This window comes from Tamandua tetradactyla, chromosome 5 (genome assembly GCF_023851605.1).
Source record: "Tamandua tetradactyla isolate mTamTet1 chromosome 5, mTamTet1.pri, whole genome shotgun sequence".
Classification (NCBI taxonomy): domain Eukaryota; kingdom Metazoa; phylum Chordata; class Mammalia; order Pilosa; family Myrmecophagidae; genus Tamandua; species Tamandua tetradactyla.
Window position 1 is genome coordinate 50,216,560 of NC_135331.1, and position 576,716 is coordinate 50,793,275.

The 576,716-nt window shown below is 38.1% G+C and overlaps 3 protein-coding genes, 2 long non-coding RNA genes, 1 other non-coding gene and 1 pseudogene across 20 annotated transcripts in view; 3 read left to right on the forward strand and 4 right to left on the reverse strand.

The window, feature by feature from the left end:
• Positions 1 to 29,122: 29,122 nt before the first annotated feature.
• Positions 29,123 to 34,973, reverse strand: LOC143683095 (tRNA-uridine aminocarboxypropyltransferase 1 pseudogene; annotated as a pseudogene).
• Positions 34,974 to 121,197: 86,224 nt separating this feature from the next.
• LOC143685291 (U6 spliceosomal RNA) lies at positions 121,198 to 121,304 on the forward strand. Its single transcript, XR_013176537.1, has one exon. It is a non-coding gene; the product is annotated as a U6 spliceosomal RNA (small nuclear RNA).
• A 7,343-nt stretch (positions 121,305 to 128,647) lies between these two features.
• PLCH1 (phospholipase C eta 1) lies at positions 128,648 to 406,242 on the reverse strand. The gene is made up of 23 exons (XM_077160837.1): positions 405,994 to 406,242; positions 343,038 to 343,156; positions 230,264 to 230,410; positions 225,503 to 225,746; positions 219,210 to 219,339; positions 215,686 to 215,856; positions 196,903 to 196,996; positions 194,049 to 194,252; positions 185,584 to 185,704; positions 181,974 to 182,145; positions 175,355 to 175,462; positions 162,571 to 162,732; positions 157,974 to 158,045; positions 151,006 to 151,097; positions 147,022 to 147,119; positions 144,129 to 144,308; positions 143,930 to 144,037; positions 142,700 to 142,824; positions 138,481 to 138,565; positions 136,331 to 136,477; positions 135,996 to 136,075; positions 133,693 to 134,047; positions 128,648 to 131,752 (listed from the first exon to the last, which is right to left on the reverse strand). The coding sequence occupies exons 2-23, from the start codon at positions 343,114 to 343,116 to the stop codon at positions 129,663 to 129,665; spliced, it is 5,064 nt and encodes a 1,687-aa protein (XP_077016952.1). The 5' UTR covers positions 343,117 to 343,156; positions 405,994 to 406,242; the 3' UTR covers positions 128,648 to 129,662.
• A 27,703-nt stretch (positions 406,243 to 433,945) lies between these two features.
• On the reverse strand, positions 433,946 to 453,294 carry C5H3orf33 (chromosome 5 C3orf33 homolog). 2 transcript variants are annotated; one of them, XM_077160842.1, is made up of 5 exons: positions 453,130 to 453,294; positions 450,829 to 450,888; positions 447,658 to 447,805; positions 438,268 to 438,428; positions 433,946 to 434,734 (listed from the first exon to the last, which is right to left on the reverse strand). In XM_077160842.1, exons 1-5 carry the CDS (start codon positions 453,241 to 453,243, stop codon positions 434,333 to 434,335), a joined length of 885 nt encoding a protein of 294 aa, XP_077016957.1. In that variant the 5' UTR covers positions 453,244 to 453,294; the 3' UTR covers positions 433,946 to 434,332. The 2 variants fall into 2 exon arrangements, with proteins under 2 accessions (XP_077016957.1, XP_077016958.1); XM_077160843.1 differs by lacking the exon at positions 453,130 to 453,294 and adding an exon at positions 452,291 to 452,489.
• A 37,167-nt stretch (positions 453,295 to 490,461) lies between these two features.
• Positions 490,462 to 517,253, reverse strand: SLC33A1 (solute carrier family 33 member 1). Of its 4 annotated transcripts, XM_077160839.1 has the most exons (7): positions 515,898 to 517,249; positions 502,232 to 502,422; positions 497,895 to 498,079; positions 497,501 to 497,618; positions 493,697 to 493,912; positions 492,813 to 493,008; positions 490,462 to 491,716 (listed from the first exon to the last, which is right to left on the reverse strand). In XM_077160839.1, exons 1-6 carry the CDS (start codon positions 516,670 to 516,672, stop codon positions 492,841 to 492,843), a joined length of 1,653 nt encoding a protein of 550 aa, XP_077016954.1. In that variant the 5' UTR covers positions 516,673 to 517,249; the 3' UTR covers positions 490,462 to 491,716; positions 492,813 to 492,840. The 4 variants fall into 4 exon arrangements, with proteins under 4 accessions (XP_077016954.1, XP_077016953.1, XP_077016956.1 ...); XM_077160838.1 differs by lacking the exon at positions 490,462 to 491,716 and having other exon boundaries at positions 491,978 to 493,008; positions 515,898 to 517,248; XM_077160840.1 differs by lacking the exons at positions 490,462 to 491,716; positions 492,813 to 493,008; positions 493,697 to 493,912 and adding an exon at positions 493,945 to 495,126 and having other exon boundaries at positions 515,898 to 517,252.
• Positions 517,254 to 517,291: 38 nt separating this feature from the next.
• Positions 517,292 to 554,347, forward strand: LOC143684143 (uncharacterized). Of its 11 annotated transcripts, none has more exons than XR_013175862.1 (5): positions 517,292 to 517,510; positions 518,360 to 518,407; positions 551,868 to 551,963; positions 553,274 to 553,310; positions 553,407 to 554,347. It is a non-coding gene; the product is annotated as an uncharacterized LOC143684143 (long non-coding RNA). The 11 variants fall into 11 exon arrangements; XR_013175865.1 differs by lacking the exons at positions 518,360 to 518,407; positions 553,407 to 554,347 and adding exons at positions 519,040 to 519,113; positions 522,101 to 522,238 and having other exon boundaries at positions 553,274 to 553,400; XR_013175870.1 differs by lacking the exons at positions 518,360 to 518,407; positions 553,407 to 554,347 and adding exons at positions 520,492 to 520,563; positions 522,101 to 522,238 and having other exon boundaries at positions 553,274 to 553,400.
• A 14,409-nt stretch (positions 554,348 to 568,756) lies between these two features.
• LOC143684144 (uncharacterized) overlaps positions 568,757 to 576,716 on the forward strand; it is a 31,142-nt gene continuing 23,182 nt past the window's right edge. Inside the window, exon 1 of the long non-coding RNA XR_013175875.1 lies at positions 568,757 to 569,502. This is a non-coding gene — a long non-coding RNA (uncharacterized LOC143684144). The remainder of the gene's footprint in view (positions 569,503 to 576,716) is intronic.

Consider the following 576,716-nt stretch of genomic DNA (forward strand, 5'->3'; position numbering starts at 1 on the left):
GTGCCTGCCCTGATCTTCCATGTCCTCCCCTCCCCCCACGCACCATTCAAGGTGAGCTCACACTGAGCTCCACCCAGGAGCAGCGCTTGCTACCCAGGTTTTGCACAGTTAATGGAACATGATATTCAAGCAAATGCCACAGTAGAGACTTTACTCAACACTGTAATATCTGGAGAAAAAAATAGTGTTCCCACCCTCCCCCCAATTAATTTAAAACAACAGCTCAGAAAGAAAGGTATACCCAGTTTGGACATGTTCTTGGGGAATTGTCCAGTCCACCAAACCACAGAGATTCAAGCAAATATCTGTGCAGTGAAGGGTTAAGCCAGCAAGTCTGGGCTGTCCACACTCTGCTCGTGAAGCCTTCATCCCTTCACCTGCTTTTGGAAGGAGACTTCTAAGCTCTTGGAATATCCTGCCCAATGAGAGTGTCTTTGTTTCCCTAGGGGTCTTGGGCCACACCAGATAGTATGTGCTGACATGTGGTTTATGGTGGGGGACTTGAGTCGCCTTGCATCAGCTTGACTTCTGAAGAGGCTGGAGACTGAACAGTTAACTTCAGTCACGTACGTGGCCAGTTGTACAAGTACCTACATGGCCATTCCCCAGTAAAAACCCCAGACCCAAAGGTTCAGGGTAGTTTCCCAGTTGGCAGTATTTTGTGCCTGTTGCCACATATCCTGTCTGGGAGAAACAAGCCCTGTCTTCAGAACTCCACTTGGGGGAGGACAACTGAAAGCTGGTGCCTGGTCTTATGGCTCTGCTCTATGCATCTTTTGCCTTTGCTGATTTCAGTTTGTATCTTTTTTAGCACAATAAACTGCAACCAAGAATAAAATGGCTTTTTTTTTTTAGTCCTGTGAGTCCTTCTACACATTATTAAACATAAGGATGTTCTTGGGGACCCCTGAACTACAATATCACACGTCAAGTCTCAAATGTGCTAACATGAGTCACAGGATGCCTTATTTTTCCAGCCACTTGACGTTTTCCATACCCATCTCTGTGGTTACAGACTCCCAAAGAAAAGTCTCGCAAACAGGGCCCAAGATAGTGGTGGTCACCTCTCTGTCTTGACACATATGCCTGTGATACTTGAAAAAGGTAGCCCTTCCCCTACAAAATTAAAATATTTCAAGAGATCCAAAACCATGGTCTACCCAAGTCCACTAAGCTACAAACCTGCCTAAGTTACCAGCGTGTTATCTTGGTAAAAGCCAAAAGGAGTTTAAACTCTTTGATCCATAACTCTACTTATGGGATTTAATCTTAGAAATTAAGGTTTATTCATTGCCAGGCCCATGCACCCCCAAAAATTAAGGCTAATCAATTAAGAAAATGATCCAAAAGAAAGAATGGTGTATTACAGGATGTTTATTTCAGCATTGTTTGGGATGGTGCTACAACTATAAAAATAGGAAAATGGTTAAACAAATGATATTTGTACTTTAGTATGTTATAGACTGATTTCTGGAACTATATAAATCAAGTGGAATGGATATTGACTTAGAACAAATCAAAACATAGAAAGATTTGTTAGAATTTCCCATATATATATATAGATATAGATACATATATATATATCTATATCTATATATAGATATATATATATACTAGGAAGAAAAGAGCTTCTAAACGCCACACTACCACCCCTACTCAGAAAACACTTTTTATATGTAAATGCACAGCTTATCAGATAAAAGCAGGGTCTAGAAAAAGCAGGGCAAGAGATAGTAGATCGCCAGGATCCCAAAAGATAAGAAAAGTGGGAACAAATGGCAGCCACAAATATTTTGGCATCTGGTGAAGAATGCTGGAAATAACAGAGCATTCTAAGGAGTTGTGAAGGGACCGGCATGGAGCAAACCAACCAGCTGGGAAGCTGAGGCTGGATTCAACCAGGTGGAAAAGGGCTGGCAAGGAATGGGCAAAATGAAACAATTGGTTTGTTGGTATTATAAGATTGGGGATTTGTTTTTCCCTTTAAATTTTATTTCTTTGTTTATATCGTTGTGCAAGAAATATCTCAAGCTTGAGTGTCAATTGGTGTTTAAACATGGCATGCACTGGCTGACGGGAACACAAAGCATAACGTCTTACACAGCACATAACATTTATGATACAGATCAGAAAGGGACTCACAGCAGCCGTGCCATTCCAAATGTCCGGTGGCCAGGAGGAAGCCTGTTTTCATTTATGAACAGTTACCACATTTCCCTCCTTACGATCCTTTCTGCAGCAGAGTGTCAGGGAAAATGATTCCCCTGCAGACATCTCGTTCTCTTCCACTTTCACCTTCCATCTCCTTTTGCCCACTGACCCCACTGCACCACGAGCTCAGATTTTAATGCCGGACCTTTGTCATATGCAAATAGCTGCTCCCCCAATGCTTAGTAAATTCCTCTTACTAAGTGAAGTTTCTTTGGCAAGATTCAAAGCATACCTAAGAGGGATGAGTGTCAAGTAACAGTTCTTAATAACTAAAATAGCCCCTCGGATTCTTTAAACATGTCTTGACACCGAAATGAAAAGAATATCTCAGTGAAGTTCCTCCTGGGAGTTATGGTGATAGTATGAACTCTGGGAGAAGGGTCACTCTGCCTGGACCATCCTTACCTTAGAGCATTTATTAGTATAAAAATGAATAAAATGCCTGCAAACTTTTCATTCAATGAGTATTCATTGGGATCCACCCTGGGTCCTGGGCAGTGACACAGCTGGGGGTAGAATTTAGGTCTCCTCACTCAGCCATCCCACCCTTTGTCCCTGGCACCCCAGAAGCACTGATACTGGGCAACCAACTATGCTAAGCCTGGAACCATAGCAAAAATTTTGCAATCTGCAAATTTACAGACATTCTAGTGCCTGGAAGTTCCCTGTTATTCTTGAATAAAATCAGCCTCACAACCCTCCCTGGGGTCTGCAGTTCCCAGTACGACCACCCCTCACCCCCATAAACACACTCAGGTCTCTTTATTGGCTTTTTGTTTCCATTTGTTTAGCAACACTGAAAAGCTTCCATTTTGATAGACTGTTTTCAGCAATTGCTTCACCTACTTTGAGCTTGTTTCTTTTAAGCCATCAGCCTGTCTCTCTTCCCCACTGTGAAATTGAACTAAAACCAGCAGGAAGCTGACAGGTTTTTGTATAGGGACCAGCCATGGCATAAAAAATGCCGGGGATGTTTTTTTATTCCTCTTTTAACACATGGCTTCTTTCCGTGAATCTTTTTTTTAAAAAAAGTATTATTATCGATATTCACCAAAAGCTTTTGTTACACAAAAAGATAGTTCAGGACTAGGGACTTGATTTAACCGATTGCTCTCAAGTGCAACGCTCCCGGAGAATGACTTCCACCTTAAAAACAATATTAAAATCCTTTTTGAACAATGGGGTACGCAAAATATGGATTCATCTGATTTCTTTTGCTCATTTTAGTTCACTCAATCCATTGCACATTTTTTGGTAAGATGTGACAGGATATTTATTCTGTTTTGCCCAGAAAGAAAGAAAAATAGAGGAACAGACACAGAGTTTTAAAAATAGGCTCAATGGCATAAGTAGACAATAACTGGGGGAGTTGTGTTTTACTCAGCCTCACAGCCACCAAGCCAAGTACAATGCCAAACACCCAGCAGGTGCTCAATATGTGTTTGCCAAATAAATAGATGAGTGAGAGGAAATCATGCGGCAGCACCAGCTCTTTGCTAGAAGGATGGCCAGGTAAAGGCAGTCAGTCAATAGCCTGGCCAAAGTTCTGGCCTTGGCCTTCTAAAGGTAGCAGAGGGTGTTGCATTAAAAAAAGCACCTCACCAAGCTACCTGTATCCACAGCAGAGTCAACCTCAAAAAGAGCCCTGTTTTATGGGTGGGCCATGGTGGCTCAGCAGGCAAGAATGCTTGTCTGCCATGCCAGGGGACCAGGGTTCGATTCCTGTTGCCTGCCCATGGAAAATTTTAAAAAATAAATAAGAGCCCTGTCTCAACATGAGGATGGTCTAAAAGCTATGTCTAAAGATCCCCAGGGCTTCTCTAGAGTTTTTCAGGTCTGGGATTCCCAGGTTTACCCTTGAGGACTGAGCTGGACTCTCAGAGCACCCTGAGGGTCTTACAGCTGCTCTCAGATGTTGCTGCATAGATACTTGGCAACCTCCTGTCTAACCCTATGCTTTCCTGAAATTCTATCTTTTTTTTTTTTTTTTTTTTTTTTTTTTTTTTTTTAAAGGAAAGACAGAGAGAAGGAAGGAAGGATAGAAGGAAGAAAGGGAAACATTTTTAAACATTTTCTTGTATTTTGTTTTTCCGTTTTTTGTTACATGGGCTGGGGCCGGGAATCGAACCGAGGTCCTCCGGCATAGCAGGCAAGCACTTTGCCCGCTGAGCCACCGCGGCCCGCCCTGAAATTCTATCTTGAGTTAAACCACTTTCCTGGATTTCAGACACAGTTTGCATTATGTCTCGAATGTCACCTGGGCATCTTATAGAAACCCCAAACTCAAGTCATCGACTTTCCCCTGAAACCCACCCTCCCCCCTGTCTACCCCATCACGAGGCTCATTCCCAGGGGCACTCCCATCCTCAGCTGACCCGAACTTTTCACTATTTCCTGATCACACCATGCTTTTGTTAGTGCTGCTTCCTGTGGCTGGAATGCCCTTCCACCAATAACTTGCTTAGAACCTACTCACGTTTCACCTCCCCAGGTAAACTCTCCCAATTCCCCCAGTGTAGGCTTCCAGAGAACTTTGCTCAAGGGTTCGCATAGCACTTGTAATTTATCTATTTCTTTTTTTTTTTTCGCATGGGCAGGCACCGGGAATCGAACCCGGCTCTTTGGCATGGCAGGCGAGAACACTGCCTGTTGAGTCACCGTGGTCCACCCTATCTACTAATTTTTCTGTCACTTCCTGAATTTGATCCCCTCCCTTAAAGCGGTTCCCAACCTCACATGAACATCAGAACCATCTGGAGAAGCTTTTAAAACAGAGATTCCAGACCTTCATATCTGAGGAATCTATTCAGACTGAACAGATCTGAAGTGGGAACAGGAACATGGAATTTCTCAAAGCTCCCTCCAGGCTTTTGTTGGTCAGCCATCCTAGAGAATAGAGACCATGTTTTGTTCAGATTTTTCATGCAGAATGAGAGGTCTGGCATCCAACACAATATAAAAAAAAATCCATCTTCGTCGGGTAGGTGTGTGCTCAAGTAGACAGGCATATATGCTCAGAGGATGCTGAGGGAAAGTAAGACAGTGGGAGAAGCCCAAAAGAGAGCTTCTAAATTTGGTTCAGATCTTCAGGGAAGGTAACCCACTGCCTGCTCCAAAGAGCCTTGGCTAGTCTAAGGAGCAAGCTGTCTCTATTTCTTTTCTAACAGATTCTCTCTTCTCCCTCCTTGTGTCTATTTCCTCCCCAGGTCCCTCTCCCTCCTCACAGGCATTTTTAGGCAAATAGCTTCTCCAGTCCTCCCCAAGCTCCAGATTAGGCATCTCCCAAGCAGCCCCTAGGTGTCCCAAATGATGCAAACCACAGACCCAAATGATGCAGCTGCACACACAGCAGCCTGGTGTGTTGCCCATAAATGGGGGCCCAACTGTCCTAATGAGATCTCTAATTCAACCCCAGGCAGGGAATGTGGCCAAGCACACAGAACAGTTTCAGGAAGGTGAGGAAAACCTTGCATCGGCGATGCAGGTGGCTGGTTTTCTACTGTATTGGAGAAAGAAACAACCCTCTGAGGTGTTATTTTCTGTTGGAGGCAGCCGTGTGCTCCTGGCTCCCCTTCACAGCTCCCCTAAAGCCAGGCAGCAGCTCAACACCCCTCAGGGGCTCTCTTTAAATGCCATTTGAAGCCATAATTCAAACTGAAGAGCATTTTCAATGTAGAAAGGAGTGACGCTTGATTTAATCTTATTCCCTTGGGCTTCACGGTAAGGGGGAGGAGAGGAGAAACTGCACTTCATCCTTACAAGCAGAGGCATCAGCTGCTGGAGGGGAAAATGCCCAAGCCATTGCCTTTCCATGCAATTACACCTGGGCATGAAAATAAAAACAACCTGCTTTTCCTCCCCAAACTGCCAGCCCCTCCGCATCTCTGGAAGCAAGCTCTCTGCAATTGGGCAACTTGACAGGGTATCTTGCTACAAACATCAGCTGTCGTGGCAAGGTGCAATGAGATGGGAAGGCTCTCGGGCCGGCCAGAAATCTTCAGGAGAGCTCAAATGTGACCAACAAAGGGGCCCTCCAGACAAGCATGTGAGGTGGTCAGGGTAAATTAGAGTCCAGTAGATAGCTTTCCAGGGTCTGCCTTTGTTTCAATGTCTGTTTTCACATGGAAAATTCATGGGCAATTTCTACACACAAATCTCACCTCTTTTGAAGAACGATGACCAAAATGAAGCCAAAAATAGATGCATCTATACCGACGTCATCGAGATTCTTTATCAACATAAAGTCATAGAAATCCCAGCACCCTCCTAAGATTCTCAGCTGGCACGTTGCTCCCCCACCCTTCACAGAACCCACCCCACGAAGTTGAGCAGTGAAGAGGATGCTGGTCTCCTTCAGCAGATGGAGAGCTAGTTGGCTTCTCCCATTCCCATGCCAATCTGCCAACCCTAGAAAGGTCTGGCCAAGGCCACAGAATTCCCTGGAACCCTGGTCTGTGATCAACAGTGTCCCCTGGAAAGATTGCTGGTATGAGTCAGTTAAGACTTCACTATGCATAGCACATTTTGAAATAAAAGAATTAATCACGGCATAGCATGAGGCAGTAAGCAAGTCTTTTGGTGGTCTGTATAGATAGCTCTACCACACTGCCATGCAACCCATCTTCAAGGCCCACAGCCCCGCTTGGGGAAGTCTCAGATTCCCAGCCATGCCCTGATGGTCAGCAGTTTGGTACCCTGTAACCCCACAGCCCTGGCTACGGCTGGCTAGGCCGAGCAGGCTTGCCTGATTGCAGAGAGACATGTGGAATGAATGGTCTGACTCAGGGTTTCTGCCAAATAAACATAATTGTGACCTAATTGAGCTGATCTGATCCCAGTGCTCAGACAGGTTCCGAGCCCAAGATTGAAAAAAAATAAAAAATAGCAGTTAGTGGAGGGAACAAAACACTCTGCTTACCAAACTGGCAAAGCTCATGCCTATATCACTAAAGTGCCAAAAAACTTTGGTGGGGGGGGAGCCGGTATGAAATGATGTTTGTTTTATTCTTTAAAAGTGTTAAAGTAATCATCACAGGGAAAGAAGCCACCCAAATTCTTCCAGAATTATTTCTATTTATCGTAAAACTTCATATAGAATTTATTTGAAAATCAAGCTACAGATAGCAATAACTCACATATTTTCTGTTCTGAAGGGTTTGATCTGAACCTGAAAAAACTGCACAGAGAGGAAGCAGTGAGTACAAGCCCTAAAGTAGTAGAGGTAAGGAGTAGGAGAAAAGAATTTAGAGCAGTCAGGGCGAGCCAGAGTGGCTCAGCAGCAGAGTTCTCACCTGCCATGCCAGAGACCCGGGTTCAATTCCCGGTGCCTTCCCATGCAAAAAAAAAAAAGAATGTAGAGCAGTCAGACGGCAGGAGCAGCAGAAGCAAAGTCAGAGACTTGCTGAGCCCCAAGACGTGCAGTCACCAGAGACAGCGACACAGACTCCTACCTGTGAGGTGACTCCTACCCAAGTTCCTGAGGTGTCACAGAGCTGCTGATGTGGACTTGATGTAACCAAAATTCTCTTATTTTCCCATGCAGGTTTACTGAAAATTCCTATCTCCTGAGCTTTTTGGAGGTTGGTTTAGCTTCTCAAAACCTAAAAGAACCTAAGGCATCAATACTAGTAGAGCAGAGAAACATCCCCAGAAATTATTGCCAAAGCCACAGGGAGTGGACAGAATATCATGGCTTGGGTGGGTCTATGAAGAGGGTTAATTCAAGAACTATGAGTTGAAGACAAACTTTGCAGAGCACCATGGATTAAATTTGGAAGAGAAAGGCCAGGATGGTGAGTGCATGTGAAACCACGTCCTAAGAGGACAATAGTCAGGGAACTAGGGAAGTACAGACCAAAGAAGAGAAAACTCAGAGGCTTTGTGATAAGCAATGTCCTGTTTCAGAAGGCCTGTCAAGTTAAAGATGAGATGGAAATTGTTTCCTGTGCCAAAGGGAAGCTCTAAGACCTCAGGGATAGAAGGTTGTAACTCAATATGAGGAAAAGCGTACCCAAAGTCTGATCTTTTATCAGAAGATGGGATGGTCTACTTTGAAAGGTAGTGATTTGTTTGTCATTGAAAGTGTTCAAGGGAGACAGGACAGTGCCTTGGCAGGAATGTCTTAAAAAGGAATATTTAAGGACACTCTCAATACTGTGAAAATTTGGCAGTCAGGCCATGTCAGAAATTCCATCCATGATCTTTCTTACAGTGAGTGCAGGTTGTAGACTTTCACCACCACCACAAGCTTGCATCCTGTGTGACCTTGAGCAAGTTACTTTACCTCTCTGTGCCAATTTCCTAATTTAGAAAATTGAGGAAATAACAGTACTTATAACATAGGGATGTTGTGAAGACTAAACCAAATCGTTCAAATAAACATTTTAAAATAATGTTTGGCACACAAGAATCACTATAGATAGAGATATAAATAGATATATTAGTTGTTGTTGTTAAGGATTTGTTCCACAGGACTTGCTTCAAAGTGACTGTTCTAGTTGGTTAGCTGCCAGAATGCAATATACCAGAAATGGAATGACTTTTAAAAAGGGGAATTTAATAATTTTCTAATTTACCGTTCTAAGGCGGAGAAAATGTCCCAATTAAAACAGGTCTATAGAAATATCCAATCAAAGGCATCCAGGGAAAGATACCTTGGTTCAAGATGGCCAATGAAGTTCAGAGTTTCACTACCAAGTGAGAAGGCACATGGTGAACACAGTCAGGGTTTCTCTCTTGGCTGGAAGGGCACATGGCGAACACGGTCAGGGTTCCTCTCTCATCTGAAAGGGCACATGGTGAACATGGCATCATCTGCTAGCTTTTTCTCCTGGCTTCCTGTGCCATGAAGCTCCCTGGGAGGCATTTTCCTTCTTCATCTCCAAAGGTTACTGGCTGGTGGACTCTGCTTCTCGTGGCTATGTCGTTCTGCTCTGCTCTCTCTGACTCACTCATTCTCCAAAATGTTTCTTCTTTTATAGGACTTCAGAAACTAATCAGGACCCACCCAAATGGGTGGAGACATGTCGTCACCTAATCCAGTTTAATAATCACTCTCGATTACATCACATCTCCAGGGAGATGATCTAGTTACAGTTTCAAACGTACAATGCTGAATAGGGATCAGAAGAAACGGCTGCCTTTGCAAATGGGATTAAGATTAAAACATGGCTTTTCTAGGGGACATACATCCTTTCAAACCAGCATAGTGACCATGATTAAACTAATGCCAAGATGGATAGGACATCTCATCACTGAAGGCCACAAATATTAGCGCTGTTTTGTTTAGGCATCATTAGGTTCATAAATAATTTAACAGCAAAATAAATGACAATAGGTTTTGTGAGTTCATCTATCTTCTCATGCATGGCCTTAAAAAAAAAACAAAAAAAACAGGCCCAAGATCAGTAACTGGATTCCACCATTTGTTCATTCATTCAATAAATATTTACCAGGTGCCAACCATGCACCTAACACTGTACTAGGTGCAGCAAATACAACCAAAGCAATAACTTGCTTTCAAGAAGCTTGTTTCAGTTAGTGAAACTGTGGTAGGGGATGGTTTGTACGTGGCCTGCCACCTTTCCCTGTGACCCACAAATAAACCTTGTTCCCAGGACTAGATACGTGAGCCTCGTTCTTAAAATGGGATGGGAATATGGACTGACTCTCTTCTCAGGAGTGCCTGGAGATGAAACTCATTCTCTAACAGACACCAGCCTCCTGACACATTCCTTCCCCTTTTGCCCTGTGCATATGAAAACATTCCGTGGAGAATACCTGGCTAAGTATCTTATGACACCTGGCTCAAGACACTGCTCTATCTGCTCCAGGTGGTACAGGAGTGGGGTTATTCCATGGTGACACAACCCCAAGAGGGGTGTGCATAGAACATCTCCCTGCATTGGTCACAGAGTAAGACCTGCTGGCCATGAGGGACCCACGCCCACTGGTCAAGCTGATCTTGCTCTGACTCCTCTTGTGAGTAAACATTGTTCCATCCAGGGCTAGTATAAGTCATGCTTTTGCTGGTGACCCCAACACCTGGAAACCATGGATGGCATTGGAACCCAAGGTCTGCTGTTCCTGGTGGCAGGCATTGCTATGCCCTTTGTTATCCTTTGTGCAGTGAGACCCTGCCACCCACCCTACCTCGGAGATAGCTCCAGAGGTAGTAGCAGGTGTCTCTCTTCTGATGGCAGAAATAAATAGTAAAAACACAAGGTAGGCAATTGTAAGCAATGGAGATCATTTGATGCAGGGAATAAACACAGTGGTGTGGTGGATGTTAGGGAGACAAAGTGAATATGGAATGTTTGCATTTGTCCTGAATCCACAGGAAGAGAGAGGGTCTTTATTCCAAGGACAATGGGAGAAGATGCAAACAACTAAAGAAAATTATCGTTACACTAACAGGAGTGGAGTTGATAACAGGTATGAATCTATTTAATGTCTATGATTTTGTTACAGAAAAAAAAATTGGCTATTTTTACAAGTAAAAAAGCTCTACAATGTTTTAGTCATGTAATCTTGATTTAATTATCTATTCCATTTCTTACCACCTGCTCCCAAATACATTTCTCACTTTTCTGATGGTCTCTTACAGGATAATAAACTCACACTGATAACCAAAATCATACAAAACCCAGAAATTTCATTTAAATAAAAAATATACAATTTCCTCAGCAAAACTTTAGTAGCCAGAATATCTTCTGATGGACTGAACTAAAGGAAACCAGAGAATAAAGGAGACATAAAGAGCTCTAAATTATACCACTCATGGATTTTCACCTCCAAATAACAGTCTTCTGATTGAACAGTTTATTACTCAGGTTAAGCTGGAGTCTAACAAATTATTATAACCCCCCAAATCTCAATGGCTAACACAACAGATTTTTTTGCTCATTTGTAGTCCAGTGCAGTAACAAGCAATTCCCTGGGGTAATTTTCCTCCACATGATAACTAAGAGATAGAGGGGAAGAGAGAATGTAGAGAGCTCATGCCTCCTTTTAACTGTATCCATCTGTTCATAATTCATGGGCCAAAACCAGTGATGTGATTTGACCTTCCTGCAAAGAGGCTGGGAGATGCAAGGGAGCACCAAAATTAATCTTAGACTGAGGGCAATAAAAGATGCCTTGAAAATCTAACTTTAGGCAGATACAGATACCCCAACCTCAATATTCTGCAGTTTAAGAATCTCTGGTTGTGTATGTCTAAAATATATATAAGCCTCCCTATAAGAAGAGAGCATCCTGAAACTGAGAATAAAGTGCTAGAGTCAGCAAACAAAGTGCCAGTTTTCGCAGAAGATAGAACTTTAAAGCTGATAACAAAATTCAGTGCTGTTCTTTGTTAGACTTGATCCCAGATTTCGAGAATATCATGCAACATGGATTGGATATTGTGCTGGTTTGAAACTGTTATGCACCCCAGAAAAGCCATGTGCTTCTAATCTCATCTTGTGGGGGCAGGCCTATTGTTCATGAGAACTTTGGCTTTGGTTGCTTCCATGGAGATGTGACCCACCCAGTTGTGGGTGTAACCTTTTGATTAGATGGAGATGTGACCCCCCATTCAAGGTGGATCTTAATTCTTTTACTGGAGCTCTATATGAAGAGAATAAAAGGCAGAAACATAAAGAGAGCTCACAGCCAACACAGAGGACAGAGAGATGAAAACAAGAGACATAGATGTTTAGAGATGCAGAAGAAGGTTTCCTGGGAGACACCAGAAACTGTGAGAGCCATCTGAGACCAGAAGTGGGGAGAAAAGCACAGCAGACATGAGCCATGTGCCTTCCCATGTGACAGAGAAACCCAGGACATGATTGGCCTTTCTTGAGTGAAGGTATCCTCTTGTTGATGCCTTAATTTGGACATTTTTATGGTCTTAGAACTATAAATATGTAACCTAATAAATCCCCTTCTTAAAAGCCAATCCGTTTCTGGTGTATTGCATACCAGCACCATTAGTAAACCAAAACAGACACCACATGCATTATGCCCTTCATTAAGGAAAGGTCGTAGAGTTCACAAACATTTTTTTCCAAAACTATATACACCACAAAACGTGGAGCCTTCTCACTGTACCATGATTTTTTTTCAAACAAGTTGCCTTTTAAAATATTCACTGTCTGTGCAACTGAGACTATCTATTTATCTGTAAGAGGAACTTTTTAAAAATATTGTTATCATTTTCCTATTAAGTGGACAAAACCTCTGAGTAGATCAACCCTCACTATGAAACTGTATTTCTGCCAGATCTACAAGGGAAAGGAACACCATGACCTTTTTTCTAATAGTTTTATGGACTTGGTTGTTCCAGGAGTTACATGTAGGAGAAGGGCACTGAGAAAAGATAATTGAATAATAAGTCTTATTTAGGAAAGATGTAAGACTCAGAAAAGTGAAGGCATCCTAATACCACCTGGAATGGTAACTTTTTTATTTCCCCTTCTTTTTGGTGTGTGTGCATGTATGCAATTTTTGACCTCCAGGTCTCTCTCCAACACTCATTGACTCTTCAGCTTTCTACCCCCAACTCATGTCATCATCCTGGACAATGTGTGTCCACATGGGAAACCTACTCAACATGGAGATACCCAGGTCTGTAATTTTCTAGACTTCGGTTACCTGATTGGGCTCTACTTCACTTCAGTCATCCATACCTGTGAGCCCAAATCCTGAGTATGTCAAGACGAATTCTCTTGTTGAAATTTTAAACTCTGAAGTCCCTGTCCTTAAGCACAATTTCCTATTCTTATAGAACTCACTCCATTAATTCTTATACCCTATTTTCCACATTTCTGAGGCTTCCAGCCCCTTGATGCCTGCCTTGGGGGTTAGGGAACGTCTGGTCTCTGTAGGTGCTGAGAAAAAGGCAGGCTGACCATCTGTCAGGGATATAACACAGGGTTACTCTGCCCTTTTGAGGAATGGTTATTTCGCCCTAGAAAGTGGTAGGATGCAGAATTCAAGGGCAGTATGACAACTGTGACCTAACTGCTTGAATCTAATAGCTGCAGGGATCTGACCTTCCAATAAACTTTCCATGTTTAAAGGATGAAAGTTTTAAATTAGGCATCAAATGGTCACCAAATAATAAAACTAACCAATACGGAGAGAATGTAGCATTAGATTAAGAAATCATGTGCATTAATTTAAGTAAACTAACTCATGTTATAGCCAGTGCCTTGCAAATGCATGTCTTAAAATATCAATCAAGGGCAAAGAGACTAGAATTAATGTAGCACCCTATTTATGGAAGGAAAATCTTCCTGATGTACCACTCAGTAAGTATCTATGATATTTAGGTTGAGACTTATTAAGGCTATATCATCAGCCTTGGATCTAATATGCCAGGGTAAATTGGAACTTGCTTCAGTTTTTTTTTTTTTTTTTTTTTTTCATGGGCAGGCACCGGGAATCAAACCTGGGTCTCCAGAATGACAGGCGAGAACTCTGCCTGCTGAGCCACTGTGGCCAACCATTTATTTATTCATTCATTTATTTATTTATTTGGAACTTCCTTCTGTTTTAGACACTCAATTTAGATCAAATTAAATTAGGAATCTTGTTAGTTGTGGTTAGAAAAGCTAATATAAGATAAACATTCCTAAAGTTGAAAATCAAGTGAAAACAACAAAATATATTGAACAAATTTGTGACCTATCTGAGATCTGTAAATGGTGATCTTCAGACTGCTGGGGTGAAATATTGTTGCCTGGAAATTCTGAATTTATTGGAATTAGGGTTATTGTTTTATTATCTTACATTGTCATCAAGCCAGACAATCTTTAACTATCTACCTTTATTTAATCTTTGCAAATCAGAGGAGGATATCTTATGCATCAAAGAAAGTCTCAGATTTTGGTTACCAATTGATAGAACCAAGGGGTAAAGAGACCCTCAGAAATCCTAGAACAATCTAACAAAACCATGTAATTATTTTTCTCTTCCTCAGGAAACAAAAAGGGGCACATGGAGTATGACCATTTTTGATAGGCAAGTGGCAAAAAGATCTATGGGCCTCTTTTCTGGGAAATAAACACACTGAGGAGGGGGTAAAATATAATGTCTGCTACACATCTTGTTCAAAGCTCTTTGTTAGAAGATTGTGCTGATTTGCTCTCTATAGTTCTAAAGAAGAAAAGTTCGTTGTCCTGAATTAGCTAAGAAAGTTACTTACAGACTTAGACAGAAATTTACAATTTCTGCTCCAGGGGTGATCTGAAAAGGGGTCAGGCACCTCCTCATAACTACTTCTCCCTACAGAAAGCCACTTTATTTCTCCCAAAACATTTGGATGAGAGCTATGAGCAAAACCTTTCTGGTACATCTCATCACCACACAAGCGCTGCCATCTGGGGTGCCAGGACTATATAAAACTTTCTAAAATCCCACTTTTGGCAGAAGGCTGAAAGCAAAGTGAATAATACGAGAATATCTTATATTGTATTTAGTAGGGAAGAAAGGAGTGCCAAAACCTTTTGAGTTATAGCCCTAAAATGTCTGTCTCATTGCAAGGAAAAGAATGTAAACAACTTCTAAGCCTGGTTTCAGAAACAGCCCCTAATTTTGGAAAAGTCCTTTTGAACTTTATTCAGTGGTAGACTGAACTAATAATTGCTATGCTTCCTTGCAATTTCAAAATTCTATCATTCTAGGTATAAAGCATTATTCTCCTACTTATGAGGCTACCTCTACAGAAAGCCACTGAAATAATGTCTCATGCAAATGTTCAAAGGATAGGAAAGGAGACGCAAGGAGAAGAGCTTTAACATTTCCACGAAGAAAGTTGTGTTTATCACTTGATGTGCAATCAATCATTGAACTGATTTTTTTCCACTTAACTCTCCAGCAGGAATTCCAAATTAATATTTAAAGGCTTCCACAGGTTTGTGTGTGTGTGCTTTAATCCTCTTTACAAATACATACAGAACTTTGTTTAGTAATGCAAACCTGAAAACACTTTGGAAATATAATGTTAAGCATGTTTAAAGCTGTTGAAAGGAAGCAAATAGGAAAAAAAAAATGTATCCAGCTCATTAACTTTATCACCTATCACCATTCTGACCAAAAAGTCTTCAGGAAAATAGCACAAGACAAAAAGCAGGTTTGAATCTAACATCAGAGGGGAAAAAATGGTCCTTACCCCTGAATAAGTTGAGCTCTGAAAGGAAAATGATGAAACCTCTAGCTTAAAAGAAGAACAAACTTTAAAAGATAGAAATGCTGTGGGGACTATTTTGTGTTTAAAATGACTAAACTATTTCATTAATGCAAGCCAGGTAGATGTTTATGCAACCCATTAGAAGTTGCCTAGAATATACGAAATTCTGAGAAATCCAATGAAGTCTGTGTGATGAGTCATGCAATACTTCTGAATATAAAACAGCAGAGATAACACAAGTTTGGAATTTTAAAGGAAAGAAAAAAGAGATGACATTTTAGAAGTGCTTTTAATAACGGCACTTGGAAGTTCAAATTTAAAAGGAAGTAAGCAAATCCATGTTAGTATGGAATGCATAAGCCCATCTAAGAACTCCAAGCACAGTGCATGTAAAAATGAGGCACAAATGTTCCCCACACTGGACGGGGGAAGATACCGGTATCTGTGACATCCTGCTTCGCAGACCTGACGAGTTACCTTGGTGACTTTCCCCTCTCCTACTCATCTGCCCTCCAAAAACGCAAGCCAGATGCCTGTGGGTTGGGATGTGCCTAATTGAGCTACACTGAACACCAAATGACCTGGAAATGTTTAATCTTGCTTTTGTCAGAATAAATTACTGGGATGTTCTCAAATCCTCTCAGGGACTAATTTATGACTGGAAACCAAAGCAAGCCCTGTATTGTGCCATGGGCCAAGGCTGATGCCCACTTCACCCCCTGTTTATGAAGTCTCTTGGTAGGTTTCTCTAAAATGAAAAGGAACCAGCCTAAAATGGTGGGCTAATAAGAGGATGGTCAAATAAAAAACTGCAAGAGTCCTAACTAGAGAGAAGCACGCGCTTTGTGATTTCTACATAGCCTCTAATTGACGGCTGCCGCGTCCGCGTTCAAAGCCTGCCATAGTGGAGAGCGGTAACGTCACAGTTTTAAGTCTTGAAAGGAAACAGAGGCTAGTTCTAAACGCTCAGGAACTCTCTCTAGACTACACCTTCTCACGAGGTCTCCTGGGCTCATACTGCACACGCCTCTTTTGTTGTTGTTTTCCTTTTGGACTTGAGATGGAGAGTGTTGAGTATGATATTCTTAAGTTTCAGGGTTCGATATCATCATCAATCCATGTGAAGCATTTCTCTTGTTTTATTTCTGTATTTTTCCCATCATAACCTATCCTCACACTTATTATCCCTTCCCCTGCCCCATAGGCATCAATTTTAACACGTTTAATATACATTCTTGGATCTATTAGTGTTTTGAAATTTGTGATTTTAATTTATATATATAGAATTATGCTGTATGTGCCGTTCAGTTTCCTCCCTTTCTATTAAAAACTAGTATGAACATATATAACTGGTTTTGACTATTGCATAATATTCCATTATTTGAATCTCCATTTATTGCTAAATACAGTCATATTCCTCTTCAGAGATTGCCCATTACATCATCACAAAGAATGCAAGAGAACCTTGTTTGTCCATACTTGATGTAATCCAACTTTCTAGTTTTTGCCAATCTGCAGGTCATTATTGCTTTCATTTGCATTTCTTCCATCACTACTAAAATTTAACATCTCTTTACATATTTGTTACCCTTTTAGATTTCTCTTTCTATGAATTGCCCATTCATTTTTTTTGCCCAAAATGTTATTTTATTTGTAGTTTTACAGAAAAATCATGCATAAATTTCAGAAGTCCCATGTGCCACCCTATTGCATGAATACGCTACAATTCATAAAAGAAAAAATAGTTTTATAATTGTACTATCATCCAGTGTTTATAATAGGGTTCACTGTTTATGTTTTACAGTCCTATGTTGTTTTTTTAATTTTATTCTAGTAACATATATACAATCTAAATTTTTTTCTTTTAACCACATCCAAATATATAATTCAGTGCTATTAATTACATTCACAATGCTGGGCTACCATCACCACCATCCATTATCAGAACTTCCCCATCAATCCAAATAGAAACTCTGTATGATTTAAGCATTAACTTCCCATTTCCAATTTCCACCCTGGCTCTTGGTCACCTATATCCTGGTTGTTTTTACTCTATGAATGAGCTCTTTCTAATTATTTCATATCAGAGAGATCATTTATTTTGACAATTTTCTTTTCTTTCCAGTTTTATTCTAATTGATTTGGTCATCCTATATTTTGGATATTAATCTGTTGTTGGTTTTCTATACAGTGTACATAAACTCAGGTCTATCTCCAATCTCTTAAATTTGACTAAGGTGTTCTATATTAAATAGAAATCCTAAATTTGGCTGTAATTAGATCTAACATTTTTTTCACCTTATTTTTGCACTTCTAGCAACTCGTTTAAGAAAAATCTCCCTTACTCCAATGTCATAAGGACTTTTTGTTAGAACTGTTAAATTTATAGATTAATTTGGGAACAATTTTTATCTTTACAAGATAGCATCATATCATGAATATGTTACAGCTCTCCAATCACTCAGGTCTTATTTCATGTATTTTATAATAGTTCAAATTTTTTCATCGCAACAGTTTTTTGCATGATTTGTAGGTTATTCCTAACTACAATTTTTTATATTCTTGTGAATATGTAGTGTCTATTTTGTCAATAGCATTTTCTTTTAATATATTGCAGAGATAGTTTTGTTCCACATTCATCTTTAACCAACAACCCCCTGAACTTTCTTATTTGAACAAGAGTTTGTTTATTTTGTTGCGTTTTCTATGCAAATGATCATATTACCTGCAAATAATATCAGTTTCTTCTTCCTTCTAGTCCATCTACTCTTCATTTCTATTTCTTAGCTTACCATTAGGCCAAGACCTCCAGTTATATGTAGTATAGGGAGCAGTGCCTTGTTCTGTTCCTCAACTCAAAGAGAATAAATTTAAAGTTTCACCATTAAATATAATGTTTTCTGTAAGGTCTTGGTACATAAAGTTTACCAAGTTAAAGGAGATTCTTTCCTGTCTTAGTTACTGAGAGGTAGTTTTTTTCTATCAATAGATTTTGAAATTTATCAAATTCTTCTTATCTATGAATGTGGTGGACTTCAAAGGTAGATTTTCTGACTTTGTTAGTCTTGTTTCCCAGGATAAACACTACTAGATAATGTTAGGGTTCTATAATGCATGGTTGGCTCTCATTAGTTAATCTTTTACATAGAAATTTTCTACCTGTCATAAATGAGATATAATCAAAGTTATGCTAGCTTCCTAAATGACTAGGATTACTTTTGTCTTTCTACTTTCTGGAACCACCTGCCTAAATAAGAATTATTTGATCATGAAATTTTATTACAATCACCTGGGCCAGGACATTTCTTTGTAAGTAAAGATAATTTCTATTTCATTTCCTTTAACAGCTACTGCTCCATTTGGAATTTATATGATTAAATCTGAAAGTAATGATTGCTTATAATTTTTGTTTAAAAATCTCATTTATTTATAATAATTTCCCATTTTCGTCTAAATTTTATTTTCATTATCCTTGATTCATCTTATCAAAGATATGTCTGATTTTATTATTCAAAAAATATTATCTTAAAATCTTAAATTTTGTCATTCTCTATTTTTGATTGTTCTCTTTTTCATTGTGTGCCTTTTTTTTACTTTTTATTGTGTAACATACGTACAACTCAACATTTCCCCTTTTTAACCCGTTTCAAGTGTTCAATTCAGTGTATTACTTGTATTCACAACACTGTGCTGCCGTCACTGACTTCCAGTACCTCAGCCTTTTCATCACCTCACGCAGAGATTGCAACCTTTAAGCAGTAATTCCTCCATCCCTCCCCACCTTGGCCCCTACTAATCTATGAAATCTGTTTCTTCCAAGTATTTCCTATAAGCGAGATCACACAATTTTTGTCTTTTTATATCGGCCTTATCCCACTCCATGCGCTGTCTTTGAGGTTCATCTGTGTTGTACCGTGTATCAGAACTTCATTCCTTTTTCGTCTGAATTATATCCCACTCCGCGTGTTATCCACTCAACGGCTGAAGGCACTTGGGTTGCTTCCATTTTGGGGCTATTATGAATAACACTGCTAAAAACATTGGTGTACAAATATCTGCTTAAGTCCTCACTTTCAGTTTTTTGGGTATATACCACGAAGTGGTATTATCAGGTCATGTGGAATTCTATGTTCAACTTTCTGAAAAACAGCCATATTGCTTTTCCACAGTGGCTAAACCATTTTTTTATTTTTGCATTTCTAGTGCATCTACAGTGTACTAGAGCTCCGCTTGCTGTGCATCTTTTACAACACTAGTCTCTTCCTGTTGTTTTTTTCTTTTTAATAATTCTGTGGGTGTGAAGGGGTGTCTTGTAATTTTTATTTGTATTTCCCTGATGACAAGATGTCAGACATCCTTTCATGTGCTTTTCAGCATTTGAGCATCTTCTTTGGAGACATATATATTCAAGTCCTTGGTCCATTTTTAATTAGGTTATTATTTTGATATTTAGTTGTAGCATTACTTTATATTTTGAATATTTAACTCTTATTAGATGTATATAGCAATTATTTTCACCCATTTGTGGAGGTAGTGGACATTGATTTCCATCACAGATTGTGCTGGTTTGAAACTATTATGTACCCCAGAAAAGCCATGTCCTTCTAATCCATTCTTGTTGGTACAGATTATTGTAAACAGGACTTTTGATCACGTTGTTTCCATGGAGATGTGATCCACCCAAGTCCAGGTGGGTTTTAAACCTCTTTCCTGGAGTCCTTTGTGAGAGAAGTTAAAAAAAAAAAAAGCTGAAAGTCCAGAGATGTTTAAAGAGTGAAAAGAAAATACCCCTGAGAAGCTAAGAGAGAAAGAAACACCAGAGATGCTTTGGATGCAGCCACTGAAACCAGAACCAGGAGAGAAGAGCCAGGAGATGTCACCATATGCCTTCCCACAGACAAAGGATCCCCAGAGGCCAGCGGCCTTTCCTCAGAGAAGGTATCTTGCTCTTCATGCCTTAATTTGGACACTTTCATGGCCTTAGAACTGTAAATTTGTAACAATAAATCCCCATTGAAAGAGTCAACCCATTTCTGTATATTGCATTCCAGCAGCTTTAACAAACTGAAACACAGATTGACAAATAATTGGATATATATGGAAGGTTATATCCTATTCTGGGTAACAGGAAGTGCCTACAGTGTGTCTGATATAAGGAAGAAGGTTATTCTCACACGGAAGTGCCTAGTCAGAGCAGTCACTGCACAACACAGCTAAGCAATGAATTCCCATATTTTGTTGTTTTTTTTGTTTTGCTTATTGCACCACTGCACAGCCACTAGCAGTATTAACAGAATATGGTGTTTACAATACAAATTAGTCCTTGTATAAATACAATATAAAAAGAGGGTGTCAGAGACTCAGAGAATATTCCCTCTGTGACAGTCGGAATCAGCAGCCTGGTGGACACTTTAGGGCATGTAGAGAAATTCAAATTTCAGATGTATCATTGATATGGAGTGTGTGGAGACATCTGTGAAAAAAAAAGAAAGTCAAGTTAAGCAGTTAGTGTTGATTTTGAGGATGTGTTTGATGAGTAGTGTCAAGAATCAGGAAAATGAGCGGTAAGCTAGTGTCCAAAACATGTCTCTTCATCTGACTTATCTCTCTGTATGGTGGCTGCAAAACCTCAGTAGTGGCTTTTTCACTTCTGTCTCCAAATCTTATGCAACTTAGCATATTGGCAAACTCTAACATGAATCCATAAAGTGATTGAATTCTGAAAAATAGTAGTTCCCAACATTAACTGTTTTTTTAGTTTCCGGACTGCTAAAACAAATACCATACAATGGGTTGCCTTAAACAACAGGAATTTATTGGCTCACAGTTTTGAGGGTAGCAGTAGTCTAAAACCGAGGTGTCCAAAAGATGATGATTTCTCCTTGAAGACTGTGGCATTCTGGGATTGGCTGCCTGCAAACTTTGGTTCATGGCTTTTCTGTCCCATGAAAACTCACATAGTAGCATTTTCTCCTTTCTCGTTGAGATTTCCTTGACTTCAAGCTTCTGACTGCTCCCTGTGACTTCCCTCTCTGTGCCCTTCTCTATAAGGGCTCTGATAATAGGATTAAGGCTCATCCTGGTTCAGTTGGACCACACCTTAACTGAAGTGACCTCATTAAAAGGTCCCAGTTACAATGGGTTCATGCCCACAGGAATGGATTAAGTTTGAAAACATGTTTTTCTGGGGTGCATACTTCCAAGCCACCATACCTCTGTTGACAAATACAATCCAGAATCCAAAATCTCTGTCTCTAGATTTTATTGTAATACAATGGGTCTCACCTAATTTAAACTTTATTGTCTAAAACCCAGGCAGAAGCAAGGACAAAAAAAAGCCAGAGGGCAAAAGATTAAAATAACATTTCACATAATAATATATTCTTTGATAAACTTTGCCCATTTACAAATATATATATACTGAGCAATGGTGGCTCAGTGGCAGAATTCTTACCTTCCATGCTAGAGACCTGGGTTTGATTCCCAGAGCCTGCCCATGCCAAAAATAATAATAATAATAATAATAAAACTCAAATATATGGCAATGATTTATTAACAAGGGAAATGGCATAAGGTTCTTGTGGCACAAATAAACAAGCAAACAAGCAAACAAATAGATAAATAAATAAACAAGATTTTGCTATAAGAAAGAATAGTAGGATATATATAAATGGTAAGTTATATCCATTTCCTGCCACAGTTAGAAGAAAACCAAAATACCGAGTATAATTTTTCATTCCCCCTTATTTACAGAACTTTTTTTTGTTATGATATGAATTTTCTGGAAAATTCTATATGAATTAATTACTTTTTATCGCATTACTTAAGTGAATAGGGTTTTCCTCCAGTGTGAGTTCTCACAGGTTTTCTGTAAGGATGAGGGCCAACTGAAGGTTTTCCACCATTTTTCACACCTGTAGGGATTCTATCTAGTGTTCACCCTCACATGTTTTTGTAAAGATAGGAACCACTTGAGGATTTTCCCACATTGTTGTATTCATAGAGTTTCTTTTTTTAATTAGCAATATTCTTTTTTTTTAGAATATTGTAAAAACTTTCATGTATTTATTTTTAGTTTTGCAAATATTCCTCTTTTCTTCCTTCCTCCATAAACACTTCCTACCCTGGTAACTTCTAATCTACCTTCTATCTCTACAAATTTACTTTTCTTCATAATTTCTCATAAGTGATATTATACAATATGTGTCCCTTTATTTCTTGCCTCTTTCACTGAGCATAATGTTTTCAAAGTTCTTCTATATTGCAGCGTATCTCATAACTTCATTTTTTCTTGTGGTCAAGTAACATTCCATTGCATGGATATGCCACATTTTGTTTATCCATTCATTCTTCAGTGGGTATTTGAGTTGTTTCCACCTACTAGTGATTGTGAATAATACTGCCATATACGTTGGTGTACAAATATCTGTGTGTAACTGTTTTCACTTTCTTTCAGTATAAACCTAGAAGGATTGCCAGATCAAATGGTAATTCCATATTTAGCTTTGAAGAACTACTTTCCACATTGGCTGCACCATTTTACATTCCTAGCAATGCATCAGAGTTACAATATCTCCACATGCTCTCCAACATGTTTTCTTTTCTTTTTCTATCAAGGCCATCCTTGTGTGTGTGGAGTGTTATCTCATTGTAGTTTTAATTTGCATCTCCCTAATGTTTAATGATGTTGAGCATTTTTTCATGTGCTTTTTGACTATTTGTAAATCTTCTTTGGAGAAATATCTAGTCAAGTCCTTTATCCATTTCTTAACTGGGCTGTTTGTCTTTTGGGAGGTAAATTCTAAGAGTTCTTTATATATTCTGAATATTAAACCCTTATCCTATAAATGGTTCAAAACCATTTTCTTCTATTCTGTAAGTTGTCTTTTCACTTTTTCAATAACTTCCTTCATGCACAACAGTGTTTTATTTTGATGAAATAAAATTTATTTATCATTTTAGCTCTTATATTTAGGTCCTTTATCCATTTTGAGTTGTTTTTTATATGGTGGGAGGTAGGGGGTTAACTTCATTTTCTAATGTGGATATCCAGTTTTCCAAACACCATTTGTTGAAGAGAAGGTTCTTTCCCCATTGCATATACTTAGCACCCCTGTAAAAAATCAATTGGCCATAAATGTGTGGGTCTATTTCTGGAATTTCAATTCTTTTTCACTGATACATTCATCTACTTTTGTGCCAGTACAACAGTATTTTAATGACTGTTGGTTTGTAATGCAAATTGAAATTGGGAAGAGTGAGTCCCCCAACCCTGTACTTTTAAATATTGTTTGGGCTATTCAGAGCCCCTTAAAGTTCCATATAAATTTGAGGATTGGTTTTTCTATTTCTATCCAAAAAAATGCTCTTCGAGTCTTTGAATGTGTATATTGCTTTGGGTATTACTGACATACTAACAATGTTAATTCTTCCAATCCATGAACATGGATGTCTTGTTGTTTATTAGGTCTCTTTAATCATAGGTTTTCTCTTCACTGTGCTTCCTCACATGATTTTTTTAATGATGAGGACAACTACAAGCTCCCCCACATCTTTCACATTTATATGATTTCTTATTAGTATGTATTCTAACATATACTTAAGGGATGTGAGCTAATGGAAGACTTTCCCACCATACTTACACTTATAGGGCTTCTCTCCACAATACTTACATTCACAGAGTGAGAATTTTCATGTCTTCGAACTGAACAGGTTCAGATGAGAGAGCTTTGCCATATCGTTTATATTCATAGGGTTTTTCTTCTGCATGCATTTTCACTAGTCCTTGAAAGGATTTATGCCAACTGAAGGCTTTCCCACAATATTTATATTCATAGAGTTTTTCTCCAGTGTGAGTTCTTACATGTCTTCAAAAGGAATAGGGATAACTGAAGTCTTCTCTTCATTGTTGGCATTGATAAGTTTTTCTCCAGTGTGAACCGTTTCATGTCCTCAAAAGGTGGTAGAACTACTGACAGCTTTAGCACATTGCTTAAATTCATAGTATTTCCCTCAATTATGTGTTATCATGTGTCTTCTAAAGGATGCAGGATAGATGGAGTGTCTCCCACATTTCTTACATTTATACGGCTTCTTTTAACTGAGAGTTCTTCATCTCTAGCAAAATTTAAGAACACATCGAAGACTAACTCTTATTGCTAGGTGTTAGGAATTGAATCATGTACCCACAAAAGGCATGTTCAGGGCTCAACCCCTGCTTCTGTGAGACCCATTGTAAGATCTCTTCAAGATGGTGCTTTAGTTAAGGTGTTGCCCAACCGAATGAGTTTGGGCTTTATTCTAGATAACTTTATAAGCAGAGTGAAAGTCAGATAGAGGGAGAAGCCATGGAGAGGAGCCAGCAAGTGGAAGTCAACAGAACCCAGAAGAGATAGAAGAAGAGATCACCATGTGCATTGCCATGTGACAGTAAAGTCTGTGAATCTCAAAGATTGTTGGCCATCCAGAAGTTATTGACCCTGGGAGGAAGCAAGCCTTCTGGTCTCTGAAACTGTGAGCCAATAAAACCTGTTGTTAAACCAATCCATTGTATGGCATTTGTTTTAGCAGCTGGGAAACTAGAACACTAGGATTCACAGGTTTTATTGGATATGTCTATTAAACTGATAGCAATGAGTAAAGATTTTTCCACATAATTTACATATATATATATATCTTTTCACTGGAAAGTTGTCATATACATTCTTAGTTAGAAGACACAACTGCAGGCTTTGCCACATTTCCAGTGTTCATATTGTTTGTGTCCAATGTGAGATATGATGTGCCTCTTAAGGGATGAATTTTCCAGAAGATTTTCCTACACTCTTTGCATTCATATGGATTTACTACCAGAGGAGTTTTCTTGTACAGATTAAGACTTGGAATTTTTCTCCACACTGATTACCTTCATTACTTTCACAGAGTCTCTTTACCATATGATTTCCATGAATCCAGGCTCTTGAAGGTTTCCAGGATCACACCTCTAAAGAGTTTCCTCAAAGAAGAAGGTAACAAAGCACATTTCTCCATGGTGAATCCATAGCCATATTCTCAAAAGTCTTGTGGGGCCATTAAAAAGGCAGGTAAGTCTATTAGTCTGCCAAAGCTGCCAGAATGCGATACACCAGAACTGGAATGGCTTTTATAAAGGGGAATTTAATAAAATTACAAAGTTTGCAGCTCTGAGGAAGTGAAGGTGTCCAAATCATGGCACCAACAAGAGGTTACTTTCACTTAAGAAGGGCCGATTGATCTGGAACACTTCTGTCAGCTGGGAAGTCATGTGGCTTGCATCTACTGGTCCCTTCCTCCTGGGCTCCATTGCTTCCAGTCTCTGACTATGTGGAGGCTCCTCACGTTGCTTCTCCAGGGCTGGATTTCATCTTTTGACTTCCTTTGACTGTCTCCAAGTTCTGGCTTGCTTAACATCTCATGGTGATTTCTGCTGGACTCCAAGCACCTCCAAACATCTATGTCTCTGTTCTCCATGTGTCTGCATCTTTGTCAGCTCTGTTGTGAAGTTTTTGTAAGCTCTGAGGCTTCTGTTGTTTCTCTAGGCTCTGTCATTTCTCCACAATGTTTCTTCTTCCTCTTTTAAAGGATGCTGATTTAATTTTGCCCAATAAACCTTGGCATATACTGTTTTTATCATTTTTTCAGTTTCCTTTCTGAGACTCACTTGGAATGGGTGAAGTCACATCTTCATATAATCAACTGTTAACACCCACAATTGCGCGCGTCACATCTCCATGGATATAATCTAATCAAGTTTCCAATCTACAGTGCTGCATAAGGATTGAAAGAAATGGCTGCTCTCACAAGGTTGGAATCAGAATTAAAACATGGCTTTTCTGGGGTACATAACACTTTCAAACTGGAACAGTAGGCTACTTCATTGTTTTTTAATACTGATTATTTATTTTCTTCATTTTACTTTTTTGCTCTTTTTAATCTACAATACCAGTTTATTTATTTCTTAATATATAGATCAAAGTTATAATTTTTTTCCTCATGCAGATTTAATTTTGCCCAAAAAACCTTGGCATATACTGTTTTTATCATTTTTTCAGTTTCCTTTCTGAGTAGTTTTGTTTTAAATATTTGTCTTGCATAAAATCTATTTCTTCTAATTTGAGAATCTCTCATTTGTATTTGATTAGCCCATTTACATTTATTGTAATTACTACTACATCAGTCTTTATTTTGCAATTTTATTTCAAGTTTTTATGTTACTATATATTGTTTCTTCATTCCCAGCTTTGAATAAAACAATATTGTTTCTGATGACTTAAAAGTAACACATTCTATTTTTAGTTCTCAATTTGTAATGATGTTCTCTTTTCTTTCCCTTTGTATTAGTTATCTATCACCACACCAATACTATGCAATAAACAAATGTAAGTCTCAACAACATACAATGAAAAGAACTTTAACTTTGCTTATAATATTATGAGTTAACGGTGCAGCTCCTCTGACCTGAACTGGGCTTGGTAGGGCTCACTCATGAATTTGAAGTCAGTGAAAATCAGCTAGATGGTTTTGAATATATTGACTGGATGCCCTGATTTGGTTGGGGCTGGAATATATTGACTGGGTCAACTGAGCTGATTCAACTCCACTTGACAAGGTCTATAAACTTCCAGCACACTACCATGAGTTTGTCTACATGCTGGTAGCAGGGTGCCTAGAAAGAAAGAGAGAAAGAGCAGAAGTATACAAGATTTCTTGAAGCTTTGGCTCAGAACTGGCCCTTTTTTGCTGCATTCTATTGACTGAAACAAGTTGCAAGGAAATTTGTGCCACCTCTTGTTTAGAGGAACTATAAAGTCCCATAGCAAAGGGCATTGACACTGAGAAAGATGGAAAAACTATAATTTTTTGTAAATCAATCAACTACTCCACTGGCTTGGTTGTTTATTACTTTGTAACTGAGGACCTCCAAATTTAGTGGCTTACATAACAATTTATTATCTCTTTTGTTTCAATATTGGTTAGGGTTAGATGGGCAGTTCTCACTTGGGATCTCTCATACATTGCCAGTCAAATGCTGGCTGAGCTAGAATCATCCGAAGGCTCAACTGGGCTAGGCATCCAAGATGGTTTCTTTAGTCACATGTCTAATATCTCTGATAAGATAACTGGAATGGCTCAGGACTGGCTTTGCCATCTTGATTTCTCCATGTTGCTAACTTGGATAGCCTCAGCATGGTGGTTTCAGCATATTCAAACTTTTTATATGGCTGCCCATTTTTGCCAGAATAAACATTCCGAGATATGAAAGGAAAAAGCTTCAAGGCTTCTGACGACTTTAGCCTCAAAAGTCACATAATTTCTCTTCTTCACACTCTCAACTTGTAACTAAAGGCCAGTTCAAATTCAATATGGAAGAGGACTGCATGGAGCTGTGAATATTGGGAAGCCTTCGAGCATCCATCTTTGGAGACTAGCTGCCACACCATACATGTGCATGAGTGTGTCTGGGGGAGATAGTGTGCATTATCATCTTTAGCTTTGGTTCTGAATGTGTAGTGAATACTTCTTTTCTTTTCTATGTAAATAAATATATGTGTACATGATGATGCTCTTTTACACAAAAAATTTTACTTATTCACTTTCTATATCTCTTAGAGTATTAGATTTATTCCTTTTCTTGCCAGAGTATACAATTCTTTCAACAATGTTTTCAAAGTAGATATTTTTGAAGCTTTGCATGATCAAAAATATCCTAACTTCATATTCACATTTGATTTTAAGTTCCTTGTTCAATGTTTCGTGTCTGCTATTGGGGTGAACGCTTCTCTAAGGCAATTAGAATGGTTTTCTTTGTCTTAGATTATTTTTTTTTAATTATTCCTCTCTTTGGCAATTTAGAATCAATGGTTACCTCTTCAACCCCCACCCACCCACCCAGCACTCACCATCAGGAAGTGTCTGACAAGAAATCGTCTCAACTCCCGCCTCATGCATTTCTCTTTTCTAGTAATTAGTGAACACCCGGTTCTCGAACAGGGCAGTGGGATATTCAGGGTTAAGCTCCAGGTGGTGCCAGCTTTTATCTAGTCCCATTTACAGCCAGACTACAGTATTTGATGTTATCCTGGAGCTTCCAGCTGAGGACTAGCCCTGCTATTGTCTCTCCCCATGGTGGCTATGGGAAAGGTAGTGTTCTACTTAGGGAAAGGTGGGGCACAAGAACACTTCCCCAGGAGGCATCTGACTTCTGTCCTTGGTTTTCGTTTTTCTTCCATTCCAAGGTGGAATGGAAAAAAGACAGACAGCCCCTCATTATTTCCACCCTGCCTCTCTGACTGCAAAGAGACTCAATCATCTTCAAATTCTTCAGATGACTCTCCCAGCTTTCATCTTTTGAGCTATGGCATTATCCCCCTCAGTTCTATGTCATCCTCAGAGTCGAGATCCTGCTATATTGCCATCTTATCAGGAACAACATACCCCATGCCCAGATCCTTTACTTGGATTTTGTTTTGTTTTTAAATAATACATAATTATGCTAAAATGCAGTACTACAGTTAGAAAATTCCAAGTTTAATATAATCTTTGACAGGAGTTTTCTTAGTCAGCTTTATCTTTTAAAAAAATTCCCTTAAATATTGCACCTTATATAATTAACTTACTAAAATAAAACTGAGATAAAATGAATAGCCAGCATGCATTGCAGATTATTATTTTCTAAGTTTGTTTAATCAATACAAATTTAAAAGAGCAAGTATAATAATATTAATCTTGGTAAAACCAGAGGACACAGGGTCTTGCTTCCTTTGCTCCAGAATATTTGGCATTCATCAACTGGTAAATAAAATAATATAAAAGCAAAGGTTTGTAATATTGTCCTTTGAACTTACAAATTAACAAATCAGAATGATAACCTGCCAGAAAGTAATAAATGGCTTCAATTATAGAAAGGAAAGTGTACGGCTTACTATTTTGATAGGGCCCAAAGTTTTCTTGTTTGTAGCTCAACCTGTACCAATCCTTGAAGTCACTCATTAGTGAACATTTTAATTGTTTTGTTCCAGGTGCTATCTATAAATATAATTATTTTTAAAGTTGACTCTTTTCACTTACTAAATACCTCAGATCATACTTTTCTTGTAATTCAAACTTTTTGCATTTAATACATGACTTTTCAGGGACATCCTTTTTGTCTTTAGTTTTATTTTGAATCTTCTTTGCAGATGAAAATATGTAACTTTTACTGAGACAGGACTGGGACCAGGGAAATTAAGTGCAACATCACGAGTTTTTTTCCCTTTTTAGTCTGAAATATAATAATACATATAAATATCTACATCTTCAGATTCCAAGAGCTTTGGATGTTATAGCAGTACTTTTGCCATATGTTTCATTCGGATGTTTAATGGTGTGAATCCTCAATTAAAATATTGCAATCAATTTGATTAATACATTTCCAATGGAACGTAGCACATATACATGAAGAACATTCTTTAATCACAACTTTGGGACTGCTTTGTCTCCCACATAATTGAAGTTAGAAGAACTTCATAAGCTTAAGTTTTGAAGGGGATCTTCAGAGACAATACAATAGTTAATGACTACTGTATTCCGACAATTTTTTTTTATTATTTTCTTACTCTTTTTGAAAATTATGGGTGGCTCGAGAGACACTTTTCATTCAAATAAATGTATAACACCAAGCTCTAAAACACACCCTCATTGGCATGCTTAGATTTGTATGGGGTTCAGTCAGAGGTGATGCTTAGATGTTGTGACTCTAAGTTAATTAATCATTTCATCAACCAATTGGAATTGGCACTTTTTCTGGGATGGGTCTTCTCTGGGTCTGGAAACAGTTGTAAAAGTTGTTATTGTTTGATTTGTTTTTAGGGAAAAAATGGAAGACTTTTTTTTCCCTAATGGGCCCCAAATGGGTCCAAAACCATTATTCCTCTAGCAGATACAGTCCCATTCAATGCCCCTTCTGGAATGAGGGACTCTACTCCTCATGGTGACACAGCTCCATTCAGCCCCTCTAATTCTAGGAAGGTGGCAGAGACCAGGAGAAAGGAGGAACTTATGAGGGGTAAATGGGCCCAGACCCTTCACCTTGAATCTCTCAGCCCCTTTGATATTTATTACTTTTTACAGAATGTGGGTTTTTTTGGTTCCAGCATCCTATATCACCCTTAGCGCTTAGCTTGGTGACCTCCAGGCATCAGATAAACCTCACTCAAATCCCATACATCATCTTAGTGTTTGGAAAACTGGCCTTGTTCAGTGTTCCATGTCTTTGTCCTGGCCAGGGGGTGAGTTGAGACACCACTTAAAGTCTATAATTGACCAATATGAGGTGTAGTCACCATGCTTTCATGATTTTTTCCTGGTAGCTGAGGATCAAAATGTTATGCCATCCGTGGAAAGCATTGGAAAGAAGCAAATTCATTCTTGCAAAGAATCTATATATATATTCTTGTTATATATATATATAACAAGAAGCTATGGCCATCAAGTTAAATACGTGAGGAGGAACCATCTGTTTACTGTGCAAAGTAAGCAAATGGCAGACACCTGAGGATACAGGTGATGGAGTGGAAGTAGAGTTGAACTGAAATTCAGGAAGACTGTGTGATAGCCTGCTTTGTTAATCATGGCAGCCAAATGACTTTGGAGGAGGTCAATTAACCTCTGAGAACCTCAGTTTCCTCAGCAGCAGACCAAGAGTATGGGGCCAGATGGCATTCAAAGCACTTACAAAGCCAAAAGATTTTTTCTTGACCCCAATCAACCTCTCCTGCTAAGACAGACACACATCAAACACAGCCATTTGCTCATAATAAGGATTCAATATCAGCTAAATTGAATATCCGAGGACAATCTAATTAGGCAGACAGCAGAGCTGGGGCTGTTTCTGATGTGACTCCATTGCCCTTGAAAAAGTGTCCTTTGGTCAGCCTAGCCCTGCCCCTTGCTGTCAATGTAGTGACATCTTTCGCTGACTTACATAGAACAATAGCTAAAAACATGGTAAAATTCTTTGTAACTTTCACAGAATACTGTTCTGAGTAGTTAATACATTTTACTCCATTTTTAGTTTTTAACTGGTTTATTCGTAAGCTAACTGCCATTTTTTCCCATTTTTCTCCCTGTAAATGTTTGTCATGAAACAAGTCAGAGGCAGAGACATAAAGTATGATCATATCTTGAAATTGAATGGTGATAGACACCCCGATCCTCCCCTGAGGTGACACAATCAAAAAGTTCATCTTAATACACCCTCGAGTTCTTTCAGTAGCTTAAGCATTTATACACACAAAAATGCCTTTTTTCCCTCCCAAATAGGAAGGCATTTAAGTGCCATGAATTCATGCATCTTTTTCAAAAACTGTCCACCAAGTATTAACCAACCAAATAAGAAAATTGCTATAAATTTATACGGCAAGAATGAATACTATAGCCTAAGTCATAGGTTCAGAAATTTTCAACACATCACAAAAAAATAAAACACTGAATTGCAATAATAGGCTTGTCTCATTTTTCATTGACCTAAACAGTTGGTGCCATGGAAACATGGAAATAATTTCTATACTATATCAATAATTCAATAGTCTGAATTGTCATTAATAATAAAACTACCCATTTTGTTAATTTGTTTTATTGAAAAATAAAACAAAGCAAAAGGAGAACATCCTATCAGTATTAGTTTGCTGGATTGAAATTATTGTTGATTAATAAAAGTAATTTCCTGTAATAAGTACTTATACAAAATAGTAGCATGCATCTCTTTCTCTTCTTCTTTCTACATTTGACTCTCAAAGTGAAATTTAAGGCTAACTTGATTCTACTTCGTAATGATTTAAATGTTGATACCATTTCTGGTTATAGTATAAAATCTTTCTTCTAGTTATTAATTCAAGGTGAGACTTTTCCATTTGATATATTTTTTAATCTATTGTCTATATTTTAGTGTCTTTTTTTCCCCAAAACTCTTATTAGCAGAAATCTTTCACTTAATCAATAAGTATCTTTTGAAAAATAAATGTGCCAGGATGATTTTATTTTCTCGTTCTGATGAGATTAAACAATGTGCAATTTTATTAAAATAATTCTCCAAGAAATCTCAGCAATGTAGGCATAGAAAACTGGCTTTTGATCATTTTAACCAAAAGTCAAGCTGTTTTTCAGTTTAGTGACTCCATTTTAAAATGGTAAAAACATAAGATATATCAACCTTGCTCTTCTGACACTATTAAAAAATATTTACATATCTGTGACTGCAAAAGAATTTTCTGATCTGTCTAACTACTTGTTTATTTACATGTATAGCTTGGTCTTTGGAGTCAAAGGGACTTGAGTTTAGATCCTGATTCTACCATTTTGAAATGAGAAGCTTTAAGCAAGTTACTTGGCCTTTCTGGGGCTTACTTTCTTCCTCTTTAAAAGCAAGGATGATAACATGTCTATCTTATAGGACTGTTGGAAGTCTAAAAAGTCCCCAAACATGAAAAAGCCTCTCACAACACCGGCCAAAGCATGCATGACTCAATGTTGGTTTCCTTCTTTATTTTTTAATAAGATAAAGTTTTTTTACTCTAAGACCTTATTCACCTGACTACAAAAACTCCTCTATAACTGTGAAAAACTGTGAATCTAGCATGTACTTCATTCCACATGTATTCTTCCATGTAGAATAGCATATGAACTAATATTAATTCTTCAGTGTAGGAAAACTTCAATTGAACTAATATTCAAATAAGAGAGAAGACAGAGAAATAAATTTAAGAAGAAGCGATGCTCCTAATGAAAGTTCCATAGTTGTAGGACACATGGGCCCCACTGAGTTGAAGCCCAACTATGGGACAAGTTTCTTTAAGGAATCTCCAAGTAGTTACAATAGAAATGGCAGCATTCTACAGAATTTTCTGTGCCATCGGTGTTAGGAGAACCTAGGTGACGCTGTGATAACTAACAACCCCACATCCCTGAGGAATAATGCCACATTATTTCTTGCTTACAATACATGAGAAAGGCAGGGACTCTGACTCACATGCTACCTGGGGGCTCAGGCCGACAGAAGCCCCACTATTCCTTGCTGTTCTTTCAGTAGCGTACAGCCTTTTCAGTTACTGAAACAGGAAAAGAGAGTATTGGAGTGTCTTTATCTCTGCAATTAAATGCTTTTCCCAGAAGAAGCTTTCAGTTCACTTCAATTCACAGCCCATGGCTGGAACTAATGGCACAGCCATGCCTAACTGTAATCCTCTTGAGTGACTGGAAGGAGAAAAGAGCAGGGAATGAAGGGAAAGCACCAGGGACTTCTACCACACCACCCCCAGTGGGGGAAACAGCGTGGGTCAGGCTGAATGGGGGCAGAGGCACATGGGCAGGCCAAATGGACACTCCTTACAGGCCCCCACTTGATGTCCAGGTTCTCACCCTTCTGCCCCCCAGACACTTGAGGTGATCCCGAAAAAGGCCAGCCTCAGGAGTCTCACCAGCATTTTAAGGGGCTTCACCACTGGTATTGACTGAAGCCATTTGAAAGACTTGGCCAGCTCAGTACTCACCTGAGGATAGATGCTGATTAGAAACAAATTGGTTTCTATCAACAGTGGACACCAACAAAGGATATACTGCCCCCTATCCACCCAGATGGTGGCACACATAACTCACCCACTAACTACCACCCACAGAATTTATATGAGACTATAGGGAGAAAAGGGGAGATCTTGAATTTACCTAGAAAATCCCCAAGGTGACCAGCCCTGTGTTGTTCAAGATTATGTTTAGCAACAGGTAGAATGAAAGTTCAAGACATATGTTAAGTCATTTGGGGTAAAATTATATCTGCATCCCTGGTTTGCAAGCAGCAGGACTGGTACGCAATGATGAGCTAGCAGAACTAAGGAGCCGTAAAAGTCAACATCTATCACGTCTGGAGCATCCTGGGTGGGGGAAGAAAAAAGTGGGGGTGTCCGTATCAGAGCCTGGACACACAGGCAGAAGGCAGGTGCTCCTGGACAAGCAATAAGAAGGATCTGACCGAGTTGGACATTGTATTTTGTTTCCTCTAATTTTAACTTGGCTTGTATTGTCTGTGCTTCCTTTAATAAGAATGGGGTAGGGGCCCTGAACCAAGTTAGAATTGAGAAGAAATCACCATATGACCAATTAAAACACTGTTTCCACTATTCCCTTGCTGCAAGAATGACCTTTCTAACCCAAACCCTATCTTTCTACACCCTAATAAAGTCTTTGTTAGATCCCTCTATCCCTGCAGAATAAAATACAAAGTACTTCTCCTATCTTCCTCTATAGCCTCATGTTTTCTTGAATTGTGCTCTTTAGCACCAGTTACTAGAACAACCTATTGTTTGTCAACACATAATTTTACTTCATTATTTCCACACGCTCTGATTAAACAGACACCAGTCCCACCAGAAGTACTTGCCTTCACTGGCCCCACCACAGTAAGTGCCACCAATGCCAATAAATCCACCATCACCATTGCTGTCACCATCACCTCCACATTCCCTCCACTGCTGCCACCTCCCGAAGCACTGACCCCACTATCAACATCCCCACAAGCCCAATCACTACCACCATGACCCATTTGGCAGCAACTCTACCATTCTTTTAAGATTTTGCTTGTGTCATCTCTTGCATCTACAACTTCATCTTTTGTGTCACCAGGGAATCCTATTCAGCAGCCTTTTCTAAAGTGTATTTCAGGAAACATTTTCAAGATGTTAGCACATACTCCACACAATTACCTTCTTTATTACTTACTTCTGGATGACTTGAACTTACCCTTCAATATTTTTGGAAAAGGGTGTGTTGAGAGGATATAAATAACAGAGAAAATTCAATTTTCATGCCTTTGATAGAATAATTCTGAACAATTACAATAGATTTATTATCTTTTAAGTATACACTTTGAACTATGTTGTTTTGAAAGTCTTTATATATTAGAATCATTTCTTTTTATTCAAAAATGAGTTTTTCTTCTATTTCATGTGCAAATATTTAGATAGCTTGTTATACCCAGTAGGGAGATATTCTTCCCTCCTCTTTCCTTCCTTAAAACATGGAGTGCTTGTGATAATTCAGCTGGCAGATACGGATTCACAGAATATTCCCCAGATTGCTACCAGGACCAGCTCTAAACCATATTCTCTCCCATCAGTCAACCAAGAAGGATTGAGCAGAGACCTGCTATTCCATCTTAAAGAGATTATTCACCCCTCTGTGTGTGTATAATGAGGACTAAAGTCCATGGGTCACAAGTTCACACAGCCAGTTGAATTGGGCCTTACAAGGACCCAGAGGATTTTCCTTTCAGCTATTGATAAAAATAAAGGTTTCATGGCCAGAGGCCTCCTACACATGAGACAATGGTAAATGTACTGGAACCAATCTCAATCCAAATTATCAAACATTAAACATATGATTAATACTTTAACTTTCTACAATTCAATTTACAAGTCATTTCAGAATCTGAGTCTCCACTGCCATCCCAGGCAGTGGAGACGTTACCTCAGCCCACCTCAGCTTCCCCCAGTGTTGAGGCAGAGAGAGGGGAGAGGAAAGGCCCTATCTTGACCTCAGACATTAGCTGCGATTTTGTCACCTTTTTTGTCCGCGTGGCTCCTTCAGGTTAGGGAACCTCTCTGAGACTTCAAAGGTCCTATACCTCCAGATGCACCATCGCAGTCCTTTTCTGCCGTCACACCACTTCCTTTTGACACTACCAGGAAGCAAAGCTTGGGGAACTTATTGCATATACAAGGTGCAGGAGTTCCTCTCATTATTACAGCAGAAAACTCAGCCTCCCGCCCTACTTTTAGTTAAAATACACTGTTTGTAACCACAAATTTCTTTGGTTGGGGGTGTAGGAGAAGACAGTCCTAGCGTGGCCTGCAGCCTTTCCTTGGGACCCACAAATAATACATCCTGGTGTTTGGGACCAGGTGTGTTGGCCTGGTGAGATAAAACACAATTGCCTGGTAGATAAGGGGACTGCTGGCCCATTCCTTCCCGTATTGTCCTGAGCTACCCAGCTCATATCCTGATATACATCTGTCCCTGGCAGTGAGTCAGTGGGTTTCCTCCACTATTACACACAAATACAAGAGAGGGGAGCTGCACACAATTGTATGGGCCATGGATTGAAACCTGCTGGCTATGAGGAAACAACACCCACTAGTGAAGCTGACCTTGTTCAGTTTCTTCTCTATGTGAGTAAAACATTTTTCCATCAGAGATTCATGAGCTGTGTTTTGGCTGATGACCAAACACTTTATATTTAAGTAGTTGACATCTCTTTAAGTGTCTTTCCTTCTGACCAATAGGGATTAAAGCAAAAAATAGGGTTGATACACTGAGCAATGGGTTTATATCCTTCTGTGCCCTAACTGGAGATAGCCAGAGGGGACCAGCCTTGCTACTTAATATAATGATCACAAACCAGTAGCATTGGCTTCACTGGTGGCTTTTTACAATTGCAGAATCTCAGGTCCTAATATAGAATCAGAAAGTGCATTTTGACCATATCCCCAGTGAATGGTTTTTAATGCACATTAAAATTTGAGCTCTGTCTAAAGCAGAGCTTCAAACTTCATTCTGTATCAGAATCACCTGGAAGGCTCACTAAAGTACAGACGACTGGATCCACCCCTCAGAGTGTCCAGTTCATTTGGTCTGGGCTGGGGCCCAAGTATACACATTTCTAACACTCTTCTAGGTGATGGTGCTGTCGCCAGTATGGGCACCACAATTTCTCCAGACAGAGAAGAGAAGAGAAAAGGGCCAGAAAGAACACTTGAAGAAATAATGGCTAAAAATTTTCCAGCTCTTATGATGATTTATATACCCCAATTCTTCAGGCTTTTACTGTCTTTTAACATCTTCATAAAGTAGTCCAGTGAAGATGACTCCTAGAGATGAGTCCAGCTCTGCCACTACGGAATCAATTCCATCCTGACCAAAAGGGGGAAAAGAAGTGTACGTCACAAAGTTTCAGTGGCAAAGAGTTCAAATAGAGTTGAGAGGCTACTCTGGAGGTCACTTTTATGCAAGTTTCATATAGACATTACTACCTATCATAGCTTGTCAAACCCCAACCAAATCATTCTAGCCAATCCTAAAGAACACCTAGGGCAATATATAAGATTCTACAAAGGTTACAGGATCTTAGAGCAGCTGAAATAAAAACCTGTACCAAATTCTGAAATCTGTTCTACAACTGTTGTGCTGTGCTTTAAACTTTGCTTTTAATACGTGTTACTCTTCACAAAAAGAAAAAAATATTGATTGTGATGATAAAAAAAAATATTTATTCCTTCTAGCCTCCTATATTCTGGAACAGCTAGAAGGAAAAATGTGAGAGGATGGTACGGTAGCCCATGACAAACTCTGGAATCTGTCCTGTAACTACTTGTTGAAGAGTGCTTTGAAAACTACTGTTTTTTTCTTTCTTTGCTTCGTATATATATTATATTATACAATTTTTTAAAAAGTTTGTTTTTTTTTTTAAAAAAAGGGGGGGGACTCCAGTAAAGAATTAAGACCCAACTGGAAAGGATTGGGTCACATCTCAATAGAAGTAGGCTAATCAAAAGGTCCCATCCGCAAAAATAGGGTACATAACAGTTTCAAACCAGCACAACATCCTTGGTTAGGTTTATTCCTAGTTATTTGATTCTTTTAGGTTCTGTTGTAAATGGAGTTTTTCTTCTTGATTATCTCATCGGATCACTCTTTAATAGTTTATAGAAACACTATTGATTTTTCCGTGTTTGACCTTATTTCCTGCCACTTTACTGAATCCACTTATTAGCGCAAATAACTTTGTTGTCACTTTTTCTGGATTTTCTAAATATAGGATCATGTCATCTTCAAATAGCGACAGTTTTACTTTTCCTTTCCCATTTGAATGCCTTTTATTTCATTCAGTTCCCTAATTGCTCTAGCTAGAACTTCTAGTACAATGTTGAATAACAGTGCTTTGTCCCTGATCTTAGGGGAAAGCTTTCAGTCTCTTTCCATTGATTATGATCTAGGCTGTGAGTTTTTCATACAAGTCCTTTATCATGTTGTGGAAGTTACCTTTGATTCTTACCTTTTGAAGTGTTTTTGTCATGAAAGGATGTTGCATTTTGTCAAATGCCTATTCTGCCTCAATTGAGATCATGTTTTTTTCCCTTTTAATTTATTAATGTAGTGTACTATATTAATGGATTTTCTTGTGTTGAATCACCTTTGCATATACGTGGAATAAAGCCCACTCAGTCATGGTGTATAATTCTTTTAATATGCTATTGGATTCTATTTGCAGGTTTTTGTTAAGGATTCTTGCACTTATATTCATTACAGAGATTGAAGTTTTCTTTCCTTATAGTATCCTTATCCAGCTTTGGCATCAGGGTGATGTTGACTTCATAGAATGAGTTAGATAATGTTCCCTCTTTTTCAATTTTTTGGAAGAGTTTGAACAGAATGGTGTTAATTCTTCTTGGAATGCTTGGCAAACCTCACTTTTCTTTGTTGGTAGGTTTTTGATGAGTGATAGAATCTCTTTACTTATGAAAGGTTTCTTGAGGTCTTTCTTCTCCAGTCAGTGTACGTTGTTTACATATTTCTAGGAAATTGTCCATTTCATCTAAGTTGTCTAGTTTGTTGGCATACAGTTGCTCATAGTAACCACTTATGATCTTTTTTATTTCTTCAGGGTCTGTGTTAACGCTGCCCTTCTTGTTTCTGATTTTATTTATTTGCACCTTTTTTCTTTTTGTCTTTGTCAGTTTAGCTAAGGATTGGTCAATTTTATTGATCTTCTCAAAGAACCAACTTTCGGTTTTGTTTTGTTTTTTAAACATAAACTGAATAATTTTATTTATTTTAGTTTTTTGTTTTAAATTTTTTATTATTGCTTTTTTTGTATGCTATATGGTGGGGATCACATTTCATTCTTTTTCCATGTGACTATCCAGTTATTGCAATACCAATTTTTGAATTTTTTTGGGGGGGGAGGGGTGCAGGTAAGTGCATGGGCCAGGGATTGAACCCGGGTCTTCTGCATGGCAGGTGAGAATTCTACCACTGAACTACCATTGCATCCAGAATTTTTTTGTTTTATTGCTTATTTCTACTATCTTTTTATTCTCTATTTCATTAATTTCTGCTCTAGTTTTTGTTCTTTCTTTCCTTCTGCTTGCTTTTCGTAAGTAGTTTGCTGTTCTTTCTCCAGTTCCTCTAGCTGTTTGATTTATTGCTGATTTTAGCTATTTCTTCCTTTTTAATGTAGGCATTTAGGGCTACAAATTTCCCTCTCAGCACTGCCTTCACTGTATGCTGTAAGTTTTGATACGCTGTGTTCTTGTTTTCATTCGTCCTGAGAAATGTACTGATGCCTCCTGTAATGTCTTCTTTGACCCACTGCATGTTTAAAATCATGTTGTTTAACCTCCATGTACTTGTGTATTTCAAGTTCTCTGTCAGATTGATTTTCAGCTCCATTCCATTATGATCAGAGAAAGTTCTGGTATGATTCAATTTTTTTAAATTTACTGACTTGTTTTATACCAGCATGTGGTCTATCCTAGAGAATGTTTCATGAGCACTTAAGAAGAATGCGTATCCTGATGTTTAGGGTACAATGTTCTATGTGTGTCTGTTAGGTATAGTTAATTTGTCATATTATTTAGTTTCTCTGTTCCTTTATTGATCCTCTTTTTAGAAGATGTTCTATCTATTGGAGAGAGCAGTGTGTTGAAGTCTTCAACTATTATGGTAGAGTTGTCTATTACTCCTTTCAATTCTGCCAGTGTTGCCTCATGCATTTTGGGTCACTCCATTAGGAGCACAGATATTTATGATTGTTATTTCTTCTTGGTGAATTGCTCCTTTTATTAAATATACTGTTCTTCTTTATCTGTTATAACAGCTTTGCATTGGAATATCATTGTACATCCTTTCATTTTCAACCCATCTGTATCTTTGGGTCTAAGATAAGTCTCTTGTAAATGGCATGTACAGGGATCGATGTTTTTAAACCATTCTATCAATCTGTGTCTTTTGATTGGGGAATTTAATCCATTAACACCCAAATTTATTACTGTAAGGCAGTTGTTGATTCAACCATTTTATCCCTTTGGTTTTTATTTGTCAGATCTTTTTTCTCTCTTTTTTTATCCTTTAAGATACCCTTACGAATATTTTTCAGTTCTTTACCCAACTCCAGACCTCTCTCTCCTGTCTTCTTTTCAGCCAGCAGGACTCTCTTTAGTAGTTCTTGTACAGTTATTAACAAACTCTCTCAGTTTCTGTTTGCTTGTGAATATTTTAGACTTTCCATCTTTTTTTTAAGAACAGTCTTGCTGGATAGAGAATTTTTGGCTGCCAATTTTTCTTTTAGCATCTTAAATATATCATACCACTTCCTTTTCACCTCCGTGGTGCCTGGTGAGAAATCAGCATGTAGTCTTATTTGACTTCCCTTGCAGGTGGTGAATTACTGTCTCTTGCTGCTTTCAGAATTTTCTCCTTCTCTTTGGCATTTGGCAGTCTGATTACTACAAGTCTTGGAGTGGGTCTATTTAGATCTATTCTGTTTGGATTATGTTGAGCTTCTTGGATTTGCAAATGTATGCCTTTTTAAGGTGTTTTGGTTTTCTAAAGCTGCCAGAATGCAATATATCAGAAATAGGCTGGCTATTTTTGGACTGGCTTTCATAAAGAGGATTTATTAAGTTACAAGTTACAATTCTAAGACTGTGAAAATGTCCAAATTAAGGCACCAACAAGAGGCTGATCGAGTCCAAGGTTTCTCTGTCTCATGGGAAGGCATATGGCAAGGTCTGCTGTTCTTCTTTCTGGGCTTCTGCTTTCAAAAGGCTCTCTCAGCATCTCCAAGTGTCTGTGTCTCCTTTCTTAGCTTCTCTGGGGCAAACTTTGGATTTCATTTCTTAGCTTAGCATCTCCAAACAACTGGTTTCATTTCTCTGCCTCTGTGTTGGCTCTGAGCTCTCTCTATGTTGTCTGCCTTTTTTTCTCTTCATACAAGCACCAGAAAAAGGATTAAGACCCACCTTGAATGGGTTGGGTCACATCTCCATTTAATCAAAAGGTTCTACCCACAATTGAATGGGTCACATCCCCATGGAAACAATATAATCAAAAGGTCCCACCCAAACAACGGGTCCCCCCACAAGATTGGATTAGGATCAAAAGAATATGGCTTTTCTGGGGGTGCATAACAGTTTCAAACCAGTACAAAAAGTTGGGAAATTTTCAGCCATTATTTCTTCAGATATTCTTCCTGCCCCCTTTCCCTTCTCTTCTCTATCTGGGACACCCATGATATGTATATTTTTGCACTTTGTGTTGCCAATCACTTCCCTGAGACCTTTTTCAAATCTTTACTTTTTTTTTCTCCATTTGTTCTTTTGCCCATTCAAATTTGGTTGATCTGCTTTCTAGCTCACTGATCCTTCTGCCTCTTCAATTTTGCTGTTGTGTGTTTCCAGTATGTTTTTAATTTCATCTACAGTGTTTTTTATTTCTATAATGTCTGTCATTTTCTATGCATTCTTTCAAGTCTTCTTTAGGTTCTTCTAGTGTCTTCTTAATAGCCTTTATCTTTTTATATGCATTTTCCTTCATGTCTTTGAATTGATTCAGGAGATTTGTTTGCACATTTTTGATTAGTTGTTGAAGGTTCTGTATCTCCTCTGACTTTTTGACCAGTTCCTTTCAGCCATTTCACTTAAGTTTTGGTGTGCTTTGTAATTTCTTGTTGACATTTGGTCATCTGATTTTCTTAATGAGTCTATTCTATAGCTTTATTTCTCTCTCTCTTGTTTAGGATTTAGCTGTTGCTTTGGTTTGTATTAGGTCACTGCCTTGACAGTTGGGTCGTCTGTATTTCTCAGCTGAAACAGGGCTGGGTATTCATGCATGAGGTATAGACCAGCTCCAATGGGCCTGGGATAGGGTCTGGAGAGGCTCTGAAAAGCACTGTAATTTTCTCTTCACTTTGTGGCCTGCTCAGAAGATGGCACTCTTTAGTGATTTAATCATCCTCAGAAACTGTTTACCTCCTGGAGCCCAGCAGCATCTGGGCAGAGCTGAAACTGCAGGGTTCTTTTGCCCTCACTTCACTGTCCAAAATATGGCTCAGTGTTGGAGGATTTCCTCAACCACCCCAGTCTGCAGCTGTCCCCCAGGTAAGGATTGGGCCTTCTGCAACTGTTTTCCTCAAGGGTGGGTAGGTGCATGAGGGACCACTGTTGGAGTTACAGTCTCTGTCCACATTTTCTCAGACTTTTTGCTCCTCACTTATGTCCTCCCCTGTCCCCTAGGTCCCCAAATTGTCAGTTTGGGCAGTTTCTTCCTGGCTATTTGTTGCTTTTTGGAAAAGATTCTGTCACTTCCTCCCTAATCCTCCATTTTGGAAATTTCTCCTTGTCGTGTGTGCTTAAGCCCTGCCATGGTCCCCGTGGGCTCGGGTCTCTGCGTCTGGATATAGGTGGGGATCTCTATCACTGCTGTGAAAGATCTTATACTCTGTGTCCCAAGTGGGGGGGTGGGAGGGATCCTGACTACTTCCTCTGGGCACTTCCCAAGCTGTGTGGGACTGAGTGAGGGGGAACAGAGATGACCCACCAGTTTGGGATGGACATTTTCCACTTAATATGTTTCTTTGATTCAGCATTTGTGGGATCGTTCTCCAGTCTTTAGCTTCCTCCAAAGTTCTGAACAAGTGAAAATTATCCTTTTTTTTTCTTTCTTGCTGAATCTCTGGAGAGAGGTTTCCAGGAGGTGTCATATATTGCCATGTTGATGATGTCATCCCTCCATTTCCCATCATTTTCATGAATACAAGATGGGATTGCTGATATAATGTGTATTTAATTGTTGTAGCTGGCTAGAAATATTTTTAAAAATCAATCACTATGATCTATCTCGAAGAATTTTCTGATACCTCCTTTTATTTCAAATAAAATGTTTTTTTTTAATTTTCATCTTTTTCAAAATGATAAGGCCTTAGAAAAGGCCTGCAAAAAGCCTATTTTAAAAAGATATACCTTTTTGATTTATCAAATTTATATTCATGTAGACATAAAAATCACAAGGGATGTGACAACCATTTACCTGCTTCAACCTCTACTGAGCTTCTCTGGAGAGTCATATCACCATAGTAATATTTAAATGAGGAGAGGAGAGAGGATTTTATATAAAAGTAATAATTAATACTCGGATTTAGGTAGCCACAGAATGAAAAGTTCACATATGTGTCCATGTTAAGAGCAGAAAAAGAAAGTCATATGTCATGTTTCATGTCTCACATTTCAGTCAGGCATCAAACATTTTTATGAGTAAAATGTAGATTCACACAATCAGTTTATGTAACTTGATGAAGGTAATTTGGCCAGTAAATGGAGGTCTTGGAATTTGAGCCAAAAGTCAAGCTCCAAGGAAAGCCTCTATTTTCCCAGAGCATCACAATGCCCCATCACACTTCTGAAAAGTGAATTAAGTTCTTACAATCTGACCTTTTCCAGAGACAAATTTGCAGTATTGTAGCTACTAAATTCAAGCTCCCATAATTTTTTGCTCTGCTTGCTTATAAGAATCTCTAAAAAATTTTTCTGATCATATTATAGGAACACCTTTTCTCAGAAGTTTCCCTTAACCTTCGCAGTCTGAGTTGTGTGCATTTCTGAAATGTTCCTAATGTGTCCTGTGACTAAATGAGCTATGCTTTCCTGGCACAAGCCTACTATGGCAGAAGTTCCTGTTCCCTTAAAATCTCCTTCCCACATTTCTGGGAGTCCCCATGGGATATCTAACATTTGCTAATGAATGAGTCCCTTTGTCTGCACCAGCTACTGAGCTCTGGCTAGGATACTATTTCAGTTGTCCTTATTGAGCTGTTTTCTCTACCACTATCTCTTACTGCTTCTGATCCTGCTGGCACCCATGTAACTTACCATGCTTTTCTCCAAGTGTGACTGAATTCACACTTTACCAAAGTCAGCCAAATATCTTGTCCCAACCTTCTCACAGATATTTTTGTGTGAAAATGATTGTTTTATTTTGTTTTATACTTCTAGTTTCCACTCTCTGCCAAAACATCAGATGTCCATAGAAACTAGGCCAGAGGATTAATGAAGTATAAGCACTGTGATGGCTAATTTTATATGTCAGTTTGGCTATGTTATGGTGTCCAGTTGTTTGGTCAAACACAGACCTAGATGTTGCCGTAGAGATGTGGGTAGTATCTACAATCAGTTGTCTGTAAGTGAAGGCTACTACCGTCAATAATGTAGGTGGTGAGACAGAGCAGCTTCTTCAATAGATGGTGCTTGGAGAACTGGATATCCATATGCAGAAGAATGAAAGAGGATCCATATCTCACACCCTCTAAAAATTAACTCAAAATGGATCACAGATCTAAACATTAGTGCTAAGACTATAAAACTTTTTTCTTCAAAACTTTTTGAAGAAAATATAGGGAAATATCCTATAATTCTTGTAATAAGAGGTGGTTTCATAGACCTTACAACCAAAATGCGAGCATTGAAAAAAGAATTAGATAAATGGGAACATGTCAAAATTAAACACTTTTATGTATCAAATAACTTTGTCAATAAAGTCAAAAGGCAGCCTATACAATGGGAGAAAATATTTGGAACCACATATCATATAAGGGTTTAGTATCTAGAATATATAAAGAGATTCTTCAACCCAACAACAAAAAGACAAGCCCAATTAAAAAATAGACAAAAGACAAGAACAAACACTTCTCAGAAGAGAAAATACAAATGGCTAAAAGACATATGGAAGCCCTCAACTCACTGGGCTATTAGGGAAATACAAATCAAAACCAGAATGAGGTATCATTTCACACCCACTAAAATGGCTATTATCAAGAAAACAGAAAACGACAAATGCTGGAGAGGATGTGGATAAAGAGGCACACTTATCCACTATTGGTGGGAATGCAAAATGGTACAACCACTCTGGAAGGCAGTTTGGTGGTTCTTCAGAAAGTTAAGTATAGAATTGCCATATGATCCAGCAATCCCATTACTACATATATTTTCAGAGGACCTGATGGCAAGGACACAAGTGGACATTTTCACACCAATGTTTATAGCAGCATTATTTATAATTGCCATGAGATGGAAACAGCCCAAATGTCCATCAACAGATGAGTGGCTAAACAAGCTGTGGTATGTACATACGATGGAATATTATGCAGCTGTAAGGCAGAATAAGTCATGAAGCATGTAACAATGTGGGTGAAGCTTGAGGACATTATGCTGAGTGAAATTAGCTACGAACAAAAGGAACAAATACTGTATGGTCACTAACGTGAACTAACATTAATGAATGAACTTTGAGAGTTGAAGTTAAGAATACTGGTTATCAGAAAAAGAAATAGGGTAGAGATTGGGCAACTGCTGCTGAAGGAATAAAGACTGTGTAACAGTACTGATTATAAAAATTCAGGAATGGATTGCACAATACTACTTGATTGTAGCAGATAATATAAGTACACTAAATGAAGCTGAATGTGAGTATGATTGAGGGAGAAGTGCTGGGGGCACATATGAAACCAGAAGGCAGGATAGAAGATAAAGACAGAGATGGTATAGTTTAGCAATGCCTAGAGACAATGATGGTGATTAAATGTACAAATAAAAACAACATTTTGCATAAGGGAGAACAAATGAATGTCAATATTGCAGGGTGTTGAAAATAGATGGCCTATGGAAAAAGTACAATCAATACAAGTTAGGGTTTATAGTCAACAATAACATTGTAATATGCTTCTGCTGAATAACAAAGGCATTATGCCAAAACTAAATGTCAACAGGCAAGGGGCATGGGGAAAGAGGTATGGATTCTTTGTGGAAGGAAAGGGAATGTCTTCATATAGATTATAGTGGCAAAGGTATGTCTATACAGTTAGGCTGGCTTGTATAATGTGTGAATAAAACTGTTTTAAAATGAACAGAGAGAAAAAAGTCCTAGAGAAAATACAGAGAAAGAGAGGTACCTATTCATTGAAAATAGGGAAACTGAGAAGTGCAACCCCTAGGAGGGCACTGTGGCGGTTCCACAGGGGGCTAGGGGTGGGGTTGCCATATAATCCTGAAACCCATTTGCTCAGTATATACCTGGAGAAACAGAGTGTGGGACCTATTGTAAAGGGTCTTAGATTGCAAGTTCTTACAGCAGTTATGCATATTTAGAAGGTATAACTGTTTATTCTAAATTCTGAGATACTGAGCTGTTTTAATATAACCTGGTCATTCTCAGAAACTTCGGGTATTTATGTGACACCTGAGACTCAGAGTTAGAGCTCTGAAGCTATGAAAGTCAGCAGTACCCTGCACAGGAACTGTTTAAAAAGTTGAAAAGGTGATCAAACTTCAAGTTGAGATATGAATGAAGCTGATCTGGATAGGACTAAGGTATACCAGAATGCAGGGTAAAGGATGATATCGTCCATATTTTAAAACTTCAACATCTATGTGAGACTAACGGGGGAGATGTTTATTTTGTGCAAAATGTTTATTTTGGGTAGTGCATTACCTAATTTAACTTGTATGGTCAGTTTAGTTGAAGACAATAAGTACATGGGATCTTAAATAAGGCATGAGATCTTGTTGGTTTGTCCAGGTTAGTATGGTGGTCCAATATATTCCAGAGTAATTTGTGCAGTGAATATAAAAGTATTTACTAAGTCCCCTTGGGGGACTGGGGAGAAAGGAAGAAATGTTCACCTTCCCCACGTGGAGAATTTCTGATATTCCCACAAGTGGTGGGGACAACCAAATCAATAAATCTTGGGATTCACTGTTGTGAAACTTATTCCTGCAAAGGATAGGCTAAGCCTACTTAAAATTAGGTCTAAGAGTCATCCCCAGAGAACCTCTTTTGTTGCTTAGATATGGCCTCTTTCTCTAAGCCAACTCAGCAGATGAATTCAATGCCCTCCCTCCTATGTGCGACATGACTCCCAGGGATGCAAATCTCCCTGGCAACATGGCAAAAATCCTGGTATGAGCCAGGACCTTGCATCAAGGGATTGAGAAAGGCTTCTTGACCAAAAGGGAGAGAGAAATGAGACAAAATAAAGTTTCAGTGGCTGAGAGATTACAAAGTCAAGAGGTTATTCTGGAGGTTATTCTTATGCATTATAAAGATACCTCCTTTTAGTTTATGGTGTTTTGGAGTGGCTGGAGGCAAGTACTTGAAGCTGTTGAGCTGTGTTCCAGAAGCCTTGATTCTTGAAGATGATTGTTTAAAGATATAATTTTTACAATGTGACTGCACGATTGTGAAAATCTTGTGTCTGATGCTTCTTTTATCCAGGGTATGGAAAGTTGAGTAAAAATATGGATATAAATAAGTAAGTAAATAAATAAATAATAGAGGCAACAAAGGGTAAAATAAATTGGGTACCTGGAAAAACTATTGGTGAATGAGAGGGAGGGATAAGGTGTATGATATGTGAGTTTTGTTTTCTTTTTCATTTCTTTTTCTGGAGTGATGCAAATGTTCTGAAAAATGATTATGACGATGAATACACAACTATGTGATGATATTGTGAGCCATTGATTGTACACCATGTATGGAATGTATGTGCATGAAGCGTTCACAATAAAAATATTTTAAAAATAAATAATGTAGGTGAGCTTTATCCATTAGTTGGTGACCTTAAGAGTATGAACTGAGGGTTCAAAGAAAAAGAGAAGAAATTCTACCATCTACTCCTCTATGAGTTTCCAGCTTGCTTTTCTGGTCCCCTCAGATTTAAGACTCACAATTACATGAGTTGATTCCTTGAGATAAATTCTTTTAAGTTGATGGATGTTAAGCAGATCAAAAGGCAGGTATATAAGTAGATAGGTAGGTAGGTAGGTGGGTAGATATATAGATGGATGGATGGATGGATGGATGGATAGATAGATAGATAGATAGATAGATAGATAGATAGATAGATAGATAGATAGATAGATAGATGTAAAACTTATATTCTATTTGTTGGAGGCTAACAGAGTCACCAGTTGGTCCTCAAAATAATTCTACTTTGATGATTAATGCCATAAATTTAGGACTAGCTTGTCTTGTCTCTTTTTTCCTTATGAAATGATGTTCCTCAGAAGGCATCTCATTTTTACATGCAAAAACCTCTCACAGGGGTGTGGCCAAGATGGCGGTTTAGCAATGCATGCAGTTTAGTTCATCCTCCAGAACAACTGCGAAATAACCAGAAACAGTACAGAACAGCTTCTGAAGCGATGTCAGTGACCAAACACACAGCGTACCCCAGTCTGAACCAGCTGGACTGGCTGTGAGCCTCCCCAGAACCAGGAGTTCCCCGAGTCGTGGTGGCTGGTGTCCCTCCCCCACAGACTGCTTCTCAGTGGGGAAAGGAAAGAGACTTTAACAGCAGCAAGGGCTGTCTCCAACCAAACACCAATTGTGGCATTAACTAACAAATTCTGACTAGTAAAAATAGACCCTCAGCTCAGTTGAACCTGGTCAAAGCAGAGGTCACTTATTGGGCTAACGAAAAAAGAAAAGAAACAGAGGTTTTTGTGGCTGCATTTCTACAAAGGCTTGACTGCCTCTGGATTAAGTGGAAGGACTTCTCAGGCTGCAACTGCCCCAGGCATAGACAGAAACAAGGTCCTTTCAGGGCTTGTCTCAAGCCTGTGCCTTTCCCAGGGGAGGGGTGAAGCTCAACTCAGGTGGAATCCCTCCCTCCAGGAAATCAGACCCCAGGGCTTTGTAATTTGAAACCATTAAAACCAGCCTACAATCTCTCCTCTGTCTCCACCACACCCCTAGCAGGGAGTCTTCCAAAGTTAAAGGTGCCGCATCATCTTACGCTGGTGGGAACCGCAGGCAGACAAGTGCCACATACTGGGTAGGAAAAGAAAAGCAGAGCCCAGAGACTTCACAGGAAAGTCTTTAAAGCTGCTGGGTCTCACCCTCAGGGAAAACTGATGCAGATGACTCCTTCCCTCTGATAGGAGGCCAGTTTAGTCCGGGAAAACCCAGCTGGGGTCTATAATACCTACATAGACCCTCCTAAGTATGGGAGGTAAAAAGCACCATACAAGCAGGGCAAGAAACAAGAAAACAAGAATTGAAAAATTCTCCTATGTTAAACAAAACCTAAGCTAGAGGTTCAGAAAAATCTGAACTGAATGTCAAAGAACAGATAGAAAACAAATTTATCCAGCAAGAAAACCCTAGGTAAGAGAAGTGAAAGCAATCTCCAGAATAAACTAATTAAGGTAATTAAATGTCTAGACGCCAGCAAAAAATAACAAATCACACCAGGAAAATTGAAGCTATGGCCCAGTCAAAGGAACAAATCAACAATTCAAATGAGATACAGGAGCTGAAATAATTAATTCAGAATATACGAACAAACATGGAAAACCTCATCAAAAACCAAATCAATGAATTGAGGGAGGATATGAAGAAGGCAAGGAATGAACAAAAATAAGAAATGGAAAGTCTGAAAAAAATCACAGAACTTATAGGAATGAAAGGCACAGTAGAGGAGATGAAAAAAGCAATGGAAACCTACAATGGTAGATTTCGAGAGGTAGAGGATAGGATTAGTGATCTGGAGGACAGAACATCTGAAATCCAACAAGAAACAGAAACTATAGGGAAAAAAATGGAAAAATATGAGCAGGAACTCAGGGAACTGAATGATAATATGAAGCGCACAAATATATGTGTTGTGGGGTGGGTGTCCCAGGAGGAGAAAAGAAGGGAAAAGGAGGAGAAAAACTAATGGAAGAAATTATCACCAAAAATTTTCCAACTCTTATGAAAGACTTAAAATTACAGATCCAAGAAGTGAAGCATACCCCAAAGAGAATAGATCCAAATAGATGTACTCCAAGACACTTTCTAATCAGAATGTCAGAGGTCAAAGAGAAAGAGAGGATCTTGAAAGCAGCAAGAGAAAAGCAATCCATCACATACAAGGGAAACCCAATAAGACTATGTGCAGATTTCTCAGCAGAAACCATGGAGGTGAGAAGACAGTGGAATGATATATTTAAATTACAAAAAGAGAAAAAATGCCAACCAAGAATTCTATATCCAGCAAAATTGTCCTTCAAAAATGAGGGAGAAATTAAAACATTTTCAGACAAAAAATCACTGAGAGAATTTGTGACCAAGAGACCAGCTCTGCAAGAAATACTAAAGGGAGCACTAGAGACTGATACAAAAACACTAAAGAAAGAGGTGTGGAGAAGAGTGTAGAAAGAAGGAAAATTAGATATGACATATAAAATCCAAAAGGCAAAATGGTACAAGAAAGTACTACCTGTACAGTAATAACACTAAATGTTAATAGATTCAACTCCCCAATCAAAAGACATAGACTGGCAGAATGGATTTAAAAACAGGACCCATCTATACGGTGTCTACAGGAAACACATCTTAGACCCAAAGATAAACATAGGTTGAAAGTGAAAGGTTGGGAAAAGATATTTCATGCAAATAACAACCTGAAAAGAGCAGGAATAGCTATACTAATATCTAACAAATTAGACTTCAAATGTAAAACAGTTAAAAGAGACAAAGAAGGATACTATGCACTAATAAAAGAAACAATTCAACAAGAAGGCATAACAATCATAAATATTTATGCACTGAACTAGAATGCCCCAAAATACATGAGGCAAACACTGCAAATACTGAAAAGGGAAATAGACACATCTACTATAATAGTTGGAGACTTCAATTCCCCACTCTCATCAATGGACAGAACATCTAGACAGAGGATAAGTAAAGAGACAGAGAATTTGAATATTACAATAAATACGCTAGACTTAACAGACATTTATAGGATATTATACCCCACAACAGCAGGATACACCTTTTTCTCAAGTGCTCATGGATCATTCTCAAAATTACACCATATGCTGGGTCACAAAGAAAGTCTCAATAAATTTAAAAAGATTGAATCATACAAAACACTTTCTCAGATCATAAAGGAATGAAGTTGGAAATCAATAATAGGCAGAGTGCCAGAATATTCACAAATATGAGGAGGCTCAATAACACACTCTTATACAACCAGTAGGTCAAGGAAGAAATTACAAGAGAAATCAGTAAATATCTAGAGGCAAATGAAAATGAAAACACAACATATCAAAACTTATGGGACGCAGCAAAGGCAGTGCTAAGAGGGAAATTTATTGTCCTAAATGCCTATATCAAAATAGAAGAAACGACAAAAATTCAGGAATTAACTGTCCACTTGGAAGAACTGGAGAAAGAACAGCAAACTAACCCCAAAGCAAGCAATAAGAAAGAAAGAACAAAGACTAGAGCAGAAATAAATGAAATTGAGAACATGAAAACAATTGAGAAAATCAATAAAACCAGAAGATGGTTCTAGGGAAAGTCAATAAGATTGATGGGCCCTTAGCAAGATTGACAAAAAGAAGAAGAGAGAGGACGCAAATAAATAAGATCAGAAATGGAAGAGGAGACATTACCACTGACCTCACAGAAATAAAGGAGGTAATAACAGGATACTATGAGCAACTTTATGCTAATAAATACAACAATGTACATAAAATGGACAGCTTCCTAGAAAGGCATGAACAACCAACTTTACTCGAGAAGAACTAGATGACCTCAACAAACCAATCACAAGTAAAGAAATTGAATCAGTCATTAAAAAGCTTCCCAAAAAGAAAAGTCCAGGACCAGATGGCTTCACATGTGAATTTTACCAAACATTCCAGAAAGAATTGTACCAATCCTGCTCAAACTCTTCAAAAAATTGAAGAGGAGGGAAAGCTACCTAATTCATTCTATGAAGCCAACATCATCCTTATACCAAACCAGATAAAGATACTACAAAAAAGAAAACTAAAGACCAATCTTTCTAATGAATATAGATGCAAAAATCCTCAACAAAATTCTAGCAAATCAAATCCAGCAACACATTAAAAGAATTATACATCATGACCAAGTAGGATTCATTCCAGGTATGTAAGGATGGTTCAACATAAGAAAATCAATTAATGTAATACACCATATCAACAAATCAAAGCAGAAAAACCACATGATCATCTTGATTGATACAGAAAAGGCATTTGACAAAATTCAACATCCTTTCCTCTGGAAAACACTTCAAAGAATAGGAATAGAAGGGAATTCCCTTAAAATGGTAAAGGGAATATATGAAAAACCCACAGCTAATATCATCCTCAATGGGGAAAAACTGAAAACTTTCCCCCTAAGATCAGGAAGAAGACAAGGATGTCCACTATCACCACTGTTATTCAACATTGTGTTGGAAGTTCTAGACAGAGCAATTAGACAAGAAAAAGAGATACAAGGCATCAAAATTGGAAAGGAAGAAGTAAAACTCTCACTGTTTGCAGATGATATGATACTATATGTCGAAAACCCTGAAAAATCCACAGCAAAACTACTAGAGCTAATAAACAAGTACAGCAAAGTGGCAGGTTACAAGATCAACACTCAAAAATCTGTAGTGTTTACGTACATTAGTAATGAACAATCTGAGGGGGAAATCAAGAAACGAATTCCATTTACAATTGCAACCAAAAGAATAAAATATTTAGGAATAAATTTAACCAAAGAGACAAAAGACCTATAAAAAGAAAACTACAAGAAATTGTTAAAAGAAATTGCAGAAGACCTAAAAGATGGAAGGGCATACTGTGTTCATGGGTTGGAAGACTAACCATAGTTAAGATGTCAATTCTACCTAAATTGATTTACAGATTCAATGCAATACTAATCAAAATCCCAACGATTTACTTTTCAGAAATAGAAAAACCAATAAGCAAATTTATCTGAAAGGGCAGGGTGCCCCGAATTGCTGAAAGTATCCTGAGGGAAAAAAATGAAGCTGGAGGTCTCATGCTGCCTGACTTTAAGGCATATTATGACGCTACAGTGGTCAAAACAGCATGGTACTGGCATAAAGATAGATATATCGACCAATGGAATTGAATAGAGTGCTCAGATATAGACCCTCTCATCTATGGACATTTGATCTTTGATAAGGCAGTCAAGCCAACTCACCTGGGACAGAACAGTCTCTTCAATAAATGGTGCCTAGAGAACTGGATATCCATATGCAAAAGAATGAAAGAGGACCCATATCTCACACCCTATGCAAAAATTAACTCAAAGTGGATCAAAGATCTAAACATTAGGTCTAAGACCATAAAACAGTTAGAGGAAAATGCAGGGAAATATCTTATAAATCTTATGATTGGAGGCAGTTTTATAGACCTTACACCCAAAGCAAGTACACTGAAGAAAGAAAGAAAGAAATGGGAACTCCTCAAAATTAAACACTTTTGCACATCAAAGAACTTCATCAAGAAAGTAAAAACACAGCCTACACAATGGGAGACAATATTTGGAAATGATATATCAGATAAAGGTCTAGTATCCAGAATTTATAAAGAGATTGTTCAACTCAACAACAGAAAGACAGCCAATCCAATTATAAAATAGGAAAAAAGACTTGAACAGACACTTCTCAGAAGAAGAAATACAAATGGTCTAAAGGCACGTGAAGAGATGTTCAACGTCCCTGGCCATTAGAGAAATGCAAATCAAAGCCACAATGAGATATCATCTCCCACCCACCAGAATGGCCATTATCAACAAAACAGAAAATGACAAGTGCTGGAGAGGATGTGGAGAAAGAGGCACACTTATTCACTGTTGGTGGGAATGCCAAATGGTACAATTGCTGTGGAAGGCAGTTTGGTGGTTCCTCAAAAAGCTGAATATAGAATTGCCATATGACCTGGCAATACCATTGCTAGGCATCTACTCAAAAGACATAAAGGCAAAGACACAAACGGACATTTGCACACCAATGTTTATAGCAGCATTATTTACAATTGCAAAGAGATGGAAACAGCCAAAATGTCCATCAACAGACAAGTGGTTAAACAAACTGTGGTATATACATATGATGGAATATTATGCAGCTTTAAGACAGAATAAAGTTATGAAGTATGTAACAACATGGATGGACCTTGAGTATGTTATGCTGAGTGAGACTAGCCAAAAACAAAAGGACAAATACTGTATGGTCTCACTGATATGAACTGACATTAGTGAATAAACTTGGAATATTTCACTGGTAACAGAGACCATCAGGAGATAGAAATAGGGTAAGATAGTGGGTAATTGGAGCTGAAGGGATACAGATTGTGCAACAGGACTGAATACAAAAACTCAGAAATGGAGAACACAATACTCCCTAACTGTAATACAATTATGTTAAAACACTGAATGAAGCTGCATGTGAGAATGATAGAGGGAGGAGGGCTGGGGGCATAAATGAAATCAGAAAGAAAGATAGATGTTAAAGATTGAGATGGTATAATCTAGGAATACCTAGAGTGTATAATAATAGAGATTAAATGCACAAATTTTAAAAATGTTTTTGCATGAGGAAGAACAAAGGAATGTCATTATTGCAGGGTGCTGAAAATAGATGGTAATTAATGTTTTAAAATGTCACCTTATGCATGAGACTAAGCAAAAAAATGTTTATTTGGTACAAAATTTTATATTTTGACTAGTGCATTTCCTAGTATAACTTATGTAGATAGTTTGATTGAACACCATCAGAACTTGGAATCTCAGGTAGGACATGAGATTTTGTTGGTTTGCCCAGAGTGATGCCCCGATGAATCCCAGAGTGATTCGATCAGTGAGTGGAAAAGTATTTGCAAAGCCCCCTTCGGGGAATGGTGAGAGTGGGGAGAAATTCAACTTCCCCAAGTTGAATTCTTGATATTCTCACAAGCAGTGTGGACAACCAAAGCTATAGGCTGAGCCCCCAGTCTTGGGGTTTGTTCATATGAAACTTAACCCCAAAAAAGGATAGGTCAAGTCTACTTAAAATTTAGGCCTAAGAGTCGCCCCCAAGAGAGCCTCTTTTGTTGCTCAGATATGGCCTCTCTCTCCAGCCAACACAACAAGCAATCTCACCAGCCTCCCCCTGTCTACGTGGGACATGTCTCCCAGGGGTGTGGACCTTCCTGGCAATGTGGGACAGAAATCCTAGAATGAGCTGAGACTCAGCATCAAGGGATTGAGAAAAACCCTAGAATGAGCTGATATTCAGCATCAAGGGATTGAGAAAACCTTCTAGACCAAAAGGGGGAAGAGTGAAATGAGACAACATGTCAATGGCTGAGAGATTCCAAACAGAGTCGAGAGCTTATCTTGGAGGTTATTCTTACACATTGAGTAGATATCACCTTGATAGTCAAGATGTAATGGAGAGGCTGGAGGGAACTGCCTGAAAATGTAGAGCTGTGTTCCAGTAGCCATGTTTCTTGAGGATGATTGAATAATGATATCGCTTTCACAATGTGACTGAGTGATTGTGAAAACCTTGTGTCTGATGCTCCTTTTATCTACCTTGTCAACAAATGAGTAGAACATAGGGAATAAAAAAAATAATAGGGAGAACAAATGTTAAAATAAATTTAGTTTGAAATGCTAGTGGTAAATGAAAGAGAGGGGTAAGGGGTATGGTATGTATAATCTTTTTTTTTTTCTGTTTTCATTTTATTTCTTTTTCTATTGTCTTTTTATTTCTTTTTCCGAATGGATCTAAATGTTCTAAGAAATGATGAATATGCAATTAAGTGATGATATTGTGAATTACTGATTATCTATGTTAATAATATTTTATTTTGTTTGTTAAATTTTTTAATTAATAAATAAATTTTTAAAAAACCTCTTGGGGTTCTGTCCCTCCAGTATTCCATACTTGCCTGAAGAGCTCCAAATCCTTGAAACAGGTATCCCCATTACTCGCTCATGCACAATGCTATGCACTGCTATTAACCATGAAACAGGACATGTATGTTATTTCTCTAAATTGAAGAAAATACCTTAGCTGAATCCTTCAGAGAAAAATATATATATACATCTTCTAGTGATCCCCTTTGTGGGAAGAAAACACTTAAAGAACAGTGGTTGTTCCAGTTTCTACAAAGTTGTATCCCTGGCCATGGTATTAGTCACTGTTTTTGATGGCCCAGCCTCTGAAGAAAGGGAAAATAGACAGCGCTGAGGAAACTCAGATGCTGATATAGTGAGACACTATGATTGTCCAAGTCAGCCAGGGGTTAGAATCTTTGTAAAGAAGGTATACATGCCCTGGGTGGTAGTCAAGTATTGTCAAACAATTTTAAAAATCCCTAACCACAAAATTTTACTCAGTGCTTATTTCTTAGCAGAACTTATTTGGTCTTCAAGAAAAGATAGGAGATTGGCCTCTGGCCAGAATGTAATCTGCTTTTTTTCATAGAGGGTGAGGTGCAGATCATCAGATTCTTATCTTTCCCTTCAGAAGTGGCATTTTGCTAGATTCAGGGCATTCCGTCTCATGAGCATCTACCTATGGAATAACCCAAACCAGAAAGTTCTACCCCATAGCCCAAAACCACAGCCAAGTGGAGGTGATCCAGTCTTCTGCTGATACCTAACTAAAAGTGAGGCTAGGGAACTCTAATTCAGCAAAGAGAAAAATTGTTTTCCACAGAATTGGTATGTCAATGCCTAGCTTTTAGAAAAACAAGCACATCTCTGGTACTACGAGAGCAGCCGTTGCCATGGCATCCAGCCAGCCAAAGCTTCAGATGCTGCCGTGGCTGTACAGAGACCAGGTCCTCAGAGCTGACAGCAATAGTAAGATGCACCTGCTAATTATGCTTTAAAGCAACAAGAAACCTCCCTCTAACACGCTGCAGACAATGCCATGTTCTGAGGTAGGCTTTTGGCAAGAGGAGAGTTTCCATTGGGTTAATTCTTTGTTTGCCCTTTACAAATGCACGATGTCGGGTCATGTCTGGGGCACTCAAATCCAATCTATGGACACTGAGAGTGTGTACCTCCTTTGGTTGTCCATGCAGTATATACTGTAATTCTGCTTTTTTTTTTTTTTTACTTTTAGCAAACCAGGGCACTGTTATTTTTTATTTTTTATTTTTGCAATATGGTCTTAGCATCCATTTAGTCCATTTACTTCATTGTACAGAATAGGAAATTTATATCCAAGGGTGGTGAGTAATCTCATCATGGTGAGTAAATGAGAGAGCCAAGATTTTAATCTAAACCAGTGCCTTTCCTCAGTAGTCCATATTTCTTCCCTGGACTTGTGGAGTCTATGTCTTATATAAATTACGAATGATTTTGATTCTAAGTAACAACAGCAGCAACCAAGTTAAAAGTATCATAAATCCTAGAATGATGAAATTTGAATATAGGCAATGCCAAAGCTGGTTCAAAAGCAACAGGGCCAGGACGATTCCATTAATGATCATAGATGGTTATTGCAAAGGCAGACATCAAGTCTGCAGGAGCGCACCCAAAGCCAGGAACAGTGAGAAACCACATAGGAGAAGGAGGAAGGTGAGAAGAAAGTAAAATCTTTCCCAGACTCCCCCTAGTTGATTCTCCCTTCGTCTCAGTGACCAGACCCAGGTTACGTGAACAACACCAAATGCAAAGGTTGGGAAAGGGAGCATTTGGCTTTTGTCAGGTAGTTTAGATTCAAATCTTGGCTCTCTCATTTACTTGCCAGGTGAGCTTGGACAATGTCATATGTGAACTGGCAATGCCCACTGAGTAGCCAAACAAGGAGACATGTCACATGTCCTCACAGCCTCTGGGGAACCATTGCTATATCACAGTTCTTTAGATCAATGCTCATAATCTTTTTCCAGTATTTCTATAAAAGCCTCCTAACTGATTTCCCTGTCCACAAACTATCCTTTTGGTGAAGGATTTCGGCTGAATCCCAAGTCATCCCAGTCAAACCCTAGACCCCTTCCCAACAGAGAACCCAACTAACCATCCATGCATTTAACACATAAGCACTGTGATAATGGTTGCTTAGTTCTAGTCTATGCACAAGTGGAAAATATCCTCACAACAAAAATATAGCAGAAGAGGGTGTGCAAGTGTAGTTCATGGTAGAATTCTCGCCTGCCATGCAGGAGACCTGAGCTCTATTCCCAGCCCATGCACTTCCTAAAAAATAAACAAAAAACAAAAACAAAACAAAAGTTCAACAAACAGTGCTGCAATAATGGGATACTCACGTGGAAAAATAATGAAATGTGACCCTGCCATACAGCATACCAAAAAAAAAAAAAAAAAAACAGCAGAAGAACCCACTGTCTCTCTCTTCTCCACACCCCCTCCCCACCATTCTCACCCTGCTTAACCCAGATTTCCTGAAAGGGTCAGTTTAGGTGCACTCTCCACATGATTTCAACCCCAGCTGAAATGCTGTAACTTGTGTGCAAGAAGAAACACACACACACACACACACACAATCAGATGGTAAAATCAAAAATTAAGACAACATTCTTGACAGACTTACAAATTGATTACATGGAAACTTACTTTTTTTTTCTTTTTAGTATTATCATTTCCGTCTGGTTGCTAATTTTCAGATTTACTGATTTGGCAAATTAAGACTTTCCTATGGGATTTTTTTTATGCTTGTCACTTGGTAAAGACACTGCACATTTCATCTAAAAGATCAGATTCAGACAACTTAATTGTAAAAGCCATGGTTTAACATTTGAATTTATTTTTTATCCATAAACAAGGGCTGGAATGAGTCAACAATAAGAATTCATAATAGCACCCTCCTAGAGTTGCAAACTCCCAGGAGAGCCACTCACATTGCATCTTTGTATATGGAGCCCACTGGAGCTGGTGAAATAGCAGCACGATCCACCCCCTAGGCTGAGAGTTGGCCCCTCATGACCTTGCTCTGCGAGATGAACCTTTTCTGTTTCCAGAGCACATATAAGAAGGTGATGCAAAGTCTCGGTTGCCCTGCTCAGAGTCCAGACTGACTGCAGCCTGATAGGGCAGTTGCCCCTCTGGTCTTTATAAAGTGGTGTGTAGCCCTTGTTTTTAAATGACAAGAGGATAGGAACAAGGGTCTTCAAACTCTCCTCCTACCACGGAGAACACAGGTTGAAGAAAGGAATGACAGGTTTGGCAGGGGACAGAGGCAAATGCCAGAAAGAGAATGAGCACAAATGGAGAACAGAAGTTGTTGGGTGCCCAAGAGAAAGATTTGGGTTTTTTTTCAGGTACAGAACATGCCAATTCAGGGGAGCAAGAGTATAGAATATTGGAACAGAAAAGAGAAAGCCTAATACTTAGATTAGTCCATGGGGAATCAGATTTAGTAGGAAAGTACAGACAGCACATTTTTATTGTGCTTTTCTGTAATTCGACAAAAAGTTAATGTGTATCTATTGTGTCCTGCACTGAACTGGGGCTGGGATTCAACCGTGACGAAGATAAGGTCCGTCTCTGCAGAAAGCTTACAGTCTGGTGGATGAGGCAGACATTAGACAAATAATCACACAAATAGGCACGAAATTTCAAGTGTTATAAGCAGTGCAAAGGAAAAATACAGGACACCAGATGAACCAACACCAAAGGAACCTACTGTCAAAGAAAAAACTGCACCACACAATGTTAAACAGACACGGATGATTTTATTTAGGGCCTTTGATAGCGAGGGAGGGGGGAGAGGAGGACTCAACTCCTTGGAAAGAAAAGACAGCCAGTTTTTAAAGGGCTGAGAGTGGGTTGGAGGAAAAGCTCTGGAAGATAGTAAGGGGGGTTGGTCACTGAGGTGGGTGAGGGATTTACTGAGGTTGCAAATAGGACTAGGACAGTTTTGTTCCACCACAATGGGTAAGAGATTTATTGATGTTGTGGTTAGGACGGCTTGATTAAGAATGTTTTCCTTTATGGAAATTAGGACATGTGCAGTGTGTAAGGACTGGGAGAGAGGAAGATAAGGAACTGCTTAGTTAGAAGCATCTCAGGTATCTGGGCAGCAAAGGGGCTGGGGTAAGAGAAAAAGGAGAGGAGGAAGCCAGGGTGAGATTGATACTTAGAGTAGCTAGGATCTGAAGTGCTCTTTTTTCCTTTCTTTCTCTCTGTAGTCTAAGTTGTTTTTCTCAGCAGTTCCACAGCTGCAAGATTAGCTGTAAGATAGTCAGCACCAGAGATGGAGCAGGTAGGGGTACACAAGGAATAAGGCTGACAGCTTGGAAAAGAAAAGTCTTGGTCAATACCTAGATTGAGGATTCAGGCAGAGTGTACCTGGGGAAGTGATTTTTAAACCCATGAAGGATGAGAGGGCCCGCCAGGTGAAGAGGCAGAGAAATGTTTTAAACAGCATGTTTGGCAGCCTTGAGTACAAAAGGACATGGCACATTTGAGGACAGAAAGAAGGACAGGGTGAGCAAGGAGAATGCACCAAAAACCAGAGACCTCAGAGGCGCCATATTGTGTGCGGAGCTGGAACAGACAAATCTCCCTTTCAGGTCCTGAACTCTAGTTATGCTGCAAAGTATCCTACTGGTCCCAGCTACCATTCAGGATGCTTTGAGGACATGAGGACTCATCACCTTGCTTTGAAGACACTCTGCCTGCTCTGAACTTTTAGCCAATTCAATAATTAGAACTATTAGCAGAGGCAGTGCCAAGTCACAGTAGACTGATGACTATTCAAATGGCTGACCATTTGAGGTGCTATGTCAGGTTAGCGGGGGTCTCCCTTAAATCACACATTGCTGTCAATAGCATGTATAAGCAAAGTGACCCTGAGGCTGGAGATGGAGAATGCGGTAGTTAGATTCAGTTGTCAACTTGGCCAGGTGAAGGCACCTAGTTCTGTTGCAGTGGACATGAGCCAATGGTACGTGAACCTCATCTGTTGCTGATTACATCTGCACAGCTAGGAGGCGTGCCTGCTGCAGTGAATGATGTTTGATTTAATTGTCTGGTGCTCAAATGAGAGAGCACAATGTAGCACAGCCCAAGCAGCTCAGCATACCTCATCTCAGCACTTGCAGCTCAGCCCAAGCCTTTGGAGATGCAGAAAGGAATCACCCCAGGGAAAGTTGTTGGAACCCAGAGGCCTGGAGAGAAGGCCAGCAGAGATCACCCTGTGCCTTCCCACATAAGAAAGAACCTCAGTTGAAAGTTAGCTGCCTTTCCTCTGAAGAACCAACAAAATAAATCCCCTTTAATTGAAAGCCAATCCATCTCTGGTGTGTTGCATTCCGGCAGTTAGTAAACTAGAATAGAGAGGGTAGTTGACATCAGACCAAAGCAGCAGCTCCTTCCCTTTTCCCCCTTCCAGCTCCAGACTGGTAACAGCCCAAGGAAGCATGACTCCTGGCTTTGTGATCTCTTTGGCTTTATTTCCTAGTAATTGGAAAAAGAAACTATTTCCATTTTGTGAGCTTTCAGAAGTCTGTTTATTACCACGTGACTATCCCTGTTACCTGTTGCATGGGCAAGCCTGCCCTAGTTAGCTGGAGAGGAGAGAACAGCTTGTTAAGAGCAGGTAGGCTGCTGTCCAGGGTGCTGCAGCGGGCAGCAAGTCACCCTGCAGAACAGGCGGGCTCCCAGTCCCACACCTGCATTGCAAACGCAGACCCTGGGACATGGGCAGACAAATAGGAAACAAGGTGCCTCACTCCCACCCTAGATGAAGTTGTCATCCCCCACAGCATGCAAAGGGATACAAAGCGTCATTCATTTGCTGTATTCCAAAATCTAGAAACAGCCTTTGCACAGAAGGAGCCCAAAAAGAATTTTCCCATGCTAACTTCAGCTAAAAGCTTATGTGAGGGTGGGCCATGGTAGCTCAGCAGACAGAGTTCTTGCCTGCCATGCCGGAGACCCGGGTTCAATTCCTGGTGCCTGCCCATGCAAAAAAAAAAAGCTAATGTGAAACTAGCAGGAGCTCTTAGGATGTGCGTACCACAGTGAAAAGCTGCTCAAAACCTCCATTACAGTCTTAGGCAAAGTAGCAAAGTGATCCAACTCTGGTCACTTGCTGGGTATCTGATGAATCCCTGATCTTCTCTGTAGCTCAGTTTCCTCCTCTGTAAAATGGGATAATATTGCTTACCCTTGTCTTCTTCATAATATGACGAAATATGTGCTTTACAACCTGAAGAACTGAAGCAATGTAAGTTATTACTTTGGGTGTCAACATGGCCTCTGTCATGAGCCACTGCTCCATTCTTCTCCGTCTCATTCTAAAACCACTTGGCCTTATAGCGCATGGGTGACTCAGCAGTAGACTGTGCACCTGCCATGTGGGAGGCTGGGTTTCGATTCCTGACCTATGCACCCCCCCAAAAAAAGACGTTGCTTAGTCTTAGTTCAGGAGTTTAATTTGAATATATAAAATCTCATAAATATCTAAAAATTAAAATTTTTAGAAATAAATATATGTAGTATTTTTCTCCACCTCAACTCCTGATAGCCCTCTTTTCCCATCCCTACCTATCTCTCTCCTGCCCTCCTTTCTTTTCTCTTAGTTTTTTCTTCCAAAGTTAGGCCTTTTGGACCATAAATCTCTCCCTTCCTCTTTCTCCCTCCTTTCATTCTGTGTTGGTAATAGTTTCTATTCTCTGGTGCTAAATCCAAGGGTTTTCAAAATTATAAAATGCTGCAAATTTTTCCTATTTGAGGACAAGTCAGTCTGATGGGTCTGAGAACATTTTACAAGAAATCCGCTTCATTACTGCTAAGGGTAAAAAGATAACACTAATTAAAAGGGGAATCAGAGTGCCTTGTGCTTCAACAGATCAAATCTGTAATTAGCCTATTGTCTGAATGCAAATTCAACCTCACAAATGATGAAATTTCCCTTGTTTGTGCTCTTAATTTGATTAGAAAATCTTATTCACTTAGGTGCAGAAAATTCCATTACTGAGTAATATTCATGCCAAAAATTAGTCCCAGAGAATCCTATATTCATAAAGATTAATTCCTGGAGCTGGCCAATGTTTTATTGACCTAATCACAACAAATATTCCATACATAACATCTTCCATTAATAGATGCTGTTACTGGCAAAGGCCATGGATTCAATAAGGAATTCCTGAGATACCAGGTTTCAAAGTGAGTCACATAGTAAGAGAGGAGATGGTCTAGAAGCCCAAATTCTGTCTCTACAAACTGCAATCATTCTGATAGTTTTATTAGCAAAAAAAAAAAAAAAAAAAAAATGAGCCAGGTTTAAGATAATGAGCACAGTAGCCCCAAATTAAGCAATTAAAAGTGTTCTAATTATTGAGCATGTGCAATTTGATTCCATGCTTAGTTGCAGAATGTGTGTTCAAAAATGGCAGAAAGAGATATGGTGACTTGCATGTTAAAGTCTAAGTTACTGTGCATATCGGGGTGGGGAGCATTTTGGTTAGGCACAGTTTGGGTTCTCAAGATTGATTTGGAATTGGAGTGGATTAGTTCTGGGCTGACCCAAGACCCTTCATTAATAAATATTAGGGGCTATCTTTAGTGATTACAAGACTCTAAAGTTGAAAAGCTGGATAACTGTACAAATGAAGGGTAGTCACAAGTTTTTTGCGATCGCAGGGGCAGAAGATAAAACTATACAATCATTATCAGAAATCAAATCAGATTTAGAGATTTCAAGTATTTCCCTCTGTCTACTTCAACATACCAGAAAGCAAAAAAAGAATATCTATATAATGATTCAGTAACCAAAATCATTCTTTAAATTCTGATTTCTTGGCTACTAGGCCGCTTTACTTGCATGGAGCTACAGTGGTGATTCCAAGGCAGTGATTTTCAAACTTGAGGGTATATCAGAATTACTTGGAGGTTCTGTTAAAACACAGATTACTAGGTCCCAACCTCAAAATTTCTGAATCAGTACGTCTGACTGTGGCCTCAAAAATTTTCATTTCTATAAACTTACCAGGCAATATTGACACCAATGATTCCGGGACCACACTTTGAGAACCACCACTCTGAGGAACTGGGACAACATTTAGACAAGCCAAACCAACCCTTGTTCACTACCAAGTTTTGAGATTTCTAACTTTAGGATGCCTTTTATCCTTAGAAAACAATAGGTAACCAAGGACTTAAGTTCATGCTAAGATACAAATGACTGATATCAGGTCCTACGTTGAGAGGAGGTTTTGAGTGAGAATTTTGGGGGGAGAAGGAAGAAGCCTGTAGCTGAGAGTCAGCTGAAATAGGAGGGTCAAAGAGACAGAGAGCTGAGGCCACGAGCTCTAAACAGAGTCCACACCTTTTATCTAGCCCCAGTTGTGTCTCTCTAAATGATAGCCTCTCCCTACAAGGTCAATGGATAATGACCAGGAAACTCGGACCCACTACCTGCTTCAATCAGTCCAGAAAGCTGTGGATTCTCTATAGCAAACATCCCCAGAGGTCAAATCACAATGATAACTGACAGCATCCCTAATTTTTGCCCCAACAAACTGGAGAAAGCCAAATGGGCTCCTCTAACCAATTACATAGTGTAACCAAGAATTAATAAATATGATTATAGCTTACTAAACTTTACTTAGATATTTATTAATCTTCTCATATATTTTAGTGTAGCCAAAAAGTAAATACTTATAAATGATAGAACTCACTGAACTATGACCCAAAAGCCTTGATACTTTGCTTTTTAACTGTAACTGAATAGCTTCATAATAAGCTAGTGACCTGTACTTATCTTGTTCTGTAGTTTAAAAGCCTAGTGATTCCATTAACAGTCCTCTTAATGTTTATTAATAAAGAAATCTGAACCAACCCACCCCAATTCCTACCTTATTGTTCTCGATAGGGCCAGTCTTAACCAGAGTTGGCCCACCTGACATATGCATGAGCACAAAACTTTAAGCTACAGTAACCTAAACCTCACTGTAATACTAAAAATGATGCCCATAATCATATTAAGCCATCATTTTGCTTACCCTAACCTTATGACCAAGTATGTAAGTGTTCTGTGCATGCTCCATAATTAGACTATCTGTAACTTCATCATCTATAACCCTTGTACTCATTATCATAAGCCTGCCTTTGCCAAGATGCTATAAACCTCTCAGAAGCTCTCCAGTTTAGAGTTCTGAGTTTCAAAAGCTTCCTGTTCTCCTATCACACTTCGCCATAAAAGCTTTTTCTCTCTTTGAAACTCCAGTATCATAAATTGGCTGTTAAGCGCATCAGGCAGTGAATCCATTTTATTTGGCATCAATAGGATGTCCTGCTTCTACATAGCCCACTTCCTGCTTCCCCATGCCAGCAGCCTCCAATTGGGGCATACCTGAAGTCTTCGCCTTTTTCTCACTATAAAGCTTCCCTCTGCCTGCCTTTGAGACTGCCAAACAAAAATGATAGTGGCTGACTACCTTGCTGTAACAAACGCAGAGCACTAAACAGAGTCCACACCATTGATCTAGTCTCAGATAATTTATTATTTATTTATTTCTGAATAAATAGTCTCTGTTTGTTCTCATTTAGTCGTTCTTCATTTATTTCTGTGCTTAGTCCTTGCTGCCACAACCTGCCACAGTCTCCTACAGTCACCTTCTCGATTGGGGAATTCTTAAGAGTTGTGCCCTACTTCACTCTGAGATATTAGAATTAGAAAAATGGGAATCGTATTTGATAATTAGTATATTTGGTTTAGATGTAAAATGAACTGGATAGATTTTTATTCATTCCCTCGACCTGGAGCGTGTTAGGAAGGATTTCATTCCTAAGGACCACTAAACTAGTGTACAGAGAATGATAAAGCAGATGATCTAGTAATAATTAAGTTCTCAATTATCTGAGCAGGTTTGACGAGTAAGACGATGGAATAAGCCCTTGCTATTGATGTCATAATTTGAGATAGAAGGACCTGTAAAGAGGATGATTCAACAGGCACGGAAAAAAGTGAGAGGAGCACTAAAACAAAAGTGAGTCCAGGCAGGACACCAGCTTATGATGCTGCAAGTCAGATAATGGTTTAGAGCACCCTTGATTTCACTGACTTCTCCAGCAAGAAAACTAAGCAATCTAGTTATGTGGGGCTAAAGATAAGTCTGGCCTCGGAGTACAACTGTAGTAATATGAGGGAGGGGAGAAGAGGTAGCTGTTGGGGCTGCAGGGGAAGAGTTGCTACCTCAGGGCACTTTCTCCAACGTGAAAGCCTATATTGATATGATAGTCACTAAGACAATGATGAAAGAATTTTAAATTGAAAGCAAGACCTTCTATATAGGTTCATTCTACTCCAAGTGTTTCTTTGAATCATTTGTAGGTTGGCTAACAGTGGAATAAGAATAGATGCTATAATCAGCATAGTTTATAGATTAATTTTCTGGGACACCCAAGGTAGTGATAGTAACAGCACAATTTCAAAATCATAATAGTAGGAATATAATTGCCTCTCAGAATAATTTTACTGGAAATGGCAGGCAGGTAAATGCTAGTAGGTCAAATTCATATTGGAATGAACTTTGATTTTCTGTGAATATATTTAACTGTGGTAATCATAGTGTGATAATTTCTAATAAAGAAGTAGTTTATTAACTAGTAGTGACCCAATTAAACACTTTTTGGAATTTGTCTCAAAAGCAGCTGGTATGAAGTCAATTATGCCACTAGTACACAATAAGTAGGATTCTCATCAATAAATTGATACTTAAGAGAACAGTTGTATTATATCTGCAAAGGGTCAGTATCAGGTAGCAGCTTCAAACCCAAAATGCTGACTAAATGTCAAATGAAGTATAAATTAGGAATGTTGTACCAATAAGAATATGTAATCCGTGATATCCTGTTTCTCTAAAGAATGATGAGCCAAAAATGTGGTCAGAAATAGAGAATCTCTTTCATAATATTCTGAAGCCTGTAATAGACCTCTAAAGCAATTATGATAAATAGTGGATGTAATATTTGCTTATGATTTTCTTCTATTAGACAACAGTGGGCCTAAGTGATAAGAATGCAAAAAGCTAAGTGGATGAAGTAGTAAATGATGCCAATACTAATGGATGTACTGTGTAACACTTTCAGGATAGTTCAGACAAATCTTGCAAATAAATGTGCTTCTGACACAATGAAAAGATTGGTCCATATTTTCATGCAATTCATGTGTGATCACCTTGGAAAATACACTCTTGTACAATACTTCATCATTGTTGGCACATTTTAATGTATTGGTTAGTGTGATAGTTAGTGATCAGCCAGGTGATGGTACCCAGTTGTTTAGTGGCTGTGGACTTAAATCATCAGCACATGAATTTCATCTGTGGCTGATTATATCTGCAGTTGGCTAAGGGGAGTGATTTTGCAGTGAGTGATGTTTAATCTAATTAGCTGGAGACTAAGAAGGAGAAGTCAGAAGAGAGAGAATCAGCTCAATACAGCACAGCTCAAAGATCAGAGCCAACACAGACCCAGATGTTTGAAGATGAAAGAGGAAACACCCCTGGGAAAGCCATTTGAAACCAGAAACCAGGAGACAAGGCCAACAGATGCTACCATATGCCTTTCCATGTAATAGAGGAACCCAGATGAAAGCTAACGGCCTTTCCTCTGAAGTATTGTAAAATTTATAACTAAATAAATCCCCCATATAAAAGACAATCCAGGAGGTGCAAGGGTATTTCAGTGATAGAAGTCTCACCGGCCATGTGGGAGACCAGGGTTTGATGCTCAGTCCATGCACTTCCCCCAAAAGCAAACAAAAACCAAACAAACAAACAAACAAACAAAATTCAACAAATGGTGCTGCAATAACGGATACTCACATGGTGAAACAATGAAACATGATCCCACCATAAAGCAAAAAAAAAAAAAAAAAGGCAATCCATTTCTGGTGTATTGCATTCCAGCAGCTTTAGCAAATTTAAACAGTTAGCTATCCTAGTATTAAAAGTGTTGATGTGTTAACAAGAATCACATAATCAATCCTGAGGTTATTAATACTGCAACACTGCCCTGCAAATGGCTTAAGGCCTGGGTTTCCTATGCAATATGTGTGGCTTGAAGGCTTCTTAGGAGCTTCTTAATAAGCTTTAATTAAGGCATTTGCTAATAGTAAAGCTGAAAGAAGTACTAAAATAGTAAGTGTAATTGAAAGTACTGACAGGCTAATTGATAATAGGGCTAATATTCCTCCTTATTAGATGAATTTGTAAGTAGCCAGTTGTAATATTTGGTGTAAGTTGCATGGCTAGGGCTATTGATTGATTACTAATAGGTGAAACAGAGATTACCTTAGGTAGAAATGTATACATGAGATTTTAGTTTTATAGTGAAACTCTATAGTGAACTGTGTAAAGAGAGGTCCAGCCTTTGCCCTTAGCTACTGGGAGAAGCTCTCTAGGGCCATGGCATGTCCTGCCTGATATTAGTATCTCTCTTGGCTTGGGGACTTTGACCACGCAACACAGTCTAACAGTGGGATTTATGATGGGGGCATTGGAATACATCACATCAGTTCTGTTCTCCAGAGAAACTAGAGACTAAGAGACCTTCAAGAGGGACTGAAGAGTAAAGGTCAGCTTTGTAGGCAGTACGTGATCCAGTCTCAATAAAAACTGGATGCCAAAGTCTCAGATAAGATTTCCTAGTTGGCAATACTCTGTGCATATTGTTATACATCTTTCCCAGAAGGAAATAACAGAGCACTTGACTCTATTGGAAAAGGACAAAGAAGCTTGACATATTCGCTCCTTCCAGACCTCCCCCTCTGTGTCTCTTCATTAGGTTGGTTCTGATTTGTACCTTTTTGCTTAATAAAACTGTATTCATAAGTACAGCATTTTCCTTAGTTCTGTGAGTCATTCTAGTGAATCATAAAACCTGAAGGTGACTGTGGAAACCACTGAATTTGTACCCACCTGGTCAGACGTGAGTCCTGAGAACTGAGGACTGGTATCTGAATTAAGGGCCATCTTGTGGAGATCTCTTCCCTCAGACTGTGCAGTTTCTCTAACTCTTTACAGAACCCAATAATAACTATTCCTGCTCATAGTAGGATCGTTATTTGTAGGTTTGTTGAGATTTGAGTGATTGGGGTAAATGTGTAGGATAGCAACCCTAATAGATTTATATTCCAAGAAATAAGTGACATATATTAGAGATCAAGTTTGCCTTAGGTGGCCATGAATTAACTTTAGAAGTTTGTAAATTAATTACACTAATCTCTGCTGAAATATAATTAATTACATCATTGGTAATAAGGTGGTTTGGTGAAAGAAAAAGAATTTTTGGAAATATGATCATTAAAATTATAACAGGTAATCTGAATATTGTGGGGTGACAAAAGAGGCAAATATATTTTCATTTATTTTAATTCTCGATGTGTTGGATGTTTTGGTATTTAACTGTTTCAGATAAGGATATTAGTTTAAAAATGGAATCATTAATTGTTAACTGAAAAATAGGAAATGATGCTACAATTACTGAAAAGACATTAAATGGTTTCTCGTGCTATTTTTAATTGGGGCATATGTAACTAAAGAGCAATTTTTAACTGAAAAGTTTAATGTTAAATGAGCTCCTCAATGAATTTATAGTATTGATGCAGACCAGCTTTTGAAATATTTTATAGGTGCCATTTCAAGTACTATGGTTTGAGCCAAATTTTCAAAGCCCTGTCCTTAAAAAATACCAAGTTAACTTTGCTTAATTTAAAACTCTTTCAGTAGCATATGTTTTTAAATCTAAGCATGGTATCATTCATGAAAACAGCACATTTTCTGATGAGACTAATATCTGGATCAAAAGTTTCTATGGATGGTATCTTTTGAAATCAAATTCCAGGAGATGGAATGTTCCAGGTTTTAAGTTTGTTGTTGGAATTATGTGTGAATTCAAAGTTAAGATTTTTTGTAGTCCTTGTATTCATAGCTTCAACAATATGGATGTCTTATTGCTGTTATGGTTAAGAATAGATTATTAATTTTATCCATTAAGTATAGAATTAAGCAAATAATTTATAAAGATGAAAAAGCAATGAGAATTAAAATAATTTCAGGTACGATAGTTCATACTGTTTCTAGTTCACTGTGTCTTTTGTGCTGATGCGAGATAATTTTGCAGTTAGTATTAGTATAATAATATGTAATACTAAATAGATCATTTGAAATGTAACTGTAAGGGCACAGTCATGGAAAATAGCAATTTTTCTATAATAGGAGAAGTTTCGTTTCAAAGTTGTAGTTGGAATTGGTACACTGTTATGGTACAGGGAATTTTAACCAGTAAATTAACTTTGACAAATTTGTATAATAATTTTTACTAATAATTTGTCTATTAAGAAAGAGTCATAGTGGTTATGAGACTGACTGAAACCAATTTGAGGAGTTTGACTCCCAAGGGTGTTTTGATATTTCAAGTGTTTTGACTATTTTATGTTTTTACATAAGCTAGTTCTTAGTGTTTGATATGGTGGAGAGTATACTTCTTATTTGAGGCAAATACTTCCCTAATTATAAATATTACTATTATTACTGTCCTTAGTGAAATAAATGGCCCATAGATGAGGCAGTGTTTCATGTTCTATAAGCATCTAGAATCTAGATACTATGAGTACTGTCAAAGCATATCAGTGCCGGGAAAGTCATGGACATGCCCAGTGACCATCTCGCAGGCCTCATCTGTACCCCCTCCTTTTCAATTGTGTGTAGATGTATCAGTATGTTTCTATTCCAGTCTTGGAGAGATATTAGGTCTAATAGAACGAGCTAACCATACCTTAACTCCCAAACCAGGAACAAACAATTCCAGCTGCTTATCGTGGTGAAAAACTTCAGTATACTATCCCACACTCAGGCAGAATAGGTGTCTCTCCTCTCGGACATGAAGCAGGGTAGGTGGAGTCACTATTCATTAACCCTACACTGAGTTAGTTGGCCTCCCCAGGGAACCAGCCACGTTGGGATCTCTTCCCCTGATCCTTTGGACCCTTTATGCCGTATAAGTAATAAAGCAGTCATTTGCTGAAAGTTTCTGTTGTTCTGGAGACTGTGTTCCCATGATGCACTGTATAGAAATTTGCTCCACAAATTCTGGTACAGTGAGCAGGGTGCATGGGAAAATATAGAATGGGGTGATTGTTTTTGGCCATCCTTTTCATCACTCTTAAATTCCTTTTTTACTCTTTAATTAATTTGTTTGTTTGTTTGTTTGGTGCATAGACTGGGAATAGAACCCAGGTCTCCCTCAGGGCAGACAAGCATTCTACCACTGAACCACCTGTGCACCCGCTTGCATTCCTTTTGTACAGAACATTTTGGGAACTGCAGGAGTCATGTTCTCTGGGTTAAACTAAAGGGTCATCTCCACCCTACCACCTAGGTAGAAGTACTGCACTCACAGCTGGGGGGCCTATGGTGTGCTATCTCCATTCTTTGGAAGAAGGGCAATGATAAGTGGGGCTTTAGGAATCGCCCCATGAATGCCAGGGAGCTGGTTAGCTGATTCCATGCTTGGATTAATGAGGTTTGGGCTTTCAACACCCAGTGTACACTCTCCTGGCTCATGGCCTCTTATATCTGTTCTCATTGTGAAACCAGGCATACCTGCACTTAGGCCACCCATACTGACCATGAGACTGGTCATTTTTAAGGAGACTATATGAACTGAATATGGGGATCCAGAGGTGAAAACAAAAATATGAGCTTTTATGGAGAATGAGATAGGCATGGACAGAAACCTGGAGAGGCTCTCCTCAGGGCTGTCCTAACTTTATGATGAAAGTACCAGGCTGAACAGAGAAGTCTTGGCTGCATTGTTTCCGGTTCTGTCCTTCAACAAGTTCTTGGTCAGATGACTAAGAAGAAATGGTTGGTGGTGTAGCTGTGGGCACTCCATGAACACAGCCTCTGTTTGATAAGGTCCTTCAGGGAGTCAGACATACATATCCCACCCTGGGTGATCACTACTGAATTCCAACTAAGATTTGGAGTAAAAGAAAGAAGCCATGATCATGCTGCAACAACCCAGTGTTAGCACATGGGTATTCCACTCCCTCCAGACAGAATTAACCCCTCACCAGTTTCCTATTCCATGTCAGGACATCAATGATTTTATTAGGAAAGGGCCTCCTGAATGGGATGGCAGGCTGGTCCTCCTCCCTCCAGGGCTTCCTCTGGGAGATGGGGCTGAGCAGTTTATTGTATCCTTCCTGCTTGGAGAAAACACTCCCGTATTAGGAGAGTGGCCAAAGAGTCAGACCAGTGGGCGGTCACAAGATGAGCAGAAGCCAACCGTCCTCTCAGGATCCCACTCACCCAGCTATGTTCTTGTGCCTACTAGAGCAAGGGGTCCTGAAGAACACCACTCATGGGATCTCCAACAGAGAACTTCAGGAAAAATACAAATTAAAAGGAGGGCCATGGACTCAAACAGGAGTCTTTGAATAGCCTAGGGGTAGGGTCAACTCCAAACACCCCCTGTAACCCCGAGAGCATGCACACTTTGGAAGCAGTGAGCAAACCTTTTTGACAATTTTGAATACAGGCACCCAGATCACCATCATTCCAGGAGATGCAGAGGGAAGAGGATGACAAATAGCTTTGGTAGGGGGATAGGAGTTTACTGCTACCATTTTTTAGTCCCTTTGGATCCTTGGGCACCACTGTGGTCATGCTTTCCACTGGGGAATGCATTATAGGGATTTATAACCAGCACCACTGCACATCCCAGAAAAACTGGCAGGGATATGCTTCCCATCCCAACAAATTCTGGCCATCATGGTTATGGACGGTGCACTCCCAGTGCTCCCCTCTCCTTATCACCTTGTACAACATCAGCAATACCACACCCCTGGTGGGAAGAAGGACATTACTGCGCTCATAAAGAAGATTTTATCTGTGAGGGGCCTCTACTCCAGCATCTCTGCCTCCAATAGCCCAGTGTGGTTGGTTAAAAAAGGTGAGTGAAGCATGGGAGCTGACTATAGACTATCAGCACTATAATGCAGAAGTGTCCCCTTTGGCACCCAGGTTCCAGACATTGTGATTCTCATGAAAGCCATTATGTCCACCACTGACATTCACCCTTAGGTTTAGATCATATTGTGGGCCAGAATGAGGAACAAACTGCCCAGGAATTGCATAGATTGTTAATTGGGCTTTGACACTCTGTCTGGGCCATAAATCCCAGCAAGATACAAGGCCCAGTCCAGCAGGTCACCTTCTAAGGGAAGATGTGGTCTGGAGCCTAGCGTTATACAAGAAAAATTAATGTCCTTAAAGTCACCTACCACCAAGAAAGAGGTCCAGTGGTTGATTGAGTTATTTTCATAATGGCACCAGCATAATCCTCTTCTAGGTATTCTCCTGGTACCCCTAAATCTGTTTCCATTGGGGAACAGACGAGGAGCAGGCCCTGCAAATTTAAAAGTGGTCATTTCAGCTAGGTCCTTGTCCCTAGGACCTTGAGAGACTGGAACTCCATTAGAGTTACAGGTTTTGGACACTTGGACCCGCACTAACTGGTGTCTCTGGCAGAAGAAGGGAGCAACAGGAATCTGCAGATTCATGGTATTGGAACCAAGAAGTCCCTAGTTGCAGGCCAGCTTTATTCCTTTTTCAAAAGCCAACTTCTAGCATGCTATTGGGCTTTAGTGGAAATGGAAAGGATTACTAAGAACTTTCAGATCCTCTTAAGAGCAGAAATTCCCATCATGTCCTGGGTCACTGCCTTATCAGAATACTCACCCAGACAGTGCCCCAAAACAGAATATCAACAAATGGAAGTGGTACATTTAAGTTTGCACTCACCCGGGCTACCAGGAAGTGACACATTCACATGAGTAGGTGGCAGAGGCCCCCTTCAACAATGTTCCAGTTTCAATACCAGATGAGGATCCTACATTTCCTGCATTGGCATCTTGGGGACTCTGATTCAAAGATAATCCACCAGATGCTCAGAACTCATTCACTGATGGATCAGACAAGCTAAAGTCATCTGACATCCATTGGGCAACAGACACTGTTTCCTTTGTCTCAGGTAGACTCTCTACCATCTCTGGCACTTTGAAAAAATGAACCCAATGGGCTTAACCACATGCAGTCTTCTTAGCTCTGGAACATTTAGACCCAAGCACCGCATGTACCTATTTACCCATGAGCTATTGCCAATGGCTTAGCAGTTTAGTCAGGTTCATGGAAGAAATGCAATTGGAGAATCAGAGGTTCTCCAATGTGCAGAAAGGACCTTTGGAAACAATTTGCAGTGTGAAAAGGTATCATTTAGATACCCACATTGATGCATGTGGCAAGGGCTGAATCATGATGAACATTATTGAAATAACTTAACTTATAAGGGATACATCCAGTTGCTTTTCACCCCCAACAAGGTTGGAGACCCTCCTGAGAGAGAGGCAAAGGGTGAGCCCTTCCCAGAGGATGAGGACAATGAAGTTATCCTCAGTGACATCATGAAATTGCCGAATCTCCCATCGCTGCTTCTGCCACTGGGTGGATCCACCACCAAACTGAACATAAAAACTCCAACACCATAAAATAATGGCCTAAGGAACATGTTTCTTAACATCTTCTTGTTAAAAAAGATCCAATCTGCCATCTACCAAAGTTAAAGATATTCACTATAAGCCAGAGCCCCCAAAGAAGGCATTTAGGGGCTATTCCCAGAGCCGCTCATGGCAAGTGGACATATATTGGTCATTTCCCACCATCTCGAGATATCCTTACACATTTGTTGTGGTAGACTCCTATTCAGGCTATGGTCTTGCTTTTCCAGTTCTTTGTGCAGACACAGTACATATGTGAGATACCTTGGAAAAATGATTCTACCACCCCTTGAGGTATTCAAAAGATGTTTCCTCTGACCACAGATTGCATTTTACTGCAACATCTACTCAACAATAGGCCCAGACTCACAGATTTAGAAGGACTTTCCATGCCACCTACTACCCACAGGCAGCTGGCATTATAGGGAATTTGAATGGTTACTCAAAAAAGCAGCTTCAATGTCCACACCCTGACAACTCTCTTACTGGATGGACTGTCCACCTTAATCAGTTTCTCTGAACTCAGTAGTTCCCCACAACAGAACCATGGCCTTATACCACTTACTAGCACAGGGAGGGGACAAGGGTTGGGGAGGATCCCAGACTTCGCTGCTCATCCACACTTAAACCTATCAAGGTGAGGGCTGGTCTCAGAAGAGGGGACCAAAGGCACTCCACTTTGGACTTTCCTCTTCAGATACTGTCAGGGGATCATCTCTCTCTTTTTACCCAATTATACCCTCCATATGATTCCCAGGATGGTAAGACGTTAGGGCCTCCAAGCAGAGGGGTGGAATGATGGAAGCAAGCCTAGAAGTGCTTAAACTCATGAGGTGAATATCCAGAGGGCTGAACCCATGAGGCCTAACACATGTATACTGGCAGTTAGTGGGCAATGCCTACCCCTGGTTGAGCCACCAATCCTCTTGAGAAGGACCATGGGACATCTTTTAGAAGTCCTGAAAATTCCCATCTATGAGGAATTGGTGAATGTGAGCCAGAAGATATGAGTAAGGCACTCAGATGAATGGAAAAGAGGTGAGGTTATAGCTCTAGGCAAGGGGAAGACTTCCTCTGAGGGGAAGGCCTTAGAGGGAAAAGGTATTCCTACAAAAATGCCTGAGAGAAGTGTCATGGGAAGTGATTGTACAACCACCCTGTCAGAACTAATTACTGCTCCCACCTCCTGTTTTCTACAGATTAGGCCCAGCAGTAACAGGGAAGGCAGACAACTTCACCCAATTGACTTAGGCCATCACAGTGGCAGGGAACCTGATTAACTACTGGATCTGCTATCCAGTCCCTCACTTCCTCTCCTCTCTTTGAGAGTCCAGAGTGCCACTCAGGAAGCTGATTTTTCCCTGTCTCACATTTGAACTCTCAGGAAGGCTTTCATTTATGTCCTGTGCTGGTTTGAGGCTCTTGTGTACCCCCCAAAAAACATGTCCTTTTTCTTAAACCAATCTTGTGTTAGTAGGCCCATTGTTTAGGGTGGAATCTTTTAAGTTATTTCTATGGAGATGTGACCCACTTAATTATGGGTGGGAAATTTTGATTAGGTGGTTTCCACAGACATGTGTCTCTGTCCATTCAAGGTGGATCACTTACTAGAGTCCTTTAAAAGGAAGCATTTTTGGAAAGAGCCTCAGAGATGACACATTCAGAGACATATGGAAATGCGAAATGAAAATTCCCCCTGGGAAGCTATCTGAAATGAGAATCCAAGATAGAAAGCTAGCAGACATTGCTATGTGTCTTCCCTGCTGACAGAGAGACCCCAAACATCATCAGCCCTTTCTTGAGTCATGGTATCTGTTCTAGTTTGCTAGCTGCCAGAATGCAACACACCAGAGACAGGCTGGCTTTTAATAAAAGGAGATTTATTTCATTAGTTCCTCAGAGGAAAGACAGCTAACTTTCAACTGAGATTCTTTCTTACATGGGAAGGCACAGGGCAATCTCTGCTGGCCTTCTCTCCAGGCCTCTGGGTCCTAACAACTTTCCCCAGGATAATTTCTTTTTGCATCTTCAAAGGCCTGGGCTGAGCTGCAAGTGCTGAGATGAGGTATGCTGAGCTTCTTGGGCTGTGCTACGTTGAGCTCTCTCATTGAAGCACCAGACAATTAAATCAAACATCGTTCATTGCAGCAGGCATGCCTCCTAGCCGACTGCATATGTAATCAGCAGTAGATGAGGTTAAGACACCATTGGCTCACGTTCACAGCAATAGATCTAGGCACCTTCACCTGGCCAAGTTGACAACTGAATCTAACTACCGCAGTATCTTTCTCTGGATGCCTGTTTGGACATTTTTATGGCCTTAGAACTATGAACTTGTAACTTGATAAATTTCCTTCATAAAAGCCAACCCAGGGCAGGCCACCATAGCTCAGCAGGCAGAGTTCTCACCTACCATGCCAGAGACCTGGGTGTGATTCCTGGTGCCTGCCCATGCAAAAAAAAAAGAAAAGCCAACCCATATCTGGTAACTGCATTTCCAGAAGCATTAAGAAACCAAAACATGCTCTGTGACAAAGATATACCAGCACAGCCATTGACTATGCACTCTTTTTCCTCCACACCCCTATACAATCTGACAATATAGCAACAATTCCCTATATAATAAAACTGGCAAATGACTCCATCAGCTTTCCAATGTAGTATCCCCAGAAAAGTAGGATTTTCCTGAGGGGAGAGGATGGCGATCCATGATTCTGGATTTGCCTCTTTAAGCAGATCATTGTTAAAAATCCAACAGGAAGCTTATTAGCTGCACAGTGTACAAACAGATTATATGTGGGATCTTTTCAGCTGGCTCTCAGGAGGTTGGGGACCATGGGTGCAAACATTACTCCATATAGTTTTGATCATCCTGCCTGGAGATAAAGTATGCATAGGTGAAGCCCTCCTAATGTGCTGCAGCTGCTGGTGTTCCCAAATCTTTACCATCAACATCATTGACAGCCAAGGCCGATACACTCCACCTGTCTGACTTCCTGCTGGAGGTGGTAGAAAACTTGTGAAACCTAATGTGGAGAAGTAGGCTACACTTGGTCAAGAGGCTGAGCATGGGCACACCTAGAAGCTATCTTCCATCCCTCACCTACCCCCACTCCCACTTTTCTATGGTGTCAGATGTTTCAGTGTTTCCATTCTGCAGGCTGAGAGAAGCATTAGGTATAATGGAGTGCCCTAACAATATCTTAAAACCCCAAACCTGGAAAAAGCAGTTCTGGCTGCTTATTAGAGTGGAAATTCTCAGAGGTAGGGTCCCCTACACATGGATAAATATCCACTCTCAGGCAGCATAGACATCTCTCAACTCCAACACAAAACAGAGCATATGAAGCTGCCATATACCAGCTCTGACCTGAGTAGTTGGCTCCCCAAGGGACCAGCCATAATGGGAGCTCTTTCCCTGCTCTTTCGGACACTTCATGTATGTAAATTATAAAGCAGTCATTTCCTGAAAATTTTGGTTGTGTTTGAGCTTGTGTTGTGGTGGTTAGGTTCATGTGTCAATTCGGCCATAGTTCCCAGTTTTCGAGTCAGACAAGCACTGGTCTATCTTTGCTATGGGGACATTTCATGGACTGAAGTAATCAGCACATTGAATCCATTTGTGCTGGTTCCATATTTGGTTAAATCCTCACATGGGGCCTAGTCACTGCAATCTCACATTCTGGAACCCAGAATTTTTCAGATCATCAATTTCTGTTTTCTTTGTACCAAAAAGTTCAGTTATTGGAGTTCTGAAGAGGCCAAATAGAGTAGCTTGAGATTAGCCCTACTCCACAGAAAACATAGAGAAGCGACAGGAGGGCAACTGAGGTAGAGATTTGGGAGTGTGGCTGACCTGGGAGAGTCTTCTGCACCATGTAGGGCAGCCCTGGTTGCAGAGGCCAAGGAACTGGGAAGTAGAGAGCTGGAGACTGGTGTGGAGGCATGTAGCCTGTGGGAGTGCACAGACAGGAGCCAGGGACTAGGAAGTAAGCCAGGCTGTGTTCCTTGGGCGGCTACCCTCACGAGTGCAGCCCTGTGACTGGTGACTCACCCACACCCCATAAACCCAACCCTGTCACCCTCTCCCATTCCCTGCACTCCAGATGTCCCACCCCACCCACCCCCCAGTGCATGTACCTGCTCAACACACCCACCCCAACTGCAGCCCAACCCATCTCTCCTGCACTCCTCCCAAGCACTACCTCCCACCCCCATTCCCTGCAGGTTGTTGCCAGGCACTAACCTCCATACCTAGGCTACACCTGCCCCCCTGACCATATTATTACACAACATCACCCCGCCCCACCCCCACCCCAAGCTCTGTGCATCAGTTTATGGCACTCCTAGACCCACACATGTGCACAGATCCCCAATCACATCATTCAACTCTGGGAACATCAGTTTACAGCAGTCCTAGAACTGCATATGTCCACAGACCTCAGCCATGCTTCCCAGCTCTGAGAAAGTGCTAGCCTGCACAGCCAGGTCACATATACACCCAATCCAGAAAAGCATAATGCCAATCTGCTGCCATAGTTCTACACATACACACAAAGGGCCCCATGCCTTAAACCAGTGCACACCAGAATTGCGCCCCACAGATCAGTGCACCTGCAGAGCTACATCCTCCCTGGCAGCAGGGCACCCAGGTTCACAGGCATCAGTGTAACATCCACAACATGTGCCTATACCTGCCCTGTAACAAATCACCGCACTGAGTGCCCCACCCCGTACCCTGCTCCCTGCTGTACAACCATCCCACAAACACAAGGCCGTTAGACTATTGAAAGCAATCAATTCCCAAGGTAAACCAATCAAGATATTTTCTTGTGATGAAGACAGCAGAAGATCACTAAGCATATCACAATGCAGACAGATATAGCCCTGCCTAATGACCAAATTAAAACACCAGAAGAGACACAGATGTTGGAACAACTAATCAAAGACGTCCATACAACTCTACTTAATAAAATAAGTGGGATAGCAAATGACATAAAGGAGATCAAGAAGATAGTAGAAGAGCATAGAGAGGAATTTGAAATAATAAATAGAAAAATAGTGGATATCACAGAGATTAAAGACTGTGTTGAACTTCCGGAGAAGATGGCGGCTTAGTAAGACGCGCGGGTCTTAGTTCCTCCTCCAGAAAAGCAACTAAAGAAACAGAAACAATACGAAACAGCTCCCGGAGTCACGACAGAGACCAAAAAGACAGCGTACCCCATTCTGGAACAGCTGAACGTGCAGGGAGAATCTGCTGCGGTGAGATACCCGAGGGGCGCGTGTTTTCCCGGCCGGGGCGGCTGGCGACTGGGGTCCCCTCCACACACGTGGCTCCCCGGTCTGACTGGGAACGTTGGATAGCGGGGCCCTCCCGTCACGCTTGGCGTTTCGGGCCAGCTGGGCAATTAGGACCGGCACTCTCCCAAGCCACGGCGGCCAGCAACACCTGCCTCCACGCGCGTTTTCCCGGGCCGACTGCCGTGCAGACAGATGAGCACCACGAGCGCCACCTACTGGGCAGGAAAAGAAAAACAGAGCCCAGAGATTTCACAGAAAAAGCTTTCAACCAGCTGGGTCCCACACCCAGGGAAATCTGATCAAATGCCCAGACACCAGCAGAAAATAATGGATGATGCTCGGAAAATTGAAGATATGGCCCAGTCAAAGGAACAAACCAATAGTTCAAATGAGATACAGGAGCTGAGACAACTAATGCTGAATATACGAACAGAAATGGAAAAACTCTTCAAAAACCAAATCAATAAATTGAGGGAGGACATGAAGAAGACATGGGCTGAACAAAAAGAAGAAATAGAAAATCTGAAAAAACAAATCACAGAACTTATGGGAGTGAAGGACAAAGAAGAAAAAATGGAAAAAACAATGGATACCTACAATGGTAGATCTAAAGAGACAGAAGCTACAATTAGTGAACTGGAGGATGGAACATCTGAATTCCAAGAAGAAACAGAAACTATAGGGAAAAGAATGGAAAAACTTGAGCAGGGGATCAGGGAACTGAATGACAATATGAAGCGCACAAATATACGTGTTGTGGGTGTCCCAGAAGGAGAAGAGAAGGGAAAAGGAGGAGAAAAACTAATGGAAGAAATTATCACTGAAAATTTCCCAACTCTTATGAAAGACCTAAATTTACAGATCCAAGAAGTGCAGCGCACCCCAAAGAGAATAGACCCAAATAGGCGTTCTCCAAGACACTTACTAGTTAGAATGTCAGAGGTCAAAGAGAAAGAGAGGATCTTGAAAGCAGCAAGAGAAAAACAATCTGTCACATACAAGGGAAACCCAATAAGACTATGTGTAGATTTCTCAGCAGAAACCATGGAAGCTAGAAGACAGTGGGATGATATATTTAAATTACTAAAAGAGAAAAACTGCCAACCAAGACTCCTATATCCAGCAAAATTGTCCTTCAAAAATGAAGGAGAAATTAAAACATTTATAGACAAAAAGTCACTGAGAGAATTTGTGACCAAGAGACCAGCTCTGCAAGAAATACTAAAGGGAGCACTAGAGTCAGATACGAAAAGACAGAAGAGAGAGGTATGGACTAAAGTGTAGAAAGAAGGAAAATCAGATATGATATATATAATACAAAAGCCAAAATGGTAGAGGAAAATATTATCCAAACAGTAATAATACTAAAAGTTAATGGACTGAATTTCCCAATCAAAAGACATAGAATGGCAGAATGGATTACGACCCAGCAATACCACTGCTAGGTATCTACTCAAAGGACTTAAGGGCAAAGACACAGATGGACATTTGCACACCAGTGTTTATAGCAGCATTATCTACAATTGCAAAGAGATGGAAACAGCCAAAATGTTCATCAACAGACGAGTGGCTAAACAAACTGTGGCGTACACCTACAATGGAATATTATGCAGCTTTAAGACAGACTAAACTTATGAAGCATGTAATAACATGGATGGACCTAGAGAACATTATGCTGAGTGAATCTAGCCCAAAACTAAGGGACAAATACTGTAAGGTCCCACTGATGTGAACCGACATTCGAGAATCAGCTTGGAATATATCATTGGTAACAGAGACCAGCAGGAGTTAGAAACAGGGTAAGATAATGGGTAATTGGAGCTGAAGGGATACAGACTGTGCAACAGGACTAGATACAAAAACTCAAAAATGGACAGCACAATAATACCTAAGTGTAATGTAACTAGGTTGGAACACTGAATGAAGCTGCACCTGAAATATGGTTTTTTGTTTGTTTGTTTGTGTGTTTGTATCTTTTGTTTTTGTTTTTTTCTTTTTCCTTTATATATATATTATTAGTATTATTATTTTAATTCTCTTCTCTATATTAACATTCTATATCTTTTTCTGCTGTTTTGCTAGTTCTTTTCCTAAATCGATGCAAATGTACTAAGAAATGATGATCATACATCTATGTGATGATACTAAGAATTACTGAGTGCATTTGTAGAATGGAATGATTTCTAAATGTTGTGTTAATTTCTTTTCTTTTTTTTGATTAATAAAAAAAAAATTAAAAAAAAAGACTGTGTTGACCAAATAAAAAACATGCTAGAGGCACATAACACCAGATTTGAAGAGAGAGAAGAAAGAATAAGTGATATAGAGTACAGGATAACTGACTTCAAAGACTCAAAATAGCAAATGGCAAACAAAAAAAAAGATGAAATAATTTGAATTGGATCTCAGGGAAATGATAGACAAAATAAAGTGCACAAATATAAGAATCATTGGATTCCCAGAAGGAGAAAAGAGGAGTAAAGAGCTAGGAATAGTCGTTGAGGATATAATGGGGAAAACCTTTCCAACCCTCATAAAGGACATAAATATATAATTCAAAGAAGCCCAATGAATGCCAAACAGAATAAATTCAAACAGGCCTTCCCCAGGGCACATACTAATCAGTCTGCCAAATGTTGAAGAGAAATAGAAAATCCTGAAAGTGGCAAGAGAAAAACAATCCACTACATACAAGGGAAACCAAATAGGACTGAGTTCAGACAACTCAACTAGCACAGTGGTATGATATATTCAAGATCCTCAAAGAGAAAGACTTCCTGCCAAGAATTCTGTTCCCAGACAAACTGTACTTCAAAACTGAAGGAGAGATTAAAGTTTTCACAGTCAAGGAAATCCTGAAAGAATTTGTCAATAAGAGGCCAGCCCTACAAGGAACACTAAAAGGAGTTCTGCCAGCTGAAAAAAAAAAAAAAAGGAGAGGAGAGGGAAGTCTAGAGGAGGGCACACAATTGAAGAGTACCACTAAGGGTAATTAAAGAATACAAACAGAAAGAAGGAAAAGAACATATAGATCTGACAAATAAAATAAAAAAGATAAGATGGTGGAATCAAGAAACACCTTTTCAGTAATAACTTTGAATGTTAACAGACTAAACTTATCATTTAAAGGATACAGATTGGAAGAATGGATTAAGAAACATAATCCAGCTATATGCTGCTTACAAGAGACTCATCTTAGACACAAGGATACAAACAGATTGAAAGTGAAAGGATAGAAAAAGATTTTCCATGAAAGCCGTAACCAAAAGAAAGTGGGAGTAGCTATACTAATATCGGACAAATGAGCTTTTAAATGTAAAAACATCATAAGAGACAAAGAAGGACGCAATATACTAATTAAAGGGTCAATTCACCAAGAAGATATAACAATCATAAGTGTTTATGATCCCAATCAAGGACCTCCAAAGTGCATGAGACAAACATTGGCAAAACTGAAGGGAGAGATAGATGTATCAACAATAATAGTAGGAAACTTCAATACACACTCTCCTCCATAGATAGAACAACCCAACAGAAGATCAACAAGGAAACAGAGAAGTTAAATAATTTGATAAATTAATTAGACCTAACAGACATATATAGGTCACTGCACCCCAACGTGCAAGGATATACATTCTTCTCTAGTGCTAATGGAACATTCTCCAGGATAGATCATATGCTGGCACACAAAACAGGTCCTTATAAATTTAAAAACATTAAAATTATTCAAAGTACTTCCTCTGATCATAATGGGATGAAGCTGGATCTCAATAACCACCAAAGAATGAAAACATTCACAAATATATGGAGAATAAATAACACACTCTTAAACAACCAGTGGGTCAAAGAAGAAATTGCTAGAGAAATCAGTAGCCACATGAAGATGAATGAAAATGAGAATACAGCTTATCAGAACTTATGAGATGCAGCAAAGGCTGTTCTGAGAGGGAAATTTATTGCCTAAATGCCTATATTTAAAAACAAGGAAGAGCAAAAATCAAGATCTTAACAGCACACCTGGAGGAACTTGAGAAAGAACAGTAAACTAACCCCAAAGCAAACAGAAGAGGAGAAATAACAAAGATTAAAGCAGAGAGAAATGAATGGGAGAACAAAAGAACAATAGAAAGAATCAATAAAACCAAAAGCTGGTTCTTTGAGGAAAATCAATAAAATTGATGGGCCACTAGCAAGACTGACAAAGAAAAAAAGAGAGAGAATGCAAATAAACAAAGTCAGAAATGAGAAGGCATGTGTTACCACAGACCATGAAGAAATACACCAACAAACTAGACAACCTAGATGAAATGGAAAAATTCCTGGAGACACACAAACAAGCTACGTTGATTTAGGAAGAAATAGAAGATCTCAACAAACCAATCACAAGTAAAGAGATTCAATCAGTCATCAAAAATCTTCCTACAAAGAAAAGCCCAGGGTCACATGGCTTCACAGGGGAATTTTATCAAACATTCCAAAAAGAACTAACACCAATCCTGTTCAAACTTTTCTAAAAAATTAAGGAAAAAAGAACTCTACCTAACTCATTTTATGAAGTTAATATCATTTTAATACCAAAACCAGGTAAAGATGCCATAAGAAAGGAAAACTACAGGTCAATCTCCCTAATGAGCATAGATGTAAAAATTATCAATAAAATATTAGCAAATTGAATCCAACAGCACATTAAAAGAATTGCACACCATGACCAAGTAGGGTTATACCAGGAATGCAAGGATGGTTCAACACAATGTGTAATACCACACATTAACAAATCAAAAGGGAAAAATCACATGATCATCTCAATTGATGATGAAAAAGCATTTGACAAAATTCAGCATCATTTTGATGAAAACACTCCAAAAGATAGGAATCAAAAGTAACTACATCAGCATGATAAAGGTATATATGAAAATACAATAGTCAGCATCATACTCAATGGAGAAAGACTGAAAGCTTTTCCCCTAAGATCAGGAACAGAACAAGGATGCCCACTGTCACAACTATTATTCAACATTGTGCTAAAGTTCTAGCTAGAGAAATCAGGCAGGACAAAGAAATAAAATGTATCCAAATTGGAAAGGAAGAAGTAAAACTCTCATTATTTGGAGATGATATGATACTATACTTGGAAGATCCTGAGAAATCAAAAGCAAAGTTGTTTGAGCTAATAAACAAATTCAGCAAGGTGGCAGGATATAAAATTAATGTGCAAAAATCAGTAACATTTCTACACACAAGCAATAACCTAACTGAAGAGTCAGTTAAAGGAAAAATTCCATTCAAAATAGGAACTAAAAGAATCAAGTACTTAGGAATGAAACAATCAGGGATTGTACACAGAAAACTACATATGATTACTAAAAGAAATCAAAGGAGATCTAAATTGGTGGAAAGACATTCCCTGCTCATGGATAGGAAGGCTAAATATAGTTAAGATGTCAATTCTACCCAAATTGATGTACAGATTCAACAGAATACCAATAAAAATTCCAAAAATCTACTCTGAAGACTGGGAAACCTAATTACCAAATTCATCTGGAAGGGAATGAGACTCTGAATAGCTAAAAGCATTCTAAAACAGAAGAACGAAATGGGAGGATAACACTCTATGACTTTAAAACCTAGTATGAAGCCACAATAGTCAAAACAGCATGGCACTGGCACAAAAATAGAAGCATTGACTAATGAAATTGAATCAAGAGTGCAGAAATAGACCACCAAATCTATGGTCAACTGATTTTTGACAAGACCCCCAAATTATCTGAACAGGGACAAAATAGTCTTATCAATAAATGGACATGGAAGAACTGGATATCAATAGCCAGGAGAATGAAAGAGGACCCCTATCTTACACCCAACACAAAAATTAACTCAAAGTGGATCAAACACTTAGACATAAGAACTAGCACTATAAAGCTTCTAGAAGAAAAGGCAGGGAGACATCTTCAAAACCTAGTAATAGGAGGTATCTTCCTAAACTTTACACCCAAAGCACAAGCCAACAAAAGAAAAAATAGATAAATGGGAACTCCTCAAAATCAAATGTTTCTGCACCTCAAAAGACTTTGTCAAAAAGGTTGAGAGGCAGCTAACTCAATGGGAGAAAATATTTGCACATCATATATTGGACAAAGAAATCACACAACTCAACAACAAAAGAACAAACAACCCAGTTATAAAATGTGCTAAAGATATGAATAGGCATTTTTCTGAAGAGCAAATATAGATGGCTCAAGAGCACATGAAGAGATGCTCATTTTCATTGTAAGGGAAATGCAGATCAAGACTAAAATGAGATAATACCTCACACCTATAAAAATGGCTGCTATTAAACAGGAAACAATAAATGTGAGAGAAAATGTGGAGAAACTGGGACATTTATGCACCACTGGTCAGAATGTATAATGGAGCAGCCACTCTGGAAGACTGCTTGGAGGTTCCTTAGGAAACTAAATATAGAGTTGCCTTATGACCCAGCAGTAGCACTACTTGGTATATACCCAGAAGAGCTGAAAGCAATGACACAAACAGACATTTGCACACCAGTGTTCATAGCAGCATTATTCACAATTGCCAAAATATGGAAACAAGCCAAATGCCCATCAACAGTAGAGCATAATCTAACTCAACCTATCTGTATAGCTCATTTGAACAATTGAAACACAGGGAGCCCAAAATAAGAAAGAGGTCCTTTAATTCTGTTTAGGTTACTGTAATGTCTGGATTTATCCTAGAGTATATTAAGCAGATAATCAAAAAGCATTGGCAAAGTCCCCTGAGGGATGGGAGAAAGAATATGGAACTATTAAACCTTACCATCAAGGAATCCCCTGATACTGTATCAAACTTTAGGGACACCCAAATCAGGAAGCCATGCCCTCGATCTTGAGGCTTACTCTTGTGAAGCTTATGTAGGTAACGGAGAAGCTTAGTCTAACTATAGACATGCTTAAGAGTTACTTCTGGAAGACCTCTTTTGTTGTTCATATGTGGCCTCAGTCTCTCTAAGCTCAACTCTGCAAGTGAAATAATTGCCCTCCCCCCTACATGGGACATGATATCCAAGGGTAAAAGTCTCCCTGGCAATGTGGAGATGACTCCTGGGGATGAATCTAGACCTGACACCATGGGATCAACAATTCCGTCCTGACCAATGGGGGGAAAGAAGTGTAACTAATAAAGTGTCAGTGGCAGAGAGACTGCAAATAAAGTCAAAAGGCTACTCTGGAGGTTGCCCTTATGCAAGCTACCTATCATAACGTACCAACCCCCAATCAGGACCATTCCAGCCAATCCTATAAAACACCTAGGGCAATATATAAGATTCCACAGTGGTTCCATGCACTAGAGTAACTTTCCAGAAACCTACAAACCTCCAGATGGGTTCCTGGTCCAGAAAAGTCTTGAAACCTAGCCCATCCTCTCCAGAACATCAGATAGTTCCATCTCCCTACCCTATATTACAACAGACCCTTCCAATAGGAAAAATTGAGAATTTCCATAGCCCAAACACCCCTAAAGAGAGGGATGGAAAGACCAAAGTTGATGGAGGAGTTATCCAGAGAAGGTAGGATTTAACAAATGAATATGAAGGCTGAATCATTAAATTGATATCTCTTTTAGTCTCCAGTATTTTAGAACAGCTAGAAATAAAAACCTAAAATTGTGGAATTGGAACCCATGTCAAACTCTGAAATACGTTCCACAACTAATTATGGTGATGTGCTTTGAAATTTAAAACCTTTTTGTATACATGTTATTTTTCACGCAAAAAAAGTCGATTGTGATGATAAAAAAATATTTAAGCCCTCTAGCCTCCTATATTATAAAGCAGCTAGAAGGAAAAATATGAGAGAATTGTATGGTAGTCCATGACAAACTTTGGGTTCTGTCCGGTAACTACTTGTTGATGAGTGCTTTGAAAACTACTGCTTTTTCATTTCTTTCTTTGTATATATTTTATACTATACCAAAAAAAAGTTCTGTTATCAACTTATTTCTTTCCTGTTGCATTTTACTGTATACTGCAAGGAGAAGCCAGGCTGTATATTCCATATACAGCTTGGTTATCTTTTCAGCTAAGTACCCCAGCTCGACATGTTTAAATCCTGCCTTCCATCCAACATCACTACTCAATTATGCCAAATTCTCTGCCACTTTAAAACAGGGGCCACTTTCCTTCCAGTTTGCAATAACACATGCATTATTTCTGCCTCCGGCCTTATCAGAGGTATATTTAGAGTCCATATTTCTACCAATATTCTCCTCAAAGCATTCTAGGCCTTCTCTATCGCCTTTCTCATGATTCTTCCAAAATTTTACCTTTATCCATTGAAAAAGTCATTCCAACATGTTTGGTATTTGCAAATTGCACCACCCCACTTCTGGCACCAAAATCTGTAATATTTTTTTTAATACTGTTGAAATGCAATATGCTAGAAATGGAATGGCTTTTGAAAAGGGAATGTACTGAATTACAAGTTTACAGTTCTAAGGCCATAAAAATGACCAAACTGGTTGATGCAATGGTGGCTCAGTGGCAGAATTCTCGCCTGCCATGCCAGAGACCCAGGTTCGACTCTCAGTGCCTGCCCATGTGAAAAATAAATAAATAAATAAAAATAAATACCCAAACTAATGCATCCAGAGAAAGAAACCTTGACTCAAGAAAGGCCAATGTCTTTCACATGGGAAGACATACGGTTAGTGTCTGCATCCTCTCATAGCTTCAGGCTTCAAATGACTCTCTAAGTCAAAAGACTTTCTCAGGGCAGACATTACAGATTTATATAGCAAAGACTCAGCAGAATCTAGGGTTTCAATGTCCCCTCTACCATCATTTTCAATGCATATGCCAACATCCCAATTTTTAGGATCCCGTTCCTTTCCAATGAATTACCTCATTTTAACAGCAGACACCCTACAATGTTGAGAATTTAATTTACATTGTAAATGTGCTACTCAAACAACGAGACTCTGTGTCTACTTTTCAGAGATCTCAAATGACTCTCTAAGTCAAATGAGGTCAAATGACTCTTCTAAGCCCCTGTGGATCCTTTTGGCTTCTGGTTTACTTAGCATCCCATGGGAAAGCACATGGCATCATCTGTGTGGGGTCTGAATCTCCAGACATCCATATTTAGGCATCTACTCTCTGTGTCAGGACTCCAAGAATCTCCTTGGGCACTCCAAGCATCTTCAAATGTCTATACCTCCTTGTTTCTGGTTCCAGGCTGGCTCTTGTTGGCTCTCTCAGTTCCTGGCATCTTCTAGCGCATCTATATTTCCTAATGTCTGTGTCTGTATATCTGAAGCCACTGTTCTCCAAGCATCTGAGCTTCCTCCAGTGTCTTCCCTTTAAAAGGACTCCACTAAATTTATCAAAGCCCACCTTAAGTGGGTGGAGTCACATATCCATCTAATCAAAATGCCACACCCAATGGTAACTTCCATTGAAGTAATCTTATCAAAAGTTCACATCCATAACTGAGTGAGTCAAACTCCATGGAAACAATCTAATCACAGGTTTCCAATCTATAATACTGAATCAAAATTAAAGGACATAGCTTTTCTGGGATACACAACACTTTCAAACCAGCATGACATCTTTGGCTAATTACATCTGTAGTCAGCCAAGGGGAGTGTCTTCCGCAATCAGAGAGGTTTTATCTAATTAATTGAACGATTTAAAAGAGAAGTCAGAAGAGAGAATTTCTCTCTCTCCAGTTCAGCCAGCCAGCCCCTCCTAGGGAATTCATCAAAGGCCTCCATCAGAGTTGCCAGCTTGCTCTCTGCCCTATGGAATTTGGACTAGTGCCTTCCCACAGTTATGTGAGACACTGTTATAAAATCTTATTTACAGATATCTTCTGTTGGTTCTACTTCCCTAGAGAACACTGCTTTGCTACTGGAGTGGTTCATGAGAAACAGAATCTTTAAAATGGGTTTTTGCAATTGGTTTTCTACTCTAATTAGGTTCAAAGGCACTTATGACTCTGTTTCCAATAATCAAGATGGCACTGACAGTCTCTGGTATGAGTTGGCAATAGAGATATGCAAAATATCACCATTTGAGTCTGCTATTTGTATGCTTACATGAGGCAAGGTCAGTATTTTTAACTTAACAGCGTTTTGTGGAGTTAAAAGGTATAATGATGTTGGCTGGCTGTTCCTAGATAGGCCAGATACAGTTATAAAAAAGGATGAGATGAAGTGTCCAAATTTGCAGCAGAAGTGCCATATGAAAGATGTAAAACTTTCTATGTATATCCTAAAAGAAAATCTTATTTCCTGTGTCTACAGATTAGAGATCTCTTAAAAGTAGACACAGAGTCTCGTTGTTTGAGTAGCACATTTACAAAGTAAACTAAATTCTCAACATGGTAGGGTGTCTGCTGTTAAAATGAGGCCATTGATTGGAAAGGAACGGGATCCTAAAAGTTGCAATGTTGACATATGCATTGAAAATGATGGTAGAGGGGACATTGAAACCCTAGATTCTGCTGAGTCTTTGCTAGATAAATCTGTAATGTCTGCCCTGAGAAAATAGCTGTCCCACCTCCAACCTGCCCTGAGAAAAGAGCCACCCAATCTTCAGCCTGCCTGAGGAAGTAACTTCCTGACCTTTACTCTTCCCTGAGGAGTCTGTAATCCAATCTCAATTTGAAGAGAATAATCCTTCGGTGCCTTCTAAAACTGTAACCACCTCCTCTGAGGCAATAGCCCTCATTCTTCTTTCTTGAGAGATTAATCCTGTTTCATAAGATGAAACTGCAAGGGAATGTTGTGATGTAATGGGCTTGAAAGACACTTCTAATTCTTTTCATGACACGTCCACTCCAACTGCCACTACCTATCTTTTCTTCCAGGTCTACAACTAGATTAAAACCCCAATAGGCCCCGAAAGGTGAGATACAGAGTGTGATACATGAGGAGGTACACTATACTCTGAAAGAACTGCATGAGTTTTCCAACTTATATAGACAGAAATCAGAGAAATATGTGTGGGGATGGATAGTAAGGGTGTGAGGTAACAGTGGAAGGAATATACAGCTGGATCAGGCTGAATTTATTGATATGGATCCACCAAGCAGAGATTCCGTATTCAATGTTTTGTCTCACAGAGTCAGAAATGGCATTAACAGTTTTCTAGGTGGTTGGCTGAAATATGGATCAAAAGTGGCCTACATTACCTGAGGTTGAAACTGCCCTGGTATAATGTAGATGATGGGATCTAAAGGCTTAGAGAGATTAGAATGTTAGAGCAGATTTATCGTGGAAGACTGCTCAAATACCCCAAAAATGTCCAGAGGGCACACCTATTAGTAGGACTGTGAGAAATCAATTTGTGAGACTAGCTGCATCATCCCTAAAGAGCTCTGTAATCACCCTTCTCTGTAGGTCAGATATTACTGTGGGAACTGCTGTCACTGAGCTAAAATCACAACGGGGATGATCAGGTCATGAGGTGGCAGAAGCCACATGGCAGCACTTAATTGCCAAAGACAAGGTGGGTGTGGCTACTATAATGGACAGCAGACACAAAACAGCAGTCAAAATATTCTAGCTCACAGAGACCCATGGCATTGGCTAGGAAATCATAGGGTAACTAGAAGTAAAATAGATGGGCAGTCTACTAAATTCTCGTTTGAGCTGTATGAGCAGAAGAGTTCGAGGTCAAGTGAACAAAAGTCTAACCTGAATTACAAAAACAGAGAGTCACAGCCCCTTAATCAATTCCCAGACTTTTGAGACAGTTTACAGACCCAGAGCCCCTTGAATGACGGGAAGTCCTGGTCCCCTTGGGGAAGGACTTTCATACACTGCCAAAAATTTGTACTGTTAATCTTCCTCCAAGTCTTCCCCAAGAAGACCAATGATGGACTTTTACCAGGGTAACTGTGCATTGGGGAATAGGAAATGATTTGATATTTTGGGAATTATTAAATACTAACTCTGAAGTGACATTAATTCCAAGAGACCCAAAACATCACTCTGGTCCACCAGTCAGAGTATGGGCTTATAGAGGTCAGGTGATTGAAGGAATTTTAGTTCAGATCCATCTCATAGAGGGTCCACTGTGTCCCCAGACCCATTCTGTATTTGTATCCCCAGTTCCAGAAAGCATAATTGGAATAGACATACTGAGCAACTGAAAGAATCCCCCCATTGGCTCTCTAACTCATGGAGTGAGGGCTATTATTGTAGGAAAGGCCAAGTGGAAGCCACTATAACTGCGACTATCTTTAAAAACAATAAACTAGAAGCAATACCATATTCCTGGAGGGATTGCTGAGATTAGCACCACTCTTAAGGACTTGAAGGATGCAGGGATGGTGTTCTAGTTTGCAAACTGCTGGAATGTGATATACTAGAACTGGAACTGCTTTTACGAAGGGGAATTTAATAAGAACTTTAATAGTTACTGATAAAAATGTCCAAATTAAGGCACCCACAAGAGGTTACCTTCACTCAAGAAAGGCCAATCAATCTGGAACAGCTGTCAGCTGGGAAGCCATGTGGCTGGCATCTGCTGGTCCCTTCCTCCTGGGCTCCATTGCTTCCAGTCTCTGCTCCTGTGGGGTTCTTCACTTTATTGCTCCAAGGCTGGCTTTCATCCCTTGCTTCCCTTGGCTCTCTTCAGGTTCTAGCTTGTTTAACATTTACTGGGCCTCAAGCATCTCCAAACATCCATGTCTCTGTTTTCCACATGTCTGCATCTGTATCAGCTCTACGATGAAGTTTCTTTTGGCTCTGAGGCTTCTGACTCTCTCTGACATATTTCCTCTTTTAAAGGATTCCAGTAAACTATTCCAGGCCACCTGGAATGGGTGGAGTCACATCTCCATCTAAACAGAAGGTCATACCGACAATTGGATGTGCCACATCTCCATGGTGATAATCTAATCAAAAGTTTCCAATTTACAGTGTTGGATTAGGATTAAAAGAAAAGGCTGCCTCCACAAGATTGAATCAGGATTAAACCATGGCTGTTCTGGGGTACATACTACTTTCAAACTGCCACAAGTGGTTATTCCTAGCAAATCCCCATAGAACTCTCCTATTTCACCTGTGCAGAAAACAGATGGGAGCTGGAGGATGACAGTGGGTTATCATATACCTAACCAGGTGGTGATTCCAATCGCAGCTGCTGTTTCAGATGTGGTATCATTGCTTGAGCAAATCAATACATCCCCTGGTATCTTTTACGCAGTTATTGATCTGGCAAATGCTTTTTTCTCAATAGCTGTCAGTAGGACCACCAGAAATAGTTTTCATTCAGCTGGCAAGGCCAGAAGTATACCTTCACTATCCTACCTCAGGGGTATATCAACTCTCCAACCCTATGTCATAATCTTGTCCACTGGGACCTTGATCATTTCTCCCTCCCACAAGACATATTGATGATATCATGCTAATTGGACCTAGTGAGCAAGAAGTAGCAACTACTCTAGACTTATTGTAAAGCCCTTGTGAGTCAAACAAATCTAGCAAAAATATAGGGGCCTTCCACCTCAGTGAAATTTCTAGTTGTCCAGTTGTGCGGGGCATGTCAAGATATCTGTTCTAAAGTGAAGAAGTTGTTGCATCTGGCCTTTTTTACAACCAAAAAAGAGGCACAACACCTAGCTGACCTCTCTGGATTCTGGAGACAACATATTCCTCATTTGGATGTGCTACTCCAGCCCATTTACTGAGTGACAAGAAAACTATTACTTTTGAATGGGGACTGGAACAAGAAGAGGCTTTGCAATAGGTACAGGCTGCTGTATAAGCTGCTCTGCTACTTGGACCATATAATCCAGCAGATACAATGGTGCTGGAAATGTTAGTGGCAAATAGAGATGCTGTCTGGAGCCTTTGGCAGGGCCCTATATGAGAATCACAATGTAGACCCTTAGGATTTTAGAATATGTCCTTGCCATCCTCTGATTATAACTATTCTCCTTTTGAAAAAAAACAGCTTTTGGCCTGCTACTGAACCTTAGTAGAGACGGAATGCTTAACTATGGTCTACCAAGTTACAATGAGACCTGAGTTGCCTATCATGAGCTAGGGGTTGTCTGACCCACTAAGCCATAAAGTTGGGCATGTACAGCAGTACTCCATCATAAAATGTAAATGGTATATATGAGATAGGGCCAGAGCAGGTCCTAAAGGTACAAGTAAGTTACATGAAGAAGTGGCCCAAATGCCCATGGCCCCCACTCCTGCCACATTACCTTCTCTTTTCCAGCCCAGAGCTACAGCTTCTCGGTATTTCCTTACAGTAAGTTGACTGAGAAAGAGAAAACTTGGGCCTAGTTTACAGATGGCTCTGCATGATATGCAGGTACCACCCAAAAGTGGACAGCTGCAACACTGCAGCCCCTTTCTGGAATGACCCTGAAGGACAATGGTGAGAGGAAATCCTCCCAGTAGGTGTAACTTAAAGCACTGCATCTGATTGTTCATTTTTCTTAGAAGGAGAACTGACCAGAGGAGCATTTGTATACTGATGCATGGGCTGTTGCTAATGGTTTGACTGGATGGTCAGGAACTTGGAAGGAGCATGATTGGAAGATTGGTGACAAAGAGGCATGGGAAAGAGGTATGTGGATAGACCTTTCTGAGTGGGTAAAAAACATGAAGATATTTTGTCCCATGTGAATGCTCACCAGAGGGTGACTTTCAGCAGAGGAAGGTTTTAATAATCATGTGGATAAGATGATGCATTCTCTGGATAGTAGTCAGCCTCCTTCCCCAGCTATTCCTGTCATTGCCCAATGTGCTCATGAACAAGGTGGTCATGGTGGTAGGGATGGAGGTTATGCATGGACTCAGCAACATAGGCTTCCACTCACCGAGGCTGACCTGGCTATAGTCACTACTGAGCATCCATCTGCCAGCAGCAAAGACTCACACTCAGCCCCTGATATGACACCATTTCCTGAGGTGATCAGCCTCCTACATGGTGGCAGGTTAATTACAGTGGACCACTTCCATCATGGAAGGGACAGCGATTTGTTCTAACTGGAATAGACACATACTCTGGATATTAGTTTGCCTCCCCTGCCTGCAGAGCTTCTGACAAAACTACCATCTGTGAACTTACAGAATGCCTTATTCACCATCTTGGTATTCCACACACCATTGCTTCTGATCAAGGAACACACTTCACAGCAAATGATGTGCAGGAATGGGTACATGCTCATGGAATTCTCTGGTTTTACTGTGTTCCCATTCATCTTGAAGCAGCTGGTTTAATAGAACAGTGAAACAGCCTTTTGAAGACTCAGTTGTGGTGCTAAATAGGTGACAATACCTTACAGGGCTAGGGCAGTGTTCTTTAGGAAGTTGTATATGCTCTGAATCAGCGTCCACTCTATGGTGTTGTTTTTCCTATAGCAGGATTCACGGGTCCAGGAATCAGGGGGTGGAAATGGGAATGGCTTCACTCATTACTGTCTTTAGTGATCCACTAGGAAAATTTTTGCTTCCTGTCACTGAAACTTTGAACTGTACTGGTCTACAGGTCTTAGTTCCAAAAGAGGAGTGCTTCCACCAAGAGACACAAAAATTATTTCATTGACTGGCCACTTTGGGTTGTTCTTGCCGCTGAATCAACAGGCAAAGAAGAGGATTACTATACTGGCTGGGGTGATTGATTATGACTATTGGGGGAAATAGGACTGCAACTACACAATGTAGGTAAAGAAGAATTTGCCTGAAATACAGGAGATCCCCTAGGGTGTCTTTTAGTACTACCATGTCCTGTGAGTAAAGTCAATGGAAAAGTGCAAATACCCAGTCCAGGCAGGACTATCAATGGCCCAGAAACTTCAAGAATTTGGTCATCCCACCAGGCAAAGAACCATGGCCAGCTGAGTTGCTTGTTGAGGGTATGGAAACATGGATTGGGTAGTAGAAGAAGGTAGTGATAAATATGAACTATAACCATGACTTCAGTTACAGAAATGAGGATTGTAATGGTATGAATATTTCTTTCTTGTTTTATTGTGAGTATATTTGTATTTGCACATAAGGCAAATATCTCGGTTTTCTTCCCTTATATATCCCCCTTATATGGCATAAGTTTTACTGTTCATGTTGTAATATATAAGTCACAGTATATCAAGTTTAAGAGTGAATATTACCCAAGGACTTGCACTCTATTCTGGAGTGATTTAGAGTGTTTCCAGTTGTATGTAGGACAGTTCAGTACTGTTAGGTGAAAAATGTGCCTGTTATTGTTTTTCATTTAGATATCAAGCATGGTTTAAAGTGATGTGTATAGCTGCCAAGTTGACAAGGAGTGAACTGTGATGGTTAGGTACTGTGCCAGCTTGGCCAGGTGATGGTTCTCAGTAGTCTAGTCAAGCAAGAACTGGCCTGTCTATTGTTGTGAAGACATTTCATAGACTAATAATTAGCACAATGATTGCATCTCTAGCTGATTACATCTGCAGTCAACTAAGGGAAGTGTCTTCTGCAATTACAGATGTTTAGTCTAATCAGTTGAGTGCTTTAAAAGAGAAGTCAGAAGAGAGAATCTCTCTCCACATCAGCCAGCCAGCCTCTCCTAGAGAATTCATTAAACATCGCCATTGGAGTTGTCAGCTCACTGCCTGCCCTAAGAAATTTGGACTCATGCATCCCCACAATTGTGTGAGACACTTTCATAAAATCTCATATCTACAGATATCTCTTGTTGGTTCTGTTTCCCTAGGGAACCCTAGCTACTCCAGTTCCCATGACACGCTGTATAGCAAATTGTTCCACAACCAGAAAAACTAAAAAAAAAAAAAAAAAAAAAAAAAATGTTGGGAAGAAAGTTAACACCTGTCAATACCATTGTAAGATTGGTTTTGGTTCATGTAACAAATAGTGTATATCCTGAAAATAATGGGGATCAGTGCACAAAGCCACCTACAGTATTGACTACTGCTCCTATAGACAGAATGTTTTGGAAATGGGTAAGGACTTAATAGTTATCATGTGGAAGAATATCTAATGAGGGGTTACTTAATGCAATTCTTGTTACCCACCAAAAGTAAAAGTAAATAGGAATATAAAGCTTAAGGCTTATGTATTTCTGGAGGTCATTTAATATTTCTTTTGTGTACAGTAGCTAGTCAGTGGAAGAATTTTATTCTTGTTGGAAAAGTAATAATTATTGTAGCATACGTAAAGTATTCTATTGCATCTACATTTGTTCCTATGGTAAATATATGATGTGCTCACACAATGCATTCTAAAAATCCAGTTGATGGGATTGCTCATATTATTTGTCTATTACCAAAAAAAGTTGATATTATTTTTCTAGTAATAGACAAAAAGGTTTTTTGGTTTCTGAATGATATATTATGATAAGTGAAATTATTATGAATTCAGGTTAAATTATAACAAATACTTAAGGATGTTCAAAGAATCATAGTAAATATTTATATACAGTTTGCCCCTCCCCCTCCTTAATCAAAGTAGGTCTGTTCAGTAGTATTGTAGTTCTGAATTTAAATACTGGAAGTATTTACAGTTGTATTAATAATACAACTGCAACAATTAATACAAACAAAAGAAAAAGTGGCGACTTGTTTAGTGTACACCAGGTGGTTTTATATTAATAATTGTAGGAATGAAATTAATTGCATATAAAAATGAGAGGTACCTACCTGGTAGATGAAGGAAGAAGACAGGTGAATATACTGAGGTGTCTGAATGAGTTATATTGTCAACCAATGAGAGTACACTTCCCATCTTGTTCCAGATCTTAAGACCCATTGTGGAGAAAGTCAAAGGATGAAGGTTTACTCCAGTAGCTGAAAAGGCACAAGGCATTTCTGCAATTCTGTCGGCACAGCAAATGCAGAATCATGCCATTGGAATAATCCACTCAGGGTGCTCCACTTCATGGCAGCATTGCCCTGCTCTCTATCGGTCAGTATGGTCTCCACATCCCAGGGACGTCTGCCTCTGTGAGAACTCTGTGTAGGTTCTCATTTTGCTTTCATGATAAAGTGCTTCGATGAACAAAAGTTTTTAATTTTGATGAGGCCCCATTTATCCATTTTTTCTTTTTCTTTTTTTTTTTTGTCTTTGCGTGTAAAGTCTAAGAAACCACTGCCAAACACAAAATCTTGAAGATACTTCTCTTTATTTTCTTCTAGAAGTTTTATAGTGCTGGCTTTTACTTTTAGAACTTTGATGCCTTTTGAGTTAATTTTTGGATATGGTTTTAGATAGGGGTCCCCTTTCATTCCTTCGCATATGAACATCCAGTTTCCCCAGCACCGTTTGTTGAAGAGGCCATTCTTCCCCAATTGAGTGCACTTGGCGCCTTTGTCAAAAATCAGTCGGCCATAAATGTGAGGAATGATCTCTGAACTCTCAATTCAATTCCTTTCGTCTGTATGTCTGTTCTTGTGCCAGTACCATGCTGTCTTGATCACTGTGGCTTTGTAATAAGTTTTAAGATCATGCCGTGTGAGCCCTCCAACTTTTCTTTTTTCAAAATGGCTTTTTGCTATTTGGGGCCTCTTACTCTTCCATATGAATTTGATTATTGGCTTTTTCCATTTCTGCAAAGAAGGCTTTTAGAATTCTGATTGGGATTGTTTTGAATCTGTAAAATGCTTTGGGTCAAAGTGACATCTTAATAATATTTAGTCTTCTGATCCATGAACATGGAGTTTCCTTTCATTTATTTAGATCTTCTTTGATTTGTTTTAGTTTTCTGTGCTCAAGTCCTTTACCTTCCTGTTTAGATTTATTCCTAGACATTAGATTCTTTTAGTTGCTGTTGTAAACAGAATTTTCTCTTGATTTCCTCTTCAGATTGTTCCTTACTATCATATAAAAACACCATTGATTTTTGTATATTGATCTTGTACCCTGCCCCTTGGCTGAATCCATTTATTAGCTCTAGGAGATTTATTGCGGAATTTTCAGATATAGGATCAGGTCATCTGAAAATAGAGAAAGTTTTACTCCTTTCTTTCCAATTTGGGGATGTCTTTTGTTTTTCTTTCAATTGCCTAATTGCTCCAGCTAGAATTGCCAGTATAATGTTGAATAACAGTGGTAACCGTGGGCATCCTTATCCTATTCCTGATATTAGAGAGAAAGCTTTCAGCCTTTCACCATTAAATATGATATTAGCTGTGAGTTTTTTATATGTGTCCTTTATCATGTTGAGGAATTTCCCTTCTATTTCTAGTGTTCTAAGTGTTTTTATCAAGAAGCAGTGCTGAGTTTTGTCAAATACCTTTTCTGCATCATATGAGATGGTAATGTGATCCTTAATCTGGATTACTGGAGGTCCTATAAAGAACCCAGAAGCCACAAAATTCAGAAAGGAGCAGACATTGCTGTGGGATGGGAAACAGAAATATACACCAAAGAACTCCAAATATTGCCAGCAGCTGGTACCAGATGACCCACTTTCAGAAGAGAGCAAGCCTTGCCAATGTCTTGATTTTGGACTTCTTCAGGACCCAAAACCATGAGCCAATGAATTCCCAGTGTTTAAGCCAATCTACTATGTGATATTTGTGATGGCAGCTCTGATAAACTAAAACATTTCTGTTCTGAGATGCTGAAAGGTATCCGATGAGGAGAAAGGATGACTTTTCCCCCAAAAAGGCAGAATAAAGTATTATTTTTCCACAATCTATTTTGCTTCTAATCTCTCTCTCTCCATGAGTATTTCAATTTTAGGTCTTAGAAACAATGTCTCATTCCATTCAAAATGAAATTAAGGAAAACACTTTTAAAGAATACTAATGAATGACAGTATTGTCACAGAAAAATTAAATAATCTAACAGCCCTTTCCTTGCTTTTGGCAAGAATTCATCTTTACTTTGAACAACAACAACAAAAAATAGGTGCTTTGCATAGCTGAAGTGATTCATCTTATTCCTCCAAGGTTAGGAGACCCACACCATCTCATCTTCTCAGACTACAGCTATATGAGGTTGAGAATAAAATGCAATTGTTCAAAGTAAAAGTCAAGCACACAGGTGAAAAGTCATATTATTGAAACTTTCATTTCGTTTTTCATTCTTTACACTCTTCTAGTTTACTTTTTTCTATCTTTCCTGTTTACATCTATTTCCAGCTTCCCAAAATGAGGTATTTTTTTTAAGTATTTAGATGTAGGCTTATGTCTCTCAATTTCACTCTATATGGAAGAAGGGTCAGTGGGAAGAAAATCTCAAATATTTTCTATGTCCCTAACCTCTCCACATCTCAGGACCCTCACCCTGTCCCTCAGATTCCTGAATCATGTTTATTTAGCAACCATAAGCCTAACCTAGGAAAGGAGAATGGCAAATTTGCCCTTTCCAAAATGACGAGGATTTGCCCCAACATTAGCCCTAACTTACTGGATTTTTCCAACTGTCTTGCCTAGGTAGACAATATAGAACATTATATATACCTTTTCATTCCTTCCTTTTTCTTCCTGGTAACTCTTTCAAACTCAGTTTTGATGTCACTTTCTCTAAAGTTCTCTCACTCTCCTAAGATGGGTGCTGCACCTTTGGACAACAAATGGTGTCCATGGTGGCTAAAATATTTGAGGTCCTTGGTTGGAACCCTGGCTATGCATTCATTAGCTTGTAATTTTGAACAAATCACATAACCTCTCTCAGCCTGAGTTTTCTCCTCTGTGAAATATGGTTAATAATAGAGTTATCCCTTCCACATTATGACTTTTCCCATCGCAGTTTCGATATATCATGGGTCAATATAAGAAATTAAATGGGAATTTGGGGGAGTTTTGCAGAAGCCACAGATGACATGCAAAGGCCAGCAAGCTAGAAATGTAGATACAGCTTTTAAAAGTTTGGTAACTCATAAATGCATAAAATGTATGCACTGTTATGTGTAATACTAACTTTACAGTATGTATTTTACTGTTTAATAACAGAAATGAAAAGTGACACATTTTTTTCTCTCATAATTAAATTTGTAAAAAAAGAATTGTGGTTCTATTCAATGGTTTGGGGATGCCGGGTATGTTTATGGCTGTCTCTCATATGACATCTTTTGTGGTCTTGCAGTGATCTTTGCATCTTGAGTTTCTCATATCTTGTGTCACTTAAATACCATAAACTCTATTAAAATCGTGGGTCACAAGCCTAGTGTTCCTAGTGGTTCAGAAAGCTCTCCCAAAAAACACAGGAAAGTGATAAACTTGAAGGAAAAAGTAGCTTGTTAGATATACCTCATTCAGGCAAAATAGCTGCTGTGGTTGGCCACCATCACAGCATTAATGAGTCCACCATAAGGCATGTCAAGAAAAAAGAGAAGGAAATCCATAAAGCTATTGCTGCAGCTACACCAGTAACTTCAAAGCATTTGCATAAACCACAAGATCCACATCTCTCTCTCATAGAAAGTGCAACATTTTGGGGGATATAGGATTGTTAAAAAAAAAGACATACTGGTAGCTTCTGGCATCTTACAAGAGAAGGCTGGATTTTGACACCTTACAAGAGAAGGCTAAGTCCTTATATGATTCCGTAAAGGAAAACAAAGGTGAAGAATCTACCCCTATGGATTTTCAGGCCAGCATAGACTGGTTTGAACATTTTAAAAAAGGTTTAGTCTGTGCAATGTAAAAGTAGAAGAAAGGGATTGAATAAAATATTATAATTCACAAATCTCACTTGTCAAAATATGTGCATATAAATCAAGATTTCTGATGAAGGCCCTCAGACCCTTTTAGATTCCCACTGAATTTACTCAGTGTTCCACATATGAATACATTCAGAAGAATAACACATTTTGAAAATGCTTACTCAAAAAAGATGGCTAAAAAAATCACACAGCAACAAAATCCCAACTTTAAATCTTAGTTGAGTCTTCAAAGTAGAGGTATGTGTTAGTCATAACCTCCGCTTTAGTTTGCCAAATGCTGCCAGAATGCAATGTACCAGAAATGGAATGAATTTTAAAAAGGAAATTTATTAAGTTACAAGTTTACAGTTCTAAGGCCATAAAAATGTCCAAACTAAGGCATTTAGTGAAAGATACTTTACTCAAGAAAGTCCAATGTCTGTCACATGGGAAGGCACGTGGCTGGCATCTGCTGGTCCTTGTTCCCAGTTCTGTTGCTTCCAGCTTCTGACGCCAGTGGTTTCCTTTCCAAGCATCTGTGGGCCTTCACTTAGCTCCCCTGGAACGAAGCTCAGTGTACTGGCTTGCTTAGCATCCCATGGGAAGGCACATGGAAAAGTCTGATGGGCTCTGCATCTCCAAACGTCCATGTCTAGGCATCTGCTCTCTCTTCTGGCACTCCAAACATCTCCAAATGTCTATGTCTCTGTCAGCTCTGAGATCTCTCTAAAATGTTTCCTCTTTTAAAGGACTCTAGTAAACTAATCAAGGCTCACCTTGAATGGGTGGGGTCACGTGTCGATCTAATCAAAAGGTCATACCAACAATCGAATGTGTCACGTCTCTATGGAAATAATCCAGTCAAAGTTTCTACCTCACAATATTGAATCAGGATTAAAAGAAAAATAGCTGCTCCTCACAAGATTGGATCAGGAAAAAGCACCTGGTTTTTCTGGTGTATATAACAGCTTCAAACTGGCACAAACTCTTTATACTAAAACTGCCAAGGGAGAAAAGGAGAAGGGCTAAGGGAGAAAGACATCCAGCCTGTCGCCATGTAAATAGTGCTGTTCTACCCAAAAAAGGATTCTGTACACACATGCCTACACTCACACAATCCTAGAAGATAGGGTGGTAAGATGGACAGAACCTGGGCAGGTCTCTGGAGTAGGGCAGAAGTAAATTTGAATTCAACCTCCTCAACAAGGTCAAAGCATTCTTGACTTTGGTCAAACCATTAACTTTGTTAACTTTCAAGTCCTTCACCGGGAAAATAGAGATGATAATATCTACCTTTTGGTATTTTGTGATCATAAATAAGATATCATGTATGTATTAGTCAGGGTTCTTCAGAGAAACAGTACCTAAAGGCAACATATAAATGTTGAGATTTATTAAAGGAATTGTCTTATGTAACCAGGGATTAGCAAGTCCATATTCCATAGGGCAAGCTCTAAGCTAGAAAATTTGAAAAAGGTGATTCTGAAATCTGGTACCTCTGGATTCTGTTGGGCAGGCTGCAAGTTGGAAACACTGATGAAAGGGATGTTTTTATTCCTAAGGAGAAGCTAACTGGTTGAAGAAAAGGCAGTTCTCTTTTTCACTTCTGAAAGTTTCAGTTCTGGCTTGAAGATCTCCAACTGATTGGATGAGGAGACTCCCCTCATTGAGGAGGGCATGCTCTTTTATTAATAGTAGCTGCAATCAACCATAGATGCAATCTACTGACTATAGATGTTAATATGTCTACTCTTATAATAACAAACAGACTTAGTGCTTGCTTGACCAACTGGACACCAACTGGACACCATAACCTAGACAAGCTGACACATGAAATTAACCATTATACAGTGTCCATGAACCAGGTACATAGTAGGTACACATCCAACAGCAGTCATCCACCTTTCTTCCTCTCCATTCCCCTGCAATAACAGACTTCAAAGGAAAAATAAAATAGCTGTAACTCAAATAATGATTCTTAAAATATTCAGCGTCTTTCAACTTGTGTGCCCTCTGTTCAGGAAAAAAAAATGTACATATGTTCCTCAAATCTTATTATTATTGGCTTCTCATAGAAAGCAGGGGTAGTAAAGTCCATGCACCAAATCATCTTCTCATTAGCCCATCTGACACAGAGAGCATGCAGAAGAATATATAAAACAGTCTTTTTCCTTAGATTTGAACTGTAATAGTTCAGTCTCCATGATAGAGGCCTAGGAGGAGTCAGGCATTAGAGAGATGAGCTTCTCATGCCCTCTCCTTACTCTATTCTTGTTTCTAGGGTGGGACCTTGGTTCTTGATTTTAACTCAATATACCCACATAGCCACCATCTTGGAGACAGCAGAGAAACCTCCTGTTCCTTGGACATCCTGTTCCTTCTTTATTTTCCTTAAGGCTCCTTGGACCGTCAAGAGGCTCTTCTTAATTTTACACCTTTATAATTTTCTCATTTTTGTGTGCAAATAATCGTTCCTTCATTCTGTCAAATACCGTCTAGGTGGTTCTCAGGCAGAGCATTCTGAGAGATGGGGGGTGGGGCGGGTAGAGGGAAAGAGGTCTTTGTAGATGTCTTCACTTAAGCTGAGTAGATGGAATAGCTCCCCAACGGTGAGCACCTTCACACTGCTCTAAAATCTTGTGACCATCTCCAGTATGCTCTTATAAATGTTTCCACCAATTAGTAGAGGGGGAGAAAAAAGGCCCATGCTGCCATGTCCCCCTCCATGGAGAGTTCTGAACCCTCATCAAGGCCAGTATCCCTCCCCCACCCCACTTATGGATGGAAAAGTACTGAGGTGTCTCCACTGATCCTGGGAGACTAGCTACAACAAATCTAGAGGCTGGGTGGTGCTGGCAAAGTATCTGTGGAGACACCTCAGTACCTTTTCAGCCATGTGACAATTGCTCTCTACCACCAGCACGACTCTGTCATTCATGCACAAACCACAGGTCACCCCATTTCCAGGACACCATTTGCATTCCTCATCTAGACACTGCTGCCTCTAGATTAAGATATTTACAAGTCATGCAGTCCTTCCCTGTTTAGGAATAGTAAAAATCCCTCCACACACCTGAGTGGAGAAGTACTGAGCCTCCCTTGCACTCTTACCTGCTCTCTCTCTACCCACAGTCAGGCTACAAGGAGGCTCTTGGTTTTGGAATCCAGCCTATTAACCTCCTAGTGGGAGGTAAAGTTGGCCTTCTCAGAAATAGCAGATCCTCTTCTCACTGGCTTCCAGATGACTAGCAGGGGAGCATTTTGAGCCCTGGCTTGGTTCAACCCTCAAATAAACTTTATAAATTTAAAGGTACCTGAAGCAGTCTTTCATTAGACTGAATTCAGGACTCAAATAAATTTTAGTACATTTCCATTAAATATACTGGATTGTAAGCAGTAAAGGGCTAACTAGTTCTAGAGTTTATAATCCCACACAATTGAAATTTTTTTGTTATAAACAGCTCTCAAATTTCTTACTTGATCAGAAGAATTTTTCTTTCTGAACCTGGGTTGTGTGTGCCTGGAAAAAGTGGGTAAACAGTCTCTTAACACCAATATATTACCAAGGATTCAGATGTCTAGTCCTCAAACAGAATAAGCCAAAGTAAATTAATTCTAGAGTTTGGATGGTTGAATGATCTCAAGATGGCTGACTGGGGAAAACATTTTCTTCTGAATTCAACAGACCCAGGGGTCTCATTTTGTAACCACATTCTTGGCCATCAGAGGCAGGACTGCCCTAAGTACCCCAAGTACGCTTGTCCTAAGTGGCCCAAGTCCTCATGCATCACCCTGGAACCTATGAGGCATCATTTTCCAATTCCTCCAGCACCTCGGTAGACACTCAATGACTTTATATAACACCCCATTTCAAGAGCAGAGCCTTCTTGGTCCTGGAGAAACCATGTCACTTCCCTGCCACAGGGCTCACCTCTCCCCTTCCTCCATTGCCCATGGACACCTCCCATTGAAGGTCACACCCACCGCATCCCACAGGGACAGTGGGGAGGAGTCTTCATTGACAGCTCTCAGCAGCATGAAGGTACCTCTCCAGGGCGAGGCTTTGCTCCCTCCAAGTGGCCTGTCTCTTATCCTCTTCAATCAGGAGTCTTCCAGCAATAGCTACTTCTTCAGTATGAAACTGAAAACACTGACTGACTTCCCAATAGTCTAAGGCATTCAGAATCTGCAGCAAAGTATATTGATATATTTTTGCCTGTTTGTTTAATATTATTATGCTTTCTTGATATTATGCTTAATTAATAGAGAGAATCCATCTCTCTAAATTCTCCTAGCATGTTTATTTCCAATGGCAGTAAGAGGAAGTGGAAAGGAGGACAAACCCTGTCCTTTCCCTCCATAACACACAAAGTGTTCTACACAATTCCAGGACATACACTAACCACCCATTCATAGACTCTGTTCCAGGACTAAAGCATCATTTTACTGTAAGACTATGACTCTAGTGGCAATTAGAGAAGATATCTAATTCTTATTTGGTGCTGAAACAACAGCAAGAACAACAAAAGCCAAAATGTCCTCCCAAATGTACTCACTCCAAACAATCCTACTGACTCATTGATCCCTTCTGTTTTAGTTTACTAAATCTTCCAGAATGTAATACACCAGAAATGGAATGGCATTTTAAAAAAAGAATTTATTAAGTTGCAAGTTTACAGTTCTAAGGCTGTGAAAATGCCCAAACTAAGGCATCCAGGGAAAGATAACTTGATTCAAGAAAAGCTGATGGGTCCAGAACATCTCTGTCAGCTGGGAAGGCACATGGTGACATCTGCTAGCTTCTCTCCTGGCTTATTCAATGGCTTCCCCAGGGGCGTTTTCTTTCATCTCTAAGGGTCTCTGGCTATGTGGACTCTGTTCCAGGACTAAAGCATCATCCTACTGTAAGACTATGACTCTAGTGGCAATTAGAGAAGATATCTAATTCTTATTTGATGCTGAAATAACAGCAAGACTTTTTTTAGTAGAAGGGGAGAAAAAAGGCCCATGCTGCCATGTCCCCCTCCATGGAGAGTTCTGAACCCCACACCTGAAAAGGTGTGGCCCTTCCTGGCAATGTGGGACAGAAATCCTAGAATGAGCTGGGACTCAGCATTAAGGGATAGAGAAAACCTTCTTGACCAAAAGGGAGAAGAGCAAAATGAGACAAAATAAAGTCTTTTGTTCAAAATGGTTCCCTCTTAAAGGGCTCCAGTAAGCAACCCCACCTTGAATGGGTAGAGACATATCTCCATGGAAACCAACCAATCAAAAGTTACCAACCACATACAAAATTTATATTTTGATTAGTACATTTCCAAATATAACTTATGTGGACAGCTTAATTGAACACCAAGGTACGTGGAAACTTGAGTAGGGCATGAGATTTTGTAGGTTTCTCCAGAATGATTCCTTAATAAATCCCATAGTGATTTGAACAGTGAATAAAAAAGTATTTGCAAAGTCCCCTTGGGGGAATGGCAAGAAAGGAGGAAAGCTCACCTTCCCCAAGTGGAGAATTCTTGATATTCTCACAAGCAATGGGGACAACCAAAGCAAGAGGCAGAGCCTTCAATCTGGGGTTTGTTCATATGAAACTTAACCTCACAAAGGATAGGATAAACCTACTTAAAATTAGGCCTAAGAGTCACCCCCAGAGAACCTCTTTTGTTGCTCAGATGTGCCTCTCTCTCTCAGCCAATACAACAAGCAAGCTCACTGCCCTCCCCCTCTCTACATGAGACATGACTCCCAGGGCTGTGGACCTTCCTGGTAATGTGGGACAGAAATCCTAAAATGAGCTGGGACTCAGTATTAAGGATAGAGAAAACCTTCTCGACCAAAAATCGAGAAGAGCAAAATGAGACAAAATAAAGTATCAATGGCTGAGAGATTCCAAATAGAGTCAAGAGGTTATCTTAGAGGTTATTCTTACGCATTTCATAGATATCACCTTTTTAGTTAAGGTATAATGGAGAGGCTAGAGGGAACTGCCTGAAAATGTAGAGCTGTGTTTCAGTAGCCATATTTCTTGAAGATGATTATATAATGATACAGCTTTCACAATGTGACTGTGTGATTGTGAAAACCTTGTATTTGATGCTCTTTTCATCTACCTTATCAACAGATGAGTAAAACATATGGATTAAAAATAAATAAATAATAGGGGGAACAAATGTTAAAATAAATTCAGTAGATTGAAATGTTAGTGATCAATGAAAGGGAGAGGTAAGGGGTATGTCATCTATGAATTTTTTTCTGTTTTCTTTTTATTTCTTTTCTCTGAATTGATACAAATGTCCTAAGAAATGATCATGATGATGAATATACAACTGTGTAATAATATTGTGAGTTAGTGATTATATATCAAGAATGGAATGATTATATGATAAGAATGTTTTTGTTTGTATATAATTATGTTGAATAAAAAAAAAAAGTTACCACCCACAGTTGGGCGGGTCACATCTCCATAGAAACAATCATAAAGATCCCACCCAGCAATATTGAATGAGGATTAAAGGACATAGTTTTTCCTGGGTACATAATAGCTTCAAATTGTAAACTCTTATTTGATGCTGAACCAACAGCAGCAACAACAAAAAACAAAAGTTACTCCAAAATGTATTCCCCCAAACATATCCTACTGATTCAATGATCGCTTCAATTATATATAGTTTTAAACATTTTTTATTCCCAATTTTTATATTTGATACAGACTCTTTCTGGCATCTTAAAACTCAAAGTGCAGGTGGGTGATTTTAAAAATGCTCTTAGTGTTTTTCAATTATTTTGTTCATAATATTGTACATAATTATGGAGATACTTTTTATAATTTATTAACTCTAATGAATTAGCAATATGTGCTACAAGTTGTCAGAGTGAATGAAGTTTCATGAAAAGTAAGTTGTCCACCTGCCAACATCTTTTTGTTTTGCATTTCCTGAGCAGTTACCAACACACCTTTTTTTTTTTTTTTTGCATGGGCAGGCTCTGGGAATTGAACCAGGGTCTCCAGTACAACAGGGAGAATTCTGCCATTAAGCCACTGTTGCCCGCCCACCAACAAGCTTTTGTACTCAAATAAAACCAAGACATTGTCATTCAGATATTTACCCATTCTAGTCCAGGGCTCAGAGAGGGGGCCGCGATAATAATGTTTAAAGAAGTGTGCAGTGAAACTTTAAAATTTAGACCTACAATAGAATTTTTCTCTTCACAAAATAATGCCTCTTCCATTGTCCTTTGAACAAATGGCACCACCTGACAAATTAAGCTAGACAAGCAATAAGACTCTTAGAAGGAATATTGGTTTTATACAGATTTGAAATATTGGACTCACACCTGCTGCTCAGGCCTAGAGTTTATTTCAGAAACTACAACTGCTTTCTGTTTTCGGCTTTCCCGACTTAAAAATAACCCAAGTCCTCTAATTTTTTTTCCAAAAATCCTCTGTCTTAGAAGGATATTATCTTTTCATAAGGTCTAAATACTCTTTTATTTTACCCTTTAAACCCAAAAAGAATTCTGTGCTGGGAGGCAGACATGAGCTTTCCCTCATTGTCCTTTTAATATTTAGGTGAGGACTAAATGCTGAAGCATTTAGATCCCAGAGTTTTACAGGAAAAGAATGGAGTCATCTGAGCCTCCGTTACCTGTATCAGGCCAATGTTACGTGGTCAAACTAGAGAAACAAACAAAACAAAAGGGAATATCCAGAAAACTGTGTCAGATTCAATAACTGAGCCAGCTTGTAAATGTCCAGTATCATTTTGGGGGCATAAATTTTTAGTATCCTTTCATACTAGCTTTATTTAGTGTCTAATAGAAAATAGTTTTCAGAAATGTGTCCTAGGTGCTCTCCCACCCTAATAATTCACTCACAAATACTATGAGTTTGAATACACAAGGGGGTTGAGCTCTGGAACTCACAGCAAATACAGCCATGCAGGACAGCAAAAGGGCCTTACCTGGCATGTCAGGTTCAATTCCGAGAGATTGACAGTCCAGCTCACCTGGTTCCTACAGAGCAATGCCCCATTTCTATCCCTACATCTCTTCTTCTGGGTTCCCTTCCCTACTGGCATCTTCTGTTTTGCCTGGGTTAACTCAATAGACCATAATTGTATCTTCATCGTTTGGAATTGATTCATTTGCATCTCAGTTTCTTCTTCTGGAATGTTGAGGATTTAGCAGTAAAATAAGCAATCTATTCACATAGATTTGTGACTTAGGAGATGGACCCAGTCCAGGAACAGCATTTTGTACCAAATGGCTGACAGTAAGAAGATACTTTTTCTTGGATCCTCGCTCAAATTGTTACATTTCCCAGTTCAGTTTCTGGATTAGGGGAAACGGGTGCTTAAAATCTGATCCCAAAGCATCTCCTAAGTAAGCAGTGCTCTCCGGGGTCTGCCACCAGGTTCTGTCTTAGAGTTTCTCCTCACTCCTGTTATTGGAAATCAAGGCTTATTTCTCATTGGTTCATCTCCCCTGGGCTTACCTCATGAAAACAGAGGACCTTACCTCCCATTTGACTCAATCCCTTCTAAGTCACAGATGCAGGAGTTTATTTCTCATTGACGCACCAGCTTATATATTTCTTAGTTGACCAACAATTACCAACACTGGGCGCCAGTTTGCAGCCTGCAGTTACTTCTCCATAGAGGTTCATTTTGCTGCCTTGACATGTCATGTGTAGCACATAAACTAACTTAATGTTTGCTTTCATTCCCTTATCTCCTAAAGTGAGAATGTGAAGATTCCTGTGTATATTCAGGTTAGCTTGAATTACGTTCCTGATGAAGCATGAAGAAGTGCACCAACCTAAGAGAAATGGAGTGAATCAGACAAAACAAAGTCATATTCTTTCAAGCCACAAAAATGGGATACTTGTTCTCCCACAGTTGTATGAATGTTATCTCACACTATAATGTATATAATGTTGGAGAAATGTTCCAGATAGTTTACCAACCCTTAAGCTAGCTGAACAATACAGTTTATAAAATTTATACTACATACAGTGGAGAATACATTTTTTCCCTCATTCTTTTTTTCTTTTCTTGGTAAAGGCTTAGCAGAATTTGGAGAAAGGGAATTCGTAAGATTGCAGTCACGTCTCACATGAATGGTCTGCAAATAAACGAAATTTAAGCTTAGGGTCTGAATCAATAATGATCCAATGGAATTTTAATTATATTAGAAAATTTTATTAGAAGAAGACAGCATTAAATACAGCAGTTTATAATTACAGAAAGAGCGACTACCTACTAAATTGCTTTCATTTCTCATTAAAGAGCAATTTGTATTAATTATAAAACATTTTGTATTTATGTATCGTTTTCATATAAAATCCATCTACAAAATGGATTTATGATATAAATCAGTTTATAAATGGCTTTTTCTTTACTTAGAAAGTATGGTGAATTGCACATTGTGACTAGTTTCTCTTATCACTGATAACTTTGCACATCTTTTACAAATTGCTCCCAGAAAGGTTAATTTATATACTTACCAGCAATAATTGAAAATATTCTTTCCTCTATAGTGGCTATGGTCTGAAAAATAAACTTTGTTAGCATGATATTTGAAAAAGAGTATTTCATTTTATTTTGAAATTATTTCATTATAAGTTAAGTTGAAAAATATGTTGCCAATTATGACTGTGTTCTTTGTGTGTGTTCTCACTTGGGGTATTCACCTCTTCTCATTGATATGTAAGAACTCTGCATGTATTAATAATCTTAAGACTTTGGCTTTCGTATATATTATTAAAACTTTTTCCCTCGGTTTTTCATTTGTCCTTATATTTTAAAGTATTTTAACGTCCTGAAGAGTTAAATTGTTATGACACGAAATCTTTCCATTTTGACTTACTCTTCTTTGGTTTCTGTCTGAGCAGGGAATTCTCTACCCTCAAATATATAAACATTCACCTAATATTTCTTCTGCATTTTTTGTGGTTTTATCTTTTATATCTTTAATTCATCTGGAATTTATCTAGATTTAGAAGATATGTAGGCAGCTGTGTGCTTCCTTTCAAATAGCTAGTCAGCCAATTAATTCATCAACCATTTATTCAACAATTCATTCTTTCAACATAGATTTGATCCTTTTCATCACTCTCTTTTATTTAAAATTTTTTTCCTCTACACAGATCTTTCCAGATGAACCTTTGGGTCATTTTGCAATTTTTGTTGTTTCTGTTGTTTTTAATCCCATTTTTACATGATTGGGAATACATTATATTTGGATTAATACGATAGTCCCACAAAACTGAGCCTTCCCTTCAACAGCTGTTTCCCTAATCAAGTAATCATCTACGTCCTTCAATAACGGCTTTCTTATATAAGACTGGTTCACTAAACGTTTAATATTTTAGTGGCTACTTTGAATGAAATGCCTTTTTCCATATTATTTCTATTTGTTGTTGCCATGAAGAAGGGCTTTCTGCTTACCTGTTTGTTTTGTTTCATTTTGGTTCTCTGTCTACTACACCCGTGAAAATTCTCAGATTGGGAGAGGAATGGCATGATAAACATCAGAATTCCAAGAACTGCATAGTTATTTCTAGTTACTGCTAGAGTTAGTTGCCTAAAATGATGGAAAGAAATGCTGAATTTTTCATTAGAGGTTAGTGAATACAAAACTGTAACTTATTTTCCACCCAAGATCCCCTCAGGGAATGATGACAGATCAGGAACCAAGTTTTTGTTCCTGATGCTGGGAGATGGGACACTCAGCAGTGGCTATAGCCAGGTTGGCCTTTGTGAGTGGAAGTCCATATTTCTGAGCCCACGCACAACCTCCATCCCTATAGCCATGGCCACTTTGTTCATAAGCCCATTGGACAATGACAGGAGTGGCTGGAGAAGGAGCCAACTGGTATCCACAGAAAAGTCATCTTAACCACTTGATTATTAAAATCTTCCTCTGCTGAAGTCACTCTCTGGTGGGCATTCAAGTGGGACACAAATATTTTCATACTTTTTGCCAGACTTCTTTGCCACCAATTTTCCAATCATGTTCCTTCCAATTCCCTGACCATCCAGCCAAACCATTGCAATAGTCCATAAATCAGTACACAAATGCACCTCCAGCCATTTCTCCTTCCAAGCAAAATGAACAACCTACGGTGCACTGCTTGAAGTTCCACCCACAGGGAGGACTTACCTTCACCACTATCCTTCAGGGTTGTCCCTGAAAGCAGCTGTAGTGCTGCAGCTGTCCATTTTCGAGTTGTACCTGCATATCGTGCAGAACCATCTGGTAAATCAGGCCCAAGTTTTCTCTTCTTCATTCAACTGATTTTAAGACACTTTCCAGGAGGCCATAGCTCTGGGCTGGAAAGACAAAAAAATGCGACAGAAATGGGGCCGTTGGCATCTGGGCCACCTCCTCATGTATCTTGTGCCTTCAGTACCCACTCAAGCCCTATCGCATATATACCACTTCCATTTTACAATGGAGTGTTGCTGTATACACCCAACTTTATGCTTTTTGGGTCAGACAACACTCAGCTCATGATAAGCAACTCTGCTGTTATGGTAACTTGCTGTTATGGCTGCCCATGGTTATGTGTTCAGTCTCTACTGAAGCCCAATAACAGGTTGAAAGTTGTTTCTCAAAAGGAGAGTAGTTATCTGCAGAGAACAATAAGGCTTTGCTCCAAAATCATAAGGGTCTATGTTGTGATTCTCCTATAGGTTGCCTGTCAAAAGCTCCAGACAGCATCTCTATTTGCCACTATCGCTTCCTTTCTAACATCTCCAGCTACAGCATTGAATCCAGAATCTGATTAGTGGGCCATATCAATAAATTCAGCCTGATCCTACTTTATATTCCTTCCACCATTATCCCACACCCTTAATATCCATTTCCACACATATTACTCTGATTTCTATCTATCTAAGTTGGAAAAATCATGTAGTTCTTTTGCAGTATAGTGCATTTTCTCATGGGTCACATTTTGTACCTCACTTTTTGGGGCCTTTTGGTACCTCAGTCTAGTTATAGGTCTGGAAGAAATGAGTGCTGGGAGTGGGAGTAGGTTACAAGAAGAATTAGAAGTGTCTTTCAAGCCAACTACCTCAGGGCATTCCATTGCAGTTTCATCTGGTCAGAGGAGTGACAAAGGAGTACAAGCTATTTCCTCAGGGGAGGTGGTTGTCACGTGCTTATCAGGAGCAGCAGAGATAATTTCTTCAAGTGGAGGTTGGATGACAGATTTCTCAGGGCAGACTATTACAGGTTTATCTGGTGAAGACTCAGCAGGATTTAGGATTTCAGGTTTCAGTGCCCGCATCACCATCATTATCAAGTCATTTGCCCTCATCCCAATTTTGAGGATCCCATTTCTTTCTAATCCATGCCCTCACTTTATCAGCAGACACCCTGCAAGGTTTAGGTTGTAATTCAGTCACCCGTACAATGAGACTCTGGGTCTGGTTTTCAGAAACCTCATGTCAGCAGCTACATGCAATAAGAATTTCTTTCAGGGCACACATAGTAACTTCCACATTCTCCATGTGCACTTAAATTGAGAACGCAAAGCCTTGAGTTTATCCCTTCCTTACAACTGTAACCAGTGTATTTAGGAGCAACCAGTTAACATCATTATACCTTTTAATTCCACAAAACTCTGTTAAGGTGTCAAAAACACTCTCACCCAGAGACTTGCCTCATATAAACAATTGAGTAGCAGCATCCGGTGATGATATTTTGCATATCTCTATTGCCAACTCACTCCATGAACTCTCACTTGGAAATAGAACCATTATTACCTTTGAATCTAAATCAGATTAGGGAACCAATTCCAAAAATTCAGAACCAATTCAGAAAGCTCATCCTTAAGATTCTGTTTCTTGAGAACCACTCCTTGTTCCAAAGCTGTATTTGTTAGGGTTTTCGAGGGAAACAGAACTGACAGGAGATATATGTAAATATTGTGAGATTTTTATAAGAATTGTCTCACACTCCTTTGGGGATGGGCAAGTGCAAATTCCAGCTGCAAGCTGGGAACTGTGATGGAAGTTTTTCAATGAATTCTCCTAGAGAAGCCAACTAGCTGAAATAGAGATGGAAATTCTCTCTTCTGGCTGCTGAAATCATCATTTCTCTCTTTAAAGCCTTCAACTGATTGGATGAGACTTCTCTCATGTTGTAAACAATCTCCTCAGTTGACTGAAGATGCAATCCATGGATGCAGTCGACTTACTGATGATTTAAGCCCACAAAATACTGTCACAATAACAATCAAGCCAATGCTTACTTGAGCAAACAACTGGACACCATCACTTGGCCAACTTGACACGTGATCTTAACCAGCACACCTGCATTCAGCTGCCAGCAGATGAAGAGAGAGGCATGGTCTGGGCCACGATTTATCCTGACCTTTTTTTCATCCCTTTATTTTTCAGTCTTTTATCTAATTTTGTTTCAGATAGCTCAATTAGACTTTTATCCAGTCTGAGAATCACTTGCAATTATTGTAAGCACTGAAATGCTTCCGATATCTCAACAATTGTATTTTTCCTTGTTATCTTTCTTTTCTGTTTTTATTGCATTTGTAATTTGTGGCAGTTTTGCTCCATGTTTCCTTTTGCAAGCTTGTAAGTTTTGTATAATTATAACCGAGAAATTAAGAATTAATGAATTATTATGATTACTGAAGCATTTTATAGATGTTTTTCTTTCTATATTGCAGAATAGGCAGATGTTAATACTTGAGATTACTGGAACTCAACTGGTCTCACCCTTGCTTATACATTCAATTATAATGGTCATTCTAACCTAGTCTCAACCCTGAGACTCAGTAATGGTAGCAGCTCCATCTCTCCTTGTTTGAATGCATAAAAATCCAGAGCTTCTTAGACTCACGGTGACAGATTTTTAGGCCAATAGGCCATCTATTTTCCTGCTTCATTGCATAGTAATAAACTCTTTCTCTTTTTGAAACCCCGGTGTCATACATTGGCTGTTATGCACATTGGGCAGAAAACCCTGCATTTGTTCAATATTGTAACCAATTTCTATCATTCTGGTGCTTTAAAATAAGTATAAGCTTAGGTTTTCTTCCACTGTTCCTTCACAGAAGAGAATAACATGTGCTCCTATTTCCCCTACTACTCTTCTCTCCCACACTGTGTCCTGTGAGCCCTGACCTTTTCCCCCCCGAAATGTCATTCTTTACAATCAATAATTATTTATACTTAATATAAGTTTTACTCTTACTTTTTCACTCATTTTTATCCATGTCTTCTCTTGAACTTATTTTTCATTTTGTTAGAGCATATCTCTGATAATTCTTTCATTAAGAGATTGTAGACAATATAGTTTCTAACTCTTCACAGGTCTTGATTTGCCATGACAATTAAATGATAATTTGACAGATTATAGAATTCTAAATTCAAAGATATTTTCTCTCAGAATTTTGAATATATATTGTTGAACTGTCTTCTTTGCAACAAGTGTTACCCAAGAGAAATCTGATGTTGATCTTTTTTGTACGTTGTTTTTTTTTTACATGGGCTGGCACCGGGAATCGAACCGGGTCCTCGGGCATGGCAGGCAAGCACTCTTACCTGCTGAGCCACCGTGGCGTGGCCCGCCCTATTTTTGTTTTTAAGGTGGAATGAGAATGCTGAAACCAAGGGCTTGACATTCAAAAGTTTTGAGAGGTCAAATCTCTCCACAGTTTGTATTGAGGTATGTATCATCAGTTTGGGTTAATTTTCTAATAAACTAGTCAACATACTTCATTATCACCCTCTTATCTTTGACAAGATTTCACTTTATTTGGTTTTAATTTGCATTTTTTAAAACAAAAATGTGGTTTGACCATTTTTTTCTGTACCTAAAAGCTATTGGCATTTAAAAAAAAGGAAAAAAAAACCTTTTCTTTTGCAATATATGCAAGACATTCTGAAACCCTTACATTCATAAAAGTATCTAGGATGTAGCTAGGTATGACTTCCTTTTCATTCATTTTTGTCTGCAACATGGCATACATGTGACTTTTTCACCCTGCATACAAATATTTTTTCTTCAAAAATTCAATTTTCTCCTAACTACTGCAAATTATCCATGTTTTGAATTTCTGTTGTTTTTTTTCTCTATTTAATTCTCTCTATACACATTGTTTTTCATATTTTTGGCCATTTCCTTTATGTTCAGGAAGAGTTTCTCAAGTTTGTCCCACTTTTTAATCCCATCCTCCTTTTATTTTCATTTTCTCATTTTTGAGTTCAGAAGAAAACAGAAGTTTGCTTTCTTCTCATCGATTTCAGGTCTCATCTCCCAGAGGAGCCAATAATGCCCAGTAGTTCCCTAAACTTCAATCTTTTTTCTGTAGTAATTTTTTTTTAAGAATATGTTCTTCTTCCAAGGATTCATGATGCTATTTTTTTTTTTTACTTTTAATCTGAGGTATTAGTTCTAAAAAGAACAAAATCATTTGGCAAAAATTTGGTAAAATAAACATTAATTTAAATATATAAGGTTGTAGACTTTTAAAATACTGAGCCCAATATCTTTTAATCCTTATCAAACTTTAACTAGTATTAGTTTCATAGGACATGCTGGGGAGTTTTGTTTCCTCTATAATTGTTAAACAAAGTAAAATCAAGATTTTTTTTTTTTTTTGTCTAGGTATAGGAGGGATTTATTATTATTTGAATTTCAAAGTCCATTTGCTATTCCTGATTCTCTCCTCTGGAACTGACAGTTTCCCCTAACTAACCCTTAGTGAGCACACTACATGTATAAATCATAAATGCCTGTCCAAGTAGGTTCTTTTATTTAATAGATGAAAAATGGAGACACAGATGAGTGGAGCAACTTGCCCAACATCTCATGATTAAGTGACTGAGCTGGACAGCAGATGCTGGCATGCTAGCTGCCCAGCCCATTTTCCTACCTGCTCTGCTACCCACGCAATTACTTAAGACCTGAAAACAAACAAAGTTGGGCATATCTAAAAGGATGTTTGCCTCTCTCCCACCCCACATCCCGTTTACCCAAAGAACAGAAAGAACAGGAGAGGGTGGGACAAATCCTGTCACCTATTTTCTGGTTTTTGGCAGGTGTAGAGAGATAGAGAAGCAAGTGTCCCTTTTAGGGTTGATGCAGCAGCCAGAAAGCAGACAGGGGAGATAAAAGGTATCTTTCTACTTTTTTCTTCTCCTTTTTTCTCCCACTGTCTTTGTTTCCTAAGACTTTTTTTTCTCAGCCTAGCTCCACTTGCTTTAGATTTAGTGAAATTTTTCCCACATTATTATAATACTTTTTCACTTTTAGTTTTAGGTGGCAATCCAAGCTTTTGTTTTTCTTTTGTTGTTTTTAAAAGCAATATAATTGAAAGCTGCTAGACAGTTGTCATTTTAAAATAGGAGTCTCTTCTACTGTCTCTTCCATTATTTAAACTGTTATTGAAGTCTCAGATAACTTGTATGATTCTAAAATACACTGTAACCATTTAATACTGTTCATTTATCTGCCAGGATTTCCATAAGTTAATGCTTTGAAAATATGAGCCAAGTTATTATGTCTTTCAAGAGAAAAAGTTTTCACAATGAAGCCCCAGACTCCTACTCATTTGTACTCTACTGTTTTGATGATGAGCCCTGAAACACTCTGCATAATAGAAACAACTTTTTTAAATTGTTCTGAATTATCAAGAAAGAGGCATCATTTCTCATCTGATCAGGCAAACAGATGTGTTACCAGGAGGTTACTTGATATTGGATCTCAGGAAATGCTCAGTTTTCACAGGAATAGGATGTTGTGGTGAATACACTCAGCCATCAGTGGTTATGATTCAGTCCCACACAATGGGAATTGAATGAGTTATGTTTCAAGAGCATGGTGATCTGGGATAAATTTCCTATAATTCTATACGTGGACATTGAGAGTGCAGTTACCGTGTATGACAAATCTTGTTGGCTTTGAACCCAACAGCCACTTTTTTACCTCTTTTTCCAAGCTGGCAGAGCTGTATCCCACGAGTGAGACTAACACTGCCAGGTGCTCACTTCCCATCCTCCCTTGCAGCTAGTGGTAGGCATATGACCCAGTTCTGACTAGTGAGGCATTAATGGAAATTTTGTTGTGAGACTTCTAGGGAAAATTTCCTTCCCTGGTGAAAGAGAGGCCCTATACCACCTGATTAAAAAGAAATAAGGAGCCTCAACTCTCTCTTGCTGATTTTAGAGATTGAGGAGAGAGGATGTGAAGTTTGGAGCTGCTGTAGTCATTTTGTGAAAAAGAAAAGAAGTCCCTGACAAATCAGGGATACCATATTAGAAACATACAAAGCCCCTGAGTCCTTGACACTTGCTGAGCCACCAAAACAATCCTGGGACTACCTAGCTCCAGATTTTCTACTGGAGAAAAATAAACCCTTTGGATAATTACTTTGGTTATTTAGATAACTGTTTGGATAATTATTGCGTTTGGTTGTCAATATCCTGTTTTTCCCTATTTCTGGGGAAAGCAATGCACAGCACTACTCTACTGCCATGCATGGTTCTGTGACTTGTTTTGGCCATTGAAATATGATGAGAAGTGCTGTGTGCCAGGTCCAGGTGGGAGCATTAATTTTCAGTGTTTGACTCTACTACCTCCTCTTCCCCTGCAATGATGATGTAGTTATGGAGATGCCATACAATCGGAACAGCATGGAATGCTGAACCAATCCATTAAAAAACAGCTGCTCTGGAGTGCTTCTTGACCTGCAGCAGACTTTGCAAGAAATAAACATCTACTGTTTTAAAACACTGCTGTGCATTACCATAATATAAGGTAACCTATCATGCCTGCTACAATCTGTATTGTTTCATCTACTCTTAGTTTAATATGCTCTTACTTGTAGCTGAAGGCATACTAATTGATATCTATATGGATGGCAATTTGATGTTCAAACAAATGTTCCTGTAAGATGAAAGGGTTGAATTCATAGCGAAATGGGGATCTACTATTTTTACCGACTCCAGTTTCATTCTTCCGGTCACAAGGTCCCAATTTTGCTTAAGCAAACCCTGTGGCAAACGTGTCCATGCCCCGCTTGCGTCTTGTTGGCACTTGCTTCTACTCACTGAAGGCTGCTTACTGCCAACTCCATGACTCTCTATGCCTGAGAACTTTTTTTCTGGCTTTTTTCTAGCACACTCAGCTCAAGCCCAGGGAAAGTTAGAAATGCCAAAGAGCTAATGTCCCAGGAGCCCTCAACAAATCAGGTAAAGGGATATGGTTGAAAACTATCTAACTTCCTCAAACCCTAAGTTGAGAAAACTGCAGAACGTTCTAGGCTGTCTCCCTGTGAGATTACTTTCCAAATGTCCAGAGTGGAAACTACTTTGATAACATATTGTTTATTGGCTTCTTTCCTTTCCCTGCCTTACTTCCTCACGGCCCCACCCCCGACCCACAACACACACACTGATATTCCCTGGGCTCACATCCCAGATAAGCTGCTTGCTTTCAATCTTTGTCTCAGGGTTTGCTTGGGGGAAACCCAGTCCAAAACACCATCCCTCACAAGTGGACCTGATATTTGTGTGACGATTGATCAAGATGCACTACTTGCTCTGCCTTTGATATTTGAGTCTTGAACACAATTACACAAAGACTGAACTCAGGGAGACAGAAGGTCTTCAAGGGGTCTGCTCATTAGTTCCTTCTTTATGGCTCCTGCAACCCTGCTGATGCCTATCTTTTTTTAAGTCAGATTCCTAGCCCTTCACTCTATTCTGTAGGTTAACCTGTATCTTTCCAACAAATTCATTTCAGGATGAGATAGCTAAAATTGCTTGCTGTGGCTTACAGTAAAAAAAAAAAAAAAAAAAAAAGCCTCTTTCAGCTATAAAGACTTTGTGATAAAAATGAAAGTTATAAAAAGTATAGGAACAAAAATGTTATGTATTTATTATTCATAAAGTCAAATCCATAGAAGTCACTTTAAAATGTCAATGTTTTCAAATTTCTTTGGATTTTACTTGAAATAGCATCTTTGTCTGGTGAGAATGTCTTCATAACATTTCAGTACAATGCTCACTAATAATTATTTGTCTGGAAGAGCAAAATATCATGTTTGCAGTGGGCAGGGTTCTCATTGCTGTTTTCCTCCAGAGTGGCTATTAATTAAAAATTCCTATTAAGTTCAAGTTTTTAAGAGTTAAAACACTCTTAAGAGGTTTCTATGCAAAGAAATCTGCAATGCTATAATCACAGAGAGAGAAACTTCATTTATGTACGCCAATCTTACATACTTGAACATAATTCATAGAGCTAAGTTATGTCAGATGATTTAAAGAGGGGCTCCCAGTACCCACATATGGGACAAGTTGAGAAGCAAAATAAGTAACTCTCGAATCCAATTGCAACCCAGCAAATAAAACACAAATCCTTGCATCCATTATGATATAAATAAGTGAATAAGTAAATAAAGGGAAGAGTAAAATTCCTATTAACAGATGAAGAGTGCTTGCTTCGGCAGCATATATACTAAAATTGGAACGATACAGGGAAGATTAGCATGGCCCCCGCGCAAGGATGACACGCAAATTCGTGAAGCGTTCCATATTTAAAAAAAAAAATAGATGTAGAAAGAATAATGGAAATGTAAAAACACCATTTGGTAACAATTCTTTCAGGCAGGAATCATCTATGGAGCTAAAATTAACAGGTGAAAGTGTGATGAAGAACAGGATATCTATATAGTCTCGCATATCTCCCCACACGATACTTATCAAATACAAAAGGGAAAATAGTAACGTGACGGTGGAGACACTTGGAAATGATCTAAGTAAATATCACTAATAATGAGACGAAATGTCATCGTGTGCCTCCTGAGTTGATGTACCAAGAAAGACATAAGAGAAGTTCCATGGGATTCTTGCAAACAGCACATAACCTGAATTTAATCAAGTTCTAGTGGCAGGCCAAAACTGAGGGGCAGTTTACCAAATAATTGTCCAGGACTTTTCAGATGTGTAAAGGTCATGAAAGACAAAGAATGACTGAAGGACTGTCCCAGATTGGAGAAGACCAAGGAAACATGTCAACTAAATGCAATGTGGGGTGCTGGATTGGAATTCAGTCCAGGAAAAGGGCATTCATGGGACAATTTCTGAAATTTGCCAAAATTTGCCAAAGAATTGTAGATTAATTAATAGTATTGCCTAGTATTCCTGATCATTGTACTCTGGTTATGTAAAATGCTTACATTTGGGAAAGATGCATAAAGGGTAAGCAGGAATTTTTGCACTATTTTCACAATGGTTTTGTCTTGCATTACTTCAAAATGAAAAGTTACAACTTTTTTAAAAGTTCAAAACACATATTTAAAGTAAATTAAACGAACCTGCTCTAAAATAGCAAGTGGAAGTAGGTGGTTCCCTGAGGAAGTAAATGTGGAAAATATGCAGCATATTGATTAGGACCTCTAAAATTTTCCCTGTGTTCAGAGCAAGCTGTGGTCTCACTGTGAAAAACAAAATGGAAATAAGAAACAAGATGTGAAAAAGAAATCACAAGGCAGCATGAAGAAAAATGCAAAATAACCACTTATTCAGTGCATAAATGTCAAAGGAATCCAGAGGAAATGTCTGACTGAAGAAGAGGTTGGAAGTATTAAGAAAGATATACTGGAAACAAGTGAAGGATTTTGATATATATGGGAGATGTTTCCTCTATTAATTCTAATTACAAATATATATCTCTGTAGAGATAAATGAAGATATTCTATTCTTCTAATAAATACGTACTGTCTATACAATACACATAGTAATCTCGTTCTATTCACATAAAAAGGAGTGGATATGGGGAATGGTGCATAAATCCAAAAATTCTGGGGGAGAAAAATGGAATTGTTCCAACAGAGAGAAACAGATCAGCCCAGTGAAAACATACAATAGCTAAATGGAAAGAAGGCTCAACGGTAACATAAGATAATAATAATAATATAGCCATAAAAATTTGGGCATTTACTATATGCCAAGCAAGATTGATTAAGATGTTTCCATGTTAATTCATAAAATCTGCACAATATATGAAGTGGATCTGCAATTATTCCCATTTTACAGATGATGTTAAAATATAAGCAACAAAAATGGTATTTGACTTGAGTCTATATTTCTTATATCTAAATTATGGACAAATGAGTAAAAAAATATGGATAAAAATAAATAATGAGGGGATAATGGGTAAAATAAATTGGGTAGTTGGAAATACTAGTGGTCAATGAGAGGGAGGGGTAAGGGGTATGGGATGTGTGAGATTTTTCTTTTTTCTTTATATTTCTTTTTTCTGGAGTGAGGCGAATGTTCTAAAAATGATCGTGGTGATGAATACACAGCTATGTAATGTTATTGTGAACCATCGATTGTGCACCACGTATGGACTGTGTGTGTGTAAAGATATGTAAATAAAAATATTTTTTAACAAAAATGGTATTTGACTGCAGACGGTCTGTCCCAGAGGTGAAGCTTTTAACCAGAGGACCACACTGCCTCAAGTTGTGAGGAAAGACTTGACGGCACAGAGCAGCTTCCTCTTCTCCTGGGAGATGAAGCTTCTAATCTACAATACCATTGTCGATGTAAATAGAAGCAGAACCATCCTGTCACCAGGGGGTGGGGACTAGGAAGGCAAGGTGAGACTAGGGGAGGGCTAGACATAGAGAAAGCACGGCAAGAAGGAGCAGAGAGTGGGCTGAGGAACCCCTTCCTTCCCCACCACTTTTCCCTCCACCCTCCACCCTCCACCCGCTTCCATCACCAAGGTGCGGTCAGACCCCAGCTGCCCCGGGTGCAAGGGCTCGGAAGCGAATGGAGTAAACTACTCCTGCACACAGATGGTGCCTTGCTTCTGAGAAGGAGTCTCCTGCATGTGGAATGTTTAAAAACTGGTTTCTTTGGTAGAATTTGATTTGTACTGGAGACTTTGGACCCTGTCACAGGCTACCACTTGGCGACAAATTCCCAGCTGGGAAGAGGGTCAACAGAGGACAATGGAAAATGTTCCTCAACATGAGACTAGATTCAGAACATATTCTGACAGTTCATATATACTGTGTTCAGAACATATGGGCGCCAATAGTCAGGACTAACGAAGGATGATTGAACAGGAAGAGTAATACGATGAAAACATTTGAGAAATATTTGTTCTGGGAACTGACTTTGCAGATGCATTTAGATCTGGGTCAACTCAAAAGCCCACAGAATCCGGGCAGGTAACGGATTATAATAGAGCAAAAGACAGAGTTGCCTCTTTTGAAGGGGCTTTGTTCTTTCATTAAAGACCTAGAGTAGTCTTTTACTTCCACAAAGAAATATGCTCTTGCCAATTTTGTTTTATGAATGCACAGTTCTTTCAGACTTTTTGTTTTGTTGGCTTTAATGGAGGGACTTAAGCATAAAAAACTAGTTTTCTCCTACAGGACAGTCAATAACATAAGCAGGCCGGACGATAAATGAGGGCTGCAGAGCCCTAATAACTGGGGTGACCTGAAGGAGTGTGGAGGATGATGAAGAGCTGGAGAGTGCAGAATGTAGGCCAAGTGTTGTCAGGCCTGCCAAGTTTTTTTTTAAAAAAGCCTGAAAATCCAGATTTGTATATGAACTATTTTATACTTTTTTTTGCATGAGCAGGTACCAGGAATTGAACCCCAGTCTCCGGCACGGCAGGCGAGAATCCTGCCTGCTGAGCCACCATGGCCCTTGTGCATGAGCTATTTTAAACTTCCAATATTTCCTTAAAGAATTTTAAACTGTGTGCCTCCTTCTTAAAACCCTTTCATCTTTTGCTCCCATGGTCAGCACTCTGAGCTTCTTCCTTCTTTGCTGGATGCTCTGTATCTCCTTTCCAGGCTCCTCCTCTGTTCCCTTGGCATCCTCTACGTCACCCGACCTCATGGCTTTAAGCCACCTATATGCAAGAGAGTCCCAAACTCCAGGTTCTTATCTTTCATGACTTCTCCAAATGGATACCTGATAGGAATCTCAAATTATCATGGCTAAAATAGAAGTCAGATTTCCTGGACCCATCCATATCTTCTCTCCCCATCACTGGAAATGGAGCAACCATCCACTAAGAGGTGAGAGACAGAAAAGAAGCATTTTGGCACGTATCATGAAATTTCATGTTTCATGGTTTTGCTCATCTCGTTCCCTCTTAAGAGACCCTTTCAATCCTTTCCTTACCTTTTTCACCTAGAAAATTCCTACTTATCCTTCAAGAATCAATTCAGATGTCATCAATTCCAGGCAGCCCTGACTCCAGAATTTGCAGAGTCCAGTGCAAAATGAAAATGTGGGACACCAACTAGTGTTCATATCCCATGGGTCAGCCACCCTGTACGGGGACACACTTAGTGCCTGCAGGTGAGTGTCAGGCTCCTCACCCCACACCTGCCAGACCAGATCAAGGCAAGGATAACTGCTGCCCAGGGGACTTGGAATGAGTGGCTGAAAACCCCTTTGAGGGAGACAGAGATGCAGCAGGGGGCAGGTTGCAAACCCTGGCATGTCTATCATCCCATAGGACTTCAGTTACAAACAAAAATGCAAAGATAAAACTATTAGTTAAGCCAATAAGAAGTGTACTGGTGAGGATGGCACTGACATCTGAGAAACTCTCTGCTGGCCGTTGTCTTCAAGACAGGGTTGACAGGCGGCCATCGCTGTATGGCACTGAGCTTACTAGCATCAGTGGGGATACTGGGAATCCCAAAAGGCAGCAGCCAGCTGGGTGTAATTACCATAAGTGTGGCATGGCCGGAATAGCAATCAAGGTGCCTTGTCCCAAAGTGATCTATTATAATGGCTAATGATGGTTTTCCCAAAGACGACAGAGATAGCCATGGTGGGTGCCAGTGGAATACCATAAACTTAACTGGTGGATATCCCTAATTACAGCTATTGTGCCAGATATGAATTTTACTGGTGCAAATCAACCCAACTTCTGGCATTTAATTTGTGGCTACCTTTTTGCTGAATGCTTTGCTCTCATCAGTAGGAAGGATCAAAGGCACCTCGCTTTTATATTCCCAGGACAGCAGTAAATCTTCAGTCTGGCCATAGAGCTATGTTAATTTTCCTTCTGTCATAATATACTCCATGGGGATCTCCATCATCTTAATATTCTGTAGTGCATCATGCTGGTCTATTTTATTGATGACATTTTGCTACCTGAACCTTAGGAGCCAGAAGATTAAGTAACTTGAATGCCCTAATAAGATGCATATGTATCAGAGGGTAGGTGACAAGTGCCTGATGATTACGAGGTCTGCAATACTAGTGAACGCTTTAGGGGTCCAGTGATCTGGGGCTTGTAATGACATATCTACTAAGTTAAGGCCGGAAATACTGACTATGCTACAACATATAACTGCAACTGGAGCTGCCTGCTGTGAGCTTGGTGTTAATAGGTCCACAAAGTAAAGAGAATGGGTATATAAATTATTGTATGATGAAAATAGTGCATTAGGAAGACTCAAGTTTAAGTCCAGAAGGCACAAAAAATTAAAATTACATGACTTGTTGGTCTCAATCTCCATGTCACCTCTATCTGTTGCACTGGCGCCACTCCCTCAACTCACGCCTGTGGCAGCCTAGGAAAATCCCTTGATGGAAAGGGAAAACTCTTGGCCCAATCCAAACATAGATTAGTGTGAAATGTTGGGTTCTACAGAAACAGGACACTGCCACAATTGTAGCCTCTCCTAGGAGTGGCATAGCATCCTTAGCAAGTAGTGAAAACATCTTATTGTCATTCACTACCTGGAATATAAGAAATGAGATAATTAAAGGAAACATAAAAAGATAAATTCAATCATGACCATGCAGAACTATTTGGAACAAGATCTGATGCCTCTTCATCCCTTCACACATACAATAAACCGAGACATCAGACTTACTGTTTTCTCTCATATTTTCCTTAAGTCCCCTGATTTATCAATTTGTCATTACTAAATCCATATAGGTACCAAGCATTGAGCTAGGAAAAGGGCATATGCAGGAGTCTCTGTCCTCAGAGAGGTCCAAATCTAATGGGGAGGCAGGCATGTGAACAGAGTATTATCATGGAGCATAATCATTGGTTTCACATGGTGCACTGGAGGCCTAAAAAATAGGATATAACCAGGGAAGTGGAGATGATGATCAGAAGTCTCTCTAAGGGACGGGATCCTTCAGGCTGCATCTTACAGAACTCAGTGGACAAAGGAGCAAAGGGCTATCCAAGGCAGAGGAGACCAGGCTTTGGACAGACAAGGGCACCAACTCAAAGAAGACCTTCTCAAGCCAAGTCAAGGAACTCAGTAAGTGATGGGGATCCACTAAAGGGTTTTAAGTGCTAACGGTGGTTTGACCAGATTTATGTTAAGAAGCTTTGCCCCTGTCCTCCGCAGATATTGCCACTGCTGCAGGTGACACACCCAGCCACCCGTGGCTGCTCAGCCATGGAATATTCCAGGCAGCCTCGAAGAAATGAGTTGGACAAAGTAGAGAACTTAAATTCCACAGGGATTGCTCTGGTTTGACTTTGCAGAGACTAGGGGCTTACTGGACTCTCTAGCTATCAAAAAGAAAACAATCAGAAAGCATGTTATTGTCTCACTTGTGATGTCACTTGCTGTTTGATTTCCTGGTAAACAAGTGAGCCCCTGATCTACTCTTTGAACAAGTAAAACCCTGACCAAGAATCTGATCTGAGCTGCACAAGATTACAGTAAACTTTAAGCTTTATGGCTCCTCTTCCTTACCGGGGACTCCCCGAAAGTTAGTGATGAAATTGCTTCTTCTCTTCTTCTTATGTCCCACAGTAGAGGGAGACTGCATGCAGGGGCAGCTGGCCCAGGGGCATCAGGTGGGCAAGTCTCATGGCCCTTGTTTATGTTACTAGGAGATAACTTTGAGACAGAGTTTGCATCCAAACGTAAACTTCAGCATTTTTTTTAAGCATATAGAACCTGTCAAATCATAAAAGGTAACCAAAATACCTCCTTTGCAAATAAATTCCAACAACTTTCACTCTGTTAAGCTCTTCAAAGACAAGTATACAGCACCTTTAAAAAACAATAAGGCCAGGCAGTGCAATGGTGGCTCAGTGGCAGAGTTCTCACCTGCCATGCCGGAAACCTGGGTTCGATTCCCGGTGCCTGCTCATGCCCCCCCAACACCCCCCCCCCCAAAAAAAAACAACCCAAACAACAAGGCCTAACTCCAGAAAGTTCTGCGGATGGAAACGGGCCTCTCATCCTTTCACCATTTCACCCAAGCTGGGGATGGAGGGAACCAGAATCTGGTTTCTTTCTTCCTATGTCTGTCTCCCCTCCCCACTCCACCCCCCACCCCCCGGCCCCATCAGGAAGCTTCAGACAGCCTCATTTGTTAAATGCAGCATCTTGCCTGCCTCCCCCACAACGCCCCTCCCCCACCACCCAGATCACTTGTGACGATTATTTATTTATTTTTATTTTTTGGCATGGGCAGGCTCTGGGAATCAAACCCGGGTCTCTGGCATGGTAGGCTAGAATTCTGCTACTGAGCCACTGTTACCTGCCCATGAGGATTATTTTTAAACTATCAACAGGAAATACAAAGAAACTCATTACGTTTGGTTTCTTTTCAAGTAACCTTAACAATTTTTCTTTAAAACACAATGAAAACACTCAGACCTAAATTGCTGCTTAAAGCTGTCCCCTATGGTAGAACTTCTGTTCTGCTGCAGAGATGAAAGGGAAAATATCTCCAAGTGCTCTGGATCCCTCACTCAACAGTCATCGCAGGAGTTTTCTGTTGTTTTTTGTTTTTATCTTTTGCAGGAATTTCATTTCTAAAAAAAATTCACCAATTGCTTAAAAATTTGTTTTAATTATATTTTCATGAATTCAAGAACATCATTGCATTTAATGTTACAAAAAAGCAGAGGGACATCTGAACATGCAATAAAAAATGGGTTCACAATGAAAATAATGCATGTTGGTACTAAAATATAGCTATTTGACTCCCTGAAGGGAAAAGGTTTCTTCTAATTTCCTGTTCATCACTTGGATTTAATTATGAGAAAATTATTTTTCCATGATAGCCTTGGGGAAGTTTTCAATTTGTGCTACTATTATTGTTAGAGTCCGATGGAAATCTCTCATTCTGGAAAGCCACCATTTGCAGTCTATAATTTAATCAGAAAATTCAAAAGTACAACAAATAGTTTGGCAACTGTGTTCTTGTTACATACAAAGCCATTAGCAAAAATATGTAACAAAATTTGTGTAAAACAAATCATTTTGTCCTTATATACAGAAGCTTACTTTCCTCCTCCTACCTTCATGGTCTACTCTAAAGCAGGAAGGAAGGGGATGGAGCGACTCATCACCCCTTCGAACTCTCTCATCTGGGGTGGGGTGAAGCAATCTCACAAAGTAAGGTAACTATTTTAAACTTCTTTTAACCTAGTTGCAAAAATGCATCTGGCTTCTCAACAAAGAAGGAGAAGCAGAAGAGATGATAATGGCTTTAAAAATAAAGAATCCATCCCTTTCTCCTTTGCAAAGTCTCTTAACTCAACAGAGAGTAAAAATGACTATTTTTGTGACATTGATCTGAGGACATACAGTAAAGAACATCTTAGAGAAACATTCGTACATTATCTACCACTCAAGTTGCTGAGAAGTCTCACGTCTAGGGCATGCACTTATTTCATACTGATACAATTTACAACACCTGGGGAAGGAGAAGGGGAAAGGTCATACATACACAGGAGGTGCCACCAAATCTATGCACAGGTACGTAAGCAGAGGGAACACATGAAGCCAAAGGAAGACTGAGATACGCCTTTAAAAAAGATGTTTAAAAATCATTTCAAAACCAAGGACCATATTTACTGAAAACGCTGACATTCTACGGAACACCTTGTAAACATTGAAAACGCAGCTTTTGAATAATTCACAGTCTCAAAAGAAAGTAGATTTCTGGTTTATCATCGCTGCTTGGCTCAGTCTGCAAAACAGGACCGTCTGAACAAAACTGGTCCACGTAGCTGGGGCGCAGGGCTGTGCATGCCCCCTCGGGGATGCCGCGCCCTTCGAGGCTGCGCCCTTTGGGGTGGCCCAGGAACCCCGCAATGTAGGAGCCTGTGGAGTGCCGGTTCACGGAGGGCAGAGGCGCTGAGGGTTTGTTTCTGAGAACCACCCCTCCCACATTGTTGGGGGCCGTAATTTTTTGCTTGTTGGCTTCCTGCTTTTCCTTGGCGCGGCTGGCGATGTTGCGCACGCGGCTCTGGCTGCGGGATGACAGCTTTCTGACGAGGGCCCTGGGGAGCTGACTGGCGTCTGGCTTTGCGCAGAGCGCCAGGCAGCCGTCTTCCTGGTCAAAGGACACGAGCTTCCTAAGCTGCTGAGTCAGAGCATCTGTAGGCTCCAGTGTTGCGGTCTTTCCTGCCGCCCCCTTCCTGTCTCTCACGCCAGTTGTTACAAAGCTCTTACTGATACATTGGTACTTGCTCTCAAAATTGCAGGCGATGTCCTCCGACGTTAGGTCTCCCAGACTTTTGGATTTGCAAGGGCTGGGCAGTTTCAGAGCAGGCAGAGGAAGATTTGCTGACTGCTTCGGTGCAGGCACATGCATATCTTGAGCGCAGGGCTGCAGGGGTACGCAGGCCAGGTTCATTTTTGCATCTGAATTGGAGAAATGGTTATGCACAAAGTCAGCACCCTGATAGGCTGGATAAGAAAAACTTTGATTTTTGATCTCTTGAATATTGTTGAATATTTCCGGGGCAGAGGGGTGGAGAGTCTCTTTACAGTAGCCGTTTCTCAAACCACTTTGAAAATGTTCCACCACCTTCTGACTGTGTTTCAGTTTTAAAGGAGAAGCAGGATGACCGGTGCCCTCCCGACTATGTTCATGGGATACTGATGAAAGATTTTCTGACTCTCCATCAATTTCCATGAGACTGCTTTCTCCGGAATTTAAACAGAGAGCGGGATCGGCTATTACATCCACCAGTGTCAAATCCGTGGAAGTGGCAGGCCTGCAGTTCTTCAGTATTTCCCAGTGTTTTCCCTTGTTGGGACTTTTTGGTAGCCAGCAATGAGACGTATTAGGGGACCCAGGCAGGTGGCCTTCTATGGCCTCTACCTTGGCCTTACCAGGAAGGTCATCACTTGATTTGGTCTTAGAAATGGGAGTGCAGGTGTTTTCATGAATGGCCGTGTGTGTTGTGTGTTCTGTGGTTTCAGGACTCGAGAATGCAATAGGGTTAGGAGATGAGCACAGGAAGGATGCTTTGGTTTTCCCTTTGGAAAAGTCATGCCTGAAAGGTGTTTTTAGGCCCATGGTGGGCAAGGGAGGGTGGCCTGATGTCATATTGGCAGTATGAAGATGAGAAACAACTGCTAGGGTGGCCTGGTCAGAGGTTGAGTCAATCTGGCCAATCAGTGCTGAGATGGAACTGCCAGGCTCGTTCTCATTTGTTAAAGTGACATTGTCGATCAGATGAGAAATTTTGCTCTCCTGCAGAATCGCAGTGGAATGTAAGTCAGGCATGTCAGGACAGAGCGTGGAAAGGTCTGACAAAGAAAAAGATGTTGTAGCTCTGCCCTTATCTGTGTTGTCTTCAGGGCTCTTCATCTCCAGATTGCTTTGAGAAAGGATGCTCCCTGAGAAGGTGCTTTTTCCTTCCACGAAGGCAGCACCATTCCCGTTTTCCTTGGCTTTCACACTACATGTATCACGTGCCGGTTTAACTATGGAGTCAAGAACCAAACGTTGCCTTGGGGAGAGAGGTTGGTTGGGACAGTGGTTTTCCTGGCAGTCACTGGGAAGGTCTGGTTTGGCTTTCCCACCCTTGGGAGCCGGCACCCCCAGCTGTCCTCCTGTCATTGGCAGGCTGGCAGCAGCCACGGTGGAGTGTCCTTGGCTGACAGCTTTGTGGAGGAGAGCGCTGGAGGAGGAGGATAACTTTTTGTTGACATTTGGAAAATGTTGGTCTTTCACATTTGCCTTCCCTCTTCTGCTGCCATCCTTATCTTCTGCTGAGTAAGACAAACAACACTTTAGGAGACATGTATCACTGTAAGCAGGATCTGTAAACACTCATGTTTGTCTTCAGACAGACAAATGGGGAATGTAAGTCTGTTACACCATGACAGAATATAATTATGGAGAGTGCACAGGTTTGCAACAAAGTGTCTTGATGAGTAAATGGCAAAATATATTAAATATTAATATATTGAAATATATCACTGAATCTTCCCTTTGAATGTCTATTACATCTGCTGGGATGTAATATTCATTGTCAAAAAACATGTCGATGAGTTACCATACTTTTACAGTGAAGATTACCTTAAGTTGTTTCCTATTCAGAATTGTACTACCCAGAAGCATGGCAATAAAAACAGAACAAAACATCTCTGTTAAACTAAGCATCGTGATAGCTATAAAGATACGATAAGCGTTCAAACTTGTAACTTATTTTAGCTGAAAATTATAACGAATATCATTAAAAAAATATTTTGACAAAGATAACCAATTAATTTTTAAACAAAATTAACAGGTCCAATAAATGCATTAACATATAAATATCTATTGACTTAAAGAATTGGTTAGTAATACTATGCCATTGCTAATTTCTAATTTTGTGTGCTTTTTTCTTCTCGTAATATTAAGTAATTATATTGTTTCTATATCTGTTACATAATATATATTGCTCCATATTTACCATAAGTTTAATATATATATATGGTTGATTTATATAACTGGTGTTAAAAGGAGGAAAAGAAGCAGCACCTCATACTGCTGTCTTATTCAGATTAACATCTTAACTGTATTATCAACAGAAATAACCATTACTAGTTTCTACTGAATATAGCTTTATTTTCCTGAAAGACAGGATTTAACATAAACTTGAAGCATATATTTCATCTCTTCTCTGACACTGTTCTCAGCAAAATTTCAAACTTTAAAAATATCATTTTTGCCTTCCAACAAGCCATTCATGAATTGTTTTTTCACCCGACAATAGCTTACAGCAAAAATTGAGATAAGTGAAGTGGCAATTGTGAGAAAATAGAAAACCGAAATTAGATCATCTGATAAATGAAGAATTTGCTAAAGGAAACAGATACCACATTCTATTTGCTTGAGACAATTCTGACCAAAATGAAATAAATTTGTTCCAGAGACATCAAATGGACAGTCTGGGCACTTAAGTTACCTTGAATAGAGAAAGGGTTGGGGGGAGGGTCACCCACCCACACAGGTCAGAAGCTCCCCTTACTACTGTGCAAAGCACTCACCACTTGATCGCATTCTGGATATGAGGTGAGTATTCTTCCCGTAAAGATAGAAAAAGCATCCTTGTGAACTCAGTTTTGGGCAGGGGCCACAGAGATGCCTCCCTCCCTGCAAACATCCTGGATCAAGAGAAATGAGTCCAAAGGACATCATTCCCCGAGTTACTTCTTGAAGAAGCAAAAATTTTCAAGTGAAAAAGGTGGCTTGTCTTTAGCTTCTGGCTTTTCCTCCTTCCCCGTAAGCATTTTCCACCATGGGAATGTGTTATATGGTGGTGAAAGAAATACAACTATACTCAACCTCAGAAAAATCAGTATAATTCTATTAAATCCCAGAAAGATCAATAGGTCTCACCTATTTTGCAGGCTTCCCCTCCCCCTCTGTTCTACCTCCTAGATCAACAGGCTTCCTATCATCACAGCTGCTAGGGCTCCCCTTACCCCTCACAGTCAGTATCAGGTGCCTTTGGGATTTTAAGGCTTTCTGTGACTAAATAACTCTCTACCAACTGCCTCCCAAAATCTGAAACTTCTAATCAACAAGATGATATTTAAAATGATCTGCCTTTCAGTGTGCTTTACTTTGACTACAAAATGTCAGCCACGTCATAATGACAATCAGGAACTGAAATGCAACTTAGAAAAGTTGGGTCTTAGAAAAACTTAGAAAACTTATTTACCCAGCGAGTTTTCTTTTCCTTCTGTGTCTTTGGCTGTCACAGATAGAGGCAGTGTCAGTGCCCCAAGGAGACTTCTGTCAACAGGCATAGAGACGGGCCTCGCCTGCAAACTCCGCGTAGTCCTTCTCAGGATGCCGTCTTGATCTCTTGTGGCTTCGGATACAGAGTCCTTTATCTCTACCATTTCTTGGAAGCCCATTTTGCTCTTTTTCCTGCCTTTGGCGGGAGCACTGGCTGTGCGTCGCAGAATTCTGTCTCCAATGGATCGTTTCCGAACATAGTGGGAATTATTTTCTGAAGACGTGTGTCTGGGATTCTTATTGAATAGTCCCTTCAGCCCTTGGAGCTGTCGGTTCTGAAGACACAAAAGGACCAATCAAAAGTTAAGCGAATGCAGTTGTGTCGACAACTTGCTTTTAAGATGACAGTTCCATGAGAAATGAATACAAAATGAAATTTTGCGGCCATCGAAATATATTCAAACCAAGAAAACAGCAGCTGACAACACGTTTGCACAACGCCATGCATGCCTTGTTAACTTTGTGAGGAAGGCAGCCTTCCATTAGCCCAGTTGAGCTTTCTCAAATTCTGCCTACCCAGACATGACAGGGTGGTAAGCAAAGTGTCCACAGGTAAGAGAATGCTGGACTTTGGCTGCCTTAAAGCAACAGATGCGTGTTTCCAAGTGGCAAGCAGGAAAATGGAGTGATATAAGCAATCATGACGCTATAACCAATTTTTTAATATGCCAGGATGAACAAAACACCGTGCCGAGAAACTACCTTTGTAGCTCCTAGAAAGTGCAATATGGTATAACTGGGGTTGAGTATTAAAGGGCTCCACTGTAAGGAAAAAACAAAAAACACAACAAGACACAATTTGGACTCATTCAAGAAGGCAGCACAGGTCAAAAACAAAAGAAAAAGTAACCAGACTTCTATAAACCTTTCCTGGATTGATGATTTTAGTCTTATGTTCACTCACTGCTCAACTCAACATCACCACTATGGCATGTGCCTCCCAACCCAAGTGTTCCTTGAAAATAATAAATGTAATAAATGGATGTGTTATAAGAGAATAGAGTCCTGTAGGACATTGCCTTTTCCATATTTTAATGTTCTTCTGGTTCAAATTTTCAACACATTCTGAATTTTATCATTTCCCTCAACCACGATAAATGCTAGAGATACTATGTAGTTCCTAGAAATTCAAGAATCATTTACATTTGTGTGAATTTAGGCTGGAGGAAAGCAGCACAAACAGACACCTAGGACTAAACACAGGAAGTGTGATATAAAACATCCCCACTTTTAGAAATTAAGATTCCTTAGCCCCCTCTGCTGACTTATGTGAGGATAAATGTGTATTTCCTAAGTCAGGCTGAATGGGTCCATTCTCTAGCAATTTAGTTAGTAGTAATAATAATATCCTTTTTGAGCACTTACTATGGGCCAAGCAGCTTTCTAATAACATAGAATAAGGTACTATTTTTACCCCATATTTACAGGTGAGGAAATCGAGGCATATATTTGCCTCTGGATTAGAAGCTCCAAGCTATGCCAACTCTCTGGTAAAGAATAGTCACCTTTCCTGGACCTTAGCCAATGCCTTTACAGTCCCTTCAAATCATACCTCGTCCTGAAAATTCACCCTAGTGGCTAAGTCCCCAATTATGTGGCACAACCAGAAGACAGTCTATTGATTTGCAAACTTCAAAAGTGAGTTCTATAATGAAGAGACTCACATCAAGAAAGAACTAGAACACGGTTTTTTATGTCCCTTCCTTTGAAGTCCTACAGGTGGCTTTAAATTCATTCATAATTTTTAGATTCTCAGTCAAAAAACAATGGCACCAAATGAACGCATCCTGCATAGAACTGGCTGGTGCCACAGCCCAATTGGTACAGGTCTTATTCAGCAAACACCTGAGACACTGCATTTCCCACTGCAGTTGACCAGGTCTTCTTAAAGGAGTAAAAGAAAAGTCAATGTTTAACTATATCGTCATTGTTTTAGCTAAACAAAGAACTGCCTGAAAAATAATGGTTTTCTAATCTTGTTAAGCTCACAGTGGGCTTCTACAGGGGAGAGATGAGTGTACACCCCTTCACTGAGAGGAGAGCATGGGCACATCAGGGCCTAAGCCTGGGTATCAGACTGGGCTTGCAGGGCCTCGCTCTAGTTTTCTTTTAAAACTACTTTGTCAAAATGCATGTTCCTTTTATGTAATTAGTCAACAAAGTACCTTTGCTGAGGATCATGTAATTGTGAGACATGGCTTTGAGCCGTGTCATCTTTCTCACCTTTCCATAGATTTCATTGATTGTTATGTGGACAAATATGGATGCTTCTGTTAGTCCTTCTAAATACACATGCCGGTATCCTGATAAAAGAAGAAAAAGTAGTTTCCTTTCAGTTAAATTTGCGTTTGGGTTTTCCATAGATGCAAAAGAATTAAATATCCAACTCTACTATAGTTCTTTGCATTTCATAAAGCATGTTAACACATTGTCATGTAATAATTATTGTGTGTATATCATATATGCCTTATATCATATATGCCACATATACCATATATTGCATCTACCAGAGAAAAAAGGAATGGTGGTATATAGAGAAAACGCCAGACTCCACCTACCAGGCACCAAGCTGCTGAAGGTCACAGTTCTTTGTCCAACAAAGTCTCGTCCAATGGGATCATGATCCCACACAAGGAACCGAACCAAAGCTATTTCCGGCATGTGCACTGTAAATGTCAGAGTTTCTTCCCACACAGGGTTAAAGCCTCAGAGAAACAGAAAAGAACAATCATAAAATCAAAGGGCTTGGCTAAAAACCAGTTGGCAGCAACATCTGCACAGCAGACAGTGAAAATGGTTTGCGATAGTTATTAAACTCGTGAAGAAGACCAAGCCTCTCCAGGATGCCTTACTGAAATAAAGCCTCAAAGTTCACCCCATTGCTAGAAAATAATTGGGAAGTAAATTGTCTGTGAATTATCCCATCAATTTTATTAATCTTGGATGCCAAACAGCAGCGTAGAGAAAGCTCTTTTAGGCAATATTCAGAATGCTTCAGTGAGCTCAGGAATTAGCTATAGTAGTGATCTAAGAATAAGGTTTTAGCAGAAACAAAGAATGCCCCCCACTGGCCCCATCCCATCACCCTTTTCATCCACCAAAGATCCCACTGCTGTAATAATCACCAAAATTAAAATGGTTATTTTATGAGGTGCTTTGCAGGTTTCAGCACTTTTGCACATATCCTATTTAATTCTTATAGCAATACTCTAAGGGTGGCAAGGCAGGGTTTTTCATTTTGTGGGTTTTTTTTTTGGGGGGGGGGGTGTAGATCCTAATTAAGAAAAAAAAATTACTGACTTTCAAAACCACACAATTTTTTACAACTGCACAAGTAACACATGCTCATTGTTTTGTTTAAAGTAGAAAATATAAATATTTATAACCCGTTTTTTAGTTGAGAAAATTCATACTGAGGGAAAATAATGTGCCTCAAGTCACATAGTAGGTGGGACAGAGCCAAATTAGACTGTGTACTATTGATCCCCTGTGGCTTGTCATGAAGCAAGACCTGGCATATTTTTCATAGCTATCGAAAATGAACAGAAAACATATATAATTTGATTCCAATTCTAAAAGGCAAAAATACATTTATTTGGGGTTAAATTCTTCCAGGATAATTATATAATCTGATAAAAATTCAAGTACTCTATAAGTTTCTATTTTTTCCTTCCTAAAAAATGGTAATGTTCCAATAAATGTATACATTCAGGAGATATCAGCCACTTACTCCTATAAAAAGCCTCAAGCTAAAGCAATCATTACAGACTGAAAATCACTGAGACAAACTTGGTGAATAAGAAAAGACTGCCTTTTTGTTGATTTAATGATGACCTCTCAGTTATTTCTGAGACAAAAAAAGAAAAGAAAAGAAAAGAAAAAGAAAAATCTATTGAGCTTTGCAGGGAAAGTGCAATACAGGAAGGTTGCTTTCTTCAAACATGTTATTTCCATAAGTAATAGTTTTGCTCTACCCTTGACCCCCAAATTCCTTTCCTTCAACTAACACTTAGAAAAAGTCCTCTCAAGATCTCTCTGTAGACCCTTAATTTCTTGACATTTTGAGGATTGTAGTTTCAATGTATTTCAGAGTGTTAATGACTAGTTTGTGAAAAACAGATATGCAGTAATGTTTGCCACGGGTGAAACAAACAGATACAATTTTAGAGGATTCCCACAAAAAAGGCACGAGGCTCGGGTAAGGAAGTCTTTCTTTACATTATGGCCAAAATGTGAGAGAAGGCTGATTGCCCAAAACACATACCAATTCAAGAAGTGAACTTGTGAAAGGAGGCCATGCTTGCTTTGGGATTTTATGTGCTCCAGAAGAAATAAGAAATCATCAAGACACTGAGGCTTCATGAACTAGAGTTTGGAGGAAACTTATATCATAAAAAATATATATATATAAATAGAATGGAGGAATTTTCCTGAGTTTTCAAATCAGCCACTTAAAATCGTTCGTTCTTTTCACTAGAAAGTTTTGCTTCAAGAGGAAGTCTTGCGAGCAAAGGTTACAACATCCATCAAAACATACCATGCATCAATCACACATTTGCTTAGTTTTGTAAGTTAAAAAAAGATCTTAACACAAACTCAGATAGCAGTTTATTTGTTTCTCTTCTACACTGACACATTTTTCTTTTTCTGTGCAAACTCTATTTCTGGAGCATATCGTGATTAAAGCAATCACAGATTATCATCTTACCATTGTCATCCACTACACGGGTTTGATCTTTACAACAATCTACTGGCAATCCAATAATTTCAACTTCAACAAAGGGATCAATGATCTATATAAACAAAGAGAAAGTGCGAATGAAGCATTTCTACTTATGTTAATTAACTTGAAAAGATTGGCCAAAATGCACACATTTCAATAGCAACTGATTTTATTATGTAATTAGGAAGAGGAATTGTTCTGCGTGCAGCAGATATGGATATAAAGACATGGGACAGGAATAAAAGAAAAGACATGAATTTTTTGTTTGCCAATATTTACTGATGCTATACAAACTCTATCTAATGTACCAGTAATGTCATTCCTGGTTACTTACCCAACAGAAATGACCGCTTTTGCCTACTCACAAATGTTCAGAGCAGCCCTATTTGTAATAGCCCCAAACCAGGCACAACCTAAATGTCCATAAGATGGATAAATTGTGGAATAGTCATTTACTGGAATATAACACAACAAAGAAAAAAGAACAAATATTTGCACGATCATAATTTTGAGCCAAAGAAGCCAGATTTAAAAGAGTACACATGTAAGGATCTATTTATATAAAGTTTGAGAACATACTAAATCAATCGGTCATGTTAGGGGTCCATATTTAAGGGGGGAGGGAGAAGCATTCACTGGGAGGTGGACAAGGGAATCTTCTGAGGTGCTGGGTATATTCTGTTTTGATCTGGGCAGCATAATAATTCATCTATCTACTTTTGATTTCTGTACTTTAATGTAATTACATTGATTGCACACCATAATGTAAAGTGTTCCTTGATTAAAAAGTAAATTTAATAAAAGAATATTTAATCTTCCCAGCCATCGCCTCTCCTCCAAGAGGAGGGATCCTGCCTTCTTGATCACCTGTAGGCCCTCTTTTGTGTTACAATTTCTGGGCAATGAGAGATGAAGTAAAAACAAACAAGCAAAACAAAACAAAACAAAACATAAACAAAAATATCCCAAATAATCCAAAAAGTGCTGATGCAAGAAAATCTAAAGAGAAGAGAGGTAAGAAGCCTGAAAAAACAGATACATGTTTATGTTTGGGAGTAGGTTTAGGGGACAAAAGCTGGAGAATCAGATGATAGAAGAATCTGTAAAGACCATTAGCTGGACACAAGAATTTTAAACATACTATTGGTTGTTTCCCAAATAAACCAGAATTAGATTTTGCTCATTTTCAATTAATTATTTCATACCAGGATTTTTATCCTCTGAATTGAAACCTGTGGTAAAATTGGACCACTGTCAGTGGCTTGGATTTGAGGGATAAGTTTTGGATAATAATTCTGTTCTTAAGGAATTCAAGAACTTTTTAGGCTTGAAAAGTTACTTCCTATTTCAAAACTCGGCCCCCATGCTGACCTTGGCAAGTGGGTAACTTGTCTGTGTCTCAGTCTGTCTCATCCCAGTGTAATCCAGGTGAGATGGTAGAAGGATGAAACTGGGTAGTGACAGCAAGACTGAGGAAAGAGTGGGGAGGTAGAATGCCCAGGAGGTGGTGATCAATTAGATGTGGGAAGCCAAGAAAAGGGGGAGAATTAAAGATAACAATAGATTTTCAGGTTGGGAGTGAGAAAAATTTTTACGCCCTTTGCGGAGACCTAAACAATGTGAGATTGCAGGGGTAGGGAAATCAAGGGGTCTCTGAACTTGGATGAGGGAAAACCATATTTATTTTTCCCTAACCCCTGACTAATACACACCACAGTAGTATTAATTGTACCTGGGCTTTTATGTCCAGTAGAAATCATAGATGCTTCTATGTAATGTCATGGCTGCTGCAAAGACCTCAATGTATCAATTATACACATTACCACTTCAAAATTATACGTTTTTAGCCCTGCTGCTAGATTCTGCTGTTTAGTGCATTAATAAAGACACACACATATTTAGATGTCACAATTTATCTTTTATGTAAAATGTAAAAAAACATTTTAATAATTGAATTTCAATATGATGGGCTTCTTACGTAACTTTATATACATAATGGATAAAAATTTATTTTAGCCATTTAAAAATGAGATTCTGAGAAAGGGTCACAGGCCTCCAGGGGTCTAAGGCCTCTTCATCAGACATCAAAGGATTCCATGCCTACAAAAAAGTTAGAATATGCCTAATAGAGAGCCTTGGAAGCTATGATAAGTAGCTTGAATCTTATTTTAACTGCTTTGCAGTAAGACAGACATCGTATCAAAGAAAGAAATTATGGGATCTCCCTTATTCATTTAAAAGATTAAATTTAAAAACTAAATATTAATGCCAAAGGTTAAAAGATACCTATACTATGAAGAAAGCCTAGTAGACACTCTCTCATCCAAGTACCATTATCACTCATGGGGCAAACTGATATCTGGTAGCTCCTGGTGTGACGTATTGAGAAAGATGCAATATTGCCCAGTTCGTATTTTTCCTGCCAAAATGTTTATTCTAAGTCTCATAATGAAGAAACAATCAGGTTAATCCAAATTGAAGGATATTCTGGAAAACAACTGGCTTAGATTTTTAAAAAGTCAGTGTCACAGAAAACAAAACAAAATGACTGGAAAACTCTCCTAGATTTTAACTGACCAGAAAGACAACTAAAAACAATGTGTGATCTTTGCTGAGATCCTGAAAGCAAAAAAAAGAAAAAAAGAAAAGAAAAAGGAAGTTATAAGGACAACATTAAGACAATGGGGGAAAATTGAATATACATGTTATGTTGAGTAATGTTATTGTCCTAATGTTCAATTTCAAGAGTAAAGATCATAACAAATATATTATGGTTATACATAATATCTTTGTTCTTAAGAGAGAAATATGTTGTCAACAACTTATACTCAAATGGCTCTGCAAACAAACGAAACAAAACAAAACACACACAAAAATGCATAAACAAGTATACAAACACACACAAGAAAGCAAAGGAAAGTAATAAAGCACATGTAACAAAATATTAAAAATTGGTAAATCTAGGTGATGAGGATAAGGTACTCACTGCACAATTCTTGCAACTTTTCTAAGGTTTAGAATTTTTAAACATGAAAGTTTTAGGGAAAATATACACGATTCTTCTTTTCTACAGTCAAACAGAAAAGAAAAAACGGAGAAAGAATAAGTAAGCATAAACTTTCTGATATTGCCAAAATAACTGTTTTGTGCAGAGAGAAGAACAGAATACAGGGGCAAGAAGAGAGCAGGGAAAGCAGCTAGGACGGCACTGCAGCAGAAATGATGAGAAACGGGCGATGGTGGCTTGTACTAGGCTGGTGGCGACAGTGATGGAAGAAATAATCCCAGAGAAGCTCCTACTCTCTGAGCAGTAAGATACAGTGCCATCAGTTGAACATAAAAAGGAGAGTGAGAAGAAGAAATGTCTGAGGAGAAAGAAGGTTGGAAATAGCCAAAGTGGGGAATTGGATAGAGGGCTGATAGAGAGAGCTGGGATGGCAGGGTAGCCCTATGCGTCAGTGGAGACTTGAGACAAAGAGTTTATGGTGGTACAAAATTGCAGAGTTGTGTAGTTTCCTCCAACAAAAATTCAAGATCCAGAAATGAAGGTTTAACAGGTAGGATGGGTAGAGAGAGCATGAAGTGATGGACTATCCCTGAGAGGAAGGACATGAGTATAGGAGGAGTGGACAGGTAGAGAGAAAACAGGGGTGTTTTAAGAAGGCCAAAACAAGGTGTCGTGGGGGTATCAGATGAGAGCTCTAGAAAGAGAGGAGGCTGTGGTCACACAGAGAGACATTTTAAAATCATGCTGCACTGGTACAGCAGCTGATGAGAAGAATCAGCATGTGGCCAGGGAACAGTGGACTGACATGAAGCAGAGATGAGGGTCCCAAGAGATGAGCAATGTAGATGGGAGGTTACGGCATACTCTGAAGTAATGCTTCTCTTAATAATAATATCGTTCTTTGCATCCCAATTTAACATTGCCAATATCAAGCCTTGAGTTATGAATGGAATTGCACGCCCTCACATCTCTTAACTAGAAGATGCACTCCAGAAGGATTGTGACTGGTTTGCCTATAAGTCAGTTAATATTGAATGTGCTAAGGTCACTGCTCATTTATGAACATTTATCTTAGAGGCTACACACACACACACAACACACACACGCATTAACACAGTGAGAGATCCTTTAAGACATTTCAAATGAAACTTACACACAATAAAATAATCATTATTCACTCAATTATATATGGCTTACCTCGCCTCGGTCCCCAAACATAGAATCTGGAGGTTTGGGGAGTTGCTGTCCACTGATCACTTTCAGGATGAGCTGCTTTTTGGGGTTGGCAGGCAGTGGATCACCAGAGAATGGGTTGAAAGTACCTAAGCCAGATACAGCAGAGGTTAAATCTAAGTGGTAGCATGGAAAGAAAATGCACACGTACACACTAAGCTTGTAAAAGAAATAACACATGCCAAATTGCTGGTATTTCTTAGAGCAGATAAATTATCTCTGGCTTTTGTGTGAAGGAACCGCTAGTTGGCATTTTCATAACAGGCTTTTGTAGTACCCATGCCCGCAAAGCGAAAGTGTCTACAATGCAATGATCAACCGTGGGGTGTGGGATGTGGGCATGTGGGATGAGGAATCTTTTATTTGAAAGCCAGTAGTATAGAGAAGAAAAGGATTATGTCAGATTCAAATAATTTCTAACCTAAACTATCTCAGGTATGGAGTGAATACAACAGAAAGAAAACCTGAAATTAGGTAAATAGCAGAGTAAGAAAATATGCAAAGCATAACACCTAGAAGATACATTTGTCAATACTTTTTTATATGAATTGATATAAATCCAATTTGGAAAATTTAAACATAATTTTAATGACCTGAACCAAAAGAAAGTGTTTATTGATCTAACACTACTTTTGCTTTCTTTTTTGTTAGCACCATTCTATAACTGTACTACACTGACTGAAAATACATGGTAAAATTGTTCCAGGTAGAATTCTAATTTTACCAGCAAGTCTCAGACTCACACTCCTTTTGACAGTCTCTGAAAGACAGGGCTCAGACTTTAGAAAGCAGTCTAATTTATATATAATGCCCCATGCTGGGATACTGATTACAAAGACGACATCCATCACTATCCAGGTTCCTTTTTGGGGGGGGGAGGGGGTGGTGGTGGTGGTACATGGTCCAAGAATCAAACCCAGGTCTCCTGCATGGAAGGCAAGCATTCTACCTCGACTACCTGTACACCCTATCCAAGTCCCTTTTGACATGCAAAACTTCATGAGACAGCATTCTAAACATCATGCCATCCAAATGTTAACTAGTTGTGACAACAGTTCTAAACCACATTCTAATACCTTAATCTATTTTTAACAACAGCAACAAAAACATATTGTGAAACATGGGGTATCACACTTTCCAGAGAACCCCCTTAGGAGAGGGTCACCTCCGCACAGGTGTGAAATCAATGCACACCTTTGCACATCTGCTGAGGTTTGAGGACGTAGCCACAGTTGCCGTTTGTCTTGAATTTTGCTCGATTTAACTGCATCATTCGCCCTTCAGACTGGTAGTTCAGGGCCACTGTACAAGGTGAAAAGTTGAGAGAATTAAGCAAGATCGCAGCATAGAGTCAGAACAGTCAGAGAACTGGTCCCTCCCCAGGCATACACACCTAGCTGGCAGCCTGCATTCCAGTAGGGCAGAGGGTTGAAGTTACTGGAATCAATCCGGTAAGCAGAGGGGTAAATCCTCGTGAGCTGCTTTTGGTTATAAATCATGAACTGCTCTGATTTCTGCTGAACTACCTGATGTGCTCTTGTTTCACTGAATGATAACACATTTCCTGTAGTTCCTGGCAGATTTTAATGAGAAAAAATTAAAAGTGAGAATTCCTGTGAAGAAAATGCATGGACAGGCACCATTCACAAAAGGTCTTATGATGGTGTCACAATATACTAATGGAATAAGGCAGAGCAAAAGCTCTTACTCAACCTTATTCAAAAAGCTCTTGTTCAATCAGGGTGATGGGTAGTTCCTGACTCATAAAATTCCATTCTTGGAATTCTGCCACTTGAAGTTGAATCAGAGAGATGCATCTTGCTTAGGTTCCCACCTATTTCAAGCATCCCACACGTTCATTTCTAACTGACTAGTATGAAAGAGGACAGGTAAGAAAATTATTTTCTAGGTACATGATTCAAACAGAACATCTTTCCCAAAGATAAAGACAACTGTGGATAAAGAAAACTGTCTCTATAACTTATTCTGGATAACAGGAAGGCACTAACTGAGGGCACTCATCTAAAAGGCGTGCACGTGAAGCACACAGTAATGGGTAGCATTTCAAGTCCAACAAAATAAAGGAGAAAGACCATTTATAGAAAAGAAAAATTGAGTTTTAAAGTTAATTTAATAGTCAAAGCCTGTTTGAGGGAAAAGAATAATAGACAAAAAAAGAGCTCCAAATAACATAGTTTAAAGAAATAGTTTCAGAAACAAGAACATCCATTCACCCATTGGAAACAATGGGGAAAAAATGGAGATAAAAGATGGTGACGGAGATTCTAAAATTTCTGCCTGACCATCAGGAGAGGCCAAAGAAAGCTACAAGTTTGGGTTCATAATAGAGTGCACGTTTAATATTCCACCTTTACCTCCCAGTCCCACCTTTTGTCCCCCAATCTCAATGCCCACTGCCATGAACCTCCAATGAACATCTCCACCTCATCTCCACAATGACCACCCGAAAGTCCTCTGGAACTGCTGGGAGAGGCCAGTCTAAATAAAGATGCAAACTTGCCCCAGAGCCTCATTCTTAATCTAAGGTGCACTCCAATAAGCTGAGTGTTTCTGAACTCAAAATAAGAGATGTGATCCATGAACCCCAGAAACTGAGCTTGATTTTGCCTGAATCCTATCTAGACTGAACATGTTCAGTAGCACACACAGTACCCCAGTGCCTTGTTAAACTCAGGGTTGCACACCCTTAGCTGTTAAACACGAGTCAAATGACTGATAATTCAGAGCTGGAACTTGAAGCTGTCACAATTATAAATGGCAGGCAAAGAAACTTGTAGTTCGTCATTTTCTAAATGTCAATGTTTGGCCTGATGATTTATACAGAATAGAATCTTTCCTTAAAAGAAAATTAATATAATTTTATTGACAACTTAATATTTTTATATATCTCAAGCATACTAAAAGTTATTTTATTTGCAGAGTTTGTTGCAGAATACCTTGAACATGATAGAAATATAGAGACTGACAAGTCAAATTCAAATTCACATGGACTGGCACTGTAATCAATACTCTTCTTCTGTCTCTCTACATAAACCTACCATATTATCATAAGATGACTTTGATAATTAGGCACATATCAATTAGTATAAAAGATTCGAGTTGCTTTGCATTCAAATATGCAATCATTCACTATCTCTTGTTCATTTTGTGGTTCAAAAAAAAAAATCAGAGCAGCTGAAGTTCAAAAGCTAAATACTGCTCAATATTATATTCCATTAAGCTAATAGGATTATGGTTCCCCGAAGCATTTATTGGAAATTACATTTCTCTAAAACAAATATACCTTTAACTTCATTAAATCAGCCCCTGAGTTTATTTTTGAGTTGTGGGCAGTTATTACAAGAATGTTTGCCTACTTGCTGACAATCCTACAGTTTTTTATATTCTCCCACAAGAAATGTAACTATTTGAAGATAATTTGAATTACATGCCAAAGAGAAAAGAATCTATGGGTCGATACTTGTGAAGTGGGGGAAAATAGATCTGTTGGAAGAACTCAGAAGGTTTATGAGGACATAAGATTCCCCATAATGTTGCTTTCTCTGCACTAAGACATGTGGAGAAAACTGGAGATTGTGATTTGCATTTTACTGCAAATGAAAGCTAGATTGAAAAACCACATGAGCATAACATATTTCTCTAAGCATTCAATAACTGAATGTAATAGCAATGAGAGGGAAAGAAGAGAAAGGGACAAAGAACAACTAGCAGGAAAGTCAAGGGTAAGAAGAGTTGTAATTACAATTTCTCAGCTCAATTTATGGCAACTAATAGGTGCAAAACAATGAAAGAGTCAATACTACTGACATTTCTGTTCCATTTGCTAAAATGTCAATCTGTTAGATTAAATTATTTCCATCACAGTCAAAATGCCCAATGAGAAAATATAGGGCTTTTACGGTGTTATTTCTTCCAACTAATTTCTTCTTTTTTCTGCTTTCTTATTTCTTCATTCACACCTATAATAGCCACCTGTGACTTAGCCATCAAGCCAAGCCAGGCATGCCTCCACAGGTCAAGAATTGGGGGAAGACACCTCTGCTTTTTAGGAGATTTTCTGGACTTTAGTCAATCAGGCAATCATAGTAATCCATAGGGCCTGCTCTATGAACTAAGCACTGTACCACCTTTGGGTTTCCTGAACTGGATTCCACACAGTTCTAGAAACATGTGGTGAGGGTCTGCTTAGCCAGAGATTAGCTACCAATTGGCAAAGAACAATCAAGAATGGTTCTCTCAAGCAGAAGAAAGCTCTCAGGCCTTACCATCATCCACAATGTCCTGGGCTGCCACGGAGTTTGTGTACACAACCAAATCCGAGAGTTCTCGGCAGAGCTTCATGGTCTTCCTTCGGCGGCCCAACCTGTGAAGGACACACCCTTGACTCCTGGCATTTTAGAGCTGTAAGATGGAAGAGACCTGGGCTTTTGATTACTCTATCTTTCCTATTTATGAGGAAGATTAAGTGATTTGCCCAAGGTCTTAATGGAACCAGGATAAACACCCAAGTGTGACGCCTAGTTCAGCACTCTTTTATCACAACATCCAATTTACATGGCTTATTTACTGCTCTGCCAGTAATCATAGCCTCTTCTTATGTATCTGTGAATTCCACTGCGAAGGGACTTGATTCCTGCTATTAACCAGTGGTGGGTAACACCAGAGTTCACACTTCACTTAAGCAAGAAAGAGAACCTGGGCTAAAAAGGAGGCGTTACATTGAGGGTCATATATCCAAAACGAAACACGCTAAAATTTTCATAGTGACTTTCTTTCAGAAGCGGAGTTACAAGTGATTTTTATTTTCTTCTTATGCTTTTCTATATTCTTCAATTTTCCTAAAACAAACATCTATTTCTTTAATAGGCACTTTTTTTTTCTTCACTATTTTCTAATTCTCTCTCTCCTGAAACCATTTCTAGGATCCTCTCTACAACCTTAAAAATTCTACCACTAACCTTTACCAACAGTATAAGTTCTCCACAGACTATCACATTCTGCTCCTGTATACACTTTTCTCTTCTAAGGAAAAACTCCAATCTTCTCCAAAGAATATATACAAATGGCCAATGAGCACGTGAAAAGATAGCATCATTAGTCATTAGGAAATTTAAATCAAAACCAAAATGAGATACCACTTACACTCACTAGGATGGCTCTAACCAAAAGGCAGATGCCAACAAGTTTTGGACCGCATACATTGCTAGGAGATATGAAATGGTAAGCCACTTTGGAAAAGTTTGGTAGTTTCTCAAAAAGCTAAACCTACAGTGACCATAAGACTCAACAATTCTACTTCTAGGAATGGGTACTAATGCAAAAAAACTAATTTTTTTTTTTGGAAGGTGAGGGATAAAAATATTCTATAGACTACCTATAGGTATGCCTAAGAGTTACTTCTGGAGGACCTCTGTTATTGCTCAGATGTGGCCTCAGTCTCTCTAAGCCCAACTCTGCAAGTGAAATCATCGCTTTCCTCATTACATGGGACATGACATCCAGGGGTGAAAGTCTCCCTGGCAACATGGGAGAGGACTCCCAGGGATGAATCCAGGCCTGGCACGGTGGGATCAACAATTACATCCTGACCAAATGGGGGAAAAGAAGTGCAATTAATACAAGTACCAGTGGCAGAGAGAGTTCAAATAGAGTAGAGAGGCTACTCTGGAGGTTGCTCTTACACAAGCTTCAGTTAGACCCTGCCACCTATCATAACCTCCCAAACCCCAACCAGGACCATTCCAGCCAATCCTAAAGAACTACGGCAATCTGAAAGATTCCACAAGGGTTCCAGGCACTAGAGTAACTTGCCAGAAGCGTATAACCTCCAGATGGGTCCCTGGTCCAGATAAGTCCTGACACCTAGCCCAGCCTCTCCAGAACATTAGATTGTTCCATCTCCCTACCCCATAATAAGACAGACACTTCCAATATCAAAAATTTAGAATTGCCATAGTCCAAACAACCTCAAAGAGAGGTATGGAAAGACCAAAGGTGAAGGTGGAATTATACATAGAAGATAAAGATAGGACTGAACAAATGAATATGAATGCTGAATCATTAAATTGATATCTCTTTTAGTCTCCAGTATTTTAGAGCAGCTAGAAGTGAAAACCTAAAATTGTGAAATTGTAACCCATTAATAGATGTTCTACAACTAATTGTGGTGCTGTGCTTGGAAATTATAGTTTTTTTGTATATATGTTATTGTTCACAAAAAAAAGAAGGAAAAAAAGTCGACTGTGATGATCAAAAAGTATTTAAACTGTCTAGCCTCTTATATTCTGGAGCAGCTGGAAGAAAAAACATGAGAGGATCATATGGCAGCCCATGACAAACTCTGGGATCTATCCTGTAACTACTTTTTGAAGAGTGCTTTGAAAACTATTACCTGCTTATTTCTTTGCCTTGTATATATGTCATACTATACAATAAAAAAAAGTTTAAAAAATATTCAGGAATTAGATACTAGTGATGGTTACAAAACTTTGTAAATATGCTAAACACCACTGAATGTACACTTAAAAATTTAAAAAGAAACAATAACCAAAAAACACCCTTCTAATCCTAGTATATGAGCTAAATTGTCTATCATTTATCTGCAATTTTATTTACTTTTTCTCCTCTGATTTTTAAAAACCCACAGCTAAGTTATAACGATATATATTCCTGGACAATGTACCCCTCCCCCCCAAAAAAAGATATACAGTATTCATTCACTCAATGATTATTTATTGAGCACCTACAGGAGATAAAACGGTGAACAAATCAGACAAAAATCCCTCTGTTCATACCATTTATACTCATTCAAAAAGAACTAAAAACAAAATATCTCAGCAGTTCATATTGTGAATAAAAGAAGCATGAACAAAATCAAATTAAAAAAAAAATTCAATGGAAAGAAAGCATGCATATTCTTCCTTTACCATATAATTAGCAAATTCTTTAGCCATAGGTGAAAATCTGGTTTGATGAAGATGAATGATTATAAATCAATGTGAAGTCATACTTAGAATTATAACTCCAAGATTCTTCATGATATGGAAAAATTCTGCATAAAGTTAGCTCTTTTTCATTCTTATTCTGGAAGAGGATTAGTTTACTGAAATCCCAAAAGGACACCATCAGAGATGCTTAGGGCCAGACAACTTTTAAGGGTAATTCTCTAATTTACCTGAGATAACAAGCAATACGGTTCCATGTGTTACCACTTGCACAGGTTAAGATTATCATGGCTATCTCCAAATACTGTCCCTTCCCTGGTTATGTGTTTCCGAGTTGAGCTTTTTTCAGACTTATCTTTGAGAAAATTCTTCTGGAAGTTGATCCTGTTTCTCCTATATCCTTTACTATAACTTACCCAGAGAATTTTCTATCCCGAAGGGTAGGGACCACACATCTCTGCCCTTGCTAGTTAGTTGCTATTTTCTGTATAGTCATTCTGTTGGAACTCAAATATAAAGTTTAATTTTACACTAAATGTCACCCATTCCCACAGGGCTCCTATGCCTCTAATTTCATCTGATTTCAGTCTTTCGATAAAGGCACAGGTATGTGTATATATATATATTACCATTTCTATATTACCATATCATATAATTTACATACTTCTGCAAGGCTTATTATATAAATAAGCAATCAGAAAAAAAAACTACATCGGCTCATGTGTTACAATTTGGGTTCTGAAAATACGGTCATTTTACTCATCACGACTATTATTGGCAATAATAATTGAAACAGCAACTACTATTTTTGAGCACTTATTTAACTGGGCTAGGCGCCAGTCTAATGAGTTCAATTCGTTTAATCCTTACAATGACCCTAAGAGATAGATCCAAATGAAAAGTCTAAAGTCGGCAAGTGGGGGAACCAGGATTTGAATACAAATCTGACTTCAGATACCTGGCTCCTAATATGTGCTCACTATCTGTCTTCTCCATTAGTCTCCTCAGGAGCCTTCAGTCCTAATTGACATGGTCCTCTCCCTTTTCTCTGAAGACACCTTGTACCCACCACCACTCCTACAGCTTAGCTTTTATTGTGGGCTCACTATGTGCCAGGCACAGTGCTAAAGTTCCCTACTTACATTACCATCTCCCGCCCAGTTATCTCCACATGCCCCCCCTCCCTGCACCCAGCCCTTTACCATGCAGTCTGCTTATCCAGACACTTAAAGCTGAAATAGCACAGCCAGTGGGGATGGAAAGGCTCTAGGAGTCGGGAAAGGAAACATGGAAAACCTTTCTTACCTGTACAGCTGCCCACTCTCCTTGCCAGGATTCTGCTGTATGTCTTCCTCATCATCGGTACTGTAAGATTTAGATCTGGATTTTGTGGCTTTCTGTCGGGGAAAAAAATCACAGTGAATTTAAACTCACCTGATCATGTAAAGAGAAGGGAGTGGCCTTTAAAATACACACACGCAGACAATTTGGAGAAAGAAAAAATGACCAAAAACTGTAGCTGGCTTCATTATGAATAACAAGCATGTTTATGGTCTTAATTACATTTTAAAATTAATGCAGAGCTGAAGGCTACATGTTCAGAAACTGACTCTAGAGCCATATAATTTTGTGGTCTTATAAAGACTTCATTAATCATCAGTTAAGCTAAGAGGGTGGATCAAAGTTGCAATATCTACTTAGATGACTGTAAGCAATGAAATGTTCTATTTCATTATTCACTGTTCCTATTGACTAGGGAATTAAAAAAGGCAAATTTGGCTTAAAAAAACAAGTAGTGATTTCTTTTTAAATGAATAACCTCCATTCCTGCCTTTGTTCACCATGAACTCAATTGACCAGTTAATTTAAAATGCTTCTCTGAGATTTTGACCCATTTTAATTTTGAATAGCAGAATGAAAATTGTTAGCTACAGGGTTCAGGCTGAAAGACTTCAAGATTAAGCTGGTGTCTTCTGGACAGATTTGCTGTTAGACACAAAACTTTTTGGAATCGTGCAGTTTCAACTCCACCGCTTTGAAGGTAGTTCCAAATTTTCGACAACACATATCTCAACAACACAAATGACAGAGAGGTATCCCGGTGGTTGCAGAAAAGCTTGCCACCAAAAAACGGCTCCCATAAACAGAGGTAAGAATTCGTAGACAAAGTTCCTTAAACCCCTAGGGAATGTGGCTTAGGAAGGGAAAGGAACCCCCTCCTCACAATACCATGGACCATGTCACCTCCAAGCTTTCTCGTACTCGACAAATAATAAAACAAGCTACACTATTGGCATAAACACATGCAGATCTCTAGCGCATGGACAGCCAGGTGCCAATTTGATCTGGAACCTAGGTGCTCTTTATGCCTCAAGAATTGGTCTGTGGGCCCTCGCATCTGGTGAGCTCATGTTCCAAATCAGCCTCTCACCAACCTGGTAAGTTAATTAATATCGCTGGTTTCTTATTGTGTCTTTTTAAAATGCAGAACAATAAAGCTATTCAGGGTGTATGGGTGGCTCGGTGGTAGAATGAACCATGCACACCCCCCTCAAAAATAAAAGCTATTTCAAAGAATTACTGTCTGATGATTAAATGAAATGACAAAGAAAATCATTCTGTAAGCTACGTAACGTTAATTTTCAATTTAAAATACTACTAATATTTATTAAAATAATATATAACTGTAATCATACCAAACTTTGAAATCTGGTCTATAACTACTTATTATAATATACTTTGAAATGTATTGCTTTTTTGTATATATGTTATATTTCACAACAAACAAAATGTTCAAAAAATTAATAATATGTAACTAGTTTCATTGACAATTATTCTCATATTAGAGGCATACTAAATTCTAATCCTAAAGGTCATTAGAGTATACCATAAAACATTGGGGATAATTTTAATTTTTGATAATTTTAATTTTAATGGCTAGTTGTAATCAAGAAATGAAATACTCCAACTCCATATATCATCAGTATTTTAAGGTGTTATAATTTAGTCCCTTTGAAGTAAAAATTAAAAATGAATCACCAATCATAGATAATCTTTAGTGAAATTACCATTTTGACACATTTTATATAGTTATACCATTTAATCAATTTTTCATCTTTCCTTTTCCACTTAATGTTTTCCATGTTAAGCTCCTCAGAGCCATCATCTTTTAATAGTTGCATAGTTGTCCATTATGTGAATGGATCATGGTTTACTCAAGCAGTTTTAGGGGTGAACATTTTGGTTGTTTTCAATTTTTTATTGTAATGACTAATTTGTCCAGCCTGTTAATTATCCCAGTGATAGGGCAAGAAGTTCCAGATACCACATATTCCTTCAAGTAGAAGGAATGGCCCTACAGAAATCCTCATGCATAAAGTACAATTCACCATTCAACAGCTGATTTCTTCCGTAACATTTTATTTATATTAAAATATAGTACACATTTTAAAAAGCAGGCCAATTCTAAGTGTACAGCGAGATGAATCTTCACAAAGTGAAAACACTTAATAAGGGAATAAGGATATTATCTGTCCCCCACAGGCCTTCTGATTATCACATTCAGTCATTGCCAACTCGTCCCCAAAGGTAACTACTATCTTGACATTTATCCCCAAAGATTTGTTTTGCTAGTGCTTGAATGTCATATAAATGAAATTATACTCTATGTACTACTCTCTTGGGTCTGGTTGCTTTTTCTCAACATTATGCTTTTAAAGGTCATTATATTATTAAATGTAGTTATAGCTTTCATCATTTTTATTGCTGTGAAATAATCCATTATGTGAGTGTACTGCAAATTTTTTATCCTTTTATTGTTATTGGGTATTTGAACTATTTTCAGTTTAGGGCTAAATTATGTTGCCCTTATTGTTGTTGTTTGTGTCTTTTGATATATACTTAAGAATGGACCGTCTAAATATAGTACATGTTTATGCTCATCCGTAGTAGCTTGCCATGGTTGCACAGATTTACACTCCCACTAGCCATGTATGTAAGTCTCAGCTACTCCACATCCTTCCACCCACTTGGCATTGTCAATCTTTTTATTTCAGCCATTCTGGTACAAATACATGGAATCTCATTGTCATTTAATTTGTACTTCTCAGATGATTAATAAGGGTAAGCACTTTTTCCTTATAGCCACTTGGATATCTTCTTTGGTGAAACACTAGATTTTTGCCCATTTTTTAAAAATTTGGGTTGCCAGACTTCTTTATTGATTTTTAGGACTTTTTTTATATATTCAAGACACAAGTCCTTTATTGGGAATATATGTTACAAAGATTGTTTCTCACTGTACAGCTAGCTTTCTGATACTTTTCATGAATAGAAGTGCGTACTTTTAATAGTTTATCTTTTTTTTTCCATTCTGCTATCCTGTTTGAGAAATTTTCAGTTATCCCAAAGTCATGATGATATTCTCCTATGTCACATTCTAGAAATTCTCCTATGTTACATTTTCTCTTTCATGTTCAGATCTAAAATTCAGCTGTTTGCTGTGACATAAGGGGTGAAGGTTCACTTTTCTCCCCACACATGGATATCTAATTGAAAAGACCGCCATGCTTTTAAACCCACTGATTTGCAATAGTGCTGTAGTGGTAAAGTTATAGATAAGACATGTATATTAATTTAATAATATCTCTAGTATCCATCAGAATGTTCCCTTTTTCATTTCTAATGTGGACAAATTGTGTCTTTTCTATATACTTTTATCAATATTGATAGAGATACTTCCATTTTAAAAGTCTATTCCAAGAAACAATTTTCAGCTTTATTGATTTTTTTACTATGTCTTTTATTTCACTGACCTCTAATTTTTATTATTTACTTTTTTCTCTTTGTTTGGGTCTATTTTGCTTGGTTTAACTTACTAATTTTTGCTAACTTCTTGAGATACTTATATCATTGAGTTTTTAGACTTTATTCTTAAGGTTATATGTTTCTTTCCAAGAAAAGCTTTAGGTTGCATCCCACAATTTTTAATATAATGTATTAAATTATCATTCAACTCAAAATATTTTCTAATTTCCATTGTGAACTCCTCTTTGAGTCATAGATTATTTAGGACTTTGGGGATTTTCCAGTTATCTTTTTATTATTGATTTCTAGCTCAATTGAATAATCAGAAAACAAACTGATATCAAACCCTTAAAATGGCTGAGACTTGCTTTATGACCCAGGATATAGTCACATTTGGTAAATGTTGAGTATGCACTTGAAAAAAATTTGTATTCTACAGCTGTTAAGTACAGGTTCTAATGTATCAATTAGGTCATTTGTTATTCCTATTCAAATCTTCTAAACCAGCACTTTCTAATAGATTCTCCTATGATGAAGGAAATATTCTATATCCATGTTGTCCAATATGATGGCTACTAGTTACATGTGAGTACTGAACAATTGCAATGTGGCTAGTGTGACTGAGGAATTAGACTTTAAACCTATTTAATTTCAATTAATTTAAATATATCTTTAGCCACTTGTTGGTAGCGCCCATATTGGACAGTGCAGTTCTACTGATTTTTGTCAGTTTGTTCTACTGTTTACTGAGGCAGATGAGTTATCATCTCCCACTAGGACAATGGATTTGTTTATATCTCCTTTAGTTCAGACCTATATTATTATTAGGTAAATATAATTTAGAACAGTATTGGCTTCCTGGTAGATTGACCCTTTATCATTATGAAATATCCCTCTTTATTTCCAGTAATACTTGCCTGAAGTCTAATTTGTCTAAAATTAGTGTAGCTACATCAGTTTTTTTTGATGAGAGACTACTTGACATCTTTTCCCCATTCCTTTTTATTTCAACGGTTTCTGTTTCTTGCATTCATAATGTGCCTCTTGTACACTGCATCTAGAATTTGGGTTTTGTTTTCTATCTCAACTGACAATCTTTGTAGAGTTTTTTTCATGTCTTATGTGTTTTTTTTTTATTAGAGTAGCTGTGGGTTTACAGAAAAATCATAAAGAAAATATAGGGCTCCCATATACCATTCTATAACTGACCCCTTGCATTAGTGTGGTACATTTGTTATAATTGACGAAGCACATTTTTATAATTATATGATCAACTATAGTCCATGGTTTACCTCAGGGTTTACTGTTTAGACTATATAGTGCCATGGACTTTCTTTATTTCTTTCTTTTTTTTTTTTACACTTTTATTGAGAAATCTTCACACACATACATTCCATACATGGTCTGCGAACAGTGGCTCATAATATCATCACGTAGTTGTGTATTTATCACCATGATCATTTTTTAGAACATTTGTATCACTCCAGAAACAGAAACAAAGAGAAAAAAGAAAAAACTCATCTATCCCATGCCCGGTACCTCTCCCTTCTCATTGACCACTAGTATTTCAATCTACACAATTTATTTTAACTTTTGGTCCCCTATTATTTATGTACTTTTTATCCATACCCTGGATAAAAGGAGCATGAGACACAAGTTTTTCATAGTTACAACGTCACATTGTAAAAATTGTATCTTTATACAATCGTCTTCAAGAAGCAAGGCCACTGGAACACAGCTCTACAGTTTCAGGTACTTCCCTCCAGCCACTACAATACACCATAAACTAAAATGGGATATCTATATAATCCATAAGAATAACCTCCTGGATAACCTCTTGACTCAATTTTGAAATCTCTCAGCCATTGAAACTTTATTTTGTTTCGTTTCTCTCTTCCCTTTCTTTGGTCAAGAAGGCCCATGGATTTTCTTTTATGTTTATATATGTTTACTTTAGTAACATATATACAACTTAAAACCCCCCCCTTCAACCACATTCAAATACATAATTCAGTGCTATTAATTATGTTGACAATTTAAGCTACCATCACCATCACCAAAACCAATTCATCATCCCCAAATAGAAACTGCACTATTGAAGAATTCAGTCCCTATTCCCTACACCCGTCCCATCCCCACATAATCTACATGTTCGAGATTCTGATGCTATGAGTTTGCTTATTCTTAATTATTTCATATCAGTGAAATCATAAGTATTTGTTCTTTTCTGTTCAGCTTATTTCACTCAACATGGTATTTTTAAAGTCCATCCATGGTCTCATATGTATCAAAATTTCATTCTTTTTATTGCTGAATAATATTCCATTGTAAGGACATACCACATTTTGTATATCCATTCCTCAGCTGATGGATACCTGGACTCCTCTCATCTTTTGGCAACTGTGAGGAATGCCGCCATGAACATTGGTGTGCAACTATAGGTTTGACTCCTTCCTTCAATTTTTTTGGGTATATACCTAGATATGGATTCCTGGGTCATAGGGTAATTCTATACTTAACTTTCTGAGGAATTAGCAAACTGTCTTCCACAGCAGTTGTACCATTTTCCACTCCCATCAATGATGAGTGAGTGTTTCTATTTTTCTACATCCTCTCAACACTTGTGATTTTCAGTTTTTTCAAAAGTGGCCATTCTTGTGGGGATGAAATGGAATCTCATTGCGGTTTTTATTTGCATTTCCCTAATGGCGAATAATGCATTTCTCTCAGCACTTACTAAAGTGAACCCACCTGCCTTCTTGCCTTGATGGTTTCTGATGAAAAATTGATACTCAATCTAACTGGGATTCTCTTGTACATAACTCTTTGCTTTTCTCTTGCAGCTTTCAGGACTTCCTCATTGTCCTTGGCATTGAATAGTGTGGTTACTATATGTCTGGGTATGTTTCTCTTTGGGTTTACTCTATTTGGGATTCATTGGATTTCTTGAACATGTATATTTTTGTCTCTCATAAAATGGGAAATTTTCAGCCACTATTTTTTTTTTTTAACATTTCTTCTACCTCTTTCTCTCTTTCTTCTCCTTCTGGGACTCCCATAATACTTTATTGGTATTCATGATGGTGTCCCACATGTCTTTTAGGTTATTTTTATCTTTTATTATCCTTTTTCCTTTCTGCTCCTCAGCCTGACTCATTTCAATTATCTTATCTTTGAGTTCACTGATTCTTTCTTCCGCCTGAATGAGGACTTACTGCATTAGGGTACAGAGTTTCTGTTTGTATGAAAAAGCTTTGGAAATAGATGGTCTGATAGTAGCACACATTGTAAATGCAATTAATGCCACCAAACGGTACACTTAAAAATGGTTAAAATGGAAAACTGCATGTTATTGTTACCACAATAAAAAATATATAAAATAGAAACACAGGGCTGTGGAAGGTGCAGAGCCCATTAAATTAAAATATTTTTCTAAATTATGCACATTTATCACTCTTAAATCATACCTTATGTTTTCCAAAGTTGGTAATGAGGGATCGTCCATGGGATTTCTTTCCGCTTTCCTTCACATCTGGATTCTGAGTAAACAAAGGCATAATGTGAGCATTCTTCTAAATTACTCTATTTTTTCCTTTGCTCTGGGTGGAATGGCCAGGAGACGTCTTTTCTGTTTGCTCCTATGTAGGAGGCAAACAGGTCCTGTTCATTTCCTATCATCCTGACCCTGCATCAGGAGAGGGGAACGTCGGCATGGAGAGAGGGAACATTGGGCACCAGCCAGAACTAGCAAGCCAACAGCATCCCATGGCTGAGGCCAAGGGCCTCTCGCCGTGTCCAGTAGTGCAGGGCCTCTGGAGTGCCTGTCCCTGCTGGGATCTGTTCTTCTGAATGCCCTGAATGGTAATGCAACATTTTTCGTTAAGGGCAGATTTAATTTTGGGAAATGGCCAAAAGTTCTTTAAGAGCCAATTCTGTGTAATAAAAAATAAAGTGATCACATTGACTGAACATTGCTATTTGGGATTCTAAAACACAATAAATAAGTAAATAATTGTCAGAGCATACCTATAAGGTAATGGAGTGGTTTGTTTCTTTGTTTGAGTAACCCACAGTAAAGCTTATCTGTTAAGAAAATAATATGCTCAGTGGCAAGCACTGGGGTACCGGAAAGACATGTTCCCATTTAGTTGGTGGCTCCTACGCTTTTTCTCGTGTGAATTAACTCCAGGTTGGCGATCTTGGGCCAAATCTCCTTGCTTGAGCCTATGTATTCTTAGGGGACAGAAAGACCACCTCTGGAGAAAGGGTTAAGGCACTAGATCATGTTACAATTGCAATCCCTAAAAATATGCATTAGGTGGTTCATTGCTCAGGACATGACGTGAGGAGAGACCACCAGGCCCCACCTTCCCAGACTTCTAGAGAAGCAGAGAGTAAACAGAGACCACCATGTGCTACATATATTCTCATTTAATATATACAAACATCCCGGGAGATTAGCATGATTAGAATGCCAATTTTACAGATAAGAAAAACAAAAGCATAGTGAAGTTTAGTAATATATGCCCCAGTTACAAAGTTAGTTGACAGTAAAACAGGGATTCTGTCTCAGTCCAAATCTCTCTTGCTCCCTCCTCATCCTCAACTTCTCCAACCTCACACCCCCTCCTTAAAAAAGAGGATAATATATATAAATCTCTTCAACTCTGACCTCTCCCCTCAGCATCAGGCCACATCTTTCACCAAATTCATTGAATTGGGTTAGGCATGGTGCCAGGAACTTAGCACACATACAAGGGCAACAGCCAACAAGAGGGAGGCAGACTCTCCTCACTGGGCTTGCAATCTAATGGTTGAGACAAATACTTATATCCTACCAAAATAAGGACTGAAATGGGGAATGTCCCAGGCACTGTGGGATGGCATGAGAATTCAAGGAGGATTTCCAATGGGAAGTGATGCAAAAGCTGAGGGCTAAAGATGTCTTATTACTAAGGCAAATTAGAGAAAGGAAGTATATTGTGGCCAAGGAAATTGAACATGGAGAGGCCAAGGAATAAGAATGTAGTATTTTCCAGGAAATGAAGTGCATGTGTGTGTGTACTTTTCCACATATGCACTGAATGGATGAATGGCAGCAAAGGGGCCAAATATGAATAAATAGTCATTTGTGCTGTATTTTAGAATTTGAAATTGTATCCTCCAAGCTATGAGGAGCCTCTGAATGATTTAAGGCTGGAGAATTCATGATCAGATGCACATTTCTGAACCATCACTATGGCAGCAGTATATGAATGAGAGGTGGGAGGGAGGCCAGCTGGAAGGCGTAAAAGCCCAGTTAGGATATCTTATGGCTAACCAGGCAGCAGCAGCTGGGATGTAAAAAAAAAAAAAAAAAAAAAGCTGATTTAAGAACTCTTAAGAAGAAAGGCATCTTTCTTGGGTCTACTGTGTTCTTCCAACCTGAAGGATGAGAACTTCACTTGTATCTTACTTCAGGGTTCTCGAGAAAAAGACAAGACAAAGAAAACAATCCTGAACAATGGCAGAAAAGAGGAAGCTGAAGTGACCTGTGCTGAATTTTATACAACACTTGGCATATTCTCAGCTTTGGGTTTAAAGGTACATATGTATCTGACACAGATGTACCTATTGACTGAAGCAAGCCATGTAAAAAAAAAATCTAACATAACTGTTATAAAAACTCAGCATTTTACAGCCCAATTTATTGAAGACCCAGCTGCCTTTACTTTAGGCTAGTCTAATATATTCTTGCAGTAGTGAAGAATTAATAAAAATAAATAAGAAAAGGGGAAGGGATAATTTTTGTTCTACTACATCTCTGAAATGTGATGTCTCTTATCATTTTACCTGATGGGAAAATTATCACTGGGACCTCTTCCTTGAACAGCAAAAGAAAGATGGGCTTATTGCGTTTCTTCTCAAATCTCTAACACCTGCTGTTCCCTTTCTAATCAGAATGATCTATGTTTCCAAAAGCACGAGGGAAAGTGATTGGTCCATATTAGTCAATGCTCACCCTAAGGACAAGAGCAGTAATCACAGTAGATCACAAAAGCGATTTTTACAGGCATTTGCATAGTTTGAAAATAAGTGACTGGAGAAAGAGAAGTCAACTGCTACCTATGGAAATTTTTAAGAAAATTCAAAATTCTGTGCTGAACTGTAGGGCAGTCATGCAGTAATTGATGCTGTGGTGGTTTCTCCAATATTCCATCCTGCCCATCTCACAAGCAGTTTCAGAAGGGCTGGCCCTGGCATCAGCTCCAGGGCAATTTCTCATTGACATGAGCAAGCTAGTAAAATCATACATTCTTGCCCAATTACCATTCCAGGAAGGACACATAACCAAGGCCACAGTGGTTATTTCATGGGTGGGCAAACGACCTAAGTTGTGTGATAAGTATGAACACTGGTTTGTGGGTTGAGGCAAATACACTATCTCACTCTCTATGGACATGAGGACAAGGGAACAAATAGCCCATGAACCTGGTGGCAATCGCCCTGCAACCACCAAGGGAAGGGGAATCAGACTTGAGCTGGCACTAACACTACAGAAGATGAAAAGAATGTGGATCCTTAATGATATCATTGATCCTTTGGATTAAGCCCCACCCTGAAAGGTTATTCTGCAAATGAACTTGCAACTTACCTAGTCCAATGTATTTTCCCATTATTTAAGCCATTTTGAACTGGGTCTTCTATATTGCAAACTAAATAGAGCTAGGGGACAGCCTAGCAGTTGAAAGCCTAACTTCTGTGGAGTACAGAGAGAAACCACCAAGGCTAAGAGGTAACTTAGACCCAAGGGTGATCATCCTCACATGATCTCCCCTCTGCTTTGACAGCCCTGAGCCCTGGACTGCCATTAGCTGAGCCAGTAACTGCAAGGATCTCCTCCAGGAAAAAATAAATGCCCTCAATACCCTACAACATAACATCAATAAACCCAACATTCACACCTTACCCATTGATATTTTCATTAAGAAACACAGTTACAATTTCAGCCAGAGCTGAAACCATTCATTCATTCAACAAACATTTATGAAGGTCCTACTAAGTTCCAGACACTGCACATACCAGAAAGATACGGTGACCAAGATGGACATGGTTCCTGCCCTCATAGAGCATCAAGTCTAGCTGGGAGGACAGAAATTAAACAAATGATCATGTAGATGACAAAAGAGACAACAGAGAAGGCTACCATGGATAATATAAAGAGGATATCTAGCCTAATCCATTGGTCAAGGCAGGACTCATTTAGGACACGACATTGAAGTTGGCATTTAAAGACTAAGCCAGAGTTAGCAAGAGTGGGTATAGGAATGGAGGGCTCCAGGTAAAGGGAAAGGAAAGTGAAGAAATCCATAGCATCTAAAGCACAATTACAGCTGAATGGGAGGTGGTATGACAGGGAAAATGGAGAGATCTGAGGCTGCAGAGATAAGCAAGGGCACAATTATGCAGTTTCTTGAGAGCCTGGTGAAAGAGTTTGGAATTTATCCCAAGTGTGAAGAATTTTAAACAGTAGGATGGCATGATCAAATTTGCATTTTTAAAATATCACACTTTTTTCAGAGTGGAGAGCAGATTGAAGAGAACTCTAGGTAAGAGTTAACATTAGCCTAGATTAGAATATGGATAAGAAGAGCAGTAGAGAGGTGGGAGACATAGTCCAAATGTGTAGTCAGCAGGCGGGTGGAGGCTGCTGGATGTGAAGAGGGGAGGTGATGGGCTGGAGCTTCTCCCCTCACCTGAGTGGGCATTGAGCAGATGAGTCCAGGGTCATGAGCTTTGTCCCAAGGGTCCCTATAAGCAGTGTATGAGTCATGTTGCCCCTTACCCACTTTTAACTACTTCCAAGATCCTTTTTTTCTGCATGGGCAGGCTCTGGGAATTAAGCCCAGGTCTCCGGCACAGTGGGTGATCTCAAACCATTTTGCAAGAGAAATTTCTCAAGAAATTTGAGGATAGAAATGGAAGAATCTGAAGAAGCATTTCACAAATGTCAAATGATTAGAAGCAACACATGGAGAGCTTTCTTTTTCCTGTCAAAGGACAAGTACCATAGGAATTCCATACCTGCTTCAAGTGTACATTTAAGCCTTCATGAGTGGCCTTCAGTAGTGCCCTCACTGTGAAACTGTCAGGATCTTCTTTGTCTCGAATTTGAGATTCTCTTAACAGTGACTCCAGTTTTTTCCTTATGAAAGATTCTACCTGATGCTCAGTGGTTCCGTTATTCTGCAAAATATTAAGCTATGTAAATGATCTCCCCCTAAAAAACAGATTCCATTAGAAAACACCCTTCACTCAAGCCAACATTGCTTCTATAATTTGATTCTCTTTCAATTATATGTAAGGAGTTTAACTCATTGTACCATTTGGTCCCTGCCCCACCCCCCACCCTATAATAATACTTACCATTTACTAAGAACTTACTTTTGACCAGCCATGCTTCATGTAACTGCATGCAACCCTTAAGAATCCTAGAGATGTAGAAACTGAACCTTAGAGAAACTAAGTTGTTCAGTATTACAAAGCCAGCAAGCAACTGAGCCAGGATTCAAACTCAGGGTGCCAAAGCCCTTTTCACGATGCAGTTTTATGCTTTCAACATAGTCTATTATCTCTTTCCCTTGACTTGCCTAAGTTTTCTATACCTAATAGGTACTTATAGAAACAATACGTCCTTTTAAAAGATCCCTGAGGGGAAAGGAATGCTGTAGAAATCATCTCTAGGGTTGAGGATTATTCTGAGATAAAATTTCTTTTCTGTCTCCAACCCACTCTGTAATCAAAGGGTCCTATGTTCAGATGGGTTCACACTCACAGGCCCAGGGGTTGGGACCTGAACATGTCTTTTGTGGGGGGCATGAGTCAATCCCCAATAGGGTCAGACATAGAGAGTAGAGGGTCTCTGGACAGGAAAATGTTCCAAGCAGTATTTTAGAAGAAAAAAAAATTACCCTGGCAGCATGTACTGATGAGGAAGGATGTCTGCAAACGAAAATCCAGTCACACTGCTTCCTACTAAAAGCACCAACCACCTAGGCTAGGGTGGCATGGGAGATTTAACAAAGACAAGAAAGAGTTTGAAGGCATAACTCATTTTGTATATTACAGACACTTACTGAGCTCCTGCTAAGTTCCAGATGAGAAACAATAATAAGGCACAACTCTAATGTCTCAGAAGCATCAGAATCAGGGAGAAGACAGACACATCAGTGGATATTTACACAAATAGGTGGGAGGAGAGTGACAGATGGAAGGAGTGTCATGGGCACACAGAGGAGTACCAAGCTCAGCCTTGGGAACTTGGGAAAGACTTCCAGCAGCATGGGACACCTGAGCCAAGCCTCAAAAGATGAATAAAGGCTGATGGCTGGGCAAAGGACACAGTGACAGCATTCAAACAGGAGCAAAAGCATGGACGAAAGAAAGAATATCAGTAAGAACTATGGACCATATGAACATGGAGAAAAGAGCCACATGGAAAAACAGACAAAGCAACGAAGACTGTATATTGCGTTTAGGGCTCACAAAGTAATATCACATAACAGTTCTTCATTCCCTTGATGGTAAGCAGTAGGGTTAAGCCCAGACTTACTCATAATGACACTGAGGTGAAAAATGCAGCAATTTGTCTGGATGTACGTGCTTAGAAAATGGTTGAATTGGGACTTGAACCTAGGATTTCCAATTCAAAATTCCATGTCTGTCTTAGTCTGCTAAGTTGCCGAAATGCAGTATGTCAGAAAAGAGCTGGCTTTTAACAATGGCAATTTATTAGTTTACAAGCTTACAGTTCTGAAGCCATGAAAATGTCCAAATCAAGACATCATACCTTCTTCCTGAAGTAGGCTGTCAGTAACCGTGGACTCCCGTGTCAGATGGCAAGGCACATAGCTGCATCTGTTGGTCTTTTCCTTCTCTTTGAGGTTTTGTTGTTCCTAGCTTCTGCCTTCAGTGGCTTCCTCTCTGTTTCTGTGACTTCCTCTCTCTATACATCTATGTCTTTCACTCATAAAGGACTCCAGTAAGAGGATTAAGACCCATGCTGAATGAGGTGGGTCACACCTTAAGTTAAGATGCTACTCACCAAAAGATCCTCTTTACAATGGATCCACATCCACAGGAATGGGTTAGCTTTAAGAACATGATTTTCTGAAGTACATAACTGCTTCAAACCAACACACTGTCTCACTCTAAACTGCTGCAGCCATCCTTTTTATGTTGTTATAGAAAAAGATAAATTATGGAGTCAAATCAATCACTGGCAGGCTCATGTTTTAACAATCTATTATTCCTATCATAATACCTGGGAAGTACATCCCCCAAATCCCTCTGTGGACAACAGTTAATATGGTTTCACTTAATGTCAGAGGCAGAGGCAAGAAAATAACTCCAGGTCTCTAAAGCCCAATGCATCAGATCAAGTGGCCCACAGCCTGGCAGGGGTACGTTTGCTGGGAGGACAAAAAGAGAAAGTGTGTAAGAGCACCTAGGGTGCCTGGTGTCACACAGAATACTCTATATAGCATGAGTTTCCTTCCTTGACTCAGGGCCTTACAAAAGGACAGTGACAGTGAGGAGATGAACTATGGCCACAATGCCAAGGCACTTTCACTGTCAACAAAGCAAGGCTAAAAACACAAAGCCAGGGCCAATGGGTGCTGGTGAAATAATGAACACTCAATACAAAGGCTATGATTATTCACTTCACATACTCTAAACACTGGGAGTTTGCTAAAGGAATGGCATTTTGCCTGTTAATCTTTTTCCTCTCTGTGGTCTATAGAGCAAGAAAATGAATAGCCGTGGAGAACAAATAAACGTATGGCTGAGGTTTCATTCATATATTATCATTTACTCCCGGAATCCAATAGTATCATTGAAAGGAAACTGAGCTGGACACTTGACTTCCAGACCTATCAGCCACTGTGCAGCTGCTGCAGGGACCACAGCTGAAAACCATTTGTATCTTAGTGTTTTGCTTCCAAGGCCCAAGGGAGATGGAGGATGCTGTGGCTGGGTGCTGGGCATGGAATGGGAGCAGTCACCTCATCTGGTGGCAGTAGCTTCCATCAGAGGAGCAATCAGGGTTCCCAATTCCCCTTACTGAGAGGAAAATTTGATCTAGGATCCTCTGCATCACAAATAAAGAAACCAAACACGCAAATCAATTCTTATGTTATCTCTAGCATGAAACTAAAGGGTCACTGGAAAAGATGCCCAAAGCCATAACCACCACTCCAGGGTGGGAAGAAGTAGGAAAGGAGAAGGATTGGGTTGGAGAGGTGCTGCTCCTAGGAGTGACCCAATGTTAGTTGTGCAATGGAATCACACGGGAAGCGTTGAAAGTCTCAAAGTTCAGTCCATACCCCAGACCAACTGCACCAGAATCTCTGGGCTAGGTCCCAGGCATTGGAATTTTTTATGGCTCCCTTGTCATTTCAATGAGCAGTCAATGTTGAGAACCTTTGCTATTAAAAAAAAAAACGGAGTATCTGTCTCACTATCCAAAATGTCTTTTTTCCTCTCTCTGGGCTAGAATCTGGAGACAGATAACTAAGCTCTCATCTCCAAATTCTACATTGGCTATTTTAGCTTCCATTTGTGGGTGCCTCATAGCTTTCCAAGCCCACTGTGTGAAGGTCTTGGCTAAAGAAGAGCTGCTTCTCAGCCATGCCTGTCTGTATATTTCCTCCTGCCTTCCCCTGTCTGCTCCTCCAGCTCTCTTAAAGCAGCTCTGTTTCAAGGTCAGCTCAGGACTTACATCAACGATAATTGTGTTGCTGCTGCAACTCCTGCTATGAACATATATTGAGCACAAATCATGCTCCAGGCACTATTCTGAGCTCTTTACAGGGTATGAACTTACTTAGTTCTCTGGATAAACTTCTTCCTTTATTTTTAAAGTTAAATAATGATCTTCTTCCTTGAGTATGCAATGAGTCAACTTTGCAACCACAGTAGGGGGTGTGGATGATCTGTATTTCCAGCTCCAGGAAGCAAACACTTACTCTTATTATAGAGAGCCAACTGATTAATTTGGCTCGCAATAAGAATATGACAGAATTTAGAATCTTTATTCTGTGCATTTGACTCAAGATGCTTCCGAATAGCAGCAGCTCTTTTAACTAAATAGTACAGATCCTCAGGAAGATGAGGAGTGAGACATTTAGACTTCAGAACTCTCAAGATTTTACTGCCTGTAACACAGCATACTTGTGATAATTTTTGTGGGCATCCACTAAGATTGTAGACTTATTCCTTCTCGAGGTCTGATGGAAATTTCAGCCAGGTGAGGACACTGACATCACAGTTCAGAGCCAAATGGGACAGTCCCTTCTCAGGAGTGTGAGCATAAGCTGTGAAGATAACACTCAGGCAAAGAGGAAACCACAATAACCTTTCATTTCTTTTAACTAGAGAAGTTGTCAGGTTACAGAAAAACCATGCATAAAATACAAACTTCTCATATACCACCCTATTATTAACATTTTACATTAATATGGTACCTTTCTCCCATACTAATGGAAGCACATTTTTAAAATAATTGTACTATAAATGGTTTACATTAGAGTTCACTGTGTTCTAAAGTCCTATGTGCTCTTTTCCAAAATTTTTATTCTGGTAATATAGATGCATATCCTAAAATTTCCCTCTTTTAACCACTTTCAAATATGTAATTCAGTGCTGTCAGTTATTTTCACAATGTTGTACTACCATCACCGCCATCTATTGCCAGAACTTTTCAATCAGCCTAAATAGAAAATCAGTGTGATTTAAGCATTAATTCCCCATACTCTACCTCGATCCTGGTCCTGGCAATTTACATTCTAGTTTCTGACACTATGAATTTGCATATTCTACTGATTTCAGTAAGATCACAGTCTTTGCTCTTTTGTGCCTGGCTTATTTCACTCATCACAGTGCTTTCAAGTTTATCTATGTTGTCGCAGGTATCAGAGCTTCATTCCTTATTACGGCTGAATAATAGTCCATTATACCACATTCTGGTTATCCAATCTCTGGTTGATGGACCCTTGGTTTGCTTCTATCTTTTAGCAATTGTGAATAATGCCACTATGAACATTGGTATGCAAACACCTGTTTGACTCTCTGCTTTCAATTCCTTTGGGTATAACCCTAGAAGTAAAATTACTAGGTCATATGGAAATTCTATACTTGAGTTTCAAAGGAATTGCCAAATTGTCTTCCACAGTAGTTACACCATTATACATTCCCACCAACAATGAATGAGTGCTCCTATTTCACTACATCCACCCCAACACAATAGTATTGGCATTTATAAATACCCATAAGATTATCTTTACCGGAGTCTTTATTTCTTTCTTTATGCTGATTCAATCCTGTCTAGTGTCCCTTCCTTTCAGTCTGAAGAACTGCCTTTAGCATGGCTTATAAAGAAGGTCTAGTGGTAATGAACTCCCTCAACCTTTGTTTATCTGGTAAAGTCTTAATGTCCCCCTCACTTTTTAAATAAAGTTTTGACTGATAGAAAATTCTTGGTTGGCAATTGTGTTCTTTCAGCACTTTAAATATTTCATGTCACTACTTTCTTGCCTCCATGTTTTCTGATGACAGTTCAGCACTTGATTTTATTGGGATTTCCTTATACATAACTACTGCTTTTCTCTTGCAACTTTCAGAACTCTCTCCTTGTGTTTGGCATTAGACAATTTGATTACTATATGTCTGGGTGTGGTTCTCTTTGATTTATCCTGTTTGGGATTTGTTGAGATTCTTGAAGGTGCATATTCATGCCTTTCATTAAGTGTGAGAAGTTTTCAGTCATTATTTCTTTGAATATTCCTTCTCCCCTTTTCTCTCTGCTTCCCTCTGAGATTCCCATAATATAAACATTGGCATACTTGATGGTATCCCACAGGTCTTTCATGCTGTTTGCTCTTTTTTTATTCTCTTTTCTTTCTGTTGCTCAGCTTGAATCATTTCAATTGCCTTGTCTCAGAAATCAATGACTCTTCCTTCTGCCACCTCCATTCTGCTGCTGAAACCATCTAGGGAATTTTTCATTTCAGTTACTGAGTTTCTGAAATGTAACTCCTGTATGTTGTTTGTTTCTATTGAAAATCTCAAAGAGATTCCCTAATTGTTCATTCATTGTTTTCCTCATATCCTTTTAGTTCTTTCTTAGTGTTTTCCTTTATCTCCTTGAGCATGAGGATCACCTTTTCAATGTCTTTGTCCTGCAAGTCCAAAGTCTCCTCTTCTTCATTGATGATTTCTGGGTTTCTATCTTGTTCCTTTGGATGGAACACCATTTCCTGTTTTTCTGCATCATAATCTTTTGTGGCATACTATGTATTTTAAACTCTGGGATTTAGTCCCTGAGCTGTCTGTTCCTTAAGTCTGAACTCAGATAGTAATATGACAGCAAGTTTCTTGAATGTCAGGAATAGTCAAACCCAACAAATCAAGACAAAAAGCACCTTTCACAGTCTTTGCAATTTGGTTCTGCTCTAGCTAGTTGTCTTCTTCAGAGCCTAGCCCCCCATCCAGAAGGTCAGCCTGAGACAAAAGCAAAGTACAGGGTGCTCTCTGTCTTTTCTGAGCCTGTGTGGATGTGCTAAGCCTGCTTCTTTTGCTGGGCTTATGCCTGCTAGAGGTATTAGGAACCCCCCATTCACAATTTACAGGAATCCCTGTGAACACCCTCTCTATTCCTTTTGAAAGACACCTCCCCACTGCAAACTGCTCCTCGGTGCTCTCCTGTATGACGTAATGCAGGTAGTGGCCCCAAGCCACTTCAATTTAATTGTTTCTCACAATTCCTGAAGCTTTTTACTCCACGATCTTCCCATAATCCTCTCCTCCATAATAACCTTTTGAGATATTATTATTATTATTATTGGAAATTGAGGATAAAAAAATAAAAGGAGGCACAGAGGGGTCGATGATCTTCCCACGGTCCTACAGATAGTAATTGGCAGAGCCAATTTTGAACTTATAACCTTGGTCAGATCAAAACTGCAGCTGAGCTCCATATCTAAAGGAGGACAAGTGCAAGTAATTTATATTATATAGTATAATAGAGACTAAAGGAACTCCACATGATGTAGGAGATAGGAGCTGGTCTCACAACAAGAAACCAAAAAGTAGAAGCCAAAAGGAGGCAGAGTTATCATTTCAATAGCAAAAATGTAAGCCTAAAGAACAGGAGGCAGAATTGTCATTTCAACGGCAGAGTCTAGCCGATACAATTTACAAATGTCAAGGTCTAGAACTAGTTAATGGCTGACTCCAATTCTTCATTAGCATTAGGGCCTGTGCCCTACAAATTACTTTAAACAAAAGACTGGAAAAAAGGAGTTAACATCTCTTACAATCACAAAGGCACAAGATAAGGGCTTTTACAATCATTTCAGATATCAGGGCAGGTGAATTATAGTTTGGAGAATCCAGGTATTTCCCTCTGTCTACTCAAATATACCAGAAAGCAAAAAAAGAATACCTATATAATGATTCAGCAACCATAATTATCCCTTAAATCCTAACTTCTAGGTTACAATTCCTCCCTCTCATCTGATAATTTTTCTCTCAATCTTGAGGGATAACTGGGCAATGATTCATCTAACTTCTTTATGGCTGAAAGGGGGCATTGCCATTTAGGGACAGAGGGATGAAACTGGTTATTGTTCTCAGAGAGTCTGATATTTCTGGGTTTCAGAGCTTATCTGGCATTGGAACAATCCAAAGGCTTTAAGTCTCTGAAAAATAAATTTAATAAATAAAACTTTCATAGAACTCAGGGTATCCCTTAGGGTTTCCAGGAACGCTGTTGGTTGGGGCTTGCCATATTGTGGCAGTTTATGATATCTAGCTGAAACTTGCATGAGAAACCTCCAGAATGATCACTCAATTCAATCTGAAATCTCTTAGCCACTGAAACTCTATTTTTTTCCCCCTTTTGGCCAAATAATCTTACAGATGGTAAAGAAGTTGGGTGGGGTCCCTTGCATATGAAAGGAAGCAGTACATTAAAAAAAACTGTGTGGAAGGTACAAAGTTTAATACCAACAAGAGACAGGAGTAAGGAGATGATCTACTTGGTGATTGAATCTGCAATATCTTCAACACAAGTTCTGGCTAAGTACTTGGGGTAGAGGGTGTGCTGTCTGTGTGGGGGTGGAGGGTTGCATGGGGGATCTCCGGATTCAGGTAGAAGCAATCACCAAACCACTAGATAAGAAGAGAATACAGAAAGCGAGAAATGAGAAGAAAAAATTATCCCATTTAAAATTGAGCCTTCAACTCAAAATTCTAAAACCTGTAAGGAAAACTAATGCTAAAACAGGGTGCCAATAAAATAAATAAATGGAATTAGAATTCACTCTTTCACTTTAAAATAAGTATGTTCATTAAATCAAACATAGGAAGAAATAACACTATCAAAGAACAAGAAACTAAGAAACAACAATAAGGAGATATATAAGAGCAGCTGTCTATGAAAAACAACCATTTATAAATTTTGTAAATAAAGAGCAGTCTTTGAAAGTAAAAAATAAATAAATAAATAAAATAGGTGAGATAAACTCTAGACCACACACAGAGAATTAATGAATTGAAAAATAATACTTTAAATGGCACCCAGAAATTCCAACATAAATCTAGCAAGACTTCCAAAAAAAAAAAAAAAGGACAGGGGAATGGCATAGAAACAATATCTAAAGAAATAATGGCTGAGAATTTTCCATAATAAAAGAAAATATATGTTCTCTGATAGGAATATATTGAGTGTTGACTAAGAAAAAAATAATCCAACACTTAGTCACTTAATAGTGAAATTGAAAGTCAACAAAGATAGAAAGTAAAGACAGGTTACCAACAAGGAAAGAAAAAATAGTACAGCAGACTTCTCCTCAGTAATACTAAACCCAAAAGACCAGAAATACAGGGGGAAAATATTTACATATGCCTATATATAATAGGTATATTACATTGGATCTTAAACATCCATCACTTAACACTTTGACAGGACATAGAGACAGAATTCATATCAAGAACTAGAAGTAACTGGAATCTTCCAGGTATCTTCATTACCCATCCCTCATCAGCAGTAGGCAACAACAGCCTCAGCATGTGGGCATTGAGACTCTTAGTAGCAATGACCTCACAACTTCATGAGGTAGCTCATCCCTTCTATGACTGCTCATAATTCTTAAACCAACAAGATTCATAATTCTTCTTAAAACAACTCAAAAAATGAATAACAAGAAAGAAAATGAATCTGTAGCTAAGGTAGTGGAAAGGAAGGAAAACCTTAAAAAAGTTTAGTGTGAGAGAGAAAACCTATGAATGTGATTTTAGAATATGAATATGTCAAAAAGTTGTTACATGTTACATTAATAGGGATTTAAAACTCATTGGAAGATTTATGGTTTGCAGGGCAAGCTTTACGTAGGAGGGAGAGATGATGCTTGTGCCTAAGAGGCTGACTGATCACAAATTCAGAGAGAACAAGGAGAAAGATATTGAATAACTCAAAATAAGAGGAAAAGTCAGTGAAATCGAAATGTGAGGATGGAAAACCTACAAGGTACACTGACAATAGAAGTATCTGTAAAGATGAATAATGGTGAGTTGTACTCTCTGACTCAACTCGATTAGATTTTTGTACTGTGTTTGAAAGGAAATTGTGCCCCGGTGTCTTTGAGCTGTACATGTTTGAACACAACTGGTTTTACCTTGTCGCTTATGCATCACAAGCCAGCTCTTCTCTGTGGCTAAAGCCACACAATAATATGAAGCAGACACTTAAGGGATCAGAATAATTCAAAAACAGAAAGCAACTACCCCATATGCAAAAAGCACTCAGTGTGGTTTGAATAGAAATAGAAAGCATAGTGGACTAGCAGGAGTAAGAAGCATGCAGAGTGGGTTTTCCTTCTTGCTCTGCTCTAATGCCAGGTGACACTGGAGAGATGTCACGCATCTTCGCAACTCTGCATTCGCTGGATCCATTACCTGGAAAGTTCTTCCCCGGTTAATCACGTGATTAACTTGCCCTCAGTTCTTTGCTCACATGTTACCTTCACTGTATGGCCTTTCTTTCCTGGTCATCCATTCTAAAACTTTAATACATCCCTCACATGCACACACACACACACACACACACACGCATGCTCACTTCCTACCCTTCTCCCTTGCCATTCTCCCTCCGTAGCACTTATCACTATATATTTTATTTGCCTTATTTATTGTTTATTTTCTCCCTCTCCCATTACTGTGTAAACTCTGGAAGTGAACCTTGTCTGTTTTGTTTATTGATGTATTCCCCTGCACCTACAACAGTGATGAGCTCATAGGAGACGCTCAATAAAAGTTTGCTGAATGTGCAAATGAATTCTGTATAGGCCTCCTACAAGTGAGTGATACAGGGTCTAAGAATGCTATGCTAAAACCTTTATTTATTGCAATAATTCAGGTATGACTTACCATATTCTGTTAACCTAAAACTGAGGTTAAGATCCTCCTCTAAACTAATTATTAGTTCACATTAAACTATACCCTCTTTTGCAGAAATACGATCAGACATTCCGGTACCGAGATTTAAATTTGCCATTCAGACAAGGCATCTGAGCCCTCTGTTGACAACAGGACTATAAATTGATTGATTTACAAGATAACACTTTGGTCTCTGATATGCAATATTGTTTTTTCTCAGAGACCTCAAAAATAAAGAGAGGAATGATATAAAAGATGGAGGAAAAATTCCACTAGAATGTCAGTTTCTTTATGTATTTTCTCTTCCAAAAGTATAACAGAGAACCTGGTAAAACTTTACAATTATGATCCAGTCCCCTTTCACTTAGCTCAAATCAAAGAATCTGATTGAAAGATCATGTCCATCTTTATGGAATCATGTTCTAAACTATCTGCTTATATGATATCAACTAAGAAATCAACTAAAAGACTTTGAAAATGACAGAAACCCAGTATAATATTTCACAGGTGAAGATACTGATTTGTTCCCATAAAGCCATAGCTAACCTTCAAAGAAATCTTATAATTACAGATATTTACCTTAGAAAGTTAATAGGCTCACTGACATTAGAAGAAAAATGATGGTGCTAGATGGATTTAGAAACCAAAACAAATTTGGGTTTTACTCAGAACAATAAATAACAACATTGTAACAGTAGTTAAATTTCCACCACTCATTTTCACTAAATACAGCATTCCCTAAAACTTTAACTTAATCAAGCTTTCTTGTTCCCTGCTTTCAGGTAAATAGACTACTCTGAGGCTGGCAACCAAAAGATTTGGGAAACAAGATGCAATTATAATGAAAATCAGAGAGGAAAACCTGGTTTATAAAATAAAGCTAATTATCCATAATCACAATTAACTGATTACAAGAAATAAATAATTAAGAGAGCAAAAAAAAATTACTTAAAATATTAACTGCATTTTCAGTCACGTAAATCTGGATTAATTTTCTGTCACACCATAAACTTGTTAGTTGGTGGCAATTAATTGAGCTAATATAAAATATTAAAAGGCAAGAGATTAATACAGATGTGGTTTTTTCCTTCTTGTTTTAAGCTGAATCTTTTCCAATTCCCCCCTTGTAAAATACCAATAAAGGCAAGAAAGAAGCCTTTACTAAGACTTCAGCTGTCATTAACTTCCTGCCCCTTTTGAAATTAATGCTACTTCCCTCTGGCATCTGCAGGCAAGACACTGTAGAAAGCATTACCTTGTAGAAAGCAGTCTGTTTTTAAACAATACAATATCGAATTCATGTCAGTGATGTAGATTGGCAGCATTTCTAAAAACTGTCTCTGTTGCTAGACAGCAAAGTAACAGTCCCAGGGTCTAGAGGAATACCTGAAAAGATGCACTTTTCTGTAACAATTCAATTCTAAATCCTACTAAACAAAACAACAACAGCAACACAATCCTAGCATAAGAGCGTGCTACCAGCAGGTTGTCACACGAGTCTGGAATTCACATGAGCTGCAGAAGATGGTGGTGGGCAAGAAGTCCTACTCCTGCTTCAGGGGGTGGGGGGGGAGGGTGGCGTGTCTCTTTAAGCCTCACATTTCCCTCGGTTTAGGTTCTTCCTGGATCACCTTGCTAAATAGAGCTGTTTTGCAAAGGTTGACTCCTTGATCTAGGAAAGGAGGTCTGACACAGCAAGCAGGTAACAATCTACTCTATGCCACTGTACTTAAGGTATTGTAAATAAAGATCTAGCCAAGAATTTTACATCTGGAAGGTGTTCAGAAATCTCCTCTGGTTCAGGGTACATTTTCCTAGGGAGGGGATAGGCATCCTAGAGAAACAGGCCCATGTGCAGTTGGAGTTCTGCCAGCCAACCTTGACAGGCAGCACAGTAGAGGTGCCAGCAGAGGGAGGGGAGGCAGTGCTGCACTCCATGTCTTTCTTCAAAGACCATGATTATTTCCAATTGCAATTTGATTTTTTTTTGCATGGGCAGGCACCGGGAATCGAATCCAGGTTTCCAGCATGGCAGGCAAGAACTCTGCCTGCTGAGCCACCATGGCCCATCCTGCAATTTGATTTTAATCAAGTTGTAATAGGAGGGATTTGTCCATAGAGGTAGGGGTTGGATGGTTTAATTTCTAACATTCATGCTTATTCAAGACACAAGGATCTTTCACGCATTCATTCAACAAATATTTGAATGAATGTGTACCAGCGCGCAGATAATTTTCAATAAATACCCTTTTCACACCACAGTGCCATATTTGCGAGGATTCCAGCACAGCAGCAATCTGAAACCCCATTCTTTCTGCAGTGCTTTGAGGGTAAAAAAATATATACATATATAACCAAGCCTGTAACTTACATAATGGAGCTTAAACTTGCAGTCATCTTCGATTTCATCTGCGCTGTCCTCATCGGAAACATCCCCCTCCTCTGCATCATTCCCCAGGTGATAAGGCAACTTCTTACCCTGAAATGAACATAACACTGAGTATAAAAGATAAAAATAGAAGGGAAAAGAAGGAGAAAAACTAATGGAGGAAATTATCACTGAAAATTCCCCAACTCTTATGAAAGACTTAAAATTACAGATCCAAGAAGTGCAGCATATCCCAAGCAGAATAGATCCAAACAGACATACTCCGAGACACTTACTAATCAGAATATCAGATATCAAAGAGAAAGAGAGAATCTTGAAAGCAACAAGAGAAAAGCAATCCATCACATACAAGGGAAGCCCAAGGAGACTATGCGTAGATTTCTCAGCAGAAACCATGAAGGCGGGAAGACACTGGTAAGATATATGTAAGAGACTAAAAGAGAAAAACTGCCAACCAAGAAGTCTATATCCATCAAAATTGTCCTTCAAAAATGAGGGGGAAATTCAAACATTTTCAGACAAAAAATAACTGAGAGAATTTGAGACCAAGAGACCAGCTCTGCAAGAAATACTAAAGGGAGCACTAGAGACAGATAGGAAAAGACAGGAGAGAGGTGTAGAAAAGATACGAATAAAACATGGTGTCCCTTGGGCAATCATTAATTCAGACTGAGTAGTTTGGCATTTTAATTTGAATTAGGAGATGGGACTTTCAAGAAAAGGCAGTAGTCATGTTACTTCCAATTAAATACAATTAATTAGTGACAGCCCGTCCCCCTGCTTATTCTCCTAAGCAGGTTAAGGGTGCTCCCTGTGCACGTGACCAGTCCTTCCTCTCCCACGCGATGGGAAAGGACTCCTGCTCAGCTGGACACCCCCCTTCACCATTCCCCTCTCACCTCACCCACCAACACACTTTAGAAATCAAGAGCTTTCTGACAATGAGAAAAAAAATTCTTACAGTATAATGTTAAGAAAATCAAGTCATAGAATTATATATGCAATATGATCTCAATTATGAATAAAAACACAGGTAAAAAGTCTGTAAAGAAATATGGTCAATTATTAAGAGTCACTACCTCTGGATAACAGTGGTATGAGTGATAACTATTTTCCCTTTTTCTCTTTTTTTTTTTTTGCCAACTTACAGCGAGAAAAAGTGAAAGTAAATCAAAAGCAGCAGCAGTGGGGTACAGCCCAGGGGAATGACAGGGCCAAGCATCTAGATGAGTGGAGCTTCTCATATGCCAGCAGAAAGGAATCTTACTAGGAAGCTGAATCACTCAAAGTATCTCTTAGAAGGTGGGGTTGATGGCGGAGGATAAGTGCCCAAGGCTATTGAGGTGGACACCCTCTAAAATAGCCCCCATGACCCCCACCTCCTGGTACTCAGGCCCTTCCATAACCTCTCTCCCCTTGAGTTGGGGCTGAGTCCAGTGATTGACTTTTTTTTTTTTTACTATTTTTAAATGTGAAATATAACATATATACAAAAAAAAATACATTTTCAAGTACATTTTAACAAGTAGTTATAGAATACATTTTAAAGTTTGGTATGACTACAGTTCCACGATTCTTCATTTTTAATTCTAGCTGCTCCAAGACACTGGAGACCAAAAGAAATATCAATATAATGATTCAGCAGTCACATTCATTTGTTAAATCCTATCTTCTCTGTTATACTCCTCCCTCTCTCTTTTGTGTGTGTGGGTGTGTGAAAAATAACATATATACAAAAAAGCAATAAATTTCAAAGTACATCACAACAATTAGTTGTAGAGTAGATTTCAGAGTTTGGTATGGGTTACAATTCCACCATTTTAGGTTTTTATTTTTAGGTGCTGTAAGGTACTAGTAGATTAAAAGAAATAATATAATGATTCAGCACTCACGCTTATTTATTAAACCCTACCTTCTCTGTATAACTCCACAATCACCTTTGATCTTTCTCCCACTCTTTAGGGGTATTTGGGTTATGCTCATTCTAACTTTTTCAAGTTGGAAGGGGCTGTCGATAATATTGGATAGGGGGATGGAACTAGTTGAAGTTCTGGAAAGGCTGGGCCTTCTGCATTAAAGAACTTATCTGGTCCAGGGACCCACCTGGAGGTTGTAGGCTTCTAGAAAGTTACCCTAACAAATGAAACCTTTGTAGAATCTTTTAAAATGCTCTAGGTATTCTTTAGTATTGGTAGGAATGGTTTTAACAAAAAGAAAACAGCAAAAGTAATGGGATGTTACTTCTGAGATAAGGTTACAAAAAGGAGCATTTTTCTTGCTTCCTCCCCTCTCCTACACACCTCTCTCCAATCCTCTCTCCTTCCCTCTGATTTTATAAGCTGCCCTATGATGAGGTCAACATCACAAGGAGCTGAGAGAAGCCTCTGGGCAACAGACTGTAAGGGACTGAAACCAGCCATTAACCACTAAAGTGATCTTGGAAGGGATGCTCCCCCAGAGGAGGCCTGAGATACTGCAGCCCTGCCGGACACCCTGAATACAACTTGTTGAGGTCCTGAAGAGAGGACCCAGCTGAGCCACACCCAGATTCCTGACCTACAGAAAGGTGAAATAATAAATGCTTGTTGGTTTAAGCCACTAAATTTGGAGGTGATTTGTTTCACAGCCTTAGATAACTAATCCAACCACTGACCAAAACCATGGTGCAGAACTGACCCACTGAAGACACCATTTCCACCACTGCTAAGTACAGACCGCATGGCTTGCAACTCCATTACCCACATGCTGGACACCAGGTGCTGCTGCAGGAAATGCTGCCCATGGTTGGGCCCTGGAAATAGCTTCTACGTCTGCCACCCATCACTAAGATGGATTCAACTTCATCCCTATTCACCCATTTCTGCTTTAATGTCTGGGGCAGACTCACTTGATGAGTGTCATATGCCCATACCCTACCTAGCTCTCAGGCATGATGCAAAAGCAAATGCTTACATTTTCAGCTCATATAAAAGGACTCTTTAAACATTAGGGATGGAAATTTCCTACACATGGAAGGAGGTTTGGGCTTGGCAGTCAAAAATAATGATAAATTTCTAAGTATATCCCAGATTACTATCCAGACTGATTGCCTCTAAACGTGGGCACCAGTGACTTCTAGAACTCCCTGCTCTCCAAACTGTCGCTGCCCGCCCCCCAACACTCTACTCTGTATCTACCCCTCACCCATTTCCTCCTTCCACAGGACTACCAGTGTGGCCCAGTTTTTAGAGAAATCGCCTTCCTGGTCTTCCAGCATCTTCCCTCATATCCAAAGCTCTTGACCTCACATGCTTAACCCAGTTTCAAAACTATTAAATAAGATACCATAAAAAAAAAAAAACAAAAAAAAACTATGCGTCCGGCATTTTAGGGTTAGGATACTCAAACATTCTCTTTAATCAACAGAGAAGTGTTTATAAGATTAAAAAGGTAGCATCTTATTTGCATTCCTATTTCTACATATTACATTCCTTATTTGTAGGTGCTACCTTCAAAGTGGAAACTACATTTCTTCCTTTCCACAGGAAGAAATGCATACACATGTATATATGAAATTTATTATTCCAAGTAAATACGGCAAAAAACATTTCACTTTCTCCTGTGTATTGTTAATAACAAGCCAGGCAGCTTGGAATTGAGGCACTTATTTCTGTTATTTTTTGTTTTATTGATACAGAAAGCTACTAAAAATGAGTTGATTTTCTTTCTCTTACAGATATTAGTAGAGAAGCTAGGATAATATAGTGGCAATAGAAATCAATTCAGTGGTGACCAGGTGTATTCAGGAACATAGAAATGTTGAGATGTCAACCTTCTTCATTTTTTCACCCACCATCTGTCTGTCACCTTTGCTCCGGGCACAGTGACAGACAGAAGGTAGGCCTGTACCAAGTTCAGTGGGCAGCAGCATGCTTTTTCAACTGTTCAGCAGAAGAGGCTAACAAAATACAAGAAACAACATCACCAAGGAAGGGAAGAAAATTGCCAAATGATATTAAACCAGTTACATAATAAAAAAAAAAAACTATGTATCCGGCCTTTTGGGGTTAGGATACTCAAACATTTTCTTTAGTTGACAGAGAGGTGTTTACAAGATTAAAAAGGCAGCATCTTATTTACATTCCTATCACTCTATATTGTATTATTTGTCTGATGCCACAGGACAGAAAGGAAAGTGTAATCATGATGAGTGGCAGGATGTTGGCACTAGGCTTCATTTTCCCTTCACTTAAGTGTGGTAGAGAGTGAGCGAATAAAAAGAGAGAGCGGCTTTCTCAGAGCATTCACAAGATGCCCTCATTCCAGTCCTTTGAAAATAAACTTAAAGATCCTGCATCGTAAGGGCCATATTTTCTGCCAGCTTTTTCCACATTCCGGCTTCTTGAAATAAACTTTATCCAGGCAGATAGGAAGAAAAGCAACTCTACAGTCCAGCCTTTCCTAATGCTCCCGATCAGTGGTGTTACTCCTAAGCAAGGTTACGGAATAAACTTAGGTAAGATCTCATGACACATGAATTTAACTGTGGTCCAGGGCAGATGTAAAAGAAAAATGGCTCAGGTGCTTTCAAGGCTCCTTTTCAATTCCGCACTACCTCGTGAAGGAGTTACACTCTAGAGTTGGAGTAATCCAACGGTATATGGAAATAGTGCTAGAGACAGGGCCGTGTCTACCTCTCATAAGGGGCTGCTCAGCCCCAGAGGGTGGTGATAATTCTGCGACCCCATCTGGAAGGGTAGGAATCTTGGATAAGAAAGCTAAGGTTTCTTTCAGCAATAAGAGTCCATGAAAAATTACTATTGGTTTTTATTTTTGTTTAAGAGCAACTTTTTGTTTATTTTTCAGGAGATTTATATATATGTAGATGTTGTATATACTTGGTTACATGCTGTTCGTGTGTGTGTGTGTGTTATAGTTATAGTTGTTATAATAAACAATTGGTCAATCTCCAAAGTGATAAGTAACCATTCAAATGCTGCCTTTGGGGTAGTGATCTCACTAATGCTGAAAGAACATGGGAAAATCAGTTCCTTTAGGTATGTGACTCCCTTTTTTGTTTCAAATGGGACATGTTTCTCCATGAGATCCAGGAAATCTCAGATTCTAAAGAAAGTTACCACCAGCAAACGGATCTCAGATGCCCGTGAAGCACGAGCGGCCCACATGCTGCCACCCTTCTCAATGAACACCTCAGGTCTTCTGGATTTGATTCATCTAGGTGCCTATAAGCCGTGGGACAGTCTGGGCCAGATACTCCAAAGTCCAGTTACGAAGAAGGGGATTCAATTAGCTCGTGTCGAATACCTACTCTAAGTTCCATTCTCCAGAAGGGAAGGGTTTTCATCAAATGGACTTAACTCTTTCTTTAGCCTTCTGACTGTAGTCTAATGACTATTTAGTAAACATGGGACATTTACAAGACCATAAGACTCAAATTCAGATTTCCTAACTCAGTAGCCAGTTTTCACCATAAGGGTTTGCTTTTAGTGAGTCTTCAGGCAAACAAACCATATGTTATCTCTTGTACCATTCAGAGCTTCTATTCATCTCTTGTACCATTCAGAGCTTCTATTCAAACCATGTTTACACATACAAATGAGCTGACAACATTTTTTTAATGGGTTCAAAGTCTACAATTCTCATCTAACTGGTAGAAACACAGGTTTTGATCAATATCAAAGATGAATATTTTACATCTTTCCCACTTGTTGACACCCCTTAAAGCATCAGTCAAAGACTTGCTGTGAAATTATACTTTCCAACTCCCACTATGTAATGATTTGGTTTTTGTACACAATGTTCTTAGATAAAATATGACCTGGTTTGAACATTGATGCCTTACTGCTCTTTCTCAGGTGTTCAGTCTTAAAACAATGGAACCATTTCAAAGGCAGTTTTAGTCTAAACATACAAAATTAACTGGAATAAGTATATTCACAGTTGGCGATCTGAAAATCAAAGAACTGTCTTTCTGGCTATTTTTTATATGAATAATATTCATTCCAGGTATTAACTTTTCTCCCCTGAAGATCTGTTTATGAAATGTCATTCTGTCCACCAACTGCTCCTTCACATACACAGCAGTCCTGTGGGGCAGTGTGTCTGATCCCAGGTTCCTGTCTGAAGCGAGCTCTTCTCACATACATAAACAAAGCTGACCAACTGTGAAAACATTTTTTTTTATATATTTATATATATTCAGACAGTTGTTGGACCTTGAACTGGGAGAGAAGAATCTGAAAGAAAACACTTTCAGATATGGACACAAGTAGCCTTTTCCTCCCCTCTACCCCACTGCCTGCCCTGACCCCATCCCCAAAACACACATGCTTTTCCCCAGTTCTACTGCAGACTAAAATCTTAAACATTTGGCTTACAGCACTGATGTTCTCTCTGATTAAAAGCATATCCCATAACACATGGTCAGTCCATAATGACCTCCTGAAGGCACGACTGTAAATAAACTGGAATATACACACACACAGACCTAGACTCCCCTTCCTGTATTGATTCCAATTATTATTCTCCGATAAACCAGTTCTTAATCCCTAAGGGAGGGAAGGCTTAGTTGATATATAATGGCTTTTACTGAGGTAATTACCTTGACTAGGATTTTGCCTTTCAAACTTTGAGGACTTGGAAGCTGTTTGCACTCTCCAGTGTCTACAGAAGACAGGTCCAGCTTGTCTTGGAATATTCCCTTCAGATACTGAGCGATCTTTCTTTGCTGCTGGACACTGCAGTGATTCTCAATGGACAATATAACTGGGAACCTGAGAAAACAGCAATTTATTCCAAAGGCGTCAGGTACAGGCATTTCATAGAAAAATCATTCTGTATCGACCGTGCTCTTGAAGCCCTAGTGGCAGCATCTGTGAGAGTGGCAATGTTTCTAAAATGAGAAAGATCAGAGATGAGATGCATTTAAAAAGAAAATTCCTCTGAGCAAATATATTGTGCAACATGTAGTGGTTTAACAGCATACCAATCCATGTGGGATGATTTATTCTAAAATTTTGTATCAGGATAAAATGATGGGTGTAATACGTATCCTCTAAAAGAAAAAAAAAAGAAAATTTTAAGAGAGATTTTAAAACTAAAGAAAGAAAACTTATATAATTTTTCCTTTATTTATTCAAGCATCAGGAAACATCTAAGGACCACTAAATATTAAATGCTGTTATTTACTCTAAAAAAAAATTACAATCTGCCTCAGCTTGAACATTATTATTGAGGATAAAATAACATGATATAATTTTGTGTTTTATAGCCCTAATGTCAGGCACTTCAAAATTATTTTTATAGAATTATATACTAGTCTTCATTTAAAAAAAAAAAAAAAAACTTCAAGCATTTACTTTATACTACGGTCAAGTTTCTGTACTGAGAATGTGAAATCACAAGTTGGTAGCTAAAGCAGAAAGGGAACAAGATTTATATGACTTTACTCCTTTTCTTTTTTCCTCATAGAAATTATTTCAAATCAGGTTTATTGATTTTTTTCCTCAGCCTTCTATTATGCATCTTCAGAGGTAATAGACAATGTATTTTTTCTAGAGTATACCAGTATTTAATTGCCTAAATATATACATGTGGAGAAAGAATTCTATTTCTAGGCTTTTATGACAAGCAAAATCTCCACAACATGGGCTATCCTCATTATTAGTAAAACTTGATGCCAAAGGTAATACTGGAGATGAATCTTTGTAACTACAATTGGTATGGTTATCTGCCTACAGTCTACCTGCTATTCATGTCCTTTTACAGGTTTTACACTAAAAAGTCAGGAAGTTAGAGAAACGACAACAAAAACTAGCAACCCTCACTTGTCTATGCAATTGCATCAGGGAGTTTTAAAATGAACTTGTAATTTATCACTCAATCAGTTTATTATAAGAGCCTATCAGTGTCTTTACAGTAGACTGCAAAGCAGTGCTCACTGCACATCCTGCTCCCTGGGCACATCTGGCAATATCCAGAGACATTTTTGGTTGTTACAACCAGGAGTCGGGAGGTGGGCGGGGAGTGCTACCGTCATCTAGAGGGTAAACCCCTAAGAAGCTGCTAACTATCCTACAGCACAAGACAGTCCCCTACACAAAGAATCATCTGGCCCCAAATGTCAATAGTTTTAACGTTGATACACCTTGTTGTAATGATACAACTAAAGTTTATGAAAGAAGAGAAGAAGACTGGACTTATAAAATATGCTGAACAAGCTTACTAACTGTTTTAATTTGAAATGCCTTTCTCCGATCCAGATTTTGGGGTAAGTCATGAGATCGTCAGAGGCTCCTACAAGGTACCCAGCTGTAGATCTTCTATTACTCTGTTTCAAAGATTGCAAAATAAAGGCAAGATTATTCATTAACTTGGCTAAGACTTCATTAACTTAGATAGCTTCATTAACTTGGCTAAGACTAGTAGAAAACTGGGTGATGAAAACCCCAAAATTTAGTACTTAGGATTCTTTCATAAACTAAATCATTGTGCTCTTATTAGAACAGCATTTTAATTTTGTGGTTGAAATATGAAAATACCAAATATTAAAACTTTTAAAGGCTATTAACTTCTATAAAATTAATATTATGCCATTATTTTTTTAATTCACTTCTTTTAATTCAAAAATAATTTCTCGAGTGCCTAATATATTGCAGGCACCATGATAGGCAATAAAAAATGAATAAGACGAACAAAACCTAGTCCTACATTATCAGTGAATTTCAATGAGGCTTAAAGACTTATAAAAAGATGAGTAAAATCATACTTGTAAGATGGTGCTTGCTATATGATAGACAGAAATATGCCTGGGGCACAAAGAACAGAGAAAAATAGAATTTAATTAGTAAGTTCGCCAGAGGGATAATGCTTAAGCAGAGTCCTGTAGGATGAACAGGAATTAGGCAGGTAGGATAATGAGGAAGGATTTTCCAAACAGAAAGAGCAGGATATGTGAGGACAGGGAGGTGTGAATGAGCCAGGCTCACTGGGGAAGGCAGGAGATAGTCATTGAAGGCAGAAGCCTGAGTCCACGTGCAGCAATGATGGAACATGACACTAGAAGATTAGAAAGAGGCCAGGCCCTGAAGAGTCATGGAAGACATGCCTGTGTACTACAAGGAGCCTCTGAACGACTTAAATACAAGAATTACAAGAGCATGCTTATATTTTTAGAAAGAAAAATATGGCACCAGTGTAGAGGGTGAACCAAAGAAATGGAGAAATGAAGAGAAGGCCATGGAGTGAAAAGATATTTAGGAAGTAGGACTGATAAGAACTGGATGAATCTAGAATGGCTCCCAATTTCTTGCAGAAGCCACTGGTAAACACTACTGACCGTCACTAAAAGGGAACAGAGCAGGAGGAGGTTTGGCAGAATGAGACGTTGTGTTCACTTTGGTGTGTAAGAACCATGCGTCAGGAGCCTCGTCTTTGGTTCAATGTTGTGTTTCCTACATCTTCAATGGTGTGGCTTAGAGTAGGTGCCATTAAATTACAGTGGAAAGGATAAATGAACGATGGTAGCTGAATTTGATGTACTTGTGAGGTATGAAGATGAATTGTACAGAGAATATTTCTATATAGGCCTGGAGCTTAGGGAAAAGTTGCATACATACAGTTAGACAAATTTCCAAAATAAAGTAACCAAGGGCAACACCTGAGGAAACAATAGGTCTTAAGGGGGTAGGGAAATGGAATAAAAGACCACAGGCCAAATAAGGAGAGTAAGATGCAGTGTCAGCAATGGAGGAGAGAATGTTATGAGGGAAGCCAAGAAAAGCAATTATTGAGGGGAAAACAGTCAACATTATCAAAGGCCAAGGAGAGGTCAAGTAAGGTAAGGATGCCAGACACTTCAGGATATACAGGATATGTAGAAACTTAGATACTATTATTTTGCTCTATTGCAGTGTAATGGCAATCAACTATTATGTGTATAACTGATTCTAGACTTCAAGTCACTCTCTGCAAGTACATTTTCAAGTAGGCAGGGAGCAAGGATAAGAATAAATGGAGCATGAGAAAGTACAAACATGGAACCAATTATTATTTGTTCTTGACATTGTGCTGGGAAGGAAGGAGGGAAATACAGTACCAGTGAGGGAAATGTAGACCCTAAGGAAGAAAACGCGATTCTGCAGCCATGTTACATCGGGCCATGCCCCATCTGCTAGGTACAGAGCTCAGCCCCCAGACGTTGCTGTACTTACTCATTCTTCACGAAGGCATGCTTATTGATGGTCTCCACAACATCTCTGAAGAGAATTTTTGACGTGAGGGTATAACCATGATGTACTACAGGCTCTCCATCAGGGCCATCCCAACAGTCAACTGCCAAAGACAGAACTGCAGGTCAACAACTCAAAGTCTCTGGGGTTTACTAATGTTTCTGGAAATGACACACACATATTTTAGAAATTTATTATTGCAGATTATACCCACTACAATCATGACAAAGATGTCAGGCAGAGAAATGGGTGTTTGGGCATATTTATTAGAGTAAGAGAACCGAATATAAGTAATTTATTTTTGAGTGCTCGTAGTGGACAGGGCTGTCAGATTCACAGGTAGCCTAACGTGTCAAAACCTCTCTTTAAAGTATGGCTGAGTACGTAGTAAAGTTTCTTAGGCTGTTCCTCCAATATCCTTTTCAGGATACTAAGGCCTTTTATTAAGCTGGAGTGACCCTCTCAAATTAATAACAGAGTTTTCCATTCTTGTTCACTTAAATTCATTTTGCTTCTGTTAGATTTATTTCTGCTCTATTAATTCTACAGTAGTCATACAAGGAGGAACCTTGACTTCCCAAGTTCAACTTCTCAGGCCCTGCCAAAATTTATGTGAACCTGCCAAAATTTATGTGAACACAGGCAACTTATTCAATCATTTAAGGCCTAGCTTTCCCCATTCATAAAGGAATAATGATAATAATATATCATCAGCTTGAGTTACGACTAAATGCATATAAAGTTGCTTAGAACAATAACTTCTGTTATTGATACTGTCAGGTATTATCACGCAGGCCAGCAATCTCACTGCTTTCCATCTGGAGGCTAGCCACAAGCTCCTCATGCCCCTCCTTGACTTAGCTTTTGCTTTCTCTTGTTTTACATGTTTCTACCGGACTAATTTCTCAAAACACAGCTGTAACTATATCACTCCTTTGCTCAAAAGTCTACTTGGCGCATAGCACAGAATCTAACACATCGAGGTATTCGGTAAATATAACTTAAATATATTAATAAATATCTTAGTGCAGCTCCTGACTGCTTAACGCAAATGTCCCAGCCTCTTATGTGAGAGACTGGCTAGCCGTTCATTAAGCCTGTTTTCTTACTTGACCGGGGAACACAGCTGGACCACATTTCCCATCCTGCCTTGGAGCATGATGTAGTCAATAAAATGTGGGTGGAAATGATAAGCACCACTTCCAGGTATGGTCTATGAAAACCTGCTTTACACAGACATCCATGGTCTTTGGCTGTGACTTTGGATGTAATATGCCGAAGCCACAAGATGGAAAGAGCCCAGACCCTTAAATCACTGCTTGAAAGGTTCACCCATCAGGAACACCCATTTTGGATTGCACATAAGTAAGAAATAAATTTCAATTATTCTAAGACACAGAGGTTTTGAGGTTTAATTGTGATAGGAACTAATGTTGTCTTAATTAATATGCTAGTTCCTACCTGACAAGACAACCTTATTTTCTCCTACACCCAAACCCACAGTCTTTTTCTTTCAGTTAGGCAAGTTTCCTCACATGCAATCCCACCTCTGGGCCTTGGCAACTTTTATTTATGGTCAAATGAAATGGCCCCTTTCAATTTGCTTATCTAAATCCCTATCAAGGCTAAGTTAGGATCCCTCATAGACCCTAGCTAGCCTGAATGATAGCTCCTTTCATGATGGCAGGGTCATAAACTCAAATACTGACAAGAATCTACCAGTTACCAGAAATGAGTGAAGCAACCCAACAGGTAATGTGATAACCACTTTCACTGCCAACCAGTTGCTGCTAAGTAGGAATGAGGACTCTGGTTGCCAATTATAAGAAAATCCAAAAAAAATTGTGCTTCATTGCTGAGAATTTTTCCAATTTTTATATATTGGCAATGAATCCATTTTTTAAATACCATATGGGCCAAATGTAAACAATTCTGCAGGCTGGATTTGGCTGGCTGATTACCAGTTGAAATCTCTGCCTTTTATTTAGGATGCTGAAGTTCAGGACCACACCTCTTCTGTATTTAGATGGCATTATAATCCCAAATTAGCAGCACAGTAGGTATTCAATGAGTAAATGCTGCTTAGTAGCACATTTCCCACTTGCGTGCTTTGTGTTTCTCCATTTTCCTTCCAAAACTTACAAAAGGTTCACCACAACCACATGATATCTATATTAATAAACTAAAGATTGGCTGTTCAAATATCCCCAGAGGAAAAAAATTAGAAAAGGTAAAAACAGAAAGAGTTAATGCCATAGGAATACTGGAAACAAAGTTTAAAAGTTAAGATGCATTTGAGAAGATCAAATGTTTTGGGACACTATTCTATAGTGTCACACTTTTTTTAAAAAAAAAGACACTATTATATCTGACTTTATTATCGATGTCTACAACAAAAATAGCTCTTAAAACCTTATCAGTCATGCACAGAAGATGCTCTTTTGCAAATATTTATAAGACAAGCTGAACACCCATAGTCCGAGACAGTAGATCTCCCAATCCCTTCTTCCCTGGTCTGCCCGCATTGCTTGTCTTCTAAATGAGAATCACAGCATTCACAGCAACCACTAGGTCCCAACATGTGGCACGCATGGCCATATTCAAACAGGAATAACGCTCCCTGTTGGCAAGCCCCTATCCAATATTCCCTAACCCCCTAATCAATCCTCCCTAACTACAAAATAGCCAAGGCCCGGTGTTTCATCACATCACATATTAGACTTCCCCAAAAGCACTCTGACAAAGAGTTGGTTGATTCTGAAGCCTGAGCAGCTAACATGACAGTTTTTCAGAACAGAACCCAAAGACATTCCCACTGCCAGCACTGCCAGGTTTAAAAGTTGTAAACTGATTATAATAGTGATGTGACATCAGTTCCATAATGAGTGTGAAAATCCCCTGGACAGAACACCCCTATTTATTAGGCAACTCAGGCTGAAAAATCAAGCAAATCAAGGGACATGAAAAAATGTTAACAATTTGATTTACTGACAAACCCATCTTGGCAAAAAGACTTAGTGCTCCCAAGACACCATATATGTCCTGACCGAGTACATTATTGCAGGTGAACTAATGGAGAGAGAAAACACAGCATTATCAAAATAGAAGTCTGAAAGTGGAGATGCTTCAGATCACCACACCATGGAGAGACTGTATGGAGTCCTTGATCTCCATCTCTAATTGCTAAACTTGGCAAAAACTACTTCAGAAAATTACCTGAGGGGCCTGAAATTTTCAATGCATGACCTACTACATTTCACAAATCAGGTTCTTTCAATCTTAGCAGCAACTGTTCAAGACTAAAAGCAACTTCATCTCAACTCATGGCACATAAAGTATCACTAAGTATCCACTGCTGTATTTGTGCCCAAGTTCCAAAATTAACCAAGATCTCCAAGTGATAAGGCTGACAGAAATTGTTAGATGACAAAAGATCATGTCATTAAGTTCTGAATCTTCAGGAACAGTTAAACGGTTAAGGGCTGGGTGTACACACGATAAGGAGTTGCTCTTTTTATAACGAGTCTCCCGCTCTGAGCTGTGCACTTCACGTTCTCTAGTCTTCCTTATATGACTTGACAGACTTGGTGTGATTCCTCTTGGGGCTGGGCATGTCATTCCATCCTTGCTCCTCCAAAAAAGCACACAAATTTCCTAGAGAACAGTGGAGTGGTGGTAGTTAAACCAACTTGGTTCAAGTTCCAGCTTCCAAGCTTCCTAGCCATGAGAACTTGAGCCATTTACCAAACCTTAAGCTGATGTTTCTGAGGCAGATTAGATAGGGAAGGAGGGTGGGGGAAGTGACCCTAAGACCTATTAACAAGAAGTTCCTTTTGGCACATGCATACCTAACCCTTAACCCTCACACACTCACTCAGGTCAATGCCAGAAAAGAACCAAAAACAGTTCAGCTCATCAAACCCTTATTAGCAAAACTAGAAGGGGAAGGGTCCCTCCAAGTCCTTACAACGCAGGAATCCCAACCTCAAAGAGCTTCTCCTTTGGAGAATGCCAGAACTCACCCTCTTCGGGTGTGGACTTTCATTACACATTAAAGTTTTGGGCTGAACACTGACCAGTCCCTTGGATTCTTTGGCTGTGCACACTGACTAGTCCTCAAGCTCTTTCCTGTGGCTAAGTCAAGAGCCTTCATGGTGCCTGCCCTAGGTCAAGGTCTCAACTTCTCCAAGAACTCCCAGGGCACTCCTGCACCCAGCAGAGGACTTCCCAGGGCTCTGGGGCATCCAGCCTAGAACTCCTGCGGTTCTCCAGCATCGGGCTTATTAAACTATTTGGCTGTACCCACTGACTAGTTCTTGGATCCTTTCCCGTGACTCATGACACCAGCCCTTGGTTGAGGTCTCCATTTCTTCAAGAACTTCCAGGGCTGTCCGACCTTATTACCTCTCAAATGGAGATTATCTCATCAGTGTTAAGAATCGTATGAGATAATGACTCTGTCCCACAAAAGGGCTGAAATCATGATAGTTCCCCTTTTCCTTCCCAAATTCAAAGCTCATTCAAAGCCAAAGTGACAATTACAATTTCCAACAGGAAAGAGATCAAGTACAAAGCCGACCAAGGCATCCAGATAAATATTTTCCTTCTCAATAAAAGCCTTCCAGAAATAGTGGCTTACCTTTCAATATCCTCTCATAGATTATTCTACTAGTAACAACTTCAAGCTAAATAATAGGGGAGGAATTTGCTGATACAAGCTGGTGCAGGAAATACTTGGAAGCACATGGTACACTGCATATCCTTTAAAATTACACTGTGCCTGTGCATAATCTCAAACACCAAAGCTGAGACAAGCAACCTTTTAGACATGGAAAATCGAGGAGCTTCTTTCTATTACTCTGGTAACTGGCAGACTAGGAAAAGGTAAAAGAGAAGGCCCACATAATTTCTGTTTCACACAATTTCTAAAAGCTCCCACTTTAAAACTACAAGTCCCTGAGAAACGAAGCCTAAAAATCATCTGTACCTCTTTATAGGTTGCTTTACACCTCCAGACGAAGCTGGGGGTTAGAAGTTTTGATTTAGTTTCAGGAATTGGTCATGGGAACATGATTAGGTTTGGACAGAACACTGATTTTGAACAAGAAAACTAAAATAAGGAAGACTGGTTATCTAAAGGACCTGAAAACAAAAGAAAAGTGCAGAAGACAGAAAAAATAAAATGGTAAAACTGTCTAGAGTTGGTTGTCCCTTTTCGAGTCACTAAAAATTATTTCCCATACTTGGCCTCCAAGAAAATATCACCACTTAAAATGAAAGGCAACCAACAGCATGAAACCAGCACAGCTGGTTGTGCTTGGGGCCTCTCTATGCATGTCAGACATGGAAACCCTGTTGAGTGCTGAGTGAACAAAGGGTTTAATAACTGCTGGGAACAGAATGTCACCTCCAGACCTTTCGCTGCTTTAAAGTTTTTTCTTTATGTTAATATTTTTATAAGCACTTTCATTAATTCACTTGCTTACAGCTACGCAATTGTCAGTCATAATTGTCAGTATGCATTCTCTACATCTACTGCAAAAATATTATCTTAAAACATAAAATTTCCAGAGGCCTAATGTAGCATTTCTAATGACTGTGTTTGCATAGTTTTTATCCCTGTCCATTTTTTAAATATGTTAATTTACTTCTAGAACATTATTGTCCTTTTGTAGTAGAAAGTTCATCAAGACAGATGCTAGCTGATAAAAGGTCCATCCATTTTCTAGTCTTATCTCATCACCCAACTGCTTTAATCATTTTCCTGTGCTACTTCACCACCCTTAGGAGAACCTGTTACCCCACTGCTGACGTCTATGGCATAACCCCCAACAAAGGGCAGTTTCCCTCTGCTACACAGAATCCCCATTCCATCACAAACTCCTTTTATCTTCAGACGCTCTTTTGGAATTCTCCCTCAATGTCCTTATTATGTTTTAAACAACCAGCTTACCTTGAGGACATACTACATTCTCCACCAAATGCTCTCTTGCAAAAACCACAGAAGCAGGAGACATTCCCTAGGCCCTTATTGCTATTTTTAAAAAACCATTCTTCTACACTCATGAAAAAATGCCCCTCTTTTGAAACTCACTTTATTCAACTCTAACTTTCTGGCATCTTCTAAGTCCTTTTCCATAACATACTTTTTGTACTTAAGTATATGGTTTAAAGCTTTTAATCGCCAACCTAACTCCTGCTAGATCCGTTGTGAGTTTAATGTCCATGTGGGCAATCTACTCAATCCCTTAGCTTTGATGTCCTCAATGCCAACAATCCTTTCTTTCACTCTATTTCAATCATGCTCACTATGACACGAACCTGGGTATTGTCATCACCTATAACTATATTCAAAATTCCACCTTATGGTGACAATTTCCTGTTACTGTTTTGAGTGCCTATGATGACAACTTCCTGCATTTTTCTATTTCTTCAAGACCACCAGACTCTTGGTAGGGTGAGGATAGAGACCTAACCATGCAGATTTATATCACTACAGACTGTTCTTAAAATTAGCCAGGCCTGCCCCCACCATCTCAACTTCTTTTCCATTTCCTGACTGCTTTTTCAAGTTTGCTGATCTTCTTAAGCCCCCTAGCCTACCTTCGCATACTTCCCATTCAGATGATGTGTTCTCCTACTTCCCTGAGGAGACTGGGACTCTCAGGAATGAACCTTTCAAAAATCTCTTGTCCCAATTCGCCCCTTTCTCCCTCTTCCAGGTCTCAAAACTGCCACCCATCCTGTGTCATCAAGTGGTTCTTCTCTAGTAACTCCGTCCTCAGGGGTAGAAAAATAGCCAGTCACCAACCTACAGCAGATTAGCTGTCCCCAGCTTTCTGCCAACAAGGCACTGGAAATACACAGCACATGCCATCAACAACCTCCAGCTGTCAAGAACAACCAGGTTGGACATTTAGTCTTTACTTCTGTGTTGCATATGACACTTGTGACCATTCCTTTCTTATACTCTTTCATCCCATAGCTCCTATAGCTCACCTTTTTCTTTGTTCTCTTTTCTCCTCCTACCCTCTAAGTGTTGGATCACTTAAGTTCTCAGTCTTCTGCTCATCCCCACTTATCTCTCTAAGTGATCTTGTATACTCTTGTGACTTTAACTATAGTAGACAAAGCTCAGAACGGTGGAATATTTATCTTGCCTGGACTCCTTCATTGAGAGCAGATACAATTATCCAACTGACTGATAAACATGTTCTCTTAAATGTACAGCATCCCGAACTTGATGCCCAAGTGAACTTTCCAAACTGCAAATCTGAATCTATCACTATAGTTACTAAGCTCTTCACTTGCTCCTTGTGGTGGTTTGTAGTAATGTACCCCCCAAAAATATGTTCTTAAACTTAATCCATTCCTGTGGGTGGGAACCCATTGTAACTAGAACCTTCTGATGAGGTTACTTCAGTGAAGGTGTGATCTAAGTCAGTCAGGATAGGTGTCAGTCCTGTCACTACAGCCCTTTGTAAGCAGAATAAAATTCAAGCAGAGAGAGGGAAAGCCACAGAGGGAGCAGCCAGAAGGTGAAAACCAACAGAAGAGAATGGAGGGGCTGGGAGAGATCCCCATGTGCACTGCTACATGACAGAGAAGCTTACAACCGAGGGTCACCAACAGCCAGCCCCAGAATGCCAGTCTTTGGAAAGAAAGCATCACCTGGATGATGCCTTGATTTCAACTTCTCCAGACTCAAAACTGTGAGCCAATAAATTCCCATTATTTAAGTCAACCCACTGAAAGGGATTTTCTACAGCAATGAAGAAACTGAAACACTCCTCATTATCAAAGACTAAAACTGAAATTCCTTACCATGGCACTCAAAATCCCTATGATTGACCCCAAGCTACCACCCCAGCCTTTCTGGTGATTTCCCAGCACATTTTACCTCCTGCTTTATTCTCCATACAAGGATTTCTATATCTTGTATATGATTTGACTGGTGAAATTTCAGTACTGAACTATGTTCTTTTCATGGCTGCCCTTCCTACTAGACTTTGAACTTGTTGAGGACAGAAACCATGTCTTACTTCTGTCTATGTCCCACTGAGTGGCACTCATGTTAACAAGTGCCTGAATGATACACCACAAAATATACTGTGTGCAGAAGCCAAATAGTCATCCTGAACTATTTTTTGCCATTGTTCAATTAAAAATAGTTCCTAGGAAGACTTTAACTTTCATCACAATCTTGCAGCAACTAAAAGTATCTTTCCAACTGCTAATACACCTCTCTCTCCTTCCTGATTAAACAATAGAGGAGGTGCCAGCGAGGAGTATAAATTAGGAATGACTCAACAAAAAGCAGGAAAATAGTTCTCAATAGCTGTGAATGAAGTTTTTGTGTCTCCTTTATTTATACTAGACTTGACTGACAGATTAAAGGACATGTTCACCGACACACACTGGCACTCAGACAAAGCACACATACATACCTTCCACACAGCGACAGCCCTCCTGCAGCACACGCGCGTACATGTCCACTCTGGACTGAGAGAGGAGCTGGTCCCCAGTCAGGTACGTATTGTGGGAGGAAGCGATGTAGTAGTTGCAGAGGGGCTGGTCCATATCTTGACACACTTCATAGTGCAATGGGTTAAATACGTCACAAGCAGGACTGCGCATGAAGCTTGTGAAGCCTTTGAGAAAACAGAGTGAAGATAGTCAGTACTATCGCTTTCAAAGATATGAGCTTAATTGAATCAAATAGAGACAAAATATGTCAAGTGTGCTTGCAGTGATTCCCCTGTATACTCTAAGACAGCCTTTGCAGGGAAAACTGGGGCATTGAGAAATTTGCTTCAAGACGCACAGAGCGCTAAAGAACTGAACTATTACTTTGGGGAGCCACAGTTTAAACATAGCCTAGAGAAAAATGAACTGACTTTTTAAGAACTTGGATTGGCCAGGGAAGGAGGTACTCAGACACACAGCAAATTCTCATGCAGTAGAGGCAGAACTCAAGCTATGATTTTGCAATGTGACCTCAGAAGTAAATGCCACAGAGTTAAAACCATTTTTATGCTAAGTGATACATTAATCAACAAGTCATCTTATGGATCACCACATAGATTTGAAAAACAGGATTGTCAGTGCCATAGTTGAGGTAGCAGGTCAAAAGTTAGGCATAGCATAAATCCAGGCTGTGATTATTTAACTATGCAATTGGTTTGGGAAGACACTGCTAATGGCCAGCACATTTTGCATAGAAATAGTGCTGAAAGATGATGCAAAGATGTCAATAAGAGGGAGGTATATGGGAGGGGTATGGGATTTTTTTTCCAGAAGAAATGGGAATGTTTTCATATTGACTGTAGTAGTGAATGCATATCTATGTCATTATATCACATAGAGTGCACTGATTGTGCATTTAGGATGGACTGCATGGTGTGTGAATAAAACTGTTAAAAAATAATGACGCAGAAAATTCAGTCTTCCTATCTTTCAAAACATAATGCCTAGGTAAAATGGGGCATGGTACCTAAGCAGAGTGATTATTAGGGTAAGTTGTTTCAAGCCTTTGAGAATCGCGTGTTAAAACTGAATCTATAAACATCCTCTGTGCATAATTTAAGAATCATGCCTAATGCCATGTTTTAAGCCTCCCCCGCCCCAAGGAAAAGATTCATTTCTTAGTACAGAAAAGTATCAAACTCATTTTCTCTTTTCTGGTTGTTTATAAAATGGTTTTGAATGATATGAGATTTTAAATCATTCTTGTTCAACTTAATTACCCTCCAGGCCAGAAAGTAAATACATGCTATCAAAACCTCCTTGACCATTCTGAGAATGGGAGCAAGGGAAGAGTAAGAATCTGACAATTAAAAATGGTAAGATAACAATGGCTTTGGATGCTCTTTGGAACAACTGGGTTCCTCAGTAGTCTTTCATTAAGATTATCTGTTCTATCTGATGACCCCCCGTCTGGGATGGAAATCTGCAGTTTATTTCCCTACATATTTTAAGTATATATAACTTATAAATACATTCAACTATATTCATACCATATTATATTGTATAAGATCCTAGGAGATAGATTTTGAGTATATGACTGTGGGCAAATTAAATTTCTTTGAACTTACAGTTTCCTCAACTACAAAATCAGGTTGTTGTATAAATGAGCTTTCTAGAGCTAACAACCTCTTCAATGACACAAACTAGAAAAGCAAGTCAGCTGTAACAATTTTAGAGAAAAGTTTTTACTTTCAAGTCACTAGTTACACAGGTTATTTATTTTAGTACCAAATTTCCCTTCATGAGATTATCAGCTTGATGCTATTCCCAAAAATCAGCCATTTGAGAAAAGTTGAAATTTATCTTGGCATTAATTGGGGATTGAATCATCTCAGGTCCTAGCCCCAGTCTTGCAGTATGAACCCATTTATAAATAGGACATTTGAAGATGTTATTAGTTAAGGTGTGGACTCATTTGTGAATAGGAAAGATCCTATCTAAGTGAGCCAAGTTGAATCAGGGTGGGCCTTAATCCATATGACTGGCATCTTTATATGCAAAGGAAATTCAAGATGCAGGAGTCAGTAGAAGTGGAGGTCAGCAGAAATCAGGGCAAGAGACACAAGGGGAGCAATCACCATGTAGGGAGGATTGCCAGACACTGTGATTGTGGGAAAAAGCAAGCCCTGACAATACCCTGATACTTGATTTTAAGCCTCCAAAACCGTGAGACAATCAATTTCTGTTGAATAAGCCAATCAGTTTTGTAGTGTTTGTTATAGCAGCCCTAGCAAACTAAGACACCACCCATTCTACATATGACCATCAAACTGACTTGATTGGAGTTAAAATGCTCATCATCTTTACAATAATAGGAGTGGTTTCATTAGAATTATCTGCAATTCTATAGATATTCCCTGATCTCTTTTCCTAAGAAAACTGCTGGAACTTAACGTGGTAGACTGAATTGAGAAATGAGACATTAAGAACACTGGTTATCCATATGGATTAAAAATAAATAAATAATAGGGGGAACAAATGTTGATATAAATTTAGTAGATTGAAATGCTAGTGATCAATGAAAGGGAGGGGTAAGGGGTATGGTATGTATGGACTTTTTTTTGTTTTCTTTTTATTTCTTTTTCTGAATTGATGCAAATGTTCTACGAAATGATCATGATGATCAGTATAAAACCATGTGATGATATTGTGAATTACTGATTATACAAACAGAATGGAATAATCATATGATAAGAATGTTTGTGTTTGTATGTTGGTATGTTCAATAAACACAATAAATTAAAAAAAAAAAGAAAAGAACACTGGTTATCTTACCTTCTATGCCAAGAACATTTTTTGCCTTATTTTCTTCTGAAACTTCAAACTTCCTTATGATGTCAAGACAAAAGTCAGTTGTCACATTATTCATCTAAACAAAACAAAATATTAGTAGAGTACCTGTAATTTTTTTTCTTTTAGGATATATTTTATCTTCTTGTAAAGACAATATGGTATTGCGGAAAGAATCCTGGATCTTGCCACTGAATTCTAGGATTAGCTCCAGCTCTACCTGGCTGTATAACCTCCCCTGGCCTCAGTTTGCTCATGACAATTCCTTACAGCCACTGGATCAGAGATCTGAATTTCTCTTCCTCTGACGAACACATCCAACAGAGTGTCTGTGTAACACATAAAATTGTAAACATTTTTCTGTTTTACATAATAAAACTACAAGGAACATTCCCCTGAAAAGGGGACTTCTGTTTTCAGTTTTGTCGTGAGATATGCATGCCCTTTAAAGACAAATAAGACGGGCCACGGTGACTCAGCAGGTAAGAGTGCTCGCCTGCCATGCCCGAGGACCCGGGTTCGACTCCCAGTGCCTGCCCATGTAAAAAAAAAAAAAAGACAAATAAAACCTACACTAAAAAGACTGTGTTGATTTTAAGCCGCATGTACCCCAGAAAACATCACGTTCTTTTAATCCATTCCTGTGGGGAAAGACCTATTGTGGGCGGAAACTTTTAATTAGGTTATTTCTATTGAAGAGTGCTCCAGAGTGGGTCTTAAACCTCTTACTGGAGTCCTTCACAAGAGGATAAAAGACAAAGAGTAGACACAGAAAAAAGCCCCAGAGAAGCTGAGAGAGGAAGCTTCTGTCAGACGCTGGAAGCAACAAAACATGGAACAGAAGAGAGGGACCAGCAGACATTGCTTAGTGCCTGTGACGGAGGAACTGAGGGTTAATGGTTGCTGTTTTTTAGGAAGTAAGCATCGCCTGTTGATGACTTGATTTGGATGTTTTCATAATCTAAAAACTTTATGCTTGCAATTTAATAAATCCCCATTGTATTTCTGGTATATGCATTTCATCAACTATAGCAAACAAACATAAAGACATAAAATAGCATTGATGAAGCTATTGTGAAGTGGGCACTCTTATTACTGGTGACTGTGAAAGTCGGTTCAACCCTTTGGAAAAGCATTTTTATCACATGCATCAGGAGCCTAGAAAAATCTCATATCCTTTGTCAGAGATTTTCATTCTTGGAAATTTTTTCTAGGATAAAATACTAAGAAAAGAGAAAACTTAGAAATATTTCAAGAGCTTTTTAGAACTTACTTAAATGTCTTTTGATAGAGAAATGACGACGTAAACCGTGCTTCATAGTATTGGAATATTTTGCTACCAATTGTGTTTATTGCGCTACCACATGATACTTCAGTAACCTTTTTTGGAAATGTGACCTAATCTTTCTGTCCCTCAATTTTTTCATTGATAAATGAGAATAACATCTTAGGTTGTTGCTCAGAGGATTATATACTTAATACTGCCTAGAATAGTGTCTGGTAAATAGTAAGCATTCAATAAGTTTTAACTGTTAGTTATTATTTAAAAGTGTGTAATAATGTATGAAAAGTATTTATTATGGAAAAATAGGATATAAAACTATGGTGAAAAAAAAAACCTAAAAACAGTGTATAAGGAAAAATACTGAAAGAAATACACCAAAATGTTAATATAGTTGTCTGTAAATTAAATCTTTTTCTTCTATCTGCTTTTCTGTATTTTCCAGGTTTTCTATAATAAGCACAATTATACAAATTTAAAATACAAACCAAAAAGTCAATCAGCTCCCATCCTTTCCCATTCTCATTTAATTACCCTCCAAATAGCAAAATCCAGCATTTTACACAATTGAATCTTTAGGTCTCACTTGTAAAGTTATAAAAGGGTTTTACAGTATTAATGAAAGTTCAAAATAGGTTAATATTCTTTCTTTTCACAGAAATATTTTAAACCTTCCCATCTTGGGAATCCCTGACATTCTCTCTAGCATTAGGAACTTCAAATTTAATAAGTCAAGCCCTTGATCTTGGGGCCTACCCTTAGGAAACTTATTCCTGCAAAGGAGGAACTAAGCCAATTATAATTATATGTAAGAGTCACCCCAGAAAACCTCTTTTGTTGCTCAGATGAGGCCTCTCTTTCTCAGCAAACTCTGCAAATAAACTCACTACCCTCCCCCTTATGCAGGTTCTGACTCCCAGGGGTGTAAGTCTCCCTGGCAACATGATGGGACATGACTCCCAGAGATGAGCCTGGCCCTGGCAACACGTGACTGAGAATAAACAAAAGGGGAAAAAGAAACAGAACACGATAATGTTTCAATGGCAAAGAGATTTCAAATAGAGTCAAAAGATCATTCTGGAGGTTACTCTCATGCAAGCTTTAGCCAGATATTTCAAACTAGCACAGTATGCCAAGCCCCAACCAACAGTATTCCTGAAAACCCTAGGAAGTGCCCTGGGCTCTGTCTAAGTCTCTATAAAAGTTTTTCTTAGTAAGTTTATTCTCTCAGAAACTTAAAACCACCAGACTAAGACAAGGGCAGATAAGTCATAAAACCCAGAGGTACCAGCTTCTCCAAGAACAACAACTAGTTCATTCCTCTACCCCAAGGTTGTTGGTCAACAACCCTTTCCAGCATAAAGAAGTTAAAATGGCCATTGTCCAGATATCCCTGAAAAGTGAGTAAATGAGAGCAAGAGGTGGTATAACCGAGAAATTAAAATTTAAAAATTGATTATGACTACTGGCTCATTATATAGATATTTCTTTTCAGAGTCTCATGTTTTAGAATAGCTAGAAGGCAATTCTGAAGTTGCTGAACTGTAATCCAATAGCCCTGATCTTTGATACTGTTCATATAACTACACTGCAAAAAAAAAGTCAGCTGCTGTGTTTGTATGAATCTACACCTGGATGATTTTTTTTGTTCCACTGATACATATATACATGTGTGTGTTATATATCTGTCAATACCACACTGTCTTAGTTAACCTACCTCTATTGTAAGTCTTAAAATTAGGAAGATTGTAATGCAATACACAATAAGAGGGAGGCGTAAGGGGTATGGGATGTCTGGGGTTTTTCCTTTTTTCTCTTTTTATTTCTTTTCCTGGAGTAATGCAAAAGTTCTAAAAATGATCATGGTGTTGAATACACAACTAATTGATGAAAATGTGAACTACTGATTGTATACTTTGGATGATTGAATGGTGTGTAGAGATATCTCAGTAAAAATACATTAAAAATATATACATTATTTATTTTCCTTTTTTTCCCTGCTGTTTTAGTTTCCTATTAGACAAAGCTGACAGGTGAAATAGAAACATTTTCTTCCTACTTTAGTCCTATTTCCCATGGAGCGCATGTGAGTTTTGTTTGCTATTGAGTATCTGAGCCAATTGCTGCCTTTCTGAACCATGAAAAGATATTCTGTATACAACATCTTAAACAGTTCTCACAATAGTCTTGAAAGCTATTCTTATCCTGTTTTATAGGTAGGAAAAATCTACTTTAATGGATGTTAAGAAAGGTTAAATATCTCCACCAAATCATAAAACCAGTAAAAAGCAGAACCAAATTGCAAATTTGTAACTCCTGGCTTCAAATCCCATGCTTTTTAATTCACGTTACCTCTATTCTCTGGTACTTTTTCTTATATCTGTTGTAAAAAGTAGCTGCTCACTTTCAAAACTGATTGATTGTTCAGTATATCTTGAACTCCTAAACCTTTTCTTAACTTCTGAAATTTTTGCAACTCTCAAATCAGTTATTACAGCTCAACATCTTTAATTATTCCAGATTAGGCCTTTTTTTTTTTCTTCCTTCTCTTTAATGTCATCCAAGCAGATAAAATACTTTCTGGTCCTCACATTAAAGTTCAATCTAATTCAGATGGTTTGTAGAAAACAGAGTCAAGGATCTATAACATACCTGTACTCTGACACTAATCTTTTATCTCCAAACTTATATAAGTTTAACAGCAAAGTTTTTCCAGTGAGTACAAGGTCAAAACAAGGTCAAATCTTCAAAACAAGATTAGAAGGAGTAAATAATTACATTTATTATGGCTAAGATTCCTAAAACACACCAAATACAATATCAAAATATAATTTGCAAATAATTTTAATATTGCTAATTAATATTTATTTTTCAAAGTATCCTGTACATAGTTAAGCAAGTCAAATAAAACTTAAGATGCTTACAACTAAAAGCAGAAAGCCCCTTTCTATTCCCAGAATCACTTTCTGAAAATAATAATACAAACACTTTGAGATTTCTTTTTGGAGTGGATCTCTATGTGCCTAATTATTATGTTTATCCTCCTATTTTATGTATTAAACACTTTAGACATTATCTACTGACCATTAGGCTAGAAGAAGATTTAGCTCTTTGCAGCCAGCAAAACTAACCTTCCCTCTACCTGTCCCCACATTATATTAGAAATTAGAAATTATATTCTAATTTCTATTAAATAAATATTCCATATTTAAATTATTTTTACTGTGCAAATGCTGAACACTGCTGAGTTTGTTGGATACTGTGACTGTGTTTCCTTTCTTAGAACTTTTCTTCTGATTTCTTAATTGCTGAAATTTATACTCATTTGGTTAAAATTTTGTGAGTTTTTTTCTTTTTTCTTTTGCTTTCATTTGGTTAAATTTTAATGTCCCTAATCACCAGTTCTTCCCAACAATACTAATGGCCTCTCTGTCTTTTTTCCCACAGGATTCAAGGCAGCAGATAATTCATGAATCCTATTTTTCCCCTACATAGACCCTCCTTCATTCTGATTAGTTGGGTTCTAAACAGTTACTCAGCTTTTGTCCTGACTTCATTCTGCCAGTCCCATGGAAGAACACTTAGGAAATGAATTTCTTTTTCTGCTCTTGCATGTGTTTGTGTGTGTATTCTTGTGCGTGTGCTGGTGAGAAATCTGATGGCATCTGATCCTTCCCACAGGGTCTTTTTCTGTTTTTTTGCTCATTAGTTTAGTTTTGTTTATTTTTCTTCTTGTGCAGGCTTTTAGGGTAATGCTTTATCCCTGAAGTTGTGAAATTTCACTACGATTTGCATTGGTCTGAATCTTTTTACATTCTCTATGCTTGGCACTCAGGGTCCTGCTAATTTAGAGATGCCTATCTTTCAGTATTGATAATTTTTTAATATTATGTATTTGATAACCACCTCTCTTCTATTTTTCTTAACTTTTTTTGTAACTCTTATTATTCAGACAGTGGATCTCCTGGATCAATTCACTCCACTGATGTCCTTATCTTTATTTGTGCTTTTGTTGTTTTTTGTATTGTTGTTCTACTTTCTGGGTAATTTTCTCAGCTTTATTTTCTATGCCTTCTATTAAGTATTCTCCTCTGCTGTCATTTAATTTAATTTCCAAGAGCTCTTTTCTTCTCTCTGAATTTTCGTTTCTCATAGAGCCTTGCTCTTGTTTTATGGTTGTAATTTTTCTTATCACTATGTTCAAAATAATGACAATGTTTAACTTTTCCTTCTCCCTGCATTGACTTTATTTCCTCCAAGTTGCTTATTTCTATTCATTTGCCTTGATCTCTGACTTTCGTGTTAGGAAATTTCCTCAAACATGTAGTGAGACTTGGATATTTGTCATATTTAAGATCAATTTACTAATAAGCTGTTTTTGAAGCTCTATTTTCATGGGCAGAGCTTGTTGGCTGATGAGCTTCACTGCAGAATTCTCTGACTGGGCTATTTTATTGGAAGATTTCTGTTATAAATGTCTTTAGGATTTTCTTCCCTTGGGCTGGTAATACTCCCCCAAGGCAAAAATTTCCAGTCTCCTCCCTAGAGAAGATAAACCTAGGAGCTGAGCTTTGGAAGGAGGCTGCTGCTGACAGAGTTCAATGCATAGGTATTCACTTAATTCTCCTATTCATTATCTCTTTCTGTGAAACAAACTACCCCAAAATTTACAGACTTAAAACAGCAACCACTTATTTGATCACAATTCTGTTGGATGGCAGTAGGGCCTGAGGTCCGTCAGACAGCTATTCTGCCGATCTCACTTAAGGTGACTCAGGCAACTTGAGCCGTCTGGTCACTGAGCTGCAGCCACATGGTCCTAGATGGCCTCATCCTGTGTCTATGGTTGGTGCTAGCTTTTGGGTGGGTTTCTTTTTCCATGGAGTCTCCCATTCCCAAATAAACCAAAGAAATAGGCTTCTTCACATGATGGTCTTACATTTCCAAGTGGGTGGGATGGGAATAGAAGCTTCAAGCTTCCCTGAGACCTAGACTCTAAAACTTGTGCATCAATTCTGCCACCTTTTATTAGTCAAAGCATATCACAAGGCCAGCCAAGGTTCAAAGGACAGAAAAATAGACTCTCCTCTTCGCTGGGAGGAGAGGCAAAGTCACATTGCAAAGAGCAGGCAAACGGGTAGGTCAAGTGTTATTGCAGCCATGTTAATAAACCATCTGCCACATGTCTTCAGTACAAGTCCACTCTCAGCTGTGTCTGCTATCCCTCAGTCCAGATCCTTCTGGTCGACCCTCCTCCAACTCTTAGTTTTATGCCCTGTGGAAAAGGGACATTTGTTCTGTTGCATGGGGCAGAGGAGAGGATCTGGAGGTCTAACCACTTCTTAAATAATTAGACTTTCAAGCAATGCTTGTGTTTTCAGCCCTTCCTCCTCTCATACTTTCAGAAGGATCATGTGATTCTAATTCCTGAGATTTTCTGGGGTCCAGCTAAAGAAAAGGAGTTGTTTCAAGGTTTCTTGCTCTGTGGACTTGGGTTTCAGTACACTGGAGTCTCCTTTAGGTTAGACAAGTTTTGAGATTTTGTTGCTCATAATTCCTCTACTATTTTCTCTGTCCGTGTGGTTTTATGCAGGAAAAAAAGCCTGTTTATGGTAGTTTTGTATAATTTCAGAAAAGAGTGGAGAAACATTTCTAAATGGATGTCCATTCAGTTTTCAATTCAAAAGACAACCACCATAACAATTTGCCTCTCCAAAATGGTTACCTCTAACTGAGCCTAAAATTAAACCACAAACTTCACAGCATTTGAATATATGATTATTTCACGGAATATACCCTTTGAGAAATAAATTCAAGACAGCAAAATATTACAGCATATAATTAATCTGAAAAGTTTAGCATCTGCTTTAACTGGAAGTGGTTATTGAAAAAACAAAAAAGGATTTATAATTATTTCTCACAAGAGAAATTAGAGTAGCCATGACCCTCACCAAGCCATTCTGTTTTCATTGACAGGGGAGGTCGCAAATGACATCTGGAATTGCATCAGGAAAATGTTTTAGCAGAAAGCATAAAAAACGCAAAATAGGCAACTTTCTGAACCACTACAGAAGGATAATGTATAGATCTCTGTTTGTTGAAAAACAAAGTTACAATAAGAAAGCAGCCTTCTAACATGGTAACAGAAGAGCTATGGAAATTTGCCTAGAGCTACCCATTCCCATGCATATTTTAGATGAAAGCTGTGCACAGAGAGAAATCTGCTTTGTCTTACCCATGCAGGTAGCCTTTGCTCTTAGTTCAAGCTGGAAGGTTTTTCAAACTATGAGGGTGCTTTAAACCCCTGCCTTCTCTTCTTCCCTGCCCAATCCAATAGAAACAAAACAATGAAAGGAGGGTAGAGCTTTGCTAAACAGGATTGCCAAGGGGGGTGAGGGAATAAAATCAACTTATCACTCCAGAACCATAACTCTGAAAAGGAGTGAGCACAACACTCAGCCCCAGTGCAAAGAAATGGATAAGAACTCTGAAGGAGATAGATGTGGTTGTTTAGCAAACACGGGGGATAGAAATGAAAGAAAAATCCAGAGCAACCCTGGTGCTTTGGAACCAAAGACTAGCAGACAACTACGATCTTTATCCACAGATGTAAGGAAGTAATGAAAGAAAACCCCTGCCAGCTGGCTTCCCACTTCACCTGCTCTTCATCATGAGTATAAAAGACAGTGAGCATTTCCTTCAGGACATCCACCTTTAAGGATGAAAGTCCTAATCAAATAGCAATTGAACCTGTCAAGGAATAAATTTCAATTTTCACAGAGCTTCTTCAGTGAAATAAAACTCTGACCCACCAACTGATATTTGATTTCACTTAATCTTTGACAGTATATGTGGCCAGCAATGATATTTCATTTCACAATCGAGTAGCCTGGAAAGCTGAATACTCTGGTGTTCTGCACCAACCTTACAGGCTCTAAGAAACCCAACACCACCAAACGGATCGTTAAATCTTCTCAGATATGCCCCATCATGAAAATTCAGTTTTAAATCCCACAAAACTCTTGACGAATGACTCTTGCTGCATGTTTAGGTTGTGGCTGATTTGTCCTTATTTTAAAGAATGCTGAGATGCATAACTTTGTAGCTATCTTTTTTTCTGTACCCATTTAATTACTTCCTTAGGATGAATTACTAGAAGTGAAAGTGCTTGGTCAAAGTTTTATAAACTATAAACTTTTCATTAGGCAAAAAGCTGCCCTTTCAAAAGATGGAATCAATATATATATATACATATATATATGTGTGTGTGTATATATATATATTTATTTATTACTGCTTCACCAAAAATTTAAGAAATGAACACCATGTTGGTTGCAGTTCTTTTACGCTTTAGTAATTTGATAGGTGAAAAGTGGTCTCTTGGTTTTGTTTTACATGTTTTAATGACTAATGAAGGGTAAACATTTTTCATAGGTTTATTGCCTTCTTATGAAATTTTTCATGCATTTCAAGGATTTTGCCCATTTTTAATTGGGGTGTTCATCTTGTTTTCTCAATGATTTATGACTGTGTTTTCCATATTAAAGAAACCTACCATATTTCTATTTCATGTGTTATACACATCTTCCTAATTTGTACTGGCTTTAATTTTATGGTGTTTGATATATTTAATCATACACAAATTTCAAGTTTCAGCACATTAATATTTTCCTTTATGGTTTCTGCCTTTTGCTGAATGATAATGTTTTAATGTCTTTAAAAATTTCAGGTCACGCCCATACGTAGCTTCAAGCAAATTTAGAAAAGTAAACTGGATACAGGTAATCATCTGCCGGGGCAGAAATCACAGAACACCGGCCTGTGTCTACCCTAACTAACATTTACCAGCAGAATGTCAACATAACAGAAAGAAGGGAGAAAGCCCCTTAGCAAGTGGCATCCACTATTGCTATTCCAATGGACTGGGCAACTCCACTAGCAGAAAGAATTTGAAGTTAGCTTGTGCTGGTTTGAAATTGTTATGCACCCTAGAAAAGCCATGTTCTTTAATCCTCTTTCAGTGTTCCTGGGTGGGATTCTTTTGATTATTTCCGTGGAAATGTGACCCTCCCCATTTTGGATGGTTTCTTTTGATTAGGTGGTTTCCGTGGAGATATGTCTCCACCCATTCAAGGTGGGGTTGTTTACTAGAGCCCTTTAAGAGGGAACCATTTTAGAAAAAGCTTTAGAGCCCACAGAGCAGAGACCTTTGGAGATGAAGAAGGAAAACACCCCCTGGGAAGCCTCATGAAACAGCAAGCCAGGAGAGGAAGCTAGCAGACGTTTTCAGGTGCCTTTCCAGCTGACAGAGATGTTCTGGACAGAATCAGCTTTTCTTGAGTGAAGGTAACCTCCTGTTGGTGCCTTAATTTGGATTCACGGCCTCAGAGCTGTAAACTTGCAACTTAATAAATTCCCTTTTTAAAAGCTGTTCCGTTACTGGTAAATTATATTTTGGTCACTTTAACCAACTAAAACATAGCTTTAAACATTTTGATTTTAATCCCTCACTCTACTGCACTTCTGACTAGCTCTGTCAAAGAGTTTTCACATTCGTATATACAATTCATCCTCAATTTGACTTTATGAGAAAGGAAAAGCAGATACCCTCTTCCCTCTGTTAGGATCAGAAAACTAAGGCTCAGATACAATAAATTTTGACCTGCCCAAGACTCTCCAGTCTCTACAGTTGCAGTATGTAGAATCCAGGTCTTCTGGCCTCCTGAATCTAATGGTCTTTCCACCTCACTATGAGGTTTTCTTGTAGAGAATGGAGATGTAGGTTATTTTTGTTGTTTTGTATGCTGTATGGCAGGGTCACATTTCATTCTTTTTCCACGTGAGTATTCCTTTATTGCAACACTATTTGTTGAATTTTTTTTTTAATTTTATTTGTTTGGTTTTTTTGTTTGTTTGGGGAGTACATGAGCCAGGAATCGAAGCTGGGTCTCCTGCATGGTAGGTGAGAATTCTACCACTGAGCTACCCTTGCACCCCCTGGAGAAGTAGTTTTAAGAGAATGAAATTGAGATGGCATGCTCTTGGGGAAGCGGGAAGGAGGATAAAGGAGGAGACCTTTCCTTTTACAACCCCATTCCCATTTTTTACCTGTCTTATAGCTAACTTCTTAAATAGAGAATCTCTACCTTTGCTAAATCATCAAACTAATTTAAATAACTGACTCTGGTCAAACATTTTTCTTTGATATCCGACTTAACCCTTAGGAAACTAACAAAAAAAAGTTCACAAAAACTCAACCTGTTACTACTAAAATGCATGTGATTGTAGTAAAAGAGTAAAGTAAAATATTATGTGGGATTGGGAGAGCAGTCAGGGAGAGGAATGAGAATTTAGATAAAAACTCAAGGAGAGGAATCTATTTCTATATAGATTTTTATGCCAAAGTGCATGTGGATGCTTGCTCACTTGCAATCTAATATAGCTCTTTGGAAATGGCCAGCTCTGTGCTATTGAATAAATATTAACATCTATTGAGTAGCTATCTTTTATTGAGCAGCTAATATGTCAGGCAGTGTTCAGGGGTTTTACATTCATATCTCATTTAATCCTTATACTAGTTTGGCAAGAACAATATTACTACTGAAAGCACTTTATATCCCACAAAATCAAGGATGACAGGTTAAATCATGTGTTCAAAGTCACAGAGTAAGCAAGGCTATGCATGCAGGTCTGTTTGACATGCATCGACCAGAATCCAGCAATAAACAAAAATCTGTTATTCAGTCATAAAAAAGAATAAAGTTCTGATACCTATGACAATATGGATGGATCCTGTGGACAGAAATCATTTGAATGAAATGAGCCAGACACAAAAGGACAAATGTTGTATGATCCTGCTGTTATGAAGTAATTAGAACAAGTAAATTTATAGATTCAAACTAGAACGTGGGTTACCAGAGACCAGGGTAGAGGGAGGGAATGGGAAGTTAATGCTGGATACAGTTTCTATTTATGGTGATGGAAAAGCTTTGGTAATGGATGGTAGTGAGGGTAGTATAACATTGTGAAAGTAATTAACAGCACAAAATTATATATTTGAATGTGGTTAAGAGGGGAAATTTTTAGGTTGTATATATGTAAACTAGAATGAAAAGTAAAAAAAAAAGTAAAACTCTAACACACAATGAACCCTAATGTAAACCATGTACCATAGTTAATAATTCAATTATAATTTTTTTATCAATTGTAACAAATGCACCAAACTAATGGAAGGTGTTAATAACAGTGAGACATATGGAGATTCTGTATTTTCTGCATGATTTTTCTGTAAACTACAATTTCTCTAATTAAAAAAAAAAACCACATCAGAGCTAAATGAAATGTTAACCTGCTTATAAAGAGGTTATGCTTGATGAAAAGAATAGGGAAACATGCAATGCATTAAACTCTGGAAATTTTGTTTTGAGAGAGACATCAAGAAAGGCATAAAAACTACTTCCTACTTGGGTACTGTATATTTCAAATAACAGCTAATAGTACTGAGCCAGTGGTTAGGTCTTTAATGGCATTTGAACAGAGTATATATCTCTCCATAGAATTCGTCAGTGGCCATCTGTCTGGCTGTCTCTTCCTCTCTCATGCACACACACTAACACAAGATAAATACAACAGAAAAACAGGACAGATGCATACAGCCAATTTTTTTGTGTTTTAGACACAGACTTCCAAACAAAATACAAGAAACGCATTTGAAAGACAAACACAAGGAAAAATATTCAGCTCTGCCACCCACAGACATTGTAACAGAATATAGGATTTAAGAAATGAGTATGATTACTGATCATTATATCGATATTTTATTTTACTTTCTAGTACATAGAATAGAAAAAAATATCTGAAATTTGTGAACTGTCATCCAGCTGCCTTGGTCTCTGATAACAGTTGTATAGCTATGTAGCCTTTATCTTATGATTGTAAAAACCTTGTGACTGACTCCACTTGTACCCCTTTATCCTGTTTTTCAATTTTAGAGTCTAATTTTAGAGTCTTAGATCACTAAAGTCAGTCCCTAATGTTATCAGCCCAGAGCTAATCCACCCCAACTCCAAAACTATCTTGCTAGATAGAACTATGTAGCCAAAATTGGCCTCTGACATGCGCAGTAGCTTAAACTCTAAGCTACAAATGACCTATCCCTACACTAAGTGGCCTATAGTATTATAAGACCAAAAGTTATACCCATCATCATATTAAGGCCGCCATTTTCTTACATACCGCCTATGACTAATCAGTGCTCAGTAATTTAGATCATTAACCTTGTCATCTCATTATCCTAAACCTGGTCATCTTTTGATACTATAAAACTATCAAAGATACTGCAGTTCAGGGAGAAAGATGTTTAGGCTGATAGGCCATCTGATCTCCTGCTAAGCACTTAGCAATAAACTCCTCATTTTGAAATTCCATTGTCTCAGGTATTGGCCATCTGAGCTTACTGGGCAGAGAGCCCACTTTTTTTGATCGGCATCAGAATATTAATTAAGCCAACTCAAGTTTATCAATCTATACCTACCACATTAGCACCAAAAATGGTTTGCTTAGTGATAATTAACAATTTGCTAATGCTTTCTTAATTTTAAACTGAAACAGTTCTTTTAGATGGTTTATATTTCAAATACGTTTTAAAAGATGTGAAAATATTTTGGAGCTAAGGCTCACTGATAAGTAAATAGTTCAGAGAAAGAAATATATGTATAGAGTTGGGTGTACCTAAACTTCTTACTTTTTCCATTCTTGTTAAAGTAAAAAGTAGCAGAATCTGGTCATTAAATTAACCTACATGTGAAAAAAATTCAAAAACTGTACTTAAATTAAGCTATAAAAAATGCGTAGTCATGTCAATTGCAGCAGATTTTAAATTGTACCACTAATGAATCTACAAATCCTGGCTAGCACAGATTATGAGTGACAAAAAGAGTTTAGGCTGTGGCAAGAAGAACTGATAATTCATAGAATTAATTTAGTTTAAAAAAGTTATTGTTAGTTTAAAAACACTATGAACAGTTTTGTAAAGTTTGTTTAACTTTTTTAAACTAAATTTAAAAAGCTGAATGACAGCAATAAGAAGAAATGAAGTCTTGAAGCATGCAACAACATGGATGAAACTTGAGGACATTATCTTAAGTGAAATCATTGAAACAAAAGGACAAATATTGTATGTTCTCACTGATATGAACTAATTAAATGTCAGCTCATAGGCATAAAATATAGAATATAGGTTACCAGGATATAGTGTGAGGCCAAAGAATGGGGAGCAGTTGCCTAATGTGTGCAGAATGCTTAGCTCAGTGAACTGAAACAGCAGGAAATGTATAGAGGTCACTGCAGCACGTTACTGGGAGCCAGTGCTGAACGGTGTGTGAGTGTGGTGGAAAGGCGAGGTTTAGCGTCATGTACGTCACCAGAAGAAAAGTTGGAGGTTAAAACATGGGAATGTACAACAGTGAATCCTGTGGTGGACGATGTCTATGATTGCACAGTATGATGTACAAATATGAAAAAATATAAAATATGAAACAAATAGGAAATGTTATTTCCTGAATTAGTACAAATGTATGAGACTATCACAAGGAGTTAGTGATAGAGGGATACACTGGGGAAAAAGTACCTATTGCAAACTATGGACTGTAGTTAACAGTAATATTTTAATATTCTTTCATCAACTGTATCAAACGTACTACACCAATTCTATGGGTCAATAATAGGGGGATAAAGGACACAGGAGAATTTTGGTTTTCTTTTTCATTTTTACTTCTTTTCTGGAGTAATGAAAATGTTCAAAAATTGATCATGGTGTTGTATACACAACTATGTGATGATATTGTGACCTCAGTGATTGTATACTTGGGATGTTTGTATGCTATATGAATATTTTTCAATGAAACTGCATTTAAAAATAAACAAAAAAATTTTTTTAAAAAAAGAGCTGAATGACTTTCAAATGGAAAGTCACTTCAGAAACTCTATTTAATTCAAATTAAGACCAAAATAAATGGCATAACTGCATGGTTTACTAATTAATATTTTTGTACCTCACAGAAGTATTTTGGTTTAAAAAAAGGTCCAGAAGAAATAGTACCAGAACAATAGTGAAATTTTATTCTGCCTTAAAAAGGAAAAACTTAGGAAATCTTCAAAAATATGTTATTTCACTTTTTAGCATTATCTTCCATCAGATCACAGACTCTCAAAATTATAAATATCAACATATATTTCTCTTTATCATAAGCTCTCTGAGGGGCAGTTTTGTCCATTCTCAAAAGTAGCATAATGCCTGACACAGAATGTGTTCATACAAGACAATGCATTAATCTGAAATCTTTCTAATCCAAGCATCCATCCATGCTTGAATTTCCTTAATAGCATCTCTAACCCTTGTCAATAACTCCAAGGAGAAAAACTCACAATTGCCAAAGTTGTCCCATCTATTCTTGGTCAGCTATACTTTTTAGGGCTAATAAATATTTATCTCCCTTTAATGTTCAACTATTGACTCCTTGCTCTACTTATTAAAATTCTACAGCAGATGAGCCCCCAATCTTGGAGTTTGTTCATATGAAACTTAACCCCACAAAGGATAGGTCAAGCCTACTTAAAATTAGGCCTAAGAGTCACCCCCCAGGAGAACCTCTTTTGTTGCTCAGATGTGGCCTCTCTCTCTCTTAGCCAACACGACAAGCAAACTCACCAGCCTCCCCCTGTGTATGTGGGACATGACTCCTAGGGATGTGGACCCTCCTGGCAACGTGGGACAGAAATCCTAGAATAAGCTGGGACTCAGCATCAAGGGATTGAGAAAACCTTCTCGACCAAAAGGGGAAGAGCAAAATGAGACAAAATAAAATGTCAATGGCTGAGAGATTCCAAACAGTGTCAAGAGATTATCCTGGAGGTTATTCTTACGCATTTGTCCTAGTTTGCTAGCTGCTGGAATGCAATATACCAGAAACAGAATGGCTTTTAAAAAGGAGAGTCTAATCAGATGCTAATTTACAGTTCCAAGGCCAGAAAAAATGTCCCAATGAAAACAAGTCTATAGAAATGTCCAGTCAAAGGCATCCAGGGAAAGATACCTCGGTTCAAGAAGGCCAATGAAGTTCACGGTTTCTTTCTCAAATGGAAGGGCATATGGCGAACACAGTCAGAGTTTCTCTCTCAGCTGGAAGGGCACATAGCGAACACGGTGTCATCTGCTAACTTTCTCTCCTGGCTTCTGGTTTCATGAAGCTCCCCCGGGAGGCATTTTCCTTCTTCATCTCCAAAGATCACTGGCTCATGGACTCTCTGTTTTGTGGTGCTGCTCTTTCTGAATCTCCCATTCTTCAAAATGTTTCCTCTTTTAAGACCCACCCAAATGGGTGGAGACATGTCACCTAATCCAGTTTAACAACCACTCTTGACTAAATCACATCACCCAGGGAGATGATCTAATTACAGTTTCAAACATACAGTATTGAATAGGGATTATTCTACCTTTATGAAATGGGATTTTGATTAAAACATGGATTTTCTAGGGGGCATATTTCCTTTCAAACCAGCACAGCATTAAATAGATAGCACGTTTTTAGTTAAGGTGTAATGGAGAAGCTGGAGGGAAGTACCTGAAAATGGAGAGCTGTGTTCCATTAGCCATGTTTCCTGGAGAAGATTGTATAATGATATAGCTTTTGCAATGTGACTGTGAGATTATGAAAACCTTGTGTCTGATGCTCCTTTTATCTACCTTATCGACAGATGAGTAAAACATATGGATTAAAAACAAGTAAATAATAGGGGGAACAAATGTTAAAATAAATTTAGTAGATTGAAATTCTAGTGATCAATGAAAGGGAAGGATAAGGGGTATGGTATGTATAAATTTTTTTCTGTTGTCTTTTTATTTCTTTTTCTGAATTGATGCAAATGTTCGAAGAAATGATCATGATGATGAATATGCAACTATGTAATGATATTGTGAATTACTGATTATATATGTAGAAAGGAATGATCTTATGTTAAGAATGTTTGGGTTTGTTGTTATATTTTTTTTAAAAATTAATTTAAAAATTAACATACGTTAGTCATCAGGGAAAGACAAATTAAAATCACACTTTAATATCCTACATATCTATCAGAGCAGCTAAAATAAAAAATAGTGACAAAATCAAATGCCATGGAGTCTGCAGAGAAAACTGGATCACTTTCATATTGCTAGCAACAGTGTGAAAATATAAGAGAGAGAGATAGTCATTCTGCAAATCAGTTGGGCAGTTTTTAATATATATCCCATAAGATCTAGCACTTGCACTTCTGGATTTTTATCCCAGAGTGATTAAATCTCATGTTCAAAAGAGTATAGTACAGTTTGCCAAAGGCAAAAGGGGAGGAGAGGAGGGATGGGGGTGTGCCAGTTTGAAAGGATTATGTGCCCTAGAAAAGCCACACTTTTATCCTGATCCAGCTTGTGGATCTTTTAAACCCTATTTAGTACTGTATGTTAGGAACTTGATTAGAATATCTCCACAGAGATGTGACTCAACTAATTGTGGGTATGAGCTTTTGAATAGAGAGTTGTGACTCCACCCATTCCAAGTGGATCTTGATTAGTCTACTGGAATCCTTTAAAAGAGGAAACATTTTGTAGAGAATCCCTTTTTTAGAATGATGAGATTGCCACAAGAACTATGAGAGCCCACACAGCCAGAGATCTGTGGAGATAAAACGCCCCTGGGGGAGCGTCACGAAACAAGAAACCTGGAGATAAAGCTAGCAGACATCACCATGTTCACCATGTGCCTTTCAAGTTGAGAGAGAAACCGTGAACTTCACTGGTCTTTCTTGACCAAAGGCAACCTCTTGTTGGTGCCTTAATTCGGACATTTTTATAGACTTCCTTTAACTGGGACATTTTCTAGGCTTTAGGACTGTAAACTTGCAAATTAATAAATTCCCCCTATTAAGAGCCAAAAAAAAAAAATTTTACAGCAGTTTATTCTGGTTCACATGAAGTTCTTTCAATAACCAAATCCAAGTTAAATGAAGTGCTCAAACCATGGGTATATAGCTAAGACAACTGAATACAAATCAACACAGAAATGTGTACACAAAGTTCATAGCAGCCTTATTCATGATAGCCAAAATTGGAAATCATAGCAGCCTTATTCATGATAGCCAAAATTGGAAACATCCCAAATGTCCATCACCCAAATGGGTAAAAAAAAAAATGACTAATCCATACAATGGAACATTATTAGGCAATATAAAGGAACGAAGTACTGATACACATACAATATCAATGAAACTGGAAAGCATCACTTAAGCAAAATAAACCAATCAAAATGGCCTTATTATTGCATGATTCTATTTATGTAATATGTCCAGAATAGACAACTCATACAGACAATAAGGAAATTAGTGGTTGCTGGTGGTAAAGGGGAGGAAAGAACGGAGAATGACTGCTAATGAGTAGCAGAGTTTTCTTTGGGATGCTGAAAATATTCTGATATTGAACAGCGGTGATAGTTACCTAAATCCATGAATATATTTTTAAAAACACTGAATTATACACTTGAAAAGGGTGAATTATATGGTATGTAAATACCATAGATTCCTAGTATAGCTGTCATTTTTTAAAAATATGCTCAAGCAGACAATTATTCTTGTGGGCATTGTAGAAAGAATATGCTCTATTGGATTATTGTACCAGATAGTCCAAACATTCAATGATGTTTTATGATTTCAATAAAGATAAATGCCTTTGATTTAAAATGGATAAAGGGACTAAGTAGTTTTTTATATTAAAACTGTGAGTCCATAAATCCACAGAAAATGAAAAGATAAGTAAACCTCATTAACTACAGCAAAACCAAAAGCCTCTCCTCCCCCACCCCCCAAAAAATGTTCTAATATAAAAGGTAAGAAACTTAAGCAAAATTTTCATTCACTACTCAATTTTAGTGAAGAGCAAAAAGAGTTTGAGGTGATATAAAAAAGAACAGGGATGATATGACAAACTCTGTTAACCACAGTTCAGCCTATATAATGTTAAAATTAAAGGTCTTTACATATAGATTAGGGCTTCATTTTGCTAATATGGACTTGATTTACTTAGCTTTCTGATAAATCCAAATGCAATTTCCTATCAGAAGTGTATAGTTGTCAATGACCTATTATACTGCTACCTAAGAATTATACCATAGTTTAGTTAATAAATATCTAGCTATATTGTTTCTGTTTCTAAAATGAAACATATATGTTAACATTCAATACACCTAAGGTAAAAATTATATAAACGACTGTTCAATTTATCATTTCCTCTTACAAACCACTGGGAAAGCATTTCAATGACTCAGGGATAAGATGACTACAGAATAGTGGTATTCACCCTCATGCTAAATTTAAAGTAACTCTACATCCAACCCCAAGAAAAACCCGTGTCTTTCACAAGTACTTCTAAGTAAACATTAAATTCACTACTCTAATGATACCTTTTGCTCCACCTTCAAAAACTGAGCCAGTTCTTCCACGGTGAGATGATCTTTCTTGTCACTGTAACTCAAGAGCAACAAATAAAGGTCCCGTCTTAATGACATCATTTTGTAAAAAACACAGAACTCTTCAAACGTCAAAGTTCCCTGATTCTCATCTGTATCAGCTTCCTGAAAGGGACATAGGAAAAAATAAGGCAGGGTAAGAGTTTGGCATATAAAATTCAGTACTGGAAATTGTATTTGCTATAAAAAGCTAGCGTGCATTTAGCAAAATATGAACACACATCATTTTCAAGAACATATGGAACATCATAAAAAGTTGACTAAATGTTTGGGCACAAAAGAAATTTCAAAAAAATTATTAAGAATCAGCATTACACAATTCACTTTTTGTGAACACAGTAAATTTATAAACCAACATCAACAAAGAAAGCTAAAAAACAAATGTGTGTGCAGGTGTTTATGTATAGTAAAAAACATATTTTGAAATAAGAAATTTTGCCAGACATATAAAACATATAGAAGTGAAAAAATGCACTACATATCAAAATTCATTTTAGGCTAGAGCCGTAAAAGAAATTTATAGCCTAAATAAATTTAACAGACAGTAGGGTAGATTAAAAATAATAAGCTAAGAATTCAACCTAAAAGATTAGAAAAAAATTAAGAGAAAGAAAATAGAAGGAAATAAACAAAAAAGAAAAACAGAAAGTCATGAAATAGAAAACATAAATGTAACATTAAAGGTAAGCAACGAAATTAAATGTTGGTCTTTTGAAGAAACTAATAAAAAGGAGATCTCTGGAAAGACTAATTACGAACAAAAACAAGAAGATATATTTAATGCACAACCTAACTACCAATCTCTTGTCAGGTAATGAACTCAATTTTACCTCCAATCATATTTAATTTTTACCTATAAATAGAGAATCTATCTTGATTCTGTAATAGGAATTCTGCTCTTAACAGTTATCAGAATTATTGGTACCATCTGTTTCTCTCCACAGAAAAGTCTGATCAATTGAAATTGATTTTTATTTGAAATTATTTGTTTCTAACAATTATTGAGTGAGAAAATTTCACCTTGTATCATATTTCTGATTGGTGATTGAACATGTCATAAAACCATAAATTGCCCGGGATAAATAATGAGCAACTAACCCATTCACATAATATTCTTTTCATTCTAAGTGAATATAGGTATAACTGGACAAGAGCTTACAGGGAATGAATGACATTTTGAAATTCGTGGGTTGCTTTTTTTTTTAATTCATGGGTTCTAAGTAACACTCAGCTGTTAATGTCATTTTAAATATAGATTTGAAAGTCAAAGGACTCATAAATGTTTTTTAAAACATCTTGCTAACATTGGATCCACTTATTAGCAAATCTTTTGACTAATATTTGGGTCATACACAGTTGCTATGTGGGGCCAACTGCCCTTGACTTCTGCTAATTTAAAGGTGGGGATAGACTGGGCTATAGAACATTAACATTTTGGGCGTGGAGGCTCTTGGTTGGAGGTGCTTTGCCTCCTAAGGAACTGCATCTAATAGTCACATATCTGCATAAATTTAATTCAAAATATATAATTCTTGATACAGGCATGACGATTTTTCCAGACTTCTTGTAAATGCCTAATCAGCCAGGAATAGTGAACCTCTAGGGTTTAAGCAATAACATGTAAAGACCTCAAAAGAGGCCATCTCTACCTCAAAAATTATTTTAGAAAACATGAGTTGAACCTTGCACTGCAACAAAAAAGTCAAAAAAAAAAAAAAAAAAAAACAAACTCTAGGAAGTCTTTAATGTCTTTCCCAGTCAAGGAAAGGAGAATGTTCTCAAAATGATACTAAGATCCTCAGGCCTATCACACCCACCCAGAACATATACAGAACCCTGCTAGATGCAAGGGCCATGATGGAAACATACTGCATATGGCAGACACAATCATTTTTCCAGTGACTTCTAACTTGATATGTTTTTAATTCTAAGTTTATCAAAGATACTCAGTGTTTCTTAAAATTTGTCGAAAGGATTTAGCTTGAACCCCCCTAAGACGTTTGACATGAGCATTTCTTGGTTTACCCTCTAGAGGACTTGGTACAGCAGAGATAAATAGGTGTTCAAAGGGGAAAAATATAAAACAAAGTAAAAGTAGTTCAGTATCTAATATATGCCCCCAAACTACTATCATTCTTTCTGTAGGCATAGATGGTCACCCTCCTCTTTTAGCTTGGTCTCTCTTATTTAATCAGCAACTACTTCTTCAGTATTGTGGACATCTCCAACGGGAAGGAAAAGATTGGGAGGTGAGGCTCGCTACAGACCAATGTGTAAGGACAGAGGGAATGTTTAGAAAGATGGCGCATCTTTCCATGTAATTTAGAGACTTGCTCTACCTGTGACAACTTATCTCTCTTCACACTCTCTTATTCTATTTCTGGGATCCTATATAACAGAACTTCTTATTTTCTCTTCTTTCCTTTCCCTCATGTTGTCCTTGAGTCTGATGGAACCAAGCTCCCTATAATGCAATCCTCCCACCAAGAACTTCCGAATAACAGGACTACTGTAAGGAGGGCCAGAACCAAGCAAGCCTCCATTTCCCATTCACTGTTACAATTCATACCCCATGATGCTCTACCCTTACCATTCTAAGAACAAGTTCTTAGAAAACAAAAGGAGCAGGAAGCATTAAACATCTTAAAACATCACCCCCATTTTTATTTTTTCCATTTTCAAAATGTCACTCACCTGTCACAGAATAGAAAATCACTGCAAAACATGGTAATGGATGCATACTACTTCTTAATATTAATTAATATAAAATAATATATAATTAATATAAAATAATATTCTCTTAATTATTAAAAACCTAACATTTTCTTTGTCTGGGTTTAAGCTTAACAGGGCTCATTTCTGCACTAAATACCATCCCAGCTGAATGCCACAGAATAATTTGGGACCAGGGATCTCCCTTAATGACTTATGAACCATGAAAGAGCATCTCAGTTAACATAGACAAGCAGTTGAATGAGCTTCTGGAGAGCTCCCTAAATGGCAGGAGTGATACAGCACTTGTAAGTCTCATAGTTCTAAATTTTAATAGCCTCCTCTGAAACAAAACAGAGGGCTCTTGAGAACTCAGACAAGTTCTATTTTTTTTCATGTTATTTAGTCTATTTTGATCCTCGCAACAGCTTTGTAAGGATAACAGATGAAGTAGTAGCATCCTTTCTATGGGTCCTGGCCAAGTTTACTCTACTATTTTAATGCCAAGTAAAGTGCTTATAATTACTCTGAAAACAATAGAAAAAGGCATTTCAGGAAGCAAAATTGTGGAGGCATGTGAAGTCTACAAAGTTTTTTATCTGATGATACAAAATATCTCTCTTTATGAAAGAAAAAGTAAAGAGCAGATTAATATTAATTTCCAACAAAACAAAACAACCTTTTAATGCACTGAAGTACACCAATAGCCTCCAATGTGTATTTTATGTAAGGTTGTGAAGACATACCTGAAACATTTGTCTGACTTTTCTTCGGGGAAGATTGACATTTAGTTTATGCATCAATTGGTGTATTTCCTCAATATTCAATAAGCCATCACCATTCTTATCAGCTTCCTCAAAGGTCTGCTTCACCCACATGCAGAAAGGTCAAGGAAAACATTTGTGCTTTCATTAAAATAAAAGCTGTTCTCTCCTGGAATATTCATCAAGGATATTTTATCAGCAATACCAAAACTTGCATAGAACATCCTCAACTCATAGAACAGGTGACTATGAGTTGTGACTCACAACAATAGTGACTACAAAAGAAACGGAAGAGGGGAACATGTGCAGGCAGTTTCCTCCACGGTGGAATGAGATTCAAACCAGATTATGTTGACAGCCTCTTTAATTCAAAAATTTCAATGTATCTTATCCAAATCAATTATTAAACATATTTCTGCAACCCCCAAGTCCCTACCCCCAAGCCAACCCTATCCCCGGCCACCTCAGAGCAGCTGTTCCTCTCTCTCTTGAAACACTGCCTGGACAGCTCTTTTTCTCCTTGAAATAAAGCTTTGCCTGAATAAAAAAATATAAACATATATATTGCTACAAGAAAAAACATTATCAGTTATAAGGAGAAAACTTACTTTACTGGTTCTAGTTCCACTCTAGCAAGAAGATACTACCTTAATACATGTTTTCATTAGCAAACTTCAGAACTTAAAATATTTTGATGAAACCTTATACATTATCCTTTTTTTAATTTCTCACTTCTTGACCAGTTTTTCTCAGTTAAACTACCATGTTCATAACACAAATCTTGTGTCCTTATTTGTTCTCACATATATAAAGTTGGGATTTTCTTCATTTATGATGCATCTAGATGGCATGTAACAAGAATGGCCCAATATGTAGTTTTCAAGCACTTTCTATTAAAGAATCGCTTTATGATATTATAAGATGTTTCAAACCCCAAACGTACCTTTCCAATTTTAGCCTTATCTTCCCCTCCTATGGCTTTTCATCTTTCAACTTTCTAGCTTCACAATTCTCCAATCTACATGCTCTTCTCAATTCTTTCCTCTCATTCCCATCTCAACATTCAGAAAAGTGTTACCACCGCAAGAGACCATGTATTCAAACCCATCATCATTCAGATGAGGATATGAAGTGAGAAGAGAGGGAGAAATTTTCTAACGTTTAGTAAGAGAGTCAGGTCTCACACTCAGGTCTCTGGCACCTGGCCTAGTACTACTTTTCTTCTGTCCACCAGACCTGCTCTGCCCGGTAGGACTCCTCCTATGACTAGGCTTGATAACTCTTACCTAGAGGTCCAAACTTCTAAGTCATGGGGCCATGGGAAACAATATGAAGTACAAGTCTGAGAATCAAGCAAGAAAAAGGCATAGAACTAAAACCAAGAAATGGGGGAACATCAGAGGAGAGGGTCAATGGACAATATATGCTTATCAAGGTTAACTAATTTCCCAGGGACAAATTGTGATTCAAATGGACTACTGGAGATTATACCTTAGAAGGTAAAAACAACCAGAAAGCTAAAGCCTTATTCCTTCTGAAGTTAAAAAGGGATAATGTGAAAATCACCTTTTTTTCACATTTTGTTCTCTTTTTGACATTTTGAAATAACCAGCCCAGTTCTTTGAAGTTCAATTTTTCCTCACGGAGTTCAGTCAGGACCTCATTACATATGACACCTGTAAGTTAAAGGAAGCCCCAGGTCTAGGGGGAAAATAATCAAAGGATCAAAAGGGAGAAAGGAGTGAGCCAATTACTCTTAGGTAACTGAATCTCATTTTTTTTTTCCATTTTCTGGGCACACAGCACACACTCCATGAGTCTTATTTCTATGGAGACTGCTCTGCACCCCACAAAGTATTTGGCCAGCATTCAAAGAAGTACTGAATGAGCCCATTGACAGCAATATTTTTATCCAAATGCCTTGGATTCCGTAATCCTTGGCAAGCCTGATAAAGGGGCAGGAACAGCCCTGCCCTAAGAACGAGTACATTCAGCAGATACAAACTCTTAAGGATGAGCCTGTGTCTGCAAGGCCTTCCACAGCAACACACAAAATGGCTTTGACAAATGATTTAGGGGAGACTGGGGCAGGTAAGGCAGAAACAGAGATGGAGTCAGACTTGGGAATTATATTCTAGTCCTGAGTCAACTGACCCCGTGACAGTGGGTCACCCACATCACCTCCTGGGACCGCTGTTTCTTCATCTACAACGTCATGGAACACAACTAGATAACCCTGAATTTCCTTCCAACTCAAAAATTCTGTGAAAGGAAAAACTATCCTTTCCCAGTAACAGTACACACAATATAAGATCCAGTTGCAGGTAAAAGGATTCTGATATATTGTAGCTGTTCTTAATAAGTCTGAGTGTCCAGGAAAGCCCTGAATTAATGTTTCATATCTATATACACGGGCTAATTTTAGGAAAATTCATTCTGCAGAGAAAAACTAGAAGATTAAAAACAGAATGAAAAGTAATGGTATTTCTATCTCAATTTCTATCTAGAATTTTTTAAACACTGAGTAGGAGTATACAGTGCAGGGCTGGACAAACTTTTTCTGTAAAGGCCCTGATAGTAAATATTTTAAGTTTTGCAGTTGATTTGATCTCAATTCCAACTATTCAGTTCTGCTCCTGTCATGTAAAAGCATCCCGTAGACAATACGTAAATGAATGAGCATGGTTGCATAGCAATAAAACTTTACTATGGGAACGGAAATTTAAATTTCATATAATTTTCATATGTCACAACATTTTATTCTTCTTTTGATTTTTTTCAGCAGTTTAAAAACATAAAATCCATTCTTGGCTCAAGACCAGTACAAAAAGAGGCAGTGACCTAGAATTCCCCTGTGGGCTGCAGTGTGCCAGGCACCAGATACAGAAGAAAGCTGTAAAACTTTAATCCACATCATACATCAGGAACTGCCCAAAGTCTTATTAGAGATAACGATTTCCTTCATGGGATCAGGAAAACGTGGGGAGAAGGTAGATGAGAATGGTTTCACTAGAAAAAGTGCCAAGGCTCTGGGCCAGGCCATCACCTTTTCATGCATGGTCCCTGAGATTTTGGACTTCATCTGCTACCTTATCTGTAGCAGATAAAGTCCAAAATTTGGCAATAACAACAGCAGCTATTATTTATAAAGTGCTTATTATGTGCCGGACACTGTCCTAAGCACTTTACCTATTATCAACTCATTTGCTCTTCACCCAATTCCTTAGGGTTGGTGCTATTAAAATCAGCATTGCCACGTTACAGATAAAGACTCTGAAGCAAAAGGGTTTAAGTAATTTGCCCAAAGGTGGCAGAATTAGGGCTAGACCCAGACTGCGTAGTCCAGAGACTGAGTACTTAATCACAACACTATATTGCTTCCAGCAGGATACAAGGTTGCATCTGCTCCATGCAACGTTGCCATAACAGCAGAAACAACTCACTCTACACTTTAGACTGGATGGATATTCCCATATGTTCATCTAAGATTCATTATTCTCATTATTCATTCACAGTTGAAATTTTCATTCCTAAGGAAAATCCAATAATAAGGAACATCTCAAATCTGTTCTCCTCAATTAATGTAATTAGAAGCATATCCAATCAAGGATATTAATCTGTTATCATTAAGATATTATCTAAAACCCTGTCAAATTCTGATAAACCTGCATGAGATTGCTTCTCTGACTTCACAACTTTTCCTTTTTTTTTTTTAGATTTTGCTTTCTCTTTACTGCACATTTATTAATTTCCTCTTTCCCTCTTTTTATCTCCTTCACTGACACAAACATCAACTATCTATATTTCTTGTAATACTTCTTCTCTGTGGAATTCTGGAGTACTTGCTTTTCAGATCATATATTTCCAAATATGGAATCCTCAGCTCCCAACCTGGTTAATTCAATTGTGAAAGATTTCTAGTGCCTGTAAACACGTACAAATAAGTCAGGTTCAAAAGAACTATTGACCAATGTGCCCATTTCTCTCACTGGTTCATTTCAAAGGTTAAGAGAGAGAGACTTATGTGGCTAAAGGGTCTCTGGAATACTGTGGATTTGTCCTAGTGAGGACTGCAGCCTCTGGGATGGATTGTCTCTCCCACAGTCATTGCCTTCCTTTCAACCTTTGTAAAAGAACCTTGATTTTATTTAGGTATACAAAACCAAGTGTTTTAATGGAGGTAGGAACTGGAAGTGGGGCTGAATTTTGACAGGCCTTAATACAACTATCCTCAAAAGATGGTTCTGGAAGTTTCTGCAACCATGACATCCTCCCTTTTCCGAGTATATAGCTATGTGAGGTTAGATTTCCTATATATGCTTCAACCAAAACAACACATCTAAACAGACTGAATTCAGAGGCAGATATGAGAATCCAGCTGTGTTCTTTTTAGCCAGACATTAAAGAGACTTGCAGCAAAGTAAAACAATATTGCTCTTCTCACTAAATTATTTTGCTTTGAAAGATTATTATAAAAATATGTTAACATATTATAGAGTTAATTAATTTTAAATGAATTAAATATTTTTTAATTCTCAGATTTAATTTCTCCGATGTCAATATGGATAGAAGTAACCCATGTAAACAACATTCTTTGGAGTCTTCAGGTTTTAGAAGTGCAAAGAGGTCCTGAGATCAAAGTCTAATCAATTAATTTATTTTTCCTGCTGGGGATTAGTATAGGAATGGGCCTGAAATAATAATTATGGCTAGTGATGAGTCTTTTGGAAGATTTCTGAAAAGCTTTTCTTTACTCTTAAAAAACGATTTGTCAGAAGAAATTTTGCTATCTCTGAGCACAGCTGTGTTTAAGCTGCTGCCTGGGCTGGTGCAGCTCTCTTTGACCATAAGGCTGCCAGTGAAGGAACATGCCAAGATGCTGAGAATGGCAGATCTTGGCTCTCTGATGACATCATTGAGCTGCCAAATTAACTGACCTTGGAAGTACCCTATCTCAGATTCCTATCAATGAGCAAATGAATATTCTTTATTGATTGAAGGCACTGTCGGTTCAACTTTCTGCTGCTTGCAACAGAAAGCTTTCTTACTGATTCATTCTTTTTTTTTCCCTTTTGTCAAATGTCAAGAAGCTAGGAACCCAATTCACAGAATAAGGTTTTGAAAGTTAGTGCTAATGTTTGTGTCTTGTTAATTTATGAATCCCACTTGCATTTATCTGCAAGCTGTGAATATTGATGAAAACATTATGGCTCATCAGCTCAGAACTTCACCCTGTCAAGATCTTTCACAGACTGGATATTTTCACTCTGCTCCAATTATAGATAGATCAGCACAAATTTATCACCATTTTTGGGGAAAAAAATTAGTTCACACATTCTAATGAAATCAAGGAAGAAGTTCTACTCCCTAAAATGGACAGAGATACATGCCTTTTAAGGCCATTCAAAATGTGAAGAAGAGGTGGTCAACAAGCTCACACACTCACTCTACAGATAAGGAAACTGAGGCCAGAGAAGCCATGGCATGCACTCAGCTCGACCCCAGCAGAAAATGTGCCTGCAGGCCAAACAGTTTCATCATCTCTCTTGTCAACACTGCAAAGACCACAATGAGGGATTTCTTCAATTATGAGATTCCAGATTCTCCAGCAATTTAAAGAAGGTAAATGTTACTAAGTCACAAAATAACTTTCCCTCAAGTAGGAATCAGTTTAGTGTCCCATCTTTGAGTTAAAAAAAAAAAAAAAAAAAGAGAAAGGGGTGGGCAATGGTGGCTCCGCAGGTAGAGTTTTCGCCTGCCATGCCAGAGACCCAGGTTCAATTCCCAGTGTCTGCCCATGCGCAAAAAAGAGAGAGAGAGAGAGAAAGATAAAGCAGAAAGGCGTTTAATGCCTGGTACATAACTGGAACTCAAAAAATATTTGTTAAACTAAACTGACTTTATAACAAAGTAGGATTTTTTTTTCTAATTCTCTGATGCTTTCCTGGTTATAGCTAATTAATTCTCACACAGTAAGGCAGGCAATAATGTGCACCTGAGGAAACTTTCAGCTGCATCTGAAGATGTCTCAGATTATAAAGTTAAATTCAATCTCCTCAAGAGCAGTATGTGACTGAGTTCCTATAAGCTGAAGTTTCTGTATATTCTGTGTGTGCTCACTTACATGGGATGAGAATGGGGAGAGGAGAGAAGCATGCAAGGAGTAAAGAAGGAGGCAGAGAGAAAAGTGGCTTTCAACGTCAAAATTATGGGGAAAAAATATATAGTCTAATCTCACTTTCACAGAAGAGAGAGAGCACAAAATGAAAGGATATTGGTTATGGCTCCGCTGCCTTTTGGCGAGGGAGTCTTCGTCACTGATGCCGGCCATGAGGTACTTGAGGCCCGTGATCCAGGTGCGGGCCTCCTCGGGGTTGGAGGCGATGAGGTCCAGGGACTCCATGTGGTTGCCATGGTAGATGGTGAAGCAGCAGCTCGGGTCGAAGTTGCCCTCGGCCAGCCTGTGGAACACCTCGGACTGCCGCCCCTCGGTGACTTTGTAGATGGAGTCAATGATTACTGCCAGGGAAGTGAGATACGAGGTCTTAAGGCGGGTGAAGAAACACGGATTAAGAAAAAAGGGATTAAAGTCACTGCTTTAAGCTTAAAGAAGAAGCCTGAACCAAGCCACTGGGCGTGCCTGTGCATCGTGGTTTTAAGCCCACATGTAAACTACAAACCCGCGCCATGGCCGAGTACGAGCCTCCTGCACATTCTGCCTTCCTGAAAGTCCTGACGATGCCCTATAAGCCACTGAGATACAGGGTGTGTTGAAATTTATGACAGAAAGGTAAATGTGCTCATCAGGGCAAGCAGACTGCTAGAGGGGTTGGTTAATGAGTAAGTCAAATTTACAGTTTACATATTTGTGGAGGAGAAGACACAATGACCTAAAGCAGACTTTGGTGTTTCACAATATCTTTTTGGACACGATGACTGCAGAATATTGTCCTATTATAATACACAATATATATGTTATAATAGAAAGATTGATGGGTGCTCTTATTAAAGGGCTGTTTGGCAGGTAAAGGGGACTCAATAAATATTGTTGGAAATAGAAAGGAGTGGAGAGGGATGGAAAGGAGCAGAGAAGGGCAGAAAGGGTTAGAGAGATAAAGAACTTAATAAATTCTTCCAGAGTTTGAAATACATTTATATTGATAATATTACTGGGACTCAATATCACCATTTGTCTCCTGATGGTCTCACATATAATCTCAAGTACTTTTCTAACTATGGATTCTAAAGCTCAACATATATGATAGAAAGCCATATCCATGACATTTCTTAATAGAGAAGGAATATGTCATTAGGCCAGAAAAGCTGTACTTTTCTCAATGAAGGGAAAAATGCAAGGAGAGCTAATTTCAAATCCTGGTTTTGCCTTTATTCACTCTATGGTGTAGACAAGCTACATGATATCTGAGCCTCAGGGCAGAGCCAGGCCAATTGGATTCTCAGTTTCAGCCTGAGGTGGGGACAAAAGAACGAAACAGCAATTAGCAGAAGCAGCTAAAACAGAAACAAGCACAGAGTAGAGACAGACGCATCACACAAACAAAATTATTAGGAAACAGAAACTGCTCTCAGTAGTCACACACTGAGAGAACCATGCTAAGAAGAGGTTGTACTAATAACTAATACCAGTACTATTAATATTAATAGTGGTACTTTGAAAAGTTTCGGAAACATGGCAAGCACTATATAAGTTCTGTGCTCCCAGCTCTTTCAATTCCACAATTCTGAGGCAAGCACTATCATCATGCTAATTTTATCAAGTTGAGGAAACTGAGGCAAGGAGAAATTACATTAACAGCTGAAGGGTATGCCTAGTGAGCAGCAAAACTGGGATTTGAATTTGAGCTATCTTCTAGTCCCATAGGTCAGAACCTCAAACAGTACTATCAGGTAAAAGGCAGGTTCTCTGAAGTAGACTCTGTTCAAAGACCTGGGCAAGTTTTCACCTTCTTTAAGCCTCAATTTCCCCATCTGCAGTGGTAAGAATAACACCATAGAATTGTATCAATCTTATAGGGTAGTTGTCAGAATTTAATGAATTAATCCACACATGTAACCCTAAGTCACTGAGCAGAATGCCACAGTAAATGCCTAATAAAATTTTGCAGATAATTGTCAAAGTGCTCACACACAGAACCCAGCACACAAAATCACTCAGAAACAATAACTATTATTTTCAAACCCCTAAGTAAGCTGAGCTACATGAAAGCCCTCTGATCAAAACCTGAGCTACTCAAATCTTTGGCTGCCCAGGAATAAGCCAGGAGCTTGGGGGGGGTAGGAGGTGAGAGGGGAATGGTGACTAGGGAAAGCAAAAGGCTCCTGTGGGACCAGTGACCTTCTAGTGATATCACCCTCAGAGTAATTACAACCCTTTCCCTGTTCTTTCTCTCACTTTAAAAACAATAGTTTATGCCAAGTAGATTTGGACAAGTTAATTAAAAGCCTTGAGAATATCCCCATTTGACAAATGAGGAGACTGAGGCTCTACAACGTTAAGTGACATGCCTGAGATCACAGAATCAGTGACCCACATGCCCTAATGTCCTACTGGACACATCCACCTCAATGTCCCCATGAGGTCCCTATCGTGAACTCCTCCTCCCTCTGTGTGCTTAGCTGTAGACCTTCTTTCTGGATCTCTCAGTGAGCAGGTGACATCACTGTCCCACCAGACTGTGAGCCCTAGATTCCTTCCTTCCTCCTGCCTACACACCCCCCTGCCCCTCACACAATCTATCATCAAATCTTACAGATTTGACCTGCCAAATACATATCCTCTGTTTTCTGCCACTGCAGGCTTGCCTGAGTTCAAGCAGTCATCAGATTGTTGCTAAAATTTCCCAACTGGGCTCCCTGATTCTGGTCTTGTTCCCCTCCAATCCAGGGGGGGTAGGGGGGAAGAAAAAAAAAGAAAAAGAAACAATAGCCATTATTGTTTATAAATAGTAAATGGGGCATTTATTATTTTCCTCTACCTTTGCAAGACAATAGAGCTTATGAACTGATCAACGGTAAAACTCATTCAGGGCAGACTATAAAACACTAGAGTCTACCCTGGGTTGTTATAACACCCTTGAAATGTGTGCCTCCAAGATCCCAACCCACATGAAGTGATCTTAGAAGCCCACCTTCTGGGTGGGCCACGGTGGCTCAGCAGGCAAGAATGCTTGCCTACCATGCCAGAGGACCCGGGTTTGATTCCCGGCGCCTGCCCACATTAAAAAAAAAAAAAAAAAAAAGAAGCCCACCTTCTCAGTTAAAATGTTGGTGCTCCAATGAATGAAGGAAAATATTTTAACAACGAATATATTTACTGTCAACTACATATGCATAGGGTACAGTGAGGCCTGGGGTAGAAAGGAGGAGGGAGATTTCAAAGAGCTAGTGAATAACTGTAGCTATAAAAGAAATTTGCAGGGAAAAATTGACAGGCAAAACATGTAGTGAAAACCAAGTAGCACAACCACAAGTGACCGGAGGTGTTAGAGAACTGTGAATGGCTGTGCTGTGATGGTGAAGCCAGAGCACAGCTGGGGAGGCAGAGAAGGACAAGAGGAGAGTCATAAAGATACAGAAACATAAGACCCATTCTGTTCACGCTGGATTTGAGAGCTCAAGAGGGAAAATAAGAGGAGACAAAACTGGAAAGGTAGGTAAGAGGCTAGATTAGAGGATAGACAGACCAGAGATTAGCATTATTTAGTTAGAAGAGCATCATTGATGGTTTTGATCACAGAAGCACTGGCAAGGAGTTTTAGGTAACCTACCTAGACCAATTGAAACACTGGCTTTTGTTTTCTTGAACTTGTTCTAAAGCATGAAGCAATAACTTATTGATTATACATATGCCATCTCAGGCTTCCTTCTGCCTTTGTGGCAGAGCCTCAATTTTCTTCTGTTATCAACTCATTCCCCATATGACTCATGGGGAAATGAGTCCATGCCCAGCATAAAGACTAGTTCTGATGTGTCTAAGCCTATTGCCGTGGCCTTATTCCCATTTCTTGCAATTAATTTAAGTCTGGGCATGCAATCCAGTTCTAACCAAGAAGACATGGGCATTCTCCTTTGAAGAAAGGCCTGGAAAGGGGCTCTTCTCTCCTAAAAGAAGAAACAGCAGAAAAAACTGTCTTTTATCCCCCTCACTGTCATGCTGGGTTGTGTGGCCCAGAATAGCTGCAGTCTCGTTGCTAGGGCTTGACTGCACTGACACACAAGGAGGTACAGGGCCAAGAGAAGTGCAGGGAAACAGAACTAGAGCCTCAATGCCCCATGCCCGGGGCCTGACTCTCTCTGAGTTTCTTGTTATGTGAGATAATAAATATATTTATCATACAAGCTTAATTTAGTTGAGGTCTTCTGTTGCTGAAGAGGAGAGCATCTTAATTGAAACACAAAGACAGAAGAAACTAGCCATATGGAGGCTGGTTAGGAGACTTCACAACGTGCCACTGACGAGGTGAAGAGACCCTGTGCTAAGGAGATCGCTGAGAGAATAGGAAGGCAGAGGCATGTGAAAAGAGATGATACAGAAGACTCGACATGGACTTGGTGCGGAATAAAAGGTGTGGGGAGAGTGACGCTTTAGCTAGGAGTCATATAAACAAACCTTAATTTGATATCATTAAAATAATTTCATTAACTCATTAACGCTGTTCCCACTATGGCAATACGTGTTAAAGTCTAGGAGATTTATGATTCCCTGACATTTTATAGGAAAATAAAAGTCCTTATGCTGCAAAACCTCCTATACCAACTAAAAATTATCCCATGTCTCCAATACAGGACAAATATTCACATTTACAACACTCACAGACAAGAATACTTGTAGGGATTTAAATTCTCCCCCAAAAATGCAAAAATTATCATCACTTATCCTGTCTCTACACATCCATTACCAACTCCAAGACGTCCAAAAATATGAAAGTCCACAGATCTGAAGCTTCCACAGCCCTCACCAATATAGTCAGTGTGTTACTCCATCAAGCTAAGCAAGATTTAAAATATCGTTTTACTTTTTGCCTTCTCGCTCTTCCTTGAAGGTCGCCAGCGGAGGCGGGTTCGGTGTTCATCCAGGTAAAAGAGGCGGACAAGCCCTTTGCTCCCGCGCTTCAGTTTGATCATCTGTGTCCCGGACTGCATTACACTCATGCATCTTTCGACTGCAAAAGAGATGAAAACGCGTTCAGCTCTTATACAACGTGCATGCTTAGCAGGGTTCCCGACAGATAAAGCCTCTGATTCACCCCCAAAGACCCCACAGACCAGGAAACAAAGCTGGTAGAAGTATTCTGAAGAGGGAACTGCTAAGGAACTAATTCATCAGGCTTAAGCCAGTAGGAGCCTTATTGACTGAAAGAAATTTCTACTTTCAGGCAGGCAATGCATTATTGCTGAACAGAGCTATCTTTTCTTGTACCTGGCAACATATTGTTTTCTGGGATGACATGATAATTTTATATTTGTATTTATGTTCATAAACCAGGTTCTTAGACATCACAGTTAAATCTTCTGAGTTTTTATACAATTACTTGAATGAACAGCTTATTATCATAAGGCTTTAAAATAAAAACAATAGAAATAAGATTGGCAAAATGTTGACAATTGTTGGCTTTGGAAAATGGCTACATGTGGATTAACATATTTTTATGTATGTATGAAAACAGCTACATAAATATAATTTTTTAAAAGGGGTTCAGAAAAGTTTAAGTTTTCAAAATTGAATATGAACACTTGTTGACAAATGAAACTGCTAACATTTTCAACTAGAGGAATAACTTGTCAATTACATTCAGGTAATACCCAAACGCTTTACTGTACAACTTATAGACATCATTTAAATCCTCTGCTTCAAGATGAACCTTGATGGAAGTGGGCATCTGTGGGGTTTACCCGTTTCTCCTTTTTTTGATCACAGCACCCCGCTTTTCCTTTGGAAATACTCCTCCACTATTTCTTGTGTCCTCGCTGGACAGTCAATCATCCCCGACTGAGGAATGGGCACCTGACATAATCTTAAAGCAAATCTGACTGCTGCCCAAGGAACATGAATCCTGAGCAGAACATGGAATGGAGACAGGTGTGAGCCATGTCAACAGCCAAGATTTAAGAGACATTCCTGGTTGGACACACCAGGATGCCATGGCTAGCACAGTTCTCCTTCTTCCCAAGGCTGACAAATGATTCAGTTCTCCTCCTAATTCTGAGAGTTATGCAATATCCTTCTGAATATTCTCTTTTTCATTCTATTAGGCAGAAACAGCTCTTGTCTTACAAAGATTGCTGACTGAAACATAGATGTCTATACAACCATTAGAACAGCCAAAAACATCTGGCTAAGGTTCTACCTTATCAACTAGGATGCTGTAGGAGAGAAACAACTGATAAAACAAACACAGTAAATAAATGTCAACAACTTTAGACTTCAGTGTCTTCTCTTCAGGAGCAATATGATTTCATCCAAAAGCTTAACATTATATGCTCAGGGCACTTACTAAAAGTAACTTCAACATAACCAACTTTGGCCATCTACTCTAGAAAGAGCCTCCCTTCCCCCAAAGGAATTAGAAAGGAATGAGACAGGATTAAATATAGTTTCAGGGTTTGCAGAAAAGGTGAAGTATAGGTTGCCTTTATCATTTTATCTGACAAATCAAATACCCAAACAAGAAAATATTGCTATGGAATACAAGCACACAAACTTAAAATGTTTACTTTGAAGCAAAGAACAAAACTTGAGATTTGGTTTCATACACGTTAGTAGATCCACCCACCACTTTAAGTGTGGTCCATGAGTTCAACTGGTTTAGGCAGTAAAACCCTCAGATTTGGATTCTCAATACCCATACTAACCATCTCATACTAGTAAAATAGAGGAAGCACAGAAGAAGGAGAGCCAGTGTATCAAGGCAAAACCATCCCTTCCAGAAAAATCTATTACAAGTTCACTGACCACTGACAATGGGCCACATTAATAAACAGATATTTGCAGAGAAACTTTTTATTCCAGGTACAAGGTTAGGTGATGAGGATAAAGCAAAAAACAAACAGACGTTGTCTTTGACCTTAAAGAACTTAAATTTTAAGAGAATAAAACACCTAAAAATATCATTTATTAATGGCAATTTAGGGCTGTGGCTAAGAACCCAAAGTCTGGATTGAGACAACCTGGGGTAGAATCCCAGATTTGATACTTCCAAGCTGCATGTCCTTAGACAAGTTACTTAACTTCTCTGTGCTTCAATTTCCTTTAGCTATGAAATGGATAGCACTTGCCTTTTGAATTGTGAGAACTGAATGAATGAATTCATGTAAAATACTGAAAGCAGTGTCTGGCACATCATAAACACTGTAAATGGGAGGCATCATTATCGTATTTTAATTGACATCTTTTAAAAAATGAATTCCAAGTCAGAAGTAAAGACAGAAATACTATGGGAGGCCATAGAAAAAATTAGGGTACATTAGGCTTGGATGGAGAGAAGAGTAGAAATAAAACAGCATCAATGAGGACATGGGGACAGTAAAGATTGGGGATGCAATCGGAGAACAGGGACCAGATCGACCTCCATCTTTAGAAGGGCGGCTCCAAAGTGAATCGACAAGGCATTGCCAATTGGTAGGTAAGACTAGTCTGTGGAGGGTTGGGAGATGCTGGTATGTTAAGATTTTATTCCATCAGCAATTGGGAATCCACTAGATATTTCTGAGAAAAAGAAGGGCAGACAATTCAGGAAGATGCCTCTTTGGAAAGGGAGATTTGTGTTATTTAGGGTTCTCTAGAGAAGCAGAATCAACAGGAAATATTCGCAAATATAAAATTTATAAAAGTGTCTCACATGACTGCGGGAATGCAGAGTCCAAAATCTGCAGGGCAGGCTGTGAAGCCGATGATTCCAATGGAGGGTCTGGACCAACTCCACAGGAGAGGCTCACCAACCAAAGCAGGAAGAAGAGCCTGTCTCTTCTGAATCCTCCTTAAAAGGCTTCCAGTGATTAGATTAAGCATCACTCATTGCAGAAGACACTCCCCTTGGCTGATTAAGGATGGAATCAGCTGTGGATGTATCCGATGTGATCATGATTTAATTCTATGAAATGTCCTCATAGCAAAAGACAGGCCAGCACTTGCCCAACCAGACATACAGGGACCACCACCTAGCCAAGTTGACACATGAACCTGACCATGACAGAGATGTAAAGTAAATTGCTTAAACCAGAGTAGAAAATTGAATTAACTTATTATCGAAAATCTAATAACAAAGGACTGCCACAATGATCCAGAGTCTTCAAATTTGTTTACACCTCCCTAAGTTACCTTTCCCTTCCACTTTTCCATTACTTTTCCCTGAAATGGAAGTGCTATCATTGTAATATCTCAACATTTTAATGGGAAAAGCTCAGGGAAATAAAAAAGCAATCAGCTATCTGGGCTACCAAATATCACCCACCACTTAGCAAGCATCATCTGGAAAACCCAACATTTTAGAAAGTGGAATCCAACCCACAATGAAGGAGGATGCTTACACAGTATAGTAAATATTCTCTGGCTTCTTATTTATCCCACTGACTCAGCCAGGGTATCTCTTGGCAAAAACTCCAGCATTATTTGTTGCAGTGGACAAGCCTATTCAATTGCAATGTACTTGGTAGAGTTAGGGTCTGAAACAACGGGCTGCTTAAATTTTATGTACTATATGTAGCTTCTTTATGCTTCTTCCATCATAATCATATCCTCAAATCATATTTAAAAGCTAGTGGGCTAGAGCCAAATTGAAAAAATTGAATCCAATGGAGTCCTGAGAGCTATCTAACTTACTTCTCCCTTCCCAAAACCTGATAGCAAACAGCCTGCAGAAGTTGTAATGCTAACCAAGAAAGCACCCTCATTCTTTGTAACTCATTCCAGTGGACAATAATCACCAATTGTTGAAGACAAAATATTCTTCCAATCTCATCTAAATCATTCATATGTCAGCACAAGCTGACTTGTTCATGCTCTGCCTTCAGGAGAGATGGATGACAACACTTACCACCCTCCTTAAAAGTCATTCTCCATCAATGCCAGATTGATAGATTCCATAAAAGAGATTATGAATGACTTTACTGCAGGCAAACAAAGGGAAGAGCTCCAGCAGTTTAGAACTATATAACCTCATTACACACATTTTCAATCCTGGAGATTCTCTGAGGAAAGTGTACAAATCCAGGTTAAAAATTCAGTCAGCTGCCAACAGGCAACAGCCTTAATATTTTTAGAAAATGAGCTTATTAGGATGCAATGCAGCAACAGTGAAGAATATTAAAGGGAAAAGACCCATCAGCCCATGACTAACACACATATTGTTTTTATCTATAGTGCTCAAGATCTCAACAGAAACATACATGTGTTGCACAATCAGAGTATTTAAGCCATTTGGCTCTCTGCTTTTATTCATTGGTATTACAAACTGTTTTCCGTGTTTCTATGTCTCCTTAACAATTATCATTTTAATGGCTGCCTAACAGAATAGCATAAATATTTAAAGAGCAGAACAGATGAATAGGGAGAATATTCCAAACTTTATTACGTAATTAGAGTTTTAAAACTAACATAGCTTCATCTGTAAAATGAAAGGAGCACAACGTCATTCACTTTAGGTGTCTGTGTGACACTTGAGACTTGAGACTCAGAGCTAGAGCTCTGCAGCTATGAAAGTCAGCAGTACCCCATTCAGCACCTGTTTAAAAAGCTGAAAAAGAGATCAGACTTGAATTAGAGATATGAATGAAGGAGATCTGGTTCAGACTAAGGTAAAACAGACTAAAGGGTAAAGGATGATATTGACTATGTTTTAACTTCAACTTCTGTGTGAGACCAAGGGAAGAGATGTTTATCTGGTGCAATATTTATATTTTCTGTAGCACACTATCTAATTTAACTTGTCAATTTATTCAAACACCATAAATACATGGAACCTTGAATAGGGATTGGTTTGTACACGTTAATATGAAGTCAAAATACATCCCAAAGTTTTCTGGGCAGAGAATAGAAAAGTATTTGCAAAGCCCTGTTGGGAGGCTGGGGAAAAAGGTGGAAATATTAAACTTCCCAACCTGGCGAATTCCAGATATTCTTGTAAGCATTGGCGAATACCAATTTAATAGGCCGAGCCCTCGATCTTGGCATCTGCCCTTGTGAACCTTCTATCTGCAGAGGAGAAGCTAAGCCTACTAAGAATGATACCTATTCTAGTTTACAAGCTGCTAGAATGCAATATACATGAAATGGAATGCTTTTTAAAGAGGGAATTTATTAAGTTGCAAGTTTACAGTTCTAAGGCCATGAAATGTCCAAATTAAGGCACCAACAAGAGGTTACCTTCATTCAAGAGAGGCTGACGAAGTTCAGGGTTTCTCTCTCGCAGCTGGGAGGGCACATGGTACTATCTACTAGTTTCTCTCCCAGTCTCTTGTTTCATGAAGCTCCTCCAGGATTGTTTTCCTTCTTCATCACCAAAGGTCTCTGGCTATGTGGGCTCTCATGGCTCTGGTTGCTCTTGTAGCTATAAAGCTTTTTCCAAAATGGTTCTCTCTTAAAGGGTTCCACCTTGAATGGGTGGAGACACATCTCTATGGAAATCATTTAATCAAAAGTTATCACCCACAATTGGGTGGGTCACATCTCCATGGAAACAATAAAAAAGATTCCACCTAGCAATATTGAGTGAGGATTAAAGACATGGCTTTTCTGCAGTACACAACAGATTCAAACTTGCACGATGTCTTAGAATCACCCCCAGAGAACCTCTTTGGTTGCTCATGTGTGACCTCTCTCTCTAAGTCAACTCAGGAGGTGAACTCAGTGCCGTTCCCCCTTTGTGGGACATGACTCCCAGGGGTAAAAATCTCCCTGGCAACATCGGACATGATTCCCAGGCATCATGGAATTGAGAAAGCCTTCTTGACCAAAGGGGTAAGAGGAATTAAATAAAGTTTCAGTGGATGAGAGATTTCAAATATAGTCAAGAGCTCTTTCTGGAGTTTATTCTTATGTATTATATAGATATTCACTTTCATTTTTAAGTGAATTAAAAGAGCTAGAAGGAAATACTCAAAACTGTTGAACTGTATTCCAGCAGCCTTCATTCTTAAAGATGATTGTATAACTACATAGCTTTTATAGTGTGATGGTGTGATTGTGAAAACCTCGCGGCTGACACTTCCTTTATCCAGTGTATGAACAGATGAGTAAAAATTAAGGTAAAAAATAAATAAATAATACAGGGGGATAAAGGGGATAAATGGGATGTTCTGGGTATTCTTTTTCACTTCTATTTTTATTATTATATATATGTTGGAGTAATGAAAATGTACAAAAATATGATGATACCATGAACCACTGATTATACACTTTGGATGATTATATGGTATGTGAATATTTCAACAAAATTACATTAAAAAAACAATGTGACGCAAGATCTTTTAGAATTCAACTCTTTAAATGAATTAAATCAATAGTTTCTGTCACGGTCAGTTTCAAATAAGTAAATTTCCTTATGGCTTATTGGTTTACTTAAAGTTTTCAAAAAGAAAATGCTATTTTAAAAAATACACTTCTAACCTGAAGTAGCACAATAGAAAGTTTTTATTAATGGGAGGAGAGAGTATCTCAACATTTTCACTAAATATATATTACATCTAAGCAGGGTTTAACTTTCTAAGCCAAGTCTGGTCAAAGATAATCACATCCTATTAGAATGTCATACATGCCACCCAATGCTGAGCTTTTCTTATAGTTTTATTGGGATGTAATTTATTTACAATAAACTTTGCTTATTTTAAATGCACAATTCAATAATTTTAATATATTTACAGAGTTGCATAATAATCAAGTTTTAGAATATTTCCTTCAACCAAGAAGAAAACTCATTACCATCTGCAGTCACTCCCCAATCCCACCCAAGATAACCATTAATCCACGTCTGTCTCTATGGATTTGCCTTTTCTAGACATTCCATATAAATCAAATCATATAACATGTGGGCTTCTGTCTGATTTCTTAGCCTAATGTTTTTGAGGTTCCTGATACTGAGATTGTGTCATTTTTTGTTTTGCTTTGTTTTGTTTTTGTCTTTGCTTCCTTCCTCCAAACTCTCTTACGTCACGTTAAACTTCCCATTGGTACTTAGGGTAGAAATGATCCTGAAATAAAAGTCTGGTTGAATAAAAATACATATGTGCATGTAATGAAGTATTATGTAGCTATAGACAGTAATGACAAAGCTTTGCATCAATTGATATGGAATGATTTCCAGGAGATATAATTAAGTGAATAATGTAAAATATAAAGAAGTGTGTGTATATATAGTAAGCTATCTGTTTTATAAGGTGGGGAAATTTTTAAAATAGAGAAATATTTATCATTACAAAAAGATAAAAAAGAAAGATAATTCAGAAAATAATGCAGTTGGTTACCTACAAAGGTAGGAGACAATTGACTGGACCGGAAACCCTTCTCTTAGTACCCTACATATTAAAAAATACAATTAAATCATTAAGAATGGCAAGTGGAAGTGAAGATAAATAGAAACACATTCACATATTTGTAAGTGCATATTGTATGTTTCTGTCTGTATATATGTATATAGCTGCATATATTCCCTAGCTCTGCCCTTTAAAAGGGCCAAGAAGGAAAATCACCCCAGTAGGGATAAAAACTACCTAGTGCTCTTCTTATCCACTCTGTTCCAAAGGTCATCTCGAGACAATTTCTCACATACATCTGTTAAGATCAGATAAGAAATATCATTTGCATTCTTTTGTGAATAAAACTATATTGGAACTGTGATTACCAACTGTGTATCAGCAGGCCAAAAAAGGAGGGGGGCATTCTTTACCAGAGAATCTTTTCAGCAAAGAAGGTACATGAAAAATGTGAATTAATTTCTTGCTGGCTTCCACAAATTAAAGTAAATCTGAGTGAGTGAAAGGGATTAGCTTCTGAAAACAATTTCATTCCTATGTGGGGGGAAAAAAGTCAAATAATGCAAGGAGTGGCCTTTTTTTTCTCTCAAAGGAAGGAGAGAGGGATTTCCCAAAATCATCCATCAGAGGAAAAGTAAAGGGCATATTTGTTTAATTCTCAGCATAAGCCACAACATACCTTGAGACTCCACACTAGCAAGTGCCGAAGAGATCTGTTTGCGGGCATTGTATCTGACTCACGAAGTCTGCCCAAGGGGCCCCAGTGTCTGCCCACAGATGCAGGGGTGAGGAGGGGAACAATTCAGGCTCACTCACTATCTGTGCGGACTCCAGGAGGTCATTAAGTAACTGAATATCCCACTTTCCTCCTAAAAAGGTATTTTCCTCTAAGTTCTGTGACTCTAGAAAACAGCTGATCTAGCTTTCACAAATGTTATTTTATCTTTCAATAGAACCAAGTCCCAGCTCATCAGAATTGGAATAACTTTAAGGGGAAAAAAAAAAAAGATGAACATCTTGATATCTTATTACAGATATAAATTTTTAATGATCTATATAAAATATAATCGCTTTCCACAGGGAATGTCTTCACTTGAAAAGCCATTCCTTTCCAGTAGCTTGGCTTTAAAGTCAAATACTATCAGCCTCTGAATAGATGTATTTACAAACAACCATGGAGAGCTCCACTCTTACTAAGTTATGATTCCTCCCAGAGATGAGAAAATAATGTGAAGTTCATTGATTTTTTTTCCATTGCCTAAATCATTCCTGTGGAGAAGAAATGACTATGTGAAATGCTTTCCAAAACTAATTGGTTAGCACTAACATTTTGGAACTAGTTTTCAACTGTCTCTGCACATATTTGTTAGGATTACAAAGTTGACAAATACAAATGACAGGATTTAGGTCAAAGAAAGGGTGAAAGGAACTAATAAGTACTTTTTTTTTAAATGTCAGAAACTCTTTTCTATTTTCTTAAAGCCTTCCACATAACACTTTATATTTTAATGAGACATACTTTGCATTCAACAAATGTTTCTGGCCCACAATCATTTGCCCTGGGAAACAAATGAAATACTAATAAGAATTCACAGCTATATAGTTTTGTTGCTTTCATTTTAGTGCTATCCTATGAATGAGATTTGAATTACATTTTTTTTAATCTAGATTTATTTCCATCTAATGTGTAAAGCGTTTTCTACTTCAACCTAAGACTACAAACAACAGTGTCACCAGTAGCTTGTTACAAACATTATCAACAAAATATATATAACAACAGGCCATGTTCCACCATTTAATCAGTGATATGACTCTATACTGGATATCTAGGGGCAAAAATCCCAAGTTATAGTAAGTGCTGGCCTTTACTCATAGAGGAAATTGCTATCATACAAGGTTCTTCATGCTCTCCACCCTGGCTGTACATTAAAATCATTTGGGGACCTTCTTAAAAGTGTTGATGACAAAGCCCTAGCATGTATCAATTCAATCAGAATCTCTGGGGTGGGTTGGGTATCTGTTTGATTCTAGTCTGCATCTAGAGTTAAGACCATTGACATATATTCCCTTATTCCTGAGAATATCCCTGTAAAGTAAGCAAAGATAATTAATGACCCCTCATTGCAGAGTGGATAAAATAGACTCAAAGATGTATGTAGATCTGCGTAGGGTTATAAATCTAGTACCTGGCAGAGCCTTGGCTTGAACCCAGGTCCTGTGAATCCCACGGCAGCATTCCCTCCAAAACTACTTGGTGTTTTTCGTTTTTTTGTATGCTGTATGGCGGGGTCACATTTCACTGTTTTTCCATGTGTGTATCCTGTTATTGCAGCACCATTTTTTAAATTTTTGTTTGTTTTTGTTTGTTCGCTAGTTTGTTTTGCTTGTTTGTTTATTTTTGGGGAAGTACATGGACCAGGAATCGAATATAGGTCTCCAGTGTGGGAGGTGAGAATTATACCACTGAATTACACTTGCACCCCCCAGCGCATTTTCTTTTGCTCTTGTTCTAGGTCTGTGCACATTTTTTTCTCCCCATTTAGAATGTACCAATGGCAGTTATGATTATTTTTAATAAATTATAAATATTCTATTGATTACATTAAAAATTAAAGCTTAATAATTGTTCTAGTAACTGGAAGGCCAGTTTCAGTTATTGCTTACTCCTAATCCTCTTGGCCATTTCTTGACTGACACTAACAAGAAGCAATTTGTTCAGCTACATCAATAAAGTTTAAACTTCCCTAAGGCCAATAAAGTATTTTTTCTTAATTCTCTGAAAATTGTCATGTCAGAGCATAAAGGTATTTCATGTAGCACTGGGCATGCTACAAAAAACATGTGCACTATACTACATACTGATTTCAAAGAGCTTACAGAAACTTACTATTGGACTGATCCTTGTAAATGGAAGTGTACATGGCTGTTAGGAGAAGTTGATTAATGCCCCTGAGCAAATCCACTTTTTCCTACAGGAGCCATTGGTCCCAACTCCTGGCTTATCTTCAAATATAGTCTCCTAGATCTAGGAATCTGCATTTAAAAGCTCTCCCAGGTGATTCTAGGACTCATTCAAGTTTGGAAACCACAGCTTCAAGCAGCATTACTGCTCACCTTATCTTACTATGAAGTAATCACTGGGAGCCAATAACAGTCTCCCAATTATACACACTGAATCTCAATTCAGGGGCACTTAAATGAAAGAAGCAGAGGCCTACTGCTCAGTTGCATGTTTGGACATTAGCACAAGGTCATTCCTATACTGATAAAATATGAAATATCCCAGTTAAAGTAAGCATTAAAAGATAGGAAATTCTGATGTGCAATAATTATTATCAATACTTCCCCAAAACCTTTTGTCTCCTTGGGGGCTGCCAAATACCTCACAATTTCAGGTCCGTTCCCCCCCACACTTCTACTTAGCTGCTAAATAGGACAGAAGTGCTTTCTTAGTTTTGAGTCTTAATGACCAATTGGCATTTTATCTAACCTCACCACCATCCCACCCAGCAAGCCACTCTGAACAGCAAGATATTGTGCTATGGGATGTTAGCACAATACCCTACACATACTAAACAAACAACAAATATTTGTTGAGGTTATTCCCTGATTCATTTCTCTAAGTCATTGTGCTACCTACCCTCTGCTATTATTTTAACTGCTTTTTAAAAAGGAACGTCTCTTATGTGTACTGAAAAATTTGGACACACCAGGAATTCCCAGTTCTTACACTAAAACCCCTATTTCCTTTTATTTAAAAAAAAATCAAGAAACCTTAAGGGATGATTTCATCCAAACTCTAGATTCTAATTTAGCATGCCTTTGAGATTTTCCATCCAAGAGAGAAATAACAAAAAATGGAGAAAGAGGCCACATTTTCCCTTAGAAAACAAAGTGCCCCTTTTTCCTGCCCAAAGCCTTTGTTGCTCTCAGGCCAGTGGTTTCTCAGGGGCTGAAGGTTTCAGAGACCTCCCTGCTGTGCCCGAGCTGGCCTGTCTATCTTCTGGCAGCAGGCAATTGCAAATCAAGCTGTATGGCATTTAAAGCAGCCACCATAGTTCTATGGCAGGTATTTTTGTAAAGAAACCATTCATCCTAAGAAATATAAAAATAGCTCTCCATGTGGTAAGAAAAATGCATGGGAAGAATCCCCTCAGGTCCACTTTTCAAAAATCATTTGTCCTGATCCAAACCTCTGTCATAATATCATAAGCTTCCCCTCTTAAAAACATATGAAGTACTACATAAACATCACTGAGTAACTGAGCATTCAGCACATTCTATTTGTGGTGCTTTGATTGGAGCTGCTAGACCAAATCACTGCTCAACAGATCTTAAAATCATTTTTTTTAATAGTAGAAAAATCTAAAAACAGAAAACAAGATGAAAAAAATGAAACATTTAAGCAGAGTCTGCATATATAATCAGAGCAGATGTGCTACAAAGTTTTCCAAATAGTCAGTCCCAGCAAAAAGGCCAGCAATAGAAACAGAACAGGATTTCTTGATGTTCTGGAATTCAGATATCATTACAGACGTACACACACTTAAATATTCGCATACTTCTTGAACAGTAAGGAGCTGACCAACCAGCAGGAATGACGAACAGGGCTTAGAAACATGCAAAGTTGTTGGTGAAATGTTTCAAGCAAAACCTGGGAAGGACAAAAGAATTGACAATGGACAGAAAAAGCATGTCATAGGGGACAAGGGAGTGTTAGGAATGGATCAGAGAGAGTAGCAAATATTGAACACAATGGTGATGAGAAACAGCAACCAGAAACAAAAATGCTGATGGTGAAGGGAGCCTGCCAGAAAGAACCAAAAGATGAGGCAGGCAGGTGCAGGGGAAAAGTGGGAGGTCGGTGGCAAAGACAATGAGAACCTGACTGCCACATAAATAGTTCTTGATATCAGAAATACAGGAAAGACATTGGGAACGTCACTCATACATGACATGGTTAGGTCAATGAAATGCAGGACATATATTCCAGCAACTGTAGTGTATATAACTTTAAATACATAAGCAAAACCTGTCTTAAGTCTGTCTTCCTAGAAGCTATTCCAGAGTAAGTATTCCACATCTCCTCTAACATAGACAAAGGACAGAAGTCACAAAATTTATACTCCCCTAGAAAAACACTAATGGAAAAGGATGATAAATTTAACTACATGCAAATTTATTTAAATCATAAAGAAAATTCAAAACAAGCAGCAGACTAGAAGAAAATATTTGCAAACATCCAAAAGAGATGAAGCGTTAAACATCTATGACTAAAGGGCTCCTGTAAATCAATAAGAAAAGACAACCCAATCAAAAATAGGTGAAAGGATATGAAGAGGCAATTCATGAAGGTGACCAGTAAAAAGATAAAAGAAAATGCTTAACCTTATATTCATGGTTAAAAACTTAAGGTCAGACTGAAATAATATTTTGCCAATAAACAAAAATTTTTATGTTATAAAAAAGAACATTGTGTATTTCATATAGCAACTGTTAAAGAACCTGAAAAGAGAACAGACTTCAATTAGGTATGAATAAAGCTGATCTGGTTAGGACTAAGATAAATCAGATATAGGATAAAGGATTATATTGTCCATATTGTAAACTTCAACTTCACTGTGAGACTAAAGGAAGAGATGTTTATTTTTTTCAAACTTAATTACATGGAACCTAGAATAGGGATGATCTTGTTATTCTGTTCAGGTTACTGTAATACCCTGATACAATCCATCATATTTTGGGCAGAAAATAAAAAAGTGTTTGCAAAATCACTTGAGGGACTGAAGAAAAGATGTGGAACTATTAAACTTCCCCATCTGGGGAACTTCTGATATTCTCTCAAGCATTAGGGAGTCTCAATTTGACCTTGAGGCTTGCCGTTTTGAAACTTATTTTTGTAATGTCTCTTTTGTTACTCATTTGTGGCCTCTCTCTCTAAGCCAAACTCTGCAAATAAACTCACTACCCTCCTACATGGGACAGGACTCCCAGGGGTGTAAGTCTCCCTAGCAACATGGGATATGACTCCCAGGGATGAGCCTGGCCATGGCATCACGCAATTGACAATATCTTTTTGACCAAAAGGGGGAAGAGAAATGAAACAAAATAAAGTTTCAGTGACTAAAAGACTTCAAATAGAGTCGAGTGGTCATTCTGGAGGTTATGCTTATGCAGGCTTCAGCCAGATATTGCAAATTACCACACTATGCCAAGCCCCAACCAACAGTATTCCTGAAAAACCTAATGAATACCCTGGGCTCTATTTAAGACCGTATACAAGTTTTACTTATTAAGTTTACTTTTATAGAAACTTAAGGCCTCCCGATTGAGACTAGGCCAGTTAAGTCCTAAAAGCAAGAGGTACCAGTCTCTCCAAGAACAACAACTAGTTCATTCCTCTACCCAAGAAGGTCAACACCCGTTTCCAGCAGGAAGAAGGTACAATGGTCACTGTCCAGATATCCCTGAAAAGTGAGAGAAAGAGTAAATGAGAGGGAGAAGTTGTAACTGAGAAGTTAGGATTTAACAAATGTTGATGACTGCTGACTCATTATAAGGATATTTATTTTTAGTTTCTAGCATATTAGAAGAGCCAGAAGGAAGTAACTGAATTGTTGAACTGTAATCCCGTAACCTTGATGTTTGATAATGATTGTATGACTAGATAGCTTTCATTTTGTGGTCGTATGATTGTAAAAACCTTGTGACTGGCACCCCTTTTATCCAGTGTATCAGCAGATAAATAATAAAGACATGCATGAAAAACAATAATAGGTTGGGAATATGGGGGGATCCCTATGTAAACTATGGACAATAGCTAATAGCACTACTTTACTAATCTTTCATCAGTTGTAACAAACGTAACTACTATTATAAAAAATAGAATTGGGTGGGCAATGGTGGCTCGGTGGCAGAATTTTTGGCTGCCATGCTGGAGACGTGGGTTCAATTCCAGAAGCCTGTCATGCAAAAACAAAAAAGCTAAAAAAAATAGAATTAACAAAAATTGCTATCATCAATTGTAACAGATTTTCCTCATCAATGCGAGTGTTAGTGGTGGGGAAGTGCATGAGAACCCTTTATTTTATGCGTGATTATTCTAGAAACCCACAACTTCTTTAAAAAAATTTTTAAGTAAAAAATGCCATTGTGGATAGAGGTGGGGGCTGAAAGTAAGAGTGTAAACTGGGTGACAATATTTTAATCAATTTGACAGTATCTATCTAAACTTAAAATGAACATGAATTTTGACCCCATAATCATGACATCAGGAATTTATACTGTAGAGATACAAATATAATAAAGCAAATGTTACATATATGTTTACACACACATGGGGCTGTTCACTGCCACCTTGTTTATAATTATTTTATTTAAAAAACTAGAAATAATCTATATGTCCATGAGACTTGATCAAATAAATTTATGAGTTAAACATAAAATAAAAATTCTTTAAAAAGAATAAAGAATATCACAGACCTAAATTTTCCTAGAAAGGAGAACTGTTCAGGATACATTAAGTGAACAAAAAAGTTACAAAACAATATCCATAGAATGATTCTACTTGAGTTTTTAAATGTATAAATATAAATAGACGCTGTATAGACTTGGAGAATTTCTGGGAATTGTGGAAAAAGAATGATACTTAAAGAGGAACAGGCAAAAACAAATTTAACTTTTTAAAACCTTAAAACCTTCTGTATTGTTAAGGAATTTCCATCTTTGCCATGAACAAATATTATTACTTTGATACATTTTTTTTAAAGTGTATATGGAGGGTGTTAGACTCACTTTAAAAATGCACATACTTTGAAAAAGCTGGAAAAGAAAACACTGCCATTCCTGAGAAAGTTTTCTTTCCTCTGGAAAATATACAATGTAAACCATGGACTATAGTTAGTTGTCAATTATAATATTTTTCTTTCATCAGCTATAACAAATATATATATATGAGTTAAATATATATATTTAACTGCCAACTGCCAAGATGATAAGCAAAATGAAGGCCAAAAGACCTGGATTCAAATCCTGTATTCACTGCTCACTTGCAAGAGTCATCTGGCCCACATATTTAACCTGAGCCAGTTTCCTCACACATTAAAAGAAAAAAAATCATGAGGTAATTTTGCCCAATTCTTGCCACACACAAGGCATTCAACATATACTCCTTCTTTCTTCTTGAATAAGCCGCAGCTTAACGTGTTTGCAGATTCTGAGCCACTGAAAATTCTAAGGCATTACAATAAAACTGTTTCAAAATCATAAAGGAATTTGAGTTTCTATCTCATCCTAAATAATGTGGTCTAAACCTGGGACATTAATTCCAGCCTATCCATAAATGATTCCAGATGTAAATTTCCAGTATCATACTCTGCCTTCAGCTCCAGGCATGTATATAAAACTGTCATGTTATGGCATTGGGATGAGAAATTTAAATATCACAAAATCTGAAGCCTCCTCCTGCCCCATCTCAGTAAATGGCTCCCTTCCCTGAGAGTCTAAGGCAAAAATCATGAAGTTTTGCTTGTTTCCTCTTTCTCTAATCATCTCCATCCATCACAAAGTCTCCACTCTTTGTCTAAAACTCAACTCCAGTCCACCACTTCTCTTCATCAACATGGGGACACCCTAAACCAAATTTCACCATCATCATCCTGCTGGACGCCTGAAAGAGCATTCCAGCCAGCTTCCCTGCTTCCCATCAAATCTTTTCTCTATGTTATTGCCAAAGTAGTATTTTTAAAAGTTCAATTGGAGCTTTCAAAACAATCCAATGGAAACAGAGTTCAGCAGGAGTTAGAAACAGGGTAAGACAATGGGTAATTGAAGCTGAAGGGATACAGACTGTGCAACAGGACTAGATACAAAAACTCAAAAATGGACAGCACAATAATACCTAATTGTAAAGTAATCATGTTAAAACACTGAATGAAGCTGCATCTGAGCTATAGGTTTTTGTTTTGTTTTGTTTTGTTTTGTTTTGATTTTACTATTATTACTTTTATTTTTTTCTCTATATTAACATTCTATATCTTTTTCGGTTATGTTGCTAGTTCTTCTAAACCAATGCAAATGTACTAAGAAATGATGATCATGCATCTATGTGATGATGTTAAGAATTAATGATTGCATGTGTAGAATGGTATGATCTCTAAATGTTGGGTTAATTTCTTTTTTTCCGTTAATTAAAAAAAAAAAAAAAACAGAAGGGATAATTGGAGATGAAGGGATACAGACTGTACAACGGGACTGGATATAAAAACTCAGAAATGGACAGCACAATACTACCCAATTGTAATGCAATTATGTTAAAACACTGAATGAAGCTGCATGTGAGGTATAGGTTTTTTGTTTTTGTTTTTTTTGTTTTTTTTTCTTTCTATTATTGTTTTAATTCTTATTCTGTTGTCTTTTTATTTCTTTTTCTAAATCGATGCAAATGTACTAAGAAATGATGAATATGCAACTATGTGATGTTATTAAGAATTACTGATTGTACATGTAGATTGGAATGATTTCTAATTGTTTTGTTAATTCTTTTTTTAATTAATAAAAATAAAAAATAAAAAAAAATTAGGAAGCAAAAAAAAAAAAAAAAAAAAAACAATCCAATGGGGCAGGCGATGGTGGCACAATGGCAGAGTTCTTGTCTGCCATGTCGGAGACCCGGGTTCGTTTCCCAGTGCCTGCCCAAGCAAAAAGCAACAACAACAACCACACAATCCAATGGCCATCCACAGGAATATCAATAATTCCAAATTCCTTACCCTGGTGTCCATCCTACTTCAACACCCCCATCCCACACACCACCCATTGATTACCAGGCTCCAAGTAGTTACCCAGCACACTTTGCACTAGCTGTTCCTTCTCCCTGGAATGCTGCTGCGAGCAAAAGAAACACCAACTACAAACTGCTTAAACAATAGGAAAATCTTTTTATCCCACATAATAAGTTCTGAAGACAGTAACATGATTAGTTTATTTAGCTGCTCAATAATTCATTAAAAATCCAAGTTCTTTCCATTTTTCTACTCTGCCATCCTAAACTGGTAGGTTGCCAGATGGTTGAAGCAGCTCTAGGCATCATGTCCTCACAGAACTCACAAAGGCAAGAAAAATGAGTATATGTTTCTTTCTTTGTTTTATTAGAGAAGTTGTCGGTTTTTAGAAAAATCATGCAGAAAACACAGAGTTCTATATACTCCTGTTATTAACACTTTGCATGAGTGTGCGATATTTGTTATAGCTGATGAAAGAAAAATATTATAATTGACAACTAACTATAGTCCATGGTTTACATTGTATATTTTCCAGAGGAAAGAAAACTTTCTCAGAAGCACCCCAGCTTCCCTCCCAGCCCCATTAGGCAAAACTGTGTTGCTTATGGCTGCCAAACCAAATCATTTAGCAAGAAGAATAGAATAACCAATCTGAAGAAGACTTACCCCACTATTTGGCAAATGCCCAAACTTCCATTAAATAGGATCAAGGAAGGTTTGTTAGAGAAAAAGGAAGGTATGACATTTTGTTCGTTTGTCTGGTGTTTTTTGTTGTTGTTGTTGTTTGGGTTTTTTGACTGGGTAACAAGATTACTATAATCAATTTAAATTAAGTTGCAATTTGGAGTAATTGAAAAACAGAAACTTCTAGGTACAATTTAATTTTTTCAACTGCAACAAATAGTTCACTTTGGAATCTCAAAGTAGAATCCTAGGGCCCATGCCAGTCTATAAACAGGTTGTTATGGGTTCATAACAAGATAAATACAGAAAGTGAAAGGATTTAGATACCTTTGTGACAAGTTGAAATAATTTTACATCTACTAAATCTAATAATAAAATGTGGAACTTGGTATTTTCATGTCTTAGTTTTTCTTTATTAATTAGTAATTTAGTAATTCATTTTTCAAGTCATTGTTTTTTATCTCCTGGTAATTGATTTTTATTGTATTTTACAAAATTGTGAGTCCATGATGGTCTAACTAAAAACAACAAATCATCTACCAAAGATAGGTTGTGCTGAGAGTGACATAATAAATCTCATCAGCTCCCCTCCCATCCACACCTGATTCAGGCCTAAGACTTTTAGAGCAAAATGCACAGTCTAAACATTTTGCAATACACCTGTAAAAATTGTATTTTAATGAGCCCTAGGACAGAGGTCCAGTACCCCATGGGCTGGTCTGCTCCAAAGGAGGCTGAACCTTAACCTTATCTGGTCCCTGAGCACAATATCAAAATAAAGGCAGTAGAAGGGTGCACAGGTGGTTCAGTGGTAGAATGCTTGCCTTTCATGTGGGAGACCCGAGTCCAATTCCCAGACTATGCACCCAAAATAATAATAATAATAATAAATAAATAAATAAATAGATAGATAGATAAATAAAGGCAGCAGGAAAAAGTTGTCTGTGAATTTGGCCAGGCCAGAACTTATATAAAGACATGTTAAGTCCCTGTCCTAATGCAAGAGGAGAAAAGTCCTCAGGATAAGCAAAAAAAGCAACTTTTCAATGGACTGGATGCAAAGGTCATATTATTTTGACCTTCAAATGGGAAAATGATATCTACATTCAGTACTAATAAGCTCTTCAGCTATGGAAAACCTGCTTTTTAAATTGTCCCACATCTTATCATGTTAATTCTTATGCTTTTCCATACAAAAGGACAGCACAGACCAGAATTTATCCTGAAGATTAGGAGAACACCTTTGGCATAATTAGCACACAGTTTATTCTCATAATCAAAGAAAGAATCTCTCATCTATGCTGGTACTTTTAGTTAGTGGATTTAAAATCACTTTCAAGTGGCCAACTGCAGAGACAACACTCCATATCACAATTCATTCAAATTGTACTCTTGCATAGGATTCTTATGAATTATTAGCATACCATCTTCTTCTGAAAGGCTCCCCTGACATCCCTGGGACCACTAGCCCAGGAATAAAGGAAACAAGGACTCCCAGCTAAGCAAAGAATTCCTACTGCTGGCATTTGTTCACAGGTTACATTTGCTTCTCATTTATTTCATGTTGGTTATCATGGCAGAGCTTCCCAAATGATAACAAAGAAAAAGTATTCAACTTTAAGAAAACAAGTTCCAGGGTGCTCCCTCACTACAGGAGAATGTGGTTTCAACATTTAACAAATAGGTTCACCTACAGGTCTCTCTATGGGGGTTCTCCTACTTTTCATCCACTACCATCCCAAGAAATACTCCAGCAGCGTGCCCCCTTAGACAGGTCCCATTACAGAACTTCATCAATTCAGTACACCTTCAATCAAGCACACATTCCCACCAGTGCCAGTTCCCTCAAAGAGCTCAATTTAGGTCTGGTAGAAGAAAGAGACAAAACTGTGTTTCTTTTAGACTGTGCTGCCTGTACATTAGACATGTAGAATAGGTGACTTTGCCACCAGAACACATCCTTTTTTATCCTAAGCAGCTGTGACTTCATTTTGGAGACAGGATACGATTTTTCTGATTTCTCTCTTTGCGTGTGAATGTTTATTTGTGGAGTCCTGAACCCTAAATTGCCTCCAACTCAGCAAATGATGTGGGCAAGTGGCCACGTTCATAAGCCTTAAAACCTCTGGCTTTATACGAAACCTATCTCTTGTTATTTAATTAATGTCAACCTCATCATGCAACATTGCTGTCAGAAGATTTCTATTTTTCTAGCATAACTATTCTCCTACTCATAATTAGAATGAGTAAAACTTCTGAATAAATCAGAGGCATCTGTACAAACAAATGATAAAAGGGTTTGGTTGTCAGCCACAATATTGGAATGAAAATCTGGAGGAAAAATATTAATGAAAAAGGATTATAGTCCTGGACAGGGAGTAAACACAGCGTAATTGTGTAACATTAGTTTCCCCCTAAAATGGACTAGATTATTAAACAACACATAATTGCATTTCACACATCTCTATATTTTAGCACCTTCAAAAATCTAGATAATGAATAAACAATCGTTAAACAAATAAATGGATGAATCCAGATGATATATCTGGTTGGAAGAGTAAATTCTTGGTTGCATTTAGCTTACCATAAATAGGCCATGCAAATACCAATCACAGACCTTGGCACCAAAGTCTGAAGAAATGAGATTATAGTGATTGAGGGAAAAGCAATGGAAAGTTGAGTATCTAAAAGAGTTTCCTGTGTTTTTATCTGGGGAGCATTCTGAAAACTCCTACCCTGCTTTTACAGGCAATACTACCCTATGGTCATCTCCCAGACACAGGGCGGGTCCCCACGAGCCCAGCTTACTTGAACTATCAGATTCACTCTCCCAGGATCTTGCAGTAGGGCCTGAGAAACTAGACGTCAGCTCTTCTGACCACTTTCAGAAAAGAGATCAAAACTGGCAAGGTGAAGAGTGGCCAAGCATGCCAAAACACAGAAAGACAGTCTGCAGAGAAAGAATGAAGCTGACAACTGGGGAGAGCTATGGAGATGGACAGAGAGGACTGGTAGTTTCGGGTTCCAGGCTCTTGTGAAGTCCTTGAGATGACTAAATATCCAGGATGTCTGAGTAATAAAATTGGGGAGGGAGTAGAAATTAAAACAGGAGAGAGAGAGAATACAATGCCCAAATCTGGGCTCCCTGTGAGGGCTCTGGGAAGCCACGTAAAGGATTTTAAGCAGGAGGGGCAACCGATGGTCATGTATGATCTTTACAACCACCATCCTGGCTGAGAGTGGACAACGGGTCGGACTGGAGCAAGACTGTGAGGAGGCTGTTATAGAAATTAGGAGCTGTTACTAATATGTTAGGCTGCCTACTGTCATTAATTAACAGATGGGGTATTTCTCTTCAAAAGTGCATGTTTTATGCGCTATCTCTAAAAACTACATGAAAAAAATTCATTGTGTCATCCTAGCATCAATGCTTTATTAGATTATTAGTCCAAAACCTCCATGATTGCATAATTAAATCATTAGGGCTACAGATGAAGTCACCAGGAGTTTTCTATTATTTAATGGTACCATATTTCAGAACCACCCAGGGAAAACAGCACTCTTCTGCTCTTTTAATGTGGACTCTAATATTTCTTTCTGAACGCTGCAGATCCTTTCCTAAGCCTCTCAAAGTAAATTTCAACAAATGAATTAATAACGTAACACTCGGTAGCAGATGCTTTTGCTAATTTCACAAAATCTTCCTAAATCCTTTACGATCTGGGGCTCTCAACACTTTCTCTAAATATAACTGAATATTAAGCTAGCTAAGAAGAGGTAAAGCACAAGTTAGGTATCGAATGGGACTGTGACGGCTCTGCAGTAGGAACGAGCTTGGCTTTCCACTGTTGCTCAAACCCTGCAGAGCTGGTGCATCTCCTGGGAAACATTTTTAAAACCGATTTCCAGCAAACCACAAAAACAAACAAACAAAAATCTTTTAAGATCACCGCAGTAGCCCTGACATTTACCTTTTATTTTTTAAAAATTTAAACTCTTGAGAATTCAAATCAGTGGTTTCCTATGACTTGTCTTCACAGATCTTTTCTAGACTGAATGGTTATAAATGTTATGCTGCCTCATTTTTTTTTTTTTTTTTTTTTTTAAAGTAAAGACAGAGAGAAGGAAGGAAGGATAGAAGGAAGGAAGGAAGGAAGAAAGGGAAACATTTTTAAACATTTTCTTGTTTTATTGTATTCTGTTTCTCCGTTTTTGTTACATGGGCTGGGGCCGGGAATCGAACCGAGGTCCTCCGGCATAGCAGGCAAGCACTTTGCCCGCTGAGCCACCGCGGCCCGCCCCTGCCTCATATTTTCACCTCTGTAATAAACCCAAATGGTTCCCTAAACTATGCCTGATCCATTCTATAGTCAAAATATTCGGAGGGGGTTCCTCATTAAAGCTCAAATTTAGGGTACCTGGCTCCTGCCAAGTGCATATTCACAATAAACCCTCAAAACAAATAGCTTTTCCTTTTTTTTTTTTCCAAAAAAATATCTAACAACTTTTCTGGCAAAGCAGTTACTAAACATCAGGCCAGAAATTAATTTTGTTTAGATCAGCCAAAAATCTAAATAAAACCACTCATTCGATGCCCCACCAACTGCTGAAGTGTAGCTTACTAAAAAAAAAAAGAAAAAAAGTTGGTCAAATGCAATTTTTCCCATTTGCAAGAATAGTGAAGGCATAACGACAACAAAAAACAGAATAGCTAAGATTCATCAAGTACTTAATATGTCCTCACAATGCAGTATTCACAGGGCTTGGCCTGCTTTAACTCATTACCCACCCTATGAGGTAGGCACAGTTATTATCTTTATACAGCCGCAGAAGCTACAGAGGCATAAATAAGCTAAACAAACTTCCCCCAGGTCACACAACCACTAAGTGGTAGAATTCTAGCATCCACACTCCGAACAACATCCCAAGGACCAGACGTTACTTTAGGTTTAAAATCACTACATTCTTTTGTAAAAATGAAAGCAGAAGACAAAAATGACTCAGTACAAACTGCAGACTCTTCCCTCCACCATCACCTTCATTGAAAGACACCTAAGGGACTTCTCAAACACTCCTGCATTAGTTTCTCAGGTCTACTGATAATCCATTTTTTTAAAAAAGACAACTGTATAAATAAATGAGATCATCACATTTCCTACACTAAAACGACATTCAATAGAACGGTCCTGGGGGACTCAGCAGTGAAATGCATTTTCCAATTAACGTTCATAGGAACCTGCCTCCACCCACCAAGCCAGGTGGACTGTCAGCATATTCCGGAGGCAGAGCAACAGCACGTCGCAGTGTTCTTGGTGGGACATGGCTTTTTTTTTTTTTTTTTTGGCATGGGCAGACTCCGGATATCGAACCCAGATCTCCAGCACAGCAGGTAGGAATTCTACCACTGAGCCACTGTCACACACCCGGGACATGACTTTTTAGAGAAGCTCCATACCCTTAAGTCCAACACACACATCAGTGACAATTACACAGCAGGCAATCTACCAAAACAACGAAGAAACCAACCAAGTATGATCAACTATTTGGGTTTTCCCTGTTAATATTGTTTGCTACCTGCTCATTTGTCAGTGGTTAATATTCAAATATAGACACCAAAAATTTAAGAAAAATGCGTGAAAATATCCTTCCACTAACTTAGATTTTTCTATATTTTGGGTAGAGTTGAGGGAACCTCCGTTGACCAAATTTTAGTTAAGCATAGTGTCTCTTACAAAATTTTGTTTTATGAGAACAAAGTTCAATAATCGAAACTCTTCATACCCCTTGTGATTAATCTGACAATTTATTCAAAATAACTGTTTTACATACTAACTGTTACAGAATTTTGTCTTCCCTCATCTCTCCTAGACATTCAATTTATGTTTGAGCTTTTTAAATAAGCAGGGAATGAGACCTAAATGGGATCAAACATTTCTTTTCTCTGGTTCAATGAGATAAGGCTTTATGCAAACAAGCAAAAAAGGCCATGATGACTAGCTTGCCTGATTAGAAACACAAAAACAGAATGAGCATGTATTCTCAGTCCAAACTTTTGAACAGCATCAGGCACTTGAAGAGACAGTGGCAGAATACTTAAATAGAAAACTGCTCATAAATGGGGACTTCATCTATAGTTGTTGAATTTCTATGGGCATTTAAGGGACAAAAATTCTCCTGGTAAAATGCTTCTCAAACTTTGGGACTCGAGAAATCATCTCATCCAGGGAAACAGACATTTTGGTTTTACTGTTTTCAATTTCCTTAAAACATAATATAATCACCCCTTTTCAACGCAAAGAAATTAAAATTGCCATTGCCCAGACATTCCTGAAGATTGAGAGAATAATCAAATAAGAGGGAGGAGGTGTAACTGAGACGTTAGGATTTAACAAATGATTATAACTACTAACTCATTATATAGAGATCTCTTTTTAGTTTCTAGAGTATTCGAGCAGCCATAAGGAAAGACCTGAAATTGCTAAACTGTAATCCAGTAGTTTGATCTTTGATAAGGATTATATATTATATATCTTTCATCTTTTGATCATGTGATTCTAAAAACCTGTGACTAATGCTCCCTTTATCCAGTTTATGGTAGATAAGTAATGAAATATAAAGACATGCATGAAAATAGTAATAATAATATAGGTGGGGAATATGGGGAAAAATACTCCTGCATAAACTATGGACAATAGTTAATAGTACTAATTTAATAATCTTTCATCAATTGTAACAAATTTAACTATTGTTAAAATATTAGAATTACAAAACAAAAGTGCTATCATCAATTGTAACCAATTTCCTTACCAATGCAAGGGTTGGTGGTGGGCAGGTATATGGGAATCCTGTACTTTATGCATGATGATTCTGTAAACTCACAACGTCTCTAATAAAAATATTTTTTAAATAATAATAATGTGATGAGAAACTCATATTTGCAGATTCTTTTGTTTGTTATCGATAACGAGTTCAGTTAAGTAATCTGTGGCCAATCTAAGCAAGAAACAAAAGAATACAGAGCTTTTACCTTCATGCATGGCAGACACCGCACTGCTCATTGCCTACCCAATTTCCATTCTGCTCTTCTTCCTTACAAACATATGGCAGCCATGTGCCTGCTTCAAAAACATTTCCAAGTTTCTTTTGCACATTTGGTGATTATGTGATTAAACTCTGGGCAATGTGATATAAGTGTAAGTTCACGAGTGGGTTTCCATGAAAGCTATTTTAAAAGGGGGCTGATGTCCTTGTGGATTTCTGCTATCAGAATGTAGATTTGATGGCTAGAGCTGCAGCAGCCATCTTGCAATCATAAGGAGACCCTGAAATGAAAGCTAGCCCTTTTCCCTTATCCCACATCTTTCTCCCTTAAATTGCACATCAGAGGGCAGGCAATGGTGGCTCAGTGGCAGAGTTCTTGCCTGCGATGCTGGAGACCCGAGTTCAATTCCTGGAGACTGCCCATGACAAAAAAAAAAAAAAAAAAAAAAAAAAATTACACATCAGACAATCACTAAAGTCCTAATAACAGTAAGCAAAAAGAGAAAAGAAACTGGAGACCTGGAGGGCAAACTGCCACACCACTCTTGCAGTGCCTACCTTTTTTACATGTAGGAAAATGAATTCTTTTCTTGCTTAAGTCACTGTTACTCAGATTTTAGGTTATATACAGGTGAACCTAAGACTGAAACAATGCCTGTAGTAGCCAATCTCCAAGACAGCCCTCTGTCCCAGATAGTCAAGACAGCCTTAACTCCTGATACCATGCCCTTATACAGTCTCCTCTTGCATTGAGTCAGGACATCTACGTGACCAAAACAGAATGGCAAAGTGACCATGTGTGACATCCAAGGCTAGGACATAAAGGGCCTTTCAGCTTCCAGCTTGGTTTCTTGGATCAGTCCCCTTGGGGGTTGGCCAACCGCCACCTTATAAGGATACTCAGGCAATGCTGTGGAAGGCTCATGTGAACAATAACTGAGGCCTCCCACCAGCGACAACTTGCAAGTCCTCCCACCCCAAACCTTCAGATGATTGCTGCCCCAAGTAATATCTACCTGCCTACTTGTGAGACACCCCAAACCAGAACTGCCCAGCCAAGCCATCCCTCAATCTCTAACCTACAGAAACTGTGAAAGATATAAGGGGTTATTCGATTTAGGGTAATATGCTATGCAGCAACAGATAATAAAAGACCTTTAAGTCCGTTGGAATTGAATCTTCACAATGCTGGCATCATAATACAAACTCAAGGAAATTCATCTTAAACTGTTGAAAATCATCCCATGAGTTATATTCTGCATTACTATTTCATTGGCCCTGCCAACATAGTGACTGGTAGCATGAAAACAGGGATCATGTCTTTTTTGCTCATCCTTATATTTCGCTGATATACACAACAATAGCTGGCATGGAGGACATGCTCAAGAAGGATTTGTTGAATAATGAGCAAATACATGTATGAAGAATAAAGGAATGACTAGCAGTCAAGTCCTAAGACTGATTTAACTGGGTAATTTTTTGGTTCTTCTCCCTATTGCCAAGATCTGCCTATCTAGCAGCCTGTTGTACACCAAGTTTCTGTCCAGACCCCTTATGAGATGAAGAAATACAGACCAGAAAAGAAAAGGAACTTAAGGTCATATCCTGAATTGGTTTCCGCTGTTAGGTCACATGCCTTTTGTTTTCTATTTCAAAGAGTATTTTACTTCGTTACAGCTGCCGGAATGCAATATACCAGAAGCAGAATGGCTTTTTAAAAAGGGGAATTTAATAAGTTGCAAGTTTACATATCTAAGGCCATAGAAATGTTCAAACTATGGCATCCAGAGAAAGATATCTTAAATTCAAAGAATGGGCCGCTGACCTCTGGGGTTTCTCTCTCAGTTGGGAAGGCACATGGTAACATCTGCCAGCTTTCTCTACCAACTTCTTCAAAGAACTCCCCCGGGGGAGTTTTCCTTCTACATCTCCAAAGGTCACTGGCTATGTAGGCTCTATTGGCTCTGAAGCCTTTTCCAAAATGGTTCTCTCTTAAAAGGCTCCAGTAAGCAATGCCACCTTGAATGGGTGGAGACACATCTCCATGGAAACCGTCTAATCAAAAGTTTACCACTGACAATTGGGTGGATCATATCTCCATGGAAACAATAAAAAAGCTACCACCCAGCAATACTGAATAAGGATTAAAGAACATGGCTTTTCTGGGGTACACAACAGGTTCAAACAACCACAAAGAGAAACCACAATGACTGGTGTGAAAAGCCAATGATATTAACTGACAGGCCAAATCATGGAAGCAGTACCTTGTTACAGAGAAGGGGCTAAATACAAGGCTATAGAAAGATGAAAGGACTTGAAGGCTTGGTTACAAGGTCTGATTTCTCGAAGCCACAGCCCTGATCACTCTCCATCCAGTCTCCTGGGCTCACAACTATTCAATGCCCAAATTGAGAAACACTAGAAGTGAATTTAACGAGTCTAAAAAGCTGATTCCAAAAAGCATACAGTAAAAAGGAAAATTTTAGGAAATTCTGCTAATTCATGTTTGGTTTATATTTCTTTTACATCTCTAGTTACTCTCCCTGGATCAGGGCAGTGAAAATATTCACTTTCTAATATTCCCCTCTTCTGATGATAGGCTCAAACTCCTCTTTTAAAAACCAAATGGAAGCCATTGTGGTGACAGAGACATTTGACCAGTGAAACATGTTTCTGTCCGAATAGAGCTAAGAGAATAAAGGGATTTGACAAGATTCTTTCACTTATTCTTAGTAAGATACAGCTACTTCAAAAGTACATAGGTCCAGCTTCCTCTTTCTCCACCGGCACTCCCGCCGCCATCTAGCCCTCCTCTTCCTCTTTCTCCACCGGCGCGGCCGCTGCCATCTAGCCCTCCTCTTCCCCCTTCTCTGCCGGCGCTCCCGCTGCCATCTAGCCCTCCTCTTCCTCTTTCTCCGCCGGTGGTGCTCCCGCCGCCATCTTGCCCTTCTCTTTCCCCTTCCGCTCCGGCGGCACTCCCGCCGCCATCTTATCCTTCCCTTTCTCCTCCTACTCCAGCGGCTCTCCAACCACCACCGTGTCCTCTTCCACCTTCACCGGTTCCTCCGCCACCCTCCTCGACAGCCTTGCCATCCTCACCTTTCCTCCTCCAGAACAGCTACTAGGGGAGTAGAAACGATACAGAACAGCTCCCGGAGCCACAACAGAGATCAAAAAGACAGCGTACCCCATCCTGGAATGGCTGACTGGCTGGGAGAACCCGCTCCGGTGAGATCGCCGAGGGGCGCGGGCTTCTCCGGGCGGGGCGGCAAGCGGCCGGAGTCCCTCCCCTCCTCCTTCCCGGGCCAGCTGGCAGAATTGGGCAGGCGGTCCCCTCAAGCCGCAGCAGCTGGCGCCCACACCATGCACAGCCCCCCGGACCACCTGAAAGAATTGGATCGGAAATCCCCAGGCCACGGAGAACGGTGACCGGGGGGTCCCTTCCAAACACGTGACTCCCCGGTTCGGCTGGGAACGGTGCACTCTCCCGGGCCGCAGCGGCTGGCGCCCGCCCGCCACACTTGGTGCCCCGGGCCAACTAGGAAATTTGGACGGGCGCTCTCCCGGGCTGCGGCGGCCGGCGACCCTCCCCACGTTCGGACCCCCGGGCCGGCTGGTACTCTTCCAAGCCGCTTCGGCTAGCGAACCTCCCTCAGGGCAACAGTTTTCCAAAGTTAAAGGACCCACATCACCTTTTACTGGTGGGACCCGCAGACAACGTGTGCCACGAGGGCAGGATAAGAAAAACAGAACCCAGAGATTTCACAGAAAAATCTTTCAACCTGTTGGGTCCAACATCCAGGGAAATCTGACTAAATGCCCAGACACCAGCAGAAGATAACGGATCACGCTCAGAAAATTGAAAATATGGCCCAGTCAAAGCAACAAACCAATAGTTCAAATGAGATACAGGAGCTGAGACACCTAATGCTGAATATACGAACAGGAATGGAAAACCTTTTCAAAAACGAAATCGATAAACTGAGGGAGGACATGAAGAAGACATGGGCTGAACAAAAAGAAGAAATAGAAAAACTGAAAAAACAAATCACAGAACTTATGGAAGTGAAGGATAAAGTAGAAAAGATGGAAAAAACAATGGATACCTACAATGATAGATTTAAAGAGACAGAAGATAGAATTAGTGATTTGGAGGATGAAACAGAAACTATCCAGAAAAGAATGGAAAAATTTGAACAGGGTATCAGGGAACTCAAGGACAATATGAACCGCACAAATATACGTGTAGTGGGTGTCCCAGAAGGAGAAGAGAAGGGAAAAGGAGGAGAAAAACTAATGGAAGAAATTATCACTGAAAATTTCACAACTCTTATGTTCTAAAGTTCTTGGATCTAAAATTACAGATCCAAGAAGTGCAACGCACCCCAAAGAGAATAGACCCAAATAGGCGTACTCCAAGACACTTACTAGTTAGAATGTCAGAGGTCAAAGAGAAAGAGAAGATCTTGAAAGCAGCAAGAGAAAAACAATCCATCACATACAAGGGAAACCCAATAAGACTATGTGTAGATTTCTCAGCAGAAACCATGGAAGCTAGAAGACAGTGGGATGATATATTTAAATTACTAAAAGAGAAAAACTGCCAACCAAGAATTCTATATCCAGCAAAATTGTCCTTCAAAAATGAGGGAGAAATTAAAACATTCTCAGACAAAAAGTCACTGAGAGAACTTGTGACCAAGAGACCAGCTCTGCAAGAAATACTAAAGGGAGCACTAGAGTCAGATACAAAAAGACAGAAGAGAGAGGTATGGAGAAGAGTGTAGAAAGAAGGAAAGTCAGATATGATATATATAATACAAAAGGCAAAATGGTAGAGGAAAATATTTTCCAAACAGTAAAAACACTAAATGTTAATGGGCTGAATTCCCCAATCAAAAGGCATAGACTGGCAGAATGGATTAAAAAACAGGATCCTTCCATATGCTGTCTACAGGAAACACATCTTAGACCCAAAGATAAACGTAGGTTGAAAGTGAAAGGTTGGGAAAAGATATTTCATGCAAATAACAACCAGAAAAGAGCAGGAGTGGCTATACTAATATCCAAAAAATTAGACTTCAAATGTAAAACAGTTAAAAGAGACAAAGAAGGGCACTATATACTAATAAAAGGAACAATTAAACAAGAAGACATAACAATCATAAATATTTACGCACCGAACCAGAATGCCCCAAAATAAGTGAGGAATACACTGCAAACACTGAAAAGGGAAATAGACACAAAAACCATAATAGTTGGAGACTTCGATTCCCCACTCTCATCAATGGACAGAACATCTAGACAGAGGATCAATAAAGAAATAGAGAATCTGAATATTACTATAAAGGAGCTAGACTTAACAGACATTTATAGGACATTACATCCCACAACAGCAGGATACACCTTTTTCGCAAGTGCTCATGGATCATTCTCAAAGATAGACCATATGCTGGGTCACAAAGCAAGTCTTAACAAATTTAAAAAGATTGAAATCATACACAACACTTTCTCGGATCATAAAGGAATGAAGTTGGAAATCAATAATAGGCGGAGTGCCAGAAAATTCACAAACACGTGGAGGCTCAACAACACACTCTTAAACAACCTGTGGGTCAAAGAAGAAATTGCAAGAGAAATTAGTAAATACCTCGAGGTGAATGAAAACGAAAACACAACATATCAAAACTTATGGGACGCAGCAAAGACAGTGCTAAGAGGGAAATTTATTGCCCTAAATGCCTATATCAGAAAAGAAGAAAAGGCAAAAAAGCAGGAATTAACTGTCCACTTGGAAGAACTGGAGAAAGAACAGCAAACTAACCCCAAAGCAAGCAAAAGGAAAGAAATAACAAAGATTAGAGAAGAAATAAATGAAATTGAAAACATGAAAACTATAGAGAAAATCAATAAGACCAGAAGTTGGTTCTATGAGAAAATTAATAAGATTGATGGGCCCTTAGCAAGATTGACAAAAAGAAGAAGAGAGAGGATGCAAATAAATAAGATCAGAAATGGAAGAGGAGACATAACTACTGACCTCACAGAAATAAAGGAGGCAATAACAGGATACTATGAACAACTTTACGCTAATAAATACAACAATTGAGATGAAATGGACGGGTTCCTGGAAAGACATGAACAACAAACTTTGACTCAAGAAGACATAGATGACCTCAACAAACCAATCACAAGTAAAGAAATTGAATTAGTCATTCAAAAGCTTCCTAAAAAGAAAAGTCCAGGACCAGACGGCTTCACATGTGAATTCTATCAAACATTCCAGAAAGAATTAGTACCAACTCTCCTCAAACTCTTCAAAAAAATCAAAGTGGAGGGAAAACTATCTAATTCATTCTATGAAGCCAACATCATCCTCATACCAAAACCAGGCAAAGATATTACAAAAAAAGAAAACTACAGACCAATCTCTCTAATGAATACAGATACAAAAATCCTCAATAAAATTCTAGCAAATCGAATCCAACAACACATTAAAAGAATTATACATCATGACCAGTAGGATTCATTCCAGGTATGCAAGGATGGTTCAACATAAGAAAATCAATTAATGTAATACACCACATCAACAAATCAAAGCAGAAAAATCACATGATCATCTCAATTGATGCAGAGAAGGCATTTGACAAGATTCAACATCCTTTACTGTTGAAAACACTTCAAAAGACAGGAATACAAGGGAACTTCCTTAAAATCATAGAGGGAATATATGAAAAACCCACAGCTAATATCATCCTCAATGGGGAAAAATTGAAAACTTTCCCCCTAAGATCAGGAACAAGACAAGGATGTCCACTATCACCACTATTATTCAACATTGTGTTGGAGGTTCTAGCCAGTGCAATTAGACAAGAAAAAGAAATACAAGCCATCAAAATTGGAAAGGAAGAAGTAAAACTATAACTGTTTGCAGACGATATGATACTATATGTCAAAAACCCGGAAAAATCCACAACAAAACTACTAGAGCTAATAAATGAGTACAGCAAAGTAGCAGGCTACAAGATCAACATTCAAAAATCTGTAGCATTTCCATACACTAGTAATGAACAAGCTGAGGGGGAAATCAAGAAACGAATCCCATTTACAATTGCAACTAAAAGAATAAAATACCTAGGAATAAATTTAACTAAAGAGACAAAAAAACTATATAAAGAAAACTACAAAAAACTGTTAAAAGAAATCACAGAAGACCTAAATAGATGGAAGGGCATACCGTGTTCATGGATTGGAAGACTAAATATAGTTAAGATGTCAATCCTACCTAAATTGATTTACAGATTCAATGCAATACCAATCAAAATCCCTACAACTTATTTTTCAGAAATAGAAAAACCAATAAGCAAATTTATCTGGAAGGGCAGGGTGCGCCGAATTGCTAAAAACATCTTGAGGAAAAAAAACGAAGCTGGAGGTCTCGCACTCCCTGACTTTAAGGCATATTATGAAGCCGCAATGGTCAAAACAGCATGGTATTGGCATAAAGATCGATATATCGACCAATGGAATCGAATAGAGTGCTCAGATATAGACCCTCTCATCTACGGACATTTGATCTTTCATAAGGCAGTCAAGCCAACTCACCTGGGACAGAACAGTCTCTTCAATAAATGGTGCCTAGAGAACTGGATATCCATATGCAAAAGAATGAAAGAAGACCCATATCTCACATCCTATACAAAAGTTAACTCAAAATGGATCAAAGATCTAAACATTAGCTCTAAGACCATAAAACAGTTAGAGGAAAATGTTGGGAGATATCTTATGAAACTTACAATTGGAGGCGGTTTCATGGACCTTAAACCTAAAGCAAGAGCACTTAAGAAGGAAATAAATAAATGGGAGCTCCTCAAAATTAAACACTTTTGTGCATCAAATAACTTCATCAAGAAAGTAGAAAGACAGCCTACACAATGGGAGATAATATTTGGAAATGACATATCAGTTAAAGGTCTAGTATCCAGAATTTATAAAGAGATTGCTCAACTCAACAACAAAAAGACAGCCAACCCAATTACAAAATGGGAAAAAGACTTGAACAGACACCTACCAGAAGAGGAAATACAAATGGCCAAAAGGCACATGAAGAGATGCTCAATGTCCCTGGCCATTAGAGAAATGCAAATCAAAACCACAATGAGATATCATCTCACACCCACCAGAATGGCCATTATCAACAAAACAGAAAATGACAAGTGCTGGAGAGGATGCGGGGAAAGAGGCACACTTATCCACTGTTGGTGGGAATGTCAAAGGGTGCAACCACTGTGGAAGGCAGTTTGGCAGTTCCTCAAAAAGCTGAATATAGAATTGCCATACGACCCAGCAATACCATTGCTGGGTACCTACTCAAAGGACTTAAGGGCAAAGACACAAACGGACATTTGCACACCAATGTTTATAGCAGCATTATTTACCATTGCAAAGAGATGGAAACAGCCAAAATATCCATCAACAGAAGAGTGGCTAAACAAACTGTGGTATATACATACGATGGAATATTATGCAGCTTTAAGACAGGATAAACTTATGAAGCATGTAATAACATGGATGGACCTAGAGAACATTATGCTGAGTGAGTCTAGCCAAAAACTAAAGGACAAATACTGTATGGTCCCACTGATGTGAACCGACATTCGAGAATAAACTTGGAATATGTCATGGTAACAGAGTCCAGCAGGAGTTAGAAACAGGTTAAGATAATGGGTAATTGGAGCTGAAGGGATACAGACTGTGCAATAGGACTAGATACAAAAACTCAAAAATGGACAGCACAATAATACCTAATTGTAAAGTAATCATGAACACTGAATGAAGCTGCAACTGAGCTATAGGTTTGTTTTTGTTTTTTTTTTTACTATTATTATTACTTTTATTTTTTTTCTCTATATTAACATTCTATATCTTTTTCTGTTGTGTTGCTAGTTCTTCTGAACCGATGCAAATGTACTAAGAAACGATGATCATGCATCTATGTGATGATGTTAAGAATTGCTGATTGCATATGTAGAATGGTATGATTTCTAATTGTTGGGTTAATTTCTTTTTTTCCGTTAATTAATTAAAAAAAAAAAGTACATAGTTCCAAACTCTAAGGAAAGTGATGAAATAAGATTTTTCATTTACAAACATATCATAATCTTCAAAATTCTTTCTCATACATGACCTCACCTGTTTCCCACAAAAACTCTAAGAGGAATGAGGAGAAATTCATGAAACCTCTTCTATAAAATCTAAAAACCTGTCCAACAGCCACTACGCATCTCAGTCTAGACTTTCCAGTACTGCAAACACTCCAAACTCAGCACGTGCAAAACCAAACAACAGCAGCCCCAGCCGCACACTGCTCTCCCTGGAGGTTTCAGTCTCCCGAACGGATGGTATCAACAACCACCCAGTGGCCAAGCCAGAAACCTGCAAGGCACTATAGTCTCCTCTTTGCTCCTTCATCGGGCACCCTTGGTGATGATCACAGGCTGTCACCTCTCCTTCCTAAACACTCCCCTCTCGATCCTCACTGCTTAGCTTTTCATGCCTCTTCCTCTCCCCTTCTCAGCACTGAAAACAATCGTGACCTTTCTCCCATGCTCAAAATCCTTTAGATTTTTGTTTTATCTTTAAAACACATTGGGGCAGGCCACGGTGGCTCAGCAGGCAGAGTTCTCACCTGCCATGCTGGAGACCAGAGTTCGATTCCCAGTGCCTGCCCATAGGGTGTGGGGGGGGGAACACATTGGAATTGCCCCAACCACTCCATAACAAGAGTCACCAAAATCCTTCAGTAAAATTAGCCTTCTAGGAATAGCTCCCTTTTTATCCTGACACACACATACTCAAAGGACCTAGATAGTAAGAACACTGCAGGTTGGAAAACACCGGCCTAAGGAGAGAACCTAAACTCCTTAGCATGGTCTGCTCCAAGCCCGTTCTGACATGATCCCCTTCTAACTTGTCAGCTTCATTCCCACACGACCACTCTCCCGACCGAGCTCATGCCCTTTATACTCCCATAAGTCTGAAAACGGGAACCCACATAATGCCTCTCACAGGCTTTAACTCAATTTTGTTGGACTGGCTTTTGATAAAAAATGGCTTTACAAGGCAGCAGAGTACAGAGAACATTACAATACATGCCTGTGGTGGTTTTAAAATATATCAGCTAACTCTTTGATACTCTTTTCATCAAGAGATGGAATCCAATTCCCCACCCCTTGAATATGAGATACTCTTAGTGACTTGCATCTGACAATGCATCACCAGAGCAAATGTGACACAGAGCCAAGGGTCATGTGTACAAGCTGTACAAAATGAACCATCACCTTCATTCTTGATTTCCAAATCTCTTCCCAGAGAGCGAAACAATTTTACAAAGATGCTGTATCATGTGGAGACAACCCCACTCGCTTTTCCAATTCTGCAGACTGTGGGTGTAAAAACTTAGCTAACAAAAAATGCATGTATTCTTAACCTGAGAGTCAATAAGAAAAAAGAATGTGCTTTCCCACCAGCATAAAAACAAGCATTTGTGCTCCTAACAATTTAAATAACTCCCTACATACATTTTAACAGTCCCAGGATGAAGACATGTGACTGCTTCATTCAATGATACTTTAATAAGAATATTCTCGGTGACAGCATTATCAAGCCAAGGCATGTTTCTTACACTTCTTTCTCCCAAACTTGCAGAATCTTTTAGATAGGTTAAAGGACACAATTAACAGGAAATCCCATTTTCTTTGCAGATCAACAAAGCAGCGAATTTAGAGAGAGAAAAAAACATGTACATAGAGCTTTGAGGGGTGGGGAGACACAGAGTCCAAAAGCCCCTGGTAAAGCGATGCCCAAATGGAGAAGATTTTAATTGGTGACTAGCAAATACTTAAATCTCACATAAACTCTCACGCTAAAACGTAACAAGAGCAAATGTTTTAATTTTCTTAAAGTTTGAGATAAGAGAAAAAGGATTGTCCAAAGACAGAGAAAATATTATCTCTTTCATTCACTCAATTAGCAGTTTCAAGCATCTATGGACTATCTGATGTACTACATGAGAATTTCTGAGTTAGATTCCTCAATCCTGGGCAATTAATTTGTTTTGCCTTCCCTCTTCCTGCCCCTACTCTATATAGTAGAGGAATTTTACAAAATTTGGGGGAGGGAAAATTCGTGCTTTCCATCTGCCATTTTTATACATAGAGGAATCCATACATGCTTTCAAATTGAAAGCTCAGAAGACATGAAAATTTAACCTTGGGTCAAATGGGAAAGAAGAATAATTTAATCAATGATCTGGTCTTCTCAAAATGCCCCAGCTCTAGGAATAGCAAGACTGCATTCAGAGGGTCATAGATAGGGATGTTAAATTCCTCTCCAATCCCAGGACAATGGCAGTGGACATAGAGATGTCAAGATGTACAGCTTCACCTCTCTCACATGCTTCAAGCCAGGTCAAACACAAAGAAACAAGCAAAAACAGGGACCAGTTATAGCTTCAGTGGGTTTATAAGCTTCTGGTCTTGCAAATTCTACTCAACAAAAAGAGGCTACTCCTTTTGCAATAGCCTCACTCCCCTAATGAAAGTTCAGCTTCCAATGGGAAGAAAGTCCTGGCCACATTTAAATCTCCTAAAGGGCTGCAACTGTTCAGATAGTCACACATTTTGTCTTTTGGCAAATAAATAGTAAGTGCTTACTGTGTATAAGATGTATTTTGGGTGCAAAGAACACAGTCACAGACATGACAGAATGACTGTCCTCATGAAACAGGGGTATCGACATTAAATAACATGTTTGACAATGAAGTATTTCATTACATTTGCATAAATGCTGCAAAAAAAGAGCAGGAAATAAAGAGAAAGCAAGTAAATGGGAGGCTTCTCCCTGGAAGGGGCTTTTAATCTGAGCTCTGAAGTCCACAGCAGGGCAGCAGAAAGAAGGCAGGAAAGGAGTAGCTCACTGCAAGGGATCAGCTGTGCAAGGGTGTTGGGGCACCGCTGCTAGAGTGAAGGTCCAGCCAGGCCATGTGGGATCTCTCAGACCACTCTAAGGATTTGTTTTTCACCCTAAGAGCAAAAGAAATCCACTCAGGGCTTTTCAATGGAGAGGTGGTATGATGAGCTTAGCCACTTCCAGAGATCAGCCTGGCTGCAGCTTGGAGGACAGTCTGGGGAAGACATGCACAGGAACTGAGAGAAGAGTTGGAGAGACCTGGGCACAAACAGCATAACCAGGGCTAAACTGAAATATGTGGACGAATAATTCGGGATCTTCTTCCATGAGTCATCCTTAAATAATTGCTCAAGACTGGTTTATAGATATTTCTAAAACCGCTTGAGGAAAGTGGGGCAAGTCAGCCCTCGGTGGTCACTTGGCCTCTTCTCCAGTGTCCTGTGTTATTCTGCTCAGGCCCACAATGATACCCTGATCAACAAAACAAAGCATGCTACTCACCAGACTTTGCCCCTTGGGAGGAAGCCTGGGAATTGTCTGACAGGCACACACACCTCTCAGGCAGGGCCACCACATCTGGGGTGGCAGCTGTGCACAGCACAAAAAGCACAGTAGACAGCCTACGCTGCAGCTCTCACAGAAGCCCTGCCATTGGAGGGGGTCTTCATGTCCCTAGCCCTGAAGGATTTTTCTTCATCTCATATTTCTGGTCATTTTAGCACCCTCTTCCTATGGGGCACCTGGTCAGCTTCCCAGCTGACTCATCTCTAATCCAGCTCTGACTCCAACCAGGATGACAGCTGTGGGAACAGAGGGCAAGAACAACTCCAAAGCCAAATAAGAAGTAGGATTTATAAGACAGACTTGGAAAGGAAGGGATTCAGGGCACTGAGCGACACGGAAGTGAGGAGATTGCCACACTTTGTAACTCCCGGTGGCCTTTCTCACACAATCCTTGACTAGCCAAAAAAGTCATGAAACTAATAAAAATACGCTCTTCATAGCCCTTTAGAGTTTATACCACTTTACTTTCATTATATCACGTGACCATCATTACAGTCCTGTGAGTAAGAGAAGCCTGATCCTTGTTTCAGAGGTGAAACTTGTCAAAGACCACACAGTCTAAAGCAAAGGAAAACACTCAGCCCAAGAACCTCTGAATCCAAACCTATCCCCTTGCTACTAAGACACATTGCCTGAAAATGATACAAGAAAATAGTAGTGCTGCAAACAGCACCCAATCAGTTCTTGTTATCCTGGAGAGTGCAGGAGAGGAGAGGACCTCTGGCACTGCTATGGCCAGGGGGCTGGAAGCCTCTCAAAGCAAATGCCACTTGGGAGCCTGGAGTTAGCTTTCAGCCACCAAATATTTCTTTTAAACTGCATATGAAAGGGCAAAACACTATGAACAAAGTCAGAAATTAAAAGAAAGTGGGTGAATATATTTGTAACACGTGACAGGTATTGCATTTACCTCAAGTTCAGTAAGCTATTACAATCAATAAGAAAACAAAATGAAAATAGTTACAGAATAGAGATAATACAGAGAAGAGAAAACCACCGATAAACATGAAAAGATGCTCAACAATGCTAGCGATGAAAGAAATGCAGATTAAAACGAGACTCTTCCATTTCTGACTTGCTTTAAAAGATTGAGATCATCCAGTGCTGATTAGAGTGTGAGTTGACAAGCACTCTTCAATACTTTGGAAAATCTGACAAAATTGTTATAAAAAATTGAGTTCCTATTCTTCAAGCCTGCAATTTCAATTCTTGGAATTTACACACTACACAAGGGTATAAAGTCATATGTAAATGAATGTCTGTTATGGCATTATTTGTAAGAGAAAAAAAAACTAGTTTCTCAAATTACAGTACAGCCATGATATTGAAAACAATGTATCTGTTAAAAAGAATGAGGCAGATAAATGTGAAATAACATGAAAGACATATTAAATGAAGAAAATAAACCAAACAGAATGTATAAGATTTATTTTAAAGATAAAGTATGTTTCCATATGCATAGAGTAAAATTATATTACTTTACTCTCACTTTATTTGGCATACACCAAACTGCCACTTACCAACACATCTAAAGAATGGAATAGTTGGTGGAGGAGAAGTATAGTTCAGCAAGAGTATTGTTATATTTATTTTATACACTTTTATATTACTAAACTTTCAAATTATGAGCATACATTAATATTGCAATTTTTTTCAACTAGTAAGAACGTTTTATATGGAGAAAAAAAAAAAAACCTGGAACTTAAGGTGCCTCAGCAGGTAAACTGAAATGTTGGGTAAATGTAAATGTGTCCCATTCTTATTCACTTCACTTCCAGATCCCTTTCTGTTCAAAATGAAGTTAACTACCATAACTTCAGGATCTCTTGTGAAACATTTATATAAGGGATTCAAATTTACCTTTTCTACTTTTATTGAAAGACAGATTAGATGTTCCAATTATTTTTTTTCCAAAGTGCCATTTCTAAATCAGTCCCAGAAATAATAAGTTCATACCGAGGATAAACTCAAAGGAAATCCAAATATCTATTGGCCCCCATTTTTCAAGGCCTGACTTCCCTCCCTCCATGAATCTCTAAAAATATGTAACTTATGCTTTAGAGCCTTTAGACCCATGCAGCTAACCGTGCAGAACAAGCTTATTAATGTGACTTTCTCAGAGAATATAATGATCAGATCACCCTAAATGAGCAGGAGGACAGAGCAAAGTTCAAGTTAGATGTTAGCATTTATTTGACTTTACATGTAACCTTACCTCTCACTTTTCCAAGCAATCCAAGAGAATTTGGGCAGCGGGAAGCTAGCTAACTTGAATCACTCATGCTGCTATTTCCCTCAAACATTAGTAACATCCAGACTACAAAGAGCCACCTTAAACTTCTTAGATCGGATCATTTTAATATCTTCTTAATAATCTACATCTGCACTGCACCATTAATCTAATGCTCCCCAGGAAGCCAACATTACATAGACAGATAGACTAGGATTCTTATCAACCAGAGTTCTCTAGCATCAGTAGGACAAATTCACATTCAGTTGCAACAGGACAGAATTCTCCTCCCAGTTAGCAACGGTAGAGAGTCCTGTTTTGATTTTGTTTGGGATCCTGTTGAACACACATTTTATGGGCTTGCTTTGAACATAGCATTACAGTTTCAAGATCACTTATTGACCAAACATTTAGTACTAGATAATGTCTAGCATTTATAGTATATTTATTATATGCAGGAAGAACTTTAAATGCATCATCTCATTTACTGTTTTCGGATCACTGCAGCCCCTCATTCATAAAAATGAAACACACAAACTCAGCTTATGACACTTGCTACCCCACCTCATTGCAGCTATACATCACCTCCTTTGGCATTCTTCCTTATTCACTGACGATTTCTACACCTAGTGCCACCTCTACTAGCATTCCTCACAACAATGGTTTACAATTGGATGATCCATGCAACTCCTCCCTTCCACTGATCTCATCCCATTTCAATGGTCCCACCACAGACCTAATCATTATCATTAACTGTACAACTCCCAAAATCTCTACTTCAAGTTTTCCACAGGGCTCTTACCTCCTGTTTTTCCCTCCCTTCCTATGGTATCCCCACTAGCTAAAACAATTATTTGACCCCACTGGGAGGTACAAATTACTGGCCTTTTTTATTTCATTTTTTGCTTTTTTAAAAAACGTTTTTTATTGTGAAATATAAGATTTATACAAAAAAGCAATATATTTCAAAGTATATTGTAATGAGGACTTATAAAACGGATTTCACAATTTGGTATGGGTTACAATTCCACAATTTTAGGCTTTTCCTTCTAGCTACTCCAAAACACTGGAGGCTAAATGAAATACCAATGTAATGATTCAGCAGTCATATTCATTTTTGTGTGTGTGACCCACTTGTTTTTTTGGTTTACTTTAATCGTGAAAAATAACATATATATAAAAAAGCAATAAATTTCAAAGCATACTAGAACAACTAGTTATAGAACAGATTTCAGAGTTTGGTATGGGTTACAGTTTCACAATTTTAGGTTTTTCCTTCTAGCTGCTACAAGACACTGGAAACTAAAAGAAATATCATAATGATTCAGCAGTCATACTCATTTGCTAAATCCGTAGCTTTTTTTCCCCCTTTTTTTGTGAAAAATAACATATATACAAAAAAGCCACAAATTATGAAGCACATCACCATAATTAGTTGTAGAACATATTTCAGAGTTCAGCATGGATTACAATTTCACAATTTTAGGTTTTTCTTCTAGCTGCTCTAAAATACTAGAAGAGATATCAATTTAATGATTCAGCATTCATATTCATTTGTTAAATCCTACCTTCTCTGTATAATGCACCATCACCTTTGATCTTTCCATCCCTCTCTTTAGGGGTGTTTGCACTATGGAAATTCTAAATTGTTCACACTGGAAGGGTCTGATTCTAATATGGGGTAAGGAGATGGAACTATCTGATGTTCTGGAGAAGCTGGGCTAGGTTTCAGGACTTATCTGGACCAGGTACCCATCTGAAGGTTGTAGGTGTCAGGAAAGTTACTCTAGTGCATGGAACCCGTGTGGAATCTTTGTCCTAGGTGTTCTTTAGGATTGGCTGGAATGGTCCTGGTTGGGGGATAGCAGGTTATGATAGGTAGCAAGGTCTAACTGAAGATTCCGTAAGAGCAACTGCCAGAGTAGTCTCTCTACTCTCTCTGCCACTGATACTTTATTAATTACACTTCTTTTTCCCCTGTTAGTCAGGATGGAATTTTGATCCCATGGTATCAGGCCTGGATTCACCCCTGGGAATCATCTCCCACATCACCAGGAAGACTTCCAACCCTGGATGTCATGTCCCACATAGGGAAAGCAATGATTTCACATGCAGTGTTGAGCTTAAAGAGACTGAAGCCACATCTGAGCAATAAAAGAGGTCCTCCAACTCTTAGGCATGTCTATAGGTAGTCTAAGGTTCTCCACTACCTACATAAGCTTCACAGGAGTAAACCTCCTGATCGACAGCATGGCCTATTGATTTGGGTGTCCCTAAAGTTTGATACAATATCAGGATATTCCCTGATGGTAGGGTTTAATAGTTCCATATTTTTCTCCCATCCCTGAGGGGACTTTGCCAATACTTTTTGATTATCTGCTTAATACACTCTACAATATATCCAAGCATTTCAATAATCTATACAGGATTAAAGGACCTCTTTCTTATTCTGTGCTCCCTGTGTTTCAATTGTTCAAATGAGCTATACAGACAGGTTGAATTAGATCATGCATTACAGAAAATTTCAGTTCCAGACCAAATAAATCTTTCTTCCATTGGTCTCAAAGAGTATGTATGGTTCTAAAATATAGGCATTGTCCTCCTTCCCCCTATGTTCTGAATTACTTTAGCCCTAACCTGTTTGGCTTCATTCTTATCTCTAAATATCAGCTTATAAATATAAAATAGCTTCTCAAAATCTGGAAATAATAATCACCACTCCAGACTTAATGTGGCTGCTCTAAAAGCTTACAAACTAGGCCCCTAATCTAGGCTCCTGTTTTCTTACAATCATCTTCTAATGGTGACCATACCATTCTTTCATTTTGGGCTTATTTTGTCTCATCAAATGTCCCATATGTTCATTCACATTGTTGCATGCCTCACAACTTTGTTCCTTTTTGCAGCAGCACAACCCTTGTTCATAAGTATTCATTATTGTTTGCCAATCTACTTCTCTGTTCCTGCATCCTTCAGCCACCTGCACTCATCAGGCTTCATGTAGAGGACCAAAAGTCCACAGTTCATCAACATTTTCAATTTTAGAGAATTTCATTGTTCCCAAGAGAAAGAAAACCAATAAACACACCTCACCAAATAGGAAATCTAAACCTCCTCTTAACTCTTGTCCCTCCCCCCATTTTTTACCTCTGCTGTTGCTGTGGTAGTACTGATGGTTTCCTTTTGAACATAGTCATAGCATACAATAGTTTTCACCCTGTACCTTAGACTTAAATACTCCTTATACAAGAATTATATCCTTGAAGTAATTCTTGCAAGAACTAATTCATACTCCTAGTGTTAATCAGTGGGACATGTAGGTCTATACAAACCTTTCAATCTTGTTCATCATCAATATGGTAATATTACTTATAAATCCACTAGAGAGCCACCTTTACTCCTATCTATTCCCTTACATTGAAGTTCAACCTCATTAGCTAACGGTTCAACCATCTCTAGCTTCTATGTATCTCTAAGTCCCCTGTATTCTATATTATAAGCCTCTGATTAAACCTTTATGCTGGTCATAAAAGTGGAATCATACAGTATCTGTCCTTTTGTGTCTGGCTAATTTCACTCAGCATTACGTCCTCAAGCTTCATCCATTTTGTCATGTGCTTTAGGACATCATTTTGTCTTACTGCTGCATAATATTTCATCATATGTACATACCACATTTTGTTGATCCACTCATCTGTTGATGAGCATTTGGTTTGTTTCCACCTTTTGGCCATTATGAATAATGCTGCTATGAACATTATTGTACAAATGTCAGTTGATGTCATTGCATTTAGCTCTTCTGGGTACATAACCAAGGTATTGCTGTGTCATAGGGCAACTCAATATTTAGTTTCCTAAGGAACCAAACAGTTTTCCATAGTGGCTGCACCATTATACATTCCCACCAGCAGTGCATAAGTGTCCCAGTTTCTCTGCATCCTCATCAATATTTATACTTTCCTGTTTGTTTAATAGCAGTCATTCTTATAGGTATGAGGTGATATCTCATTGTAGTCTTGATCTGTATTTCCCTTATAGCCAATGAAAATTAGTATCTCTTCATGTGCTTTTGAGCCATCTGTATTTGCTCTTCAGAAAAATGCCTATTCTTATCTTTAGCCCATTTTATAATTGGGTTGTTCTTTTGTTGTTGAGTTGTATGATTTCTTTGTATATACAGGAAATCAAACCTTTGTCCGATACGTGATTTCCAAATATTTTCTCCCATTCAACTGGCTTCCTCTTCACATTTTTGACAAAATCTTTTGAGGTGTAGAAGCATTTGATTTTGAGGAGTTTCCATTTATCTATTTTTTCTTTCATTGCTTGTGCTTTGGGTGCAAAGTTTAGGAAGCTACCTCCTATTATTAGGTCTTGAAAATATCTCCCTATGTTTTCTTCTAGAAGTTTTATGGTGCTAGTTCTTATATTTAGGTGTTTGATCCAGTTTGAGTTAATTTTTGTGTAGTGTATAAGACAGGGGTCCTCTTTCATTCTTTTGGCTATTGATATCCAGTTCTTCAATTCCCAATTATTGAAAAGGCTACTTTGTCCAAGTTCAGAGGATTTGGGGGCCTTGTCAAAAATCAGTTGAACATAGATTTGGTAGTCTATTTCTGCACTCTTGATTTGATTCTATGGGTCAATGCTTCCATCTTTGTGCCAGTACCATGCTGTTTTGACCACTGTGGCTTTATAACAGGTTTTAAAGTCATGGAGTGTTAATCCTCCTACTTCGTTCTTCTTTTTTAGGATGCTTTTAGCTATTCAGGGTCTCTTTCCCATCCTTGGTAATTAGCTTTTCCAAATCTTCAAAGTAGGTTGTTGGAATTTTTATTGGTACTGTGTTGAATCTGTAGATCAGTTTGGGTAGAACTGACATCTTAACTATATTCAGCCTTCCTATCCGTGAGCAGGGAATGTCTCTCCACATATTTACATCTCCTTTAGTTTCTTTTAGCAATGTTACATAGTTTTCTGTATACAAGTCCTTTACATCCCTAGTTAGGTTCATTCCTAAGACTTGATTCTTTTAGTTGCTATTTTAAATGGAATTTTTTCCTTAACTGACTCCTCAGCTAGCTCATTACTTGTGACTAGAAATGTTACTGATTTTTGTACATTGATTTTATGTCCCACCACTTTGCTGAATTTGTTTATTAGCTCAAATAACTTTGCTGTAGATTTCTCAGGATCTTCCAAATATAGTGTCATATCATATACAAATAATAAGAGTTTTACTTCTTCCTTTCCAACTAGGATGCCTTTTATTTCTTTGTCCTGTCTGACTGCTCTAGGTAGAACTTCTAGCACAGTGCTGAATAGTGGTAACAATGGGCATCCTTGTCTTGTACCTACCTGATCTTAGGGGGAAAGATTTCAGTCTCTCTCCATTGAGTACAATGTTGGCTATCGGTTTTTCATATATTCCCTTTATCATATTGAGGTAGTTACCTTTGATTCCTATCTTTTGGACTATTTTTATCAGAAAAGGATGCTGAATTTTGTCAAATGCTTTTTCAGCATCAATCAAGAAGATCATGTGATTTTTCCCTTTTGATTTGTTAATGTGGTATATACATTAATTGATTTTCTTGTGTTGAACCATCCTTGCATTCCCAGTATAAACCCCACTTGGTCACAGTGTATAATTCTTTTAACGTGTCTTTGGATTCAATTTGTTAATATTTTACTGAGAATTTTTACATCTATGTTCATTAGGGAGACTGGCCTATAGTTTTCCTTTCTTATAACATCTTTACACAGTTTTCATATAAACATACTAGCTTCATAAAATCAGTTAGGTAGTGTTCCTTTTTCCTCAATTTTTTGGAAAATTTGAGCAGGATTAGTGTTAGTTCTTTTGCGTATGTTTAATAAAATTCCAGTGAAGCCATCTGGCCCTGGGCTTTTCTTCTTAGGAAGATTTTTGATGACTGATTGAATCTCTTTACTTGTGATTGGTTTGTTGAGATCTTCTATTTCTTCCTGAGTCACTGTAGCTTGTTTGTATGTCTCCAGGAATTTGTCCATTTCATATAAGTTGTCTAGTTTGTTGGCGTATAGTTGTTTATAGTATCCTCTTACGATTTCTTTTATTTCTTCAGGGTGGTAACACACAACTTCTCATTTCTGATTTTGTTTATTTGCATCCTCTCTCATTTTTTTCTTTGTCAGTCTTGCTAGTGGTCCATCAATTCTATTGATTTTCTCAAAGAACCAACTTTTGGTTTTATTGATTCTTTTTATTGTTCTTCTGTTCTCCTATTCATTTATTTCTGCTTTAATCTTTGCTATTTCTCTTCTACTTGCTTTGGGGTTAGTTTGCTGTTCTTTCTCAAGTTCCTTCAGGTGTGCTGTTAAGTCCTAGATTTTTGCTCTTTCTTGTTTTTTAATATAGGCATTTAGGGCAATAAATTTTCCTCTCAGCACAGCCTTTGCTGCATCTCATAAGTTCTGATAAGTTGTTTCTCATTTTCATTCATCTCCATACAGCTACTGATTTCTCTAGCAATTTCTTCTTTGACCCCCTGGTTGTTTAAGAGTGTGTTATTTAACCTCCATATATTTGTGAATGTTCTCATTCTTTGGTGGTTATTGAGAACCAGCTTCAACCCACTGTGATCAGAGAAAGTGCTTTGAATAATTTCAAATTTGTTTTTTAAATTTATAAAGACTTATTTTGTGCCTCAGCATATGATCTATTTTGGAGAATGTTCCATCAGAACTCAAGAAGAATATATATCCTTGTGCTTTGGAGTGCACTGACCATATATGTCTATTAGGTCTAATTCATTTATCAAGTTATTTAACTTTTCTATTTCCTTGTTGATCTTCTGTCTGGGTATTCTATCTATAGAGGAGAGTGGTATACTGAAGAAGTTTCCTACTAATATTACTGAAGTATCTATTGCTCCCTTCAGTTTTGCTACTATCTGTCTCATATACTTTGGAGCTCCTTGATTGGGAGCATAAACATTTATGATTGTTATACCTTCTTGGTCAGTTGATGCTTTAATTAGTATATAATGTCCTTCTTTGTCTCTTATGATACCTTTACATTTAAAGTTTATTTTGCCTGATATTAATATATCTACTCCTGCTTTCTTTTGGTTACAACTTGAGTGGAAAATTTTTTTCCATCCTTTCACTTTCAATCTAATTTGTATCCTTATATCTAAAATGATTCTCATGTAAGCTGCATATAGCTGGATTATGTTTCTTACTCCATTCTGCCAATCTGTATCTTTTAATTGGTAAATTTAGTCCAGTAACATTCAAAGGTATTACTGAAAAGGAGTTCCTTGATTCCACCATCTTACCTTTTTTATTTTGTTTGTCAGATTTATATATTCTTTTCTCTCTTTCTCTTTGTATTCTGTAAATTACCCTAGTGGTACTCTTTAATTCTGTGCCTTCCTCCAGACCTCCCTCTCTTGTCTTTTTTTTTTTTAATTTTTATTTTTTTTCAGCCAGCAGAACTCCTTCTAGTAGTTCTTGGAGGGCCGGTCTCTTGTTGACAAATTCTTTCAAGACTTCATTGTCTGTGAAATTTGAATCTCTCCCTCAATTTTGAAGGACAATTTGGCTGGGTAGAGAATTCTTGACTTGAAGTCTTTCTCTTTCAGGATCTTGAATATATCATAGCACTGCCTTCTCACCTCCAGGGTGCTAGTTGAGTAGCCTGAACTCAGCCTTATTTGGTTTCCCTTCTATCTAGTAGATTGTTTTTTACTATTTTCAGGACTCTCCGCTTCTCCTCAACACCTGACAGAATGATCAGTATATGCCCTGCTGAAGACCTATTCCATTTGGAGTTCACTGGGCTTCTTCAACCTGCACATTTATGCCCTTTATGAGGGCTGGGAAATTCTCCCCCACCATATTCTCAACTACTCCTCCCAGCCCTCCCTTCCCCTCCCTCCAGGACACCAATGATTCTTATATTTGTATGCTTTGTTTTGTCTATCATTTCCCTGAGATCCAATACAACCCTTTCATCTTTTTTACCATCTGCTGCCTTGAGTCCCCAAAGTCAGCCAGTCTGTTCTCTTTATCACTAATTCTTTCTTCTGTCTCTTCAAATCTGGTGTTGTGTGCCTCTAGCATGTTTTTTATTTGGTCAACTGACTCTTTAATCTCTGTGATCTGCTATTTTTCTATTTATTCTTTCAAATTCCTCTTTATGCTCTTCCACTGTCCTCCTAATACCCCCACCTCATATCATTCGCTATCCCACTTATTTTATTAAGTAGAGCTGTATGAACATCTTTGACCAGCCATTCCAATGTCTGTCTCCTCTGGTGCTTCAATCCAATCACTAGACAGGGCCACACCCACCCACACTGTGACATGCTTAGTGATCTTCTGCTGTCTTCATGGCATGCAAATATCTTGATTGATTTACTCTGGGAGTTGATTTCTTTCAGCAATCTAAGGCCTTGTGCCTGTGGGATGGCTGCACAACAGGAAGCAGGGCACAGGGTGAGGCACTCAGTGTGGTGATTTGTTTCAGGCCAGATATGGGTGCAGACTGGGGAAGTTATGCTGATGCTTGTGAATGTGGGTGCCCAGCAGCCAGGGAGGATGTAGCTGAGCGGGTGTACTGGTCTAGGGGGTATAAACTTGGTGTGCACTGGTCTAAGGCATGGGGTCCTTTGTGTGCATACACAGAACTGTGGCAGCAGGTCAGCATTATACCCTCATGAATTGAAGGCCGATGTGATCCGCCTGCACAGGTCGGCACGTTCTCAGAGCTAGGAAGTGGCCAAGGGCTATGCACATGCTCAGTTCTAGGACTGCTGTAAAGTGCAGTTCCCAGAGCTGAATGACATGATTGGGGGGCCGTGCACATGCATGGGCCTAGGAGTGCCATAAACTGATACGCAGAGCTCAGGGGGGTGGGGTGATGCTGTGTGACACTATGTGCAGAGGGGCAGGGACAGCCTGGGTATGGAGGTTAGTGCCCACAGCCTTTATGTGCCGGGAACAGAGGGGACAGCAGTACTCAGGAGGGGTGCAGGAGATGTGGACTGGGCTCCACTTGGGGTGGGGGTGTGGGGCAGGTACATGCACTGGGGGCCAGTGGGGTGGGGGCACCTGGAATGCGGGTAATGGGAGCAGGCTACGGGGCTCAAGCAACCAAGGGTGAGTCACTGGTCATGGGGCTGCGTCAGCCGGGCAGTGTGTCCAAGGAACGTGGTTTAGCTCACTTCCTGGTCCCTGGCCCCCATCGATGCACCCCACAGGCTCCACAACTCTGTGCCAGCCTCCAGCCCTCTGCCTCCGCAACCAGGGCTGCCCCATGTGGTGCAGAAGGCTCTCCCAGGCCAGCTGCACTCCCAAATCACCACCCCAGTCACCCTTTTGTCCACCCCCCAACCCCTCCATGGAGCAGGACCAATCCCGAGCCATTCTACCTGGCCATCCTCCTGGAAGTATCTTTTTTATTTTTTAACTATCCATATCCCTTCCACATGCTACCTTTACTCAGCTTTGGTTCCTTAGCCTTACATATACATTGATCAGCCTTACATATACATTGATCAGCCTTACATATACATTCAGTTCCTTCACTCTGCTGCCTCTCCCCTGGTTAGTTCCCAGTCTCCACCTCTCGGTGCCTGCACTCAGTTGGCTACAACAAAACACAACAAAAAGATCATTTTACATTTCTGCCCTCACTCTCTAAATGGCCTCTCATTTCTCTTTTCAGTTCATTTCATCACACTTCAAAATGGCATTTTGCAATTTTTCTTTCTGCAAATCACCAATACCGCTTCAAACTCTCAGCTGGTAACTTTGCATCTAATTTTACCAATAGGAGAAATCAGTAGAGAACTTCCTTATTCCACCTACCACCTTTATCTTTACTATCCATAAACTCTTCTTCCTCTTTCCTGCATCAATAATTGCTTTCTCTGTATTAGATCATTCATGAGAGTGTTCAAATATTCTATAGAAAGTCCCTTTAAAAATTTTACCCCTTGAATCTATATCATTCTCTAAAGACTGAGCTATCTCTTTGGTATCTTTAGAGAAAAGTTCCTTAAAGCCAGTTGTCTTTCTCTATTTCTTTCCCTCCTGCTCTATCTTTAATCCATTTCAATCAGGTTTTCATCCTCACCTCTCCACTGAAGCCATGTTGAATGAGCATATCCATGACCTCCGTGTTGCCAAATCCAGTGGCCACCTCTAAGTGTTCATTCTACTCAACTCTGTAGTCGTTTCTGACAAAGCTGATCACATTCTTCTCCTTGATACACTTTCTTCCCACAGCTCCTAGGACCCCATACTATCTGCTGTTTTTCATATCATATTCCCCAGTCCTCCTCAGTTTCTTTTGCTGGATGATCCATCTTTCCATGAACTCTAAATCTGGAGAACCCCAGAACTCAGTCTGTGACCTTCTATCACTCAGTCCTTAGAGGTATCAGTGAGTACCATGATTTTTAATACCATTTATATGCTAAGAGCACCAAAATATATATCTATAAGCTATGACCTCTCTCCTGAGGCCCAGAATCAAATATTCAAACTGCTTATCAACATCTCCATGTTTAACGGATATCTCAATCTTAACATGTACAAAGAAGAACCCTTGGTCACATAAACTATCCTCCCCCCACAAAAAATCTGTTCTTCTCTCAGTCCTCCCCATCTCAGAAAATGGCATTACCATTACCTCATCTGGTAATGCCAGACAGTCAGGATGGCTGTCTTTCATACCCCACCATCCAAGATTTCAGGAAGTCCCATCAAGTTGACCCTCAAAACATAGTCTAAATCTGACCATTCTCATAACTTTCCCAGTTACCCCTCCAGGCCTTGCCACAATCATCCAATGCAATAGCATCATAACTGGTCTCCCTGACTTCTCTCAACTCACAGTAAGTCCATCCTCCATGGTTCAGTCTAAGAGACTCTTTAAAGAAGACCTGGTCACTTCCCCACATAAAATCCTCCAGTAGCTTTCCATAACCCTTGGGGAAAAACAAAGTAAACCCTGTAGTCTGACCCCTGCATTCTTCTCTACTCCCCTTCTACCATTCCTTCTGTCACTGACTTTAGCTGCCCTGACCTCCTTGCTATTCCTTAAATATACCAGTCTTGGTCCTGCCACAGGGGCTTTGCACTTGCTGTTTCCTCTGCCTGAAACACTCTTCCTTAAGAGGTGTTATGGCTCACGCTCTCATTTTATTCATGCTAGTACTCAGAAATCACCTTTATAAAGGTCTTCTTGGATCCTTTTATCTAAAACATTCCCATTTGTTCACTATTTCTCTCCTCCACTTGTTCATTTTATTGTATCAATCTTGTACTTTCAGAATTCTGACAAATAATAACAGCTACCTGAATATGAATCTGTCTACATATATACCAAAGGAAAGCAAATAAAACCACTCATAACTCACACCAAAAGTGAAATCAGAGAATACTACAAATTTGAGTTTACAGGTAAGTCATAAACAACATAAACCAGAATAGCCAGGCCCAAAGTCGGACATTAATTGCATGGATAAGAGAAAGGGGTAGTGAGGACTCGAGGTGGTAGAAAACAGATAAAGATTTCTAAAGAAAGCATCTCACCCAAAAAGCTAATAAACCAAAGAAAGCAGAAAGGAAACAAAGGGGAAAAATTAAAAGTGCAAAATTACTAAATAAATTTTTAAATGCAGACTTTTTAGGGAAAAACCAATAAAGGGGTAAAAAGAGAGAGAGAGAAAGTGAAAATAATCAAAACAAGAAATTGCAAAGGGGAAAGAACCACTGACACAGAAGAAATATTGAAAATACCAAAAATAAATAAATAATAGGGGGAATAAGGGTAAAATAAATTGGGTAGATTGAAAAACTAGCAGTCAATGAGAAGGAGGGGTAATGGGTATTAGAAATACAACATTTTTCTTTTTATTTCTCTTTCTGGAGTGATGTAAATGTTCTAAAAAATATCATGGTGATTAATACACAAGTATGTGATGATATTATAAGCCACTGATTGTACACCATGTATGGACTGTATGTGTGTTAAGATTCTCAATAAAAATGTTAATAAATAAATAATAAAATAAAATACCAAAAGACAATTATATACAACTCTAAGGAAAAAAAGGGAAACCTAGGTAAAAGAAATTATCTCCTTTAAAAATAAATTTTTCCCAATAGAGAAGTTAAGCTTAAACAGGTCAATTTTCATAGAAGAAACAGAAAAATTGTGCCCCCAAAATAAAAACTATTCCCACAAAGGAGCACCAGGCCCTTGTGGTTTTATGGAAGAAATTTTACCAAATTGTCAAAGAATAGCTCATCCAAACACTGCATAAAGTGTTTCAGTGAAGAGAAGAAAGAAATATAAATTGCCATCTTCTTTCTATGAAGCAGATATAAATAATATTGATACCTAGACTTGACTTAATAAAAAATAACTACAGATAAAAGCTCAGTTATAAATCTTGAGGCAAGAAATCATATATAAAAATCTGATAGCTCATTAAAAAATACTATGACACTAACAGGTGGGATTTTTCCACAAATGTAAGAATGAGTCATTATCAGGCAATTCATTAACATAACTCACCACTGTAAGAAATCTAAGGAGAAAATGAGTATGATCATCTCTGAGATACTAAAAAGGCCTTCATGGCCTTCAACAGAATTCAAAATAATCCTTACTTTTAAAAAAAAACTCAATAAAATAGAAATTAATGGACATTTCCTTGTTTGTATATGTATGTCTCAGCCCCAAAGCATACTTCTTACTTAATGGAGAAACATTAGAGGCATTCTACTAAGGTCAAGAAGGAGGTAAGAATGCCTACTATGTCTATCTAACATTGCATTGGAAGAGGCATAATTCAGTATAACTTCCTATAAGAAAAGACAAAGGCATGAAAACTGGAAAGGAAATAAAATTATGTCTATTTATAGATCATACAATACCATACCTGTAAAACCCAAGGTAAACAAAAATTAAAACTAGAATAAATAATAAAAGAATTCAGGAAGGAAGAAATTTATAAAGTTAAGGTATAAAAATAGTCTTCAAATAATCATACAACAACTAGTTAGCACGGGAGAGAAAATACACGAATAAAATAAAAACTTCCAGGCCAAGATGGCAGCTTAACAATGTGCGCGTTTTAGTTCGTCCTCCAGAACGACTACTAAATAACCAGAAACAGTACAGAACAGCTCCTGGGGCCATGTCAGTGACCAGACACACAGCGCACCCCAGTCTGGACCAGTAGGACTGGCTGTGAGCCCCCCCAGAACCATGAGTTCCCAAAGCCATGGCGACCGGCGCCACTCCCCCACAGGCTGCTTCCCAGAGGGGAAAGGAAAGAGACTTTAACAGCAGCAAGGGCTGAGCCCAATCAAATGCCAATTGTGGAATTAATTAACAAATTCTGACTACTAAAAATAGGCCCCCAGCTCAGGTGAACCTGGTCAAAGCAGAGGTCACTCATTTTTTGCCTCGGTGCCAAGGGGGCAGGGCTGACAGAAAAAGAAAAAAATAATAAAGGAAACAGAGGTTTTTGTGGCTGTGTTTCTACAAAGTCTTGACTGCCTTTGGATACAGCAGCAGGGCTTCTCAGGCTGCAACGGCCCAGGCATAGGCAGAAACAAGCTTGTTTGAGTGTTTGTCTGGAGCCTGTGCCTTCCCCAAGGGAGGGGTAAAGCCCAATTCAGGTGGAATCCCTCTCTCAAGGAATTCAGACACCAGGGCTTGATAATTTGAAGCCATTAAAACCAGCCTACAACCTCTCCTCTGTCTCCACCATGCCCCCAGCAGGGAGAGTCAGCCAAAGTTTAAAGGTACCACATCATCTTATGCTGGTGGGGCCTGCAGGCAGACAAGCACCACATACTGGGCAGAATAGGAAAACACAGAGTCCAGAGACATCACAGAAAAGTCTTTCAACCTGCTGGGTCTCACCCTCAGGGAAAACTGATGCAGGTGACTCTTTCCTCCTGACAGGAGGCGAGTTTGGTCTGGGAAAATCCAGCTGGGTCTATAAAACCTAAGTAAACCCTCCTACGGGTGGGGAGGTGGGGAAGGCACCATACAAGCAGGGCAAGAAACAAGAAAACAAGAACTGAAAAATTCTCCTCTGTTAAACAAAACCTAAGCTAGAGGTCCAGAAAAAGCTGAACTGAATGTCAAAGAACAGACACACAACAAATTCATCCAGCAAGAAAACCCTAGGTAAAAGAAGTGAAAGCAATCTCCAGAATAAACAAATTAAGGTAATTAAAAAGACACCAGCAAAAAATAACAAGTCACACTAGGAAAATTGAAGATATGGCCCAGTCAAAGGAACAAACCAACAATTCAAATGAGATACAGGAGCTGAAACAATTAATTCAGAATATACGAACAGACATGGAAAACCTCATCAAAAACCAAATCAACGAATTGAGGGATGATATAAAGAAGGCAAGGAATGAACAAAAAGAAGAAATGGAAAGTCTGAAAAAACAAATCACAGAACTTTTGGGAATGAAAGGCATGGTACAAGAGACGAAAAAACAATGGAAACCTACAATGGCAGATTTCAAGAGGCAGAACATAGCATTAGTGAACTGGAGGATGGAACATCTGAAATCCAACAAGAAAAAGAAAATATAGGGGAAAAAATGGAAAAATATGAGCAGGGACTCAGGGATCCGAATGACAATATGAAGAGCACAAATACACGTGTTGTGGGTGTCCCAGAAGGAGAAGAGAAGGGAAAAGGAGGAGAAAAACTAATGGAGGAAATTATCATTGAAAATTTCCCAACTCTTATAAAGACTTAAAATTACAAATCCAAGAAGTGCAGCATACCCCAAAGAGAACAGATCCAAATAGACGTACTCCAAGACACTTACTAATCAGAATGTCAGAGGTCAAAGAGAAAGAGAGAATCTTGAAAGCAGCAAGAGAAAAGCAATCCATTACATACAAGGGAAGTCCAATAAGACTATGCGTAGATTTCTCAGCAGAAACCATGGAGACGAGAAGACAGTGGGATGATATATTTAAATTATTAAAAGAGAAAAACTGCCAACCAAGAATTCTATATCCAGCAAAATTGACCTTCAAAAATGAGGGAGAAATTAAAACATTTTCAGACAAAACATCATGGAGAGAATTTGTGACCAAGAGACCAGCTCTGCAAGAAATACTACCTAACTGTAATACAATTATGTTAAACCACTGAATGAAGCTGCATGTGAGAATGATAGAGGGAGGAGGAGGGCTGGGGACATAAATGAAATCACAAAGAAAGATAGACGATAAAGATCGAGATGGTATAATCTAGGAATGTCTAGAGTATATAATGATAGTGACTAAATGTACAAATTTTTAAAATGTTTTTGCATGAGGAAGAACAAAGGAATGTCATTACTGTGGGGTCCTGAAAATAGATAGTAATTAATATTTTAAAATTTCAACTTATGTGTGAGACTAAAGCAAAAAATATTTATTTGGTACAAAATTTATATTTTGACTAGTGCATCTCCTAATATAACTTATGTAGATAGTTGGTCGAACAACATAAGTACATGGAACCTTGGGTAGGGCATGAGATTTTGTTGGTTTGTCCAGAGTGATGCCCCGATGAATCCCAGAGTGATTTGATCAGGAAGTGGAAAAGTATTTGCAAAGTTCCCTTTGGGTAAAGGTGAGAACCAGGGAAAATTCAACCTCCCCAAGTTGAATTCTTGATATTCACACAAGCAGTGTGGACAACCAAAGCTATAGGCTGAGCCCACAGTCTTGGGGGTTGTTCATATGAAACTTAACCCCAAAAAGAATAGGTCAAGCCTACTTAAAATTAGGCCTAATAGTCACCCCCAAGAGAACCTCTTTTGTTGCTGAGATGTGGCCTCTCTCTCCAGCCAACAGAACAAGGAAACTCACCACCCTCCCCCGTCTATGTGGGACATAACTTCTAGGGGTGTGGACCTTCCTGGCAACATGGGACAGAAATCCTAGAATGAGCTGAGACTCAACATCAAGGGGTTGAGAAAACCTTCTGGACCAAAAGGGGGAAGAGTGAAATGAGACAAAGTGTCAATGGCTGAGAGATTCCAAACAAAGTCGAGAGGTTATCCTGCAGGTTATTCTTACGCATTAAGTAGATATCTCCTTGTTATCCAAGATGTAATGGAGAGGCTGGAGGGAACTGCCTGAAAATGTAGAGCTGTGTCCCAGTAGCCATGTTTCTTGATGATGATTGTATAATGATATATAGCTGTCACAATGTGACTGTGTGATTGTGAAAACCTTGTGTCTGATGCTCCTTTTATCTACTTTGTCAACAGACATATAGAACATATGGAATAAAAATAAATAATAGGGGGAACAAATGCTAAAATAAATTTAGTTTGAAATGCTAGTGATCAATGAAAGGGAGGGGTAAGGGGTATGGTATATATAAAAAATTCTTTTTTCTGTTGTCTTTTTATTTTTTTCTGAATTGATACAAATGTTCTAAGAAATGATTATGATGATGAATATGCAACTATGTGATGATATTGTGAATTACTGATTATATATGTAGAACAGAATGAGCATATGTTAAGAATGTTTGTGTTTCTTTCTTGTAATTTTTTTTTAATTAATGAAAAAAAGTTCAGCTTCAAAAAAAAAGAACAAATATAAAAGTCTTTAGAAAACATTTCTGGAGCTAGACAAATTGACTCTTAAATTCAACAAAACATAAACATGCAAGAACAGTTTAGAAAACAGACTTCCACTTCTGACCAAGATAGTGTAACTTACTTGTTTTAGTTTCCTAGGCTACTTAAAGAAGATACCATGAATTGGGTCAGTTTAAACAATGGGAATTTATTTGCTTATGATTTTTAGGCCAAGAAAATGTACAACTTAACTGATCATCAAGGCATGCTTTCTTCCCAAAGATCAACTATTGGCAATCCTTGGTTCATTTGTCACATTCAAGGCACATGGCAGTGTCTGTTGATCTCCTCCTTCTCTTCCAGATTTCATTGTTTGCAGATTCTTGTTTCCTTGGCTTTCCAGCAAGTCTGAATTCAATCTGTTTATAAAGGACTCCAATAATTGGATTAAGAACCATGCTGATAGAGGTGGGTCACACTTGAACTGAAGTAGCCTTATGAAAAAGTCCTACTTACAAAGGGTTTACACTCAAAGGAATGAATTAGATTTAAGAATATGTTTTGCTGGGGTACATGGAGCTTCCAACCACCACACCACCTGAAACAACCCAAAAACTAGACCAAATATGTGGAACAACAGTTCTCAAGATTTTGGATATTAAGCAGTGAAAAACAATGATCCCTGAGAGATGGGAACAGAATGAAGTAAGCCTTGGACCACAGCTTATTGCCTGGAAAGTGTTTCCAGACTGCAGCACAGACAAGCAGTACCCAGACAGAGAGCCTGATGGTCTCTCTGAGTTAAGAAGACAATGCTGGGTGGGATTCCAGGGAGGCCAAGGCAATTAGAGTTCATACAACAGGTTACTGAAGAAAAAGAGAACGTCCTGGAAAGAGAGTGCTAGAGATTTGCAGAGGGTCTTCCTCAGTCTTCAGCTAAGTATGATAACCACATACTGCAAGAAAACCACCCAGCTATACAGAAAAGAACCACAAAAAAGATTGGTGGAAACAATACTCTGAGCTCACATAGGATTGAAAATAGCCCATGCTTCTACCAGTTAGAGTGGAAAACTTCGTAATTTATGGAAAATCGGGTAGAGTACTTTTAGGAATGGCATTCAATCAACCTTTTTAAAGCAATTTTTGCAATAAAGGAGACAGTAGTGCATTGTGGTTTAAGAAGTCAAGATACAGAAAATGTAGGGCCAAACTCTAGCACTACCTAACTGGGTATATGGCCTTAGGCAAGTCACTTAACCTCTTTTTCAGTCTGCTCCTAGGTTAAATGGTTACAACCATATCTACCACATGATTGTGACGATGAAATGAGACTGTAGGCAAAGTACTTGTTTTCATTATCTAATGCGGTGTTACAAACAACCTCAAAACTTAATAGCTTAAAAAAACAATTTGATAAACAATCATAATTCTCGATTCGACTGGGCAGCTCTTTGGTTGCCCTCACCAAAGGCCACTTTGTGGCTAGGGATGTTGGAAATCCTAGAACATCACTTTCACCATATCTCATTAGCCAAAGCAAGTGACCAGGGAAGTGTAGGTTCAAGGGAGAGGCTACTGATGCTAGCTTCTGATGAAAGTAGGTAGGGGAGAAATTGTTGGCCTCTTTGGAGACTACCTACCACAGTACTCAATAAAGGACTAGCTGCAATCCTATTTGTGGAATTTTATTTTTACATTAAATCAAATATTAATGAAAATCTGGCAAGATACCATGATAATGCAGAAGGGAGTAAAAGCCCTGGTATCTGAACTGCAGTTCAGTTCAGAGGTAAACTTTAGAATGGTGAAATAATTTGAAAAGCAGAACTATTATTCAAGGTTAACGACTAAATACTGGAGTATAGATTAACATCCTGTTTATGATCATCAACCATTTTTCTAAGACTAAATGAATGATTTAAATTCATTTAAATAATTAAATGAAATGAGGATTCAGAGAAGTCAAAGAAATAATATTCTCAAACTTAGGACTGAGCTGACAAATTGGAGCATCAACTCTAGTTTACAGCCTCAAGCAATTCAGACTTGGTTAACAGAAAGTTACTAAATATAAATTTAAAAACAGATCCACAACAGATTTGCCTTCATTAACATAACTGGATATTTCTTTGACAACACAGAAGATACTTGAGGATGATACAGAACTTCAGATTCACTCGTAAACACACACAAAACACTTTGTGCTCTCCAAACACTTTGCTTATACCTCTCTGGCAACATTTCCTTTCATTCTTACCAGTTGTTTACACCTCTCTGTTTCTCCCAGGAAACTTTGCAAAAAATATGACTTCCTCAGTTTTCATTCCTGAAAAACCAAGTGCTTGTACTTTATTGACATGAATTGTGTAAAAGGATAGAGGGATTGAGGGAGAAGGTTTTACTTTACTCATATGAATATTCTAGTTAATACAGAATGTTAATTATTACAACATGCTATAATCCTGTTTACCTTTATGATATTTTATTTCCAAAGTGGTTACTGAATTATAAAATCCAAAACTTATTTTGAGAAAAAGCTAAGATATTCCCTAACAATTCCATCATTTAGTTTTTAAAATTTATCTGTAAAGTTAAATTTTAGTATTCATTTAGTAAAGAACATTCTTTTAAAATATAAGATTTGCTTTTAAAGTTTATTTCTATTGTTAATCTCTATCCTTGATGTAAATACTTCTGCCTGTTTTGACACAGTGGTAGAATAATCCACCTAGAAGTATGCCTTTCTTATTTGGAAAGAAGTAGCCACATATTAATTGCACACTTTCCCTGGCTGCCTGCCAAAAAACAATCACAATTAAATATTGCAGCTTCTCCTTCAGAAGTAATTAAGAAGTTAATCTTACTTAGAAAATCTAATTACCCAGCAGACCATAGAACCAACTTATCCACTCAACATGAGTCAAAACTCAAGTCAGAGAAGTAATACCACATTCCCAAAGACAAAACCAAAACTGCCTCCCTAGCTTCCCCAGCTATGACATCACATCATATGTGTAAAGTCCCTCATGATCAATCAGTCACTGGAAACCAAGCCTTCGCAGCATATGGAAAGTATCAAGAAGCAATAAGTTGAAGACCTTGAAGGATATTGGGCACAGTTCAGTTAAATTCCTAGTTCAACAGGATAAGGGATGATATCTCACTAACCAAGGAACTTCCAGAGCTCAAAACTTCAGAATACCCCTCGACTACTCTGTCCACATGACATATTCATTCATTCCTAACTTTCAACATGTCCTTTTCAAAAAAGATCTTCTACTTCATTCCCACTGATATATCAAATGCCAACTATGTATGTATTTCTCTTAATTTGGAAAGCATGTCTATCTTGACTCATGACAACATCTGTGAATGGGGGAACCAAAGGTCTTCTAGAATGGGTGGGCCTTTTGAGAAGGCATCAATATCTGGATTTAAATGGGTTACCCAGTCTTTGCGGCAGTCATCAGGGCCTAACAAGTTGAAGACGAGTGAAAGTCTTTTCTCCTAATACTGCTGACCTGTAGCCACATGAGCACACTGTCTTTGGGGGAAATGTATTCTTTTCAGAAGTCTACGGACACTTTCACCGACCTACACTCTCGTCAAGCTGGCTCCCAGAGCATATTCTGAAATTCTTGAGAATGCTGCAGAAACTAAAGACATCTGAAATTGAGACTGCAACAGCAGACCAATGCCATGGCTATTTCAGCCAGCCACTGTAGATTTTACACAATGAGGACTTTTCAATAGTTAATAGCCCTTGGAAACCAGCTGTGTGCTCAGCACTATACTAGAGTGTGTGGGGACTTACAAAAGAAGGAGGCACTGAGGAACATATTCTCCTCTCTAATACTGGAAGTGATCTAATACAGCAGCATCTGAACTTGAGCTAAATTGTTTCACTACTGCAGTAGTAGAGGTGGGGGTGAGTCCTAAAATCATCCTTCTACCCAAACCAGTCTCTTGTGTTTTGCCTCATCTTTTGTGCATTTGGATCTTACAATATTAAAAGAAAATCAACATGCATCCTTTTAAAAAAAAAAATCCCTCGTTGGAAAAGAAATCGACAATTTTCCTTTTCCTATGTATGTTCAGATGAGTGGCTCCCCTAGAGTGACTTCACAGGTAATTGAATTTCATATGAAATTTACCGAATAACAAAGGTCTGATGGGCTCTACAGAATATTCCATACAGCCCAAATCCCTACCTGCCTGACAAAGGCCTTCAAACATAATGCCCTTTGAAGAACTGGCATACTGAAAAATAGGGGAGTAGTATTCCATGCCAAATCCCTCAGTATTGTCCATGGGGCAGGGCAGGGGGCCCCTTCAAATATTATATTAGAGGCAAACAAATTTTTCATCAACAATGGTATACTTCACACAGAATAATCCCCTTGCTTTTTTCGTTTTTTTTTTCCCCACCAGGTGCATGGTCTGGGAATCGAACCCAGGTCTCTCACATGGAAGGCGAGCACTCTGTCACCAAACCACCCATGTACCCAATTCCCTTGCTCTTTAAATGAATAAATACTGGGCTCGGGTCAGAAAGAGAGTAACTGAACAAAGCCTTGAGTATAATTAGCCAGGCCACTGGTCTTTCCACAAGGCCAGGAAGCAACCCCAATTAGGGTTATCAGACATATTTTGATTATTCCACCTAAGAAGACTTAACTAAACCTAAGAGGGAGCCTCAAAGACTATTGCTTGTTTATCAAAGTCCTTGCATCTCAGATCCTGCAATTAGGTTCTCATTTCTATTATCCGTTCTATACCTGAACCCCTTATTTGCTTTACCAAAGCCTGGGTAACTTTCCATCCCACTCATTAAAAGAACAAACTTTTGGGCAGGCCACAGTGGCTCAGCAGGCAAGAATGCTTGCCTGCCATGCCAGAGGACCCGGGTTCGATTCCCGGTGCCTGCCCATGTAAAATAAATAAATAAATAAAAATAAAAGAACAAACTTTAAAGAAGAAACTTCTAGGGAGAAAAAAATAATAAAACACAAAATACCTGTACCAGTTGTAAAATAAATTCACCTCCAGACCCCTGACTAATCTATCCAGCAGGATATCTCCCTTGTTTCTCTATCATACTTTGTATCTATTTCCCATCTCATTCAAAATAAAAATTATTATAAGACTTATGGTAACCTACAAAGGTGCACACAACATTTCCAGGGAAAATAAATATGGTCTGGGTTATAGCCTGCTCTCTAGTCCTTTTGGTAATTTCCATAAGCAAGTCAGGGCCACGTGGGGAATTTACCATCTTCCCCAAAGTTAAGGACCTGATCTCAACAAGCAGGTACCTCCTACATCTTCTAGGGTTTGACTCAACCAGAGATAGTGTATAAAGCCAATGTTTCATAGACCTTTAATGGTCTCTGATAACACTGAAGAAACACCGAGTCCCGAATCAGCAGAATCTGTAAGGAAAACCCAACAAGGGACCCAAATTGGGTGCGGTCATCCTTTGTATCCTGGCTGGAACCCCTTCACAGAGCATGGTTCCATGAAAGTCTATGAAGGCACTGCCTGGGCATGTTTGTGATGAGGACATTCTCTAGAATTAGAGGGCTACTGCCACAATCTAAAACCAATGGATATGTTTTTTCTATCATAAATCTGAGACTAGCAAAGTAAGAGGCCAAAGAGAGCAGAGAATGCATTGCAACCAAATGCCTCAGGCCCAAAGGAAACTGAATTGTTCATATATCTTTACTTTCTATGTTTATATATGCCTCTCTCCCTCTTTTCTTTTTTTTTCTTTTGTAATAATTAAAGGAAGTATTAAATCTTTGGTTCCAACATTGCAAAATTCCCATTGTTTAAATCATAAACAAGTATTGAGCTAACCAATTTCAGATAGCAAAATTGTTGTAAATTCTAAGAACGTTGGATAGAATGAGACAGTCCCTGTTCTGCAAATTTTTTTTTAGGAGTAACGCACTCTGGCATTTTCAATGGCTAAATTCAAGGAAGGCTTTCAGAGTAAGTGCCTACCTGTTTTTTCCGCATCCTTTTAAAAAACTACCGGCTCCAAACAAAAAGACAAGAGAGAAAGCTACAAAACTGTATGTACCTAAACTCCAAAATGTTCCCCTTTTGCAACCTTTGGCCTAATCAATGTAGACAAGTGCCTTTGGTTAGATATGGGTAACAAGGAATGTGCATTAAGAAGTAAATCCTGACCCAATTCTACCATTAACTAAACCTTTCTCTCTCTTTTTTTCTCTTTCCTCTCTGCTATTCTCTCTCTTTCCATAAGCCAGCAAAAAGTATTAAATCCTGATTATTTCAGAATTGAACAGACTACTGCTCCAGATTTTAATATCAAGAGAAATATAATCTCCCAGCAAAATCCTCTTTATCCCTCAAAGGTATCTTTCATATCTTCCATAACTAAACTGTGTATGCCTCAACCATGGCTTATCTCAGCATCTCTGGCACTCAGTACAACGTAACAGCTACTAGGCAATCAATGTTAGCTCAGCAAACTTCCCCCTCATCACCTAGCTTAATATCCCTATATGCTGACTCTCAGGTGTAAACCTCCCTGGCAACATGGGACAGAAATCCTAGAATGAGCTGGGACTCAGCATCAAGGGATTGAGAAAGCCTTTTCGACCAAAAGGGGGAAGAGAGAAATTAGACAAAATAAAGTGTCAGTGGTCGGGAGATTTCAAACAGAGTCAACAGGTTATCCTGGAGTTTATTCTAACGCATTATTTATTCTAACGCATTATATAGATAACCCCTTTTTAGTTTAAGGGGCATTAGAGAGGCTAGGGGGAAGTGCCTGAAATTGTAGAGCTGTGTTCCAGTAGCCATGTTTCTTTAAGATGAATGTTTAATGATATAGCTTTCACAATGTGACTGTGTGATTGTGAAAACCTTGTGTCTGGTGCTCCTTTTATTTACGGTATGGAGAGATGAGTAAAAAAATATGGATTAAGGGCAGGCCACGATAGGTCAGTAGCAGAGTTCTCGCCTGCCATGCCGGAGACCCAGATTCGATTCCCGGTGCCTGCCTGTGCAAAATTTTTTTAAAAATTAAAAATTTGGATTAAAAATACATAAATAATAGAGGGAACAAATGTTAAAATATATTGAGTAGATTGAAATACTAGTGATCAATGAAAGGGAATGGTAAGGTGTATAGAAAAAAAATATGGGGAACAAAAGGCTAAAATGTATTGGGTAGATGGAAATACTAGTGGTCAATGAGAGGGAGGGGTAAGGGGTATGGTATGTATGAGTTTTTTTCTTTTTTCTTTTTATTTCTTTCTCTGGAGTGATGCAAATGTTCTAAGAAACGATCATGGTGATGAATATATAACTATGTGATGATACCGTGAGCCACTGATTGTATACCAAGTATGGAACGTTCATATGCTAAGAATTTTTGTGTTTGTATGTTGTTTTGCTTTGTTAATAAAACAAATTCCTATATGTTAAATTCTTAATTTATACTGATTGGCTAACATTAACTCTTAATTTGCCGATCATTAGAGGAAAAGAGTTACTATCAAGCTTGCATCACTACTGTTTAGGCTATAACATCTTCAAAATAGCAAAACTCACCCTAAATAACAAGCAGAAGCAGCCACTAAATAGAGTGTGCACTTGTAATATCGAGGCATTACTCAGCCAACTGTCTTTAATTCTGCCTTATATTTCCTGTTTTCTATTTTATTTACTAATTAATATTAATGGGTCGGCTAGTTACTGTTTGCCAACCATCATGAGTTGAATAGTGAGGCAGGAAAAACAGTCCTATGATTAATTACAATGATAAAAGAGGGCATTTGCTTATATTCAGAAAAGAACTTGGCAAAGGCAGCACAGCAGAGGGGGTTCAGCTGGGCCTGAATTCAGAGAGCCTGATGAACTTGGCTATTTGACTATTCAGAATGCGAAGGAACCTGCAAAATTGAAGTGCTTGATGACAATGCTCATCTATCCTAAGAGAGAGGCATCTATCCTATTAAAATTGTCTTCCAACTGCATAATTCCTGAGCTACTGGGCTCTAAAAAGAGATTTCAGCTCCTAGTAAACATTTCCTGAGCATCTGCTATATCCCAGACGTTGTACTAAGTACCAAATGAAAAAGACCCCAGACATTCCATCTAAAGGTTGGCAAACGTCTTCTATAAAGGACCAGATAGTAAGCATTTTAGGCTTTGCAGGCCATCCAGTCTCTGTGACAATCACTCAACTCTGCCAAGTAATGCAAAAGCAGCCTTAGAGATAATATGTAAACCACTGAATATGACTGAGTTCCTATAAAGCTTTATGTACAAAACAGGCAGGTGGTGAATTTGGACCACAGGCAGTAGTTTGCCAATTCCTGGTCTAGCTGATGAGTCACGTTCAGTTTTAAAAAATTGCAAGGGGCGGGCCACGGTGGCTCAGCAGGCAAGGATGCTTGCCTGCCATGCCAGAGGACCTGGGTTCAATTCCCGGTGCCTGCGCATGTAAAAAAAAAAAAAAAAAAATTGCAAGACAATGAATATGTGTCAATGAAAAAGTCTTGCCCCCATTATTTGTATAACATTTCAGAGTTTATGAAGCCAGTTCATGTACATAGATTTGAAATTTAATTTTCATACCAACCCTTTAAAACAGGTAGACCTTATTATCCTCATTTTATAAGTGAGAAAATCGAGGCTCAAATAATTTAAGGAATTGCCCTTAAGTCATCACACAGCTAAAGATGAAAGTAGGGTTTGAACTTCTGCCTACTAGGCAGAGATTTCCTCTTCCTCCTGTGCACACAACCAGACTATATTTCTGAGGCTCCTTTGCAGGTAGGTGGCAATATGATTGAGTTCTGGTCTGTGGAATTTGGGTCTTGCCCATTAAAACTTCCTCACAAATATCCCTCTTGTATGAGCCTCTACTCACTTTTCCCCTTCCAGGAGTTACCCCTGGGTAACCTTGGGGGTCACAGGTTGAAGACAGCAAAGCAACAAGATGAAAGGAGCCTGGGCACCTGAATTACCTCTTGGAAAGGAGCCACCCAACCAGGAACACCTACATTGGACTGTGAAGGCAGCAAGAAACATATATTAAGTCACTGAACTATAGGGCATTATCTGTTACAGCAGCTGGCATCAACCTAATACAGCCTAGATTCAGGTTCAATATTGTTTGCATTCAACTACAGCAGACGTGAAGGATGAGTTTACCAGGCAGATGAGGTAGAAGAGATCACATTTCAGATAAGGGAAAAAGCAAGGGGTGCCTTTAAGAATAAACAAATTCTCTAAATAGTTTTGGAGTAAAGTAGCAGGGCAATGGAAGGAGAGGCAGCAAAAACAAGCAAGGGGAGAAAAAAACATGTGTGCAACACTAAGGAAAAAGAACATGGAGGGAAGAAGAAACAGAATTAGACCTGGCATTTGCATCTCCAACATAAGAAAGAAGATGCTAAAGGCAAAGAGCTACCTACCTTCCAGCGTTTCAGGACAACACCAGCCTAATGAGAACAGAGCTGTGAACCAGCAAAAGACTGTTCTTTACATATTCTGATTTTTAAATCAATTGATTTTTTATAATTATTAAGGTAATGCATGCTGATTAAAAAATCTATAAAGTAGTATGAAGAAGAAAATAAATCACTCAAAGATAGTCAGCATTAACAAAGATAAACTTCTGAGTTTATTTTACTTTTCTTTTATGGACACACATTTAGGCACTGATTTTTCCTTAAGAAATATGGAAATATAATATTTTCCCTTGAATATATAATTATGATATGAAAATATGGGCATCTCCTCATGTCAATTAATATAGAGTGTTCATACCATTGTTAGCAGCTGCCTTGCCCCAGAGTACAGATGTGTCATATGTTTTTAAAGTCAATCATCTACTGGTAGATATTTAGGATATTCCAGTCTTCATGCTATTACAAAAATGATACTGCAATAAACATTCGTATACATATATCGTTGTGCAAATGTGCAAGTATTTTTATAGGACTAATTTCTGTATGTTTATTTCTGAGCCAAAGGGTTTATCTATCCTCAAACCATCCTCCAGAAAGATGAAACAGCTCAGAGTCCCACTAGCAGTTGTATAAAAATTCCCATTTTCCCCACACTAATTTTGCTGACACTGTGATTTGTCTTTTTTTTTTTTTAATCTTTGCCATTCTGGTAAGGCAAAAATAAATAATCTGTGTTTCATTTTAATTTTTGAAAAATATAGTAAAGTATTTTAGTCCTCTTCCTTGTATATGTTTTATATACCCTCTCTGTTTGGTCTGTGAATAATCCTAAATGGGTAAAATTTAGAAACTATCTCAGCAAGTTTACAGGAATTAAATTTATACAAGTGGAGTAAATGACCAGTAGCAGAAAAGCTTTTGGACTGGAAAGACGTAGCACGATTAAAGTCTGTACAAATGATCAGATATTAATTCTCCTGAAGGGGTGCTTAATATTGTGGGTGAGCTTATTTACCAGAATTAAGCACATGATCTGTTTCTGTATTTATGTACTCAATAAGTTATTGTGCAAATTGAAATCAGTTTAGAATTTGTTTCAACATTGCTCCTTTGTTTGTTTCATCTTTATTATATGCTTGCCTTAGTTTTGGTTTTATCGGTAGCTAGGTAGAAGCACAAGGAAGCTTAGAGGAAAAATACAAGAAAAAACTGATATAGGTTGTCAGACCTGAGAGAAAGCAAGTAAGGGATGGGACATAGGCGAAGTATGTGGAAAGCAAGCACCTGCCCTAGCATTCCCAGGGGAAGTGTGCAATAGTCACTGAAGGCCCCTGTACGAAGCACTGGGCAAGGCTTTGTTACATGCATCATCTCATTATATCCTCACAGCCTTCAAAATCCACAGATTCATATTTTTTAAATAAGAAAAATGAGTGGCAGAAATACTGACCTAGGTGATTAGCTAAAAAACTAAGCTGCTATTAGAATTTCTGTTTGACTTTTATTTTTTATTCCAAATTCCATATTCTCCTTCACTGTATCAAAACACTGGGAAAATCCTGTGTTTGAACTTGGAGCCCTCTCCCTACTACCAATTTCCCTCTTTTCTCTTTGGGGGCTACAGAGAAACAAAGAAATGATAAAGCAAAGAAAAAGAAAAAAAAAAGTTGCATATGCGGACAGGGGAAGGTCCTGGCAACATGTATAAAAGAATAAGAAAATAAGTTATTTATTGAGTAAATGAGAAATTAAGTTGAAGAAGGGTATGTAAATGAAAACTGTGTAGAAAAAAATGTTGAGAATAAATTGAAGCAGGAAAAAGAAGTAGTACAATAACACAATGGGGAGAAACACATATTAATCAAATGAAGAAATAAAAACTTGGGAAAAGGTCAGTACAAGGTAGAAACCATAGAATTATAAAAGTGGATGGCCCACCAGAAACCTACAATCTCCAGATGGTTCTCTGGACAGACAAGTCTTGAAACCTTGAGGGCCCAGCCTCTCCAGAACATCAGCTAGTTCCATCTCCCTATCCCATATTATTGAAAGCCCCTCCAACATTAAGAAGTTAGAATGGGTATAGCCCAAATACCCCTAAAAAGTGGGATAGAAAGATCAAAGGTGATGATGGAATTATACAGAGAAGGTAGGGTTTAACAAACAAGTATCTTTCGCCTCCAGTATCTTAGAGCAGTTAGAAATAAAAACCAAAATTTGTGGAAGTGTAACTCATACCAAACTCTGAAATCTGTTCTACAACTAATCGTTGCTGTGCTGTGCCTTGAAATTTATTGCTTTACATATATGTGATATTTGTCACAAGAAAAAAAAAAGTGGATGGCCCAACTGAAAAAAACAATATGTCCCTTAATCTTCATCCATTCCTGAAGGGACACATTTTCTACTTTGTGAGTATTTCTTAGTATATGGCAATTTTCCCACCATCCTTTTTAAATAAGGTGGCCAAAACTGTGCATGCTCTTTAAATAAGGGTTCTACCACCCAAATAAATACAAACAGAGCGTCTGCCAGGAACTGCTAACACTATTTTTACTGACAGTGGACCACTTTAGAGCTTTCACCATAGCTGCGGTCTATTGCTCTCCATGATCCCCAGGGCTTCTTTCAGTCCTACCAGAATCTGTGTTGCTTTCTTTTTGATGTTAATGACACTTCTCTGAGCTTAGAATAATAAACTCTGGAAGCATTTTAGAGAGAGATCCTCTAGCCCAACACAAAGGGCAGACAACTGGCTCCAAGGTTTACAGGTAGTTCGTGGCAGAGTGCTTATGCCTTGCATGTAAGATTTTATAAACAAAATATATCCTAAATTCTAGTTCTATGAAAAATAAATGAGAAGACCAAGGAAGGGAAGTCTAAGAATGAAAAGAAAGACTGTGGACAAAAGATCTCAACAAACTGAAGAGTTTAAATACCCACAGCAGGAAAATAAGAACCGAGAACTTAAGGAGAAGAATGGAATGGCTTTCTTTTATTCATTTCATTCTTCCTTTGTCCCTTTGTGTACCTCTTGCTTTCATTCACTACATCTTCAGAAAAAAAAAAATGGCATAAATTTGAGATAGAAAAAAAGTAGGTAAATAGTGAAATAACAGGAAATGAAATTCAGAATGTCTATAAGGCATGAAAAAATAGAAAAAGGACTGATGCAGCAAACTCTTTTAAATAAGATGAGAATTTGGTGGTAAATTAAAAACTTGAGACAGGATTCCTCTCTTCCCATCACCAACAAAATTTTTATGTTCTTATTTACTTATGCTCCACATGCCCGTCTTCTCTTATTTTCCTAGTTGATTTTTTGGGGCTTTTCTATTTTCACACCATCTGACAAACTGAAAAATTAAAGTAAATAAAAAGAGCACATAAAAGATAGAATAAGGAAGGTAAAAAGTAACTGAAGTCACATTAAAACTTCAAAATCAGGACAGGTGCTTATTGTATGAGAGGCACTTAGGAAGTATGCCCAGCTGAGGTCCTATCTCATGTTCAGACTGGGATTCAATGAGAAATATACGAGGTTGGGGGTATGGAATGGCTCACACAATTCATCTTTTTCATTCTCTCCATTATTGAACACCTAAAAATTTAATTGCGTTATGGGGCCTGCACTAATGAAGTGACTCCCCTCTATATATGAGTGTGCACATGATAAACACACACATCCGGGAAGAGTACAAATCCACATGCCAAACTATCAACCCTGGCTATATTTAAGGAATAGGTAAGCAAGGAGAAATTTCATTTATTACCTAATATAAATCGACATTCCTTGAGGTTTTTTGCTGCTGCTGTTGTTGTTTTTGCCGTCAGGTGTAACTTTGGACGTTCAAAATAAAATGAAGAATAAAGGAAAGCACAAATGATGGTGGCTGAACTTAGACATGAGGAAAACTAGGCAGAGAAATTATACATCCTTCTTTTCTCTTCTGATTTTGGATTTACATTTTCTACAATGCCTCAGAGTCCTGCTTGTATAGTCTCTGAAGTTTTATCGTTTCACCTCCCCCTGATAAAACAGACAATATTGACACAGCTTAAAGAAAAGCAAGAAGCAACAGTTCCCCAGATTAGAAGGAAACCTGTTATACACGCCTGCAACCATGACTTATTAAAGTGATCAATAGAAGCAATCATTCACCTTTCTTCAAAGAGACAGCTGAAGTAACTCTAGCTCACTCATGGTAGCTTCTGTTTTGTTGATAAGTAATTAGACACAGTAATAGATCATTTGCCAAAACCTCAATAACTACGGTTCATGGCCTTGATATGCCTGAACCAATTTCTCAGAGATAGCAAGACCCTTTACCTTTGGCTGTCCAAGCCATTCTTCACAGCACTTATAGACTATTTTTACTAAAATACCACTTTTATATCACCCATCTTCCCCAAAAACCTATGAAACTCACCCTGTTAATTAGGTCAAGCCCACGCTCTTCAGTTGGTTATTGAAAGCCTCCATGATCTGATCCCATCCTAACCATTTTCACACCTCATTGCTTCCCCTATAGCAAACCCTTTGTAACCCACCACTGTTTTCCATTCTGTTTCCCACTCAGGAAGTACTCGTTTGCAGCTCGATTTACTCCCGGGAATGCCAAACCAAACCAACATGTCAGCTAGAAAAAGGCGGTAGAAAGGGAGAATAATTAAGCTGAGACGTCTTTATGGAGATAGACAATCTTTTACAGAGGAAGCAATCAACTTCTTCTTTCCTGTATATCTCACCACTTCCAACAAAGTAGCAATGTCACAGGAGAGGGAACATGACTGCAAATCCAGGCTCCAAACTTAGCCAGGAGGATTCAATGTCAGCTGTACCAATTACAGCATGACCCAGGACAAGTTGTTTTTCTCCCTAAGCCTTAGATTTCTCATTTCTAAACTGGAGATAACATTATGCCTAGCTCACAGTGTGACGATGAAGATTATTAGCTGTCAAAATTGATATTAGGGCCTCAATTTTCTTCTAATGCCTTTGATTTCATCACTTCATACAGAAATCTACAGAATCTGTCTTTTTTTTTTTTTAGATACCATCTTCTGAAGCAATCACCTTAGTTAAAACTGACTTTGGAGACTACTTTGTCCTTATAAGCATTTACATAGCCACAATAATATAAATGTATAACTTGTTCTTGATATTAAACTTTTAAAATCAATCTATGACCAAAACATGGATGGTGTAATTAAGGGTACAGAAAAAGAACGGAAAAATTATATGTGAGTAAAGTTAGGAAGGATAAGAGAAAGAAAGGATCAGTAAAAGGAGTACTATGGTCACCAGATAAAGTATTTTTAGTTGACAAAACAAGAAATAAGAACAAGAATAAAAGCGTAAATGGATTGATAAAGCTACAAAAGCAGGCTATATAGTAACCAAGGGGATGGTATAAGTGAGCTAATGCCTCATCTACCATCAATAAAATCAACAGATAATATCTAAAATAAAAAAAAATCAGTAAGTACTAGTATAAGTACGTTATTTAGAGATCTGAAAATAACACTAAAACCACTAAAAAAAAAAGGACAAAAGTGGAAAGAATAGAGAAAAAAAGTAGAAAGGGCTAAAAGTCTATTTAGGGAATGATCATATGTTAAGAATGTTTGTGTTTCTTTCTTGCCGTATTTTTTTTAATCTAAAAATTGATTTAAAATTTTTTTTTAAAGTCTATTTAGAAAAGGGTAGAGAAAGCTAAGAGAGAGAACCATTGCTGTACTTTACTAGTTCTTCTGTACTTCTATGCTTAAAACATTCAAATTTTTTAGAATTAAGAAATGCAACTGAAAAAATCTATTAGCAGTATCAAATAAAAGCATGAGAAATGTGGGCAATTTACATGGAGAAAACTAAGTCTTTACTGACACAGGAGAAGGATGTATGAGAATAAATAAAAATATGGGCCTCCTTAAAGGGAGGCCCCAATGTCTTAAAGTTAGCAGTTCTCCTCAATTAATCTATACATGCAATGCAATCCCAATAAAAAACCCCAAATGGAGTACTTTCGAACTTGACAACTGGATGGTTTGAAGTAGTATGTATTCCAGAAAAGTATGTTCTAAAGTTAATCCATCCTGTGGGTGTGGACACACTGTAAATAGGATCTTCTGGTGAACAGGCTCTTAAATTGTGACCCACCTCATTCCTGGTGGGTCTTAATCCACTTATCGGAGTCATTTATAAGAGAATGAAATTCAGACAAAGAGAGAAAAAGCTATGGAAGCAAGAAGCTGAAAAGCAATAAAATCCAGGGAAGAAGGGAGAGTACAGCAAGTGCTGCCATATCTACACCTCGCCACATGAAAGAAGTCCAGGACCTCTGACAGCCAGTCTTTAGGAAGAAGGCAACATCTTGATGATGTTTTGATTTGAATAATTTCATGGCCTCAGAACTGTAAACTTGTAAGCTAATAAATTCCCATTACTAAAAGCCAACCCATTTTATGATATCTGCCTTTGATAACCTATCAAACTAAGACAACTATATTCTAAAATTCATCTGGAATAGAAAATACATGAAAAGAGCCCCAGATTTTTCAACAGGAACAATAAGGGAGAACTTGCCCTAATAGATAGTTCAGAAATAGACTAATAGGTCCATGGGACAGAATAAAGTACTCAGCATTATGGGTATCATCTTCTTCATTAAACCAGGAAATGGCCATATTCAGCAAAGCTAAATATCAAGAAATGGCCACTGATGTTTCTACCCTAATATTTGAACTTATTATGCAAACAGCGTGACCTCATTCAAACCAGAGTCCTGCAACCCCAGAAAGGTTCTCTGTCCTTCTTGGGGAAATCATTTTTTGTTCTTTACAACAGATGAACAGGGGTACTCATAATTCAGCACAATTCTGCCTAATGGATAAGAGATCACAAATTCAATAAAAACAGAAAAGTTAAATTTCTTATTTGACAATTATGTGCTGTAGCTCATTTATCCCAATTACAAAGCAGTGAGTAGATTACAGCATATGCAGAAGAAGAAATAACACTAATTCTAGGGCAGATTTGATCAGAGGCAAAGGACACTGATGAATACTTAAGGCCCACTATTTTCTTAAGAAAGATCATCTAACCCAAGAAACTTAAATTGAGAACACTTGTGATGGTTCTAACTGTATGGCCCCCAGAAAAGTATGTTCTTAAAGTTAATCCATTCCCGTGGGTGTAACCTATTATAAGTAGGGCCCTGTGATTAGGTTACTTCAGTTAAGGCATGGCCCAAGATAGGTCTTAATCTTTTTGGTGGAGTCCTTTAAAAGGGGGAGGTGGGGAAGCTATGGAAGCAGGAAGCTGGAAGAATGAAACCTGAAGAAGTGCGGAACCAGCGGACACCGCCATCTGCCTTGCCATGTGGCAGAGGAGCCCAGGATTGCTGGCAGTCGGTCTTCAAGAAGAAGGTATCATCTTGATGATGCCTAGATTTGTACATTTTCGGGCCTCAGAACTGTAAACAGTAAACTAAACTGATACATTCCCATCATTAAAAATCAGCCCATTTTTGGTATATTTACCCATTTCTGGTAAATTGTTTTTGATAACCTAGCAAGCTAGAATACCATTCTATTCTCATGTAGTTAATGCAATAGGCTTGGTCTCCTGGGTTCCAGCCTCACCCCTCCTATTGCTATAAACTATTGTCATAGAGGTCTTCCTAAAATTCGAATCTGAGTAATCACTCCCCATCTTAAAACTTTCTGCTACTTTTCATTTTTACTGCTGCTGTTGTTTGTTTTCCCTTAATGTCCGTTTCCCTTAGCCTGAATTATAGTCTTTATTATAACACCTGGCCCTTACCTACTTCATCTTCAATTCCTTGCTTATCCACCTAGTAAAATCCTTTTTGTCCTTCAAGATTTCACTCAAATGGAATCTCAAACAGAGATTTCACTTCTAGAAATCATTCACTGACTTCTCTACACCCAAGGTACCAATGGAACCCTCCTCTATTAGAGTGCTTATGGAACCATAATTATAGTAACCTAAGCACATCTGCCCACTAGACCATGAGTTACCAGAAGAAAGGTTATCACTTTTATTTATCTTCATATCTCCAATCACCTTGTATATAGAGTAGCACTTAATACATCTTTATTGATTGTACAAATTATTAGCAGTTAAGGATTCCATTAGTACCTCTCAACTCTGCCCTACCTAAAAATGGCCTTGTACAAAAAAGTCAAATGACATGTACATGAGAGAAATCACAGGTGTTAAAATGTGTAGCATCCCTTAAAAACAAAAATCTGCGTGACTGAAAAGAACCAGCATAGCCATCATGACCTGGGAACTGAAGAGCTAGATTCTGTCTACAGATCTGCGCTATGTCTTTGGAAATTTATATAACCTCTCCCATAGCTATGATTTTTCTCCTCATACGAGAAATGAGATTGCTATGGTTTCTTCCTGCCCTAGATATCTAGTACTCACTCTTATACCGGCTCTTACAGATATCTTTTGCAAGGCATCCACACACAGCATGCACACTGCCAGCATGTAGGTCATACCAAGCCCAAGGGAAAATGAGTAGCACATTGTACCAAGGTTCTAGGTCAAAGAGCTTTTTATTTTCACCCCAGAACAAATGCAATTCATTTTTTCAAATTAAAGTAGATGAAATATGTACTATCCTTATTTCTGTGAGCATACGTCATACATTTCTGTGGTCTTTTTCCATTTTCTAAATGCCCTCTGAGATGCTATAAGTTTTATAAGGTAAGCAAGGAAATAGTATTATTTGAGGTTCAAAGACATAACATGATGATAAAAAGCATTTGCCTTACATGCCTTAAGTCTGCTACAACTTCTGTTTTTATGTTGCAGTTCAAATTCCTTTTTCCTCATGGTTTGTTTTAAGCAGAGATGCCTTCTAACTTGGAGATTTAGGGTATTATAATATACTATGAGACAACTAATAATAATAATATTAAGAAGAAGGAGGATAAGGAAGAAGAAGAATTATTTCCTAAGTATATATGTGAATACAAAATTTAAGAGTAAACATGAGGTGTATACTTAATTTACACAGTTTTAAGACTAAGGATATATCATCAAAATCCAGGTTTCTTCTCTTTAGTTTTCCTGACTCTGAATTAACATTTCTCAATTTTATATTCCAGTCAATGGAAACCACTTCCACTAACATCACTATTTAATATGCAACTGAGATTTCATAAGAATTCAGAATCTATTAATTTTATGCACTCTGAAATACAGCTGATTTATATAATATAAAATGTTCCTGTTAAAATTGGTCTGGAATTAAGAAAGATTTCCTTAAAAACAGTCTTGTTAGCAACTGAGATTTTAGCACCAAAATACATAGCCAGCAAAGGAAATTTTTCATTCAGCAAAATAATCAATAGAAATCTACTAGATAAAATATGAAATAGATGCTCAATAAAAAAATCTTCAGTAAGACCATCTGTCTGTGAGGACATCTACCTTAAAACAACACACCTCATATTTGTCAACTTTAAATGCTTATATGATGACTAAAAGAATTCATTCAAATTTCCAGTGTTTAAAAATTAAAGCTTTATTTAAAAAATCTACTTTATGTGACAAAATGACAGAGGTCATTCTGATCATTACTTCCAGGAGAGGCAAAGCAAGACAAGCCTGATGGTACACCATGCAATTCAATTTACTCCTACATTTGGCATACAAAAGAGTTTCCAAATATATTAAAAGGCAAAACTCTAAATGGAAAATTCTCTGACCATCAGCATATCAAAGAAACCAAATACCACCCTATTTCTGCATAAAAAGCTTCTTCCAAGGTTTAGCAAACTCAGTTTACTCAGGAAATTTCAACCATGGTATAATTTGTATTTCAAATAGAAAGCCAGTGTCAATGCTGGTACCATGAAATAGCACGCTGAAGTGAATGCCACAAACTACCAACAATCACTGAGCATCGATGTAGTAAAGTTACATTTGAGTCAATGAACATGAATAATCTGAAATGACAGACAAATTCCAGTTGAAAGACAACTTTAGAAGGCATTTCTTGGCATGTCATTGATTCTTTTCTGACCAGACAGCAACATTTCTTATCATTCAAGAACAATCCCCATAAATTTTAAATTTCTCTTTTCCTAACTCATACTTCAAAATATTCCTCTTATACCACCAGAGCTGACAAACAGGTTCTATGAACCAGATGCATGGATTCTGCCTCCATTTTATCAATGCTGAATAGTTATGCCAGTTCATTTTATAAAGCTAAATTGTTCTCACTATCCATGACTATCTCTAATTGATATGAATTGGGAATCATTCAGTCGAGATTACTGTAGAAAGTAAAATATAGCTTTATTCATCATCATTCAAACTAAGACTTGAGAATGTTTAAATTTAAATCCACTGCTTATAAGTGTCAAGACAAATGGAATTTTTAAAGCCAGTCTGAATTCCTGACTTGTAACCTAAGAAGAGAAATGATTTTGCCACTGACTCTGTTATAATGATGTACTTCCAATTTCTCAGCACGCAAATTCTACCATTGTAAAAGTATACATTTGCAAGAAAACACACTTTAGCCAGATCAAAAACACTTTATTACATTTGCATCTCATATCGAAATATAGTATCTCAAGAATGTTACTAAGAGTTCAAATAAATCTTTAACTTAATACAAAATAAAATAAGAAACTGTATACCATCTTTTTCTAGGACTATGACACTTACCTTAAAATTAGTAGTATGACTCTTACCTTTTTCTGGACTTAAGTTTTTATACACTTCAAGGTCTGCCATTAAATTTAATATTGTTACACATTATTAGCAAGAGCAGTAAAATTTCTCTCTAAAGGCAAAGCCTTTTTCTGATACACATCTCCAAAATGGGAAAGAAAAAAAAATCCTTAGCAGCCCCCAAAACTTGACTCATGCAGCCCTTTACAGCATGTGGAGATCTTCACAGTTCAGGCTGTACAGTGCAGAGAAAATAGATCCATGAGATATGATTGTAGAACTTTGTCCCAAAGTGAAAAAAAAGGCACAGCCAGATAAGCACACTGTAAGCATCTGCTCCAGCCTGCCTCTATTGTGGAAATGCAGGCGCTGTGGCTACTTTGGGTATGAGCCGTGCATGCTTAGCGCAGCGCTTAGAGCCCTCAAGGCATTGTGCATATTTAATGTCTGCGAAGTGGAGGTCTTTAACCATCAAAGAAACCACCCTCACCTACGGAGGTTCTTGAGAAAAACTGATTACCATGGGAGTGACGCAGGCTGAATGCAGAAAATGAACATGCACACACAGAGAGACGCACAGAGGCACACACAGACACACACACTCTCTTGGATGCAAACATCATTCCATCTCAGGCAAAACCAACCCATTAAGAAATGAGCTATGTGTGATCCTCCCTCATCAGACTACTTCTCTGTCTGCCGGTGAGGTGGTTTTAAGTGCGTGTTTACTGGAGGTGTGGATGCTTTTCCGTGATTTTTGTCCTTACTCCACACACAAACATACCAATGATCACAGAAAAGACTGGGATGTTTCCAACTTAGAATAAATGAGGTTTCCATTTTAAAACACTTAGGCAGTGAGGACCACATGTTTGGTCAAAAATCACATACCCGTGGGGAAGGGAAGTGGCATGAATGAGTCTGAAGCAGCCTGTTTTCAGTGAAAGAACCAGCACATTATTATAAAACAATCTTCCTGAAAGTATTTGTTGGCATTATTTGCATGGTTCACCAGCTTCTTCACAGAGGGAGAGAAGGAGAGGAAGGTAGGTGTTTCACAAGGCAGGTAGATATTTACTGCAGTCCTACCTTTAAGAGTTCTAACAAGGGTTCTCCATCCTCAGGATTAACTCCCTTTCTTCCAGAATTCTCTTTATGTATGATCAACCCTATTGCCATTTTCTTCTCATCAGCTTCAGTTGACTTCCACCCACCTGTGGCCCCTGAGACTCCCAGCATCTCCTGTTCTGAGCATGCAGTGACAGCATCTCTGGCCCATTCCTACCAGGGCCAGGCAGCAAAGATTGCTAATGTGGAATTTACCAGGAGAAGAAGACTCCTTGTGGGGTAAAAAGGAAGATAAACAATTTATCCCTCACTGTTCCTTCTTTGGGTTGGCATCACAAGTTTAGGGTGGGGTGATCTTTGGAAGAAAAAGGAAGGGGACGTTTTCTATGCCATCCCCAGGAGCACCTTGGTCTCTATTTGTTTTCTGGATTGAGCAGGAGGTCAACCCAAATGTGGCACTCTACCCCAATTGTCATTCAGCAACTTTTCAATTTGCAAACCCCACTACTTACTCTTAAATAGCCCTGTACCATCAAAGGTTTGTGTAAGCACACATAATTAGAAGCACAAATTAGAATATCCTTCTTGCACGAATGAAACTGACATACATGTACACACAACTACACAAAATAGCAGTTAAGAGTTTAGGAGCCCATTTGCCTATGTGCAAATCCTGGTTCTGTCACCAACTACCTGTGTGACCTTGGGCAAGTTGCTTAAACTCTGTTCCTTAGTTTCCTAATTTGTACAATGTGCATAATAATAACAATTCCTATTTCCAAGTATTATTGTGAGAAGTAATGTAGTACAGTGCTTAGAATCACAATTATCTTTTCATAGTTTCATTATTATTAATACTATTATTATTAGTCTTGAAATTCTATCACCTCCTGTTAATAATTCAAAACCTTAATACTCCCAGATGAACTTAGAAAAAAATAGGTAATGGTCTTTCCACAACATGAAACTGGTGCCAAATAATAGATTCTTATTTCTTTTGGCTTCCCAGACCAAGGCTGCCCAAAAAGCAAAGGGAATAATTGGGCTGACCTCCCACTCAATCCAGAAAAGAAACAAAGACCTAGGTGCTCCTGGGGATGACACAGAAAACCTCCCCTTCCTTTTTCTTCCAAAGATCACCCCACCCCATACTTGTGATGCCAACCCAAAGAAGGAATGGTGGGGAACAAACTGTTTATCTTCCTGTTTACCCCACAAGGAGTCTTCTCCTCCTGGTAGATCCCACATCGTCCTGGCTCTCTTGCCCCTGAAGCTTCTCAGGCTCCCTTCTGAAAAGGCTGGTGTGTGGACCAGATGTGGGGCCCAACACACAGTGCCTCAGGTTTATCCTGAATAGCTCTGCAATACCGCTGAGAGCTCAGCCACTCACGCAGGCTGAGCACTGAGTAGCCTCACAGGCCAGATGGGAGTGATTTTGAAAAGCAGGCCTGCGCTGCTAAAGAACACCTAGGGCAATATGTAAGATTCTACAAAGTTTCCATGCACTAGGGTAACTTTCCAGAAACCTACAATATCCAGCAGGGTCCCTGGACCAGATAAAAATCCTGAAACCTAGAGGGCCCAGCCTCTCCAGAACATCAGCTAGTTTCATCTTCCTACCCCATATTATAGACAGCCCTTCCAACATGAAAAAGTTAGAATGGGCATAGCCCAAATAACCCCTGAATGGTGGGATAAAAAGATCAAAGGTGATGGTGGAGTTATACAGAAAAGGTAGGGTTTAACAAATGAATATGAATGCTGAATCATTAAACTGATACCTCTTTTAGTCTCCAGTATCTTAGAGCAACTAGAAGTAAAAACCTAAAACTGTGGAATAGTAACCCATGCCAAACTCTGAAATTTGTTCTATAACTAATTGTTGTGCAGTGTTTTGAAATTTATTGTTTTGTAATTTTGTTACTTTTCACACAAAAAGAAAAAAATGGATTGTGATGATAAAAAATATATATATATATTTATTGCTTCTAGCTGCTCCAGAACATTGGAGGCTAGAAAAATCTGAGATGATGGTTTGATAGCCCATGACAAACTCTGGGATCTGTCCTGTAACTACTATTTGAAGAGTGCTTTGAAAACTACTCCTTTTTTCTTTCTTTGCTTAGTAGTTATACTGTATATATTTTAAAAAGTAAAAAAAAAAAAAATCTTTTTTTTTTACTTTTACTTACCAAGAAGCACTCCTAGAACTTTTGAGAGCCTAGAAATATCTACTCCTTATTAAAAATTCAGTTCTTCATCAGTGGCAAATAAGCCTCTTTGCAGCCTACTCTAAGGAATCATAAAACTTAAATACCTATCTTAAGGTCAGCAGTGGTATCTGATGAATAACCAACAATCTCCCCTAATTACTTCTTTGTATTCTCTCAGTGAATAATGTTATGTATAATGTCAAGACCAGGCCAAGAGGCTTTGGAAAAGAAATTCTCTGATAAGTCACCTCAAAACCATGCAGTTTTAAAAACTTTAAACTCTTACCTGGAACCCTCATTTGAAAAGGCTGGACTTTTTCCAGATTAGTTTCTAGCACAGTACTTGGCACAGAGTAGGTGCCTTATAAGCCCTCATTAGTTTTCTCCACTTTTTAATCTTTAGACCTAATACGGAACATCTTTTATTAACCAGGTGAAATATCTTTGGGTTCAGGTTCTAAATTTACAACAAGGGAAAGACTTTAGATGCCAGATGACAGCATCTACTTCATCTTTCACACCTGAGTTTTACTTCATATTTCTTAAAGAAACAATGTAGTAGGTAAAAGCATTGGCTGTGAAGCTGGATGCAGCAGTTTAAGTCCCAGTTCTTCCCTTTACTCAGTGCATATGTTTGGGCAAATTATGAGTTGGATTGTAAGATAAAACACAAGACACATGGTTAAATTTGAATTTCAGATAAGCAATAAAGACTTATTTAGTAGAAGTATGTTCCATGCAATGTTCGCATGTAAGATTCCTGTATTTTTATTTACTAAATTGGGAACTTCTGTAAGCCTATATATCCTTATCTTGGGATAGCACTACTCACTTGATAGGGTATTTCAGAAGCGTAAATGAGCTAGTATAGGCCAAGTTCCTGGACAAAATAAATACCCAATAAATGGATTAAGTGATTATGCACTGGTTTCATCCAACTTCATTTAACCAAGCTTCATACTAAACAGGTTTGACGCTACATTCTGCCCACACCTCAACCTCCGCAGCCACATAACTGAACTGAGACTAACTGCAAGCAAAAGTGTGGCTTTTCTGCACCTAAGATTCCCAAATCCAATGAGAAAACCTAATGTCACAAATATAGTAGGCATGTCACCTCAAAGGCGATTATAAAAGCTGCCATTTACCAAACAACACAATTAGTACCCAAATTTTAAAAATAAGGAAATGGGACTTCAGGTTGGACGGGATGTGCAAGATCATACAGCTCTAGTAGAACCTAGGCCAACTCCACAGTCTTGGCCCTTCCCATGTTCTCTCTGCTTCAAGTTATGGAAGCTAGAGGCAAGATCTTAGGCCTAACAATCTGAGTTCCTCATGTGTTCCCACTTTGAGAATACTCACATGCAAAGCCAGAAGCTGTTTGTGTCTCTGGCATGGAAACAAAGAGATGCTTTATAAGAAAAATAATCTGCAACCCCACAACCCCAAATTACGCATTCAACTTTTAGAGCATGTTTATGGTCTTCCTCATAAGATGCAAAGTAGTATGAAAGCAAGTGCAGGGTAGCACCAGGCAGAGCTTCATCGGTGGAAGGGTACAGAGGTTGGGCTCAGCCCTATTCTTCATGAAGCCCTGTCCTAAGGTCCTTTGTTCAAGTTACCTAGGTAACTTGGTAGAGGTTGGATTTTACAGCAGATTTAATACACTGCTGATAAACTGTAAATTGTAGAGCAAAATTTTAACAAACAGTGGAAAGTCATCAGTCAAGATTCATAAAATGCAGCAAGATTCATAAAAATGGTTACACTTATTGGAGTCAATAATCATCGCTGCTAGAGAGGTTTCACAAAGAAATAAGGAGACATAAAAATCTTCTCACAAGGATGTTTCCTTAGAATTAGTTATAATAATGAATAACTACCAACAATATCTATCAACAAGTGAATGAAAAATGAAGCAAATATTCATCCTTTGGAATAACATGTAGCATTTAGAATGTTTTTAAGACATTAAAATTACATGGAGACTGTTTTATATGTGAAGTGAAAAAGGAGGCTACAACCTAAATATGCAGTATGACTCAATTATATAAAATACAGGTACATGAATATGTAGAATAGCGATTAGAGAATACATGAAAAGATCGACAATGGTAATTGTTTCAGTTTGCTAAAGCTACCAGAATGCAATATACCAGAAATGGACTGACTTTTACAAAGAGCATTAATTAATTAATTTATTTATTTATTTATTTATACAAGTTTACAGTTCTAAAGCCATAAAAATGTCCAAATAAAAGCATCAACAAGAGGATACCTTCACTCAAGAAAGGCCAATCATATCTGGGAAGGCACATGGCTGGCATCTCCTGGTCCTTTGGTCCTGGGTTGCAGGATTCCAGTGGCTTTCTATGTTGGCTCTCCAAGCATCTCCAAATGTCTCTGTCTAGGTATCTGCTCTCTGTATGGGCTCTTAGCTCTCCTTCTCTCCATAAAAGGACTCCAGTAAACTAATTAAGATATACCCTGAATGAGTGGAGTCAAATATTCATCTTATCAAAAAGCCCTATCCACAGTTGGGTGGGTCGCATCTCCATGGAAACAATGTAATCAAAAGGCCCCCACAGATTGGATAAGGATTAAGAGAACATTGCTTCAGTGGTCAAAACAGCATGGTACTGGCAAAAGATAGAAATATTGGCCAATGGAATCAAATTGAGAGTGAGGAGACAGACCACAAAATCTATTACCAAGTGATGAAGGCTCCAAATCCACTGAACTGGAACAGAATAGTACTTTCAATAAACGGGCCTGGGAGAACTGGATATCAATAGCCAAAAGAATAAAAGAGGATCCTTACCTTACACGCTATACAAAAACTATCTCAAAATGGATCACAGACCTAACCATAAGAGCCAACTGCATAAAACTACTAGAAGAAAATATAGGGAGAAACATCTTCAAGACATAGTAATAGGAGGTAGTTTCTTGAACTCTATACCCAAAGCACAAGCAACAAAAGAAAAAAACAGATAAATGGGAACCCCTCTAAATCAAATGTTTCTGTGTCTCAAAGGACTTTGTCAAAAAGTGAAGAGGCAGCCACTCAATGGGAGAAAATAATTGGAAACCTCATATTGGATAAAGATTTGATGTCCTGTATACATAAAGAAATCATACAACTCGACAACAAAAGAACAAATAACCCAATTATAAAACAGGCTAAAGATATGAATAGATATTTTTCCAAAGAGTAAATACAGATGGCTCAAAAGCACATGAAGCAATGCTCATCCTCATTAGCTATAAGGGAAATGCAAATCAAGACTACAATGAGATACCACCTCACACCTATAAGAGTCACGGCTATTAAACAAAAGAGAAACTATAAATGTCAGAGAGGATGTAGAAAACAAGAATATTTATGTGCTGCTGGTGAGAGGTGTGTATTGGTATAGACACTGTGGAAGACAGTTTGGTGGTTCCTTAGGAAACTAAATATCAAGTTGCCCTACAACCTGGCAATACCACTACCCAGATAAACCCAGAAGAGCTGAAAGCAGTGACACGAACAGACATTTGCACGCTGATGTTCACGGTGGCATTATTCACATTTGCCAAAAGATCGAAGCAATCCAAATGCCCATCAACAGACGAGTGGATAAATAAAATGAGGTATATACATACTATGGACTATTATGCAGCAGTAAGATGAAATGAGGTCCCGAAGCCCATGACAACGTGGAGGAACCTTGAGGACATACATAATGCTTAGTGAAAGGATAAATACTGTATGATTTTGCTATTATGACCCCAATAAAGGTAAACTCAGAGGTTTAAAATGTAGAATATAGGGGACCTACAGAGAGACACAGAAGCTAGAGATGGGTAAACAGTTAAATGTTAAATGGGCTAAACTTAAATGTAAGGGAATGGATAGTGGGTTTATAAGTAATATTATCATATAGAAGGTGAACACAATTAAAGGGAATTGTATAGAGCCTTGTATTCTACCAATTATCATTACAAATATAAGTAAGTTCTTGAATGAACTACTTCAAAGGTATGAATCTTGTAAAAAGAGTCAATAATAGAGGGGTATGAGAGAAAACTACTATCGCATGCTATGGCCTATACATAACAGGAAAACATAAACAGCATCTCAGCAATACCAGGGGTATGTAATTGGGGGAAGGGACAACAGTTTAGGGGAGATGTGGATTCTTTTTTTGGTGCGGGTGTGTTTATCTGTTATTTTTCTCTTGGGAGCAAAGAAAATTGTCTAAAATTGAGAATGTTGATGATTGTACAACTAAGTGAGGATAAAGTGAGACATGAATTAGTTTACTTTGGACATCATCCATGATGCCCAATGGATGGAGGTAGCTGAAGGATACATTTATTGAGAAGCAGAAAGGCAAACAGTGGTGTATACACATGATGGAATATTATGTGGCTTCAGAAAGGAATGAAGTCGTGAGGCATACAATGAGGGGAATGAACCTTGGGGACATAGGTGATGCAAAATAAGCCAGAAACAAAAGATCAAATATTGTATGGTCTCTTTTAGAAAATATTTATAAGAAAACTGGGGCCTAGATTATAAACTCTTATAGCAGTCACATTTAGTCCCAAGCTGTAATTGTTATTTCTAGATTTTGAGATGCTGTGCTATGTATGTACAACCTGGTACCTCCCTGGAACCTTGGGTACCTGTGTGACACTTAAGACTCAGAGTTGGAGTTCTGCAGCTCTGAAAGTCAGCGTTGCTATATGCAACAACTGTTAAAGAAATCAAAAAAGACATCAGTCTTCTATATGAGACAAGAACGAAGCTTGATCTGGTCAGGGCTAAGGTAAATCAGAATATAGGGTTAAAGGATGATACCGTCTGTATTTTAGAACTTCACCTACTGTATGAGGCCAAAGGAAGAGAGGTTTATTTTGTCCAAAACCTAAATTTTCTGTAGCACATAATCTAACTTAAATTGTTCAAATAGCTCATTTAAACAACCCAAACACATGGAGCCCAGAATGGGAATGAGGGCTTATAATTCTGCATAGCTTAATGTAATACCTGAATATATCCCAGAGTATGTTGGGCAAATAATTAAAAAGTGCTGGCAAAGTCCCTTGAGGGACGGAAGACAAAATATGGAACTATTAAACTTCCCCAGGGGGGAAATCCCTAATACTATGTCAAACATTAGGGACTCCCAAGCCAAGCCCTCTATCTTGAGGCTTGCTCTGACGAAGCTTATTTCTGTAGCACAGAAGCTAAGCCTACCTAAAGTTATAACTAACAATCACTTCCAGAAAGCCTCTTTTATTGCTCAGATGTGGCTTCACTCTCTCTAAGCCCAACTCTGCAGGGAAAATCATTACCCTCTCCTGTACATGGGAGATGACATTCAGTGGTAAAAGTCTCCCCGGCAACATGGGCCATGACTCCCAGGAATGAGCCATAGAATCGACAAGGCCTTTCTGACCAAAAGGGGGAAAAGAAATGTAACTAAATAAGGAAGCAGTGGCTAAGAGGGTAAAAATAGAGTGGGGAGGCTATTCTGTAGGCTACTCTTATGCAAGCTTCAGCTAGACATTGCGAATTGCCACAGTCTGCCAATTAACACCATTCCTGCTAACCCTAAACAAAACCTAGGACTCTATTTGAGCTTCTACAAAAGTGTCACACGCTAACATTACTTTCCAGAAACCTACAACCTCTAGATGAGTTCCTAGGCCAGATAAATCCTGAAACCCAGAGGAGCCAGCCTCTTCAAGAATATTAACTAGCCCTATCCCCATCCCACATTTTGACAGCCCTTTGCAACATGAAAAAGTTAGAATGGCCATAGCCCAAATACCCTAAAGATTGAGAGAAAGATCAAAGGAGAAGGTGGAGTTATAACAGAGAAGGTAGGGTTTAAAAAATGAGTATGACTGCTGAATCATTGTATTGATATTTCTTTTAGTCTCCAGTGTCTTAAAACTGCTACAAGGAAAAACCTGAAATTATGGAACTGTAACCCACACCAAACTCTGAAATATGTTCTATAACTACTTGTTACAATATACTTTGAAATTTATTGCTTTTTTGTATACATTATATTGCACAATAAAAAATGTTTTTAAAAAAAGGTGCTGCAAAATGCTCATGGGAGCTGCATTAGTAGTAGTCTTGTAAAACACATAGCTCTTCCTTTTCCTCATGACTACTCCTGTCCTTTGATTGATTAGTGAAGCTTAATACTAAATTAAATCTCTGATTCATGTGATTTGGATTTTTACAATCTGACTGTTCATATTATCAAGAGGCCCATGGAACCGATGAAGCAATGAAACACTGGGCAGTAGAATAGAGCAGTTGAAGCTTTGGGGGAAATGTCTGAGAAAGAATAATCAGATTATATGAAATAAAAATAAGTAGTGTCATAGAGCCAAGTTTAAAAGAGATTTCTTGGGGGTGCAAGGGTAGTTCAGTGGTAGAATACTCACCTGCCATGCAGGAGACCCGGGTTCAATTCCCGGCCCACACACTTCCCAAAAAACAAACAAACAAAAATTCAACAAATAATGCTTCAGTTACAGGAGACTCACATGAGAAAAGAATGAAATGTGACCTTGCCATACAGCATACAAAGAAAAGTTTCCTTTCTTCTTTTTTTTGCATGGGCAGGCACCGGGAAACAAACTGGGTGGGTCTCCAGCATGGCAGGCAAGAAGTTTGACTGCTGAGCCACCGTGGCCTGCCCACTTCTTTTTTCTAAATATAGTATTTTTGGAGTAGTTTGGGGTTTACAGAAAATTTTCAAAGATAATACAGAGGATTTCTATATACTCCTTATCCAGTTTCAGTTTCCCATAATATTATTTTGTCTAACAGTATGGCTGTGTCAAACAAAAAAATTGACATTACTATGAACAACAACAACAACAACAAAAAGAACATGGCTTTTCTGGAGTATATAACACTCTTAACAAGCACAGTTATTTCTAGGTGTTTTTACTTTCTTCTCTGTATTTTATTTTATTTTTTTAGAACAAGCACTTATTTCTTTCACACTCAGAAAAAATAACATTCTTTTGAAAAGTATAGCCAGTTTAGTAACATTCAACTAGGGAAAAAAAGATTATCCCTTCCCAGTGGTCTACTGCAATAGAGAATTTCCTTTGAAGATTGCCAACATTTGGTTCAGACACTGTTCATAGCATTGCACATCCCTTATTTAATCCTTACAATGCTTCTCTAAATGAATTAGGTGTGATCACTTTCTCCACTTTAAGATGTAGAAAATAAGTCACGGAGAGGTTAAATAACTTCCCTGAGGTGGCACAGCAAGTAAATGATAGAGGTAGGCTTTAAATCTCCCCAGTCTAGCTCTAGAGTCAGTGCTCTTCATCAAAGAAGGCAGTAATAGAGACCTTGGGCATGCCACTTACATCCTTTAATCTCTATTTTATCAACAAAAAGTCTCATTGAATAATAGAGCTACTAGAGCTTAATTCCTTTTAGGAAATTTCACCATGCACTCACCTACACATTACTCCAAATCCCTTGATGTGTCATACAGCAAAATCACCAAGGGAGCTATGTAAACACATGCAACCCAAAAAGAATCCTCCACATATGTACAAACTCAAAGAGCTCCTAGTAGGAAAAATTCCCAAGTGGAAACTCCAAAAGGAGGTGCTTCCAAGATGAGCAATCACATTTACTTCTGCAAAACAGATGGTATTGTCTTGCCTGAGTTCCCAGGCCCAGCTCCAAGCTGCTCCAAGTCATTCTGGAGACGTTGTGCAGCCCACCATTCACTCATCACAATCCTCTGGCCACTCAGAGCCATTTGTACTTAACAAAAGGTACTGAGCAATATCTGGGTCTGAGGCAGAAGGCAGGACCATACTAACCTTAGCCTTTGCAAATCACAAAGACATAGAAGTAGCTAATTGGAGGATTTTAGACAGACTCCTCCAAGTGTCTACTAATAATCCATGGGATAGCACTAGATATCTGAACCTGGTTTTTATTTACAATGGACTCAACTACAGGTAATGAATGACTCACTAGATTAAAGCCACAGCCATTACAAATCGGAGTTAAATGGGTTGAAGAGAGTAAGGATCATATATCAATTTAAACAAGCCTATTCATCACTCATGCATTTAAGAGAATGGCTATTACATGAAGCTCAGAACTCTCTGTGAGGACCACTCTAGAAAACTGACAGCTTTTCCTTAAACCCAGAGAAATAAAAGGAACTGCTACTGTGAGTCTCCCTTCAAAGTAGAAGTTAAGATCCTCCACAGAGGCATACGCACTGTATCTAAATGCTTGATACAGCAAGAATTATAATCCCACCCCATCTGTGCATTGCTTTATATACTACCCCATACAAAAGCCTTTCAAGAACATGTACTTCAAATGTACCCGACAACTATATGAAGTAGGCAGAAGCACCATTCTTATCCTGGTTTCACAAATGAAGAAGATGATTCTCAGCAACTCTCCATGACTTGCCCAAGATCAAAACACTAGTAAGAGGGGGGGAAAAGAGCCTGAAACCAAGCTTTCTGACCCATAGGACTCTTTTCCTCATGCAGTGCAAACATGCTTAACATAATGCTGGCAAAATTTAATCTGTAGACAACAGAACTTCAGAGTGTAACCAAAATCTTAAATTGTAAACCCAACAAAAATTTCAGCCAAGAACAGAGGAAGATATGTAAAGGCACAGAAGTCCATCTAATGCCTACTAAACAAATGCTGGAAATGACTGAAATGAGGATTTTATTTAGACAGCAAGCTTACCGTGGCTGTTTATTCATCACTGGAGAGATATATTCTAATGGCACAGAACTTGTCATATTGATTGCACATATTTAACAAATAAATCAGTTTGGACTTTCCCTATGCAAAAAAGCTGACACAGCATCAAAATACATTACAAGAAAGTGAAAAGATAGTCAACAGAATGGGAGAAAATATTTGGAATGCAGAATATATAAAGAACTCCTGCAACTCAATAACAAAAAGATAAACAACCCTATTTAAATATGGGCAAAGGACTTGAGACATTTCTCCAAAGAAGATACACAAATGGCCAATAAATACATGAAAAGATGCTCAATATCATTAGCCATTAGGGAAAAGCAATTCAAAATCACAATGAGATACCAATATATACCCACTAGAATAGCTATTATTTAAAATTTTTCAAAAAAAGAAAAGAAGTGGTTGATAAGGATGCAAAGAAATAAGAACTTTAGTACATTGTTGGTGTGAATGTAAAATGGAGTAGCCATTGTGGAAAACAGTTTGGGAGGTCCTCAAAACATTCAACATAGGATTAGCATATGACCTGGCAATCCCACTTTTAGGTATATACCCAAAAGAATTGAAAGCAGGGAGTCAATCAGGCATTTGTACACCAATGTTCACAGCCGCATCACTCTCAATTGCCAAAAGATGGAAGAACCCAAGTGCCTATCAATGGATGAACAGATAAACAAAATATGGCATACACATACAATAAAATATTATTTAGCTGCAAAAAGGAATGCAGTTCTGATGGATGCTACAACATAGATGAACCTTGAAGACACCATATTGAGTGAAGTCAGACGGGATATATATTGTATGATTCCACTTATATGAAACAGACTATGCAAATTCTTAGAGACAGAAAGTAAGCTACAGGTTACCAGGGTAAAAGAATGGGGAGTCAATGCATAATGGATATTGGGTTTATGGTTTGGGTGATGGGAAAGTTCTGGTAATGGATGGTGGTGAAAGTAACACAATATTGTAAATGTGATGAATCCCACTGAATTATATGCTTGGGAATGGATGAGATGAGCAAGTTCATGTTTCTACAATTTAAAAAAAGAGAGACACTAAAGAGATGAGAATGACTAAATGCAATACATGATCTTGGCTTGGATCTAATAATGGAGAAGAAAATGTCAAAAAGGACATTATTGGGGCATATGAAAAGATGGGAATTAGATTGTAAGCTTTATATCAATGTTAAACTTCCTGAGCTTGATAACTATATTTGTGGTAGTTACATAAGTGAAAATCTTTGTTCTTAAGAGAAGTACATGGACCTATTACGTGTTCAAGGAACATGATGTAAACTACCTACTCTCAGAGGTTTAGAAAGTAGACAGGCAACTAAATAGACAAAGAGAGATGGATAGATAAGTAGAATGATAGGGCAAATGTGGCAAAACATTAAAAGTTGGTGGATCTGGGTATCTGTGTTAGAGTTCTCTGCATGAGTTTTATATTATTTTTGCAACTATTCTACAAGTTTGAAATGATTTCAAATTAAAAAGCTAATAAAAATCCTGATGCATTAATGGACATTAATTGTTCCATATTTTCAAGCATCTGAGTCGCTAAGCAAAGAGTATTATCCATATTTAACTTTGCTATTTATGTTCCTCAGGACAGAAACGAGCCACCCTTTAGCCTGACTGCCTTTTTGAAATGATGCCTCCTCGATGACTGATCTCCCCCATAATATTCTTGGCTTTAAAATAAAATTTGGGGCAGGCCATGATGGCTTAGTGGCAGAGTTCTCACCTGCCATGCCAGAGACCCAGGTTCGTTTCCTGGTACCTGCCCGTGCAAAAAATAAACAAATAAAATAAAATAAAACTTTCATTATGTGCTCAAAGACTTGACTGTTAATGTCACGTCACTTTAAATCTTATATGTTAGCATAAAAATTTGCAGGCGCATGCCTGTCAGTTTGATGAAGATGTCAATATAATTTGAAATAAAATCGTTGGTAGGCTTGGAGCTTGATCTCAACTTAAGTTATCCACAAAAACAGCCAAGACCTCTCTGGTAAGATTTTACTCAGGAGGCCCTGTGGGAAACCCAGGCGTTTGCAGCCAGTAAAGCATGTGAATTGCCTTTAATAGAGACACAAAAAAATGTGAAAATTCAATTGGCAATTGGGTTTCACAAACTCCTATCCAGATATAAATAAAGGTACCCGGACTTAATAAATCAGCATCAACTCTTCAGATATCTGCTGTCAGTTCTGCTTAGCGTTAATTATAACATTAACAGAGGGGAATTAACCAGAGACAGGTAGGCACATGGGAATCTCTAATGGCTGCTGACAGTGACATATATTAAAACAAATATCTGCCGCGAGGACTGACACTTTAATTAAACTCTCAAAACTTAAGTGATCACGCTAGTCAAGCTCCCCCATAGCACTCAGGTTTCATCTGTGTCTTTGAACAGAGCAGCCTGTTCACCTCTCCCTTGGGAGGAGGTGCAGGAAAGTTAGAACATGAAAGTCCAGAGTAACCCCAAGTGCTTGTCCTCTCCAGCACTCCAGCTAAAGGGGGGCTGTTACTTATACAGTAACGATGCTGGCACATATTTGATATTTCAATAGAGGACATGCCTCACTCTGACTTCTCTGAGTCTAATAAAAGGAAAATAACATTATTTGTCCTGGCATGGCTTTGTTTAACAGTTGGTCTAACAGGGATTATATGTGGATTTATATGGGGGACACAGGTGCTCATCATAATGAAAACACCCTTATCTGATAATATTGAACCCCAGGGCATGCCATATACAGTCTGGTCCCATGAGAAGTGCAAACATGAAGTTAACCATAAAGAGGGAGGAGGATGGGGCAAGGAAGGACAAAGTGGGAAATCCTAGATTCAACACTTCCCCTCACCCTTAACAAAGTGCTTCTAGGTACAGAGGGAGTTCAGTGCAACTCAGACCTCCTGGCTCGCAAGTCAATAGCCATAAAATCTCAAGCCAAAGAGACTGCAGCAACATCTCTGGAAAGTCTCTCACAGGCCAGCCAAAGCCAAAGTCTGGCTAAGGAGGGGCTAAGGGCTAGGTTTCTTCAGAACAGTGAGGGGCCACGGCAGACTTCAGGGCTGCTTGTCTCTGCACAGCTAACCAGTCTCTCCTGAGAGCAGAGGGCAGGTCTTCCAGAGAGACAGAAGTCTATGAAGGCTAGGAAGGCAGATGCACTTCTCAGAAAATTTCATCCTTTGAAATATAATGTCTGGGGAGGACATTTTTAATACCATGACCTTAAACAACCTAGACAGAAGGACATAACCCCTCCTAGAAGAGAACCAAGGAAGGAGAGTCTATCAACTCCTCTGGTAACAATTTCCAATATTTCACAGCTTGCAGCACTATCACAACAGTCTAAATTCTTCACCTAAATGACTCGACTGAAATGAAAAATTGACTCCTTTGTCTCTTCCTTGATGAAATAGAGAGTGGCTGTTCTCCACAACTTTAGTAGTGTATTTTTACACATACTAGTACTTTTCCAATGTTTCTCTTCCTCACGTCATCTCTTTAGCCTTCCTCCTCACCTTAATTTATTAATTTTTTCTTCTGCGTCAAATATATAACAAACACAGAGAAGGAGAGCAGGGAGCTCCTTGAGAGGAAGATCAATGAACACCTTGTGCACTGATTTACTCCCCAGAGCCTAGAAGGGATTGAGGGTAGTGGGGACCCAGAAGGTCTGAGAACAGGGAGACCCACCCAAACTCAGGTTCCAAAGAGTTCTGCAATTCCCAGGAAGACACTGGGAATAAAGCAGGACATACTCTGCAAAGGATTATGGAGGGACTCCAAAAACTGGAAACATGAAGAGAATCAGTTAACTGGAAAGACTGCAAGTAGGCTTTTCTCTATGAATCAGGGAGAAGGTTAAAATGGAAACTACTCATGGGATGGAAATTTTCATCTTATTAAAGATTCTCAAATGGCTTCTAATTGACACTTTAACCGAGGAGGATAAGATAAGGGAGAGAGAGCCTACGGTGCCAACAAAAAGTAACAGTTCCTTGGCCGGAAAAAAAGGAAAGATAGATCAATTCTAAGTAGAAAAATACACATACTAGGGGGCTCTTCATCACCCAGCCACTACCCATATTTCCAGCCTCATCTTCCATCATGCCCCTTTTCCGCTAGTGCCAGCCATATGGGCCTTCCGTCTGTTCCTTGAATTCACCAAATTAATTCCCACCTCAGGGCCTTTGCACTTCCAGCTCCTGCTGCCAGAAGACTGAACACAGACCTAGCATGACTCATTCCTTCCCATATTTACATGTCATCTCCTCAGAGAGGCCTTTCCAGATCACTCAGCTGACATAGCACCCCTCCTCACCTCCTCCCTCAGGAGGGGATCTCTATCCCCTGCTCTGCCTTATTTTGTCCTCAGACCAGGATCTTCCTATTTATTGCCTCTCTCTTCTTGAGAGCAAGGGCCAGCTGCATCCCATTCATCCCTGTATCCCCAACTTAGAGAACTTCTTGTTATATTGCAGGCACTCGGTAAATATTTTGCAGATGAATAAATGAAATAGTATGAAAAAAAATAATGGGGGAGTTGCAGCAGGGAGACATGAAGTAGGTGGTGGTGATATGACAGCCTTTGGATACAGAATCAAAATGATCTGAATTCAAAACTTGGTTTCATGAGGTAGCTCAGCAACCTGAGCCAAGTACTTTAAATTCCACAGTTTTCTCATCTATAAAAGGACCTACAATGACAGATGCAAATTTCTAACTCAACACATAAGTGCTCTTAGCAGGACTTACTACATAATCTGCAGGGACCGGTGCAAAATGAAAATATGGGGCTCTTTGCTCAAAAATGAATAATTTAAAGATGACAACAGCAAAGTATTAAGCCTAGCAGAGGGCCCTTCTAAGCACGGGGCCCTATATGACTGCACAGGTTACAGGTGCAGAAAGCTGATCTTACCCCTGTGAAGTTGGTAGAACTTATGAAGCCCTAATATTTTCTCCATATGCATTATTTTCCTTCTCCCAGGTCTGTTTCCCTGTAGATATCAGTTGAAAAAAATTTTTTTTTCTGTAAGTAAATATCTTTAAAAAAAAAAAAGAAAAAGCTTTATAATGTTAAATTTACATTAGTTGATAACTGTCCTGTGGTTATATAACAGGATGTCCCTATTCTTAGGAAATATACTCTAAGGGATTAGGGGTAAAGGGTGATGAGGTATGCTACTTATCCTTAAACAATTCAGAAAAAAATGATCTCGTGTGCGTGTGTGTGTGTGTGTGTGCGTGTGTGTGTGTGAAAAGAGTGTGCGAGGACACAGTGATAGAGCAAATGGATAAATTTAACAATAAGTAAATCCTGGGTAAAGGGCATATGGGGGTTATTGGTTCTATTCTTATTCTTGCAACTTTTCTGTAAGGATGAAATAATTTCCAAAGAAAAAGTTAAACTAAAGCAAAAGTTCCTTGTGAGCTTAGGAGGAGGAAAAAGAAAAGAAGGTACGGCAAAGACAAGCAAGATTATAGTCTGGTTTCATAGCTGGGGGTCATTTCTAGTTTGTGAACTGCTAAATCTCCACCAGAGAACCTTAGTCAATAAATATTTAAGGTGAGAAGGAGAAAGGAGAGCAGCATCCTTTGTTCTAGTTAGCCGGGGAATGAGAGCCCTAGGCAGGGACCATGCTAAAGCCTGGAAATTAGCAAGCTGCCTTTCTGTTTGGAAGGAGACCAAGGAATTCTGTGAAGTCATGAACATGGGCAGACGATATAGCACGGACCAGACACTGTGCTCACACACTGCCCAGGGACTCGGGAGACCTCCGTTCTCACACTTAAAATAAGGCAGCCTTAGACCTACACATCAGCCTTGGCAGGGCTAAGGGGCTTCACAGATAAAAGGCGAGAGGTTACTAATTCATTCACCCAGTTCTTACTGGGCACCTCTCACATGCCAGGCCCTAAAGTCATGTTCCTTGGTCTTTAGTGCTTTCTTTCTAGAAGGAATCACAGACACCGGCTGCATCAAATAATTTCCTGAGGTCCCTGAGATCCTTCCCAAACTTAAAGTTTCTATACAAAATCTCTGAGAATTTTTTTTACTACAAAAATAATCATTACTACAGTATAACTACTCTCCAAATAAAGTACTCTTACCAAACACTCTTAAAAGTGAAAGTGAATTTGAAATGCCCTATGATTCTTAACTTAAAAATCAGTACACTAAGGGCAGTGAAATGCATGAGACGTGACATAATCAAGCCTTCTGCTAATAATCAAATTGATTATAGTTGTCAAAATTCTCGTTCCTTGACAATTTATACAAATAGCAAGAATTTTAAAACTCTAACAAAGCTCTAAAACCAGAAAAGACATTATGAAAGACAGAAGTACTTTTTAAAGCAATAACTTTATCAATGAGAAATAACTTTCAAGTGCAGATTAATGATTAATATTAAAATTAATACTTCAAAGGTATTTGAATTCTCTGCTTCATTAGTCCTCCTCATTCACAGTCCATGAGCACAAAAATGATAACAAAAGCTAATTTTGTGAAAGACCCTGGGGAGAAGAAAAAGACTTGCCTCTTCATGAATACTAGAGATGATAAAATAAGAAACCAATAACATTTATCACTTTATATAAATTCATCTAATTTAGAAATAATTTATGCAGAACTTGTTACCTAGCAAAGGAAAAGTTTTAGATTACTAATATCAGAAACATAGTACTTGCAGTTGCCAGATATAAAACTTCTGCACTGATTTATATTATTTAGGAGAAATGATAAAAGACAAGGGATCAAAAATGCAATTAAAGTTAAAAATCAGAGACATATGAGAATATTATTTCCCAGATGGGTTCTAAGGAGCTCAAATTGGAAATATTCATCTATAAAGGATGATCTCAAACACAGGCTACAAATTGAAATATTAACTAATTATTTGTTCTTGAAAAACAACTACCCTCCTACACTGATTTGCACAATTCACAAAGATCTAAACATTATATCATTTTCTGATAACTTTAAAGACTTAATTTCCACAATTGAATGGCCATTCACATGTGACTTACAGACCAGCAGCTTTCAAACCTATAACCCTAGAAATGAAAAATGTCACAAATGTCCTTTGTATTCACGGAGTCAACACTCTACCAGATAGTAAATTACTAGATAGTTAAGTCATTACTGGATTTAAATGCTACATGATTATATTAGTCTATTTGTAAAGTTCAGCACCTGGCTCCCCAAAGAGAGAGTACATAATCATTTATTAGCTATAAAGTCAGTTGGATGCCACCAGGAAGGGAAATTCTGGTTTCACAGAGCCCTGTGCCCTCTGCAATGGGGAAGCCAGGGCCTATGCCCAGAACTCTCAGTCCTACAGCAGCTCTGCAACAAATACTCACATATTCACCTGTCCAACACATGGCTGCTTTGAAATGTTTTCATATAAAAGTCACTTTATAACATAATATAATGGTGCTATAAAGATTTTACTATCTCGAATAATCAGAAGATTCTGAGGTTTACAAGATTTTTTCCATAAAAAATCCATTTAGCATTTCGAAACACAGCTGAGAATAGAAAGGTCAGCAGAGATGGAATGGCAGCAATGCTGCACCAAAAATTAAAAGCCTGGCCTTCAAAATTAACCCTGCCACTACTGGATTGATACACACCAGTTTCTTACCTTCTCGTCTATAAAAGAAGAATGTTTTTGATGATAATGTTCAAAAAGAGGAAGGAGTCATAGATTACACTGAAATATGATGAAAGCTAAGAACTTTGTGGTTGGGGAGATGCACCAATATATATGTATATGCATACAGCATTTAGCATAATGTTTTTAGGAATACCACAAATGTCCTGAAGCCCAGCTACAAGTTCTCTTCAGAATCACTCAAGCAGATGGTGTTTTAGTTTTTTAGGCTGCTCAAAGCAAATACTATGAAATGGGTAGGGTTTAAACCATGGGAATTTATTTGCTCAGGGTTTTAAGGCCAAGAAAATGTCCAAATCAAGGCAGTATCATGGCAATGCTTTCTTTCCAAAGACTGGCTGCAGGCCATCTTTGGCTCCTCTGCCACATGGCAAGGCACATGGTATCTGCGGGTCTCTCCTTTCTTTTCCAGGTTTCTTAATTTAAGCTTCTTGCTGCTGTAATTTCTCTTCCTGTCTCATCTTTTCTCTAATTTTTGCATGCCATGTATAATTGCTGCCCAGAATATGCTTATGGCCTTACCTATCCCTTCCTGTTTTAGACACAGGAGGTTCAGTTTTTTGAACCCATCTTACAAAGAAAATTACTTGGGTATTCACAGTCCTTGTGTCTTCTATTTGCAAATCTGGGCATTGGGATACTGTTTGGGTCTTTGTTATTAGCTATATCCCTCACATGCAAGTTTCAGACCTCCCAATCCTTCATTTGGTGGGAAGCAGTTCTTTATCCCCTACCTCCACTCTCCACTCACCTGTTCCTTGGAGATAGAGACTAATCCCTCCCTCACAAAGCTCTACACTAGATCCAGTGGGTCTCTCAAGAGCGGTACTGCTCCAACTTTAACGTGCTCCCAAATCACCTAGGGATGTTGTTAAAATGAAGATTTCAGTAGGTCCCAAGTGGGACTGAGAGCTCGCATTTCTAACAAGCCCCCCACAGGATGCTCTAAACCATTCCAGTAGATGCCTCTCAGCCCCCAGCCCCAGTCTCACAGGATTCCTACCCTGCCACAAGGGCAACTCAACATGGTGCCTCTGTCAGTGGTCTAGCAGCTTCCACAGCATCTAGAAACTCTTTCACAACCATTTTACAACCACTGTTCAAACCCACCCCCTCGGGTGCATTAAGGGAAACACATTTATGCTATAAGAGTGGAAAACCCCTAGATTTTTAGTGTCAGACAAATCTGCATTTAAACACCATAATCTATATGATTTGTGGCAAATTGTTTACCCCTCTGAGTTTTATTTGTAAAACAGGCTTACTAAGAGACATAAAAAGGATTATGCTAGTAAAGCAACCATCACTCCCAGTTCCGATGACAACTTTGTTTCAGCACAACACTATTTCCTAATGGTGCACCAAGAATAATTGTATATAGAGTTCACCAATTCTTCCCAACAAGATCTGAACTTAAATGTATTAATATCAGCCCCAAATTCTTCTATATCCCCCACAAGATTTCATACTCAAAAAAAGGACTTATCATGCAAAACAGGAGTGATCTGAGAAGTCATGACTTCTCCATCCCAACTTTAAGGCTTTTGGTTGTAGTGATGGAGGTGGACCAGATATCTACAGGGCTGACAAAATGTTGCCTTCCACAATAAGGTATGTATAATCCTCTAAGTCACTGGATACTCTTTTCTTCAAGATACAGAAACAAACAATTCTAATAATACTCAACGTTACATCTGATGTACTCCAAAGGATGGCACTGTTTTCCCAATTCCTGCATTTTGTATTTATTTCTGTCCCAATTCTTTAAATTATCCTGCTGTGAACTATGTAGTGCTCACTACTGATTAATCCAAACAAAGCACTATTAATAGGTTCTTTATGTTTAGCATAAAACAAATCACATTTTAAGGACCTTAAGAAAACAAGATCATTAAAAGGAATATGAAACATATATATTAGGAAAGAGAAAAATAATCATATAAAGGTGAGTGTATCATTTATCCCTACCCTTCTGCAAATAGTCATTTTAAAAATCAAGATTTTCAGCTAGAGGATAAAATAAGGGGCTGGATCACAGAGTGGAGGATGATGACTGTGATTGATAGTAAAAATATAAAAATGTTCTTTCATAAACCAGAACAAATGTATGTCACTATAATAAAGAGTTAATAATAGAATGGTGTATGAGGAGAAATGCACCTACTGCAAACTATGGATTATAGTTAGTTAACAGTAATATTTTAACATTCTTTCATCAATAGTAACAAATATACTGGACCAGTGTTAAAGGTCAGTAATAGAGGGGCATACAGGATATGTTGGTGTTTTTGTTTTTTCTGTCTACTTGTTTTGAGTAATAAAAATTTTCTAAAATTGTAATGATGAAGGCACAACTATGTAATGATATTGTGAACCACTGATTGTACACCTGGATGAATTGTATGGTATGTGAATATATCTCAATAAAACCACTTCAAAAAAATCAGGATTTTCATAAATCATCCAGACTAATGAATAATTACATTACTGTATTAAATCAGAAAATTAATGCCTGCTTTATTTTACTGATCAGAGCAAAACTACAGTCAATCAACAACTTTAATCTAGTAATTCTCATTCCTCCCAGTGCATCAGGATCTCCTGGATAAACGTGTGTGTACGCACATATGCATGTATTTGTGTATATGTATATTTGTGTGTATGTATACATACACAGCATGAACGAATGAATGAATGAATGAGTGCATGAATGAATGGAAACACCTGAGTCCCACACATCAGAGACAATCTTTGGACCAGGGTAGAGCACAACCATCAGTAGTGTTTAAAAGCCCCCCAGCAGATCCTAATGAGTAACCAGAGTTGAGAATCATTGCTTAGCCGCCAGTTTTTAAAGTGCAGACTTAAAACAGCACCCACATACTGGAAGTATCGATTGTATTTTTCCTGTTTCTTTATTCTTTTCTGTACTTCCCAATTTCTCTATGGTGAGCAGATATTGGTACCATCAGAAAAAATAAAAAGAATTAAAAAAAAAAAAAAAAAAGAACAGCATCTACAAAATCCCAAACATAGATGACTCTTCTACATTTCCTCCTTCCTGCATATTCAGGGACATGATCTGTATCCACGTCCTTCTTGTTGATTGGAGCCCCCTCCCCACCCTTCAGTGTAAAATGGGTTGTCATCACAGAAAAAAAAATCATTACCAAATTCATGGGCTCTACGGTTCTGTTAAGAGATTATGTATTTGCTACCTTAAGTCTAGGATTTTCAACCCATCAGAATCAAATTGGTTGCCCATTAGAACCACCTGGGGAATTCTAAAAATCCCTCCATGTTCTGGCCACAGCCCAGACAAATTAAACCAGAATCTCCAGACTGGGACCCAGGCGTCAGGAGTTTTTAATACCCCCAGGCGATTCCAATGGGTAGCCAAGGCTGGGAACAACGTGCTTAAATGGTTAATGAATAACAAGTCACCACATCTGACAATGATAAGCTCCTGCTTAGCTTAAGAAGAGAAGATCATGAAATTCTGACATGGGTGCAATTTCAAAGAATGGTTATTTATGGATTTTCATTGATGTTCAATTTCAGGTTGGTAAGCAGTGAAAACAGGATACTCAATAATAAACGTGTTCACTCTTCTTTCTTTTAATTGGGGATAAATCAGAACCTCTCCATTTACATAAGAGAAATTCTGAGAACAGTCATATGGCAGTCAGAAGAGGTTAAAATGTACAAAACAAAATTCGACACAATTTTTTTTCAGCAATTATACATTTATCCTAGCTCAGTAGGTGTTTATTTCTCAGAATGACTTTGCTACCTATAAATCAGAATTGTGCTCTCATATTGCTTGAGAGTCAGAGATGAAAGGCTCAAATGCTGACCATTTTTCTTGTTTGTAAAGATGAAATAAAAGTGTATCTTCTTAACTTGTTAAAGAAGCCCTGTGATGTTTGATTATTCTCTTCACGTACCCCAGCCTCCTCCTCCTCTCTCACTGAGAAAACTAGTGCGTTTGTTTTGGTGAAAGTCTATTCTAGGCTCTCTGGGGTAAGAATTACTCCACAGACAGCACTCACTTCTGTGACTGGAAATTTTCAGACACAAGCAGCAGAGAATTTTAATAGTATGCAAAACACTGCCATGAAACAGGTTTTATTAATAGTGTCAATTTAAAAGAGCTAGACCTTCATTTTCTGAGTTGTATAAAGTAAACACATATAACCAACATGGCAAATCTGGAAAGTATGATTAAATGAATTCAGTAAGTCTAAGAAATTCTTTCCAAAACACAAGTCTGTCCCTGTCCAGTATTAGTGGTATTATTCATTATTACAAATATTTGTAATAATATTTTCTCAAGCACACTTGGATTCTCAGCAGAAGCAGCCTTCTTTCCCTTCTCAATCTCAGGAAGGAACTAGATATGGATATTCTTTTCTTTTCCAAAACAAAAGCCTGGGTAAAGAGGAGAGTCTACAGGCAGAGGTGACACATTCTACAACACAAAGATTAAAAGCTGACCTCAACAAGTGAAAAAAAAATGAAACAGTAAGTGGTTATTTCCCCTATAAATTCACTTGAGGATATTTTATTGAGCACCTACTTCATGCAGGCTATTATATGTGCCATTGGGTGGGCAATGGTGGCTCAGTGGCAGAGTTCTCGCCTACAATGCCAGAGCCCCGAGTTCAATTCCTGGATCCTGTCCATATCAAAAAATTGTAAAAAAAAATAAGTCAGAAGAGTTATGAACCAGCAATTAAACTAATCATCACACAATTATTTGTTTCATTACAATAATGATAAACTAATGTCGTGAGGTGGCAATGCAGGATGACAGGAGAACATAAAGCAAGGAGGTCAAATAGGTTTCTCTGAGAAGAGGACCTTTACTTTGTCTCAGTGATGAGTTGAAAGTTGACTAATGAAGAAGGGCTGAGCTTTGGTGGCAAGGAATACACGCATGAACTTGCTCAGTATTCAGGAAGAATAAAAGAAGACCAGTGTGGTAAAGGCACAAAGGGCAAACAGATGAGTAAAATAGGGCTGGCAAGACAGGTAGGTAGGGAGGTTAAGGAGGAATTTCTGCTCCCAACATATTGAGTCTGAGGACCTGGAAGGCATCAGTGGAGCCAACACACAGAGAGACAGGCATCTGGGTTTGGAGCACAGAGGAAGAGGGGTCTAAGTTAAGGTCATTTCTTGAGATTGGAGGCCATGGGAGTGGATGACACCACCTGGTCCTAGATAGACATTAGGCTGTAAATTAAAAATCTGAGTAATCCATTGAAATCAACAGTTTGCACTTGTACTAACTCCAAACATAGTTGCTAAAAGGAATGAGCCCAAAGAAAAGACACAGCATATCACAAGTCCCATCTATTGGGATGACTTTTTCTTTGCATGGTATGAAGGGACAGACTGCAGGTTTTAGTCTTTGTTTTGTCAGGTGAGAGTTAGGAGGTTTTTGTGATTGCAAATGCAATCACTCATAACAATTACTGTGGTCTAAGAAAACAATCTGGATCTTTGTATAACTAAATTAAATAATTATGCTACCCTAGAAGAATACTGAATCTACTTGTACAAAGCTATTTCACCCTCCCGTCAATCTCAGTGCATATATTAAGCATAAGTAGGAAAAGACAATTGGGAAAATGAGAGTAGAGGAAAATTAATTATAATTATGGAAATGCAGCTTAAAGAACAAAGGCTTAAATTCGTAACACAGGTCTAAGGGGAAATAATTCTCATAAGTAACCACTTAAAACATAAGAAGTCTGCAAATCAGAGGGGAAAGTTGAGTGTTTATTAGGCACATTATTTCTTCTTTCTAATTTAGTAATTAGAGAGTTGATATTCCCTAGCATAAAGGGATAAAATAATCAAGAGCCATTCTGCTTAGATGGTCCTAATGGCTACAGGTTTAAAAGAAAGATTTTAGAGCCTAACAGGTAAGGCTAGCCAAGGCTCTCACTTAAGAGCAGTAGGCTTGGGGGTGCAAGGGTAGTTCAGTGGTAGAATTCTCACCGGCCATGCGGGAGGCCTGGGTTCAATTCCCGGCCCATGCATTTCTCATAAAAACAAAAATAAATAAACAAAAACAAACAAATTCAACAAATGGTCCTACAATAATGGAATATTTACATGGAAAAAGAATGAAATGTGACCCCGGCTATACAAAAAAAAAAAAAAAAAAAGAGCAATAGGCTTGTTTCAAATATCCAGTGAAGCTAAAGCTTCCAAGAATAAACACTACTATTTCTCACCCATCTAGGCTTCCCACATACCCAGATCTTTAGTGTGCCATTTTGCTAGGCATACTACATGGACCTTTTCATCCTCCATCTTAACAGAATGTGAACAATCTCAATATAGAAAGCATGACAGAAAAATCACAGAAGGTTCAGCTATCCAGCAAAATTCCCCCACCCAATCGAATTAGATCCCCCAGGGGGAAAAGAGGCCTGAGACATCTCAACATAAATTTTTATAAATCCAAATCATTGCTTGGTTCTGATAATCCAGCTACACAAGGTTGTAAGAAGCAAGCACGATAAGGAACATCAGCATCTTTGGGGAAATTAAAGCACCCTAATCTAAAATGTTAACGGATGAGGACCAGCCTGCGGTGATTCTAGAGAAGTCCAGTGAGAACTGTTGTGGGGAGGGAAGTAGGATTCCACCATTCAAAATCACAGTACTTGAGCCCATATTCTGTGCACAGGTTAGGTCTCCAGGGGATCAGAGAGGGCAGCAGAGATTTTTACTAGGAGGCGTGAAATTGGAGGAAACACCCCTTTCCTCAGAGACGAACAAGGGAAAAAAGCTACAAAAGAATGACTCTGTGATTTCTTAAGGTAGGAGGCTTGAGGGAGTAGCCCTGGCAGCAGTGTGAGGTGAGCTGAGGTCAGCAGGTCCGGAAGAAGCAGGCAACTTCAAACTCTCTCTCTTCCTCCACAGCCCTCAGCAGTCTTCATAGCTCCATGTAAAGCAACATGGCGACCAGAAAAGGGCCAAAGAGTTATCCAGGTGCCCTCAGAGGTAAAGGAAGCCACATCCCAGAAGGAATAGGGAACAGAGCATGGAGAGTCATTTCTAAACAGTCCTTGGTGACAGAGGGGAATTAGGAAAACTATCTGTAACAGAAGGGACCAGAGAATTCTGAGGGAATTTTGATCATCTTAAAATAAATAACATACAAACAGTGCCCAGGCATGGGTAGAAGACTTTTGCTCCCCCACCTCTCTTCTTTATAAGAAAATCTGAGAAGTGAGACCTTGAATTTCTTTTCAAGGGAAAGAAACCAGATGAAACCCCATCCTCAACCCCAACAGCCGGGCCAGGCCTGTGCTGGGTGTAAAGTAGGAAATAGGATTTAAATGAATTTGAAATTAAAGTTTTAAATTGGATTGAACCCTCAATAACCAAAAGTAAAGTAATGAGAGTAAAAGAATATGCCTAGGATGTCACAATGGGACAAAGTACTTTTTAAAGTGTTGACTGGAGAAAAATAACTTTTTTTTTTCTGGTGTATGCCACAGTGCATTGAGAATGTCCAAACCAATAACAAATGGAATGCCCACATGGAGGAAGGAAAAAAAAAGAGAAGAACTTTAAATTTTGAAAAATAAATATAAATAGCATTTCACTGAAGCTTTCATTGAGAATTTTGCATGTCTCCAAGAAGTCAAGAAAGAATGCATGTTCCCAATAGATTATAAAACAAGCATGTTTTATACCAGCTCACATTTAAGGTTATTTCCATAGTGTTCTAAAGTATATCTCATATCTAGCTTTATAAGTCCAAAGATAAATTTCAGGGCTGATTCAATGGCTCTGATTTGCCTCAGACAAGGGAAGAAGAAAATAGCATAAATTACTTTGGTCAGTTAATTCACAGCAAATTCCCCAATTACTCCTATTTTAAAGTGGGGCAAGAGAATGGGTGAAAAAAATTAGATACCATATATCTTATAAGGGTTTATTATCCAAACATATAAAGAAATTCCACAACTCAACAACAAAAACAAACACCATTTAAAAATGGGCAAAAGAGGCAGGCCATGGTGGCTCAGCAGGCAGAGTTCTTGCCTGCCACGCTGGAGACCCAGGTTCAATTCCTGGTGCCTGCCCAAGCAAAAAAAAAAATAGGCAAAAGACTTGATAGACATTTCTCCAAAGAAGATATACAAATGGTCAATAAGCACATGAAAAGATGCTCAAATATCATTAGCCATCAGAGAAATGAAAAAACCAAAACCACAATGAGTATCACTTCATACCCAGTAGAATAATGACTATTAAAAAATGGAAAATAAGAAGTGCTGGAGAGAAAAAATAAATAAATAAATAAATAAATAAAAGAAGTGTTGGAGAGGATTCAGAGAAATAAGGACATTCATTCATTGTTACTGGGCATGTAAAATGGTACAGCCACTGTGGAAGATAGCTTGGCATTATCTCAAAAATCAAAGTATAGAATTACCATATGACCTGGCAGTCCCTCTACTAGGTACATACCCAGAAGAATCGAAAACAGGACAAATATTTGCATGCTGATGTTCACAGAGACATTATTTACTATTGCCAAAAGATGGAAGCAACTCACATCCATCAATAGATGAATAAACAAAATGTTATACACACACACACACACACACACACACAAACATACATACAATGGGATATTTTTCAGCCATAAAAAGAAAGGAGTTTTGATTCATGCAGCAACATGGATGAGCCTTGAAGACATCATGTTGAGTGAATAAGTCAGACACAAAGAGACAAATATCATGATCTCACTGATATGAAATATGTATACTATGCAAATCATGAAATAAGGAACTGGGATACAGGATACCAGGGGCTGGGGTGGGGGTGGTTTCTGTTGCAGTGACGGAAAGATTTTGGTAATGGATGGTGGTTATGGTAGTAAGTACATTATTGTGAATGCAATTAACACCACTGAATTATATATTTAAAAGCAATTAAAATGAGAAATTTTAGATAGTTTAAGTGTCAGCAGGATAAAAATTTTAAAAGACACAGAACTGTTTAAGAAATTGAAAAATATCAATTAGAAGCCGATCAGATCAGGACTAAGGTAAATCAGAATATAGGGATAAGGAGGACATTGTCTGTATTTTAGAACTTCACCTACTCTTTAAGAGAAAAGGAAGAGAGGTTTATTGTGGCCAAAACCTAAATTGTCTGTAGCACATAATCTCACTCAACCTGTCTGGATAGATTATTTAAACAACCCAAATACATGGAGCCCAGAATGGGAATGAGGGCTTGTAAATCTGTATAGCTTAATATAATGCCTGGGTACATCCCAGAGTATGTTGAGCAATAATTAAAAAGTATTGGTGGGCAGGCCATGGTGGCTCAGCAGGCAGACTTCTTGCCTGCCATGCCAGAGACCGGGTTCATTTCCCGGTGCCTGCCCATGTGAAAAAAAAAAAAAAAGATTGGCAAAGTCTCTTGAGGGATGGGTGAAAAAAATATATGGAATTATTAAACTTTCCCACCTGGGAAACCCCTGCGACTACCTCTACATTAGTGACTCCCAGGTACATAGGTCAAGCCCCTGATCTTGAGGCTTGCTATTGTGAAGCTTATGTATGTAGCAGTGAAATTAAGCCTACCTATGGTTGTGCCTAACAGATACTTCCAGTGGACCTCTTTTGTTGCTCTCTCTAAGCCCAACTCTGCAAGTAAAATCACTATACCCTCCCCACCCCCAGGGAGGACAAGACAAACTGGGATGAAGGTCTCCCTGTCAACGCGGGATATGACTCCCAGGGATGAGCCTGACAGGCACCAATCGATCAACAATGCCTTCCTGACCAAAACGGGGAAAAAATTGTAACAAACAAGGCTACTCTGGAGGCTGTTCTTATGCAAGCTTCAGCTAGATATTGCTATTTATCATGGTTTGCCAAACCCCAAACAAAACCATTCCTGCCAACCCTAAAGAATACCTAGGGCTCTTCTGAAATTCTCCAAAGGTTCCATGCACTATTATTACTTTCTGAAGCCTACAACTTCCAGATGGGCTTCTAGGCTAGATAAGCCCTGAAACCCAGAGGGGCCAGCCTCTCCAGTATCTTGGAGTAGCTAGATGGAAAAAGCTAAAATTGTGGAACTGTAACCCTTACCAAACTCTGAAATCTGTTCTATAACTAATTATTGAGGTATACTTTGAAATTTATTGCTTTTTTTGTATATATGTTATTTTTCACAATAAAAATAAAATAAAATAGTTTTTTAAAAAGATCATTTGCTCCATATCCCAGCATTTCGCAGTTATCAAAACTTACTCTCATTGGGAAAAACTCACCCAAAGCAACCCACGAGAAGGCAGCTTCTGCAAGGTGTCCTTTGCCTAAGACTTCACTGCCTTTGGTATGTTTCCATGATGTACCTAAACCCAGCCTGAAAGGACATCTGCTCTCAATGCTTTCTGTCTTGGTGGCCAAGGCTGTGGGAAGAGAGCCTTGGGGTATGGTAAAGAGGGATCAGTTCTATTATAATATATAAAGTTTAAATGACTCAAGGGCATTTTCTCCCTTAAGATAAATCTTTTTTTCCCTTCCTCCCAACTTGTCTTTGGCATTTTCTCCACGTAGTGTTCCTCTCCAAGAATTTAAAGATAATACTTTTGATCTTAATGATGTTCACAAAATCTTAACTATCGCTGCACTAAAAGGGAGTCTATGTGCACTGGTATCTTCTGGATATAGAGGGCAACATTTATAAAGTTACTGGCTGGAATAGCCAGGCTTTGTCTGACTCAGTAAAGACATGACACTCTAATATGAAGCCTAGTAATGCTCCCAAACCCTTAAAACAGGCAGTCTGCCAATCATAGCAAATTGACCTATATTAATTGGAACCCTAACTCACTTCTGCAAAATTTAGAAGAGTTCCAAAGAGGGACCTCATCCCTCTCCATTGGAATTTGTTGGGGTTCCTTCCCACATCCTGGACTGCAGGACACTTACATTCATCGTACTCCCATCCTGATATTTGACCACACAGAGGCCTCAACATTGCTGCCAGAAGGGAACTTTGGAATGTGGCATAGCCTTCCTTTTAGAGATGTGTGACGGTTAGGTTCTGGTGTCTACTTGGCCAAGTAATGATGCCCAGTTGTCTGGTCAGGCAAGCACTGGCCTGACCATTGCTGTAAGGATATTTTGTGGCTGGCTGATAATCCAGAAGGCTGGTGTATTAAATCATCAGTCAGTTGATTGCATATGTGCTTGATTACATAAGCGATCAACTAAGACATGTCTCCCACAATGAAATAATCCAATCAGTTGAAGGCTTTTAAGGAAGAAGAGAGATTCTTTCACACCTTCTTCAGCCAGTGAGCCTCTCCTGTAGAGTTCATCCAGACTCTTTATCGGAGTCGCCAACTTTACACTCTGCCCTGTGGACTTTGGACTCTTCCATTCCCACAGTTGTGTGAAACACCTTTATAAGTCTCATATGTACAGATCTCTGCTGTTGGTTCTGTTTCTCCAGAGAACTCTACCTAACACATGATGGAAGACTGAAGGTCACAGAGGTGACACAAGGCTACAAAATTAGTGGTAAAATTGGGATCAGAATGACAGTCTCCCAGTCCCATTCTTGCTTAATATCCACTACAAAATAGTAGTCTAAGTCTTTACCTTCATGCCACTGCTTAAACTTCTAGCCAGGAAGGGGGAGGCTGGATAAAAAAGTAATTTGTTGAATTAATTAATTAATCAACTAAATCAATTAACTAAACTAATCAGTTTCAGTAGAAGATAGTTGTGAGTCCAAGTAAAAGTGCATATAAGATACTTTTTGAAAAGGCATGCTGTATATTTAATATAAGAACTATTCTTAATTTTACCTCTAGATAGTAAAAGATACCCATTAATCAATTCTCAACCTACCTAGTCCAGATTTGTGATGGTCATTCAGAAACACCCAGATAGCAATATGATAGGAACAGCAATAAATTCAATACAATAAATTGGGATGATACCATAATAACATACAGGAAAGCAATTAATATTTTCCCAATATCACAATTGCATCTAGCAATACTTGAAAGCAAAAATTAAATCACCTCTGAGACAGTTTGAAATGATTTATGCACCCTAGAAAAGCCATGTTTTAATCCTAATCCCATTTTGTAAAGGCAGCCATTTCTTCTAATTCCTATTCAGTATTGTATGCTTGAAACTGTAACTAGGTCATCTCCCTGGAGATGTGACTCAATCAAGAGTGGTTGTTAAACTGGATTAGGTGGAGACGTGTCTCCACCCATTCGGGTGGGTCTTGATTAGTTTACTAGAATTTTATAAAAGAGGAAACATTTTGAAGAATGAGAAAGCTAAACGACAACATAGCCACGAGAAGCAGAGTCCACCAGCCAGTGACCTTTGGAAATGAAGAAGGAAAATGCCTCCTGGAGAGTTTCATGAAACAGGAAGCCAGGACAGAAAGTAACAAATGATGCCATGTTTGCCATGTGCCCTTCCAGCTGAGAGAGAAACATTGACTGTGTTTGCCATGTGCCTTTCCACTTAAGAGGGAGACCCTGAACTTCATCTGCCTTCTTGAATCAAGGTATCTTTCCCTGGATGCCTTAGATTGGACATTTCTATAGACTTGTTTTAATTGGGATATTTCCATGGCCTAAAAACTGTTAACTTGCAACTTATTAAACTCCCCTTTTTAAAAGCTGTTCTGTTTCTGGTATATTGCATTCTCGCAGCTAGCAAACTGGAACAACCTTCAAGTATATTCTAATAAGGAACTCAAACATTTGGAAAAACTTATATGCAGAAAAAAATGTACATATTAATTGCAAATACAGTGGCTATTGCCTTGAGGATCAAGACTATGTCCCAAGTCAGAAAAATAAATATTTGCAATTCATCACAGTTCACTCTGAACCTGGCTCTCATCCGGAGTTAGCCCCTCTCTGATCCTGAAGAAACCAAAGACAGACTTCTTAGTCTCTGTGCTTAAATCCAAGAATGAGAAAAAATAATTATTTTCAAATTAATACATGAAAGTATAAGCCATTAAGGCAAAGTTCACACTGCACAAGACATTCTTGCCTAAATTTATTCTCTATTGCAAACAAATAAGGAAAATAAAAGCCAATTAGGGAAAACTTCACCCATTGGCTTCTCTAGCAGATGCACAATCCCTTTATATTCAATAAGTTCCCTAAAAATTCGGACAAAAGACAGAGATGTGGGAAAGAACAGAAACTACCTACAAAAAACTATTTTGCATAATGCCCTAATATGATTCCTCTAGTGACAGAAAGTACAACAGCTCATTTCTGTTGTCAGCACATACCATTTCCTAACTTTTCCAGCTATTCTTTTTCTACTTCAGAATAGTTGTGAAGATCAAATAATAGATAAAAGACTGGAAAGAAACATTTAAAAATATTTATGAACTAGTGAAAAAGTATACAAATTTTACAATTTTATTTCTATTTTTACTTTTATTGACCATGTTCAGTAGTCCCCACTTTACTATAGCCCTTTTCTCCTGGGAACACTTTGTAAATCTTAAAAGAGACTCTGGTTACCATAATGTGCATACACAAATAAGTTCATTATTTCACAGGTGAAATAGTTTTTTTCTGCCTATAATCAAAGATTTATTTCTTGTTGTTTTGGTTAATTTGGTAAGAAAATTTATCGACATAGACAAGCAGACACTAAGCTGGAAAGGAAAAAGCTTCTGAATGCTCACCCCATGCTCCAAAAGCCCATTCAAAAGAAATCTGCTATTTCTGACTCACCACAACCCAACCCCTCTCTCCTCTGTTCTGAAATCCTCGACAAAGATATTCCCACAAGAACTCCCTTGACTTTATACCAAGACATCTTTCAACTCTCCCTTAAGTTAAACAAACTCCTATTTAAGAAATTATTTTTATACAGGTGTAAAGGAAAAAGCAGAGCAAAAGGAATCCTTCTCTCCTGAATTACAGCATATTTTTATACACAGAAAACCAAAATGATACTTTATGCTATGAGAATTACTTAAAGCTATTACTTTATTATAAATAAGTAGAGTCATAATTCTAATTATCCTCAGTCTTGGGAGGATTTACTATCTCCAAATCCTTTCAAAAAAGTATTTCCTAAATGCAAAAAAAAAAAAAAAAAAAGTAGCCAATTCATATTTTAAGTATCATACTGCCCCCTTGTGTATCATATGTTTAATGAATGAAAAGGTAATCCACAAAATACAGTGTAATTCTCAGAAATACTTCAATGGAATCTCAGAAATTAGAACTAGAAAGAACCTGAAAAATCATAGGCTCATTTCACAGAGGAGAGAACTGAGATCCTGAAGGGGTATGTATTTGTTTAAGATCACACACTGCTAGTTAATAACAGCTAATGCTGTTGAATAGAACCTGAACCTTTCAGAGTGCTCATTTTTCTGTTAAAATGGAGACAGCAGCCAGGAAGAAAAGCAAATGTGGGGTTGGAGTCAGGCAGATCAAGGTTTGAATGTCAACTCACCACTTCAAAACTTTCCCAGGCCTCAGCTCCCCCATCCATAAAATGGGATAAATACTAACTACATTGCAAAGATGTTGAAAGAATTCAATATGACAACATTCATTACTCCCTTAGCATAAGCATCCACAGTACAGTTATATACTAATTGGTAATATAACTACAAAATATAGGGAAACACTTCTGAATTATTATAGCCTTTGAGATCTCTGGAGAAAGACATTCACCTGTAAAATGAAGTCAGCCTCTACCTAGAAGGTCCTAAAATAAGATGATATAACAAATGTGAAAGAACACTGCAAGCTCAAAAATGCTTTAATTAAGTATGTAAAGTTAAGTTTGTTACCTTAAAGTTAATTAAAACAGTAACAAATATTAATCCTGTCACTCAATTGGGGGGAAAAAAACAAATTTTAGAAGTTGAAGACAAGGGGAAGAGAAATGAAACAATAAAGTGTCAATGGCTGAGAGATTTCAAATAGAATCCAGAGGTCATTCTGGAGGTTATTCCTATGCATCACATAGATATCTCTTTTCAGTAGGACAGTAGGCAGAGGAAATATCTGAAACTGGTGAACTATAATCCAATAGCCTTGATACTTAAAGATGATTGAATAACTTTAGAGCTTTTAGGATATGACTGTGTAATTGTAAAAACCTTGTGACTGACACTTCCTTTATCCAGTATAGGGATAGATGAGTAAGAAGAAAAAAAAAAAAAAAAAACATAGATAAATAAAAGGGGGAAGAGGGAGTATGGGACGTTTTGGTGTTCTTTTTCACTTTTATTTTTACCCTTATTCTTTTTTTTGAGTAATGAAAATGTTCAAAAATCAATTGTGATGACAAATGCACACCTATTTGATGATACCATGAACCACTGATTGTACAGTTTGAATGATTATATGGTATGTGAATATATAGCTCATAAAACTGCATTTAAAATAAAAAGCTGAAGACAGCTTAGATTACAGGATTCTGTTAAACAGTACTCCACTCGCCTTGAAATCTCTCTTTTTCCTCCACAATTCCACAGCTTTCTGGTCGAGATTACTCCTAATATTCTGGCAACACATAGGTCTTTGGCTCTTAACTAAATTTCACTCAAGGGTATTCTGATGGTGGGATTGACAGAGCTTATCCCTGACTGTGTAGCACAAACAAACAGACGTCAGAGGGTAAAGGCGATTTGTCTTAGTTTGCCATGAAAATGACTTATATTGATTACACTCTTATTTTACAGCTGCAGTAATCCACCCTGATGGTGATGGCTGAGTGCTGTGAACTGCTCTGTTCTGTTTTTGCATATGGTTTGCTATACAGAAAAGTCTTAAAGCCCTAAAGGACAGAAATAAAACCAAGTTGCCTTCTTTTCTTTTTTTTTTTTAACTCTTTTTTTTTTTTTTTTTTTTTTTTTAATTACATGGGCAGGCACCGGGAATCAAACCCTGGTCTCCGGCATGGCAGGCGAGAACTCTTCCACTGAGCCATCGTGGCCTGCCCAAGTTGCCTTATTTTCAATAAGTGTCTAAAACAAGTGACCAAAAGCATTCCCTAATATCTGGATGCAAAATGTGCATACCATGCTGGTAATAATCACTGACCAGTGATCCACAAATATTAACTGAACACTTAATATGGATTTAGTCTCCCTTAAAATTACAAGCATCATAAAGAGCTCGTACTGGGGTTGACAGTAAAGTAGGAGAAAAGCATTGACATAACCTGATCTGTAAGGTAGAAAGTGATGATACCACTGTGCTGTTGAGAAAAGGTGCCTGGCTTACCACTGCGGCGAATGAGTCCAGTCGGGCCTCTCAGGTAATTATCCATAAACAAGTTAACTCAGGCCCTTGGTTCAATCCAACAGGTTATACCATATTTATATCTAGATCAAAGATCCAAATACATAAGAACCGTAGACAGCTCACCATGAAACACACTGTTGTCCACCAGAAAATGCCTGCGGTACTGCACACAGCTCCTTCTCTCCAAGTTCCAGTAACTCATTGTTAGGAGATTTCTGGCACAGCATCAAAACCAAATTGCCCTGTCAAGTGAAACAGAATAAGACACAAATGAAGAAAGCGGCCACAACACGCTCACATGGGTAGCATAATGCCTTTAGTTACACAGCATTGCACAGTAACACACATAGCACAGAACTTCTCTGCACACAGAGCAGGGATCCCCCAGATCCTAGAAACCCCCCACAAGTTTTCTCAGAGGGTACAATGTGATTTACCATAAGAAAACAGTAACTTTCCCAAACAGTACCTTTTAGGGCTCAAAGTTACTGCTGCATACAGGGGAAATAAATCTACCATCATGGACTAAGTCTCAGGACTGCTTTCTGTGCCTCCAGGCCACACCCATATTCAGCAAGGACCCAAACCAGCCAATGCTGGTAACTTTTCAGGAAGTGTCAGCTGCAGAAGGGGAGGTAACTAAGAGAAGGAAAGTTATTCCAGGTTCCTGAATCTTATGCCAGTGTCACTCAGATGAGCTGGATGATCAATTCACAGAAATGTTAGAAATTATGACAATGATGATGTGGCCATGAAAAAGCCAAATAATACAGTAACAAAATGTGTCTCCCTCTTTCTGACTTAACACAGGTGACCAATTTAAGACCAGGAGGACCTAGATCTCCTCAGGCTGAACTTACTGATGCAGCCCTCAAACCGGGTTAACAAGAAGCATTAACTGCTTCCCCATAAGGGTTGCCCCTTCACACACAGAGAGAAACATAATGCTAACTGGAGCAAGAACTTAAAGAGCAGAGATCCGAGCTGATGAATTGAACTCCTCTGAAAGCTGATGTGCATAACCCTGAACAAGGCCCCCTTTGTTCACAGTTTTGGCTAAAGCAATTTTTCAGAATTCCAAGCTCTTTTCTGTCCACAGGATAAAGTTAGGCACAACCAAGCAAGTCCGGTATAAAGTAAAACCCACAGGTGGGAAACAACTTGTCACCTGCCCTATTAAAGCAATCTAGAGTTTTGTCAAAATACTCCAGGATGAAATCAGCCACTTGGTGAAAATACAAATGTTCATGAGTAGAGCTTTGATCTATTCATTAATAGAACCACAATTGGTGACAACTCCTAAAATGGAACCACAATTGGTGACAACTCCTAAAATGGAACCACAATTGGTGACAACTCCTAAAATGGAACCACAATTGGTGACAACTCCTAAAGCTTTAGGTAGAGCTTATCCTTATCTCCTTAACGCTCATCCTTAACCTTCTCCACTACGGAGCTTTCCTGTTTTCCACCCATCCTACCCTCTCTTGGTCCCAAGTCCATACTTTCCCCTTCTTCTGGCCACATCCCCATCTGCTTCTCCCTACTTCCTAAGATTGGTGGTAAGTCCCCCAAGATAAAATACCAACTGTAAAATATGATAAGAAACAGTTGATTGTGGAGCCATCCCATCCTGTGTCCCTCCCTACTCAACACTGCATACTGCAAAGACCTCTTCAATAAAAAGGCATTTTTTATTATATAGATAATATGACCGTATATGCTCATTGAAAACAAATAATATTGAAATTCATCAAATAACAAAAAGAATGTCCCCTTGTCCGTCATTTCATGCCCCTCTTCTCAAATAACTACTTTTATTTGGTATGTTATCACTTCAGTTTAGGCATTTGCACATATATACATGCATATAATCATGAAGACTTCTACAATTTTTTTTTGAGGGGGGGGCATGGTCCAGGAATTGAATCCGGATCTCCTGCATGGAAAGCGGGCATTCTACCACAGAACCACCCATGCACCCCAACTTTAATACTCTTTTTCAAGCATTGGAAGTCAGCAATATTAGTAGTCGTTTTGGGTGAAAGGAGAGATAATTTTAGGGAGATTATGTGATTCGCCCATGCTGCTAGGATAAAGTAGCAATGGAACTTGAAATTGCATCTTCTACTCTAAAATGAGGGTTCTGTCCGTGACAGGCCAAAGGAACTAGGTGGTATGGTCGTTTAGAAATATGTTTTGCAAATTCTTGGATAGTCCTCCCTTCAAAAGGTGGAATCTAATTCATCACTCCTTGAAAATACGCTGGCCCATCTGCATTTCTGACTCACGGAAACAGTGAAAGATAATAAATAATCATGGTTGTTTTAAGGTACTCAAGATTTGAGATAACTTAGTACACAGCAATAGATAATGAATACAGGTAACATCCTCAGATACCTCCAGTCAGGGTTGGGACCTTACATCCTTTGAGGATAGAAACACAAACCCACAGAAATGTATATAACATCGAGGTACTCAGATTAACATTAGAAGCCCAGGTTTTCCAGCTTCCAGATCTGTTGTCTCTGACTGTAATCACTTCCCTTTTCTTTAAGACCTGGGTGAAATGCCCCTACCTTCATGAAATTCTCCCAGAAATCTAATCTTCCAATTTACCTAAACTTCCCTCATGCACTGTACTCCTATAATCCTGTCTACCAATTACTGAGCACCTACTGTGTAGCAGGAACTGTAATGTTTTGCATCAGTGGGTCTCAACCTTAGCTGCACATTAGAATCACCAGGGAAGCTTAAAAATCTCCTCGTCCAGGCAGTAGCCTAGACCGATTACACAGGAGTCTCTGGGCATGGGACTCGGGCTCTCCTGGTGATTTTCAAAGCTCCTCAAGTAGTTCCAAAGTGCAGCCTAAGTTGAGGACCACCGCTCTATGCACATGAGCTCTCCTCCTTCAAGAAACCATTTAAACAGTCAACCATTTAAACTCTCTGTGCAGTTAAATGATTGAGCCAGGGCACAAAGGTATGTGACAGAACTCTACAGCCTCCACTGTGCTGCTTCCTAATTTTGGATCTTCGCTTGCATGTCTCACCTCCCTCAGCAATCTAATTTGCAACTCAAGGGTAGAAGCAGGCTGTAAGCTGCCTGTGAGTGCCAGTCCCAGGCCTTGCACACACTGCAGGCCCTCAGTAAATATCAGTGATGTCTTCATCCTAAGCCCCATTTCCTGTATCCCTGTTACTTAGGGCTAAAGGAAGGAGGAGCTCAATCTGGCATCCAGAACCAGAGCAAATGATTTCAAAATTTAAAGATAATGGAGATGGGTAATGGAATTAGTTGGACTGGGGAAGGAAAAGAGAGAACTGTGAACTAAACCACAATCAGGTTTAATCAGATTTAGATGAGCCAAGGGCTTAGGGCTCACTAAGAGGAAGCAATAAGCTTTTTTTTTTCTTTTCCTTTCTAATTTTAGGACAGCATTTATACATAGTCATTATTACATTGTTCTTCCATTTTATTACAGATTCCTTTTAAAAATCATTTTAATGGTTATATAATGACTCACATGAATTTAGCATTGCTGACACCTTTTTTTTATTTTTTAAATGCAATTTCATTGAGATATATTCACACACCAAATAATCCATCCAAAACATATAATCAGTGGTTCACGGTATTATCATATAGTTGTGCATTCATCACCACCACAAACAATATTAAAGCATTTGCATTACTCCAAGAGAAAAAAATGAAAATAAAAAAGAACACCAAATATCCCATACCCCTTATTATTCCCCCAATCATTTACTTATTTTTTGTCTTTATTTTCTTACTCTTCTGCTCATACACTGGATAAAGGGAGTGTCAGTTACAAGGTTTCATAATCACATAATCATACGATAAAAGCTATGTAGTTATACAATCATCATCAAGAATCCTGTCTACTGGATCACATTTCCACAATATCAGGTATTTCCTTCTAGCTTTTCTAGCACACTAGAAACTAAAAAGGAATATCTATATAATGCATAAGAATAACCTCCATAATGATCTCTCAAATCTATCTGAAATCTCTCAGCCACTGAAACTTTCTCTTGTTTCATTTCTTTTCCCCCTTTTGGTATAAGAAATCATTCACAATTACACAATGCCAGGGCCAGTCTCCACCCTGGGAGTCCTATCCCACATTACCAGGGAGATTTACACTCCTGGGAGTCATGTCCCACATAGAGGGGGAGAGTAGTTAATTTATGGGGAGAGTAGTTAATTTATTTGCAGAATTGCCTGAGAGAGAGAGGCCACACCTGAGCTACAAAAGAGATTCCCTGGAAGTGAGTCTTAGGCTTAATTATAAGGAGACTTAGCTTCTCCTTTGCATGAATAAGTTTCATAAGGGTAGGCCCCAAGATCAAGGGCTTAACTTATTTAATTGGGAGTCCCTAAATCTTGTAAGAATATCAAGAATTCCTGAGATGGGGAAGTTTATTCCCACGTTTTTCCCCAGTCCTCAAGGGGACTTTGCAAATACTTTTTATTGTTCTTCCCAAAATACTCTGGGATGTATCAGAGTATTACATTAACCTGTACAGAATAACAAGATCTCATTCCCTATTCTAAGTTCCATATAATTATGTTGTTTAAATAAACTGACCACACAAATTAAATTAGTTGATAAATAAATAGACTATCAATTTATTTCTTCCAAATACCTTTGCAATGGTAACCATAGTAAATAAATCATTATTAAAATATAAAAAGCCTTGAGGTAGGAACAATTGGATAAGATATAATTACCAAAATACAGTAAGTAAAAGAAGATATCCTTGAGGTCTGTCTCGAGGACTTCCTGGAAGATGGCGGCTTAGTAAGACGCGCGGATCTTAGTTTCTTCTCCAGGGCAGCTACTAGGGGACTAGAAATGATACAGAAAGCGCCCAAAGCCACAACAGAGATAAAAAAGACAGCGTACCCCATCCTGGAACGGCTGGCTGGCTGAGAGAAGCAGCTCGGGTGAGATCGCCGAGGCGCGCGGGCCTCACCAGGCAGGGCGGGAAGCGGCCGGAGTTACTCCCTTCCCCCTTCCCGGGCCGGTTGGGAGAATTGGAGAGGCGGACCCCTGAAACCAAGGCGGCTGGCGCCCACACCACGCGCAGCCCCCCGGACCAACTGAGAGAATTGGATCGGAAATCCCCAGGCCGTGGAGAACGGTGACGGGTGGGGGAGGCCCCTTCCAAACCCGTGACTCCCGGGGAACGTGCACTATCCCGGGCGGGCCGCTGCCGCTGGCGCCCTCCCGCCACGCTTGTCGCCCAGGGCCGACTAGGAAATTCGGACGGGCTCTTTCCCGGGCTGCGGCGACCAGTAACCCTACCTGCGTTCGGACCGTGGGCCGGCTCAAGCCGCTTCAGCTAGCGAACCCCCCGGACGGCGAGAGTTTTCCAAAGTTTAAGGTCCCACAGCACCTTTTACTGGTGGGACCCGCAGACAAACGTGTGCCACGAGCGCCACCTACTGGGCAGGATAAGAAAAACAGAACCCAGAGATCTCACAGGAAAATCTTCCAAACTTTTGGATCCAATACCCAGGGAAATCTGTCTAAATGCGCAGACGCCAACAGAAGATAACGGATCACGCTCAAATAATTGAAAATATGGCCCAGTCAAAGGAACAAACCAATAGTTCAAATGAGATACAGGAGCTGAGAAAACTAATGCTAAATATACGAACAGAAATGGAAAACCTCTTCAAAAACGAAATCGATAAATTGAGGGAGGACATGAAGAAGACATGGGCTGAACATAAAGAAGAAATAGAAAAACTGAAAAAACAAATCACAGAACTTATGGAAGTGAAGGACAAAGTAGAAAAGATAGAAAAAACAATGGATACCTACAATGATAGATTCAAAGAGACAGAAGATAGAATTAGTGATTTGGAGGATGGAACATCTGAATTCCAAAAACAAACAGAAACTATCAGGAAAAGAATGGAAAAATTTGAACAGGGTATCAGGGAACTCAAGGACAATATGAACCGCACAAATATACGTGTTGTGGGTGTCCCAGAAGGAGAAGAGAAGGGAAAAGGAGGAGAAAAACTAATGGAAGAAATTTTCACTGAAAATTTCCCAACTCTTATGAAAGACCTAAAATTACAGATCCAAGAAGTGCAGCGTACCCCAAAGAGATTAGACCCAAATAGGCGTTCTCCAAGACACTTACTAGTTAGAATGTCAGAGGTCAAAGAGAAAGAGAGGATCTTGAAAGCAGCAAGAGAAAAACAATCCATCACGTACAAGGGAAACCCAATAAGACTATGTGTAGATTTCTCAGCAGAAACCATGGAGGCTAGAAGACAGTGGGATGATATATTTAAATTACTAAAAGAGAAAAACTGTCAACCAAGACTCCTATATCCAGCAAAATTGTCCTTCAAAAATGAGGGAGAAATTAAAACATTCTCAGACAAAAAGTCACTGAGAGAATTTGTGACCAAGAGACCAGCTCTGCAAGAAATACTAAAGGGAGCACTAGAGTCAGAACCAAAAAGACAGAAGAGAGAGGTATGGAGAAGAGTGTAGAAAGAAGGAAAGTCAGATATGATATATATAATACAAAAGGCAAAATGGCAGAGGAAAATATTATCCAAACAGTAATAACACTAAATGTTAATGGACTGAATTCCCCAATCAAAAGACATAGATTGGCAGAATGGATTAAAAAACAGGATCCTTCTATATGCTGTCTACAGGAAACACATCTTAGACCCAAAGATAAACGTAGGTTGAAAGTGAAAGGTTGGGAAAAGATATTTCATGCAAATAACAACCAGAAAATAGCAGGAGTGGCTATACTAATATCCAACAAGTTAGACTTCAAATGTAAAACAGTTAAAAGAGACAAAGAAGGACACTATCTACTAATAACAGGAACAATTAAACAAGAAGACATAACAATCATAAATATTTATGCACCGAACCAGAATGTCCCAAAATACGTGAGGAATACACTGCAAACACTGAAAAGGGAAATAGACACAAATACCATAATAGTTGGAGACTTCAATTCCCCACTCTCATCAATGGACAGAACATCTAGACAGAGGATCAATAAAGAAATAGAGAATATGAATATTACTATAAAGGAGCTAGACTTAACAGACATTTATAGGACATTACATCCCACAACAGCAGGATACACCTTTTTCTCAAGTGCTCATGGATCATTCTCAAAGATAGACCATATGCTGGGTCACAAAGCAAGTCTTAACAAATTTAAAAAGATTGAAATCATACACAACACTTTCTCGGATCATAAAGGAATGAAGTTGGAAATCAATAATAGGCGGAATGCCAGAAAATTCACAAATACCTGGAGGCTCAACAACACACTCTTAAACAACGAGTGGGTCAAAGAAGAAATTGCAAGAGAAATTAGTAAATACCTCGAGGCAAATGAAAATGAAAACACGACATATCAAAACTTATGGGATGCAGCAAAGGCAGTGCTAAGAGGGAAATTTATTGCCCTAAATGCCTATATCAGAAACGAAGAAAAGGCAAAAATGCAGGAATTAACTGTTCAATTGGAAGAACTGGAGAAAGAACAGCAAACTAATCCCAAAGCAAGTAAAAGGAAAGAAATAACAAAGATCAGAGCAGAAATAAATGAAATTGAAAACATGAAAACGGTAGAGAAAATCAATAAGACCAGAAGTTGGTTCTATGAGAAAATCAATAAGATTGATGGGCCCCTATCAGGATTGACAAAAAGAAGACGAGAGAGGATGCAAATAAATAAGATCAGAAATGGAAGAGGAGACATAACTACTGACCTCACAGAAATAAAGGAGGTAATAACAGGATACTATGAACAACTTTATGCTAATAAATACAACAATTTAGATGAAATGGACGGGTTCCTGGAAAGACATGAACAACCAACTTTGACTCAAGAAGACATAGATGACCTCAACAAACCAATCACAAGTAAAGAAATTGAATTAGTCATTCAAAAGCTTCCTAAAAGGAAAAGTCCAGGACCAGATGGCTTCACATGTGAATTCTACCAAACGTTCCAGAAAGAATTAGTACCAATTCTCCTCAAACTCTTCAAAAAAATCGAAGTGGAGGGAAAACTGCCTAATTCATTCTATGAAGCCAACATCACCCTCATACCAAAACCAGGCAAAGATATTACAAAAAAAGAAAACTACAGACCAATCTCTCTAATGAATACAGATGCAAAAATCCTCAATAAAATTCTAGCAAATCGTATCCAACAACACATTAAGAGAATTATACATCATGACCAAGTAGGATTCATCCCAGGTATGCAAGGATGGTTCAACATAAGAAAATCAATTAATGTAATACACCACATCAACAAATCAAAGCAGAAAAATCACATGATCATCTCAATTGATGCAGAGAAGGCATTCGACAAGATTCAGCATCCTTTCCTGTTGAAAACACTTCAAAAGATAGGAATACAAGGGAACTTCCTTAAAATGATAGAGGGAATATATGAAAAACCCACAGCTAATATCATCCTCAATGGGGAAAAATTGAAAACTTTCCCCCTAAGATCAGGAACAAGACAAGGATGTCCACTATCACCACTATTATTCAACATTGTGTTGGAGGTTCTAGCCAGAGCAATTAGACAAGAAAAAGAAATACAAGGCATCAAAATAGGAAAGGAAGAAGTAAAACTATCACTGTTTGCAGACGATATGATACTATACGTCGAAAACCCGGAAAAATCCACAACAAAACTACTAGAGCTAATAAATGAGTACAGCAAAGTAGCAGGTTACAAGATCAACATTCAAAAATCTGTAGCATTTCTATACACTAGTAATGAACAAGCTGAGGGGGAAATCAAGAAACGAATCCCATTTACAATTGCAACTAAAAGAATAAAATACCTAGGAATAAATTTAACTAAAGAGACAAAAAACCTATATAAAGAAAACTACAAAAAACTGCTAAAAGAAATCACAGAAGACCTAAATAGATGGAAGGGCATACCGTGTTCATGGATTGGAAGACTAAATATAGTTAAGATGTCAATCCTACCTAAATTGATTTACAGATTCAATGCAATGCCAATCAAAATCCAAACAACTTATTTTTCAGAAATAGAAAAACCAATAAGCAAATTTATCTGGAAGGGCAGGGTGCCCCGAATTGCTAAAAACATCTTGAGGAAAAAAAACGAAGCTGGAGGTCTCGCGCTGCCTGACTTTAAGGCATATTATGAAGCCACAGTGGTCAAAACAGCATGGTATTGGCATAAAGATAGATATATCGACCAATGGAATCGAATAGAGTGTTCAGATATAGACCCTCTCATCTATGGACATTTGATCTTTGATAAGGCAGTCAAGCCAACTCACCTGGGACAGAGCAGTCTCTTCAATAAATGGTGCCTAGAGAACTGGATATCCATATGCAAAAGAATGAAAGAAGACCCATCTCTCACACCCTATACAAAAATTAACTCAAAATGGATCAAAGATCTAAACATTAGGTCTAAGACCATAAAACAGTTAGAGGAAAATGTTGGGAGATATCTTATGGATCTTACAACTGGAGGCGGTTTTATGGACCTTAAACCTAAAGCAAGAGCACTGAAGAAGGAAATAAATAAATGGGAACTCCTCAAAATTAAACACTTTTGCGCATCAAAGAACTTCATCAAGAAAGTAGAAAGACAGCCTTCACAATGGGAATCAATATTTGGAAACGACATATCAGATAAAGGTCTAGTATCCAGAATTTATAAAGAGATTGTTCATCTCAACAACAAAAAGACAGCCAACCCAATTACAAAATGGGAAAAAGACTTGAACAGACACCTCTCAGAAGAGGAAATACGGATGGCCAAGAGGCACATGAAGAGATGCTCAATGTCCCTGGCCATTAGAGAAATGCAAATCAAAACCACAATGAGATATCATCTCACACCCACCAGAATGGCCATTATCAACAAAACAGAAAATGACAAGTGCTGGAGAGGATGCGGAGAAAGAGGCACACTTATCCACTGTTGGTGGGAATGTCAAAGGGTGCAACCACTGTGGAAGGCAGTTTGGCGGTTCCTCAAAAAGCTGAATATAGAATTGCCATACGACCCAGCAATACCATTGCTAGGTATCTACTCAAAGGACTTAAGGGCAAAGACACAAACGGACATTTGCACACCAATGTTTATAGCAGCATTATTTACAATTGCAAAGAGATGGAAACAGCCAAAATCTCCATCAACAGAAGAGTGGCTAAACAAACTGTGGTATATACATACGATGGAATATTATGCAGCTTTAAGACAAGATAAACTTATGAACCATGTAATAACATGGATGGACCTAGAGAATATTATGCTGAGTGAATCCAGCCAAAAACTAAAGGACAAATACTGTATGGTCCCACTGATGTGAACGGACATTCGAGAATAAACTTGAAATATGTCATTGGTAACAGAGTTCAGCAGGAGTTAGAAACAGGGTAAGACAATGGGTAATTGAAGCTGAAGGGATACAGACTGTGCAACAGGACTAGATACAAAAACTCAAAAATGGACAGCACAATAATACCTAATTGTAAAGTAATCATGTTAAAACACTGAATGAAGCTGCATCTGAGCTATAGGTTTTTGTTTTGTACTGTTTTGATTTTACTATTATTACTTTTATTTTTTTCTCTATATTAACATTCTATATCTTTTTCGGTTATGTTGCTAGTTCTTCTAAACCACTGCAAATGTACTAAGAAATGATGATCATGCATCTATGTGATGATGTTAAGAATTAATGATTGCACGTGTAGAATGGTATGATCTCTAAATGTTGGGTTAATTTCTTTTTTTCCATTAATTAAAAAAAAAAAAAAAGAGAAGGGATAATTGGAGCTGAAGGGATACAGACTGTACAACGGGACTGGAATAAAAACTCAGAAATGGACAGCACAATACTACCCAATTGTAATGCAATTATGTTAAAACACTGAATGAAGCTGCATGTGAGGTATAGGTTTTTTGTTTTTGTTTTTTTTGTTTTTTTTTCTTTCTATTATTGTTTTAATTCTTATTCTGTTGTCTTTTTATTTCTTTTTCTAAATCGATGCAAATGTACTAAGAAATGATGAATATGCAACTATGTGATGTTATTAAGAATTACTGATTGTACATGTAGATTGGAATGATTTCTAATTGTTTTGTTAATTCTTTTTTTAATTAATAAAAAAAAGAGTAAAAAAAAAAAACACTGAATGAAGCTGCATCTGAGCAATAGGGTTTTTTTTTTTTACTATTATTATTACTTTTATTTCTTTTCTCTATATTAACATTTTATATCTTTTTCTGTTGTGTTGCTAGTTCCTCTAAACTGATGCAAATGTACTAAGAAACGATGATCATGCATCTATGTGATGATGTTAAGAAATACTGAGTGCATATGTAGAATGGTATGATTTCTAAATGTTGTGTTAATTTCTTTTGTTTTCTTTCCATTAATAAAAAAATAATAAATAAATAAAACTAAAAAAAAAATGTTTTTGCATGAGGAAGAACAAAGGAATGTCAATACTGCAGGGTGATGAAAATAGATGGTAATTAATATTTTAAAATTTTAACTTATATGTGAGACTAAAGCAAAAAATGTTTATTTGGCACAAAATTTACATTTTGACTAGTGCAGTTCCTAATATAACTTATGTGGACAGCTTAATTAAACACCATAAGTACATGGAATCTTGAGTAGGGCATAAGATTTTGTAGGTTTGTTTAGAGTGATGTCCCAATAAGTCCCAGAAGGATTTGAATAGTGAGTAAAAAAAGTATTTGCAAAGTCCCCTTAGGGGGATGGTGAGAAAGGGGGAAAATTCAACTTCCCCAGTGGAGAATTCTTGATATTCTCACAAGCAGTGGGGACAACCAAAGCAATAGGCTGAGCCCCCAATCTTGTTCATATGAAACTTAACACCACAAAGGAGAGGTCAAGCCTACTTAAAATTAGGCCTAAGAGTCACCCCCAAGAGAACCTCTTTTGCTGCTCAGATGTGGCCTCTCTCTCCAGCCAACACAACAAGCAAACTTACCGCCCTTCCAGTCTATGTGAGACATGACTCCCAGGGGTGTGGACCTTCCTGCCAACAGGGGACAGAAATCCTAGAATGAGCTGTGACTCAGCATCAAGGGATTGAGAAAACCTTCTTGACCAAAAAGGGGAAGAGTGAAATGAGACAAAATAAAGTGTCAATGGCTGAGAGATTCCAGAATCGTGAGGTTATCCTGGCGGTTATTCTTACGCATTAAATAGATATCACCTTGTTAGTCCGGATCTAATGGAGAAACTGGAGGGAACTCCCTAAAAATGTAGAGCTGTGTTCAGTAGCCATGTTTCTTGAAGATGATTGTATAATGATATAGCTTTCACAATATGACTGTGTGATTGTGAAAACCTTGTGTCTGATGCTCCTTTTGTCTACCTTATCAACAGACAAGTAAAACACATGGAATAAAAATAAATAATAGGGGGAACAAATGTTAAAATAAATTTAGTAGATTGAAATGCTAGCAATCAATGAAAGGGATGGGTAAGGAGCATGGTATGTATGAATTTTTTTTCCGTTATCTTTTTATTTCTTTTTCTGAATTGACGCAAATGTTCTAAGAAATGATCATGATGATGAATATGCAACTATGTGATGATATTGTGAATTACTGATTATATATGTAAAACTGAATGATCATATGTTAAGAATGTTTGTGTCTGTTTGTTGTTATATTTTAAAAAAATAATTTAAAAAATGTGAATAACTCATAATAGTAAAAAACTGCCCAAACTTTAATCAAAAAAAAAAAAAAAATTTGGTAGATTGAAATGCTGGGATCAATGAAAGGGAGGGGTAAGGGGTATTGTATATATGAATTTCTTTTCTGTTTTCTTTTTATTTCTGTTTCTGAATTGATACAAATGTTCGAAGAAATGATCATGATGATGAATTTAAAACTATGTGATGAAAAAAAGAATGCTCATATTGTATGTTGATTGGTTTTATTAATAAAAATTTAAAAAAATAAAAAGAATCAAGGAGTGCTTCAAGTCAACAAGAACTTTAGCTTCTGAACACATGGTCAAAAATCCATCTTTTGTCATGGCTTTGAACAAAATTCTGACTCCATTGGTATCACATCCCAGGAATACCTTCTTATTGGCAGTATCCAGTAAAATAAAAGCAAACACTTCAGCCAACATACAGATGGTTTGTGCAATTCCTCCTTTGTTGTAAAGACGAAGCGTCACTTCATCATCTACTTTGGTATTCAAATTCAAAATGTCATTGCATCTCCTTGTGGTTGCAGATTTCACCACTGTAAAAAAGTCAAAAATAAGGATATTTCTTCAGTCGACTTGGCTGCATTCCAAACGGCTGGTCAACTACTGCCAACCAGTGAAATCCAAAGCAGCAGTTGGTATATTCACTGACATTCTCAAAATGAAATGCATCTGGACCCTTGAGTGCATCCTGGCACTCAGGCACTGACCAGAGAGGCAATCATTGCTGCCAAAGAGGGCCCAAAGGTCACACAATGGTGGAGTGGTGCTACCAGCTTTCTGGGCACAAATGGGCCAGGCTGGTGAGGTTACCAACTAAGGGGCCAAAATGTGATTTTCAAAAGAAATGGTAATCAACTCTATTCAGGAAAAATAGACTCTGTGGCAGCAAAAATAAATAAAAAGAGGCCATGTAAGCATATGGAGGGAATTCAAGCATCAGATGGATTTAAATGCCTCTAAGTTCATTTTATAAGTGTTTAGTTACTTTTAGAATCATTCCACATCTTTTTGGTTTTTGTTTTATTTTGTTTTGTTTTGTGCCATTTTTATCTGTAGGTACATGGCCAACATTGCAGTGTTAAACTACAGGACAGTCAGAACTATTCTGAATAATAGTAGTTCAACAAAAAAAAGAAAATGTTAGAAATCCAAGGACCAGTGGGCCACCCACCATGGTGGCCACCCACTTGGAACTCCAAGGTCTCCTTGAGAAACACAGCATGGAAACCACAACATGAGATGATCTTGAGCTTCCTTCCAGCCCCAGATGTGCCCCTCCTGAACCAGGACGAGAAAGCACTACAACTCTTATAATTGTCAGAGTTGAATCTTACATTGTATCTCTCTGGTATTTTCTTATCACCAAGGTGCATGGTAGTTTTCAATTCATTATAACAGAAGCATATAAATGTTTTTTTCACCATTTTTCCTCTATACATCTATAATCTGCATTGTTCTTTCCAATGACTGCTTAAGATTCCACTGAATCTGTCATATTTAATCTCCAATCCATTTAAGAGTTCCTCTTGGGGTTATTTTATTTGTACTTTTGCTTTGTGACAACTGACACTTTTGATCTCTCCTTCTAGAGTGTGACATGGTATTCTAATGGGTAAGCAAACACTTTAGCTTCAATATCTCTATTATATTCTGCATACGGGTTTGGCACACAGTAACCTTAAATATTATTTGAATGAATGAAAAAAAAAGAAATCCAAGGACCACACTCTTAAAAAGAAAAACAGGAAACATTTTTAATATTAATCATTTAAAACTCTACAAAGAGGGTGGGCCAGAGTGTGGCTCAGCAGGCAGAGTTCTCGCCTGCCATGCCAGAGACCCGGGTTCGATTCCCAGTGTCTGCCCATGCAAAAAAAAAAGTCTACAAAGAAAAAATCTTCACAACATACCCACTTAATTTAACTAAAGCTTCTAAGAAAAAGCATCATAGCAAAACACATGTGGTGAGCATTTGCTGATTTTGCTGCCCAGCATCCATTCACTCTATCTCTGGAAACCTTGATTTTCTTCTGGAAAACTCTTTCTACTTTCCATCACTGAGGTTTGTGCAGCATCATCTCCATCCTCTAATTCAGACCAGGGAAATTAGAGAATTGCATATTCTAGGCCATAGTAGAGGGAGATGAAGATGACCCATTTCACACCAATTATTTGGGGTATATACCTAGGGTCATATGGTAATTTTATTTTTAACTTTTTGAAGAACCACCAAACTGTTTTCCACAGTGGATGCACCATTTTTCATTCTTACCAACAATGTACAAGGACCTCAGTTTCTCTGCATGTTCATCATCACTTGTTTTTTTGTTTTGTTTTGTTTTTCAACAATAGCCATCCTAATGGATGTGAAGTAGTATTTTGTGATTTTGACCTGCATTTCCCTAATGACTAATGATGTTGAGTATCTTTTCTTTACATGTGCTTATTGACCATATGTATATCTTCTTTGGAGAAATGTTTCTTCAAATCCTTTGCCCATTTTTTAATTGGGTTTGTCCTTTTGTTGTTAAGTTATAAGTGCTCTTTAAATATTCTGTATATTAAGCCCTTATCAGATATATGGTTTCCAAATATTTTTTGTCTTTTCACTTTCTTGATAATGTCCTTTGATACATACAAGGTTTTAATTTTTATGAAATCCATTCACGTATTTTACACTTTGTTGCTCATGCTTTCAGTGTCACATCTAAGATACCACTGCCAAATCCAAGGTCATGAAAATTTTCCTTTATGATTTCTTCTCAGAGTTTTATGGTTTTAGTTCTTTTACTTAGGTCCTTGACCCACTTTGAGTTAAATTTGTACACTGCGAAGGTATGGGTTCATCTTCATGTTTTTGCATGTAGACAGCCAGTTTTCAGAACTATTTGTTGAAGAGACTATTTTTTCCATATTTAATGTACTTGGCACTCTACCGATAACCAATTGACCATAAATATGTAAGTTTATTTCTGGACTCTGAATTCTATTCCATTGGTCTATATGTCTCTAACTTTTACCACACTGTTTTGATTATTATAGTTTTATGATAAGTTTTGAAATTGGGAAGTGTGAAACTTCCAACTTTGTTTTTCTTTTTCAAGATCATTTTGGTTATTGGGGTCCACCTGCAATTCCATATGAATTTGAGAGTTAGTTTTTCTATTTCTGTAAAAAAATACTGCTGGAGTTTTGGTAGGGATTACATTAAATATGTAAATTGCTTTGGGTAGCACTGATATCTCAACAATAATAAGTCTTCCAATTCATGAACACAGAAGGCCTTGCAATTTATTTACATCTTCTTTAATTTCTTTCCACAGTGCTTTATATTTTCAGTGTACAGGTCCTTCAACTCCTACATAATTTAAATTTAAATTTATTTTTAATTTATTCTTAGACTTTTTAAAATTTTAAACGCTATTGCAAATGGAATTTTTTTATCTCATTTTTGGAATATTCATCTCTGGTGTATAAAAACACCAACCAATTTTTGCATGTTAATCTGATACCTTGCAACTTTGGTGAATTCCTTTATTGCCTCAATAGTTTTCTAGTGGAGTCTTTGTGATTTTCTACATAAATGATCATGTCATTCACAAATAGAGGCAGTTTTACTTTAAAATGGGTTTTGTGAAATATTACAAATCTATTCAAGCTACTAGAGTGGCTTAATCAAAGACAAGCTATTCAAGTTCAGGTAAGGAATTCAGAGTTCTAATACTGCGGTAAAGGAAAAAGGAAAATATTTAAAGAGAACTTTAGTGGGGAGTGAGGGAGTGAGGTATTTAAAAGAGTAGAGAGATTTGTTTGCTATACCCTAACCATCGTTCCATCTTTCTCTCTACTGTAATCATAATCGCTATGACCCACTCTTCTCTGGCACCCCTCGAATAAAAATCAACACTCCCACTTCCATTCCTTTACATTCTTCCTTATTTGTATATCATTTAGTGACTACACAATACTTTCATTTACATCTTTTTTTAAAAAATGACTTCACAATAGTCCTGTGAGTCATGCATCATGGGACATCAGTTCAAAGGTTTAATAAGAAACAATAGGTTTCAAACCTATATCTTCAAACTCCAAAGCCACCATTCCCAGTCCAGGGCTATACTCCATATTCAACACTGCTTCTTTCCTGACACTCTGCTTCCCTGTGGAAAGATCCTAGAGTTGTTTTACTCAAGGTGATGGATGAGACTCTAATTTTTCCCACCTTTACCACCTAACCTAACTGAACTATGGCCCAATGGAGGTGATGACTAAATGAAAGGGAAATTATTAAAAAAACACACACCTAGTCCCTCTATCCTGGAACCTTTGGAATATATGGATTGGCTGTGGGAGGATTAAAACAGCATGTTGGTCCTTTGAGGATCGGATGGTGAGAGGCTTCTTTACAATGAAATTTGTGTGAGCCACTTGGATCAAGTTCAGAAACCTAAAGCCAAGTTTCAAGCCAGACATCATCATGAAAACTGTTTGAGGGGCTTATATGTTTTCAGAATTGCTAACAATAGGGAAGAAACTATAGCCATAAGTTAAAATATAATCAATAAGCTCTCCCTGTTGTTGGAAAAGAAAATGCTAGAAAGCATAACAGGGCAATGGATAAAACCCTAACTGGAAGTCCAGAAACTGGTACTGCTTCTAATTAATGCTGCATCTGAGGTAAATCTCTTCACTTCCCTGTGCCTTAGCTCCCTCATCTATTTCACAAAACAAAAACAGATAGATGGCCTCATCAACAGACGAGTAGAACATACGGAATAAAAATAAATAATAGGGGGAACAAATATTAAAATAAATTTAGACTGAGATGCTAGTGATCAATGAAAGTGAGGGGTATGGGGCATGGTATGTATGAATTTTTTTCTGTTTTCTTTTTATTTCTCTTTCTGAATAGATTCAAATGTTCCAAGAAATGATCATGATGATGAATATACAACTATGTGATGATATTGTGAATTATTGATTATATATGTTGAATGGAATGATCAAAAGTTAAGAATGCTTGCGTTTGGTGTTTTTTGGTATTTTAAAAAATAATAATAATACAGGGTGATCCCTAAAATCGTGAAGTAAAAAACACAAGAGTATCCTAAGTTCCCTTGCATGTGTATGTGTGTGAATGCTTTTAGGGTATTATGTGTATAATAAAACTGTTTGTTAAGAAAAGAAAAAAAAACATGTAGATGTGCCCTCTTTCTCTAGGCCAACTCGGCAAGTAAACTCACTGCCCTCCCTCCTATGTGGAACATGACTGCCAAGAGTGTAAATCTCCCTGCCAATGTGGGACATGACTCCCAGGGATGAGCTTGGCCATGGCATCATAGGACTGAGAAAGACTTCTTGACCAAAACAGGGAAGAAAAATGAAACAAAATAAAGTTTCACTGGATGAGCGATTTCAAACAGAGTCAAAAGGCCAATCTGGAGGTTATTCTTATGCATTATATAGACATCTCTATTTAGTTTTTAGTGAATTAGAATAGCTAGAAAGAAATATCTGAAACTGTTGAACTGTATTCCAGTAGCCTTGATTCTTGGTGATGACTGTATAACTAGACAGCTTTTACATAATCATGCGAATGGGAAAACGCTGTGACTGATATTCCCTTCATCCAGTGCATGAGCAGAAGAGTAAGAAATCAAAGACAAAAGATAAATAAAATAATGGGGGGGGGGGGTAAGAGTTACGGGATGTTTTGGGTGTTCTTTTTTATTTTTACTTATTTATTTGGAGTAATGAAAGTGTTCAAAAATTGATTGTGGTAAATGAAATCAGAAAGAAAGATAGACAATAAAAACTGAGATGGTATAATCTAGGAATGCCTAGAGTATATAATGATAGTGACTAAATGTACAAATTTAAAAAATGTTTTTGCATGAGGAAGAACAAAGGAATGTCATTACTTCAGGGTGCTGAAAATAGATGGTAATATTTTAAATTTTTAACTTATGTGTAAGACTAAAGCAAAAAATGTTCATTTGGTACAAAATTTATACTTTGACTAGTGCATTTCCTAATATAACTTATGTAAAGAGCTTAATTGAACACCATAAGTACATGGAACTTGAGTAGGGCATGAGATTTTGTTGGTTTGTCCAGAGTGATGCCCCAATAAATCCCAGAGTGATTTGAACAGTGAATAAAACAGTATTTGCAAAGTCTGTTTGCAAATGGTGAGAAAGGGGGAAAATTCAACTTCCCCAAGTTGAATTCTTGATATTCTCACAAGCAGTGCAGACAACCAAAGCAATAGGCTGAGCCCCCAATTTGTTCATATGAAACTTAACCCCACAAAAGGTAGGTTGAACCTACTTAAAATTAGGCCTAAGAGTCACCCCCAAGAGAACCTCTTTTGTTGCTCAGATGTGGCCTCTCTCTCTCTCCAGCCAACACAACAAGCAAACTCACTGCCCACCCCCAGCCCCGTCTACATGGGACATGACTCCCAGGGGTGTGGAACTCCCTGGCAACGTGGGATAGAAATCCTAGAATGAGCTGAGACTCAGCATCAAGGGATTGAGAAAACCTTCTCAACTAAAAAGGGGGAAGAGTGAAATGTGACAAAATAAAGTGTCAATGGCTAAGAGATTCCAAACAGAGTCAAGAGGTTATCCTGGAGGTTACTCCTACGCATTAAATAGATATCACTTTGTCAGTCAAGATGTTATGGAGAGGCTGGAGGGAACTGCCTGAAAATGTAGAGCTGTGTTCCTGTGGCCATGTTTCTTGAAGACGATTATATAATGATAAAGCTTTCACAATGTGACTGTGTGATTGTGAAAACTTTGTGTCTGATGCTCCTTTTATCTACCTTATCAACAGATGAGTAAAACATATGGAATAAAAATAAATAATAGAAGGAACAAATGTTAAAATAAATTTAGATTGAAATGCTAGTGATCAATGAAAGGGAGGGGTAAGGGGTATGGTATGTATGAATTTTTTTCTCTTGTCTTTGTATTTCTTTTTCTGAATTGATGCAAATGTTCTAAGAAATGATCATGATGATGAATATACAATTATATGATATTGTGAATTACTGATTATATATGTAGAACGGAATGATCAAAAGTTAAGAATGTTTGCATTTCTTTTTTTTAATTAAAAAATTAATTTAAAAATTGTGGCGATGAATGTATAACTATATAATATTGTGAGTCACTGACTGTATACTTTGGATGCTTATATGGTATGTGAATATATCTCAATAAAATTGCATTTAAAAAGGGAAAGTGGGGGCTAATGAGGGCCTTTCCAACTTTAGTATTCCATGTTTCATGAATAAGGATTATGGGCAGCTCTTCCCTAATATCCTAATCCATCCACTTTTAATTATAAATTAATATAACTCTGAGAAACCACAATTAACTCCCAAGCATCAGTTATACAGAACATAATATATAACAATTAGTGCTAATTTTCTTCTTTTTAAGCCTTGCTGAGAGGTTGTTAAAGGATACCCATCATCAGTTGACTCTCTTAGTAATATTTATAAAACAGGATATTTAGAAATAGGAAGGCATAGGAAAAGAGGTTCCAAAATTATGTCCCACAACTCATAGCCTTTGACACAAACCTCATTTGAGCATTTCTGCGCTCAGTTATCCCCAAAGCTTGAGAATTCAAACAAAAGCCAATTAAAAGGTAAAATTTCAAAGAAAGTTGCTCCTCTCATTTTCCTACTAATTTTAAGACAAATTAAGAGAATTATACCCAGAAGGGATGGGATGGGAGGGGCCAGAGCTCCTCTTCCCCTGTCCCAAGCCTGGACTAGCAGCTTCCAATGCAGTTCACAGCCTGGGTCAACCAAAGCCCTCCCCATCCCCACTGCAAACCTGGTTCTCCACTCCCTGCAGGTCACCAAACACCACCAAACTGGTAGTTAAAAGCTTCTGCAGACAGCCTAATTCTGTAGCCTAGCCCCCTCTCGGCTATGAGCACAAAGGGGAAAAAAAGGTTACCTTGTTCTCTTTTTAAGGCTCACAGGAGACACCATTAGACCCCAAGTTCTTGGTATGTTTTTCTTTTCTTTAAAGCAGTCGTGAGCTGAAAATGCTCTGAGTTATTGAGCAAAGAGATACAATCCACTTTGCAAAGACAGGTGGACACTGTATTTGAAAAGGCCAGAATAAAATATACAACATGTATCAAAGCTTGAAAGAGTCCATATCTTTTGGCCCAATAATTCCTCTTCTGGAAATACAGCAAAAAGAAGTAATTAGAGCAGAAGACCAAAAGTTATGCACAAAGATGTTCGCCGCAGCCTTATTTATGACACAGAAAAATCGGAACTCTAAATGCCCAATTATCTGGGTAATATTGACTATCGTGTATATATTAACAATTGTGTTTGCAAAGAATTCATAAATGAGCATGCAAAAATGCTTATGATATAATTCTAGATGAAAAAATTGGAATATTATATCAACTACAAAAAAATATATTGCATAGAATAATGAAAGCACACCAAAAAAGTAAGAGTGTGTACCTTTGGTAGGTGAGACAGTGGATAGTTTTTCTAACCTATATTTTCCCTGCGTTGTCTAATAATGTACATGTATTACTTTTATAATTAAAAAGTTTAAATTATTAAATAAGCATAGGCTACTATACATAACTTTCAGAGACCATCAAAATGTGAACCAAATGAGTTTAAGTCCTCTTTATCTCAGTTTCTTCATAAAGTAGAAATAAAAATGGCATTTACCCCATAAGATAGTAGTGAGAATTAAACGAGCTAATCCATGTTAAGCATGTTGACTAGTTCTGGCACACAATAACTGCTATAGAGTGCTATTCCATTAGTATTACTAGTACTAGTACTATTATTGTCAGTATTACTATTACCCTTGCTACTTTGGTGTGCTCCATGAAATCTGCATTGCTTGACTGGGGAGTAGGCCGTCACCTCCCTTCGATGACCTACAGGTAGAGACCCTACAGCTGCTTTCGGGAGTGGAAGAACCAAGCTGGACCACCCCAGGAAGGGGAATGGATGAAGCCCCTAAGGTGGTAAAGCCCTCGTCACCTCAGAGCTGATTTGGGCAGCTGGCCCTGGTGTTGAGGAGTAGAGGGGGCCTCACTTCCAGCCATAGTGAAATCCTCATGGAGATGTCATCAAGCTCTTGGCTGGCACATATTCAGTATTCTCCTTCCACTCTCCCAGGTGCAGTTATTGGCCTAGCTATGATGGTTTTTGCTCAGTCAGTGAATCTTAACTGAGCATCTATTCCGCTCCATGCCCTGAAGTTAGAATGGTGAGCAAAACAAAAATCATAAGCTCTTTCACTACTTCTTTGTGAATTCCAAAACTAGCAGTGTCTCAAAGAGAAGCTCACAGTGAGTTGATTGGGTGAAAGCTGCAGGAGAAATTGAGTTCATCACCAAAATACACTTACTCACTTTGCTTATAGGGAGAGCTGTCAAAATGAGCTATACCTCAATGGCAGCCAGGCATCTGGACAAATGTGTCTACTTTTCTCCTCCTCCATGCCATCGGCCCAAGCCATTACTACCTCTCACGTGGACGATGAAAAATTCTCACGGAAGCCAGCCTGCCCACCCCACAGTCCCAATCTATTCTCCAGATGGCAGTCATGGTTCTTCTCAAAACACACATTTGTGCAAGGCATCGCCAATGACCCCTCTTAGCATGAAACCCTTTAGGAGTTCTAGTTACCCTAAGAATAAAGATAAAACTCTTTAATAAGGTCTACAAATCCTGAAAAGTCCGAGTTCTTTCATTCTGCGCAGCCCCATTTCATATCACCCTGCCCCTCACTGATCTGCTCCAGGCTCATCTTTTAGTCCCTCTCTTAGCAAAGCTCCCTTCTGCCTCCAGGTCTTTGCATTTACAGTTCCTTCCCTTTTATATAATTCCACATTGTAGCACAAATCACTTTCATAATTTATTTTAAACAATAAAGCGAAATGAGCAGCTCTAACCCTAGTATATTGGTTCACAGATTTTACATACTTTTCCTCCATTCACAGCATTTGAAACTGCCAAATCAGATTGGTTAATTCTATTTAAAAAAAAAAAAACTTTCTTGAATTGTGAAATATATCACACAAACAGAAAAATAAAATACATATGTCCAACTTGAAGAAAAATACTAAAATGAACACCTGTATACCCACCAGCTGCGTCACAAAAGAGAAGACTACCTGAATCTTAGAAATCCCCTGTGTATGCCACTTATCTCATCTCTTTCTCCCACGTTGACTTCTGTGTTTACCATTCCTTAGCTTTTCTTTCTAGTTTTACTACCTAGGTATGTAGTTCTGAAAAATATGCTATTCAGTTTTGCATGTTTGTTAAAACTGTATAAACGTAATCATTGTTTGAATTCCTCAGTGACTTCCTCTCTTGCTCAATATCATTTTAAAGGATGTGTAATATTTCATTGAATGAAATTGTCAAATTTAGATATTCACTAATGTTGCTTGTCATTTATGCTGTTTCTAGATTTTTACTATTATAAGCAACACTATAATGAACATTACTGTCTATGTCTTATTGTGCACATGTCTAAGAATCTTCTGCTGATAAACTTAGGAGTGGAATTGCTTGACTTATAAGATATGTGATTATTCGAATTTACAGGTAACAGTTTCCAAAATGTTAATTCCAATGAACAATCCCACAAGCAATGAATGAGAGTTCCTTTTGCTTCATATCAAATTTCCTTTCACATGAAATACATGTTCAAATCTTGCCCACTCTTGGGGAGGAGGATTGTTTATCTTTTCTTAGTGATTTGTAGGAATTCTTTATATATTTTGGATACTAATTTTTTGTTTTGTTTCAAATAACTTTCCCCACTTGTTGACTAATCTAATCATTCTTTCCAGTGTCTCTTGGTGAAGTGAAATTTTTAATTTGAATGTCAAGTAACTTACCAATCTTTTCTGGTACAGTACATTTTGCGTCTTATTTAATAAATTCTTCCCAATTCTGGAGTTATAATGATTTTCTTCTATATTGACTTTCAAGCTTTTTAGTTTTGCCTCTCTTATTTTTTTAATCATCTAAAACTTATATTTTATATGGGCTTGAGATTGGAATCTAATGTCATTTTTTTCCCCTTGTGGATAACCTAATATCACATCATTCACTGAAAAGTCTTTTCTTTCCTAATTTGCAATACTATCTGCTATTAATCATTGTGATGGTTAGGTTTTGGGGTCAACTTGGCCAGGTGATAATGTCCAGTTGTCTGGTCAGGCAAGCACCGGCCTGGCCATTGCTACAAGGATACTTCATGGCTGGCTGATAAACTGGAAGGTTGGTGTATGAAATCATCAGTTAGTTGATTTCAGCTGTGGCTGATTACATCTGTGATCAACTAAGACATGTCTTCCACAAATGAGATAATTCAATCAGTTGGATTCTCTCTTTAAGGAAGAGGAGAGAATTTTCACTTCTTTCTTCAGCCCATGAGCCTTTTCTGTGGAATTCATCAAGACCCTTCATTGGAGCCACCAGCTTCACAGCCTACCCTGTGGATTTTGGACTCTTCCATTCCCATGGTTGCATGAGACACCTTTATACATCTCATATTTACAGATCTCTCTGGTTGGTTCTGTTTCTCTAGAGAATCCCAATACGATCATATACATCTATATGACTGTCTATATATATATATGTACACACACATATACACACACAAACATTCATCTGATATTTGTTGTGCACTCTCTAACCTCTTCTATTTGTAATCTCTGTACCAACTCCACACTGTCTTAACTAATATAGCTTAATGTACATCTGGATATCTGTAGGGAAACTTTTCCACATTAATATATGCCTTGATAAAACCATTTGTACCTGGACTTGACTTTATGGAGAAATAGTTGATGACTGATTTATTTTCTTTAAAAGTTATAGGATTATTCAGATTTTCTATTTTTTTCTAAATCAGTTTTGATAAATTATATTTGTCTAGGAATATATTAATTTCATCTAAGTTTTCAAATATTTTAGCATAAAGTTGTTTATAATAATATTTATATCTTTTTTAATGTCTGCAATATCAGCTTTTTCATTCATAATATTATTTGTGCCTCTTCCTTCTTTTCTTAAATCAGTCTCATCAGGTGTTTGCCAATTTTTTAGTTTTTACAATGAACACAATTTTGTCGTTATTGATTTTTCTCTGGTGAATAAAAGAATTATTACTTTTATTTTCTTCCATCTATTTTCATTGAGTCTATTTTGTCTTTTTTTGTAACTTTCTTATTTCAACTTTTAATTAATTTTCAGGCTTTCTTCTTTTCTAGTATAATCATTAAAGGCCATACATGCTTTAGCTGACTCTTCCCCTTCAAGTTTTGACACACAGTCATTTTGTTATCATTTAATTAAAATATTTTCTCATTTCCACTTCAATTTCTTCTGTGAACCAAGGGTTATTTTGAAGCATATTTCTATATTTTTTCCTAGTTACAGTTTTGCTACCAATTTTTAGGTTAACTGCATTGTGATCACAGGTCTAGTCTGTGTAATACCCATTCTCTGATAATTGTTGAAACTTGCTTTATGACATAGTTTGAGGCCATCTTTTATAAGTGCTCTATATATGCTTGTAAAGAATATGAGCTCTGTGTTTTGGGGATGCAGTGTTCTTTAAATGTCCATCAGTTCATACTGATTAACTGCATTGCTAAAATCTTAAATATCATAACTAATTATTTCCCATTATATCAAGTATTGAAGAAGTATGTTAAAGTGTCCCTGAAGGAGTGACATTATCAACATGGTGACAAGACATCCCTGGAGAAGTCTCCCTTCAGAAACAACTTTTTGAAAAGGACAAATCCCACCTCCTTGTAACTCCGGAGTACAACAGAAAGGGAAGAAGGACTCCATAAATGCTAAAACAAAATAAAAGGAAAAAAAAAAAAAACACCAAAACCAAGTAAGGAGGAATGTAAACATCCCTTGAAAAAGCCTCCCCAGAGACTTAGCAAATAAAAGAACAAATTACATTTGCTTTGAACTCTAGAGGACAATAGAGACTGCAGAACTCTAGAAATGCTGACTCCAAGAAAAGGAAAAATCTCAGGTAGGAGATCAAGCCAGACCACCGGTCAGTTCCTGCCCCCTCATCAGTCCCATGCAGCTCAGGAGCCATGAACAGGTAGCACAGCCCCAGGTCCCTCTCATCATACACAGAGATATAGACTGAATCACAGCAGTAAGTTAGAAACCCACACATATCCAGGCACAGGGACCTAAGCCACAGAGACCCAGGGCAGAACACAGAACACAAGCCAGTGAGGAATGAGGCATTCAAAAGGCCTTGGTGTGTGTGTGGGGGGGGGGGGGTGGTATAATAAAAAAGGGAGAGACTTTCACAGATTGGCTGGTAAAGAACTTTTGTGACCAGCCCAGTTTTACTCGGGTAGACCACCTAAAGGCAAAATGGGCTTTTTGAAGTGACCCACCTTTTTGGATTGACACTATCTGGCTCCCCGGGGCAGGACAACCTAATGGGGAAGAAGCCAGGGGCAAGAAAAATCTCGGCGGGCCGCGGTGGCTCAGCGGGCAAGAGTGCTTGCCTGCCGTGCCGGAGGACCCCGGTTCGATTCCCGGCCCCAGCCCATGTAAAAAACAAACAAACAAACAAAATATAATAAAAAACAAGAAAATGTTTAAAAATGTTTCCCTTTCTTCCTCCCTTCCTTCCTTCCATCCTTCCTTCCTTCTCTGTCTTTCCTTCCCTTCCTCCCTCTCTCTTTAAAAAAAAAAAAAAAAAAAAAGAAAGAAAGAAAAATCTCACAGAATAAAAAATATATTTTAAAAAAGGGGGGGGGGGTGTGGGTCAGGGGACTATTAAACTGAAGTGCCTTAAGATACAACAGGACCCAGTACAGAAAAGTGTAAGGAAAATGGGGCACTGAGTGAGGGAGAGAATTTAAACAAATCCCAGTAGCTGGAGGAATAATTCCACACAGTAACAAAAAGAATAGACCAAGATTCCCAGAGATAAGCCAACTCTACAAATAAACTCACTACCCTTCCCCAAACGTGGGACATGACTTTCAGGGATGTAAGTCTCCCTGACAACACAGCACATGACTACCAGGGATGAGCCTGACCCTGGCCTCGTGGGATCGATCAAAAGGGGGAAAAGAAATGGAACAAAATAAAGTTTCAGTAGCTAAGAGATTTTAAATTGAGTTCATTCTGGAGGTTATTATTATGCAAGCTTTAACCAGGTACTGCTAACTACCACAGTATGCCAAGTCCCAACCAACAGTATCCCTGAAAACCCTACAGAGTGCCCTGGGCTCTATCAGTCTCTATAAAAGTTTTTCTTCGTAGGTTTATTTTTACAGAATCTTAAGGTCTCCAGACTGATCCTAGGCCGGGTAAGCCCTAAAACCCAGATATACTAGTCTGTCCAAGAACGTTAACCAGTTTCATTCCTCCACCCGATAAGAGCAACACCCTTTTCCAGCATGAAGGGGTTAAAATGGTCGTTGTCCAGATATCCCTGAAGACTGAGAGATCAAATGAGAAGGAGGATGTGTAACTGAGAAATGAGGATTTTTACATACGACTGACTACTGACTGATTACACAGATGTTTCTTTTTAGTGCCTAGTATTGTTGAGTAGGCAGAAAGAAATGCCTGGAGTTGTTGAACTGTAATCCAGTAGCTCTGATCTTTGATAATGAGTATATAACCACATTGAAAAAAAAATAAGCCAATTGCCAGTTTTTATATGGACTTACTTCTGGATGTTTTGTTCTGTTCCACTGATATGTATGTATCTGACAATCCTACACTGCCTTAGTTAACCTACTTCTATTGCAAGTCTTAAAATTGGGTAGACTGCAATATTAGTGGTCAATAAAAGAGGGGGAAGAGGTATGGTATGTCTGGAGTTTTCTTTTATCTTTTTATTTCTTTTTTCTGGAGTAATGCAAAGTGTTCTAAAAATGATCATGATGATGAATGCACAACAATGTGATGATACTGTGAAGCACTGTTTGTATACTTTGGATGGATTGCATGGTATGTAAATATACCCTAATAAAATTACATTTAAATAAATAAATTTAACTTTAGCATACCTAAAAAAAAAAAAATTGGAGCTTTTTCACTGTCATGATACCTCAGCATTTTGGATCCTACTGTTAGGTCCCCCTCAGTAACTATCCCTGACACCTGCTTATACAAGATAAACACTTCTCTTCACATTCCTCCCACCTCCAAGAAAGTCAAATACAAATCCCCAATCCCCATTCTTGTTTGACCAGTCACTACAGCTCCACCCACATAACATTATAAAGACAGTTCCCAAGTCTTCTCTAACCTCTACTACCCACCACCTTGTTTGAGTCTATGCTCCTAATGTATTTCGCAGTGACTCAGTGAGATGTGGCACACATCTTTATTCTATGACCTACGAGTTCTAGTAAGCTTTTCTTTCATACAAAAAAAAAAAAAAAAAACAGAGTCCCAGAGAAGGAATAGGGAAAAAGGAAACTCTCTCCAGGAGATGAAACAATTGTACAAGTAGTGCAATCTTAAAAATTGCACCAGATATCCAGGGTAAGTATCAGATGAAAAAGAGCTGAGGAAATCTGAACAGTTAAATACAGGCTATTCTAAAAGTCTAGCATAAGTTGGACCAAGCATCAAAAGAAGAGCCTTAACACAAAACTGATCAACAATAAAGCTCTAAACAAGAAGGTAAAATGGACCTTCAATGTTAACCCATTGAAAGAATCAGATGGCTTGATATCAGAAAAAAAAAAATCACAAACGATACTAAGAAACAGGAAGATAGAGCCCAGACAAGGGAACAAATTAAAACTTCAGAAGGGACTCAGAAGTTGGAACAACTGATCAGAGAGGTTCAAACAAATCTCCTAAATCAATTCAAGAAGATGGAAAAAAAGTGCATAGAGAGACAAAGGATATTAAGAAGACACTGGGTAGACCATTTCAGCCAATCCTAAAGAACACCTAGGGCAATAATATTTCACAAGGGTTCCATGCACTAAAGTAACTTTCCAGAAACCTACAACCTCCAGATAGGTCTCTGGTCCAGATAAGTCCTGAAACCTCTCCAGAACATCAGATAGTTCATCTCCTTATCCCATATTAATGACAGACACTTCCAATATCAAAAATTTAGAATTGCCATAGGCCAAACAAACCCAATGCAACGTATGGAGAGATCAAAGATAATGGTGGAATTATACATAGAAGACAGGACTTAACAAATAAACATGAATGTTGAATCATTAAACTGATATCTCTTTTAGTCTCCAGCATTTTAGAGCAGCTAGAAGTAAAAAACCTAAAATCATGAAATTGTAACCCATATCAAAATCTGAAATATGTTCTACAACTAATTGTGGCGCTGTGCACTGAAATTTATAGCTTTTTTTGATTATATGTTATTGTTCACAAAAAAAGAAGGAAAAAAGTCAATTGTGATGATAAAAAAGTATTTAAGCCCTCTAGCTTCCTATATTCTGGAGCAGCTAGAAAGAAAAATACGAGAGGATCATATGGTAGCCCATGACAAACTCTGGGATCTATCCTATAACCACTTTTTGAAGAGTGCTTTGAAAACTATTGCTTTTTATTTCTTTGCTTTGATATATGTTATACCATATAATAAAAAAAGTTTAAAAAACTACACTAAAGGCATATAATAACGGATTTGAACACACAGAAGAATCAGTGAGCTAGAATACAGGACAATCAAAATCATACAATTAGAAGAACAAATACAGAAAAGGCAATAGAAAAAACTGAACAGTGTCTCAGGGACATAAATGACAGCACAAAGCACATAACAAAACACATTGAAGGTGTCCCAGAAGGAGAAGGGAAGAGAAAGGGGACAGAAAGAATATTTGAGAAAATAATAACTGAACATGTCCCAACTCTTAAGACATGAATATACTGGTCCAAGAAGCACAACATACTCCAGACAGAATAAACCCTAGTAGAGCTACACTGAGACACATATTACCAGAATGTCAATTGCCAAAATAAGAGAAAATTCTGAAATCAGCAAGAGAAAAGCAACTGATCACATCCAAAGGACCCACCATAAGATGAAATGCAAATTTCTCATCAGAAATGATGGAGGAAAAAAGTCAGTGGTATGATATTTTTAAGGCAGTGAACGAGAAAAACTGTCAGGCAAAAATTCTTTATGTGGCAAAACTGTCTTTCAAAAATGAGGAAGAGCTCTGTGTGGGACATGACTCCCAGGGGTGTGGACCTTCCTGGCAACGTGGGACAGAGATCTTGGAATGAGCGGAGACTCAGCATCAAGGGATTGAGAAAAACCCTAGAATGAGCTGAGGCTTAGCATCAAGGGATTGAGAAAATCTTGTCCACCAAAAGGGGGAAGAGGGAAATGAGACAAAGTGTCAATGGCTGAGAGATTCTAAACAGAGTCGAGAGGTTATCCTGGAGGTTATTCTTATGCATCAAGTAGACATCATCTTGTTTTCAAGATGTAATGGAGAGGCTGGAGGGAACAGCCTGAAAATGTAGAGCTGTGTTCCAGTAGCCATGTTTCTTGATGATAATTGTATAATGATATAGCTTCCACGATGTCACTGTGTGATTGTGAAAACCTTGAGTCTGATGCTCCTTTTATCTACCTTGTCAACAGATGAGAGGAACATATGGAATAAAAATAAATAATAGGGGGAACAAATGTTAAAATAAATTTAGTTTGAAATGCTAGCGATTCATGAAAGGGAGGGGTAAGGGGTATGGTATGTAAAATTTTTTTTTTCTGTTTTAGTTTTATTTTTCTGTTGTCTTTTTATGTCTTTTTCTGAATTGATGCAAATGTGTGGTAAATGATCATGATGATGAATATGCAACTATGTGATGATATTGTGAATTGCTGAGTGTATGTGTTGGGAATGTTTGTGCTTCTTGTAATTTTTTTAATTAATAAAATATTTTTTTAAAAAAGATGCAAAAAAAAAAATGAGGGATAGTTTAAAGTATTCATAAATAGAAACTAAGAGAGTTCATTAACAAGAGGCCTACCCTATAAGAGTAACTAAAGGAGGTTCTGCAGGTTGTAAAGAAAAGAAAAGAGAGTGGCTTGGAATAGTATAAAGAAAAGAAGGTAATCAATAAGGCTAACTAAAGGGTAAATGGAAAGCCCAAAATTGTACTGTATCCTCAATATACAACTCTACTTTTTTTTTCACATATGAATCAGAATACAATTAAACAAAAAAGGCTTATTTCCTGATAATGGGTATGTAAAATATAAAGTGGTATAGTGGAACACACACAACATAAAGAGGGGGATATGGGAAGGATATGGGAGCAGAGACTGTGTATGTTATTGAAGCTAAATTGGTATCTTTTCAAATTGGTAGATTATAGATACAGATTGTATAATATAAATCCCAGAGTAACCACAAAGAAAATAAGTAAAATATATAGAGAAAGAGAAATGAGAAAGAGATCAGTAGGATACATCACAAAAGATCATTTATACAGAAAAGAAGATTGCAATAAAAAAAGATATGGCATATAAAAACAAAAGACAAAACGGCTAAAGTAAATACTGCCTTTACAGTAATAACACTGAATGCTAATGGTCCCAGTCGAAAGACCCAGGCTGGCAGACTGAATAAAAAAGCATGATCCAACTACATGTTGTTTACAAGAGACTCACCTTAGACACAAAGACACAAACAGGGTGAACATAAAAGGATGGAAAAAGATAATCCATGAAAATAGTAACCAAAAGAGAGCTGGGAAGCTATACTAATATTAGACAAAAAAGGTCACAAGCTGCTATAACAAAGAAGGACATGATATATTAAGAAAGGGGCAAGCCACCATGAAGAAATAACAATCATAAATATTTATTCACCTAACCATGGTGTCCCAAAATACACAAAGCAAACAAGCAAAACTGAGAGAATAGATATCTTTATAATAACAGTTGGAAAATCCAATACACTGCTCTCATCAACAGATACAATATCTAGATAGAAGATCAATAGGGAAAGAGAGAACTTGAATAATCTGATAAATGAACTAAACCTAACAGAAATATACAGAACATTGCACTGCAAAACAGCAAAATACACATTCTTCCCAAGTACACATGCACCATTCTCCAGGATAGACCACATATTGGGTCACAAAACAAGTCTTGACAAACTTGGAAAGGCAGAAATCATACAAAGCATCTTCTCTGTTCATAATGGAATGAAGGTGGAAATCAGCAGTGGTTAAAGAACTGGAAAATAAATGAATATATGGAAGTTAAATAACACTCTCTTAAACAATCAGTAGGTCAAAGAAGAAATCACAAGGGAACTCAGTAAATGTCTTGAGACAAATGAAAACAAGAACAAAACATATTAAAATTTATGGGAGGCAGAGCTGAGAGGAATTTATAATCCTAAACACCTACATTTAAAAAAGAAGAAGAAAAGCTAAAATCAAAGACCAAATTGCACACCTGGAGGAACTAGGAAAAAAATAAAACAGTAAATCAACCCCAAAGTAAGCAGAAGGAAAGAAAAAAAAAAAAGATTAGAGCAGGAATAAATGAAATCAAGAATAACCAACAGTAGAAAGAATTAGCAAAACTCCATTGACTCTTTGAAAAGATCAGTAAAATTGACAAGCCTTTAGCTGGACTGGCAAAGCAAAAATGAGAAGATGCAAATAAATAAGATAATAAAATCAGAAATGAGAGAAGGGACATTACTACTGATACCATAAAAATGATCATAAGAGGATACTATGAATAACTGTATACCAACAAATCAGATAACCTAGATGAAATGGACAAATTCCTAGAAACACATGAACAACCACCCTGACTCCAAAAGAAATAGAAGACCTCAACAGGCCAATTAAAAATCAGTCATCAAAACCTCCCAACAAAGAAAAGCTCAGGACTAGATGGCTCCAGATGAAGACAAGCATTCCAAAATTTAATATAAATTTGCTCAAACTCTTCCAAAATATTGTAGAGAAAATATCTACCTAACTCATTTTATGGAGCCAAGATTACCCAAATATCAAAGCCAGATAAAGATACCAGAAGAAAAGAAAATCACAGACCAATTCCTTTCATAGATGCAAAAATCCTCAACAAAATACGGCGAGTCAAATCTAACAGCACATTAAAAGAATTACATACCATGATAAATTGTGTTTTATCCCAAGTATGCAAGAGTGGTTCAATACAAGAAAATTAGTTAATGTAATACATCACATTAACAAATTGAAGGGAAAGAAACACAATCATCTGGATTGACACTGAAAAAGAATATCCAGCGTTCTTTGTTTGATAAAAACACCTTGAAAGATAGGAATAAAAGGAAACTTCCTCAACATGATAAATGGCACAAACGAAAAACCAACAGCTAACATCATACCCAATGGTGAAAGACTGAAAGTTTTCCCTCTAAACTAGAAACAAGACAAGGATGGCCATAGTCACCATCGTTACTCAACAATGTGCTAGAAGTTCTAGCTAGAGGAATTAGGCAAGAAAATGAAATAAAAGACACCCAAATTTGAAAGTAAGAAGGGAAACTTTCACTATTTGCAGATGATAATGATCCTATACCTACAAAATCCCAAAAAATCCATAATAACGCTACTAAGGCTAATAAATGATTTCAGCAAAGTGGCAGGATACAAGATTAACAAAAAAATATATATCAATACTGCTTCTATACACCAGTAATGAACAATACAAAGAGAAGATTAAGAAAAAAATCCATTTACAATAGCAACTAAAAGAATAAAATATCTAAGAATAAATTTAACATAGGACCTAAAGGACTTGTACATGGAAAACTGCAAAGCTTTGCTGAAAGAAATGAAGACGATTTAAATAAATGAAAGGACATTTCATACTCATGGGTTAGTAAACTAAATATCATTAAGATATTGATTCAATCCAAAATGACTTTCAAATTCAATACAATCCCAACCAAAATTACAACAGCAAACTTTGTAAAAATGGAAAATCTAATCATCAAATCTATTTAGAAGAGTAAGGGCACCCAAATAGCAAAAACATCTTGAAAAAGAAGATAAAGTTGGGGGACTCACACTTCCTGACCTTAGAATTTATTACAAAGCTACAGTGGTCAAAACAGCATGATAATGGCACAAGGTTAGATATAGAGATAGACCAGTGGAATCAAATTGAGAGTTCAGAAATATACCCTCATTATCTATGGCCAAATGATTTTTGACAAGGCTGCCAGGTCCACTCAATTGGGAAAGGACAGTCTTTTCAACAAATGGTGCTGGGAAAACTGGATATCTATATGCAAAAAATGAAGGAGGACCCCTAGTTACAAAAATTAACTTAAACTGGATCTAAGACCTAGAGGGCCCAGCCTCTCCAGAACATCAGATAGTTCCATCTTCCTACCCCTTATCAGTGACAGACCCTTCCAACATGAAAAAGTTAGAATGGCCATAGCCCAAATACCCCTAAAAATAGGGACAGAAAGATCAAAAGTGATGGTGGAGTTATACAGAGAAGATAGGATTTAATAAATGAATATGAATGCTAAATCATTAAATTGATATCTCTTTTAGTCTCCAGTATCTTATAGCAGATAGAAATAAAAACCTAAAATTGTGGAATTGTAACCCAAGTCAAACTCTGAAATATATTCTACAACTAATTGTGATGCTGTGCTTTGAAATGTATTGCTTTTTTGTATATGTGATATTTTTCACAAGAAAGAAAGAAAAAAATTGATTATGGTGATCAAAAAAAATGTTTATACCTTCTAGCCTCCCATATTCTGGAGCAGCTAGAAGGAAAATCTGAGTGGATCATATGGGAGCCCATGACAAACTCTGGGATCTGTCCTGTAACTACTCATTGAAGAGTGCTTTGAAAACTATTGCTTTTTTATTTCTTTGTTTTGTATATATGTTGTACTATACAATAAAAAGTTAAAAACAAATAAATAAATAAAATCTATATTTCTTTTAATCTCCAGCATCTTACAGTAGCTAGAAGTAAAAACCTAAAATTGTGGAATTGTAACCATTACCAAGCTCTGAAATCTGTTCTACAACTGATTGTTGTGCTGTGCTTTGAAATGTATTGCTTTTTTGTATATATTGTTATCTTTCACAAAAAAGAAAAAAAAAGTCAATTGTGATGATAAAAAAAATATTTATTCCTTCTAGTCTTGTATATTCTGGAGTAGCTGGAAGGAAAAATCCGAGATGATGGGTAGCCCACAACAAACTCTGGAATCTGTCTTATAACTACTTGTTTAAGAGTGCTTTGAAAACTACTGCTCTTTTCTTTCTTTCGTATATACGTTATATTATACAATAAAAAAAAGGTAAAAAAAAAATGGATCTAAGACCTAAATATAAGAGCTAGGAGATGAAAAGAAATACATTATAATGATTCAGCAATCATACTCATTTGTTAAACCCTACCTTCTCTGCATAACTCCACCATCATCTTTGATTTTTCTCCCACTCTTTATTGACATTGTTTTTCAAAGACTTTTTTAATGGGTACAGAATCCTAAACTGAGAATTAATTTTTCCCAGTGAAAGATATTCTACCACCCTCTGACTTCTGTTGTTGCACTGTGAGGCTAAATTTGTCATGTCTTGGGAGACAAGCTGCCTCTTCTTCCTGACCTTGCTTAAGATCTCTTTATCATCTGTTTTCCACCACTTAATGTTATTTTGTCTGCATGCAGTCTGCTTTTTTTTTTTTATACTGCTTAAGATTCACATGGCTTCATAAATATGTGGAGCTATGTCTTTCATCAGCCCTTGAAAATCTCCAGTCATTATCTTTTTAAGTGTTGCCTCTGCCCCCACTTTTTCTCTTTCTTTTCCTTCTGAAAGTGTAATTAGACTTCCATTGAATCTTAATTCTCTGTCTTCCACATTGATTGACCTCTGTTTGAGTTTTTTGTTTTGTCTCTATAGGCAGCCTTCTGAAAACTCCCTTCAGATGTACCATTCTGTTGACTAATTCCCTCATCAATGTGGAGTAACCTTTTGTTAAACTCATTCATTAAATTCACTGTTATTATTTTCAATTGTTATATTTTTATTTTTACAAATTCTGTTTGGTTCTTTTTCCGACCAGCTTGGTTAGTATGTATAATTCGTTATCCTCAGCTCACATTTTCAATCTTGTGTTTACTTTAGGTTTTTGTTTTTTAACTCTGAGACACTCATTTTTCTCATAATTCTAACTGTGGGAATCTTCTTAAATCCGAGATTAAAAACAGGTTCCTCCAAAAGAGGAGAAAAATGGGCTTTTGCTCAGTACCAGAGATACTGTTAACTTTGAACCAAATTTTCACCTTGAGATATTTCCAGATGCACAGCTATACTATTGCTGGTTTAGGATCACAAATTCTTAGAAGCAGATAATCAGGGGTCAATACGAAGGTTTTTGTCAGGTGACTTTTCTTGCAGTCTTCTGGAGTTGGAAAGAAAGCAAATTTTTATTTATTTTTCTTTTTATTTTAATTTACTCTTATATTGAGAAGGAAGCTTTTGAAGTCCCTGCCTTAAAACTTAAAGATGACTTCTTAGATATCTCGCCTTGTCTCTTGCCTTCTGTGCCCTGAAGGCTATTAAAACCAAAGTTCAAGTTAACCTGGTTTGGCAAGTGCCCTCAAGGAAGAGCCAGGTTCAGTGTTCAGTTGGCCCCTTTCACTTAGCTTTTGGTCAGAGTATTCATTACTTTCTTACTGGTTCATTGCATTTAAGAAAATGATCTTTCTATTTTATCTAGCATTTTAAAGTTGTTTTCAGTGGGAGTGTTCAACTATATAGGTGGCAACAGAACTCAACTCTGGGAATTCACATTTACAGCCATGGAGCAATGCAGTTTGAAAGCCAGATCAGGACCTGACCTAGCCCCAAGGTTTATTAGCTCAGTGCCTGCCACTTTGTAATAACTACTGGTATTTTTTAGGATCTCTCATGTGACAGTTATCATGCTAAGTATTTTACAAGTGTTATTTTATGTAATCCTTATAATGATCTTAAGGACCAGGTACAATTATCCCCATTTTATAGATAAACCGAAGCACAGAGAGGTTAAGTAATTACCCAAGGTCCCACAGCTATCAAGTGACAGAACTGGATTTGAACTAAAAAAAACCTTGACTCTGCTTTCCAAAGATTGTACTCTTAAGATCTATGGAATTTCATCTCCAAATAAATAATGTATATAAGAGAGGGAGAGAGAAAAAAAAATTGAGAGGAAGCTTCTAGGTATGGCAGTTAGTAGTGGATTCCAGACTTCTCAATTTATAGTTCTTTCCACCTTCCTATGCACCCCTCCATATCAGATTTGACATATTTCCCACATTTATTTATATACTCTTCATTTTAAAAGTGGGCACACCAAACGGGTTGGAAATTAAGATTACATTAAAAAGACAACTGAAAGGCTGGTCATCTGGTAATTTGGTTTCAATTCTCAGTGGTTGCCAATTTTAAAATCTAACCCCATATTAACTAACATTTGAGTACATCTGAAAAAAAATTATTTTCCTGATGACCCTCAAGCAGCTGTTTTTTTGTTTTTTTAACAATTCTATTTGTATCAACATAGGCAATGTCTCACATCCAAAAAATCTTTGATTCATACTAATTGTCACTAAATCCAATGATTTCCAAACTTTTTTAAACATTAGAAATGGATGCCAGAGCTACCCTGCCTCCAATTCCTTCCTACATAAAAAGAACTCCAAAATTCTGGCCCAGAAGGGGCATCCCCCAATTTTCCCCAATTCATCTTAACATCTCCTGTGTCCACTGCCCCCCACCCCACACACACCTCCACACGTTAGAGAAGGAAACTTGCCACCGGGAATGCAGGAATGGTTGAGCTGCTGTCTTTGCCTGCTTTCCCTAGGCACTCCACCCTGCCCTAAGGAATGCAGCTCCAACACACCTGCCATGTTCTGGGAAATTAAACCTCCATCCAAATGTTTTCTCTCTTCCTTTCCAACTACAAACCGGGATAACTAGAATAAGCACCATCCCTTTCTTGTGGCTAAAAGCAGGAGTGTTCAGGAGCTTTTATGTTACCAGAGACTAAAAATTGTTCCCAATCAATGAATGAATCTAATAACCTGCCAATATGCTCTGGCCCCACTACAGGCACTGAGAAGAGGCAGAGATGCTTAAACATAATCCCAGATAGGAAGAGGCAACACTGTAGATGGGAAAACAGGGCACAGAAACAAACAAAAAAAGATTTATATAAAACACAGTAAAGGGCAAAATATATGGCAGATGGCAATTGAAGCATATCATAAGCAATAAGAAAAGCGTTCTAGAGGGTGGGAGGTTAGAGCCAAATCTCCAAGGATCAGTAGATTTAAAACAGGGGAGGAAGAGAAAGAAGGGCTAGGTATGGCATTTGATAGGAAGGAACTGCAGGTGCTTGAAAAACTGCTCTCAGTTATCAAGGGAAAACAATCACAGAGGTAAGTATGAGTATGGTATTAAAATACAACGTGATATAAAAAAGACCACATAAGGATATTGGCAAAAATAACATTTTACCAAGAATGTCTAACCTACCATTCAGAATATAAGTTCTGAGATAGACGTCTCTTTAGAAGGATAATAGTGACTATAACAATAATTTTGTAAAGATTTTAGTCTAAAATAATAGCGGCAAAACTAAGAATTAAAGTTAAGTTTCTCTCTAAAGCCAGCATAGATGTTGTTAAACCTCTAACAAGTCAAACAAGTTTCTGCTATATGCAGATATAAGGATATCACACATTAGAAGAAAATGTAAAAGGTCCTCAAAGCAATAGTTAGAAAGGGAGAAGTCATATTAAACCTGATTTTGTCATAAGAATTTTCAAGTTCAAACGGGCATCAAAAAAATCCTGTCAAATATTTTAAATTAAGGAGACTCAATGTTCTGAATACTTAATTCTTAAAAGGCGCTGGAAAAAGTAGGAAGCTAGTAGAGTGGTCCAAGTTAAATACATCCACTACACTTAACATAAATGATTCTCTTCAAACTTGAAAATTCTTTATTATTTTTAAGTCTAATAAGCAACCTGTTTCAAGTTCCTATGTGGAGAATTATGCCATAGAAAACATTAATGAGACAAAATTAATGGGAAATAAGATTAAACAGTATAACAAGTTCCTCAAATTAAATTTATAATGTGGATTTTGGTGTTTTTCTTAAACCAGTACCAAAAAGAAAGATTAAATTTGAAGATGCAACAACTGACTCCTGGTTATTTGTCACCGGCTTACAGGTTTTCTCTAGTATGAAATTTCCTTCCTTAGCTTCTTCTTCTTGCATACTAGTATTTTCACTCTAAAATCAGGGGAATTGGGGTGGGAACATAATATTCTAATAGGCTGAGTCCTGGCTTACTGCCACCCTCAGAGTCCTTCATGAATCCATGAGGATCTCATCTCCATTCAAGGATCAGCAGGAATCTCCTGATTGTCCCAGCAGAGGCAGCCTTGGAGCCCACAGAAGTCTCACTGCCCAACATTTCATCTCCAGTAATCCTTAGCACTAGGAGACTGGGATGCTATGTAGCCATGACAAGGGACAATAAGAATTTTGAGTTAGCTTCTATTCCATGGACAGGGGAAGAACCAAATAGTTCTACAGTCAAGCCTCGACTGACACCATCCTACCAGGACGGGAGATGCTTTTAATTACCAATGATATTAACTCCCCCAAACTGGAGGAAATAATTGAAAAGTTGAGATTTGGAAGGAAAATGCAAATGGCAACTGAACAGGCAGTGTTTAAGAAAACTTAGTTTGCTAACCCTGTTCCTATACCAGGTGGTGGCCAAAAAAGAAAAAGAAAAATGTAATTTGCTGCCTCCTCAAACTTGAGCTTTAATCTATACTGGAAAGATTTAATCTATACACCTCCGTCTCTGAGCCTCTGCCCCAAATGGAAGTTTGTAAAGTTACCTATAAGTGAATAAGAAAACACTATGTCAACTAGCTATTGAGATTGGCAAAAATCAAAAAGTTTGATCACACCCGGTGTTGGTGAGCCATGGGGAAATCATCACTGTAGTAACTCATTTCTGTAGGAGTAAAAAGTATACAAACCTCATTTAGGCCAATTGGACAATATTTATCAAAATTACAAATGTACATATTTTCATTCATAAATCCCATCTCAAAAACATATCCTATAGCTATAGTTGGACATGTACAAAATGATACCGATACATGGCGTTATTTTACCATACCACTGTTTTCAAAAGATCATAAAAAATCTGCCCATTAATAGACATCTGCTTAAATTATAGTACAACTATATTGTGCTGGTTTGAAAGGAAGTGTGCCTCCTAGAAAAGCCATGTTTTTTTCAAAATCTCATTTCATAAAAGTAGAGTAGTCCCTCTTCAATACTGTATGTTTGAAACTGTAAACAGATCATTTCCCTGGAGATGTGATTTAATCAAGAGTGGTTGTTAAACTGGATTAGGTGACGACATGTCTCCACCCATTTGTGTGGGTCTTGATTGGTTTATTGGAGTCCTATAAAAGAGGAAACATTTTGGAGAATGGGAGATTCAGAGAGAGCAGAGAATGCTGCAGCACCACGAAGCAGAGAGTCCACCAGCCAGAGACCTTTGGAGATGAAGAAGGAGAACGCCTCCTGGAAAGCTTCATGAAACAGGAAGCCAGGAGAGAAAACTAGCTGATGATACTGCGTCCGCCATGTGCCCTTCCAGCTGAGAGAGAAGCCCTGACTGTGTTCACCATGTGCTTTCTCACTTGAGAGAGAAACCCTGAACTTCAGCGGCCTTCTTGAACCAAGATATCTTTCCCTGGATGGATGCCTTAGATTGGACATTTCTATAGACTTGTTTAATTGGGACATTTTCTTGGCCTTAGAACTGTAAACTAGCAACTTATTAAATTCCTCTTTTAAAAAGTCATTCCGTTTCTGGTATATTGCATTCCGGCAGCTAGCAAACTAGAACACATATGTAGAGAGAAAAATGTACAGCCATTAAGAAAATAAAAGACTAAGGAAGCTCTATTTTCTGATATGGAATGATTATCAAAATATGTTATAAGAAAAAGCAAAATGAAGACTTGTGATTAAAGTGGTACTATTTGACTTTTAAGACATAAAAAACCATATATATGTGTTTCCTTATTTATATACAAACTGTCTTTGAAAAAGCACAAGAAGATAATGCTATTGTTGATCTCTGACAAAAAGAATGATGACTAAGGAACAGAGATAAAAAAGAAAATTTTCACTAAATGCCCTTTTTGTTTTTTAAATTTTGTATGACCTAGTCAATAATTCTTGTCTGAAGGATAAAGAGTAATATTGTGGGGGTGGTGGGAGGGTGGAGGTGGCTTTTGGGAGCTCTGTACTCTCTGCATGATTTGTCTATAAATCTATAGTTGCGCTGATAAAAAAATAAATTTAAACAATCCAAGGGGAAATAAATGTTAATGTATGTAGTGTGTCAATCTAAACATTTTATTCAAAAAGCTCTTTAATTTTATTAAACCTCTGCCTCATTTCAGTTAAAGCAAACTGTCTTTTTTATGTTAAAAAAAAAGCCTTTTTAAATAAAATATTTTTTAAAAATCAACATAACAATAACAGGAATTCTATGAAGAAAATAGATGTTTTTAATTTACTTCACCAAATTTGAGAAGACAAATTTTCAAGAAAGTGCTAAAACTGGTCCTGATCTGAGTTTTTGCTTTCAACTGAAACTTAGATACTAAATAATTGATTTCACATTTCTCTCTTAGGACAAATGAAAACTAAATTGGTACCCAGTTGGTGTTCACGCTCTTCCAAGACTGTATTTTAATTATTTACCCAATAAATAGCAAAATATTTCCAACACACAACCTATATAAAGCAAAAAAAGCTGTGGCTCAGAACAAACTATTCGTATACAAGTGCTTTTTTCTTTCTTTTTCCAATGAGAAGATTCCTCTGGCATTCACATTCAGACACTGCCCAGAGAAATAAAGGAATAATCGCACTGCAATGGTTTCTCTATAAGAAAAAAAGAAAGAAACTTTGCTAGCCTTAGCTCCATAAGCACACTGCCAGTATAACGTAGGTGTAGTCACATGAGGCTGCTTCATGTTGAAGCACTAGTTACAGTGGCAGCCAAAAGCCTATGCTTTGTGAGAGAGAATGTGAAAAATTACAAGATCTTCATTGGTTCTGTTATCAAAATCCAGAAGAGCTTTAAAAAAAATACCGTATTTCCCACTTCTAGGTATGTACCCAAAAGAATTGAAATCAGGGACTCACACTCATGCTTTTACACTAATGTTCATAGCAACATTATTCACAATTGACAAAAGGTGAAAGCAACCCACCATCAATAGATGAATGGATAAGTAAAATGGGATGTGGTTCACCTACGGCAAATATAAGATTCCACAAGGGCTCCATACACTAGTGTAACTTCCAGAAACCTACAACCTCCAGATGGGTCCCTGGTCCAGATAAGTCCTGAAACCTAGAGGGCCCAGCCTCTCCACAACATCAAGATAGTTCCATCTCTCCATCCCATATCAGTGACAGACCCTTCAAACATGAAAAAGTTAGAATGGCCATAGCCCAAACACCCATAAAGAAAGGGATAGAAAGATCAAAGGTGATGGTGGAGTTATATAGAGAAGATAGGGTTTAACAAATGAATATGATTGCTGAATCATTAAACTGATACATCTTTTAGTCTCCCAGTATCTTATAGCAGCTAGAAGTAAGCACCTAAAATTGTGGAATTCTAACCCACACCAAATTCTGAAATATGTTGTACAACTAATTGTGGTGCTTTGCTTTAAAATTAATTGCTTTTTTGTATATGTGATATTTTTCACAAAAAAGAAAGTCGATCGTGGTGATAAAAAATATTTAAGCTTTCTAGCCTCCTATATTCTGGAGCAGTATAAGGAAAAATGTGAGAGGATCGTATTGTAGCCCACGACAAACTCTGGGATCTGTTCTGTAACTACTTGTTGAAGAGTGCTTTGAAAACTATTGCTTTTTTATTTCTTTGCTTTGTATATATGTTATACTACACAATACAAAAAATTTAATGGAATGCCGTTTAGCTATGAAAAGGAATGAAGTTGTGATATGATATGTATGGATGGAGGCACGTTCAGCAAAATAAACAGACACAGATGGTCAATACTGCATGATTTTACTTATATGAAATAACTAGGATATGAGAATTGATGGAGACAGAAAGTAGATTACAGGTAACCAGGGATGGGCTCTAGAGGGATGTTTGGTATAGGGAGCTAATGCGTAATGCGTGGTGCTGACATGTGGGCCGGTTGTCAAGTTTTGGTAATGGATGATGGTGATTGTAGCACAACATTGTGAAACTAATGCCACTTAATTGTATGCCTGAATGTGGTTAAATGGGAAATTTTATGTTGTGTATATATGTTCTAGTTTGCAAGCTGCCAGAATGCAATATGCCAGAAACAAAACAGCTTTTAAAAGGGGGAATTTATTAACTTGCAATTTTATGGTTCTAAGGCCGTGAAATATGTCCAATTTAAAGCAAGCCTATAAGAATGTCCAATCAAGGCATCTAGGGAAAGACACCTTGGTTCAAGAAGGCTGATGACATTCAAGGTTTCTCTCTCATCTGCAAAGGCATATGCTGAGATCTGCTAGCTTCCTCTTCAACAGCTTTCCTGGGGCTCTGTCCATTCTGTTGGCTCTGTTGGCTCTGAAGTTTTTTCCAAAATGGTTCCCTCTTAAAAGGCTCCAGTAAGCCCTCCCCCTCTCTACATGGGACATGACTTCCAGGGGTGTGGACCTTCCTGGCAACATGGGACAGAAATCCTAGAATGAGCTGGGACTCAGCACCAAGGGATTGAGAAAACCTTCTTGACCAAAAGGGGGAAGAGAGAAATAAGACAAAATAAAGTGTCAATGGCTGAGAGATTCCAAACAGAGTTGAGAGTTTATCCAGGAGGTTATTCTTAGCCATTACAGATATCACCTGTTTAGTTAAGTTTCTGGAGGGAACTGCCTGAAAATGTAGAGCTGTGTTCCAGTAACCATGTTGCCTGAAGATGATTGTATAAGGATATAGCTTTCGCAATGTGACTGCGTGATTGTGAAAACCCTGTGTCTGATGCTCCTTTTATCTACCTTACAGACAGACGAGTAAAACATACAGAATAAAAATAAATAATAGGTTCCGAAGATCTGGTGGGCAAGACGGTCGGGAGGCGGCGGTGGTGGCGGGGCGGCAGCGTAGCTGCCATTCTGGTCTCTCCTGTGGACTCTGTCATGGCTCTAAAAAGGGACTCTCTCCAAAATGTCTTCTCTTTTAAAGGATTCCAGTCAAAGCTCCCTGTAATCAAAAGTTGATACAGGGTTTTCCGGAGAAGATGGCGGCTTAGTAAGACGCACGGGTCTTAGTTCCTCCTCCAGAACAGCTACTAAAGAAATAGAAATGGTACAGAACAGCTCCCGGAGCCACAACACAGACCAAAAAGACAGTGCACCCCATTCTGGAACAACTGAACCGGCAAGGAGAATCCGCAGCACTGAGATCACCGAGGGGCACGCGCTTCCCCGGGCCGGGACGGCTGGCGGCCGGAGTCACTCCCTCCCTCCTTCCCGGGCCGGCTGGGAGAATTGGACAGGCGGTCTCTTCAAGCTGCGGCGGGTGGCACTCCCCCACGCGCGGCCCCCCGGACCGGCTGGGAGAATTGGATCGGAGGTCCCCCAAGCCGCGGAGACCGGCGACCGGGGTCCCTTCCACACACGTGGCTTCCCGGTCCGGCTGGGAACGTTGGATAGGCACTCCCCAAAGCCGTGGCGGCCGGGGCCCCCCCACCACACTTGGCGTCCCGGGCGGGCTGGGAGATTTGGACCGGCACTCACCCAAGCCGCGGAGGCCGGCGACCCTCCCCACGCGTGGATTCCCGGGCCGGCTAGGAGATTTGGATCGGCACTCCTCCAAGCCGCGGCGGCCGGCGGCCCCCCCCCACGCATGGATTCCCGGGCCAGCTGGGAGACCCGGATCGGCACTCCCCCAAGCCGCTTCGGCTGGCAACACTCCCCCACAGCGAGAGTTTTCCAAAGTTAAAGGACGCACAGCATCTGTTACTGTGGGACCCGCAGACAGATGAGCGCCACGAGCGCCACCTACTGGGCAGGATAAGAAAAACAGAGCCCAGAGATTTCACAGAAAAATCTTTCAACCTGCTGGGTCCCACACCCAGGGAAATCTGATTAAATGCCCAGACGCCAGCAGAAAATAACGGATCACACTCGGAAAATTGAAGATATGGCCCAGTCAAAGGAACAAACCAATAGTTCAAATGAGATACAGGAGCTGAAACAACTAATGCTGAATATACGAACAGAAATGAAAAACCTCTTCAAAAACCAAATCAATAAATTGAGGAAGGACAGGAAGAAGACATGGGCTGAACAAAAAGAAGAAATAGAAAATGTGAAAAAACAAATCACAGAACTTATGGAAGTGAAGGACAAAGTAGAAAAGATGGAAAAAACAATGGATACCTACAATGATAGATTTAAAGAGACAGAAGCTAGAATTAGTGATTTGGAGGATGGAACATCTGAATTCCAAAAAGAAACAGAAACTATCCAGAAAAGAATGGAAAAATTTGAGCAGAGGATCAGGGAACTCAAGGACAATGTGAACCACACAAATATACGTGTTGTGGGTGTCCCAGAAGGAGAAGAGAAGGGAAAAGGAGGAGAAAAACTAATGGAAGAAATTATCACTGAAAATTTCCCAACTCTTATGAAAGACCTAAAATTACAGATCCAAGACGTGCAGCGCACCCCAAAAAGAATAGACCCAAATAGGTGTTCTCCAAGACACTTACTAGTTAGAATGTCAGAGGTCAAAAAGAAAGAGAGGATCTTGAAAGCAGCAAGAGAAAAACAATCCATCACATACAAGGGAAACCCAATAAGACTATGTGTAGATTTCTCAGCAGAAACCATGGAAGCTAGAAGACAGTGGAATGATATATTTAAATTACTAAAAGAGAAAAACTGCCAACCAAGACTTCTATATCCAGCAAAATTGTCCTTCAAAAATGAGGGAGAAATTAAAACATTCTCAGACAAAAAGTCACTGAGAGAATTTGTGACCAAAAGACCAGCTCTGCAAGAAATACTAAAGGGAGCACTAGAGTCAGATACAAAAGGACAGAAGAGAGAGGTATGGAGAAGAGTGCAGAAAGAAGGAAAATCAGATATGATATATATAATACAAAAGGCAAAATGGTAGAGGAAAATATTATCCAAACAGTAATAACACTAAATGTTAATGGACTGAATTCCCCAATCAAAAGACATAGACTGGCAGAATGGATTAAAAAACAGGATCCTTCTATATGCTGTCTACAGGAAACACATCTTAGACCCAAAGATAAACGTAGGTTGAAAGTGAAAGGTTGGGAAAAGATATTTCATGCAAATAACAACCAGAAAAGAGCAGGAGTAGCTATACTAATATCCAACAAATTAGACTTCAAATGTAAAATAGTTAAAAGAGACAAAGAAGGACATTATCTACTAATAAAAGGAACAATTAAACAAGAAGACATAATAATCATAAAGATTTACACACCGAACCAGAATGCCCCAAAATACGTGAGGAATACACTGCAAACACTGAAAAGAGAAATAGACACATATACCATAATAGTTGGAGACTTCAATTCTCCACTCTCATCAATGGACAGAACATCTAGACAGAGGATCAATAAAGAAATAGAGAATCTGAATATTACTATAAATGAGCTAGACTTAACAGACATTTATAGGACATTACATCCCACAACAGCAGGATACACCTTTTTCTCAAGAGCTCATGGATCATTCTCAAAGATAGACCATATGCTGGGTCACAAAGCAAGTCTTAACAAATTTAAAAAGATTGAAATCATACACAACACTTTCTCAGATCATAAAGGAATGAAGTTGGAAATCAATAATAGGCGGAGTGCCAGAAAATGCACAAATACGTGGAGGCTCAACAACACACTCTTAAACAACGAGTGGGTCAAGGAAGAAATTGCAAGAGAAATTAGTAAATATCTCGAGGCGAATAAAAACGAAAACACAACATATCAAAACCTATGGGACGCAGCAAAGGCAGTGCTAAGAGGGAAATTTATTGCCCTAAATGCCTATATCAGAAAAGAAGAAAAGGCAAAAATTCAGGAATTAACTGTCCACTTGGAAGAACTGGAGAAAGAACAGCAAACTAATCCCAAAGCAAGCAAAAGGAAAGAAATAACAAAGATTAGAGCAGAAATAAATGAAATTGAAAACATGAAAACAATAGAGAAAATCAATAAGACCAGAAGTTGGTTCTATGAGAAAATCAATAAGATTGATGGGCCCTTAGCAAGACTGACAAAAAGAAGAGAGAGGATCAAATAAATAAGATCAGAAATGGAAGAGGAGACATAACCACTGACCTCACAGAAATAAAGGAGGTAATAACAGGATACTATGAACAACTTTACGCTAATAAATACAACAATTTAGATGAAATGGACGGGTTCCTGGAAAGGCATGAACAACCAACTTTGACTCAAGAAGAAATAGATGACCTCAACAAACCAATCACAAGTAAAGAAATTGAATCAGTCATTCAAAAGCTTCTGAAAAAGAAAAGTCCAGGACCAGACGGCTTCACATCTGAATTCTACCAAACATTCCAGAAAGAATTAGTACCAACTCTCCTCAAACTCTTCAAAAAAATTGAAGTGGATGTAAAGCTACCAAATTCATTCTATGAAGCCAACATCATCCTCATACCAAAACCAGGCAAAGATATTACAAAAAAAGAAAACTACAGACCAATCTCTCTAATGAATATAGATGCAAAAATCCTCAATAAAATTCTAGCAAATCGAATGCAACAACACATTAAAAGAATTTACATCATGACCAAGTAGGATTCATCCCAGGTATGCAAGGATGGTTCAACATAAGAAAATCAATTAATGTAATACACCATATCAACAAATCAAAGCAGAAAAATCACATGATCATCTCAATTGATGCAGAGAAGGCATTTGACAAGATTCAACATCCTTTCTTGTTGAAAACACTCAAAAGATAGGAATACAAGGGAACTTCCTTAAAATCATAGAGGGAATATATGAAAAACCCACAGCTAATATCATCCTCAATGGGGAAAATTGAAAACTTTCCCCCTAAGATCAGGAACAAGACAAGGATGTCCATTATCAGCACTATTATTCAACATCATGTTGGAGGTTCTAGCCAGAGCAATTAGACAAGAAAAAGAAATACAAGGCATCAAAATTGGAAAGGAAGAAGTAAAACTATCACTGTTTGCAGACGATATGATACTATACGTCGAAAACCCAGAAAAATCCACAACAAAACTACTAGAGCTAATAAATGAGTACAGCAAAGTAGCAGGTTACACAATCAACATTCAAAAATCTGTAGCATTTCTATACACGAGCAATGAACAAGCTGAGGGGGAAATCAAGAAACGAATTCCATTTACAATTGCAACTAAAAGAATAAAATACCTAGGAATAAATTTAACTAAAGAGAAGACAAAAAACCTATACAAAGAAAACTACAAAGAACTGTTAAAAGAAATCACAGAAGACCTAAATAGATGGAAGGGCATACCGTGTTCATGGATTGGAAGACTAAATATAGTTAAGATGTCAATCCTACCTAAATTGATTTACAGATTCAATGCAATACCAATCAAAATCCCTACAACTTATTTTTCAGAAATAGAAAAACCAATAAGCAAATTTATCTGGAAGGGCAGGGTGCCCCGAATTGCTAAAAGTATCTTGAGGAAAAAAAACGAAGCTGGAGGTCTCACGCTGCCGGACTTTAAAGCATATTATGAAGCCACAGTGGTCAAAACAGCATGGTATTGGCATAAAGATAGATATATCGACCAATGGAATCAAATAGAGTGCTCAGATATAGACCCTCTCATCTATGGACATTTGATCTTTCATAAGGCAGTCAAGCCAACTCACCTGGGACAGAACAGTCTCTTCAATAAATGGTGCCTAGAGAACTGGATATCCATATGCAAAAGAATGAAAGAGGACCCGTATCTCACACCCTATACAAAAGTTAACTCAAAATGGATCAAAGATCTAAACATTAGCTCTAAGACCATAAAACAGTTAGAGGAAAATGTTGGGAGATATCTTATGAAACTTACAATTGGAGGTGGTTTTATGGACCTTAAACCTAAAGCAAGAGCACTGAAGAAAGAAATAAATAAATGGGAGCTCCTCAAAATTAAACACTTTTGTGCATCAAAGAACTTCATCAAGAAAGTAGAAAGACAGCCTACACAATGGGAGACAATATTTGGAAATGATGTATCAGATAAAGGTCTAGTATCCAGAATTTATAAAGAGATTGTTCAACTCAACAACAAAAAGACAGCCAATCCAATTACAAAATGGGAAAAAGACTTGAACAGACACCTCTCAGAAGAGGAAATACAAATGGCCAAAAGGCACATGAAGAGATGCTCAATGTCCCTGGCCATTAGAGAAATGCAAATCAAAACCACAATGAGATATCATCTCACACCCACCAGAATGGCCATTATCAACAAAACAGAAAATGACAAGTGCTGGAGAGGATGCGGAGAAAGCACACTTATCCACTGTTGGTGGGAATGTTAAATGGTGCAACCACTGTGGAAGGCAGTTTGGCGGTTCCTCAAAAAACTGAATATAGAATTACCATATGGCCCAGCAATACCATTGCTAGGTATCTACTCAAAGGACTTAAGGGCAAAGACACAAACGGACATTTGCACACCAATGTTTATAGCAGCATTATTTACAATTGCAAAGAGATGGAAACAGCCAAAATGTCCATCAACAGACGAATGGCTAAACAAACTGTGGTATATACATACGATGGAATATTATGCAGCTTTAAGACAGAATAAACTTATGAAGCATGTAATAACATGGATGGACCTAGAGAACATTATGCTGAGTGAGTCTAGCTAAAAACTAAAGGACAAATACTGTATGGTCCCACTGATGTGAACCTACATTCGAGAATAAATTTGGAATATGTCATTGGTAACAGAGACCAGCAGGAGTTAGAAACAGGGTAAGATATTGGGTAATTGGAGCTGAAGGGATACAGACTGTGCAACAGGACTAGATACAAAAACTCAAAAATGGACAGCACAATAATACCTAATTGTAATGTAATTATGTTAAAACACTGAATGAAGCTGCATCTGAGCAATAGTTTTTGTTTGTTTGTTTGTTTGTTTGTGTTTTTTGTTTTATTTTTCCTTTTTTCATATTTTTTTAATTTTTATTATTATTATTATTTTTATTTTTTTCTCTATATTAACGTTCTATATCTTTTTCTGTTGTTTTGCTAGTTCTTTTCCTAAATCGATGCAAATGTACTAAGAAATGATGATCATACATCTATGTGATGATATTAAGAATTACTGATTGCATATGTAGAATGGAATGATTTCTAAATGTTGTGTTAATTTCTTTTTTTTTAATTAATAAAAAAAAGCCTAAAAATAAAAATAAAATTAAATAAATAAATAAATAATAGGGGGAACAAATGTTAAAATAAATTTAGTAGATTGAAATGCTTGGGATCAATGAAAGGGAGGGGTAAGGGGTATGGTATGAATGAATTTTTTTCTGTTTTCTTTTTCTTTCTTTTTCTGAATTGATGCAAATGTTCTAAGAAATGATCATGATGATGAATATACAACCATGTGATGATATTGTGAATCACTGATTATGTATGTAGAACGGAATGGTCATATGTCAAGAATGTTTGTGTTTGCTTCTTGTATTTTTTAAAAATTAAAAAGCTCCAGTAAGTAACCTCACCTTGAATGAGTGGAGACACATCTCCATGGAAACCATCTAATCAAAAGTTACCATCCACAATTGGGTGGGTCACATCTCCATGGAAATAATCAAAAAGGTCCCACCCCGCAATACTGAATGAGGATTAAAGTACATGGCTTTTCTGGGGTACATCATAGCTTCAAACCAGCACATATGTTATGTGTTATAATATGTTATATTTTATGTTACCATAACAATTTTTATAAAGAACACTATTTTTACTTCCAGGAAGATGGCATGTAGGGTGGGCTGACTTCACTAGGTGAAACAACAAAAACAGTGTTAAAATAAATAAATAAGTGGGACATCAGTCGAAGTGGAAAGACTGGGACAGAGAAAGAGGGTGAGTGTCCTCAACCATGAGTCCACTGGGGGCGGGCAACACACGGTGGGGGGCAGGGTTCCCAAAGAAGTGGCATGCTCCTGCGCACTGGACAGCTGGCTTGGGAAGCCTCCCCTTGTAGCCCCATGGCTGGGAGTTTCCATGAGGAGCCCAAAGTGTGGTGGATTTGCGTCCCCTGTACGTGGGGACCATTAGGTTGGTGCACAGTACCTGCTCCCAACTCCTGAGGTTCTCTGTGAGCACCTGGTTTGGCAGAGATTGGGAGTACCCTTCAGGGAGGAGAAGGGATGTGGAGTGAGCTGACCTGATGGATGACCGGCAAGGGAGGATCACAGGTCCGATCCCACTCTTCTTTACCCCCAGAGGCTTGAGGATCTCAGGCATGCACAGATGGAGAGGCTGGGCCAAGGGGGTGTGTGTGGTGCAAGGACCAGGAATCATACCCCGGTCTCCACATGACAGATGGGTGTTCTGCCATTGAACCACCTATGCAACCTTTCTGCTTAAGTTTTTAGCTGACCCTCAAGTTTTTTCTATTTTTTTTTTTTGGGGGGGGCACATGAGCTAGGAGTTGAACCCAGGTCTCCCTCAGGACAGATGGGCATTCTGCCACTGAACTACCCATGAATCCTTCCTGACAATCTTTTAGTAGACCCCCCAAGTAGAACTGCATCACCTGCATAAGATCCCTACATGGCAGGGATTTACTGGCAAACCAAGTGCAAAAGGGGACATTCAACACAAACTCAAGCAAATCAAAATTTCAGACAAGCGATGGAAACCAACTCATACATCAACCTTATTAAGATAACCAAATATGTGGGGCACACCAGAAAATCACAAAACGTGATGATCCAGGTAGAAATGGCCCAGCTAAATGACTAAATCAAAACTCAGGAGAGTTCCACACAAAACATGGAACAATTATTCAAGAATATTTATAAAGAAATAAAGAATATCAAGAGGAATACTAGAAGAGAACATAAAGTAGACCAAATTAAAAATATACTAGACACAAACAACAGCAGATTTGAAGAAGCAGAAGAATAACTGAACCAGAAGATAGTACAATTAAACTTGAGCAAAAGTTTAATAAATAGCAAGATGGAAAAAATGGACCTGGATCCAGGGAAAAGATGGACTACAAAAGGCACACAAATAGAAGAATCAATGGTGTTCCAGAAAGAGAAGAGAAGAGCAAAGGGGTTGTAAGGTTAGTTGATGAGTTAATAGAAGAAAACTTCCCAACTTCTATAAAAGACAAAATATGCAAATCAAACAGGCCCAACAAACCCCAAATAAAATAAAATAAAACAGACTTGCTCCAAGACACCATATCAGTCAGAATGGCAAATGTTGAAGAGAAGCAGAAAATCCTGAAAGTTGCACAAGAAATGTGATCTACTACATATAAGGAAAATCACATAAGACTGAGTTTGATTTACTCAACAGGTACCATAAGAAGGCAGATACATTTAAGATTCTGAATGAGAAAGGTTTTCAGCCAAGAATTCTTTATCCAGCCATGTTGTCCTTTAAGGTTGAGGGAGAGATTAAAATCTTCAAAGACAAACAAAGATTAAGAGAACTAATCAACAAGAGACCTGCCCAACAAGAAATACTAAAGCAAGTTCTATCCATTGAAAAAAAAGAACAATGACAGGAGAGGGAGGTCTGGAGGCATTCAAATAATTGAAAAATACCAGTAAGAGTACTTCAAAGCATAAAAAGAGAGAGGGGGAAAAGAACATATAGATCTGACAAATAAAATCTAAAGGATAAGATGGTAGATTCAAAAACTGCTTTTACAGCAATAACTTTGAACATTAGTAGACTAGACTCACCAATTAACAGATACAGGCTGGCAGAATATATTTTAAAATATGAATCATCCATATGCTGCTTACAAAAGACGTATTTTAGATGCAAAGATGCAAACAGATTGAAAGTGAAAGGATGGAAAAAGATGGCCTATGCAAGTCGTAACCAAAAGAAAGCAGGAATGAAACTAGGTCTCAGAGTCACTCCCAAGAGAACCTGTTTTGTTGCTCAGATGTGGCCTTTCTCTCTCAGTCAACACGACAAGCCAAACTCACTGACCTCCCCCTCTCTACGTGGGACATGACTACCAGGGGTATGGACCTTCCTGGCAATGTGGGACAGAAATCCTAGAATGAGGTTGGGACTCAGCACCAAGGGATTGAGAAAATCTTCTTGACCAAAAGGGGGAAGAGAGAAATGAGACAAGAAAAAGTATCAATGGCTGCAAAATTCCAAACAGAGTCAAGAGGTTTTCCTGGAGGTTATTCCTACGCATTAAATAGATATCACCTTTTTAGTTAAGGTATATTGGAGAGGCTACAGGGAAGTGCCTGAAAATGTAGAGCTGAGAGTGATTTGAACAGTGAGTAAAAAAAGTATTTGCAAAGTCCCCTTGGGTGAATGGTGAGAAAGGGGGAAAATTCAACTTCCCCAAGTGGAGAATTCATGATATTCTCACAAGTAGTGGGGACAACTAAAGCAATAGGCTCAGTCCCCAGTCTTGGGGTTTGTTCATATGAAACTTATCTCCACAAAGGATAGGTCAAGTCTGCTTAAAATTAGGCCTAAGAGTCACTCCCAAGAGAACCTCTTTTGCTGCTCAGATGTGGACTCTCTCTCCAGCCAACACAACAAGCAAACTCACTGCCCTCCCCCTCTCTACATGGACGTGACTCCCAGGAGTGTGAACCTTCCTGGCAATGTGGGACACAAATCCTAGAATGAGCTGGGACTCAGCATCAGGGGATTGAGAAAGCCTTCTTGACCAAAAGGGGGAACAGCTAAATGAGACAAAATGAAGTGTCAATGGCTGCGAAATTCCAAACAGAGTCAAGAGGTTATCCTGGAGGTTATTCTTATGCATTAAATAGAAATCACCTTGTTAGTCAAGATGTAGTGGAGAGGCTGGAGGGAACTGCCTGAAAATGTAGAGCTGTGTCCCAGTAGCCATGTTTCTTGAAGATGATTGTATAAGGATATAGCTTTCACAACGTGACTATGATTGTGAAAACCTTGTGTCTGATGCTCCTTTTATCTACCTTATGGACAGACGAGTAAAACACACAGCATAAAAATAAATAATAGGGGAACAAATGTTAAAATAAATTTAGTAGATTGAAATGCTAATGATCAATGAAAGGGAGGGGTAAGAGGTATGGCATGCATGAATTTTTTTCTGTTGTCTTTTTACTTCTTTTTCTGAATTGATGCAAATGTTCTAAGAAATGATCATGATGATGAATATACAACTATATGATAAAAAGAATGTTCATATTGTATGTTGATTGGTTTTATTAATAAAAGTTTTTAAATTTTTAAATACATAAATAACGGGGGAACAAATGTTAAAATAAAGTTATTAGATTGAAAAAAAATATGGACTAAAAACAATGTACACGAGGCCTGAGTTGTATTACTTTGGGTAACTCAGACAAAACAAATGGGGAAAAATGTTTTCTTCAATGTAACTGACATGGAGAAATTTGTTGCCAACAAAAAAAAAAGTATATATTTTTTATCATCCAAAAATAAATAAATAAAAATAAAATATCAATGGCTGAGAGATTTCAAACAGAGTTGAGAGGTTATTCTTACACATTATATAGATATCACCTTGTTAGTTAAGGCATATTGGAGAGGCTGGAGGGAAGTGCCTGAAAATGTAGAGCTGTGTTCCAGTAGCCATGTTCCTTGAAGATGATTGGATAATGATATAGCTTTCACAGTGTGACTGTGTGATTGTGAAAATCTTGTGTATGATTTTCCTTTTATCTATGGCATGGACAGATGAGTAAAACATATGGATTAAAAATAAATAAATAATGGGGAAAACAAATGTTAAAATAAATTTAGTAGATTGAAAAATAAATAAATATAATATATATACAAAAGGACAATAAATTTCAAAGCATATTTTAACAAGTAGTTATAGAACAGATTTCAGAGTTTGGTATGGGTTACAGTTTCACAATTTAGGTTTTCCTTCTAGCTACTCCAAGACGCTGGAGACTAAAAGAAATGTCAGTATAATAATTCAGCAGTCATACTCATTTGTTAAATCATATCTTCTTCGTTATAATTCCTCCTTCTCCTTTGACCTTTTTTCCAATATTTAGAGTTATTTGGGCTATGCTCACCCTAAACTTTTCATGTTGGAAAGGGGCGTTAATACTATGGGATAGGGGGATGGAACTAGTTGATGTTCTTAGAAAGGCTGACTACTCTGGATTTCAGGGCTTATGTGGCCTGAGAAGGAAATTTATTGCTCTAAATGCCTATATTAAAAAAAGAAAAATGAGCAAAAATTGAGGACTTAGTTGTTCATCTGGAGAATTTAGAGAAAGAACAGCAAACTAATCCCAGAACAAAGAGAAATAACAAAGATTGAAGCAGAAATAAATGTATTGGAAAACAAAAAAACAATAGAAAGAATTAACAAAGCCAAATTGAGAAAATCAATAAAATTGATGGACCCCTAGCTAGGCTAACAAAGAAAAAAAAAGAGGGCATGCAAATTAAAAAATCAGAAATGAGAAAGGTGCATTACCACAGACTTTGAAGAAATAAAAGAAATCATATGAGAATACTATGAACAACTATATGCCAATAAACGAGACACCTAGACGAGACCTAGAAACACACAAACTACCTATACTGACTCAGGAAGAAATAAAAGATCTCAACAAACCAACTACAAGAAAAGAGATTCAGTCATCAAGAATCTTCCTACATGGAATGATTTCTAAATGTTGTGTTAGTTAATTTTTTTTTAATTAATAAAAAAAAAAAAGAATCTTCCTACAAACAAAAGCCCAGGACCAGATGGCTTCACAGGAGAATTTTATCAAATATTCCAAAAAAAAAAACTAACACCAATCCTGTTCAAACTCTTCCAAAAAACTGAGGAAAAAGGAACACAACATGACTCATTTTTTGAAGCTAACATCACTCTCATACCAAAACTGGATAAAGGAGCTACAAGAAAGGAAATCTACAGACCAATCTCCCTAATGAACACAGATACAAAAATTTTCAACAAAATACTAGCAAATCAAAGCCAAGGGCACATTAAAAGAATCATGCATCACAATCAAGTGGAGGTTATACCAAGAATGCAAGAACGATCCAAAAGAAGAAAATCAATTAACGTAATGCAACACATTAACAAACTGAAAGGGAAAAATCATGTGATCATATCAACTGATGATGAAAAAGCACTTGACAAAGTTCAGCATCCTTTTCTGATAAAAACATTTCGAAAGGTAAGAATCAAAGAAAACTTCCTCAATATCATAAAGGCTATGTACGAAAAACCATGGCCAGAATCATACTTAACGGTGAGATATTGAAAGTTTTCCCTCTGGGAACAAGAAAAGGAAGCCCACTGCCACCACTATTACTCAACATTGCACTAGAAGTCCTAGCTGGTGCAATTAGACAGGAAAAAGAAATTAAAGGTACCCAAATAGGAACGAAAGAAGTAAAACTTTGATTTTTTTGCAGGTGACATGATCCTATACTTGGAAATCCCTGAAAAATCTATGACAAAGTTACCTGAGCTAATAAGCAAATTCAGCAAAGTAGCTGAAGATTCATGTACAAATAGAATAAACTTTTCAAAAATTACTAAATGTGAACTTTGGTGAGACTTAAGATAGTAAGAAAGAGAACTGTTCTTCCATTCCTTAAAATTGCTTCTCACTTTCCTCTTTCTAACAATTAGAAAATAGGAGGCAATTACTTATTTATTCCTTTACTTTTGGAACCCAAGTTTTCTTTTTTAAAAAACGAACTTTAATTTTATTTATTAAGATAAAGGGTTCAAGCTTCAAAAGGCACAAAAGAGTATACAGTGAATAGACTTCTGGCCTCTTTTCCCCAGCAACCAACATTAGTTTCTTGTATATGCTTCCAGAGATATTCTATATGTATACAACCAAAAATATTTTTTTCAACTCTCCCTCTTTTTTTTAATATGCAAATGGTTTCATGGGATGCAGTCCTTAAATTGAAATGAAAAAACAAATGATCTTTGCAGAATCTTAACCTCTTGTACGAACACATTACAATTTTCTATAAGGAAATCTCTTTTTAAAAAAATAAATCCTTTTCAATACCTCCCATATCACTCAAAGTTAATAAAGAGTTGTTTGGCAAAAAGAAGTAGGAGGTTTAAGAGAACTAAATTGCATAAGATTACACAGCAAATCAACTCACTTAACTTCTGGTCCAGGGTACTGATCCCTGAGAAAACTACAAAGGTCTCCAAAGTCCCCACCAGAGGTAGTTTTGTTTAGGTTCCATTAGCAGTCCAGGGAGACAGTTCTGAGGTCCTAGGTAACTTTAATTGGAGAAGGAGGGAGGGAAGAGGGAAGAGGGAAGAGGGAGCCTCAATTCAGATGTTCTTGTTGACTAGCAACAAGGAAATGAAGGCAGATGAAAGCAAAACCATAAGTGCCTTCGATCAGTTAATCAGTAACTCACAAATGCTAGCTCTAAACTAGAACTTTCTGCCTTCCTGCGGCAATTGACCAGGTAACTTATGGGAACCTAAGTGCCAATACAGGTTCCTAAGTCCCTCGCTAAATTTGGATGAAGCAGCCAGAGAACAGACACTGTGCAGGATAAGCCACAGAAACAACTGAAGAGAGAAACCTAGAGAGCCTTCCAGCCTCCTGTGTCTGAAGCCCAGGCTGAATTATAAGACAAACTCAGAGTCCTAGAGAAGAAAGAAGGCTAAGAGAGAGGTGCGCTGTTAAGGTGCAGTAGGTTATTAAAACACGAGACCAAGTAACTCACAGGTTCCAGTCAAAACTCGGCCAATTAGTTGTGTGAGCACTGCCATGCCATATCACCTCCTGACCCTCCGTTTCTTCATGGGTAAGCCAGCTCAAAAATACCAAAAATCGGAAACCATCTTAGGATGGTCTAATTTTAATTTCACAGCACTACAGCAGGAATGTCAAACTCCAAAGCAGGAGTGCCAAAACTCCAGCTTCCAACATAACTTTAGACATTTTCAGCAACGGTTCACAGTGATTCTAATTCCCAAATAGAAAACATTACAGGAAAGCACATCTGGTCCATTCCAACAGTAAATCTCTCAATACTCTTTCAATCAAAATAAGTGGGCAAAATTTATATAAGATAAAACTAATATCTAAGTCTTGGGATGCCAGAAAACACACATTAAAATCATGAGGGATCCTCCTAGACCCACCGCAATTTGACCACAAGCCAGAAGTGATAAATGGGTCACTTTGATGTGGAAAAGCCACTGCAAAACAGAACCTAAACACCACTCACTTCTAAACAAATAGCCAACACAGTTTACAAACAAAGACTTGAATGTTTTTCTGGAACCAGACATCCATTTATAACCTCCTGAACTCCCAACTGGGAACAAAACATGCCCACTCACCAAAAAGGTGATCAGAGACTCTTTAAGGTGTCTGCACTTTTCATGAAATGGTGAGCCGGAAACTAAAACAACTCTCTATTTTTCACAAATTTAGTTTCATTTTCCTGAGTGCAACTTGATGCAACAGAAAGACCTTGGAGACAGACAGACCTGAGTTCAAATTTCAACTCTGTTCCATAGTGACTTAGATTTGAGCAAGAAAGGAAATTCTCTGAGCCTCATCAGTAGCATGGGATAATAAACCTATGTCTCAAGATTGTTGTGAATTTTAAAGAGACGACATATAGTAATGTGAACGCCAGTTCACTCGGTAGAGTATATTAACGTTCATTTCCTCCTTTTCTTCCAGAACACCTTAAGATATTTACTACTGGACAACAACCAGGAAAAACTGCTCCCCCTTGTATTAAATCCTAATCACGCCAAAATTCCTCAAAAATACTAAACACTAAACTAAATATACTAAACACTAAACAAAAATACTAAACACTAACTACAAAGGGCTCCTTTGCATATGCAAATGCCCGCCATATATGTTGTCACGATATACACACATGCTTACAACAAAACATATAGCTAGAAGGTGCCTGCTGTCAGTCCACCAAACAATAGTAGGTTAAATCATATGCAACTGCTGATATTTAACCATTTTTGACCTAGAAATAGAACAATTTTGTATGGTTGCAAATTATAGGTCTGGAGCAGGAACTTTCTACCTGTCCATCCTCCCCAGATTATCTGGAGGCAGCATGACAGTTAGAAATCAGGAGCTCTGCATTCTCATTCCATTTCTGCCATTTAATAGCTATGGGACTTTAAGAAAATCATTTAGCAATCTTGTTCCTGGCTTCCTTGTTTATATAATAAATATGGTATTATTCTGTCCTTTTCCGCCCTATCATTTTATGGTCTCAATAAGGCACAGGCATTTAATTTAGAATCCAAATCGCAAAGCTGAGGAGAACGTTTTAACTTCGCTATAAAAGTTCTCTTGGTTGTCCCTTCTGTATCTGCACTGCCTTCTTCCACTTTGAAGCTCAGAAGAGAGAGACCTTGATGATAATAACACAAAGCTGTGTAAACTTCTTCACCAGCCTCTTAAAACGCAATTCTGATTTGGCACACTCTACCACAGCAATACTGGATTTCTACTTAAACAAAAATGGTCACGGGTGTCAAAGAGATGTGACTGAGTGTCCACTGAGCTGTGTCTAAATGATTTTCCTTGTGACCAAAGCCAGCCTGGAATAAGCCCCTACTCGTCAGAAGATAAAACCTGCTTCCCAGGCTGAAGAGGCATTGTTCAAAGTAATGAGTTCTGCACCACTTGGTCCACAGTTCACAGCTGAGTCTGATTTTTCTAGACAAAGAGCAATACCAAATGGGGGGGGGGTGCCCTTTACTAAGTTTCTCTGAGCTTATAATTCCTGTTAGATTCATGAGGTGGTGAAGGAAAGGAAGGACCTTTTCTGTATCCTTCTGTGTCCCAGAAATATTTGTCAACTTTGGTCAATATTATGCCAGAGGTGTATTATGGTTGTAATGGATTTCAATAAACTCTAAACTCACTATAAATGCCTGGAAATTATTTCCTCCACCCAGATCAAAGGTAAAAATGTTTAAAGACCCTATTGTACTCTCTGTATTCTTTCATCATAATTTTGCATCCCATTTTTTGCTCCGGGAAATAATAGTCGTGATCCTTCAAGCACTATTCTTAGAAGGGAGCTGCAGGAGATTCATTATGTCATGAAACATGGAGCCAGAACAAAGGGCTACTGACTCACTCACCTTATCTTCATCTAAGAATTACAGAGTTTCTATGTGCTTCCAAACTCAGTGTCGCATTTGCCAAGACTGCAAAGTTTTGGGGCAGGTGCCTTTATTACAAAAATGTAAGTAAAGGGGTGCACACAATACTTCTTACCTTATATATAAATTTCTCATACCTAAATTGCTCAGACAATATTCACTTTCTTTTTTTAATCAAAATTAAAAGATTGGTTTCTGAATCTAGAAGCTCAGCACCAAATTAAGAGTTCTCCTTTAAAGTACCAATGGTTGCAGCTTTAGCTTGAAAACCTGAAATAGCATTAGAATTATTTCAGAATTCACTACTACTCCATTGAGGACAGGAATCTAGACGTTTATATCTTCTCCTGTATATAATCAGGTTCTCAGCAAAATATTTGTCCACTAAATGAATAAATTAAGTAGGAGACATTTTATAGATTTTTCAAGGTGCATTATGCTATGCCGCTCTAAGACAAAACAACTTCACATTCTACTTTTAGAATTCTATCCCTATAAATATCTAGAAGATTCTTTTTAAAAAAATAAATTTGATTGATGTTGATAACGTGGGAAAAGGCCTCAAACATAAGCAATGACTTTAACAGCTTTTATTATGAATCCTGTGCAGCTATAAATCTCTGCTCTGCCCATCAACCCTCCCTCCCTTTGTCTCATTCCCACTGCCTCTCCCCAGTCTTCCCCCAAGCATTCTCAATCTCATTATCCCATGATCTGCTAAAACTGCAGTTTATCTCCTGGAACCTGCAGAAACACATGTCACTGAGAATTAGGGAAATAGAGCCAGTTGCAAACGACCAAAGAGGGTCACAAAGTATCTGAACCTAAAAATTAAGAGAGTAGTTTTTTTTTTTTTAATTATGGAAAAAAGAAATAACGTCTGAGCTAGGTAGCTCAATGTAGGAGACTGGAGAGAGAACTTTAGCACCTTTGTTAATCATTTGAAAAGTAATATTATGATGTTGATTTCGTTTGCTGAGAGTGGAAGGAAATTGTCTTAAGACTTCTAAAACACTTGCAATTCTTGAAAGCAAAAAATTTTAAAAATAGGACACAGCACGACATATCCATATATTACTTCATCCAAGGTATTTTACGCCACACTTTATTCCAAGAAGGAACTAATAGCAGTTGCATTCATTTTAGCCAATGTTTATTTAATTAAAAACTAGGTATCAATCATTCTGCCAATTATTGATGCAGTCTAAGAAAAATGAGCACCAAGAAGCTACAGTCCCTTTGACACACCCTTAAGAAGTGTACCCTTGGCAAATGCTAGCCTGTGTGTAAACAAACAGGATTTAAAAGGGGGAAGGGGCTGTCAAAAGCGATTATTTTAAGAAAATGAAAATGAGTCTCAACAAAAGGCTTAAGAAAACTGGCTGGTTTGTGTTAAGACTTCTTGAAACGTTCCCGGCTGAAGATTAATCCCAGAAGTGACTAAAACGCAGGGGCAAATGGAAAAACAATCACATCTTCTGGGAAAGCCTTTGTTTCTTTTAATTGAGATTTTACTCTAGGCCACCCTGGTCCGTTTTGGAGCGCATCTAGTCGCCATAAACCGGCCATAAAGGAGGCCACAGGTGCTGCCGGATTGTGCACGCCCCGCCCTCCACCTGGGGGAAAGGAAGCTCAGGGCTTTCCTCTAACGGTCTAGAGCAATCACCTGATTGAATTTTTTTAAAAAACACTTCTGACCAGGAAGTAAACGTTTTCTTTTTCTCCACTTTTTGAGATAGAAGGAGAGGTAGGAAGAATCTCAGTTACTGCTCCAATAAGCAATTTCTCACCATTTTCTTCCCTCTATGATCAAAATGGTAAACGCTGGGGGCAAAAAAAAACACAAAAAAGTTTTTTTCTTTTCCAATTTAGAACACACGGCTTTAAAGCTGAACTTCTAACGTCAAAATGAGTTCAAAGATTGATTCTAATTTACAAATAACAAACAGAAAGTCCTGGAAAGGAGAACGGACGCCGTAAGACCTCAGGGCGTCCCGGACCCCCGACGCCGTAGCCATGGGAACCCCCGCGCAGGCGCACAACTCGCCGCCGTGGGCCCGGGCTTCCTTCCACCGCCGCGCTGCTTGGGTGCCCCTCGTTTATCCCAGGAAAATGCAATGGAGTAAATCCTCCTCTCACTGAGCACAACCAGTCATCTCCGATAGGGTCTTGAGAGGGGTCAACCAAAAAGAAAACCGTGAGACTCACCACAAGTAACGGGCACCGCGCTCCGGGTTCTGGGAAACGCGAACCTGTCCGGCTGCAAGGGGCGGGCGGTCAGAGAAGGGTCCCGGGACCCCGCGTAGAGACGAAGCATCCTGCAGGGACGTTTTCTTTGCCCGCCAAGGGATGACCTCCCCACCCACCCACCATACCAAGAGACCCAAGAATTCATTTCTGACATGGACACACACGCCCAAAAGTACCTATGGTCCAGTTCCATGCACGGGGGACTGGGGGAACCCCCCTCCCTCCACACCCCAACACTCACAGTGTTCTCAACAGAGCATGTCCCGGTCCCGACCGCCGAAAGAGAAACTCGAGCCACCTGCTCACTTGCCTTACCTGGTCACCAGGTGTACCGGCGGTCTTTTTCCTGCCAACCCCCTTTCCTTCGCGTCCTCCTTCCCTCCCAACCCCCACGCCTACTCCCACCCCCAAAGAACTGACCTCCTCAGGTTTGAATGTTCGGCAGATGAAGGACTCGCGAAGTCCTTGGCACAGGAGTAGTCTCCAAAGTGCTGGGGTGATGAGTTATTGGGTCCCGTGACCCCTAACTCTAAACCACCTTTCGAGGCGCAGGGAAGCACCCCCCAGAAGGGTGCTTGTCCCCACCGGCCAGTAGCAAGCCCGAGACTGGCAGCGAAGAGTGGGGCGCCGCCCGCCACAACCTGCTTTCTCATTCAAATCTCACTCTCACACTGGAGCCCCCTCCCTCCCAGCGCCGCTGCTCCTGGGGAAATCAGGAACTGGAGCTGGGCAGAGTGGACTGGAGCGCCCGCCGCCTCCACGCCCCGGCGGGAGGGGTGGGAGGACCTGGGACCAGTCCTGGACCTCTTGGCCTGCGCCGCTCTCAGTGGGGCGTCTCGGCAGGGAATAGCCAGGACCACTAAGAATGAAGTCTTTTATTTTTCCCTCGCAAGTTTCAGAAGGTCCCAAAGCCAGTGTCACCCTCCACCCTTGATACTCAGTTTGGGACCGTGGTCCCGAGAACCTCATTGGTGAATGACAAAGGAGTTGGGCGAACCAAGTTGGAGGTGAAGGGCGCAGGAAATGGGAACTGCGTGCAACTTAAGCCAACGTACAAAGTGTCAAACTACATAGAAAAGAAAATTCCGAACCGCCCCACTTTATCTTCTCTTCCCGTTTTTTGACTATTTTAAGAAAAGAAATTATCTAATATCAATACTTTTCAAGAAGCTGTGCTTTGAGGAAAACGTCCCTAAGAGTAAGGAAGAAGGGTGTAAATCGTCTGATTTTATTTCTCTCGCAGTCTTTTTCCAAATGCTGCTTTCAAGCATGAACAAGGCAGTTATTCAATCAGATTGGTTTAGTGGCTGGAGGATTCGAACAGCCAACCTGCAATGCGCCGTGGCAGAGGAAAGCCTGCCTACGGACGCTCCAAGGCGGATGAAATAATGGAATCTGAGCGCAGAGAAATGCCTGGCCAGCCCGAGGCGGATGCGGGAATGCTAACAACGCCTGGGTAAAACAGCCGCTTGTAATCCCGGCTGCGGTATTCCAGGATTTGCATTTACCAGCCTTCATTCAACCTGCCCTATTGTTAGTTCAAAGCCGGGCTGGGAAGGCTTCCGAGACGCCGGTCCTCACACACCTTCAGTTTAAAATTTTCCTCCAACAGAAGGAACCAGAAAAGCTGGCAGCATGGGGTTGGCAGGGGATTTTTTTTCTAGGCTTAGTGACAACAGAAACCAAAGTCATTTTCTTTTTCCTGCGTGGATTTGCTTAAGAAGTTACAAATAAGCGCCTGTTTCTTGGAAAGCGGAGCCTGGCTGCGCGTCTGCTTTGACAGTCAGTGTGGGGGCTGGTAGCACCGTGACCTCTCAGCGCGAGATCTAGGGTTTCACCTTTTCATCCCACTTAGCCGATACCATAGAAACAACCCATTTGTATTATTCAATTCAGCAGAGGCAATTACAATGTCACAGCAAAGCACCATGGGCAAGGAGAAACTTTATCCTGAAAGCAATCCTGGACTGTCAGGAAAAAAAAGAAGAAAAAAAAAAACCCCACCAGAATACACACTTAAGTTTCTTCCTTCCAGGATACTAGGAGGAAATCAGTCTGAGAAAAAATATATAATTGCTTTGGCACAGTTTAAAGAAACCTCCCCAAATTTTCTTTCTTTACATGCCCACACACGGATTCCTAATTTATAAGAAATTAAGCAGATAACCCTTCTGCCCCCAAACTTATTTTTTGCTTTGTAGACATGTGCTTTGGGGAGATTTGTTTTGTTGGTTATCTACATGATGAATAGTAAGGCCAAAATATATAATATATATATATATGTTTATATATATATACACTAAGATAACCCCTCACTCAACCACAGTGTTATCTGTGCACTACCTTGTATGTTTCTCTTTCTCGTATCTGGAAAAAACACAGATGCACAAGTTGAAATAAGCTCAGACACAAAGTTCATAACAAGAGCACTTGTTTGCTAGGCCTTCTGTATTTTGATTGTTGTGATCTGTTTCCATAATTTTGTGAACTTTAAAATTTTTAATTATTCAATATTTAGAGCAAAACTTCTAAAAACTCCATCTCCAGACTCTCTCCCCCTCCCCCACCCCTGAGAGGTAACTATTCTGAAGTTGGCATGTTCTTAAATGTTTAGAATATATAGGATATATCATCTTTTAATGTAGCTCTTTTTCCTCCAAGTCTTTTTTTTTTTTTAACCCCATTATTTAGGAAAAAATCACTGATGAACATTGCTACTTTTGGGAAGAAAGGCAGAATTTTTCTTCCCTGCTTGTGACAATCAGAGGGAATAATAACAAAGGGATTAAGACAGTGGGTAGTAAACAGCCTCTCTGGGTTACACAAACTCTTCCTTGGTTACTGAAGAGTCAATAGAGCACCAAAATGAATAATACTCCTTCCACTGGTTAGAAAACTAGAGAAAATAGAATCTAGGGTAACACTTCTTTGGGCAGATAACATCCTGTAATAAAATGGTATCCTCTCTGGCTGAAGTCTTAGTCACATTAGCAATAATTTTTTAGGAAGGATTCACCACTTTTCCAGCAGAGAGACCTCCACCTCTACAGTGAGTTATCGAAAGCTCTTTACAGCGGCCCTTTGACTTAACCCCTTCCCAGCAGTAAAGGGGCTGTGAAAGCATCCATTTTTCTTAAATGCCATTGACTGGTGAAAGACATCCTTCCCAACCCCCACTCTCCTCCTTTCCTGAGGGATGACTCCCATTAATTATACTGGCACATCACTGCCTGGCCTCCCTCCTAAATAGCTGCCAGATTTCTACATATCACCTCTGCCTTGATACAGGATGTGTGCTGACATCAGGATCACAGAAAATTCTGTAAGAGGTCCTGATACATGGTAAGATGATTGATGTGCCTTGCGGTAGGCCCGCTGTGCTGTGTATTGTAGGGGGTTTCTCTGGAAACAGCATTAGGAATCTGTGTGTTAGAAGTGGATTTTTTGAACAGTACAAAAAAATGGTGCCTCCGGTTGCAAAAATAGCCATATTTCAAGATGCTCAGGTTTATTCCCCAAGTGGAGAATTCTTGATTGTCTCACAAGCAGCGGGGACAACCAAAGCAATAGGCTGAGCCCCCAGTCTTGGGGTTTGTTCATATGAAACTTAACCCCACAAAGGAGAGGTCAAGCCTACTTAAAATTAGGCCTAAGAGTCACCCCCAAGAGAACCTCTTCTGTTGCTCACATGTGGCCTCTCTCTGTAGCCAACACAACAAGCAAACTCACCACCCTCCCCATGTGTACGTGGGACATGACTCCCAGGGGTGTGGACCTTCCTGGCAATGTGGGACAGAAATCCTAGAATGAGCCGGAACTCAGCATTAAGGGATTGAGAAAACCTTCTCAACTAAAAGGGGAAAGAGAGAAATGAGACAAAATAAAGTGTCAGTGGCTGAGAGATTCCAAACAGAGTCAAGAGATTATCCTGGAGGTTATTCTTACACATTAAATAGATATCACCTTGTTAGTCAAATGTAATGGAGAGGGCAAGCCACAGTGGCTCAGCAGGCAGAGTTCTTGCCTGCCATGCTGGAAGCCCGGTTCAATTCTCGGTGCCTGCCCATGTAAAAAAAAAAAAAAAAAAGATGTAACGGAGAAGCTAGAGGGAACTGCCTGAAAATGTAGAGCTGTGTTCCAGTAGCCATGTTTCTTGAAGATGATTGTATAATGATATAGCTTTTGCAGTGTGATTGTGAAAACCTTGTGTCTGATGTTCCTTTTATCTACCTTATCAACAGATGAGTAAAACGTATGTATTAAAAATAAATAAATAAGAGGGGGAACAAATGTTAGAGTAAATTTAGTTTGAAATGCTAGTGATCAATGAAAGGGAGGGGTAAGGGATATAGTATGTATAATTTTTTTTGTTTTCATTTTATTTCTTTTTCTATTGTCTTTCATTTCTTTTTCTGAATTGATGCCAATGTTCTAAGAAATGATCATGATGATGAATATGCAATTATGTGATGATATTGTGAATTACTGATTATATATATGGAATGGAATGATTATATATTAAGAATGTTTGTGTTAAAAAAAAGATTCTTGTGAGGATTAAATGTGCTATTACCTACAAAGTTTTTGCATAGAGTCTGGCATATACTGAATCTCAATAAATAGTAGTTACTGCCATAAATAAAATTAAAAAATAAAATAAAATAAATTTAGTAGATTGAAATGCTAGTGATCAATGAAAGGGAGGGGTAAGGGGTATGGTATGTGTGAATTTTTTTCTGTTATCTTTTTATTTCTTTTTCTGAATTAATGCAAATTTCTAAGAAATGATCATGATGAATATGCAACTATGTGATGATCTTGTGAATTACTGATTATATATGTAGAACGGAATGATTGTATGTTAAGAATGTTTGTGTTTGTTCTTATGTATTTTTGAAAATGTAAAAAAAAGATGCTCCGGTTTAGCCATCAATATCTCTAAGTTATATGCATGAAGGAAGCATGTAAAGGAGATGAATAATATCCTTATTTTAATCAATGCAGCAGGAAGTCAAAGAAGAGAATCATGATCAAATATCATATCAGTGAGAAGTCATCTCTCCTTCAACATGTATCTCTTGAAGACTTTCCATATACCAGGCACTGCCCTAGACAGAAATCTTAGCTGGAATATAGGTAGCACTGCTGAAGTAAAGAACACCGTCCTATCCATATGGCCCTACTCTCTGTTTCGGTGGAAACAGTTTCAGAGAGAGTAACCAAGCCCTAGTCCACTAGCTTGAGGGAAAAAGCCAATGTGTTGACTCCCTACCTTAAGATGAGACAAAGAGCAGGGCTTCAGGAATGACTGGATCCAGCAACTCTGAAAGTCACCGTTCCTTTCTCTCTCTGCTTTTCTTGGTGTTCTGATCTCATCCTCTCCTTTTACTTATGAGCTTCCCCTATAGGCTGATGGGGCTAGAGAAAGCATGACCATGGACAGCTCTGGGCCTCAATCTCAGCTTCCAGTCCCAAGGGAAAGCTGGGCCTTCTTGCTTTCAATCTGTAGATAAGATTGTAGGATTCGAATTGACCTCTCTCAGGCCTGTGGTCAACAACGAGTAATGTGTAACTACACCCTAATCATACAGTCACCCCTATGGCCAGGGAGTTGGGATACTGTGAGCAGTGGCCCCCACCAGAACTCCTTGCAATAGGATTTCTTCCCCATAGGAAAGGGGTGACTCTTACTAAATAAAAGTGGGAAGAGATTCTGGCAGACAAAGGAACAAGAGTCCCTACAGTGCCTCCCCCCCCAAATCTGCCACCAAAGAAAGACATAAATACCCTTGTACAAATCATGTTTATAACAGATAAAAATGAAGTCAGAAGAGAAGTTTCCTGAGTTTATCAAGAAGGTCAGGGGTGGGGGACCAAGTAGAAGTGCCCCCAACTTCTCCCTCCCTAACTGGAGAGTACTGTGCCCCATAGGTGACCAACTGTCATGCTGAGTTGGAGATAGGGAGAAAGGAACATGAGCAGGATAGCTGATCTCTGAAAGAAGTGTTTTGTTTTTGTTTTGTATTGTTCACTTTTTATCATGAACAGTTTCATATTTACGTAAAAGTAGAATAGTATAATAAAACCCTAAGTCACCCAGTTTTGACAATTCATATTTTTTTCAATTTTTTGTCTACCCAGAATGGTATGAAGGTTCTCCTAAAGTACTTCAATCCATAAATTAACACACTTTTGCAATATTGTGATCTTGGTTAATGAAAGAAATGCTTGCCTCCAAAAGAACTAAAGTAAATGAGACCAATGCACGCAAAGCCTATAGCAAAATCCCTGGCTCAAAATGGCTCTCAAAAATGTCAATTGTTTTTATTATTATTGGCAACCTATGTAAAGCTTTTAAATGTCGACCGCACTTATACACTAAAATTTATTTGGTGTACAGAGGAAAAGAACTTGTTTACTAAACTCCAACTGTTAGCAACAGATGACAACAGCTTTTCTTTTTTTCTTTTTTTTTTTTTTTTGCATGGGCAGGCACCAGGAAAGGAACCCGGGTCTCAGGCATGGCAGGTGAGAACTCTGCCACTGCGCCACCACTGCCCACCCAGATTACAACATTTTTAAATGGGCTATCCATATTTTTTCTATAGCAAATCCTTTATATTTGATTCCCATTTTAAATGCAGATGACAAAAAGAATTACAAGCATATGCATTTTCACCTTACAAATAAGGAGAAAATATAAGTTAAATAATTTTTCAAGTTTAGGAATAAGTATAGATTAGATATCAGAATTCTAAATTCTAGGATCCCTCCTCTTAATATCTCAGCAAAACACTTCCTCCTATAAATGCTGGATCAAGGTAAGATTGCAGAGTTGTGCCTCCCAAGATTAACTTTGTCAATTCAGTTAAGACTTTTCTTATACCCCCATTACATTTCCCAAGACATCTGCAGCTATGGTATTTCCTGTATAAAGTGAATACTCCTTTTTTTTGTTGTTTTTAATTTTTTTAAATTGTGAAATATATATTCTAAAAATCAATAAATCCAGGGCAGGCCACAGTGGCTCAGCAGGCAGAGTTCTCACCTGCCATGCTGGAGACTGGGGTTAGATTCCCGGTGCCTGCCCAAGCAGGGAAAAAAAAAATCAATAAATTCAAAGTACATTATAACGAGTAGTCATAGAACAAATTTCAGAGTTTTGTATGGGTTCCGCAATTTTAGGTTTTTCCTTCTAGCTGCTCCAAGACACTGGGGACCAACAGAAACATCAATATAATGATTCGGCAGTCATACTCATTTGTTAAATCCTATCTTTAGAGTGAATGTTTTTAAAAAGGTAGAAAGTATGCCAATAAAACTTTTCACATTTTCTGGTTTTCTCCAACTTGTTTCATTGTTTTTCAACTGGGGGTTGGAAACAATAGTGTCAGAGAAGGACAGAGCCCATTTTCTTCCCTCCTAAGAACTTCACAACTCAGGCTGTGAGTTTTGTTTCCAGAAAGACCTCCCACAGTGGACTTTCTGCAACTTTCAGAATGATCAGAGCCTGCCCACTTTGGACGGGCATTTAATTGAAATACTTTCTTCAGCCTGGAAATCATATTGAAACTTCAAGACTACACATTTCTATTGTGGAATAGACTCTGGTCCCCTCCAATACCATCACTAAAAATTCCTGCCGATTCCCGGAGCCTGCCCACGCCAAAAAAAAAAAAAAATTCCTGCAAAATATCCACAACATAATTATAAGATAAATTTATTTTCATAATATATCCAATTATGGAAAAGTCATCTAATAAAGCACTATTCTTACAGAGACTGAGCAAATGTTTAGGGAAACTTGAGCAAACTGTGTTGTGGAGACAAAATGAAGAAACTGTTAAGATACTAAGAATGCAAATTCTAAAGCTTTACAAGGTGAGGGAGGAAAAGGACAATTTACACCACAAGGAAAATCCTCCTATCCCCTTATTTTTTGAAATTCTAATGGTGTGAACATTCAATTTCTAACACCCGTTGTTGTGTTTTCTTTTTTTAGCCAGAACACAGACTTTAATTAGGTTTTTCCATGCATAGTAATAGGAAGAACTGCATTTTAAAAATCAAATGTTAATTTTGTTTCATTTATTTACATCTTAAACTAAATATGTATTTAGGAGGCTTGATTTGTCCAAATATCATTTTAAAAGTTAACGAGTTTAAAAACTGTTCTTTCAGGTCATTTAAGGGGACCCAATCTTCACGTATAGGTATGGGATTACAGGATATATGGGAGGAAATGGCTGGACATTAGGCTGGAAAAATAGGTTCGGCCCAAAATGAGAAAGTAATACTTTCATGAGCCAATTTGTTTATTTTTTCTTTAACAAATATTTATAGACGTCTCAATATGAGCAAGAAACTGAGTTAGATGTTGTGGAGAGCATTAAACATGATCCAAAATTTAATAAGCTATGGTTTGGGTTATGAGACTCACTACACAATGATCAAAACAGAGAAGGTAGGTAAATAAGTTATTAAGATGGAGTGTGACAAGTGCATGTGTTGTGGAAAAAACAAAAGGGGCGCAAATTACTCAATTTCTCTGGTAGTTACACAGAAAGTACTCTAGAAGTTGTGTCTTGATATCCAAACAAAGCAAAAATCAGAAGTCGTGATCCCAGTAACTCAATTTTTAAAAAATATTTTTATTGCAAAATCTTCACACACATACAGTCCATCGTGTAATACAATCAATAGTCACAATATCATCACATAGTTGTGTATTCATCACCATGATCCTTTTTAAAGCATTTGCATCATTGAGAAAAATAAAAAGAAAAGACTCATACATCCTATACCCCTTACATTTCCCTCTCATTGACCACTAGAATTTCCCTCTACTCAATTTATTTTACCCCTTACCTCCCTATTACTTATTTATTCTTCTTTATCCATATTTTTTTACTCATCTTTCCATACCCTGGATAAAAGAAGCATCAGACACAAAGTTTTCACAATCACACAGTTACATTGTAAAAGCTATATAGTTATACAATCGTCTTAAGAATCAAGGCTCCCCCCTACACAGGACATGACTCCCAGGGGTGTAAATCTCCCTGAAAACATGAAACAAAAATCCCAGGATGAGTGAGGACCCCGCATCAAGGGATTGAGAAAATCTTCTTGACCATAAGGGGAAAAAGAGAAATGATAAAAAATAAAGTGTCAGAGAGATTCCAAACAGAGTTGAGAGGTTATCCTGGAGGTTGTTCTTATGCATTATATAGGCATTCCTTTTTAGTTTATGGAGTATTAGAGTGGCTACTGAAACACAGCTCTACAGTTTCAGGTATTTCCCTTTAGCCACTCCAATAAACCATAAACTAAAAAGCGATATCTAAATGATGCATGAGAATAACCTCCCGGATAACCTATGGACTCTGTTTGAAATCTCTCAGCCATTGAAACTTCACTTTGTTTCATTTCTTTTCCCCCTTTTGGTCAAGAAGCCTTTCTCAATCCCATGGTGCCAGGTCCCAGCTCAACCTGAGTCATGTCCCACGTAGGGGGAAGGGCAGCGAGTTTACCTGCCAAGTTGGCTTAGAGAGAGGCCACATCTAAGCTTCAAAAGAGGTTCTCTGGGGGTATGCTGGTTTGGATCTGCTGTGTACCCCAGAAAAGCCAAGTTCTTTAATCTGCATTCAGTATTGCTGAGTGGGATTTTCTTTTATTGTTACCATGGAGATTTTTGACCCACCCAATTTTGGGTGGTAACTTTTGATTGGATGGGTTCCATGGAGATGCGTCTCCACTTATTGAAGGTGGGGTTGCTTACTGGAGTCCTTTAAGAGGAACCACTTTGGAAAAGCTTTAGAGCCAACAGAACCCACAGAGCCAGATACCTTTGGAGATGCATAAAAAAAATGCCCCTGGGGAAGCCATTGAAGAAGCCTGGAAAGAAATCTAGCAGATGCCTGCGCCATGGGCCTTTCCAGCTGAAAGACAGCCAAGGTATCTATGACGGTTTGAAAGTATTATGTACCCTAGAAAAGCCACATTTTAATCCTGATCCATCTTGTGGAGGCAACCATTTCTTTTAGTCCCTATTCAGTAGGTTGAAATTTTGATTATATTATCTCCATGAAGATGTGACACACCCAATTGTGCATATTAACCTTTGATTAGAGGCAGATGTGGCTCCACCCATTCTAGGAGGGTCTTGATTCATTTACTGGGATCCTTTAAGAAAGAACCATTTTTAGAAAAAGCTACAGAGCCCTCGCAGCCAGAGATCTTTGGAGATGAAGAAGGAAAACATTCCCAGGGGAGCTTCATGAAACAAGAAGCCTGCAGAGAAAGCTAGCAGACGTCACCATTTTCGCCCTGCGCCTTTCCAGTTGAGAGAGAAACCTTGAATGTCATCAGCCTTCTTGAATGAAGGTATCTTTCCCTGGATGCCTTAGTTGGATGTTTTTATAGACTTGCCTTAATTTGGACATTTTCACAGCCTTGGAATTATAAACTTGCAATTTAATAAATTACCCTTTTAAAAAGCCATTCCATTTCTGCTATATTGCATTCTGGCAGCTTTTCCAAATTAAAATAGGGGTGAGTCTTAGGTGTAATTATGAGTAGGCTTAGATTCTCCTTTGCAGGAATAAGTTTCATAGGGGCAAACCCCAAGATTGAAGGTTCATCCTTTTGAATTGGTTGTCTCCACTGCTTACGAGAATATCAGGAATTCCCCAGATGGGGAAGTTGAATATTTCCTACTTTCTCCCCAACCCCCCAAGGGGACTTTGCAAATACTTTTTTATTCTCTGCTCAAATTATTCTGGGAATAGCGTGGCATCACACTAACCTGTACAAACCAACAGGATCTCCCACCCTATTCATGATTCCATGTAATTATGGTGTCCAAATAAATTGATCATACAAGTTAAATTAGATAATGCGCCACCCAAAATATAAATTCTGCACCAAATAAGCAGCCCTTCCTTTGATTTCACACAGAAGCTGAAGTTTTAAAATATGGACCATATCATCCTTTACCCCATTTCTGTCTGAATTACTTGTTGTCATTGTCCTCACTTTATTTATAAGAACCTATTCGTCCAGGCTTCTTCACAGGAATGCATTAGAAAATGGGATCTTCTATGTAGTAACTCACAGACTCTTTTGACAGTAAGCCATAAAAAACTTGCATTCCAAGTCAATACACATTTCATATATAACTTTAAAAATTAACAGAACAATACAATGTGCAATGCACTTTCATTTATTTCATTCTCTTCTATTTCTTTTTTTGAATGCTGATGGCCATTAAATTGATTTCACATCTCAATAATAAGTCATAGGGCGGGCCGCGGTGGCTCAGCGGGCAAGAGTGCTTGCCTGCTATGCCGGAGGACCCCGGTTCGATTCCCGGCCCCAGCCCATGTAAGAAACAAACAAACAAACAAAATATAATAAAACAAGAAAATGTTTAAAAGATGTTTCCCTTTCTTCCTCCCTTCCTTCCTTCCATCCTTCCTTCCTTCTCTCTGTCTTTCCTTCCCTTCCTCCCTCTCTCTAAAAAAAAAAAAAAAAAAAAATAATAATAATAATAATAATAATAAGTCATAGCTGAAATTTGAAAAACACTGATCCCATGTGTCCTTTAAAAATGAAGAGAAGCAATGTACATACATCCCACTCAGTATATAGGCAGATTCCAAAGCAGTAACAGAGCTTAGCAGGATTTAAGATTGGAATGAACTAGCTACCGTGGACTGTACTTACACATTACTTGGGGACCAAGACCATGATGGAGGCCTTTGCTGAAGGCTACAGGAATATGTAGTGCCTGTTGATAAGAAACTCTTCATTGTATTTCCAGATTTAAGGAGTTTGAATAATCAGATATCTGGTTGGGTGATGGAGGTGGGAGGTGAGTAGGGAGCCTGTGATTGCTCAGCCCTATGGGTATCCCAAGAAACTCAGCCCACATCCATAGAAAACGGCTTCAAAAGATGTCTAGTCCTCACAGGGTGGGTCCTCCCAGTACCTGTTTTAGGAGGCTTTGGAGGATAAAGGCAACCTTCCCAGAGTTCAGAACTGAAGCACCAGACTGGATGATAAAGAAACTGCCATACTGCCAGGACGGGCAGTCATCATCACGTGTCTGTCAGAACAAGACACATCGTATGCACTAGTAACATCCTCTTTTCCTCCACATTATGTATCGGGTGCACGACCATTGGCCTTAGGCTTCCAGATCATGGAGAAGCTCCTTTGGATTCGATAACCCAGAGGCCAGAACTAGGGAACGGACTTTTTAGAACTTTAGTGACTAATCCCACCCACTTACTTCCCACTTACATGAACCTCACCTTCTTTTCTGTCTTGAACCCTAGAATGATAAGTATCTCCATCCAGTTTCACTTCATCATAGTTTGTAAAACTTCAAAATGTCTAGCAATTTAATGTCATCTTCCCTATTTTTCATCGTTGATACCATCTTTTTCTATTTAGTATTTCACTGTTAGTAGGAGAGATAGGAATTAAACAAATGAGCCTAAATGGCCATTTTGAAATAGAATAATTAATTCATTTTTAAAGCTCTTTACTATTTTATTTTATTTTATTTTTTTTTTTTTTTTGGCCAGGGGTGATGTGTGGTAGGGGTAGGGTGCAGAAGCAGGAAATTGAACCCGGTCTCCTACTTGGCAGGTGAGTATTCTACCACTGAACCTCCCATGCACCCCTATTCTGCTTTTAAATTTGTTCTTAACCATTTTAATTTTTAATCTTGGATTTTTAAATTTTCTTTACTCTTTTCATAAATTTGCATTACTTTCTCCCCATGATTTGTCTCCACTGAAATAGCTGCCTTAGTAGTAGCATTAGAGAAGCTCCAAACCACAAGGAGGAGCTTGGAAACCATCTTCTCCCCAGCTATCCCAGCAGCAAGAGCTGCTCCTCTAGTTTACCTGCCATTCCCCCCTACCTACCCCCACCACTTTTTCCCCAGAAAACGTAACTTTATTTTTCCAAGAGCAGTTTCTATCACAAGCCCATATTTGGTCAAGTAGTGAAAACAATTCCTTTCATGGAAGCCCCCCATCCCTTCCCTAGGGTTGCATTTCAATTTGGTGTTCAAATGCTGAGGCATTGGGGTGAGGTGGGCCCCTGGTGTGGGGAGCCTTTATCCATCCTGGCATTCACTAAATGTCTGTGTCCCTGTGTGTGGTCTTCCAGATCTCTGCAAGCAGGGCACATCTTCCCCATCCCAGTGCTCCATGGGGTCCATTTCACTCAGCTCATGTCATGCCTCCCTCAGGTGTCCTGGCTCTTTAGAGCTGTTATCACAACCCGCTGGGGCTCAGGAAACCTCTGGAGGCTGCCTGCAGCCCATCAACCTGCATACACCCTGAGGTCTTTCTGCTTTGCTTGGCTCTCCCCAGGAAAGAGGGCATAGGTCTCCTCAGCTCCAGGATTCCCCCAAACCTATCCAGGGTTTTTGTCATTTCCTCCACCGTGGGCCAGGCCTAGGGAAGGAAATGAATTCAGGGCCCCTGTTTTCAGGGATCCAATCATCAAATGATCCAAACATCCCTTTAAATGTTGGCTAAGTAATAATGATTCTGTGGGTGCCTTGAACTTCTGAAATGCTGCTGTTTCTTGGTCTCTTGAAACATTTCATCCTTTATGAAAAAGCTACTGTCTAAAACAAGGGTGCCTAGCATATACACCCACTGGATTTGGGACAGACTATGCTAACAATATGCCCCTTGACAGCAGATGAAGTTATGTTACCCCAAGTAGGGCCCTAGATGATGTTGGAAGAATTCAGAAGAGGATAAACCTTTTGGTACAGAATTATCTGCCTATCTCAGATGCAGTCAGTTCCCTGAAAACAGGCTTTTGCAAGCGTACCAGGCTGATGTGAGTTGCTGATTGGGATTGTTTCCAGACTCAGGAAGTGTTCTAGTTTACTAGCTGCTGGAATGTGATATACCAGAAATGAAATGGCTTTTTAAAAGGGGGATTTAATAAGTTGCAAGTTTATAGTTCTAAGGCCATGAAAATGTCCCAGTTAAAGCAAGTCTATAATAATGTCGATATTAAGGCACCAACAAGAGTTTACCTTCACTCAAGAATGGCCGATGCAATTCCGGGTTTCCCTCTCAACTGCAAAGGCATATGGCAAAACAAACATGGCGATGTTTGCTGGCTTTCTCTCCAGGCTTCTTGTTTCATGAAGCTCCCCTGGGAGTGTTTTCCTTCTTCATCTCCAAAGGTCTCTGGCTGCATGGGCTCTCTTGGCTCTCAGGACTCTCAAGGTTTTTCCAAAATGCTTCCTCTTTTAAAAGATACCAGTAAACTAATCAAGATCCTGGAATGGATAGAGTCACGTTTCCCTCTAGTCAAAGGTTAATACCCACAATTGGGTGAGTCACATCTCCGTAGAGATAATATAATCAAGTTTCCAACCTACACTTCTGAATAGGGATTAAAAGAAATGGCTGCCTCCATAAAATGGGACCAGGATTAAAACATGGCTTTTCTAGGGCACATAAACCTTTCAAACCAGCTCAGGAAGTTACCAGATAGAGCAGGAATAACAACAGATAACTATTTGGATCCATGCCTCTAATTTTCCCTAAACCCAATTTTTTTTTAAAAACGTTTTTTAATTGTGAAAAATAGCATACATACAAAAAAGCAATAAATTTCCAAGTACATTTTAACAAGTAGCTATACAAAACATTTTGAAGTTTGGTAAAGATTATAGTTTCACGATTTTTCATTTTTTTCTTCCAGGTGCTCCAAGACACTGGAGATCAAAAGAAATATCAATATATTGATTCAGCAGTCATATTCATTTGCTAAATCCTATCTTCTCTATTATACTCTTCCTTTTCTTTTTTTCCCCTTTTTTGTGAGAAATAACATATATACAAAAAAGCTGTAAATTTCAAAGTACACTGCTAACATTAGTTGTAGAATAGATTTCAGAGTTTGGTATGGGTTACAACTCCACAATTTTAGGTTTTTATTTCTAGCTGCTCTGAGGTACTGGAGACTAAAAGAAATATCAAGATGTTGATTCAGCGCTCATACTCACCTAAACTCAATTTTTAAAAGATGGCATTTCCAGTAGTAGATTTCTTGGGAAAAAGTCATGGGAAAGATCAAACTGGTTTGGTCAAGTTTTATAAGCAAGAGATATAAGGGGAGAAGTAGGAGTAAGAAGTAGGAAAGTTACAATTTGTGAAGCAGGAATCATCCTTTTCCTTCTCCCCTTCAAATGGGGGAGAAGGAAGATTTGACGTTAGCACGTCCCTACTCTTTCTACAAGACTGAGGGTGCCATCGTCCTGTCTTCGTCAAGTTGGAAACTAGTGATTGTCTCTTTTCTGAAATTTACTAAGCTACTGAACCTGCCCAGCAATTCATCTTCCTGGGGCAAGAAGAACAGAACAGCAATGATTGAAAAAAAAAAGTGAAGTAAGAGACAAGTGCCTGGAGGGATAGTCCACAGACCAAAAGTCCAGAAGAGAATGTCCCATTCTAAGAGTGAAGAGATTTTCTAAAATCTCCCTAGCAAACTTCTCATCAGGTCTCATTGATCAGAATTGTGGCCATGCCTATACCAAAACCATTCACCGGCAAGGGGAATGGAATCATTGTGACTGGCTAGGACTAATCAAGATTCATTCCTGGGGCTCTTCCTTCCCTATAGTACCTAAATGCCTGACATTGAGCAAAGTTGGGGTTACATTATAAAGCCAGAAGAAAGAAGTAGGAAAAAGCTGTTGGGTAGTCAACCAACTGAGTCTTCCAAAAGTCATGCTTAACAGAGGTCAGGAAATAGTTATTAATCTTAAATGTTGTTATTCCTGGATTTTGAGAGGCTGTTTTATATGTGTATAACCTGGTATTTAGAGATAAGAATGAAGACGATCAGGTTGGAATTAAGGTAAATGAGAACACAGGAAAAGGAAGACGTTGTCTGTATTTTAGAACATCATCTCCTCTTTGAGACCAAATGAAGAAAGGTTTATTTTGTCCAGAACCTAAACTTTCTATAGCACATAATCTAACTCAACCTATCTGGATAGATCATTTAAATAATCCAAACACAGGAAAACCAGAATAAGAATGAGGGCCTTTAATCTTGTATAGTTTAATGTAATGCCTGGATAAATCCCAGAGTATATTAAGCAGATAATTAAAAAGTATTAACAAAGTCCCTTGAGGGATGGGAGGAAAAATATGAAACTATTAAACTTTACCACCAGGGAAACCCCTTATACTGTGTTAAACATTAGGGACACCCAAATCAATAGGCTAAGCTCTTCATCTTGAGGTTTGCTCTTGTGAAGCTTATGTATTTAGCGGAGATGACTAAATCTGGTGGCCTGGGAGATGACTCCCAGGGATGCACCTGGCCCTAGCACTGTGGGAGCAGCAATGCCATCCTGACCAAAGGGGGAAAAGAAGTGTAACAAATAGGGTATCAACGGCTGAGAGAGTTCAAATAGAGTGGAGAGGTCACTCTTACTCAAGCTTCAGTTAGACATTGTTTGTAAAACTTCAACCAAAACCATTCCTGCCAATCCTAAAGAAAACCCAGGGTTATATAAGATTCTACAAAGGTTCCATGCACTGAGGTAACTTTCCAGAAACTTACAACCTCCAGATGGGTCCCTAGACCAGATAAGTCCTGAAATGCAGAAGGGCCAGCCTCTCCAGAACATCAGCTAGCTCCATCCCCCTATCCCAGATTATTGGCAGCTCCTTCTAACATGAAAAAGTTAGAATGGGCATAGCCCATATACTCCTAAAGAGTGGGAGAAAGATCAAAGGTGATGGTGGAGTTATACAAAGAAGGTAGGGTTTAATAAATGAGTATGAGTGCTGAGTCAATATATTGATATTTCTTTTAGCCTCCAGTATCTTAGAGCAGGTAGAAGTAAAAACTTAAAATTGTGGTATTATAACCTATACCAAACTCTGAAATCTATTCTATAACTAATTACTGAGATGTGCTTTGATATGTATTGCTTTTTTGTATATATGTTATTTTTCACAAAAAAGAAAAAATAGTTGATTGTGATGATAAATGAAAGTTATATGATAATATTGTGAACCATTGTACACTTTGGATGATTACATGGTATGTGACTATATAATATACATCAATAAAAATAAATAAATAAAACATTAAAAAAGTCTTAAATGACCATTAGTGTCAATAATACATTCTTTCCTTAATATGTTCTTACTTGTATTGAAGGAAGTGCAGTCTAATTCAGGATATGGAGATAATACAGGAGAGTTTCAGTTTAAAATATACCCATTATAGATAAAATGAAAAAAATGGCTGTGAGAGAAGAAATCAATAAGTTAAAACCTAAATACAGTATAATGTGCTAAATCTGAGCAAGGGTTATAGCTAAAAATCTTCAGAAATGAATGAAGAACATCAGAAATGTTAACTATCTGGGTAAATAGTAAAGATTATGTTTTTTGTTAAGTTCTTTAGAACATATAGAGTTGTTTAAAACAAAAATTATAACCTGAATGGTGTTTGTATGTGTATCGATGGAATACATAGAGCAACTGTAATAAAAGTCAGCAGGAAGGGAAGAACTATACGGTTGCAAAGTTTCTAGATATTATGTGAAATAGACTCTACAACTCTGCAGAAAAGCGCTAACATAGCAGGCCTTAGAAAAGCCTGCTTGCAGGCAGGCCACGGTGGCTCAAAAGGTAGAGTTCTCGCCTGCCATGCTGGCGACCTGGGTTCGTTTCCCAGTGCCTGCCCATGCGCAAAAAAAAAAAAAAAAAAAAAAAAAAATGCCTGCTTGCTAGTTTGGCCCTTAGATGATGTTTGGAAGCCTGGATTTCAGGAGTGTTCTCCCCACTGTGTTGAGACTGTTTGTGCAAACAACGTAGTTCATGAACACCTGCTTTCCTTCTGGGAGTCTAGAGGTGTGATATAGAACAGGCAGAGGGTGTTTATGTGATCAGCTTCCAATAAAAATCTTCAGTGCTAAGTTTCTGGGCAGGAACAGCACACATACACAGATCAAGCATTTTGGTGCTGGGGAAAGATGTATTGTGTGTGACCCCTTGTGGGAAGGAGAGATGCCTGCACATGGATTTCTCCAGACTCCACATCCGTCTTTTTCTCTTATGATCTGGCTATGTATCATCACTATGTTACTATAATAAACTTTAGCTGTGAATGCAACTATATGCTGCCTTCCATGTGTTTTTCTAGCAAATCTCCAAAGGTGGAAGTGTTCTGTAGACCCCTGAAACAAACTCTATCACATACTCACAGTATTTCCAAGAGCAACCCCTAAAAATTAATATGGAGAGGTAAGTTAAAAACCAATAAAGAAATTAAAGTTAAATACTCAAAAAATACTCAAATAACCCCCCCAAAAAGGCAGGAAAAGGAACAAGGAACAAGGAACAAACAGAAACAAATAGTAAAATATTAGATCAAAATTCAACCATGTCAAGGGGTGCACGGGTAGTTCAGTGGTGGACTACTTGTCTGCCATGGGAGACCTGGGTTTGGTTCCTGTCCCATACACCGCTCCGCCCACAAAAAAATCAGCCATATCAATAATTACACTAAATAGGAACGGCCTAAACCAAAGATGCCAGTAGAAATTTCTGGGATAATGGAAATGTTCTATATTTAAGATGTCCAATATAGTAGTCAATAACCACATTAGGCTACTGAGCACTGCTAGTGAAGTACAGAAACTGATTTTTAAATTGTATTTTGTTTTAATTAACTTAAATTAAAATAGCCATATGAGTTTTGTTGAATAGAGCATATTGGAGAGGGCAACTAAAATAGTTCAATTACAAGGCAAAGTATGTTAGAATGGGTAAAAAAAAAAAGCATGACAATTATGTTTGCCTATAAGAGACATTGTTTTGAAATACACTCATAAACTGAAAATAAATGATGCAAGAGCCTATACTATGCAAACAGTAAGCGTACAAAGGCTGAAGTAGCTATATGATAATATAGACTTCAAGAAAGAGAATATGGCCAGAGATAACGAGGGACATTTCATAACGATAGCAGGAACAATTCATCAGGAAAATATGACTGAACTAGGATTAAAACATGGCTTTTCTAGGGTACATACATCCTTTCAAACCAGCACACAGTCCAGGAGAGGCTGACCAAAGGGGAAGAGAGGGCCGAGATGGCCATATGCGGGGCAGACATGTGTGCTGGTTTGAAACTGCTGTGTGCCCCAGAAAAGCCATGTTCTTTTAATCCTAAATCCAATCTTGTGGGAGCAGCCATGTTCTTTTAATCCTGATCCAATATTGTAGGGTATGACCTCTTGTTTCCTTAAAGATGTGGAACATCCAACTGTGGGTATAACCTTTTGCTTAGATGGAGATGTGACCACACCCTTTCAAGGTGGGTCTTAGTTTCCTGGAATCCTTTAATGGGGGAAACATTTTGAAGAGAACTGATACATTCACAGATGTTTGAAGATTGAGACAGAAAAAGCCTGGGTACTAAGCAACGACTCACAGAAATAGCCAAAACCTGAAAAGAAGAAATCTCTGGCTCCAGGAAATGCTAAGCTAAGAGATGAGATCTGGAGTTTTGCTTCAAAGCAGCTAAGTGAGGGCTCACAGATGCTCACAGATTAGAATCAGAAGCTGGAAGCAATGGAGCTGGGAACAAGGACCAGCAGAAACCAGACACATGCCTTCCCATGTGACAGACATTGGCCTTTCTTTAGAATCAAGGTATCTTTTTCTGGATGACTTAGTTTGGACATTTTGAAGGGCTTAGAACTGTAAACTTGTAACTTAATAAAGCCCCTTTATAAAAGCTGATCCCTTGTAGTATAATGCATTCTGGCAGCTTTAGCAAACTAAAATAAAAGGGAAAGTGCACTCTGGCAAAATGCCTTTCACCCTAGCTTCTAATAGCTATTCAATTAGAGTTGCATCTTGTGCTGGTTTGAAAGGATGTATGCACCCTAGAAAAGCCATTTTTAATCCTAATCCCATTTTGTAAAGGCAGCTGTTTCTTATGTGATTTACTCAAGAGTGGTTCTTAAACTGGATTAGATGGAGTCCCATTTGGGTGGGACTTGATTTACTGGAGTCCTATAAAAGAGGAAATATTTTGGAGAATGAGAGATTCAGAGACAGCAGAGGAGAACGACATAGCCACAAGAAGCAGAGTCCACCAGCCAGCGACCTTTGGAGATGAGGAAGGAAAATGCCCCCTGGGGAGCTTCACGAAACAGGAAGCCAGGAGAAGAAGCTAGCAGATGGTGACCTGTTCGCCATGTGCCCTTCCAGATGAGAGAGAGACCCTGACCATGTTCACCATGTGCCTTTCTAGATGAGAGAGAAACTCTGAGCTTCATTGGCCTTTTTGAATCAAGTTATCTTTCCCTGGATGCCTTAGATTGGAGACTTCTATAGACTTGCTTTAATTGGGACATCTTCTCGGCCTTAGAATTGTAAACTAGCAACTTATGAAATTCCCCTTTTCAAAGCTATTCCATTTCTGGTATATTGCATTCTGGCAGCTAGCAAACTAGAACACATCTCCTGCATGAGGTCCCGGCCTTGGTTTGGCAGGGAATTACTGACAAACCAAGTACAAAAGGAGACCTTCAGCGCAAAGCTAAGCAACTTCAAAACCTTAGATAAGCAAGGGAAATTAATTGTCAAAATAATCTTACCAAGACAGTCAAATGCTGAGAAACCAAGAAAATCACTAAGCTTCTGAAGATGCAAGAAAATATGACCAAGCCAAATGACCAAATTAAAACACCAGAGGAGACACAAAATTTGGAACAACTGATCAAAGATGTTCATATAAATCTCCTAAATAACTTCTATGGGTTGGCTAAAGACATAAAGGATATAAAGAAGACACCAGAAGAGCATAAAGAAGAATTTGAAAAAAATATACGAAAGTAGCAGATTTTATGGAAATGAAAGATATGTAGGTCAAATGAAAAATACATTAGATGTAGAACTGTAACCCACACCAAACTTTAAAATCTGTTCTATAACTACATGTAAAATATACTTGGAATTGTATTGCTTTTTTGTATATATGTTATATTTCACAATAAAAAAGCATTAAAAAATAAAACATATACCATAAAATACATATATATTTACATATGTATTAGAGACACACAACAGCATATTTGAAGATGCAGAAGAAAGAATAAGTGAACTAGAGGATAGGGCAACTGAATTTGAATGCATTAAAGAACAAATGGTGAAAAAGATGGAAAAATTTGAATTGCACCTCAAGGAAATGATGGACAAAACAAAGTACACAAACATAAGAATCACTGGTGTACCAGAAGGAGAATAGAATAATAAAGGGATGGGAAGATTATTTGAGGAGATAATTGGGGTGGGGGGAGAATGCAAATCAAAGAAGCCCAATGAACTCCAAATAGAATAAATCCAAATAGACCCACTGTAAGACACATACTAATCAGACTTCCAAATGCTGAAGAGATGCAGAAACTCCTGAAAGCAGTGAGAGAAAAGCAATTCACCACATACAAGGGAAGCCACATAAGACTAAGTTCAGACTATTCAATGGGCACCATGGAGGCAAGAAAGCAGTGACATGACATTTAAATTTCTGAAAGAAAAAAAGTTGCCAGCCAAGATTTCTTTATCCAGCAAAGTTATCCTTCAAAAGTGAGGGAGAGATTAAAATTTTCACAGACAAACAAATGCTGAATTTGTTAACAAGGTACCTGCCCTACGTGTGGACCTTCCTGGCAACATGGGACAGAAATCCTAGAATGAGCTGGGACTCAGCATCAAGGGATTGAGAAGACCTTCTTGACCAGAAAAGGGAAGAGCAAATGAGACAAAATTAAGTATCGATGGCTGAGAGATTTCGAACAGAGTTGAGAGGTTATCCTGGAGGTTATTCTTACGCATTATATAGATATCACCTTTTTAGTTAAGGCATAATAAAGAGGCTGGAGGGAACTGCCTAAAATGTAGAGCTGTGTTCCAGTAGCCATGTTTCTTGAAGATGATTGTAAAATGATACAGTTTTCACAGTGTGATTGTGTGATTGTGAAAACCTTGTGTCTGATGCTCCTTTCATCTACCTTATTGACAGAGGAGTAAAACATATGGATTAAAAATAAATAAATAACGGAGGAACAAATGTTAAAATAAATTTAGTAGATTGAAATGCTAGTAATCAATGAAAGGGAGGGGTATTTTATTTCTTTTTCTGATTGAAATGATCGTGATGATGAACACACAACTATGTGATGATATTGTGAGTTATTGATTATATATCAAGAATGGAATGATCATATGGTAAGAATGTTTGTGTTTGTATATTGTTATGTTGAATAAAAAAACTGGATAAGACATAAACAAGTAATAGGGGGAACAAAGGTTCAAATAAATTGAATAAAAAAATTTTAAAAAGAAAAAGAAAAACAAATTGAGTAGATTGAAATACTAGTGGTCAATAAGAAGAATGGGTAAGGGGTATGGTATGTAGGGTTTTTTTCTTTTTTATTTCTTTTGCTGGAGAGACGCAAATGTTAAAAAAATGATCATGGTGATGAATACACAACTATGTGATGATATAGTGAGTCATTGATTATACACCAGGTTTTTATGTTAAAAATGTTTGTATGTTTGCTTAAGATTTATAATAAAAATATATATTAAAAAAAAAGCTACCTGTCCTACAAGAAATACTAAAAGGAGTTCTGTCAGCTGAAGAAAAGAGAGAGAGGAGGGGACAGAATTGAAGAGTATTAGCAAAGGTAACTTAAAGAATAAAAAGAGAGAGAGGGAAAAAATAATAGATCTGACAAATAAAAAGCAAAGGATAAGATGGTAGATTCAAGAACTGCTTTTACAGTAATAACTTGGAACATTAATGAGCTAAACTCCCCAATTAAAAAATATTTATTGGCAGAATGGATTTAAAAATATGATCCATCTTTTACAAGAGACTCATCTTAGACCCAAGGATACAAATAAACTGAAAATGAAAGACGGAAAAAGATATTCCATGCAAACTGTATCCAAAAGAGAGCAGGTATTATACTAATATCAGACAAAATAGACTTAAAATGCGAAGATGTCAGAAAAGACAGGGAGGACACTACATGTTAATAAAAGGAACAATTCACCAAGAAGAAACAACAATCATAAATGTTTATGCACCCAACCAAAGAGCTCCAAAGTACATGAGGCAAACATTGTCAAAACTGAAGGAAACAGTAGATGTTTCAACAATAATAGCTGGATACTTCAATATACCACTCTCCTCTATGGATAAAATAACCAGACAAGGACCAATAAGAAAATAGAGAACCTAAACAATGTAGTAAATAGGTTAGACCTAACAGACATATATAGTTACACTCCAGAACACTGGATGTACATTCTTCTCTATTGCTCATGGAACATCCTCCAGGATAGGTCATATGCTGGGGCACGAAGCAGGTCTTAGCAAATTAAAAAACACTGAAATTATTCAAAGCATTTTCTCTGATCACAATGGAATGAAGCTGGACATCAATAACCACCAAAGAACCAGAACTTTCACAAATATATGGAGGCTAAATAACATACTCTTAAATAATCAGTGGGTCAAAGAAGAAATTGCTGGAGAAATCAGCAAATATCTAGAGACAAATGAAAAGGAAAATGCAGCATATCAAAACTTATGAGATGCAGCAAAAGCAGTGCTGAGAGAAAACTTTATTGCCTGAAATGCCTATATTAAAAAAGAAGAGCAAAAATTGAGGTCTTAACTACTCATCTGGAGGAACTAAAGGAAGAACAACAAACTAACTCCAAAGCAAATAGAAGAGAAATAATGAAGATTAAAGAAGAAATAAGTGAATTGGAGAATAAAATGCAATAGAATAATAAAACCAAAAGTTTTTTTTTTTTTTTTTGAGAAAATCAGTAAAATCGATGCACCCTTAGCTAGGCTGGCAAAGAAAAAAGAGTGAAGATTCAAATAAATAAAATGAGAAATGAGAGTAGGTCATTACCACAGATCCTGAAGAAATACAAAAAATCATAAGAGGATACTATGAACAACTGTACACCAACAAACTAGACAAATTGGATAAAATTTCCTAAAAACACACAAACATCCTATATTTGACTCAAGAAAAAATAGAAGACCTTAGCAAACCAATCACAACTAAAGAAATTCAATCAGTCATCAAACACCTTCCCACATTTGTTCACATGAAACTTAACCCCACAAAGGATAGGTCAACTCTACTTAAAATTAGGCCTAAGAGTCACCCCCAAGAGAACCTCTATTGTTGCTCAGATGTGGCCTCTGTCTTCAGCCAATACAACAAGCAAACTCACCACTCTCCCCCTGTCTACATGGGACACGACTCCCAGGGGTTTGGACCTTCCTGGCAACGTGGGACAGAAATCCTAGAATGAGCTAAAACTCAGCATCAAGGGATTGAGAAAACCTTCTGGACCAAAAGGGGGAAGAGTGAAATGAGACAAAATAAAGTGTCAATGGCTGAGAGATGCCAAACAGAGTCGAGAGGTTATCCTGGAGGTTATTCTTAGGCATTAAATAGTTATCACATTGTTAGTCAAGATGTAACAGAGAGGCTGGAGGGAACTGCCTGAAAATGTAGAGCTGTGCTCCAGTAGCCATGTTTCTTGATGATGATTGAATGATGATATAGCTCTCACAATGTGACTGTGTGATTGTGAAAACCTTGTGTCTGATGCTCCTTTTATCTACCTTGTCAACAGATGAGTAGAACATATCGAATAAAAATAAATAATAGGGGGAACAAATATTAATATAAATTCAGTTTGAAATGCTCGTGATCAATGAAAGGGAGGGGTAAGGGGTATGGTATATAAATTTTGTTTTCTTTTTCTGTTTTTGTTTTACTTTTCTGTTGTCTTTATATTTCTTTTTCTGAATTGATGCAAATGTTCTAAGAAATGATCATGATGATGAATATGCAATTATGTGATGATATTGTGAATTACTGATTATATATGTAGAAATGGAATGAGCATATATTAAGGATGTTCGCGTTCCTTTCTTGTAATTTCTTTTTAATTAATAAAAATTATAAAAAACAAAAAACCTTCCCACAAAGAAAAGCCCAGGGCCAGATGGCTTCACAGAGGAATTTCATCAAACATTCCAAAAACAACTAACATCATTCCTGCTCAAACTCTTCCCCAAAGAATGAGGAAAAAAGGATCACTACATAACTCATTTAATGAAGCTAACATCTCTCTAATACCAAAACTGGATAAAGGTGCTACAAGAAAAAAAAAAATATATATATATATATATACACACACACAACATGATCAAGGGTTTTTTTTTCCAGGCATGTAAGGGTGATTCAACACACAAAAAAATCAATTAATGTAAAACAGCACATTAACAAATTGAAAGAGAAAAATCACCTGATCCTCTCAACTGACAACTGGCGCTGAAAAAGCAGTCAACAAAATTCAGCATCTTTTCCAGTAAAAATACTTCAAAAGGTAGGAATAGAAGGAAAGTTCCTCAATATGATGAAGGGCATATATAAAAAAACCTACAGCCAGCATCATACCCAATGGTGAGAGACTGAAAGCCTTCCCCCTAAGATCAGAAAAGAGACAAGGTTGCCCACTATCACCACTATTACTCAACATTGTTCTAGAAGTTCTAGCTAGAGCAATTAGGCAAGAAAAAGAAATAAAAGGCATCTAAATCAGAGAGGAAGTAGTAAAACTTTCATTATTTGCAGATGACATGATACTAAATTTGGAAAATCCTGAGAAATATACAACAAAACTACTTGAACTAATAAATTCATTTCTTGGTAAACACAACTTACCAAAATTAACATAAGAAGAAACAGAAACTCTGAATGACCCTGTAGCTATAAAACTGAATTCGTCATGAAAAAACCTTACGAAAAATGTCCAGGTGAAAGGTATTTTCGATCAAGAAAGAAATAGCATCAATTTTACCTATCCTTTTTCAGAAATAAAGGATTGCTCACTGCCCAACTTCTTTTGAGGCTAGCATAACCTTCACACTAAAACCTAAGACTTTGTTTTAAGAGGAAAATTACAGATCAGTATTTCTCATGGATATAGATACAAAAATCCTCAACAAAATACTAGCAAATCAAATTTATTAATACAAAAAAGGATAATACATCCTGACTGTGTTAGTTTGCTAATGCTGCCAGAGTGCAATATATCAGAAGTGAAACAGCTTTTGAAAAGGGAATTTAATAAGGTGCAAGTTTATAGTTTTAAGGCCAGGACAACGTCCAAATTAAGGCACCAAAAGGTTACCTTCACTCGGGCTTATGCTGTCAGACCACCTCTATCAGCTGGGATGGCACATGGCTAGTGTCTGCTGGGGTCTTTGGCTTCTGGACCCTCTGTTAACTGGGAAGGCACATGGTGATGTCTGCTCGTTTTCTCCCTTGGATTCTCACTTCATAAGACCTCCCCAGGGTCGTTTTCCTTCTGCATTTCCAAAGTTCTCTGGCTGTGTGGGCTCTATCAGTTCTGAAGCAACTGTTCTCCAAGCTTCTACATCAGCTCTGTTGTTTCTGTCACTTTTGAGTTTTATACCAAATGTTTCCTCTTTTAAAGGATTCCAGTAAACTAACCAAGACCCACCTTGACTGGGTGGGGTCACATCTCCACCTAATCAAAGGGTCACACCCACATTGGGCACCCTACATCTCTGTGGAAATAATCTAATCAAAACTTTCCACCCTATAATACTGAATCAGGATTAAAAGAAATGGCTGCCCCCACAAAATTGGATCAGGATTAAAACATGAATTTTCTAGGATACATAGTAGCTTCAAATCAGCACACTGACCAAGTGAGATTCATACTAGCAATACAAAGTTGGTTTAACATTAAAAAAATAATGTAATTCATTATATTAACAAAAAAATGGAAAAAAACCAAATGATCATTTCAAGAGGGGTGGAAAAAGCATTTGACAAAACATCATTCATGATTGAGAGGAAAAAAAATACAGCAATCCAGGAATAAAAGGAATCTTCCTTACACCCTGATAAAGGACATCTCCATAGTTAACATTATATACTTAACGGTGAAATATTGAACACTTTTCCTTTAATATCAGGGATCATTCAAGGATAAGCACTTTCATACCCCTCAATTCTACAACGGACTAGAGGACCTAGCCATTGCAATAAAGTAAGGGGGGAAAAAAGGCATAAATATTGGAAAAGAAGTAAAACTGTCCCTATTTGCTGATAATAGGTTTACACAAAATATCCCAGGGATTCTCCAAAACAACTAATAGAATAAGTGAATTTAATCAGGTAAATGTAGCAAATCAATTGCATTCTTATATGCTAGAAGTAAACAATTGGAAAAATGAAAGTGATACCATAAAACAGCAGGGTTCTCTGCCTGATGCACTTAATGGCCAATCTATGACACCCTGGTTTCAAAACAAATGAGTTTATTGCTAAGTGTGAAGCAAGAAATCAGATGGCCTAGAGGCCTAAATATCTGTTTCCCCAAGTCTAAGGAGTTTAGTTTTTTTATGGGTTCAAACAAGGGAAGGTAGAGTGGTTACCAAACTTACCATAACAACTATAAGCAAGGTCTGGGGCTAGGCTAGAATAACTAACATGGTAGTGAGTATAAACAAGCCTGAGGTTAAGCTAGAATAACCATCATAACAGTTAAGTATATACAGGTGAGACTGATTCAGAGTTTTATTAATTTCAAGTTTTAACTGTTGGTTATTTAAAATATATTAGGAGGGAAAAAAATGTATAATGATTCAGTAATCATAATCATTTGTTAATTCTTAACTCTCAGTTACAAGGGTATAATCAGAATATTCATTCATTCATTCATTCTTCAAAAAAATTGTTCAAGGCATATTTATATGAAAAGCAAAATGTAAGAAATGAACTGTTTCCCACAAACCCAAAGATCCCTACAACATTTCAGATACCTTATCTTTAAGAAAAATAAACTATAATTTAAAGCTATATTATTTTATAAATTTTTAATAAAATTCATAATTTTATTTATAATTTTTCTTCCATAGAGAAAAATAATTTTTCTTCCATAGAGAAAAATTATATAACCATTTATATAAGTAAACCAAGAATGATGTCAGTTTGAGATTTAAGAGAAGTCAGCAATTTCATACTACACAAACATTCCAGTTTCTCTGCTTTCTTTCGTTCTTTCCTCACTTGCCCCCTGCCAACAACAGGTAAAAATTAGCCATTCTTCATTATTAAGAATGGTCTAAGTGCCCTTCTTTTACAGAATTGTATCAAATTCACAAGCAGGTAAGCAGCAATTGAGAGAACATTTAGCCTCAGACATGAAGTATAAAGAGTTTTTTATTATAAAAAATCAAAAGTTGATATAACTGAGAAAAAAGTTCTCCTTAAACAGTAACATGGCTGTCCCAAATAACTAAAATAACAATAATGACCAATAGTTACACTCTGTTCAAATATCAGAAGTACATAAAGTCCTTCAACTTGGTAAGTTTTATTTCATTTTTCCTAAAAGCATAGAAAATTTACATTATGTTTAAATTAATGCTTATGTTACATTTATAATAATTACCTTTTAAATATTTAAATATTGTTAGAATACAACTTTGATCATCTGAGGAATTTTCCATTCTGGCTCAATGAAAAATATCCATATATTTAAATACTTGATTCTTTCCAGAATAGGTCACTGCTAGTATTCAGAACATTTTACCCTTTTCTGCGAAAGTGTATGCGACTCTTAAGTTCTCTGAACTTTAGTATTAAGGAGTAGTTATTCATTTTGTCTTTCCATGTTTTGAAAGTCCTTCTAAATTTGTCATAATAACCTTCTTTATTCAAGTGGAAATCTGATTCAGTTTTTATTAAATAACTGTCTTTCTTCAATATTTCTTTCCAGGCACCTTTGAACTTCTGCAAATAACTTTTCTTTTCAGATTCTTCCTTCCATATTCCTTCTCCTTTTCTTAGGGCTGTTAATTCAGCTCTGAGTAAGTTTCTGTGAATTGTCCAGTAGATTTCAGGATCATAATTCAGCCCTTTAACAAGAACAGTTTTGCCAAGGCCTCTTCTCAAAATTTCTTCATTCAGATTCACATTAAAAATTTTACCCTTTAATAAAAAAAGTAACACAAACCAATTATTTAAGAAAACTGTTAGTATTCCTATAACAACATCATGTCTACCTTAAAAATCAGTCATTTGGCAACGTTAATTCTCCAAAGAAAAGTAAAAAAAATTAAAGCAAAAGCGTCCCAAAGAGCTTAAAATAAGTACCCTCCCTTAGGGAGGAGGGATTAAAGGCTTTTAGGAGATGACATATGAGTCTTGAAGTGCATGATAACCAAGCAAAGAAGTGGAAGAAGGACTTTCTGAACCAGAAAAAGCAGAGTGAATTGGGAGAACTGAAACTAGTGTGTGTCTGTCTGGGAGAGTGGGGTGGGAGGAAGAGGATGAGGTTGGAGAGGTTTTCAAAGCCAGGGTCTCACATGCCACCACAAAAGCTTTATATCTTATCCTGAAGAGAATGGAAAGCCAAAAATTTTATTACTAGCAAGAACTCTTGCTCAAAATCAATTGAATCTTTCAAAACAAAAATTCTTTACAGGCTCACTGGTCTCCCAACCCAAAGAAGCAGAGGCAACGAAGGATAAAACGGGTTTTTTTGATTATCGGTTGTTGTTTGGAAGGGGGCAGGCAGGGGGAATGCCAAACAAGGTAGGCACAATGACAAGAGGTCACAGTCAGAGACAGAAACTAAAAAGCAGGCAAATGCAAAATGAACTGTTAAATTAAGTTCAGAATTCCAGTGTTTAGAAGAGCACTGGTATGCAGCCGCATTTTAAAAAGACTTCTTCCAAAACAACATAAAAAATAGTACCTCACTACCTAAAGAAATCAGATATGTGGGATTTTTTTCACTAATTTACAATATAAAAGAGATTCTGTTGGGCAGGCCAAGGTGGCTCAGCAGGCAGAGTTCTTGCCTGCCATGCCGGAGACCTGGGTTCGATTCCTGATGCCTGCCCATGCAAAAAGAGATTCTGTTTAGTAATTTCTATAGTCCTTTTGGTATCTTAATTCAACAAGATTAAGTTTAGTAAAGTATTAAAAATTTAATAGCTTCATCAGATAAGAAATTCAGCTATATTTTAAAATAGTAAAATGTCCAAATTTAACCAGGAAATATTTTCTAAGATCATATAAAGAAAAACAGTAACTAACTTTTGTTCCTTTAAATGTACTAATTTTTGGTACATGATGATGTACCATGCAGTTTAAAGTGTTTATTATATTTCCCTCAACCTTTAAATTTTATGAACTCATTTCCTTGAAACAAAATTAGAAAAATTTAAATTCAACTTCACAATTAATGAAATTCAATAGGAAAAATAAATGACAGTAATATACATTTGGCTTAATTTTGTTACCTTTTAAGAAGGTAAAGATACGTTACCCAACAAAGGTAGTGGATTCTTTGCCTGATGCGCTCAAATAACCAATTCCTGAAACACTGGGGTTTCAAAGACAGAAAGAGTTTATTGCTAGGCACTAAGCAGGAGATCAGATGGCCTATCAGCCCAAAAATCTGTCTCCCTGAACTGTACCAATTCTCATGGTTTTATAGTAACATAGATGGGCAGGTTTTAGGATAAGGAGCACAAGTGGTTCCAATGATTCAATTAGAGGTGATCTAATTATTGAGCATGAGCAGATTGATTACATGCTTAGTCACAGAAGATGTCATTAGTCATTTCTAATGTCTAAGTCATTAGAAAATGGCAGCCTTAATATGATAATGGCCTTGATCTTTAGCATTATAATGAGGTTTGGTCACTTGTAAGTTAAAATCTAAGCTACTACACGTTAGGTGGGCCCATTTGGGTTAGATCCAGTTTTGGTTATCAAGGTAACTTTGGAATTGGGGTGGGTTAGTTCTGGGCTGACCCAAGGCCCTTCATTAATAAATACTAGGGGTTGTCTTAAGTGATTACAAGACTCTAAAGCTGAAAAACTAGATAACTTGGTACAAATGAATATTTAGTCACAAGGTTTTTACAATCACCAGGGCAGAAGATAAAGGCTATATAATCATTATCAGAGGTCGAGGCAGCTGGATTACAATTTAGAGATTTCAGGTATTTCCCTGTCTACTCCAATATACCAGAAAGCAAAAAAGGAATATCTATATAATGATTTAAGAATTAAAATCATCCTTTAAATTCTGATTTCTTGGTTACCAGGCCTGCCAAACTTTGCATGGGGCTAGAGTGGTGATTCCAAGGCAGTGATTCTCAAACTTGAGGGTATATCAGAATTATCTGGAAGTTTTGTTAAAACACAGATTACTAGGTCCCAACCTCAGAATTTCTGAATCAGTAGGTCTGACTGTGGTCTCAAAAATTTTCATTTCTATAAACTTACCAGGCAATACTGATGCTGCTGTTCCAGAGCCCACACTTTGAGAACTACCATTCTGGGGAATTGGGACAACTTTAAGCCCAGCCAAACCAACCCTTATTCACCACCAAGTTTTGAGATTTCTAACTTAAGGATGCCTTTCATCCTTAGGAAACAAAAGGTAACCAAAGATTTAAGTTCATGCTAAAATACAAATGACTGACATCAGCTCCTAACAGGTCCTACCTTGACAGGAGGTTTTAGGTGAGAGTTTTAGGGGAGGAAGAAGAAGCCTGTAGCTGAGAGTCAACAGAAATGGGAGGGTCAAAGAGACAGAGAGCTAAGGCCAAGAGCACTAAACAGAGTCCACACCTTTTATCTAACTGCAGTTGGTTCTCTCTAATCATTATCAGAGGTCAAGGCAGTTGGATTACAATTCAGAGGTTTCAGGTATTTCCTTCTGTCTACTCTAATGTATAAGAAAAAAGAATAGCTATATAATCATTCAGCAATCATAATCATCCCTTAATTCCTAACTTCTCATTAACAGATATATAAGTCTGTGCTCAGGAGCCAAGAAACGTTGGGCTCCAATACTTTCCCACTTGATTATCCTGGCCAAGGCACTTACCTTCCCTAAGATCTGTACCTCAGGGTGGGAACAGAAGCAGTTACCTTATAGGGTTATTTTGAGGATAAATTAAATAATACATGCACAGTACTTAGCTCAGTATCTTGCACATGGAAAACATTTCAAAATATTATCTTCATCATTATACTCTTGTTATTATTGGTAATTATACTCCTCAACACAAAAGAGAAGGAATTTCTTTTAAGGCCTTTAGGATGGTTTATATAGCTGCATTATTAACTCACTTTTAAATGTAAAGTCGTTTGATTAGTCAGTTTTAGATAATTCATATTCTGAAAGAATATGATCTGGACTTGCAAAAATTAATGGATTTTATTAGGCTTTCTACTAACAATCCAAAAAGCTTTTAAGAATTGAAATGGTTATGATATTTGATTCTAATAACTTTACTATGAGGGTTGTTTTCCTTCAGATTATTTTTGCTTTATAATAAAGGAATTTAAAAACAAGAAAAAAGTGCTCTTAACCCTATCATAATAATATTTCAATCATTTTCTTTTCCATATTCCTTTTTCAGTAGTCACATGGATGACAAGTTTAATTATAAACAATAAGAATAAAATGTTGCTAGTTATTTTCTCACACTACTTACTTTATTCACTAAAAGGTAGCAAAAAAGCGCTGATTTCTCCTTTCCAAGAAGTTGGAACCACAGTAGTTGGGAAGGTTTTAATTCATTTTGTAACCACACTTTCCCAGTTTCAGTGAGTTCTACTCCAGCCAACTTAACCAGCAAAACACCACGTGGCTCATCTAAACAAGTCAGGTAGAAAAGAGCCTAGCTTTAATAGCATGTTGCAAAAGCAAATTCCAAAGTTGTCTGGCCCAAAATAAAAACTGAATATAATAAATTTATTTGGAAATACTCAGATTCTTTACATGTAAGGTCCATTTCTATATTCAAGTTTTCTCTTAACACAATACCAGTATTGAACAGAGTAAAATTTCAAAAGCCCATTTCAATAAGCTATAGAACAGGATGTGAGATTCAACCATTTAACTTAAAAAAAAATCCAGATTTATTTCAGTGCATATAGACACATAAAGCTATAGATTGGTAGTTTTGTAAAATGGCTCTTCTTACTAACAGAGCTGTATAAACTGCTTTTTTTCACTTAACTTATTGAGGATAAATTGACAACTCAATAAACATTATCAATGTTATTTTTTTTACTACTTTTTTATACGTTTTCTGAAACGAATCTCTAAACAGAATTTTGTCCATTTACATTCAAGTAATATAGTAGTAAGGAGGTCTCAAGCCCTCAATAAAATTTTAATCAATTTAATAATAGGACCTTAGTTTAGAAAAAAGTTTATCATGTTCCAAAATAGGATAGTAATGAGTGACAAAAAATCTTAATGTCTTTTTTAAAAGAAATTACAGATTTAACATATACCGAGCTCTTATAAAATAGTTAAAATATAAAGTTAAGTTCACTTAGTGTCTAGGAAAAAAATCATAATGGAGTCCAAGGAGACATCCCAGAACTCTGCAATATTACTTGATAATAGAAAAACATTTTCTTTAGGATATGGGCTTCTCAAAACCTATCCAAGAGTTTCAATCAGAAAAGTACTACAAGGCGATTCTCATGGTGATTTCAGCTACATGGCACAGAAACCCTAAGCTACAGTGAATACTTGTACAAGTGTAAGTAGGATGATTATACCTTAAGTATAAACTTTGTGATATCATAAATATACAAATCAGATTAGGGTAGAATATATACTAAAGAGTTGATGAATTCAAATTATTAGTAAATACTGACTAAAGGGAAAGCTAAAGATTTTGTGATAATATTGTGAGCTGGTGATTGTATGCTTTGGATGGTTTATATGCTGTTTAAATATAGCTCAATAAAACTGCATTAAAAAAAAGATTATGAGGTCTGTCTCCAATTCTTTAGTGTTTCCATCAACACCAACCAGCTCTCTTCCAATAAAATATCTCATGTCTTTGGGATCTAAATCTAATTCAACAACATCAACCTAAAATGTAATGTCCTAGATGAGTAAAAATAAAAGAAAAAATAAATAAATAATAGGGGGCAATAAGGGGTAGACTGAAATACTAGTGGTCAATGAGAGGGAGGGGTAAGGGGTATGGGATATAGTTTTTATTTCTTTTTCTGGAGTGATGTAAATGTTCTAAAAATGATCATAGCAATGAATACACAACTATGTGATGACATTGTGAGCAACTAATTGTAAACTGTGGATATACTGTGTCTGTGTAAAGATTCTGAATTAAAAATATTTTTTTAAATGTTAATATCCTCCCAGGGATGTGGACTTTCCTGGAATGTGGGACAGAAATCCTAGAATGAGCTGGGACTCAGCACCAAGGGATTGAGAAAACCTTCTCGACCAAAACGAGGAAGAGCAAAATGAGATAAAATAAAGTGTCAATGGCTGAGAGATTCCAAACAGAGTGGAGAGGTTATCCTGGAGGTTATTCTTATGCAATATAATGGTATAATGGAGAGGCTGGAGGGAACTGCCTGAAAAAGTAGAGCTGTGTTCCAGTAGCCATGTTTCTTGAAGATGATTGTAAATGACATAGCTTTTGCAATGTGACTGTGTGATTATGAAAATGCTGTGTCTGATGCTCCTTTCATCTACCTTATCGACACACAAGCATATGGATTAAAAATAAATAAATAATAGGGGGAACAAATGTTAAAATAAATTTAGTAGATTGAAATGCTAGAGATCAATGAAAAGGAGGGGTAAGAGGTATGGTATGTCTGAATTCTTTTCTGTTCTCCTTTTATTTCTTTTTTCTGAATGGATGCAAACGTTCTAGGAATGATCATGATGATGAATATACAACTATGTGATGATATTGTGAGTTACTGATTATATATCATGAATGGAATGATCATAAGATAAGAACGTTTGTATGTTATGTGAATGAATAAAAATAAATACATAAAAAAGAAAAAAAACCATATGTAGAATTGAAATTTTAAAAAAAAAAGTTAATATCCTAATTCTTCCAGTTGACAAAAGCTTATTGGGTTCCTTTAAAGTTAGAAAATTTCCCCTTTTGAGGATTTAGAATATGATGTAGTCAATAAAAGTTTAACAGTAAATCTCCTAAAAACGAACAAATGTGAGTTAAACCCATAATATATTTTCTCCAAAATATTAGAGTTTATTTGAAAAAATAAATGTTAGTTTTAAAAGTTTGTGATTTTAAACGTATTTGCAAAGTCCCCTTTGGGGAATGGTGAGAACGGGGAAAAATACAACTTCCCCAGGTTGAATTCTTGATATTCTCTCAAGCAGTGTGGACAACCATGCTATAGGCTGAGCCCCCAGTCTTGGGGTTTGTTCATATGAAACTTAACCCCACAAAGGATAGGTCAAGCCTGCTTAAAATTAGGCCTAAGAGTCACGCCCAAGAGAGCCTCTTTCCTTGCTCAGATGTGGCCTTTCTCTCCAGCCAATACAACAAGCAAACTCACCACCCTCCCCCTATCTATGTGGGACATGACTCCCAGGGGTGCAGACCTCCCTGGCAACGTGGGACAAAGATCATATAGTGAGCTGAGACTCAGCATCAAGGGATTGAGAAAAACCCCAGAATGAACTGAGACTCAGCATCAACAAATTGAGAAAACCTTCTCAACCAAAAGGGGAAAGAGTGAAATGAGACAAAGTATCAATGGCTGAGAGACTCCAAACAGAGTCGAGAGGTTATCCTGGAGGTTATTCTTACACATTAAGTAGATATCACCTTGTTATTCAAGATGTAATAGAGAGGCTGGAGAGAACTGCCTGAAAATGTAGAGCTGTGTTCCAGTAGCCATGTTTCTTGATGATGATTGAATGATGATATAGCTCTCACAATGTGACTGTGTGATTGTGAAAACCTTGTGTCTGATGCTCCTTTCATCTACTTTGTCAACAGATGAGTAGAACTTATGGAATAAAAATAAATAATAGAGGGAAAAATGTTAAAATAAATTTAGTTTGAAATGCTCATGATCAATGAAAGGGAGGGGTAAGGGGTATGGTATGTATAATTTTTTTTTCTGTTTTCATTTTATTTCTTTTTCTGAATAGATGCAAATGTTCCAAGAAATGATTATGATGATGGATATGCAACTATGTGATGATATTGTGAATTACTGATTATATATGTAGAATGGAATGATCAAAATAGGAATGTTTGCATTTTCTTTTTTTTTTTGGTATTTAAAAAATTAAAATAAAAAGAGTTTTAAAAAAGTTTGTGATTTTAATTATTTTTTGAGAGAGAAAAAGGGAGGCTTAGTGAGGTGTGAGATTTAGTTTGTCCTCCAGAGGCAGCTATAAATAGCTAGGAACAGTCCAGAACAACTGCTGGGGCCACATCAACGACCAGACACACAGCGTATCCCAGTCTGGACTGGCTGGACCAGCTGCAGGCCCACCCAGAACCGTGAGTTCCCCAAACCATGGCAGCCAGCGTCCCTCCCCCTCAGGCTGCTTACCAGAGGGTAAAAGGAAAAAGACTTACCAGCAGCAGGGGCTGAGCTCAACCAAGCTCCAATTATGGAATTAATTCACAAATTCTGATTACTAAAAATAGGCCCCCTGCTCTGAACCTTCAGGAAAAACCAAGGTTGCTGGTTTCTGCCCCGGCATTAGACAGGGCAGGGCTGATGGAAAAAGAAAAAAAAGAAACAGAGGTTTTTTGGATCGGATAGCACAAAATACTTGAAAGGGTCTGGGCCCTGAAGGAAAGGAGGGGGCACACAGGACCTGAAGGTACACAAAGCAACATACCAACTTAAGCTCTTCATTGGCAAACCCGAGGAACAGGGCTCCTACTCTGAAAAGGAATTTTCTCTTTCTTTTTTGTGGCTGTGTTTCCACGGCTTCACTACTCTTTGGTTACAGCTGCAAGGGTTCTCAGGCTCCAACTGCCCCAGGCATAGGCAGAACTAAGCTTGTTTGAGAGTTCTTCTGGAGCCTGTCTTCCCCAGGAGAGGGGTAGGGCCCAGGTCAGGTGGATTCCCTCCCTCAAGAACTTCAGACACCAGGGTCTGGGAAAGTGAAGCAATTAAAGCCGGCCTAAAACCCCTCCTCTCTCTCACCATGACCCCAGCAAGGAGAGTCTGCTGAAGTTAAAGGTACCATATCACCTTATGCTGGTGGGACCCACAGGCAGAAAAATGCCACATACTGGGCAGGATAGGAAAAATGCAGAGTCCAGAGGCTTCACAGGAAAGCTGTTCAATCTACTGGGTCTCACCCTCAGGGAAAACTGATGCAGGTGACTCCTTCCTCCTGAAAGGAGGCCAGTTTGGTTTGGGAAAATCTGGCTGGGGTCTATAATACGTATAGACCCTCCTAAGAACAGAAAAAAATGGCACCATATAGGCAGGGCAAGGAACAAGAAAACAAGAACTGAAAAATTTTGATCTGTTAAAGAAAACCTAAGCTAGAGGTCCAGAATAAGCTGAACTGAATGTCAAAGAACAGATAGACAAAAAAGTCATCCAGCAAGAAAATCCTAGGTAAAAAAAGTGAAAACAATCTCCAGAATAAACTAATTAAGGTAATTAAATGCCTAGATGCCAGCAAAAAAAATAACGAATCACACTAGGAAAATTGAAGATATGGCCCAGTCAAAGGAACAAATCTACAATTCAAATGAGATACAGGAGTTGAAACAATTAATTCAGAATGTTTGAATAGACATGGAAAACCTCATCAGAAATCAAATCAGTGAACTGAGGGAGGATATAAAGGAGACAAGGAATGAACAAAAAGAAGAAACCAAAAGTCTGAAAAAACAAATCACAGAACTTATGGGAATGAAAGGCACAGTAGAAGAGATGAAAAAAACAATAGAAACCTACACTGTCATATTTCAAGAGGCAGAAGATAGGATTAGTGAACTGGAGAGCAGAATATTTGAAATTCGACAACTAAAAGAAAATATAGGGAAAAGAATGGAAAAATATGAGCAGAGACTCAGGGAACTTAATGACAACATGAAGCACATGAAAATACATGTTGTGGGTGTTCCAGAAGGAGAACAGAACGGAAAAGGAGGAGAAAAACTAATGGAGGAAATTATCACTGAAAATTTCCCAACTCTTATAAAAGACTTATAATTACAGATCCAAGAAGTGTAGTGTACCCCAAACAGAATAGATCCAAACAGACATACTCCAAGACACTAATCAGAACATCAGATGTCAAAGAGAAAGAGAGAATCTTGAAAGCAGCTAGAGAAAAGCAATATATCACATATGAGGGAAGCCCAATAAGACTATGCATAGATTTCTCAGAAGAAACCATGGAGGTGAGAAGACAGTGGGATGGCATATTTAAATTACTAAAAGAGAAAAACTGCCAAGAATTCTATATCCAGCAAAACTGTCCTTCAAAAATGAGGGAGAAATTAAAACATTTTCAGACAAACAATCACTGAGAGAATTTGTGACCAAGAGATGGGTTCTGCAAGAAATACTAAAGGGAGACTAGAGATAGATAGGAAAAGACAGGAGAGAGAGGTGTGGTGAAGAGTATAGAAATGAAGACTATCAGTAAAGGTAAAAAGAAGAAAAATTAGATATGACATAGAAAATCCAAAAGGCAAAATGGGAGAAGAACATACTGCCCTTACAGTTATAACACTAAATGTTAATGGACTAAACTCCTCAATCAAAATACACAGACTGGCAGAATGGATTAAAAAATGGGACCCATCTAAATATTGTCTACAGGAAATGCATCTTAGACCAAGGATAAACATAGGTTGAAAGTGAAAGGTTGGGAAAAGATACTTCATGCAAACAATAATTCGAAAAGAGCAGGAGTAGCTATACTAATATCCAACAAATTATACTTCAAGTGTAAAACAGTTAAAAATGCAAAGGACACTATGTATTAATAAAAGGAACAATTCAACAAGAAGACATAACAATCATAAATATTTATGCATTGAGCCAGAATGCTGCAAAATACATGAGGCAAACAATGAAAAGAGAAACAGACACATCTACCATAATAATTGGAGACTTCCAAGTTTTACTAGATGGGATGACCCAGATGATGCTGGAAGGGGGCAGCAACATGGGCTCAAGTAGAGAAGCCAAAGGGCACTCTGTGAAAAAAAGTAGGACTTAGGTTTTGTAGAAGCAACAGAGAATTAGTGAGGAGGAGCATGTTAAGTACGGGAAAGATCATGGGCACCTGGGAAAAACTGTAGACATGAGATGAATACTAAAGCAAACTACAAATGAGGAGTTCATTATAGTTGTGGCTTATGTGACAGACAGGATACTTTGTGACGATTTCAGGGTGTTTAGAAAATTAGGGCATGAAAGAAAAGCATCTGCACTGTACCCTAGATTTATATAATATTTTAAGTGGATTCATGGTAATGGACAAATAAATGAAACAGGAGTATCACACTGATATCATCTACACATATGTCAAAACATTTTTTGTACTACTAAGTATATGAGATGCTTTGGATAATTTCCCCACTAGATTGCAAGTTTTGTGACTAACATCAGCTCATTTCTATTTTGTTTGCTACTGTATATTTGTATACATAGCAGGCAATCAGTAAATCTCTGTTGAATAAATGAAGTGTTCTAAAAGTTTCACTTCATGAAATTGTTGAGCTACCTGTATGCGTATGTATGTGTACCTCCTAGTTTATATACACCAAAAATAAAATCATGGGAGGGAGAGGTGTCAGAGACTAGAAAATGAGAAAGGAGTCTTGGAAATTTTCTAATGCTCATGTTTAATGTTTGCAGAAACCATAGCCCAGAAATGGAAACTGAACACATCTCTCCACTCCAATACATGTTCTGCAATGCCACAAAGAATTTACTCTGTTGTTGCATCATCTGAAGCAAACCTTTATGCCTAGAATGGCCTCAATATTTAGGGCCTGAGTCTTAGCTCTCCTCACCACTAAGATAAAAAGCCATTTCTATTTTATACATAGGTAGTAAAAATAGTGAAAGGAACACAAAGGATTTTCAATAAATAGCTATTTAAAACTGAAGATGATGATCTAGAATTATATTACATCATTCAAAATGGTGCTTTGGTAGCAACCTACTAGTTCTATAACCATTTTACAGTAAACAGGTTTCACTTATGTATATACAAAATTATCTCTTTCTTGTGAATAATTTATATTAATCACATATAAAGTTATTAACATCATCACTAAATTTGTGGTGGTGAATATCTGATGGGAAGTATAAAACATATGTCCATCTGTGTCTTTAACCCTTGTATCTATGTGAAGTTTTGGAGGTGGCAGAAAACCTACTCTCTAGCTTTGATTTAACCAATTATTGCCTAGGTTGTCTTATATATGGCATTTAACCTCTATAAAAAATACTAAAATAAGAGGGAAAAGTAAGCTGGGGATTAATGCTTTCCAAGGTTGCTTTCAGTCCAAGATTCTGATTCTATGTACTAGTGTGTCATGATAAACACATTATTATTGGATATGAAACATCATTATTAACATGCTATATGCCGATTACAGCGCCTTGGCATTGCGTGACTCCAGGAGACAGATTCCTATTGACTATCACCCCTAGAGTTGTACAATGCACAGCCTGTACTGTGTGCTATCGGTAGTGACCTTGCTGTCTAAACTGTAACAAGTCGTTACTCTTTCACATAGATAGCAGAGATTTAAACTGTTAAAATTGAGAAATTAAGGACTTGTGAAGCATAAACCCTATTAGAGATGAAGTAGCCAATAAATAAACATCCTTGGTAATTTTCCTTTAGGAAACAATACTCTTTCAAATTAATTCAGTTCTATTTGGTTTGCTAAAAGAATCAATCATGCTGAGCATGTTTGGGGGGAAAAATCTTATTTCTTTATAGTTAGAGTGATATTCATTTATTTAGAGGTTAAAAAAAAACCTCTTTCTTCATAAAAGTAACACAAGATCTTTAACAGGTAATACTTGGCTAACAGGTATTTTCCTAGGGACTATGAATACCAAGATAAATAGGAAAGGGTCCCTGCCTACCAAGAGCTCAGTTTGGTGGAGGATATAAATATAAAATACATAATTACAGGAAAAGGTGAATAAAGACTGTAATAGAATTGGGTATATTTCTATGGGAGCATAGTAAAGAAAGGCTAATTCTGCTAGGGAGTTAGAGAAAGCTTCAAAGGAAAGCTGACATTTAAGCTGGATCTTAAAGAATCAATAGGAAGGAGTTCAACCTTCCATTCCCTGAGGCCGAGGGAATGCAGGTCAGCAGCAAGAAAGTTTGAGCGACAGGAATCTCTGTTGCAGGGAGAACTGGGACTTGTGCAGAAAGATCTGATCTCTGCCAACCTCTCCCACCTGATTTGAAGCCTTTCACTGCTTCCTTCAGGTGACAAGTCACAGAGCCTTATATGGCCTCTCAAAAGAGCCAAGTTTACTTTCACCATGCTCTTCCTAGTTGGCTCCCTCTCATTCCCTCTCATTCTCCGATTAACTAGCAATGCCTCAATGAGGCCTTCTCTGACAAATCTATATGCAGTAGGTTACCCTTCCCATATCCTTCAATAATTCCCTATCCTACCATTCTGTTCTTTTTCTTCACAGCTCTTAGGACAAGCTCTCATTTGTTTGTGGTCTACCTTCCACCTGGACTGTAAGCTCCAAGGGGTAGAGAGGTCTTATTTGTTTCACTCAGCATTGCACAGCTAGTTTAGAGTCTAGAACATAATAGGTGTTCACTATTTGTGGAATGACTAATTGAATGCCTGAAAGAAAAATTGGATAATTGATTAAAAACAAAAAAGGAGGAAGGAAGAAAAGAAACCTTGAGCCAAATTAAATAGATCTTTGTATGTAAGACTAAGAGTTTGGACTTTGTCTCAAACATAATAAAAAGTCAGGAATTAAAATGACATTTCCCCCTATCTTATTAATAACAACTGGTAAAAGAACACTACAATAGTTAAGTGTTATTATTTTTGCACCTTACTTACTTCTCCAGGAAGATATAATAGGTAATGTAATAGGAACATGTTCAATTTCTAAGCCATCCTCGGTTATTCGGTGTAATCGTCCACGCAGCTTAACATTTCTTTTTATAAATTCTACTGGAATACCTGAAGAATTTGTGAATTTTGATGTCTGTTGATTTATAAGGAGAAAATAAAATCTTTTATTATGATTTTCATTTAAAATTAAAAACTTTTAAATCAAATCATCAAAACATTTAACAAGAATTCATCATCATTAAAACTTTTAAATTTGGTCCAGAACTTTATATTATTACTTTAATATAATTTAATCAAAAGTTTTTATATGAACATAATTTAAAAACCATTATTCACCATTTTACTATTTTAAACTACAATATACAGAACATTAAGCAGATTCCTACTTTCTACAAGCTTACATCCTCAAAATATGGCACAATTCATCAAAACGCAGTGAGTATTTGTGCCTGCCATCACAAATATCTGGTTCAACATACACTATCCTATAGTATATCTGTATAAGCTACTCATGCAGGTGTTACTGGGAAAACCTAAACAAAGCTGAATCAAATTAAGTTAGAATCCTAAATTAACAAGACTTTTCTTGTTTTTTATCTTGGAATAAATGGAAAATTGTCAAGGACAGGGTAGAAGGAAGGCCAATATGAGGAATTTATTTAAATACCTACCGCCTAGATGATGTCCTTGAATTACTCAACATTTGGTGTCTATGTCTTCCACATTAACTATAGGAACAAGCTTCATTTGTAAGCATGGCTAGGTAAAAACCTCACATAACACAAAAGGATAAATTAATACCTAACTTCCTATGACAGTAAAGTTGAACCGAACATTTAAAAAAAACCTTCCATGCAAGAAAATGTTATAATAGGCAATGTCCCACATAAGACGTGGAATATTCTATGGGATAAATGACTTGGATTTTCTAACAAAGCAATGGCTTGGGAAAAAAAACAGACAACTCTTATAGGATAAATAAGAATTAAGAAATACACCAAACGAATACAATATATGGGCCACTTGAATGCTGCTTTGAACTGAACAATTATGAAAAAGTCACCACTGACACAATCAAGGAAATCTGAATATAGACTGGGTATAAGATGGTACTAGGGATTGCTGTTAATTTTGTTAGGTGTGATAATGTTACAGGACAGACTGGCATTATGAGCCTCTTGATATAGTATAATAGGAAGTACAGACCACCACCTCCTTGTCAAATGTTCATGCTGATTATCATGAGGAAAGAGACATATCCAGATTGTAGGAACTTCAACAAAACAATTGGCTTGGACTCTCCAAAAGTGTCACGAGAGACAATTTTTTTTTTCAATGAGGATAATATTCTAGATAAAGGAAACTAAAGAGACACGACAACTTAACACAATACATGAATTCACATGAGTCAACTGGCAAATTTGTTTACGACACACAGTCAGATGGCTTCCGATATGGCTTCGTGATACCATTAAGGCAGCACTTATGAATCAATCAATGTCAGTGGGAGGGAGCACTCTAGGAAGAAGCCATGAGGCTCTGTCCTGGATCCTCTCCAATTTAATAAGCTCACCAAGGACTTAAATGATGTCATAAAGATCAAACATCAGGATGGCCTGATTCTGGGAAGGAAATGAACTTTGAAGTCAGAGTTAGTATTTAAAAAGATCCTGACAATTAGAATGAGAGACTAAAATGTAAAAGTCTGTCCCTGTATACCACTCCCCAACCACTGCAGGAAAAAAAAAATAAATAAATAATGGGAAAGAATAAATTAATACTAGCATTTATAAAAAAAGATTTAGAGGTTTTAGTTGCTGTGATCCAAAAATAAGTGAAACTGTGGCAAGGCTGTGAAAACAAGGAAGTATAAACCCCTTAAGTCCCCCAAATTCAACCCAAGGCAACAGCCACACTGTTGCAAACTGTTAATAATAGGAAAAAACTGTGTGTGTGCACGTTGGAGGTGGAGGAAGATAAATGGGAACACTGTACTTTCTGCATGATTTTTCTGTAAACCAACAACTTTTCTAATTGAAAAACAAAAAAGAGTTCAAGGATCATCATATGACCAAACAATTCCACTCCTAACTAAATACCCAAAAGAAGTGAAAGCAAGGACTCAGACACCAGTGCACTGATGTTCATAACAGTATTATTCACAATAGCCAAAACAAACGACCCGAGTGTCCAGTAACATGAGTGGACAAACACCATAGGTAGTATACACATATAATATAACACTATTCAGCTATAAAAAGGAATGAAGTTCTGATACATGGATAACCCTTGAAGACATTATGCTAAGTGAAATAAGCCATATACAAAAGGATAAATATCATATGATTCCAGCTATAAAAAATATCTAGAATAAGCAAAGTCATAAAGACAAGCAAGTAGATTAGAGGTTACCAGGGACTAGGGGGTGGGGGAGGAGAATGGGTAAGTTATTGTGAATGATAATGTAGACAATAAATGTAGGAAATACATATACATAGACACAATAAATCCTGCCAGTATTCCATGACATTGAAATTTCATTCAATGGCAAGAAGTGGTTATATAAAAACTACTTTTAAATATTGAGCTATCAAATGGATGTCTTTGTTCATTATTAAAACATTGCTGAAAGAGCATAAAAATATGCTAACTGAAAGCATAAAGTATTCAGTGCTAAGGGAGATAATTCAGTTGTAATTTAGTTCTAAAACCACCACAGAAAAAACTTTTGAGATATTCTGCAAACTCCGATATGCAAATTGAGTGTTTATAACATTCTAGCAAGCCAAATCCTTTTCAGATTCCTTTTTACACACAAATAAAAGTGATTATGGAGGACAGGCAATGGTGGTGCAGTGGCAGAGTTCTTGCCTGCCATGCCAGAGACCTGGGTTCATTTCCCGGTGCCTGTCCATGGAAAAAAAAAAGAAAAAGTGATTATGGAATTATGGGGTATGCAATTATATCTTCCATAAAATCCTGTAGATGTACCACTTTTAAACTAGGATCTTAAAATTAATTGTGCATTGTTCTACAAGACTATTTAAAACTTACAAAAGGAATAATGAAATGATACACTGCCTGAGATAAAAACTGAAGTAGGAATTAATTAATTGTCCATTGCTTGTCCTAATACCATTTCATTTTTTAACTTACCAGTCGAACACTTCTTAGAAGTAACGTTATTCCAACTATGGCCAGTCCAGTGCTGATGTTCTATGGAAAGATATTTAATGATTAATTCTCACTAATTATTTTTCACAACAGTGGAAGTACTAATTAGACGGGGAAAAAAAAAAGATCGTCTTCTTTCCTCCTGTACAAAAACATAGATTCTTCAAATAAGAGGTCCTACCTCTTCCAAAAAACTTTTTCTTACATCCACCTGTTAATCTTCTCCACTTTTAACTTTTACAACACTCCCAGTCTGTTCCAAATCCAGCATGCACAGTAATTAGATACATATGTAACAATGCATTGTTCTCTATTGATTGTATTATGTTAACCATGTGTTCCTTGAGTGCAATACTTTAACCATGAGTTCCCTCTTCTGCAATGCCTATACTAACTCAAAAAAACCCTGAGTGCACGGTCGGAACTTGAATTATTTGGCAGAAAACCTCACCACGAAAATCTTAAAAATAGCACTTAGGAAAGATATGTGAGCAAATGGTTTGGAAAAATTTAGTGATGTTTTTAAAGCGCTTCATTTAAACTGAAATAGACATAAAAGGAGTTTAATTTTAAAATAAGAATCCTGCAACTCCCTCAAAAAGAGTAACAATCTTTCTTTCCTTCAATAAACACAAGTAGGTATATAAGAAGCGAAGTTGAAAATATACACAAAGGTACATTCTTTGGGTTCTGTGGTTGGATTATTTGGACCAATATATCTGTGTGCTAATTTAAACAGTTTCCTCCAGCATTCCTTCAGAGGTCATTTTTAAATTTGAAATAACCCATGCATTCATTCCTGCAGAACTAGAAGAAACAAGACCTTGTCAATTAACACACATAAGTCTACCATCCACCAATAATACAAATATTTGTCTAGCACTTACTAAGTGGCAGGTACTGTTTTAAGAGCTAAGGCTAAGATGAGGAATGCAGCCTTACATGGCCTGGCCCTTGTGCTGCTTGGCTAGGCAGCACGTGCAAAGTTCATCCCATTCAACTTCTCCGCAGAATTTAACCAAGTTAATCACTCCTTCCTTCTCAAAACTGTCCCTTCTGTTAAAATAAATTGAGTAGATTGAAATACTAGTGGTCATTGAGAGGGAGGGGTAAGGAGTATGGCATGTATGAGTTTTTTCTTTATTTCTTTTGCTGGAGAGATGTAAATGTTCAAAAAAATGACCATAGATGAATACACAACTATGTGCTGATATTGTGAGCCACTGATAGTAAGCGTGTCAAGAATGTCTGCACATTAAGAATGTCTGCATATTTGTTTGTTGTTTATAATAAAAATAAATAAACAGCAAAAAAAACAGTCCCGTCATATGGCTTCTAGGACACCGACTTTACTGATTTTCCTCCTCCCTCACTGTTTGCTCCTTCCTAGCCTTTTCTGACTTCTCCTTCTTCGGGCTCCCATATTTTAAATGTTACCGAGTACCTCGGGTCTTAGTTCTAGGCCTTTTTTCCGTAGCTTTTCTCTCTTACTCCAAAATGTCATCCAAATCCACGGCTTGAAATACTTCAGGCTTATGCCATTCACTCTCAGTCACACGTCCAACTCTGACCTCCCTTCACCACAGTCCCCCATATCAGCCGCGTGGACCAACGTCTATAATGCTGTTTAGTTCGGTGAGCATCTTCAAGTTCACATATTTGGGTTTAGAAATGTAACAAGCATCTTCAAGTTCACAGATGTAAAAGGTTCTCTAGATTTGCCCTAATTACTTACCCCAACTCGTTCTCCCTTTCAGCAGCTATCACCGCCATCCACCCGGGAGAACCCCTTGATTCCTCTCTTTGTCTCGCACCCCACACCCAATCCTTCCACTCCGGGGGGTCCTAGCATCACCCTCTCCGTCCTGCTCAACTGAGAGCCGCCTACTTCCTCCCTACAGCTCTGGGACGTCAAGTCTTGTAACCATTCAGCAGCCAGAATGATCTTTTAAAACATAATCAGACGTTTCTTTCCTGCTCAAACTCCCAGTGCTTCTCACCTCACTCAAACAAAACCCTCAAAACCTCTCTCCCAAGGCCTACAGGCCCTTACTCGGTCTTGACTGCCGGGCCCTCCCCCCCTCTAAAACTGCGCGGCGTCTGCTGTCTGCGGAGTCCCCACACGCCGGCACAGTCCTTGCAGGGGCTGGGCCCACGCGACCCCGCCACGCCGCCCTCCCCGGCCTCAGGATCTCAACGGCGCGGCCGCCCGCGGCCTCCCTGGAACTAAACTCCCTCAGGCCCTGCCCCCCACAACCTGCCCGGACTGTGGGACTGCGGTACCCGGACGAGGCGCAGGTGGTCGTCTGCCCACTGCGAGATCCGCGCCACCACATTGGGCGCCCCTTGGTCCCGGTCGGGTGACGGCGGGGAAGGCGCCACCGGCCGCCCCGCCATGTTCCGGGCCTCCGGTGAGGCCCTGCCGCGCTTCTCGCGTTGCAGAGGGCGCCGCGGTCCTCCGACAGCAGGGGGCGCCGCGGTCCTCCCCGCGGCAGGGGGCGACGCGCGCAGACGGGCGGCGGGGTTCCCTCCCTCGCAACCTCCGGGGAACTTTACGAAAAGCTGTTAGCTCCTATCCTCAACTGCGGGTGATCCTCACAGCCCCAGCCGTCAGAGATCTTAAAACTGACACCTCAGCGTTTATGCCGGGTTTTCCCTGATCTCTGTGGAGCAGGGATGGGACTAAAGGATTAGCGGTCCCCACTTGTGGAGTGATTGTGACTTCAGGTAACCCAGCCGCAGATTGGTTTCCCCACGTGCCACTCAAGAAAGGAAATTAAAATACTTGATTCCTTCTGATTGCTCCCAAATATAACAATATACAGATTCCTAGTTGTCGCTGTAAACCAATATGGAACGCTCTAAATCTTTCAACTGTTAATTGATTAAATGTAGGGAGCAGTTATATTCAAGACATCAAGATTTAATATATTTTGAAATAAAGTGTAGAACAGTGCATATCATATGGGTTACACGTATGTAAAAACAAATTGTGTGTGTCCCATGAAAGGCTATGCAAGAAATCTTTAACAGTGATTGTCCATAAGGAAACTGACAGGAGGTAGGAAAGGGAGGGAAGCTTCACTGCCTTCCAGCTCTGTTTTGCAATGATGGAAATGTCCTGTATTTGTACTATCCAATACAGTAGCCAATAGCCACACCTATCATACTCTTGAAATGTGTCTAGTGTAATGAAGAACTGATATTTTAATTTATTAATTTTATTTAATGTGGCTAATGGCTAACATATTAGATAGGGCAAGAATAATTTTGGTATTTTTTTTTTTTACCTTATGCATACATCACCTTTAAAAGTCAAAACAGAATATGTTGTGTTCCTAACAACTACCTTCATGGAATGTATTGTCTTAGTATTGTAATCAATGGAAAGCAAATGACAATAGCTAACACTTTGGTCAGGCTTACTATGTAACAGGCACTGTAGTAAGTGTTCTTCATATCTTAACTCCCTTGATCCTCACAGCAACCTTATGGGGTATATGCTATTATTAATACCAACTTTAAAGAGAAAAGTATGCACTGAGTGATTAAACAACATAGCCAAGATCATCTGCTCAAGAAGTGGTAAACCTGATGTTGTGCTTGGATTCAGCTCAGCTGGTTGGCTCAGGCTGTGTGCTTAACCACAACACTGCCTCCCATAAATATAATCAACTAAATCTTAAAAGTTCCTATAAATTTCCAGCAAGAATGGAATGCAAATGATATTGGGGAAAATCCAACTAAAAAGATATACCATAACTAAAATCTTTAATCAATATTGAAAATAAAAGTCCTGTATGTTAATAGTTTTGAATAACTTTAATTAATAACTGGAAATAAGGTTTCTCCATGGGCAGTCATTTGCCCAATTCTGCTCCTTTTGCTCTTCTAATGCCCTGTATCTCTAACCTCCCTTCTGCTCCCACTGTCACTGTCCTAGTTGAAGTCAGCTCAATCCATTTACCCTACTTTCCAACCCAAAGAGGTGATATCCTATTGGGTGTTCTCTAAATCCTCCAGATTTCTCAAAGTGTCCTACCTAATAATATTTATAAAATATTTCATTTTCCCTCTAACCTTGATGTGAGAAGTGTCATGCCTACCCCAGGATTTCTGAAGATTAATCTGGGATTTAACATTTCCTGAGTTGGCTCCACAAAATAACCCTGCTCCTTTTTGCTGATAACCTCTAGGAACACACTGGATATGCAGCTTTTGTGACCTAAGCAGAGGGGTATGGAGGAAAAGCCACATTCACTGCCCTGTCTCTTAATTTTCCACAGTATCATGAACATAAAGGCTGTACCTATAATATACTCTTATTTGAAGTTTGGTATTAAACAGGTGGAACTGCCACTAAAAAAATCAACTGGATGTTAAATACGAATGTTCCCAGAGATCAAAGAAATAGAAGAAAAAAGTTGAATCTTTAATGGGTACCCCACAGTCTAGCCTTGATTACCAGTTTCGGAGCCAACCATTCTATTCTTCTTATACACTTATGTAACTCAGGATCAGAAGGTGAGATCATCTTGCTCCCCAAATCATTATGCCCCTCTCACCCTCTTCAGGACTGTCAGGGTGATCAGAGCTGTCATCTTTTGCGCCAGTGGTCCCCCTTTTCATTGACGACTTTAGCATCTGGCTTCAAGTCTTTCTCTTCATTTCAACCCTTGTCATTATTCTGGTCTCTTAGTTGCTTGACTTTCTCATGTCCATTGACCTTTTCCTTCAACCCACTTCAGCCATCTACTCCCATGGTCACACCTTGGGTCTTGTTTTCACCAGAAATTACCATGTTCACAATCACAGGCCCCAAACCCCATTCTTCCACCACAACCCTCTGTTCTGGTGCATTTGTGAAAATATCCCCCATAGCAATAATTCCTTGAGTTTATTAAGATGGCCAATACACTGAACCCCCATATTCTATTCATCAGACCACATCTAGTCTTCAGTTCCCATCTTATCTAGCTTAGACTCCATATTTATCATTATACTCACTCCCTGAAAATACATTGAACTTCCTTGCTGCTCTTCCTCCTTTGTACTTGCCTGGCAAAGTACATCAACTTTGGATGACACCCAGCCTCCACCAAACAGCTAAGAGAGTGTAGAAAACGAACAATTCAAACACACTGGCATCACTATACATTCTTCAATTTTATCTGAAATGCAACTTCCATGCTGTCTGGCAGAAAATTTTTCTCTCTCTTTCCTCAGTAACTACATCAGCTTTTCTCCCTCCTTCCCCTAATCTTCTTACTTTCAGCTGATAACCTTCTCTCATGCTTAACTGAGAAAACAAATTATCAGATAGGTATTTCCTGATCACCAAATCCTCCGATATACAAGTATCTCTACTTTCCTGTTACTAACAAAGTATCCACCCCCAATTTAATGATAGTTTCGCATGTGTTTTGGGGTCCAAGGTTCTTATCTTCTTAAACATGGGCCTCCTTCAGTTCTCCTCTTTCTCTTCAGCATGATCTCTTCAGAGGGAGGGAAGAAGGGAGGTTCTTTCAAGGGATTGGCTCACAAGATTGTGGGGGGTTGACAAGTTCAAAATTTTAGGGCAGGCTGGCAGACTGGAAACTCAAGGAGTAGTTGAAGCAGAATTTTTTATCCTCTGGGAAACCTCAGTTTTTGCTTTTAAGTATCTTCAATTGACTAGATGAGGCCCACCCACATTACCTAGGATAATCTCCTTTAGTTAAAGTCAGCTTATTATAGATGTTATCCACATCTAAAAAGTACCTTCATAGCAACAACTAGATTAGTGTTTAATTAAATAACTGGGTACTATAGGCTAGCCAAGTTAGTTTTAGACATATAAAACTAACCATTAGGATCAGCATTCAAACATGCTCTAATAATTCCATACATTTAAAAACAAAAACTTTCTTCACTCTACAAGTCTCTCTCAGCTACGATATTTCTCTTTTCCCCTTTTTAACTAAACTTCTTGAAAGTGAGTTTTATCAGGTTTTTAGTCACACTTAGAATCTTTAATATGTCTAGAATTTATTTTTGTATATAATATCTAGTTTTGTTTTTTTCTATATGGAATAGCAAATTACCCTAAATAATTTTTGACTAATCCATCCTATCTACATTTTCCTGCAAATCCACCTCTGTCATACATCAAGTACCCATAAATTATAGACCATGGATCTATTATGGGAGGTATGTTTCCTTGTAATATTTGTCTATTCTGTGCCAGTTTCATATTATGAAGGCTTTCTAAAGCCTTCAAAAAGTCTAATAGAGCAAGTTTCCTGTCTACCTCACCCTTCTTCTTCTTATTTAAAAAACTGTTTAATAACAGTTATCCTGTTTAGTCTATTTGTCCACAAATTGGTCAACCTATACTCTTTTTATTATTATAGTTATATATGTCTTAATTTTTATTGGGGCAAGTTTCTCCCTCCTATTCTTCAAATTTGCCTCAAAAATTCATCCAGGCCATGGTATAATCTAGGAATGCCTAGAATGTATCATAATAGTGAAATGTACAATGTACAAATTTTAAAAATGTTTTTGATGAGGAAGAACAAAGGAATGTCATTTCTGCAGGGTGCTGAAAACAGATGGTAATTAATATTTTAAAATGTCACCTTATGTGTGAGACTAAAGCAAAAAATGTTTATTTGTTACAAAATTTATATTTTGACTAGAGCATTTCCTAATATAACTTATGTAGATAGTTTGATTGAACGTCATAAGTACTTGGAATCTCAGGTAGGACATGAGATTTTGTTGGTTTGTCCAGAGTGATGCCCCGATGAATCCCAGAGTGATTTGATCAGTGAGTGGAAAAGTATTTGCAAGCCCCCTTTGGGGAATGGTGAGAGTGGGGAGAAATTCAATTTCCCCAAGTCGAATTCTTGATATTCTCACAAACAGTGTGGACAACCAAAGCTATAGGCTGAGCCCCCAGTCTTGGGATTTATTCATATGAAACTTAACCCCACAAAGGATAGGTCAAGTCTACTTAAAATTTAGGCCTAAGAGTCACCCACAAGAGAGCCTCTTTTGTTTCTCAGATGTGGCCTCTCTCTCCAGCCAACACAACAAGCAGTCTCACCACCCTCCCCCTGTCTGCGTGGGACATGACTCCCAGGGGTGTGGACCTTCCTGGCAATGTGGGACAAAGATCCTGGAATGAGCTGAGACTCAGCATCAAGGGACTGAGAAAAACCCTAGAATGAGCTGAGAATTAACATCAAGGGATTGAGAGAACCTTCTCAACCAAAGGGGGAAGAGTGAAATGAGACAGTATCAATGGCTGAGAGATTCCAAACAGAGTGGAGAGGTTATCCTGGAGGTTATTCTTACGTATTTAAGTAGATATCACCTTGTTGTTCAAGATGTAGTGGAGAGGCTGGAGGGAAGTGCCTGAAAATGTAGCGCTGTGTTCCAGTAGCCATGTTTCTTGATGATGATTGAACAATGATACAGCTGTCACAATGTGACTGTGTGATTGTGAAAACCTTGTGTCTGATGCTCCTTTTATCTACTATATCAACAGAAGAGTAGAACATATGGAATAAAAATAAATAATAGGGGGAACAAATGTTAAAATAAATTTAGTTTTAAATGCTAGTGGTAAATGAAACCGAGGGGTAAGGGGTATGGTATGCATAATTTTTTTTCTCTGTTATCATTTTATTTCTTTTTCTGTTGTCTTTTTCTTTCTTTTTCTAAATTGATGCAAATGTTCTAAGAAATAATGAATATGCATATGTGATATATTAAAAATTACTGATTGTATAAGTAGACTGGAATGATATCTTAATGTTTTATTTATTGTTATATTTTTTTAATTAATTAAAAAAAAATTTATCCAGGCCAATGTTTTTCTGTTCTTACTACTATGCTGAAATGCTGCCAGAACTGCCACAATGGCCTTCATGTAGCCAAATCAAACTGATGTTTTTCTGTCATTATTTGACTTCTCAACTACTAATCATTCATTCCTTCTTGAAACACTTAAGTTCCATACCACCGGGTCCTTCTAATTTTCTCCCACCTCTCTGAACAGTCTTTTGCAAACTCTTCTGCTTCTTCTTAACCTGAAATGTTGACCTTTCATAGAACTGACTACTAGGCCTTTTCTTTCTACCCTTTTCTTCTGGAGACACCTTAATCATTCTCCTGCTCTTAAGTACCAATTGTTATGCTGATAATTCCTTATATCTCTAGAACAGACTTCTCCTCTAAGTGCCAGATTTCTATACCCAACTACTAAAAGGACATTTTTATTTCAATCTTTCACAAGCATCTCAAGCTAATCTATCTAGACTTGAACTCTCAATTTACCACTTCCAGGCAGTTTACTTTCAATCTACCACACTGTGTAAATGTTATCTTGATGTATACCCAGTTGGTTAAATCAGAAACATGGTAGTGCATCTTTTTCCTCCCTACAACACACCCCCACCACTTGAATCCATATCAGCAAGTCCTATCATTTCTATGTCTAAAGCACACTTCAAAGCTATGAATTTACCCTATCTTCATTCATCACTACTCAAGCTCTTGTTGAAGTCGTTTCATTTTTTTCACTCGTTTCCCTCAAATGCCATTGCCATATTAGAGCCAGAATGATTCTTAAAAATATAGATAGGTTACTCTCATGCTTCATATAAATATACACACACATATATTTTTACAGCAGTTGTAGGTTTACAGAAAAATCATGCATAGAGTCCCCTATCACATGCAATTTTCCCTATAATTAACATTTTGCATGTATAGTACATTTGTTACAATTGATGAACCATATTATTTTAATTATATTAACTGAAATTCATCATTTAAATTAGGGTTTACTCACTATGTTGTGTAATTCTTTGGGTTTTTATTTAAAAAGTATTGTGTTAATATATATATAACAAAAAATTTCCCACTTTAACCACTTTCAAGTACACAATTCAGTGGTGTTAATTACATTTACAATGTTGTGCTACCATCAACACGAACCATTACCAAACTTTTCTATCATCCCAAACAGAAACTCTGTATCAATTAAGCATTAATTCCTCATTCCCCACCCCCACCCCTGGTAACCTAGAATTTAATTTCTGTTTCTATGAATGTGCATATTCTAATTATTTCTGTGAGTGAGATCATACAATATTTATCCTTTTGTGTCTGATTTATTTCACATCAACATGATGTCTTCAAGATTCATCCATGCCATAGCATGTATCAGAACTTCATTACTTTTCATGGCTGAATATTTCATTGTGCGTGTACCACATTTTGCTTATCCATTCATCCGTTGGTGGACATTTGGGTTACTTTCATCTTTTACCTGTTACAAATAATGCTGTTGTTACCATTGATGTGCAAACATCTGCTCAAGAACTTTCTTTCAATTCTTTGGAGTATATAGAAGGAGGACTGCGACGTTATATGATAATTCTATGCTTGACTCTGAGAAACTACGATCTAATTTCAAAATTTATTATATACATAAAGTAACTAATACTGCCTGGTACTGACGTAGGGATAGACTCATAGATCAGTGGAACGGAGAAGATAATTCAGAAATTAAGAGCCACAAAAATATGCCCACCTGATTTTTAACAAAGGTGCAAAGCAATTCCATGGAAAAGATATAGTCTTTTCAATAATATGGTTCTGGAGCAATCAGACATCTATAGACCAATACACCACCACCACAACAAAACCCTCAAACTAAACTTGCCTTATGCAAAACTCAAAATGGATCATGGACTTAAATGTAAAACGTAAAACTATATAGGGCTAGACAAAGACTTTTAGATTTGACATCGCAAACACAATCCATAAAAGGAAAAATTGATAAGTTAAGACTTCATCAAAATTTCAAAGCTTAGCTATGTGAAAATTTCATCAAAATTTCAAAGCTTAACCCTGTTAAGAGGATAAAAAGGAAAGTTACAGACTGGGAGAAAATATTGCAGATCATATATTTAACAAAGGACTAATACCCAGAATATATAGACACAATATTTAAAATCAAAACAATCCAATTAAAATACAGGCAAAAGATATGAACAGACATTTCACTGAGGAGGATTTATAAAAGCAAATAAGCACATGGAAAGATCATTAACCAATAGGGAAAATCAAATTATAACCACAATGCAATATCAGTACAGACCTATCAGAATGGCTAAAATGAAAGGCAGCAATAAACCAAATGCTACCAAATGTTGCAAGGATACTGGATCACTCATAAATTGCTGGTGGGAATGTAAAATGGTAAAGCTATCCTGGGCATGAGTATGTAGTTTCCTATAAAACTAAACATACACTACCATATGACCCAGCAATTAAATTCCTGGGCATTATTCCAGAGAAATGAAACCCAAACACCTGTATTTATAATAGCCATAACCACCCAGATGTCCTTCATCTGGTTAATGGTTAAACAAACTGTGGTACATCCATACCATAGGATAACACTAAGCAACAAAAAGGAACAACTAGCGATATACACAATAACCTGATGACTCTCCAGAGATAAAGCAGGCTAATGATAAAAGTGAATCCCAAGAGGTTATACATTGTATGAGTCCATTCATATAACATTCTTTTTTTAATCCCTTTAACATATTTATTCCAGTATAATAGATTATGAAGGGGAATTCTATACATATAGACAACATATAAATACAATTTTCTAGAAACCCCACAAAGTTAAACCAACTACAAGTTTCTCAAAATATCACTATTCTCAATAATATTAGTATTAGGATATTTTTCCTAGAATAAACTCTAAAATTTCCATCTTGATTTCACTAAAATTTTTCACTAACAACAGAAAAAAGTTATTTGGGGGCCTTGACATGAAATAAAAAACTTAATTTCTTAAGTCCTTTTTCCATTGAAACTAAAATTTTTCTCAATCACTCTGAACCACTGACAGGTATACACATCACACTTTTCTGATCACTTTAGAACTTTCAGAAGTTTAAAACATACGGAATAATATCAGGTTTTGTCTGCATTCCATATAAGTCTACTCAGCATTTCATTTTTCCTCCCATGAATTATAAATTGTTTAGAAGTTAAACCAGTTATTTTGAAAGTCATTTGGAAGCATTTATATATTTGGCATTTGAAAGATAGTCCTCATGTCACATGAATTTATTATATCAGTTCACTCAGCTTAGAAATTTCTATGACCTATTCTACGACCTTTACTAGTTTTCAAAGTGCTACAATCACCTAGAATGCTGACCGGCACTTACATGAACGGACAAATGAATGCCCACAAAAAAAAATCTTTGAACACAATTAACTATTTCAATGATGTATTCCAGTTTTATACATTTGAAGGTAGTTTGAGTAACCATTAAAGCTCCAGTTCAACCATTTATAGGGTTAACAATGCAAATAGGTATCTTCTACAAAGGGATACATTCTCATATGTCACAAGTTATTTTATTTGATGGCTGGCAATTAGAATTCTAAGACTCATCCAGATTTACAAAACATCAAAATGTGAAAAATCTTAAACTTTAGAACTGATTAAATTTTAGTGATTTTACAGCTATACAATCCAAGAGTAAGGAAAGGAATAAGTTACTTTCAAAAAGTTGATTGTAAAGGCATCAAACTAAGAACCAATAGCCTAAGCACTAACACTGCACAAAAGAATATTAATTATATGACAGGTGTACTTCACCAAATCTTCCATTTTGTATTGGGTCTAAGTTCAGGAAAAACTGCAGTGGTATTTAATCTTGACTGCTTATTAGAATGACCTGAAAAACTTTAAATGCTGGACCCCCTCTTTTGAGTAAGAGAATCAGAATATCTGGGATTGATCCTGGATATATATTTTTAATGCCCTCCCCCACCCCCAACCATGCCCCAGGTGATTTTTAAAGCACAGCAAAACTTTGGAATCAGCACAGCACTACCTAATGCTGCTACCATTATCCAACACAAGTATTATAGTCTTTTTTTTAATTAGCCAACAGTTATGTTACTATTATAGCAGTATAAATATCATTTATGAATAAATCTTTATCTTTCCTTGCTACAGACACTGGCAGGGATGTGGTCTTACCAATACAACTGGACTACTGCCTTAGCATGCGTGTGGGTGTTGTTCCTAGATCTACCCCTTCATGACCCTATCCTAGTTACTTCCACCAGCAGGGTGCCCACAAAACTCTGGTGTTGGATTAGATATCTAGGATCTTTTCTGACACTATAACTTTATAACAAGAATGTTTAACAAATAGAAAACCCCCAAATTAATCCATCTCAGTTCCAATATTTCTGATCGCTGAAAACAGCCAGAGGAACTGTGCTAAATTCTATAAAGAAATTTCCTCATTCAAAGGCACTGTGAATATAGCACAGGATGCTGATGAAATGGCCCATTTTCCAGGATTGATGACATTACATCAACATATATTCAAGGAGAAATGCACTTGGTTTGATGACTATTCATAACTAAATTATCAAATTGAAAACTTAAGCTGTGTGGTCCTTGACAAGTTATTTGCCCAGTCTGTGCCTTTGTTTCCTCTATTGCAAAATGGACATGATAATAGTACCTACTTTCATAGGCAAATTAGATAATGCATTTAAAACATTTTTAGCACAATGCTTTAAAATTTTTTTCAAAATATTTTTTTTCTTGCACTTTAAAATATAAAGACAAATCTATTAATTGGGAAAATGAAAGGAATTCAAAGTCAGTTATTTTATTTCTATCATCCAGTAAAGGTAGGATTGCCTAGGAAAGACCAACTTATTTCTGGAAATAAAAGCTTCACATTTGTTCTTTCAATATGTAACATTCTTGAAATGACAAACTACAAACTGGAGAATAGATTAATGGCTACCAGGGTCTAAATAGGGGATGGGAAGGGAGGGCACACCTCACCCTGAAGATCCTTATGGTGATGGAAATGTTCTGTATCTTGATTGTATAAGTGCCAATATCCTGGCTGTGACATTGTGTTACGGTTTTGCAAGATGTTAGCCTGGGAAAAATGGATAAAGGGTACATTGGATCTCTCCATATTATACTTTTATAACTGCATGTGAATCTAAATTCTCTCAAAATAAAATGTTTAATTAAAAAATAAAAGATGCTATGGCAGAGGTCGCTATTATATCCCCATTCAAATCACCATTAAGGCCTTTGCCTAAAACAGAAGGAGAGAATCAACTATTGCAAACAATGCTGTAGCCCAAATAGTAGCTGTTATGTACAGAAAGTAATATCTTTCCCAGAACTGATCACCTCAGTCCTGGTACATGGTTTGCAGCTATCAATTTGGTGAATGCATTCTTTTCAATCCCAAGGAGTAAAGCAATAAAAAGCTGTTCACATTTATAAAGGAAAGGTTAGCAGTAAACATTCATCAGGGACACTGCTGCCCAAAAGTAAGTAGAATCTAGAATTCTTGATAGAAAAAGGATGGAATCATAACTTGTCCCTGAAACCCTCCTATTTTCTTTCTCTCTTAGAAACTGTGCTTACCTTCTCCCAGTAAAGATGTGAACTTAAGAAGGGCACAAGTAGCTCTAAGCAGAATGACTGGACTGAAGCAAATGCTGTCTGTCCCATCCATATCCCTCTGGCCTTGCAATGTGCTCCAGCTGAATCCAAATGCCATTATTTACACATTTTTGCCTCATGAATCCCTCCATCATAAATGTGAAAAACAGTGCAGTCTGCATGTTTGACTGGCCAGATGCGCCAAGTAAATAACACTTTCTGAAAGTAGCCCACAATCACTGATATTACAAAGTTGGAATTGGATGAAATAATTCTAAGGTGTGTAGTTTGCACCATTTTCCAGTGGAATTAAAATCCAGCAGTATACTGTGGCAACTGACTTAGTAGCATACCCTCTATTGGCTTCTTCCTCTGCAAGTGTTCCTTGCATATCTTTGTCTCATGGTCTACTTCTGGAAGTACCAAACTCAGAGAACACTTAAAAAAAGTCATTGTCAGAAGATACTAGTGAACTATTTAAAAATTTGAAATAAGACTAGTATTCATTCTGCCTTTTCTATTGCAAAGCAACCAAATGGAAGATGGAATACCTCTCTTCATGAAAGTATTTGAAAATGATCATGGTGATGAATACACACAACTATGTGATGATACTGTGAACCATTAATTGTAACCATGTCAAGAATGTCTGTATATCAAGAATGTTTATATGTTTGTTTGTTGTTTACAATAAAAATATTTTAAAAGAAAGTACTTGAGTTAATAAAGAAATGACAATTAGAATATCACTATTTTATAAACCCTCAAAAACTCTTGAATCTAGGTATTAAGCATCAGCAGCTGCTGAAGTAACAAAACGAGAGATAGACATTGAATATCTCCTGATGTAAGAACACATCACCACATAAAAAAATCAGACTTGATTAAGTCTCCAGATCAGTGCTATTCAAAGTGTGAATCATAGGCCAGCAACATCCATATCCTTTGGAAGCTTGTTAGAAATCCAAGATTTGAGTGGGCCATGGTGGCTCAGCAAGCAGAGTTCTCAGCTGCCATGCTGGAGACCCGGGTTCAATTCCCAGTGCCTGCATATACAAAAAAAAGAAATGCAAGTTCTTAGGCACCCCCCCCCCCCATAGCTACTACATCAGATTCTTTGGGGGGGTGAGACCCAGAAATCTGTGTTTCAAAAAGCTCTGTCAGTGATGAAACACTAATATCTAAATAGTAATGTTATGTATCTGATAATAATTCTAAGAAAATATAGAAAACAGAGGAATACATAAAACACACTATTGTGATACATTCAGCAAAAACCTGATTTTTCTTTAGTAAATAAACTGCAGGAAAAAAGATAAAATGGGAGTAACTATAGATTGAAGATTAATCTATACATATACATTAACACAACATACGGCCTTTATGTGGATCATGATTCAAATAAAGTGTAACAAATATGCATAAATTATGAGGAAACATCAAACACACCCAAATTGGGAGAAATTCTTCAAGTGTCAAGAGTGTCAAATATAAAGAATGACTAGGAAATGAAGGTGGCTAAAACAAAAATATTAAAACTAAATCTGTAATCATGATGATGAATATGCAACTATGTGATGATATTGTGAATTACTGATTATATATGTAGAACGGAATGATCATATGTTAAGAATGTTTTTGTTCATTTGTTGTTAAATTTTTTTAATTAATAAATAAATTAATTAAAAAAACCTAAATCTGTAATTTATAATCCTGGATTGGATTCCATACTCAGCAAAGATATTATTGGGTCCATCATAAAAATATGTGTGGGGTGTGCAAATACATAATATTATATCAATATGGATTTCCTAAATTTGATGGTTATACTGTGGTTATGCAGGAAAGTGTTCTTAGGAAATACACCTAAGTATTAAGGAATAATTAGGGATAAAAGGGGTCTCATGTGGATAGAGGACAGATCTAGATAGGTAAGATACAGAGAATGAGAGAATATATAGTATATGTGTTAGTTTGAAGTTGTATGTATCTCAGAAAAGGTCATGTTCTTTTAATCTACTCCTATGGATATAGACTATTGTAGGTGGGAACTTTTGATTTGGTTCTTTCAGTTGAGAAGTACCACAAGGTGGGTCTTAATCCTCATAATGGAGTCCTTTATAAGAGGATAAAACCCAGACAGACGCCAAAAGATGAAATTCAGGAGAAAGGCCCCAGAGAAGTTTAGACAAAGACCACAGGCAGAGAAACCAGAAGCTGAATGAAACTCAGGAGAGAAGGACCAGCAGATTTTGCCATGTGCCATGCTATCTGATAGAGGAACTCAAGTTTGCTGATGACCAGTATTTTCAAAGCCTTAGAACTGTAATTTGTAAGCTAATAAATTCCCATTGTTAAAAGCCAGTCCATTTCTGGTATATTGCATTTTATCAGCCTTAGCAAACCAGAGTAAAATAATAAAAATTAAGAAATCTTTTTGGTTACATGTGATCTTTGTACTATTTTCGTTGCTTTTCTATGAATTTCAAAGTATTTTTAATGTAAAATAAAATACAGGAGGAGAAGCAGTTGGAGATATAGTTGACACCTGGGCAATGGGTTCATTATATTATCCTATTTACTACTGTATGTTAAAAATCTTCCATAATAAAATATTTAAAATTAGTTTTCAAAACCTCTTTTGTCTTAGAGGTCAATTCAAATCTATAATAATATTGAGAACAGTGGTTTTATTACTGATATGAATGGGACTGGTATACTAGACTATTTTGTGAAGTTTCTTTTTGTTCTCTAAAAATGTGTGATAATATGTGTGTGTGTGCGCCTGCATGGAAACTTGATTGTGTTTTGAAGGGCATCAAATACAAAGAATGCCTGGGGAACTGTTTCAGATTGAAATAATTATTAATCTACATCCTAACCTGTTTTCTTGAGTGAAAATGGACAGCAAAACAAATAGTTCTTGAGAGGCTGGAGAGGCTGGCGGGAACTGACTGAAAACTTAGAGCTGTGTTCCAGTAGCCATGTTTCTTGAAGATGATTGTATAACGATATAGCTTTCACAATGTGACTGTGTGATTGTGAAAACATTGTGTCTGATGCTCCTTTTTATCTACCTTATCGACAGATGAGTAAAAGATATAGATTAAAAATAGATAAATAATGGGTGGAACAAATGTTAAAATAAATTTAGTAAATTGAAATGCTAGTGATCAATGAAAGGGAGGGGTAAGGGGTATGGTATGTATGAATTTTTCTGTTGTCTTTTCATTTCTTTTTCTGAGTTGATGCAAATGTTCTAAGAAATGATCATGATGATAACTATGCAACTAGATGATGATGATGTGAATTACTGATTATACATGTAGAATGGAATGATCATATGTTAAGAATGTTTGCTATATTTTTTAAAAAATTAAAAATAAAATTTGAAAAAAAAACCCCAAATAGTCCTTCAGGAATTAGAAATAACATTGTTATACTCTTGGGAGTGAATATCTCATCTTGTCTTGCCACTATAGAAATGATATCTGCTGCTCTCAAAACTCTTACTCCCATATCCTGTGGCCTATCTACAGGGTCAAAACAACCCTGGATAAATCCCTCCAATATGCCCCAAACTTCCTCTTGAGATTCCAAGAATTGCTGTGAAAGTAAAAAATTTAGGCTGACTGGTCCCACCCCAAGATTATACTATCCAAACTTCTAAACTTAGCTTTTAGTTGATTTAGTTAGTCATTTCCAATTGATTCTTTTCTACCTATCCCTACCCCAAGTATTTTGTCTCTCCTATCAAATCTTTCACCCCTTTTTAAAATTGTGTTAACCTATATACAACATATCTCATTTTAACCACTTTCAAGTATTCAATTCAGTGGCATTTATTACTTTCACAATGTTGTGCTATCATTACCACTGTCTATTATCAAAACTTTTCTATCACCCCAAATAGAAACTCTGTACTAATTAACCATCGACTCCCTATTCCCTAGCTCTATCCTAGCCCCTAGAGCCCTGTAATGTAGTTTATGACTCAATGAATTTGCATATTCTAATTCTTACTAGTGAGGTCACATATTTTGTTCTTCTGCATCTGGCTTATTTCACTCACCATGATGTCTTCAAGGTTCATCAATGTTGTACCTTGTATCTGAACTTCACTACTTTTTATGGCCAAATAATATTCCACTGTATGTTTACACCACATTTTATCCTTTTATCTGTTGATGGACACTTGTGTTACTTCAATCTTTTAGCAATTGTGAATAATGCTGTTGTGAACATAGGGGTTCAAATGTCTGTTCAAGAACCTACTTTCAATTCTTTTGGTATATATGTAGAAGTGGAATTGCCAGTGCATTAGTCAGGGTTCTCCAGAGAAACATAACAAACAGGAGATATCTGTAAATATGAGATTTACAAAAGTGTTTCATGCACTTGGGGATGTAAGAGTCAAAAATCTGTAAGGCAGGCCACCAGATGACAGCTCCAATGAAGGTCCTCAATGAAGTTCACAGGAGAGGCTGGCTGGCTGAAGTAGAAAAGAGATTCCCTCTTCTGACTTCCTCTTAAAGACCTTTGGGTGATTAGATTAAGCAACTAGCTGATGGCACATGTAAGCAGCTGTGGATGCAGTCAAAGTGCTCATGATTTAAGTCCTCACAGCAACAGATAGGCTAGTGCTTGCCTGACCAGACAACTGGGCACCATCACCTGGCCAAGGAGATACATAATCTAACCATTACAGTCTACCCCTTGTCAACTTGGCAGCTATACACATCACCTTAAACCATACTTAATCTTTAAATAGAAAGCAATAACAGACACATTTTTTTCCTACCTAACAATACTCAATTGTCCTAATCCAACTGGAAATGCATAAGTATCTCCAGAATAGGGTGCAAGTCCTTGGGTAATATTCACTCTTAAACTTGATATTCTATAAAATTAAATACTATAACATGAACAATACAACTTATGTCATATGATAAAGGGGATAAAATAGAGAGGAAAACAAAGATATTTCCTTTATGTACAAATACACAGATACTCATTGCAAAGCAAGAAAGAAATATTCATACCATTACAGCCCTTGTTTCTGTAACTGATCACGTGGTTGTAGTTCATATTTATCACTACCTTCTTTCATTACTCATTCCATGTTCCCTTTACCCTCAACAAGCACCTCAGCTGGCCATGGTTCTTTGCATGGTGGGGTGATACAATCCTTCATTCCTGAAGTTTCTGAGCCATTAGTAGTCCTGCCTGGTTGGGTTGTTACAGTTTTCTGTTGACTTTAATCACAGGGCATGGTAGTAATAAGAGATGCCCTAGGGAAGCTCCTGTATTCCAAGAAAACTCTTCCTTACCTCATTGTGTAGTTGCAGTCCTATTTCCCCTTGATAGTCAGGATCAATCACTCCAGACGAGTTCAGTAATTCTCTTCCTTGCCTGTTGATTCAGTGGCATCAGAAGCCCAAAGTGGCCAGGTGGCAGTCTTAACTTCCAGTTCAATGGTATCAATGTTGTGTCTTCTGGTAGGAGCACTACACCCTTTAGAACTAAGACCTGTAGACTAGCAGAGCTTAAGGTTTCAGGGATAGAAAGCAAAACTGTTTCTAATGGATCACTAGGGATGATAGTGAGTAGTGCCCATTTCCACCCTTTGATTCCTGGACCTGTGAATGCTGGTTATTGGAGAAACAGCACCACACAGCGGATGCTGATTCAGAGCATACATGGCCTCCTGGAAAATACTGTCCCAACCCTGTGAGGTACTGCACCTAGTTGGTGATGTAATTGGGTCTTCAAAAAGCCATCCCACCATTCTATGTAATATGTACATCCAGCTGGCTCTGGATGATGTGGAACATGGTAAGACCAGAAAATTCCATGAGCATGTGTTCACTCCTGCATTTCATCAGCTAAGAAGTGGGTTCCTTGATCAGAAGCAGTGCTGTGTGGAATACCATGATGGTGGGTAAGGCATTCTATAAGTCCACAGACATTGTGGGCAGGGAAGGCAAACCCATATCCAGATTATATATCTATTCCAGTTAGAACAAATTGCTGCCCCTTCCATGATGGAAGTGGTGTAATGTAATCAACCTGTCATCTGGTAGCAAGCTGATCGCCTCAGGGAATGATTCCATATTGGGGACTGATGGTAGGTCTCTGCTGCTAGTAGATTGGGCATTTAGCAGTTGGCTGTAGCCAGGTCAGCCTTGGCCAGTAGAAGTCTATGTTGCTGAGCCGAGGCAAAACCTTTATCCCTACCACCATGCCCACTTTGTTCATGAGCCCACTGGGCAATGGCAGGAGTGGCTGAGGAAAGAGGATGACTTGTATCCACAGAATGGGTCATCTTATCCAGTTGATTATTAAAATCTTCCTCTGCTGAAGTTACCCTCTCATGAGCCTTCACATGGGACACAAATATCTTCATTTTTTTTGCCCACTCAGAAAGGTCTATCCACATACCTCTTCCCCATAGGCCTTGGAAAGGGTGGGACTGCTACTTTCTAAAACCCCAAGGATAAATGACTGTGACTTTGAGATTGAACGGAGTTTTCCCTGCAGGTTTTCAGAACTGTTTGGGTCCTCTGACCCCTGTGTTCCTTCCATTTTCTCCCTGTGGAAATGGAAGTATGTATCCTACAACCGGCCCTCCTTTGCATATTGGCAACAGATAAATTGTTCTAAGTTTTACAGGTCCAAAACCAGAGAATTTTGCCTTAGGACAGACCATGTCTTATGCTGACTTTGATGAGATTTGTACCACTTCTGAATTTGTACTATATTTATATCGTTACTGAAATGGTTTAAGTTGTGTGATATTGTGATGGTATGAATGTATTTTGCATTTGGAAAGAGTATGTCTTTTAGGGATCCAGAGGGTGAAATGTGCTGGTTAAAAACTGTCGTGTACCTCAAAAAAGCCATGTTCTTTAATCTTTGTTCAATATCTTTGGGTATCTTTTTTATTGTTTCCATGAAGATGTGTCTGCACCCATTCAAGGTGGGGTTGCTTACTGGAACACTTTAAGAGGTAACCATTTTGGTTCCAACAGAGCTCACACAGCCAGAGACCTCTGGAGATATACAGAAGGAAATCACTCCCAAGGAAGCCTTAGGAAACGAGAAGAGAAAGCTAGAAGATGTCGCCATGTGCCTCCCTGTTCTAGTATGCAGTATGCAATATACCAGAAATGGAACAGCTTTTTTAAAAGGGGGATTTATTAACTCGGAAGTTTACATGTTCTAAAGCCAAGAAAATGTCCAAATTAAAGCAAGTTTATAGAAATGTCCAATCTAAGGCATCCAGGGAAAAGATACCTTGGTTCAAGAAGGCCAATGACATTCATGGTTTCTCTCTCAACTGGAAAGGCATGTGGTGAACATGGCGACACCTGCTAGCTTTCTCTCCTGGGAAGCTCTCCCAGGGGCCTTCTTCTTCTTCATCTCCAAAGCCTCTGGCTGCGTGGGCTCTGTGGTTTTTGTGGCTTGAAAAAAGGACTCTCTCCCAAATGTTTCCTCTTTTAAAGGATTCCAGTAAACTAAACAAGACCCACCTGGAATGGGTGGAGTCACAGCTCCGTGGAAGCCATCTAATTAAAAGTTACCACCCACAATTGGGTGAGTCACATATCCATGAGAACAATCATAAAAGCTGCCAGCCAGCAATACTGAATGAGGATTAAAGGATATAGCATTTCTGGGGGTTCACAACAGACTCAAACTGGCACACTTCCCAGCTGACAGAGGTGTTCTTGAATCAGCCTTTCTTGAATCAAGGTATCTTTCCTTAAATGCCTTAGTTTGGACATTTTTCACTACCTTAAAACTGTAAACATACACTTTAATAAATTCCATTTTAAAAAACTATTCCAGGAGAGCACCAAGATGGCGGCATAGTGGACAGCTACTAACTAGCCAGGAACAGTACAGAACAACTGCTGGGGCCACATCAGTAACCGCACACACAGCGTACCCCAGTCTGGACCAGCTGGACTGGCTGCAAGCACCCCTAAAACCGTGGCAGTTGGCACCCCTCCCCCACAGGCTGCTTCCCAGAGGGGAAAGGAAAGGGACTTTATCAGCAGCACGGGCTGAGCACAACAAAACTCCAATTGCGGAATTAATTCACAAATTCTGGCTACTAAAAATAGGCCCCAAGCTCAGTTGAACCTGGTCAAAGCAGAGGCTGCTGATTTTTGCCCTGGTGCCCAGGGGGCAGGGCTGACAGAAAAAGAAAAAAGAAAAAAAAGAAACAGATTTTTTTTTGATCAGATAGCATATAATACTTGAAAAGGTCTGGGCCCTGAAGGAAAGGAGGGGGCACATCGGATCTGAAGGTACACAAAGCAACATACCAACTTATGCTCTTGATTGGCAAACCTGAGGAACAGGGCCCAGCTCTGAGAAGGATTTTTCTTTCTTTCTTTTTTTTGTGGCCATGTTTCTACAAGGACTTGACTGCCTTTGGATACAGCAGCAGAGCTTCTCAGGCTGCAACTGCTCTAGGGATAGGCAGAAACAAGCTTGTTTCAGTGTTTGTCTGGAGCTTGTGCCTTCCCCAGGAGAGAGGTAAGACCCAGCTCAGGTGGATTCCCTCCCTCAAGGAATTCAGACCCCAGGGTTTGGAAATTTGAAGTGATTAAAGCCAGCCTACAACCTTTCACTGCCTCCACCATGACCCCAGCAGGGAGTTTCTGACAAAGTTAAAGATATCGCATCACTGCAGGCAGAAAAGCACCACATACTGGGCAGGATAGGAAAAACACGGAGTCCAGAGACTTCACAGGAAAGTCTTTCAATCTGCTGGGTCTCACCCATGGGGAAAATTGATGCAGGTGACTCTTTCCTCCTGATGGGAGGCTAGTTTGGTCTGAGAAAATTTGGCTGGGGTCTATAATACCTAAGTAGACCCTACTCCCTACTAAGGGGGGCGGGGGAAGGCACCATACAGGCAGGGAAGAAACAAGAAAACAAGAACTGAAAAATTCTGCCCTGTTAAACAAAACCTAAGCTGGAGGTCCAGAATAAGCTGAACTGAATGTCAAAGAACAGATAGACAACAAAGTCATCCAGCAAGAAAATCCTAGGTAAAAGAAGTGAAAATCTCCAGAATAAACTAATTAAGGTAATTAAATGCCTAGAGGCCAGCAAAAAATAACGAATCACACTAGGAAAACTGAAGATATGGCCCAGTCAAAGGAACAAACCAACAATTCAAATGAGACACAGAGTTGAAACAATTAATGCAGAATGTTTGAATAGACATGGAAAACTCATCAAAAATCAAAACAATGAATTGAGGGAGGATATAAAGAAGGCAAGGAATGAACAAAAATAAGAAATCAAAAGTCTGAAAAAACAAATCACAGAACTTATGGGAATGAAAGGCACAGTAGAAGAGATGAAAAAAAAATGGAAATCTACAATGTCAGATTTCAAGAGGCAGAAGATAGGATTAGTGAACTGCAGGATGGAACATCTCAAATCCGACAACTAAAAGAAAATATAGGGAAAAGAATGGAAAAATATGAGCAGAGACTCAGGGAACTGAATGACAACATGAAGTGCATGAATATACGTGTTGTGGGTGTCCCAGAAGGAGAGAGAACAGAAAAGGAGAAGAAAAACTAATGGATGAAATTATCACTGAAAATTTCCCAACTTTTATGAAAGACTTAAAATTACAGATCCAAGAAATGCAGCATACCCCAAATAGAATAGATCCAAACAGATGTACTCCAAGACACTTACTAATCAGAATGTCAGACGTCAAAGAGAAAGAGAGAATCTTGAAAGCAGCAAAAGAAAAGCAACCCATCACATACAAGGGAAGCCCAATAAGATTGTGCATAGATTTCCCAGCAGAAACCATGGAGGCGAGAAGACAATGGGATGACATATTTAAATTACTAAAAGAGGAAAACTGCCAACCAAGAATTCTATATCCAGCAAAATTGTTCTTCAAAACTGAGGGAGAAATTAAAACATTTTCAGAAAAAAAAATCACTGAGAGAATTTGTGACCAAGAGACTGGCTCTGCAAGAAATACTAAAGGGAGCACTAGAGACAGATAAGAAAAAACAGGAGCGAGAGGTGTGGTGAAGAGTGTAGAAATGAAGACTATCAGTAAAGGTAAAAAGAAAAATTAGATATGACATATAAAATCCAAAAGGCAAAATGGTAAAAGTAAGTACTGCCCTTACAGTAATAACACTAAATGTTAATGGACTAAACTCCTCAATCAAAAGACAGAGACTGGCAGAATGGATTAAAAAACAGGACCCATCTATATGCTGTCTACAGGAAATGCATCCTAGACCCAAGGATAAACATAGGTTGAAAGTGAAAGGTTGGGAAAAGATACTTCATACAAACAACAATCAGAAAACAGCAGGAATAGCTATACTAATATCCAACAAATTAGACTTCAAATGTAAAACAGTTAAAAAACCAAAGGACACTATGCATTAATAAAAGGAACAATTCAACAAGAAGACATAACAATCATACGTATTTATGCACCAAGCCAGAATGCTCCAAAACACATGAGACAAGCCTTGAAAACACTGAAAAGAGAAATAGACACATCTACCATAATAGTTGGAGACTTAAATTCACCACTCTCATCAATGGACAGAACATCTAGATAAAAGATCAATAAAGAAACAGAAAATTTGAATAATACAATAAATGAGCCACACTTAACAGACTTTATAGAACATTACACCCCACCACAGCAGGATACACCTTTTTCTCAAGTGCTCATGGATCATTCTCAAGGACAGACCATATGCTGGGTCACAAAGTAAGTCTCAATAAATTTTAAAAGATTAAAATCATACAAAAACACTTTCTCAGATCATAAAGGAATAAAGTTGGAAATCAATAATAGGTAGAGTGCCAGAAAATTCACAAATACAGCAATAAATTTCCCTCTTAGTACTGCCTTTGCTGCACCCCATAAATTTTGATATGCTGTTTTCATTTGCCTCGAGATATTTACTGATTTCTCTTGTAATTTCTTCCTTGACCCATTGATTGTTTAAGAGTGTGTTGTTGTGCTGCCTATATAAAAAAAGAAGTGCAAAAATCAAGGAATTAACTGTCTACTTGGAAGAACTAGAGAAAGAACAACAAACTAACCCCAAAGCAAGCAAAAGAAAAGAAATAATGAAGATTAGAGCAGAAATAAATGAAATTGAAAACAATTGAGAAAATCAACAAAACCAGGAGTTGGTTCTAAGAGAAAATCAGTAAGATTGAGGGATCCTTAGCAAGGTTGACAAAAAGAAGAGGGAGGATGCAAAAAACCATTCCATTTCTGGTATATTGCATTCTGGTAGCTTAACAAACTAAAACATCTAGATCATATGGTAATTCTATACTTAACTTTCTGAGGAACCTCCATACTGTCCTCATCAATGGCTGCACCATTTTACATTCCTACCAGCAATATATGAGGGTTCCTATTTCTCCAAATGCTTGTCAACGCGTGTTGTTTTTATTGTTTTAATAAGAGTATTTCTTGTGAGTGTGAAGTAGCATTTCATCCTAGTTTTGATTTGCATTTCCTTAATGGCTAATGGTGTTGAGCATCATTTCATGCACTTACTGGCCATTTAGGTATCTTCCTGGCTTCAAATCCTTCACCCAGTTTTTAAATTGGGTTGTCTTTTCTTGTTGCCTGTGGTTTTTTATATATTGTGGCTATTAAACCCTCTTCAGATACATGGTGCACTGGGTTTGAAAGGATCATGTACCCTGGAAAAGCCGTGTTTTAATCCTGATCCAATCTTGTAAGAGCAACTGCTTCTTTTAATCCCTATTCAGCACTGCAGGTTGGAAACTTGATTAGATTTTCTCCTTGGAGATGTAATTCACCCAACTGTGGGTATTAATTAAAGGGAGATGTGACTCCATCCATTTTAGGTGGGTTTTGATTAGTTTACTGGAATCCTTTAAAAGAAGCATTTTAGAGAAAGCTTCAGAATGATGAAACCCAGCAGATTCATCAGAACCACAGAGCCCATTCAGCCAGAGACCTTTGGAGATAAAGAAATACATCCCCAGGGGAGCCTCATGAAACAAGGAGCCTGGAGAGAGTTGCCATGTTTGCCATGTGCCTTTTCAGTTAAGAAAAACCCTGAATCTCATCAGCCTTTGAGTGAAGGTAACCTCTTGTTGGTGCCTTAGTTTGGACATTTTTATAAACTTGCTTTAATTTGGACATTTCCATGGCCTTTGAACTGCAAACTAGCAACTTATTAAATTCTCCTTTTAAAAAGCTGTTCCATTCTGGTATATTACATTCTGGCAACTAGCAAACTGGAACACATGGTTTCTAAATATTTTCTCCCATTCTGTAGGTTTTCTTCTGCTTTCTTGACAATATTCTTTGATGCAAAGTTTTTAATTTTGATGACTTTGCACCCCTGTCAAACATCAATTGGCCATTAAGTGAGGGTTTATTTCTTAACTCTCAATTCTGTTCTACTGGACTATGTATCTGTCCTTGTGCCACACTGTTCCTCCACTTTTTTATCCTACTTTTTATTTTCTTATATCAAACATACCTTACAAAATTTCATTTCAATTTCTCTTCCCTCCCCACAAACAGATTTCCAAATCATCTCTCAAATTCTCCTTTACAGGGTCACAAGATGATGAAATGTCTCTTTGACTAATACTGTTACCCCTTTAAAATGATCTTATTTTTAAAAGGTCACTATTAGAAGGAAAATTATTTCAAGTACAGGACATGGCATGAGCCAAGGGACATAAATAGGAAACTGGAATATTGGGACAAGAGTGAATAGATTAAACTATTCAATGTGGAATTGCTTTGGGAATTAGAAGAGATTGTGGTAAGTTGAAGCTGTATGTACTCTAGAAAATATCATGTTCTTAAAACTAATCCATTCCTGTAATAGGTGTAAACCTATTATAGGTGGGACCTTTTGATTAGGCTATTTCAGTTGAGGTATGCTCCATGTGGCTCTTAATCCTTATAGGGAATCCTTTGTGAGAGAGGAAATTCATAGAAGTTGAGACATAAAAGCCAGAGAAACTGAGAGAGAACAGGGCACAGAAACTGAAAAGGAAAGCCACAGAGAAGCCAGAAACTGAAAGCAACGAAACCTAAAAGGAAAAGTCAGCATGTGCCTTGCCATGTAACAGAGGGATTGCTATATTGCTTACTGACGGCTTGATCTGTACATTTTCACGGTCTTAGAACTATAAACTTAATAAATCCCTATTGTAAAATCCAACCCATTTTTGGTATATTGCATTTTGGCAACTTTAGCAAACCAAAACAAGTGGTGCAAAAGACTGAGGGTAGAATAACACTAGGCTGGGGGCAGGTATATGGGTCAGGTGAATTGGTTTTGAGAGTACAACATTAGTAGTTTAGAGTGTGGACTCTGGAGCCAGATTACCTCACTTGGAATCTGACTTTGCTACTTACTAGCATTTTGACTGTGGACAAATCACTTACCTTCTCCATGCTTCTATTTGTTCTTGCATAAAATGAGAATTACAATCATATCTATCTTTTAAGACTATGGATCCTCTTTCCTGATTAGAAGAGCCCTATCATAAGTACAGTGAGGAACACAGATATGCTTGACAAATTGACAGTAAGGAAGGCTATTGCGCAATTCTAGATTGAGAGCAATCAGCATATCAAATAAAAATACTTTGATATTCACCATGAGGAATATGAATTATGTAACAAAATACAAACTCTTGGGGTACAAGGGTAGTTTGGTAGAATTCTTGCCTGTCATGAAGGAGATACCTGAGTTCAATTCTTGGTCTACGTACTTCTCAAAAAACAAACAAAGATTCAACAAATGGTGCTGCAATAACAGGATACTCACATGGAAAAATAATGAAATGTGACCCCGCCATATAGCATACCAGAAAAAAAAAATACCAACTCTTAACTTTTCTTCTTTTTTTTAACAGGAATGGAAGAGAACAAAGAATGTATGATTTAACTTTTCACAGTAATAAATGTTAATTTTTTAAAGGACACTTCTATTCAGTTTTCTCCAGAATTTTGCCCTACAAATTGCCCACTTTCTCTTTTGCATTCATACTTGCTTCATTTCCTCTGGCTCACTCACTGAATCCAGCAGAACATTCAAGTCTCAATTCTTCAGGAAAAAAAAAGTCCATATTCATACTCATACTACCATCTTCTAATTAAAACTGTCTTCCCTTTCAAAACTACTCCTTCATCCAAGTTTCCCACAATCACCTATACTAAAAAGCACATGCCCTTGCTTCCCTAGCTGTCCTTGAAATTTGACCTTCACAGTTTCTCCAGAATCCATTTCCTCTCTTGTATTTCAGATGCTATTATTCTAGTTTAGACCCTATCTACTACCAAGGCTTTCTATCATCTCTCCTTCTCCAATTTCACTTTATTAAAAAATTAGCAGTGGGAAAGGTAATCATTAAATAATTAATGCTTGTAATCTGTAAAACCTTAGCTTTCACACACTGATTATATGCAGATTATGATAAGTAGAAACGAGTCCATTTCTCAGCGTAGGCAGTACATAATCAACAATAAAAATAATTTAAGTTAGGACTAGAAAAAACCTAGGAATTAAAAAACAAAAAAATCCTTTACCTTTTGTCCGAAGTTATTAAACTAAAAAACAAACAAAAACATCTTCACAACAGTATAAAAGTGTGATTTTGAATGGTTTTACTATTTGGTCTTAATTGTTTATTAAAACCCAGTTATTTCACTCTGCTTTTGTAACAAATTTTCCTTTTTACAGGTTTACAGGTCTAAACCTTCCTTATCTCTTTTGTTTTTTTTTCCCACTCCTTTTTTTTTTATTAATTAAAAAAAATTAACAAAACAATTAGAAATCATTCCAATCTACATGTACAATCAGTAATTCTTAATAACATCACATAGTTGCATATTCATCATTTCTTAGTACATTGCATCGATTTAGAAAAAGAAATAAAAAGACAACAGAATAAGAATTAAAACAATAATAGAAAGAAAAAAAAACAAAAAAAAACAAAAACAAAAAACCTATACCTCACATGCAGCTTCATTCAGTGTTTTAACATAATTGCATTACAATTGGGTAGTATTGTGCTGTCCATTTCTGAGTTTTTATATCCAGTCCTATTGTACAGTCTGTATCCCTTCATCTCCAATTATCCCTTCTCTCTTTTTTTTTTTTTTTAATTAACGGAAAAAAAGAAATTAACCCAACATTTACAGATCATACCATTCTACATATGCAATCATTAATTCTTAACATCATCACATAGATGCATGATCATCATTTCTTAGTACATTTGCATTGGTTTAGAAGAACTAGCAACATAACCGAAAAAGATATACAATGTTAATATAGAGAGAAAAATAAAAGTAATAATAGTAAAATCAAAACAAAACAAAACAAAACAAAACAAAAACCTATAGCTCAGATGCAGCTTCATTCAGTGTTTTAACATGATTACTTTACAATTAGGTATTATTGTGCTGTCCATTTTTGAGTTTTTGTATCTAGTCCTGTTGCACAGTCTGTATCCCTTCAGCTTCAATTACCCATTGTCTTACCCTGTTTCTAACTCCTGCTGAACTCTGTTACCAATGACATATTTCAAGTTTATTCTCGAATGTCCGTTCACATCAGTGGGACCATACAGTATTTGTCCTTTAGTTTTTGGCTGGATTCACTCAGCATAATATTCTCTAGGTCCATCCATGTTATTACATGGTTCATAAGTTTATCTTGTCTTAAAGCTGCATAATATTCCATCGTATGTATATACCACAGTTTGTTTAGCCACTCTTCTGTTGATGGAGATTTTGGCTGTTTCCATCTCTTTGCAATTGTAAATAATGCTGCTATAAACATTGGTGTGCAAATGTCCGTTTGTGTCTTTGCCCTTAAGTCCTTTGAGTAGATACCTAGCAATGGTATTGCTGGGTCGTATGGCAATTCTATATTCAGCTTTTTGAGGAACCGCCAAACTGCCTTCCACAGTGGTTGCACCCTTTGACATTCCCACCAACAGTGGATAAGTGTGCCTCTTTCTCCGCATCCTCTCCAGCACTTGTCATTTTCTGTTTTGTTGATAATGGCCATTCTGGTGGGTGTGAGATGATATCTCATTGTGGTTTTGATTTGCATTTCTCTAATGGCCAGGGACATTGAGCATCTCTTCATGTGCCTCTTGGCCATCCGTATTTCCTCTTCTGAGAGGTGTCTGTTCAAGTCTTTTTCCCATTTTGTAATTGGGTTGGCTGTCTTTTTGTTGTTGAGATGAACAATCTCTTTATAAATTCTGGATACTAGACCTTTATCTGATACATCATTTCCAAATATTGTCTCCCATTGTGAAGGCTGTCTTTCCACTTTCTTGATGAAGTTCTTTGATGCACAAAAGTGTTTAATTTTGAGGAGTTCCCATTTATTTATTTCCTTCTTCAGTGCTCTTGCTTTAGGTTTAAGGTCCATAAAACCGCCTCCAGTTGTAAGATCCATAAGATATCTCCCAACATTTTCCTCTAACTGTTTTATGGTCTTAGACCTAATGTTTAGATCTTTGATCCATTTTGAGTTAACTTTTGTATAGGGTGTGAGAGATGGGTCTTCTTTCATTCTTTTGCATATGGATATCCAGTTCTCTAGGCACCATTTATTGAAGAGACTGCTCTGTCCCAGGTGAGTTGGCTTGACTGCCTTATCAAAGATCAAATATCCATAGAGGAGAGGGTCTATATCTGAGCACTCTATTCGATTCCATTGGTCGATATATCTATCTTTATGCCAATACCATGCTGTTTTGACCACTGTGGCTTCATAATATGCCTTAAAGTCAGGCAGCGCGAGACCTCCAGCTTCGTTTTTTTTCCTCAAGATGTTTTTAGCAATTCGGGGCACCCTGCCCTTCCAGATAAATTTGCTTATTGGTTTTTCTATTTCTGAAAAATAAGTTGTTGGGATTTTGATTGGTATTGCATTGAATCTGTAAATCAATTTAGGTAGGATTGACATCTTAACTATATTTAGTCTTCCAATCCATGAACACGGTATGCCCTTCCATCTATTTAGGTCTTCTGTGATTTCTTTTAGCAGTTTTTTGTAGTTTTCTTTATATAGGTTTTTTGTCTCTTTAGTTAAATTTATTCCTAGGTATTTTATTCTTTTAGTTGCAATTGTAAATGGGATTCGTTTCTTGATTTCCCCCTCAGCTTGTTCATTACTAGTGTATAGAAATGCTACAGATTTTTGAATGTTGATCTTGTAACCTGCTACTTTGCTGTACTCATTTATTAGCTCTAGTAGATTTGTTGTGGATTTTTCCGGGTTTTCGACGTATAGTATCATATCGTCTGCAAACAGTGATAGTTTTACTTCTTCCTTTCCAATTTTGATGCCTTGTATTTCTTTTTCTTGTCTAACTGCTCTGGCTAGAACCTCCAACACAATGTTGAATAATAGTGGTGATAGTGGACATCCTTGTCTTGTTCCTGATCTTAGGGGGAAAGTTTTCAATTTTTCCCCATTGAGGATGATATTAGCTGTGGGTTTTTCATATATTCCCTCTATCATTTTAAGGAAGTTCCCTTGTATTCCTATCTTTTGAAGTGTTTTCAACAGGAAAGGATGTTGAATCTTGTCGAATGCCTTCTCTGCATCAATTGAGATGATCATGTGATTTTTCTGCTTTGATTTGTTGATATGGTGTATTACATTAATTGATTTTCTTATGTTGAACCATCCTTGCATACCTGGGATGAATCCTACTTGGTCATGATGTATAATTCTTTTAATGTGCTGTTCGATACGATTTGCTAGAATTTTATTGAGGATTTTTGCATCTGTATTCATTAGAGAGATTGGTCTGTAGTTTTCTTTTTTTGTAATATCTTTGCCTGGTTTTGGTATGAGGGTGATGTTGGCTTCATAGAATGAATTAGGTAGTTTTCCCTCCACTTCGATTTTTTTGAAGAGTTTGAAGAGAATTGGTACTAATTCTTTCTGGAACGTTTGGTAGAATTCACATGTGAAGCCATCTGGTCCTGGACTTTTCTTTTTAGGAAGCTTTTGAATGACTAATTCAATTTCTTTACTTGTGATTGGTTTGTTGAGGTCATCTATGTCTTCTTGAGTCAAAGTTGGTTGTTCATGTCTTTCCAGGAACCCGTCCATTTCCTCTAAATTGTTGTATTTATTAGCGTAAAGTTGTTCATAGTATCCTGTTATTACCTCCTTTATTTCTGTGAGGTCAGTAGTTATGTCTCCTCTTCCATTTCTGATCTTATTTATTTGCATCCTCTCTCTTCTTCTTTTTGTCAATCTTGATAGGGGCCCATCAATCTTATTGATTTTCTCATAGAACCAACTTCTGGTCTTATTGATTTTCTCTACTGTTTTCATATTTTCAATTTCATTTATTTCTGCTCTGATCTTTGTTATTTCTTTCCTTTTGCTTGCTTTGGGATTAGTTTGCTGTTCTTTCTCCAGTTCTTCCAAGTGAACAGTTAATTCCTGCATTTTTGCCTTTTCTTCTTTTCTGATATAGGCATTTAGGGCAATAAATTTCCCTCTTAGCACTGCCTTTGCTGCATCCCATAAGTTTTGATATGTTGTGTTTTCATTTTCATTTGCCTCGAGGTATTTACTAATTTCTCTTGCAATTTCTTCTTTGACCCACTCGTTGTTTAAGAGTGTGTTGTTGAGCCTCCAGGTATTTGTGAATTTTCTGGCATTCTGCCTATTATTGATTTCCAACTTCATTCCTTTATGATCCGAGAAAGTGTTGTGTATGATTTCAATCTTTTTAAATTTGTTAAGACTTGCTTTGTGACCCAGCATATGGTCTATCTTTGAGAATGATCCATGAGCACTTGAGAAAAAGGTGTATCCTGCTGTTGTGGGATGTAATGTCCTATAAATGTCTGTTAAGTCTAGCTCATTTATAGTAATATTCAGATTCTCTATTTCTTTATTGATCCTCTGTCTAGATGTTCTGTCCATTGATGAGAGTGGGGAATTGAAGTCTCCAACTATTATGGTATTTGTGTCTATTTCCCTTTTCAGTGTTTGCAGTGTATTCCTCACGTATTTTGGGGCATTCTGGTTCGGTGCATAAATATTTATGATTGTTATGTCTTCTTGTTTAATTGTTCCTTTTATTAGTATATAGTGTCCTTCTTTGTCTCTTTTAACTGTTTTACATTTGAAGTCTAACTTGTTGGATATTAGTATAGCCACTCCTGCTATTTTCTGGTTGTTATTTGCATGAAATATCTTTTCCCAACCTTTCACTTTCAACCTATGTTTATCTTTGGGTCTAAGATGTGTTTCCTGTAGACAGCATATAGAAGAATCCTGTTTTTTAATCCATTCTGCCAGTCTATGTCTTTTGATTGGGGAACTCAGTCCATTAACATTTAGAGTTATTACTGTTTGGATAATATTTTCCTCTACCATTTTGCCTTTTGTATTATATATATCATATCTGACTTTCCTTCTTTCTACACTCTTCTCCATGTCTCTCTCTTCTGTCTTTTCGGTTCTGACTCTAGTGCTCCCTTTAGTATTTCTTGCAGAGCTGGTCTCTTGGTCACAAATTCTCTCAGTGACTTTTTGTCTGAGAATGTTTTAATTTCTCCCTCATTTTTGAAGGACAATTTTGCTGGATATAGGAGTCTTGGTTGGCAGTTTTTCTCTTTTATTAATTTAAATATATCATCCCACTGTCTTCTAGCCTCCATGGTTTCTGCTGAGAAATCTACACATAGTCTTATTGGGTTTCCCTTGTATGTGATGGATTGTTTTTCTCTTGCTGCTTTCAAGATCCTCTCTTTCTCTTTGACCTCTGACATTCTAACTAGTAAGTGTCTTGGAGAACGCCTATTTGGGTCTAATCTCTTTGGGGTGCGCTGCACTTCTTGGATCTGTAATTTTAGGTCTTTCATAAGAGTTGGGAAATTTTCAGTGAAAATTTCTTCCATTAGTTTTTCTCCTCCTTTTCCCTTCTCTTCTCCTTTTGGGACCCCACAACACGTATATTTGTGCGGTTCATATTGTCCTTGAGTTCCCTGATACCCTGTTCAAATTTTTCCATTCTTTTCCCGATAGTTTCTGTTTGTTTTTGGAATTCAGATGTTCCATCCTCCAAATCACTAATTCTATCTTCTGTCTCTTTGAATCTATCATTGTAGGTATCCATTGTTTTTTCTATCTTTTCTACTTTGTCCTTCACTTCCATAAGTTCTGTGATTTGGTTTTTCAGTTTTTCTATTTCTTCTTTATGTTCAGCCCATGTCTTCTTCATGTCCTCCCTCAATTTATCGATTTCGTTTTTGAAGAGGTTTTCCATTTCTGTTCGTATATTTAGCATTAGTTGTCTCAGCTCCTGTATCTCATTTGAACTATTGGTTTGTTCCTTTGACTGGGCCATATTTTCAATTATTTGAGCGTGATCCGTTATCTTCTGTTGGCGTCTGCGCATTTAGACAGATTTCCCTGGGTACTGGATCCAAAAGTTTGGAAGATTTTTCTGTGAAATCTCTGGGTTCTGTTTTTCTTATCCTGCCCAGTAGGTGGCGCTCGTGGCACACGTTTGTCTGCGGGTCCCACCAGTAAAAGGTGCTGTGGGACCTTAAACTTTGGAAAACTCTCGCCGTCCTGGGGGTTCGCTAGCCGAAGCGGCTTGAGCCGGCCCGGGGTCCGAACACAGGGAGGGTTGCTGGTCGCCGCAGCCAGGGAAAGAGCCCGTCCGAATTTCCTAGTCGGCCCTGGGCAACAAGCGTGGTGGGAGGGCGCCAGCGGCAGCGGCCCGCCTGAGAGAGTGCACGTTCCCCGGGAGTCACGGGTTTGGAAGGGGCCTCCCCCACCCGTCACCGTTCTCCGCGGCCTGGGGGTTTCCGATCCAATTCTCTCAGTTGGTCCGGGGGCTGCGCGTGGTGTGGGCGCCAGCCGCCTTTGTTTCAGGGGACCGCCTCTCCAATTCTCCCAGCCGGCCCGGGAAGGGGGAAGGGAGTAACTCCGGCCGCTTGCCACCCCGCCCGGTAAGGCCCGCGCGCCTCGGCGATCTCACCCGAGCTGCTTCTCTCAGCCAGCCAGCCGTTCCAGGATGGGGTACGCTGTCTTTTTTATCTCTGTTGTGGCTTTGGGCGCTTTCTGTATCGTTTCTACTCCCCTAGTAGGTGTCCTGGAGAAGAAACTAAGATCCGCGCGTCTTACTAAGCCGCCATCTTCCAGGAAGTCCTTCCTTATCTCTTATAGCTCACTACTGAAATGTCAGATTTACAGTATTCTCTATCCACAGAAGTGGAATACATTATCATCATCACTTTAAATTAAATGAGTTGCCCCTGCCTAGGGGAGAAAGTAAAAACAAAGACATTTAATCACTTTGGATAGAACTCTTAGTTCTACAACCCAGCTTTTCAATATCCTATGCCTCCAACCATGGCATAACAAACAAACACAGGTAAAACGAATTAAAGGGAATACAATTTCAATAAATACAAGATAAAATATACTGTTAAATTTTAGAATCTATATTTATTCATATTGTCCTAAAAGTACACGCAAAGTTTTTGGAGCAGAGACAAATTTGATGATTACTTGTAATAGACTTAATGGTTCCCCATATTCCAATTCTCTACCCCCAGGGTGATCAATAACAGCCAAATCAGATAACAACCTACAAATACTGAGGTTGGTACCACACGTGCATATCTTAGTTTGGCAGGGTTGCTATAACAAATACCACAGACTAGTTTCTTAAACAGAAATTTATTTCCTCAGTTTTGGAGGCTAGAAGCCCAAAATCAAGTTGTTGGCAGGAACACGCTTTCGCTGAACTCTGCAGCATTCTGGTGGTGGCTTGCCAGCATAATTCAATCTCTACTTGCGTCACATGGATAGCTGTCTCCTACTCCTTTGCCCAAATTTCCTCTGCTTATAAAGACTATAGTCATCTTATTAAGGCCTGCACAATTCAGGGTGGCCTCATCTTAATACGATCTTCCAAGGTCTTATTTACAAATGGGTTCCATTCCACAGGACAGGGGGTTGACTTGAACATGTCTTTGTGGGGAAATATGATTCAATCCCTAACAGTGATGGACTCCAAAATATTAATCTGGGTGCTATACAAAACACTATACAGCTGCTGTCCTCCCCTCCAAAGAGAGGACAGGAATCTTATCTCCTTAATGTAAACAAATTCTCCAGGGGAAGGATCTTCTGTTCTTTCCCTTTGAGATATAAATATTTGTCTCTAGGGGGAAAGATAAGACTTCCATATCTCCACATTTACAATTGAGAGATGTCTCCAAGGTCCCAAGTGTCACTTCCCTCTCCCCTGAAATGCACATGTGGGAGAAATAAATATCTCTGGATTGGTTTCTTACTATCTATTCTACCACAATTTATTATTTCCCAAGGCTTCTCTTTCAGCACAGGTTCCAAGTTTCATTAAAATTTTCTCAGAAAGCCCTAACCATGTAGAAACATAGAATATTTTCTCTACAGTTACATGCTGGACTTAGAAATTCTCTATAATTCCAAACTGCCCATGAATCATCTTCTATTAAAGGGAAATGTCATGCCCAGGTTATTAATAGAAGATACAATCCATAATTGAGGCTGGCTTCATAAAACAAAGAGAAAAAAAAGTTTGGTAGTAAGTGTAGATCATCTGAAATTACTACATTTTGTTTTAATTATATACTGCCAATCTACTACAATTTTAACACAAATAATTTGAAGGTAAATTTGGCTACTGCTTAATAAAAATGAAAACAAGAATATTTCATCAATGCTTTATTTTTTGAGATCGGCTGTATAACAATCATTGAGCATTTAAATTATTCTTTATATAAAAAGCTAGAGGATTTATTTTAAATATACTCTAAAAACTTAAATATTGCATAAATATCAAGGTTTAAAGCCTATCTTTTAATACATGAACTACATATAACCAAACATTTTGCATACACTTAAAACATTAAAATCCTGTTAAATTATAGGGGCTAATGCTAGATCTTCCAAAGATAACAACAGAAATGATTTCATGCTATACATTTTTAATTCAAAAATGTTGATGGGTATAATGATTTCATAACTATCTCAACAATAAACACTGAGTATTTTTTTCAATTTCACACTAATCTTGCAAAGAATATCTAAGGACAACAACACATACAGACTTACTGATATAACTTGATAGCAGCAATAAACAAATTTATCAAGTATGCCAAATTCACTTTTCAATTTTGTCCCAACTTTACACTTGCTTAATTTTATATAGTCATATGAAAAAAATTTTACTTTCATAAATATGACAGGAAAACTATTTTTTCCAATATTAAATGCCATTACAATGCAAGTAAGAATAGTCTTTAATATTTATATTAACACTAATTAATTGGAATTGCAACTAAATTTTAGACTTATTATAAACTCTTAAGATTCTCTAAGAATTATATCAAGAATGTGTTCATTTCAGTTGTGTTAATCATTATTCTTAACACAAAATTGTTACTGAAAAGTTAATTATCTATGTTGATGATAAAAAACAAAAACGCAGCAACCTTCTAAGTGCTTCAAGAATTCAAATGAATTACGCAATTAAATACTGCTGATATTTCAATATGATTGATTTAAGTATATACTTGGTCAAATATTTTTTAAAAAGAAAGTGTAATTAATCATAGAACGTTCTTTCTGCTATATGAAACTATTTTCCCCTACAAATATCCATCCTTCTCACCCCACCACCGAAAAAAAAAAAAACCTCTGTCATGGTTAGGGACAGGTGTCAACTTGGCCAAGTTGTGGTACCTGTTTATCTGATTGGGCAAGCGCTGGCCTGTCTGTTGCAATGAGGACATTTCATAGGATTAGGTCATGATCACATCAGCTACATCCACAGCTGATTCCTTTTGTAATAAGCCAAAGGGGAGTGTCTTCTGCAATTAGTGATGCTAAATCTAACCATGGGAAGCCTTTTAAGGAGGACTCAGAGGAGACAGGTTCCATTCCTGCTTTGGCTGGTGAGCCTCTCCTGTGGAGTTCATCCAGGCCATCCATCGGAGTCATCGGCTTCACAGCCTGCCCTGTGGATTTTGGACTCTGCGTTCCTATGGTCACGTGAGACACTTTTATAAATTTTATATTTGCAAGTGTTCCCTGTTGATTCTGTTTCTCTAGAGAACCCTAACTAATACAACCTCCTTAAAAGTAATCTTTATAATCCAGTAATCAAACAGAAGTTTCTGTTCCTTTAAGGGACAGAGCATGATTAAATACTAAGTCCTGATGTGAGACCTGTCTCTACCAAAACAGAATTAGGAAGGAAAAGTAGCTCTCCTTGCCCATTTTACCTTACTTGGAGTAATCTGAAGACCTGAGTAGCAGTTTTGACAAACAGGAAACAGAAAAGCTCTCTGTCCAAAACCAAATAGTGATTATATTAAAAACGTGGCACTGCCAAATCAGGCTGATAGAAGCTGAAGTAGAAAAGAATAGGATTTTAAAGAAGTATTTCAAATCTTCTAAGAAAAAACAAAATAATTATACCTTACTATCTTCTAAAGATATTGCTGAAAAAAAAAAAGCCTTAGCAATTACAATGTACTATATTGCCTTTCCGTGTGTAACTGAAATGGTTTTTATTAAATACATCTTTAATATTTTTTAAAGTTTATTTTCTTTTGCTAATACTAAGGTAAAATATATTTTAGAAACCTGCAAAGAACATTTCCAAAAAGATGGTTCTTTTTTAGGAGGACAGGGTCAATGAATATAGCTTTACTCATTCTTTCAAGTACTTGGAAAAATATGGTCTCAAAAAAAAAAATACAAAAAAGAAATCTGGTCATCTCTTGAATTAAATAATGATCACAACTGCTTAATACAAAACAGAACATACATTCTTAAGTTTCTATTAGCAAGGCAAAATAAAACTTAAAAAGTTATAGGAAAAAAGAACTTAAATGCCTAGGGCTGCACAACACAAATATGAAACTTATTGTAAACATGAATGTTATGTATGTTACTAAAATAAACAACAGCAGAAAATTCCATAGGACTGTACAACACGATGAATCCTGGAGTAAACCACAGACTACAGTTAACGGTCCAATTATAAAAATGTTCTTTCATGGATTCTAACAAAAGTACCACATACTCGCCTTCCAGGCAGGAGACCTGGGTTTGATTCCTGGACCAATCACCCCCCAAAAAACAGCACACAAAAGTACCACACAGGGTAGGCCATGGTGGCTCAGCAAGCAGAGTTCTTGCCTGCCTAGCCAGAGACCTGGGTTTATTTCCTGGTACCTGCCCATTAAAAAGAAAAAACAAAGTACCACACAATGCAAGGTGTTAATAATAGGTTGTTATATGGGAACTCTATATTTTATAAATGATTTTTCTATAAACTTACAACTTCTCTAATTAAAAAAACAAAAAATGATTAAGATATGTCTTATCAAAAAATGGAAGCTAAAAAAATGTTTAAATTAATTAAAAAAAAAAAAAGCAGAAGGCCCTTTATCCAATAAACCTGTAAATAAAAGTTGAGGTGGGAAACAGCTTGGGAGAATAACTCCTTTAGTTGTTCTCCCCATTCCTTCTCTTGAAAAAAAAAAAAAAAGGAAGCTAAGATTCAAAGAGGTACTCTCATGTTGTATAAAATTATATAAACTTTAGGATGTCTAATTTAGTCCCTCTTCTATAAATCTTTTATTCGCTCTAATCTCTGAGGTTCACATTCAGCACTACAAATATAGAGATTTTCCAGTTTTCGGGACAGATTTTTCTTTTAATATTGTTTTCAGGATGCTTTAAACAATTTCAAACTATTATTTCAACTCTATGTATATGATTTACAGTATAGTCCACAGTCAGTCAGACCACAGTTCTCACTGTTTTGGATCACAATATACTGAAGTAAACAAAAGCTCTCTCTGGAGGAAAGAAAAAGTAAATATCCAAAGTTTTATAATTAATTCAGGGGCTTCAGGGCCCCACTGACATATGTTTGGAATAAAAACTTTTACAATAAAAGGATGAAATCCAATAACAGACTATAGGTTTAGATTTCATGTAACAAAATCTTTTTTATTATTTTAAAAATTCTAAAGAAAAAAATTCTAGAGAAATCTATTTGAGATATTGAACAACTTTTTAATTACTGATCAGGCAAAATTAAAATATTTACAAAGGAGGGAGTTTTTTTTTTTTTAGTCTTTAGTTAACTTATAAGTACCTTTCAAACACAGATGTATACATGTTGCATCCAACGTGTATTTGGAGATAGTGACATAAAGAGGTAAATATTCATATCCAAAATTAACTGCAGGAGTTATTTTCTACACTTGAGGGCAGAGTTTAATTTATCAGGATTAATCAATAAAGAAAAACACATAACAAAATATGGTATGTCCTAGTACTATTGATTTACAATGAACAGATTCTCAGCTGCATATAGATAATTTTTAAGATGCCATAAGTGACTGTGATCAACATGACAGCTATATAAAGATATTAATTAAAAAGTCATTTTGGCAGGCATTACAAGCATGTACCCAAATAACTACAATTAAAATAATTATTTGCTTATTTCTAAAAGAAATGTAATTAATGGCTTTCACCTTATGGCCAAAGACTTGAATGTTTTAAAATTTCAGGTCATTAAAGATTTTAATAGACAACATTTAACATTTAAACATGAATAATTTGCAATTATATGACTGGGAAGAAATAAAATATAATTATGGCATTATGAGATTCCTAAATCAAAAGTTAAAAATTAAAATAAATTTCAAATGTAAGAGTTAGGTGTTTGTTTTTTCTTTATTCAAAGTAAACATTTTGATTATAATACAAAATAATGAATAACCCATACGACAACAGAGTGCAGTCTATGGTCTAGTGTGGCCTAGTTGCCTTTAGGATGAACATTTTTCCAAGTGATTCTTCAGGATCTGACCTTGACACCCAACCACACAGCTCTCTAATGGAAATGCATGAGTTTTAGAGGCCACCGCCCTATCTTTCTTCAGATGCTGAGTGGTGTTTTCTCCCACCCATTTTATTCTTCATTATGTATTAAAAAAACCCACTCTAAAATGCAACCCAAAATCAGGAGTTAATATATATTTTCTCACCAAGGTAAAGTCAGTAAGATTCATAATCTCTTCTTTTCTAAATTTTTGAAGAATTTATATAGTCTCTAAAAAATCAGAGTAACAAACAACAAAAAGGATGTAAAGTACCTTATCACTGAGTATATGCTATATTGGAAATGTGAAGCCCTCAAAAGCTTAATTTTCCTGGGATAGCAATTTTCCACCTGAAATTAAAGTTTACAAACAGGAGGTTGCATTTTAATAAGTGGAAATACAGTACCTGATTTGGCATAAAGTGATTGTGAGATCTTTTCTCACCAGTAAAGTGCTTAGTTAAGAAACATTCTTCCACTATGTATGTAATTTGCAAAGGCACAAAATCTTTTTAAAACACATATATTTTTAAAATTGTAGTATTACTCAGTTAAATTTTACCATAGGAAAGATTTACTGTTTTTTTTCTTCTGGTAATAAAAAAAAAACTATTTGAAGTATAACATTTAATTTTTATTTTCAAAACTTTGCCACGAACATACATACAACACTAAAAGTGATCCCCTCACTGTCTGTGTGCCACTGAAGCACTTGTGACAAAAAACATACCAAATAAGCTTTAGGGAAATAGTTAACAAGGTATCAAAGTATCTTCCCTATAGTTGGGAATAGAGGGTTGAGAATCAAATTAAAAATCATAGGTTTCATTTTATAAAAAATAGTTTGAATAATCTTCATATAAATCTTTAATGCTTACAAAAGCAGGAAATACATTTAAAATAGTCTTTTTAACACAGATTCATTCCTTACAATGTAGTTATGGTAAGGAAAATGACAACTAAAATGGCATTTCAATAGTCTACATTCTTATCTCAGCAAATTCTACATAAAATTTTCCCACTTTGCAATCCAAAATGAGATTTTGACTGTCACAAGGTCAGAATAGTTACAGTTAGTACCTGAATATCAAGTTTTGCTCCATTTAATATAGTCTACCAAAAATTAAATACAGCTCAATGATATATACTGATAACAATACTTGACTGTATGGTTACTACTTCCAATGACTATTGCTTTGGTCAGTAAATTAAAGAGATGTAAATCAAATAACAAGCCCAGAAAAGTTGTTTTAGAACGAATTTCCTGACCTTAAGTAAACTTTAAATTCATCAACAAGGCAAGGAAAGATGTGACCAAATTATATATAGAGAGGTCTCTATTTTTCAATCATTTGGCATCTTCATATTAATAATCTCCTTGTTTAAAAAAATTTTTATACTCCTATGCACCGATTATCACAGCTCTCTCAAACTAAACTACAGTTACCTTTCTAGAACGTCCAGTAGTATATGCATTAATTGCTCCTTTTGCACTTCCATGAAGATGGTCCTTCATCCTGTAACTTTTTAAATTTTGGACCAAGAAAGAACCACCAACCAAATCCAATAACAACACAAATAATGGACTCCACATAATAACCATCCAGTGCTGTAACACATGAGCCACCGAGTTTTTTGCAAAGCTGTAACAATGAAATTATAATAAATAATTTACAATTTCAAAATGGAAGCATTCAGCAACTAAGAAATTTCTACTTGTAATTTCAGAAATTAATCAAACTATATTTTTGTTAGAACATTTCAAAGTATAAAATAGAATACTTTCACTTCAAATGGCAAAACATGGTAATATATCCTAGCGTCTCTAATGTTATTAATGGGATTAAAAATAATTTTCAGCTCTCAATATTCATTTTGAAGATACAGCTTTTCACATTTAAAAATGTGAAAGAATTTCCAAGGAAACTACTCCTGAAGTGGATTACTGTTACTTTGAAATAATTTAACAGCAAAGCACCCATTATTCCATTTAGTCACAATTGTTTTATGGGTAACCAATAGAATTTCCCCTTTTCTATCATATTAAAAGCTACCTATTAATCATGCATTTATTCAGTAGGGCAGTGATTCTCAAAGTGGGAGAGACTGTCCCATCCCCTTACTGAGAAGTACCTTCAAGTATATATCATTACTGATGTGAATGTGTCATAACCCTCAGTTATGCTGAGAAAGAAGGAAAAAAGAGATTTCTACACTAGAAACTATAGCCAGATATGATTAAATATATATAAAATCCTGTAAGAAGAAAAAAATGAGGAAATTAATATTTTAATATTAGTTTAATGTTATCCAAAACTAAAATATATTTACCTCAACAGCATCAGGTGTTCGACAATTCTGGTTTGATGCTCCTACACACTCTTTCACTGTGAGGGGATCCACCAGCCAAAGTGCTACTGTAGAAGGCCAGTTTCCTCCCAGATTAGACACGGTATTTAACAGAGTCATATATGTTCCTCCAATAAGAGGATCACTGACCTTTGCATTGAAAGCCATTATAGAAACATACATGCTATACAATGTAACCTACAAAAAACATATAAAAATATCTTTAGTATGATTAGACTTATTTTTTCTCCAATGCTAAGGTCTAAACTAAGAACAGTGATATCAGAAACCTGAAAATTAATTTTCAGGATTCTTACTGAACTCAGTTCAACATTTACTGAGCACCTAACTAAGGCCAGGCTTTAAGACAGATCATGGCGATACAAAAATGAATACAACATAGTCCGTAGGTGGGTGCCCTTGAAAAATTTATTCACGGGTGGAAAAATAGGGAACAAACAATTATGATGAAATACAGTAAGTATTGTAAACAGAGGTACACAGATCGCGTTGCTAGGCATAAATAAAATGAGAGATTAATTTTGCCAGAAGTAGTGAGGGAAGGCTCAATAGAGAAAGTAACAGATGAAGCAGTGCTGACGGATGCATGTAGCAACAGGTAAAACCCCATATTTGCACTATACCTAAATATGTTATATATTTGCATTTTATAGGTGTATATTTCTATCTATATTATATCTTTAAGCACCAAAATATTTAAAGGAATATGGATATATTTACATACATACTTTTTTCCTCTACATATACAGACAAATAAAAAAAAAAATTTCAAAATTTATGTGCTGGGGTTGCAAGGTGCCCGTGATGAACACAAGATGGTGATGGCAACGACCATAGCTCTGCTGCACAATATTCCATCATATATGTACATTGTGGTTCATCCTTCAGTTTCTCAGTCAATGTGCCCTTCAGCCACCTCCATCCATTGAGTGTCATAAATAATGTTGCCATAAACATTAGCATGCAAATGTCTATAAGAGTCCCTGCTTTCAGTTCTTCCAAGTATATACCTACTAACAGGATTGCCTAATTATATGCTGACCCTATGCCAAGCCTCCTATATATCTGCTATGCAAGTAGTGAGGCATGCAGCAAGATAAATGAACCTTAAGGACATTAGGTTGAGCAAAATAAGCAGAAAGAAAAGGACAAATATAAGTATGGTCTCTTTTAGAAAATACAAGAAAATTGAGGTTTAGACCGTAAGCTTGTACAGCAGTCACATTTATTTCTGAGCTTTAAGTCTTATTTCTAAATTCTGAGATGTGTTTTATGTGTGTAACCTGGTATTTCCCTGGAACTCTGGGTACCTGTGTGACACCTAAGACTCAGAATTGGCGTTCTGCAGCTCTCAAAGTCAGCATTGCTCCATACAGCAACTGTGAAAGAAGCTGAAAAAGAGATCAGACTTCAATTTGAGATAAGAACGAAGCTGATTTGGTTGGGTCTAAGGAAATCAGAATATAGGGTAAAGGATTATATTGCCTGTATTTTAGAACTTCACCTACTATATGGGACCAAAGACAGAGATGTTTATTTTGCCCAAAACTTAAAATTTTCTGTAGCACACTGTCTAATATAATCTATTTGGCCAGTTCATTTAAACAACCTAAATTCATGGAGCTTAGAATTGGGAATAAGAACTTGTAATTCTTCACAGCTTAATGTAATACCCTGATATATTCCAGAGTATGTTGGACAGATAATTAAAAAGTATTGGCAAGCATGTTTCTTGAAGATGACTGTATAATGATATAGCTTTCGCAATGTGACTGTGTGATTGTGAAAATCTTGTGTCTGATGCTCCTTTTATCTACCTTATGGAAGATGAGTAAAACATATGGATTAAAAATAAATAAATAATAGGGTGGAAAAAAGTATTGGCAGGGTCCCTTAAGGAATTGGAAAAAATATATAGTATTACTAAACTTCCCTATTGGGAAAAACCTGATACTCTCTTTAACATTAGGGATTCCCAAGTTAATAGGCCAAGCCCTTGATCTTGAGGCCTGCTCTTATGAAACTTACTTCTATAATGGAAAGGCTAAGCCTATCTATAATTATGTCTAAGAGTCACTTTCAGAGAACCTCTTTTGTTGCTCAGACGTGGCCTCTCTCTCTCTCTCTCTCTCTCTAAGCCCAACTCTGCAAGGAAAATCATTTCCCTACCTCCTACATGGGACATGATGTTCAGGGGTAAAAGTCTCTCTGGCAATGTGAGACATGACTTCCAGGGATAAGCCTGGCTCTAGTATCATGGAATAGACAATGACCACCTAACCAAAAGGAAGAAAAGAAATGCGAGAAAATAAGGTATCAGTGGCTAAGAGATCTCAAATACAATTGAGATGCTATTCTGAAGGTTACTCTTATGCAAGCTTCAGCTAGACATTGCTAATTGCCATGGAATTGCATTAGAATTTGGAATGAGAACTTGTAATTCTGTATACCAAGCCCCCAATCAATAATATTCCTGACAACCCTAAAGAATACCCAGAGCTCTACCCAAGGCTTTATAAAAGTTTTACTTACAAAGTTTATTTTTCAGAAACTTAAAACTTCCAGATTGTTCCAATGCCAGATAAGTCCTGAAACCTACAGGCAACGGTCTCTCGAAGAACATCAACTAGTTGCATCCCACTAGCCAATAAGGACAATACCTCTTTTCAACATGAAGACATTAAAAGAGTCACTGCCCAAAATACCCAAAAGATTGGGAGAGGCATCAAATGAGAGGGAGAAGTTGTAACAAAGAAGATAGAATTTAACAAATAATTGTGACTACTGAATCACTATATTGGTATTCTTGTTAGTCTCTGGTGTATTAGAACAGCTAGAAGGAAAAACCTGAAATTGTGGAATTATAACCCATAGCATACTTTGAAATTTGTTCTATAACTACCTGTTAAACAGTACTTTGAAATTTATCACTTTTATACATATATATTTCACAGTAAACAAAAAAAAATGTATGTGACAAACAAGGAAGGCAAAATGTGCTTAAAAGGCAAGAATTAACTTTCATTTAAGAACAGGGAACAAACCATTATTTCCAAAATCAATTTTCTTTTGAATACAATGCCATGGAGTATTCACAGAGAAAGGTGTTCCAAGGTCAAAAAAGACTGAGATATTCTACACCAAATTAACAGTTAAATCCTAAAAGTTACTACTGGACCTCTCCCATTTACATAATCATTTGTTCCCCAACAAAATTCCACTCTGCAAAAGCAGCCTCGATGAGGCTACAGCAAAGTAGAGATCATTTCTTTAAGGGGTAACAAACCTATTTTAAAAAGTAAAAGCAGCTTGACACATAGTTTACAAAATTATGAAAGAATAAGACATAACTTTTAATAGAGAATTTAAGCCAGAAAACTGGGACCTCTATCCCAGTAGCTATCATTAGTTTTCAATACTTTCAGTAAGAAAAAATGCTGGAAACTGAAGATAGAATGAACCCAAACCTAAGGATAGGCTAATGGATACTTAGGGTAGAATTAGTTGGCTTTGGACACAATTGTGAAATTTAACAATCACCTTGTTGAATCAAAAAAAAAAGAATGAATGAATAATGAATACTCCCCATGAACAGAACTTACTAAATCAAAAGGAATGAGGTTTAAGTTCACCTCAAATAATTTCCTCAGTGTCAGATTCATGCTTAAATTTTAAAATTTATTATCATTATTTCAACGCAACTGCAGAAAAGTGTCTATTTTACACAGAAAAGTTTACTTCCTGAGAAAATCATAGCAAACTTACCTGATGTAAAGCATAACTCAGCAGCACTACAATATAGTAATACATAGGGAATCCTCCTTCATGTTCAACTTTAGGAGTCCACCAAACCAGTAGGGCATATTCTAATCCAAGCAATAATCTATAGGAGAAAAAATTTTGAGCTGACCTTCATTTTAGGTTAAAAAACAAAAAAAAACAAAATATCAAAATCCATGTGCCTACTATATGAGAGAAAGAAGCTTGTATCTAAAATCCGTTGGAAGGTTAAAAGGAAATAAAAGTGTATTTAAATGATATGGAAGGATGCACTTCAAGACTTTTTCCATATATATTCACACTGAGATATTAGTAAAACTGATCAGTTTTTCTCATTTAATTGTTTTTTAGATTTAGTAATGTTTTATTTTGTTTTTACCTGTAGGGCATAGCTTTGTAAAATATGTTTAGGGGCTGGGGACCTGCAGTGTATTTGCTGATAACCAGAGGCAGAATTATCTGCAAAGGAACCATTGGAACTGCCAATAAGGCTAAATGTTCTTTGGGTACTCCCTCTTCTATCAATTTCAGTCCTGTTACTGCATCTGCTGCTGAAAAACCAATCTGTAATATACAAACAAAAACAAAAAAAATTAATTTGTGACATAACAAATACTTTCTTCCAACCATACATGGATTAAATTCTTTAAGACCTCAATTTTATTACTGACATGCCAGTTATTAGATCTGGTTCAAAAATCAAGCTACAGGAGGAACATTTTGCTCTATGGTCTACTAACAATATTTCGTGAAACTAACTAAAAATCCTGCACTCTTTGGGACTGTAGATGGCTTTAATTACTACTAAATTTCCACTTCACAAAAGCACAGTCTCTTATCATAAACAGTGCCCAAACCCAAATGTACAGATTTGTATGTTCTAAGTTGAAAAACCTTCAACTGAGCCCAAATAAATTTGGTTAAGCTGAGGTGTCACTGCCATACATACATGTTTTTGATGATTCCTCACTGACCAAAATAAAATTTCCAAAAGTCATCTAAAGTTTCAAAATGAAATGTGTGATGCTGGATTGGATTCTGGACCAGAATAAATAAAGTTATAAAGGCTACTGCTGGGACAACTGGTGAAATTATGACATGGAATATGATTAGAGTATTGCCATCAATTTTAAATTTCCTGATTTTTATGATTGTGTTGTAGTTTGTATCAGGAAATCCTTGATCTTAGAAAATATATACTTATTTATGGATAAAAGGGCATCACAAATTGCTCTTAAATATTTCAGAAAAATATGTTATAGAAAGCAAATCTACAATAAAGAAAGTGGACGAAATCTTAACAACTAGAGAATCCTGATAAAGGATATATAAGAGTACTCTCTCTATTATTATTATAGGTTTTAATTAAGAGAAAAACTATACCACATAATTTTTTTAAGAAATGATAAATATTATCAACTTTGATTTCTCAGAATGGGACTAAAAAGCAAATTTTTCCACAAAATAATTAAAGGTCAAAGATATTTCAGTTAAGTCCAGCAAAAAGTTTCACTTATATTTCACTCATTCACTTTGTAAAAATTATTTATACAACATTTACACTGTCTTTAAAGTGAAATAGATATTTATAATACATCTAATTAAAATCACACCCAGAACATATAAAAAACTAAAATTTAACAAATTTAATGAGAAAGATAACTCTAGATATCCAAATAATAATGTGTGTGTTTCAAGGATGGGAAACAGCAAAAGCTCTTATACTGTTAAAGGTAGAACAAACTGTTACAATGACTTTGGGAAACTGCTTAGCAGCATATTCTAAAGTTAAACATATGTATTTTCCTATGACCCAGCAATGCCACTTCATCAAAAATGTGCAACTGTGTTCACCACAAGTAATTCACAAGAATGTTCTCAGAAACATTATTAATACTTGCCCCAAACTAAAAATAACCTAAACATCCCTTGGTAGAATAAACGATGACATATTCATACAAGGGAGCGATGAGAATGACTAAATATTGCTATAAACAACAATATGGACAAATTGCACAGGCATAATGTTGAGCAAAAGAACACAAAAGCCAGACCCAAGGATACACTTCTGTGAAGTTCAAAACCAGGGAAAACTAGTCTATGTGTTAAAAGTTAGGAGAGACGTAACTTCATGGAAGATTTACTTGCAAAGGGGATTTACTGCTGGGGAGAGTATAAGTTAGTTAAACTTCACGAAAAGCAATTTGGCACTCATATTCACTGACTTCCCAACTGTCTATTTAAGAACCTATTGGATGGGGACAACTAAATCAATAGGCCAAGCCCTCAATCTTGGGGTTTGTTTATATGAAACTTATCCCTACAAAGGATAGGCTAAGCCTACTTAAAATCAGGCCTAAGAGTCACCCCCAGAGAACCTCTTTTGTTGCTCAGATGTGGTCTCTATCTCTCTCAGTCAACACAGCAAGCAAACTCACAGCCCTCCCCCTCTGTACGTGGGACATGACTCCCAGGGGTGTAAACCTCCCTGGCAATGTGGGAAAGAAATCCTAGAATGAGCTGGAACTCAGCATCAAGGGATTGAAAAAACCTTCTTGAGTGTATGGGGGAAGAGAGAAATGAGACAAAATAAAGTGTCAGTGGCTGAGAGATTTCAAACAGAATTGAGAGGTTATCCTTGAGGTTATTCTTATGCATTTTGATAGATATCCCTTTTTAGTCTAGGGTGTAGTTAGAGAGGCTAGAGGGAAGTGCCTGAAACTGTAGAGCTGTGTTCCAGTAGTCATGTTTCTTGAAGATGACTGTATAATGATATAGCTTTCGCAATGTGACTGTGTGATTGTGAAAACCTTGTGTCTGATGCTCCTTTTATCTACAGTATGGACAGATGAATAAAACATATGGATTAAAAATAAATAAATCATAGGGGAAACAAATGTTAAAATAAATTTAGTAGATTGAAATGCTAGTGATCAATGAAAGGGAGGGGTGAGGGGTATATGTATGAATTTTTTTCTGTTTTCTTTTTATTTCTTTTTCTGAATTGATGCAAATGTTCTAAGAAATGACTATGATGATGAATATACAACTATGTGATGAAAGAAAAAATACATGTGCATTGTCAGCCAAAGTAGCCTTTCAATAAATCTCAAGTTCAAATTAAAAACAAAAAAGATGAGTAAAATATATGGATTAAAAACAAACAAATAATGGAGTGAACAAATGTTAAAAAAAATAGATACATGGGGAAAAATGTATCTATTGCAAACTATGGACTATGGTTAACTAATATTTTAATATTCTTTCATTAACAGTTAACACATGTACCACATCAATACTATGGGTCAATGGTGGGGGGGAGGATAAGGGGTAGAGGAGGATTTGGGTTTCATATTTTATTTTTATTTCCTTTCTGGAGTAATAAAAATGTTCCAAAACTGATCATGGGGTGTATGCACAACTACGTGATGATACTGTGAGCCAATGATTGTATACTTCAGATGGTTTGTATGGTATATGAGTGTGTCTCAATAAAACTGTATTAAAAAAAAAGAATCTATCAGAAGGGCATAGTCAGAACATCAAAGAAAGACAGGTGCAAATATGTCCACTGGTACATTTTTACAATTAAAAACCATATGCAAATTAAAAATAGAAAAATATTTGAGTATATTAAGGCAAATTTACAAACTATGACTGTTATAAAGCAAATAAAAAGAATGCTTTCAAATATTATTTAATGATATAGGAATATGCTTGGAATAATAAGGCAAAACAAGATACAAATTTATATACAATATGACTCAATTCCAGTTTTAAACTACACACACACAAGCATGCACATACATTTATGTACATACATACATACATACATGGAGTAAAAAAGAGAGCTGGAAGGAAATATATGACAAATGTTAACAATGGTTATCTAAGTGATAACTGGATAATATTTTTATCAGCATTCTTGAACAGTATTTTCTAAGGTTTTCTCCCCTATCATTAGACAGAAGGAAAAACTATTTAAAATTAAAACAACAAGGCTATAATTTTTCTTCCGGGGTTGTCAGAAGAGAGTTGTAAAGTATTTATATAGATAAGTTTAAATATATATAACTTGAAAATCCTATAACTGACTCTAGATTTTAGGAATTATTAATTCCAACAATAGAAAGAGCTTACTATAAAAAATAAACTTACCTTCCTTTTAGTATGTCTCAAAAATGTTTTAGAACTATAAAATTAGGACATCTTAATATAGAAAACCAGAAGGATAATATAAAATTACCAGAAATCACCATTTACTTTATGATATAACTGCTCTCCAGCATTTAAAAAATAATTCGGTGGATTTTAGAATACAACACTAATGTTCACATACTTCCATGTCTTTGTAAATCATACTCTAGGTAAATAATTTTACTATTTCTGACATTAAATGCATATTCATTGAATAGCACAGAGTTGTTATTTTTCCAAGGAATTAATTTAGAGTATTAATATTACTACATAAAAAAATCTCATTTATTAGAAGTATTTCATATTGACATTTTTTTCAAGGTCCCAAGACACTTAACTTACTTTGAAATTATATTTGATATATCACATCTTTAAAAACATTAGACAGAAAGTATTGTTTCTTCATTGTTAAATTGCAACGGTAGGGGAAAGGGACTTGTGATACAAAAAGGCAATGAAAGTATTTTGTAACATTGGTAATTAATAGAATGGTAAATTACAAATCTATAAATCTCTTACCTTCGCAGTTAGAATCAAAAGACAAAATGTCAGAACTGCTGGCATTCTTATAATTGCAAAAAGCAGCTTATAAGTATCTGCGATCCCTTGCGTTTCTTCTTTTACTAGTGATACTTCTTTGTTCTCTTTTTTCAGAAGGGCAACTAAAGTTGTCGTTATTAAAAATACCGTTCCCCAAAATAAAAGGAAGTCTGAAATGAAGAATGTTTTAAATCTATAATTAACTTTTCTTTCATTTTTTAAAAGATTCTATTCTAGTAACATATGTAAAACCTAAAATTTTCCCCTTTTAAACCACATTCAATGATATAATTCAGTGCTTTTAAATACCTTCACAATGTTAGGAATCCACATCATTTCATCACTTTTCACTGAATTTATAGCAAAAATATGTATGTATGTATGTATACAAACATACACACAGATACACCCATATCATGCACCATTCTGGGATTAATGTTAAAGCAATTTAATGAGTGAGTACCGAAAACTGACTGCAGCCAGCAGGCATTGTGGTAGGCTCTGGGGAACCAGAGATAAAGGCAAGGAGCTTGTTAATGGCAATGCAGACAGAAACTTCTGTAGATTCTTCCCTGCAGTGTGATACAGGTTATACCAAACAAAGGGCTTTGGGGAGCACAGAGGAGGTAAGAAGAAACTCTCCTAGAAGGGTATAGAGAAAAGGGGGAGCATGTTGGTCATGAAAATATGTAATTCAGCATTTTTTAACTTAATTTATATTTCATTGTTTATGGCATATAATTAACTTTTGAAATGGCATATTTTCATTGATAGTAAATAACTCTGTATATTAACTTTTACTCAACCAAAATCTGCTAAAAAAAAAAAGTCAACATTAGATGCCTGTCATGTTCAAGGTACATACATCAGGAACACAGAATGAACAACATGCAGTTCTGACTCTGAAAAACAAAGATACTTTAAAGAGACCCAAAATAGGCAGTGATTATTAAGAAAAAAAAAAAGGATCATAAACATTTAGTGTACAACTGGGTTGAATGAAACAAAAGTTAATTGTATCATTTTATTCTAGGAAAGTGCTAGGGTAGGGAGATGATTTTCATATTCCATAAATTCCATGAGTCATAATTCTTAAGTACCTAGCCATTTTGGTTCTTTATTAGATTTTGACAACTTAAAAACATGATCATTTACATCAGATTCTCCCACTTTTATTTTGAAACTTTCTAATGTTTCAATCTAAAAGTTACAGAAATTATAAAACCTTTTTTTCGATACTGTGATACAGAAGCAATTTCCTCATACTTCTAGGTACAGAATGGGAACACGTAAAGAATACTGTTTGGATTGTTTAAATGAGAGAGAGCTGGGCCGTCAGCCATTACCCTGAACAAAGGAAGTGACTGAATAATGATCTGTAAGATTCTGCTTAACAGCAAAAAAATAGCAGGCATTATTTATTGAGTACATACCATGTGCTATAAATGTGCAAAACATTTTTCATATATCATCACCTTTATTACAACAACCAAATATACTAGGTTATTATTAACCCCAATTTACAGACAAAGAAACTGAGAATTAGAGGTAACGCTGCCTGAAGTTACATTTTATAAGGATGTAAAATAAGAGAACTTGGTTAGAAAATCCCAAAGATACTAGCTTTTACAATTCTAGAATTATTCTCGGCTTTATGTGTATATTTTTAAATTTTATTGCTCATGTAGCCCAGCTAAGTTTTCATGGGGCCTACTCATCTCTTTTCTAAACCAATTAGCACATTCTCCAGTCAGAGTTTTTCCTTTGGATTCAGTCTTGCTCTGCTACTGTGCTAGCTGAAGGTAATCACTACAGATTGAATTGCATTTATGTTGGAGACACATAGCTTTATGTGTTTACAGCAATTTCACCTTACCATTTACATGCTCCTTTTGTTATCGCATTTGATTCTCATAACAATCATGTGAAATAGGCAAAGAAAACTTGATTAATGTAAAGGGATGAGGAATAGAAGCTCAAAATACTTATATCTTCACCAAAGGTCAAATTATTAAGAGGCTGGGACAGAATGAGAACCTAAACAATCTGAATTTGAGTCGCATACTTTTTTCACATTGGCTACACCAACATTTAAAAAAACCCAACATACATGCAAAACCTAATGTTGAAATAAGAATCTATTAGAATTGGTATAGTTATTTGGTACCTGTTTAGAATTTTCTCTTTGAAATATGCAAACTAAAGAAGTCATAACACATTAAACATATACGGAAAACTATATTCTGGGATGAATCCTTTTCTCCACTATGGAAATTTTATAATTAATTTAAGTAACTGTGCCAGTTTGAAAGGATATATGTACCCTAGAAAAACCATGTTTTAATCCTAAACCCATTTTGTGAAGGCAGCCATTTTTTCTAATCCCTATTCAGTATTGTATGTTGCAAACTTTAATTAGATATCTCCACGGAGATGTGACTCACTCAAGAGTTGGTGTTAGACTAGATTGGGTAGAGATGTGTCTCCACCTATTCCAGGTAGGTTTTGATCACTTTACTGGAATCTTATAAGAGAGGAAACATTCTGAAAAAAGTGAGAGATTTGGAGAGAACAGAGAAGGACGACAGAACACCACAGAACCACAAAGCAGAGTCTACCAGCCAGTGACCTTTGGAGATGAAGAAGAAAAACGCCTCCTGGGGAGATGGAGCAGAAGCTAGCAGATGACACCATGTTCACATGTGCTCTTCCAGCCAAGAGAGAAACCCTGACCGTGTTTGCCATGTCCCCTTCCAGATGACAGAGAAACTTTGAACTTCACTGGCCACCTTGAATCAAGGCATCTTTCCCTGGATGCCTAGATTGGACATTTCTATAGACTTAATTTAATTGGGACAGTTCCACAGCCTAAAAACTCTTAACTTACAACTTACTAAATTCCCCTTTTTAAAAGCCGTTTCATTTCTGGCATATTGCATTCTGGCAGCTAGCAAACTAGAACAATAACAAAGGAAAAACATGAAACATTCTTAAATGCAAAGGTATACATTTAGAAATGCAGTAATATATAAAAGTCATATGATTAAACCTTATCAAAATAACATCATAACATCATTATATATATGTCTAATTTATGTTACTACAATACTTTGGAAGGTTTAAAAGGCATAATTAATGATTTAAGACATTCATATAAGTGAGGCTAATTAACAATTATTTTTCAATTCTTAATTTATTTGTGAAATACAACAAATGACTTTTTAGAGAATTTAATCTATAATATTCTTTTCCTTGCTAAAGTTTTTGGTCATCATTTAGTTTAAATCAGCTAAGAATTTCTGAGGAAAAAAAACAGTATTACTTTCACTGTCACTTCGCAGTCACCAGGAGTTTCAATTAATGGTCACTATAGAAATATGCCCATGAAATTAAAATCTTTCAGTTACATACTATTTAATAAATCAATTTCTCTAAAAAAAATTCAGTTTGCTTAGTATGCTCTCCCAACTAAAGTGAACACATTTTTCACTTAGAATTTAAATTCCTACCAATACCAAGCGAAAGAATGAGAATAAGTTAAACAGGTTTCAGCATGGTTTTAATTACTGTTGCAGTTAAGATTATTTCTAACTTCTTCATACTATGAAGATAAAATAAAGTACACATGAAAGACAAAAGTAGTGGCAATGGGTCATTCACAGAGCTAGGGTTTTCCATAGCTGACATGAACGGGAGAATGAAAGCCAATAGCTTAGGAAGAAAAGTCTTACCCGGGACCAGAAAATACATTTAAAAGTTTTATAAAGCCAATTACCATGAAAAATACTGACCACTAGACTCCTGGTTATAGGTTATTAACATTGATTTGATGCTAGGGAACATCCATAGTCCACCATAAAGCCACATTATCAAAATTTATATATTTCATTATTAACATTTGGCTATTTTATTTATGTGTTTTATCTGCAAAAGCATTATGATATCTAAATGGATGATCAAGATCTCAAAGCTGACATTCAAGTTTCATAAACATTACCTATTTCTTTTTTTTTAATTTTTATTAATAAAACCAATCAACATACAATATGAACATTCTTTTTTTATCACAGTTGCATATTCATCATGATCATTTCTTAGAACATTTGCATCAATTCAGAAAAGAAATAAAAAGAAAACAGAAAAAAAATTCATGCTTACCATACCCCTTACCCCTCCCTTTCATTGATCACTAGCATTTCAATCTACTAAATTTACTTTAACATTTGTTCCCCCATTATTTATTTATTTTTAATCCATATGTAAACACGATTTTTTTGAGCCAAAATCTAAAAGACTAAATATTCTGAAGTGGCTACCTGATCTTGTCTAGAACTCCCATTAATGAAAAAATCAAGAGTATGTAACAATTTGCCAGTAACCCAAGAAGGTTGAGACCAGGACACAACATAGGATATCTCCTAAATCTCAAAATCACTTTCCAAGACAGGCATCACAAGCCAGAAAGTGCCAAAGGTGGAATTCAAACTCAACTCTCAGTCTAAAGCAAGGATGTTTCCCGTTACATTACCCAGATGCTTATTTATTACACCTACAGCAAGAAGTAGGCTCCCCTATCAACCAGAAACCCCCAAGAAAAAAAGTGCATATCTTAGCTACATTTAGGAGGTCCGGAACATAGGTACCAGACCATACTTAAACTGGCTACCTAGACCCACCCTCCCCATCTTTCCATGTGGTATGCCAAGGAAGGGTGTGTATACCCATACAATAAATGAATACGATATGACTTCTTAAAGAGTTAATATTACTCAATAATTTGTAGAAGACATTTACTTAGCCCAGTGCACAAGACAGGGCCTAAAAGGCCAGTAGATTCAGTGCTCCCATTGTATGCTAACTCTGGGTGCTTATATCAATGAATGGATGGACCTGAATTATTCTTTTAATTTTTTTAATATGTCTAGCCGGGTACAAAATTCATTTTAATTAAATCTACATGATACATCTCCACTCTGATGCTATGACAGGAGGTTTCTTCATTCAATTTTTATAAATCTATACCCTGACATCCCCTACGTCACCTTTTATAAGCTAAATTCATATTTTATGAAATAGATGACAAAGAATATTCTAAACTCTCACATGAAGATGCAGGGTACAAGCCACTAGTTCCATTTCAGCAACTTCAACCTCTTCATATAGCATTATTGTAATCATTTCAATATTTTATTACAATTCATATTATGCTATAAAATTTAGCAAACTACACAACTAGCAGGATGACTAAAATGAACAACAGTGATAACACCAAATAATGGCAAGAATGCAGAGAAACTGCATATAAATGATACAGCTACTCTGGAAAACAGTTTGGCAGGTTTTTTTTTTTATATGCTATATGGCAGGGGTCATATTTCATTCTTTTTCCATGTGAGTATCCCATTATTGCAGCACTATTTGTTGAATTTTTGCTTGTTTGGTTGTGGGTATTTGTTCACTTGCTTGTTTCTTTTGGGTAAGTGCACCAGACAGGAATTCTATCACTGAACGAACTTTGCATCCCTAGCAGTTCTTTTTAAAACTAAAAATGGTCATACCACACTACTCAACAATTGTACCATTGGGCATTTATCCCAGATAAAAGAAGACTTATTTTCACACAAGAACCTGTATATGAATATTTGTGACAGCTTTCTTTAAAATAAGCCACAAATTGGAATGTATTCAATAGCTAAAAACTGAAAACTACTCAAATATCCATCAAAGAGTGAACAGCTAAATAAACTGGCACATTCAACAAATGCTGTACAGTTAACCTATATAGCAATGAAAACAACAAACTTGAAGAACCCAAAGGACTTCAAGGAAATTATGCTGAGTGAAAAAAACTAATCTCAAAAGGATACATACTACATGATTCCATTTATGTAACATTTGTGAAATAATATAATAATAGAGATGGAGAGCAGATAACTGGTTGCCAAGAGTTAGGGAAAGAGAAGAGGGGATGGGTGCTGGTATAAAAAAATGTGGGGGTGATACAACAATTGAGTATCTTAATAGTGGTGGTGGTTACGCAAGACTACACATTATACAACTACACAGAACTACAAACACACACACAGGCAAATAAGTGCATGTCTGGTGAAATCTGAATAAGCTCTATGGATCATACCAATGTTAATTTTTTGGTTTTGAAATTGTGGTATACTTATGTAACATGTTAACAACTGAGGGTGCAAGGGACTTAACCTGTAGATTTCTTTGCAACATTCTGTGAATCATTATTTCAAAATAAAAAAACTAAAAAAAGTAATGGGAATTTTAAAAAATAAAAAAGTGCTAGGAATAAAAAATGTGGGCCTCAAATATAAGTCAATCAAAAAAGAACAAAATATTTAGGAACTTATTTTGAAGTTTTTCTTGACCACTGAACTTCGGTGAGAGGGAACAGTGTGTTCAATTGTGAAGGGAAAGAATGAAATTAAAGAACATATATAAAATGCAAGTTTTAATCATAATTGTGTTTAAAAGAACAGGTAAAATGAGGGATTTCATATTCTTCATTTTTAATTCTCTAACTCTATTCTGCTTTCTCAAATTAAATGATAGTTTTCAGTAACACTATAAAAGAAAAGCAGGAGATTGCTTGTAATTTGTGGGCCTCTATGATTCTCTCATTAATAGATTTACATACTAAAGGTTAATTCAATTGGCCTCTCAATAAAGCTTTGCAAAATGAGAAGATTCAGAGTATGAAATAAGCCAAATAAAATCAAATAATTTTTGACATCTTCAGTATACTTTCTAAATTAATTTTTCCACACAAAAACACTTCCATAGTTCTTTTTCAGGCAAAGAAAGCACACAGTACCATCTGCTTTGTTTTTAAAATGAAAGAAAAAAAAAGGCTTTAAGAGCTTCCTTCTAAGGTGTGGGTGTCGGTTCTTATTATTTAATTCCCCCTGTACCTAATAGTCTCAGTATTCTTCCACTTAACTCTCACTTTACTACGAGGGACCCAACATTTTAAAATAAATTCAGATTTGCTCCAATTGCCTGATTCGATACATAAGACTCATGAGATTTAAGAACTTCGTTCATTCAAGGCAAAAAGGGAAGCTAAACTCAGGGATTTTATATCATATCCTTTGTATATTTGACCAGAGGTTAGCTTTTAAGGTAATGGGTTAGGTTTTGTTTTTAAGTTTTTATAAATTTTACTTTTTAAACTGCTATACAATAAAAGTGTATTTTTTTTTTGGTATATGGTTCTAAAAATTTATCATTGATTTTTTTTTCCTTTTTTTGTGAATACATATATACAAAAAAGCAATAAATTTCAAAGCACATTGTATCAATTAGTTGTAGAACAGATTTCAGAGTGTGACATGGGTTACAATTCTGCAATTTTAGGTTTTTACTTCTAGCTGCTCCAAGATACTGGAGACTAAAAGAAATATCAATATGATGATTCCGCAACCAGACTCATTTGTTAAACACTATTTTCTCTGTATAACTCCACCATCACCTTTGATCTTTCTCCCACTCTTTAGGGGTATTTGGGCTATGCCCATTCTAACTGTTTCATGTTGGAAGGGGCTGTCAATAACATGAGATAGGTGGAACTAATCAATATCTATCCATTTAAAATAGGTAGATTTTCATATCACCACCACTTAAACCAGGACACCAAACAGTTCTATCATCCCCACAAACAACTTTGTGCTGTCCATTTATAGTCACCCTCTCTCCACCCTTGTAACTACTGATATCCTTTCCATTCCTAACTTTTGCCTTTTTGTGAATAAAAGGTAAAATTTTAAGGTAGATATGGGTCCTATTAAAAATGTATTATAGACACAACCAAATCAATAGGCCACCCTCGCTCTTGGGGTTTGCTTATATGAAACTTATCCCTGCAAAGGATAGGCTAACCCTACTTAAAATTAGGCCTAAAAGTCACCCCAGAGAACCTCTTTTGTTGCTCAGATGTGGCCTCTGTCTCTCTAAGCTGACACAGCAAGTGAACTTACTGTCCTCCCCCACTAAGTGGGACATGACTCCCAGGATGCAAATCTACCTGGCAACACTGGACAGAAATCCCAGGATGATGCAAGAATCCAGCTTCAAGGATTGTGAAAACCTTCTTGAGCAAAAGGGGGAAGACAGAAATGTGACAAAATAAAGTTCAGTGGCTGAGAGATTTCAAAGAGTCAAGAGGTTATCCTGGAGGTCATTCTTACGTATTATACAGATATCCCCTTTTTAGTAATGGTGCATTGGATTGATTAGAGGGAAGTATCTGAAACCGTAGAGCAGTGTTCCAGCAGTCTTGTTTCTTGAAGATGATTGTATAATGATATAGCTTTTACAATGTGACTGTGTGATTGTGAAAACTTTGTGTCTGATGTTCCTCCTTTTATCTAGGATATGGACAGATGAGTTAAAAACATGGTTAAGAAATAAAGAATAGGGATAACAAAGGTTGAAATAAACTGAGTAGATTAAAATACTAGTGGTCAATGAGAGGGAGTGGTAAGGGGTATGGCATGTATGAGTTTTTTCTTTTTTCTTTCTTTTACCGGAGAGATACAAATGTTCAAAAAAATGATCATGGTATTGAATACACAACTATGTAATGATATTGTGAGCCACTGATTGTAACCATGTCAAGAATGTTTGTATGTAAGTTTACTGTTTACAATAAAAATATTTTTAAAATATGGATAAAAATAAACAAATAATAGGTGAACAAAGGTTAAAATAAACTGAGTAGATTGAAATACTAGTGGTCAACGATAGAGAGGGGTAAGGGGTATGGTATGTATGAGTTTTTTGTTTTGTTTTGATGGAATGATGCAAATGTTCAAAAAAATGGTTAATGAATATACAACTATATGATGATATTGTGCACAATAATTGTATACCATGCATGGAATGTTTGTATATTAATACAAATATTAAAATCAGAAAGAAAAAAAAAGAACATGTTAAAGTCTATGAAAGAAAAACTGGTCTATCTAGAAACGGGTTATTTAGTACTGCCCAAATTCTGAAAACCATTTCTAGCTATGCAAAATATGTTGAGGATTGCTTCTAAAAGCAAGAGAAAGAAATCTGTATTGCTGAAAGTCCTGCTCTCTTCATAGTTCAAAGCATAAACATCTTATAGATATTGTTTTTGCAGTGATCACAAATTTCATTAACTTCATATTTATAGCATCAGTTTTTTTTTTCCAAGCAACATTTCCTTTTTCCTATCTCCACATAAACTGATTTATAAACTATTATCTCTAGCACTCTTCTCTAGCATCAGGCTATCATGTACCCCTCCCTGGTCCCCAAACATCCTGCTCCCTATCCTGTTTCTTCTCATTGTTGTTACCACTGCTTCTAGAGGGCAAGTATTCAATTACAGGCTGGATCTAGCCCAAAGAGAAATTTCATATGGACTGCCCATATTCTAAAAATTAGGAAATAAACAGAAAAAATTTCTAACTTCTCTTCACTACTCATAAGATATAGAAATCCTGGAATCCTACTATCACATGGTAACAATTTACTAGCGTTCCAGGTCCCCATCTTTAGATAGGCATGGATTTCTCAGGTCATCCTTGTCCCTCCAATTATTCAATCTTGCAGGAACCTACATGATGATTCATTCATATTACCTATCCACCTTCTTTACCATAAACTATAAATTCCTCGGGAACAGAACAGGTATTCTGTTGTTCTATAACAACTAGCACAGGGCTAATGCCATACAGGCACTCAATGCTAAGTAAATGAATGACATGAGTCACTAAAAACAAAAAAAAAAAACACAAAAAACCTTTAGTCTATCACTTCTTCTGGGCCTCAGGCATCCAGTAGTGAGCTGTGTTTCTTAGACATAAGCAATCAGAGGGCTCCTTTCACCTTGTAGAAAAGCCCATTAAGCACATATTACGTTTAGGTCCCAAGAGTTCCCCTGAGGTTTTTCTAAGTTTCCAATCCACTGCAGTAAAAACACCAATTAAGGAGTCAGGAAACCAAGCTGCAAGTATATATCTAACTAGCCACTTGATCTTAGTTTCCAAATCTATAAGAAATAGAAATATATGTCAGAAATCGAAATAAAGTCATAAATCCTTATTTTCTAATCTGTGTTCTTCTGGGTTATTCTCATCATTTCTTGCAGAGTAAAAGACTTTCTTTGCTATTAAAAATCTTTAAAAAACAAATGCGGTAAGGAGGAAAATAAGCTTACTTCTGAGTTCTGATCCCTGAAGGTACCAAAAAGTCAATTTCAGTATAATTATATTTTCATTTCTTAGGGATTCTATTCCTATCCTATCCTTCCTGTTCTAAATTTAATTAGATTATCGCTTTCTAGATAACAAAATCTGTTCTTTTTATTATAGCTCATTTTCATTTGCCTATAAAACTCAAAACAAAGTGTTAATCACGGAACATACTTTAGAATTTTTAAAGTAACTTTGCCTCCTTTTAATATTCTTATTTTCCAAACATCTGCCCCACTGTTTGGCTCTTCTTTTTATTAGGTAAGGAACTGTATTTCCTTCAGATGATTCTCTCTCTGCTCTGTACATTTCTCAAAAAAACCAGTTTTTTTTCTTATACTATAAATAAGTCACAGAAAATACAAGGCTATAAATACATGTGCAATCATAAAAAATAAAATGGGAATGTAGGAACTCTTTATCACTAGCATTTCAAACTAAATTTATTTTAACATTTGTTCCCCCTATTATTTATTTTTATTCCATATGTTCTACTCATCTGTTGATATGGTAGATAAAAGGAGCATCAGACACAAGGTTTTCACAATCACAGAGCCACATTGTGAAAGCGATATCATTATGCAATCATCATCAAGAAAAATGGCTACTGGAACACAGCTCTACATTTTCAGGCAGTTCCCTCCAGCCTCTCCACTACATCTTGAACAACAAGGTGATATCTACTTAATGCGTAAGAATAACCTCCAGGATAACCTCTCAACTCTGTTTGGAATCTCTCCACCATTGACACTTAGTCTCATTTCACTCTTCCCCCTTTTGGTCGAGAAGGTTCTCTCAATTCCTTGATGTTAATTCTCAGCTCATTCTAGGGTTTTTCTCAATCCCTTGGAAGCTGAGTCTCAGCTCCTTCCAGGATCTCTGTCCCACGTTGCCAGGAAGGTCCACACCCCTGGGAGTCATGTCCCACGCAGAGAGGGGGAGGGTGGTGAGATTGTTGTGTTGGCTGGAGAGAGAGGCCACATCTGAGAAACAAAAGAGGCTCTCTTGTGGGTGACTCTTAGGCCTAAATTTTAAGTAGACTTGTCCTATCCTTTGTGGGGTTAAGTTTCATATGAACAAACCCCAAGACTGGGGGCTCAGCCTATAGCTTTGGTTGTCCACCCTGCTTGTGAGAGCATCAAGAATTCAACTTGGGGAAGTTGAATTTCTCCCCGTTCTCTCCATTCCCCGAAAGGAGCTTTGCAAATACGTTTCCACTCACTGACTGAATCACTCTGGGATTCAACCTGGCATCACTCTGGACAAACCAACAAAATTTCATGTCCTACCTGAGATTCCAAGTACTTATGTCATTCAATCAAACTATCTACAGAAGTTATATTAGGAAATGCACTAGTCAAAATATAAATTTTTGTACCAAATAAACATTTTTTGCTTTAGTCTCATATATAAGGTGACATTTTAAAATATTAATTACCATCTATTTTCAGCACCCTGCAATAATGGCATTCCTTTGTTCTTCCTCATGCCAAAACATTTTTAAAATTTGTATGGAAATGTGGGAACTCTTAACTTACTAAAATTTTGAACCAAAAATGGCAGTCTACCACCGATATAAAAAGTTAAATTTAATAGTAAGCTATTTTTACAATCTTCTGGAAAACAAAGTTCAAATTCCACAGAACAGCTATTCAAAGTAACAAATCAGTCTAAGTAAAACTCTAGTGTCACACTTTTGATCCTCCTATTCAGAGATAGTTGTAGCTCAATAAAGTATTGAAAGTATTGTAATAGCTCCTAAAAGCATAATGATATTCTCTAGAATAATGTTTTATCAATCACTGTTATATTATACTTATGAAAAAGCTCAATTTGGGTAGTTAGTAATTTAGTTTCCAGTTTCTCTACTGAGGTTTTCCTATATTAGTCAGTATATCATCTCATTAGTCCTCCTTGGTGCTATGACAGCTCCAGTTTACAAAAGACAAAACCAACACGTAAAAAGCAACAAAGTATCAACAGGATGCATTCAGAAAGTATTTACAGGCAGAATTATCCATAGAGCAGTATTGGGACCCCAGAACTTTCAGAGATAAATCAGTCTAGGTGCCAAGCAATAGAGCTCAACCATTCTTTGGCCTCAAACAAACTAAGAAATAGTATAATTATCATTGCATTCAGGAACAGTGGCTCATTAGCAGTTTGAGAAGGAGGGTGCAGGAGTATGTGGATGAATGAGATTCCTGGAGACAGGTAGTACAGTTGTGAATTCCTACCCCAATCCAGAAATACAATCTTTAAATTTCCTTCACAGATTTATCCCTGACATTTGCTTTGTTGGGAGTCCCCAAGCTAGTGCTGGGAAGCTAAGAGAAGTTTAGCTCTGTTTAAATTTCAACACAGAACCACCCAAACTCATCAGTACTTAGATAACTAAGAGTTCTATTACCGATGTTTGGTCATTTTACTTCTGTTTCCTAGAAAAGTTGGAAGGGAAAAAAGCCCTCAGAACACCTTAAGGGGCATATGCTTTACCCAGGCAGAGAAAAGGGGAAATTTTGTAGAATTGATATTCAATTCCTTACTGATTAAACTTCAAATTCCTTCTCATGGGAATGAAAGAAAATCTTACTAATCTGGTTACAAACTTTCAGCAGTTTCCCAAGCTGAGTCCTCACAATCACTATACCAGGCACTATGAACACCGTAGGCACTGTCAGGTACCTTCCATACTTTCCTGCCTCAGTGCATTTTCACCTCATGTCCTGCATTCTCGAATGCCATTTCTCCACCTCAAAGAATCTTATTATTCAAGAGCAAGGTCAAACGTTATCTGTAATAGGATGGCTAACTCCCACAATTACTGACTGTTCATTTCCCTGGTTCATTGTGGGCAAGACTCGGCCTTATTCACAGGAGGCTCCTAGAACGCTGCCATTTAAGCTGACTCAAGGACTGAATGAATCGAACCTGTTCCATTCACCAGAAGGTGAGATGAGGACTCGGTATGAGCACAAGGGTAGAAATGGACAAGAAAGAATGAACTATGATCCAAATGAAAGACAAACCCTAGGCTGAGTTCTGCATTAAAACTAGCATTTGTGTATCAGGTAAGGATCCTTGGACTCAAGAGTTCTGTTTTCTATTACACAACAATGCTATCTGATGGTTGCCTCTCTCTATTCACGGCGGGTATCAATCACTGCGGGAATAAATTATTGCTTCTATGTAATCATTCCGGCTTTAATAATACTTAAAACCTTACAAATGCCCTCTTAAGTGGAAAAGGACACCTACCTCGGGTCTCTTCCCATAATATGATTTACAGAAAATTGAATAATGAGCTTCCTTTCAACAACACACACACACTGTCAGAAAATTTCAGAAAACGTAAAATAAACCTAAGAGCATAAATATTTGACCGGATAATACATTACCTGAAAGAGTAACGATTCCCCTGGGCTGAGGCTGAAATCGCAAATATTTGTTACAAAAGTCGGCAGATTCAAGGGCCAAAAACAAAACATTCCCCAAAAAGTAGCCCGCTGTTTGGCCCACCGAATTGCAAGTAGATGCATAACCCACGTTCTCCCGAGATAACATAGTTAGCGCCCAGCCATCCACGGCTATGTCCTGGGTGGCAGCCAGGAATTCAAACAAGAAGAAGGTCACAGTGAGAGCAATCACATCTGGGGTTGTGCCGTCGGTATTCCCGAGCAAACGGTCCACCTGAGTGGATAAATATATCATGAAGAGTCCCAATATGTACTGTGTGGGGACAAGCCAAGATTTTCGACGCCCGAAGTTCCTGAAGTAGACGGCATCAACCAACGGGGCCCAGAGCAATTTGAGACTGAAGGGCCAAAAAACAAAACTGAAGAAAGCTTGGTCCGTATAGCTAACATTTTTGCTCTGCAAAATGAGCGGGATGCTCCCGGCCAGGCCCAGTGGAATGCCTTGTAGCACATAAAGAAAAAACAGCAGCAAAATGCTGCTTAGTTCGGCCCGGCAGCTTCGTGGGGCTTTTGAGGCGCCTGCAATGGCAGAATCCAACAGAAGAGCTTCTCTGTCCCCTTCCCCGCCCACAGAGTCCGGATGACTGTCATCCCAGCCATCTGGGGGCAGAGAACCGCTCTTCATTTCCACAGAGTGACTGAAAGTCCCTGGCCGCCGTTGCCGGCTGTTGTCCTTGTGGGAGATGGTGGGTGACATTTCAGAGACAATGAAGAGCCCCGTCTGGGGAGGGCCAAGGCTGAGCGTTTTGGATCCGTCTAGTCCCAGGTCCAAGGCTGTCGCTCTGGACCAGGACCTCGGTGTTTCAGGGAGGAGGGCTGGGCGCCGGGCGGTGGGGGGAACTTCTTATTGCGACCCGGAGTGCGGAAGCGGGGAGCTAGTTCCCAGGCTGGAGGCCGAGACGAAGCCCAGGTAGGTGCCCCGTGAAGTAACGTCAGGGTGCCTGAAGGGGCCCCCCACGCGGCCACGCCGCGCTCGTGTGCGGAGGAGGGGGCCGTGGTGCCGCTGGGGAAACGGACCCCTAACTGCGGCACGACCGAGCGGCCCGTCTCTCGACCCACCTGCAGCTGTCGCCGCCACCACTAAGGCAGTGAGCACTTTCTCCAAAGGACTCTCCAGCGGTACCAAATAACTTCCTGCCTTGCGCTTCAGGAAGTGGTACGATGCTCAAATATGTCCCTTCTCCGCCTCCAGAGAAGCCAATCAGTACCCACTCCCGTGGTAGAGTTTGGACAAAACGCTTGGTAGGAACGAGCAAACTCGGCGGCCGGGATTCTCCTGGGAGGACTAACGCTGGCGCACCTAGGGCGGGGCGGGGCGCCCGGCGGCTATAGCTTTCGGGGAGCGCGAGCGGTTTCTGGGAAGCGTGGGTGTCCGTCATTGGGCGCGCGGGGCCACGGGACTGCGGTTTGACCGAGGCCTGCGCCGGCGTCGCCGTAGTCGTGCGTGGCGTCCGAAGCCGAAGTAGCCATGCTGGGGCTTGCTTTTGTGTTTGCGAGGAGTGATGCCGCTGCCCGGTAGGCCCGGCGCAAAGGAGGTGGGGCAGGATTGAAATTTTAAGAAGCTTCTGTATCAGGAGGCAGAGAGGCACTTTGTGCCCCAAAAGAGCGGGGAGGAGGGGGAGGGAGGGCGACATCTGGCCAAATCGAGAAGCTGGTGCTTTGCAGTCGCTACGTATTATGGAAGGAACAACACTGTTCAAAAGTGGAAAATTAGTCCATTTTTCCAATGTGATAGAAGTTTAGGGAAACTGGGGGTTGTGTATCTAATTTTACTTTGGGTGGATCAGATGAATTTTAAGACCCGTTACATCTGTTTTTGTCTGCTACCCATCAAAGGATTCTCTGCTTAATGGCGTAACAGCCGGTCTCTGACACCAGGGTTTCAAAGGGAGAAAGAGTTTATTGCAACTTGAAACAAGGAGATCAGATATGGTCTATGGGTTTAAAATCTGTCTCCCCTAGTCTAAGTTAGAGTGTTTATGGATTCAAACAAGGAGAGACAGAGTTGTTGCCAGTAAAATTAATAGAAGTGGCAAATGTAAAGAAGAGCTAGGTTAAAACTATGCTAGAATAACCGTTGTAATGTAGTCAGTGGTTAGTTCTGGGCTAGCTCAAGTTGCTTCATTAAAGTTAGGAGGTTATCGTTCTGATTAAAAGATCCTAACATTGTAAAACAGGGTATAAGAGGGTACAAGCAGAGCCAATCACAGGTTTTTACAGTTTGAGTTTCAGTAATTTCAGGTATTTTCGTTTGGATTTTCTACAACATACTAGAAAGAAAAAAGACAGCTATATAATGATTTAATAATCACAATTATTTGTTAAAGCTTAATTTCTCGGTTACAAGTTCCCTGTTTTGTTTTTGTTTGTTCCTCAATCTTCAGGCATATCTGGACAAGGACTGCTATGACTTGGGAAGACAACTTTATGGGGTAGAGTAATGAAACTGGTTGTTACTGGAGAGAGGGCTTAATTGGCATAGGAACAATCCTGAGGCTTGAAGTCTCTGAAAAATAAAATTAAATAAATTTAAAATTATAGGTTTAAATCAAGGGAATAGAAGGATTATGATTAGGTGATTTATTCTAGATTTTTAGATCGAGCTCGGGGTGTTCCTTAGGGTTTTCAGAAACGGTGTTGGCAGGTATCTGGCTAAGGCCTCCATAACTGTAACGTCCAGAGTGACCTCCCAACTTCTTGAACTCTCTTAACCATTGAAACTATATTTTATTTCTGTTCTCCTTTTGTTCGTGAAAGCATTGCTAATCTCATGGTTCCAGGGAAGTTACCCTTGGAAGTCATATCCATCCTAACTAGGGGAGAAGGTAGTGAGTTTATTTGCAGTTTGGCTTGGGTGTGGGATGGGGAATTTGATGCAACAAGGAAATTTTCAGGGGGTAACTCTTAGGCATTACATCTTTACAAAAATGTTTTGTGAGTGCAAACCTTGAGGTCAAGGATGTGGCTTCTTACAAGGAGGTTTATTTAGTTTTGTGCTTCCTAGTCCTCAAGAGGCTTCGTAAGTTTTTTTTTTTTTTTTTTGTCTCTTTTCTTTGCCGGGGAGGCACTGGGAATTGAACCTGGGTCTCCAGCATGGCATGCAAGAACTCTGCCTGCTGAGCCACAGTGGACCACCCTGTAAGTATTTTTAATTTTATCTATTAAACTCCCTGAAATGTATCAGGGTATTACATTAACTGTACAGAAAGATCTTATTTGCTGTTGTAGGTTCTGTGTTAAAATAAAGCTGAGGGCAGACCACAGTGGCTCAGCAGGCAGAGTTCTCACCTGCCATGCCAGAGACCTGGGTTCGATTTCTGGTGCCTGCACATGCAAAAAAAAAACAAAAAAAGGTTATCTTAAATAAAGCTGAATTACGTAGTTTAAATAAACTGACTAGACAGATTAAATTAGACAGTGTGCTATAGAAAATTTAAATTTGGGATAAAAATTTTTCTTTTTTTGGTCTTTCACAGGAATTAAAATGTTAAAGAACAGAAAATATTACTTTATACATTGTATTCTGATTCATTTTAGTCTTTAATTAGATTAGTCCCTTGCTAGTCAGGGTTCTCTAAAGAAACAGAACAAAAAGGAAAGATCTTTAAATATGAGATTAATGAAGGTGTTTCATGCAACTGTGGGAATAGAAGAGTCCAAAATCCAGACTATGAAGCTGGAGGCTCTGATCAAAGGTTTGGATGAACTCCACAGGAAGAATTCACTGGTCAAAGAAGCAGGGAAAGTCTCTCATCTTCCTTAAAAGCCTGTAACTGATTGGATTATCTCACTGTGGGAGACATGCCTTAGTTAATTGCAGATGTAATTAGCCACAGATGCAAACAACTGACTGGTGATTTAATACACCAGCCTTCCAGTTTATCAACCAACCACAAAATATCCTTGAAATAATAGGCCAGTGCTTGCCTGACCAGACAACTGGGCATAATCATTTGGCCAAGTTAGCATCAGAACCTAACCATCACAGCCCCCGATCACCTCTTCAACTGAAATTTTGTTTCCTTTTTTTTTTTTTTTAACTTTTTTAATAGTTGTTATATGGAGTAATTTTTTTTAGAATTAATGCTGCTTTTTTAGCACTTTTAGAATTGGAAAACTTCAACTGACTTTCAGGTGTCATACAGACACTCAGAATTCCAAGGAGCCATTAGGTTACACACACAGGGCAAAGCACCCCAGAAGTTAGAAATAATGATGAAAACTTAGGAACAAACAAATATTATAAACTGTTACAAGAGCGTATAATCTAGGTCCTATAATTATTTCTAGGAATAAAAAAAAGACATCTTATTTTGAGATCATTAATTACAGACTACAGCTGAAGTTTTGTTCTGTTTTATCCTCACATTTTTGCTTGAGATATTTATTTATTTATTTATTTATTTATTTATTTTTTGGGAGAGAATTGCATTTATTAATTAGCCTGTATTTCACAACTGGAAAGTTTCACTATTGAAATAAAGGAAAATTTCCCCTTGTTTTTTGCTCCCATCAGATAAGGAAGAAAAGAAACTGCTCATCGAGGCTGCAAGGGAAATGGAGGGGATTTGCTAGAGATATTTAACGGGTAGAATATAATTTATATATTTTTTCCTGGTTCTCTTTTAAAGTCCCTTTTTGTTGAAAGTGAAGTGCTGACCACATGCAATTTCAGAAAAATATCATTGTGAAACAATGTAACTGGTTGTTTCTGTGGTACAACTTTTTTTTTTTTTAAATAACTAAAATGATGACTAACACTAAACTGTTCTCTAATATGTAGATCAGTCATTGTCAGGACATAACATGGACAGTGAAAATGTTGTCAAATCTCTAGTAATTTTATACAGTTCCTAGATATTTATATGAATAACATTTCACCCTTATAAATTCAATGAACAGAAGGTTATAAAAACCCTTTTAATTTTTATAATACTTCCCATGGAATCACAGAATATTAAATGAACTATTTCTAGCACTTTGCTTTTTTTTTTTTATGAGGTTAAAGAACAAACCCTTCGCAACTATTTGAAATAAAAAGATATCTTTTAGGGTTTGATTTTGGGAAGGCAAAATGTAAGCCAATAAAGGATAAGGTCAATGTAAACATTGAGGGTTTTATTTTGATATAACGTAGAATCTTTGTCTTGCAGGCAAAATACTCAGTTATGCAAAGGTTTTAAAACCTCCTTTTAAGAGCAAACTAAATCTGAGAAATTTTCGTATTTAACAGAGTCAAATCCCAGTTTTGTATGGCTCTTCACTTTGATACAAAACTCTTAAAAAATATTGTGAACAGGCCTGTCAAATTTTGGTCAACAAACAAAATTTACTTGTGTATTCATCAGGCTTTGTCCTACAATTCTTGAGGATAAAACTATACCCCTTACCTTAAGAAAGCACATCTGTGTACTTTACATACCCACATATTTTAAGTTACCGAAGTATTTTTGATACTGTCTTCAAACATTCTGCAAAATATAATTATTATTAAAGTTTGTCAAAATAATTTTGTTAACCACAAACGTAACCTTTTTTTATCATCTTAAAGATCTAGTAGATATATTAGCTTATTTTATCAGTAGACATGTAAAAATTTAGGGAAAGCATACCCAAGTATTTGCTTCAAAAGTCACCACAGAAAAAGAAATGGGACTAGACTTTGTCACTGTTCTTTTGTGGGGGGGGGGCACCTATGCGCAGGCCAGAAATTGAACCTGAGTCTCCTGCATGGCAGGTGAGCATTCTACCATTGAACCACCTATCACTGCATTTTTTGCACCTGTATTTATTTTTCTTTTTCCCAATGGAGGTAAAAAATTTCTTTGTTTTCATGATATCCTAAAATTATGTACAACTGCAAAAGGATACTATCAAATTCCAGAAAATATACTGCAGTCATTTAATTTGTCATAAGCATAAATCCAGGAAGTTTTCAATAGCTCTCAAGGATATTTTCCTTTACCTACATAAATTTGGCAATTAGATTTTATTCAGTTACCCCCATTCCAAGGCCATTTATGTTATAAAAATTATTTGCTTACTGTAGTTACTGTTGCAAACATATTATTGGGAAAAAAATTTTATTGAGAATTCTCTCAGAACAAATATTGTCTGTTTTGCAGCATTTCCCATGCCTGCCATTCCTGATCTCCAGACCCAGTAGAAAGAATTATAAACCAAACCCACTGTTCCTCCATAGCTATCTTAACTGATTCATACATATTCGGTCAAGTTTCAAGAGGCTCTGAGAGCAGAGAAAGGTGAGACAGAAAGAATGAGGCTTGGTGTGTTGAATTTTTTAAACTTTTTTTTTAAATTGTGAAATACAGCATATACCAAAAAACAATAAATTTCCATGTACATTTAAAAAAGTTGTTATACAAAAGATTTTACAGTTTGATATGGGTTATAGTTCCATGATTTTTCATTTTTTCTTCTAGCTACTCTTAAGACACTGGAGACCCAAAGAAATATCACTATATCGATTCAGCAGTCATACTCATTTGTTAAATCTTATCTACTCTGTTTTACTCTTCTCTTTTTTTAATTTTTGTCTTGTTTGTGAAAAATAACTATACAAAAGTACAATAAATTTCAAAGTACTTTCCAACAATTAGTTGTAGAACAGACTTCAGAGTTTGGTATGGGTTGCAATTCTATGATTTTAGGTTTTTATTTCTAGCTACTCTAAAGTATTGGAGACTAAAATATCAGTATACTGATTCAGCACTCATACTCATTTATTAAACCCTACCTTCTCTGTATAACTCCACCATTACCTTTGATCTTTTCTCACTCTTTACAGGTATTTGGGCTATGGCCATTCTAACTTTTTCATGTTAGAAGGTGCTGTCAATAATATGGGATAGGGAATTGGAACTAGTTGATATTCTGGAGAGGCTGGCCCCTCTGTGTTTCAGGGCTTACCTGGTTCAGGGACCCATCTGGAGGTTGTAGGTTTCTAGAAAATTACTCTAGTCCATGGAACCTTTGTAGAATCTTATGCCCTAGGTATTCTTTAGGATTGGCAAGAATGATTTTGGTTGGGGTTTGGCAAGTTATGATAGTAGCAGTGTCTAACTGAAGCTTGCATAAAAGTGACCATCAGAGTAGTCTCTCAACTCTATTTGAACTTTCTCAGCCACTGATACCTTATCTGTTACACTTCTTTTCCCCGTTTTGGTCAGGATGGCATTGTTGATCCCACAGTGCCAGGGACATACTTATCCCTGGGGGTAATGTAATTTTATTGAGATATATTCACACACCATAGAATCCATCCAAAATATACAATCAGTGGTTCACACTATCATCATATAATTGTTCATTCACCACAATCGATTTTAGAACAGTTTTATTACTCAAAAAATAAAAAGAAAAAAGAAAACCCAAAACATCCCATACCTCTTATCCCCCCATTATTATTATTGTCTTTGTCTTTATTTTATTACTCATCTACCTGTACGCTGGATAAAGGGAATGACAGAAAGTTTTTACAGTCACAGGACACATGATAGCTTATATAGTTTCATAATCATTATCAAAGTTCAAGACTATGGGATTACAGTTCAGCAATTTCAGGTATATCTTTTTAGCCATTTGAATACACTAGAAACTAAAGAGAACTATCTATAGTATAGTATATATAGTATGTGTATGTATATATCTATATATAATGAGTCAGTAGTCATAATCATTTGTAAAATCCTAATTTCTCAGGTCTACCTCATCCTCTTCCTCATTTGATGATTTGCTCAATCTTTAGGGATATCTGAACAATGACCATTATAACTTCTTCGTGCTGGAAAGGGTTATTGACCTTATGGTGTAGAGGGATGAAGCTGATGTTCTTGGAGACTTGTCCCTCTGGGTTTTATATGCCTTCTTTTTTTAAATTTTTTTTTCAAACTTTTTAAAATTGTAAAATACAACATATACCAAGCAAAGAAAAAAAAAGAGCAATAATTTTCAAAGCACACTTCAATAAGAACAGAACAGATCCCAGAGTTTGTCATGGACTACCATTCCACCATCTCAGATTTTTCCTTCTAGCTGCTCTGAAACACTGGAGGCTAGAAGGAATGTTACTATAGTGATTCAGCAGCCATACTCGTTTGCTAAATCTCGTTTTCCTTGTACCTCCTCCTCTAAATCTCCTAATCTATAGAATCTTTGGGCAATACCCATTCCGACTTTTTCATGTTGAGAATGGGTGACCACACTAACAAATAGGGGGATGAAATTAATTGATAATATTGGAAAGGCTGGTCCCTCTGACTTGCAGGATTTATCTGACCTAGAAAATATGTTCAAGGAAGGCAATTCTAGCACATGAAACCTTTATAGAGTCTCAGTTCAGGCCCAAGTGTTCTTAAGAGTTAACAAGAGTACTGTTTGATTAGGGTTTTAGCAAACCATGGCTCAGAGAGAGGCCACATTTGAACAACAAAAGATGTGTCCTGGAAGCAACTCTTAGGCCTCTTACTGGTAGTCTTAGCTTTTCCACTACAAAAATGAGTTTCATAAGGGCAAGGCTCAAAATCCAGAGCTTGGCCTAATTTCTTGGGAGTTCCTGATAATTAAGAGAACACCCAGGGTTTCCCAAATGGGAAAGTTTAATAGTTTCATGCATATTTTATTTTCTGTTTGGACCCTCAAGGGATTCTACCAATACTTTTAAATTATCAGTTTACTAGAGTCTGGGATATAGTCAGGTATTACCTTAAGCTGTACGGAATTACAAGGCCTCATTCCCATTCTGGGACTCCAGGAGTTTGGGTTGTTTAAATGAACTATCCAGACCAGTTGGTTTAGATTGTGTGTTACAGAGGATTTAGGTTCTAGACAAAATAAACCTCTCTGCCTTTGGTCTTACACAGTAGGTGAAGCTCTGCAGTACATACATTGTCATCTTTTACCCTGCATTCTAATTTACATTAGACCCAGTCAGATTGGCTTTGTTTTAAACTTTGAGGCCTGATCTATTTTTCAGTTACTTCAACTGTTATTCTATATAATTATGCTAGCTTTCAGAGCTGCAGCACTCCATTGCTGAGTTTAAGATGTCACAGAGCTACTCAGAGTTCCAGGGAAATACCAGCTTATACGTGTAGCTCAATGTCTCAGAATCTAGAAATACGTTTACAACTTCAGGCTGAATGCTATAAGGACTTACAATCTAGGCTCAAGTATTTTCTGAGAGAGACCATAGCATATTTCTTCTTTTGTCCCAAAGGTTTATTCGGTTCATCGTGTGCTGCTCAGCGTCCTTCCTTTTTGTAGCCACACCATGTTCCATCATACAAATTAATTGCATTTGCTGTGGTGCTTCTTACTCATTGTATCCTTCAGCTACCTCTGTCTTTTGGGCATCATGGATAATGTCCAAAACAGACCATGTCTTAATGGTATCCTCACTTGGTTGTAGAGTCAGCAACACTCTCAATTTTAGACAGTTTTCAAGGTCCATAATGACAGCCAAAAAAACACATTATTAACTATCAAATCAAAACTATCCCTCTTCCCTTATAACCCCCCCCCCCCGATTAGTTGCCCTTGGTAGCGCTGTGTACTATTGATGTCTTCCTGTTAACTATTAGCAGTAGCATGCATTTTTAGTTTTTCCTCTATATCCCTCTATTAAACTCTTTGTCCACTATTAAACCATTGAAATAGTTAATGTGAGAACTTATTTATAATTATAGATATAATCGGTGAGATACATGGCACTATACCTACCCTTTCAATCATATTCACCTACAATATGGTGATATTACTTTTAAGCCTATTCTAGTTTGCTAGCTGCCAGAATGCAATATCCCAGAAATAGAATGGCTTCTTAAAAAGGGAAGTTTAATAAGTTGCTAGTTTACAGTTCTAAGGCCATGAAAATGTCCAATTAATACAAGTCTATAAAATTTTCCAAATTAAGGCAACAACAAGAGGTTATCTTCACTCAAGAATGGCTGATGAAGTTCAGGATTTCTCTCTCAACTGGAAAAGTACTTGGTGAATATGGTGAAGTCATCTTGCTTTCTCTCTAGGCTTCTTGTTTGATGAAGATCCCCTGGGGAGATCTTCCTTCTTCATCTCCAAAGGTCTCTGGCTTCATGGGCTCTGTGATTTTCATGTCTCTCTGGTCATTCTGAAGCTTTCTCCAAAATGCTTCCTCATTTAAAGGATTCCAGTAAACTAATCAAGACCCACCTGGAATGGGTGGCATCACATCTCCCTCTAATCCAAGGTTAATACCCACAATTGGGTGAGCCACTTATCCGTGGAGATGATTTAGTCAAGTTTCCAGCCTACAGTGTTGAATGGGATTAAAAGAAAGGCTGCCTCCACAAAATGGGATTAGGATTAAAGCATGGCTTTTCTAGGGTACATAAATCCTTTCAAACCAGTGCATTCCACCCTCTGGACTCTAAAAAAAGATATTTTTCCCATATACAAAATTTATTAATTCCATCACAATATTAGAAAACCTTAAAGCATTTCAGTAACAATAAAAATGCAATACAAGTGAGAAACAGTCCAGAACCTCAGTATTTGTTACAGGCATGGGCTGTTCTAAGGCAAAATTATCCTCTGGCTCTGGATCTGTAAAACTTAGAACAAGATTTTTGCTGCCAAGATGCAAAGGAAGAACAGTCATAGAATACAAATTCCCATTTCCATAGGGAGGAATTGGAACACAAGGGTCACCGGCCCAAGCAGTTTCAAAAACCTGCAGCGCAAACTCCATTATATTTCAAAGTCTAAGAGTCATTTATCGTAGAGGCTTTAGAAAGCAGCAGTTCTACCCTTTCCAAGGGTCTATGCAGTGGTCTGCCTCTCTCCGAATGCAACCTTGGGGGGCATTAGGGAGACCATCTTTTTCTCTGTTCCACCCTCTCCAAGCACATGTATTTGGGCAGCTGCAAAATACAGAGACCTCTGCAACAATTACTTGTTTTTTTCTTGGAGTGAAAGAATGGGTGGGGTCCAAGGAATCAAAGCAGTAGATGGGCAAATCAGGAGCATCTTCAAGCTATTTTCTGGAACTAGAGCAACAAAATGTAAAGCTAAAATTCCAATTAGAGAATTCTCTTTGCCATCTCCGCAGCATGTGCTCAAACCCGCCATGTGATGGCAGCCAGGCTCTCTCCATTCCTTTTGGCAACTGAATAGTGCTGCTGTGAACATCGATGTGCAAACATCTGTTCGTGTCACTGCTGTTAGCTCTTCTGGGTATATACCAAATATACCCTCCTTTTAATTGTTTCCAATGATCAGATCTATTCTGTATTGACTGGTTCTTTCGTATAAAATACAAATAACCATTTTAATAACAAGTAACGTCACAGTAATCAATGGTTAGTTTGGGGATCAATCAAATTCATTAACATAGGGGTTGTCTTTGTGATTATAAGACTCTAAAGTTATAAAACAGGATAAGCATACATCAACCCTCCATCCCCCAACTTTACATAGTTCTTGTCATGAATTACATATTTATACATTATGAATCCCAAACCATTGTTTTGTCATTTGCCTTTTAGATCCTGTAGGAAATGAAAAGTGGAGTCACAAATTAAGAATAAAATATACTTGAATTTGTATTTACCCATTACATTATCTTTCCAGAGATCTTATATATCTTCAAGCGCCTTCAGTCAATTGTCTAGTGTTCTTTCCTTTCAACCTACAGAACTCCTTTTAGCATTTCTTGTACGGTTGTTCTAGTGGCAATGAGGTCCCTCAGCTTTTATTTATCTGGAAATGCCTTAATCTGTCCCTTTTTTTTTTATTTTTAATTTTTTTATTAATTTTTAATTAAAAAAATATGACAAGAAAGAAACACAAACATTCTTAACATATGATCATTCCGTTCTACATATATAATCAGTAATTCACAATATCATCACATAGTTCCATATTCATCATCATGATGATTTCTTAGAACATTTGCATCAATTCAAAGAAAGAACTAAAAAGACAACAGAAAAAAAATCCATACATAGCATACTCCTTACTCCTCCCTTTCATTGATCACTAGCATTTCAAACTAAATTTATTTTAACATTTGTTCCCCCTATTTATTTTTATTCCATATGTTTTACTTGTCTGTTAATAAGGTAGATAAAAGAAGCATCAGACACAAGGTTTTCACAATCACACAGTCACATTGTGAAAGCTATATCATTATACAATCATCTTCAAGAAACATACCTACTGGAACACAGCTCCACATTTACAGGCAGTTCCCTCCAGCCTCTCCATTATGTCTTGACTAACAAGGTGATATCTATTTAATGCTTAAGAGTAACCTCCAGTATAACCTCTCGATTCTGTTTGGAATCTCTGAGCCATTGACACTTTATTTTGTCTCATTTCACTCTTCCCCCTTTTGGTAGAGAAGGTTTTCTCAATTCCTTGATGCTGAGTCTCAGCTCATTCTAGGGGTTTTCTCAATCCCTTGATGCTGAGTCGCAGCTCATTGTAGGATTTCTGTCCCACATTGCCAGGAAGGTCCACACCCCTGGGAGTCATGTCCCAGGTAGACAAGGAGAGATTTGTCCCTCATTTTTGAAAGACTATTTTATTTTTAATTTGTGACTCCACTTTTTTACTTCCTGCAGGATCTAAAAGGCAAATGATAAAACAATGGTTTGGGACTCATAATGTATAAATATGTCATTTGTAACAAGAACTATATAAAGTTGGGGGGATGGCAATGTTTTGCTTTCAGACTTTAAATGTCTTCCTGCTATCTTCTTGACTCCATGGTTTCTAAGGAGAAATCAGCACTGAATTATTAAGGCTCCCTTGTATGTGACTTGTTGCTTCTCTCTTGCAGCTTTCAGAGTTTCTTTACTTTTCTTTTTTTTTTTTTTGTCATTCAACTGTTTGATATAATAAGCTACAGTGAGAGTCTATTTGGGTTTTTTTTTTTAATTGTATTATGTAGGAAAGGTGCTTACAAAAAGGCAGCTGCAAAATGCACAGACCTCTGCAACAATTACTTTTTTTTTATTAGAGTAATAGAATGGGTGGAATCCAAGCAATCAAAGCAATGGATGGACAAATCAGGAGCATCTCCAAGCTATTTTCAGGAAGTAGAGCAATAAAATATAGAGGTAAACTTTCCAATTAAAGAATTCTTTTAAAGCCTTAACTTCAGCTTGTCTTGTGGATTACTGCTCCCTCCCCCTTTAGTGGGAAAGTGTGACTGATTACTGCAAACCAATGACTCCACTACAATAAACAGTTTAGAAACATAGTTTTGAATCACATCTGTCTACCTGAAAAGCTCAGGGTTGTAAAGAGGAAAATACCCACAAAAACAAACACAAAAACCTGACAAAACTACTCATATGAGGACAAATATTTTTCAAAAAGTGCCTAGACTGGAAAGGCTAGGAGATTAGAAAACATTAAATATAACTGTGTGTCCAAGATTCAATTTGTGTCAATATATGGGATAACCAGGAAGTTTTAACCCTTATGGCTAGCCCCATTTCTATATTTATATAAACAAAATGAGCAAGCACTGCTGTATAAACAACTACCAATATCAGTATGCTGTTTTGTCCTTTAAACTCTATCTTTCATACTATGCTGAAATTACTAAACCAAGTTTCCACTAAGGCTACGAATATGACATCTATGCAAGGATGAAAAGCCTATCACACACTCATGCTCACAAATGCCAAGTCTGCCAGCCCTTGGAAGCTAACTTTCAACTTTGCATTTATTTTATGCCACTGTATCTTTTAATCTGTTCTTTCACAATTTTCCTATCATACTAAACACGATAAAAAGATCAACACATTCACACCTAGTTCTGGTTACTCAGTAGTATTACACACGTGCAATTAAGCAAGAGACCAAAACCACAGAAAAAGTGCCTGTGTCGGGGATTATACTGTACAGATGTAAAAGCACAGATGTGCAGATTTCACCAAAACCTTAAGTATCCAGCTCTGAAGTCTGTAGCCAAAGTCTTCTTGCCAGTTCAGATCCCTTCACTCATCGCCCTTATTGTCAGAGCCCAAAGCATGAGCAATGTTTTTTTTTGAACCTGGGATTCTCAAAATGAGTGTGAAAAGTCCATTAATACTACCCTAGAACTGTGTTGTATTAGTTAGGGTTCTCTAGAGAAACAGAATCAACAGGGAACACTTGCAAATATAAAATTTATGAAAGTGTCTCACGTGACCGTAGGAATGCAGAGTCCAAAATCCACAGGGCAGGCTGCGAAGCTGATGACTCCAATGGATGGCCTGGATGAACTCCATAGGAGAGGCTCACCAGCCAAAGCAGGAATGGAACCTGTCTCCTCTGAGTCCTCCTTAAAAGGCTTCCCATGATTGGATTTAACATCACTAATTGCAGAAGACACTCCCCTTTGGCTGATTACAAATGGAATCAGCTGTGGATGTAGCTGAGGTGATCATGACCTAATCCTATGAAATGTCCTCATTGCAACAGACAGGCCAGCGCTTGCCCAATCAAATGAACAGGTACCACAACTTGGCCAAGTTGACACCTGTCCCTAACCATGACAGTCCACCCCTTGTCAACTTGGCACATATATATATATATATATGTATATATATATATATATATATATATATATATATATATATATATATCACCTTAGACCATACTTAATTTCCAAATGAAAACAAATAAGCACACATTTTTTCTTTTACCTGACAATACTCAACTGTCCTGCATATAACTGGAAATACATTAAATCTCTCCAGAATAGCGTGCAAATCCTTGCGCAACATTCATTCTTAAACTTGATATCTTACAACTTAAATAGTATAACACAAACAAAACAGCATTACAGTCCTCGTTTCTGTAACTGATCACGTGGTCGAAGTTCATATTTATCACTACCTTCTTCCACTACCCATTCCATGTTCCCTTTCCCCTCAGCAAGCACTTGAGCTGGCCGTGGTTCTTTGCCTGGTGGGGTGACCCAAACCTTCATTCCTGAAGTCTCAGAGCCATTAGTGGTCCTGCCTGGATTGTGTTGTTGCAGTTTTCCATTGATTTCAATCACAGGGCATGGTAGTACTAATAGACGCCCCAGGGGATCTCCTATATTCCAAGAAAACTCTTCTTTACCTCCATCATGTAGTTGCAGTCTTACTTCCTTCTGATAGTCAGGGTCAGTTACCCCAGACAATAATGTAATCCCCTTCTTGGTGTGTTGATCCAGAGGCATAAGTAGCCCAAAGTGGCCAGGTGGCAATCTTAACTTCCAGTTCAGTGGTATCACTGTTGTTTCTCCTGGAGAAAGCACACCCCGTTTTGGAACTAAAACCTGTAGACCAGCAGAACTCAGGGTAGCAGGGACAGGAAGCAAAAATTTTCCTAGTGGATCACTAGGAGTAATAGTGAGTGGCACCACACCCATTTCCACCCCTTGGTTCCTGGACCCATGGATCCTGGCTATGGGAGAAACAGCACCATACAGCGGACGCTGATTCAGAGGATACACAGCTTCCTGGAGAACATTACCCCAGCCTTTCAAATTTTTGCCACCTAGTTGGCACCATAATTGAGTTTTCAATAGGCCATTCCACCGTTCTATCAATCCAGCTGCTCCTGGATGATGGGGAACATGGTAAGACCAGAGAATTCCATGAGTATGTGCCCATTCCCGCACTTCATTTGCTGTGAAGTGTGTTCCTTGATCCGAAGCAATGCTATGTGGAATACTATGACGATGGATAAGGCATTCTGTAAGCCCACGGATAGTAGTTTTGGCAGAAACATTGCGTGCAGGGAAAGCAAACCCATATCCAGAGTATGTGTCTATTCCAATTAGAACAAATCGTTGCCCCTTCCATGAAGGGAGTGGTCCAATGTAATCAACCTGCCACCATGTAGCTGGCTGGTCACCTCGGGGAATGGTGCCATATCGGGGGCTGAGTGTGGGTCTCTGCTGCTGGCAGACTGGGCACTCAGCAGTGGCTGTAGCCAGGTCAGCCTTGGTGAGTGGAAGTCCATGTTGCTGAGCCCATGCATAACCTCCATCCCTACCACCATGACCACTTTGTTCATGAGCCCATTGGGCAATAACAGGAGTTGCTGGGGAAAGAGGCTGACTGGTATCCATAGAACGGGTCATCTTATCCACTTGATTATTAAAATCTTCCTCTGCTGAAGTCACCCTCTGGTGTGCATTCACATGGGACACAAATATCTTCATGTTTTTAGCCCACTCAGAAAGGTCTATCCACATACTTCTTCCCCAGACCTCTTTGTCACCAATTTTCCAATTATGGTCTTTCCAAGTCCCTGACCATCCAGCCAAACCATTAGCAACAGCCCATGAGTCAGTATACAAACGCACCTCTGGCCAGTTTTCCTTCCAAGCAAAATGAACAACCAGGCGCACTGCTCGAAGTTCTGCCCACTGGGAGGATTTCCCCTCACCACTGTCCCCCCAGAAAGGGGTTGTAATGCTGCAGCTGTCCACTTTCGGGTGGTACCTGCATATCGTGCTGAACCATCTGTAAACCAGGCCCAAGTTTTCTCTTCCTCAGTCAATTCACTGTAAGGAACACCCCAAGAGGCCATAGCTCTGGTCTGGGAAAGAGAAGGTAATGTGGCAGCAGGAGTGGAAACCATGGGCATTTGTGCCACTTCTTCATGTAACTTACTTGTGCCTTCAGGACCTGCTCTGGCTCTATCTCGTATATACCATTTCCACTTTACAATAGAGTGCTGCTGTGCACGCCCAACTTTATGGCTTGGTGGGTTAGACAACACCCAACTCATGATAGGCAACTCAGGTCTCATGGTAACTTGGTGGCCCATGGTTAAGCGTTCAGTCTCTACTAAGGCCCAGTAGCAGGCCAAAAGCTGTTTCTCAAAAGGAGAGTAGTTATCTGCAGCAGATGGTGAGGCTTTGCTCCAAAATCCTAAGGGTCTGCATTGTGATTCTCCTATAGGGGCCTGCCAAAGGCTCCAGACAGCATCTCTATTTGCCACTGACACTTCCAGCACCATTGGATCTGCTGGATCATATGGCCCAAGTGGCAGAGCAGCTTGCACAGCAGCCTGGACCTGTCGCAGAGTCTCCTCTTGTTCAGGTCCCCACTCAAAATTAGCAGCTTTTCTGGTCACTCGATAAATGGGCCGGAGTAGCACACCCAAATGAGGAATATGTTGTCGCCAAAATCCAAAAAGACCAACTAGGCGTTGTGCCTCTTTTTTGGATGTGGGAGGGGCCAGATGCAGCAATTTATCCTTCACCTTAGAAGGGATATCTCGACATGCCCCACACCACTGGACACCTAGAAATTTTACTGAGGTGGAAGGCCCCTGTATTTTTGTTGGATTTATCTCCCATCCTCTGACACGCAAATGCCTTACCAGTAAATCTAGAGTAGTTGCTACTTCTTGCTCACTAGGTCCAATCAACATGATATCATCAATATAATGGACCAGTGTGATGTCTTGTGGGAGGGAGAAACGATCAAGGTCTCTGCGAACAAGATTATGACATAGGGCTGGAGAGTTGATATACCCCTGAGGTAGGACAGTGAAAGTATATTGCTGACCTTGCCAGCTGGAAGCAAACTGTTTTTGGTGGTCCTTACTAATAGCTATTGAGAAAAAAGCATTTGCCAGATCAATAGCTGCATACCAGGTACCAGGGGATGTATTGATTTTCTCAAGCAATGATGCTACACCTGGAACAGCAGCTGCAATTGGAGTTACCACCTGGTTGAGTTTACGATAATCCACTGTCATTCTCCAAGACCCATCTGTTTTCTGCACAGGCCAAATAGGAGAGTTGAACGGGGATGTGGTGGGAATCACCACCCCTGCATCTTTCAAGTCCTTAAGAGTGGCAGTAATCTCTGCAATCCCTCCAGGAATACGGTATTGCTTTTGATGTACTATTCTGCTTGGTAGGGGCAGTTCTAGTGGCTTCCACTTGGCCTTTCCCACCATAATAGCCCTCACTGCATGAGTTAGAGAACCAACGTGGGGATTCTGCCAGTTGCTCAGTATGTCTATGCCAATTATACATTCCGGAACTGGGGAAATAACTAGAGGATGGGTCCGGGGGCCCACTGGACCCACTCTGAGACGGACCTGAGCTAAAATTCCATTGATCACCTGGCCTCCATAAGCCCCCACTCTGACTGGTGGTCCAGAGTGACGTTTTGGGTCCCCTGGAATTAATGTCACTTCTGAACCAGTATCTAATAATCCCCAAAATATCTGATCATTTCCTTTTCCCCAATGCACAGTTACCCTGGTAAAAGGCTGTCGGTCTCCTTGGGGAAGACTTAGAGGAAGGTTAACAGTATAAGTTTGTGGCAGTGTAACAGGTTTCTCCCCCATAGGGACCTGGCCTCCCCTTCATTCAAGGGGCTCAGGGTCTGTAAACTGTTTCAAGTCTGGAAATTGGTTAAGGGGCCGTGACTCTGTGTTTTTGTAATTCAGGTTAGACTTCTGTTCCCTTGACCTAGAACTCTTGTTTATACAGCTCCAACAAGAATTTAGTAGACTGCCCTTCTATTGTATTTCTAGGCACCCCATGATTTACTAGCCAATGCCATAAATCTCTGCATGTCATATAATTTTGATGCCTCCTTTGAGTTTGTTGTCTATTATAATACCCACGTCTACCCTGTCTTTGTTGATTAAGTACTGCCACCTGGCTTCTGCCAACTCAGGATCCTGTCATCCCCATTGTGTTTAAGGATTCCAGCTCAGTGACAGCAGTTCCTACAGTAATATCTGACCTACAGAGAAGTGCAACCACAGAGCTCTTGAGGGATGATGGTGCTAGTCTCACAAATTTATTTCTCACTGTTCTGGTAAAAGGTGCATCCTCTGGACATTCCTGGGGTGTAAGAGCAGGCTTTGCATGATAAATCCACTCTAACATCCCAATCTCTCTAAGCCTCTGGATCCCCTCATCTACATTATACCAGGGCAGTTCTGGCATTTCAACCTCAGGTAATGTTGGCCACCTTTTGATCCATGTTTCAACCAACCACCCAAACAAGCTGTTAACACCTTTTCTAACTGCTCTAGCTATAACATTGAATGCAGAATCTCTGCTTAGTGGGCCCATATCAATAAATTCAGCCTGATCCAGCCTTATATTCCTCCCACCATTATCCCACACTATTAAAATCCATTGCCACACATATTCCCCTGATTTCTGTCTACATAAATTGGAAAACTCACACAGTTCTTTTGGAGTATAATGTACCTCCTCATGTGTGATGCTTTGTACCTCACCTTTAGGGGCCTGTTGGGACTTTAGTCTAGTTATAGGTCTAGAAGAAATGAGGGGTGGTGGGGGTGGGTCATGAAAATAATTAGAAATATCTTCCAAGCCATTTGCTTCAGGGCTTTCATTTGCAGTTTCATCTGGTGAAACAGGATTAATAACTCTAGGGCTAATCCCTTCAGGAGGAGGTTGGGTGGCCAATTCCTCAAGGCAGGCTGGAGGTGGGGCGGCTATGTCCTCAGGGCAGACTATTACAGGGTTATCTAAAGAAGGCTCAGCATGGTCTAGGGTTTCAACCTCACCCCCAACATCATTATCAATCCATATGTCACCATCCCATTTTTCAGGGTCCCACTCCTTTCCAATCAATGCCCTCACTTTAACGGCAGACACCATGCAAGACTGAGATTTCAGTTTACGTTGTAAAGTTGCTACTCTAACAATAAGATTCTGAGTCTGATTTTCAGAGATCTCAAGTCTACGGCTACAGGAAGTAAAATTTTCCTTCAGGATACTCATAGAAACCTCTACATCTTTCAGACGGCAGTTAAGCTTCTTGTTTGAAGCCTTAAGCCCATCCCTTTCACCCTTTAATGTAGACAGTTTATCTAACAACAACCAACCAACATCTCTATAACTCTTATTTCTACAAAACTCTGTAAAGGTGTCAAAAACATTATCCCCCAGAGTCTGGCTTCGTACAAGCGAAGCATTAGGAGAATCGAATGATGATATTTTGACTATCTCCTTTGCCAACTCAGTCCATGGATTGGGAGTGTCATTCTGATTACGGGAATCAGAGTCCTTAGTGTCTCTGAGCCCAGTCAGAGTAGAAAACCATTCATAAAACCCCATTTTTAAGATTCTGTTCCTTAAGAACCACTCCTGGTACCAAGATGTATTAGTTAGGGTTCTCTAGAGAAACAGAATCAACAGGGAACACTTGCAAATATAAAATTTATGAAAGTGTCTCATGTGACCGTAGGAATGCAGAGTCCAAAATCCACAGGGCAGGCTGCGAAGTTGATGACTCCAATGGATGGCCTGGATGAACTCCACAGGAGAGGCTCACCAGCCAAAGCAGGAATGCAACCTGTCTCCTCTGAGTCCTCCTTAAAAGGCTTCCCATGATTGGATTTAGCATCACTAATTGCAGAAGACACTCCCCTTTGGCTGATTACAAATGGAATCAGCTGTGGATGTAGCTGACATGATCATGACCTAATCCTATGAAATGTCCTCATTGCAACAGACAGGCCAGCGCTTGCCCAATCAGATGAACAGGTACCACAACTTGGCCAAGTTGACACCTGTCCCTAACCATGACATGTGTGAATCCAGTTGAAAACAGTTGGCACAGCAAACCTATACTAACCCTCTGACAATTTTAAATTCATATTACACACACAAAAAAAACCTAAGATTTATTTTCCACAACTTTTAATCAGAGAAAACAGCACACTCCTCAGGGAAAGGTGAGGGATTGAGAAGATATACCCTGGATAAAAATTATTACAACAGCACCTGGAATTGATAGGCCTGCTTAGAAGAGTATGGTTGCAGTTGGAGAGAATTCCAAAGTGGTGCTTGTTGGGATTGGCTTTTGGAGTTGGCTTTCTCATAGACAACCTCCATGCAGATCCTGCAGACCGTGTCCTTACCACACTGGACAGCACCATGTCCTTCTCGTGGGCCTAAAAAAACCACAAGATTTTATATGTTGTGATATCTGGGCAGCATCCACTGGATGTAGGACCTGCAGCCTAGACATATCACGTGAATCTCCATGGGAACAGTTCTCCCATACCGGCACTCTCTCACTGCAGCATAGGGGTAAAGCTGCTTCTTTGTTTCCACAGCAGTTTGCTCTTTCTCTGATTCTTCCTTGGTCACTGAGCCCTGCAGGGCTGCTTCAGTGCAGGAAGGGGCAGTATGGCCACAGTAGAGTTGCCCAGGAACAAATTCAATGGCATTCACCCAGTCTTCTGTTCCTGCTCATATGGTTGCAAAATTTGAATTTCTTGACACAGCTTCACCCCCAGTCATTTCAACAAGCAGTCCAACTGCTGATGAGAGACTTAAGGAGGCAGCAAGGGATGATTTTGCACTTAAATCTGTAGCATTTGCTTCTTTCTGTTTCAGTGGCTTGTTATGTTCGTATCTGCAGTGGTCTCTGTGAATATAGTATCCTTACTGAAAATCATTGCACACTACACCACATGGACTGTCAGAGAGGTCATATGAGTAGTGACAGTTATCTCCTTTACAAACCCCATGCATAAATTACTTGCAGGTGACCTGTTTTGTCCAGCTGCTCCTACTGCTGTTGCTGCTGCCTCCCCCTCCTCCCAGCCCCAGGGACAGGAAGGTAACTGTGGGGATAGGGATGGGGGAGGCTGCTGCCACTGCCACCACTTCCATTTCTGTTCCTGATGTTGTGGCTGTTGTTCCAGGAGATGCAGCCTCCACCATTACTGTTTATCCCACACAGCAATGGCATTGAAACTTCTGCGATCACACAGTTCTGGCCCAGCTTCAGGTAGAGGACAGCCAGGAGAGGGGGAGTAGACTGAGGCATCTGCTTGCTCCCCATCCTGCTGTGCCTCTATTTGGTTTTATCATGTTTGGAGTTCATTGAGCATCTTGAATGTGCATGTTTATGTCTTTCATTACTTCCTCATTCTTCATTCTTTCCTCTTTCTTTTCCTCAGACTAGGTAATTTCAATTATCTTATCTTCAAGTTCACTGATTCTTTCTTCTGCCAGCTTCAGTCTACTTTTTTCTTTATTTTTTATTTTTTATTTTTTTATTAACGGAAAGAAAGAAAAAAGAAAAAATAAATAAAAATTAAAAAAAAAATTAACACAACATTTAGAAATCATACCGTTCTACATGTGCACTCAGTAATTCTTAACATCATCACATAGATGCATGATCATCGTTTCTTAGTACATTTGCGTCGGTTTAGGGGAACTAGCAATGTATGGTCCCGCTGATGTGAACGGACATTCGAGAATAAACTTGAAATATGTCATTGGTAACAGAGTCCAGCAGGAGTTAGAAACAGGGTAAGATAATGGGTAATTGGAGCGGAAGGGATACAGACTGTGCAACAGGACTAGATACAAAAACTCAAAAATGGACAGCACAATAATACCTAATTGTAAAATAATCATGTTAAAACACTGAATGAAGCTGCATCTGAGCTATAGGGTTTTTTTTGTTGTTGTTGTTTTTTACTATCATTACTACTTTTATTTCTTTTCTCTATATTAACATTTTCAGTCTACTTTTGAACCCCTCTAGGAAATTTCTGTTACTGTGCTGTTCAGCTCTGTTTGATTCCTTTTCATAATTTCCATCCTCTTGATATTCTGTTTGTGTTCATCTCTCTTTATTACTTCAATTCTTTGTCCATATTTTCCTTTAGTGCCTTGACCATAATTTAGGATTTTTTTTTTGTTCTTCTAGTACTGTGTATTGGAAACACTTTCATTTACCTATCAGATTGCATTGGCACTTTGTCAAAAATTAAATGACCCTATACATGCATTTCTGAATTCCCTATTCTGTTACATTTCTTTTTGTTAATCCTTATGATAGTATCACACTGTCTTAATTCTGTAGCTTTACAACATGTAAAATATTTTTACTGACAAATAAAATATTTAAAAAATATTTAAATATTTTAAATATTTAAAAAAATATTTTTACTGACAAATCTTCACACACATACAGTCCATACCTGGTATATCATCAATGGCTCACAATATCCTCACATAGTTGTGTATTCATCCCCATGATCATTTTTAGAACATTTGCATAACTCCAGAAAGAGAAATAAAAAGAAAAAAGTCATATATCCCATACCTCTTACCCCTCCCTCTCACTGACCACTAGTATTGCAATCTACCCAATTTATTTTGCTCTGTATCCCCCCTATTATTTATTTACTTTTATCTATATATTTTTACTCATAAGTCCATACTCTGGATAAAACAAGCATCAAATACAAGATTTTCACAACCACACAGTCACATTGTAAAAGCTGATAATAATCCTAAATTATGGTCAAGGCACTAAAGGAAAACATGGACAAAGAATTCATCTTAAACAGCCAAGGCTACTGGAACACAGTTCAACAGTTTCAGGTACTTCCCTCCAGCCACTCCAATACACCATAAAATTGAAAGGGATATCTATGTAATGCACAAGAATAACCTCCAAGTTAACCTCTTAACTCTCTTTGAAATCTCTCAGCCACTGATACTTTATTTTGTCTCATTTCTCTCTTCCCCTTTTGGTCGAGAAAGGTTTCTCAATGATGTCAGAGGACCATTTTTTAAAGTTTTTGTTTGGAATGTCCCAGTCTGATCTTCCTCACTGATGATTTCTGATGCTTTAGCCTTTTTTGCCTAGGCCATGATTTTCTGTTTCTTTGTATGCTTTGTAATTGTTTGTTGAAATCTGAGCATTTTGCTATTTTAATGTGTTATTGTTGAAATTTATACACAGAGGCATCTGTTTCTTCTTAAGATTGTATCTAGCAAATGTTATGAAGAGCTTTCCTTGAATATCAGGAGCTAATGAATAAAAAAGAAGGAAGAAAAAAAAAGACCTTTCCCAGTCATTGAAGACTGATCTGTGTGAGTGCTTTCTTTCAGGGTCTATCCATACAATGTGTTTGGAGAATTGCTCCAGGGCAACTACAGGGACCTTCCTGTTCCTTTCTGCATATTCCTTTTGTCTTGAGCATGTACAAGTGGACTAGGATTTCTTCTATTTATGTAGCAGGTGTCACCTCTTCCTAAGAAACAGTTTCTTCATGGTCCTGGGCACTGCTCTGTTTTTCTTGCCAGCAATCCTTTGTTCCAGGTAGCACTACTTGACTGCTCTTCCAAAGCATTCTGTAGGAGAGCTCTGTGAGACGACTTCTACATGCAGGGCAGATTCTAGGACAGCAAGTCCCCCAGGCCTCCACAAGACAGATTGGGCCAGACAAACATGACTATATGTTGCTAGACAAAGGTCATGGATTCTTTTGCTTGACGTACTCAATAACGAATCCCCGAGACATTGGGGTTTCAAAGAGAGAGTTTATTACTGGGCACATAGTAGGAGAGCAGATAGCCTGGCGGCCCAAAATCTGTCTCCTGGAGTTTAGGGGGTTCAAGGGTTTTTAAGGATTTTAACAAGGGAAGATGAGGTCATTTTGAATAACAAGTTCAAAGCAGAAAAAGAGACAGTGTTATCACTACCATTCCAATAGAAGAACATAAATTGCAAGAAGGGGAGGCAGGCTATCACTTCAGTACTAAAGGTGTAAGCCAAAAGGAAGGTAGATAAGTTATCTTTCAGTAGCAGAGTCTAACAGATATGATTTTAAAATGTCCAGGCCTGAAACTAGTTAGTGGCTGACTTCAAATTCTTCTTTAGTATTAAGCCTTTGCTCTACAAGAAAATGACCAGATAAGGATATAACGGGTCTTATAGTAACAAAGGCACAAATAAGGGCTTTTACAATTATTTCAGATATTAGGACACCTGAATTATAGTTTACGGATTTCAATTATTCCCCTCTGTGTACTCCAATATCCCAGAAAGCAAAAAGAAATATAATTCAGTAATCAAAGCATCCTTAAATCCTGTTTTCTCAGTTACAATTCCTCCCTCTCATTTGATAACTATCTCTCAATCTTGAGGGATCTCGGGGTGACAACTCTATAACTGCCTCAAAGCTGAAAAAGGGTGTTGTCGTTAAGGGGAAGAAGAACGAAACAAAGAAACCAGTTGTTGTTTTGGAGAGTCCAGTATTTCTGGGTTTTAGAACTCTGCATTAGAACAATCTGGAAGTTTTAAGTCTCTGAAAAGCAAATTTTATAAAATTTTAAAATTTTATAAAACCCAGGATATCTTTCATGGTTTCCATTAATACTGTTGGTTGGGGTTTGCCATATGTGGCAGGTTGCTATATCTGGCTGAAACTTGCATAAGAGTAGCCTCCAGAATAACCTCTTGACTCAATTTGAAATCTCTTAGCCATTGAAACTCTATTTCTTTTCCCCCCTTTTGGCCAACCAATTCATGCTGCCAGGACCAGGCTCATCTTTGGGACTTATGTCTAATGATGCAGGGCCAATAATGTCCTGTGATGCCAGGGGCCAGGCTTAATGCTCCTGGAAATTATGTCCCATGTTGGGTGGAAGCAGAGAGGTTGGCTTAAAGAGAGACCACATTTGAGCAACAGCAGAGCTTTTCTGGAGATGACTCTTAGGCACTGATCCTAAGTAGGTTCGGTTTGCTATTACAGAAATAAGTTTCATAAAGGCGAGCCTCAAAATTGAGGCCTTGGCTTATTAAATTGGGAGCTCCTCTTGCTTAGGAAAATGTCAGAAATTCCCCAGGTGGGGAAGTTTAATAGTTCCATTTTTCCCAGTCTCTCAAGAGACTTTGCAAATACTTTTTCATTTTCTGCCAAAATACTTTGAAATGCATCATGGCATAGCATTAACTTGTATGGAATATTAAGATTTTATTCCTTATCCCAGGCTAAATCAAATAAAACTGAATTATGTTGCTTAAATTAACTGACTAGACAAATTAAATTAGATAGTGTGCCACAGAAAACTTCAATTTTGGAAGAAAATAAACATTTTTATTTTTGTCTCACACAAAAGTTAAAGCTTTAAAATACAGACTTTTTTTTAACCTTTGTATTGATTTACCTTAGTTTTAACGAGATAAGTTTCATCACATCTTTAATTGGAGTTTGATCTTTTTTTCAGTTTTTTTTTTTACAGTTGCTGTATGGACCCAGGCTGACTTTCAGAGCTAGAGATCCAAATCTGAGTTTTGGGTGTCACACAGACACTTAAAATTCCGGGGAACTACTAGATTATGTAAAGAGCAAAGTATTTCAGAATTTAAAGATAACAATTAATGCTTAAAATCTAAGCGTTAATTTTTTGTGTGTGAAGAATGAAATAAACAATTTTATTAGACAAACTCATTTATTTGATACATGAAATTAGGTTAAGAAAAATATATGCAATGACATAAAAAAGAATCATGTTCACCTACTACTTGAACATGCTTACTGGTCAAAAATAATAATTGTGGAATGGATGCCAGAACTTAATGTCAAAAACACCCTGTGTGGATAACTTCCAGTCTTCTAACTTTACTGAATCCAGTACTGAACGTGCTTCTTTATATGCCTCAGCTTTTTCCAAGTCTTTTTCACTTTCTAATAATTATAGAAGATCAGTGTATGAAGCTTCCTACCTATGCTGGCAATCTGGGGTAAACATCCAGGATTCTTCTAGGATTTCTGCCTGCTTTTTTTTTTTAAATAAACTTTTTTATTGTATAGTACAACATATGTACAAAGCAAAGTTATAAAAAAGCAATAGTTTTCAAAGCACTCTTCCAAAAGTGGTTACAGGATAGATCACAGAGTTTGTCATGGGCTACCATACAATCCTCTCATATTTTTTCTTCTAGCTACTCCAGAATATAGGAGGCTAGAAGGCTTAAATATTTTCTATCATCACAATGGACTTTTTTTTCCTTCTTTTTTTTTGTGAACAGTAACGTATATACAAAAAAGCTATAAATTTCCAAGCACAGCACCACAATTAGTTGCAGAACATATTTCAGACTTGGACATGGGTTACAATTACACAATTTTAGGTTTGTACTTCTAGCTGCTCTAAAATACTGGAAATTAAAAGATACATCAATTGAATGATTCATCATTCATATTCATTTCTTAAATCCTATCTTCTATGTATAATTCCACCATCACCTTTGACCTTTCCATAATTCTCATTGGGGTTGTTTGAGCTATGGCAATTCTAAATTTTTAATATTGGAACGGTCTGTAACTGATATAGGTTAGGGAGATGAAACCATCTGATGTTTTGGGGAGGCTGGGCTAGGTGTCAGGATTTATCTGGAACATGAACCCCTCTGGAGGTTGTAGGTTTCTGGCAAGTTACTCTGGTGCCTGGAACCCTTGTGGAATCTTTTTTTCTTAATTATTTTATTTTCTTTTTCTAAATCCCAAAAAAACAAATGCAGACATTCCTATTTTGATCATTCTGTTCTACATATGTAATCAGTAATTCACAATATTATCACATAGTTGCATATTCATCATCATGATAATTTCTTGAAACATTTGCATCTATTCAGAAAAAGAAATAAAATGAAAACAGAAAAAAAATTTATACATACCATACCCCTTACCCTTCCCTTTCATTGATCAATAGCATTTCAAACTAAATTTATTTTAACATTTGTTCTCCCTATTATTTATTTTTATCCCATATGTTCTACTCATCTGTTGACAAGGTATATAAAAGGAGCATCAGGCACAAGGTTTTCACAATCATACCCTTGTGGAATCTTATAAATTGCCCTAGTCATTCTTTAGGATTGGCTGAAGTGGTCCTGATTGAGGGTTGGCAGGTTATGATAGGTAGCAAGGTCTACCTGAAACTTGTGTAAGAGCAACCTCCAGAGTAGCCTCCCAACTCTATTTGAACTCTCTCTGCCACTGATACTTTATTAATTACACTTCTTTTCCCCTGTTTGGTCAGGATGTAATAGTTGATCCCATGATGCCAGATCTGGATTCATCCCTGAGAGTCCTCCCCACATTGCCATGGAGACTTTCACCCCTGAGTGTCACATCCCATGTGGGGAGGAAGGCAATGATTCCACTTGCAGAGTTGGGCTTAGAGAGACTGAGGCCACATCTGAGCAACAGCAGATGTCCTCCAAAAGTAACTCTTAGGCATGCCTATAAGTAGTCTAAGCTTCTATGCTACCTACATGAGCTTCACAAGAGTAAGCCTCATGATGACCTATTGATTTGGGTGCCCCTAAAGTATGACACAGTATCAGGGGATTCCCTGATGGTAAGGTTTAATAGTTCCATATTCTTTCTCCCATTCCTCAGGGGACTTTGCCAATGCTTTTTGATTATCTGGTTAATATACTCTAGGGTGTTTCCAGGCATTACAATAATCTATACAAGATTAAAGGACCTCTTTCTGATTCAATGCTCTCTGTGTTTCAGTTGTTCAATTGAGCTGTACAGATAGGTTGAATTGGATTATGCACTTGAGAAAGTCTCAGTTCCAGATCAAATAAACCTTTCTTCCATTGGTCTCAAAGAGTATGTGTAGTTCTAGAATATAGACACTGTCTTCCTTACCCTTATGTTCTGAATTACTTTAACCCCAATCTGTTTGGCTTCATTCTTATCTCTAAATATCAGGTTATATATAAACATCAGCCTCTCAGAATCTAGAAATAATAATCACCACTCCAGACTTAATGTGTTTGCCCTAGGCCCCTGGTTTCTTATAAGGATTTTCTAAAGGTGACCATACCATTGTTGTTTTTTTGTTTCTGGTTTATTTCATCTCACCAAATGTCCCACATGTTCATTCACATTATTGAATGCCACACAACATTGTTCCTTTTTGTAGCTGCACAGCCTTCATTCATAAGTATATACCACCATTCACCATTCTACTTCTCTTTCAGTGCATTCTTTAACTACCTGCATTCATTGGGCATCATGTAGAGGGCACAAAGTCCACAGTCCATCAACATTCTCAATTTTAGATAATTTCATTGTTCCCAAGAGACAGAAAACCAATAAACACGCCCTCACCAAATTGAAAATCTAAACCTCCTCTTATCTCTTGTCCTTCACCCCACCTCATTATTTACCTCTGCTGTTGCTGTGGTAGTGCTGATGGTTGCCTTTTGAACATAGCTCATAGCATGCAATAGCAGTTTTCCCCCTGTAGCCTGGACTTAAACCTCTTTATACAAGAATCGTATCTTTGAAGTAATTCTTACAAGAACTTGTGCATAATTCTAGTGAGATTCAGGGGGACATGTAGGTTTATACAACCCCTTTCAATCTTGTTCATCTTCAATACAGTAATATTACTTCTAGAACCACTAGAGAATCACCTTCGCTCCTATATATTCCCTTACATTGCAGTTCAACTTCATTAGTTATTGGTTCACCCATCTCTAGCTTCTATGCATTTCTAAGTCCCCTGTATAAGTCTCTGATTATACCTTTATGCTGGTCATAAAAGTGGAATCATATTGTATTAGCTGTATGTATGTATTAGCTGTATGTATGTAATACTGTATTAGTATTTTCATACTGAAATTATCCTTTTGTATCTGGCTAATTTCACTCAGCATTATGTCCTCAAGTTTCATCCATCTTGTCATGTGCTTCAGGATGTCATTTTGTCTTACAGCTACATAATATTCCATCATATGTATATACCACATTTTGTTGATCTACTTATCTGTTGATGAGCATTTAGTTTGTTGCCATCTTTTGGTGATTGTGAATAATGCTGCTTTGAACATCAGCATACAAATATCTGTTTGTGTCGTTGCTTTCAACTTTTCTGGGTATATAACAAGTAATGCTATTGCTGGGTCATAGGGCAACTCAACATTTAGTTTCCTAAGGAACCACCAAGCAGTCTTCCATAGTGGCTGCACCATTGTACATTCCCACCAGCAGTGCATAAGTGTCTCAGTTTCTCCACATCCTTTCCAACATTTATAGTTTCCTGTTCATTTAATAGCAACCATTGTTATAGGTGTGAGGTGGTATCTCATTGTAGTCTTGATCTGCATTTCCCTTATAGCCAGTGAAAATGAGCATCTCTTCATGTGCTTTTGAGCCATCTGTATTTGCCCTTCAGAAAAATGCCTATTCATATCTTTAGCCCATTTTATAATTGGATTGTTTGTTCTTTTTTGTTGAGTTGTGTGATTTCTTTTGTATGAATGTGATTTCCAAATAGTTTCTCCCACTGAGTTGGCTGCCTCTTAACCTTTTTGTCAAAATCTTTTGAGGTGCAGAAGCATTTGATTTTGAGGAGTTCCCATTTATCTATTTTTTCTTTCATTGCTTGTGCTTTGGGTGTAAAGTTTAGGAAGCTACCTCCTATTACTAAGTCTTGAAGATGTTTCCCTACATTTTCTTCTAGAAGCTTTATGGTGCTAGTTCTTATATTTAGGTGTTTGATCCACTTTGAGTTAATTTTTGCATAGTAGTAAGGTAGGAGTCCTCTTTCATTCTCTTGGCTGTTGATATCCAGTTCTTTCATGCCCAATTATTGAAAAGGCCATTTTGTCCCAGTTCAGAAGATTTGGGGGCCTTGTCAAAGATCAGTTGACCATAGATTTGGGGATCTATTTCTGCACTCTCTGTTTGATTCCATTTGTTAATACTTCTGTCTTTGTGCCAATACCATGCTGTTTTGACCACTGTGATTTATAATAGGTTTTAAAGTCAGGGAGTGTTAATCCTCCTACTTTGTTCTTCTGTCTTAGAATGCTTTTAGCTATTCGGGTTCTCTATCCCTTCCAGATGAGTTTAGTAGTTAGCTTTTCCAAATCTTCAAAGTTGGTTGTTGGAATTTTGATTGGTACTGTATTGAATCTGTAGATTTATTGGGAGATAATTGACATTTTAACTATATTTAGCCTTCCTATCCATGAGCAGGGAATGTCTTTCCACCTATTTATATCTTCTTTGATTTCTTTTAGCAATGTTATGTAGTTTTCTGTTTTAAGTTGCTATTTTGAGTAGAACTTTTTGATTAACTGACTCCTCAGCTAGCTCATTGCTTGTGTATAGAAGTGTTACTGATTTTTGCACATTAATTTTATATCCCACCACCTTGCTGAATTTGTTTATTATCTCAAGTAACTTTACTGTAGATTTCTCAGGATCATATCATCTGCAAGTAATAATTTTACTTCTGCTTTTCCAATTTGGATGTCTTTTATTTCTTTGTCCTGCCTGATTGCTCTAGCTAGAACCTCTAGCACAATATTGAATAATAGTGGTGACAGTGGACATCCTTGTCTTGTACCTGATCTTAGGGGGAAGGCTTTCAGTCTCTCTCCATTGAGTATGATGCTGGTTATTGGTTTTTCATATATTCTGTTTATCATATCGAGGTAGTTACCTTTGATTCCTATCTTTTAGAGTGTTTTTATCAGAAAAGGATGCTGAATTTTGTTGAATGCTTTTTCTCTACCTGCTTTTTAATGGCATAATTTTCACCATTTTCAGCTCTCATTTTTGCAACCCTTTCTTCTTGTTGTTTAGCTTCTTTTTCATACATCTCTTTTTCCTTGACTGATCTCTACCATGCTGGTTTCATGTTGATCTGCCTGATGAGAGGATCCATCTTAGTTTCTTGGGTGCTGCAGGAAGGAGCCTGAGCTTTTATTTTTATAACCATTTTTAAATGAAACTGTTTCCGGAAATAAAAACATTAAACAGTTATTTTATATTAAGAAACCACAGCAGAGGTTTTGTTCTGTTTCATTTTTACACATTTACTGGAGTTATGTTATTTAACAGATAAAATGTAATATATGTATTTGTCCTGCCTTCTATTAAAATTTTTCATTTTAATAGATGGAGCTCTGACCTATAACTGACTACATATAGTTTTAAAGAAGTATTAGAGTAAATCAGTGCAACTGACAGTGTAGCTGTTTCTATGATCTATAACTTTTTTCAGCTTTTAAAATTGTGTGATATAACATATATACAAAGCAAAGAAAGAAAAAAGCAATAATTTTCAGAACACTCTTCAACAAGTAGTTACAGGACAGGTTCCAAAGTTTGTCATGGGCAACCGTACCATCATCTCAGATTTTTCCTTATAGCTGCTCCAGAACATAGGCTAGAAGAAATAAATTTTTTTTATCATCATAATGGACTTTTTTGTGAAAAATAGCATATATTAAAAAAAGCAACAAATTTCAAAGCACAGCACAACAATTAGTTGGAGAACAGATTTCAGAGTTTGGTATGGTTTACGGTTCCACAATTTTAAGTTTTTACTTCTAGCTGCTCTAAGATACTGGAGACTAAAAGAAATATCAATTTAATTATTCAGTAATTGTCATGGTGAGGTTCATGTGTCAACTTGGTGGTACCTGTTTGTCTCATTGGGCAAGTTCTGGCCTGTCTGTTGCAATGAGGACATTTCATAGAATTAGATCATGATCACATCAGCTGTATCCACAGCTAATTCCATTTCTAATCAGCCAAGAGGAGTGTCTTCTGCCATGAGTGATGCTTAATCTAATCACTGGAAGCCTTTTAAGGAAGATTCAAAAGAGACAGGCTCTCTTCCTGCTTCAGCTGGCCAGCCTCTCCTGTGGAGTTCGTCCAGACCCTCCTTCAGAATCGTCAGCTTCACAGCCTGCCCTGCAGAGTTTGGACTCTGTGTTCCCACGGTCATGTGAGACACTTTTATAAATTTTGTATTTGTGAGTGTTCCCTGTTGATTCTGTTTCTCTAGAGAACCCTAACTAATACAGTAATCATATTCATTTGTTAAACCCTACCTTCTCTTTATAACTCCACTATCACCTTTGATCTATGATCTATAGCTTTTTTCTTTTTTCTTGCATGGGCAGGCACCAGGAATGGAACTCAGGTCTTTAGCATGGCAGTTGGGAACTCTGCCTGCTGAGCCACCATGGCCCACCTATCTTTAACTTTTTAAGAATACTAAAAACTATGATTGACACATAATACCATTGTTCAACATAGTATAGATTTGTATCAGGATATAGCATGGATAGTGAGGACATTGTCAGGTTTTTAAGAATGCACACAATCTAGTATTATTTTACCTCTACAAATTTAACCAGTAATAGAACAGTAAAACTCTTTTAACAGCTGTAATACTTCCTAAACATCCCCTATGTAATAGGTTAAATTATTTCAGCACTTTACTTACACAAGGTGAAAGAACAAATTATTTGTAATAGTTTTTCCCTTAACAGTGAGAAGACTTGTCTTCGGAAATAAAGAAGGAGAAGCCCAAGGATATTAATAAGAATATTATTCTGATGTGAGATCTTTGTTTTGTAGACAGAGTACTAGGATGATTAAAAAAACTTTTTTAAAACTTTGCATTAAGAGCAGACTAATAGTCCATGTTCTTTTAACAGAGAGAAACTGAACTTTAGTTTTATATGAATACCCAGCTTAACATAAAAATTTTCTTTTTTTGAAATCTATGATGAAGAAGAGAGAGAGATACTACAAAATAGTGGAAGAAGGAAGAAATTTATGCTTGGATTTGGAACACAGCCAAGTATTTCTATACTTTATATTCAGAACACACGAATAATTACAATATGCCTAAAATATCACAGTCCAATTCAGCACTACATTCAAAGGTCAGAAAAGCCCCAAGTTTGAAATATAATCAGCTTTTTTATATTCAAGGGTTGGTATTAGCTAGGGTTCTCTAGAGATACAGAATCAGCAGGAGATATGTATAAATATAAAATTTATAAATGTGTCTCATGCAACTGTGCGGATGTAAGAGTCCAAGATCTGTAGGGCAGGCCACAAGCTGGCAGCTCCAATGAAGGCAGCTCAGTGAACATTCAGGAGAGGTGGCTGGCTGAAGCAGGAAGAGTGATTGTCTTTTCTGAATCCTTCTTAAAAGCCTTCCAGTGATGAGATTAAGCATCACTCATTGCAGAAGACACTCCCTTTTGCTGATTACAAATAGAATCAGCTGTGGATGCAGCCAACATGGTCATGATTTAAGTCCATGAAATGTCTTCACAGCAACAGACAGGCCAGTGCTTGCCTATCCAGACAACTGGGCACTACCACCTGGCCAAGTTGATATATGAACCTGATCATCACAGTCCAACCCCCTGTCAACTTGGCAGCTATCCACATCACCTTCATCCATACTTAATCTCTAAATAGAAAACAATAACAGACACATTTTTTTTTCTCACCTAATAGTAGTCAGCTGTCCTGAGTCCAACTGGAAATGCATAAATCTCTCCAGAATAAGGTGCAAGTCCTTGGGTAATATCCACTTTAAAACTTGATATCTTACAACTTAAATACTATAACATGAACAAAACAGCTTATATCATATGATAAAGGGGATAAAATAAAGAGGAAAACAAAGATATTTGATTTATGTATAAATACATAGATACTAATTACAAAGCAGGGAAGAAATATTCATACCATCACAATCCTCATTTCCCTAACTGAAATGATCATAGTTCATATTTATCCCTGCCTTCTTCCACTACCCATTCCATATCTCCTTTACCCTCAGCAAGCACCTCAGCTGGCTTTGCTCTTTGCCAGGTGGGGTGCCCTATACCTTCATTCCTGAAGTTTCAGAGCCATTGCTATTCCTGCCTGGATTATGTTGTTGCAGTTTTCCATTGATTTTAATCACAGGGCATGGTAGTACTAAAAGACACCCTAGGGGATCTCTTATATTCTAGGAACAGTCTTTTTTTAGCCCTGTTGTAAATAGGAAATAGTTGCAGTCCTGTTTGCCCCTGATATGCAGGGTCAATTATCCCAGTCAGTAAAGTAATTCCCTTCTTGGCTTGTTGATCCAGGGGCATGAGTAACCCAAAGTGACCAGGTAATAGTCACAGATTCCAGTTCAATGGAATAATTGTTGTTTCTCCTGGTGGAAGCACTCCCCCTTCTGGAACTAAAGCCTGTAGACCAGCAGAGCTCAAGGTAGCAGAAACAGGAAGCAAAAATATTCCTAGTGGATAACACTAGGGGTAATAGTGAGTGGTACCACTCCCATTTCTACCCTTTGATTCCTGGACCCATGGATCCTGGTAGACAAGTTTTTAAAAGAATAGCATGAACTGTTTGTCAATTTGAGGACAAGGCAGATCAGAGTGGAAGAAATAGGTGGCACTGAATTTAAGCAGACAGACTTAAATATTCCATAAATACTTTTTAACTTATTTGCTTTGCTTAAGGCTTGGATGCATATGAAAGTGAGAGTAAATCACAAAGAACTTGCTGGAAGGTAAAAAATGTGACAGTGAAGGTATAATTTGGGGGAAAAAGAGCAGCAAATAGAAAAAAATGATTGTTTTTTTAAGTGAAAGAAATACAATCCTCCTAAATGTAAAAGAGTTTGTTTCTCTAAAGAGGAAAGCAACATAAGGACAAATTACTACTTTGGTGGAGAAACTCAGTGTTTACAGAGAAACCTGATTAATTTAAGAAATGAAGCTTTTGCCTTATTGACAAACTGGATTGACAACTGAACTAAAAGCTGAGAAGACAGAGCAGTGGTCTATAGAGTAGTGTGGGCAACGGGAAGTCCACATGATTGGGTAAAAAAAAACAAGTTCAATAAATGAATGAAGGAATAACTCCATTATGCATGTTCTCTCTAAACTACATAAACCCACAGATTTTTATTAACAAGGATTTAAGCACTGCGTTAATCTCAGTTAATCCCTAGGGTTTAAGAGAACTATAGGACAAGTGCCCTTGGGAAGTCCTGGGGCAAAGCCAAGGCTTTCAGTGGAGTGGCAAGTTGATGGGGACCTGGTTTCGAACTCTAAAAAGTTTATAATCTCAGAATCTAAATCCTGGGTAAGTAGTTAGAAATGGATAATTAATTAGATATATTCTAGAGCAAAAAAGATTATTTTAGTTAGTTTCCATTGAAAAATAAAATCAAATAATTATCATAAGACATTATTTTGACTTCATTTTATCAAATTTCAGATTTGTACCCTGGCTGAGCCATACTGGATATGGACTGAAAAAACAGATTTTTTGAGAGAGAAACAGGAAGCCATATTTTCTTTTCCAAATACCACGGTAATGCTTCATTTTACTATTTAGTTCAGATGTGTCTGAAAGCATACTTTAATTAAAAATTAAAGTATACTGAAAATGCCTAGCACTATTACAAGAATATTTTAATTTTTCATTTGGATCCCAAATTGCCATCATGCCCATCTCCTCTTCAAAAAGATCTGGTTTTATTAGTGCCAAACATAAAGACATTGCATAATCTGCCTAATGAAAAAGCTGGAAACCTCCAGATTTTCTAATTTCTTCTAAATGTGATTATAAATTTGAGTTATAAGCTCACTGGAATGCAAGAAATATTATTCAGCAGGCCATATAGCCCAAAATCATGGATTCACATATCACCAATATTTAGCTTAATGTTTTTAAACTCCAATTCAAGTAAGCTTAAAATGTTATTTAAAGCCATATTTTCCAAAAACTTATGTTGGCTCTACAATCATAGGTAACAGTCAAGGTTATTTAGCCATCTCCCTTCCCCTAGACTAGACCAGATATTTAATCATCTGACAAGAGGAGAAGCAATCCAAACAGTAGCCTTCTTTTAATGGAGAAATTCAAGCTTATGTATATAAGTTTGGTTTTTTTTTGGCATGAGCAAGCGCCAGAAATCGAACCCGGGTCTCCGGCATGGCAGGTGAGAACTCTGCCACTGCACCACCGTCACACCCGTGATACTTTCTTTTATTGTACCACATATGATTGGAAAATTATCTTCATGGCTTTTAGGCTATTAACTAAAGCAGCTACTAGAGTTTTGGGCAACCTACATGTACCATACATATCTTTTGCTTTTTCTATTTTCTCTCCTAACATTAACCTAATATACTCCTTATACAATAGTTACGTAAAAACAGAAGTTCACTTCACTTTGGTACTTGCTTTTCTCTTCATGAAGCGACTGGGATAGAGCAGGTTCCATTTCCCTTTGGCTGGCAGTGGGCTCTTCTGAGAGGGAAAATGAATTTCTTGCTTCTTTAACCCATAATCTACCAGGTTTCTTGTTATACGCTTGGCCGAAGAAGGTGGTAAGCAGCTTTGTTATTCTGGGTCCCATGGTGCTCCATAGACACTGTCACAGGTGGGATTTATGCCAGTTGCTGGCAGCATGGCCCCCACGGGTATGGGAGGAGACATGTTCCCAACACTATCAGTCCCCTCAGTGAGGCCATAGAACATGCAACCAAGTGGTTGTAGCTTTTTTACAGTTGCAGTTAGATGTTGTGGGAACTAGAATGGGAGCTGGCATGAAAAGGAGACTTCATTTCATTTCTCAGGTGTTTGGTGAGAGCCTTTCTTTTTTTAAACATGGGCAGGCACTGGGAATCGAACCCGGGACCTCTGGCATGGCAGGTAAGAACTCTGCCTGCTGAGCTACTGTGGCCTGCTTGGTGAGAGCCTTCTTTATGCATGAGACTGTGTCTGCCATTCTTTATAATCAAATTCCAGGCAAAGCGTCCTTGCCTGCTGAGCCACCGTGGCCCGCCCGAGACAGGAGCTCTTGAAGGTGGTTTTAGCTAAGGTGCAACCCGCATGGACGAGGTCCGCATTTAACCCGGCCCACTGAAATCCTTCAGAAGCAGAGGACTTCCAGGCCTGGTGGGAGGAACCCAGAGAGGAAGGAGAGGGAGCCACGGTGGGACAACCGGGAGCCCCAGGACTGCCCACCTGGGGAGCCAGCCCAGCCTCTGCAGCCACTGACCGGCCAGTTACTGGGCAGGCCCAGACTATGTTGGGGTGCTTGTGACCGCAGCCCAGCAAACGAAGCCGTGCCCTTTCTCAATTCCATTTCCTTTTCTCCCTTCTCGGAGAATCTTGGATCCTGTGATTGTCATTTCTATGAAGGTCTTTGTGAAAATACTGTACAATTTACACATAATAAATACTATTGTTTTGAATATATTCAAATTACATTATCAATAATATATCTGTCTGCATTTGCTTATTTCCTCATTATGATATTATATATATATGCATATAAAATTCATTTTAATGACCATGATGTATTTCATTATATGATTATACTTGAAATTTTGGTCTATTTTTACTGAAGAGAATTTGAATGGTTTCCAGTTTTCCCTATTATGATTTACACCACATGGCCATTCTTGTAGCCATTTTCTTTTCCTTAAATTCTTAAGTTTCTTTATAGTATATAGGAGAAAAATTTGGAATTATAGGTTCGAAAGAATGCAAACCTCCAACTTTACCAGATGCTCCAAACTGTTCTCCAAATGTTTGTAGTCATTCTCTTCTTCTACCCAGCTATGGGATTTTCCATTTATTTACCTTTTTGCCAATACTTCATATTCTCAGACTTTTGTTTGCAACCTGATACACATAAAAACGACATGAAAATTTCTCTCTCTGTTTCTCTCTGTTTTTCCCTCATTATTGTTGAGATTGGCTATCTACTTATGTGTTTTCATCACTTGGATTTTGACTTATAATTATGATTGCCAGTTTACAGTATTGACCACTTTCTAATGGGTTGTCTTTTTAATTTATATATAGGCATTCATATAAATTATAAATTATCCATACTACTTTTGTCAGTTTCATGATTTGAAAATATCATCTTTCATCTGTCAGTGGTTTGTCTTTCCACTTAGTTCTAGTAACTTTTTTTTTTTACAAGAAAACATTTATTAAAGAAGGATGATTGATGTTGGAAATGTTTAAAAAAAGCAACAGCAGGCATGCATATAAAACAAAGCCAAGTGCAGGCCATGCTAGAGGCTCACCATAGAAATCTGCTCAGGGTGCAAGGCTGCTCACCAATTTGGCCAGTAGTTTTATTTATTTTTTCTCTTTTTAATTAAAAATGATTTTATTAGAGAAGTTGTGCTTTACAGAACAATCATGCATAAAATACAGGATTCCCATTCACCTCCCACCACCAACACCTGAACTGGTGATGAAAATTTAATTGATTATAGCACTTTTTTGGTAATTCTACTATCTTGTTTTAATAATAGTTCCATTTGTTACAAGTGATGAAAGATTATTCAAGTAGTACTATCAACAATGCCCATGGTTTGTGTAGGAGTATTTTCCCCATATTCCCAACCTATTATTATTTTTCTCATGCATGTCTTTATTACTCCATCTACCCATACACTGGATAAAGAGCGTGTCAGTTAAAGGTTTTTACAACCACAAAGTCACAAGATGAAACTATATAGCTACACTATCATTATCAAGGATCAAGGCTACGGGATTGCAATTCAACAATTTCAAGTATTTCCTTCTAGCCATTCTAATACACTAGAAACTTAGAAGAAATGTCTGTACATGTCTGTGTATGAGTTGGTAGCAATAATCCTTTGTTAAATCCTAAAACCTCAGTTGCCTCCCCCCCCCATCATTTGATCGTTCTCTCAGTCTTCAGGGATATCTGGGCAATGGCCATTCTAACTTCTTCGTGCTGACCGGTGGTGTTGACCTTACGGGGTGGAAGAGTGAAGCTGGTCAGTGTTCTTGGAGAGACGGGCACCTCTGGAATCAGGGCTCATCTGACCTAGGAGTTGCCTGGAGGATCTAAATTTCTGAAAAAATAAACTTAATAGGTAAAACTTTTATCAGGCCCTAGATAGAGTCCAGGGTATTCTTTAGGGTTACATGAATACTGCTGGTTGGAGCTTGGCATACTGTGGCAATTTGCAATATCTGCCTGAAGCGAGCGTTAGAGTAGCCTCCAGAAGGCCCTCTCGACTCTATTTGGAATTGCTTAGCCACTGACACTTAATTTCGTTTCATTTCTCTGTGGGACCTATCCCTGTCATCATGTCTCATGTAGGGAGCACAGCGAGTCTATTTGCAGAATTTTACTTAGCGAAGGCCAGTGATGTTCAGGGTTTCTCTCACAACTGAAAAGTTACATGGTAAACATGGTGACATCTGCTAGCTTCCTCTCCTGGCTTCTTGTTTCATGAAGCTCCCCAGGGGCATTTCCTTCTTCATATCTAAGTCTCTGGCTGTATGGGCTCTAAAACTTGCTTCAAAATGGTCCCCACTTGAAAGGCTCCAGTAAGGAACCCCACCTTGAGTTGGTGGGTCACATCTCCATAGAAACAATAAAAAGGAGTCCACCCAGCAGCACTGAATGAGGATGAGAGGACATGGCTTTTCTGGGGTCCACAAGGTTCAAACCGGCACAACAGGCAATCCACCTCTCTCCCTTAGAAACATTTCAGCTCTAACCAGGTTTTAATGGTTTTTATCAAACTAAGTGTTGTAGTTTCTAGCTGTCAGGACAAACGCCATGCAATGGGGTGGCTTAAACAATGGGAATTTGTTGGCTCCTGGTTTTGGGGTTGGGAGAATCAACGCATCTGCGAGACAATGATAAGACCGGCACTCTGCTGAAGGCTGGTCCTTGGCTGTCCTGTCACCTGGGTGGCAAGCAGCAGCTGCCCAGCTTCTCCCTTCTCTCGCATTCCTGTCGCTCAGTGTGTCTGCTCCTCCAGCCCTCCCACATGACCTGCCCCATAAGGCCCAGCCCGATTTGGCAGTGCCACACCAAACTGATGTAACCTCATCACAGGCCCCACACAAGCAGCACCCACAGGGATGGGCTCCGTTTAGGAAGAAGCTTTCCCCGGCTTTGTAGTTACAAACCACCTGCTAAGGAGAACACAACACCTAACCATAAATTAGTCCAGGAAACAGGAAGGAGGGAGATAGTAATGACTTGTTTCATGAAGACTATAATAATTTTATATAGAAAAACAAACAATGCATGTAACAGATGCAAAACACCTTAAATTAAAAAAAAAAAAAAGAAAGAAGAAACTAGCACATCAAATCCATAGTGCATAAAACAAAATGCAACATGGCTAAAAAGCAAGTCACAAATATCCCAATAAGATATCTTATCAATATAAGACACCATGGGGACAGACTAAAGGTGACAGATATATGGACATGAAAATAGATTCAAGAAAATCAGTTATTACAAAATAGATTGTTTGCTAAGCAAACTTCCTTAACTTGATAAGTCAGTAACAGACATCATTTTAACAGGGGAACTTGAGATACATGTCTTTCAAAGGATATAACCAGGTAATGTTTCTCCTTCATCCATGTTCACAAACTCCATACTGACTATCATAGCTAAGGCAGTGTGACAAAAATATGAAGAGAGAAAGATAAGTGATAAGCATCATAAGGAAGATGATGAAAAATGTCTCTTTTGTAAAACAATAAGATTGTCTGCAAAAATTCAAACATTTACATAAATTTATAGAAGTAATTAGGGATTTCAGCAAAAATTTTGATTAGAGTATCAACATTTAAAACTTGACATAATTTTTATATATGAGTGATAAACAACAAAAAATTAAAGCAAACTTCTAACATATACAGAGAAACAAAATAAAAAGAAAAACTGAATGCACTCAAGTTTTACAGAACTGGTTTTTGGGAAATTTTCAAAGTAGGACAAAAATCAGATATGAATAAATGGAGTGATATATGATATTAGTCAATCAGAAAACTTAACTTGGCAAAAAGGCCATTTTGCCTCAAATTATTTCATAAATTCAAATAAATTTCATGAAAATTTCAAATGGGTTATTAATGGAACTTGTTGAGCTGATTTTATAATTCACAAAAAGGGCAAAAGTCCAAAAATGGCCAAAAAACTTGAAGAAGAGCAAATGTAAGAATTGACTTGATAGATAATTAACTTTTAGAATAAAATTTTAAAAAAATATTGAAGTCAGAATGGGAAGGGTTTCTTAATCATGACATATAAGGTAAACTTCTTTTTATTAAAAATCACTACAACACTCGCTAAGTGAAACTCTGCAAATAGACTCACTGTGCTCCCTACATGAGACATGATGACAGGGATAGGTCCCACAGAGAAATGAAATGAAATGAAGTGTCAGTGGCTAAGCAATTCCAAATAGAGTCGAGAGGGCCTTCTGGAGGCTACTCTAACGCGCGCTTCCGGCAGATATTGCAAATTGCCACAGTATGCCAAGCTCCAACCAGCAGTATTCATGTAACCCTAAAGAATACCCTGGACTCTATCTAGGGCCTGATAAAAGTTTTACCTATTAAGTTTATTTTTTCAGAAATTTAGATCCTCCAGGCAACTCCTAGGTCAGATGAGCCCTGATTCCAGAGGTCCCCGTCTCTCCAAGAACACTGACCAGCTTCACTCTTCCACCCCGTAAGGTCAACACCACCGGTCAGCACGAAGAAGTTAGAATGGCCATAGCCCAGGTATCCCTGAAGACTGAGAGAACGATCAAATGATGGGGGGGGTATCTTTCCCTGGATGCCTCAGATTGGACATTTCTACAGCCTTGCTTTAATTTCAACATTTTCACAGCCTTAGAACTGTGGGCTTGCAACTTAATATGTTCCCTTTTTAAAATGCCATTCCAGTTCTGGTATATCACATTCCAGCAGCTTGCAAACTAGAACACCTATTTATATATATATATATATATATATATACAGTTTATATGTATATATATAAGATGCTTATTTTATTTGCACTTAAATATCTTTTTAAGCCAATATGATCATTTATATTTTCTAAAAAATTATCCAAATTCATCTAGCTTTAAAAAAAAAGGCACAAAATTATTTATAGCATAATTGGTAGAGGTTTGTCTGTTTCAATAGCTTTTCCCAAAGCAAACTGAATTGTATCAATCTTCTCAATTCCATCTTTGTTTTTCATTTCAATACGTTGTACACTTAATTCTTTTCTCCTCACTCCCTTCTTCTTTTTCCCACTCTTATTTTTCTAGCTTCTTTATATTTATTTTCAGTATTTATTTTTAAAAAATTCACTCAAGGCTAACAATTTACCTGTAGGTATAGTTTTAACTGATTCTATAAATTTTGATATGTTATACTCAATTGATGTTTATTATGTAATTTCTCTAGTGTGTTCTTTAATGCCTAAATCACTCAAGAATGCATACTGAAACTTCTACACATACAGATCTCATGGTATGTTTGTGTGTGGACAGTATCTTTTAGCTACAGTTTCATTATTAATATCTTTTTCAATTTTATATTGATCAGAACTGTGTTGTTGGTGAATGAGTAATTCTTTGAAATTTGATGAGGATTTTTTTCCGTATGTAGGTTTTTTTTTTTTTTGGTAAATGTAACATATGTACTTAAACGTTTCTTTATTCTTACTAATTTTTTTTTGGTCTGCTTGATTTAGCATTGTATGTTATATGAAAATTTTTCACTAAGTTCAAAGATTTGCTGATTTCTTTTTGTGATTTTCAGCAATTTTTTACTTTATTTTAGTGATTTACATGTTCATTCTTGCTATACATTATATATTATATATTATAAAGTATTTTGGTGGATTATTCTTTATATTATATCATATCCTGTATTAACCTTTATTTCTTTTTTCCCTTAATTATGGTTTGTTTAATAGTATTATTATCATGCCTTCATGCAATGTCTGTTTTTACAACCTTATTTTTCACTTTAATTTATGATTTAGATTAAGATGTTTATCTTTTAAGCAGTATATGGCTGAATTTTCTTTAAAAGCACAATGTAAATACTTGCCTATTTTGATAGGGTAGTTCAATACATCTGCACTGCTGATCTATTTGGGTTTAGTTATAGTATGGTATTTTTTGTTTGTTTACTGGGTATCATCATTTTTTTCTCTTTTAGCCTCCTTTTATTATTTCTAATAGACTGATCAGATTTTCTGTTAATTTTCTCTTTATTTCTGAAAGGTTTTAAGATATGAGGTATTTGAAAGAAAGGAAAGTAGACAAAAATGATTTTAAGTGAGTATGCTTTATTGGCTGCACTCCTGGGCAGAGCTCATGGAGACCAAGAGGCAGTGAGGTGAGTCTGCGCACGGGCTTTGGCGAGTGCAGTTTTTAAGGGCAGGGGTTAGGTGATGATATGAAAGGGGCAGCACATTAAACAAAGGATTATTATGCTAGTGGGTTGAGCAGTGGTTGGTTAGATGTCCGTGAATAGATGTTTGCTGCGCAAAGACCTTGATTGTAACGGTTCACCTCCTGTTCTGGAGTGACTTCATGATTCCAGCCATAAGCCCTCCCTTATTCCCCCGACTTAACATTCCAGCCTTTTTGTGACAGAAGGGCATCGAGATCCTTTTAGTTGTTTCCTGCTATAGTAGGAATGCATGGGGCTATGGGCTGAAATTGTTAGGGTCAGGAGAGAGGAGAGGCTAGCTGCAGGAGTTTGGTGAGGTTGGCAGGTGGTGATGTTGATGCAGAAGCATTTGGTTGACCGCTACTTGGGATAGTTTTTTATATGACCCTGGAGGAAGTTAAGGAGGCAAGGAGCTAGGAGAAAAAAGAGATAAATTAAGATAACTGGACCTAGCAGTGGGAGAAGCTATGCTGCTAGTGGGGAGGAGAACCAGTTTAGGGCAGAGGAGGTTCCTGTTTCCTGTGATAGATGTTTTCCTTTAGCTTGTTTAGGGTTTGAAGGTTTTGCTCTACCAGACCTGTTCATTGATGTAATAGTAATATTCTTCTTGGAGGATTATACATGTCCCTCCTTTTTCGGCTGTCAGCAGGTCTAAGGCCCATCGATTTTGAAGAGTTACCTGAGCTAGTGAAGTGAGTTGGCATTGTAGAGATGAGAGAGATTCAGCTGTTGATTCTAGAGCTACCTGTAGTGGAGTTTCAAAGTTTTGAGAGGTTAGAATACTGTGTCCTAGTGCCCCTCCCGCTGTGGCTGAGGCTGCGACCAAGATGGTTAGGCTGATGCCTGCTAGGATAGGAAGAAAGGCAGCCCTTTTTGAGCATGAGGGGGGTGATAACCAAGCTAGCTTAGATTCCCCACAGAGGGTTAGTTGAGGAACAATAGTTACCAGCAAGCATGGTCCTGGGGTAGTGGGGTTAAGGCACTTGATAAGAGTTTCATTACACCACAAATATTGCCCTTTGGGGGCATGGGTGGTGTTGTGGGTCGTGACATTGGTTTGGCATCAGTTTTGAAGTTTGGCTTGTTTTATGGTTATGTGTGTGAGGTAGCAGGTTTTTAGGAGATAGGGAAGGTTTTCAGACTCAAGTTCCCACGGGGGATACTTTTTAAAGTGGTGTGGCAGGACTTACGGCTATGTTGGTGTATTTGGGTGAAGTTTATAGGGACGGCTGCTAAGAGTGGCCTCAAGTATTTCAGAGGGAGTGAGTATAGCATATGAAGCTCTGCGCCTCCCCTGCTGGTCTATAATTGAATTGCCATCTAGAAAAAGGGTAAGATCTGCCTCTGGCAGTGGTGTGTCTGAAAGATCATGGCATGGGGAGGCAAGCTCTTTCATGATTTTGGTGCAAAGGTGTGTGGGTTGGGGGAAGGGGTTTGACAAGGGCTCTTGAGGGAGAAGAGTGGCAGGGTTGAGACTAGGTGAGGTAGAGAGAGCAATGTCTGGGTTTTCCAGGAATAGTAAATGAAATTCTTGGACACGAGAAGGAGTGAGCAGAGACAGAGACTTATGGGATAAGAGATTTTGCAGATGGTGGGAGGACAGAACTTGGAGAAGTTTACCCAGGCTGAGTTTCAGAGCTTCGTAGGTTAGGGTGGCCACTGCAGCTAATGCCCAGAGACAGGGAAGCCAGCCGTGGGCAGTAGGGTCCATCTGTTTGGAGAGGTAAGCTATTGGAGTATAAGTTGGTCCCAGAGGTTGGGTTAGAAACCCCACCACCATTCCCTGCTTTTTATTAGTAAATAGAATACATGGTTTGTTAGGATTTGGGAGGGCAAGAGGAGGTGACTGAAGTGAGGCACTGCGGAGGACCGAGAAGGCTTTGAATATGGCAGAGGCATCATCTAGCGGACCTGCAGGTGTTGCTGTGACTACATTGTAGAGGGGCTTTGCTAGAACGGAAAAATTAGGGAACCAGTGCTGGAAAAGTTCCACGAAACCTAGAAAGGATAAAATTTGTTTAGCATTTTCTGGAGGCTGGACTTCACGGAGTGCTTTCTGCCTGTTAAGAGTGAGGTGTCGAGAGGTGGGAGTAAGGAGGAGGCCCAGATAAGTAACGGTGGAACAGGAAAGTTGGGCCTTGGTTGCTGAAATCTGGTGTTTTTTTCCACCAAGAAATTTAATAGGGTGGCCGTGGCTTCTGTGGAGGCGTCTTCAGAAGGGCTTCAAATTAATAAGTCATTTATATATTGGAGAATAACACTGGGAGTTAGATTGCATTGTGTTAGGTCTTTGGCTAAGGCTTGGCCAAAGATGTGGGGGCTATTGTGAAACCCCTGAGGTAATACTGTCCATGTAAGTTGCTGGGCAGCTAAAGAGTCCAGGTTTTCCCAGGTAAAAGCAAATAGATTGTAACAGGCAGGGTCCAGCGGTATAGTTAAAAAGGCATTTTTGAGGTCCAGGACCACGTAGTGTGAGGAGGTATGTGCGAGAGAAGAGTACATGGATTGGGGACCACCGGGTGGATAGGAATAACAGCTTCATTAATAAGTCTGAGGTCCTGGACTAAACGGTAAGAACCATTAGGTTTTTTAACAGGTAAAATAGGAGTATTACATGATGAATTAGTAGGTATAAGGCGTCCTTTCCCTTTGAGCCAATTGATGATGGGTTGCAGTCCCCTTTGATGGATTATGGAAATGGGGAATTGTGGCCAGGAGGGGAATGAGGATGGATTTTTTAGTTGGATGAGAACTGGTTCATCATGGAAAGCTTTTATGGGGATGGAGTTATCCTACACTTTTGGGTTGATTAGGTGGGGTAGTAAGGAGTGAGTGGGAAGGATAGAGTCCTGGGCGGAGGCAGAGGCTATACACAGAGGCAGTAGTAGATGTCCAGGAGGAGTTTTTGTTCAGTGTGGTGATACCCCTAATTTGGTGAGAATATCCTGTCCCAGTAGTGGGCTAGGGCAAGAAGGCATTATTAAGAGGAATGTGTAAAAAGATGTCTCTCTATTAAACACGTGAGTGGCTTAGTGGCTAAGGGGTGCAAAGGACGGCCATCTATGCCCGTAACCATAACCTGGGAAGGACAGAGTCAACCTGAATAGGAGGGGAGGATGGAAAAGGTAGCCTCCGTGTCCACTAAAATTGATGTGGACTTACCCGCTACCTTGATTGTTACCCTGGACTCCGCGAGGGTGAGCGAGGTCACTGAGGCTGGGCATCGTCAGTTGTTGGAGGCCAAGCCCAGGACTGCCAGTGGTAGACTAGGGTTGGAAGGATGGCACCCCACAGCCAGGCACTGAGGGGCAGTCACTTTTCCAGTGTCCCTTTTTTCCACAGAGAGGGCATGGTCCCTCTCTGAGGATTGGGGCACTGGTGGGACTAGTGTCCATCGAGGCCACATTTGAAGCACTTTCCTGGCCGTGGATTAGTCATAGCTGGCTTCTTCTCCATTGTAGTAGGCCACAGGGCTGCAATCAGGGATTGGGTTTGTAAGTTTGCCTTTCGGTGGTCTCGGGACTCCTTTTCTGTCCTTTCCAACTCATCACGTGTATTGAAAACTTTAAAGGCCAGGTTTACCAGATCGTGAATAGGGGCCTGAGGACCATCCTCAATTTTTTTAAGTTTGCGCCTTATGTCTGGGGCTGACTGGGATATAAAATGTGTGGCTAACACGGTTTTACCAGCCTCCGAGTCAGGGTCTAAGCGGGTGTATTGAGAGAGGGCTTCTGTGAGTCGGTGTAGAAATGCTGCCAGGTTTTCTTCAGGACCTTGGGTGATTTCCCTTAGTTTATGGAAGTTTATTATTTTATGTGAAGCTTTCTGCATACCCACTATGAGACCTGTAAGTATTTTATCCCACCTATTTCACCCGTTTCTCCCTGCTGGAGTGTTAACCTGATATTCCCACCCTGGCTCTTGGTCTGGCACGGCCTCGGTTCCTAACAGCATGGGGTGGTCAGTTATATGGACCTGGTCGGCATGGGCCCTGGCCGCACTGAAAGTATGGTCTCTTTCATCTGGGGTTAGGGAAGAAGAACAGATTACATGAATGTCATGCCAGGTTAGATCATAGGCATTAGCTAGATACTGAAATTCCTTAGTATAGGCAGTTGGGTCACTGGAGAATGAACCTAGCCATTTCTCAATATTAGAGAGGTCAGCTAGGGAGAAAGGGGTGCGTACTTGAACTAGCCCCTCAGGTCCCGCAACTTCCCGTAGAGGACAGTAAAGAATCCTTTGAGCGGGTATGAGGGCTTATAGGTAAGGAGGGCAAGGCTGTTGAGGACAGTGGGGGACTAGGTGGAGATGGAAGGGGAGGATAAGATGGTGGCAGGAGTGTGGCCAGGGCAGTGGGAAGAGAGGAGGGGGACAGATAAGATGGTGGCAAGGATGCAGGTGGAAAGGGAGATGGATAAGATGGCAGCTGGAGTGCCGTTGAGATAGGTGGGGAAAGTGAGGGATAAGATGGCGGGTGAGTTGCGGTTGGAGCAGAAGGAAGAAGTAAGGGACAAAATGGTGGCTGAGGCTCCATCAGAGCAGAAGGTAAGGGACAAGATGGCATCTGAGGCACCGCTGGAGGAGAAGAAGACAAGGGGCAAGATGGCATCTGAGGCGCCGCCAGAGGAGAAGAAGGTAAGGGGCAATATGGCATCTGAGGCACTGCCGGAGAAAGAGAGGGATAGAGTGAGGGAGGAGGGGATTGTGTGTAAGGATTTCACAGCAGTGGTCACTTGAAGAAGGATGAGTCAAGGGGTTCAGAAAAGGAGGAAGTTTCATCAGAGGAGAGGGAGGGTTTGGGAGTTTCCTTGGCTAGGAGAACCTGAGCTGTGGAGCAAGGAGTACAAAGAGAGGGACGGGAACTCAGGAGAAGAACAGCCTGGACATAAGGAATTTTGGCCCACTTGCTTTTTTTTTTGGCAGAAATCATGGAGGTCATTAAGGACCTTAAAATAAAAAGTCACCCCCTCAGGCCAGTGAGAACCAATTGGTATTGTGGCCAAGCCTTTTTACAAAAGTAAGAGAGGCATTTCAGCCAGATGTTTGGAAGTAAATTCAGTGTGGATAAGTTTGCCAGTAGGCAACTTAGAGGAGTAAGGCATTGGGTTTTAGAAGATTTATTGCCCATGCTGAGAGGTCTCGCAGAACAAAGGAATGGCTCTAAGAACGAAGGACTGGCCCAGGGGTGTCAGCATCACAATGCCCTGAGAGAGTCCTTAAAGCTCTTATGAGTGGGTTTAAAGTCCCGTTCAGGTCTTGGACCCGAGTTTGGGAGGGAAATGAGAAGCAGGGTGTCCCCACGACTTATCGAGTCCCGGAGAAAGGGTATAAAGCTTGCAGACATCCCTGTTCACCTCAGCCCAGGGAGAGAACCTGACATGAATTCACGATTTTCAGAGAGTAATTTATGGACAGGCTTTCTCCTTCTCAGAACTGCAAGACCCAGCAACTGAGCTAGGAGGGGAGGGACTTACCCAATCAGTGATGGATGTAGTGGCAGGCCAAAGGATCCCTGGTCTCTGGCTATGTGGAGGAGGAGCGAGAGGAAGCCGGGTTGCCTCTAGCCAGGCAGGCAGCACCTGTGCTCCTCTCCCAGGTTTTCAGCACCAAGATGAAAGGTTTTAAGATATGAGGTATTTGAGAGAAAGGAAAGTAGATGAAATGATGCCACACTCGCTCAATTACTGTTGCCTTGTCATAAGTCTTAGAGTCCTCCAACTTTATTCTTTTCCAAATTGTTTTTGCCATTCTTAACTTCTTTGCATTTCTGTAGGAATTTTAGAATCAGTTTTGTCAATTTCTGATGGATATTGAATCTCTAGTTCATTTTGTGGGAGATTTTTAAAAATTTTTTTGTTAATTATTAAATTAAAAAATATGACAACAAAGAAACATAAACATTCTTAACATATGATCATTCCAATCTACATATATAATAGGTAATTCACAATATCATCACATAGTTGCATATTCATCATCATGATCATCTCTTAGGACATTTGCATCAATTCAGAAAAAGAAACAAAATGGCAACAGAAAAAATTCACACATATTATACCTCTTACCCCTCCCTTTCTTTTTTTTAATTAATTAATTTTTTATGTATGATACATAACCACATACAAAAACATTTTTATCATATGATCATTCCGTTCTTGTTGTATAATCAATAACTCACACTATCATCACATAGTTGTATATTCATCATTGTTCTAGTTTGCTAGCTGCTGGAATGCAATATACCAGAAATGGAATGGCTTTTAAAAAGGGGAATTTAATGAGTTGCAAGTTTACAGTTCTAAGGCCAAGAAAATGTCCCAATTAAAACAAGTCTATAGAAATGTCCGATCAAATGCATCCAGGGAAAGATACCTTGGTTCAAGAAGGCCGAAGAAATTCAGGGTTTTTCTCTCAAGTGAGAAGCACATGGTGAACACAGTCAGGGCTTCTTTCTCAGCTGGAAGGGCACATGGCGAACACGGCGTCATCTGCTAGCTTTCTCTCCTGGCTTCCTGTTTCATGACGCTCCCTGGGAGGCATTTTCCTTCATCTCCAAAGGCCACTGGCTGGTGGACTCTCTGCTTCTTGGTGCTGCAGCATTCTCTGCTCTCTCTGAATCTCTCTGAATCTCTCATTCTCCAAAATGTTTCCTCTTTTATAGGACTTCAGAAACTAATCAAGACCCACTCAAATGGGTGGAGACAAGTCATCCCCTAATCCAGTTTAACAACCACTCTTGACTAAATCACATCATCCAGGGAGATAATCTCATTACAGTTTCAAACATACAATATTGACTAGAGATTATTCTACCTTTATGAAATGGGATTTATATTAAAACATGGCTTTTCTTAGGGGGCATACTTCCTTTCAAACCAGCACAATTATCATGATTATTTCTTAGAACATCTGCATCAATTGAGAAAACGCAAGAAAAAGAAGACAGAAAAAATTCATACATACCATACCCCCTACCCCTCGCTTTCACCGATCATCAGCATTTCAATCTACTAAATTTATTTTACATTTGTTCCCCCTATTGTTTATTTATTTTTAATACATATGTTTTACTTGTCCATCGATAAGGTAGACAAAAGGAGCATCAGACACAAGCCTGTCACAACCACACAGTCACACTACAACAGCCATATCATCATCCAATTACCTTCAAGAAACATGGCCACTGGAGCAGAGCTCCACATTTTCAGGCAGTTCCCTCAGCCTCTCCATTACATCTTGACTAACAAGGTGATATCTATTTAATGTGTTAGAATAACCTCCAGGATAACCTCTCAACTCTGTTTGGAATCTCTCAGCCACTGACACTTTATTTGGTCTCATTTCACTCTTCCCCCTTCTGGTTGAGAAGGATTTCTCAATCCCTTGATGCTGAGTCTCAGCTCATTCTAGGATTTCTGTCTCACGTTGCCAGGAAGGTCCATGCCCCTGGGAGTCATGTCTCACATAGACAGGGGGAGGGCAGTGAATTTGCTTGTTGTGTTGGCTGGAGAGAGAGGCCACATCTGAGCAATAGAAGAGGTTCTCTTGGGGGTGAGCCTTAGACCTAATTTTAAGTAGGCTTAGCCTATCTTTTGCAGGATTAAGATGTGAACAAACCCCAAGATTGGAGGCTCGGCCTATTACTTTGGCTGTCCCCACTGCTTGTGAGAATATAAAGAATTCTCCACTTGGGGGAGTTGAATTTTCCCCCTTTCTTCCCCATTGTATAAAAATGGTGATCTTATACAATATTGAGACCTTTGATTCATGAGCACAGTGTACCTCTCCATTTGTTCAAATTTTCCTTAATTTCTTCTAGCTGTGTTTTTTAGTTTTTGTCATGCAGGTAAGGACAGCTCTTCAATCCAATTGATCCTGGCCACAACTGCTCTTTGCTGTGCCCATGCCATGCCCTGTCAGATGTGTTGGATGTGTGAGGAGAGCTGCTGGTGAGGAGAAAAAAGGTCAAGAGAAATGTGAAGGAGTCATTGGCATGGCAGGAGGCTGAGGAGAGCCAGGACAAGGAAATGTTGGCTTCTGTGGAACCCCAGAAAAATTAAAGGCCAGGGGGCAGCTGAGGAAAAACTGTGCTGGAGAGAAGCAAACCAAAGGGCAATGCCACTGCAGGAGGAGGGGCTGCTACTTTGGGGGTGACTGAAATGGGGTATGGAATGGCAAGCAGCAGGGTGTCCTGGCCGACCGAATGTAGATAACTCCTCCCGTGGAAGGGAAGTAGTGTAGCTGCAGGGACCACCCCCCCCCCCCCCAATGCCTGGCAAGCTCAGCATCCCTGCACTTATTGAGCCCTACACCCAAATCTGCCAGAGGAAAGTGGCCACCAGAAGAGTATACCACCAAGGTAGGCCTTGGTCTTGCTTCTCCCTCAACATTCCCAACCCCATTCCTAGCTTTGAGAATTGGTGGGTTTGGTCATGGGGGGAGCACCCAGCCCACCCCTGCCACCAGTCATAGCCCTTCCCCCACCCCAGGGCCAGACTTCTCCCTACCCCAGGCCAGGCCAAGACCTACATATCCTCACTCCCTCTTAGTGACACCCTTCCAACCCACCACTTCCCCACTCCCCTCCACCTACCAACCCCTTCCCTAAGCCAGTCCAGTAAAACAACCCCCTTTCTGAGTCCCTGGGCTACCCCATTTGAGATCCCCAAGGTCTCTTGGGAAATGGCCCCAGAAAGAACCAGAAACCAGGCTTCCACAGACAAACAGTGCCAGTGCTATTTCTCTCCTGTTGTACTCCAGGCAACTTGCTGAGTTAGCAACCTTCCATCTTTCCCTGTAGCACCTGTGGAATGGGATGCCATGGTGAGAGTATGCGGGCAAAAACCAAGTTCAAAGTCCCTATTCCTCTGTGGTGGTATAGAATGTCCTAGGGATACCCTCCAATGACACTCCAGGGCCCTTGTTCCCTTCTGTAAAATAAGGATATTATAGTTTAGGGGTCTTATGAAGGCAGAGATAGTCATGGGCTTCCCTCAGGTCAGCCCAGGACTCTGTTTGGTAAAAGTTGTCACCATGAGGATTTGCAACTAAGGCATCTGTATTTATTGATTGATGTCATTAGCTGACTGGGTAACCAGCTTGAAATCAATTTGCTTGGCACTACTTAGCTCTCTGGGTGTTTTGCCATATGGAAGGTGGGGGGCCAGAATGGATGAGGGGGCATTGTGAAAATACACAAAAGGTCTTGTTCCTGGAGGGACACAGATATGCATCCTGAGAAGAAGAAAGCAAAGGGGTATAAATGTTGGGGAAAGATAGTGGCCAATTGCTTTTTAGTTGAGACCAAGGTATGTCACTCAGATTATCCCCTTGCTCAGCCAGTAGGGAACTGGAGCTCATATTGGAAGATAAAGAGAAGAGAGACACAGAAATGGCAGTATCAGGTCTCTGGTTTGTGAACTCCACAACCCTGTTGGCAGAGGTTTTAATGAGAGATCATTGCATTATAAATGGATTTAGTAAAAACAGAATCCTTTATTTGTAGAGTATCTTGATGACTGCATTCTAACTTGCTTGGAAATGGACCACTGAGATAGTAGGAGACCTGGGGGATGAAGTCTTACTAGAATCGAGGCCCTTCTGAGTTGATAGAGTGGGCTGAAGATATCTGCAGGTAAGATGGCCCTCTAAACTGTGGCTCCCTGCATCCTTGTCATGGAGGAGCTAGAGTGTATTTGCCTGCTGGGGAAGGAAGAAGCAGGTGCGTTTCTTCTGCTACCTCTTTACCAGAAGCAACCCCAGTGTATTAGAGTGTCCATTACAAAGCCACGGTCACATTCAGAACTTTTCTCAAGCTAAAGGAGCATAACAGGCATCACAAACCAAAGATTAGACCCTGTGTTTGGGACCCAAGCATGGGGAGATGTGCATGCTCAGGCAGCATTTGTGTTCATCTACCTGTGGCTTGGAGCTCTGTGGGAGGGTAGCTATTTGCAAATGAGCAATGAGAAGGCAAAGGCTATATCTGCAGCACATCCTGGCATATCCAGAGATGCCAAGTTTCCAGACATGGATGGGGAAAGCAAGTTGGGAACCCAAGGTCTGAGAACAACCTTGTGCCTTAGGGCTATGGGGGCAGCTCATGGGTGCTGCTACATTTCATAAAAGACTGGAGCTTCCCCAGTCATAGTACACAGAAGCAAGCAGTTCTTCCTACTGAAAGCTAAAAGTAGTTACTTGTGAAATAGTCAAGCTAGATTACTGCTGTTATAAGATAATTTTCTGCCCTTGTTTCAATATCCACAGCACCCCACGTGAACAGTTATATATATATAACTATATTTATATATTATATATATTCAGTTATAACTAAAAGCCCTCTCCTCTGCCTCTTTCCTTCCTATGAAACTTTGGGGACTCTGAAATCACTCACCTCCTGGGAATTCAGTGCCAGTCATTTATCCCTGATCCCTCTCTTTTCCTGTGGAGCAGGGGTAAATTCAGTCTACCCTACTCCACCATCTTCATGGAAATCCAGGGACCCTGTATCTTGTTGGTGTGCCTTTCTGAGTTCTAGTATACTCTCCATTCAGCTTGTGTGGGGTACACATACTCGGTAATTATCCACTTCAGTCTGGATGTGACAAGCACACTTCTGCTGACACCTCATTGGTGAGAACTATAATTTTGCACCATCTAAATGTTATTGTGGTGGCAGTTTTGGTGAGGTTCTTGTAATATTTCCCAGTTTGAAGAGGGTACATGAAGACTGGTAGTCATTGTACTACTCTGATAAAAATCTTTCTTCCCTTTCATAATATTGTCCAATGGTGTTAATATTAGCCATACCTATACTACCAGAAGCCAGGTGGCAAGTGATTCCTCACCACAAGTTCTTTATGAATCCCTGAATTTTGTCATTTCACCTTGGACAACCAGATATTTAACCAATTCGAAATTTAAGGTCACTATTATGAAGCATAGTAGTTCAGAGCTAACTGAGACCTTAGTGTATTCTCTTTATATGATAAATTATGCAGTAGGTTCAGAGAAATTTAGGGTGATTCCTAAGCTCACTTAGTGTTGGATCTTTACAAAACAAGACTAAAACCAAGCCTATCGTTCTCTCTTTTGCGCTATATCTTCTTTGAAGTGTCCTCCTTTACAGATTGCTATCCCTAAATTAATACAAATATTCTCCCAGAGTGCTTTGGTTTTAATACCCTAAACTAAGAGTCTTGTGCTGCAGAAAGGCAAATTGTAGTTGGTTCAGAAGAAAATGAATGATCTGAAAAGCATTTATCATATTGTTTGGGGAAGGAAGGCCATATTAGAGTGTCATATTGATACTGCATGCCCACAGGAAAAAGGTCCAGGTATTGCAAGGGGTACAGAAAAAATGGGAAGATGCCAGTGTCAAATGACATGTATTTAGGATGGATTCAGTAAATTTGGTGGAGACATCATCTTAACCATCTTTATATTCCCTACTGTAGTAGGTTAGATATAAGTAGGTGTACGCTTGCCCACACACATGCCTAACTCATCCTGCTGCTTCTGCCCTGCTCTAACCTTATCAAAATGTTATTCCCCCATACCATTTCCACGTAGAGTTTCTGTGACTAAAATCCACATTTATATGTGCCTTCTGAAGAGCTCTCCAATTGCATACCCACCCACTCTGCCTTACTCTTCCTACTATTTGAACTAGTGAAGAGCTTTGCCTTTCCTACGATTGCTGCTGGGAATGCTCTTTCCTTAGCACTTTGCCTGATTCACATCTTATTCTTCACTTCTCAGCCTGAATAACACATCATCTCCTTAGATGAAATAGATACATGTAAATACCCATCCTTTATTAGATATCATAATACTCTTTTTAATTCTTTCAAATTTCTGAGTGGAATAATGGCTATCATTTCTTGCTTGACACTAGCCTGCTGGCAATAAAACCATAGTGGTGCCATGATTTACCAAATTGTCAGGAAATCTTAAGTGTATAGCATTCCAGACTGTGAAGTAATTAAGAGAAAAGAGACAGAAATTATTGCCATGCTCTTTCAGGGATAGTTGTGTTGGTTTAAAATTGTTTTGTATCCCTAAAAAGCCGTTTTCTTTTAACCCAGCCTTGTTGGTACAGACTATTTTGGGTGGGACCACTTGACAAGATTATTTCCATGGAGATGTGACCCACTCAGTTCAAGGTGGGTCTTGGTCTTTTCTTGAAGGCCTTATGAAGGAGAACCATTTGAAACTAGAACAAATAGAGACACAGACAGATGAAACCAAGTGAAGGACACAGAGGGACAGAAACTTCCCAGGGATGCTAAGAGTGTGCCTGCTGGACAGAGAGAGCTCAGAGAGATGTCCCTGGAGGAGCAAGAGGGGACCCACAGATGCTCAGAGAGTTTTCAGGAGAGCTTGCCCTGCTGCAGGCATGGAAAATGTATCATCCTTACCCTGGAGTGAATTCATTCCTAGGCAGATTAAAAAGTCTTAATTATTGGGGTCTTCTTTGGAAAATAGATACCTGGAGGAGTAATTTTAAGGAAGGACTGTTTATACCTGAATTTATGTTCTTTCACATTCAACAATGATCAGTCATTTTGGGTGGGCCTACTATTGGGGACAGATCATTTAACAAGGCATCTATCAGACTGGCTGGTTATCTCTACCGCCTAATCCCTCATCTGGGCATGTGGTACATTTCTGCAAAGCTTAGATTTCTTCATTGTGAAAGTGGGCATTAACAGTACTTGATTTTCTTGTGGGCTTTTGTTAGTTTTGAGTTATTCAGGATCAAAACAATTTAAACTCCCTTAGAGAAAGGTCATCATTTGCTTTTCTCACTGATGTGATCCCACTATAGATTGTTTCTGACATGTAATTGACCCACAAGAATAGTGATTGAAAGAACAAAACATTTTAAAGTTAAAGTTAGAATACTTAATTAGAGTAATGGTTTCTAAGGGTTTTGTTTTCCAGAAAAAACAAAACAAAACAAAAAACAGTCATAAGACTAAGACTACCATGAACAAGCAAAATGACTACTGACTGTTTTTCAGCTAAAACACCATAGTGAGACAGTGTCTCATTTCAGAGGATTCAAGGCAACGATATTGTTCAGAATGTCTATACTGAACATACATATGTAGAAATTCTATCCTAGAAATTGTAGAAATAACAAAGTTCAGTAAGAACATCAAATGTAGCATCAGTTAAATGACAGCAGTTAAACTAAACTGAAAACAACCACAATTATTTTTTTTCACAAATCAAATAATTTTAATGGAATAGAGAGCATAGAGGTATATCCAGACAACTGCAGTCAATAGTTAACAAATTTGTGGGAAAAAGGATAGGCATTCCAACAAATGGTACCAGAAAAACTTGATGACAAAATGCACATTAAAAAGAATCTATATATAGACTTTACACCCTTCACAAAAACTAAATCAAAAGGGATCATAAACCTAAGATGAAAGACATGACTATACAACTGTTACAAGGTAAAACATAAAATAAAATAAAAGATAACTTGGATTTTGTAATAAAGCTTTGTATACAACAACAAAGCCTATGTTCTTTTAATCCATCCCTGTGGGTGCAGAACTATTGTGGGTAGGAACATTTTTTTAGTTTTTAGCTTTTTTTGTTGTGTAGTATAGCATATATTCAAAGCAAAGAAATGAAAAAGCAATGGTTTTCAAAGCACTCTTCAACAAGAAGTTTCAGGACAGATCCCAGAGTTTGTCATGGGTCACCATATGATCATCTCCTAGTTTTCCTTCTATCTGCTCCAGAATATAGGAGGCTAGAGGGCTTAAGTATTTTTTTTTATCATCACAATTGACTTTTTCCCCTTCTTTTTGGTGAAAAACAACATATATACAAAAAAGCTGTAAATTTCAAACACAGCACCACAATTAGTTGTAGAACATATTTCAGAGTTTGAAATGGGCTGTAATTTCACAATTTGAGTTTTTTACTTCTGGTTGCTCTAAAATACTAGGGACTAAAAGACATATCAATTCAATTATTCAGCATTCAGATTCATTTGTTAAATCCTGTTTTTTCTGTATAACTCCACCATAACTTTGATCTTTTCATACCTCTCTTTAGAAGTATTTGGGCCATGGCAATCCTACATTTTTCATGTTTGGAAGGTCTTTCACTAATATGGGGTAGGGAAATGGAACTATCTGATGTTCTGGAGAGGATAGGCTAGATTTCAGGACTTATCTGGACCATGGACCCATCTGAAGGTTTATGTTTCTGGGAAGTTACTCTAATGCATTGACATCTTTTTGGAATTTTATATATTGCCCTAGGTGGTCTTTAGGATTAGCTGGAATGGTGCTGGTTGGGGATTGGCAGCTTATGATAGATAGCAAGCTCTAACTGCTTGCAAAAAAACAACCTGCAGAGTAGCCTCTTGACTCTATTTGAACTCTCTCTGCCACTGATAGATGTGTCATTAAGTACACTTTTTTTCTGCCTTTTGGTCAGGATGGAATTGTTGACCTCACAGTGCCAGGTCTGGATTCATCCCTGGGAGTCATCTCCCATGTTGCCAGGGAGACTTGTGCCTTTGGATGTTGTGTCCCACATGAGGGGAGGGCAATGCTTTCAGTTGCAGAGTTGAGCTTAGAGACAATGAAGCCACAGCTGAGCAGCAAAAGAGGCCTTCCAGAAGTAACTCATAGGCATGCCTATAGGTAGTCTAAGCTTCTTTGCTACCTACATAAGCTTCACAAGAGTAAGCCCCATGATCGAGGGCATAGCCTGTTGATTTGGTTGTCCCTAAAGTTTGACACAGTATCAGGGGACTCCCTGATGGTAAGGTTTAAGAGTTCCATAGTCTTTCTCCCATCCCTCAGGGAACTTTGACAATACTTTTTGATTACCTGCTTAGTATACTGTAGGATGTATCCAGGCATTACAATAATGTATACAGGATTAAAGGACCTCTTTCTTATTCTGTGCTCTCTGTGTTTCTTATCCACGAGCAAGGAATGTCTTTCCACCTATTTAGATCTCCTTTGATTTCTTCTAGCAACATTATGTAGTCTTCTGTGTACAAGTCCTTTACATCCCTAGTTAAGTTCTTTCCTAAGTACTTGATTCTTTTAGTTGCTATTTTGAGTGGAATTTTTTCCTTAACTGACTCCTCAGCTAGCGCATTGCTTATGTATGGAAATGTTACTGATTTTTGCTCATCAATTTTATATACTGCCAGCTTGCTGAATTTGTTTATTAGCTCAAGCTTGCTGTAGATTTCTCAAGATCTTCCAAGTATAGTGTCATATCATCTGCAAATAATGAGCATTTTATTTCTTCTTTTCCAGTTTGGATGCCTTTTATTTGTTTGTCCTGCCTGATTGCCCTAGCTAGAACTTCTAGCACAATGTTGAAAATAGAGGTGACACTGAGCACCCTTGTCTTGTTCCTGATCTTAGGGGAAAGGCTTTCATTCCCTCTCCATTGAGTACAGTGTTGGCTACCAGTTTTTCATATGTTCCTTTTATCATAGTGAGGTAGTTACCTTTGATTCCTATCCTGTGTTTTTATCAAGAAAGTATGGTGAACTTTGTCAAATGATTTTTCAGCATCAATCAATATGATCATGTGAATTTACCCTTTCAATTTGTTAATGTGCTGTATTACATTAATTGATTTTCTTGTGTCGAACCATCCTTGCATTACTGGTATAGACCCCACTTGGTCATGGTGTATAATTCTTTTAAGGTGTTGTTGGATTCAATTTGTTAATATTTGATGGAGAATTTTTGTGTCTATGTTTATTAGGGAGATTGGACTGTAGTTTTTCTTTCTTACAGCATCTTTACACGGTTTTGGTATTAAAATGACATTAGCTTCATGAAATGAGTTAGGTAGAGTTCCTTTTTCCCCAATATTTTGGAAAAGTTTGAGCAGAATTTGTGTTAATTCTTTTTGGAATGTTTGATAAAATTCCCCTGTGAAGCCATCCTGGTTCTAGGCTGTTCCTTGTAGAAAGATTTTTGATGAGTGATTGAATCTCTTTACTTGTGATTGGTTTGTTGAGATCTTTTATTTCTTTCTGTGTTAGTGTAGCTCCTTGTACATCTCCAGGAATTTGTCCATTTCATCTGTGTTGTCTAGTTTGTTGGCATATAATTGTTCATAGTATCCTCATGATCTTCAGGGTCTGTGGTAATGCATGTGTTCTTATTTCTGATTTTGTTTATTTACATCCTCTCTCTCTCTTTTTTTTTGGTCATTCTTGCTAGTGGCCCATCAATTTTATTGATTTTCTCAAAGAACAATTTTACTGATTCTTTCTATTGTTCTTTTGTTCTCCCATTTATTTACCTCTGCTTTAATCTTTGTTATTTCTCTTTCTCTATTAGCTTTGGGGTTAGTTTGCTGTTCTTTCTCAAATTTCTCCAGGTGTGCTATTAAATCCTCAATTTTTGCTCTTTCTTGTTTTTTAATATGGCATTAAGGCAATAAATTTCCCTCTCAGCATAGCTTTTGTCACATCCCAAGAGTTCTGATAAGTTGCAATCTCATTTTCATTCATGTCCAGATGTCTACTGATTTCTCTAGCAATTTCTTCACTGGTTGTTTAAGAGTGTGTTATTTAATCTTCATATATTTGTGAATGTTCCCATTCTTTGATGGTTATTGAGATCCAGCTTCATCCCATTGTGATCAGAGAAAGTACTTTCAATAAGTTCAATGTTTTTGAATTTATAAAGACCTGTTTTGTGCCCCAGTGCATGATCTATCATGGAGAATGTTCCATGAGCACTAGAGAAGAATGTATATCATTATGTTTTAGGGTGTAATGAGCTATATATGTCTGTTAGGTCTACTTCATTTACCAATTTATTTAACTTCTCT

Coding starts and splice junctions, on each gene's coding strand:
- PLCH1 (XM_077160837.1), bottom strand. CDS start 343,116: ATGAGTTACTGGAACTTGGAGAGAAGGAGCTGTGTGCAGTACCGCAGG. Junction 136,076..136,330: donor CTTCAGCAGCTTGGTGCCTG/GTAGGTGGAGTC, acceptor TTCTTTTATCAG/GATACCGGCATGTGTATTTA. Junction 134,048..135,995: donor TCAATGAAATCTATGGAAAG/GTGAGAAAGATG, acceptor TTGTGTCTTCAG/AACCGACAGCTCCAAGGGCT.
- C5H3orf33 (XM_077160842.1), bottom strand. CDS start 453,243: ATGGCGGGGCGGCCGGTGGCGCCTTCCCCGCCGTCACCCGACCGGGAC. Junction 447,806..450,828: donor TTCTAAGAAGTGTTCGACTG/GTAAGTTAAAAA, acceptor ATAAATCAACAG/ACATCAAAATTCACAAATTC. Junction 438,429..447,657: donor TATTATATCTTCCTGGAGAA/GTAAGTAAGGTG, acceptor TGACTTGTTTAG/ATGAGCCACGTGGTGTTTTG.
- SLC33A1 (XM_077160839.1), bottom strand. CDS start 516,672: ATGTCACCCACCATCTCCCACAAGGACAACAGCCGGCAACGGCGGCCA. Junction 502,423..515,897: donor GGGAATCGTTACTCTTTCAG/GTAATGTATTAT, acceptor TCTTCATTTCAG/ACTTCCTTTTATTTTGGGGA. Junction 497,619..497,894: donor TACAAAGCTATGCCCTACAG/GTAAAAACAAAA, acceptor TTTCTCCTATAG/ATTATTGCTTGGATTAGAAT.